We start from the raw sequence: 539,888 nt of genomic DNA, 5'->3' as shown, positions 1-539,888 counted from the left end.
AACATTCGGTAAAACTTTTTATTATTATTATTTTAAAAAACAAACAACAAATGACGTAATGATATAAAAATGTTCTTACTATGTAGAAATGTTTGACATTTTTTATACTTTTACGCATCATTTTAAAAGATAACTTTATTCATTCAAAAATAATTCCAAATACAGAATTGTTGTGACCGTGACGTCTACAAAGTGATTTCTCGTCATTTCCGATTCCCAAAAAGTCAGAGAATCTCCAACTTAGCCAAATCATTTTACTTCTTGTTACAATAATTAATCAGAGATAATGACAAAGTCCGATTTCTTTGCATAATATACGTTTATATCGGGAGGCTCATTTCTACGTAGGCCGACCGACTATCTCGCTGTTTTCTGACTCCCCATTACATAATGGCGTGGCCTACTGTTTAATGTTTAGTAGCTGTACTGATAATGACCTGTGGGCCTGATTCAGAGCCAGACGGTATTTGCGGATGCTCGTTCAGAAAAAGGGGCTGGATATTTAAATTGAGCGCTCGCTCTTTGCGGTCTGATAACTCCTCTATGTCTAAGCGACCGTCCGAAACATGCGCTCGCTATTTTGTAAAGACGCCCCTTGGCCGCTCACATCATACGTCATCTCCGCTATTTATTTGATTAATCGAGTACATCGAAAGGCGTCTGAAGTGCTCGCTATTCTTGTGGTAGCATTTTCCTACCGCAATCTTGCGAGCAGTTCAGGCTAAAAGACAACCAAGTGACGTGGTCTATGACGCTGCTTTGTTAATTATGCACTCCCATTAAACGCCCGTTTTGACCGTTTGGCACGCCTGCGTTCGGATCTCCACTCCCCGTTTTCAAGCACCTTCCCCTGTTACCACCCACAAACGCCTCATCCTGTCACTCAAATTAGCAGGCACTCGCTATTTTGCAAGCACACGATTTCCGACCGCACTGACTGGTTGGCGCATGCGCATTACGACCCATACGCATGCGCAGATGTGCGAACATCGCTCGGAGCGAACGTGCGGCCGCTTACGAGCGGCTCTGAATCAGGCCCTATGTTCACGTTTCCGATATTTCAGGGCTGGTAAATGTTCCCCCCTATCTGTATTTACATGACAAACAGGAGCCAGTAACTGTGCTGCCTGGAAGGTTTACATCCCTGTTAAAATTGTCACTGATGAAGTGACTGCAAAACAAAGGGACTCTGTGTGCTAAGGACTATTGTACAAGCCGACAACTCATTAAGTGAGCGGTAGATGCCTGGGGTCCCGCCAGGTCTGCAGTATATCCCAGCATCTCAATGGCCCTAAGTGCTTGCTGTATATTTGATTCTTAATCCTCCCTGGGGACAGCTTAAACTATTTACATTTAGGGGAAAATATGACAAATGACACCACCAGCTTGTTCCGGATGTGTGATTGACAGTCTGCCCCTAGGTGAGGAACAGGGGTCTGCCAGGGGGTGGACAGAGACGTGACCACTGTACACACTCTAATTGCATTGCTATGTTGCTGTCTTTCCTCAGTGCAATGTTTGTCTGCATTTATTAATCCATTCTTCCTTGTCCCTTATTGTAAATTTGGCCCACCGATGATTTCTGAGTTATTATTGCATATGTCTCTGTCATCTTCTGCACCCTCTAACTCAGGGGTGGGGAACCTTATTTCTGCCGAGGGACATTTTGATATATATAACATTATTTGCGGGCCACGCCCGCTCCATGTGATGTCACACAGGGGCGGTGCCACGATCGCCGGTGATTACAGCAATGCCTGAAGCATCATGAGGATGCTCCGGGGAGCTGTAAGGGCAGCGGTGTGACCGTCTGAAGCATCCTAGGACGCTCCAGTCTGCACTGCTGCATAGATTCTGGCTGCGGGGTACCATTCTTGGCACCCATCTAGCCAAGTGAGGCTAGCAGAAAAAAGCTCCAAGGGCCAGACCAAATGATTCCAGGAGCCTTATATGTCCCCTGAGCCTGAGGTTCCCCATCCCTGCTCTAACTGGTCCTGTTCTGACGTTTGGCACATGTGGCACGTACTTGTGCAGTGGGGAGCTTATGTCTAGTGTTATTTGGCCAACACTGTGAATTTATCCATTTGACTATCTGGCGTAGGTTTATGGCTAATGTGAAGGCGGAAGCAGAGGGAGAGGTTTCAGGCCTTGTAGAGAGATAAAGTGGAGACGTTGCCCAAAGCCACCAATCAGCTTATATAATTTATCTGGCACAGTCTATGAAATGACAGTTAGGAGCTGATTGGTTGATTTGGGCAACTTCTCCACTGTATGTCTCTATAAGGCTTGATACATCTCCCCTGCAGTCATTTAATGGGCTGAACCACTATTTAGCTAATAAGTTCATGACGAGCTGGTGGCAATACTGAGGGACGAGGCATAGCGTGTCTCTGTGATGTCACTAGTGTTTATGAAACTGAGAGAGCGCCCTCCCATTAATATCGCTCAACCCACAAAATGGCTGCCTGCTCTGCGCGTAGTGTTCAGAATGGCAATCTCTGGGGTTCATTCAATGGGTAATAAATACATTGGAGGAGAGTGTCCAATCTGTTGGACAAAATAAAGGTTTGGTTGAACAGCATAAACCCCTGGCCCCCTCCCATCTCCGCATTGTGCAGAGCTTTAGGGGTATATGTAGCAAAGTTTGATGTGAGATAAATTGTGAGATATATATCACCAACCAATCAGCTTCTAACTTACATTTTGCATTTTGAAGGCTGTGTTTAAGAAATGACAGTTTGGAGCTGATTGGTTGGTGATATATATTTCACAATGTTATCTCACATCAAGCTTTGATACATATGCCCCCTAATACGAGGTTCATCTTGGTGTGTGGAGCATGCACGGCGCATACTAAGCTGATCAGTCTTGAAGACTTACCTCTCCTTCAGCTTTTAGACCAGAAGGTTGGGGTGAGACTGAGATATCTTGCAGGAGTCAAGACCCCCCGCCCTCCCTCCTCTTCATATTAAGGTGCAGCATACTGCTGTCCTTGGGCTCCACCAGAGCAATCTTGCAATATAGTGGTTGCAAACTCCCAGCCACCAGCGTTTGGTCTACAGACTGGAAATGTAGCATTGCAGCCCGGTCAGCCTGGCATATACTCACACGATCTGCAGCCCACCTAGAGATGGCACCCTGTTGCTGTTGTGGACATTGCTTCCCCAGGTGGGAAAGATGATTGTTTATGGTAACCGTTGGGATGGAATTGATGTCAAATACTGCTGGCCGATTCCCGGCAGCGGCAGCCCGACATCAGCAGAGATCCCGGCAGCGGAAGCCCGACAGCGCTGGAAATCCCGATCGTGGATAGGTGAGTATCTACTAACCTAACCTAACCCCCCTAACCCTAACCCTCTTTAGGGGTGCCTAACCCTAACCTCCCCCCAAGTGCCTAACCCTAATCCCCCCATTCCCCACTGCCTAAACCTAAGTCCCCCAGGGGGGGGTGCCTAACCCTAAGTCCCCCCCCCCCCCCCGGGAGCCCTAAACCTAGCCCTCCCTCCGCGCGGCTGTCCGATCGGGATGCCGGGCGCCGGTCTCCCGGCGTCGGGGAAATGCCGGGCGTCTACATCTAGATGCCCGGCATTTCACCCTTGCCGGGATATGACAGTCGGGAAGCCGGCTGCCGGTATTTAGGCAGTCCGCTTCCCGATTGCATACAGTTGCAATATTTTGATGCTTTTTTTTTTGTTCTTTATAAGAAAACTGCACCGAAAAACATGTATGAATTTTTGTATTTTTTTTTAATACACTGCGCCCAAACAAAAAACAACTGTGTATGCTAGAGTAGAGTAAGAAGCTACACCCCAATATAAAAATAGCATTCAGGATGAGTTTTGGGTATTGACAACACAAACGCTATATATAGCACTAATTGCTGCATGTCCAGCAGAGGAAGTTGTACATCTTCTCCCAGCAGCTGAGGCCCATGCTGACAGATGGTTCAAATCTAGACAGGGCACTTCAGGGTCTAATTATCACCTATGTGACAATAAAAAGACTGTATCACTGAAAGGCCCTTGTAATGTAATCACTACTGATGATTAATAGCGCCCAGACGTCTAGCAAGAAAGAAAAAGTCCAACTATTGTATTGTATTTAATGCCACTGACAGCCATTTCTCTAACTTACTATTTTACCCTGAATGTAATGATGACTCTATATGTTTGTGTGACTGTTACTTCCACAGCCCGCCAATGTGCGCATAAAGCCCAGTTATTCCCTAGCAGCAGCCCGTGACAATCCAGATGGGTCTAAGAGAGATCTTTAAATAAACGCCAAGAGGTAAATGTGTGATTGACAACTTCTAAATATTCGTTAATGTAAAACTGAACAAGCTACACAGACCACGGTATTGCAACTGGGTTGATGCATTATATTGAAATAAATGCTATCTGACTGCATTATGAAGGGCCCACTAGTAAATCTGGGATGTACTGTAGTTAATAGATCGGCAGACGCAATGCCGCCGGTCTAAGTCCCGACAGGACCTGTCCCACAAGGGACTTAAGATAGACGTCGAAATGCCTTCGCCTATCTTAATCCCGATGCCGGAACACTGACCCCCGCCATCCCGATCGTCCCATGACGGGTAAGTAAAACACTTTGCCTGGGGATGGGGGGGTTAGGTTTAGGGACCCCCGGGGGGACTTAGGGTTAGGCACACCCCCAGGGAAGGTTAGGGTTAGGCTAGGGGAAGAGGGGGTTACGCTAGGGGAGGAGGGGTTTAGGGTTAGGCACTAGGGGGGGAAGTTAGGGTTAGACAACCACTCGGGAGGGTTAAGTTTAGGGTGCGTGAAGGGGGGGTTAGGTTTAGGCACCCCTGGGGGGAGGTTAGGGTTAGGCACTAGAAGAGGAGGTTAAGGTTAGGCACCCCTGAAGGAGGGTTAGGGTTAAGGGGGGGAGAGGGGAGGGGAGGGTTAGGGTACTTACCAACGCCCATCAGGATCTCGAGCTGTCGGACTCTCCCTGACAGGATTTGAACCTGCAGCTATTGAGTCACCGTTATTTCAATCCCATTCTGTAAATCTAGCTACAGGGCACCACTTTCCTGTCGCACTCAAAGATCTATATACATCAAGTAGGAGCACACAGTAGGGACGGAAAGACTAGGAGATTGGGGTCCAAGAGAAGGAAATGACAATAAATATAGCAACATTTGAAGGGTATGCATGATACTGTACAGGGTGTTTCACTCGCTAATGGCCCCAACGTTTTTCTTATAACTATTAAAGTAATGGACGCTATTTAGTGAAATGTGACACAGATATACCTTGGCCTATGAGAAACATGGGGAAGTTATAGCAAGTGGTGAAAGTGTCCGCCATTAGCATCCAGGCCAGCTGTTCATGCATGCGCGAATTGAAGGCCAGCTGTTCACCACCCTAGTCAGCAGCACTGTCCAATATTCAAATGGGGAGCCATGAGGCAGTTGGTGTGGTTCCCCTATTTAAATGTCGGACTGCGCTGCAGCCTCACCTCTGGAACGTCAATTACTTTAAAAGTTCTAAGAGAAACTTTGGGGCCAATAGCGGGTGAAAAGCCCTGTATTTATAACCAGTTATATAAAACATATATATATATAAGCCACACATACTCCACAGTGCTTTACAGGGATTCTTCATCCCCCACTACATCAGGGCTCCCAGTGCTTCCTACTTGTCAGGTCCTCTTATGACAATATGAGGATTATCATCTTCATCCTTGGGATGGGGTGATGTTTGGCCTGTCATCTCCAGCCATCCACTGCTAACGATAATTGTTGGGATCAATGCTGGAGTCAGTTACCAGTTAATTCACTTCTTGAGCTCGTGTTCTGCACAAACAGGGCCTGGTCAAGAGTTGCATGTAAACCGGAGGTGATTGCATCATTACCATCAGCGCACATTTGCGCCAGAGATGGCTGAAGTTATGCGGAATCCGTCAACATGCCCATGACAGACCCACAAAATACCTATCCTGTGTGCAAATTCCCCACTGCCGCCCAGTGACACCCACTCATCGGCAAATGGAGATCCAACTGAGGTGCGTATGACTCTGGATCACCCGTAACTGCACTAAAAGGCCACCACGCATGCACAGTCCATTAAATCCTTAGGGCTCCATTACAGGTGAAACTATGTGTCGCTCTCAATTAAGATCTGAATGTTACCTCTACAATGCACAAGTATCAGTCTTTTCCTGCCACTTCAGCCCCCAAATGGGCATATTTACCACCACTCGTATATATAATGTGGGTGTGGCTTGAAAATTTCACCCCATCTCACTATGTGATATTTACGATTTGTTCATTTTAAACACAGTAGTTGTTATTGATACTGTATGTCCACATGTAATGGAGTATTATGACTCTGGGGGAAAAACAAACCCCAAATCTACAGTAGGAAACCCCCTATAGCACCCTGTACCGTGGTACCCCACTTCCCTCAACATCAGCAGCATACTGGGGGGGGGAATCTGGGCTCCAGTACCTCCAGTACTAGTCATAGGGCTTGACTGCAGAAGCTAACACCATCTTCAGGTGGAGTTACCTTGCTCTTAAATGATAGGAGATAGTCCAGAGCGCCAAGAGGCATCCATTAGATCCTTCTGCCTCCTCCAGAACCTCACATTGCACAGTATTTCTGCACATATTAGCAGCAAAAGTGTAGTTGCTAGTCTTTGCAGGGTCAGCTGCCTGTCGCAACAGGAGTCTTGGCACAACGGCAAAAGATTGCCCCGGAAAAACATGTCCCAAAAATTCCACAAATGTTTCACTTTTTTGGGTTAAATGGCCCATTGTCTTAACATCTGCTTCATAGCTGAGCAGTGACGTGCAGTGAGGTCAATGGCTGGGGAGGCACAAATGTATTAAAACACAGTTTTCATATCAAAACTCTGGAGCATGTCAGGGAGTATGATAGGGGAGGGAGTAGGACAGGGGAGGCTCTGCCTCCCCTGCCTACACTGACCGTACATCCCTGTAGCTGAGTGTAAGTTATTGTTCTATGTTATCAGTCATTTTCTGCAGTACGGGGGTTACACTTGAGTATCTGCCGCGTCCTATCCTGGGATTACCGATAAGTAATCTGCTGTGTGTAGCACACAATACCTTCCAACATTATGATTGCAAGGACCAGGAGAGGGGCGTGGCAAGTTGGCAACGTAAAAGATCGGCATGTTGGCACCATGGAGTTGGCGTGTACCCACCAATCACACTTTAACTGCCAACTAGATTGCCGGTGAATGGGACATACCTTCCAACTGCCATTCCCGATCGTGATGGTGAGATGGTGAGCTTCAAATCGAGACTCTCCTACTGAAATCGGGACGGCTAGGAGGAATGGTCTGAAAAATTTTCTTCCCCACTAAACTCAAACTTACTTAAAATAATTTAATTTCAGACAAGTTCCTGAAACTGTATCACACATCAATTTATATTGTAGGTTTAATGGTTCTTTACTTCTATATATTGGGCCTCATTCAGACCCACTCGCGAGCGGCTGTCTGCTCGCAAGTGGGTCGATGGTGTGCACTGCACATGCGCACGACGGAGGGAGCTCTGTCGTGCGCATGCGCGAGACGCGTCGAGCGAAGGACTTTCCTTCGCTCGTTGTGTCTGATCAAAGGGGGCGTGCTGTCGATGTTGATTGACAGCACGCCCCCTTTGGTGGGCGTGCCAGGGGCGTGCCTGCCAGATGGAGGCGTTCCCAAGGGAACGCCTACCGTCAGAAGCCGGCCCCACTGACATCACTAGTGATGTCAGTGGGAGTGATTTTGGCTCTGATAGAGCCAAAATCACTCCGGGCCTTGCGGTTGAGAAACTCAACCGCAGGCCTCGGCTCGCAGTGGCGATGGTCGCGATGGTCAAGACCATCGCGACCATCATCCTGCACGCTCGTATAGGCTGTGGGTGGTGACCCACAGCTATACGAGCGTCCAGGAGAACGCTCCATAATTATGGAGGTGGGCCCTGATTCAGAGCGAGCGCTCTGGTCAGAGCGTCCGGCTCTGAATCAGGGCCACTGTACATTGTGCTATTGTTACCGGAACTGGTATTCATGAGTCATGATGCAATGTTACTGTGTTTTTGAGCCCTATCAGATCTAGTTCACTATATAAATATTAGTATTATTGGGTGGTATATAGAATACCCAGTAATCATACTCAACAATCAAATTAAAGATAGCGGCTTATTTACCTCAGAGTATTTGTCTAAGATCTCCAGTTGTAACAATGTCTCTGAGAACTGGGTCACTCATGTCTGTTATCTAGATGAGACGCTGAGACCTCATCCAACCTCCTGTGATATGTCTGTATCTGTGTCATGCACGTTGTAACAATGTATACATTTGCTGAACTTGGGAAAATGTAAGAGCTGATTTTATTATCCGTGAGGTACCAGTCGTAGCGACACACATTGAGTTTCTGCGTGATGTGTTGGAAACTATCTTTGCTAATTTTTGCTGGCACCTCATAGGGGTTTCGTTACCATAAATGTTAGTAATATAATGCAGAAATATAACACTCCTGCCTTGCAGCTAATTCAATCAACCTCTTAAATTTGGCCCATTAGCTATAGACAGTGACAATACCATACCTCCAAACAGGGCCGTAGCTAGGGTAGTGCAGCCGGTGCCCTGGCACAGGGCACCACAGGTCAGGGGGCGCTGTTTGGGACTGTCAAATTTTTGTTTATTATCATTCTTGCTTGTAGCTTCCTCTTATTTCATCCCCAGCATCTCCTGGCCTCTCCTATCTCTTCCCATGGCCCTTTTTTGGGTGCATTATGTCCCTTTGAAAAATTAGGGTTGCGCCAATGCTCTTTCTTACACAGGACACCAAAAAGTCTAGTTACGACTCTGAATCCAAACTTTGCAGGAGAGGGCCCATCACATAATGATTGGGACAAGATCCCTTCCCCAAAGGCGTTCCTAGTGCTTTTGAAGAGCTAGACTTATCCTTACTACCCTTGATTCACGGCAAAACGCGTCATCAGTGCTCTGCCTAATTCAATAGCCAAGGATGGAATCCGTGGGGGTGTTTTTCTTTTCCTGATAGTCTGGGAGAACTGTCTCAAATTCCCAGAGACTAGGCAAGGATGAGTTATGAGTAGGCTGCTGGCTGTGAATTCACTATGATCTTAGATGCATCACTGAGTCATGTATAGAAGTGAGGGGTCCACTTTAATGTTGACTTGCACGTAACTACAGCCCTGAAACAAAATGTTCCGTGAAGCAGTTAGGATAATAAAGCCACTCCACAAAGAGCCAAGACATTAAAAACGAAAACAAAAAAAAAAAATCCCTTTACGGGTCTTGTTTCAACAAATCACTTGACACACAGGAAGAACGCGATCAGGTTCAGGTAGAACTGAGGGGAGATTAATACAGCTGATGTGAGAAAACCAGTGAAGCGTAAATATATTGGCCTTGGAGATGGAGGCTATTGTTAGGCCTATCTATAATTTCCGCTTGTTGAACCTGCTAGCATTTACTTAGTGATCTGCAAATGTTCACTTGGAGCTCAAGGCAGCAGTTAAAGTAAAACAAACAATCCTATAGATGTGTCCTCATACAACTAGTTTCAATACGCCATATGGCGCAAGGCGCCCGACGTCACGGAGCCGCTCCGAGAGGAGTATTGTGATGACTTTTTCTTTAAATTCTGTATCTTATTTGCATCACAGACGCAGTGAAACACCACTCAGCGTGCACTAGAGACACTGGGCTGTGACTTTAACAGCAAAAGGAATTAGCTTTACACACGAACAAATGAGAGATCTGCGCGGACCCCCATGTTTTGGTTTGGGATCTGGAATCATCTTCGTGTTTTGGTTTTGGATAAAATCAATAAAAACAGCTAAAATGACCGAATGCAAAACCCCAGTTCGTTTCTTAAATCTGAGTTCCGAACCGGCAACAGATCCATACCACGGTTCGAACCAGGGCCTCATTCAGACCCGCTCGCAAGCGGGTCGATTGTGGGGCACTGTGCACGCAGGGGCGCCGAGAGGGGGGGAGTGGGTACAGATTACCGGGGCCCAGGGCTTCCTGAGGGGCCCGGCGGGGGCCCGGGTCCGACGCCGCTCCCCCTCCCTCACAGCAGCCCAGCACACGGCGTGTGCTGAGCTGCAGTGGAGACTGCTCGTGGTTGCTGAGCAGCAGCCACAGCAGTCTCCTATGCCTGTGGGGGGGAGCATTCACACTAATCACCCCCCCTGGCTTTGAGCAGGGCTGAGGGGGCCCAGAGCGCCCCCCTCCACAGCGCGCAGCGCCACAAATCTTTTCTTTTTTTGGGGAAGGGGGCGTGGCTACGCCTACTGCAATTAGGCCACGCCCCCTATTACCCGGGCCTGCCGCGGCTCTCAGCGGGCCTGTGCGCACACGCCGCGCTTGCCACATGCAAGCCCCGTAGCGAGGGAGAAATTAACTTTCTCCGGGGCTCGCTACAAACGGGGCAGCTGTCGAAGTTGATCGACAGTTCGCCCCATTTTGTAGGCAGGGAGGGGGGGTGGCTGTACAAACGGAGGCGTTCCTGAAGGAACGCCTGCCATTTGTGGCGGCCCTACTGACATCACTCGTGATGTCAGCAGTGAGCTTCCTGCTCTATTTGAGCAGGAAGCTCACTGGGGCTTGAGGCAGATGAGACCCTACCACAAGGGTCTCGTCGCAAGCCCGATGGTCGCGGTAATCGCGACCATCACCTGGCAGCTCGCAAAAGCAAGGATGGTCACCCACAGCTTAGCGAGTGGCCTGGAGGCCGGTTTAAATAAAAAAAGTGACTGCCCTCGTTTAGAACGACCGCATGCTTTTTGCGAGCGCCTCTGAATGAGATCCCAGGTATCAAAATTGAATCCGAACCTTGACCGGTTTCTACTGGGAACCCTTAAATTCAGGTGTGGTCGGACTTCAGAAATATGGACCCTGCACATCTCTAGTACGAAGTCGCAGATGAACGTAATTTGGTGTGAGAAAACCTGCAGCCGCTGCATTGTAACACTTCATATATAGATTCAGACTAGATTTGAGCGACAAGGACGCTTAGCGTGTCCGAGTGTCCTGTGACTGAAGCCGCAGTGTATGAGGACAGTTTTGTATACCCGCTTGTAAAAGAAAAACTGCAATAAAATTTGCTCAGTTTAATTGTACTTCAAGTGTCTCTGCGAACGTGCAGCCCCAAGGAGATAACAGATGATGAGGATGATGTCGTTTTGGAATGTAAACTGATCTTTGCGTTTTATCCCTCTCAGCACAATTACAGGGCTAACAAGCAGAACAATCACCAAGACGGCGCAGACACTTCTGTCAGATGTCCGAGACATTCCCTCCATTTGCAGCCACGAGAGGTGAAGCTGTCACTTGAAAAAAAAAATACGTATGAAAAAAAAATATATATGTATTTGTGCAAATATAAATGTATAAAAAAAGAGTGAATATAGTTTATCTATAATGTGAACCCCCATACCTACACAGAACGGAGGCAGCCATCTTGTGTGCTGGACCCTGATATTCATAGTGAGGACGCAGCCTATCGCTGCGAGCGCACTAATCCTTGGTGATGTCACAGATTCCTAGAGCATTCACAGGAAGGGTGAAGGGTGTGCGGTGCACATGGGCCCCTGGGTCGAGGGGGGCCCACACTGCACAACCTGCACCCTTTCACGGTACTCACCTCTCCGTCAGTGTCACAGAAATAACCGTGCATGCACAGTCCTGAAATTATCGGCTAAAGGGCACACGGGCCATATTCCCAGTGAAGGGATGGACATCGGAAGCCATCGCTTCTATCCATCGCAACAAAAGAATTAGATGGAAAAAAACTATTCATATGATATGCGCATGTGGCTGGCAGTGGGCGGGACTGGGGGTTGGATCGAGGGCGGGGCCCAGAATAGCTAACGCAGCATTTCAGTTCAGCACCTGTCACTAAGCTGTGCCGGTCACTGTTGCAGTGATCTCAATAACACAAACGGCCTCGCAATACACAGCAGGCAGGAAGGAGCCAAGGGTGGTGCAGCTCTAAGGAATTAAAGAAACAGTCAACCATCGGTATACCATCGAATCATTACCATTTGATGGTGACAAACATCGGAATGCCACCATTGGATGGTTAAAACACTAACATCGAAAGATAAACATTGATGGTTAGCAAACATCAGCCATTGATGTCCATCCCTAGCCCAGAGATCAGCACCTGTGCAGTAGGGCACAGGACAATCGCCGGCAGTTTGGGGTGAAGCCGCATGGAGGTTGCACCCTTGCCCACTCCTCTTTTAATCCAGCCCTGTAACCCCTGGTGCAAAATATAAACCGAAGACAAAGACGATCGGCGACTGCTTCTGACTTGCGGAGTCTGAATGCCTCCCGCTGATACTATTAATATTGTGGCTGCTTTGATTTATTTGCATTATTACATTTGCAATCGGTCCGCAGCACAATCGTGTATGCCGATTTGAGCTTTTAAATGGTTGGACAACTGAGGATTTTATTGATTTGAACTTAATTAGTACTTTCATTTTCTATTTGTATTTGTGGCGCTGTGATCAGGGTTGTGCCGAACATCGTGATCCAGGCACCTTGTATGACCTTTTTTGGGATTGCTGCTGATGGCACCTTAAAGTCCTATTCAGTATCACTTTTCGATATCCCTTATTTTATTGCATTCTCTTACAACATTGTTTGCAGAAGGGCCTGCTGTCGGAGGGGATCGTACATACTTAGAAACATAGAAACATAGAATTTGAGGGCAGATAAGAACCACTTGGCCCATCTAGTCTGCCCCACTTTTAAACATATTGTTACCTCAACCCTTATTGATCCTTACTTCTTCTGAAGGATATTCTTATGTATATCCCATGCATGTTTACATTGCTCTACTGCCTTAGCCTCTACCACCACTGATGGGAGGCTATTCCACTTGTCCGCTACCCTTTCTGTGAAGTAATTTTTCCTCAAATTTCCCCTGAACCTACCAGTCTCCAGTGTCAGACCATGTCCTCTTGTTCTAATACTTCTCTTTCTTTGAAGAATGTCTCGTTCCTATAGCTTGCTAAAACCCTTTATATGTTTTGAATGTTTCTATCATGTCCCCCCTTTCCCTTCTCTGCTCCAAACTATACTAAGATCTTTTAGTCTTTCCTGGTACGTTTTGTGGTGTAGACCTTGCACCATTTTAGTTGCCCTTCTTTGTACAGTCTCTAATGTATTAATATCCTTCTGGAGATATGGCCTCCAGAACTGAACACAGTAATTGAGATGAGGACGTACCAATGACCTATACAGTGGTATTATCACTTCTTTCTTTCTACTACTGATTCCTCTCCCTATGCAACCAAGCATCTGACTTGCCTTCCTCATTGCTTTGTTACATTGCTTACCTGCCTTTAAGTCACCTGAAATAGTGACTCCTAGATCCCTTTCCTCTTCAGTACTTTCCAGTATAGTGTCATTAATACTATATTTAGCCTTTGGATTTTTGAGACCCAAGTGCATGATCTTGCATTTTTTGGCATTAAACTGTAGTTGCCACGTTCTTCACCATTCCTCTAGTCTACCTAGATCATCAATCATTTGTTTTACCCCTCCTGGTGTGTCTACCCTGTTGCATAACTTTGTGTCATCTGCAAAAAGACATAGTTTCTCTTCAATACCATTTGCAACGTCACAAATAAAGATATTAAAAAGCACTGGTCCAAGTACAGATCACTGAGGTACTCCACTGGTACCATTTCCCTCTTGAGACTGCACTCCGTTTACTACAACTCTCTGTTTCCTATCCTGCAGCCATGATCTTATCCATTCAACTATCTTTGTATCCAATCCCATGCTTTCCAATTTATTATTTAACAGTCTGCGATGTGGAACAGTGTCAAAAGCCTTACTAAGGTCTATATAAGCTATATCTATGCCCCACCCTTTATCTATTTCCTTAGTCACCCAGTCAAAAAAGTCAATAAGATTTGTTTGACATGATCTCCCCCCTGTAAATCCATGCTGTTTGGGATCCTGCAAATTGCTGGATTTGGATAATCTATGACTCTTTCTTTTAAGAGTGTTTCCATCAATTTCCCTACTACTGATGTAAGGCTCACTGGTCGGTAGTTGCTTGCCTTTACCTTGCTTCCACTTTTGTGCAGTGGGACAACATTTGCGCTTTTCCAGTAGTCTGGAATTACTCCAGTAGCTAGTGACTGGTTGAATGATTCTGTTAATGGTGTTACCAGCACCCCTTTAAGCTCTTTTAGTATCCTTGGATGTATCCCATCAGGCCCCATTGATCTTCTCCTCTGTAAATGTGCTTGTTCCTACCTCATTTTTCTGATTACACCTGCAACTTAACTGTGGCCCCTTTCCCTCTCTCTCAGTAGTGAATACTGAACAAAAATAATTATTAAGATGATCAGTTATTACATTGTCTCCCTCAACAAGACACTTTCGCAGTGTGTCTGCTCTATAACTATTCACGCGTAAGTACGGAAAAGTGGAGTTGTGCATTTGATGTGCGTCTACACTTCCAGCTGAAGAGGCGTAGCTGGGCTGTGGTGAGGCAAGAAGGGAATATTCGGAGAGAGCACTTGGATGGAACTACGGCCTATATAGAGCTCAGTTGATTACACAGGACTGCGAAATGTAAGGTATTGAAAGCTTTTATTATTAATACTTTTATATTCTTAATTATACTCCTGTGTATAGTATATCAAGAAATAGTATATTAAAAAAAATTACCACATCACATTTACCTATAAGGGGGTTACATACATTTTTAAGAAAAGCAAGAAGTTTAATTTTTTTTTACATACTTATTGTGAAATACAAAGAAGTGTAGATGATATCACTGTGTTTTTGTCTTAACTACAATAAAATAACAATAAAATTCAAACAATAATAGAAACAAAACCATAATTATTGAAAAAATCCTTAATATCTTGGTTTTTTTTTTTCAAACTTCGTTTTGTCGCTTTTAAGTTTTTTCTGTGTCCTCTCTGTGTATCATCCAGCAGTAGTCAGCCATCATGGTGACGTCTCATTGATCCTGGTATCTTCTTTCTATTGTACATCTTTAACGTCTTGGTGGAACCGTTCACCCTGTTTTTTACTGTAGTCTCCGAGGTTATTCGGGAAATGCTCAATATGGGAATTCAAAAAATGTACCTTTAAACTTATATTGCAGCCAAGGTTTCTGTAACTATTAAGCATTTCCCTGACAATTTATTTGTAGTTTGGATCCTTGACATTGCCTAAACATTTTTAAATCACTTGTTTGTTGTTATTATTTTAGTTGCAGTTGGTGTGTGTGTACAATTGGCCTGATTCAGAGCTGAACGCTCTGACCAGAGCGCTCGCTCTGAATCAGAGCCCTCCTACCTTTTCTTGGAGCATCCTCATGGACGCTCGCATAGCTGTGGGTTACCACCCACAGCTATAGCGAGCGTCCATGATGATGGTCGCGATGGTCTTGACCATCGCGACCATCGGGCTTGTGATGGAGACCCTGCGGTAGGGTCTCGGTGCCGCAAGCCCTGGAGTGATTTTGGCTCAGAGCCAAAATCACTCCCACTGAGATCACTAGTGATGTCAGTGGGGCCGGCCTGATTCAGAGCTGGACGCTATTTGCGCTCGCTCGTTCAGTAAAAGGGGCCACTACTTCAAAGTCCATAGGGGCTGGCTGGACTGTGTTGTGCAGTCAGTTCTCCATAGGGGCTGTGTCCACTCCAAAGTCCTGTGCAGTGTCCCAGTCCTAAAGGGGTGCTGTAGTGTTGTCCAGGGTGTGCTCTGTCCATCAGGGGTGCTACCCCCAAGTGCTAAAAAAATAATATATTTTCTGTGTTTGTGAATTGTGTGCGCAGTAGCCGCACGTGCATCAACAAAGTAGTGCCAAGCGTGCGCCTGTGTCATAAGTAAAGGGCCGGCTGGCTTGACCGTTAAAGGGTGCTGTAACCCCCAAAGTACACTCCAGTCCAAACCAAAAAAAAAAATATTTTCTGTGTTTGTGAATTGTGTGCACAGTAGCCGCACGTGCATCAACAAAGTAGTGCCAAGCGTGCGCCTGTGTCATAAGTAAAGGGCCGGCTGGCTTGACCGTTAAAGGGTGCTGTAACCCCCAAAGTACACTCCAGTCCAAACCAAAAAAAAATATATTTTCTGTGTTTGTGAATTGTGTGCGCAGTAGCCGCACGTGCATCAACAAAGTAGTGCCAAGCGTGCGCCTGTGTCATAAGTAAAGGGCCGGCTGGCTTGACCGTTAAAGGGTGCTGTAACCCCCAAAGTACACTCCAGTCCAAACCAAAAAAATATATATTTTCTGTGTTTGTGGATTGTGTGCGCAGTAGCCGCACGTGCATCAACAAAGTAGTGCCAAGCGTGCGCCTGTGTCATAAATAAAGGGCCGGCTGGCTTGACCGTTAAAGGGTGCTGTAACCCCCAAAGTACACTCCAGTCCAAACCAAAAAAATATATATTTTCTGTGTTTGTGAATTGTGTGCGCAGTAGCCGCACGTGCATCAACAAAGTAGTGCCAAGCGTGCGCCTGTGTCATAAGTAAAGGGCCGGCTGGCTTGACCGTTAAAGGGTGCTGTAACCCCCAAAGTACACTCCAGTCCAAACTAAAAAAAAATATATTTTCTGTGTTTGTGAATTGTGTGCGCAGTAGCCGCACGTGCATCAACAAAGTGGTGCCAAGCGTGCGCCTGTGTCATAAGTAAAGGTCCGGCTGGCTTGACCGCTAAAGGGTGCTGTAACCCCCAAAGTACACTCCAGTCCAAACCAAAAAAAAAAAATATTTTCTGTGTTTGTGAATTGTGTGTGCAGTAGCCGCACGTGCATCAAAAAAGTAGTGCCAAGCGTGCGCCTGTGTCATAAGTAAAGGTCCGGCTGGCTTGACCGTTAAAGGGTGCTGTAACCCCCAAAGTACACTCCAGTCCAAACCAAAAAAATATATATTTTCTGTGTTTGTGAATTGTGTGCGCAGTAGCCGCACGTGCATCAACAAAGGAGCAGCGCCAAGCGTGCACCTGTGTCCCATAAGTAAAGAGCCGGCTGGCTCATTTCTTAAAGGCTGGTGTAACCCACAAAGTGCACTACTCTCCAGCAAAAATAAAAAAATATTTTCTGTGTTTAGCCGCACGTATATATCAAATCGATATAACATATATGGAGGACCAAACTTTCTCCGATAAAAATAAAATAGAGAAAGATCAAGAACCACTTCCTCCTAGTGCTGAAGCTGCTGCCACTAGTCATGACATAGACGATAACATGCCATCAACGTCGTCTGCCAAGGCCGATGCTCAATGTCATAATAGAGGGCACATACAATCCCAAATGACAAAGTTCAGGAAAATTACCTTGAAAAAAACATTTAAATCAGCTGAAGAGAATCGTAAACTTGCCAATATGCCATTTACGACACGGAGTGGCAAGGAACGGCTAAGGTCGATCCCTAGCATGTTCATGACTAGTAGGGGTGAGCGGGTTCGGATTTCTGAAATCCGAACCCCCCGAGCCCCCCCGATCCGAGTCCGATCCGAGTCAGGCTCGACTTTTCCCGCCTGACTCGGATCTGAAATCGAGGCAAAACGTCATCATCCCGCCTTCCGAGTCTCGCGGGTTTTGGATCCTATATAAGGTACCCGCGTCGGCGCCATTTTCTCACTCGGCTGTGGACAGTGAAGAGGGAGGGTGGGAGTTAGGGCTGTGTAGTGTAGTGTAGTGCTGCTGTTGTCCACTACTTCAAAGTCCATAGGGGCTGGCTGTGTTGTGCTGTGCTGCTGTTGTTAATAGGGGCTGTGTCCACTACTTCAAAGTCCATAGGGGCTGGCTGGACTGTGTTGTGCAGTCAGTTCTCCATAGGAGCTGTGTCCACTCCAAAGTCCTGTGCAGTGTCCCAGTCCTAAAGGAGTGCTGTAGTGTTGTCCAGGGGGTGCTCTGTCCATCAGGGGTGCTCCCCCCAAGTGCTAAAAAAATAATATATTTTCTGTGTTTGTGAATTGTGTGCGCAGTAGCCGCACGTGCATCAACAAAGTAGTGCCAAGCGTGCGCCTGTGTCATAAGTAAAGGGCCGGCTGGCTTGACCGTTAAGGGTGCTGTAACCCCCGAAAGTACACTCCAGTCCAAACCAAAAAAATAATTATTTTCTGTGTTTGTGAATTGTGTGCGCAGTAGCCGCACGTGCATCAACAAAGTAGTGCCAAGCGTGCGCCTGTGTCATAAGTAAAGGGCCGGCTGGCTTGACCGTTAAGGGTGCTGTAACCCCCGAAAGTACACTCCAGTCCAAACCTAAAAAAAAATTATTTTCTGTGTTTGTGAATTGTGTGCACTGTGGCTGCACGTGCATCAACAAAGGAGCAGCGCCAAGCGTGCGCCTGTGTCCCATAAGTAAAGAGCCAGCTGGCTCATTTCTTAAAGGGTGGTGTAACCCACAAAGTGCACTACTCTCCACCAAAAATAAAAAAATATTTTCTGTGTTTGTGTGCGCCTTAGCCGCATGTATATATCAATATAACATAAATGGAGGACCAAACTTTCTCCGATAAAAATAAAATAGGGAAAGATCAAGAACCTCTTCCTCCTAGTGCTGTTGCTGCTGCTGGGAGTTGTTCATCATCCCAGAGAGGAAGTAGGAACATCACTACTTTTACTAAACAATTGACCCTCCAACAGTCCCTAGCGATGAGGATGAAGTACGACAGCAGTCATCCTGAAGCAAAACGTATAACTGAGGCCTTGACTGCTATGTTGGTGTTAGACGTGCGTCCGGTATCCGACATTAGTGCAGTGGGATTTAGACAATTGATGGAGGTAGTGTGTCCTCGGTTCCAAATCCCGTCTAAATTCCACCTGCATCCTCAAAGCAGCAGCGACAAGCGTGCGTCTGTCTGTTAAAGGGTGGTGACACCCTCAAAGTGTGCTACACAAACAATTAAAATATTGTTCTTTTTTTTTCTGTCTTTGTGAATTGTGTGGGCTGTAGCCGCACCTGCATCCTTAAAGCAGCAGCGACAAGCGTGCGTCTGTCTGTTAAAGGGTGGTGACACCCTCAAAGTGTGCTACACAAACAATTAAAATATTGTTCTTTTTTCTGTCTTTGTGAATTGTGTGGGCTGTAGCCGCACCTGCATCCTTAAAGCAGCAGCGACAAGCGTGCGTCTGTCTGTTAAAGGGTGGTGACACCCTCAAAGTGTGCTACACAAACAATTAAAATATTGTTCTTTTTTCTGTCTTTGTGAATTGTGTGGGCTGTAGCCGCACCTGCATCCTTAAAGCAGCAGCGACAAGCGTGCATCTGTCTGTTAAAGGGTGGTGACACCCTCAAAGTGTGCTACACAAACAATTAAAATATTGTTCTTTGTTTTTTGGTCTTTGTGAAATGTGTGGGCTGTAGCCGCACCTGCATCCTTAAAGCAGCAGCGACAAGCGTGCGTCTGTCTGTTAAAGGGTGGTGACACCCTCAAAGTGTTCTACACAAACAATTAAAATATTGTTCTTTTTTTTTCGGTCTTTGTGAAATGTGTGGGCTGTAGCCGCACCTGCATCCTTAAAGCAGCAGCGACAAGCGTGCGTCTGTCTGTTAAAGGGTGGTGTAACTCTCAAAGTGTTCCAAAAAATAAAAAACAATTTTTTTAATGTGTTTGTGACTTGTGTGCGATGTAGCCACACTTGCATCCTCAAAGCAGCAGCGACAAGCGTGCGTCTGTCTGTTAAAGGGTGGTGACACCCTCAAAGTGTGCTACACAAACAATTAAAATATTGTTCTTTTTTTTTTGGTCTTTGTGAAATGTGTGGGCTGTAGCCGCACCTGCATCCTTAAAGCAGCAGCGACAAGCGTGCGTCTGTCTGTTAAAGGGTGGTGTAACTCTCAAAGTGCTCCAAAAAATAAAAAACTATTTTTTTAATGTGTTTGTGACTTGTGTGCGATGTAGCCGCACCTGCATCCTTAAAGCAGCAGCGACAAGCGTGCGTCTGTCTGTTAAAGGGTGGTGACACCCTCAAAGTGTGCTACACAAACAATAAAAATATTCTTCTTCTTTTTTCTGTCTATGTGAATTGTGTGGGCTGTAGCCGCACCTGCATCCTTAAAGCAGAAGCGACAAGCGTGCGTCTGTCTGTTAAAGGGTGGTGACACCCTCAAAGTGTTCTACACAAACAATTAAAATATTGTTCTTTTTTTTTCGGTCTTTGTGAAATGTGTGGGCTGTAGCCGCACCTGCATCCTTAAAGCAGCAGCGACAAGCGTGCGTCTGTCTGTTAAAGGGTGGTGTAACTCTCAAAGTGTTCCAAAAAATAAAAAACTATTTTTTTTATGTGTTTGTGACTTGTGTGCGATGTAGCCGCACTTGCATCCTCAAAGCAGCAGCGACAAGCATGCGTCTGTCTGTTAAAGGGTGGTGACACCCTCAAAGTGTGCTACAGAAACAATTAAAATATTGTTCTTTTTTTTTCTGTCTATGTGAATTGTGTGGGCTGTAGCCGCACCTGCATCCTTAAAGCAGCAGCGACAAGCGTGCGTCTGTCTGTTAAAGGGTGGTGACACCTCAAAGTGTTCTACACAAACAATTAAAATATTGTTCTTTTTTTTCGGTCTTTGTGAAATGTGTGGGCTGTAGCCGCACCTGCATCCTTAAAGCAGCAGCGACAAGCGTGCGTCTGTCTGTTAAAGGGTGGTGACACCTCAAAGTGTTCTACACAAACAATTAAAATATTCTTCTTCTTTTTTCTGTCTTTGTGAATTGTGTGGGCTGTAGCCGCACTTGCATCCTCAAAGCAGCAGCGACAAGCGTGCGTCTGTCTGTTAAAGGGTGGTGTAACCCTCAAAGTGTGCTCCACAAACAATAAAAATATTCTTTTTTTTTTTCTGTCTTTGTGAATTGTGTGGGCTGTAGCCGCACTTGAATCCTCAAAGCAGCAGCGACAAGCGTGCGTCTGTCTGTTAAAGGATTACATCGGTGACAGCATCCAAGTAGGCATGTCAGACAGTCCGTACCTGTACTGGCAGGAAAAAGAAGCAATTTGGAGGTCCCTGTACAAACTGGCTCTATTTTACCTGAGTTGCCCCCCCTCCAGTGTGTACTCCGAAAGAGTGTTTAGTGCAGCCGGGAACCTTGTCAGCGAAAGGCGTAGGAGGTTGCTTCCACAAAATGTGGAGAAGATGATGTTCATAAAATGAATTATCAACTCTTCCAGGGAGACCAGCCTCCAGAACGTACAGAGGGACCTGTGGTTCCAGCAGGGACGAATTAATACTCTGTGAGGATGAGGATGTACACACTGAAGAGGGTGAGGAATCGGTGGATGAGGAGGATGAGGATGACATCTTGCCTCCGTAGAGCCAGTTTGTGCAGGGACACATTAATTGCCAGCTTGTTTTGTGGGGGCCCAAACGAACCAATCATTTCAGCCACAGTTGTGTGGCAGACCCTGGCACTGAAATGATTGATTTGTTAAAGTGTGCATGTCCTGTTTATACAACATAAGGGTGGGTGGGAGGGCCCAAGGACAATTCCATCTTGCACTTCTTTTTTTTCTTTGCATTATGTACAGTTTGGGGCCTAGTTTTTCTAACTGCCATCCTGTCTGCCACTGCAGTGTCACTCCTAGATGGGTCACGTGTTTGTGCCGCCCACTCGTGTCGCTTAGCATAGTCATCCAGCTACCTCGGTGCAACCTTTTGGACATGAAAACACTATTGTGAGATGTGAGGTGTTCAGAATAGACTGGAAATGAGTGGAAATTAAGGTTATTGAGGTTAATAATAGCATAGGAGCAGAGAAACCAACAAATTCTGTGATTTTAGCTGTTTTTATGCTTTTTTAAAAAAAAAATACAGATCCAAAACACAAAACCCAGAACCCAAAACACGGAAGGGTGGTTTTGGCAAAACCAATCCAGATCCAAAACACGAAGAAAGATCCAGATCCAAAACCAAAACACAAAACACGAAAAGTGGCCGGTGCACACCCCTAATGACTAGTGGTTCAGCTTCACATGACGATGGAAGCCCTCCTCCCACTAAAAAAAATCAAAAGAGTTAAGCTGGCAAAAGCACAGGGAAGAACTGTGCTTTCTAAGAAGATATCACAAATCCCCAAGGAGAGTCCAAGTGTGGTGGTGGTTGCGATGCCTGACCTTCCCAGCACTGGACGGGAAGAGGTGGCTCTTTCCACCATTTGCACGCCCCCTGCAAGTGCTGAAAGGAGCACCCACAGTCCACTTGCTGATATGCAAATTGAAGATGTCACTGTTGAAGTACAACAGGATGAGGATACTGGTGTAGCTGGCGCTGAGGAGGAAGTTGGCGAGGAGGATTCTGATGCTGATGTGGTTTGTTTAAATCAGGCTCCGGGGGAGACAGTTGATGTCCATGGGATGAAAAAGCCCATCACGGTCATGCCTGGGCAGAAGACCAAACATTCCACCTCTTTGGTCTGGCAATATTTCTATCCAAATCCTGACAACAACTGTCTTGCCATATGTACCTTATGTAAAGGTGGAATAAGTAGGGGTAGGGACGTTAACCACCTAGGAACATCCTCCCTTATACGGCACCTGCAGCGCGTTCATAATAAGTTACTGTCAAGTTCAGAAACTTTGGCTAAGACCGTAAGCAGTCCAGGGACAACTAAATCCCGTTGTCCTGTTGTATCCAAGCGCCTGCAAACCACACCGTCAACTCCCTCCTCGTCAATTTCCTCCTTAGTCAGGATCGGAAGTAGTCCTGCAGGCCATGTCACTGGCATGACTGACTCTCCTATCCCGGATTCCTCCGGAGAATCCTGCATTGCTACGCCTCCTGCTGCTGCTGTTGCTGCTGCTGGGAGTCGTTCATCATCCCAGAGAGGAAGTAGGAACACCACTACTTTTACTAAACAATTGACCCTCCAACAGTCCTTAGCGAGGAGGATGAAGTACGACAGCAGTCATCCTGAAGCAAAACGTATAACTGAAGCCTTGACTGCTATGTTGGTGTTAGACGTGCGTCCGGTATCCGCCATTAGTGCAGTGGGACTTAGACAATTGCTGGAGGTAGTGTGTCCCCGGTTCCAAATCCCGTCTAGATTCCACTTCACTAGGCAGGCGATACCGAGACTGTACAGAAACGTCAGAAAAAGTGTCCTCAGTGTCCTGAAAAATGCCGTTGTACCCAATGTCCACTTAACCACGGACATGTGGACAAGTGGAACAGGGCAGACTAAGGACTATATGACTGTGACAGCCCACTGGGTAGATGTATCACCTTACGCAGCAACAGCAGCGTCACCAGTCGCAGCATCTCAGAAACGCCAGCTCGTTCCAAGGCAGGCTACGCTGTGTATCACCGGTTTCACGAAGAGGCACACCGCCGACAACCTCTTAGAGAAACTGAGGGAAATCATCGCCCAGTGGCTTACCCCACTTAGACTCTCCTGGGGATTTGTGATATCTGACAACGCCACCAATATTGTGTGGGCATTACATCTGGGCAAATTCCAGCACGTCCCATGTTTTGCTCACACAATAAACTTGGTGGTGCAGAATTTTCTGAAAAGCGACAGGGGCGTGCAGGAGACGCTTTGGGTGGCCCGAAAAATTTCAGGCCACTTTCGCCATTCAGCGACTGCGTGCCGAAGACTGGAGCGCCAGCAAACACTCTTGAACCTGCCCCGCCATCACCTGAAGCAAGAGGTTGTGACGCGGTGGAACTCAACCCTCTATATGCTTCAGAGGATGGAGGAGCAGCAAAAGGCCATTCAAGCCTATACATCCACCTATGACATAGGCAAAGGAGGGGGTATGCACCTGATTCAAGCGCAGTGGAGAATGATTTCCGTGTTGTGCAAGGTTCTCCTGCCCTTCGAACTTGCCACACGTGAAGTCAGTTCAGACACTGCCAGCTTGAGTCTTGTCATTCCCCTCATCAGGCTTTTGCAGAAGCAGCTGGAGAAAGTGAAGGAGGAGCTAAGACGGAGCGATTCTGCTCGGCATGTGGGACTTGTGGATGAAGCCCTTCATTCGCTTTGCCAGGATTCCAGGGTGGTCAATCTGTTGAAATCAGACCACTACATTTTGGCCACCGTGCTCGATCCTAGGTTTAAAGCCTATGTGGTGTCTCTCTTTCCGGCCGACACAAGCCTGCAGAGGTGCAAAGATCTGCTGGTGAACACACTGTCAGCTGAAGCGGAACGTGACACGTCAACAGCTCCTTCTTCATTTTCTCCCGCAACTGGGGCTGCCAGGAAAAAACTTAGGTATCCTAAGCAACCCGCTGGCGGTGATGCAGGGCAGGCAGGACCAAGTTTGGACATCTGGTCCGGACTGAAAGACCTGGCAACAATTTCTGACATGTCTACTGTCACTGCATATGATACTGTCACCATTGACAGAATGGTGGAGGATTACATCGGTGACAGCATCCAAGTAGGCATGTCAGACAGTCCATACCTGTACTGGCAGGAAAAAGAGGCAATTTGGAGGCCCCTGTACAAACTGGCTCTATTTTACCTGAGTTGCCCCCCCTCCAGTGTGTACTCCGAAAGAGTGTTTAGTGCAGCCGGGAACCTTGTCAGCGAAAGGCGTAGGAGGTTGCTTCCACAGAATGTGGAGAAGATGATGTTCATCAAAATGAATTATCAGCTCTTCCAGGGAGACCAGCCTCCAGAACGTACAGAGGGACCTGTGGTGGTGGATTCAAGTGGGGACGAGTTAATACTTTGTGAGGATGAGGATGTACACACTGAAGAGGGTGAGGAATCGGTGGATGAGGAGGATGAGGATGACATCTTGCCTCCGTAGAGCCAGTTTGTGCAGGGACACATTAATTGCCAGCTTGTTTTGTGGGGGCCCAAACGAACCAATCATTTCAGCCACAGTTGTGTGGCAGACCCTGGCGCTGAAATGATTGGTTTGTTAAAGTGTGCATGTCCTGTTTATACAACATAAGGGTGGGTGGGAGGGCCCAAGGACAATTCCATCTTGCACCTCTTTTTTTTCTTTGCACTATGTACAGTTTGGGGCCTAGTTTTTCAAACTGCCATCCTGTCTGCCACTGCAGTATCACGCCTAGATGGGTCACGTGTTTGTGCCGCCCACTCGTGTCGCTTAGCATAGTCATCCAGCTACCTCGGTGCAACCTTTTGGACACAAAAACACTATTGTGAGGTGTGAGGTGTTCAGAATAGGCTGGAAATTAGTGGAAATTAAGGTTATTGAGGTTAATAATAGCATAGGGGCAGAAAAACCTACAAATTCTGTGATTTTAGCTGTTTTTATGCTTTTTTTCAAAAAAATACAGATCCAAAACACAAAACCCAGAACCCAAAACACGGAAGGGTGGTTTTGGCAAAACCAATCCAGATCCAAAACACGAAGAAAGATCCAGATCCAAAACCAAAACACAAAACACGAAAAGTGGCCAGTGCACACCCCTAAAATGTAGGCAGAATACATTTATTACTTTAAAGAATATGAAAAAATTACTTATTCATAAATACACGTTTTGCAGATAAACGTGATGTGATATGCAAAATCGGGAGTCATTTTCGTGTTCAGAAGGCAAAAATCTATAAGTATCACATCAATTCGTTAAAAAAGCTTTTTCATAGCAGACCAGTGTTATCGAACAGTAACCGTATTGGCGTGCAGAATGGGCAGCGCAACGGGACGGAGACGCCGGAGCCATTTTCATTGTGTATGGGATCACAGTCGCACTCCGTGACACGGCACGAAAACTGTTGCGACATGCCTTCGTTTAAGTTGCCCCCCCCCGCCACGTTGCCGCCCACAAATGGTCCCTTCTGTCAATCACTTTGCAAATTAAATCTCACTGCGAACAACAACGGTAATGGAAATTGACGACTCAGGCGCAAGCGCAGTCCACTGATAATTGCGCAACTGCATAATCATAAGCATTGCGTTCTCCTCTGAATCAGGCCCATGGGGGGGCCGCACAACAAGAGTTGCACAACTCTGCATATTGGTGAATATGCGCATTTATTTTCTCAAGGCCAGAGGCGTCTTAAGAGAGGAGGGGGCCCGTGTGCACTCCCCGTGCGGGGCCCCCTCCTCTCTCCCCTGTGGCCGGCAGCCGATTGATGCGGCTAGCCAGCCACCAGAGCCTTAGTAGACTCCGGGCACTAGAGTTTGCCCAAAGTCTACTGCACATGCGCAGAACACCTGAAAATGGCCACGGTGACCATTTTTCTGGCGTTCTCCGCATGCGCAGTAGACTCCGGGCACACTCTAGTGCCCGGAGTGTACTGCGCATGCGCAGAAAACCAGAAAAATGGCCACGGCGGTCAGTTTCTGCTGTTCTGAGCAGCGCAGACACCCGACGTGGGTCCCCGGACAGGTAAGTCTAAACTAATATGGGTGCAGGGTGTGCAGTGCGGGGCCCCCCTGGACCCGGGGGCCCGTGTGCCCCTCACACACTGCACCCATTATAGATACGCCACTGCTCAGGGCACATGTGTCTGATTTCCATCTAACATAACATCAGGCCCATTAAGCCCAGGGAGTAAGAGTACATTAGGACAGACTTTATTTGGGATGCACTTAGGGTACTTACTTACCAGCCCCAGTCGGCTGTTTGGGCTTCCGGCGCTGGTATTACGTTCACCGGGAACACATCCGGTGGCATTACATACAGATTCCCTTTATTTCATGTTTCGCTTTCATTTTATTTCATATGTTCATCATATTGGCAGAATTGTGCTTATTAAGAAGACGCTCTCCCATATAAAGTGCATCATGTTGGTGCAAAACAGCGTCACATGGAGAGCCCAGGCTGACTGACTGCTGAAAGGGGAACACTGAGATTAACATAGGGGATTTTTTTTTAACTCTCAAAGTTAGTTTTTAAATGACAGAGGGGCCTATTCATCAACACTAAAATAACGTTTTTAAGGACATTTTCCTTAAATAACATTATTTTGGTATTCATGAACAGACTTAGCACAGGAGATATCACAGATATCTCCTTGCTAAGTTCCCCTACATTAATTTCCACACTCCCCATACTAATGTATGTATGTGTACTAATGTATGTGGAAATTGTGGTATTCATCAAATTCCGAATTTATGAATTTTCGGAATTTGATGCAGTTACTATTCGCTACTGTGAGGTGGCGAATAGCTGAATCGACTTACCTGTATCCGCGTGTGCAGGTCCCCCAACGAGTCCCTCCGGCGCTCTGCTCCATCTGTCATGTGTGTTCCCCAGCAGAGCACAAGAAAGTTTAGAATTTTTTTCCTAATCTGTCATGTGGTCTGCTGGGAAACCACATGACAGACCAGCAGGACGGAGCCGGAGGCTGCTGCGCGGACAGGTAAGTCGGGGGGGGGGGAGGTGAACGGAGGGGGGAGGAGGGGGGGTACACAAACTTACCGCATCTGTAGGCAAGTGCTGCGCATGCGCTGGTTTTACAGATGTAACAGCGCATGCGCAGCACTGTTTCCAGATGCGATAAGGTAGTGTAGGCAGGGAAAAGTATCTATTTCCCGAAAAGCTGTCATCGCAAAAATGACAGCTTTTCGGAATAGATACTTATGGAGAGGTGGAATGATGAATTCCACCTATAATTAGCTAGAACTCCATGCGAGTTCTAAACCTAATTATCCCCATCGAATTTTTAGGTTTAATGAATAGGCCCCTTATTCTGCTAGAACCACAAATAACAGATTCACAAGTTGATTTGCTGATCTAGAACTTATTGCTCACTATTGACGGTACTTCTGGGAACCGAACCACCCGAGATTCGATGTAATCGCCACACAATTTGAATACGTCGTGCAGTCATTTTATGTGAGCCAAAGATGGCAGAAATCCAGGGCTGCAGTAGTTCAGGGAAAGTAAGTTTGGTTTTCTTAATCGTTTTGGCATTGTACCCTTTGTTTATACAGATAAAACCCCAAAAGATAGAATACTGGACCGGATGTGAGCAGCAGGAAGGAGAATATTATAGGATTTGTAAATGTAGAAATCTTTCAATTTATTTTATTAGTGGAACTGACCTTCAGCCCCATTGCGTGCGCACATACTGCTGAACTGGCCAAACCGAGTCACGTTTGCTCATATCCCCTCAGTTTCGCTCAACTGCCTGGCCAATATTTTTTTTGAGAAATAGTGGCAATAGCATAATATTCTATCGCTATGTTAATCATTGCTATCGCCGCTCTTTAATAAATAGACCGGTTAGTCTTTCTGCCCCTTTGGTCATATTTTTTACCTATGTACAGTATATATCTTTTTTATTTTTATTTTTTTCTTTCTTTTTTCTTCGGGGGTCTATTTATCAAGCAGTGAAATGTTGGAGAAGTGAGCCAGTGGAGAAGTTGCCCATAGCAACCAATCAGCTCTTACCTATTATATTATACACTGTACTTGATAAATGCTACCTGAAAGTAGGGGTGAGCGGGTTCGGATTTCTGAAATCCGAACCCCCCCGAGCCCCCCCGATCCGAGTCCGATCCGAGTCAGGCTCGACTTTTCCCGCCTGACTCGGATCTGAAATCGAGGCAAAACGTCATCATCCCGCCTTCCGAGTCTCGCGGGTTTTGGATCCTATATAAGGTACCCGCGTCGGCGCCATTTTCTCACTCGGCTGTGGACAGTGAAGAGGGAGGGTGGGAGTTAGGGCTGTGTAGTGTAGTGTAGTGTAGTGTAGTGCTGCTGTTGTCCACTACTTCAAAGTCCATAGGGGCTGGCTGTGTTGTGCTGTGCTGCTGTTGTTAATAGGGGCTGTGTCCACTACTTCAAAGTCCATAGGGGCTGGCTGGACTGTGTTGTGCAGTCAGTTCTCCATAGGGGCTGTGTCCACTCCAAAGTCCTGTGCAGTGTCCCAGTCCTAAAGGAGTGCTGTAGTGTTGTCCAGGGGGTGCTCTGTCCATCAGGGGTGCTCCCCCCAAGTGCTAAAAAAATTATATATTTTCTGTGTTTGTGAATTGTGTGCGCAGTAGCCGCACGTGCATCAACAAAGTAGTGCCAAGCGTGCGCCTGTGTCATAAGTAAAGGGCCGGCTGGCTTGACCGTTAAAGGGTGCTGTAACCCCCGAAAGTACACTCCAGTCCAAACCAAAAAAAAATTATTTTCTGTGTTTGTGAATTGTGTGCGCAGTAGCCGCACGTGCATCAACAAAGTAGTGCCAAGCGTGCGCCTGTGTCATAAGTAAAGGGCCGGCTGGCTTAACCGTTAAGGGTGCTGTAACCCCCGAAAGTACACTCCAGTCCAAACCAAAAAAAAAATTATTTTCTGTGTTTGTGAATTGTGTGCGCAGTAGCCGCACGTGCATCAACAAAGTAGTGCCAAGCGTGCGCCTGTGTCATAAGTAAAGGGCCGGCTGGCTTGACCGTTAAGGGTGCTGTAACCCCCGAAAGTACACTCCAGTCCAAACCAAAAAAAAAATTATTTTCTGTGTTTGTGAATTGTGTGCGCAGTAGCCGCACGTGCATCAACAAAGTAGTGCCAAGCGTGCGCCTGTGTCATAAGTAAAGGGCCGGCTGGCTTGACCGTTAAGGGTGCTGTAACCCCCGAAAGTACACTCCAGTCCAAACCAAAAAAAAAAATATTTTCTGTGTTTGTGAATTGTGTGCGCAGTAGCCGCACGTGCATCAACAAAGTAGTGCCAAGCGTGCGCCTGTGTCATAAGTAAAGGGCCGGCTGGCTTGACCGTTAAAGGGTGCTGTAACCCCCAAAGTACACTCCAGTCCAAACCAAAAAAAAAATTATTTTCTGTGTTTGTGAATTGTGTGCGCAGTAGCCGCACGTGCATCAACAAAGTAGTGCCAAGCGTGCGCCTGTGTCATAAGTAAAGGGCCGGCTGGCTTGACCGTTAAAGGGTGCTGTAACCCCCAAAGTACACTCCAGTCCAAACCAAAAAAAAAATTATTTTCTGTGTTTGTGAATTGTGTGCGCAGTAGCCGCACGTGCATCAACAAAGTAGTGCCAAGCGTGCGCCTGTGTCATAAGTAAAGGGCCGGCTGGCTTGACCGTTAAAGGGTGCTGTAACCCACAAAGTACACTCCAGTCCAAACCAAAAAAAAAATTATTTTCTGTGTTTAGCCGCACGTATATATCAAATCGATATAACATAAATGGAGGACCAAACTTTCTCCGATAAAAATAAAATAGAGAAAGATCAAGAACCACTTCCTCCTAGTGCTGAAGCTGCTGCCACTAGTCATGACATAGACGATAACATGCCATCAACGTCGTCTGCCAAGGCCGATGCCCAATGTCATAGTAGAGGGCACATACAATCCCAAATGGCAAAGTTCAGGAAAATGACCTTGAAAAAGACATTTAAATCAGCTGAAGAGAAACGTAAACTTGCCAATATGCCATTTACGACACGGAGTGGCAAGGAACGGCTAAGGTCGATCCCTAGTATGTTCATGACTAGTGGTTCAGCTTCACATGACGATGGAAGCCCTCCTCCCACTAAAAAAATCAAAAGAGTTAAGCTGGCAAAAGCACAGCGAAGAACTGTGCTTTCTAAGAAGATATCACAAATCCCCAAGGAGAGTCCAAGTGTGGTGGTGGTTGCGATGCCTGACCTTCCCAGCACTGGACGGGAAGAGGTGGCTCTTTCCACCATTTGCACGCCCCCTGCAAGTGCTGAAAGGAGCACCCACAGTCCACTTGCTGATATGCAAATTGAAGATGTCACTGTTGAAGTACAACAGGATGAGGATACTGGTGTAGCTGGCGCTGAGGAGGAAGTTGGCGAGGAGGATTCTGATGGTGATGTGGTTTGTTTAAATCAGGCTCCGGGGGAGACAGTTGTTGTCCGTGGGATGAAAAAGCCCATCACGGTCATGCCTGGGCAGAAGACCAAACATTCCACCTCTTTGGTCTGGCAATATTTCTATCCAAATCCGGACAACAACTGTCTTGCCATATGTACCATATGTAAAGGTGAAATAAGTAGGGGTAGGGACGTCAACCACCTAGGAACATCCTCCCTTATACGGCACCTGCAGCGCGTTCATAAAAAGTTACTGTCAAGTTCAGAAACTTTGGCTAAGACCGTAAGCAGTCCAGGGACACCTAAATCCCGTTGTCCTGTTGTATCCAAGCGCCTGCAAACCACACCGTCAACTCCCTCCTCGTCAATTTCCTCCTTAGTCAGGATCGGAAGTAGTCCTGCAGGCCATGTCACTGGCATGACTGACTCTCCTATCCGGGATTCCTCTGGAGGATCCTGCATTGCTACGCCTACTGCTGCCGCTGCTGCTGTTGCTGCTGCTGGGAGTCGTTCATCATCCTAGAGAGGAAGTAGGAACACCACTACTTTTACTAAACAATTGACCCTCCAACAGTCCTTAGCGAGGAGGATGAAGTACGACAGCAGTCATCCTGAAGCAAAACGTATAACTGAGGCCTTGACTGCTATGTTGGTGTTAGACGTGCGTCCGGTATCCGCCATTAGTGCAGTGGGATTTAGACAATTGATGGAGGTAGTGTGTCCCCGGTTCCAAATCCCGTCTAGATTCCACTTCACTAGGCAGGCGATACCGAGACTGTACAGAAACGTCAGAAAAAGTGTCCTCAGTGTCCTGAAAAATGCCGTTGTACACAATGTCCACTTAACCACGGACATGTGGACAAGTGGAACAGGGCAGACTAAGGACTATATGACTGTGACAGCCCACTGGGTAGATGTATCACCTTACGCAGCAACAGCAGCAGCGTCACCAGTAGCAGCATCTCAGAAACGCCAGCTCGTTACAAGGCAGGCTACGCTGTGTATCACCTGTTTCATTAAGAGGCACACCGCCGACAACCTCTTAGAGAAACTGAGGGAAATCATCGCCCAGTGGCTTACCCCACTTAGACTCTCCTGGGGATTTGTGATATCTGACAACGCCACCAATATTGTGCGGGCATTACATCTGGGCAAATTCCAGCACGTCCCATGTTTTGCTCACACAATAAACTTGGTGGTGCAGAATTTTCTGAAAAGCGACAGGGGCGTGCAGGAGACGCTTTGGGTGGCCCGAAAAATTTCTGGCCACTTTCGCCATTCAGCGACTGCGTGCCGAAGACTGGAGCGCCAGCAAACACTCTTGAACCTGCCCCGCCATCACCTGAAGCAAGAGGTTGTGACGCGGTGGAACTCAACCCTCTATATGCTTCAGAGGATGGAGGAGCAGCAAAAGGCCATACAAGCCTATACATCCACCTATGACATAGGCAAAGGAGGGGGTATGCACCTGACTCAAGCGCAGTGGAGAATGATTTCCGTGTTGTGCAAGGTTCTCCAGCCCTTCGAACTTGCCACACGTGAAGTCAGTTCAGACACAGCCAGCTTGAGTCAGGTCATTCCCCTCATCAGGCTTTTGCAGAAGCAGCTGGAGAAATTGAAGGAGGAGCTAAGACGGAGCGATTCCGCTCGGCAAGTGGGACTTGTGGATGAAGCCCTTCATTCGCTTTGCCAGGATTCCAGGGTGGTCAATCTGTTGAAATCAGACCACTACATTTTGGCCACCGTGCTTGATCCTAGGTTTAAAGCCTATGTGGTGTCTCTCTTTCCGGCCGACACAAGCCTGCAGAGGTGCAAAGACCTGCTGGTGAACACACTGTCAGCTGAAGTGGAACGTGACACGTCAACGGCTCCTTCTTCATTTTCTCCCGCAACTGGGGCTGCCAGGAAAAAACTTAGGTATCCTAAGCAACCCGCTGGCGGTGATGCAGGGCAGGCAGGACCAAGTTTGGACATCTGGTCCGGACTGAAGGACCTGGCAACAATTTCTGACATGTCTACTGTCACTGCATATGATACTGTCACCATTGACAGAATGGTGGAGGATTACATCGGTGACAGCATCCAAGTAGGCATGTCAGACAGTCCATACCTGTACTGGCAGGAAAAAGAGGCAATTTGGAGGCCCCTGTACAAGCTGGCTCTATTTTACCTGAGTTGCCCCCCCTCCAGTGTGTACTCCGAAAGAGTGTTTAGTGCAGCCGGGAACCTTGTCAGCGAAAGGCGTAGGAGGTTGCTTCCACAGAATGTGGAGAAGATGATGTTCATCAAAATGAATTATCAGCTCTTCCAGGGAGACCAGCCTCCAGAAGGTACAGAGGGACCTGTGGTGGTGGATTCAAGTGGGGACGAGTTAATACTTTGTGAGGATGAGGATGTACACACTGAAGAGGGTGAGGAATCGGTGGATGAGGAGGATGAAGATGACATCTTGCCTCCGTAGAGCCAGTTTGTGCAGGGACACATTAATTGCCAGCTTGTTTTGTGGGGGCCCAAACGAACCAATCATTTCAGCCACAGTTGTGTGGCAGACCCTGGCGCTGAAATGATTGATTTGTTAAAGTGTGCATGTCCTGTTTATACAACATAAGGGTGGGTGGGAGGGCCCAAGGACAATTCCATCTTGCACTTCTTTTTTTTCTTTGCATTATGTACAGTTTGGGGCCTAGTTTTTCTAACTGCCATCCTGTCTGCCACTGCAGTGTCACTCCTAGATGGGTCACGTGTTTGTGCCGCCCACTCGTGTCGCTTAGCATAGTCATCCAGCTACCTCGGTGCAACCTTTTGGACATGAAAACACTATTGTGAGGTGTGAGGTGTTCAGAATAGACTGGAAATGAGTGGAAATTAAGGTTATTGAGGTTAATAATAGCATAGGAGCAGAGAAACCAACAAATTCTGTGATTTTAGCTGTTTTTATGCTTTTTAAAAAAAAAATACAGATCCAAAACACAAAACCCAGAACCCAAAACACGGAAGGGTGGTTTTGGCAAAACCAATCCAGATCCAAAACACGAAGAAAGATCCAGATCCAAAACCAAAACACAAAACACGAAAAGTGGCCGGTGCACACCCCTACTTGAAAGCTGATTGGTTGCTATGGGCAACTTCTCCACTGGCTCACTTCTCCACAGTTTTCACTGCTTGAAAAATAGACCCAAGTCATATATTGAAAAAAAAAAACCAGGTATAGATATGAGTAAGATTTTCAAAATCATTCTGCAAAATATTCACCTCAATTGGCTACGAAATTTTGACACATTTCGCCCAGCATTAAGGGGTACATTTACTAAGATGGGAGTTCTATTTAAGAAGTGTTGTTACCCATAGCAACCAATCAGATTCTACTTCTCATTTATCTAACTCCTTCTAGAAGATAATACCTGGAATCTGATTGGTTGCTATGGGCAACATCACTTCTTAATAGAACTCCCATTTTAGTAAATTTACCCATAAGTGTTCACAGTCCTACCTTGACCCAAGGACAGATTGGACTAAATTGGCCGGCACTGCCTCAGCTCTATTAAATTCGAAGTTACAATACAATTACAGGACCTGATGCTGAGATTTTCGCAATACCGCCAAATCGAATTATTGTTAGCCATTGCACTTGCGCGAATACGCAAATCCTGCACTGTGCACCGATTGGATTGTGATTACGCTCGCACAGAGGATTCACTCTCAAAATGAGTGACAAGTAGTTAGTGTTTGGGAGAGGTAACGGGGGAGTGGTTAGAACAACGCCCGCGTGTCTGACCGTTTAAACGCCATTTCATGGGCGTGCATAAATTAGCCCCTGCGCCCTCCTTCGCAGCATGAGAGCTCCCTGCTTGTCAGAAGAGATGCAGTGTTTGAGGTCAGACCTGCCTTACAATATATGTGCAGGCCCGGCGACAGAAGGGGACTAGGAGCACAATTTTAGGGGGCCCCGGGGGGGGGGCACACATGAACCTATCTGTAACTGCTACCTGCGCTGCTGCAGTGATCAGCAGAGCACAGGCAACAGGATTCGTCCGGTGTAGCTGTAGAAAAGAAAGCTTTTTTGGTTTATTGTGGCACAGCGCGCGTCATTAAATGACATCATGCAGCACTGCACCGCAGAGAGAAACCACATCGGGAAGCCAGAACTTCAGAAGACATTAAACTTGGAGGGGCACTGTGGGGGCTAGAGGGACAGAAGGGGTCTGTGAGAGAAGTGGGCTGGAGGGACACTGTGGGGTCTAGAGGAACACTGTGGTGGCTAGAGGGACAGAAGGGGTCTGTGGATGGAGAGAGAAGTGGGCTGGAGGGACACTGTGGGGTCTAGAGGAACACTGTGGTGGCTAGAGGGACAGAAGGGGTCTGTGGATGGAGAGAGAAGTGGGCTGGAGGGACACTGTGGGGTCTAGAGGGACACTGTGGGGACTGGAAGAACACTGATCTCCTACTCGAATAGTGAATACAGACTGAAGTTACCATCTGCCCAGGGAGAAACAATTTCTTCATAGGTTCCCTGTTGCACAGAAACCACATACAGGTAAGGCAAACTCTCAAGGGACATGTCTGTACCTGCCAGGGATTCGGGGTTGTGGGGCCCCTAAAAAAACACATGTGGATCTTGTATAGTCCAGTGCCTTCTCTTATCTGCAAAATGTCTGGTTCCGTTTGATTTGGGCAAACTTCAGCATAGAAAGAGTGCAAATGTGGTTTTTCTGGAGACATTTATAAAGATTACGGGTACACTTTTTAAATAAAATATTATTTTTATTTATGAATGTAGGTCATTTTTGCTTAATCAATTCCTGCAACTCTATTTTTGCAAAAGGTCTTTTTGTACACACGTTGCTATAAAAGAAAAAAAAATACCCCAGCAATCCTTATTACCGACTTTACAGGTGGGAGGAAATGATGTCAAGTTTAAACGTATGAAAATAAAATTCAAATAATAATTTGACATGTTTTTCACTATGACACAAAATTGAAAGTCTGCTAAAAGTTTTTGTTCCTTTCCCCCCGTCTGATTGGCCTACTTCCTCTTCACGATGTACAGCAATGAACGAGACGTAAGTCAAATCAATAGTTAGTATCTCACAGTCATCTTCAGAGATTTCCCCCAAGGTCATTCTGTCCCCTTATAGCTCACGTGTCATAGTTACTAACTTATGCCGGAATAGGGAAAGTGGATTAAGAAATATTTTTATCTATGAATGTAGGTCATCTTTGCCCAATCAATTCCTGCAACTCTATTTTTGGCCAGAAATGCAAAAACAACGCCGTGTGACCTCACAGGGAGCGACTGATTCATGAAACAGTTACAGAAGAAAAAAATAAAGTTCAGGACTAGTTCTCTGTCAGCAGACTTTACTCTGCATTAGACACCGGTTCAGGCTAATGCCCATCATTTTAAGCAAACATTTGCTCACCTATCTTGGAAACGGCAGAAGAACATGTAGAACGCGTTGATGTGAGTTGCGCTGCTGAGTGATGCTATTTAGGGAACAAGTTTAAACAGACCCGAGTCTGCAAAGACAGATGTTCTTATGCAACAAGGGCAAGAATTAAGAGATTCATCCCTCTGTTATTCCAGATCCATCTATTCTTCTCAGCAACCATTCACCTCAGTCATTGTGAAGCCGCAGAGGATGAAGTACTTAAGTGTATTTTAAAGGGAAGTCTATAATCTATTTGGGGGGGGTGGGGGAGGATTATTAAAAAATAAACATTGACATAAGGGAAATGATTATTAAGTTCATTATGTTTGCTGCTAATATTATTTATTGGCAGTTATTTATATAGCGCACACATATTCCGCAGCGAATATTTGACCATTCACACCAGTCCTTGCTTCAGTGGAGCTTACACTCTATGGCCCTCATTCAGAGCCGTACGCTCTGAGCAGAGCGCACGCTCTGAATGAGGGCCATCCACCATAATTATGGAGTGTTCTCCTGGACACTCGTATAGCTGTGGGTCACCACCCACAGCCTATACAAGCGTGCAGTTTGATGGCCGCGATGGTCTTGACCATCGCGACCATCACCACTGCGAGCCGGAGCCTGCGGTTGAGTTTTTCAACCGCAAGGCCCGGAGTGATTTTGGCTCTATCAGAGCCAAAATCACTCCCACTGACATCACTAGTGATGTCAGTGGGCCGGCTTCTGACGGTAGGCGTTCCGTTGGGAACGCCCCCGTCTGGGAGGCACGCCCCCGGCACGCCCACCAAAGGGGGCGTGCTGTCAATCAACATCGACAGCACGCCCCCTTTGATCAGACACAACGAGCGAAGGAAAGTCCTTCGCTCGTCGCGTCTGGCGCATGCGCACGACGGAGCTCCCGCCATCGTGCACATGCGCAGAGCACAACATCGACCCACTTGCGAGCGGACAGCCGCTTGCGAGTGGGTCTGAATCAGGCCCAATATTCCCTATCATATGAACACACACATACATACTGCACCTAACATTGTCAGTATGTTTTTGGATTGTGGGAGGAAACCTACGCATACATAGAGAGAATATACAAACTCCACACAGTTGGGGCTGTGGTGGGAATTGAACCCAAGACCTAAGCGCTGTAAGGCAGTAATGCTAACCATTACACCACCCATGCTGGCCATTATCTTTATTATTATTATCATTATTATTATTAATAATAATAAATTATTATTATTGGTGTCTGTGTTTATCATTATTTGCAATGCAACAAATGTGCAGATCCAAGTGAACTTATTCTGTTGCAGAATTTACTCATCTAGAAGCTTTTAATTGGGGGCCGAATGTGCCAGCTGTACCAGCCGGGGCATCTTCGTTTAGAGCCTCCTCAATTTTGCTCTTCCAGTGTGAGATAATCTATAGAGGACGGGGGTCCAGAGATTAGACAATGGAGTACAGCCGGCATACGGGGAGTTTAGGCTGTACATAATGAAGAATGAGTGAAGTTGCCAACATGGAAACAAGGTTACAAGGAGAAGGTGGCGATACCCCTGGAAAACAAGGACCCTGCGCTTTTCTACTACAAGTGCCAGGCCAGGTATTATTTTATTTTAATGTCAGGGTACGTCGTGCCTCCCTCCAACAAAGTGCATAAAAAAGGACCCAAAAAGAACGCAACAGTACATACGGTGTGGTCTTCAGGCCTTCCTCCAAGAAGCATGTTCTCCATGTATACTTCCCGTGGGGCTACACGGTTCTCACAGGAGTAAGGGTCTTTATCATGTGATTCACCCACTGTTTCAAAAACATCTTCAGCTCCCTCAACGGGCAGGAAGGTGGGGACCAACCTTAGGGGGAGTCGATGTACTAGATGTGAAAAACATAAATGTCAACCAAGCCAGCGAGTGAATAAAACAGCGAAACAAGTGCAAAGTGACAAAAACAAGCGAGCGTGCTACATTCTCCTGCCCAGCCAGAAGGGAAGTCATATTCTAAACAATGGGGCTGATTCAGCACATATGTGCAATATAGAACGCAGATTCCTGATTATCAGGGGACCTGTTCTGCACGCGATCGCACACAGGGCCTGATTCAGAACCGGACGCTATTTGCGCCCGCTCGCTCTCAAAAAGGGTCCGACTATGCAAAACATGCGCTCGCTCTTTGCGGTGTAATGATGCCTCTATGTCTTAGAGGGCGAGGGCTTATTGCGCTCGCAAGTGTTTAAAGGCCTCTTTGCCGCTCGCAACAAACGTCATCTCCGGGAAATGTAGGATCAGTCAGGAGCCATCGGAGCTGCTCGCAGCACTTAAGGTAGACCTAGCCTCCCGCAAGCAGTGCGAGCAGTTCAGGGAAAAATCATCCAAGTCACATGTTCAATGACGCTACTTTGCAAATTATGCACACCCATTAAACTCCGTTCTGACGGTCAGACACGCCTGCGTTCGCAGCACCACTCCCCCGTTCACAAGCACCTTCCCCTGTTACCACCCACAAACGGCGCTATCTGTCACTCAAACTAGCACTCACTCATTGTTTTACGAATGTACGAATTCACATCGCACAGACTGGTTGACGCATGCGTATTTAGAACCATACGCATGCGCAGACGGAAAAACATCGCTCAGAGCGAGCGAGCGGTCGCTTGCCTCTGGGTCTGAATCAGGCCCACAGACCCTGCTATACCTCTGCCTGATTCACAGGCATAGGCATTTACGGGGCAGTGTGGGGGCAGGGGCGGCTGGCGTTCCCGGAAACGGGTGTGTCGCCCCCGTTTTTCCAGCACTGGCAAAGCCTTAAAAGTTCAGTAGATTCTACATTACTAGAGCTCACATGTCCATGATACAGCCACTGCAGATCACTTATACAAAATACATATTATTAATATAATAAACATATATTTACCCATTTATTTTCATCTTGGACCAATTTGCATTTTACCCTTATTGTCCCATTAAGGCTTCAACGCCTCTCTTACCAGTGTCACATTGTTACTTTCTATGGTGTTTGTATTGTATAAGTAACAGATAACAGAAGGGCTGAGACATCAAACTGGTATCTGGTAATCATTTCAAAGAACAGCAATCATAATAGAAATAAAAGAACATATCGCCCATTGGAATAATACAATTTATAGAAGTAGGTAAACGTGTGTCATTACTGTTTTCAGTTTTGCTGGTTCACAGATGATGTTTACATCCCTATGTAGTATTCTTGCTGATACTTGTCTGCAGAGCTCGGCGCAGAATTATACCCAAACTATTACTCGGCACGTTGTGTCTGATGTCACTGAGCATTGTCCTATTCATTATGTGCTTAGACAGCCTTGCAGTGACTTAGCATCCCCATTGTTATAGGTAGGTTTCGTTACCATACAACCGTTTTGTTTTCTTTACATTTCGGGGCCAATATATATATATAAATGCTGCACGACAACTAGAGATGTGAGGGTCCGGGTCTCAGAGAACCGACAACATCCAAATGTAGGGGCTCCAAGTCGAACCGAGTCCGAGTTTGGAATCACTTTGGGGTACCGAGTCGAACCAAGATGGATCTTCCCGCGGTTCGGAATTCTGAATTAAAAACTGAACTCGGGTTATGGATTGCATACTCACAATTCAAAAGTAAATGACGAAATTTTAGCTGTTTTATTTTATTTTTTTATTTCTTTTAAAATACAGATCCAAAACTAAAACACGTTAGGGTGGTCTTTCAAAACCAAAACATGAAGCTGAATCTGGATCCAAAACCAAAACACAGGGGTTGGCACACATCTCTAACAACAACCAAATTCTACAATGAGATTCTAAAGAGTATATTTACTAAAGCAGGGCCGTAGCTAGGGTAATGCGGCCGGTGCCATGGCACAGGGCACCACAGGTCAGGAGGCGCTGTTTGGGCCTGTAAAATTTCAGTTTATTATCATTCTCACTTGTAGCTTCCTCTTATTTCATCCCCAGCATCTCCTGGCCTCTCCTATCTCTTCCCTGGCCCTTCCCCACGAGGCCATTCCCCTTTTTTGGGTGCATTATGTCCCTTTGAAAAATGAGGGGGGCGCCAATGCTCTTTCTGGCACAGGGCACCAAAAAGTCTAGTTACGGTTCTGTACTAAAGTGCAGGTTTATAGAAGTGGAGATGTTGCCCATAGCAACCAATCAGATTCTAGCTATTATCTTCTAGAAGGTGCTAGTTACATGATAAGAAGAATCTGTTTGCTTACTATGGGCAACATCTCCACTTCTATAAACCTGCACTTTAGTAAATATACCCCAAAGAGTGACGAGCGCATTTCTCAAGCCCTTTGGGAAAGGGCAGACTCACATATAGGGCCTGGTGGGTCGGGCATTTTTGGGGCGTTAATTGTTCTATTCTTGGATGGCGCATGCACAGGCAGATACTGATGCGATTTGCATTTACGTCTCCTTGTGTTTAGACAGTCGGAATGGATGATGGTGGGAACGTGCATGCGTTGGACAAGTAAAGTAAGGGCATATTCTGACAAATGCTTCTCATGTAGACCAGTGGTCGAAGTGGGGCGGTATACGGCGGTATGACATATTGTCAGGGCCGTTTCTAGAGGCGGGCAAGCCGTGTGGTGGCCAATCTGTGGGGGTGCAGGGAGCAAAACTGGGGTGTAACCTTGTAAGGTAGTCTTTTCATTTTAGGCCACGCCCCTTATGCAGCCACGCCCCCTTTTTCGGAAGCACAAAGCTACTGTCTTTTTGGTTAATAAGCGGGGTGGGGGGGGCGCATTTTGACTATTCGCCCTGGGAGCCAGATTGTCTAGTAACGGCCCTGGCCAATAACCCCAAGCAGCCAATCAGAAATGAGCTTTCTGTTAGTTTGCTACAAGTTATACAAATGAAAGCCAGCGTCTAATTGGATACTAATATGTAATTATGCTTTCACTAAACCCTGCAGTAATAGCTGAGCCTAAAGGGTATTGCCTATGTAAATGGTTATACTGCTTTAAGGGAGAAAAGTCTGATGTCACTGGCTGTCAATTGATAGTCTGCATCCTTACTGTGTAAATATTGGCTTTGCTTGTGTGTGAGGTAAAGGTGCTCTGTAACCCCTGCAGATCTAGAGGGTTTTCGATCCTTCATGGTCAGTCCAATAGTTGTTTTGCGATCAGCTGACTTCACAGAGCAGGGGCAGGGGCAGATGCAGAATTTCTAGAGGGGGTCTTCAAATGTTCGATTTTAGAGCCATTGTGGCCAGCCCAAGAAGATTAATTAACTAGCATTTAAGAAGCTATAATCTGCCTCACGGAAAGTGCAGTGCATGTAATACTTCAGACATCTATATGTCCAGCGATCAGATTAAGCTGTGATGCGGCATTGGGGCCAATAGACATTGCATAACAGCTTCAGTAATATCGTATTATATACTAATTCTATTGTGGTCTTTGGGCCTGATTCAGAGCCGTTCGCTATTTGCGGTCGTTCGTTCAACAACAAGGGGTGGCTATTCAAATGATCCGTTCGCAAATTGCAGTCTGTTCACACCTCTAAGTCTGAACGAACGAGCAAAACATACGCTCGTTTATTTGTTAAAAACGCCCCCTGGCCGCTCGCACCATACGTCATGTCCGCTATTTATTAGATTAATCGAGTACATCGACCAGCGTATGAACTGCTCGCTATTCTTGTGGTTGGTTTTTGCTACCACAATTTTGCGAGCAGTTCTGGCTTAAAAAAAACCCAGTGACGTGGTCAATGACGCTGCTGTATTAATTATGCACACCCATAAAACGCCCGTTTTGACCTTTAAGCACGCCTGCGTTCGGATCTCCACTCCCCATTTTCAAGCACCTTCCCCTGTTACCACCCACATACGCCTCATTCTGTCACTCAAAATAGCAGGCATTCGCTATATTGCGAGCACATGAATTTCGGCCGCACTGACTGGTTCGCGCATGTGTATAACGATCCGTACGCATGCGCAGATGTGCGAACATCGCTCGGAAAGAGCGTACTGCCGCTAGCGAGTGGCTCTGAATGAGGGCCTTTATTTGAGATGCTGGCCAGGCCCAAGAAAGGAAGGGATTATCTGGGCAACTGGAACCCCCCCCTGCACAAATACATTTTCATACAATTTTTGTTTCAGGAGGGCTCTCTTTGGATATTTATTAGAACATATATTGTTTCATTTTATGGACCTTTTATGGGGGAACAAATGGAAATAAACGCACTTTTACATGGTTCTTTCCCATCTAGGTCGTCCACTGGACCCTAGGCTCCTGCCAAGGGTACAGTGAGTACTGTTGGTCCTGGATTACACTAACCTTTATATGTATGGTGTTTTCATAGAAGGAGTCTGGGAGGAATGGGCACCAATCATAGGTAAACTTCAGCTCTTAGAACATCTCCTGTAATCTCACTGACTGGATGGTGTAGAGTTACTTCCAAACAATGATATGTAGACAAAAGGTGTTGTCCCCATTTTTGTTTAATAGCGGTTGTAATCTTCCCCAATTTGTGAAGCGCTGTAAAGTATGATCACCCGATAGCTGAAGCATCTTGAGATAGCGTTACATTGTAGCCTAGAAGCTAAATAGCGCAATTTTGTTTTCTGAGACAGATCTGCTGATCTCTCTCCGGTTGCATACGCTGCACCCGTTGGCCATACTGTATTTGTGCTGTAGGCAAACCGGATCTGAACCCGGCAGTAAAGTGATAGCTTACACCAGGGGTAGGCAACCTGTGGCTTTACATATCCCAACATGCCTTGCTACAGTTTTAACATGCCCTAACAGCAAAACTGCGGTAGGGCATTCTGGGATGTGTACAGACGTGTCCGCATATTAGCGTCTTTTCCCCATATGGCGTGAGACACTTGTTCCGACTTAAATGCTCCGCCACAGGTAGCGAGGCCTACTTATTCATAGATATTGCATCTTAGTCTTATCATAGCTATGCACAACATATGTACAAAGTTGCATATTATGCATAAGGGAACGTGTTTGGAGGAACAGCCGCATCCGCTCATATCGGGATCTTTTTTACACAGATTTGTGACTTATTCACACACAGATGTACAAGTACCACTAGACCCAGTATTCAGTGTTTACTAGCAATAAAGTTTAATCGCTTCTTATTTTTTAGCTGCGTGATTAAGAAGCAAATTTTGAGGGAAAAAAAGTCACTTGGCGCGGCTAAGTCTCAAGGGCCGAGCTGCACCAAGCGGGGCTAATAGATGGGTGTAGGAGGGCACATCTGTAGTGTGCCCCATATTGCCTGCCCCTGGCTTATACTAAAGCTTTACTATATATGTTTTGCACACATGGGCTCTCATTGGAACCACTGTCCCAGCAAGAGACATTCGTTAATCAGCCCCAAAATGAATTCTTGATTAATACGATATAAGGCGATAAGGAATATTAATTTTCAGGGTTGTAACCGGAGTCTTAATAAATTAACCCCTATATACCAGTGATGGGCAACCTGACACACTTCAGGGGCCACATCGGTCGGCCCTCTAACCTTCAAAAGGCCCGCGCATAACCCTTATACTCAAGGTCAAGTTAATTTAACATATTTAAACAAGGAAAGAGACCCCCTAACTGTAATAACATATCAACAGGCAAACAAGTTTTACAAGTGATGACAAAGAAGTATCACAACAAAGCAGGAAGGAGCTGGGGGGGGTGCAAGTGAAGGCTTGAGGGCCACATGGGCCCTCGTGGGTTCCACCTGTTGCCCATTCCTGTTCTTGATGAACACTGGACCCACTCTGCCGTACACAGTTCAGCTGCCATGTCACCTTGAAAACATGGTTTGCAGTGCCGCTCGACCCCCTGTGCTATTGATGACGTAAGCGGATATTTTCTCCTGCTATTCCTTTCATTTCAGATCTTGCGACATATAAAATAACAACTGGCAGGTGGTAAAAGCAGAAGGAAGTTTAACAGTGGTGCTGGGAGCTGGCGTGTAGGAGGGAGAGGTGCAACAGCTGCCAGAATGGGAAAGATCAGACAAGGGAACGTTGCTGCCTGGAGGTAAACAGGGAAGAGGTTACACAAGTGTGAGGAGCCGCTCCGGTACATTCTGCATTTGCATGTTCCAGCTGAGAAACTGCCAGAAGAATGTAAACTCAGGGAGCGATTCCCACTATGAATGCAGAAATCGGGGGTCAATGGCTGTAAGAAAGCAACGACATTATACTTCGGCTTTTATGGCTCCTGTGCAAGTTAGACAATGAGGGTTATTTGCGAACACTGCATTTAGGTGCAATGCTGCACTCAGCCATAACAACCAATCAGCAATTAGGTTTTTTTTTCCTGGGCTTTTGACGGCAGGATGTGAGCCAATCACATGACAAATTCTCGGGGTAATGTCCAATCTCATGGCACCCACTTCAGACCAGAGTGGTGAATGGTTCTGCTGGGGTTCGAGTTCAGGACCTCTGTTGCCTCAGTACTCGGGACCTAATTCATCACAGATCGCAACTAAGACCGCGCACTGCGATCACGCACACAACTATAAAGCCATCGCAGAGTGAGTGACAAGACGTCAGCGTTTGGCGGTGGTGACGGGGGAGTAGTCGGAGAAACGCAAGGCGTGCCTGTCCGTTTGAACGCCGTTTCATGGGCGTGCATAAATTAGTCACCGCGCCGGCATACGTAGCTCGAGCACTCACTGCGTGCGACGAGCCTTGCAGTTTCTGAGACGGGTCAGAGCTGCTGTAATTCTGTGTGAGGGTCCCATGTTACTCGATGTTGCCGATGTATACGCAGGACTGTGAGGTATTACGGATGTGAGGAACCGGTTGTGAGCGTCTCTATGCTGGCTGTTGGGAGGGTTGTCTGTCCATTCTATGTCTGGCTTAATCAGCCCAGACGCCATGACTTCCCAGCATCCTCCAGGAGAACATAAGACCTGCTAAAAGTTCCACTGAAGGCTTTCCAAGCTGTTTGCGATCTGTCCCTGACTCCTGATTTGTGGCCCAGTTCTAGTGTCATTTCATGTCTTTGTCTCAGCCTGTGGCCTTGTGTCTTTATGTTAATTTGTGTCTCGTGTATCAGGATTTCCCTGTCCCATTGTATTCCCTACGTCTGCCTTTCTATGCTTTACAGTTACCATCCTTTATGTCTCTGTCCTGATACGGAAACCCTCAGCTGGTCCTGCTGCAGTTCCAAGGTCCTTTGTGCTATCCAAGTCCCAGGGAGCTTCCTAGTACCTGAATCCAGTCCCAAGTGGAAAGGCAACTGCAATAGGCACAACAAGTAGTGGTTTGGGTGATAGGTCCATTTCTTGTGCCCTCCTTATGTTGTGCATGCTTCAGTCTTGTCTGTTAGCCTTTATTGACCATGGTATTGAGCCCTACCTGACCTACTACTTAATTATATTTAACCAATAGATATATTAGTGCTCATTTTGGACTCTTGACCGTGCACTGACTGGCTATACTCTTGTTGTGACTCCTTCCATAAATCAAACCTGCTATGCCTTGAATTCCAATTCTATTTTGCTAGTTTCTGCCATAGGACACCATTCCCCGCTGTATGATTACCCAGGTAATGATAGGGAGAGATGTATCAAGCTAGTCCTAGTAGATGTTGGGGCTATATCCATGTACGGCTGCAGGTACTGTCCTCTCTCAGAGATCACCCGCCTACCGCATCCTGTGCCAAAGGACCTTCAATCTGAGACCTGTCATATCAATCATATGATTTGCATGGACCAGTCATAGCTTTCAGCCCTGTAGGAAAATCCAACCCATACACACACTGGGTCAGCCATTTTGGGGGATGGACCAATTTTCATGAAGATGCAGTTCACTAGGAACCAGTGACATCATCAATATATAGAGTATGAAGGCGGGTTCCTAGTGAAGTGATAGGCTGCAGTCACGGTAGAACAAAATGGCTGCCTCCAGGTGACAACAGCTCTTTAATTCAGCATCAGCAAACAGCAATTCCCTTCAGATACAGGGGTTTATGTACTAAGCAGTGATAAGTGACAGAGTGAAAAGTGATAAGTCTGTGATAAGGTGCCAGCCAATCAGCTCCCAACTGTCATCTCACAGGCTGTGTTTGAAATATGACAGTTGGGAGCTGATTGGCTGGCACCTTATCACTTCTTTATCACTTTTCACTCTGTCACTTATCACTGCTTAGTACATAGACCCTTCAGTGCTTTACATTTTACGCTGTAGATGCAGTACTGAAAGTTGCTTTATCAGGTTTTCTTGTGTCCCGATGTAACTCTAAACCGACACCTTTGAAATCTCACAAACAGGCACTGGAAATCCCCAATTTAAATTGTATTTCACAGATGGAATCAATTATGAAGAATCTCAGATATTAGGGAAAACCCCTCTGACAAACTCCCCTCTGCCAAGAATTATTATTTTCTTTCTTTTTTCTTTTTTTTCTTTACTAGAATCAACGTTGATGACCTAAAATGAAATGTGACAATCAAACAGCAAGACCCAGATGTCCTGTGCCGGCTGAAGCTAAGAGACGCCCTGGTCTTTGTGGCAGTGAAGTCGGATCAGTAGACGCCGAGGAGTCCTGGTGTATTCCGTGCACCTGCCCCGTGCCAGGGCCAGCTGAATGATGGATGAGCAGATGCAACCCAAGCCAGCGCTCAAATATTGACTTTCATGGTTGTAATTTAACCACTGTGACTGTAGAATGTGCTTTTTTGAGGGGTTCGTCTTTAAGATAAATCGGGGTATTTACTAACGTTTCTCAGAGGGGCAAATCTGCACTAAAACTATGGCAGCCAATCAGGTGGTTGCTTACACTGCATAAACGGCACCATACAAATGAAAGCTCATTGTTAATTGATTGTTAGCTATATAGAAACAGAGGCCCTCATTCAGAGCCGTACGCTCTGAGCAGAGCGCACGCTCTGAATGAGGGCCGGCCTCCATGAAAATGGAGCGTCCTCCTGGATGCTCGTATAGCTGTGGGTCACCACCCACAGGCTATACGAGCGTGCATTTTGATGGCCGCGATGGTCGTGACCATCGCGACCATCGAAATTGCGAGCCGGAGCCTGCGGTTGAGGTTTTCAACCGCAAGCTCTGGAGTGATTTTGGCTCTATCAGAGCCAAAATCACTCCCACTGACATCACTAGTGATGTCAGTGGGCCGGCTTCTGACGGTAGGCGTTCCCGTGGGAACGCCCCCGTCAGGGAGGCACGCCCCCGGCACGCCCACCAAAGGGGGCGTGCTGTCAATCAACATCGACAGCACGCCCCCTTTGATCAGACACAACGAGCGAAGGACTTTCCTTCGCTCGTCGCGTCTGGCGCATGCGCACGACGGAGCTCCCTCCGTCGTGCGCATGCTCAGTCCATAACATCGACCCACTTGCGAGCGGACAGCCGCTCGCGAGTGGGTCTGAATCAGGCCCAGAATCTGTTGCTTTTCTACTAAAATGTGGTCACTCTTTTTTAAAACCAGACATGTATGAAACTGGAGACATTTACACTGTACTTTGTTAATGTGTGCCTCCTAGATTATATAGTGCCACCAAGACACTCGATTTTATGTGAAGTTTTGCGGCAACATTGCTCATCTCTACATAATCTTTCTCAACTCACTCTTCCAACACAGCTGAGAAGAGTCTGGAGAAACTATGGCCCTCATTCAGAGCCGGACGCTCTGAGCAGAGTGCACGCTCTGAAGGAGGGCCGTCCTCCATACTTATGGAGCGTCCTCCTGGACGCTCGTATAGCTGTGGGTCACCACCCACAGCCTATACGAGCGTGCAGGTTGATGACCGCGATGGTCTTGACCATCGCGACCATCGCCACTGCGAGCCGGAGCCTGCGGTTGAGTTTCTCAACCACAAGGCCCGGAGTGATTTTGGCTCTATTAGAGCCAAAATCACTCCCACTGACATCACTAGTGATGTCAGTGGGCCGGCTTCTGACGGTAGGCGTTCCCTTGGGAACGCCCCCGTCTGGGAGGCACGCCCACCAAAGGGGGTGTGCTGTCAATCAACATCGACAGCACGCCCCCTTTGATCAGACACAACAAGCGATGGAAAGTCCTTCGCTCGTCGCTTCTGGCGCATGCGCACGACGGAGCTCCCTCCGTCGTGCGCATGCGCAGTGCACACCATCGACCCACTTGCGAGCGGACAGCCGCTTGCGAGTGGGTCTGAATCAGGCCCTATGTACGGGTATTTCCCTGTCATAGATAATTGATAAACATTACAGTTTAGTAACCATACCCGGGGGCAGTTGTTAGTAGCTCAAGTGCCCAACTGATATTCCTCTCCTGTGTGCACAGTCATAGAGCTTATACCCAGTGCCCCCGGGAGATCTGATGGGACATGGCACGGGTGGTGGGTGTAAGTGGGCGGGGAAGTTTTTGGGCAAGTGTGTGGGGTGTATGGCCATGTGTGTGTGAGTTTGTGGGTTATGGCCACGCCCACACCCCATTGCAAACACTGGGGCGCTATTTGCACACTGTGGGCCTGATTTCGCTATCCTGCTTATATGCACGCAACGCAGTTGCTAATATCAATGGTGATATGTAAATGTTTGCATTCACATTGCGATCATAGCTTGCCATAAGGACGCCCACTTGCCCTTACTCACATCTGTACACTTGGCCAACATAGAGAAACAATCGATAACATTGAGTAACATTGGACCCATACGCACAGGTAAGGCAGGTCTGACCTCACTCAGGAATTGCTAACTTCAGCGCATGCTATGAGGCCTCCGGCTGCGTCTGGTGTCGCAGTGAATAATTTATGCACGCCCCTGAAACGGCATCCCAACGCACTGACACACCTCTGTTCGGCCAGCCACCCCCCCGTCACCACCCTCAAATGGCACTTCCTGTCAATCACTCTGCCCTGGGTCTGCGTATCCTCTGCGATCGCAGTCCCGATCGCAGTGGCTAGTTCGCACACGCACTGCATAGGCATGCTCAGAACGCAACAATCGGCCGATTGCGTGCGTATAACAGTCCATGGTATGTAGTCAGGAAGCTGGCGGTCAAAATGCCGATCGCCAGCTTCCCGACAGTGAAGTCCCAGCATGGGACTAATGATGGGCGTCTAAATACTGACGCCTATCATCAGCCCCACGCCGAAATCCTGACACCTGGCATACCGATCGTAAGGTGAGGGACGGTTATGTTTAGGGTCTCCTGGGGGGACTTAGGGTTAGGCACCCCCCCGGGAGTGTTAGGGTTAGGCTAGGGGAAGGAGGGGTTAGGGTCAGGCACCCCCGGGGGGGAGGTTAGAGTTAGGCACTCCCCGGGGAGGGTTAGGTTTAGGGTGCGGGGAGAGGGGGTTAGGTTTAGGCACCCCTGGGAGGAAGATTAGGGTTAGGCATGGGGGAGAGGTTAGGATTAAGCACCCCTTAGGGAGAGGGTTAGGGATAGCCTACTTACCTCCCCTGTCGGGATCTTCATACATACCGATTCCTGGACCACAGGTCTCTATGAGAAAGCTGCTGGCATATCATTAGGACTCAAATCATCAAATGTACATGCAGATAATGCATTAAAGTAATGGACTTATACACACATATCTGACATTTAATAGCGCAAATAGTCTTACTTTGTATGAAATGCCATATACAAATATTAATATAAATATACAGCAAACATATATCACATAAATTCAAACATAATATAAGTAAATGCCCTAATATATATTGCAAACTACATTGCAACAATAATAGTACTGTATAAAAGATCTCTGCATCTGCACCCAGTGGTCATAAGAAGTACTACAGTTTTCCTTGTCCAGCAATGTACCCTAGTTTTGGAGGATTCCATGCACCTCTAGGCTGGGTACACACTAGACCAGTGGTTCCCAAACGCAGTCCTCAAGGCTCCCCTACAGTTCAGGTTTTAGTGATAACCATGGTTAAGCACATGTGGTTAAATCAAATTGACTGAGGTACTAATTAAGTCACCTGTGCTCAACCATGGATATCACTAAAACATGAACTGTTGGGGAGCCTTGAGGACCGTGATTGGGAACCTCTGCACTAGACCAATGGTTCTCAAAGTCGATCCTCAGTCAGGACTCCGCACATGTCACATTTTCCAGGTCAGCCAGCAGGAGCACAGTTGTATTCATTATTCACTGACACATTTTAAAAGATCCACAGGTGGAGCTAATTATTTCTACATGCAGGGCCGACAGGGTATGTCATTAATGAGGGCCATGCTGCCGAATGCAGCAAGGCCCACACCGCCGCTGCCCGCATCGTCTAGTGTGTACCCAGCATAACCGCTTTCTCTCCCAAACAAGTCACTAGGTGATCTAATAGGACACATTTAAACATTGCTTGTGTGTAAGTTTCTTAAAAAGTATGAAAGCACATTCATTGGCTCATCTAGGCATCCAGGGCCTGCTGGGACCTGTAGTGCAACTTAGAAAACGGCTGAATTAAAAATACACATATTGTCAAACAATTTTACGTGAAATAAGAACCCCCACCACACACCCCTGACAAAGACCTCATTCAGCACTGTGAAGTGATATGTTGCTAGCATTTATATGTTATCATTATAGCGCATCTTAAGTTGTGTGAATAACTTATGAAAAACACAGTTGTAGGCACCGTAAGATATCAGTGGCTCCGCATATTAACGAAATTGCATAATAATTATGGGCACAACTTACTTACACCCACGTTTTTGTGTAAACTGACGCTACACGTTCCCTTGAAAGTTTAAACAAACACGTAATGCCTTCTTGGAGTGGCAGCTTCCATTTGTTAGATGTCTGCACAATGTAGGCACACAGGCGAGGGCCTGGATACAGACAGCTACATTTCTCATATTGCATTATGTATAGATTGGTGCAGCTGTTTGATACTACATTATACATATAACCAGGCAGCGGTGTAAGTTCATCCCCAATACCCAGAGGCAAGTTATAATTTGGTGCCCCCCCTAAAAAAAAGGGAAAATAAATATGGTGCATATCTATCTATCTATCCATCTATCTATTTATCTATCTATCATCTATCTCATATATATCTATCTATCTCATATCTATATAATATCTATCTATCTATCTATCTATCCCATATCTATCTAATATCTATCTCATATCTGTCTATCTATTTATCTATCGTATATATCTAATATCTATCTCATATCTATCTATCTATCTATCTATCTCATAAAGTATCTATTATCTATCTATCTATCTATCTCATATCTATCTATCTATCTATCTATCTAATATCTATCTCATATCTATCTATCTCATATCTGTCTATCTATCTATATATCTATCTATCTATCTAATATCTATCTCATATCTGTCTATCTATCTATCTATCTATCTATCTATCTATCTATCTATCTCATATCTATCTAATATCTATCTCATATCTGTCTATCTATCTATTCTATCTTTCTCATATCTATCTCATATCTATCTATCTATCTATCTATCTATCTATCTATCTATCTATCTACATATTTATCTATCTGTCAATGTCAATCTATCTCATATATATCTGTCTATCTACATATTTATCTATCTGTCTATCTATCTCATATCTATCTATCTACATATCTATCTATCTATCTATCTATCTATCTATCTATCTATCTATCTATCTAACAGGGGTGTATCTAGGGGTCTGTGCGCCCCTGGCAAAATAATGGACTAGCGCCCCCCTCCCTCCAAATTTTCTGAATCATTATATTCTGTCTCCCCAGCCATCCCCCTTCTCTCTCCTCAGCCATTAGCCTTCCACTTTCTGTGTCCCCAGAATTTTCTTTTCTGTGTCCCCAGGCATCCATTCCACAACATACAATAGACATATAATGCGACTCATATGGAGAATCACACTATTTTGTTCTAAAGAAAACTTCTGTGGATAGAAGTTTCCTGCTATTGTTTTTGGATTTTTAACTCGGAGTGCGCTCGCTGCAGTGTATGCGGGTATCGTGGGAGACATGTCAGCTGAGAATATGATTCTGAGATGTAAGTAGATTAATTCCATCTCATTTATCTTGGTGATATATTTTACAAATCCTTCTCTAAATCTAGACGCCTGTCATTTTACCGATGCCGGGAGACTGGCGCCCGGCATCCTGATCGAAGTGATCCCGGGCGCTGCTGCGGACAGCCGCGGGGGGGAGGGTTAGATTTAGGGCTACGGGGGGGGGGGGGATTTAGGGTTAGGCACTTCCCCCGGGAGGTAAGGTTTAGGTTAGGGGAAGGGGGTGGTTAGGGTTAGACACCCCCCCGGGGGACTTAGGTTCAGGCAGCAGGGAAGGGGTGGTTAGGTTTAGGCATTTAGAGGGGGGATTAGGGTTAGGCACTGGGGGAAAGGTTAGGGTTAGGCACCCCTAAGGAGGGTTGGGGGGGGAGGTTAGGTTAGTAATTACTTACCTGGGGACGATCGGGATTTTCACCCATGTCGGGCAGCTGCTGTCGGGATTTGAACCGTATTGTGTATTCATACCGATTCCCTCCTGATACCCCAGATAGAGGGGAAAACCACCTGATGTAGGGGCTTTGAGCCAAAATACTGTAAGACTGCTACTGTGGTGGAACTACAAATCACAAAATGCCCAGTCTACTGCCGACTACTTCACATGCCGCATAGATGCTCCGCCAAAGATCTGCCCCCAGACTCAGTCGCTGGTGCCCCATGCCCTCTTACCCGCAGCTCCGTCTGGTGCATCCTTGTTAACTTCCAGCTCCTGGAAGATCTGCAGCCACAGTTATGCTTGGACCCGCTGCACTTGTCCGCGGCTAGAGCTGCCACCAGGGAGGAGTGGGACAGGGAGTTGTGGGTGAGGGGGGCATAGACGGAAGCGATATCTGATGGTCTGACACAGAGGACCTCATTCAGAGTCGGTCGAAGCGGCCGCACGGTCGTACGGAAAAAGGGGCCGGATATTCAAATGATTCCCTCGCAAGTTGCGTCCCTAAGTTCGGATCGGTAGTTGGCCGACCAAGGGGAGGAAGCGGTCGGATGAAAAAAAAACACGCCCCCTTCTCGTACGCATTGCACGTCATCTCCGGGCATAAAAGGATTAATCGAGACCATCGGGAACCATCGGAACTGGTCGTAGAGCTTAAGGTTGACCATACTCTCTCTTAAGCTCTACGATCATGTCAGTGTAATAACCTCCCATGTCACATGCGCCATGACGCTACTTTGTTAATTATGCACTCCCATAATCCATATGCACTCCCATAAAACACCGTTCGCATAATGAGGCATGCCTGCGTTCGGATCTCCACTCCCTCGTTTTCAAGCACCTTCCCCTGTTACCACCCACAAACGCCTCCTCCTGTCACTCAAAATAGCAGGCATTCGCTATTTAGCGAACAAACGATTTTCGTCTGCACTGACTGGTTCGCGCATGCGTATTATGATCCATCTGTCACTCAAACTACCGACCTGGCTGTGTTCAAGGAGAGTGAAATTTCTGATCGTAGCGGCTAGTTTGTGCACGCGCATTGCGAACTTTACGCATGCGCAGTATAGCGAACATCGGTGGCTTACGACTGTGCGGCCGCTTCGACCGACTCTGAATGAGGTCCAGTGCTCTCCACTAGCATATGGTTATGGAAGCTTCTCAGGTGCCGGGAAGAGGTGCATATATTGGGCGGCCGTAATGGTACACACCGGGTACATATTTACAGCCCTAAGTGCAGTGAATATATTGTGGGCAATGGAGGAGGTGCCCCTCCAGTGCTGGCGCCCGGCGGCAGGCGCCTCCATTGTCTCCCATAGTTCTGCCCTTGCTTCCAGGGATTATGCCCAGCAAGAACTGTTTTTGTGCCAGGTATCGTTAAGTGAATGTTCACGATGCATGGTCCGGGGCAATATGAATAAAAAAGACACATTTTTATGTAAATTTCTTATTGTGAAGAATTAGATAAGAACTGCCACTAAGAATATAGATATTGTATGCTCTATCCCAAGCTCGGATGAAAGATTGGTTTCCTGAGAAGGAAGGTTACAGCATGTACAATCAGAGGCTCATTTGCATAACACCCAGAACTCCAGGCACAGTGACAGCACAGGTAAATAGTTGTGTGCGGAACAGGAAGTCTGATCTCCAAGTGATAAGCAAATGTTGATGTTCTCTCCCAGAGTGGGGTGTGTTCAATACTAAAGTAGTATCCATGCAATCCTGGCCACACACGTTACAATATTGCAGACAATATCGGGTCACTGGCCCAATGCCAGCAAATATAACCATAATGATTGATAACCTGTTCATCACTGATTGGATCATTACCAGGAACGTAAAAGTGGTGAGAAGGTGATAATTAATGTGTGTGCAGTCATCTTCCAACCACTAGCAGGCGCTGATGAGGCCAATGCTGATCTTGTTGCTTGGCTTCAGCAGGGGCAAACAGACGGATCTTGCCCAATTGGCCCACTTACCAATCAATGGGTGGCAGGATTGTTCATTATATCATTTTGTTATGTATAATTCTGTATTGTATATGGGGTTTGCAGTCTTCACCAATTTTTCAAATTCTGAAAACAAGCTTTCAGAGCAAGACCCCCTAGGACAAACACCACATTCAAATGGGACCAGCCACTGTAGCCTATAGGCCTCAGTATTGCTGGAGGGGGATCATCGGATCCAGCAGTACTAACACCACATTCATTGCGGAAAAGGAAATGGTCACGGGCTATCAGTGGTGAAAAGTTACGGCCAGGATAGCCTCCTATTGGATGCGTTCTCGCGGCATGACTTTAATGGTGAATGTTAATGAATCTGTAATCGCTGCCAATAGCCTTGATAATCAATGTTCATTAATGTGGAGAAACAGCAGACATTAATAAATAAGCCCCTTAACCCCTCTATAAGGAATTGGGGACGGAGACATAGGAATCATTTCTTATAAGTCTTTGAGTCCCAAATGTGGATCTATAACGGCTAATGTATAGCACGAATACAGCAAAGACGTAGAGCCACAAGGTATGTCCAACTTACAGTACATGCTGCTGTTTATTACTAGCTCTGTATCACTAAGCCTCGGCGAGTGGTAAAGTGGATGGAGATAAAGGGAATCAGTAGGATTTACCGTCGGCCGCATGGATCATATCCCCACAGCGTAGGCCCAGCAGGGGTGAAAATCCCAAAGATAGAAAAGGTAAGTATCGCTAACTTTTTTTTACCCCTGACCCTCCCTTAGGGGTGCCTAACCCTAACCTCCCCCCCAAGTGCCTAACCCTAAACCCCCTCTAAGTGCCTAAACTTAACGCCCCCTTCCCCGCAGCCTAACCCTAAGTCATACATGCCTACCCTCCCGGTTTTCGCGGGAGGCTCCCGATTTTTCAGGTAACCCCCCGCATCCCCGGAAGGGTAGGCATTTCTCCCGATTTCTGCCCACTTTCTAGTGAAGTGGGCAGAATGGGGGGAACTTCCGCGGCAATCGCGGGTCTCTGTGTAGGGGGCTGGGCTTAATTACGCGATTCTGCACGAATCACGTCATTTAGCCCCGCCCCTTATGCAAATTTATGCCAATCGCGATTTGCCGCGAATGGGGCGGGGCCTAATGATGCAAGATATCAGGCCCGCCCCCATCACGCCCCAATCTGTCTCCTCTCCCCAAGTCTCCCGCAACAGCTAAATACAATGTAGGCAAGTATGCCCTAAGTCTCCCGGGGGGGTGCCTAACCCTAACCTCTTCCCGGGGGTGCCTAACCCTAAGCTCCCCTTCTCCTAACCTAACCCTAAGTCCCCCGCCCCCGGGAGTCCTTAACCTAACCCTCCCTCTCCCCTCGCGGCTGTCTACGCCCGGCTTACCTTGGATTAGTAAACCAGACGTCGGGCTCCCGGCGTAGGTCTCCACACCTGTCATTAGTACCTTGCCGAGATTAAACGGTCGGGAAGTCGGCGGTCGGGATTTCCCGACTGCTTCCCAGATAAAGTACCAAATGATCAGCTCCTAACTGTCAATTTACAGGCTGTTTGAAAAATGGCAGGAGCTGATTGGTTGGTACTTTATCCCGCTCCACTTCATCACTCCCCAAGGCTTAGTACATCTGCCCCCATGTAAAATGCTTATCCATAAGCTGCCTGCCCACTTTTCTGTTAATTGCGCACGTGTATAAAGTTGCCACTTTAAGAGGACTTTTTTGTTTGTTTGCAGCGGTGTTAGAAGTAGCGGGCGCTTGATGTTAAAGTGCACAAAAAGCAGCAGCACTAATAATAATAATTAGTAATAATGCCCTTCTCATTACCCTGCCCCTTATGATAATGAGCACCGGTGTGCATATTCTCAGAGATTTCTCAGCCCACATAAACATGGCCTGCACACAAGCCTGGGTTGTATTTGTTGCTGGGCCTGAGCTGTGGAATTGCACTGAATGTTAGAGCTACTCTGAGAGCAGAGAAGAAAGGCTCCTCCAATAAATGGCTCTATTGCAGACCTGATCCACGCCGCGATGAATGGCTGGGTTGTGCGGGCAGACACTGGCTGTGCTTTCACCAATGCCCCGGCCATTATTTATGGCCTCAGTGAATCACTGGAAATGGTTTCGCAGTCAATTATATCTTCCCAGCTGGCCTCGCAGTTACATAAACAGGGCTGTTCCATGCATTTTCTTCCCTCGCCATTGGAGACTCGGCATCTGCGTTATGCCTGTATTTATCACATTCATGTTCACGATTCGGAGATTTAGGGGACAGCAGTAGGAAATGTGCTTCGTGATCACCTATAGTAACTTATAGCTGTATTAGTCCATTTGTAGTAATGTTCCCACTTCAGTATTCTGTGCTATGTTTTATTTGGGGGTGACTTTATTTCAAAACAAACTTTTGCAGACGTGCGTCCTCCTCCAGGCTGGCGAGTACTGAGTACGGCTTCACTACACATCCCAAACTCTGCGAAGCTGGGAAAAAATTACCTTTCAAGATTAGGTATTGAAAAGACAATACAACCTTAGTAGATAAATATAGGTTATGTGTAAGAATAGGGGATATAGGGGTCTAGTTACTAAGCAGTGTTAGGAGACAGAGTGAAAAGTGATAAGGTGCCAGACAGTCAGCTCCTAACTGTCATTTTTCAAACACAGCCAGTGAGATGACAGTTAGGAGCTGAGTGGCTGGCACCTTATCACTTTTCACTCTGCCTCCTAACACTGCTTAGTAACTAGACTCCATAGTCACAATCCCAGCACATGGGATGCGGAGCTTAGAATACGGGCGCTGGAATCCTGACACCTGTCAGACACTCGGCGCTGGCATCCCAAAGGTAAGTAGTGGAGGGACAGGGAGGGTTAGGATTAGGCACTATAGGGATGATTATTCACTATGTGGGGATGTTTAGGGTTAGGGACTAGGCAGGGAGGGTTAGGCTGTAGGGGGAGGGTTAGGCACTATGGGGGGAGGTTTAGGGTTAGTGTTAGGCACTAGGCAGGGAGGGTTAGGCACTAGGCAGGGAGGGTTAGGCACTAGGCAAGGAGGATTAGGGTTAGGCACTAGTCAGGGAGGATTAGGGTTAGGCACCAGGCAGGGAGGGTTAGTGTTAGGCACTAGGCAGGGAGGATTAGGTTAGGCACTAGGCAGGGAGGGTTAGTGTTAGGCACTAGGCAGGGAGGGTTAGGCACTAGGCAGGGAGGGTTAGTGTTAGGCACTAGTCAGGGAGGATTAGGGTTAGGCACTAGGCAGGGGGGTTAGTGTTAGGCACTAGGCAGGGAGGGTTAGGGTTAGGCACTAGGCAGGGAGGGTTGGTGTTAGGCACTAGGCAGGGAGGATTAGGGTTAGGCACTAGGCAGGGAGGGTTAGTGTTAGGCACTAGGCAGGGAGGATTAGGGTTAGGCACTAGGCAGGGAGGGTTAGTGTTAGGCACTAGGCAGGGAAGGTTAGGGTTAGGCACTAGGCAGGGAGGGTTAGTGTTAGGCACTAGGCAGGGAGGGTTAGGGTTAGGCACTATAGGGAGGATTAGGCACTATGGCCCTGATTCAGAGCCGGACGCTCTCACAGAGCGCTCGCTCTGAATCAGGGCCGTCCCTCCTACCTTTTGGAGCGGTCTCCTGAACCAAAGACCTGAATCAGAGCCGGACGCTCTGACAGAGCGCTTGCTCTGAATCAGGGCCGGCCTTCTGGTTTTTTAGAGCGGCCTCCTGGCCGCTCGCATAGCTGAGGGTGGCCACCGACAGCTATAGCGAGCGGTCAGGAAGATGGTCGCGATGGTCATGACCATCGCAACCATCGGGCTTGCGATGAGACCCTGCGGTAGGATCTCGCTGCCGCAAGCCCAGGAGTGCTTTTGGCTCTATCAGAGCCAAAAGCACTCGCACTGACATCACTAGTGATGTCTGTGGGGCCGGACCCAGACGGTTGGCGTTCCCATGGGAACGCCTCCGTCTGGGCAGCCACGCCCCCGGCATGCCCACCAAAGGGGGCGTGCTGTCAATCACCATCGACAGCACGCCCCCTTTGGTGCGAGACCCTTAACAACGGCTTGGCCATCGTTATTCGGGTCTCACGCATGCACACGACGGAGCCGCCTCCGTCGTGCGCATGCGCACTTGGGCACCATCGACCTGCTTGCGAGTGCTCAGCACTCGCTAGCGGGTCTGATTTAGGCCCTATGTGGGGATGTTTAGGGTTAGGCACTAGGCAGGGAGGGTTAGGGTTAGGCTGTAGGGGGAGGGTTAGGCACTATGGGGGGAGGTTTAGGGTTAGGCACTAGGGTGGGAGGTCAGGTTCAGGGTACGGGGGGGCAGTTAGGGGAAGGGTTAGGATACCTACCTGTCCCTCCACTAAGAAAGAAGACTCCTCTGGGCTTCTGCTGTGCCTGGACTGGGACCATCTGAGCTCTAAGGTGAGGCTGTAAAGGGGAACGCACAGTCTTGGGTTCACCAGAGGCAATGGAGGAGGTAGGGGCGCCCCCTTCAGATCTGGCTCTTGGAGGCGACCGACTCCATTGTCTCCGGGGCTTCCGCCAATGCTCAGGATGATGAAATAAATAACTGAAGAGGCGACTGGATGAAGGTGTTATGTAACAATGATCTGATAAATGAAGGTGTTATGACCTAGGGATCACAGTAACAATGTTATTTTAAATGTTGGCAGCATATTTATTGATATATTTTGTGGATAAAAGTGCTACTGTATGTCCAATTCATGTCAAATGTCATATTTATCTTCAACTGTAAATATCAGTCTCTTCTAAACATCACATAAGCTTCACCCACTCGCCTCTTCAGTTTGAGCATTTTGTGGACATTTATACCCTGTACACGCGCTGAAACATAGCACCTATAAAACCCCCCACACATAACCTTGCACTCTGTCCTTGCTTTTAATAATGTTTAAAGCATGTTGCAAAATCCTCCCTATAACATATGGCATAGTGTACTGAGGGGGAGATGTACCAAACCTTCCATAGAGGACAAGTGGAGAAGTTTCCCCAATCAGCTTCTAGTTATCATTTTATAGAATGTACCTGATAAATGACAGCTAGAAGTTGTCCTCTTGAGAAGGTTTGATCCACTGTACTGTATGTTCATACTGCAGACAACCTTTAATCCACTGGTTCCATTAACACACTAGAAAAAGTCTTTACAGGTCCACATTTTCCCATTATTTTTGGTACAGTGCTATCATTATTAAACAGCACTTAGAAGTGTCGGACTGGGGCATGAAGGCCCCACCGGAAGAATACAGTGGTAGGGGCCCATGCCTAAGGGTGTGATCATCTACTATAGGAGGTGTGGCCTGACACCACAGACAATTAGCCATTAGGCAAATCTTGGTGTTGTTTCTGTAGAAGGGAACCAGGCCCCCATGTTGGTCAGTGGTCCTGAGCATCTAATAGAGCAATAATCTATCATTTGACATCTGGAACCTGACACCTAGAAGATGGGGTGGGCCCACAGGCAGTGGGACCCACCGGAGATTTCCCCTGTGTGCCAGTCCAACCCTGTTTGAGAACACCTAATTTCAATGGCTGTGTCTATGACCCATTGAACGCAGAGACCTCTCTCTTGCTGTCCTTTTGGAAAAGTATTAAAATAAATAAAACAAGCCATCTCAACACCCCCAGACATACAAACACAACATACAACAGTGATAAGATTGTGCAGTACAGCGTCCCCTATCATGCACACAAGGTTCCGCGGGTAACTGTGGTTGCAAAACAAGAAACATTGGCCCTGATTCAGAGCCGGACGCTCTGACCAGAGCGCTCGCTCTGAATCAGGGCCCACCTCCATAAATATGGAGCGTCCTCCTGGACGCTCGTATAGCTGTGGGTCACCACCCACAGCATATATGAGCGTGCAGGATGATGGTCGCGATGGTCTTGACCATCGCGACCATCGAAACTGTGAGCAAAAGCCTGCGGTTGAGTTTTTCAACCGCAAGGCCAGGAGTGATTTTGGCTCTATCAGAGCCAAAATCACTCCCACTGACATCACTAGTGATGTCAGTGGGGCCGGCTTCAGACGGTAGGCGTTCCCTTGGGAACGCCTCCGTCTGGCAGGCACGTCCCCGGCACACCCACCAAAGGGGGCGTGCTGTCAGTCAACATCGACAGCACGCCCCCTTTGATGAGACACTCCGAGCGAAGGAAAGTCCTTCGCTCCCCGGGTCTCGCACATGCGCACGACGGAGCTCCCTCCGTCGTGCGCATGCGCAGTGCAGACCATCGACCCACTTGCGAGCGGACAGCCGCTCGCGAGTGGGTCTGAATGAGGGCCATTGACCTTTTGTATCCATCGATGCTAGCTCCCAGTTCCCCAGGGGTTAATTGACGGAATGCTGTTCTTTGAACTAAATCAAAGAAATCAAACAGCAACAATAGAACAGATTACATTCAAGTTACTCACCCCCAGCATCTAATCTGACTTTGGTTTGCTCATGCTTAGTCACCGTGATTATGTGACATATAAATTCATCAGCAAGTTGGCACAGCCAAGGAGATAGGGAACAGATCCTGACAGGCAGCAGCATTCACCTCCAGCCAGCGGGCGATTAGGAAGAGGGAACAGAGAGAGAGATGCCATGGGTTCCCACAATACACAGCCCTCTCTGGACAATTATATCCAAGCCTAGGAATAGAAAACAGTATTTACTAACAAAGTGAGACTGTGCAGGAACCTGGAGCCGCCGTCCAGACAATTGCTTTCACTGTCTACTGTGTACTAAACCTTTTTATGGCCAATTGCAGATTGCAATTACGTTTTTGTGCTTCCTTAGTAAATAACCCCATTTTCTTTCCGCTTGGAGCTGCGGCACAGACCTTTTTAAAAGGATAATTTCATCCACAACTAAAATCTAGTTTTATGTAAAAATAGGTAAATTAAGTTCAACTACAAAACTGCTAATTTTGATCTTTTTAACTTGAGACAAAGGCCTTGAGGGGTCGTGGTGATGTCATGTTGGGGGGAGGGGTCAAGTGAGGGATGGACATCGGAAACTGATGTTTCGCAACCATCGGTGTTCCCGATCCAATGGAAATGGTTGTTTCATTGAATAGCGTGTTTTCGATGGTTGCCCGCACCACCACCGGCTGCCTCTATGCATGAGCGCAGTATAATCATCGATGGTTATACCATCAAATGGTTTGGATTCAATGACTGCTAGCCATCGCATCTCGTGATTTGATGTTGGAAGGCCGGCAACCATTTGATGCCTGGCTTCCAATGTCCATCCCTAGGTTCAAGCTCTTGGTGCAGGTGCATGTACTATCCCAGCAGCCACAGCTGAAGTCCTGATTGTTGGGACAGTCCCCTTAAATCGGGACTGTCCCATCCTAAGCGGTGTGAATACTCACTTACCTGAGCTGCCAGACCATCTGATTTGGCAGGTACATGCCAGATCCTCTCACTTGTTTTACCCAGCTGGATTGCGGAAGATCCTCTCAGTGAGCTTCCCCTGTGGCTGAAGGAAACTAGGGGCGTTTGGACGGTTCCACTGCTCAGGGCCAATGTTCTGGGGATTCAGCTACTGATTATGACTCAGATGCATCTACAGCCGCTGCAGGTTCTTACATCCTTATATTAATGCCAGAATCCGCCCGTGCATGCAGGTGCAGGCAGCGCAAACGTCCGATTTTTCCAGTCTGCGAATGCGTCCGAGTCTAACTGTGCAGGCGTCGCAATGGTTTCCGCCCAAAATACGCAGAGAGAGGCCATTTCAGTGGCCGTTTCTGGGTGTTAACTGGGTGGTGACTAGCCGGACGCTGGTCTTTTGCCGCAGTTGCACTGACACTGGCGGCCATGTCCAAATAAAGATTCTGCGCCTTCATAGGGCTGGTGCAATCTCCGATGGCGTATCTTAATATGCACAGAGGCGGATTAGCGCCACTGTTGGTGGGGGTCGTCTCTGTAATAAGTCCATAAGCCGCACCATTAGCATAAAGGTACAGCCGCGCTGCGGCAAAAGACACGGTCATGGCTGCAGTAGGGCGCACCTCAGAACCAGGCACATTGTTAGGTAGATTTAAACATTGAAGCAGCGATCCTATAAAAAAAAAGGTCTGTGTTATTCACCATAAATCACAGTGGTAAGATTTAAGAAGAATGTTGGTATTTGTCATTATAAATTGTTTTTTGTCTTCAGGCTACTATTACTGATTTATGATTCTGGACAGCTGTGAGAACCACAGTCACACGGGAATGGGCATGTAATACCGGCTGTCAGGATGCCTCCTGTCACAATACTGTCAGTAAGTATCCCGATGGTTGGTATCCCGACAGGGGTCAGGTAAGTATACTTACCCTCCCCCCTTCTCCCCCTAACCCTCCCTGCCTGTAGCCTAACCCTAACCCACCCCACACCCTAACCCACCCCACCCACACCCTAACCAACATAAGTCTCCCCCCTTCATGCCTAACCCTAACCCTTCCCCCAGTGGTGCCTAACCCCAGCCCTCCCCCTAGGGGTGCCTAACCCTAACCTCCCCCTCAAAAAACTAACCCGAACCCTGCTACACTGCCTAAACCTAACCTTACCCCCTCCCCCCCCCCCCCCACGGCTAACAGTAAGGACAACCCGGACTTACCTTATTAAGATAGACATCTGTATTTCGATGCCTATTGTATCTTAAGTCCCTTGTCGGGTCTCCCCCCCTGGGATTTAGACCGGCGGTCTCATAACTACATCCCGTTACATGATGTAGTAAGCAGAGATGCTTTGGAACACCCATCTGAGCTCTGGCCCTGATTCAGAGTCGGACGCTCTGATAGAGCGCTCACTCGGAATCAGTGCCGGGCTATTTTTTTCTTAGAACAGCCTCCTGGCCGCTCGCATAGCTGTGGGTGACCACTCACAGCAATAGCGAGCGGCCAAGAAGATGGTCGCGATGGTCTTGACCATCGCGACTATCAGGCTTGCGACGAGACCCTTGTGGTAGGGTCTCGTTGCCGCAAGCCCTGGAGAGATTTCGACTCTAACAGAGCCAAAATCTCTCCCACTGACATAATTCGTGATGTCAGTGGGGCCGCCCCCAAACGGAGGCGTTCACATGGGAACACCTCCGTCTGGGCAGCCACCCCCCCGGCCCGCCCACCAAAGGGGGCGTGCTGTCACTCAACATCGACAGCTCGCCCCCTTTGGTACAAGACCCGGAGCGACGGAGTGCCCGTCGCTATCCGGGTCTCGCGCATGTGCACGACGGAGCCGGCTCTGTTGTGCGCATGCGCTCTGGGCCACCATCGACCCGGTTGCGAGCGCTCATCGCTTGCGCCCGGGTCTGAATCAGGCCCTCTGTCCGAACTCAATCATCCCCTCTTTTATATTATATTAGCTTCGGCGTGTCATTTCTTGCTAGATATTAGTACCAGGTGTTAGCACAAAGCACTAGCTACAGGCGTGCACAGGTGAGTACTAAGGCATCACTAGGGCTACTGTCACCTGGTGCTGTAAACTCATGGTGTCATCCCCCCTCCCCCTCCCCACCACCTCCAAAATGTAAAACAAAAAAATACAGGGGCAAATACAGGACTTTTATTGCGGGGGTTACAAACACACACACACAAATATATACTTACACACGCATATAGATTTACACACACACGTACACACACATACATATATATATATATATACACACACACACACACATATGTACACACACATATCTTACACACGTACACACACATACATATATATATATATATATATATACACACACACACACATATGTTACATATATATTACAAACAAACTTAGCTTGCAGCAGGGGCGTATTAAGAGAAGTGGGGGCCCTTGTTCACTCCCCATCCGGGGCCCCCTCCTCTCTCACCAGCTGCCACCAGCGAACTGATAGCAGCAGTAGACTCCGGGCACTACTCTGTGCCCGGAGTCTACTGTGCATTTCCTACTGCTCATGCGCAAAACGCCGGGAAAATTGCCGCCGCAGCCATTTTCAGCTTTTTGTGGAGCGCTACATCGTAGGACTTCGGAAAGGTAAGTATGAAAATAATAAAAGGATGGGTGCAGGGTGTGCGGTGCGGGCCCCCCCATGACCCATTATAAATACGCACCTACCTTGTAGGAGATCTAATGGGGACGGGACCTGGCAGGCTGGCACCACCATGTAATTAGGCCCCTCCCCCTCACTGCAAAATGCAGCGATTCACGGGTCAATCGGGGGGGATCGGGGCCAAATGATGCTATTGTAATGGATTTGCTTCATATTGGCTCCGCCTCCTCCATATTGATTCGCGATTCTTGCCAATTTGCCACGAGGGGGCGGGACTTAAGAACATGGTGCTGCCCTGCACTCCTGTCTGTCAGAGTGAGGGGGTTTTGCGGGCATGAGTCTGCGGCTTTTGGTGTCACCCACTTGGAGGGTGACACTCAGGGCCTGATTCACGCTCTGACCAGAGCGCTCGCTCTGAATCAGGGCCCCTCCTACCTAAAAATGGAGCGGTCTCTTGGACGCTCGCATAGCTGTGGGTGACCACCCACAGCTATAGCGAGCATCCATGATGATGGTCGCGATGGTCAAGACCATCTCGACCATCGGGCTTGCGACGGAGACCCTGTGGTAGGGTCTCGCTGCCGCAATCCCTGGAGTGATTTTGGCTCTATCAGAGCCAAAATCACTCCCACTGACATCACTACTGATGTCAGTGGGGCCGGCTTCAGACGGTAGGCGTTCCCATGGGAACGCCTCCGTCTGGCAGCAACGCCCTCGGCTCGCCCACCAAAGGGGGCGTGCTGTCAATCAACATCGATAGCACGCCCCCTTCGGTGCGAGACCCGGAGCGACGGCTACCCCGTCGCTAGCCGGGTCTTGCGCATGCGCACGACGGAGCTCCCTCCGTCGTGCGCATGCGCAGTAGGGCACCATCGACCCGCTTGCGAGCGTCCTGCGCTCGCGAGCGGGTCTGAATCAGGCCCTCAGAGCAGCCCGCACCCCGCTATTGATGCCACGGTTAGGTCTAGAATGAGGTGCTGTACAGGACATCTGCATATTTGCCTACACTCCCGGAAGTCACAGGAGGCTCCCGATTTTTTGGGTAACCCCCCCTCCCCCCGCATCCTCGGAAGTGTAGGCAGATCTCCCGCATCCTTCCCACTTCCTAGTGAACCAGGCAGGATGGGGAGATGTAATGGGGAATTTGCAGGTCCATAGGGAGGGGACCCGTGAATCGGGAAAGGGGCAAGGGGTAATTACGTCAACAGTCAAGTCCTGCCCCCGAACCGACTTGCAGCAAGCTGCTCCCAGAAAGGATTTAATAAATGTTGGTATGTATGGACCTCTGACGTCACAAACACCACGTGACCTGCTGCAAAAGGGGAGGGGCAAGGTTAAGTACAGGGGCCAAAAGTGTTGCCCACCGCACTTCAGGCACAGGGGCTTGCTTTGCTCACCACAGGTTTTTATTCCCCCTCTATGCCCATGTGGATAGTAACACAGGTAGCTGACCGCCTCAGCCGTAGCCATCAGAGGTCCGTTCTTCAACTTCTATCAGGCAACAACCGTGACGCCACTGCTAATGAGCGCATTACTTGTCCTATTGGTGCAGAGATATGCCCCTACTAGGTAGAATGTAGAAGTTTAAAATTCCCATTATGGGGCAAACTCAAATAAATGGAAAGTAGGAAATGTACTGTATCAAGTGAAGAGATGGAAATATGGAGAAAGAGACCAAAACAACCAATCAGCTTCTAGCTAGCATTTATCAAGTTCATTATATAAAATGATAGGCGTAAGCTGTTCGTTTACTATAGGCAACTTCTCCAGTCGTTAGAAGGTTTGATACCTCTCCCCCAATGTCGTATTGGAGCATTGCACGGTGTGTCTCAGAAGGACGTTATCAGTGTTAAATATCAATTATTTGTGCTCTCTCCTCATAGAGGGGCATCAACTGGACCTTGCGCTTAAATAAATCTAACTCATTTTGCAGAGGCAGCAGGAAGCCAGAAAACCAGTTACAGTATAGAGAACACGTGCCCTGAGAGGGAAAACCCACTGCATGGATTCTGCTCCCTGCCGTGTGTCCAAGCATTGACTAAAGCACATACATGTGGTATTCCCGTGCACAGGGACAGAACCAGAATGTGCTATGGGATGTTTCTTTCCTCAGATACATATAATTCTAATGCAAAACGAAACTATATCTATACTAATATAAGAACGTTGTATCTGTTTCTTCCAAGTTGGTGCAGACACCGCTGAACCGATTTTCATGAAAACTGCATCATTGTGTAGTGGAAACTCCTAGAAATAACCTGTACTTTCTGTCATCTCCATCCGTCATTGTGTATCTGAGCAGTAACAAAATCAACATTTATTGCATCATCAATACAGGAGACAGGTGCGGCACCATAAGCGCGGCCTGTAAGGGGTGGGGGGCTTTGTGCCCGCGGTCACTTGAATAGAATAGGCTACATGCCAGTCTGTGCACTAGGCACATAGTGACATTGGTGTGAGTGCTAGATGAAGGGAGGCACTGCTGCCACCCGTCTGTATAACGCTGCCGGTCATATACAGTATATATAACAGGATCTGGCATTTGGAGTGTCTGCCCTGTCCCCAGCTCTGTCCGTTACCACCCCCTCTTTATCCGCTGCTCCGCCCTCCACTCTGAGTGCAGGTCCCCCCTCTCCGTCCAGTCTCACCCACGCGCCATCCCCTGCACTGCCACTGGGTGCAGGGAGTGCCGTGTTGGGCCCATCTTGACCCAGAAAACCACATTCAGCACCCATTATAGATGGAATACTCCGTTAATGATTTTGATGGTATCTATCTATCTATCTATCTATCTATCTATCTATCTGTCTGTCTGTCTGTCTGTCTGTCTGTCTGTCTGTCTGTCTGTCTGTCTGTCTGTCTGTCTATGGGCCTGGTTCAGAGCTAGACGGTATTGTACAGCTGCAGGGAAGCGGCTGTACAATACCATCCAACTAAATGCAAATGCAGCAGGAGATATCTGTAGTGAGTGGACACTTCCTGCATGCATCTGCGAGATTGGAGTGCAGCGTCCGGAGACCCTGCCTCAGATCACCATCGCGACCATCAGATGCGATGGTTGCAGCTTTAGCCAGGCTGGGTAAGCGGAGACTTACTCAGCTTTGCCCAGCGGAAATTGACAGCTGGGTTCAGGACACTGGGCTCAGCACGCCTACAAAATTGAGGTGACGCACACCCGTTCTGGAGTAGTTCTGGACGCTGCCCCTACTCCGCCCAGCAAATGCTGCAGCATGTCAATCATGCTGCGGCTGAGGGTGGTCTGCGAGCAAGCACACACCCGTTCTGCACGTGCACCTGCGCCGACCCAGAAACATCGGAGATGTACTCAAACCATCGGGTTAGTGTGTATCTTTGAATCAGGCCCCTTTACATTTGCACATCTATCACAGTACATTTCCACTCTCTGCCGCTTACAGTCTGCTCTCACTGCCTATATGACTGTAGTTAAAGTGATTGGCTTGAAGTCAGAACACGTTGGTAACATGAGACCAGACTCGTATAAAGGTGGATTTAGCAGGGCTGTATTGTCTATAGTAATTACAGTGTACGCTACGGCTTTCACCCTGCCATTGTTCCCATAAGCGCTTCCCATAGACCACTTACCCTTAGTTCCAGGAATAAGTGCGGAACACACACATTGAGATGGGCTCAGAAGGACGCGCTCTGTAAGGCCAGGACGGGGACTTGTCACATTCCTGCTCGTTATACAAGCACAGTTCTACCACAGTGTGAGAAACTGAACGGCAGAAACACATCACCATTTATACGCACCAGGAACTGAACATAAATGAGTGTCCAGAACGTCATAGAACTAGAGATGGGAAATTAATTCAACCGATTCATAAAATTGTTCCATATGATGATTAGCACATCACATAGGGGTCTATTTACTAATAAGTGTTAGGAGACAGAGTGAAAAGTGATAAGGTACCAGCCAATCAGCTCCCCACTGTCATTTTTCAAACACAGCCTGTGAGATGGCAGTTAGGAGCTGATTGGCTGGCACTTTATCACTTTTCACTCTGTCTCCCAACACTGCTTAGTAAATAGACCCCATAGAGCCTTTTTCAGAGTCAGTATGATACGCTACGCGACTTGAGACTGTCTGCGACTAGTCCTGAGACCAGGACCAGACTGGGTGGGGAGTCACGGAAAGTGGGGCCTGCGTGCGATTGCAATGGGTGTACAGTAGCCGCAAAAGCGAGGTAAGGGCGAGTAATTGTAAAAAACTGGCTAAAATGGGCGTCGGAAAATTGCAAACGCAGCACTATGGAGAGGGGACCGAGTTGAGAGTGCTCCAGCTCTGGTGTAATGTTTATAGTGATGCCTACGTGCGATTGGTCGCAAGCAGTGAAAACGCCCATTTATGCAAAACCTCTAAAACTGCCATGGCAGTAATTCAAAAGTGATAATTCCCTGCAATACACACTCGTTCTACACAAATAAATAATGCTACTTACTCAACTGGGAACGGGGCAACCGGCGTACTGTAAATATTCTAAAGTGTTGTTATTAAAACAAATAAATTGAAATAATAATAATATTTCAGTTAAAGCCTCCATTCCACTTGTGCACTTTATATCTACTCTGTCAGGCCAGGAACTGTAATGCAATTGCTTTGTGTACTGTTATATTTCAGTTCCTGTGATTGCATGCAGAGGCCTCTAGTAGTGGTCAAGGCTCATCTCTGCGGGTATGAGAGAGATAGCCGCAGCTATAGGGGAGAGGGCCATAGCTTGATATGCGCGTATGCAACTGAATGAGGCCCATTATGCACTGACATGGTATAACACATCTGTGGGCAACATTTTACAATTTTATCATATCTTTGCTGCGCTAGTGAGCGGGTCTGAATTGAGCCCATAGAGCGAGTAACTTTGCACCTGGGCAAAGCCATGTTGCTCTGCAGAAGGGACAGATGTACAATGTGCAGAGAGGTATAGGTGTGAGAGGCGTGTCCAATTGCAGTCTAAAAATATAGCTGCCCAGCTGACCCTGTCTCCACAAATAATAAATACATTTGCACCCCTGTGTGAAATTTTTCTGCTTTGCTCCCATCTCTCCTGGACCTCTCCTATTCTCCTGGACCTCTCCTATTCTCCCTCTATATACCCTCTTTAGGTAACTCATCAGTTCTTTTGACATCCAATATCATCCCTTTGCTGATGATACTCAGATCTACCTCTCCTCCCCTGACCTCTCCCCCTCTCTCCTCACCCGTATCTCCACCTGTCTCTCTGCTGTCTCTTCCTGGATGTCCCAGCACTTTCTTACACCTAACATGTCTAAGACTGAGCTGATCATCTTCCCACCCTCCCGAGTCACGCATAACCTCACTTCACACAATTTAAATATCTATTGACGGCATAACCATCTCCTCTATCCCACAAGTGCACTATCTTGGAGTTTTCCTGGATTCCTCCCTCTCCTTCAAACCATACATTCAGCACCTCTCGCAGTCCTGTCATTTCCATCTAAAAAATATTTCCAGGATCGGGTCCAGGATGCTACTAAAACCTTCATCCACTCTCTGGTCATCTCCAGAGTGCACTACTGTAACCTCCTCTTCTCTGGCCTCCCTGACACCCACCTCTCTCCTCTCCAATCTGTCCTCAATGCTGCTGCTCGGCTCATCTTCCTCTCCAAATGTTCTACATCTGCCTCCCTTCTCCTACAAGCTCTCCACTGGCTCCTCTTCCCCTTCAGAACCAAATTCAAGGTTCTACACTCACTTACAAAGCCCTCACCCATTCCTCTCCCATTTACATCTCCGACCTCATCTCCCTTCACACTCCCGCTCGCCCACTTAACTCAACAAATTCACGCCGCCTCTCCGGCCAACTGATTACTTCCTCCCACTCCCATCTCCAAGATTTTGAAGAATTCTTGAAATCACAGATCCAAAAAACATGAAAGCCCCTACTAAATAGAGATGTGCGCTGACCCCTGTGTTTTGGTTTTGGATCTGGATTCATCTTTATGTTTTAGTTTGGCAAAACCACTCTCAAGTGTTTTGGTTTTGGATCTGGGTTTAATAAAAAAAGAAAAAAATGGATAAAAAGTTTTTTTTTTGTCTTTTGTAAAAATACAGCTAAAATCATGTAATTTTTGCAATCCAAAACTGGAATTTCAGATTTAAAATCCAAATTCGGAACCGCAGGAAGATCATAATCGCGACTCGGATCTGTCCAGAGTCACGAAATTCGTGTGTATTCGGATTTTTGGAGAACCGAACCGAACTTCTGAAGATATCGTTTTGGCAACTTGAACATTGAGGGAGAACGCTTCGGATGCCTCCTGCTATAGAATTCACTTCCATCAAGTTGTGGCTGGTTTGGAATTTTTTGTCCAGCAATAACATTAGGTGCACATTCACTACCAAAAAGATCATCGTATTCATCATCACCACTGGCAAGGGCAATGAGGCCCAATGTGCGAAGGACATACCTCATTTTAATGTGTGAGCTGCCATCTGGATGTCAGGTCTGGCATTTTACTCCCACAGGAGACCATAGTCCTTTCCTATATAGGGATCAAGGATGGTGTCCTAAGCCAGCAGTCAGCAACGTGGGGCACTCCAGCTGCAGTGGAACTACATATCCCAGGATGCCTTGCCACAGTTTTGCTGTTAAGGCATGCTAAATCTGTGGCAGGGCATACTGGGATGCATTATAGTTTCAAATCAGCTAGTCCTAAGCTTAGTTCCCGGCTGCAGACCTTGACTGACCTTTAGCGCACACACTTGGTTATTGCCAGGTTATATCTATAAAGCATTTCCAGACCGATGATTATCGGTTGATAATAATGACCGGCCCTTTGGATGATATATAGCTTTGATTGTTTTTCGGACTGGAAGCTTTGTTGGTGTGTGTGTAGATGATGAGAACCCAGAAGCCAGGGCACTGTCAGCTATTGCATTATCGGTTTCACTTCCTGCATGATAAATTATAGTTTCCCTCCCAGCATAATGATTTTTGGGTGGGAGGGGGGCTGTGGGCTTCTCAGATGCAGCACGTTGGACAGGAACGTGTGTGAGGCTTCGGTATATGCTAGTGAATGGTGGCTGCATCCACTCCAGTGGCTGATTACTCAGAGATTTACCCAAATTCACAAGCCCCATTTGTAAGCTGGTCGCCGCACGTCCTTGGGCTGTGTACACATGATAAATATCTGCCTCCCATTATTGGATAACAATTGCTGCATTAGTTGAAGTTCTTTGTAATCACTTACTTTGCTATCATTAAATACCATCATTGCATCTCCTGTTGTACAATGTACTTAGGGCCTGATTCAGAGCCGCTCGTAAGCGGCCGCTCGTTCGTTCCTGACGATGTTCGCACAACTGCGCATGCGTACGGATTTTAATACGCATGCGCGAACCAGTCAGTGCGGCCGAAAATCGTGTGCTCGCTAAATAGCGAATGCCTGCTATTTTGAGTGACAGGAGGAGGCGTTTGTGGGTGGAAACGGGGGAACTTGCTTGAAAACGGGGAGTGGAGATCCGAACGCAGGCGTGCTTAAATGTCAAAACGGGCGTTTTATGGGTGTGCATAATTAACAAAGCAGCGTCATTGACCATGTCACTGGGTTATTTTATAGTCAGAACTGCTCGCATGATTGTGGTAGCAAAAACCAACCACAAGAATAGCGAGCAGTTCATACGCCTTTCGATGTACTCGATTAATCTAATAAATAGCGGACATGACGTAGGATGCGAGCGGCCAGGGGGCGGTTTTTTCAAAATTACGTTTGCATGTTTTGTTCGCTCGTTCAGACATAGAGGCGTGAACAGACTGCAAAGAGCGAAAGGTTCATTTAAATAGCCAGCCCCTTTTTCTGAACGAGTGAGCGCAAATAGCGTCGGGCTCTGAATCAGGCCATTACCGAATAGGGGTTGTCTAAGCACATGTGCCATGTTTTGCCCATACCAGGTTTTGGTTTATAACAGAGATTTCCAAATTAGGTCCTCAAGGTACCCTAAAGGCCCCCATACATCAGAGATTGATTGCAGCAATCGTGCAATTTGCAATCGATTGTGTATACAAATCTTTCCCTTTTTCAATCGATTGCAGAGATGCCACAATCGATTGAAAAAGGGAAAGATTTTTATACACAATCGATTGCAAATTGCACGATTGCTGCAATCAATCTCTGATGTATGGGGGCCTTAACAGTCCAGGTTTTAAGGATAATGATGCTTGACCACAGGTGACTTATTAACTCAGTCAATTTTATTTAATCACCTGTGCTCAACCATGGCTATCTCAAAAACATGAACTGTTGGGAAGCCTTGAGGACCGTATTTGGGAACCTCTGGTTTATAACATGGTTGCGAAGTTTCATCTCCCCATCAGTGGTCCCGGCCGGGACTAGAGTAAATCTTCGTCGCCTCTCTGATGATGACTCTCAACTTCCAGCACTGCGGCCTCGTGGTTCTCATCCTGCGCCTGCTGTGTTTAGTCACTGACACTTATTTGTCATTTTAGATGCACTTTCCACTGTGCTCCTTTTCTTCCCCTCATACAAGTTGTCATTCCCTATATAGCAAGTGACATTCAATACAAGTAAACTGAACATTGCGGCTTGAGACAATGGAAGGGAGCTTTGATTACAGGTGGTGGACAGGCGGTTTACTACGCAGTACGGGATTGTGTCTACGTTGGCTGGATCTGTCTGCACGGACGCAGACGGGAAGATTCTGCATAAATCGCATATGCGAGGAAGCAAATTTTAATTTTTTTGTGTATCCCTGTCCTTTCCTGAGACGGGTGGAACTTGGCCCTATCGGTCTTTCCGATGGGTGTTCGGGGTGGGAACTGCGCGGTGCGGTCGCACGTAACCATCCTGATTTATGGGAATTTCGTTGGCATGTATCTAAAGCTCAGAGCGATTCTGAGCCAAATAGACGGGGAGGGGAAGCCTGTTTCTGACCGATCTCTTGATGTAATGACGACCGTTGCGGTGGCAGGCGTATAACCAATGAACGGTGCGGCTTTCCGTTTGCAGGTACTTTAACCCCCACATTAGCATAAGGCAGTCAATCAGGCTCCCGCGACTGCCGGCAACTGCAGCCACTTTGTGTGAGTCTTAGGGGTAAATTTACTAAAGTGAGAGTTTTAGAAGTGATTTTGACCATAGCAACCAATCAGATTCTACTTAACATTTAACTAGCACCTCCTAGAAGGTAATAGCTATGATCTGATTGGTTGCTATGGGCAACATCTCTTTTGAAACTGACTTCTAAATACTCTCACTTTAGTAAATTTACCCCTTAGAATCAACCGCTAAGTACACAAAATGTTGTGTAACGCACCACACAGTGTGTTGTCAAACAATTCATAGGTCCATATCACAATATATTGGCTGCATAGGTTCACATCTATATAGGCAACAAAGAGTTCCCCTATTTTAGGCGGCAGATCAATTAGTGGCGATGAGCGATCACGTCGTACAGGAGTGCAAATTGCGGTATTTCAACATCACACAATTTCCTGCGCACCTCTTATGGGGTGTAAGGGATAATGTGCGAAGCTGGTGGTCGCGAGGTTCTGGAGAAACGGTCAGAATGCCGACACCTTTCTTGGGCATCGACATTAATTGGATTGCCCCCCCTTAGAATGGCGCTAATGACAAGTAGAGAAATAACATTGTGCCAGGAGATGTATCAAGGAAGAACTCTGAAATCCAATTTAAAACACTTTTAAACAATATCATATAAAAACAAGTATTATTCTCTGGCAGAAAGTAACAATTCCCAATAATGGTGATTATGCTGCTGACACATCACTCGCACAGTGAGAGGACTTTGTATATGTTACAATCTCTTCATAACTATCTAGTGACATAAGGCTATAGAGCAGAGGATTGCAACATTACATGCAACACCAGCTTTATGGGCCCTGCTGTTGTTGTTTATGACATAATTATACATTTTTTATTTTTATTGCAAGGGCCGTGTCTGAATTCTTAGCTGGCACGTCAATAACTTGATAAGATTCCAGTAGCAATGTATTATTGCCGGTCATTTTACTCTTTTAAGCATCCCAAATGTGGTAACCTGGTCATGCTGGGCCTGATCCAGAATGGGACGTAATGCAGATGTTCACGTAGATGAGCGGATTGTGAGTGTCCCTAAAAACTCCTACGACGCCTGAGTTACATAGAGTGCACACGCAAAGGGGCCTTTGCCATCAATACCAGTAAGGTCTTGGAAAAGTGCTGGGCATTCCCGGGCGGAGACTGGGAGGTGGACACGCCTTATGCCCGTGTTTTAGGAGAGTCAGGGGCGCGACGGTTTAATTGGTTGCGTAGACAGACACTCATCCGCTCACACATTAGGCCGTACACGGAAAACTGCACCTTACACAGGGCTGGTGAGAGTTTCGACGGTGCTTCCACCAGTTGGTATTTCAGCTCCTATGGATGACGACAGTGGGGGGCTCAGTCCTTGCACATTTAAACACAAGGAAAGGATTCTCTAGCGGAATTTGCATAGGGTCACAGACGGAGCACGGACGTTTCTGCGTCCACCTCAGGGCCCATAGTGGTCAGGAACTGAACTCAAGGGAGGAAATTTACTAAACGGTGGCAGCATCGCCATTTTACATTTGAGGGTTAAACACCGCTAGAAGCGACGGCTTGCAAAAGTCGGCCATTTGTAAAATTTACCCCATGACCTCAGGGCTGTGAAGCAGTAACACTAACCACCACGCAACCATGCCATCATTCCACATTTAAAGGATGTGTCCACCTTTATGTAACAAGAAATTAAACTTACATACTTTCAAACAAGTGGCACTAAAACAGTGCTGGGGCAATTTGCTTAGGCCCCCGCTGCACTGCAAACAGCCCTACACTCAGCCCCCGCACAGGGAACCCTCCAATCGCCGTCACTCATCCAGATTCTGGACAGTGCACAATGTTATTCATTTATATGAGTGCTTTACAGTGATGCCCATGATAACACGGCTGGATGCCAGTCAATAGGTAGACAGTAAAGGTCGACAGTGTCTAGATAGACACCAACAGGCAAAAGGTCTACAGGTTTAAAAGGTCAACATGTATGAAGATTGACAGGTACAAAAGGTCATTATGGTGAAAATATCGACATTTGAATTGTCGACACAAAATGGTCGACACTTTTTTTTTTTAGGGTCTGATTCAGAGATGGCTGCAATGCAGATGTTTAAACACTTGAGTGATTATCGGTGATCTACGTGACAAGTATGAATTTCCATTACCGATGTCACCCGCAGTGAGGCTTTATTCACAGAGTGATAGGCTGGGACCGTTTTCGGGTCATGTGTCAGACCGCGACCCCGTACGCAGTAAAAATGGCTGCAGGGCAGGGGCGTTTCTAGAGCGGATGGGGCTCTCGTGCAGTCTCCAACACGGGCCCCCTCCACTCTGTCCGGCAGCCGACAGCGCACTGAGCTTTGCACGGCCAGCGCCGGAGTTATAGACTCTGGGCATTAGAGTGCGCCCAGAGTCTATAGAGTATGCGCAGGTCACTGGGAAAATGGCCGCGGTGGTCATTTTCCAGTCGTTTTTACAGCGCCGGACCCCCGCGCCAACGTGAGAATCCGGAGTGGTAAGTAATACTATGGGTGCAGGGTGTGCGGTGCGGTAATACTATGGGTGCACACATTAAAGATACGCCCCTGCTCCAGCGTCTCAGTCCCGTCCCCCAATCTGCGTGACTATAAGGTTATTAAGCTGTACGATAATTGGCTGTACGAAGTGGTTTATGACGCCATCGGTGGGAGTTACAGTACAAAGCATATCCCGGCGGCTGCCACATTTGCGGAATTTCGCACAGCGTCTGCACACAAATTCCCAGCTGCGGCAGCATTAGCGCTTATCTCTGAATCAGGACGTATGTAACCAGCACGGTGATGAGGACAGGCATAAGAGACAGATTTGTGGTGCTGCTCTTGGATGCACACAATAATATCTGACGGGAGTTGTAGTTCACAAAACCGTTTCCTTCCTATGTGCAACTGGCCAGAAAACTGCAACCGGGATTCTCAACAGTATCTGCAAAAGTTTCTTCTAGAGTCCCAATAATGGAACAAAAACAGACATATATCTTACACAAATAATAACTTTATTAAAGACTGAATGCGAAAGATAGAATTGCACAGTGAAGATAAACAGCTGATACTAACGTGACTTTCGTCTTCTGTCGTGATTGTAAAATAAATTGAGGGGCCTATTTATTTTCCCTGATAAATAATGAACCCTATCGCCTCTCTTAGCTCCAATTTAGTGAAGTTATGTAACAATGTTTCTGAAAAGCCGTCCCGCTAAGCCATTTCCCCATAGCGAAGTCTGACACCGATATCTTAATGCTGCTGCAAAAGACTCCACTCCCTGGTCAGGCCTACAGGAAACCAGTAACCGTACGCGGCAGATAGTCTGTGTATGTGCAGGTGTAAAGCTAATTATCATCTATTACCTATGGGAAATAGCTGCTAATGCCATCTGCAAATGGCGTTAGTTACCAAGGCCAAGCGCTGAGATAAGCTTTTTTGGAGTTTGATAAAAATTGGGTAATATCGCCATTCCTATAGAGAGCTATGGGAGATGTGTTATCCTCTGCATGTCAGAGACATCAGCGTTAGTTCTTTAATAAATAGGGCCGATCCTAAGCTAACCCTTTCCCCGGCAGAAACTGCATTTTGTGCCGGTGTTGGGGCTTCATGAATAGGCCCCATAAGCGCAGAGCTTCTCTGCGGCACTAAGCGTTTCCGGTCTAGCAGTAACATTATCACAATGCAGTAAAGTACCAGCAATAAGAGGGGCTGTCTATTAAATGCCAGGGGGGGGGGGGGGGGAAGAAGTGAGAACAGCGCACAGACTACAGCTTTCTAAATCTGAGTTTAATAATAGGCATCAACAGAAATGTCCTGCTCATTAGTACATAGCTTAAAAACAATGTGGGTTTATATTTGTTCACCAGAAGACAGCAGAATAGAATGCGAAGCAATTAGGGGAATGTGTATTAAATATAAATATATGTAAACTTTCTGTTTATTGATCAGAATAACTTTACAACCTGTTACTGTAACCATCCAGTAATGACCTGGACACCACAGTAATTGCTCAGTGCTGATTAGACGTTGCCAGGGACAACAGTAGACAGTGCTCTAAGCAATGTTAATGTAATATGTTCTCCTTGCAGCTGGCATGGTGATTGACAAGTGCCCGTACTATGACCCGGGAGCACACCCAGCACCATCTTCTGTGACTTTTCTCTCCTTTGAGGTCTCCATGGAGATCTACATCATACGTGGATTATTGGTGGACATCAGCTGACAGGTTCCAAACTAGAAAATAAAAAGAAACCCAATTACAGTCGGTGTTTGAACTTCATTTCATACAGACACCAAAATCTTCCTGCAGATTTATCACAGGAGCCTCAGGCCCCTACTGTGTCCACTCTGTATCTCTCAGACTTCCATTCTCCACTACTGTGACATTGCCTTGTCGAACCAAATCCACCAGTGACCAACAAGATCAGTGCACAAGTTTCCTGACATACTCTGTAATGCTGTGAGCAATCTGATTGGATACAAGTTGCTCTATCCATACCAAATTCAAAACCTGGAACTTAGCTGATGAGCAGGAGATGAGAAGTAGGATAATACCAATGTACTCAGACCCTAATCAAACCTTGAAAACAATCAGCTGATAAGTCTTGAAAGTTATCTCTATGAGTTCCAACTACAAACAGTAACAAACAGTATATAGATAGGAAAACTATTTGGATTATCTTTTAATGCAGGTAATATTTATTTCAAGAGAGTGCAACAATTTGCCAATCACTTCAAGCAAAATGAAAAGGTTTTACAGTGTTTGTACAAAAGTAATTTTCTATAGTATGTCAAATATTGTATTTTTATTCTACACAATTGTAGCACCGTAGGAGTGGGCACATTGTGATATATATATATAATAAGGTGTTTTGGCCAACACATCAATTCCTGAATGCCACTGGACATGAAATGGAATCACCGATATCAGTGAAACGCGTAAGGTGCGGCTCGGTAGCTGGGTTGACCTGTTTAATCTAAACGTGGTGGGGAGCAGCCAAAAGTCATCGTAAGTCCTGTAAAAGTCACCTTAATGTGACTGTTACTTTAGCAATCAAATTATGTCCATTCTTGATCTGTGGAAGCCCTTTTTGTTTCTGAGAAAACGCGTTCCCGAATGAGAAAATAATGAAATAAAAAAATCACTGGAACAACTACAAGGATGTTAGACATGTAATACTGAGTGCGAAGGGTTTAGCAGATTGGGGCATTATCTGTGCACGTGGTAAAATCACAGACCCGTCAGCTGCTGGATACTATCCGCAGCGATAAAAATATGAAAATCTTTCTAGTACTGCCGTATTAGAAGCTAAAACCTCTGTGACGCATCATTATTATGAGAGAAGAATGAGAAGTATCTGGCAGGGTTTAATATGACTGCATTTTTACAGTAAATCTTTAGTAACCCTAGCTGCTGAATAACCTCCCGGCCCCCTCTCGGGCCCTGACGCACCATTACAACCATAAAAATGTCTCATAAAAAATGCAGGGGCTGCTATCGGAAGGAAAGAGTGGTTTATTATTAAAACAACTCATTTATGGCTGGAAAGTCCGACTTCGCAGAATTGAACAATGAGACTTCTGCAGTGATATTTTTGAGAACAGTATGGAATACTCACTATGTCCCTCAGAGCTTGTTATTATAAGATATTTTGGGTGATGTACTATGGGAAGTGCACGGTCGAATAGTGCGCCAACCTGTTGCCTTACCCAAATATATGTTTCGCCAGCGTCATGCTTAAGTATGCCCGACCAAAGAGCCCGCTTAAACAGAGGGAACAACTTACGACCAGGCATCGCAGAGCGCGGCATTGAAAATGTCCTGTTGTGGACCGTGGGGTTGGTTTTTAACGAACTGTAAATAAATCAAAGGTTCAAGAAAGCACCTAGTACATGAACACATTTTGCACAGGATGATGGGTGAGCCCTGGCAGTGATGGGTGATTTTTACTGCGGCTCTCGAGGTGCATTGGTGCTATGGACAAAAAGCTGCTAATTGCCCCTAATTTTCACCTGGACAAACCGTGATGACAAATTTTATTTTTTTCCATATAGGATAAATGATGCCGACTCTCAGACGTAGCCCACAAAGGCAGGGCAGCTTTATTTTACCTCCGAGATTTAGACGTTTCCCAACTCTATACTGATCTGCACCACTTTACATTTGAGAACTTTGTCCCAATGTCCAGATCTAGGAAAGCTTCATCCCGATCTGGCCAGAAGGTTGTGAACGATTCCTTGTTCACCCACTGCTCTGCATAAGAGTACAGTGGTAAAAAAGGGTCTGTGCCCACCTTCTATGGCGTGTGCGCCATTAAGGGCTAAGGAACACGGGAGCAGACCTGCGTGTCTGGATGCAATGGTCATACACCTATGATGCACAACCTCTACCAGAGAGCCCTTGTCTTGCTTTACCCACATGAAAACTTGGGAGGTACGGAAACAAAGTTGAGAGGAGGTGCTGTAGAGCACCAGAGGGGTGGGCATTGTGCCCGAGAGAACCAGGGGGGCACTAAAACATTCAGGCATGGCCCTGTGTCCAAAGCACAGGGAGGGTTCAAGAAACTAGTGTTATATAAGCAACTTCAGCTGAAACCACAAAGTCTTCTGCTATGGGTACTGCAGAGTAGCCTGTTTAGCCCTATATACTGTACATTTCTCTCCTGCTATAGCAGCAATAACAACATTCCCTGTTTTTTCCATAGATTCTGTGGCTGTATGAACACAGAGAATGCCAATATTCTGGCTGCACAGCTTTACTGCACTGACCCATACAACTATATACAGAAATCCTTTTTACAACGTCCTGCTATGTTTAACATTTATAACTGTCTTCTCTACTTAGATAACTGCAGTACTGACTTACTTCGGCCATACAAGTTCCCGGTAGGTGAGCACAGTACAGAGATCTGCACAAGCATCTGCCTGTTATTCAATGCACTCCAGTTCAACCGACTGCCCGGGGCCCAGTTAGACAAGCATGAGTGTGCATTTATATCTCACTGAACACTGGAGATGAACACAGGGGACGGAGCTACAGATTACTGGGTCAGGATTTAAAGCCCAGCAATCGTTGTAAGTCGGGAGAACAAACTTGACATAGGACAAGTATATCCAGTGTTTACATTGTTAAAGGGACACATTTAAAAGCCCATTCACAAGGTGTGCGAGTGGGGCGAGTGCAAGCAGTCATGCAGTGATATTTAAGTTATTTCTCAATGGTTCTGCTTTGCCACTGGGGGAATGCTTGACATTCTTCCAGGCTAAAGCCGGAAAGAGCGCTCCCAACATCAGCAGGCAAAATGCCAGAAGGTGTGCACTCTCTAATTCACAGGTATTCTCTGCCCTTATCTGATGCACTCTCACATCTTGTGGTTTTGTGTTGTTATGATAATGGGCACACCAGGATTACAGCAATTCTTGGTATAAGGCCACATACCCACTGGTATTTTTACATGCTTGTCAAATGCACCTGACACGTATTTTTACTAGCATCGGGAAGATCACTGTAGGTATTCCTAAAGTGTTTTACTCGTGCCAATCACAGAAGAAGAAAAAAAAAACAATTAAAAGAACACAAAGTAAAAAACCCACAAGTGAGTTAGCGGTAACATGAGCATCAATGAGTTATAGTGTCAAATACATCTATATGTAATTTATATAAATAGAAAACATGTAAGAAGAGACATAGGGGGTAAATTAACTACAATGAGAGTTTTAGAAGTGGAGATGTTGCCCATAGCAACCAATCAGATTCTAGCTATTATCTTCTAGAAGGTGCTGGTTAAATGTTAAGTAGAATCTGATTGGTCAGTCACTGTTACTCTCTGGCTATCTATACATACAGACTGTTTACCAGGCCCCATGGAAAATGGAGAGGGAGACGGATGTGGAAGTAGGGATGGCCATGGACCATTGATGGTTAACTGCCGGTGGTTTTGCAATCAATGGCGGAGATCCAATGGTTCTCCACCATCGATTGTGCAGAGTCCGGCGATGGCTTTTTACTCCCTTGCGCTGGGATACGGAGCATAGCTCTGCCCCTCGGAAAAACTTCACCCCCCCCCAACTATGATTGGTTTGCTGCCCCTTGAGTAAGAGAGCAGGAATGACCATCGTGAGTGAAACCATCGATGGTCCTCCATTGATTGTTTCAGACCATCAAGGTTAACCCATACTTTCTGGCTGCCACCTCCGGGACGGGACAGCCAGGTCGGCACAGCAGGGGGCGTGGTGGCAGAATAGGTGGGCGTTGCAGGGGTGTGGCGGTGCAAGCGTGTCATTGCAGCCCCACCCCACTATACAATGCTGAGATTTCCGGCTTTGTACAGCTGGTGGCGGGGCTACGATGAGGAGGCTCAGGACAAATTGTGTCATCGGCCCCCTCCGAACCACCCACTTTTGCCAGGGATGCGAACGGAATTGTCGTGAGGGTGCGGTGGTGGGGGGTGGCCAGTTCAGGAGACCTTCCCTCTCTTGCGGGTGGACGGAAGCGCCACCCAATTTGTGGGAGCCTCGCGGCTGTTCCAGAAGAGTGGGCAAGTATGAGTTAACCACCAGTAGTGTATGAGTTAACCACCAGTAGTTAACTTTCATTAGGAGGGAGATGCAAGGGGCGTGGTGACTTGAACTGCAACTTTGTGGTCCCGCCTCCCACTGTGTAGTGCCACGATTTGTGGTATTGTGCATCTGGAGGTGGGGTTACAATGATGAAGGAGAAATGGACGCAGAGGAGGTTTGTCTACCTGAGACTCGTGAGTCTCCTAAACATCCTGGGAGAGTAGGTAAGTATGGATCGGCCACTAGACCACCAAAGCACATAAGCTATAGAAGTCAGCAACCAATGGCATATCTATAATGGGTGCAGGGTGTATGGTGAACACAAGCTCCAGGGACAAGAGGGTCAACGTGCCACACACCCTGCACAAACAATAGACTCCACTGTGCCATGCAGTGCCCCTCATACCTTCTGCTGCCAGTCATCTTTTGGGTGATGTAGTCTTAAAGATGTCACAGGGGATCTAAAGACTATGACACTGTACCAGAGCCTTTGTAATCTTCTGTGCATGTGCCATTTTTCAAACATGTCACCCAACAGATGGCCACCAGCAGCAGACATGTGGGGGGGCCCGCTGCATGGAGTGGGGGCCTTCTGCACATGGGACGCCCTTGGCGTTAATACGTTAGTATACTCTGTATTGCACCCTGCACTGATCTGGAAGTCTGCAGGGACACTATTCTACATAGATCTCCATATTCTTACGCCCATAATACCCACTAAGTAACAACATCACGTTTACTCTGATGAAGCGGACAGTTGTTTCACGAAACGCGTTGGGAGAGAACTACGTCATTCAATCTAATAAAGATTTGCACATCTGGATAAGTACGAAATAATGTATGAGAGTATGAATGACTCTAATTTATCCTAGTGGGAGCATATTGTTACTCTAAATGAGAACTTTGTATAAATAGTGCATTTGCGCCCAAGAGAATCAATTCTTTGTATTACAGTAAATATGTCTCTGTCAGCAGCTATAACGTAGATAAAGGGAAGGATTCCTTTTTTATCTATGTGCAGTTACCAACCGAAACACATAACGTTTCAGGTGGAACATCCCCATGTGGTTGCGGTTGATTAGACCTGATTCAGATCTGCAAGCAAATGCAGATGTTTTTCACGCAGATTAAGCAATTTAATTAAATTGCAATTAGGCTCACGCAGAGGATTCACTCGCAAACTGAGTGACAGTCACGGGGGTGGCTAGGCAAACGCAGGGAACATTTAAACTCCGTTTCATTGCCATGCATAAATTAGCCATCAACACCGATGTTCCCGACGTTTTCGCTGTTGCATGTGGTCAGACGTATATGACAAGCCAGCAGTGAATGTCTCTTTCCACTGGTAACTTTGGAGACATTAGCATATTTTCGCAATTGCGATCCGTATGAGATCAAAACTGCGATGGCATTTGCGTGCATATCTGAATCAAGCCCTTAGTGCTTTCAAATTCTCCCTCGTTGGCTCCTGAGGTATTAGAGAGAGGCTGTACCCTTAAACCACTGAAGGAGTTAATACCGCCGTGAGTAATCTTGTGGTCACAGATGATTTCTGAAAATGATTTATATATATAAAAAAAAAAACACCAAAGTGATAGTTAATAAAACAAAGATGAGTGATGTTACAGGAATGCAAATTCTGTCTCTTATTTATGCATATTCCGTCCATTGTGAGGCGCGTGAGTCAAACACAACATAAACAAAGACTCTTTCAGAATCCACAGATAAAACACTTCTCATTAAGCAAACCTGGGGCTTTGGGTTCTCAGATGTGCTGTATTGTGAATGGACAGGCGTGGTGAGTTATAGGGATCACGGTCCCCCTGTGCATACAGTAGACATGCTATGACTGCACTGTATGCACAGAGACCTAATACAGACACACATGATGCTTTCAATGATACTTGTAGCATTTTGATGCACAAACCTCCCCTCCCGGGTCTGACTGTGACAGTGGTATTTACAGACACATTCCTTCGTTACATTACAGCTTTCCAGCTAAGAGTGCGCTATTGATGTGTCTAATCCCACTGCTGACACTCACGAGGGTAATACCAACACACCTACACATCAGAGGACGCAGACATGAATCCCAGGAGCAGAGAGCAGCATTAGCAAAGCATCTGAAGAGCAAAGGAACCATCAAGCCACTTCTTTCACCCATTCCGAGCTGTAAAACAAGAACAGCATTGTTCCACCCAGTCCTCAGGGTACGAGACATCAGAGAAAGTGACGGCTCGGAAGACACAGTAAATATTCATAGAGGTAAAGCTGCAGCCAAAACCCACTGTATGGAGAGAGACTCAAATAAGAACAGATAAACTCATCCACCGTAACTTTAATCATAAATACCGTCCCCTACACATAGTGGAAGCAGCCATATTGCAGGCTCAACCAATAGCAAGAGTACAATTAATTCACTAGTTGTCCGTGACATTAAAGGGGTCTCCATGCTGGACAATCCTGGTGCGTGTACACACACACACACATACACAAGTCTTTGTACTAAACCTTGGAGAGAGATAAAGTGGATGGATATAAAGTACCAACCAATCAGCTCCTGTCATGTTACAGGCTGTGTTTGAAAAATGTCAGTTAGGAGCTGATTGCTTGGTAATTTATCTCTCTCCAAGGCTTAATACATAGACCCCATAGTATTACCTTAAAGCAGCAATCCCACCTAGGTTTATTGTTATTTAAAGAGCAAGTTAGATACTTATTCTCGTACAGATCATCATTATCTCCATTTCAATATCTCTATGGAGGGTAAAAAATAATGGCTGATAAATGGCCACAGCTATCAGCATATCAGGTGATGAAGCTGTAACAATACACAAGGCGCACGCAATATCTGGCTGCCAGACACAGACAGTCTGCTACAAATCAGTAGGATGTGCAGACACAATGTCGACAATCACACTGTCGGCAGCGCAATGTCGAGCAGAGTATGCTGACACAGCAGTAGTGTTAAAGCAGTGTCAGCACTATAACTTTAAACATGATGGTATAGCATTAAACGTTATAACGCAGACTCTGTTACAATGCTTTAACAAACATTAGTACCGAGGTGGCATACTGCACTCGCCATTACGCTACCGACAATATGACACAGACTCTCAGAATTTAAGCTTGTGAAGACAGAGGGGGGAGGACGGGGTATATACGGCAGTTAAAACAGAGCTCAGAGGGACACATTAAAGCCCCTCTGCTCACTACCTCATGTGTCATGTTACTGTAGCAGTCTTTGCAGTCCATGCAAATCTGCAGAATGATCTATGATTAGCAGCAGCCTGAAGAAATAAATCAAGGAAGGCGGGACAAGTTTTCATGGGATCAGTGCTTAAAGGCTTGATTCAGGGATGTACGCAAACCCGATGGTTTGCGCACATCTCCAATGGTGTGAGATTTCCACACTGCTCATCTACAGATCTTGTTCTGCGGGATTGCAAGCAGTTCCCCAAGCTGTCTCATGACTGACATGCTGCGGCCGTTGGTGGGTGTGGACAGGTGAATACGTTCAGTTTTCTAGAATACTGAAACGCTGGCCCTGTTTTCAAGGTATGCCGAGGCCAGTGTCTGTATCTTTCGATGCAGCTTTACCGGACCCCCGGCAGCATGAAAACACTGGCGTCACCAGAGGGTTTCTCAGATGAGCGATGTTCACGCAGAAGATCTGACGCTGCGTCTTCGGAAGCAGCAGTGGCTCAGAGAAGCTGGCTGGCGGCCTCTATATAGACAAGATGCCTCCTGTGGAATTAGGTGCTGAAGATGCTACATGCTCATGTGTAGGGAAGTTCTGCATCTAATCTGATCATCTACATATTAATACCAGCACAGATTAGTTATGTATGGCTCCTGTGACACAGGCGAGGGAAGACGGCAGTGCCATAGGTACCTCTGTATGAGATAAATCCCATACATCTAATGCGTCTTCATCTGACAACATTGTCTGTTAGGCTGACGAACAGGGAAACAGCTGTGACAAGAAGACACGTTACAGAATTGTTATTCTCCACAGCTTTCGAAAATGACTTTTACCAGAAGGATTTGTCTTTCTCGAGTTGCATGAGCCGGTTATCAGGAGGTTTTGTAATAGTCTAGAGGAGCCAAAGGTATAATCTCCTAGTATCAGTTAGTACCTGCAGCTGTCAGCATTAGGCAGTGATTCAGAGCATGGAAACGGCTTTACTCTGTGTCTCTCACATTCTTCACAACTGGGAGCTCCAGGAACACCCAAAACATACCCACCGGGCATTTGTACAGAACACAAGGACTCAGCAGAGGATCTTTACCCATTCAGCTCTGCGTAGAATACCACAAGCTGGGGTCCGGTGTTCACCCACGTGTGCGGTTGTTATGCTGGGCTCTATAACGCGCTGCCAGTCTGAAACAACGACAGGTGCTATCGCATTCAAATCTTTACTCTTGAGTGCCAACAATTGTACTCATCCAGGTCAGGGACGGGCAAACGATCCAGGCACTGCTGTCTGTAATAATTCTTCCCTTTTTTTTTTTTTTTCTTAATTATCCTCCCTCTCATTTCCCAGATCCTCAAAATGTTTCTAATCCAGCAGCTGTTATTTACTTTTGTGAGAAGTAATTCTGGTTATCTGGTGTTTGATGTCAGCCGTATCCAGGGTTGGACTGGCCCACAGGGGTACAGGGGAATCCCCCGGTGGGCCCCACTTTCTGAGGGCCCACCCCCTCCTCTAGGGATCAGGTCCATGACTCTTCACTTGAACTATGCATTATACATACTGTATGTGCATTATACTGCCCAGCACTATGGTGTATTTTCTACAATGCATTTCTACTATTAATCTGGTACATTATCATGCATGCACTGGCAGTATTTACTAAATATATGTTTCTAAGGGGCCCACTCCATGCACTCTCTAATGGTTAGCCACACCCCCTCTGGAGTCTAGCCACACCCCTAAGAATGGGCCCCTATCACTGCATTCCCCCGGTGGGCCCTTCATGCCCCAGTCTGACACTGGCCGTATCACAGCCATCCTGCTGGGCCTCTACACATGCACCGCTCACTACTAGGGACTGCATGCTATACTGTACATTGCACACATACAGTATGTACTGCACATGCCTATGGAGAGAATGCAATGATAAGCGCCAATGCAGAATCGCGCATATCTGGGACTCGGTGCGCATACACAGGCCAAGAACAGTAAGGGTATGTCTAAGCAAATGCCGTTATGCACGTTAGTTGACGTATGTATTGTATTTGCTGCAGGGCAGGTACAAATATACAGTTATGATGCTGACTTGGCGTAAGCTGTGTGTTGCTGAGGCGGAGGCAGACACATCTTAAGTTTCGCACGACTCCACATATGGGCAGGAGTAGCCGATTTTTGCATTAATTTTTCTTTTGCGTGATTTCCGCCCATTTTGGATTCACTCGGTGCGCCTAAGTAAATAAACTATGCGATACCGGAAACTCTGAAAAAAATTGTGATTGGGAACTGAGTTCCCCTAAATGTCCTCATCTTATGAATAATTTCCCGGTACATGTAATAGGCAAACCATTGTGCAACTTGCCAAGATGCAATAGCAATAGGTGAAATATTCCCAAATCTGATATGTATTCTGTTCCTCCTGCTGTGCCATGCTACCTGACAATAAATATGTGTGAAATATGGCCTAGATCTCTCTTCTCTGAACAGAATAAAACCCCACTCTTTGACCCACAGGTACCAGCCCAAGAGATACAGAATAGCACCCCGGAAATGTATTCACCTAACGGGCAAACTAGGAGCCTTTACAGTGTAACTAAGGAACAATAACAGGTGTCATGCTTTATTGCAATGTTATTATTGGCGTTAGACAGACGGTGGGCTTGGAAACGGGATAAACAAATTGTGCTTATTAACGTTTCTGCTGCTTTCTCAAAATATTACCCCCCCCACCCACTCTCCCTTCTTTGTCACTGCAATAGAATTTGGCAGGCAGCCACGACTACCGCTAATTATTTTGTGACAATGCTGCGACCATAAGAGTAACGCCATACTGGCGCTTTTCCAGCTGTAACCACTCCCACGGTCACAGTGAAGGAGTAACGTCTGTCCCCTGGCACATGGGCATCAGTAAGGGTGTAGGGCAGGGGTTTCCAACCACGGTCCTCAAAGCACACTAACAGTCCAGGTTTTAAGGATAGCCATAGTTGCGCACAGGTGACTTAATTAGTACCTTAGTTATTTTGATTTAGCCATCTGTGCTGAAGCATGGATATCACTAAAACCAGGACTGTTAGTGTGCCTTGAGGACCGAGGTAGGGAATCACTGGTATAAGGCTACATTGAAGGGTTTCTGTGCTTAATCTCTCCTCTATGAACTCAACTTGTCACAAAAGGAGCCCCTTGAATAATCTCTAGCTGGGAAAGTACCGGCATTCAAAGCACCCCCTCCCCTCCCCCAATACCACCCTTAGGGGCTATAGGAAGCTGGTACATTTTAATGTTCTTTTCAATTAGAAAGGGAGCACATAACTGAAGTACAATAATTTTTCTCCAAAACAATAGACCTGTATTCAATTAGAGGTGAAAAGCCACGATCGGTGAAAAGTTTTCGCCGATGCACGGTTTTCGCCACTTTCCAAAGTATCGCCCTATTCAATTCCAGGACATGCTCGCATGTGTGAAAACTCCATAGGCAAAAACAGGCAAAAAAGTTTCTCCACCCACAGGCAGGTGAATAGATGTGCAAAATCCCTATTTTTGAGTAAAAAATGTGGGGACTTGGGGCCTGATTCAATGGTGGCCCAGTATGCATGCGCACGACGGAGCCGGCTCCGTTGTGCGCATGCATGAGAGCCGGATAGCGACGGGCACTCAACATCGACAGCACGCCCCTTCCGTTTGGGGGCGGCCCCACTGACATCACGAGTGATGTCAGTGGGAGAGATTTCGGCTCTGTTAGAGCCAAAATCTCTCTGGGGCTTGCAGCAACGAGACCTTACCACAAGGGTCTCGTCGCAAGCCCGATGGTCGCGATGGTCTTGACCATCGCGACCATCTTCCTGACCGCTCGCTATAGCTGTGGGTGAACTCTCTGGCCACCCCTCTCCCCCCTAATGACTAATTAGGCAAAAAAAAAAAATCTTAATTCACCCCAAAGAAGACATGTAATTTTTGGGGCGAAAATGTAAAAAGTGTTTGAAAATGGGTCTAAAGTACTGGAATAGATACTTTGGGGTGCTGTATGGATGGGAGAGGTGTTTTTAGGATTGCAGGAGGCTGCAGCAGGTTTATTATTAACATTTTTTAATCTGCACTTTATAGACACAAAAATATACTAGCACCCATTTACCCCCAATTTAACTACAGCAATTATTTTTTCATAAAAAACTTTACTTTATATATAATTATTCCACACTTATGCAAACATGCATATAACAGCCCTTTCACTCAATATAAGATCCCTAATTACTTTTATTAGGGCTAATAATAGACTTCTATAACGGGTCAGTTAGGCTTTTTATGGGGTACAGACTGATTCCCCCCCCCCAAAAAAAATGTCCATTTCGCTAGTTTGGCTATTCGCTGCATTCGCACATACTGTACGCGTTTTCGCCTATTGTATAAGTAGGCGAAAACTTCACCTCAAAACATAGATGAATGAGGCGAAAACATCGCGCTTATCACTGATCGAGGCTTTTCACCTCTAATTAAATCGGGCCCTTACTATCCATTAGGGCACATGAAGGTAATATACATTTTATTGGAGTTGCGTTACTATGGGGACCTGTCAGGGCCGGCTTGAGGCACGTTCGACCAGTGCGGTGGAACAGAGGTGCCACCCCATAGAGGATGCACCCCTCCCAGCCATTCCCGATTTGACCGGGACAGTCCCATTTTTCGGGCACTACCCCGCTATTCCACCCATGGTGCCGGCCCTGTAGAAGAGGAATAGATGCCGCGCACATGTGCGCGGCAGAGCTGGGGGCAGGCCAGCTACTGACGTAGTGCTGTGCTCGCCCCCAGCCTGACGTTAACGGGAGGCGTGCTATACGGGCACCCCCTCAAATAACATCATTTAAGGGGCATGTCATATGGCAATTAGGCCACGTCCACATTTTCAGTGGCGCACGGCTTCGCAGGGCGCATGAGTCCATTCCTGCACAGGGCGCGGCCCTGAGACCTGTATATACACAAATAAGAAACTTGTCTATAATCTCTGAGGGTGGTATAGCTCGCTCGCCACGATTCTCCACATAGCTTTCCTTAATAATTTCCTACACTACACAAATATGTTCCCTAATAAACATCAGGTGTGGTATATTTTATAGACATTTACCATGTCAACAGCCATTATGTACACATGGATGAAATATCGACATGATTAGAATGTCAATAAAATGTCCCTGGTGGTATAGTTGTGACTTACCTGGTGTCTTCCAGGCCCGGTGGATCAAGTGGCGCTTCTGGTGGTGAGTATGCCTAACTCTCGCCCTAATGGCTAACCCTAACCTTCCAGCAGCCTCACCCTAACCTAACACCTCTCACAGCCTAACCCTAACCCTCCTTCTAGTGCCTCACCCTAACCTAACAACTCTCACAGCCTAACCCTCCCTCTAGTGCCTCATCTTTACCTAACACCTCTCACAGCCTAACCCTAACCTAACACCTCTCGCAGACTAACCATAACCTTCCAGCAGCCTAACCCTAACCTAACACCTCTCACAGCCTAACCCTCCCTCTAGTGCCTCACCCTAACCTAACACCTCTCGCAGCCTAACCCTAACCCTCCCTCTAGTGCCTCACCCTAACCTAACAACTCTCGCAGCCTAACCCTAACCTAACACCTCTCACAGCCTAACCCTAACCCTCCCTCTAGTTCCTCACCCTAACCTAACAACTCTCACAGCCTAACCCTCCCTCTAGTGCCTCACCCTAACCTAACAACTCTCACAGCCTAACCCTCCCTCTAGTGCCTCACCCTAACCTAACAACTCTCACAGCCTAACCCTAACCCACCCTCTAGTGCCTCATCCTAACCTAACACCTCTCACAGCCTAACCCTAACCCTCCCTCTAGTGCTTCACCCTAACCTAACACCTCTCACAGCCTAACCCTAACACCTCTCGCAGCCGAACCCTAATCCTCCTTCTAGTGCCTCACCCTAACCTAACAACTCTCACAGCCTAACCCTAACCCTCCCTCTAGTGCCTCATCCTTGCCTAACACCTCTCACAGTCTAACCCTAACCTAACACCTCTCGCAGACTAACCCTAACCTTCCAGCAGCCTAACCCTAACCTAGCACCTCTCACAGCCTAACCCTAACTCTAGTGCCTCACCCTAATCTAACACCTCTCGCAGCCTAATCCTAACCCTCCTTCTAGTGCTTCACCCTAACCTAACACCTCTCACAGCCTAACCCTAACCTAACACCTCTCACAGCCTAACCCTAACCTAACACCTCTCACATCCCAACCCTAACCCTCCCTCTAGTGCCTCACCCTAACAACTCACACAGCCTAACCCTCCCTCTAGTGCCTCACCCTAACCTAACACCTCTCGCAGCCTAACCCTAACCCTCCCTCTAGTGCTTCACCCTAACCTAACACCTCTCGCAGCCTAACATTAACCAAACAGCTCTCACAGACTATCCCCAACCTAACACCTCACGCAGCCTATCCCTAACCTTCCAGCAGCCTAAACATAACCCTCCCTCTAGTGCCTCACCCTAACCTAACACCTCTCACAGCCTAACCCTAACCTAACACCTCTCACAGTCTAACCCTCCCTCTAGTGCCTCACCCTAACCTAACAATTCTCACAGCCTAACCCTAAACCTCCCTCTAGTGCCTCACCCTAACCTAACAACTCTCACAGCCTAACCCTAACCCTCCCTCTAGTGCCTCATCCTAACCTAACACCTCTCACAGCCTAACCCTAACCCTCCCTCTAGTGCTTCACCCTAACCTAACACCGCTCACAGCCTAACCCTAACACCTCTCGCAGCCGAACCCTAACCCTCCTTCTAGTGCCTCACCCTAACCTAACAACTCTCACAGCCTAACCCTAACCCTCCCTCTGGTGCCTCATCCTTGCCTAACACCTCTCACAGTCTAACTCTAACCTAACACCTCTCGCAGACTAACCCTAACCTTCCAGCAGCCTAACCCTAACCTAACATCTCTCACAGCCTAACCCTAACTCTAGTGCCTCACCCTAATCTAACACCTCTCGCAGCCTAATCCTAACCCTCCTTCTAGTGCTTCACCCTAACCTAACACCTCTCACAGCCTAACCCTAACCTAACACCTCTCACAGCCTAACCCTAACCTAACACCTCTCACAGCCCAACCCTAACCCTCCCTTTAGTGCCTCACCCTAACCTAACACCTCTCACAGCCTAACCCTAACCCTCCCTCTAGTGCTTCACCCTAACCTAACCCTCTCACAGCCTAACCCTAACCTAACACCTCTCGCAGCCTAACCCCCCCTCTAGTGCTTCACCCTAACCTAACACCTCTCGCAGCCTAACATTAACCAAACAGCTCTCACAGACTATCCCCAACCTAACACCTCACGCAGCCTATCCCTAACCTTCCAGCAGCCTAAACATAACCCTCCCTCTAGTGCCTCACCCTGACCTAACACCTCTCACAGCCTAACCCTAACTCTCCCTCTAGTGCTTCACCCTAACCCAACACCTCTCACAGCCTAACCCTAACTCTCCCTCTAGTGCTTCACCCTAACCCAACACCTCTCACAGCCTAACCCTAACCTAACACCTCTCACAGCCTAACCCTAACCTTCCAGCAGCCTAACCCTCCCTCACCCCTGCCCTAGTGCCCTAACCTCCCCTCCTGCATCCTAACCTCTCCTCCTGCAGCCAAACCATCACCCTCCCCCTAGTGCTTAACCCCACCACCACTTACCTAGATCTTCTCCTTGCTCCTCCTTAAGGCAGAGGTGGCAGGCTTCTTGGCTCCTCACACACTGCTCTTTACCGAACATCAGCTAAAGATGGGTCATGGGAGCTCAGGCTGGGGGTCCCCTTGAAACAGGGATAACCAGGGGTACTCGCTCCCTGTGCCCCCCTTAATCCAGCCCTGGCCTACCCTCTGAAGTCTACCCCCACCATAACATGCTTCCAACTCATGAAATCCGATGCCCAAGGCAAATGCCCCCTAGCCCCCCCCCCCTGTAGTTGCGGCCTTGCTAACCCTAACCCCCTGTTCCAGTAGCTAATCCTAACCCTCCATTCCCATAGCCTAACTCTAACTCTCCCCTTAGTGCCTAACCTTAAACCTCCCCAAGTGCCTAACCCTATCCTCTCGTAGCCTAACTCTAACTCTCCCCAAGTACTAACACTAACCTCCCCTCATGTAACTTAACAATTCATTTCCATAGTCTAACTCTAACCCTTAGTGCCTAACCCTTCATTCCTGTAGCCTAATCCTAAACCTCCCCCCTAATGCCTAACCCTTCATTCCCGTAGCCTCACCCTCTCCCTAGTACCTAACCCTAACCTGTCCTCCCAGAGCCTAACCCGTCATTCCCGTAGCCTAACCCTCTACCCAGTGTCTAACCTGAACCTGCCCTTCCATAGCCTAACCCGTCATTTCTGTAGCCTAACCCTCTCCCTAGTACCTAACCTTAACCCGTCTTTCCCGTAGCCTAACCCTCTACCCAGTGCTTAACCCTAACCTGCCCTCCCATAGTCTAACCCATCATTCCTGTAGCCTCACCCTCTCCCTAGTACCTAACCTCCCCTCCCGTAATCTAACCTGTCATTCCTGTAGCCTAATCCTAACCCTCTCCCTAATGCCAAACCCTAACCCTCCGCTGCAGAAGCCTCATCACAACCTCTGGATCCCTGCTGACTGACATTTCACATGTTGACATTGTGAGCATGTCGACATTCTGCAGATGCCGAAATATTCAATGTCAACATTTTAACATTGTTGACATAACTGTTTGACTGTTGTACGTTGTAAATGTCATCATTATGACTCCAACCCATAAAGATCCTTCCCATAACTTGTAGAACAGTGTGGACCATATGTCCAGGCCCTTTACAGTGCAGGAGATACTAACCTGCAGACGATCCAATTACTTCTCTTCGACTAACAGCTAGGACATGCTGGGATCTGTAGTTCTACAGCATCTGTAGAGCAACAAATGACCTAGCTGTTCATTGGAGGACTAAGGGGTGAAACAACATGTTATTTTGTCAGTGCTCTATACTGCATTCAGATGCTGAATTTAGTATAGAGCACTGGCAAAATCCAGGAGGTGATATGAATGAGAATTGGACTCGTGTCAAACTGGTATTTCTGGCCTTAATTAAATGAGTGCTTAGAGGAAGTGGCCTCGTTAATTTTATAACCATTCAAGCAGGAAGCAATTGCTGGTAACACAGTTAAGAATTTGGGAGAACACTGCTACGGTTACTGCCGTGTAATTCTATACTGGAGCTCTGTGGGAGAGACTCATTAATGTCTGGCGGGTAGAAATGACAAGATAACACCTCCATTCAAATTATTTATTTCCACTTGCAATGTGAGATTGTAAACGTTGCAGAGCCCAGCAATGCTCCACACACAGGGCCTGATTCAGAGCCGCTTGTAAGCGGCCGCTCGTTCGTTCCGAGCGATGTTTGCACAACTGCGCATGCGTACGGATCGTAATACGCATGTGCGAACCAGTCAGTGCGGCCGAAAATCGTTTGTTCGCTAAATAGCGAATGCCTGATAATTTGAGTGACAGGAGGAGGCGTATGTGGGTGGTAACGGGGGAAGGTGCTTGAAAACGGGGAGTGGAGATCCGAACGCAGGCGTGCTTAAAGGTCAAAACGGGCGTTTTATGGGTGTGCATAATTAATACAGCAGCGTCATTGACCACGTCACTGGGTTATTTTATAGTCAGAACTGCTCGCTAGATTGCGGTAGGAAAAACCAACCACGAGAATAGCGAGCAGTTCATACGCTGGTCGATGTACTCGATTAATCTAATAAATAGCGGACATGACGTAGGATGCGAGCGGCAAGGGGGCGCAATTTCCCAAAAAACGACTGCAAGTTTTGTTCGCTCGTTCAGACATAGAGGCGTGAACAGACCGCAAAGAGCGAACGGTTCATTTGAATAGCCACCCCTTTTTTCTGAACAAGCGAGCGCAAATAGCGTCCGGCTCTGAATCAGGCCCACAGAGCAACGGTCTAATGTGCTGCGGATTACACCAGCGCTATCTAAATAAATAGTTGTTAATAAGGGAATTAACTGTGTTGGGGGTCCCAACTAGGGTTGTCATTGTCTTGTAGATATAGATCCATGGGTTGGGTATGGGATTCCGGGGGGTCAGGATGCCACCGATCAGAATACCAACAGCGACATCCGGACAGTCAGAATCCCGACACCATCAGGTAAGTACCGTAACGCTAACCCTTACCCCTCCCTCCCCGGTGCGTGAACCTAACTTCCATCCCCAGTGCCTAAACCTAACCCTCCCCCTTAGTGCCTATCCCTAAACCTCCCCCTAGAGCTTAACCCTAAACCTAACCCTCCCCCTAGCGCCTATCTCTTGTGTCCATATACAGCTATCCTCACATCTATGGACTTTGCGACTTAGCCGCGGCGCCCTGCGACTTTTTCTTAAACTACAGATGTAGAAACGCTCATTGTTGCCATGATGCATACGCATGTGCACACGCATCGCGGCACAGTGCAGCACTCGCCAGGCTGCGATTATTCCACTGAAGTATATGGCATGCTCGTACATACGCACGCCATAGACGCAGGCACACTAGTCGCGCCACCCATTGCGGGATAGATGGGCGTGGCTACATCTGTATACATTTTATGTGCAAACTGAGATGCAAAATTCTGGAAAAAAGACAGTAATCTGGGTAAACAGGCAAATGACAAAGGACCTACAGTATACGCGACTCGCGCCCCACAGCGTTATATGTAATCAGCTACTTTATAACAATTCCTTTGCATCAAAAAACCCTAACCCTAAAGCACCGTACGTCGGGCTGGATTCCGTTGTACGCTATGCCGATGTTGTCACGGTTGAGCGGGTAATCGGCAATCTGCGCATGCATCTAAGTCACACTGCGCATTCGTCAAGGTACATTACCGTAGTCGCTCGCAGTAACTATGTACTCGCAGTTTGACTGACTGTCAGGGAGCATTTGGGAGAGTTAACGGTGGTGGTAATGAACGCAGGCATGTCACGACCATTTCTATGGCGTGTCACATCCTGCATCTGCGATCCCGCACACAAGAAAAATGTCTCCGGCGTCTCAGTACAGGCGCCCATTCTTTGCGACCACAGAGTTACTCAGAAGACTGACAGTAGAATGATCTGCGGCCGATGCGCCATCTTTGTACGCAGATGCATGGATTTGCAAAGCCGCAGGTGAGCGTCTCAATACATCTGCCAGTGTCTGCGACATTTGCATATGTGCGCATATGCCGCGGTGGCATTGGTGCCCAACTCAGGCACAACTCATGCGTCTACAAACACGCAATAGCGATGCATGAAGAACTGTTGAGACCATGTAAGGGGCGTTATATGGCGGTGACTGGGCGGCAACACCGCTGTTACAGAGATACCGTATATGGCCATTTACATCAGTCCCTGCCCTAGTAGAGCTTACACTCTATGGGCCTGATTCAGAGCTGAACGCTCTGACCAGAGTGCTCGCTCTGAATCAGGGCCCTCCTCTCTGAAAATGGAGCGTCCTCTTGGACGCTCGCATAGCTGTGGGTGACCACCCACAGCATATGCGAGCGTCCATGATGATGGTCGCGATGGTCTTGACCATCACGACCATCGGGCTTGCGACGGAGACCCTGCGCAAGCCCTGGAGTGATTTTGGCTCTATCAGAGCCAAAATCACTCCCACTGACATCACTAGTGATGTCAGTGGGGCCGGCTCCAGACGGTAGGCATTCCCATGGGAACGCCTCCGTCTGGCAGGCACGCCCCCGCACGCCCACCAAAGGGGGCGTGCTGTCAATCAACATCGACAGCACGCCCCCTTTGGTGCGAGACCCGGAGCGACAGCTTGGCTGTCGCAGTACGGGTCTCGCGCATGCGCACGACGGAGCTCCCTCCGTCGTGCGCATGCGCAGTGGGGGAACATCGACCCGTTTGCGAGCGTCCTTTGCTCGCGAACGGGTCTGAATGACCCCCTATATTCCCTATCACATGCACATGCACACACTAAGGATCATTTTGTCGGTAGCCAATTACCCTACCAGTATAAGTTTTGGAGTGTGGGGAGAAACTGGAGCACCCTGGGAAAACCCACACAAGCACGTGGGGAATATACAAACTCCACATGGTTAGGGCCGTGGTGGAAGCCGAACCCAAGACCCCAGTGCTGTCAGGCAGTAAAGGAGTGACGCGAGCATGTCGCTGACAGCGGCTACATACAGCGATGCTCAGCCACTCACATGCTCAGGCAGAGAAGCTACGCCTGCCATAGGCCTGTGCAAGTTTCAATGGCGCGACCGAAGTTTGCGTCCTTACGCACCAGACGGTAAAGCAGCGTGTATAGGTACTGAAAGCGGGCGCCTCAGTCCTTGCACGTTCACATGCGCGCTTGTACACCAGGGGAAGGGCTCTGTAGCGACATGAGCACGAAACCACGGACGCGCATACGGCAGACTATGCTTAAGCATATATTTGCGTATGGCGCAAAAAAGGGAACGGTGTGTGAGGTCCCGTCTGTAGCATTCGCTTTATTATTTGTGGGTGTTCTGCATGGGAGAACAAGTCAGTTTTAGGTAATGACTTAACAGAAGTGGGCTACCACAAAAAAAATAAAAGTTTGGGTAACCGGCGGTTTATAATACTTTCGTGGAAGCATTGCTGCCTCGCATCGCCGCGGTGATGATTGTTTTTGTGCGTTTATGTTCATGTTCCTGTGGTAAGAAATTAGCCTGTAAGCACTTTTAGGATGGGACTAATATGGATGAACAATCATTCTGTGTACAACGCAGCCGATTATGTTGGTGCCATATAAACTGTGGGGGGTAACTCAAAATCAAGCCACGCCCACATCCATAAAACACAGAATGGCAGCTAAGTAATGATGTACTTTGGCGGCTGTTCTAATATCCATGAACAATTAGGAACCAGTGATGTCATTTGTTTCATTCTAATACTGTAAATCAAACTTTATTGTAATGAACAGAGGATACAGAATGCCCACAATGTGTTTCTATAGACAGATAGACGTTGGACTATGCTCTGGTTTTCGCTACAAATTTTCCAATTGCAGTAAGTAGGGCAGAATTAATGAAGCTATAAAAATAAAAGAAAACCGTAAATAGCTCTTGTTAAATATATACTTCCCTGCCGCCGTAAGGCTGGAGTCACAGCAGGGACCGGTTTCCAACTCACAACTTGAGTCTTGATTGGCGAAATCTCGGTCGCTCTACCTTATGCGTAAGGACGCTTCCTGTTACCCCTGGTGCCGTTAGCACAACCTGCAGAGCTGGAATGTATCTGTTATCTAAATTAAAATACAAACATCTGTATTGGAGGCTCCCGGGGGGGTATTTGTACTATATGAAGCTAATGGAATCCATATACAGTAACTGTTTTTTATATATGACCTAACCGTATGGGAAGATATATATTTTCTGACGTAAGACCATACCTTCTTGGTTATACAGCCAAACAAGATACATTAAACTGTTGTTGTTATTATAGGTCTTCATTCTCGTAGGTATGGCAAACATCTCCAATTTACATTTTTGCTTAAACAACTTCAATGGGAGGCATGGCGGTACAGTGGTTAGCCATCCTGCATCAAGCTCTGGGGTAATGATTTAAATTCCCGACCACGGCCCTATGAATGTGGAGTGTTGCGTGGGTTTCCTAGGTCTTTCCTTTATAGATGGCGTTGTCCATCGGGAACAAATCCAGAAGTTTCACTCTCCGGAGCTGGATGCGCAACGCGACCTCATAGCATTCTATGGGGACTGCAGTGCCAGCGGGTCAAAGCAGATATCTCCGACCACTTTTATGCACATGGGGTTTGCGGCAAACATCAGAAAACGGTAGTTTTCGGAGGTTTGACCGCATTTTCATGGTTTATATACATCCCGCCCTGCGTGTGGTCATGTACTGATGTAGCTGGGAGCAATCCAGCCATTCAACCCAAAGGGACGCTCTAAAGGGTAAATTTACTAAAGTGAGAGTTTTTAGAAGTGAGTTTTAAAAGTGATGTTGCCCATAGCAACCAATCAGATTCTAGCTATTATCTTCTAGAAGGTGCTAGTTAAATGTTAAGTAGAATCTGATTGGTTGCTAGGGGCAACATCACTTTTAAAACTCACTTCTAAAAACTCTAACTTTAGTAAATTTACTCCTAATTGTCCAATTAGACTGATGATCCTATTGCCCAGCTCACGGGTGGGAGACAGTATTGGCGGAGCACATTTAGTCAACTGCATTGACAACTGTTCAACGGAGACTGTCAAATAGCCACAAACATTTTATGCCTGGAGAGGAAACCATCAATTCTCCACTGTTCTACTAGTTGCTAAATTTATTTACTTGTGTTTGATTATATTGTATTTAAATGTAATTAAAAGAGATGTGTGGTTCGGTTCTCCAGAAATCTGAATCCACCCGAAGTTTTGTGAATCCGGGTAAATCCGAGTGACGGTTCTAATCTCTTGAGGAGATCTGGGTAAATCCAAGTGGCGGTTCTAATCTCTTGAGGAGATCTGGGTAAATCCGGGTCGCGGTTCTGATTTTTTTGTCGTTCGGGTTTTGGATTGCATAAATTACATGATTTTAGCTGTCTTTAAAACTTTTTATCTATTTTAAAAAAAGCCAGATCCAAAACCAAAACACTTGAGGGTGATTTGCAACACCAAATCCAGATCCAAACCTTGAAGGAGATACAGATCCAAAACCAAAACCAAAATATGGGGGTCAGCGTACACTTTTTTTTTTTTTTTAAACTTGCATAGGAGTGAAAGGGACGGCTTTCTAGGAGCAAACTTATTCCAACAATATAACTAAGGATTCTGCTGCAGAACACACTTATGCCAAAAATCTAAATCAAATCCATCGTTTAAAATGGACAAAATCGGTGTAAATGGGAATACTTATATAACATCACGAGCACGGGGCCTTATAAGCTATTTTTAATCACTTCCATGATGTCAATGTACCTAAAACAGAACTTTTCCTGACAGAGCGGCAGTGTCTGAATGGTACAATCAGTTCCTGTAACACTGCAGTATGGACAGACCCACACCATCCCCGAGGGCTGACCTACAGTATAGCAGTCACCACTGCACTACATAAGGACCTGGGAACACACAGGAAACCATCTATTGCTGCTGCACATGACCGCTCATACACACATGACCAGGATACGGCGTCCCCCCACTTATATCACCCCTCTTCATGTGACTTATCGCTATAGATAATGCCATTAGAAAATGGTCTATAGTAGTGCTGTGAGCTTTGTAGTAGTGGATGGATAAATATATAGCAATTATGTATACTCAGGCTGTATGGAGGCCTGAGAACGAACTGTACATGCTGGTCTTGTGTTATACACACTTCCTGCCCCGTTGTCACATTCATGTCATCCAAAAGGCCAAACACTGTAAAAATTAGGGATGTGCAGGCTCGGTTCTACTCGGTTCCGTTCGTTTATTTTTACCGAATCTTATTGGCTATCTTATTGGCTATCTTATTGGCTATCCAAAACTCGTGACAGCTGAAACCCAATAAGATTCGGTAAAAAAAACCGAACGGAACCGAGTAGAACCGAGCCTGCACATCCAGAGTAAAAATGTGATGTTTAATAGAGCTAATCATACAAGGTAACTCTTCTACATTTTCCAGAATGTTTGCAAGCAGCCAGCCATAGAATACTGTATAAACGCACTAGCATCTGGCCACTAGGGAGGATATCTATTAAACCTTCTATGGAGGACAAGTGGAGAAGTTACCCATAGCAACTAATCAGCTACTAGCTGTCATTTATCAAGTCCATTCTATCAAATGGTAGTTACGAGCTGATTGCTTGCTAACTGCTATATCTCCCACTTAAGTCTGGTAGCTACGATACATCCTGCACTTATGTCAGCTGAACTGACTTAGGGGTATATTTACTAAAGTGCGAGTTTTTAAAAGTGGAGATGTTGCCCATTAGCAACCAATCAGATTCTAGCTATTATCTTCTATAAGATTCTAAATAAATGTTAAGCAGAATCTGGTTGGTTGCTATGGGCAACATCTCCACTTCTAAAAATCTGCACTTTAGTAAATATACCCCTCCATCTTGTCAGCTCTTCTCGCCATTTCAGCCTAGTAAAAGTGCTGCGTCGCACAGCAGAGAATTATCTGTGTGTATTAGGGGCCTATTTACCATTAAATATGAAGTATTCCTCAGGTGTACTATGGAGGGATTGCAGCAAATTTCTCCGATATCTGCTACGGGCTCTCTATTTTCATCCGCAAATGCAGCCCCCATAGGTTTCTGCGAGGGCAGTTGTCCTGCCGGATATACCAAGCTCTGGAATGCTTCCAAAGCTTGGCCAAGATAGGATAACGCCATCTCCAGATGGTGCTACCCTATAGTAGCCTATGAGCTACTAATTTGCAAAATTTTCCATTGCCCCCCCCCCCGGTAATGCGTGTGCCGGTCGACAGCCATGCCTGTGCGTTGGCTGCCGTGGACCTGAACCAGGAAGCAGTGTAATAGCGCAACGCTATCAGCTCTTTGACAGGACGGGCTCTTATATTTTGGTAAATTTAAAATATTAATTTTCACATCGCAAATTTGGGGCAAAAAATTTCACATGTGCATTAAAAATGCACATTTTGATAAATATGCCTCTTAGGGGCCTATTCATCAACACTAAAATAACGTTTTTAAGGACATTTTCCTTAAATAACGTTATTTTGGTATTCATGTAGCCACTTAGCACAGGAGATATCACAGAAATCTCCTTGCTAAGTTCCCCTGCGTTAATTTCCACACTCCCCATACATTAGTACATTAGTACATTAGTATGGGGATGTGGAAATTATGGTATTCATCAAATTCCGAAAATTATAAATTTTCGGAATTTGATGCAGTTACTATTCGCCACTGTGAGGTGGAGAATAGCAGGTGAAACTTACCTGTATCCGTGTGTGCAGGTCCCCCGAAGAGTCCCTCCGGCGCTCTGCTCCGTCCTCAGGCTCCGGAGGCTGGTCTGTCATGTGTGCTCCCCAGCAGAGCACAAGAAAGTTTAGAAAAAGAAAAAAAAAGTTTTTTTTTTTTTCTAATCTGTCATGTGGTCTGCAGGGAAACCACATGACAGACCAGCAGGACGGAGCCGGAGGCTGCTGCGCGGACAGGTAAGTCAGGGGGGGGAGGTGAGCGGAGGGGGGTGGGGGGGGGGGGTACACAAACTTAACGCATCTGTAGGCAGTGCTGCGCATGCGCTGGTTTTACAGATGTATCAGCGCATGCGCAGCACTGTTTCCAGATGCGATAAGGTAGTGTAGGCAGGGAAAAGTATCTATTTCCCGAAAAGCTGTCATCGCAAAAATGACAGCTTTTCGGAATAGATACTTATGGAGAGGTGGAATGATGAATTCCTCCTATAATTAGCTAGAACTCCATGAGAGTTCTAAAGCTAATTATCTCCAGAGAATTTTTAGGTTTAATGAATAGGCCCCTTAGGCTGTAGAGAACAGATCTCTGTATTAAGATTTGTCCACTTATGGTTCTTTTGTCTCATGTAAGATCTTCTGCTCCTGTTCTGTTCTAAGTGTATGTTTATCTTGTTTCTTGATTACATCGTGCTGCTGGATATATTGTGGATTATAAATAGAGAATGTATAATATTCTTCTTACTTATGCTGAAGGGGGTGCTGAGTTTATTTACCAGGGTTTTATTTGGGCTGGTTTGAGGAGTTGTGTGATCGAATGGGAGGGGAAACAACATCACCTATTCCCACCCACCGCAGTAAGCAATAAGTGGCACAGAGGTGATGACACATCACACAGCATTCTGCCATTCATGCACTCATGTGGTCGGAGCTCGGTGATGCCATCGGTCTCACCTACCATCCCACCTTGCATCAGGTAAGCTCTCCAACAGGTGACCAGGAGATCTCGCTCTAATGCGGAAGTCTCCTAGACATTCTCAGGGGTCTATGGGCCCGATTCAGACCCGGACGCTAAGCTGTGATCTCTCGCTGCCAAAAGGGGCCGGGTATGCAAATTCCGCGATCGCACTGTCTGGTGTAAGGAAGCCCCTATAAATCTTAGAGAGCGACGGCAGAGTGAACGCACGCCGGTGTAAAGACGCCCACTTTTCTTTCTTAACACAGGTCATCTCCAGGAAGTGTCTGATTAATCAGAACCATCGAGAGCCATCGGAGCTGCACGCAGCGCTTGAGGTAGACCTTACCCCGCCGCAAGCACTACGATCACTGCTGGCGGAAATACAACCAAGTGACGTGTACAATGACGCCTTCATGCTAATTATGCACTCCCATAAAACTCAGTTTGGATGCCCAGACACGCCTGCGTACGCAGCACCACTCCCCCGTTCACAAGCACCTTCCCCTGTTACCACCCACAAACGGTGCTATCTGTCACGCAAAGTAGCGCTCAGACTTTGTGCTACGAGCGCACCATTCCCGATCACAATGACTGGTTCGCACACTGCGATGCATACGCATGCGCAGATGGGCGACAATCGCCCATAGCGTGCGTCCGTGGCTTAGTGTCCGGGTCTGAAGCGGGCCCTATGTACTAAACCTAGGGGAGAGATAAAGTGGACGGAGATAAAGTACCGACCAATCAGCTCCTAGCTGTCACTTTACAGGCTGTGTTTGAAAACTGACAATTAGGAGCTGACTGGTTGGTACTTTATATCTCTCCAGTTTATCTCTCGCTAAGGCTTAGTACATATTAGAGTGATAGGCAACTACAGTATAAGCTTAAAGTTCAGAAGCCAATAATATGATTAGTAATCTAGTTTAAGTGCTGATTCTTTTGTTTATTGCTCACATGAAATTTTAACATGTTTGTTAAAAAATGTCTTAAATCAGTGGTTCCCATACTGGGTCCTCAAGACAAACTAACAGTCCAGGTTTTAAGGATATTTATGCTTGAGCACAGGTGGATTAATTAGAATACCGTCCGCTGGCATCCCAATGATAAGTATTAGGTTTAGGGGGAGGGTAAGGTTTAGGGGTTAGAGTTATACACTAGGGATGGGTTAGGCTGAGGGGGGGGGTAGGGTAAGGCTGCTGGGGGAGGGTTAGGTTTAGGGGTTAGAGTTAGGCACTAGGGGTGGGTTAGGCTGAGGCGGGGGAGGGTTGGGCTGCGGGGGGGAGAGTTTGGGCTAAACTGCAGGGAGGGAGGGTTACGGTTAGGATGCAGGGGGTTAGAAGGGATCGGTATAAATGACCGCCGGACGAGAACCTGGCGGTCGAAATCCCGACGCCGGCAGGCCGAACAGCGGAGATCCCGACAGAGGTGAATAAACGACCTAACCCTGCTTTAGGGGTGCCTAACCCTATCCTCCCCCCCTTAGTGCTTAACCCTAACCTCCCCCTGGGGTGCCTAAACCTAATCCCCCCTCACCGCACCCTAAACCTAACCCTTCTGGAGGGGGTGCCTAACCCTAACCTCCCCCCTTAGTGCCTAACCCTAACCCCCCCTTTCCCTAGCCTAACCCCAACCCTCCCGGGGGGTGCCTGACCCTAAATCTCCCGGGGTGCCCTAAACCTAAACCCCCCCCCCTGCGGCTATGAGACGGAAGCGTGGACAGTAATTACCTTGTTCGGTCCCGCGTCGTTCTGGATTCCGGCGTCGGGATTATGATAGGTGTTGGTATTTCGACACCTATCAATAATTCCTAGCCGGCAGTCTTCCGTCGGGATTGTGACTGGCGACCGACTGCATCCCGGTTAGAATACTTACCTAGTTGAGTCAGAATTCTGACTGTCGGGATGCCGCTGTCGGTATTCTGACCCCCAACATCCAGACTGCTGGGATCCCGTACTCAACTCTAACAAAACATACATGGTGGTTGACAAGCCCTCCCCACCCCAAAATTAAAGATCAATATAAATCGATGATTGGTTCCAGAAATCGTTTGAGAATTTAAAACTGACTTAAACAGTTCTAGCATCTCAAGTAGCTGCATTGTATAAACTGATGCTATCGAAAACGCATGCGAGTGAACAGTGGTGCAGCCACGCGGCCGTGGAATTGCATAGCTGATCTTTTAGCCCTAACAATAAGTATTTTCTAAAAATGCTGCTGAAACAGAGGCTGGTGATTACGCCTTTCATCGCCCTCCTGTACCACTTAAGAGGAGGACAGATCGACTTTGAAGTCTCCTCGTCTCCCAGTGGAAGACTGACTGCCAGGTGAACTCGCCCCTCCTTTCCTGGTCATGCAAAGCAAGTGTAATCTGGACAGCAGACATGAGAATAAGCAGAGAGGAGAGGAGACCGCTGGGCCTCTAGCTATGTAAACCTGGCAGAAAACGGTTTATATGAATATCAGCTGTTCTGGGCGGGAGGCCAAGAGTCGATTAAGGCCAGCTGAAAGAGCAAGGAACTTGTCAGGGTAGCAGCAATGCGTTATTCACAGTGTTGAGTCTATGGGTAGGAAACACACAGAGGCCACGTGGTGCCTGCCACTGACGTCAAGGGCAGCCCGTGCACCTTCTTGGGGATACTGTATATACCAGCTCAGACCTGCTTTTCCAACTTATACAAGTGTTTGCAGCTGTCTCCGTCATTCTTGTAATAATAGCGATGTGGGAGAGGGGGAAAGCTTCTCTTTCTATTCCTATGGTACTTAATAAATATTTAATCCCCTAAAGCATAATTCTTCATTTATTCCCCCATTTTTTAAATACTTTAATAACTACCGGGCCAACGTATAAAATGTAATTTTTGTTTTTAATGTAAAATCTAAACTACAAATAAAACATTCTACAGATACATGACACGACATTTAGCGTCAGTGACGCTAGCGGAACTATGCACAACAACCTTGGCTGCGATTCATTTACATTTATTGTTTCTGCTTGTGTGATATCTTTCTGCGTATCGACAGCTGCACAGGGTTCCAGTCACTAGAGCTACACTAAAAAGGTTGACAATGTCTAGATAGACCCCAAATGTTAGACACTCAACAGGTTGACAGGGACAAAAGGTCGACAGGTGCAAAAGGTCGACACACAAAAGGTTGACATGGATGATTATAGACAGGTACAAAAGGTCGACAGGGTCAAAAGGTTGACACTATAATGGTTGACGCGTTTTTTTTTTAGGGTTATGGACTTACCGGAAGGTTATGGTAAGGATCTAGGAGGGATGGTTAGGGTTAGGCACTTACCGGAAGGTTAGGGTACGGATCTAGGAGGGATGGTTAGGGTTAGGCACTTACCGGAAGGTTAGGGTACGGATCTAGGAGGGATGGTTAGGGTTAGGCACTTACCGGAAGGTTAGGGTTAGGCTCTAGGAGGGATGGTTAGGGGAATGCACTTACCGGAAGGTTAGGGTGAGGCACTTACCGGAAGGTTAGGGTTAGGCACTTACCGGAAGGTTAGGGTTAGGCTCTAGGAGGGATGGTTAAGGTTAGGCACTTACCGGAAGGTTAGGGTTAGGCTCTAGGAGGGATGGTTAGGGTTATGTACTTACCGGAAGGTTATGGTAAGGATCTAGGAGGGATGGTTAGGGTTATGCACTTACCGGAAGGTTAGGGTAAGGATCTAGGAGGGATGGTTAGGGTTATGCACTTACCGGAAGGTTAGGGCAAGGATCTAGGACTGATGGTTAGGATTAGGCACTTAGCAGAAGGTTAGGGTAAGGATCTAGGAGGGATGGTTAGGGTTATGCACTTACCGGAAGGTTACGGTAAGGATCTAGGAGGGATGGTTAGGGTTATGCACTTACCGGAAGGTTAGGGTAAGGATCTAGGAGGGATGGTTAGGATTATGCACTTACCGGAAGGTTAGGGTTAGGCACCAGGAGGGAGGGTTAGGCTCTAGGAAGGATGGTTAGACTTAGGCACTTACCGAAAGGTTAGGGTTAGGCTCTAGGAGGGATGGTTAGGGTGAGGCACTTACCGGAAGGTTAGGGTTAGGCACCAGGAGGGAGGGTTAGGCACCAGGAGGGAGGGTTAGGATTATGCACTTACCGGAAGGTTAGGGTTAGGCTCTGAGGGATGGTTAGGGTTATGCACTTACCGGAAGGTTAGGGTTAGGCTCTAGGAGGGATGGTTAGGGTTAGGCACTTAGCGGAAGGTTAGGGTTAGGCTCTAGGAGGGATGGTTAGGGTCAGGCACTTAGTGGAAGGTTAGAGTTAGGCTCTAGGAGGGATGGTTAGGGTTAGGCACTTAGCGGAGGTTTAGGGTTAGACATCAGGAGGGAGAATTAGGGTTAGGCACCAGGAGGGAGTGTTAGGCACCAGGAGGGTTAGGGTTAGGCACCAGGAGGGAGAGTTAGGCACCAGGAGGGTTATGCACCAGGAGGGAGGGTTAGGGTTAGGCACTTAGCGGAAGGTTAGGGTTAGGAACCAGGAGGGAGGGTTAGGCACCAGGAGGGTTAGGGTTAGGCACCAGGAGGGAGGGTTAAGCACCAGGAGGGAGGGTAAGGCACCAGGAGGAAGGGTTAAGGTTAGGCACCAGGAGGGTTAGGGTTAGGCACCAAGGGGAGGATTAGTATTAGGGTGAAGATTAGGGTTAGGAAAAAAATATGTTGACCATTTTTGTGTCGACATTTTTACCTGTCAACCTTTTGTCCCTGTCTACCTATTGAATGTCTACCATTTGTGGTCTATCTTTTTACTGTAGATATTTTATACCAAACCCCGCTACATATTGAGGACCTCATTCAGAGTCGGTCGTTGCGGCCGCACGGTCGTAAGGGAAAAGGGGCCGGATATGCAAATGAAGCGCTCGCAAGTTGCGTCGTTAGGAAGGGATCGTTAGCTGGACGAGCGAGGGGAGGATGCGGCCGTAAGACTAAATCACGCCCCCTTCTCGTTCGCAATACACGTCATCTCCGGGCATATAAGGATTAATCGAGACCATCGGAGCTGGTCGTAGAGCTTAAGGTTGACCATACCCTCTCTTAAGCACTACGATCAAGTCAGTGTACAAACCACCCATGTCACATGTGCCATGACACTACTTTGTTAATTATGCACTCCCATAAAACGCCGTTCGCATAGTCAGGCACGTCTGCGTTCGGATCTCCACTCCCCCGTTTTCAAGCATCTCCCCTGTTACCACCCACAAACGCCTCATTCTGTCACTCAAACTAACGACCTGGCTGTGTTCAAGGAGAGAGAAATTTCTGATAGTAACAGCTAGTTTGCGCACGCGCACTGCGAATTTTACGCATGCGCAGTTTAGCGAACATCGGCTGCATACGACGTGCGGCCGCAACGACCGACTCTGAATGAGGTCCTGAGTTCTCCAATATGGATCAATGAGCTTATGTAATATTTACATGAGAAAAATGAACCACAAATGGACAAAACCTAATGCAGAGCTTGCTGGCCAGTTATGGTGCAAACCAATCACCAGACATGCAGACAGACAATTTCGCTACTGATGTTGGTGACCAAATTGCACGGATCTGGTCCCATAGCCACCACATTGCTGCAATTGCCTTCAACTCTCGTTTCCGAGGTGGACGATAAGTCCAAACATGCACCAATACAGGCCATCATGATGCCCTCATAGATGCAACGGTTGCTGAATTTGTTCAAATATTACAAACTTTACATGTAAATGACCAGCGTTAGAGTTCAGTATTACATTGCCACCCACCACACACTGCATTAGACTGCCCCCACCATTGAATGTAAACGCTATCTAGTACAATCAAGAATGCCGGAACCTAATAACGCAGACATGCAGGAGAGAAGCTGGACTCAGGTCACTGATTGTGTCACTGCGTCATCACAGAGCTTCCTCTACTGATGAAGGAAGTAGTTCAGCTCTTCCTCTTTCACTGCTCTATCATCCAAATGAAAGCGCTATGTTCTTGGCTCGGAATGGCATGGATTTTTGCCATAACACTGGGAATATATTACACTGACAGGATTCTAAAGAGAGTAGTAGAGAGACGGTTTTGCAGGTGAGGACATTAGTACAGAAGAGAAGACTAGGAAGTCTCTCTGTAACAAATGTGGTATTGGAGAAGACGTCTAGCTTGCAGAGTGGAAGTAAGCAGGCACAGGCTAAGGTCAGTGCAGGGAGAAGTGGAGCGTAGTTAACCGAAGTCAGTAGACAGATAATCGGGCAGAGATGTAGTCAGACAGACTGGCTCAGTAATAGCAGTAGCAACATCAGGGTGAGATCACAGGTACAGACCTAGAACAAGTCACAGGTATAGACCTAAAGATGCGTCCACATCCATCTAGCCTCCTTGCGCGTTAAACAGCCCTTCTAGTCGCGTCATGCCGTGGCGTGACTCGGTATCGCCAAGCGTCTTTTCGTGCAACTTGTTCCCTTCAAATGCATCTTAATCGCACAAGTTCTGCTAATGAAAATGATATGCGCATGCCTATGTTCTGTGTGCGGCTGCGGGTGTATCTGCCTGCGAAACGCTACGTTACAGTGTCACGGTCGCTGAGGCTGTAACGTAGCAAGTCGCAGAATACAAATAACCCAATGGTTCCATCAGACTGGACACAGACTAGGAACAGATGAAGCTTAATATGCGCTATATAGAGAGAGTCTAACCTGTGCTTTGTCTGCAATTCCTAAAATATTGCATCCCCTCTTTATGTAAATATATCTATATACACTTAATGACGTCACTTTAGTAAGTTACACCTCAGCATCATGTTAACTTACCGGGTCACTTTAAATGTGTGTTTTTGCCTCTTGCCAGTATTCCCCCACACAAGGCAATCATAGGGTATATTTTCAGGCAGGCTGCTCCTTCCATTGCCATCTGTGAAGAGAATGATAGTAACAATGAACAATTCAGTCTGCAGGGCAGGGAGACCAGGCCGATACATAGAGAGATGCTGTGTCCTCTCCGCACAACGGGCCATCGAGACAATCCCTGGAATCCTAGACTGACACTTCACAGCACTTCTTCCTTACACAATTATCTAGTACAAGGTATGTATTTATTAAAGTCAATCCACTGTATGCAAAGCAGGCTTAATCCAATATCCAATCAGTCTGGAAGCACGTCGTAAACAAATAAAACTGATTGGATTTGGTTTGATCCTATGAGATGGAAGATCGGATTGGCTGATGCCCAGTGTATTACACAGTTATAGCTGATGAACTCAATCCATTCAAAATTCATTTTGTGTTATCTACTCCTCAACTGTTACCATGGTAATAATATCACACTGGCAGGTCCAGCCAAGCTACAGCCAGATGATGTCAAAGGGGAATGAAAAGTTAGTGCTACACCTATTGTAATAGACGTAGTTTTCTGCCACAGCCATTTCTTATGGAGCAGTGACTGCAGACCGTTCAGCCCACAAGATACATAGGGGTCTATGTACTAAGCCTTGGACAGAGATAAAGTGGAGAGAGATCAAGTACCAACCAATCAACTCCTAACGGTCACAAAAATGATAGTTCGGAGTTGATTGGTTGGTACTTTGGGTCTCATTCAGACCCACTCGCAAGCGGGTCGATGTTGAGGCCATGCGCACACGCAGCGGCCGCACTGCGCGTGCGCAAGCCCCGGAGCGAGATAAAAATTCTCTCGTCCCGGGGCTCACTACAAAAGGGGCGGCTGTCGATGGTGATCGACAGCTCGCACCGTTTTGTAGGCGGGGTGGGGGGTGGCTGGCCAAACGGAGGAGTTCCCGAAGGTCAGTGGTGAGCTCCCGGCTCTATTAGAGCCGAAAGCTCACTGGGGCTTGCGGAAGACGAGACCCTACCACAAGGGTCTCGTTGCAAGCCAAGATGTTCGCGATGGTCTTGACCATCGCGGCCATCATCCTGGCCGCTCGTTAAAGCTGTGGGTGGTCATCCACAGCTTAGCGAACGGCCAGGAGGCCGGCTCTTTACAGAGAAGCGGCCGCCCTCATTCAGAGCGAGCACTCGCATTTTGCGAGCGGCTCTGAATGAGGTCCTTTATCTCTGTCCACTTTTTCTCTCTCCAATGCTTAGTACATAGACCCAAAAGCCAGTAAAGTATTACTGGCTTTGTATCTTGAAACCCCTAATCGGTGGAGTCACAATAGTTAAAAAAGAATATACAGATGTCCTGGGCAAATAATAAATAATTCCACATAATATTAAGAGAAGCATGTGAGATAAAGTTTCATTGTAACTCAAATAGATCAGCATGACTAATCCGGTCACACCTGTGAAGGTTCACCCTCAGTGTAAGTGGGAAATTTGCTCGCAGATCTGATCAGTCCAGTCAGATTGCAATGTTTGTTACCAACACAACACAGATTAGGGATGGCTATCGGTGGGTTAATCATTGATAGTGCCATCGGTGGTTAGCATCAATGGTATGAAACCATAGGCGGGAAATCATGGATAGTTTCACCCATCGATGGCCATCCCTGCTCTGATACAATCTGGGCAGCGGGACAATCAGGGGAGAGGCTTAGTGGTGGAGTGGGCGGGGCTAATCTGTTCCTGATTCACCAGAAGAAAAAAAAATGCTGCCTCTGTGCCATCGATGGCGCAGAACCATCAAATCTCTACCATTGATGGCAATGCCATCGCCCATTGGTTGTCGTTAACCATCGATGATCGAAGGCCATGCACAACACAGATGCCTTCGGGATGATATTAGCTGTATTACCTTTGTCTGCATTCTACCAAAATATGCTGCCCTCCTGAGACAACAAATGACTAGCAGGGAGTTAAATGATTCCATTCAGTTATTAAGAAGAGACAAAGTGAAACGACAAGGGGGACTGTCCCTCTAATTCAGTAACTCTGCTAAGTGGGACACCAGTTTTAAAAGGTCATAAATCTTAATGGATATAATAGGGACATCCCCTGCTGTCACCAGGGCCTGAAACATTGCTTAAGGGTTATTTCCCTCCAGGGAATCCAATGACCGCAGCTCTTGGCATAATCAGATGGGTACTGGAGCAAATATTCCTCCTTCCATTAATGTTATGTAACAGTTTGAATCACTGGGGCCCGGCAGAGACTCAGGAGAGACCCTGCTGGGAATAGTTATCACTCTTGTAGTAAATTGCTGCTGTTTAATACATGGTTATTTGAGGGAACAGTGGGGGTGTTCACAGCGTAAGGATGCTGTCAACGGGGCTGAAGATTTAGTTCATCTTATGCAAATCCTATACATTTTATCTATTACACAAAACACAGATACTGAAAGCAGAAACTCTTGCTGGGTACACACTGGGTGATATATTAGCCGTTCAATCGAATGGCTGATATATCGTGTACTGCCAATCGCCCGATGATTGCTAACTATTGATGGTCAATGGCAATCCCAAGTAATAGCACTGTGATGGGGTAAGCATTGCCTGTCAGTGTGGTGTTAGCACTGTGATGGGGTAAGCATTGCCTGTCAGTGTGGTAGGAGCACTGTGATGGGGTAACTTCTGTCAGTGTGGTAGTAGCACTGTGATGGGGTAAGCATTGTCTGTCAGTGTGGTAGTAGCACTGTGATGGGGTAAGCATTGTCTGTCAGTGTGGTAGTAGCACTGTGATGGGGTAAGCATTGTCTGTCAGTGTGGTAGTAGCACTGTGATGGGGTAAGCATTGTCTGTCAGTGTGGTTAGTAGCACTGTGATAGGGTAAGCATTGTCTGTCAGTGTGGTTGTAGCACTGTGATGGGGTAAGCATTGTCTGTCAGTGTGGTAGTAGCACTGTGATGGGGGTAAGCATTGTCTGTCAGTGTGGTTGTAGCACTGTGATGGGGTAAGCATTGTCTGTCTGTGTGGTTTTAGCACTGTGATGGGGTAAGCATTGTCTGTCAGTGTGGTAGTAGCACTGTGATGGGGTAAGCATTGTCTGTCAGTGTGGTAGTAGCACTGTGTTGGGGTAAGCATTGTCTGTCAGTGTGGTAGTAGCACTGTGATGGAGTAAGCATTGTCTGTCAGTGTGGTAGTAGCACTGTGATGGGGTAAGCATTGTCTGTCAGTGTGGTAGTAGCACTGTGATGGGGCAAGCATTGTCTGTCAGTGTGGTAGTAGCACTGTGATGGGGCAAGCATTGTCTGTCAGTGTGGTAGTAGCACTGTTATGGGGCAAGCATTGTCTGTCAGTGTGGTAGTAGCACTGTGATAGGGTAAGCATTGTCTGTCAGTGTGGTTAGTAGCACTGTGATGGGGTAAGCATTGCCTGTCAGTGTGGTAGTAGCACTGTGATGGGGTAAGCATTGCCTGTCAGTGTGGTAGTAGCACTGTGATGTGGTAAGCATTGTGTCAGTGTGGTTAGTAGCACTGTGATGGGGTAACTTCTGTCAGTGTGGTAGTAACAGTGGCGTAGGGCGATTGAAAACTACATTTGCATGACGTGTGGGTGGCTTTTTTCTAGTTTTGAGTGTGTTTAGAATTTCCTCTCATTCTACACTTTCCCCAATTTTTTATAATTAATTCTTAAGCTGGGTACACACGTAAAGATTTTCTGTCCAACCATCCAACTAGTTGATTGGTTGGAATGAAAATCTGGTAAGGTATGAAAGCAAATGACAATCAGCAATTTGTTCCCAAACGCCGGACAAATGGACAAAAACTGTTGTTTGAACAAATTTGTTTAGATCAAACATTTAACGAACTTGTCTGAACGACCATTTTCATCTGTTTTCTGGTATTTAGGAGCAAATTGCTGATCATCATTTACTCCATACTTGCCAACTCTCCCTGATTGTCATGGAGACTCCCTGAAATAGCAGCAATCTCCCTGTCTCCCTGAATAGTCTAGTAATCTCCCTGATTGCAGCTTACCCCCATTATGAAGCTGTTACACTGTAGTAAAGAAATCCCAGAGATATATACATTCAAAGTGGATCTTTAGTATAATTTCCCTGCATTGGATATAAGGCACAATGATCCCTATGGCTACATGCATTTTCTGAAAAGTATTAGTGTGTTTTCATCAACAAGTAGATCTTACTAACTGCTATGGGGCTCATTTTCATTCCAACCAATCAACTAGTTGGATGGTTGGACAGAAAATCTTTACATGTGTATGTAGCTTTAGGCATATATTTACTAAAATGCGGGTTTATAGAAGTGGAGATGTTGCCCATAGCAACCAATCAGATTCTAGCTATTATCTTCTAGATCTAGAAGGTGCTAGATAAATGATTAGCAGAATCTGATTGCTATGGGCAACATCTGCACTTCTATAAACTTGCACTTAGTAACTATACCCCTTAGTCCCAGGTCTTCTGGAAAAAGTAAACTCAGGTTTGGATTTATGCTCAAATTTTCTGTTTTGGCTCTTAACGTTCTCAATAACGGGGTCATTCAGACCCGCTTGCGAGCTCAAGACGCTCGCAAGCTGGTCGATGTTGCCCCACTGCGCATGACGGAGGGAGCTCCGTCGTGCGCATGCGCGAGACCCGGATAGCGACGGGCTCTCCGTCGCTCCGGGTTTTTGCACCAAAGGGGGCGTGCTGTCGATGTTGATTGACAGCACGCCCCCTTTGGTGGGAGTGCCGGGGACGTGACTGCCAGACGGAGGCGTTCCCATGCGAACACCTACCGTCTAAAGCCAGCCCCACTGACATCACTAGTGATGTCAGTGGGAGTGATTTTGACTCTGATAGAGCCAAAATCACTCCAGGGCTTGCGGCAGCGAGACCCTACCGCAGGGTCTCCAGCGCAAGCCCGATGGTCGCGATGGTCTTGACCATCGCGACCATCATTATGGACGCTCGCTATAACTGTGGGTGGTATCCCACAGCTATGCGGGCGTCCATAAGGCCGCTCCATTTTCAGGGAGGAGGGCCCTGATTCAGGGCGAGCGCTCTGGTCAGAGCGTTCGGCTCTGAATCAGGCCCTAAGTACCACCTCCTCAGTCCTTTCTCCTTCTCAAACCTCATTGCTGATGGAAAAATGTGGACCTATTAGGTTAGACCCCCAATATTACCAAACCATGCTCCAATCTGAACATGTCAATCCATCTCCCACAAGACCACGCCCCTTTTCAGATGACAAAAATCTGTTTTGTGCTGTGAAATCCCAGTCTTAGGAGCCTCTAATACCGTAAGAATAGCACAGAGAAAGTGACTTCTTCCTGGTGTATTCAGTGGGAGATCCTAGTATGTCCCGGATTGCCCTTTGCTCCTAAAATCCTGAGAAACCAAGTAATGGGCTTGAGGACAGGATATTTATAGCGCAGGTCGCCGTGTTCACTTCTCTTACAGTTTTTATTTGTCATAACAATTTTTTTTTTTTTGGCAACTTGGCACCCATTTAGTTACACTCTGGAAATGCACAAAGAATAAATAAAACAGTCCAGAAAAAGAAATACAAAATCTCTCCCCAAGAATGTAAAAGGAAATGAGTAACGCAAATAATGAATTCACATGGGCAGGAACTATGCATCGCATCCCCATACTCAGTGTAGTCTATTTTTTAGCCGTAGCAAATGCTACTGTGCTTCGTTTTTTGTTCCAGGATTTTCTTGGCTGGCTGGATCCTGATGACAAATGCACCATATCCTGCAACTTCTCATTGTATAACATTTCCTAAATCCAGGCTACAAAACCTTGGGCTTTACTACCATAGGTGCAAGGGGTGCAGGTCAGGCTTGCCTACCCTCCCGATTTGGCCAGGAGACTCCCGAAAATCGGGTGCAGCCCCCGGCCACCCAGAAGGGATGTCAAGTCTCCTGGCAGCCGCTGATTCCCCCCGCCCCCCCCCCCGCGATTAATAGTTAAACCCCCGCAGTGGAGAGGGCTGGTGACGCGATTCACATCATTTTGGCCATGCCCCCTGCTCCACAATGCCTGTATTATCAGCATTGTATAGTGGGGGCGGGGCCAAAAGGACACAAATGTGTGGCCACTCCCCCATCATGCCCACAAATGCTCGTCATCCTTCCGGGCACTCCCCTTTGTCCCGGCCACACACCCCCTACCTGCCGCTCTGGCTGCTCCCTCCCCGAAGGAGCAGCCAGAAAATCGGCAAGTATGGTGCAGCTGCTATAGGGCCCAGAGCAGAGGGGGGCCCATCTTCCTTGTCAAAGTTACACGTGTTATATACATTTTTCACCATTGGGTGGTACATAGGGGCCCTTACACACTTTTGCTATGGGGTCTTCAAATCCCTAGTTACGCCCTTGTACAAAACCACTGGGGCTCTCCAAACACCAAACAATGAGCTAAGCAAATGTGTTATGGCTATTACAAAGCAGGTATCTTACATGCACATTGGACAAAATGTATGTGGGCGGTGGGGGATTTGTACTTTTCGCCAGGAGATGTCCTGTGTTATGTCACATGGCCGCGCGGCGGCCTCTATTGTGATGTATAACAAGGATTGCTGTAACAGCATATGAGGACAGTGCATCTCTTCCTGTGGCTGTCTTAGCAGAAGTCATGGGGAGTGTAAACTACTGTAGGATCTATAATCACTTGCCATTGGTACGGGCTGCTGGCCTCACTACGGTGATCTCGCTTGGCTTACCGCCAGGAGCAAAAAAAAAAAAATTTTATTACAGAATAAAAACGTCCTTGATAATTATTTTTAATTGCCTAATAGTTTGTGGCAGTATCCGGTGTGTTATAAATAAAATACGATGTATTGATCGTATGCCCCACAAGAAATACTTGATTCACCTTTGGAGCAGCACAGTAAACATGTTGTTGCTCATTTCATATATCATAACTGCTATTAAACCATGTTGTAAGTCCGTTACATCAATGGTGGCAGCTGGATTGACGGATTTGTCACATTGAGTTTTTGTCCACCATTTTTTTTCTTCTTTTAGTCAACACCCAAGGCCGGCATTTGGGCACGGCAGAGGCGGCAATTGCCTAGGGTGAGCCCCCAACCACTTGATGAAGATTAGAGCTGTTGCTTTGGTAACCTGTATACTGGGACAATATGCTGGGTATGTTTGATGTTGCGCTTTTATACTTTATAATAATACTAATATCCACGTGTAAATGAGTAGTTGTTTTCCGTCAATAGCGCTGACAACGGAACAGAGCCACTTTGTTAGTCTTTGTCTCTCTATGGGGGCGATTCAATAGTTGTTTCGTGCCCGATCTCCCATCTAAAATGACGACAGATACGGGTGCGATAGTCAATTGTTTTGGATGACCATGCCTTTTCATGCATGTTGCGCCCAAATAGACCGGGTTCAGCTTGGTAAAGCGGCTAAGCCTGTCTAAAGGCCTGGTTATCGGGCCCTCAGGAGGGTGCGAGCAGAAATATGTACACTCGTGACATACGCCTACGAACTGAGCAACAATTGATTTGCTACATTGGGGGCTCATTAGTGGCAGCCGTGGATGCAAACAATTGAATTCCCCCCTGTGTGTGAGCTGATTCAGATGTAATTGCTCTGGATTCCTGATGCTCAAATTGCGTAATTTGTCCCTGCCCTTCGTGACATGATTCTGCGTATAGCGACTTCACGCAGAGGGGTGGAGGTTGATGCCGGTGTGGTTTAAGAGGGGAGTGGGCCCAGGTACAGTCTGTGTGGGCCCATCCCTCTCTCTCACCGGCGCTTGCACAGAGTAGACTACTACGCATGAGCAGATCTACGGGAAATTGCGCAGGCTCTATTTTCCCCGCGATTTCTGCACCAGCCGGCAGAGAGGCAAGTGTAGCCTTTGGGAGCAGAGTGTGCGTTGTGGGTCCACAGCTGCACCGCGCACCCTGCCCACGGTTTGATGATGCAATTCACTGAGAACCACGCCTTCATGCCCATTTCGCTAGGAAGCTGGCTGCAGGAGGGTGACCTGCTCTCCCTAGAGTCTGTGCAAAAATTCGGAGAACAGGCAAACGTGGGTAGTACATGCTTCTATGTCTCATTTGTTTGGTCAGCAGTATCATCTTTTTCTAAACCTGATCCCTCAGGGTGTCCTCAACTGAATTTAAATCTCGCCCATCAGCTACTACAGACAGTCATCACGAGAAAGCAACGGCCACCACAGATACAAATGTGGATGACTGACATATTAAATTGATATTTAAACCCTGCACTCCCAGACAAGTACGCTTAAAGCAGGCACCCTGGACAGCTGTAGCGGTTATCACGAAATCCTCTACCAACAGAAATAATGAGTTCCCTGCCAGTAACACCCTAAGGATCTCTAGGGTTACTGGCCATTTGGTGCGAGAAGGAATGCTGACCACTGTCTTCCCATAACCTCTGCTCTAGGAAAATCTGTGAGGTTATATTTGGCCATCGACTGCCTTACCTCACTGAGCCTCCATGGGTCATATCAGTTCTAAGCGCAGGCAGGAGCAGCCCGGGCTGGGAGTTTCATTACACAGCACTTCCACACATAACTAGCCCATCTCATTTAAAAACCTGGCATCAGCCGGTAATCTAAGACCCCTTCTATTTCTAGATAGCACCTTAGCATTGTAAATGATTGATGCCATATACATGAAAATAGAACCCACGTTGACACTGCACCATGATCCTGGGATTTTTGCTACCTTGAAAGTTAAGTTTTGTTCTCAAAATGAAACATTCGCAGGAATTACATGACATTAGCATACTAACCTTTATCATATAACGAACACACAATGTATCACTATTGTCTTTTATATTGCAGTTGTGCATTCAATTTTGTATTGTGAATCTTGTAATTTTCTGATTGGCTGCGGGTTGGTCTAGCTCTGTGAATATTCAGAAGCTCTGATTGGTCCCAGGGTGGTCTAGCTCTGTGAATGTTCAAATGCTCTTACTGGCTGCAGGTTGGTCTAGCTCTGTGAATGTTTTAATACTCTGATTGGCTACAGTTTGGTGTAGGTCTCAGAAGATTCTAATACTCTGATTGGCTACATGGTGGTCTAGCTCTGCTGATGTTCTAATGCTCTGATTGGCTTCGGCATGGTCTCGCTCTGCGGATAGTCGAATGCTCCGGTTGGCTACAGCTTGGTCTGACTTTACTATTTTAGAATGACGGTAGGATGTCGCTAAGTACAGATGATAATTATGAAATTACAAATCACATTTGTATATTTTCCAGGGGCCATTACCAAAAACATATTTGTGCTTGATCTAATTCCACTTGGTTCAAATCTCTTTCAATAAAATACTTTTTGGCAACTAAACCCATAACGCTTTATTAGAATGGAGCCAGCACTTTTGTAAAAGGTGCCTCATGCCTCAGTGATGTGACATATGCTGCGTTTGGTTCAGTCTTTGGTTGCCATTACTATTTGCCTCACAAAGTGCCTTAGAGATGTCGTTAGCTCCTAATGAACAAATAGGATGAATATTGGGTCAGTCAACAAAATGGCTGCCTCCGCAGAGCATGTTCCAATTACATATATTGAAAAGTTGGGAGATATGCATTATCCAATGTCTCCATTCCAATGGCTGCCAATTGTTTTTGTAGAGATTTTGTTTTAAACGTGTGGGTTGTAAAAACGATCATTTATAAATATAGAGCAGCTTCCCCTGTTGGCATCTGCCAGCTAACACTATGGACCAAATGTAATAGGCAACGATTTGCGGGCACCTGCATAAATATGGCAAGACAGTCGCTAGATTTAAAATGGCAATTGTATTAAGGCTATCAAGCCGGTATAGCACTGATACATGCAAAATGCGGGCTATCCCTTAAATTTATTAACATTTATTTATTTAGCATACACATACACCCATCAATATTGTGTAGGTCCTCCTCATTTTGCTAAAACAACCTCTGACCCGTCAAGGCATGGACTCCACAAGACCTCTGAAGGTTCCCTGTGGTATCTGGCACCAGGACATTAGCGGCAGATCCTTTAAGTCAGGGATGGGGAACCTCAGGCCCGGGGGCCGTATAAGACCCCTGGGATCATTTGGTCTGGCCCTCTGAGCTTTTTTTCTGCTAGCCTCCTCTGGCTGGCAGGGTGCCTAGAATGACACCCTGCAGCCAGAATCTATGCAGCAGTGCCATCTGGAGTGTCCTTAGGACGCTTCAGACGGTCACACCGCTGCCTTGCAGCTCCCCGAAGCATCCTCACAATGCTCCGGTCATTGCTGTCATCACCGGCGATTGTGGCCTTGCCCCGGTGTGATGTCACATGGAGGGGTGTGGCCTGCACTGGGCCCGCGAATTATGTTATACATATCAAAATGGCCCTCAGCAGAAAAAAGGTTCCCCACCCCTGCTTTAAGTCCTGTAAGGTGTGAGGTGGGGCCTCCATGGCTCGGACTTGTTTTTCCAGCACATCCCACAGATGCTCGATCGAGTTGAGGTCTGGGGAATTTGGAGGCCAAATCATCACCTTGAACTCTTTGTCATGTTCCTCAAACCATTTCTGAACAATGTTTGCAGTGTGGCAGGGCTCATTATCCAGCTGAGAGAGGCCACTGCCATCAGGGAATACCGTTGCCGTGAAGGGGGGAGTACTAGGTCTGCAACACTGTTTAGGTAGGTGGTACATGTCAAAGTAACATCAAATTGAATGTCAGGGCCCAAGGTTTCCCAGCAGAACATTGCCCAGAATTTCACACCATACTTGCCGACAATCAGCTCCAGCCTTCCGGGAGGGAGCTGATTGTCGGCTAACAGCGGGGGGTGGGGCCGGCCATTGGGGGCGGAGCCGGGGGCGGCCAAGTTGTTTCTCATTGGGGGTGGAGCCTGGGGCGGGGACGCATGATCGCGTCATCGTGGCTCCGCCCCTCTTCACAATGCCATTATTTTCAGTGTTGTGAAGCAGGGGGCAGGGCCACGATGACGTGATTCAGCGCGAATCGCGTCACCGCCCCCCCCTGCTGCGGGGGGTTTCTAGTTGTTTCATGGGGGAGGTAGGGAGGGTCAGAGACTTCCGGGAGGCTTGCCTGCCTTTCCGGGGGGCCGGGAGCGGCACCCGAAAATCGGGAGGCTCCCGGCCAAATCGGGAGGGTAGGCAAGCCTGCATCACACTGCCTCCGCCATCTCTTCCCCAGGTAAATGACGCACATGCAGATCAGGTCACCTTACTTCCATTCCTCCATGGTCCATTTCTGACGCTCACATACCCATTGCAGGTACTTTTGGCAGTGAACAGGGACCAGCATTGTCTGCAGCTAAGCAGCCCCATACACGGCAAGCTGCGATGCTCTGTGTTCTGACATTTATCTATCATAGCCAGCATTAACATTTTCAGAAATTTGTGCTACAGTGGCTCTTCTGTGGGATCACACCAGAGGGGCTAGCCTTCGCTCCCCAAGCGCATCAATGAACCTTGGGCACCCATGACCCTGTCGCTTTTTCACTGGTTGTTCTTCCTTGGACCAGTCTTGGTAGGTACCAACCACTGCATACTGGGAACACCCCACAAGACCTGCCGTTTTAGAGCTGCTGTGACCCAGTCGTCTAGCCATCACTATTTGGCTTTTTCCATAGTCGCTCAGATCCTTATGTTGCCCATTTTTCCTGTTCCAACACATCAACTTCAAGAACTGACTGTTCACTCGCTACCTAATATATTAACAGGTGCCAATGTAATCAATGTTATTCACTTCACCTATCAGTGGTTTTAATGTTATGGCTGATGGGTGTATTCCACAACGTGGAAATTAATTTCTCTCTTCCTCTTATAGCAGAGACTTGATTCCCAGTCTCTCTGCCTCCATTGAAGAAAAGTGAACAACTAAACTGACAATGTGTTTTATGTGAGTGAAGGTTGCCTATGTGTTCTGACCATTCCTCAGTCTCCAGTAACTGATATCAATCACCAGCTTCCACGGCAGGAGAACGAGAGCCGTCATTAATAAGCCCAGCACAACTACTGAGCAAACTGTTCTGGCTTTCAGACGACAGAAACTGGATCATCAATGACAGATGGCCGACCATTATAATGAGGCCTGTAACTTGTTCCTTGGTATAAATAGCCGCCGACCGTGCTGGGTACTATGTAGTGAATTTAAGTCCGGCATATATCTCCGGCAATAGGAGCACTGCAATGCACACAGACACACAACACCATTTTCAAAGATCTTTCTAATTAGGGAAGCAGCCAAGAAATATTTGCGTCAATTTCCTAAAATACCCGCTCGCTGCTAACGGACGTCACTCATCGCGCAATGATATGCTGTAGTAGAAGCAGAGTGCCCGCAGTAGGGATCAGAACTTACGTTTATTGTAATTTCTAACTCTTCCAGATTTGATTTTGTAGTGTCCAATAATTGGCTCTAATAACAGCATTATTATTTAATTATTACTGATCAATCAATGGATGTAATTCTCCATATATGTTCCTACTTTTTAGAAATGGATGACTGTTAATAACACTTCTCAGGTTCTGTATGATGAGTGAAGTTAAACCTAAAAATTCTCTAGAGATAATTAGGTTTAGAACTCGCATGGAGTTCTAGCTAATTATAGGTGGAATTCATCATTCCACCTCTCCATAAGTATCTATTCCGAAAAGCTGTCATTTTTGCGATGACAGCTTTTCGGGAAATAGATACATTTCCCTGCCTACACTACCTTATCTCATCTGGACACAGTGCTGCCCATGCGCTGTTACATCTGTAAAACCAGCGCATGCGCAGCACTGCCTACAGATGCGTTAAATTTGTGTACCCCCCCGCCCGCCCCCCCCCCTCCCCCCCCGACTTACCTGTCCGCGCAGCAGCCTCCGGCTCCGTCCTGCTGGTCTGTCATGTGGTTTCCCAGCAGACCACATGACAGATTACAAAGAAAAAAAAACTTTTTTTTTTTTTTCTAAACTTTCTTGTGCTCTGCTGGGGAGCACACATGTCCGCCCAGCCTCCGGAGCCTGAGGACGGAGCAGAGCGCCGGAGGGACTCGTCGGGGGACCTGCACACATGGATACAGGTAAGTCGATTCTGCTATTCGCCACCTCACAGTGGCGAATAGTAACTGCATCAAATTCCGAAAATTCATAATTTTCGGAATTTGATGAATACCACAATTTCCACATCCCCATACTAATGTACTAATGTACTAATGTATGGGGAGTGTGGAAATTAACGCAGGGGAACTTAGCAAGGAGATATCTGTGATATCTCCTTTGCTAAGCCTGTTCATGAATACCAAAATAACGTTATTTAAGGAAAATGTCCTTAAAAACGTTATTTTAGTGTTGATGAATAGGCCCCTATATGTGGTCATTCTGTATTCATAGACAATTTCCCCCCTCTCTTGTGCTGCGTATTATGCCCCGTTCTCTATACGTATCTATCTGAAAGTTCAACAACTGCACAGTATCACTTCTCTTGCACAGTATGCTGGATAGAATTCTCTATTTCTATTGCATTATTTTGTATAAGGTAAAGCTTACTAAAGATTGTTTGATACATGTCAGGGCTACATTGATACTGTTAGAGTGTACAGTGGATTATATGGGCCTGATTCAGCTTGTATCACAAATGCAGGTACTTACACAGAGCCTGATTTAGCAAGGATCGCAACTGCTAAAGCGTACGCAGACGGTCTATTGTTGTGTATGCGCATTCATCACAGTGCGCGTGTGTGAACCAGCCACTGCGATCGGGACTGTGACTACGCAGACCCATCGCAGAGTGATTGACAGAAAACACCATTTGGGGGTGGTGACGGGGGGAGTGGTCGGAGAAACGCAGGTGTGTCAGTGCATTTGGACGCCATTGCGGGGACGTACATAAATTAGCCATTGCAATACCATACGCAGCCTGAGCTCTTACTGCGTGCAGGAAAGTTAGCAAGTTAGTGGTAGGGTCAGACCCTCCTTAACTGTGCGAGTGGCTCCGATGTACTTCAATGTTACCGATGTTTTGGCTGGATTGCAAGGTACTACAGATGTGCGATAGGGGAAGTGGGCGTCTACATTTTGTCAGTGAGAGCGTTTTGCGATCGCAATTATTAGCATACTTTCGCAGCAGTACTGCGTGCGAGATTGCGACCTTGATCGCAGTAGCGATCCTTGCTGAATCAGGCCCACAGATGGAGCGATTGCTAGCCATTGCGCATGCATAAAATCCGCACTACGCGTGCGCTGCTATCGCTCTGTGATTACGTACGCACAGAGGAACCCATCGCAGAGTGAGGGACAGGCTGCCAGCATTTGGGGGTGGTTCACACTGCACCGCGAGCCGAGTCGAAATGCCGGGTCGCTCAACCCAGGTTATTTCAACTGGCCCCTTTCACACTGCACAGTAACCCGGGTTACTTGATGGCAGTGTGAGAGGTGTATAAATCACTTTCAGCGGTGCACTCTCTGTTATGTGGAACTGAAATGTTCTGCCAATTCCTTCTGTACGGAAACCTCATGGTTTATATATTAGTACAATTTTAATCTCCAAAGTGGAGTGATCAGACCTCAGCTGTAAGGGACCACTAGCCCTAAAGTCATATTGTACTGACCCGGGGCTATGGATGTTTTTATATTTTGCCCAATCAAAGCCTCAGGTAAATATTATTATTATTACCAGTTATTTATATAGCGCACGCATATTCCACAGAGCTTTTACAGGGCTTAGTGGGCCATTCACATCAGTCCCTGCCCCAGTGGAGCTTACAATCTATGTGGGAGGAAACCGGAGTACCCGAAGGAAACCCACGCAAGTACAGGTACAATATACAAACTCCACACAGTTAGGGGCTGTAGTGAGAATCGAACCCACGACTATGGGCCTAATTTTCAGTCGAACGCAAAACTGAGAAGCCCTCCAGCATCTTGAGAAAGTGCATTTCCGTCGTCTTTAAACGCACCACTGGTAGCAGCATCGAACCTTGCACCAGCCCCATAGAAGCAGTTTCTGCGTCTATGGCCTCCTGTGTGATCGTTTCAACGGTTTTGGACGCAACTGCTTACAGAGACACGCCCACGTTGGCTTAGCTACGCCCCCTGTCACTACCCAGGAATTCACACGACCCTGCATCCGATTCTGTGCTGACAAACGAGACGCATGCCCTACACGACTGGGTGACGCTCGCGCAATCTTAGAACTTCGGGCAACTGCGTGCGGCATGGACATTGCGCCAGACTCAGGATCACACCCTAAGGGCGACAGTTGACAATCACAGGGGATGGTGTACAAAGCGATGGCTTCTGAGTGTGGTACACCGCTGAATGGGCTGTGAGGGCAACAGGGGACAAGAGCGACGGGTCTGGCCAAGATTGTGAGCGAGGCACAGACTTGGCAGCGGAAAGTCCTCCACTAAACCAGGACATTGTGAATTGTGATTGATGAAGGTGTAGAGGAAAGTCTGGCTGGTGTAGGTGGAAGATTTAGCACAAGGGGACAATAGCAGGAAGGCCGTGTCCTGGGAATATCTAGGAGGTACATTATGTAAATAGATGGGTTATCGCAGGACAAGAGTGAGGAGAAAACGGAGGAAATCTCTTCAAAAGTGTGAATTTCCTCACAAGGATGGATGCGAGCGTTCAGTCATTACCAGGGCTGCAGGACAAAGGCCCTCATTCAGAGGCGCTCGCAAGAAGCGAGCGCTCGTTCTGAATGAGGGCGGCTGCTTCATTTTTGAAGTGCGGCCTCCTGGTCGTTAGGTAAGCTGTGGGCCATCGGGGGCTTGCGACGAGACCCTAAGATTGGGTCTCGGCAGCCGCAAGCACCATCGCGACCATCGGGGCTTGCGACGAGACCCTAAGGTTGGGTCTCGGCAGCCGCAAGCCACAGGGAGCTTCCTGCTCTGAAAGAGCAGGAAACTCCCCACTGACATCACTGATGATGTCAGTGCGGCCGCCCACAAAACGGCATGCGTTTGCTAAGGAACGCTTCCATTTTGGAAACCACCCCCCCCGGCTCGCCTACAAAACGGGGCGAGTTGTCGATCAACATCGACAGCCGCCTCTTTTGTAGAGAGCTCCGGAGCGAGAGAGTTTCTCTCTCGCTCCGGGGCTTGCGCACACGCAGTGCGGCCGCTGTGCGAGCGCAGGGCTAACTATCGACCCGGTTGCAAGCACATCGGTGCTTGCGACTGGGTGTGCTTGAGACCCAATCTCCGTACTCTACCGATATGACACCGGTGAGCTTTCCTTTAAAATAAGTTATTCAATGATATCTATTAATTTGTCCCTTTGCCATTTTTAACATTGGGTTCTATACAACAACAAGGACACAATATTGTGTCAGCACCAGGTTAAAGGGACATACAGTAACTGTCCTTTATTTGACACATTTTTGATTAGGTGAACGTGGATACCACAACCTCTAAATAAGCTCCAGGTCCCAAAAATAAAGTATTAATTCACATGTATCACTCCAGCTTGCAAACATACAACTAACAACTTGTAACAAACTTGGCAGCCATTTATCTTGGCCAACGCTGGAGATACCAGGTGAGAGGTGCGGTAGGGTGGCACAGTGCATAATTGTGGCCCCGCCCCCAGCTCTACAATTCTGCTATTTGCTGCATTGCGCTTCTAAAGGGAGGAGCTACGATGCAGCGATTCACCATGAATGGCGTCATTGAGCCCCCCTGGACCACCCACTTCTCTGGGTAAGTGGGTGGATCTGGGAGGCTGGTCTACGCTCCCTGGAGTCCCCGAAATACGTGAGGCTCCAGAATTCCAGAACAATAGTCAAGTATGACTTGTAAGCTCTCCCTTTCTGCTTTCTCCATCCCATTATCTAGAATGCATTCACCAAGTCCACATTCACTATGTTGACATCCATAATGTCAACACCAGACTGCTGATTGTTATAATATGGTTAAAATAAACAATTCTCTTGCCGACATCTGGAAGGCCGACATGGACAAAATGTCACCATCTGATATGTCGGCATAGTGAAAATGTTGATGTTGACTTTAGGGGGTGTATTTACTAAAAATCGAGTTTGGTCGAGTAAGCATTCTCTGGAGAGTTTGGGCATTTTTTTACAACTCGGAAATTGTCTAATGTCCAACTCTAGAGAGAATTCTCGTTTGCTACAGGAAAAGTCGGGAGAGTTAGCAAACACTCTAGAGCGGCCTCTGATTGGCTGAGAGTCTCCGTCATTTACCGGGGAAGAGATGTATATGGGAACACATACATCTCTACGTTGTCCGAAATGGTGCGGGCTATTCGATTTGTTATGTTGCCAAGTCCCGGACTCTTCTGGACTAGAGAAGCGACCTTCGCCAGGAGATATTGGAATTTTGTTTTTAGGGAAACCGTAGGAATTCTATTGGACAAGGGGAACGATCACGGGGCAGAAGGTATGTGTAAGTGTGTAAGTGTGTTTAGTATGTAATAAAACTTTACTATGTACAGAGTGTGAGCACTGTCATTATTTTACTATTTTTTTTACAGTGGAGGAATGGGTGCCAAAGGGCAGGCACCTGTAGTCCCACTGTAAAAACAATAGTACACAAATATTAACCCACTATTACCCCTGCGCCCACCGACCAGGGTGCAAGCAAGAGCCCTGGGCTTCAGTCTAAGCCTGCAGTGCTCGGGAGAAGTGGGACCCTGGCTTGGGCTGATTAGCTTGGGGTGTTAATGTTGTGGCCGGGGTGACTCGGTGAAAGGGTCCCCTGGCTGTGGTATGACTCGGTGAAAGGGTCCCCTGGCTGTGGTATTACACCCCGGCTAGTTTGAGTCCGGTGCTGTTTTTAAATATACCGGGACCCCCCATGCCATTTTTCCCCTATATTTTTTTAAAACAGGACTGGTTCACAGTGCCCAGTGCTGGTTCATAAAATACGGGGGAACCCTACACATTTTGTCTCCCATATTTTTAGACCCAGGACTGGCTCAGGAGCTCGGGGCTGGTTATGCTTTGGGGAGGGAACCCCAAGTCATTTATTAACATTATACACACATGCAGCCTGCACGTATCTGATATGTGCAGGCTGCATGTTCGGGAGTGTTTGTCTGCGGTCAGACACAGGAAACTCGCCAGAGAAAACTCAAATTCATTCACCATCGAAAAACTCGATTCAGTCCAAACTCCATTCTTTGTAAACTTGCATTTTTCTAATCTTCCCGAGTCCTGGCGAAGCTCAGAGAGTTTGTTCTCGAGAAAACTCGGGACAAACTCGATTGTTAGTAAATTAAACCCTAGGCGTCTACATGGTGAACATGTCAATATTGAAGAAGTCGACATGTTACAAGTTAGCATTGCGCACGTCGGCAGGATGAGCATCTCGACGTGTACTCCGGACATACAGTACATGTTGACATTACGTAGTCGACATGCCACATGTCAACATTTTCCCTGCAGACACAGCATAGCTATCCCCATTGTTTGCCTGTCTCTTTCAGTAAATAAAGATCATCTCACTTCTTCAAACAAACTTAGAAAGCGGAGCCGTAGGAGAGCAAATGAAGTAAAAATGAGGACGCACACTATGGGTTCTGCCGGGGGATACGCAGAGCAGACCGTAGCGGAATGCTATGTAAGAAACCACGTTATGCAGACATTCACATGTACTGTTACATACAAATATATCCCGGCGTAGCATTTCAACGCCACTGTCCCTTTAAAGGGCACTTGAACCTTAAACTTGTTGTAACAAAGAAGCGTTGATTAGAATGGCGGGAGGCTGATCGCGCAGTGATGTCATGTGTTTGTTTACACCACGAGCGGCTCTTACTTCCCCTGCAGTTTAACTGAACTGGTGATTTACCTGCTGCACCCGCACCTTTGTTCTTGTTGCATAACCAGCGGGATTACAGAACAAGGATCCTGCCTATGTGGGAAAATAAAAGGAAAAGCCAACACTCCTCTGCCAAGGGAAGCTGGTTCTAGCTATAGGGATGCAACGTGTGCCAAGCCACACAGTACACTGAGTCATTCTTAACGTGGGTCCCGTGGTGATCACAGATCATTTCCCATGACTTGTTGAGTGACGTATGGTCAGGTAGAACAATATTTACATATTCATTCAATATGCCTGAGCTGGGAACAAGGGCGCAGGCTGGGGAGGGGAGGGGGAAAAAAGCGCGCTTATTCTACTGTTAGAGAAGAATGGACTGATTGCAAACCGCGGGCAATGTGTAAGGCTACAAATATGCGAGGCACTTCTACTGGCGGGAAGAGAATCGGCACATTGTATGACTGCTGTTACTGTATCACTCTTGCCTTTAACCCCTTTCTTACTCTACTTGAGGCTTAGGCAGCCTGACTCCCCAGCTGATGTGGAACTACAAGCCCCAGCATGCCTGCATGCAGGTAAGCTGTAAAGCAGAGATAAGCAATTAGGAGCCCTCCAGCTACTGTGGAACTACAAGTCCCAGCATTCCCATGTTATATTATTTTTGTTTGTTTAACTTTTTCGAACCACAAAAAAAAAAAAGTTTCGCAAATTCTCGGGTTTAAAAATGCAGCATGTTTCTCAGTGCCACCCACGTGCTTCCTATTAGGGGGTCAAACCGCCTGGCAAATTCAACGTCACAATGGGGTAGATTTATTAAAGCTTCTTCAAATGAAAAGTGCTGGTGAGGCCCTTAGCAACCAATCAGATTCAGTCTGTCATTTCCTAGGATGCAATAGAGACATGATGACAGCTGGAATGTGATTGGTTGATATGGGCAGCCCCACTGTTCATTTTTTCCTCTGCTTGTGGGTAGGGGGGTGCGTGTTTGTCTATGTGGGGAGAGGGGATTATTTCACCAGTGTTATCACAATAGTTTTTTCTCCCAATGAATGGCAGGGTTGGGGAACCTTTTTTTCTGCCGAGGGCCATTTTGATATATATAACATTATTCGGGGAGCCTGGTGCAGGCCACGCCCCCTCCGTGTGATGTCACACAGGGGTGGGTCCACAATCGCCGGTGATTACAGCAATGTCCAGAGCATCCTGAGGATGCTCCGGGAGCTGTCAGGGCAGCGGTGTGACTGTCTGAAGCGTCACTGCTGCCTAGATTTTGGCTGCAGGGTGCTATTCTAGGCACCATGCTAGCCAAATAAGGGGCCTTATACGGCTACCAGGCCTGAGGTTCCCCATCCCTGCACTAAGGTATCAGATGATGAATGTATATGGCCAAACAGGGTATATACCACCACTGTACAACGACTCTAATGGTGGCCTGTCAGACGTGGCCATTCTGTACTCAATGTAGCCTCATATATGTATGTATCTACCTACATACCTATCTATACACATATTATAAAAAGCAAACCTGACAGTTATCCGCTTCCCGGTGGTCGGGGAGTGGCCAACTTTAGGCCATGAAAGTGGATCTGTGATGTCATATGGGGGAGGGACTTTTCTGCACTCCTTGCAACTAAATGTTGGGGCACATAATGTAGTTACAGCCCAGTGTTTGTTTTGCAGACATACTTAGATTTTCCTTGGTAAGCATCTATTAATAATGTGTACTCGATAAGCTGCTACAGGTTGTGGCTAGGCCTAGGAGCTGGCTCAGGTTAGATAGTGCTTGATTAAACGAGGGCCGTACCGAGGCTGGTAGCAATGGTGTCGCTGCCCAACACACAAGGCCAAGGTTGCAGCAGGGTTGCTGCCCCAGCAATACCTTTCTTAAGCTTGTAGGGTGCCTGCAGGGGGACCCCGCTGCTTGGAGCAGAGCCCGGCCTGTTCTTAGGTGCACAGCTTCCTGCTTATGGCCTCCTCTTATATGACGTTATGATTTCAAATGCACTGGGAGTGGCTTGGGCAGGACAGAGTGCAGAAGTGCCCTGGTACGGCACTCACTGCTTGGTCATTCATCTGTGACATCATCAAGGACATGTTTTGCTATTTAACGGGACTTGTTGTCCTAGTTGCTTATGTTATTTATTATTATAATTATTTACATATATTTAATAAATTCTGTGGCCAAAATAATTGCACTTCCAGCAATAAATTATCTGTGTTCTTCTATTCCTTTTACTGCATGTTGCTATATCGCAAGCTGTGACATGTACAGTATTTCAGTGTAAACAGATCTATTCCAACAACTGAAAATTGGGAAGCAATGTCAACCACCTTGTACTATAACTACAGTATATGAAACAAATGCCAGCAATACAGATATCAGCATTCGTATCACCAGGAAATATGTAATATAGCATGTTATAATGCAGACCGAGTTCTATACAACAATTACGCTATTTTCAACTATATTTAAATATGGTAAAGGGGCCACCTTGTGATCCTAATCCCTTCTGTCTGGGAATTCGCAGTTTAAGACGTTGACATGTAAAGGCTATTACATAATCACTTCATTCAACAGTAAAAAGGCATTCAAATGAAAGCTGTAATCTGTACAGTAAATATAAAGGAGGAATAATATGCACGTGTTTAGATCCAACTACAAAAACGCAGCCTTTCATTTTTAGACTAAATAACAATGTTAATAAAGCAGTTTATATTCTGGCCGCACTCGCTGAGGATGAACATTTGGGAACAGCCAGAGATTGCACCAAGGTTGCAGAGCTACAAGGTTATTGAAACGGACGGCTGTCCAGCAGGTCTCGTGGAAACAAGGACGATCTTGCAGGGTGGGCTGCAGGACACGGCCTCAGAAATGGCGACCAGTCTGCAGCTCACTGAAAATATATAGTAACCTTGTCGAATTATTTGTGAAACGTTTCAGAGCTGCAATTCTTGTCTACGTTATCTGTATAGCGCATTTTAAAGTGCACGCCCACATCCAGGTCTTTAGAAATACTCATCCTTATTATGACCTTCTGAAACTCAATGCTCCTTTACAGCCTAGTAACCAAGGAAGTGAAAACCCCCCTTGGAGAAGCATGGGAAAAATGCGAGACTATAAGATCGTATCGCCACGCATTTCTGCAGGCGTAACATTATGTATGCAGGGTTTATAAAGCCATTCCCTGAGTCTAACTGGCATAGTCCTCTTAATCAAATTCTACTCTATGACTTCCCCCTAAGGATGACGCTATAACCGCTCATTAGAATGTTTTTCTGTGCAGTGATTGTAACACATTCCCTTACTTTTGACCACAAAATTAATATTTACACGGACAAATTCTTGTGGGCTTATGCCAGCCAATAGCTGTACTAAAACGTTCCCTATACATTTGTCATAAAGCCTAATTTTCATCTTCTTTTGGGGCTCATCCTCACACAAATGCCTTAAATGTAACATGGTCATATCCATTTGCGTTTGGGGCTCCCCACAATAAGGTGCCTTCTGGCTTCAAGTTAGGAGGTATGCAGAGGATAATTTGGTAAATTAGGTGCTCTATACTTAAAAGTAAACAAGCTATTAGAGTGGCAGCTGGAAAAGTAATTTTACAACCGTGGATTTACGATTGGCCAGCAAGCGCATTAGGTAAGACAGGTCTGAACCAGGCAGTTAAATGATAGCATCCCGGGAAGAGATTTGTTTAATAAATAGCCTAAAAAAAGATATTTCTTATGGCTGCAAAATGCGTTGATGCCATTGACACTTTTCAGGGCTAAATTGCAAAGGATCTTAATAGACCCCTCGGTGAACATAGCTGATGTTAAATATCGACAATGAAGTACGATTCTACATTGAATGTTGTATGGCACAAAAAAAAAATATGTCTTATATTATGAATACATATTGTCTCAATAAAATTTATTGAAAAAAAAAAATATCGACAATGAAAGAATAGTGAAAAGTGATAAGGTACCAGCCAATCAGCTCCCAACTGTCATTTTTCAAACACAGCCTATGAGATGAGATGGCAGTTAGGAGCTGATTGGCTGGCACCTTATCACTTTTGCACTCTGTCTCCGAACACTGCTTAGTAAATAGACCCCTTACTCTTTTATTCTCTTTACAATTAATTTTGCTGGGTAAGTTTACTTAATATATCCTGATACTGGAGACCAAGCAACTTTGTGATTGGATCGTTGACATGTTTATTGTATTATCGCACTGTGCCTCCATAAAGCTATACTTTCCAAAATAAAAAATATCTGTTGTTTCAGGACATGTTTTACATTTACACTAGCTTACCAGTTGGAAAAAAACAATATTTCCACTGCAGATCCTTTGCAGATAGACACAAAAATGTTGCACATGTAATGTGACATCATAAGTCCTTCCTATAATAGATATATAATTAGGTTTCTATTATCTGTATAACTTTAAATGCTTCATCATTAAATTACAGGGAAAGTAAAGAGCAGCCTTTTACAAATGGCACTTTTAACTTTGCTGTAGAAAATAGCCTGCCCACAGTTCCTGCACTGTCCTCTCTTATTTACGGGTCAATATACTGTATCTATATATACCTATGGATCTGACATTACGGATCGTGATGTTACACAAGACTTTTGTACATTACTCTTCATGATGGTATACAGCTTGCTACATACACATCTGATTCCCATCTATGCTGCCCCATGATGACCACGTGTACAGTTATCAGCATGACAATGGTCCCAACATGGATATGGACATTTTAGGAACAGTCCCAGGAGTCTGCAGATGGGCGGAAGTCCTCTATAAGATGAGACGAGAGCTGAATAAGCTTAAGACTATATAAGAGTCCTTAGTTTTTTGTAATTGGTTAGAATTTTGGTCAACTGTTGCTAGGTAGAGTAGTTTGAGGGATTTATTTGGTTGTTTGGTTCTGACCATGTGTGAGCTTGTGGGAGTGGTATATGTGGACTTTATAAGGCTGGTCTACGCCCAGCAACTTCCTTTCTGGACGGTGCTTTTCCCTCCCTCCCTTCCCTATCTATTCTTATGCTCTTCATATGTTGTGTACTTACTAACACTATGTTATATTATCGTGTTGGGCGGGAAGGTGCTACAAACCAGCGGCCACGTAAGGTGTAAGAAAATGTTAGTAAGTACGCACATTTCCTTTGAAGGATGGCCTACCTCTGCGGGAGGACTTTGGGCGTCCGTCTCTGCGGACACTCTCATACTGTACAGTATTATAGGGTGTTTTGAGTCTTCACATCTCAGCCTACAATGGCCACAGGGGGGGGCGTGTCAGGGAATCGGTATGATATCCCGGCTGCCGCATGGCCGGGAGTTCGAATCCCGGCAGCCCGACAAAACAGCAGAGCACGGCAGCGGAAGCTCGACAGCAATGGAGATCCTGATCGTGGTAAGGTAAGTGTCAACTAATCTAACCTAACTCTCCTAACCCTCCGTAGGGGTGCCTAACCCTAACCTCCACCCCTGTGCCTAACCCTAATCCCCCCTCTAAGTGCCTAACCCCCCCCTTCCCAATGCCTAAACCTAAGTCCCCCGGGGGGGTGCCTAACCCTAAGTCCCCCCCCGGGGGTGCCTAACCCTAACCCTCCCTTCCCCTAGCGTAACCCTAACCCTCCCGGGGGGTGCCTAACCCTAAATCCCCCCCGGGTGCCCTAAACCTAACCCTCCCCCCCGCGGCTGTCTGCTTGCGGCGCCCGGCATCCCTTCGATCGGGATGCCGGGCGCCGGGGAATGACAGGCGTCTAGATATAGACGCCGGTCATTTATCCAACGCCGGGATAAAGCAGTCGGGAGGCCGGCTGTCGGGAATCCGGCAGCCGGCTTCCCGATTGTATACCCGTGTCAGTCGCTCCTTAATATTGATTAAGTAATATATGGCTGGAGCTGAGTGTTTGTAGTATCCTTCTTTGCCTCCCAAAAGAAAATTAAAAGCTCAGGGTCATACCTTCAATAAAAGCAAGTTATGACCATTTAATCAAAGCAGTCTGTGTCCGTGTCTCTATATTAGTATAAGTTAGTTGCAAGTTATTATATTGTTTTTAATTGCCATAAAGTTATGGACGCTTTATTAAATTAACTACAACTCAGTGCCCAAAAGTTACTTACTTGGGATCCAGGCTTCAGGGTATCCGGCTGTCTTGCACCAGCCACAGATGCTTCCCTCAAGTCTGCACGTGGTGGACAATATGTTACCTGTCTAATAGGAAGCACCACTGTAATTCCCACTTGGAGTTGAAATGCTCCCCCAAGCCCCCCCTCCCCCCCTCTTCCGACAAAAGAATAGACTGCAGACAGAAGGCAGTTACACTTCTCTTGAACATCACACCTCTCAGACATGGGAGTACCATCCTTGCTCCATTCCACAAAATAAGCTCAACAAATCATGCCTTGATTTTAAAAGTAAGGAACATTGAACACGGGAGGTGCATTGAATCGCCTGCAGCATATTTATAAAATTAACAAAGAGGTCAAAAGGAACAAACCTTCAAAGAATGTACCAGACCAGAGTCAGCACAGCCATCTATTTAAAAGGATGCAATTAAACGACGAGCACATTAGTGAAAATATACCAGACAAGTTTATTTTAAACCTTTTAAGAGGATTAGCTTGGCAATGTTAGTAAACTTTGTAACCTGATGTTTAAGGTCAGAGTAACTGCCCTTATTTGCCCCCCCCCCCCCACCACTGCTCTCTCCGTCCACATGGGATACAGAACGGCAGGTGTCCTATGTCACGTACAGCAGTTCCGGGACACTCATCCCAGTTCTAAGTAGAGGAGGAAGATGGGAGTTCTGGACATGTTAAATATCAGACTGCTCCGATATAGCGGCAGCACTCACCACCTGAAAGGTTTTATAAGTGCATTGCCGCCTAAGTGCACATCACGCAGCTCTTCTTCAACTTTGGTTTATTTTGTCTGCAGTTTTTAACAGTTCCTAAACAGTGGAAGGAAATGATTTATACAATGCTCTCTGTTTGTTTAATATTCAGCCAGAGCTTGTGAAATCCCACACGCCGGAGCGTGGAGCCGGGGATTAAGACACATGAAGACGCTACATCCTGCGCCGCTCTATTGCTTATCTCAGGAGCTTTTGTCTAACCGGGAATGTTCACAACCTGGATACCTACCAACGCTTCCACCTGGAGAACTATCATGTTGTAACCCATAACAACCAGACAGTTGCTCTCATTGGTTCAGCATATGCCAGACTAATCAAAGTTAACAGCATTCATTGGGTGCCTACTCCCCGTACCCATTCCTTTAACAGATTGCAGCTGTGGACCCCCAGTGTTACCAGATAGGAGAGGTGAGCTGTTAGCACAGGCAGCTCCACCATACTCAATAAGAAACCACATTTATTACATACACTGAGCTGGAGTTTGAATATTCCACTCAGTAATCACTGGACGCGCCAACAGCTCTCTACTCTAGTGTCGGTGCCATTGGTTGACAAACATAATCAATAATTTTGTGGGTTGACCCAATTTTCCTGAGAATGTCGTCTATCAGTTCCTTAGTACCGAATGATTTCACCGAAGATTGGTTCAGGGCAACAAAATGGCTGCCTCCACTGTTTGTAGGCCAGGCAAACACTTGAATCTTTATAAAAACAATAAAAAAAAAACAAACTTAAACGATATTGAAGAAAAGCCGTTTGTTTGGGAAGGAAAATCTCAAAGGCATTCCTCACAAAAAGTCTTGGTTTAAAAGGAGTGTTCTGCAATATAGACGTTTGTCAAGATTTTTGGCGGGAAGGTTGTGAGGCCTCCTTCTGCCGTACACAGTGGAGACAGATGCCTTCACTGCGTGCAGAAACAAAATGGTGTTTCATACTATTTGCAGCGTGGTCACACCCGGTGGGGTGCATGGCATTACGCACTATGGCGAAGTCGTGCCCTGTAAGGATTGATGGTCTGCAATTGTTGGGAGTTATGGTAATAGTGTTTGATATAGGTCATTATATAGGTTTACTGTGAGTGAATACATCCCAAATTAGTAATTTTGCCCACAACATGCACGGTATCCAGTCGACTGGTCAACATTAAAATGGTAAACACCAGAAGGTTGACACATTATGAATGTTGACAGTCAACATGGTCATTAGGTAGACCACCAATATTTAAACATGTACTAAGGTCAACATGGTTGAATGGACAACACATTGAAAAAAGTTGACATGTAACATGTTAACACAAAAAAATTAAATATATATATTTTTTTTAGATGTTGATTTCAAGGTTTAATGCCCCAATACACGGGGAGATTTGTATCAGATCCGATGGCACATACGATTTCTCTTGAAAATTGTACCTTTGACATTCTGTACGATTTGTGTTTAGAAAAGGTACGATTCAGGGGCGTTTCTAGAGAGGAGGGGGCCCGTGTGCAGTCTCCGACATGGGCCCCCTCCTCTCCGCCCAGCGGCCTGCAGCGCACTGGGCTGTGCGCGGCCAGCGCCGGAGTTATAGACTCTGGGCACTAGAGTGTGCCCAGAGTCTATAGTGTCTGCACGGGTCACCGGGAAAATGGCCGCCGCGGCCATTTTCCCTGTACTGTGCATGCGCAAACGACGGGAAAATGGCCGCCGTGGCCATTTTCCAGTCTTTTTACAGCTCCGGACCCCCGCGCCGACGTGGGACTCCGGAGAGGTAAGTAATATTATGGGTGCAGGGTGTGCTGTGCGGGGCCCCCCTGGGCCCAGGAGCCCGTGTTCCCCGCACACCCTGCACCCATTATAGATACGTCCCTGGTATGATTGTACAAACAATCAAATGATCTGATGTATTAAGATGTGTCACATCGTACTCGATCGGTCTAAATCTTTCTGCAAAACCAATTGATCTACGATGCCGATACATGACTGCGGGGATGCGCATCGGCATCGTAATCGTTTTTACATGATTGGTCGTTACGATCGTTATTGTGTGAAAAATCACCCCGTGCATGGGGGCCTTTAGATGTAAGGGTGGGCTAAAATAACATAAAACAGAAAATATGTTGGCATTATTGGGTCGACACATCCAAGGAATTGAACGTGTCGACCATTTAACCATGTCAACTTAAATACATGTGTACATGTTGGTGGTCGACCTAATGACCATAGCGACCTTTTGATTATGGACATTCAGAACCTGCCGATGGTGTATGCGGACCAGTCATACTCCACTCAAGTGCTCATGGTCTTCTGCCCTCAGTGGGAAAAACATGCGGTTTGTGAATACCAAGTAGCTGGTAAAAACCAAAATAGAGACTAAAAATGGCATATTACCATTCCCACACTGCAGCCATAGGCATACGCCTACCTGGAGGGTGTAGCTAGCGATAGAAAGCTGTGCCTGTAAGACGGCTTATAATGTGGCTGCCAGCCGCCTGGTGTCAGACTGTTCCCCTCTCCTGCTGGAGGCCCCTCCGCAGCATTCCTGTGCACGCCAACATTTATTGCTGCTTTTCAATTAGGAAATAGGTTACAACTGGTTGACTCAATGCCGGCTTGTGCATAGCAGCTGCTGCTTTGGAGAGGAGGCTATTGTGTATGCCCGCGAGACGAGGCATTTATGAATTAGTTCTTTGCCTCGTCTCTCTCACAATGAGAATGTCACGTAAGACAACTGAAAGCACTTAAGTCGGCTACTCAGATCCAACTTGTCTCACTAAAAATACGCCCTTGTTGCAATTCCCCTTTCGCTCAGCAATACTTCTCCTTTCATCGTTCTCCTCCTCGGCTGTGTTACGGCAATTGTGTGTGTCTTTATGTCTTAGCATGGGCCCACAAACTAGACCACTACTGGGGGGCACTGCATAGGGGGGCCCAAGGCATATTTTTGCAGCTGGGCCCACCACTCTCTAGTACCACCACTGCTCGGCGCTACCAAGTCACATGGCTATCATGCCATACATGCCTACCCTCCCGGTTTTCGCTGGAGGCTCCCGATTTTTCGGGTAGCCCCCAGCACCCCCGGAAGGGTAGGCATTTCTCCCGCATTCTGCCCACTTCCTAGTGAAGTGGGCAGAATGAGAATACCTGCGGCGATCGCGGGTCTCCGTGAAGGGGGCGGGGCTTAAGATGTGATTCTGCGTGAATCACAGCATTTGGCCCCGCCCCCTATGTAAATTTGACCCAATCGCGGCAGTTTTGCCGCGAGGGGGCGGGGCTTAATTATGTGAATCGTTAGGCCCCGCCCCAATCGGCCCCCTGCTGCTACTCTTACCCAGGCTTCTCCCGGGAAGAGATTTATAAAAGGTAGGTAAGTATGTATCATGCGTTATGTGTAACGCGACTTGTAGCGCACGGAGGATAGATGTATGTGGACACATCTGTATGGTGAAGCAGATTGCTTTCCTTGAAACAGCCTCATGTGTCTTTGTGACCACCATACTTTCTGCCCGGCCCTCACTGCTACACACATCCCAGCCTCTCCGTCACGATGCTTTTATTTTATCAAATGTTTCCATAGGTTGTCCTTAGAACCTAGCAACCTCATGGGCACTAGGCTGGCAGAGACAGCTGCGCGAAGCGATGCCACTGAGCACTGCATGTAACTTTCTCTCACCCAGTTTATGAGTTCAAGGAGCTGTCAATCCACTCTCGATTTATGACTCAGCAGCTGTGATGTTGCAATAAGCAAGTAAAGCCTGGGCCAGTGTATGTTCGTGACACATGGTAACATGGGGGTTGTGTAAATATAAACTCCATGAGAACGTTAATGCGGTTAGGGAGAGTTTTAAAGCATATGGGCCCTCATTCAGAGCCGTACGCTCTGAGCAGAGCGCACGCTCTGAATGAGGGCCGCCCTCCTAAAAAATGGAGCGTCCTCCTGGACGCTCGTATAGCTGTGGGTCACCACCCACAGGCTATACGAGCGTGCATTTTGATGGCCGCGATGGTCGTGACCATCGCGACCATCGAAATTGCGAGCCGGAGCCTGCGGTTGAGGTTTTCAACCGCAAGCTCCGGAGTGATTTTGGCTCTATCAGAGCCAAAATCACTCCCACTGACATCACTAGTGATGTCAGTGGGCCGGCTTCTGACGGGAGGCGTTCCCGTGGGAACGCCCCCGTCAGGGAGGCACGCCCCCGGCACGCCCACCAAAGGGGGCGTGCTGTCAATCAACATCGACAGCACGCCCCCTTTGATCAGACACAACGAGCGAAGGACTTTCCTTCGCTCGTCGCGTCTGGCGCATGCGCACGACGGAGCTCCCTCCGTCGTGCGCATGCTCAGTCCAGAACATCGACCCACTTGCGAGCGGACAGCCGCTCGCGAGTGGGTCTGAATCAGGCCCATGGTACAGGCTATTTCAAAATAAGTGTTATAGGACTTGCCCTTTCTATGAATATACTTGTTACATGGCAACTCTTTAGAGGGTCTTCACCTGCAGATTACTTCATTTTATTGGCTTGAATATGCCATCTTGGAACTTATAATAAATCCACTGCTTTAGCTATGTGGCTTCCTTCTGTGTTTTTCAGTAATGTCTCGATCATCGGGCAGAGTTTATTTTCAGGAAAGTTGCGGGCTGGCACACCAAAGGTAGGAATTCCCTTTAAATCAATGGTTTGTTTTTTTTCCCTCTAGGTCAGTGGTTCCCAAACTGTGTGCCGTGGCACCCTGGGGTGCCTCGGAGCACTTGCACGGGTGCCTTAGGTTGGTGGTCCAGCACCAAATCAAATTATTTATTGTCCACCACCATAACTGACCCTAAAGATGACAGGTGGGCACAATTTACTTCATTTTACTAAAAATGTTTCTGAATTTCTCAAAAACAAACGTTTGGCTTAGGGGATGCCGTGGAAAAAATTCTGATACCCTAGGGCGCCGTGATTCAAAAAAGTTTGGGAACCACTGCTGTAGGTATTTTTATCATGATACAGTCAAGTACTAAGGCAAATCAACCAAGAGGCACTGTGCCACCACATATGAGGGCCCATCAGTATAGGTAGCCACCTGCCAGCACAGTTTGGAAAACAATAGTTGTCTCGCATGCCCTGCAATGCCCTTTTCCTGTCTCCTCCACAGTATTAAAACCTACTGTAGGTCGCTTGGCAATGAGATTTGGCAGCATCCAGAAAGCTATTTGTTGTGGTTCTTTTATTTGCAGTAAGTCATCAGTTTATACTGTAAGTATTGATGTGAGCAAAAATGTCCATTAAAATGTCATATTACTGTACATACCACAGAAAAAAAAGGCTTAGCTCATAATGGTTACGTTTTTTTCCAGGCTGAAAGGGATACTGGAAATGGGAGTGGCTTGTGGGAAAAGCGGGTGGTCTGGGCCTACCAGAGTTATGCCCTAATTTGTCCATTTAATTTTGATAATGTTGGGCAGTAGGCGGTACGACTAGTCGGCATACAATTAGGATGACACGGTTAAAATGCCGACACATCCATTTAACGCTTCGACAACAGAATGTTGACAAATGTTTTCTTGCTTACTTTACCCTAACCCTGAAAATCAACAACAAAAACATAAGTTAACACTTAACACGTCAACACAATGTCAACATTCTAAATGTGTCGACATTTTAACAATGTCAACCTAATTGTATGTCGACATATAGGTTGTTGACCTAATGTCCATGTCGGCATTTAATTTTGATAATGTTGGGCAGTAGGCGGTATGACTAGTCAGCATACAATTAGGATGACATGGTTAAAATGCCGACACATCCATTTAACGCTTCGACAACAGAATGTTGACAAATGTTTCTTGCTTACTTTACCCTAACCCTGAAAATCAACAACAAAAACATATGTTAACACTTAACACGTCAACACAATGTCAACATTCTAAATGTGTCGACATTTTAACAATGTCAACCTAATTGTATGTCGACATATAGGTTGTTGACCTAATGTCCATGTCGGCATTATGACTTTCTACACTCAGAACCTGTCGGCATTCTGGATGTCGACTACCTGACCGGATAAAGGACGGTGAACCATTGTTCATCCAAATAAGTCTTAAATACTTGGTGCATGCAATATAAGATGCTACCGAGACGTAGCGTTACAATTTATCTGCCAAAAAACGGATGCAGTAATCCAACCTCGGATAAAAGAGATTATGTTTATTTAATGCCTCGCTGGCACCAACAACAATAATGACTCCCTTAGTGCAGGGTGCTCACTTTCTTTCTCTCTCTAAGTAACACGTCCGCTTCTTTACAGCTTTTCTCGGTGACCGTATACTTCCTGCCGTCTCTGAATATTAATACATTTTATGGAGATTTCCACTTCTACTTTTGCACAAACGCGGATGTGAGAACAGGTCGCAGACACTGTCAGTGTAACAAGTATTGTATCTCAGTGGGCGAGTAGTAGGCCAAGTTCATTCAGACTGTAGATGAAGCATTTATGTCACCGTGGCGATGTGCTGCTCACATTCTATGTCATTGCCATAATCCCGGCTTTAGGTAACCTGCGTCTATGGGCCTGATGCCGAGATTTACGCTAATGCAATCGCAACTGCATTCTCTCACGGATCGCAGTTGCTAAAATATGCTTGATGCCTTCCAAAGCGCAGCCATAGGAACGCCCACTGCTGCCTTCTCATATCCGTCCTACGACGTCCAACAGCGTAAACAATGATAACATTGACGCAGATTGAGCAGCCACGCAACATGTAAGTCAAATCTGACCTGCGGCAAACACTGCGGCTCTCCTGACAGGCAGAGAGCTCTCATTCAGCAAAGGAGATGGCAATGGCTGATCTATGCACGCCCATGAAACAGCGTTTAAACGGTCCTGACACACCTGCGTTTCTCTAGCCACCCCACCGTTACCTCCCCCAAATGCTGGCTACCTGTCACTCGCTTTGCGAGTGAATCCTCTGTAAAAGCGTAATCGCAATGCAATCGCTGCACGTGCGCAGTATGGCTTTTGCGCATGCGCAGTGGCAAACAATCATTCGATCTGCGTAAAATTCGGCATTGCGTTTTCCCGGAGTTCTGGCCCTGTATCCGTCTGGTCGGACATGCTGCTAGGCATATTGCGCCAACAGCTGGAGACCCACAGTTCCTAAACCTAATCTAAAGCTGGGTACACACAGGGCCTGATTCCCGAAACGGAGGCGTGTCGCCACCGTTGTGGGTGAGGGAAGAAGCCAGAATCTCCATCGGCTGACGGAGAATTCCTGGCCTCTTCCTGTTAACTGCGGTGGACAACGCAGATTGGATAAGTAATGCACAGCCTCCTGCTGCATTACCATATCTGCAAGGGTCGCAATTGCAAAGCTGCCTGTGTGCATACATCACATATCTATAGCGTGTGCATACATCATATATCTATATCCTGTGTGCATACATCATATATCTATAGCCTGCGTGCATACATCATATATCTATATCCTGCGTGCATACATCACATATCTATAGCCTGCGTGCATACATCACATATCTATAGCGTGTGCATACATCATATCTCTATATCCTGTGTGCATACATCATATATCTATATCCTGCGTGCATACATCATATATCTATAGCCTGCGTGCATACATCATATATCTATAGCCTGCGTGCATACATCATATATCTATAGCCTGCGTGCATACATCATATATCTATAGCCTGCCTGCATACATCATATATCTATAGCCTGCGTGCATACATCATATATCTATAGCCTGCCTGCATACATCATATATCTATAGCCTGCCTGCATACATCATATATCTATAGCCTGCGTGCATACATCATATATCTATAGCCTGCGTGCATACATCACATATCTATAGCGTGTGCATACATCATATCTCTATATCCTGTGTGCATACATCATATATCTATAGCCTGCCTGCATACATCATATATCTATAACCTGCCTGCATACATCATATATCTATAGCCTGCGTGCATACATCATATATCTATATCCTGCGTGCATACATCATATATCTATAGCCTGCGTGCATACATCAAATATCTATAGCCTGCGTGCATACATCAAATATCTATAGTCTGCGTGCATACATCATATATCTATATCCTGCGTGCATACATCATATATCTATAGTCTGCGTGCATACATCATATATCTATAGCCTGCGTGCATACATCATATATCTATAGCCTGCGTGCAGCTTTGCAATTACAATCCTTACAGAATCAGCCCCATAGTTTGTACAACCAATGAACGATATATCTTTCAGTCTACCTGGCAGTGTCTACATGCCGTGAAAGACGTCTTTTACAGATCTATTGCATAGGCCGTGTTGTATGGCAGATGAGATACATCTGGAAAGATATATCTTTCATAACTGCTCGTGTGTACACTCAAAGGACCGACCAATATGTGGCCACAGGAACCAGCGATAATGACATCACAGCTGATTCTTCTGGCCAGACATATCGGGTGGCCGATTGGTAAGTGTGTACGTACAAGGTCGTTTGTGCATAACCTTGCCAAATCGTTAGATCGATCGGCAGGTGTGTGTACCCCACATAACACACGCTTCCCAAATTCAAAGCGCCACATTTTAAAACAAAGGTGACCACGGGTGTAATCTGCTGCATCCACCGAATGGTGAACGCAGACAGAGGGCGTACAGAATATCACAGAAAACATTGAATTAAATGGTATTTCTTTGTACAAGCTGCATGCAGTATTCAAGGCATGTTCTGCTCTTCTGAGATTACTGTGAATACATTTATAACAAAAGTAAACAAGCTCTTAACCTGTGAAGTATGAGAAACTCAGAAACGTCTACAACAGGACGTATAGATCCAATGTACTTCGCTACATGTAACCTGTGCATTGTGAGCGTTGTCTGCCCCCAGCGGAGAATGATTTGAGATAAATGAAGAGTTTTTAAGTTGCGGTGAAGACGTTTGATGGCTCCAGGAGTGGGGAAGGTCTGTGAATATTATTTTAGCTGACCCTCTGTGACCCGGCTACTGTAATGCAGATAGAACACATACTCTACACTCCCCGTGGTTAATAAGCCACAGAGACCGCATACAGATCACAGAAAGCACAAGCACATTTTTCTATTGTCGCTGGGCTGTTTGGGACGTGGTACTCCGGTTTATCTATTTGACCTGCAGAGAATTTGCTATAGTGTGAGAAAAAATAACGTTTGCAAACTTGTAATCAAAGGTAGCATCAATTCTTAAATAATTGGCCAGAAATTGCAATTTTTAAAAAATTTTTTTAGCAAACACTACTGTTTCTAAGAAATCTTTGGTATTATATATACATTTTATTTATTATTTATTTATTAACAGTTTCTTATATAGCGCAGCATATTCCGTTGCGCTTTACAGTTGGAAACATAAATAGAACAAAACTGGGTAATAATAACAGACAGATATATAGGTAGGAAGGCCCTGCTTGCAAGCTTACAATCTATAGGGAAATAGGCATTGATACACAAGGATAGGTGCTATATACTGCAATTTTGGTCCAGCCAGAATGCAGAGTTTCTTGGTGGGCTGCATGATCCAGTCACACAGGATTGTTGGCCAAATATCAGGAGTATGTGAAAGAAAGACAATGGCCCTCATTCAGAGCCGTTCGTTATTTGCGTTCGTTCGTTCAAAAACAAGGGGTGGCTATGCAAATGATCCGTTCGCACATTGCAGTCTGTTCACTCCTCTGAGTCTGAACGAGCGAGCAAAACATACGCTCGTTTATTTGATAAAATCACCCCCTGGCCGCTCGTACCATACGTCATGTCCGCTATTTATTAGATTAATCGAGTACATCGAACAGGGTATGAACTGCTCGCTATTCTTGTGGTTGGGTTTTTCAACCGCTATTTTGCGAGCAGTTCTGAGTTAAAAAAAACCAAGTGACGTGGTCATTGACGCTGCTGTATTAATTATGCACACCCATAAAACGCCCGTTTTGACCTTTAAGCACGCCTGCGATTGGATCTCCACTCCCCGTTTTCAAGCACCTTCCCCTGTTACCACCCACATACGCCTCATTCTGTCACTCAAAATAGCAGGCACTCGCTATATTGCGTACAAATGATTTTCGGCCGCACTGACTGGTTCGCGCATGCGTACTAAAAACCATACGCAGATGTGCGAACATCGCTCGGAACGAGCGTACTGTCGCTAGCGAGTGGCTCTGAATGAGGGCCAATGTGTGAGGTTATGTGTGGACTGTGAGAGGGGATGTAATAAGACATGGAAGCTATGAAGGTTATGTGGTCGGTTCTGGAATCTGATAAGCTTGTTTGAAAAGGTGAGTTTTTAGGGAACGCTTGAAGGATTGGAGACTAGAGGAAAGTCGTATTGTGCGTGGTAAAGCATTCCATAGAGTGGGTGCAGCCCGAAGAAAGTCCTGTAACCGTGAATGGGAGCAAGTAATGCGTGGGGATGAGAGACGTAGATCTTGTGCTGAGCGGAGAGGTCGGGTTGGGAGATATTTTGAAATGAGTGAAGAGATGTATGTTGCTGTGATTTGGTTAATAGCCTTATGTGTAAGTAAAAGTATTTTATATTGAATATGGTAGAAAACCGGCAGCCAATGGAGGGACTGACAGAGTGGTGCAGCAGACGATGAACGTTTGGTAAGGAAGATAAGCCTCGCAGCTGCATTCATAATGGATTGTAATGGCAATAGCCTGTTTTTGGGAAGGCCAGTAAGGAGACTATTGCAATAGTCAATGCGGGAAATAAAAAAGCTGGTTGCTCTTTTTCTGTTCTATTGGGGGCAATTCAATTGTTTTGGGCGCCTCTAGTCCCAGTCTAGAGTGACCGGGAGCTATTCAATTGTTTTGGGCACCCATTACTTACTGCGGATTTCTGCTCGCACCTCAGGAGAAAGCTGCCCAAAAGTATGGCATTTGGGTACCTTAACTGGCACTTAACAAGAGAGAAGCCGCTTTACGCAGATAATCCTGTGCATTTTTGGCGCAAGCAAGCACGGGGCTGGTTGCCCGAACAATTGAATAACTCCCGTCACTTTAGCCGGGAGCTACGGGTACCTAAAGTGAAATGAATTGCCCCCTATGAGTCTATTTACAAAAGTGTTCCTGGCTGTTTAACAAGCCAGCACCACAAGTGTTAGCGATCACCGGTTATCACTAGCAATAGCCTTCGCCAGCTGCCTCCAGCCATAGCGTCCCCATGCAAACATGGAGATGCCTATTTGAGGAGGATTGCACATGTTTCGCTGGTTGGAGATAGAAGAAGACCCTTATAGGATTAAAACACTTCATTATTTCAATTATATTTAAAAGCAGAATATTTTTTCTAATTCTTACAACTTTTATAAAAAAAATTCCCGTACTCTGGAAGCGCAGGACAGCGGATAAATTACGTTAAGCAAAGATTTTCGTGCAGTTATAGACAACTTTTCTTATCGCCAGAAATTAGTAAAGAGGCCGTTAGGGCTTTCTCCTTCCTGCGCAGTACCAATTTCCATCACTAGTGGCCAGAATTTAGATTTAATTTCCTACTGATGATCTCACCTGTGATTCCTCAACATTTCTGGGGTGCTAACACTAACAGCATTAAGCTACAATAAGTGATGGGAGTAACCAATACAGACAGTTGTTGCCGTGCTCTGACCAATCACAGCGAAGCCACTCGGCGTTGTTTAGAAGCTGACAGTCAGCGCTGCCTGTCAGTTGCGTTTTCAGCACCACAAGTAGTATGTCCTCCTCGCCTTTTTATATTTTTCCAATGGATTGCCAAGTTGGCATGAAGAAAAGGATCCCCCCCCCCAGAATTTAGGTGAAAAATATAAAGGAGCGTGTGTATGACGGTTTCTGTGTTTAATAAAATCATTTTAGTCATGGTGTTTATTTTATTACATTTTTTGACAGGAAAACTACAGGTCCCAGCGGGCCCTGGATGGTAGAGCGTTCTTGTATTTCTACATGGGCCAACATGCTCTGGCAGCCATGGGTATGCTGGCACTTGAAGTTCTCGACTGGCAGCATACAAAATGAATTACAATTGCCAGGGCTTGCTGGGACTTTTAGTGCACCAGCACAGAAACACTGGATGATCAGTTTTAACTCTATGACACCACACCCACTGCTCCAGGGGGTGCTTTTGGCACAGGACTATTTTACGCTGGGGGGGGGAGAGACAAGACATTTTTTTTTTTCTGCAAGCCGCAGATGTTGTGATCAAGAGCACAGATTTCTGTACCTCCCCTTAGACTGAGAAGAGGTATCGGCACGTCCTGCGCACATTTACTAGGACACGTCTGCTCTGTACTTGGGTCACGTATGTGCAACCTTTCCACGAGGTGATGCAACTATCAGAAGCTAACAAATCTACATTCGTGCATATGCTCAGTGTAGGGTTGGCATCGGTGGGTTAATGATTGATGGGCACCATCGATGGTTAAAATTAATAGCATGAAACCATTGATGGGAAAGCATAAATTTTTTTTTTTTGCCCATCGATGGTCATCCCTGCTGCGGCGGGCCAATCAGGGAACAGGTCTTCGTGCGCCACCGTGAGGTGGGGATAAGCCCCGCGCTCCCACCGCCAGTAAAAATAATCAAAACATTGACATCTGACCGCTATCAATGGCAAAACCATCGACCATAGGTGGCTAACCAGCGATGGTCTATAGGCCGTCGCTAGCTCAATGCAAACTTCCAGCCCCCCTCTGTCCTACACCACATCATGCCATTTAGCGTTATTCGTGTACATATAATATTTGTAACCCCTAATAGTCTAAAATGGGCAGCAGAATCCGGTCTCTACAGCAGCATAGTCTGTCCTTGGAAAATATCACAGTGCATGAATAGGCAGCCCGGCGGAGGTCAAGCTGTACATCTGGAGATAGCTCTGTGGAAGTTTGTGATTTAAAAATTACACAATTCATCTCATTTATTAAATCATCTTGCAGGGCGTAAACAGGACGGTCTGCTGACTTTATGACCTCTGCCCATGACTTTACACTACAGCCTGGACGGCAATTTCCTGGACACACAGGGGACCCATCACTGCAGCCCAGGAAGTACGCATCCGTGTAAAAAGGCTCTTAAGGAAATTGAGGTGACACAGAGATAGGAGGGGGGGGGGGGGGTCTACAGCTGACGGCCTAACACTGCTGACATATAGCTGTGTGTGGGCAGAATTCTTAAGGAGTTTTCCATAAAACCTCAAACAACTTATGGTTTTAATTAATTTGAGCCGTGTGTCCTCTTTCTGTTGACTTAATGACTTATGAGGCTCTTTCGCTGACTAATGTGAAATTGTGAATCATTACTGTCTCTATGCTGGCCAGTGGCAATGCAGCTCTGCAACGATGCCAGCCTGACCTACTTAATGTGGGGGCATCTGCTTTGGCATTGCCCGCTTTCTTATTTTTTTTTTAACAAGCTTTTATCGAAACATCAAGTGTCACATACACAAATATTAATATAGTGCAAATATCCAAGGCAAAAAAATAATGACAAACAGTAGTGTAATAATACTAAGGATACGGGATGTAGTCAGCATCCCGGCGTGTGGGATGCCGATGGGCGAAATACCGGCGCCGAAATTCAGGCAGCGTCAGGATCCCGGCACCAGAATACCGACCGATAACATCCCGAAGGTAAGTATCAGACGTTAGGGGGAAGGTTAGGGAGCGGGGTTGGGTGTGGATCATTAGGTCTACATTGTCTAGATAGACAATGGAAGATAGACAGGCAATAGATAGACAGGGACTGAAGGTCGACAGGGTCTGAAGGTCGACACACTAAAGGTCGACTGGTGACAAGGTCGACAGGTACTGAAGGTCGACAGGCAATAGGTCGACAGGTACTGAATGTCGACAGGCAATAGGTCGACGGGGACTGAAGGTCGACAGGGTCAAAAGGTCGACACGCTAAAGGTCGACTGGTGACAAGGTCGACAGGTACTGAAGGTCGACAGGCAATAGGTCGGCAGGTATTGAATGCCGACATGCAATAGGTCGGCGGGGACTGAAGGTCAACAGGGTCAGAAGGTCGACACACTGATGGTCGACTGGTGACAAGGTCGACAAGTATGAAGGTCTCATGCAGTATGTCGACAGGGCATAATGGTCGACGGGTCATAATGTCGACACACTGAAGGTCGACTGGTAACAAGGTCGACAGGCAGTAGGTCGACCCACAGTCAAATGGTCAACACATTATTTTTTTTTCAGGGTTAGTGTCAGGCACTTACTCCGACGGGTCGACTACTAACAAGGTCAACAGCTATGAAGGTTGACAGGCAGTAGGTCGACACTGATATAGTCAAATGGTCGACACATTTTTATTTTATTTAGGGTTAGTGTCAGGGTTAATAACAAGTTCGACATGTATGTGGGTCGACAGGCAGTAGGTCGACACTCATATAGTCAAATGGTCGACACTATTTTTTTTTAGGGTTAGTGTCAGGGTTAGGCACTTACCCAGACGGTTTGGGATAGGCACCAGGAGGGAGGGTTAGGCACCAAGAGGAGGGTTAGGGTAAAGATTAGGTCTAAAAAACAAAACAAACCATGTGTTGACCATTTGAGTGTTGACCTAATGACCATGTCAACCTTCAGTACATGTCGACATTGTTACCAGTCGACCTTTAGTGTGTCGACCTTCTGACCCTGTCGACCTACTGCCGGTCGACCTTCACACCTGTCGACCTTGTTTCCAGTCGACATTTAGTGTGTCGACCTTCAGTCCCTGTCGACCTTTAGTGTGTTGACCTTCTGACACTGTCAACCTTCTGTCCCTGTCTACTTACTGACTGTCGACCTTCATACAACCAACCAGATTCTAGCTACTACCTTCTAGAAGGTGCTAGATAAATGATACGTAGAATCTGATTGGTTGCTATGGGCAACATCTCCACTTCCAAAAACCCGCACTTTAGTAAATATACTCCTATGTATCAAGCCTTCCAAAGAAAACATGTGGACAAGTTGCTCATAGGAACCAATCAGCTTATAGCTACCATTCTATAGAATGTAGTAGATAAATAAGAGCTAGCAGCTAATTGGTTTCTATTGGCAACTTCTCTACTTATCCTGTATAGAATGCTTGATGTATTATCCACTGGCATCCTTCCCTGTGGTGATACCCGGTGCGGACATGATTGTACGCCGCGCGCCTGCAAAAAGGGGGCGTGGCATCTCTGCCTGAATCCCCGTTTTAGTCACTCCGGGGGCCCTGGAGATGCGGACTGCCGCCAGGGACCAGTCTGTGTGTAGTGTCGGCACGTAATGCTACAGTGCAACACCCGGCTCCTGTCACTTAATGAACATTTATCTATAATAATATTATAAGAACGTTGTGTCTGTCTGTTTGTTCCAAGTTGGCGTAAATACTACAGAACCAATTTTCATGAAACTGCATCAGTGTGTAGTGGAAACTCTAACGCTGCATACACACACAACGATTTTGTAAATGAACGATATTAGTAAACGATTTTCATTCATTATTTCAATGGAAAAATTAACGAAAATCGTTTACTAAAATCGTTCATTTACTAAAATGAACGATTTTTTTTTTAACTACAAAGGATTTTTGCATATTCCCTTAATGAAAATCGTTGAGTTGGTCAGTCTGACTGAACTACAAACTACAAACGTGAACGCGCATGAATGATAATCGTTATAACTCAGAAACTGAACGATATTTTCAACGATTGAGCGATATCGTTAACGATAATCGTTCAAATAATCGTTGTGTGTGTATGCAGTGCTCCTTCAAGATTAACCTGCACTTTGTTTCATCTTGATCCGTCAAGTTAAAGCTGAATAATAACAAAAACAACATTTACTGACATCATTAATGCAAGAGATAGGTGTGGCACCATGCGCGTGGCCGGTAAGGGGTGGGGTAGAAAGGTGCCACAGGGCACACAGTGACATTGTTGTGAGTGGTGGGAGAAGGCATTGCTGCCACCAGTCTGTATAGCGCTGCTGGTCACGTGGGCTACTCCAGCGACAGGGCCCCTATACAAAGCAAAACAACTAGAACAAATAAAAACAATGTTGGCGGATGCGATATTATCATGTGGGAAGATGCACACTGCAGCTAGTAATAGAATAAAAGCCACCAAATATACTGCTTATTAACAAGATTATTTTCCTCTTAATGGGCTCTATTTATTAACATTATTTTTACTAAAATAAAGTGAAAAAGAGTGTTTTCACACCCATTTCACATTATTTTAGTATCACCTAGTTATTACAGGGCAATTGGAGTAGAATTCGTAAAATTCTACTCCAACCCCTAAGTGTCACTTATTTTTAGTAATCAGGGCCTGATTCAGAGCCGCTCGTAAGCGGCCGCTCGTTCGCTCCGAGCGATGTTCGCACAACTGCGCATGCGTATGGGTTGTAAATTAGTAATACGCATGCGCGAACCATTCATTGCGGTCGGAAATTGTGTGATCGCAAAGTAGCGAGTGCCTGCTAATTTGAGTGACAGAATGAGGCGTTTGTGGGTGGTAACAGGGGAGGGTGCTTGAAAACGGGGAGTGGAGATCCGAACGCAGGCGTGCCAAAAGGTCAAAACGGGCGTTTTAAGGGTGTGCATAATTAACAAAGCAGCGTCATCGACCACGTCACTTGGTTGTTTCTTAGCCTGAACTGTTCGCATGATTGCGGTAGGAAAATCCAACCACAAGCACTGCGAGCAGTTCAGACGTCTTTCGATGTACTCGATTAATCAAATAAATAGCGGAGATGACGTAGGATGCGAGCGGCCAGGGGGCGTCTTTACAAAATAGCGAGCGCATATTTTCGTTCACTCGCTCAGACATAGAGGCGTCAACAGACCGCAAAGAGCGAGCGCTCGATTTAAATAGCCGGCCCCTTTCTCTGAAGGAGCGAGCGCAAATAGCATCCGGCTCTGAATCAGGCCCTCAGATCGCATTTCCCATAATTGTAATGGGAAATGTGATCCGACCAAAGTTACTAAAAATAAATTGTAAAAAAATATTGGGGGAAGCCCTGTGATAATAACGCCACCTGGAGGTGGCGTTATCCAGGGTCTCCCCCGGTTACCGGACTCCTGCCCTGCTCTAAAAGGCAGAGCAGAGCCGGGAGCTGGTCCCAGTGATCAGCTGTGTGGTCTAAACAGCCCGCGAGCTGATCTCTGCTAAAAAAAGGAAAAAAAAAATTCACTTACCTGACTCCAGGGACCTGTGGTCGGGGCTCCGGTGATGACTCCCCTCCGGTCAGCTGGTCTCCCATGGTGCACTGGGGCCCGGTCATCAGGTGATCGGGTCCCAGTACAGTATGGGATATCAGCTGACCAGAGGCAGGGAAGACATCACCGAAGCACCGATGACTGCAGGTAAGTGATATTAAGGGAGGGGGGGTTGCGGGGGGTCCACGACCGCGGGGGCGGGGCTTAACGACGGGGGCAGGGCTTAGCGCCAGGGGGGGTAGCAGCATCGGCCGGTCAGCGCATGCGCGGGCACTTTGTCATGGTATTTTTTGCGAAAATACCGTGACTAGTGTGCGGAGGGGATTCGCAGGGACAGAGCTTTATCGCAAGCTCTATCCCTGCAGGAGATTTGTAGTAAATCCTTGTGTTATAGCCTGAATTCACAATGCGAATTCAATCGATAATATCACACTACAATCTGCATTACAAAATAAGTACTGAAAAAAGCAGAGGTGTCTTTAATGTGGCAATCTGGGGCAGCTGTCTCAGGTTGCAAGTTTTGGGTCCAGCAAAATGACGGGAATTCACTCAAAAGGTGTTTACCTTCTTGGCAGATCAAAGACTTCTCAAAAATGACAATATTTGACTTTGAAACTGCTCCTATTCAAAAGTGTGTGACACATCGTACAGGGGACGAGAAAGGTGTCAATTCATGTTGCCGCCTGGAAGCTGCAGAATAGCTAAAACAAACCCCACGAAAACCCGCGTGACCACAGAGAGAAGCCTAAAATGGTCTCAAGTTCACCTTGGCCCACATTTGTTGCACAATTAATAAAGTTCAGCTCAAATTACGCTATTTGAAGAATAAACATGAAAGTCGGGGGAACTTAGGATTCCTGGAAGCTAGAAGTGAAACGCGTTTGTACAAACGTGCGAGTGACACAATGGACGAGACAGGTGATAGATGTCTCGTTAACTCTGATGTGAAACTGGAGAGGTGATTACCGAGCTAAACTGACATGAATGATATAACCTGGATGAATAGCCCAGCCGCCTACCAGTCAATATACAGTATTTGTATGAAACAACAATAAAAACTAAAAAAAAAAAAAAAAAAAAAGAGCTGAGTATCGCTTTGATATCTGAGATTAAAGAGAACAGTTAAGTGTGGAGGAGTTTGAGTATAATGATACAGGCTTTCATCAGTGAAACCCAAATTACCAACTAGACTCACAACCCTATCATATCCTCTGTGGCGCGCAAGTTACTTATTACAAAGCTGCCCTTACCGTAATCTAGCTTTCAGGGAAATGAGGGAAACCAGAGCTGCTTTTCAAACGTTTTTTACTTTCTATCATCTCCAGGGAAAGATCAGCTGTCGGAAACACATGCCTGACAATGGACAAAAAAAGGGAGAGAGAGAGAGAGAGACAGAAGTGAACATAGCAACCATCTGCTACAGAACGCTGAGTAATAAGATCTAATGAAACCTCCAGCCTGGCCCACCAGACTGACGATTTTCAACTTGGCCGCAGCCGGAAGGTAGAAGCTGCCAGCAGCCAATTTAAAGGAGTGCTGTATTTTGGAGGCTCTAACCAAGAACACAAGTAAAGATTGGAAAACCACAGCTGATTTCCTCTTGTGCTGCCCCCCTTCTCCTCCCTCAAGGGCACATTCCTTCTCTCATGTCTATGGCACATGTGAATGAGGAAGCAGACAATTCTCTCTCTCTTTCTCCCTCATACACCCCATGTGTTTTCCATTTAAATAAACTGGCTGGAGTTCCTTTGCTCCGTCTTCTCCAGACCTTTTAATCTTCCTCTGCAGCAGGTCTGACCTCACCTAAGTCTTTCGCTTTCCTTTTTTTGAAGGGGGGGGGGTGGAAATCGGAATGGGAGAAACTATGTCGGCCGGATGCGGATTCCTGGGAAAACAACACATGCGCAGAGAGATTACGGTAAATGTGATAACTCTGAATGAATCATTTCCTTTGCTATGTAGTGTCTGTGGGTGAGAACCCTCCCAGTGTGAAGACCAGTGCAAATTCCTGATCCCAGTGTACTTTGGCGTTGGTGTAGGCTATACAATGCAGGACAATGTGGACTATGGGGCATATGTATCAAAGTTTGATGCGAGATAAAATTGTGCGATATATATCACCAACCAATCAGCTTCTAACTTACATTTTGCAGGTTGCTTTTAAGAAATGATAGTTTGGAGCTGATTGGTTGGTGATATATATTTCACAAATTTACCTCACATCAAGCTTTGATACATATGCCCTTATGAGTGGTGAAACTATATGGAGCCGACTTAGAGTCTCGTGCTGCTGCGACTGCCTTAGTCTTTGGCGTAGTCGTGCCGGCGACTTTATGCTGACGCCAGTTGATAAAAAAAAATTAAGAAATAAAAACGTGCTTGGAACATTTTTACCGACTTTCCTGGAAGGTCCGGGTGACCCGCGATTTTTTGAGCAGACCCCCGAAAGAGATCATTGGCATCCCAGCCACTTCCTTGTGAAATAGGCAGGATGAAGAGATAATACTGAGAATCGCGGGTCTGCAGGGAGGACGCAGGACCATTATGATGTGATTGGCATCATTTTAGCCCTGTTATTTTATTAAAAAAAGATTATTATCTCACTAAATAGAATTGTGGCAATTCAATGTGAGTTCAGCCACAACTAAGCTCCAAAATTTGCTTCACACAGTGTAAAATGGCTGCCTCGTGCCTCGCGCAGTGCCTCAGTGATCTCCCGTGTGAATTTTCACAATGGCCGCCACCAGAGTGCGTAGTGTGATGCATACTTGCCTACTTTTGAAATAGCATTTCAGGGAGATTGTGAAAGCAGCACCTATGAGCGCAGCGGTAAAGTGGGCGTGTACTGCTACATCTGAGAGGTGTGTCATAAAATTGATTTACATCCACATGTAAATGAGCCCCAAAGCAGTTAATAAGATCATGTTGTTGATGAAAACACACGGATACTTCTCCGAAAATACATGTAACCATAGGGATCATTGTGCCTTATAACCAATGCAGAGAAATTATACTAATGATCCCATTTGAATGTATATATCTCTGTTTTTTCTTTTATATAACACTGTCATAATGGGGGTAAAGTGAAATGAGGGAGATTGGTAGACTCTTCAGGGAGACAGGGAGATTGCTGCTATTTCAGGGAGTCTCCCTGACAATGAGGGAGAGTTGGCAAGTATGGTGTGATGGATATACAGTACTTTAAAGCTTTCTAAAAGGTAACAACCCTGAATGATGACAGGAAAAGAATGTTACAGAGCTGCTACAAGACTCCTGTAGCTGCTCACACATCAGCAGTGATAGTCACACACCGCTGTAGATTTGGAGTTTAACAATGACTAAGCAGTCAGGAAAAATAAAAAACAAATCAAATACGTTTGTAATTCTTCAAAATACAGTCATGGATCCGAACTTCCACCACAGCGGGACATGCATTCCTCTCAGCCGAGGCACCGAATAAGTGAGATAAACAAATTCCTAACGTACAACAGCAATATCCTAACAGAAGTGGAATTTCCCTTAATAGTCACTACAGAGCACACAGCTACATAGTTCCAGGATCATCTCCAAAACAGCAGGTCTGGGGGGGTTACCAGTATGCAGTATAGTACAGTACCTACCAAAAATGGTCCAAGGAAGGCCAACCAGTGAACCAACGATAGGGTCACGGGAGCCCAAGGCTTGCCTGTTCTGTTCTGTTCCCACAGAAGAGCTACTGTAGCACAAATTGCTGAAAGATACCTGCTGCGATCGCAGATGCATCCCCCTTAGGTTCCTATGGGGACTGATTAACCACTTAATTTCTTTAACCCAGCATTCCCAGAGATGTTCACAAAAATGTCACAGTGCAGCATTTAGGTGTCACCCCCTGGAAGGGTGACACCCGGGTGCGGTCCGCACTCTGCTTGTGATGCCTCTGATAGGCCCCCATTGTAAAATCTCTTCCCACCCCAATGGATATAGCCATGGGATGCGACCATGTCAACTAAAACACAGCGCATCTCATGCGACCGTGCCAGGTAAGTGGTTAATTGTGTAATTGTGTAGTTGTCCAAGCTCCGGAATGCAAAGCATTCTGGGTCTTAGCCATGGTAGCTAACACCATATTCGTGTGGATTAGCCAATTAGTTACACTACGCAGCTGTAGGATCCTTCCCCGGCAATGGACGCTAGCACATGAGTGGTCAGCAGACTTTTCCATTCAAAACTATGGATGATGGTTGCAGTGGCTTTGGAAGTCCTACTCTTGGAAATTATATGGAGTTGGAAGTACCAGGATCAAAGGGGAGGTTGAATGGGGGAGGGGGGTGGGGAGGAGAAAGAGAGGGCAGAGCTGAGGATGACACACAGGAAGCATGCAGGGGAAGAAGAACGGGGGAGGAGAGGGCACCTTGGTGAGGGGCAAAGACAATGACAAACATCTGGACATCCAAAACTAGACGGCCGACAGACAACAAGTGACTTGTAAAGGCAAGTTTGGGTATCAGAGGCCATAGGAGCCAATAAGCTCATAGAGGAAAGAGGTTTAGAGATGGAAAAGGAGGAGCCAAGGATAGAACATTGAGGGACACCCATGAGGAGGGGAAGAGGAGGACAGGTGGTGGTAGAGGAGGAGCAGTAGGACAAGTAGGAGGTGAGCAGGAGATCTGATGCTATATATAAATGAGGGACTAGAATTACTATAACAAAGTCTGGGAAAGAGGTACAGAATCTTTGAGACTATACAGTATGTGATGGGAATCCCATAGTGTTTAATCTTTTATTTGTTCTCCAGGCAGATGGTAATCACGAGAGCTCTAAAGTGTACATCCTAATCATTAGTATGATACACACTGCATATGGCAGGGGAAAGGTAACAGAGAGTTTTGCCTGAGGATACAATTGCGAGTGAATGTGTTATGAGGCTGTGCACTAAGTATGATAGCAGAGGGAAAAGCACTAATTAAATGCTGATAGCCGAAGGAAACATCTGAACGCGTCTGGAAAGTGAAATCAGTTCTGTGCATAGCAAAAACATGCTCAGGAAAAGAAGAACGAATCACCAGTGACTTCCATGCAAAACTATACACCACAAAGATATTAAATGCCAGTTTCGTAGAAAAACAAAAAAACACACACACATGGAGAACACAAACTAAATTGGCCACTAAAGTGTCATTTCTTAGTGAACAATAAATCTATATAGTAATTTGCTATGGTCTGTCCTGCCTCTGACTTACCGTCCCAACGGCTCCTACTGCTACTGTAGGTAGACGGGCAGAGCCTAGCCTAGCAGGAGAGGAGGAGGGACACGGTAAATATGGGGGTTGGACGGAGCGGGGGGATGATGTGGGGTAGGGGAACACAATAGTGGGGAGGACTAATCGGCTAGGAGGGGCGGAGCAGCGAGCAGACACTGAGGTCGTCCGTCTGTACTAGTTATATAATAATTGATGTATGGGCGTATTTTGTGCTGGATGTGATGCGCTCTGGTGCTGCCTCAAGCCGCAGGCAAATAATCTCCAGGACCTGCCTGAGCGCAGCCAGCAAGCCAGACCTTTCACCTGCGCTACTGCACATGCTCGTTACTTCCTGGTGTCCATACCGAGTGGACGGAACCCTGAGTTACTAGCCGTATCAGCATCCTAGGCTGCCGCAAGTATACTATACTACAACCGCTATCTCAGGGGGCATCAACGCTACCACCTGTCATCGGCCACACCCAGATGCCCGCCGCACAACAATGCCCAGCAATACCCCAAAGGTGCTCCAGGCTACTTCTACACTAATACAACTGTACCTGTTATATTTCTGTTTTATTTGCTACTTGGTTACGTTATATCACATGTGGACTTAACGCCACCAGCACCAAACAACTGCGTAATACCAAGTGTATTACAACCCTGGTTTACCAAGCTGCCTGGGACAAACACTTAAGGTGCGTACACACTGGGCGATTAAAGTGGACGACTGATCGATAACGATATCGATATCGTTCAGTTGTCCAATTTATCGTCCATTTTTAACACCAAAACAATGAACGATAACGACGATGCGCGTTCCCCCAGGTCGTTTGTCATTATCGTTCATCGGGTAAACATGCAGGCCAACCTGACGATATTATATAGCAAGAGTTGATGGAGTCCGCACTAAGGACCTCATTCAGAGCCGGACGCTATTTGCGCTCGCTCGTTCAGTAAAAAGGGGTGGCTATTCAAATGAACCGTTCGCTCTTTGCGGTCTGTTCACGCCTCTAGGTCTGAACGAGTGAACAAAACTTGCGGTCGTTTTTTGGAAAACTACGCCCCCTGGCCGCTCGCATCCTACGTCATGTCCGCTATTTATTAGATTAATCGAGTACATCGACCAGCGTATGAACTGCTCGCTATTCTTGTGGTTGGTTTTTCCTACCGCAATCTTGCGAACAGATCTGACTATAAAATAACCCAGTGACGTGGTCAATGACGCTGCTGTATTAATTATGCACACCCATAAAACGCCCGTTTTGACCTTTAAGCACGCCTGCGTTCGGATCTCCACTCCCCGTTTTCAAGCACCTTCCCCTGTTACCACCCACATACGCCTCATTCTGTCACTCAAAATAGCAGGCATTCGCTATTTAGCGAACAAACAAATTTTCGGCCGCACTGACTGGTTCGCGCATGCGTATTACGATCCGTACGCATGCACAGTTGTGCAAACATCGCTCGGAACGAACGAGCGGCCGCTTACGAGCGGCTCTGAATCAGGCCCTAATAACATTGAATATACAAAATAGTAACATAAAGAGATAATTGAAGTAATAATACAGAAACCAACGTCATGGTCTTAGCTATTACAATATTTGTAAGACTCTAGGTTGGTGATGCTACCAGATAATTTTTGTGAATACCACAATAATACAGTTTGCAAAGAAGCAGAAGAAGATAAAAAGTATTTTCCTGGTGCACTCTTGGAAAATTTTCTAAAGATTTTTAGCAAAAAGTAATAAGGACACAATATTAAACTTTTATTAAATACAATTGATTAAAAAGAGGTAATATATTAGAGATTTACCTCTGCGACCACAAACACGTAACAAGAAGGAAATAATATCAATACAGTCGGTACACACCCAAATGATTTAAAATTATATTATTGGATGTGTCACCTCTTAATAGTTCTGTAATTCACGGTAAATGATTATCATTGTGGGTATCTATGACCCTTTCCTATTATTTGATTGAAGAAATGGTTATCCAAGTAAATATAACCGGGAAGGTGCCAGAGTGATACATTTTCGCCTTTGATCAGAATTACAGAACTATTAAGAGGTGACACATCCAATAATATAATTTTAAATCATTTGGATGTGTACCGACTGTATTGATATTGTCAGGTTGCTGCATGTTGGGGAATGGGGGGGTCAAGACCATCGCGACCATCGGGCTTGCGACGAGACCCTTGTGGTAGGGTCTCGTCTGCCGCAAGCCCTGGAGTGCTTTTGGCTCTATCAGAGCCAAAAGCACTCCCACTGACATCACTTGTGATGTCAGTGGGGCCGGCCCCAGACGGTAGGCGTTCCCATGGGAACGCCTCCGTCTGGCCAGCCGCGCCCCCGGCACGCCCACCAAAGGGGGCGTGATGTCACTCAACATCGACAGCATGCCCCCTTTGTAGCGAGACCCATAGCGACGGCTTGCCCATCGCTATCCGGGTCTCGCGCATGCGCACGACGGAGCCGGGTCTGTCGTGCGCATGCGCACTGGCCCAACATCGACCCGCTTGCGAGCACCCGCGAGCGGGTCTGAATCAGGCCCAGAGTCCGGCACTGAACGATATCGATAATGATATCGTTTAGCGGGTGTGCTCAATGTCATGAACGACATTGAGCACACCCTGCCGGGGACACACTACTAGACGATATCGCTCAGGGGGCATATCGTATAGTGTGTACGCGCCCTTAAGCTGCATACACACACAACGATTTTGTAAATGAACGATTATAGCAAACAATTTTCGTTCATTTTGCAGGGGAAAAATGAACGAAAATTGTTTACTAAATTAGTTCATTTACTAAATGTAATGACCGATTTTTTTTTTAACTACAAACGATTTTTGCATATTCCCCTTAGGAAAATCGTTGAGTTGGTCAGTCTGACTGAACTACAAACTACAAACGTGAACGCGCATGAACGATGATCGTTTAAACTTAGAAAGTGAACGATTTTTTCAACGATTGAACGATAATCATTCCAAAAATCGTTGTGTGTGTATATGCACCTTCTTACGCAATTGTCTGCTGCACACTCTGCTATGCGTTACATGGCAATGCTACTCTGCTAATAGGTTATGGGTCCAGCGCCCAGACCCCCAGCATCGTGCTCATTCTATACTCTGCTGATATTCTGACCTGCTGTATATTTGCTTTTCTTTACCCTAATTACACTGTGTACTCTTTGTGGTTGTGACCTTCTCCTTAAGTGTCTCCTTTAGCCTGCAAATGTACTTTATTCCCCTGCTTCATAAACTGCATATCAATAACATCCAAAAACCACCACAAATGGAACATGTTCTATCTCCTGGCCGCCTCGGTCTATATTATTTCCTCCATGCAGTTCTCTTAGCATGTATAACATCTGCTGCTTCCGTGGAGAACCAAAGTGACTTTCTCTTCCTTTTGCTATCACTAAAATACATGGTACAAGGTCCTTCTGCATTTAATTACAGTTAATTACAATTTCTGCACACTATCACTTCCCAGCAGAGCCGGATTAGGAGATGGGGGGGAAAAGGAACGGTTCCATGGGTCCCCCTATCTCGCCCCCCAAAGCAGTAAGATTTTCTATTGTCGCAAAAATGTTTAGTTATTATCGCCGCATATTAGTAAATAGGAGCCTTTGCCTCTATTTGTGAGAACACCGTCTACGGCGGGATTGCTTCCTTGTATCATACTTACCGACTTTGCAGGGCAGCATTCCAGAAGCAGCCGGAGAGGGCCTGCTTCTTTCATTTTCGGGAGGTGGGGCCAGACAATAGCCGGCATTAGGCCCTGCCCCCTTTACAGGAAATTCACATCATTTATCCCCGCCCCCTCCTCGCGGACCCAATTCACAGGTCCACGGGGGGGCGTGGCTAAATGATGAGAACTGCAGCATTTAGCCCCGCCCCCTCCTCGTGGATCAGTGCAGAGGGGCGGCGCTAATTGATGAGAATTGCTACATTTAGCCACGCCCCCTCCATATGGACCCGCAAATGTCTCGGAAAATCTCTCCATCCTGCCCAATTCACTAGGAAGTAGGCGGGATGCGGGAGATTTGCCTACTCTTTTGGGGGTGCGGGGGGTTACCCGAAAAATCGTGAGCCTCCCATGACTCCTGTGAGAGTAGGCATGTATGCCTTGTATCTATTAGTTCACTCACTAACGCCGGTATGTCCCCAAATGTACTAAGCAACGGAATGCATCACACTCCGCGCACATCATTACCACGGTATGTACCAAGAATATGGCAAAGGATAGCTCTCCCGATAAGAGCTGTCCTTGGCGATGCTGCCGGGTTTAACACCCAGAGGCCCTGATTCAGAGCCGGACGCTCTGACAGAGCGCTCGCTCTGAAACAGGGCCGGCCTTCTCTTTTTTTAGAGCGGCCTCCTGGCCGCTCGCATAGCTGTGGGTGACTACCCAGAGCTATAGCGAGTGGCCAAAAAGATGGTCGCGACCATCGGGCTTGCGACAAGACCCTTGTGGTAGGGTCTCGTTGCCGCAAGCCCTGGAGTGCTTTCGGCTCTGTCAGAGCCGAAGGCACTCCCACTGACATCACTTGTGATGTCAGTGGGGCTGGCCCCAGACGGTAGGCGTTCCCATAGGAACGCCTCCGTCTGGGCAGCCACGCATCTGGCACGCCCACTAAAGCGGGCGTGCTGTCACTCGCCATCAACAGAACGCCCCCTTTGGTACGAGACCCATAGCGACGGGTCTCGTGCATGCGCATGACGGAGTTGGGTCCGACGTACGCATGCGCACTGGGCCAACATCGACCCACTTGCGAGCGCTCAGCGCTCGCGAGTGGGTCTGAATTAGGCCCAGAAGTCCCTCTGGCATCCTTCTGGGCCGCGGGGGCTCATGGAAGGATCCCTCCCAGCCTGGAGCGTCCCGATAAGAAGCCCATATGCTTCTATTGGGTAAAGCCACCAGAAGGTGGCGTTACCTATCAGGACAAAGCACCGCAATGCATCGCATTCCGGTGCTTAGTACATTTGCGGAAAGCGGTAAAACACCTGAAAATTGCATTTCGGGGGTTTTGTGGCTTTTTTACGTTCAGTGCATCACGCCCTAATAGCGTGAGAGATTTGCCCAGCAGGCAATTGAGAGTCTCCCCGTGATTTAGCACCTGATTCCAGTCCAGTCAGGCATTGATATCTCCATATATCTACTCAGTGATTTCCTCTATCAGTAATCTAGTCAGTTCTTCATCTTGTTTTGGAGGTCTATATATTATCTCTATTCAATATACTACCCAGTGTACCCACCAAACGGAGCTTGTGGAATTCTTATAGAACCAGAGACATTTGTATGACTGATGTGAGGAGCCATCCTCACACCCAGAGCCGCTGACAAGCATTGACTGCTGCTAAACTTGCCAAAATAACTGACATAACTAACATACAATATAGACACCGAGGGGAAATGACTGCATAAAGAAATATGTACCCTGCTGATAGCTGCAGGTGCTTTGCTATAATTGTCCATTCAGTTCCCACAGTGCAAAGTTTTTCCTAATATATATACAGTACTGTACAGGTGGTCCGATCGGTTCTGATTTATTACAGCACTAATGTTATTAGTTATTGATTATTGATGAAGTGATGTATTTCATAATGCAAACCAGTTTTTTCCTTTCAGCTCTTTCAGATTTTTTTTCTCATTTGTGGTTAGAAGGATACGTGGAACTTGCCACAGCCAGAAAGTAAAAGTTCTTATTTAATTAAAATTCACCCATCATCACCCATCTTGCCTACTCTCCTAGAATGCCCAGAAGAGTGGGCAAATCTCCTGGAGTCTGCCCACCAGTGACCCGTTGCCACCCATGACCCGAGAGAAGTGGACGTTTCGCGCTGATGACATGACTCACCCCGAATTACGTCATCGCGGTCCCGCCTCCTGCTTCACAATGCCGGTAATCGCCCCATAATATAGCAGGGGTCGGGGGTCACAATTACACAAATGCGCCATCACGCCTCCCTGCGCTGCCCACTTGATCATGCCATGCCTGTCCCCGCATTGCCGACCTGGCTGCCTCCACCGGGAAGGAACAGCCAGAATGTCAGCAAGTAGGTGTGAGGGATAATGATTGTAATTAATTGATAGGCTGCATTCTCAGAAATGTTGGCTCAGCCCACAAAATGGCTTCTTCCATTACGTGCAGGTATCGGTTACGCTTTATCAATCTACCTGGAGTGCCGCCATTAGTTGACCCAAATGAAACCATGAAATCTCCAATGATGAAGCCAGAGTGGCTGAGTTATTTACATAGGCCTAGCGAAGAAACCTGTAATTGTACTAACATACCACAGACCGGTTACTATACCGACAGGATCACATTCTCGCATACTCCATGCTATTGAGGGTGAGGTTGGGGGAGAGCTCTTTATCACAGAAGCAGAGGTGATTGAAGGAGGCAGGGGGCAGCCAAGCACCTATGGGCAACATCGTGACGCAAAACAGGAAGGGGGGCGTCATAAGTGGTCAGGCCCCTGTCATCAGGCACTCCTGTTCCCAAATGTTGGGGAGGGTGGGGTATGCATTCAGTATGTGATTGTGACATATTATATGTGGGGTCACAGAACCATCAAGCTTTTATATGCTTTTTATTTAGTACAATACAGAGAATATTAAATGCTTTTTTTTGTATTTTTTGTTAAAAAGCATCTACAATTGGGGCTAAAATGAATTTAAACCTATAAAAATCCCTAAAGCTTTGGGGGCTGGGCAGCGCCCGACCATTCTGGTACATCTACAACCACTGTATACACACACACACGTAGCAAAACAGGTTATGGTATGTTCCCAATACAGATTAAAATACAGTGTACATTAGTGAATGTATTTGTGGCTTTAGTGGTGAAATAACTAAGGTTCATTCACAAGCATCTCACCCACAGTGCAGTGAGCTGTACTCACCCTACAGTCATTAGAGAGATCCATTGATCGTTATGATAAACACATCTTTCAGGGCTGGTTCAAAACTATCCTCAGTTAATCCACTGTTATGCCAGCAACTAACGCTTAAAATGCACATTAAGGGGCCTATGTATTAAAAATTGCGGCAATGTCGTGATTATTAACAGTCCGTATCGCGACTGACTTTTTAATTTTAAATTTTTTTGCCCTTTTGTGTATTAAAAATAAATGGCAAGTACATCGGTAGCGATAACTGCTGTTCCTGCAAGCAAGATCCCGGCCGCCCTGAACACTCTTGCAGGGAATCTGAGACTCTGCGTGCGCACAGTGTAACGGGAGCCAGACGCAGCTGCCGCAGAGGGATACTAGGCGGCCCCATCTAACCCCTAATAATGAGAGGGTCCATACAAAAAAAACATGTGTAATGGGCCCATAACTGATCATGAATAGGTCCCTAAACGTAGGATGAATGACAAGACTTATTTCCCATACGTTAATGATAAAACATATCGTATTCGTAAAAGCACATGGAGAACGCATCAGTACAAGCTCTTGTTGGTTTTCAGGAGTTTTTATCCTTTTCCCAGAGCTTATGTCTGAACGAGAGCGCACATTGAGTCTCATTCAGCAGTGCTGAACGCAGATTCCCGATGATCGAGAAATCTGCACGTGCGCAGGACCCATTCTGAGAATGTGCAGAACGGGTCCTGCGTGATCGTACGCAGAGCGGCAGCAGACTATCAGTGATTAAAAGTCTGCTGCCGTTTGTAGGCAAAGGCCTCGGTTTCCCAAAACGGAAGGGGGTCGTCGCCATTGGGGGGGGGGGGGGGGGGGTTGCTTGGGAGAGGCCAGGACCTCTGTTGGCTGAAGGAGATTTCCTGGCCTCTTTCCCTCATCTGCGACGGCCGGCTTGCGTGACCCCATTAAGCCGGCCGAGGATCACGCAGATGATCCAAAGCTGCGACCAAGGGCGCAGCTTAGATCATTAATGCATGCGGGAAGCGTGACGCCTCCTGCTGCATTACCATATCAGCAAGGACGGAATCGCATAGATGATTGTGCGCGGCTTTGCAATTCCGCCCTTTGCTGAATCAGGCCCAGTGAGTTTAAGCAGGTACAGAGGACACATTTTTGATCCATGATCTTTATACTAATGTATTTGAGCAGCCTATCATTGTTTATGGGCCAAGAGCCAAAAAAAAACAAGTATCACAAACAATCTATAAGAGAATAATTGTGATACATAGTAACAGAAGTTCCCTTTGACCAGCTAGTCACATGCAGGCTGCTCTCTCTCTCTCTCTCTCTCTCTGTGTGTCTGTATAGGGCACTAAAGGTTTAAACAGTGTGCGAGATGAAGCCGTGAGTCAGTGCTGTAATGCGTCTGCAATGTGCCAACACAGTTCTTTCGCGTTCACGCAATCATGTGTAATTCTGCCCTGTCACACAATCTCTCATATTGTTGCTGTAATCCTAAAATCAACTGTGCTCCTCTATAGCTGGCCGGGGAAAAATAGCAGGAAAAAAGGGGTCTGCTTTATTAAAGTAAACAACGCCTCGCTCTCCTCAGGTGGCCTCTGACCTTCTTTTGTGTAACACGGACCACGTACAAACACTTCATGTGGGTCAGTGAGCCTGATAGGACTGACTACGGACATGTAACAGCGCTGTGAGAGCGGAGGGATGAGCTGCACTCTCCCCTTCAGCGGCGTCTGCCTATTCCCGCGTTCTGCGCCCATCGTCTCCTCTGCAGACAATACAGTGTGTACAATCTAGCGTTAGGCTGGTTACCAATTGGTTTCATGGTTTACATCCATCCACAAAACATCTTTATTCAAACTGCACCAAATAAGGCTGTTTAGCACGCTAAGGACTGTTTTGCTGCGCAAATCGTACCGCCAGACACTTTGGGACAAATGTAACAGGGTGAGCGTTTAGGAAATGTGAGAGTTTTCTCACACTTTTTAAACTCGGCCAATGTCATAGAGTCTGAGAACATGGAAACTCGCAGGTTTTTCAGACTCCGAAAACTCTCCCGATTTAAACTCTCATCCAGATGTTTTCCAATTTTGAAGATACAACTCCATCCATGTAGTAGTGTGAGAGATTACTGCCAAACTCTCACATTTTCTAAACTCTCAACCCTATTGCATTTGGCCAGAGGCGCTTTAAGTGAGGAGGGGAATGTATGCAGGCATTGTGCCAAAGTCTACTGCGCATAAGCAGGTCTCCGGGAATATGTCGCCAGCGCCGTGTTCTCGGGACATCTCTACTGCGCATGCGCAAATCACTGGGGAAATGCTCGCGGCCGACGGAGCCCTAAATACCGACGCTGGCATTTCATGTCGTTTCTGTGTTCAACTCAACTAATCTAATCTGGGTAAAGAGGCAAAAGATCGGGCAGCACAGATGGTGTAATGGTTAGCGTTACTGCCTCACAGCACTGAGGTCGTTGGTTCGATACCCACTACGGCCCTGTGTGGAGTTTGTATATTCTCCCTGTGCTTGCGTGGGTTTCCTCCGGGTACTCCGGTTTCCTCCCACACTCCAAATATATACTAGTAGGTTAATTGGCTCCTAACAAAATTACCCCTAGTGTGTATGTGTGTGTGTGTGATGGGGAATATAGAGTGTGGGCTCCACTGGGGCAGGGGTAAAAAAAAAAAAGACGCAAAAGATCGCTATTTGCAGCTGCGATTACGCACACAGGTCTGCTGTGAAAACATGCTAATGACTGAAATCGCAAAGCCGTGGCACAGCCAGCATAGAGACGCACACTCCCGCTATCTCGCATCCCTAATACCTTGCAGTCCTGATATACAGTACCAATTACAGCAGCCCTGACCCTTGCTCAGAAATTGCCACCCTCGTGGCACGTAGTGAGTACACAAGCTACATATGCCGTCGCAGTGGCTAATTTATGCATGCCCATGCAACGGCGTTCAACTGGAAAGGGACGCCTGCGTTTCTCCAACCACTCACCCGTTACGGTTATCACCCCCAAACGCTGACGTCCCGTCCATCGGTCTGCGATGGCTTTGTATCTGTGCAGGCAATCGCAATGCTAACTTATACGCATGCGCAGTACGCACCATCGGCCGATCTGTTGCAGTTGTGATCCGTGATGACTCAGGCCCAGAGTTCCGGTACGAGTGACTCTCTCCATGCCTCACGCCTTGCATGGCTCTGCTTAACCTGCAAACTCTATACCAACTCATTTGCATCAAAAGTAAATCTAGTGCGACTGATAAGGTGGGTACACGCTAGACGATATGTCGTCCGATCCTGCGGATCGGAGCGACACATCGGGTACATTGAGAAACAGGTATAGTGCACTGCGCACCGAGACACAGCTGTTTGTGCGGGGTGCGCTGCTGGGTCTGAAGGATGCCACTCCTAAGGTCGATATAGACAGAAAAGTGATCCTGAAATCCTGCGCTCAAACCCCTATACAGTATGTGTAAGTATGTTCGGAAACAATCAAGTCATCGTGAAATATTCTAAATAAGTTTACTAACGTCATATGCAGTGCAAACAGTAGCAACTCAATGATACATCACATTTAAAATAAATAGATTCAGTGCACATAGAACACTAGATGGCACACATAAGGTGGTTCACTCAAACGTTGTTTCAATAAGTCTCCTCTGGGTGATGTTAATTTGCCAATTGGTAAACCTCCATCTGCAGTGCACGAACTGCAGCGTGTCTGGGGGAATTCGAATATCCCAATGATGGGTAATGCAGGGGTTAATGCACGGCGTCCGGCTGTACACTCTAATATGATGTCTCTATACTGCGTTCCGTTGATGGAGCAGGCGTTACCCGGGGTGAATTCTGGGCAGGATTGAGGAGGGGGGGCAACTGGGGCAGAATCAGGGACTCTGGACTGGGGTTAACAACAACCGATGCCTAGGCAAGAGCTTCGCCTTGTTCCAGATAAAGCGCTTGTCTAGGCATCAGTTGTTGTTATATATTAGAGTGTACAGCGGGACGCCGCGCTATACTCAGGACATTAACCCCTGCATTACCCATCATTGGGACATTCCAATTCCACCGGACACGCTGCAGTTGGCGCACTGCAGATGGAGGTTTACCAATTTTTTAACACTGGCTGTGAAGGTGCCTTAAATAGACATCTTCCTTCTTTGCACCTATTTAAAATGATTTCTTTAAAAGGAGATGTCCAGTTGCTAATTAAACAATTTACAAAACTGTGTTATTCCCACATGATGGTAAAAACTCTAATACCCATTTTCCATCAAAAAACTGACCTGATTTTTCGGATATGTTCCAACCCAGGTCAGACCCCATTTACACTGCACCTTTGATCCAGGTTATTCCAGGGTCAGCCCCCGTACACAGTGAACCCGGGTCTGTCCTGCTAAACTTGTGAGGTCATAAAAAGTGGGAGGTGTCTGCTCCACAGCCGCCAATCAGCTCATTTTAGGCAGGACCCAGGTCGGATAACCCGGGTGGCGCTATGTACACTGCACCATTACCTAGGTCCATCACGGGTCCAACCCTAGTAGCTACCCGGGTTGGATTCCCAGGTCACTTGACCCGGGTTATTTTTCAGGGACCCTTTTCCACTGAACCAATAACCTGGGTTATTGAAGCAGTGGAAAAAGGATATAAGAAAGCAGTGTAGCACAAAGGACACCGGTAACTGCTGTTTGGCCAAATGACTATACACAGGGGGAACTATTTTTGGGAACAGGGAGGTCTAAGAGTGACTGGAATACAAGCTTGGCGGTGACTTGCCGCGCTCCAGCTATGTTTCAGAGTGACGGAATTAGTGAGAAGTAATTATGCCAGATGGAGGAGAGGTCACACACATTATTATTATTATTATTATTACATTGCAGCACTAACCTCAGACTGCTCAGCGTAACTTAGGTTGTTATTTAATCATATTCTTCATTCTACCAAAGAAACAACATTGATCACAGCGATGTTACAATAGAAGAGCGATTACATGGCTTCCAACTGGGATGATTAAAACATTCTTTTAAGGGAACCTGTATAGTCTTGTTTTATTAAGGATTATGCCGTCGCTATATATAAATGTTAATAAATAAGGGGGAAAAATTCAGTGGTAAGTTACTTTACCATCCATTCTCATCATTAGTATAAAAAGATGAACTGATCTCAATACACATTTGTATATACAACTTGCATATATATAAATAAACTAAAATTACAACACACTAAAACTCTTACTACTACACAATGGGGGGGACAGGGACAGATCCAGGGGGGCCCCCTTAAACACACAGTCACACCGCAGTCAGAATGTTAATGTGGACCTTATGTCAACATGTGACATATCAACATGGTCTGATCGTAGACATTGTGTTTGTCAAAATAGGCCTAACGTTTTTCTACTGTTACAGCCCTAACCCTAACTGCAGCCTTACCCTAAACCTGTAATGTCAATATTGTGAATGTCTACATGTTTTCTGACAACATTTTGATCATGTCGACATTCAGACAATGCCGACATTCTCTTACAGACGTATTCTTGGATAGGTGAGACGTGTATGAAGTAGTGATCACCTAGAAGCGGTCCCACTTTCTCTCAACATCATTGTGTGCAAAAATCGAGACAAAATCATTTACCCTAATCTGCTGAAGACAGTAACCAATCTGCCGAAATCACCGATATAATCGCCTCTCGCCAAGCCCTGTGTATTTGCGGACCCTGAAAATCATGAGTCAACCGGCACTGTGGGACCAGTTCCTGGTTGGCAATATATTTGCTTGAGTATAGTCTACACAAGGGACGCATCTGTGGTTACCTAACAGCAGCAGAGGAAGGGTATCGCTGCTCAGTAATCACCCATCCTATAGCACTGCACAGCAATTTTTGAGATTGCTACAAAATTTGAGTGGAGATGTATTATCAAACCTAAAGAGGACTGGGATAGAAGTCGTCCCGCCAGGGCCGGATCAAGGGGGGAGGGGCACAGGAGCAGTCGTCCCGGGCCCCCACACAGGGTCGATGTGACCCTGCCGAGAACAGGTGTCCAGTGGCACCTGTTCCCGGATTGAGGCTCACTGCCTCGATCCGCTGTTACAGTATGCAGCGCAGAGCAGCTCCCGGGTCTTCTCACCGATGCCACGTGACACATTACGTCCGCAACGCCGACGAGAGGACCAGGGAGCAGCTCTCCCGGGAGGTCACACCTGTACGCCGTCACTCAGGTAAGTCAGCGGCGGAGCAATAGGCTTTGGGGTAGGAGGGCGGTAGGCTCAGGGTGGCTAGGGGGAAGGGGGGGCTCTGTGTGGCTTGAAGGGTGCCACCACAATTTAGTTGCCCTGGGCCCCCCACAAGCCTTAATCCGGTCCTGCGTCCAGCTATCATTTTATAGAAGGTACTTGATAAATGATAATTGATTGGTTGCTATGGGAAACTTCTCTACTTATCTTCAAGGTTTGAAACGTCTCCCTCTTGGCTCTATGGCATGTGAAAATGGAAGAGTTAGTCAATGCACTGAGGGGTCTATTTACTAAGCAGTGTTAGGAGACAGAGCGAAAAGTGATAAGGTACCAGCCAATCAGCTCCTGTCATTTTTCAAACACAGCCTGTGAGATGACAGTTGGGAGCTGATTGGCTGGCACCTTATCACTTTTCACTCTGTCTCCTAATACTGCATAGTAAATAGACCCCTTAAGTCATTTACTGTGTCATGGGAAGGTAAGTGGGGATAATTATTTCAGAGTAGCCACTCTAATATTTATCGTAGACATGACAGTGAGAGCAACCTGATTTTTTTAAATATTTTTTATTATTTGCCGAAAATTAAATAGTATACTTTAAAAAAGACAGACCCCCCCCCCACCCTCTTTGTTGGAGTGCCTGACAAGTAACAATGGGCCTAATTCAAGTATATACGCTATTCCAATATTTGCGCAGTTGAGCGATTATCAGTCGACTGTGCACACGCGCCAAGGTACCTTTGCAATGCCGCACGCAGTGAGGATTAGTGATTGATGTCAGGGACCATTTGGGGAAGGTAACGGGAAGTGGCAGCAAATACGCAGGCATGTCCCGGTTGTTTTCGGGGTGTGTCACATCCTGCGCCTGCAATCCCTTATGCAGATAAAATGGTTCCGGGATCTCAGTTCAGCCATCCTACATGACCACAGGGCTACTCAGACAGACGATTATCAAATGATCTGCGGTGGCAGCTACGTATTGCTGGGACCTGCGACGCCGCCAGTGGGCGCCTCGATACGTTTCCAGCCTGCTAAAGAGTTGGCACATTTTCGCACAGCAGCTGCTTACGGGATCGCGGCTGTGAATGGATTAGCGTACATCTCTGAATCAGGCCTAGTGGCGGAAGCTCCAATGCACAGAAGAGAGGCTGCACCTGCTGCAGCGTTAGTAAGTCTCCCTGTCTGCCGGACATATCGGCTTTTCTTCCTGTTGAAGAGTGCTGACAAAAATTAGGTTATTTACCCTCGATTCTCTGTGTTTTGATCTCTGATAAACAGAGAAGTTATTTTCTTAGACAATTGGTGAAAGTTTAGAACATGTAAGGGAAAATATTTCTTCAAGCACTGATTAAAGTTACATAGGAGACACCACATCCTGCTGTAGAGAGTTCTGCATTCTGATGTACATTCAGAGTTCTAAAACACCACAACACAGAGACTAGTATGCAGACTGACACAAGATCGCACGTTCCCATAATGAGCTCCTAATCATTGATTAATGAATCATTGTTATATCCACTAGCAACGACGGAAGCTCTGTCACTCCAGGGCTCACTACAAGACGGGGCGGCTGTCGATGTTGATTGACAGCTCGCCCCGTTTTGTAGGCGGGGAGGGGGGGTGGCTGCACAAACGCAGGTGTTCCCTTAGGAACGTCTGCCGTTTGTGGGCGGCCCTACTGACATCACGAGTGATGTCAGTAGTGGACTTCCTGGCCTATTAGAGCAGGAAGTCCACTCGGGCTTGCGGAAGCCGAGACCCTCCCGCAGGGTCTCGACGCAAGCTTTGCGAGCGGCCTGGAGGCCGAAACGTAAAAAAAAAATGCCCTGATTCAGAGCAAGCGCTCACAAATAGCGAGCGCCTCTGAATCAGGCCCAGAAGACACATTAAGAAGAGAAGACTCATATGCATACACACAGATTGAGCAATTGTTTGCCACTGCGTATGCGTTTAAACTATACATGCCTACCCTCCCGGTTTTCATGGGAGGCTCCTGATTTTAACCCCCCCCCCCCCGCACCCCTGGAAGGGTAGGCATTTCTCCCGCATTCTGCCCAGTTCCTAGTGAAGTGGGCAGAATGTGGAGAATTTCCGCAGCAATCATGGGTTCTCGTGTAGGGGGCGGGGCTTAATGAAGTGATCATTTAGCCACGTCCCCTTTTTAAATTTAAACCAATCGCGGCAATTTGCCGCAACGGGGCGGGGCTTAATTATGTGACCCGTCAGGCCCCGCCCCCGTCACAGCCCATCTGCTTGACCTCCACAGGCTTCTCCCGGGGAGGACAAGCAAAATTTAGGCATCTATGGTTTAAACCGCATTGCACACGTTCAGTGATTGAAGTGCAATTACGCTCGCACAGAGGATTTACTTGCAAAGTGAGTGACAGGTAGTCAGTGTTAGTGGGGTGGTTAGTATAACAGAGGTGCGTCTGACCATTTAAACATCTTTTTCCGGGATCGTGCATGAATTAGCCACTGCGTTCTTGCTGGCAGCAGGAGAGCCCTCTGTATGTCTGGAGACCCCGCTGTGTCTGCAGCATCTTAGAAGGCTGATGGCCGCCTGATCGGAGCTCCATGTTTCCGGTTTTGTGTGTGAGTGGCGGATGTGAGATATTTATCTAGCACCTTCTAGAAGATAATACCTGGAATCTAATTGGTTGCTATGGGCAACATCACTTCTTAATAATAGAACTCCCATCTTATACCCCTTTTACACCGGAGCTAAAACCCGGGTTATTGCAGGGTTAACCCGCGCAGCTCCCTGGTGTAAAAGGGGAGAGGGTTGGATCGCCGGGTCGAGTGACCCGGCAATCCAACCCAGGTAAATAACAGGGTTTAACATGGGAGTGACCCGTGAAACCCTGCAGTGTGAACGGCGCACTCCGGGTCACGATGACCTGGAGTGCGCTGCTAGCCGGCCGATTGGTGCGGCTTCAGTGGCGCTTGAGAGCCCACTTACGCGGGGAAAGCCGGGTCTATGCAGACCCGACTGCGGTGTGAGCGGCGCCGACTCGGGATATTCCCGAGTCGGGGTCGACTAAATTCCAGGTCTGATCCGGATAGGAACTCTGGCCCTGATTCAGAGCCGGACGCTCTGACAGGGCGCTCGCTCTGAATCAGGGCCGTCCCTCTGAATTTAAGAGCGGCCTCCTGGCCGTTCGCATAGCTGTGGGTTACCACCCACAGCTATAGCGAGCGACCAAAATGATGGTCGCGATGGTCAAGACCATCGCGACCACCGGGCTTGCAACGAGACCCTTGCGGTAGGGTCACGTTGCCGCAAGCCCTGGAGTGCTTTTGGCAATCACCATTGACAGCACGCCCCCTTTGGCCGTCGTTATTTGGGTCTCACGCATGCGCACGACGGAGTCGCCTCCGTTGTGCACATACGCACTTGGCCAACATCGACCCGCTTGCGAGCGGGTCTGAAATAGGCCCTCTGTTCCAACTCCGGGTCAGACCTGGAATTTTGGTGGAAAAGGGGTATTAGTAAATTTACCTCTAGGTCTGTTTCGGTGGTGGGGGTACAGCTAATTTAATTACAATGTCAGCTCATGCACCGAAAGGGGCAGGAATTCCTATGTACAATGCTAATCTCTTGCTACATTTGTAATCTGCCAGATAAGGGGTCGTAGGTCGTATGCTGATTAGACACGTAACAGGTCTGTATCTGTGACAATGTAGCGGTCCGATTGGCTCTGAACTATCTTGTTTCACAGTAACCTCACTCCAATCATGTTCTCTGGATGTTGCTGACGCTTATATAGAATCTTAAATACAAGCTTGGACCCGAGCGGGGACGGCGTATCGCAGTTGTACACAGAGCAGATGGGTGGAGTCAGGATGGCGTGCATGTGACAGCAGCTGCAAGTGGTAGGGCAGGTCTGTGGCTTCATGACCTCTTTTGTTGAAGCTGCCTTTTGTTTCCTTTCCTGTTTTTGATTTTTATTTTGTTTTTTTTCTAGCCTTTTTGTACCATGCTGAGCTGCTATCTAAAAATATTTAAATACATGAATACATTTTTCCTGCTTATTTTATCTAGCTTACAGGTATGTGGATCATAGTTACATAGCTATAAACATAGAAAAGGAACATAATGGGTACAAAATATTTATTTATTACCAGTTATTTTGCTATAGCGCACACATAGGGTCTCATTCAGACCCGGTTGCGAGCGCTCGCAACCGGGTCGATGTTAAGGCCCAGCGCATGCGCAGCGGCCGCACTGCGTGTGCGCAAGCCCCGGAGCGAGAGAGAAATTCTCTCGCTCCGGAGCTCACTACAAAAGGGGCGGCTGTCGATGTCGATCGACAGCTCGCCCCGTTTTGTAGGCGGGCCGGGGGGGTGGCTATACAAACGGAGGCGTTCCTAAAGGAACGCCTGCCATTTTGTGGGCGGCCGCACTGACATCACCAGTGATGTCAGTGGGAAGCTTCCTGCTCGATCAGAGCAGGAAGCTCCCTGGGGCTTGCGGTTGCCGAGACCCAACCTTAGGGTCTCATCGCAAGCCCCGATGGTCTTGACCATCGCGACCATCACCCTGGTCGGTTGCTGAAGCTGTGGGTGGTAACCCACAGCTTAGCTAGCGACCAGGAGGCTGCACTTAAAAAATGAAGCGGCCGCCCTCAGTCAGAGAGAGCGATCGCTTCTTGCGACCGCCTCTGAATGAGGGCCATATTCCACAGCGCTTTACAGAGAATATCTTACCATTCACATCAGTCCCTGCCCCAGTGAAGCTTACACTCTATATTCCCTAACATATGCTCACACACACATACACATACACACATATACACTAGCGTTATTTTTTTGCTTGGAGCCAATTAACCTCCCAGTATATTATTGGAGTGTGGGAGGAAACCGAAGAACCCGGAGGAACCCACGCAACCACAGGGAGAATATACAAACTCTGGCTGTCATTCAGACCCGCTCGCGAGCGCAGCTGTCGCTCCGGGTCTCGCACCAAAGGGGGCGTGCTGTCGATGGTGACTGACAGCACGCCCTCTTTGGTGAGCGTGCCGGGGGCGTGGCTGCCAGACGGAGGCGTTCCCATGGGAACGCCTACCGTCTGGGTCTGGCCCCACTGACATCAGCGTCCGGCTCTGAATCAGGGCCTCTGCCCAGTTAGGGCTGTACTGGGAATCAAACCCACGACCTCAGTGCTGTGAGGCAGTAATGTTAACCATTACACCGTCAAATATAAAGCATACTCTCTAGATTCAGTAAAGTTCCCCCTGACAAAAAATAAATAAATTGTGTTAAAAAATAGGTTATATGGCAATTATCTCTATCTTACAGACAGGCAGGAATTTCATTCATATATTACTGACAGAAAGCACATTTCTAATTGGCAATTATGAGCTCAATTCAATGAAAGAACTTCACTCACGCCCGTATTCCATCAGTATTTTCTACATGAACTAGATAGGTTTGGATAATTTAAGTAAATGTTCAATATGTAAAATTGTACAACTGAAAAAAAAATCATTGTTAGAATTTATTGTTACTGTTTGTGTATGCGTGAGATTGTGCTAGTAGTAAAAGTCACTTCTGACACACAATTTGCTTTAATTACAGATTTTGATACCCTTAAGGTGCATACAAACTAGACGATATGCTCCCTGAGCGATATCGTCTAGTGTGTCCCCGGCAGGCTGTGATATCGTTATCGTTCGATATCGTTCAGCGCCGGGCTCTCTCACCCATTCCCTGACATGCAGCAACCTGACGAGGTCGTCAGGTTGGCCTGCATGTCAGCCCGATGAACGAGGATGACGAACGACCCGCGGGAACGCGCGTCGTCGTCATCGGTCATCTTTTTTGTGTTAAAAATGGACGATAAAGTGGACGACTGAACGATAATGATATCGTTATCGTTCAGTCGTCCACTTTAATCGCCCAGTGTGTACGCACCATTATGGTGCATACACACGGTCAGATTTTCCTTCAGATCTGAACGATAACGATTCTAAAAATCGTTCAATTGTTCACAGCTGAAGGAAAATCTGACATGTGAGCCTTGAACGATGAACGATGCGCGTTCCCTATGGTCAGATAACGATATATGACATCTGATGTGTTTGCAGTCAGTTTTGGTCGATTTCAGTCATTTTAATGCAGTCAAAAATCGTTCAATCGTTTGTAAAATCGTTCATCTGTCAAATCTGACCGTGTGTACGCACCATATGAATTTATTATCCTTATATGTAGGCTTACCATAATATCTCTTTAAACCGGGACACTCATGAGTTACACAGGTTCTGTGGCTGGCTGACTTGAAGCCTGCATTGCACCTGGTATATATCAGTCACAGAACCTGTGTAATTCATGAGTGTCCCAGTATAAAGGGATAGTATGGTAAGCCTAAATATATGGCACTAACATATAATGCAACAGACTGTTTATTAATTTAAATCATCCCTGCTCTGGATTTTCAAAAGAATATTTTTAATAATATTTTATATTTTTAATCTATTTTATAAATTTTTCAATTAGTGGAAGTGAAAGACCAGGCTTGGCAGCTAGCCATCTCCTGCTCCCGCATAGTTCCCGAAGATAACTCTTTCCTCGCCAGTACAGATCGCAAAGGCAGTCCAGCATCATAGTTGTCCCTGCAATGTTTTATTCATAAATTCTTTCTGTGTGTGACTTGAAAAAATAAAACCCAAAAACAACATTTAAAAAAAAAATAAATAAATAAATATATACATCTAATTTCTCTACCACACATTAGGGTCAATTCTGTCAGAAATAGAGATGGCCATTGGTGGGTTAACCATCGATGGCCACCATTAATGGTACCACTGGTGGTTAACCTCGATGGTATGAAACCATTGCCAGGGGAACCATCGATGGTGTCACCCACTGATGTTCATCCCTGCTCTATTTCTCACAGGGCAGTGGACAAATCAGAGGTAGAAGCGGGGATTTGTGGGTCACATCGGGGGTGGGGGGGGTGGAGCTAGGCTCCGTGTCAAGTAGAAAAAAAAAAAAAACAACCTCGGGGTGCTCTGTACCATCGATGGCGGATAACCATTGGATCTCTGCCATCGATGGCAAAACCAGTGGTTACCCATCGATGGTCGATGGCCATACCTAGTCAGAAGACAAGTAAACTGCCAATACGTCTTTGGAGTGTGGGAGGAAAGTGGAACGCCTGGGAGAAACCCACCCAAAGACTGTGCGATCCAGGGGCGTATCTATAATGGATGCGTATCTATAATGGGACCCCTGGGTCCAAGGGGACCCGCACCGCATAGCCGCGGCCATTTTCCCGTTGTTTGCGCATGTGCAGTACAGGGAAAATGGCCGCCGTGGCCATTTTCCCGGTGACCTGCGCATACTCTATAGACTCTGGGTGCACTCTAGTGCCCAGAGTCTATAACTCCGGCGATGGGCGCGCACAGCACAGTGTGCTGCCGGCCGCCGGACAGAGAGGCGGGGGCCCATGTCGGAGACTGCACACGGGCCCCCTCCTCTCTAGAAACGCCCCTGGTGAGAACGTACAAACTCAACACAGATACTACCCTGGTTGGAATTGAAACCATAGCCCCAGAAATATGAGACAGCCGTGCTAACCACCAGCAAAAATGTCAACCAGCTGCCAATTTAACAGAGAAAAAAGTAACTTTGGGCAAAATGATTGTACAAAACTGCACAGATGAATCTCCTCGCGTTCAGTCAGTTTTGCTATGATGAGAAGCGTTATAATTCCCGTCTGCAGAGGGACATTGTACTGACAGAAACATTGGTGACATTTACATCAGCAGAAAGGAACAGTAACTGAAACGTAAACCTAGTCTCATTCTAGTAACACTGAGATGAATGTGAAACGTTACAAGTTACTACAGAAATTATAGAAACCTGTTTCCGTTATACGACCAATATTCACTTCCACGAAGAAATACAAAAAAGTCAACGTTTAACCTACTTTATTGCCCACCCTAATATTTTTATTCTACTTTCATGTACAATTTTATGATCAGCCAAATAATGCTGATCATTCTTACTCAGTGCGCAATTAAACTACGCACGCTGCCTACACAGCCTGAAGGTGGCTGGCCCTATAACGCTGAATATACAGCCTATATCCTTACTAAAAGCAAGTGCCTCATCATCATTATTTGGTCATGACGTGTCGCAGTGATGTCACTGGTTCTTCAGCAGTCACCTAATCCACAGAAACGTCCGGCAGATTCCTGAATTAAGTGAACTGAGAGGATTAATAATAATAATACGTAAAATTCTCTTGAATATTGGATCAATCACTGAATGGGCTGCGCTGATCGTTTCAAATCTATTCCAGCGGGAACTTCTGGGGTCTACAATTCGGCGTACCTTTTACCTGTCTGCGGTGCCTACTGGTTGGCAAGGATTGCAGCCATCTACAGCGTCAGATACTCGCAGCTGCTCATCCTCTGGCAAAGTTGCGGTTCCCATTTTGAAGTCTATTTACCATGAGTGGCAAAGTGACTGTAGTAACCATCGCTATATATACGATTGCTGCATATCGCTGCTTTAGGAGCCCTGACAACAACAACAACAATAAAAAACCCATCTCCTCTGTAAGGAATGTTTCCCTATCACTACCAGCCTGGCCGACAAAAGGAGGAAGCGCTGTGAATGCGCTTATAGACAGACCTGGTCGGGTTCCAGTTAAGTCTCTCCGGCTTTTCCTGGACTCCATCGACTACGGTATTCTGCATTGAATAGTTCAGCTCTTCACTGTTTGACAAATGGGCTCTATTTCCTGTTCACATACAGATGTGGCCACATACACCTGTCCTGCTATTGCACCAAATAACTCCATCTGGCACGCCACGGACTTTGCAGATAAGCCGCGCCATGCGTCCCATCGAACACTTTTCTACAAAATATGCTTCTTATCCTCGTCAATAAGGCAACAGAATTACAATGCACGTGCTTCCTGGGGGGATGCAGTCAGGAAGCAGACGGTTGAAAAATGCCGACTGCCGGCTTCCCGACTGTCTAATGCCGACAGGGGTCTAATGACAGGAATCCCGATGCCTGTCATTTTACCTACACCAGGAGCCTGATGCCTGGCATACCGATCGAAAGTAAGTCGGGCGGCGGGTGCGGACAGCCGTGGGGGGGAGGGTTAGGTTAGGGGCTCCCGGGGGGACTTAGGGACAGGCACCCCCCCGGGAGGGTTAGGCTAAGGGAACGGGGGGTTTGGGTTGGGCACCCCTGGTGGGAGGTTAGGGTTAGGCACCCCCTCCCCGGGAAACTTAGTTTTAGGCTGCGGGGAAAGGGGGGGTTAGGTTTAGGCACTTACAGGGGGGTTAGGCACTTGGGGGGGGGAAGTTAGGGTTAGGGGGGGAGGAAAGTTAGTGAATACTTTAAAATACTTACCTGTCGGGATCTTCACTGTCGGGTCTTCATGAAGCTGGCGGTATTTCATACCGATCCCTTCCTGGGCACTGGCTCTAGCATTGCATGCAGCCGCTGTGTGTGATGCAAAAAAACCCAGAGGACTGATACGGGTGAGCTGCGCCACGCTCCACGCTACGCATTGTTGTGTATAATCTGCGACTTTATGCTAATTTATTTGCAACAAAAATATTGATCCTAAGTGCCTAGGACACTATGGGGTGGATTCTGAGAGGGGAGCAAAGCCATAAAGTGCCTGCATTTTTGCACGTGTGTAGAACCATGCTGCATTGCAGGTGGGGCAGATGTAAAATCTGTGGGCTACATGCAAATGCAGCCAGTATTTACTCTGTATGCAAAAATAAAGAGATGTTTAGCCACTGCGAATTCTTGAAAGCCGCACTGCGCAAAAATTGGTTTGTGACTGTGCTTGCACAAAGGATTGATTTGCAAAGTGAGTGACAGTCGGCGTGAGGGAGGTAATGGGGGGGTGGTTAGGGAAACGCAGGCGTGTCTGACGTTTACACGCCATTTCGTGGGCGTGCATAAATTAGCCATTGTGATCTCCTTCGCAGAACGAGAGCTCTCAGTGTGTCGAGAGAGAGACGCAGCGTTTGAGATGGGTCAGACTTGCTGCATATGCTGCATGGCTGCGCGATCGGCCTCAATGTTCCCGTCCGACGTCGTTTACGCTGATGCACGACGTCGGACGGATATGAGAAGGCAGCAGTTGGCGTCTCAATGCTCGGCCAAGCTATGGAAGGCATTAGCGTATTTACCGATTGTGAACTGTGAGAGTTTCGCAGTAGTGATTGCGTCAGCGTAAATCTCAAAAAAAGTATGAAAGTCCGGGAATCACTACCCGTGGAGTAGCATCGAGGTTGCGCCATATGCGCAAAGAAGAATGGGTGTAAGAGGACAAGGCATTAAGTGGTCCAAAATGAGTTACCACGCCGTAATTTATCCAGGGTTAACCTCATGATAAATGATGTGAAGTGACGACAAAGCATTTCTCTGGCGAAAACAGACGTTATCTCTGTAACTTCTGCTTATCACAGGCCCGGCTCCTGATACGTTCTGTCAGTGCGGCCGCACAGTCACACAGTATACAGAATAGGAACACGTGCTGAACATTGCACCTGGCACACACAAGTAGAGAAGTGGTACTGTGGAGCTGTCCATACATACATACATACATACATACATACATACATACATAGAAGTTGTGCTGTGCCATTATCTGTACATAGAGGACAAGAATAGGTAACTGAGAGAAGTGATACTGGGCATTTCTCAGTATTTATAAAGGTGGGTACACACTGATAGATATATCGCCCGTTCGACCTAGTATGTACCCAGCTTAAGGCTAATTCCAGTGATGGATCTGAAAACACTGTGAACCTGGAAGCTACACACAATGGGGAGGAGGGGGGGCGCTGAATCGCGTCATCTTGGTTCCGCCCCATGCACCGTTAATATTGGCATTGTGAAGAGGGGGCGGAGCCACGATGACGCGATTGCGCCCCATGCTCCATCCCCAATTCTGCATCATCACAGCGCCATGCCCCCATTCTGCCGCGACACACCATGGAAGCCGGACAGCTCCATCCCGGCAGAAGGGAGCTGATTGTCGGCTGGTATGACTTACACTATAATCTATATAAAGCACCACAGGAAAAAGGGTCTTATACAGGTGTCTTCTCCTACACCTAGGGGGTAAATTTACTAAAGTGAGAGTTTTTAGAAGTGAGTTTTAGAAGAGATGTTGCCCATAGCAACCAATCAGATTCTACTTAACATTTAACTAGCACCTTCTAGAAGATAATAGCTAGAAACTGATTGGTTGCTATGGGCAACATCACTTTTAAAACTCACTTCTAACAACTCTCACTTTAGTCAATTTACCCCCTAGCATCTTAACGCCATACTGCGAGAGGCACCCGGCGTAACGGAGAGGCTCCTAGAGGTGCAGCGTACCATGGTTTTATTTCAATTTTTGCGTTTTATTGGCATCGCAGACAAATACCACTTACACATGTACAAAGTCGCAGATCGGTGTGAGAAAAAGCCCCGTGATCAGAGCAGTCTAGCAATGCAGTTTTGTAGCTTCCATTGGTTTTATTTGTGCGAATAAGATGCACATTACGAGCGAGAAAGACACTTGGCGCGGCTCATTCGCCTGGGACCTGGCGCACCGAGAGCGGCTGTTTGGTGCAACTTGAGCAACAGCGGCTGAGGACACTTCTGTATCTGGCCCAACTAAAGGTCTCTTGCAGTCTGTGTTTAATAACTTGTAATATGTTTAGCTACCAACATATTCCCAAAAACTGTGCATATACTGTATATGTTTATACGCTGCACTGATGTGCACGCTCTGCATGTGACATGCTGAGGGCTACTTGTACATCTTTAAACTATATAACTGTTTATTGTATATTTACTGGGGTCCATACACACTGACTAAGGCCCTCATTCAGAGCCGGATTCTCTGAGCAGAGCGCTCGCTCTGAATGAGGGCCGTCCTCCATAAAAATGGAGCGTCCTCCTGGACGCTCGTATAGCTGTGGGTCACCACCCACAGCACATACGAGCGTGCAGGATGATGGTCGCGATGGTCTTGACCATCGCGACCATCGCCAGTGCGACCAGAAGCCTGTGGTCGGGTTTTTCGACCACAAGCCCTGGAGTGATTTTGGCTCTATCAGAGCCAAAATCACTCCCACTGACATCACTAGTGATGTCAGTGGGGCCGGCTTCTGACGGTAGGCGTTCCCTTGGGAACGCCTCCGTCTGGCAGGCACGCCACCGGCACGCCCACCAAAGGGGGAGTGCTGTCAGTCAACATCGACAGCATGCCCCCTTTGATCAGACACAACGAGTGAAGGAAAGTCCTTCGCTCGTCGCGTCTGGCGCATGCGCACGACGGAGCTCCCTCCGTCGTGCGCATGCGCAGTGCACACCATCGACCCACTTGCGAGCGGACAGCCGCTTGCGAGTGGGTCTGAATGAGGCCCTAAATCCGAACAGTCGTGACTCAGTTTGTGGAGATGTTTGCGTTCATCTTATATCAGTGGAACACAGGCCCTGAATCAGAGCCGGACGCTCTGACAGAGCGCTCGCTCTGAATCAGGGCCGTCCCTCCTACTTTTTGGAGCCGCCTCCTGGCCGCTCGCATAGCTGTGAGTGACCACCCACAGCTATAGCGAGCGGCCAAAATGATGGTCGCGATGGTCAAGACCATCGGGCTTGCGACGAGACCCTTGCGGTAAAGGGCATTACGTGTTATAAGGGGCATAATGTGTAAGGGACATTACTGTGTGGCATAATGTGTTGTAAGGGGCATTACTGTGTGGCATAATGTGATACAGCATTAAGATGTGGCATAATTTGTTATAAGGGCATTACGGTGTGGCATAATGTGTTATAAGGGGCATTACTTAGTTTGTCATAATGTGTAAGAGACATTCCTGTATCATGAAACCACACACCTTACACGTCTTCTTTGGGTGTGTTTGTTTTATGGGCGGGGGGGCGCCTGATACTGTTTTGGCAGGGAAGAGCAAAATTTATAGTTGCGCCACTAGGGTTGGGGACGTGATCCTGATGGTCAGAATACCAACAGTGGCATCCAGGCAGTCAGGATCCCGATCGAAATCTTTAAATTATATAACCCTCCCCCTAACCCTAATGCCCCCTCCCGCAGCCTAACCCTCCGATCCTGAAGCCTAACCCTAACTCTCCCCCCAGAGCCATAACTAGACTTTTTGGTGCCCTGTACCAGAGAGACCATTGGCGCCCCCCCTCCCAATTTTTAACTATGGACATAAGATAGTGAAGCTGAAAAAGGGCCATGGCCTCATGGGGAAGGGCCAGGGAAGAGATAGGGGAGGCCAGGAGATGCTGGGGATAAAATAAGAGGAAGATACAAGTGAGAATGATAATAAACAGGAAAATTGACAGCCCCAAACAGCTCCCCCTGCCCTGCGATGCCCTGTGCCATGGCACTGGCCGCACTACCCTAGTTACGGCCCCGCTTATCAATCTCCTGACCAGAGTGATAACATAAATCTTAAGATGGGTACACACCTAGCCGATATATCTGCAGATCGAGTGATCTGCAGATATATCTGTAAATGATGGTCATTCATATACACTGAACGACCATCATCTTCCAGGTAGTCGCACTACCCCAGTTACGGCTCTGCCTCCCCCTAACCCTAATCCTCCCATCCCGCAGTCTAAACCTAACCCTCCCCCTAGTGCCTAACCTTAACCCTCCCCCTAATTCTCCCGTCCAGCAGCCTAACCCTTACCCTCTGCCTAGTGCCTAACCCTAACCCTTCCCCTACCCTGATAATCACCTCCGCAATCTGTCTGTATTCTGACAGTGGGGGGCATCCACTAGACGATTTTATTCCTTTCCAACCTCTTAACGATTTTCCCTTGAAGTTTCCCTTGAAATATGATCTTCCACTCTGAACAATTTGCAAAAGATTTGCAAACGATTTGCAAAAGATCTAACAATAAACTATGTTGTTTTAATCTGTGATTGAGAGCTTTCAGCTATAGTGGGTAGATAGTGGTTCATCGTTTGATCGTTCAGCGTGAACGATGTGTAAACGATGTGTAAACGATTTGTAAGCAATCAAGTGAAATTGACCTGCATGTTCAGTCGATGGAGCAGACGATCAAACGACCAGCGGGAGCGCACATCGTACATCGTCAGAAACAATTACTGCACGATTTGCAAATGATGTTCAACCGATGTTCGAACGATTATCGAACGATTTTATCATTATCGTTCAACTTTATCGTCTAGTGGATACCCCTAATGGGGGCATCCACTAGACGATTTTATCCCTGTCCAACCTCTTAACGATTTTCCCTTGAAGTTTCCCTTGAAATATGATCTTCCACTCTGAACAATTTGCAAAAGATTTGCAAAAGAATTGCAAACGATTTGCAAAAGATCTAACAATAAACTATGTTGTGATTGAGAGCTTTCAGCTATAGTGGGCAGACAGTGGTTCATCGTTTGATCGTTCAGCGTGAACGATGTGTAAACGATGTGTAAACGATGTGTAAACGATTTGTAGGCAATCAAGTGAAATTGACCTGCATGTTCAGTCGATGGAGGAGACGATCAAACGACCAGCGGGAGCGTGCATCGTACATCGTTAGAAACAATTACTGCACGATTTGCAAACGATGTTCAAACGATGTTTGAACGATTATCGAACGATTTTATCATTATCGTTCAACTTTATTGTCTAGTGGATACCCCCCTTAAGGATGCTGGCTACATCCAAGTGCAAACTGAGCCATGCCTGGTCATTCTGCTGCAAGGACACATCTGTATACAAGCAGTGAAATAAATTAAATTATCAGATAATCTATAAGGCCTGAGCAGGTTCGCCCTCTGTCTACTCATCAGCCCAGCTTCATCACTTGAAGAGTTAATTATGTAGGACAAATCTTCTATTCCGCAGGACGAATATTAACAGATCTTTCATAGAAATATCTCTTTAATAACGTATAACTAAATATAGAACGTTACCACAATATGCATAGTTTACATCCTTATATCTGTGTGCGACAATTACTTGGCTAATACAGTTTTAAATACAATTATTCCTCTATAATATGGACAACTCCCTACATATTACACTTAACTTAACAGTATAACACAATGCCCTCACAAATTGGTGACAATGGGGTCTATTTACTAAGCAGTGTTACGAGACAAGAGTGAAAAGTGATAAGAAAGTGATAAGGTGCCAGCCAATCAGCTCCCAACTGTCATTTTTCAAACACAGCCTGTGAGATGACAGTTGGGAGCGGATTGGCTGGCACCTTATCACTCTTCACTCTGTCTCCTAACACTGCTTAGTAAATAGACCCCAATGTCCCTAAAAGTGATGATACTATCACATAGAACCATTTATACCATTTAAAAGAAACCTAGCATATCCGATTCTTTGATATGGGCTACAAAAAATTGCTCCCATTTGAATCACAATATTAGCGGAAGTTTCCACCTTTGGTTTTGCTTTCATTGGTTTTCTGCTCTGCGTTCTACGACTTTTACTAAGCTCACTGGGTTTCTTTCTAGAGATTGAAAAGCTGGCATGGAAGCAAATCTCATCTCTTATGATTGGCACCAAAATAAAAATAAAAAGTTATTCTCTTTGAGACAGCGTTTTAGTAACATTTGTCTACAATGTCAAAAAGACCCCCCCAAAAAACCAACAAAGAGACAATGCAATGTATGAAACATAGGTCGCAGGAGGGTACAAGCCAACAAAGTAATCCGAAGTGGATGGATAACGGTCGGTTGACAAAAAAAAAAAAAAAAAAGGACCGGCTGACAAAAAAAAAAAGGTTGATTTCAGGGGGTCGACACCAGAAGATCGACACATTCTGAACGTCGACCATCATTCTATAGATATGTAGTAAGGTCACCAGGGGTTACATGTTTGACACAGTCAAAAGGTTGACATTTAGCACATCAACACTAATATGTTGACACATGGTTTTTCCATGATTGTTAGGATTAAAAGTAAAATTTAGGCTAAAATAAAAAAACATGCGTCAACATTTAGTGCCGACAAGTTAAATGTCGACATTTTCACAGTGTTGCCCATTTAACCCCGTCAACATAAATATGTTTATTGAATGGTGGTTGACTTTTACTGTCGACATTCAGAGCCAGTCGACCTTCTAAATGTTGACCTTTTATATCACACCACAAAGTGGACAACCCCTTTATGAAATATAAAACATACTATATTTTTAAAATAATAATCGAAGGTTTATTTAAAAAAAAAAAAAAAAAGCGTGGAAGTCATTTACAAGCGTTAATCGGCTGAGGCACAGTGTAAAGTCACCTTGGCACCTTTTCAGTACTCAGATTAAATGCCCCTAGGCTTTCCCCAAGCCCAAAGGTTTATGGAGCAAGGTGGCAGCAGAAATTTGCCAGTTTGCGGGGAGGAGTTGAGTAAAAGTGTTTCCTGACAGTGTGTAGCAGGCACAGGGGTCTATTTACTAAGCAGTGTTAGGAGACAGAGTGAAAAGTGATAAGAGAGTGATAAGGTGCCAGCCAATCAGCGCCCAACTGTCATCTCACAGGCTGTGTTTGAAAAATGACAGTTGGGAGCTGATTGGCTGGCACCTTATCACTTTTCACTCTGTCTCCTAACACTGCTTAGTAACTAGACCCCACAGTGCTCTGCCTACTTCTGCATAGCAGTGCAACAAGGAGAGTTTGCTTTGCAGAGCCAGATTAATGATGCAAGCTATCAGTTTGTAGAGTACACATTTTTAGCTGTACTTTTCACACACATATAAATATGCCTCAGTGCTGATGTCCACTCAAGTGATGATTAATGTAAGACATCCCTGAGGATATGCTGAGCTGTACGAAAGGGGCAGCCACTCAGGGAGCACAGCTGAAGGGGCTCATTTGATTACAATTGATAGCTTGGGGGGACATCAAACTTCTTTTTTGTAACAGGCGGCAAAATTTCAAGTTATGGATCTGGGCAAAACCAAGGGTTTTGCGTGCCCGTTCCCATGCGCTCCGCAAATGATGCTGAGCTGATACGAAAGGTTCAGGGGTCTAGTTACTAAGCAGTGTTACGAGACAGAGTGAAAAGTGATAAGGTGCCAGCCAATCAGCTCCCAACTGTCATCTCACAGGCTGTGTTTGAAAAATGACAGGAGCTGATTGGCTGGCACCTTATCACTTTTCACTCTGTCTCCTAACACTGCTTAGTAAATAGACCCCTTAGATTGTAAACATAGAGTGCAAATATAAACGTAATAAACATAATTAAAGAATAATCACTGCCGTACCTTTTGGATGGAGGGCTGTATCCATTTGTCCAGGTCTATTTGTCCAGGTACTGTATATAAGAAGAGTTGCATATATTTTGTAATATCCATCCAATCAGGAGTATGGCAGATAAATACATATTTTTCTTCTAAGCTAAAGTGGTTCATGGCATAGTGTTTTCCAAATTCCAATCCTATTTATCCAACTAGCAATATTGGGATTTCAGCTGCGATGAAAAGATTCCTGCTCCTAATATATACTTAGAACTTATAGCCAAGATTCCGCTGTCTTCCGGCGACATCGCGGCCCACAGATGTTTCGTATTGTAAATCCACAAATGCCACCGGGGGTGCTGCGTTCAAAATAATCCTAGAAGACAAAAATAATGAACAGCTGATTGCAGAATTTCTGTAACAGGAAGGCTGTAGTATATATATATATATATATATATATATATTGTCAGTGCTACGTCTCCCATAGCTATTTACTAAGCTGCTTGGAGAAAGGGAGGCGACGGATAAGCCAAACTGTTTAGCATAAAGCAAAATTAAGACACTTCTGTATATTAAAATATTAAAGAGGATTTTCACCATCATGCATCTTCAATTTACTTGTTTGTACATATCCTCCTACAAGGTGTACTAAAGCTGAAGTTTGCTGTGCTCTCCAGCTATATCTTCACATCACAAGGCAGAGTTGTCTACTTCTTGCCCATGGGTATGACACAAAGCTGCTCTCTGGATACAGTTGTCACCAGGGCAATAAGGGCAGCAGATTTGTGTTGCTTCCAAAGTAAGCAAAAAAAAAAAATCTCAGTATTTCCTGATTATGTAATGGCATGTCTAAAAAGCACAGACTGAGCCCTGAGAGATAAAACAATGCATTCAGTAAGGAATGCGGGACAAAATGTCTGATGTATTGATTATTATGTTGGGGCAAGGCTGAATTTTTTTTAATACTGCTATAAAATCACCATTTTCTCAATAAAAAGTTGCCTTGCACAATACAGGATAATTTACTGCTTTGCTGGGCCGTACTAGGGCGTTATTGCGGGTTATGCAGAGTTATGCATATGCACAATTACCCCTGCGTTCAGACAGATCTATTGCACCAGAGATAGGACTGGTACGAGTGTGCACACTGATAATAAAGAGGGCTATGAAACAAGTGTACTGATAGGGGCGGTCTGGCCGCAGAGATGCATACGTCCCAATTTTGTCGAGACAGTCCCGTTTTTCGAGCATTGTCCTGCCCACGGACCACGTTGTCCCGCAGTGGCGGGGACTGGGAGTCAGGGCAAGCGGTGAATAGATGGCATGCGCATACGCGACATCCAAAGTTCGTGAAGAAAACAAAATAATGTTAAGAGAAAGCTGTATAGACTTGAGAATAAATAAGAGTCCTGGGTTTTTTCGCTGATTGGCTGGCTTGACAGCATTGTTACTAGGCAGATTAGCTAGATGTTTGGGTCATGTGTGGGTTGTCTGGACAATGAGTGTTTTGTGGGTGTGTTTCAGTGGCTGTATTTAGTAGTGGATATACATAGGTTCAGCCTCTTTTCTATTCTGGAGAAAAGTCTTTTTTCTTATTGATCATTTGCTAACTTTTTCTTCCTCATTTAGGGAAGGCGCAGCATGGCCGGGAGAATGCTGCATCTCAGTGGCTTTATTGTGGCGCAAGAGAGCATGTGAGGGCGCTGGCGCTCGATGTACATGGCGAGTTTGTCCTTCTCTGTGCTAGGGGACCCGGGCACTTTTATATAGAAGCGTTCGGTCTAGGCCCAGGAGGGAGGCGAGACCTTCACAGCGGAAGTGTGTCTCTAGGGGGACGTTTCAGTCATCCCCCGAGTATGTCTAAAGGTGCATACACACTAGACGATATGCTCCCTGAGCGATATCGTCTAGTGTGTCCCCGGCAGGCTGTGCTCAATGTCGTTCATGACATTGAGCACAGCCGCTGAACGATATCATTAGCGATATCGTTCAGCGCCGGGCTCTCTCACCCATTCCCTGACATGCAGCAACCTGACGAGGTCGTCAGGTTGGCCTGCATGTCAGCCCGATGAACGAGGATGACGAACGACCCGCGGGAACGCGCGTCGTCGTCATCGTTCATCTTTTTTGTGTTAAAAATGGACGATAAAGTGGACGACTGAACGATAACGATATCGTTATCGTTCAGTCGTCCACTTTAATCGCCCAGTGTGTACGCACCATAATTCTTGGAGGCTGGAACTGAGTTAAGTTATCAAGGTTGTTTTAGGGGTTATCGGGAATAAACCAATGGAGTCTTACAGCTATTGCAGCTCTTCATGCAATTTGTTGAAGGTTTCACACCAAAGAAAACCTATTTACCGCCTTCACTATAGACCTCTATGGGGATGGTGATTCATCATCTCAAGGTGGCGTTACCTTAAACATACAGTAGGGTCCATTGACACTCAAACTACTTTCACAGGGTAAAAGAAAATTTTTACTACCAAGGTGCAATTTCACTAAAGCTGAGTATACACGGTCTGACGGCCGGCATATCGGGCGGTCCCCACACATGGAGCGTTCCGGTGCCCAACCGCCCAATATGCCAGTCCCCCCTGCATAGACCTGCATAGGATTGTTCGTTGATTCTCCAGATTTCTTGTGCATGCAGAAAGATCTGGTGGAGCGACGGACGAGCCCGCAGGAGCGCGCAGCGGACGATATGCCCACACACGGGAACGATATAGCCGCTATATCGATCAATGTGTGGAGGCCTTAAGTTTTGCATAGCAGTCCCGGCATGGTAAATAGCAGCAGATCACCTTTTTATATCACAGTCACGTAGCCACCCATGATAAACAGACCTATAAACTATGGTTTTGGACATCTCGGACAAAGACTCAGGGCCTGCGACCGCATCTTTTTCCACAGACGCACATCGGCCTCATCATCGACCATTCCACCAGCCTTACGGAGGAGCAGAATGTCCTACTAAACATGGCCGCCGAAATCAGTTCCACTGAGAAAGAAGCCGCTGACCGCAACAAAGCACGCGTCTGGCTAGCCACCCCCTCATAACCACACAGGAATGCTTCCTGAAATAGCATCTCCCTGTTTCCAAATTCGCTATGCAACTTTCGGCGGTAACCATTGGGATGCACTTACAGTGCGGCTCGGACACAAGAGCAGACTGAAAAAAAATTGTCGGCTTGCGTTCGATATCGGCACTGCGTCCACCCCTGAATCAGGGGTACTGATTATAGCCCTAGGGGTTAATTTACTGAAGTGCTGATTTTTTTGCAGTGGAGATGTTGCCCATAGCAACCAATCAGATTCTAGCTATTATCTTCTAGAAGGTGCTAGATAAATTATATCTGATTGGTTGCTATGGGCAACATCTCCTCTTCTAAAAAACATGCACTTTAGTAAATATACCCGCTTAAAGTGGAAAGCACCAATCGGGCAGCAGGGGATTATCCAGCTTGTTATAAAAGTGGAGTTGAAGCAGTTTTTCAACCTTGTACCTCGTTAATTAGCACTGATCTCTTGGCAGACGTGAAACACAGCTTGAAAAATCTCCTTGTGCTAATGTCGTGTAGAAAACAAGAGCCGGAAAGATGATAGAGAAGGGCCCACCGACCCAGGTCTTCCCTTACAATTACCCGGCCCTACTTGATCTGCGTGAGCTTAAAATATCTAGAAATGACTGTTCTGTTAGTTAGAGACCAAATATTTGCCTGATCCAATGCATATATTAGATCTGTTATATTAAGCATGGAATATATACACATATACACAGAGCCTCGAGTGCTCCCATCAGTGCAACATCCTCTATCTCTAAAAACAGTTTGGCCTTTGGCTGTGTGGCTTGTTTTTCTAAGGGCGTTCATCCAATGTAAAGCTACAATAAAGGACTGAAGATGTGCGGGAAAATACTATATAAGGGAAGAAATCTGAGGCTGGAAGGACGGAAGAATCTCCCTGACAGATATGGAGAGTATGTCAGGTTCATGAGAAATGGAATTAAAAAAAACAAGATTTTTGGGGCTCATTTAGAGCTGGATGCGTTTGCGTCAGAGGTGGAAGTAATATGAAATACATGGCGCAAAAAAAAAAAAGGCGCATTTACATGTGTGTCTTAAAGTACACGGCACACGTTTTCAGATACGTCTGATATAAAATCGTAAGCAATGGTCAGGCGCAATTGCGGCAAATCAAAAGAGCTCTCCAGCGATTGTGATTCGCTGTGGTTAGGATCGGTGTACAGCATGTACGTGATGTTTTCATTTATTTTCCACAACAGAGCTGGGTGTGTAATAAACTGGTGAAACAGGGGGCGCTGAGAAGTGTTTATTGCAATAAAAAGTTTGGTGTGCGGTTTATGCCGGTTTTATCTTTAAGTTTTTTGTTTTTTAATGTGACATTACAAATACCGGACAGATCACAGCATGCTCTGTCAGTAATGGATATACTGGCACCTGTAGTTTTTCAAGTCCCAGCAGCCCCAAGTAGGTTATGGCTGCCAGGGATTGCTGGGACCGTTAGTGCTACAGGTAATGTGCTGATTTTTCTGTCGTTGATCAATTTATTATGCCAACCCCCACTTTTTTTATAGGATGCAAATTCACTTGGGAACTCAGATACATGCTGAACAGGCGAGGGATCAGTGACATAATGACAGGTGAGGTTTAATACTAACACTTCCTGCTTTATTACTAACAACTCCTTGGGATATCCTATAAATATAGTGCTCCGTTCAGGCTCATTTATGTCTCATTTCAATCATAAAGGTCAGGAAACTTTGGCAGTATGTTTATTATGTTGATAGTATGTAATAATGTGGCTTTTGTCATAACGCCCCTCCCACATCAATGCTATTGGATCATTGCGCTGTGATGGGCGGAGCGTGTAGATGTTCCTTTTGGTTCCTTATTGGAAGTATAGGGATTACTAGCACCCCCTGAGTAAACCCTACCTCCCCTCAAAGCACAGTCTGGTATACAATCAGGAAGCCGGCTGCCTTAATACCGGCAGCCGGCTACCCGACTGTCATATCCCGGCGAGGGTGAAATGCTGGGCATCTAGATGTAGACGCCTGACATTTTCCCAATGCCGGGAGACTGGCGCCCGGCATCCCGATCGAAGGGATGCCGGGCGCCGCGAACAGACAGCCGCAAGGGGGGGGGAGGGTTAGGTTTAGGGCACCCGGGGGGGGACTTAGGGTTAGTAACCCCCCCGGGGGACTTAGGTTTAGGCAGCGGGGAAGGGGGGGTTAGGGTTAGGCACTTAGAGGGGGGATTAGGGTTAGGCACTTGGGGGGAGGTTAGGTACCCCTAAGGAGGGTTAGGGGGTTAGGTTAGAACATACTTACCTATCGATGTATGGGATTTCTAGCGCTGTCGGGCTTCCGCTGCCGGGAACTCTGCTGTGGTCGGCCAGGCGCTGCCGGGAATTGAACCGCTGGCCATGCGGCCGATGGCCTTTCAGTCAGGGTTATAAAGAGCAGTGGCGGATCCATCCACGTGATGGGGGAGTCATGGGCAAATCCTGGGGGCTTGACAAACGCAGTTTGAAACAAAAAAAAGCAACTATGATCAAATATTCTGCTGTAGGCGGTGAGTTTATGGCGGAGTATGGATTCCCAAAGATAAATCCTGGCATATCACTGACCTCCTACAGTATGTATTGTTTTCCCAGAGCAATCTCCATCTCTCCACCCAAAATATGTAACCGGGAATCCTTATTTTCCCATAAATCAGACTCTCAATGCAGCCGGAAGACCTGTATTATTTGCAATTGGCTCCTATAACTATTTTACCTTATTTGGGACCTAAAGGGAAATAAAACATATGCAAAAATGTCCTATCTAGCAGTGAAACACGTTATACTATTTAGGGGTGAAACGCGTTATCGCCAGCCCCTCCTAACAGATATTAGTAGAAGCCACGGTGATGCTCTGCTCCTCACGTGATTTCCCATGTGCATGCTGAACAGAGCCGAGCAGGGGCTTCGGGAGGGTGAACAGCATTGCTGGGCCCCCTAACATCCGGGCCCCTCATCAGCTGCAGGGCCAGAATTTCCACCACTCTACCGATCTTTGAAAGTAATTAAAGGGGTTTGCCAACCTTGGATGCGTTTCATTAATTTGATTGTACATGCCCTCATACATAGCTTTCTTCTGTGCTTTTCAATCAAATATTTATATCAGCAAACAGAAATGTATTAGTGTTATTGCCCTTACATGTCCTACATCGCAAACGGCACTTGTGTCCAGAGAGCAGCTTTGTGTTATATCCCATCTGCCTGATGATATAAAGACAAGTCTAAAAAGCAACATTCTATTTAGTAAAAGTCATAGGTGACCATACATATAAAAACAAGTAAATACATATTATCTTAAGGTAAATGGCAACGAATATTGACCTACGTCATTTCGACAATCTCAGTCTCAGCTAAATGGAAGCTGACATATTGATATTTACCTACAATTTACTGTATTCAGGAACAAAAGACTTGATAATGGGATAACTCTCCTCTAGCTAATCTTCAGCAGATGTGAGATTTAAAACATACGAGAGACCACTACAGAGACACTGCTACACGTTGCTGTTACTAGTTACAAACAGCAACAGTTAAATGATTAACCACTAATATGGCTTTGCCCGTGGGAATTCCTGCTTTGCAGGTATCTGTAGGTATAGGCTTGGGCAACCTATAGCTCTCAGGATAATGTGGAACCAGAATGTCCCAAAGTGCCCTGCCAGTCAGCAATAAAGCAGGTGTTGAACTACACATCCCAGCATGTCCTGTCAGGTTACTTTAAGTCAGGGTTATGCTATAAGGAGTCTAGGGTTATACTACGTTAGGAAAGTTAGGTTTGTGAGTGGACTAATTATGATTAGGCTGGAGGTGGCTGTTAGGGATAGGCTGGAGGAGGCTGGTTTGGGTTAGGCTGGAGGAGGCTGGTTTGGGTTAGGCTAGAGGAGGCTGATTAGGATTAGGCTGGAGGAGGCTGATTAGGATTAGGCTGGAGGAGGCTGGTTTGGGTTAGGCTGGAGGAGGCTGATTAGGATTAGGCTGGGGGAGGCTGGTTTGGGTTAGGCTGGAGGAGGCTGATTAGGATTAGGCTGGAGGAGGCCGATTAGGATTAGGCTGGAGGAGGCTGGTTTGGGTTAGGCTGGAGGAGGCTGATTAGGATTAGGCTGGAGGAGGCTGGTTTGGGTTAGGCTGGAGGAGGCTGATTAGGATTAGGCTGGAGGAGGCTGGTTTGGGTTAGGCTGGAGGAGGCTGATTAGGATTAGGCTGGAGGAGGCTGATTAGGATTAGGCTGGAGGCTGATTAGGATTAGGCTGGAGGAGGCTGGTTTGGGTTAGGCTGGAGGAGGCTGATTAGGATTAGGCTGGAGGAGGCTGGTTTGGGTTAGGCTGGAGGAGGCTGATTAGGATTAGGCTGGAGGAGGCTGGTTTGGATTAGGCTGGAGGAGGCTGATTAGGATTAGGCTGGAGGAGGCTGATTAGGATTAGGCTGGAGGAGGCTGGTTTGGGTTAGGCTGGAGGAGGCTGATTAGGATTAGGCTGGAGGAGGCTGATTAGGATTAGGCTGGAGGAGGCTGGTTTGGGTTAGGCTGGAGGAGGCTGATTAGGATTAGGCTGGAGGAGGCTGGTTTGGGTTAGGCTGGAGGAGGCTGATTAGGATTAGGCTGGAGGAGGCTGGTTTGGGTTAGGCTGGAGGAGGCTGATTAGGATTAGGCTGGAGGAGGCTGGTTTGGGTTAGGCTGGAGGAGGCTGATTAGGATTAGGCTGGAGGAGGCTGATTAGGATTAGGCTGGAGGAGGCTGGTTTGGGTTAGGCTGGAGGAGGCTGATTAGGATTAGGCTGGTTTGGGTTAGGCTGGAGGAGGCTGATTAGGATTAGGCTGGAGGAGGCTGATTAGGATTAGGCTGGAGGAGGCTGATTTGGGTTAGGCTGGAGGAGGCTGATTAAGATTAGGCTGGAGGAGGCTGGTTTGGGTTAGGCTGGAGGAGGCTGGTTAGGATTAGGCTGGAGGAGGCTGATTAGGATTAGGCTGGAGGAGGCTGGTTTGGGTTAGGCTGGAGGAGGCTGATTAGGATTAGGCTGGAGGAGGCTGATTAGGATTAGGCTGGAGGAGGCTGGTTTGGGTTAGGCTGGAGGCTGGTTTGGGTTAGGCTGGAGGAGGCTGATAAAGGTTGGGCTGTACATGGTTGTTGAGGATTAGGCTGCATGTTTTCGTTTGGGATAGATTGCAGGACAGTAGTCGTTTTTAGAATGCAGGAGGCTGGTTAGACTGTATGGTGTATGTTAAGAACAGGATGCAGGTGATACGTTACACAGCAAAAATGCAGGAGGCTGGCTAGGCTGCAGGTGGGAGGTTACTGCTAGAATATAGGAGACTAGATAGGATGGAGCAGGGAGGTTTCATTTAGAGTGCAGGATGCTGATTAGGCTGTAGAAGGGATGTTAGGGTTAAGCTGCAGGTGATAGGTTAGGGTTAGAGTGCATGAGGCTGATTAGGCTGTAGGAGAGAGGTTAGGTTTAGATTGTAGGAGGCTGGTTAGGCTGCAGGAAGGATGTCAGAGTTAAGCTGCAGGTGAGAGGTTAGAGTGCAGGAGGCTGGTTAGGCTATAGGAGGGATGTTAGGGTTTCTCTGCAGGTGAGAGGTTAGTGTGCAGGAGGCTGGTTAGGCTATAGGAGGGATGTTAGGGTTAAGCTGCAGGTGAGAGGTTAGAGTGCAGGAGACTGATAAGGCTATAGGAGGGATGTTAGGGTTACTCTGCAGGTGAGAGGTTAGGGTTAGAGTGCAGGAGGCTGGTTAGGCTATAGGAGGGATGTTAGGGTTAAGCTGCAGGTGATAGGTTAGAGTGCAGGTGAGAGGTTAGGGTTAGAGTGCAGGAGGCTGGTTAGGCTATAGGAGGGATGTTAGGGTTAAGCTGCAGGTGAGAGGTTAGGGTTAGAGTGCAGGAGGCTGGTTTGGTTATAGGAGGGAGTTTAAATTTGGGCAACAGGCATGAGGGATGGGATGCAGCTAAGAGATTAGTGTTTGGATGTTAGAAAGTCTGGTATAGGCTACAAAGAGTAGAGCTTAGGCTGATGCGGGGGAGGTTAGCCTGCGGTTGCGGCAGTAGCCATAGCACATATCCAGGAATAGGGCATACAAGTAATAACACACCACACAGACCAATTGCATAAACCTGACTGCTATCCTTCTACCTTCCCCTCAGTGCTGGGAAAGATATGTATGTTATGTATATTTTGATTTTGTTTGACAGCAGTTGCAGCGAGACTCCTGATGCAGGAAGCATGGTGTAAGCACAAATCCCCGTGTAATGAGCCTGGAAGTGGTGAGTCAGCGAGCGCTGCGTTATCCACCTCATCTAACAATAGGCCAGGAAAAAAAAAACATCACACATGGCGGCCCCCCTCTAACAGATCAGTCAGATGTGGACGGGGCAGTTTTTTCCCCTTCTGAAAAATCAATGCAACTTGTCTGGCTGTGCATTATAGTCCAAGGCTTATTATTTATGTGTCCTATCTGCCGAGTATCTGTGATCTGCAGCACAAGATCTCAACGTTATTTCCTGAACATCTGCCTGGCACACGACATCGAGTCTAAGAATGGGTCAACCTTAGTTTAACTTTCACTGCAGACCTCAAAGCAGACAGGGTGATGCCGGCAGCATGGGAAACAGATTACAATGCCTTGGAGTGCTGCTGCGTACAACTGGGACAATGCTCTGTCTGCTTTACATTGGAAATGACCTACTCTCCACGGAGACAGCGTGTCTTAGTCTTACAGACCAAAGTCAAACCACACAATGCAAAGACGCCGGCACTTAAAGGGACAACAATAGGAGAAGGAGTTTTACTCCTGTATGATAAAGTATCCTGACATTTTCACAAAGTTATATGCAAAATAGCCTATATCATAATGTTCCAAGCCTAAAGTACTGTACACTGTGTAGGCTCAATGCAGGGGCCGTCAGTAGGGTTACTGGCAGGAAGTATAATGTGCACAAGAATAAAAAATTAGAAGGAAAAATCTAATTCAAATGAATACGGTGATTGACTATAACATTGAAACCGCAGACAGGTGAAGTGAATAGTCAGTTGTTGAAGTTGATGTATTGGAAGCAGGAATAATGGGCAGACGTAAGGATCTGAGGGACTATGACAAGGGCCAAATTGTGATGACTAGATGACTGGGACAGAGCATCTCCAAAACGGCAGGTCTTGTGGGGTGTTCCCGGTATGCAGTGATTAGTATATACCAAAAGCGGTCTAAGGAAGGACAAGCGGTGAGTTGGCAAAAGGGTAATGGCCGCCTCAGGCTGATTGATGAGTGAAGGCTAGCCTGTCTGGTCTGATCCCACAGAAGAGCTACTGTTGCATATGTTGTTGAAAAACGTAATGCTGCTATGATAGAAAGATGTCAGAACACACAGAGCATCGCAGCTTGCCGTGTACGGGGCTGCGTAGCTGCAGACAGGACAGAGCGCCCATGCTGACCCATTCACCGCCAAAATGTGTCCACATTGAGCACGTGAGTGTGAGTACTGGAGCATGGAGCAGTAGAAGAAGGTGGCCTGGTCTGATGAATCACGTTTTCCTTTACATCATGTGGACGGCTGGGTGCATGTGCGTCGTTTAACAGGGGAAGAGATGGCACCAGGATGCACTATGGGAAGAAGGTAAGCCGGGGGAGGCAGTGTGATGATCTGGGCAATGTTCTGCTGGGAAACCTTGGGTCCTGCCATTCATGTGATGTTACTTTGATATGTACCACCTACCTAAACATTGCTGCTGACTAAGTACCCCCGCTTCATGGCAACGGTATACCCTGATGGCAGCGGCCTCTCCCAGCAGGATAATGTGCCCAGACACACTGCAAAGGTTATTCAGGAATGGTTTGAGGAACATGACAAAGGGGCGTATTTATCACAATCCACAATTTTAATTTACTATTCTGCTCTTGCCAGGAGATGGACTCCGATAAGACCTCTTTCTGGAGAAGAGCTGGAAGCAGTGGAATAGTGTAAAGCTATAATACTGCTTCCTGGTACGGGTCCTCAGCACACACTGTGCATGCGCGACCGGGGGCCCAAAAATGGGCTGTTTTTGGTGAATATCGTGCAAATATTTACTGATGAATAGGCCCCAAATAGTTAAAGCAGGTGATGGGGCATTTAAATTCCCAAGACCTCAGTCTGATCAAGCATCTGTGGGCTGTGCTGGAGAAACAAGTCCGAGCCATGGAGGCACCACATCGCAATTTACAGGACTTAAAGGATCTGCTGCTAACGTCTTGGTACCAGATACTAAAGAACCAAGTCCATGCCTCAACGCGCCTGAGCTGTTGTGGCGGAACAAGGGGTATCTACACAACATTGGGCAGGTGGTTTAAATATTATGGCATGTCAACACTGACTGTCATTTCGACACTGATGAAATGCTGACATGATTAGAATGTCTTGAATCAAAACCAGAAAACTAAAGCTGGCCACACATCTAAAGATTATCTGTCCAACCAGCCAACTAGTTGATTGGTTGGAATGAAAATCTGGTAAGGAATACAATCAGCAATTTGCTCCCAAACGCTGGAAAATGGACCAAAACTGTTGTTTGAACAAATAGTTTAGCTCAAACATTTAACAAACTTGTCTGAACGACCATTTTCATCTGTTTTCTGGTATTTAGGAGCAAATTGCTGATCATCAGTTACTCCCATTCCTTACCAGATTTTCATTCCAACCAATCAACAAGTTGGCTGGTTGGATGTAAGTTGGTCTAGTGTGTGGCCAGCTTAAGACTATTAGGGTGCACGCTAATAGTCTCACACTGTTGTTTTTTTTCTGGTTTTGAGTCAAGTTGTATTTAGTGAGCGAGGTAGCACTACACCCTATTTAGAAACAAATAATGGAATGTATACTGTGTCTTGAACACAGTATGAATTAAATAATTTTGGGAGAAAGGGGACAATAACAAATATTGAAGCTCAAGGGAATCTGTGCGGGACTTCCCCAAAATTCTTCTGATTAGAATGTGGACAAAACGTCCCTGGTGATGTAGTAGTGACTTACCTGTCGGATCCAGCGTTGGCTTCTAGGACTGGCTGTGACGTCTGATAACTTCCAGCAGGTCCTGCAAAGCTTTCGGCGGTAGGTATGACAAACACTAATCCTCCCCTTACACAGTCTAACCCTAACCTTCCCTCCCATAGCCAAACCCTACACTCCAGCAGGCTTACCCTAACCTTCACTCCCGTAGCCTAACCCTACCCTCTCACAGTCTAACCCTAATCTCCCCTCTTGTAGCCTAATCCTACACTCCCACAGCCTAACCCTAATCTCCCCTCCTGTATCTTAACCCTAACCTCACCCTAATCCTAACCCTCCTGCAGCCTATCCTTAACCTCCCCTCCTGTAGTTTAACCCTACCCTACCGTAGCCTAACCCCTTTCAAATGCTGACACTGTGTAAAAGTCAACATTCTGCAGATGCCGACATGTTTAATGATGACATTTCAAGGTCAACATCCTCGCTACATTCTGTCTGTCTCATATGGCCGCTCCAAAGAATTTATTCAACGCCTTTTGCCCTGCACAGGCTGCTGTCCTTGAGGGAACATACTAAGAGAAGTGCTATGTACAAGTTCTGTCACTTTACAACTTCCTCTGCACATCCAGTAGAATATAACTCGCTATACGGCCTCAGGGAAAAAGAGACCTGCATTTTATACACCCAGGGTACACGATCTCTTAAAACCAGAGGCCCAGTGTGACTTTAACTGAACAAAGTAGGGCAGCAAGGTAACCCCCCCCCCCCCCACAAACACATAGGGTTCTATTTACTAAGTAGTGTTAGGAGACAGAGTGAAAAGTGATAAGGTGCCAGCCAATCAGCTCCCAACTGTCATTTTTCAAACACAGCCTGTGAGATGACAGTTGGGAGCTGATTGGCTGCCACCTTATCACTTTTCACTCTGTCTCCTAACACTGCTTAGTAAATAGACCCCATAGCCTTTTTCGCCAATTTATGAGAAGTAGCAAAAACTTTTATTCTTAAAGCGGTAGGCTATTAACTAAAAAAAGTCCTACCTGAATAACTCCTCTCTCATTTCTCCAGCCCGCTCGCTGTGTCTGCCGGCATGCTTTGTATCTAAACTCCATCACTCAGCACCTGTAGTGTGGTAGTGTGATGTGCGCATGTTACGGTCACCTGACTGTACTAAGGGGAAACCGTTAGACTATGGGCCTGATTCAGAGCCGGACGCTATTTGCGCTCGCTCGTTCAGAAAAAGGGGCTGGCTATTTAAATTGACCGTTCGCTCAAAACATGCACTCGCTATTTTGAAAAAACGCCCCCTGGCCGCTCGCATCATATGTCATCTCCGCTATTTATTAGATTAATCGAGTACATCAAACGGCGTATGAACTGCTCGCTATTCTTGTGGTTGCATTTTCCTACCGCAATCATGCGAGCAGTTCTGGCTAAAAGACACTCAACTGACGTGGTCGATGACGCTGCTTTGTTAATTATGCACACCCTTAAAACGCCCGTTTTGACCTTTTGGCACGCCTGTGTTCTGATCTCCACTCCCCGTTTTCAAGCACCTTCCCCTGTTACCACCCACAAATGCCTCATCCTGTCACTCAAATTAGCAGGCATTCGCTATTTTGCGAGCACACGATTTTCGACTGCACTGACTGGTTCGCGCATGCGTACTAAAACCCGTACGCATGCGCAGTTGTGCGAACATCGCTCAGAGCGAACGAGCAGCCGCTTACGAGCGGCTCTGAATTAGGCCCTATGTCAGCTTCTTACAACTTGTTTCTATTTACTTAGTTTTCCTTCTCCCTCTGGCGGGCTGCATGTAATGAGGCCATGAGCCACATGTGGTCCGTGTGTCCTGGATTGTGCACAGTAGTTATACACCTTAAGCATACAAAGGAAACTGGAAATAGTGGTTATTGCCGCCTTCTGATATCCGTGTATCATGGCTGAGTAAAATCTTTCCCTAATGGTAGAGTATGCCGCAATCCTCCTGTAATATCTGTGATAATTGAATTAATTTACTTTACATGGCCTAGCGTGTTCATAGTTTGGGTTCAAAAGGGGCCTTTGCCGCAACAGCACATGAATTAATGTAGCAATTTACCATTACAGCGCAACCGATAAGAGGCTGTATAGGCGATGACCGATCCATCACCGCTTGCTTTTTTTAACAATGAATTTTTAAGCAGGTCCTGCCCAATCCTGAATTCTGATTCGTGAATGACCAGCACCATATGTATATAATATGTATATAATTACCATGCATATATGCGTAGACTAGCCTACAACTTATGACCATATTTCAGGACATATGGTCGGTCGGACTGGTACCTACAAGCCTCCGGCAGCCACTCACGTCTATCCATACTCCCAGCAGCCAATGACAACCCCCCACCAACCTTCACCAATCAGTGCCACGCGGACAAACCGGCGACTAGTTGAAATTTAAAATCGACATCAATTCCTGTCCACACACAACTCATTGCTGTCAGTGGGCTCACATATTGGAGAGCAGAACTGTGTGGACGGAAACGTACAGCCGTATCGGTCGTTTGGCTGTGTATTCAGAACGTCACTCCCAGGCTAGCTTGCGGATCTGCCGCTGGGCACCAGCAAAGAGAGCAGAGCATCGAGGAACCCCAACAAATAGAAGAGGAGATAGGGAGCTGGAGTTACAAGTCCACATATAGAAGGGGCAATTAGAGAGGTAGGAGGCAAAACAGGAGAGGACAGAACTGCAAAGTCCAAGGGAGTAAAGGGTGGGTTGAAGAAGCGGCTGTTCGACTGTGTCAAGTAGGGAGACATTAATCTTTAACTTGGCTAGATTGGTCACTCTAGTGAGGGCAGTTTTAGGGGAGTAAAGGAGGCAGAAGCCAGGCTGCAGAGCATTTCGAATACAGGGGGTCATTCAGACCCGGTCGTTAGCGCCGATGCGCTCGGACCGGGTCGATGGCCCCCCACAGAGCATGCGCACGACGGCGCCACATGCGTGAGACCCGCTACGACCGACAGCGCCGGTCATAGCGGGTCTCGATCCAAAGGGGGCGAGCTGTCGATGTTGATTGACAGCTCGCCCCATTTGGAAGCCCAAACGGAGGCGTTCTCATGGGAACGCCTACCGTTTGGGGGCGGCCCCACCGACATCACTAGTGATGTCAGTGGAGAGCTTCCGGCTCAGACAGAGCCAGAAGCTCTCCGGGGCTTACGACAAGGGAGACCCTACCCTAGGGTCTCGTCGTAAGCCCCGATGGTCGCGATGGTCTCTGACCATCGCGACCATCACCGGAGCGGTCGTTAGAGCTGTGGGTGTTAACCCACAGCCTAACGACCGCAACAGAGGCGGAGCGGTCAGGATGCAAGTGGCCGCCTAGTTTCTGAGCGACCACTTGCATCCTCCGACCGCCTCTGAATGAGGCCCTCAGTGTGTGAAGAAAAAGTCAGACATTGTAATGAAGTAGCGTAATGGGGCGGAAGTTGGAGAGGTGGGGTGAAGCGAATGCTTATTAAGAAGAGGCTAGGGGCAGGGCCGTAACTAGGGTAGTGTGACCAGTGCCATGGCACAGGGCACCGCAGGGCAGGGGGCGCTGTTCAAGGCCTGTCAAATTTCCTGTTTATTATCCTCACTTGTAGTTTCCTCTTCTTTTATCCCCAGCATCTCCTGGCCTCCCCTATCTCTTCCCTATGAGGCCATGGCCCTTTTTCAGGTGCACTATCTTATGTCGATATTTAAAGTTTGGGAGGAGGTGCCATTGCTCTCTCTGGCACAGGGAACCAAAAAGTCTAGTTAGGGCTCTGGCTAGGGGAGAGCATGTCAACTTGCAAAGAAAGATGCTGCAGGACAGGGAGAGGAGGAAGAGGTGGGGCGTGGGCGGTAGGGAGGAAGGAGAGGAGGACATGTGAGGGAACAGAGTCAAGGGTACAGATTGAGGGAGAGAAGGAGGAGAGTGAGGACCTCTAACTAGGTTACAGTTTGTTATTATGATAAATCCATAATTAAGAGGGCTGCACTGTTCAGCGAGGTATACGGTCAGGATACCGACAGCGGGGATTCTGTCGTTCACAATGCCGACACTGGAATCCCGTCACTTATCAGAATACCGGCGCGGGCATCCTGACCGCCGGGATCCCGAAGGCAAGTACCGGGCTTAGGAGGATAGTTAGGGTTCGGTACTAGGGGGAGGTTAGGTTTAGGCACCGGGGATGGTTAAGGGTAGGGTTAGGTTAGTATACTTACTTACAGCCGTCGGGATGTTAACCTGGTCGGGATGCCGGCGTCTGGATTCTGACCACCAGGATCCCGTACCCAACCCGTTCGGTGATACTGTACATCTTATGTAGACTCGTTAGCTATTTATATAATGACAAAGCTTTGATAATCCTGGGAAGTAGCTATGATACATTGTACCGCTCACTGCTAAATAAGATAGAAGACATCTTGAAAGCGTGTCTTGAAAAATTAACCTTTAGCTGTAATAACAAAGGATTGGTCAATAGTATGGTAATTATAATTGATTAATGATTTGGATTTAGAACAGAAAGCAGAACAGTAATTAATCGTTCAGTCAAAGGAGAGTGGGAGGGGTGAAATGTTCTCAGTGTCTACAGTGTGGCGGCACCAGGTTATATTACATAGTCTGAAACACGCCATCAGGGAACAGATATACAGTGCATCCGGAAAGTATTCACAACGCTTCACTCTTTCGACTTTTTGTTATGTTACAGTCTAATTTCAAAATGGAATAAATTCATTTTTGTTCTCAAAATTCTACACACAATACCCCATAATGACAACATGTAAAAAGTTTTTTTTTTTAGATTTTTGCAAATTGAATTTAAAAAAACACTAAGAAATCACATGTACATAAGTATACTACTACTTTCTCTTTCTTCAATACAGTCTATCTGACTTGATTCAAGGATCAGTGGGTCCCTTATCCTGGTTGCCTCTCTTGACCCGCTCATATGGCCGCCCTGCAGGGTTATCACCATGTCTTTGGCGCTGCGCAGCCCGCTGTCCCTGAGGGAACATACCTAGAACAGTGCTATGTACAGGTCCTGTCACTGTACAGCTTCCTCTGCAGACTACAGTAAGACACAGCCCTCGTATAGAGCCTCGGGGACTGGTGAGCGACATGACAAAGTATTTGTGCATTGTATACACCTTAAGCATACCAAGGAAAGTGGAAATGTCGGTTATTACTGCCTTCAGGTGTCATGCAAGAGTAAGAACTTTCTCTAATGACAGAGTAGGCTGCAATTCTTCTGTAGTATGTCACAGAGGGACTCAGACATTCGTGAGTAGGTTCTTTATGCCTCCAAATTCCAGTTTGTTATTACTACGCAGGACCCCTAATTTCCCCTATAAGTTAATGCTGAGCGCTGTACTATGTAATGCTACTGTACAATATGTGGACTATTAGCTTCAATTTCACGACAACCTTTAAAGAGCCTGAAAAGCCCTTATGAGACCGCGCACTTCTCGGACCGGAAGAAGGGGGTCTTGAAAAATGAGCCTTCTAGTTGAAATGATAAAAGAGCGGCCAGTACTAAGGTAACTACAATAAATATCTCATTTAGTTGTCGAACAGAAAGCAGAGGTTTGTGGCAAGTTGCCCCTGTTGCATGCAAGAAAGCCAGGAGGGGCAAAATATTTATAGGGTGGTATACAATTGTTTACGCGGTCCGGATCTCCCGTCTAAAGTGACAGGAGATCGCTGGCCGCTAATCAATTGTTGCAGTTTTTCGCGCTGATCGCGCCCAAAGTGGTCGTGTTTAGCCGCGTAAAGCAGCTAACCCCGACCAAAGTGCTGGGCGCGTCCACGAAAAGTGATGTTTGGGCGCCCAAACAGGTCACTTTTCACACATTTCAGCTCGCACCCTGCTGGGGCTGCGAGCTGAAATGGTGCGCTGGCAGCTGATTGGTGCCATCGACGCACATCGGGCAGTCAAACAGCATTTATATAACGAGTCTGACCAGCCGCAAACACTGCAAGTCTCCTCGCACGCAGAGAGCTCTAATGCTGCGTATACAATCGGACAGGTGCGCCTGCGGTTTTATGGCCAACCCCCACCGTTATCACCCCCAAATACTGACATCCTGTCACTCACTTTGCGATGGATTCCACTGTGCGTCCGTAATCGCAATGCGTTCGCTGTGCGTGTGCAGTGCAGCTTACACGAATGCGCGATGGCAAACAATTGCTCAATCTGCGTAAATATGAGCAATGCGTCAGCTGCTGAATCAGGCCCTCAAATCATACTTGCCTACCCTCCCGATTGGGCCGGGAGCCTCCCAAAAATCGGGTGCCGTTCCCGGCCCCCCGGAAAGGCAGGCAATCCTCCCGGCAGCCGCTGCCCCCTCCCCCCCCCTGCGATTGTATGAGAATCCCCCGTAGTGAAGGGGGGGGGGGGGCGGTTACGCATCATTTTATCCAATGCCGGAAATTTCTGCATATTGTGTAGCGGGGGCAAAATGACGAGATCGCGTGGCCACGCCCCGCTCCACCCACAAACGCTGGCCACGCCCCCGATTTTGACGATTTACCGATTCCAGGGGCAGCCAGAATGTCGGCATCTATGCCTCAAATGGAACTTGCAGTGTAAAAATACTTGCAGTGTCCGGCATATGTGGGCTGCAGGCAAAAGCAGCCGGTATTTACTATGCATGTAAAAAAAAAAATCCATGTATTTGCACCCCTAGCAGTGCAACATGGTTTGTCCCTGTGCAAAGTTACTACAAGAGACTTGCCTATGTTTCCATGCAACCAGGAGAGCCAACAGAAATTTGTGAGTCCCCCGTACGTTCTGGGATAGTAGGCGAGTCCCCCGCATGTTTTGGGATAGTAGGCGAGTCCCCCGCCTGTTCTGGTATAGTAGGCGAGTATGCCCCTGTGAGGCTGTGATCAACTACAGTTTGTTCTAATCTCACCCACATTTTATACTGGGAACGCCGAGCCGAGGAGGAGAAGCAGTCTGATTATACAAAGAGGCTCTGACCCTGGTTAAGTGCACACTCAAAATATCTCCCAGTCATGAGTCACACTACTCAGCAAGACGGGATTTATAAATGCTTGTGCTCAAAATAAAAATACTCTACTGTTTTCAATATAATGTCCCTTTAACAGTTTGCGGTAACTGTCAGACGTTCTGGTGTAGCAGGGTGTGTACACTTCACAGGCTGAAGTCAGAGGAGCCTGCAGTGCGGTCAGGACCAAGTTTTCTGGGCTAGTATGAATGGAATGTAATCACCTTAGTAGTGGAAGAGCCATTACTTACTGGAGAGACAGCGGCAGGATTGTGTAATGCAGAAAGGGAAAGCTCAATGACTATATAAATAACATGTACTGTACAAACTGTAGTTCTGAGAATCCCATGTACCGGCTTGTAATTACTCACTGTACAAAGGTAACACAGGCGATACACTGACAGAACAGCCGGCTCATTCGCGGGCTCCCGCCACACCGTGGCTCTAGTACGGAGGAGATACAAAGAGATTAATGGATTATGTCACACGTAAGGGCCGTTTTTCTATATCTCAAATTCAGCATGTCGCCCTGTAGTTACTAATATAGTATATTAAATTCACAATGGACCAATCACTGGACTTTTCCTGAACGGAATCAAGAGGTTGGAGCATCGATGGGAGAAGTGTATTGAAATAAATGGAGACTGTGGGACTGATTCACTACGGAACGCTATTCTGCTTATACGCACGCAATGCAGTTGCTAATATCAGCGGTGATATGTAAATGACTGCATTTGCATTGCGATCTCAGCTTAACATAAGGACGCCCACTTCCCCTTACTCACATCCGTATACTTGGGCAACATAGAGAAACAATCGGTAACATCGAGTAACATCGGACCCATACGCACACGTAAGGCCGGTCAGACTTCACTCAGGAATTGCTGACTTCAACGCACGCTATGAGGCCTCAGGCTGTGTATGGTATCACAGTGGATACTTTATGCATGCCCAGGAATGTTTCTAGAGAGGAGGGGGCCTGTGTGCAGTCTCCGACACGGGCCTCCTCCTCTCCACCCGGTGGCTGGCAGCGCACTGAGCTGTGCGCGGCCAGCGCCAGCGTTAGACTCTGGGCACTAGAGCGTGCCCAGAGGCTATAATGTATGCACAGGTCACCGGGAAAATGCCCGCGGCGGCCATTTTCCCTGTACAGCGCATGCGCTAACGACGGTAAAATGGCAGCCGCGGCCATTTTCCAGTCGTTTTACAGCTCCGGACCCCTGCGCCGACGTGGTACTCCGGAGAGGTAAGTAATATTATAGGTGCAGGGTGTGCAGTGCGGGCCCCCCCCCCGGACCCAGGGGCCCGTGTTCCCCGCACCCATTATAGATACGCCCCGGTGCACCTGCACGCCCATGAAAAGCACTGGCACATCTGCGTTCACCCAACCCCCCCCCCCACCCACAAACAGCACTTGCTGTCAATCACTGGAGGGGCTAAAAGTGTATATGAGCAGACATTATGGGGCGTGGCCACTATATGCGCCATGTTGAGTGCATTGTGCGTCACTTACCCATTCTGCCACGCGCAGCATCCACTCACCTCCCAACCTTTGTCCCCCAGCGGGACACGGCAGCCCGTGGGTGGGACAGTGCCCGAAAAGCAGGACTGTCCCACCAAATTCAGGACAGCTGGGAGGTTTGCTAAACGTCGATACACAAGCCATGTCGACCAGCCATTTACGTTCATTAGATCGATAAACCCCAGTGAATGTATCTGGGATTCTGATGGCAGATTGGTGAAACAAGATGAAAACAGTTTAACGAAATAATATTAATGTAAATTAATAACAAATTACTCAGATTTGGCCCCTGAACACACCCTTGTTTTGGAAACGAGATCATCGCACAGCGGCAGTCTAATCCGTAAACGGAACGGCATGACCTTACTGAGGCCATCCTCGACGCGCAACGTCTCAGGTGGAGAGAAATTCATTAATCATATCCATTGCTGGCGTAACAGAAGTTATCTCAGCCTCTCAAATATCAGGAAAAAACACAAGCAAAGCAAAACAGACGTTCAGGGGACTAAACCATTCTCATCCTTTGGAAAGGTTATTACACCTAACAAACAAACGCCAACTTAATCTCCGCTGAAATCCTTGCCGCTCTCTAGCCCTATAATTAGCATTAAAGAAGAGTGAACAATTCTGGATAGCTGATTTAAGATGAGAAAGCCATAAAGCAGACAACTCGTTAGTTCATGAGCTTATCAGAAGTAGCAAAATAAAACAAAGATTACCAAAAAATAAAATAAAAAGAAACAAAAACAAACGAAAAAACATAAGAAAAGGGCTTTTATTGTATGTAATTATTTAAAGCCGTGAGTAAGAAACTAACAGACGCTTACCCAGGATAATTGTAATTGGGCATCAGTGGTTGGAATGTTCAGTGTCAGCATTTGCGCTAAACCTTATATTCTTTACACGTTTAGCTCATATAAGCCTTAGAGAAAAGTCTATGCTCCTGAATAGGAGGGGCTCATCTGCACATTGTCCCAGGGGAGTAGCGTAAAGATCAATGGTCTCTACCCTACTCTGAGCTTTCAAAACACGGATGAAAACAAATCCACTTGTAGGGGCCTATCCTGCATCGGAATGAGCCACGCTCTAAAACCTCAGCAAGTATACCATCGAGTCAAAGGGCTGCCCTGTAAATAGCATTACCAAGAGGGTCTGTGCTCCTGAATAGAGAGAGGCTTATTAGCTCATTGTCACAAACAATCAGGTCATTGCACTGGTGGAAATGCTACGCTTGCATCCTTGGGATAGGGACAATTAGTGCAGGGGAGGAACGCAAGCAAGATCAGTGTGTTGTTATTATTACTGCGTATGAGATGCTATATTCTGGTGCTGGCACAGTCTGAGGTCCAGTGCGCACGCATACATCTGACACCTGCCCTGATTTAGACGAGACTGTGGCGATTTGGAGGCTCTGGTCCTGATCCATAGGTGGACTGGGCGCCCAATGTTTTAATTCCGTGCATGCGCCTAATGGTTACTGCACTGTACATGCAAATCCGATAGGCGTTTCTGGTTGGTGACTGCTTGGGGTGGCAGGGACTACAGGGTTGCTTGAATGTCGGAACGATAGTGCGTCTTTGTGCCCACACCGACGGACTCGTGCCGCAACCTGCTGGGAGCGTCTCAATAGGGCGCCCATTGGCCAAACCATTAGTATAAAGACTCAGTAGTGGCTGCGACTTTATCGCAGCTGCTACAGCGTCAACGTCCACCTCTGAGTCAGGCCCTCTCTCCCGAATGAACTGGAAGGTTGGGAGGTATGGGCGCTCCCCTCTGCTCTGTCCCGATTGCGCTAGAAAGTTGGGAGGTATGGCCATTAGCCTCTGCTATGTCCCGATTGGGCTGGAAAGTTGGGAGGTTTGGCCGTTCCCCTCTGCTCTGTCCCGATTGCGCTAGAAAGTTGGGAGGTATGGCCATTACCCTCTGCTCTGTCCCGATGGGGCTGGAAGGTTGGGAGGTATGGCCATTACCCTCTGCTCTGTCCCGATTGGGCTGGAAGGTTGGGAGGTATGGCCATTCCCCTCGGCTCTGTCCCGATCGGGCTGGAAGGTATGTCATTCCTCTGCAACATTTCTGCCATTTTAGGAAGGGGGCATCCCTCCCAACTATCTGGTCAGTGGGAGAAATGTACCAAACTTTCTAAAACGGAGGAGTGGAGGTATTGCCCATAGGAACCAATGAGGTACCAGCTATCATTAATATAGAACATCGTAGAAAAAAGGGCCAGTGATGTCACAGCAACTCTAATAACTGCATTCTCAGGTGGGTCACCCAAATGTGGGTGAGGAGCTTAAACTGCCTGTATGTTCATAGGTACCAACTTTTAAAAAAGTTTGGAGTCACCTTCAACCCCCTGAACACCACCACCTTCCCCAACGACTAAAATTTTCTTACACAGAGCAAAAATATCGGAGGTGCTCAATCACACAGAGCCATATCTCCATCCACCTGGGAGGTGTGGGGTGGCTTCACGACATGGAAGCCTGGCCAAGCGTCACGCAGCAGGAGAGACAACCTTTCCCTCCCCGCGGGACACACGACCCATGAGTGGGATGGCGGCACACTGCTAGAAAATTGGGACTTGACCAACAAATTTGGGAAGGTTAGGAGGTCTGCATAGCTGTCTAATATGGAGAGCTCATATTTAAAAACGTCAATGTTGGGGATTAGTGGTCCTTTACGTCTGATCAGCAAATAACCTATGAAAGACTAAATATAAAATAAAATTGGGGTACATCTCCTGGTAATAACCAGTATATAACAAAGCTGCCGATCTTGTAGGCTGTCACTGTATTTCTTTTTCTCCTACTCCAGGAATTATATTAATGAACGGTTTGGTTTCAGTGGTTGGAATAGTGCATAAGACATTGTTTAACCAAGCGAATAATTACAAAGGCGAACACAAGACTCCCCTTCAGGGTATACTATTCAATGACACAATCTGATTATCTTTCTACCCCATGACCTACATTGTGAATGGTGACTCACACAAGTGTGTGAACGCTGTAAATCCAACATGTACAGTATATAGATTATACTCAGCATTGTTCAATATACTGATATACTATATTTCCCTGCAATGAGAGATGGTCATATGCTGTGACTGGCATAATAAATTACAAGAGAAATCCATGAATGAATCATGGTTATACTTATTTTCATGGCAGATAGAAGAGATTCTTACGGCAGTGGTAGAAAATGTTCTATTACCAGGATCCATCATTACAAGTTCCCTGGAGAAGGTCGGTGATTCTCAACTCCCTGGCGATATCGACAAGCGGCGGTAAGTACAGATATAGGGGCCCATTTATTAAGGATCGCATTTTGCAATGCGATCAGGGCACGCAGTACCGCCCATGATCGCATTGCCAAATGCGATCATACCGGTCGAATGTATGACCCGGCACATGCAGGGAGACGGGCTCCGAAAAGAGCCCGTCCCTGCGATGTGACCGGAGCGCATTCCGGGCTGCTGCGCATGCGCAGTCCCGAGGACTGCACATGAGCGGCGCCCATTGCCGGCGGAGGGATCTGGAAGATAGCGTTAGCTGCTGGGGTCAATATCGGGAATGCTTCGCATTCCCGATATTAATACATTTGGCAGCATCGCATCCCCCATAGAAACCTATGGGGAGGCGGCTGCCAGCGGCAATGGAGGGATCGCAGCAGGTATCGGAGATGCCTGCTGCGGTCCCTCCTTCATACATTCGGGGGATACTTAGTATTTGAGGTAAACCCCCGAAAACAGGTGTTTTCTGGGAATTTACCTCAAATGCACTTTGATAAATGGGCCCCTTATTGCTTTGACGACCAACCCAGTGTGAAGATGTACTAAGCTCTGGAAAGTGAAAAATTGGAGGTGATAAACTACCAACCAATCAGCTTCTGTTATTTTTCAAACACAGCCTGTAAGATAACAGTTAGGAGCTGAATGGCTGGTAGTTTATCACTTTCCAATTTTTCACTTACAAGAGCTTAGTACACCTTCCCCCAGGTCCCTTCTACACGTGTGACCCAGCATTACCAAGTGCACTGGACTTGAGGACCAAGGGGTAGATGTATTAAGCAGCAGGCTCCGGACATTATTTATGAGGACCTGCTTAACCTCCGGATCACGGTGAAGCGGGTCCTGATAACGGGCACATACCCCTTTCACACTGCCAGCAAATAACCCAGATTATTGCACGTGACCACGCAGCAACCCAGGTTACTGTGCAGTGTGAAAGGGCCCAGTTGAAATAACCCGGGTCGAGTGACCCGGCATATCAACTCGGGTAACGAGCAGGGTTGAACACGAGTGCAGTGTGAATGGGTAACCCGGGTGCCAAGCGCCGGCTTAGCAGTGATCAACCCGGCATGATTGCCGGGTCGGGCTGCCAGTCGTAAAGGGGTCTCAGCCGGGTCGCGCCCGGGATGGACAAGTGTACAAATCCCGGATGCTTTTGCGATGTGAAAGAGGTAGTATTAATCTATCTGGCTTCAAAGTGTGAGAGAGTTAAATCACCTGACCGGCGATCTGCACCCTCCCGTTTTCGGCTCTCCTGTTCGATGCTTTAGTTAGAACCGCGCGTTTTTTCTCCCAGTGGCCCCCGCGCTGGTGTGTTTGCGTCTGCGTGTTTATCCCGGTCACTGACAGACTCTCACCAAGTAAATCTCTATTGGCCGGAAAAAAACAAAACAAAAAAAACGTAACAGAAGAGGGCGACTGCAGAAGTGCCAGTCTGACAAGGCAGAAATCGGAACGGACACTGCAAATCACCGTTCATACATTGGCATAGCGCCCCCGTCATTTTAAGCACATCTCCACCTTTGTACATGGGAGAGAAGCTGTATCAGCACACATAATGTAATACATCTCCTCCCCATGTCTCTGGTGCTCGCACTGCTGCTTTGAGGCGGCACATACCATTGGTACATACACAATAAAGAAGCATAGCCACGCTCACTCCTGTGGATGCAATTCCCGCAACACCCAACATTAGACGAAGTCTCGGCAGCCCTGACTCTCGAAGGCCGGGGTTAAAGTAAAAATTTCACATTTTGTACTGCTGTTCATGCAACTTGATTTCTGGAATATATGTTATTATGGACAGATGCTGCAAGATCCCTAGTGTAAGAACAATGTATATTCATAAACTTACTGCGAGAAATACTGTACAGTATGTGCTCTCTAGTTTTATTAAATTGTTAGTAAAGTTTTGTAAAAAAAAGTTTTGTAAACGGGGTAGAAGACTGGGAACTGTAACCTGAGAGTTGATGAGATGAACGTTGCTGCAGCGTAAGGCTGGGTACACACCTGAACCATATCGGCCCAATTTGGCACATATGGCCAAATCGGAACGACAAATTGGTCATATCGTGCAGTGTGTATGCCTGATTTGCGCGCTCCAGCAGTCGCATGAGATATCGTGTGATTGGCCTTGCTGCACAGCGATTCACTCGATATCGCATGTGAGGCTGTACAAATTAATGAAGGACGGAACAGTGAATGTTCCGTTGTTCATTAAATCTTTTAAAGTGGATACCGGCAATCATGCGATGTCCAGGGAGAAGGCAAATTGCAATGGTCGTTTAGGTGTGTACCCGGTATACAATCGGGAAACCGGCTGCCTTAATACGAACAGCCGGCTTCCCGACTGTCATATCCGGCGAGTGTGAAATGCCGGGCGTCTAGATGTAGACGCCTGACATTTCCCAGACGCCGGGCACCGCGAGGGGTCCACCGCGGGGGGGGGGGGGGGTGTTAGGTTTAGGGCGCCCGGGGGGGACTTAGGGTTAGGCACCCCCCGGGAGGGTTAGGCTAGGGGGTGGGGGGTTAGGCACCCCTGGGGGGACTTAGGGTTAGGCACCCCCCCGGGGGACTTAGATTTAGGCAGCGGGGAAGGGGGGGGTTAGGAACTTAGAGGGGGATTAGAGTTAGGCACTTGGGGGGGAGGTTAGGGTTAGGCACCCCTAAGGAGGGTTAGGGGGTTAAGTTAGTTTATACTAGGGATGTGCAGGCTCGGATAGGTTCGAGTTTGCACGTGGAGTTCGGATTTTTCCCTCCAAAAAAACGGAACTCAGAAAGAGGCAAAACGTCATCTTGCATGGACGAACATCATCATTCCTGGACAAAAGTCCAGGAATGATGATGTTCGTCCGTGCAAGATGACGTTTTGCCTCTTTCTGAGTTCCGTTTTTTTGGAGGGAAAAATCCGAACTCCACGTGCAAACTCGAACCTATCCGAGCCTGCACATCCCTAGTTTATACTTACCTTAGCGACGATAGGGATTTCCAGCGCTGTCGGGCTTCCGCTGCCGGGAACTCTGCTTTTGACGGCCAGGCGCTGCCGGGAATCGAACCATGCGGCCGGCGTTATTTCATACCGATTCCGTGTACCCACCCTAAGAGACGCCACTAGTAACATTTTCTAAGTAATAAACTCAACTAAAACATTTATCTGGACAACGCTGTGAATTGTCTTCTGCTATCACTATCGGATGTTACAAGCAACATAGTGTACACTTTTACTAGTGGACTAAATAATACTATACAATGTCACACCTCCCAACCGTCCCAATTGCAGCTGGACAGTCCCTATTTGAGTGCTGCATTGTTGCTATCTGCTAGGGAGTTGCAGCAATGAATGCGTACCCACTAACCGTCCCGCTTTGGGTGCGACAGTCCCGCTTTGTAATGGATTGTCCCACTCGTGAGCAGCAGTGTCCTGCAGGGGAAGGGGGGTGATAGTTGGGGGAAGCATAGCACACTGTGCTGGGAGAATCCTCTGGGAGTTTTGGGCATGCCAAACAGTGATGGAAATGGGGAAGTGTTGCAAGACCACACCACCTTCCCACCAGGCTATGCCCCTCCCAAATTTAAACTCCCATATGTTGGGAGGTATGGCGAATGGATCCCGCACACACCTGTCACTGGTGTGTGCGGCATAAAAAGGGTAGGAGACAGGGATTAGGGGCAGTTAATTGCTAGGCAAGCCCCCCGAGTTGTGGACACACCCCTCCATGATGCGGTCACACACCTCCTTGTTGTGGCCATGCCCCAGTCCCGCTTAGTTTACCCTCTAATATTGGGAGGTATGCAATGTAGGTGATTGCACTGAATAGCAATTTTTTGTTGGAGCACCGAGTGCTGGATTATAAAATGAGTAATACTGGTACTACGGTAAATCAAAAGGTGAAAAAGGGAGTAAAAAATTGTGATAAATTAAGAAAATAAATAAATATATAAACATCTAGGGGTAAATGTGAGAGTTTTTAGAAGTGAGTTTTAAAAGTGATGTTGCCCATAGCAACCATTTAACTAGCACCTTCTAGAAGATAATAGCTAGAATCTAATTGGTTGCTATAGGCAACGTCACTTTTAAAACTCACTTCTAAAAATTCTCACTATAGTAAATTTACCCCCTAGAGCAGGGGTTCCCAACCACGGTCCTCAAGGCACACTAACAGTCCAGGTTTTAAGGCTAGCCATAGCTGGGCACAGGTGACTTAATTAGTACCAGGACTGTTAGTGTGTCTTGAGGACCGTGGTTGGGAATCACTGCCCTAGACTACAGTCAACTGCACAGGTTATTCATTTTAAAAAAGAAAAAAACATTGCACATTTAAAATGTGCTACTGCCATCACTGAGGCACGTTTAGTTTGTGGTATATGGATACTAGTGGATTATTCGGCTGAGCTATGAAGTATATTGGCTCAGCACCAATAATGTGTGTGTGTGGGGGGGGACGGAGTTGATGGGTGCACATAAAAGTTTGCCAGATAAAAGTGGTCAAAACAAGGCACTTGCCAAAGTGCCACGACTGGAGGTTATGTGCCTACTACCAGCAATGTAAATATACCGAGTGTCACATGCTGTACTGTACACAGAACGGTAGAAAGGTATTTGTTGACTGGAAATAAAAGGCCCTGTCTGCATTACACACACAGAGCCGGCCGCTCGTGTATAAACTGCGCAGCCCTGATCTCGGTCACACGGCCCGTTTGGCCCTGAGCTGAAAAACACACAAAATATTTATCTGAGAAAAATCCTTGGCGATCACCGAGGCCTCGCAACAGATGATCTATTCAAGCTAATGCGCTGATGGCTAATTACTCAGCGAGCAGGCCTCAGGATTTCCTTTGGTCTTGTCCTGCGTTTGGAAGGAGACACTCACTTAGCACCCCTTCAGTTGTCCAGTCTTCTGCTTTCTAGGAAATTTGCTGAATTGCCTCAAAATAAAATCTAAATAAAGCGCCTGTGTAAGTATACGTCATTTTCTTTTCTGAAGTAAAAAAAAAAAAATGCATGCCAAAAAAATTGGTCGGTGAAAGCAGAAGCGCCAAGAGGGGGAAGCAGGAGCATGTACGAATTACCCGGGCCCCTGCCAGAGGAGGGGCTCGGGTCAGCCGCTGCCGCTGTATGGCAACGCAGCCGCAGCTGTATATCGGGACTCCCTGGACCTAACGCTGTTGGGCAGAGGAGAAGTGTTACAGGAGCCGTCTCTGTGCTAAGCTCAATTTTTTTACATTTTGATGAGGATGCGGCCCGTTTAGGCCACCCCCACCCCCAGTAAACGGGCCCGTTTGAGCTCTCAACGGCCCTGAGTTAAAGATAACCATATGGCAATGTCTGAAAATATGTTCCCTGTAAATTTGGGGCTTGTGCACGCCTCTCTAAAGTGGGCCCTGGTTTGTGAAACAGTGGCACGCTGCCCTTTGGGCCTGATTCAGAGCCGGACGCTATTTGCGGACGGTCGTTCAGGAAAAGGGGGTGGTTATTCAAATAAACCGTTCGCTCTTTGCGGTCTGTTGACGCCTCCATGTCTGAACGAGCGAACAAAACTTGCGGTCGTTTTTTGGATAACTACGCCCCCTGGCCGCTCGCATCCTACGTCATGTTCGCTATTTATTAGATTAATCGAGTACATCGACCAGCGTATGAACTGCTCGCTATTCTTGTGGTTGGTTTTTCCTACCACAATCTTGCGAGCAGTTCTGACTATAAAATAACCCAGTGACGTGGTCAATGACGCTGCTGTATTAATTATGCACACCCATAAAACACCCGTTTTGACCTTTAAGCACGCCTGCGTTCGGATCTCCACTCCCCGTTTTCAAGCACCTTCCTCTGTTACCACCCACATATGCCTCCTCCTGTCACTCAAAATAGCAGGCATTCGCTGTTTAGCGAACAAACGATTTTCGGCCGCACTGACTGGTTCGCGCATGCGTATTAAAATCCGTACGCATGCGCAGTTGGGCAAACATCGCTCGGAATGAACGAGCGGCCGCATACGAGCGGCTCTGAATCAGGCCCTTTGTTTCCTCATTATAATAATTTTTCCCCTTTTGTACGCCTACCAAACAACGAAAAACAAAATCAGTGATCATTTCATTGGCTTGATGAATTCAGCGAGTTCTTTCTTCACGTAGATTATGGGATGTGAATAGTCCATTGCGGTTTGCAGCGAAGAGGAGAGGGGAGATTGGTCAGGGGAGAGCAGAACATGTAAATCTGGGCCTATCCATCTGTTTTGTGCTGCTGGAGATGATTAAACACAGGGCCTAATACAGAGATGCTCGTAAACCCGATGTTTGTTGTGCAGTCTCCGTCACTGGCCCCCTCCTCTCTGTCCGGCTGCACACTGAGCTGTGCACGGCCAGCGCCACACTTATAGACTCTGGGCACTAGAGTGTGCCCAGAGTCGCATTCCACCGAGAAATCTCATTCGCGCCTAAATTTCAGAGCAACTTTGATCACCTCTAATTTACACAGATGAGCCCCGTCTATCCTATACCTCTTGTAAATAAGCCACTGAACTGGTGTGAGCAGATGCGCCCTATTTCATGAGCTACGGTATTTCAGGCATTATGTAAGGCGCAGTAACAGAGCCATCTGTGGCCTATTTGCTTGTGGTAATGGTTTGCATCTGGCAGCTATACAGACACATCCTCAGATGGAAGAGTCAATAATAAATCATTCGGCTTTAAAAATAGCATCCGTCTAACTTCAATGGCGACCTATAATTAAAGTACACCCATCGCCCACGCACAGTGCAGGCGGTCATTTCGTAGGCTAAACCCATATTCACAAGGAAGCAGCCTATCCAGTCGCTACGTACCGGGTGACATCACACATACACACCAAATATTGGTTTAGCCCACAAAATGGCTGCCTCCAATGTGTGAAGGCAACGTGTAGCGCACCACAATCATTGTGGCCTTATGGGAAGCCTCCCCACCAGAGAGGTGAACCTAGGTGTGCGGAGAAGAAGAAAAATCCGATGAGGAGCGCTGTGCGAATGCTGACTCCCTCCTACTGTAATACCAGCCATTTTATATACCAAATATTTGATATATTCTGCTCAGCTTAACAAAACATGTGGTTTAAATGGATCCTGAGAGTGAGGGGACATTGTCACTGACGTCATTACATGTGGCGTTATCTTTTACCTATGCTCATTGTAGATCAGCTATGATGACTGACAATTGACCCCTGATGGCACTGAACTACTGTATCTTAAACTGGGTACGCACTAGGACAGCGTCCTACCTGGCGATTGGTAAGCGCATTCACACTTACCAATCGTCGGCCCGATGTGTCATGACAGACATCACAACTGGTCGACTCTTACATGTGCCTGCCCAATTGAGCTGTCAGGCACCGGCGGCCTCTCCACAAGTGTACGGCCGTCGGCTGACTGCCCGCACACACAGAACGGTGTGCCGATATATCTGCAGATAAACCGAACCAAAGCTGTGCAGCACAGCCGACGCCATATGTCTGTGAACGACGTGGTTCACAGACATAATGCTGGTATACACCCACGATATATGTCGGTTGTTCAACTGAACGCCCAATATGTCAGTGTGTACCCAGCATTACCCAGTGCTGTTATGTACATTGCGAGCATTAATGGATACAGAGACAAGCACAGTGCCCCTTCATGTGGTAGAATAGGAGACCCTTAGGCATGTTCTCAGACACCTGAATCACTGGTTCCTGTCACATGAATGACAGGAACCAGTGAATCAAGGTGCAATCCAGACCACAGAGCTCACTGTGTATCAATCTTCGAAAGAGAAGTTTCCCATAGCAACCAATCAGCTCCTAGCTATCATTTATGTAATATGTTCTATAAAACATCAATTTAAATGTCAGCCCTTTAAGTAATTCTTTAAGTCAGAGGGGGTCATTCAAACCCGCTCGTGAGCAGCAGTACACTCGCAAGCGGGTCGATGTTCCCCACTGCGCATGCGCACGACGGAGGGAGCTCCATCGTGCGCATGCGCGAGACCCGGGGAGCGACGGGCTTTCCATCGCTCCGGGTCTCGCACCAAAGGGGGCGTGCTGTCGATGTTGATTGACAGCACGCCCCTTTTGGTGGGCGTGCCAGGGGGCGTTCCTGCCAGACGGAGGCATTCCCATGGGAACGCCTACCGTCTCAAGCTGGCCCCATTGACAGAGGGGGCCAAAATCACTCCAGGGCTTGCGGTAGCGAGACCCTACCGCAGGGTCTCCGTCGCAAGCCCGATGGTCGCGATGGTCAAGACCATCGCGACCATCATCATGAACGCTCGCTATAGCTGTGGGTGGTAACCCACAGCTATGCGAGCGTCCATGAGGACGCTCCAAAAAAAGGTAGGAGGGCCCTGATTCAGAGCATGAGCTCTGGTCAGAGCGTTCAGCTCTGAATCAGGACCAGAGTTTCTCCATAGATGGAGGCGCTTCCCTTGTAGCTCACTTTCCCTTCTTGTATCTATTGATGGAGGCGTCAGAGCGCTGCCCCATAAGGACAACACCTTCTTGCAGATGCCGTATTGCTGAGAGGAGGGACCGGCTGGCTTCAGGCAAGCTGCATTGCGGGCATATGACTGGCTGGAAACAGCAACTTCGGACGACTTCTGCTTGATAACCTGTAACCTGTCCAGCCCACAATGCCGTACGGCCTTCTGAAGTGTGAGATTTCCAGCTTTGTCCTCCAGCCTGCTCCTCTTCTATGGCAGCACTTTGATGCTGCCGTTGGCCACTTAGCATAGAGGAGGGGTGTGAAAGGCTTGGCCCACCATGGCGCTGTAATGTTACATTGCCATACTGTACAGCTGATGAGGTGTGAAATAGCTCCTTGAAATCTGTCCTAAAGATTATGGGCCTGGAGCCGAGGCGGACACAGTATCGGTGTTTGCACAGTTGCCCGATTCTTCCTATTTGCACGCGCGTGCATCACGGTGGTTAGCTCCGGGGGGGGGGGGGGGGGGGGGCAGAACGATATTGGATGCAGAGAAAAAATTTAATTGGGCGTTTCTGGATAGTAGCAGAGGGCTGGCTAGACAGACGTGGGCATCTTGCGCCATGCGACTTTGTCTTTTTCCGCAGTTGCTCTGGCACCGGCGGCCATGTTCCGACTGAAAATTCGGAGCAACCATAGAGCTGCTCTAAAGTTTGATGGTGCGACCGATGTGCATCTCTATACGAATCCCATCGGCTATTGCATTAGTATAAAGATGCCGTCGTGCTGCTTAAGAAGACGCAGTCGCAAGCCCTCAACATGGGGAGAATGGGAATAGCCCCTGCCTCCAGCACTCAGGGTGGTGATGACTGGCTGGTGCCGTGGCCTGAACACATTGCTGGGTTCACTGTTGATATCATCATGGTATCTTCTCCAGCTCTATGATGCATAGAACATGTGAAGCACAACTCACTTGTAGCAGGAGATATCCCTTGGGAAAGGAGAGATAATGGGGGTCATTCAGACCCGGTCGTTAGCGCCGATGCCCTCGGACCGGCTCGATGGCCCCCCCACAGAGCATGCGCACGACGGGGGTATGTATGATGGGCGCAGGGAGGCTCACACTGCACTCGTACAGTATACTTACCTCTCCGCCGCTGCAGAAATCAACGGTAACATGGCGTGGGACTGATTCTGAGTCGCACGTAGCCACTGGAACGTCTGCGGACAAAATATCTGTGCGCAAATATGCAAATGTTGCAGCCGCCGAGGAACATGTTGCGTACAAAGATGCAGCATCGATCGCACATCCTCGATTATCGATTTTCTGAGTATCCGTATGGCGGCGTAGAATGGCCCCGTGTACTGAGACGCCAAAGCTTTTTTTTTTTACTGCGTACGAGATCGCAAATGCAGGATTTGCCCCCCCCCCCCCCAAAAAAAAACAGTCGCGACACACCTGCGTTCCTTGACGCCACTCCCCATTACCTCTCCCAAACGCTCCCAGGCTGTCAGTCAGACTGCGAGTAAATAGTCGCTGCAAGTGGCTACAGTAACGTACCTTGACGCCTGCGCAAATGCGACTCAGATTTCTATTTAACAAGACACCGGTAGGTGCTTCAATTATATTGATACAACAATAGATAAATGGACTTGCTGTAACTTTATTTTACAGAACTGGAAACTCTCAGCTCTGGAATCCCACTAAAATGATCTGTTTTATTTGTGACAAATGAGTAATTACTGCAACAAAATTATTCTCCAGCAAACACAGGAAAAACACAGCACTCATAAAAGTAAACTGTTGGGTAAAAAACATAAGTACTACTTATTTTGCAAGCAATACTTGAGTCACATTGTGTTACTATTGGACCCCTTGGGCTATGCAAAAAGCAGAGCAGTGTACGTTTTTTTTACTCATTACGCTGCAGCAGTTAGTACATACACAGATGACGGGGCAAGCATCGGTATGCAAATGCTTTACCACTGCAGGAAATGTTAATTAATGAGAACAATGATAATTGATTTATTTAGCATTTTCACCCCACTGGGACTAAAACATTTCTAACTGCACTGCTAAAATAAGAAACAGGAATTTACATGTAAAGAAGCTAAACATAACGGACAGACAGAATGTTCTCTATAAATGGAGGACACTTAGATCTTCCAAATAATATTTAAACAGCGGGGAGCCAAAGAGAAGATATGTAAAGTAGGATTTATACAGCATATATTCTGATTGGATCACACTGCGGAGTGAAAATGCTCATGTGTAATGGCTGCCAAAGTTTGGCGCTAGGAGCACAACTGGAGAGGTGCAGGCCCCAGAGCGATTTATAGACCGTTCCCACATTCTTTTTTTGTCTTTTAATCTTCTACTTTTTTTTTTTTTTTAACCAGTGAGTCAGACGAAGTACTTTTCTCAGCATCACCCAATTTACCAAGCCGTAGAGAAATCACTGTTTTGTCGTGCTGTGGCCCTGATTCAGAGACGGACGCTCTGAAAGAGTGCTCGCTCTGAATCTGGGCGTTTTTCTTTTTCTGCGGCCTCCTGGCCGCTCGCATGGTCACCTATTGCGAGCGGCCAGGATGATGGTCGTGATGGTCAAGACCATCGGGCTTGCGACGAGACCCTTGTGGTCAACATCGACAGCCGCCCCTTTTGTAGTGAGCCCCGGAGCAAGAGAATTTCTCTCTCGCTCCGGGGCTTACTCACGCGCAGTGCGGACGCTGCGCGTGCGCAGAACACACCATCAACCCGCTCGTGAGCGCTCAAGCGCTCGCGAGCGGGTCTGAATCAGGCCCTGTGCCTCTTCCTTATGGGAACAGTCACTTAACTCAAGTTAACAAGTGGCAAAAAGATCTCAGGATGGCCAGCAACACGATAGGGACCAGCAAAGTCACAGAGGCTTTTCTGAATCGGATAAAAGGACTGTGCGCTTTAACTCTTCACCGACAGTGCAGGGCTTCCAGTAACCAGGAGAAACCCCTGGATGAGGAGCAGGGTTTTGATGGAGGCCGAAGGGGAATCCTGGTGTGATAAATTGCTGCGTACAAACATTATGTATTGCTACAATATGGGTATTAGATAGGGCCTGATTCAGAGCCGCTCGCTATTTGCGGTCGTTCGTTTTCTAAAAAGGGGTGGCTATTCAAATGATCCGTTCGCACTTTGCGGTCTGTTCACGTCTGAACGAGCGAGCAAAACTTGCGGTTGTAATTTTGAAAAATACGCCCCCTGGCCGCTCGCATCCTACGTCATGTCCGCTATTTAATAGATTAATCGAGTACATCGTACAGCGTATGAACTGCTCGCTATTCTTGAGGTTGGTTTTTTCAACTGCTATTTTGCGAGCAGTTCTGAGTTAAAAACAAACCAAGTGACGTGGTCAATGACGCTGCTGTATTAATTATGCACACCCTTAAAACGCCTGTTTTGACCTTTAGGCACGCCTGCGTTCGGATCACCACTCCCCGTTTTCAAACACCTTCCCCTGTTACCACCCACATACGCCTCCTTCTGTCACTCAAAGTAGCAGGCACTCGCTATATAGCGAACAAATGATTTTCGGCCGCACTGACTGGTTCGCGCATGCGTATTAAAATCCGTACGCATGCACAGATGTGCGAACATCGGTCAGAACGAACGAGCGGCCGCTTACGAGCGGCTCTGAATGAGGGCCATAGTCCCCAGAATGATAAATGTCTATAAGTCTAGACACTGTCATTAACATCATGGTGTTCAGCGCATAGAATGTAAGCTTGCCAGCAGGGTCCTCATACCTTCATGTCTGTCTGTTATTATTATTACGGTTTGTTCCCAATTGATAAAGCGCAACGGAATATGCTGCACTATATAAGTAACTGATAATAAAATAAATAATTGCAGAACGTCCAGATCTGTGTCAGCATTGACAAAACACATTAGCTGGGTTTACCAACCACAGGTCTCACGGGGACTTATCATGGCAGCGGGCTCATGATCACACACAGACAACGGTCATAGGGCCTGATTGAGGTTGGATCGCAACTACGATCGCGGCAGCGATTACGCACGCCGCCTCACTGCGATTATATGCTAATCCACTGCGATCGCTATGCTGTCGCAGCACAGCACGAGGACGCCCACTTTTTCTTACACACATCCATAATACTTTGCAAGACTGCAAAAACATCGGTACCATCGAGTACCAGCGCAGCCTCACGCACACTTGCGCAAGGTCAAACCTTACTCAGAAATTGCTAATCTTCCGGTACACTGTGAGAGCTCAGGCTGCCTATGGCATCGCAGTGGATAATTTATGCACACCCCTGCAACGGCGTTCAAACGCACTCGCACGCCTGCGTTTGAGCGACCGCCACCCCCGTACGGTACTTCCTGTCAATCACTCTGCGATGGATCTGCGTAGTCCATGCAATCGCGGTCCCGATCGTAACGACCGGTTCAGGCTCGCCCATCTGCGTATGCTGTTGCAGTTGCGATACAACCTGAATCAGGCCCATAGTCACCTACCGCGGACATTGTTGGCTGTGGAAGATTAAACTCTTTCAACAGTCCCCAATCTTTGACCCTCTCCGTTAACTCAACTCAATAGAAAAGTCCACATTGTAAACTTCGATGAAACTTTAGAACTATCAAACCAGTATCCGCTGCTCTTACAACTTTGAGTTCTACATAATGCAGAAGTTCTCTTTTCTTGGAGAACAAACTTAATGAACCATAGTTTTTGAGATACAGATGCAGGTTCTCTCTTTTGATTTGCAAAGCAGTATGGGAGTTCAATAATGGTGAGCTGACCACCCTAACAATACAGGTCCCCACACCAACCCCCACAGGTGTGTTTTACATTTACATTTAGCTTGATTACTTCTTCCACTGAACTGCATTCGCCTTTGGAGTAACAAAGGTGAGGATGTTAAAATAGAGGTAAGAAATTCAGCAAGGAAACCTCTGCAACAGCAATTAAAGCGTTGGTCGTTGCATCTCATACGGCAGAGGTACTGACTATGGGCAAGGTAGCAGAGGTACTGACTATGGGCAAGGTAGCAGTAGGCTGGGCTATGCGTTTGGTTGTAGGACAGTTTGTCCGGCTGGCAGTCGACATATTATCACTTAAGTGTGATTGTTGCACATCCTGGTAATAGATTGTTAAAGATTCAGGAAGAGGAAGAGGTTTGTTGGGACAGAAGCACGGCTATTGCAGGCCAAAGAATGCCATGCTTTCATCACAAGGATGTGACACCCCATTACGGCGGTGCCCGAGCTGGAAGGCTTTCTCAAATACTTTTTGTTAGTTTGTCACACTGATGTCATATGGGGTTTTGATCCTGGTCCTCTGTGATGCTTTTCCACTGGTAATAAAATATTGACTACAGAAGCAGTGACGGGCCAGCAAACAAGAGGAACACAATTAGCTATGGGGAGTCAATAGATAATGAAACCTTTATTTAGTGTTTGAGTGTGATCAGGGTCAAAGACCCCTAATCCTTGGGCACTAAAGCAGTCGTTTTATCCCCTTCTCCGGGCTACTGGATTCAGTATGTTTGAAATTCCAGAAGTAAGTGGGAGAAGCATTGTACTGCCCAAATAGTAAATAGAGCTCTGAGTCTTTTATATCACCATTGGAATGGGCAACGATTGTAAATCCAATGTGCGGCTTGGGTCAAGTGACCTGTAGCTCAGCTTTTCTTCTACGGAAAATAAAATTCCAGTTGGTTAATTATTGATGTGGTCCTTTATTAGAACAAGGAATTACTTAATTTATGGACGGCACTGCGGAGCCTGTGTGGCGCCCCAAAAAATAAACAATAATAATAATAATAATAAATATCTAATAAGTTGTTGTTTACGCTGGGAGGGAGCAACGTGATTGCGAGAGCACAGGGTCCGACTTAGGCGTCTGAGGGTTGTCTATTCCAAATTAGGGGCTTCTATTGTAGGGATCCAAATTATTCAGGGACTTCTTCAATATGGCAGTGGTTTTGAAACTTGGAGGGGGGGGGGTTAAATATAGCCTAAGATGGGGGAAGGGGGTATAAGTATAAAAGCATTTACCAAGCAATCCAATCTTTAGGGACCTCAGCATTATATTTCAGGGTTATATTTATTTTATTATTCATTCACATTGACGAAATGCCCCTTACAGTATGTATTGCTAGATCAACCTCAATTTTATTTTTACTCTTTACAATGTGGAGTATTTATCGAAGCTAAGTATTTGCCATTATTCACCTATTAGTTTGATGACATCTCTGGAGATCTGCAGAATATTCCCCTGTTCCAGGTACCACTTGATGAGCGCATGCAAAGTATTACATATTAGGAATAACTGGGTCTATTCCAAAGTATCCTAATTTCTCGGTTTCTGTAGATAACTCTGTACAGGAATTTCTGTTCTACCTATCCCTAGTTACTTTGTAATTCCTCCTTGTATGTCTTGGGGATAAATATATTGATGATTATCTTACCTGTTGGATGACGGCGCAAATCACTCAATCCTAATGCTCATCACTTGTGACCAGTAATTTAAATCCCCCACAGACAACCAAATTGCATGCACCATGGATTGCAAAATGCACAGTGATGGCAAAACACACCTGGATATAAGGAGGGCCCCACGGAGGCTGCGTACGTACCTACTGGTGTTTGTGATGTGTTTTTTTTATTATTATTATTTCATGTTAAAATGTACATAAAGCCAGCACTGTGTTTATGCAATATAATATACATTTTATGTGTGTTTACATGTGCATTCAACCTGAATTTTTGTAAACACGCGTCTGTAACAAAACCGGAAATGTTCTTGTTCAAACCAGACGTTTGTGGGAACGCTCCTGTGCAGCCTGGTGCAATTCATTTTATTTTCTCTTCCGTTGATGTGTTGATTCGTAGCCATAAGAATTGACCTACTGCGCTTCGCATTCCTATTACCCATAGGACAGAATTGACAAATAATAATACATATAATGATAATTAAAAAAAAGAAAGAACGCAACGCAAAAAACACGCCAAAGAAATAGCGCAACATCCACTGACCCCTATGCTGCACCACCCCTGCTGCGCAAAATAATATACTCGGTTCAGAGGTTGGTCGCCATTTTGTAGCACTACTATTCCGGTTACTTCTGGATAGCTGACCAGTCATATCTTGGCTGCTAGTCCTCTGAAACACTTTGCTATATAAAGTATTTAGAGTATTTGGTTTATGAACATGCTACTTCTGTCGGGTCCTATTCCCTGCAGCTCAGGAATGAAAGCAGCCAGGCCCGGGGGCGAGTGGTTGGAGACCTGAGGTTTGATAAGGGCCGGTTAAACCAGTAGGCACATTGCTCTGCGGGCGGATGATTTGTTGACACTAATTGCTGACACTGTTCATTGTAGTTTGTGTTCAATTTCCAACATTCCTGCTGAATGACATAAAATACTTCCTTTCATTAGGGATCCGACAACCTTCAGGCTACAGAGCTTCCAGTGGCTGAGCCTGAGGTTCAGTGACGGGCAGGGCCGATGCATTGCAGTCTGCGAGGTAAGCAATGCAGGGGGGCCACGGGCTGGAGAGACGCCCTCCCTGCGGCTTCCTTTCCTCAGTGCCTGTGACAGACAGGCTGAGGCAACCAGTGCAGCTGTGCCATGGGCAGGCCAGGCAAGGCAAAACTAAGGGGTGGGCCGAGTGGCCGTGGACATACATTACATTTAAATTCAGGCGGATCAGCAATCTGGCAAATGGGTGGTCCGGACTCCGGACCAGTGATTATCCGGTGTTGAATTTACCAACATAAGATCTACGAACATTTATAAAATGACTGTAGTATACACAAAATTACTTACAGAAACATCTAGAAACATAGTATATACCAACATACTGTCTATAAACATCTAGAAACATAGTATATACCAACATACTGTCTATAAACATCTAGAAACATAGTACATACCAACATACTGTCTATAAACATCTAGAAACATAGTACATACCAACATACTGTCTATAAACATCTAGAAACATAGTATATACCAACATACTGTCCATAAACATCTAGAAACATAGTATATACCAACGTACTGTCTATAAACATCTAGAAACATAGTATATACCAATGTACTGTCTATAAACATCTAGAAACATAGTATATACCAACATACTGTCCATAAACATCTAGAAACATAGTATATACCAACATACTGTCCATAAACATCTAGAAACATAGTATATACCAACATACTGTCCATAAACATCTAGAAACATAGTATATACCAACATACTGTCTATAAACATCTAGAAACATAGTATATACCAACATACTGTCTATAAACATCTAGAAACATAGTATATACCAATATACTGTCTATAAACATCTAGAAACATAGTATATACCAACATACTGTCCATAAACATCTAGAAACATAGTATATACTAACATACTGTCTATAAACATCTAGAAACATAGTATATACCAACATACTGTCTATAAACATCTAGAAACATAGTATATACCAACGTACTGTCTATAAACATCTAGAAACATAGTATATACCAACATACTGTCTATAAACATCTAGAAACATAGTATATACCAACGTACTGTCTATAAACATCTAGAAACATAGTATATACCAACGTACTGTCTATAAACATCTAGAAACATAGTATATACCAACGTACTGTCTATAAACATCTAGAAACATAGTATATACTAACATACTGTCTATAAACATCTAGAAACATAGTATATACCAACATACTGTCTATAAACATCTAGAAACATAGTATATACCAACATACTGTCTATAAATATCTAGAATCATAGTATATACCAACATACTGTATATAAACATCTAGAAACATAGTATATACCAACATACTGTCTATAAACATCTAGAAACATAGTATATACCAACATACTGTCTATAAACATCTAGAAACATAGTACATACCAACATACTGTCTATAAACATCTAGAAACATAGTACATACCAACATACTGTCTATAAACATCTAGAAACATAGTATATACCAACATAGTCTATAACCATCTAGAAACATAGTATATACCAACATACTGTCTATAAACATCTAGAAACATAGTATATACCAACGTACTGTCTATAAACATCTAGAAACATAGTATATACCAACGTACTGTCTATAAACATCTAGAAACATAGTATATACCAACATACTGTCCATAAACATCTAGAAACATAGTATATACCAACATAGTCTATAACCATCTAGAAACATAGTATATACCAACATACTGTCTATAAACATCTAGAAACATAGTATATACCAACGTACTGTCTATAAACATCTAGAAACATAGTATATACCAACGTACTGTCTATAAACATCTAGAAACATAGTATATACCAACATACTGTCCATAAACATCTAGAAACATAGTATATACCAACATACTGTCTATAAACATCTAGAAATATAGTATATACCAACATACTGTCCATAAACATCTAGAAACATAGTATATACTAACATACTGTCTATAAACATCTAGAAACATAGTATATACCAACATACTGTCTATAAACATCTAGAAACATAGTATATACTAACATACTGGCCATAAACATCTAGAAACATAGTATATACCAACATACTGTCTATAACCATCTAGAAACATAGTATATACCAATATACTGTCTATAACCATCTAGAAACATAGTATATACCAACATACTGTCTATAAACATCTAGAAACATAGTATATACCAACATACTGTCTATAAACATCTAGAAACATAGTATATACCAACATACTGTCCATAAACATCTAGAAACATAGTACATACTAACATACTGTCTATAAACATCTAGAAACATAGTATATACCAACATACTGTCTATAAACATCTAGAAACATAGTATATACCAACATACTGTCTATAATCATCTAGAAACATAGTATATACCAACATACTGTCTATAAACATCTAGAAACATAGTATATACTAACATACTGTCTATAAACATCTAGAAACATAGTATATACCAACATACTGTCCATAAACATCTAGAAACATAGTATATACCAACATACTGTCTATAAACATCTAGAAACATAGTATATACCAACATACTGTCTATAAACATCTAGAAACATAGTATATACCAACATACTGTCTATAAACATCTAGAAACATAGTATATACCAACATACTGTCCATAAACATCTAGAAACATAGTATATACCAACATACTGTCCATAAACATCTAGAAACATAGTATATACCAACATACTGTCCATAAACATCTAGAAACATAGTATATACCAACATACCATCTATAAACATCTAGCTAACATAGTACATACCAACATACTGTCTATAAACATCTAGAAACATAGTATATACCAACATACTGTCTATAAACATCTAGAAACATAGTATATACCAACATACTGTCTATAAATATCTAGCTAACATTAGCATATTTTCGCTGCTGCGTTCCGTACAAAATTGCAGCTGCGATCTCATTAGTGTCCGTCTCTGAATCAGTCCCATGGTACATACTAACATACTATCTAGAAACATCTAGAAATATAGTATATTCCAAAATAACATCTAGAAACATTATGTATACTAACATACTAGCTAGAAACACAGTATATACCATCACATATAGAAACTTCTAGAAAGATAGTATATTCCAAAATAACATCTACAAACATTATGTTTACTAACACTATGAAGAAAATTCTAGATAGACAGTGTATACCAATATCACATATAGAAAGATAGTATATTCCAAAATAACATACAGAAACATTATATATACCAACACACTGTACCAACTATAACGATCGAGATAGTATATACTAACATAACATATAGAAACATTATATATACACGAACATACTGTACCAACTATAAACCTCTAGAAATATAGTAAATACCAACATATAGAACAATCTAGAAATATAGAATATACCAACATAACATATAGAACAATCTAGATAGTATATACCAACATAACATATAGAAAGATTACATAAACCAACAAACTGTACCAACTATAAACCTCTAGAAATATAGTATATACCAGCATTACCTATTGAATGGTCTAGAAACATAACATATAGAAACTTAGACTATACCAACTTAACAAAAAGAAACATCTAGAAACATAGTATATACCAACATAACATAGAAATATAGAAACATAATATATGCCAACATAACATCCAGAAATATAGTATAAACAACATATCATATAAAAAGATATAGAAACATAATATATAGCATTATAACATGTAGAAAAATAGCAACATTTGCAAGATGGGTAGAAACATAATATACAGATGTGTGCACATACAGCTATCCTCCAGTAGTTCCAAGCGACTTTTCGCGTGACTTTTTACCTTCAAATGTGTCTTATTCGCACAGCGATGTGAACAGAACACACAGGCAGCTTCTGCTGATTACAATGATATGCGGCATATTCTGTGTGTGACTGCGGGTTACGGGTATATCTGAATGCAAAATGATACATTAGTGTCAGCGGCTGTAACACTGTAATGTAACGTTTAGCATGCAGATACCCCCACAGTTACACACATAACATAGGCATGCCGCATATCATTGTAATCAGCAGAAGCTGCTTGTGCTATCTATTCACATTGCTATGCACTACCGAGTCATGCCACTGCACGGTGCGACTAGAAGGGCTGATTAACACCCAATGAGGTTAGATGTAGGTGGACCCATCTGTATACCAATATATCATCTAGAAACATAGTATATACCACCATAACATATGGAAAAATAGCAACATTTGCCCACGACAGGTAGAGTAAGCGTATGACTTGCTGAGTGTGGACTAGACATGTGGGAGAACCAAGTTTTGGGGACCCGTAGAGCAACATAATGAAAATGAGGTTAAAGGGGGCAAAGTTTTTAATGGTGAGCCTTGAAAGCTGGGCTAAAGTAACCGTCACTCACTAGCTGGAACTATTTTCTGTGTGATCTGCTCGATTTGTCTCCAAAGTTGGGAGAATCTCGGCAAAAAGAAATGGGGTTTTACTTATACATTACTTGTCTAAAGGAAATATTTTTTTCTCTTTTACTTTTTTTTGCAGAATATAACTCAAAATTAGATAAAATATCATCATTAAGTGAGATGCAGAGATATTATCTATCATGTACTTCCTTCTCCATTTTAAACTATCCAAAGTATAACAATTTCTTGCAAAGACCCCACACAAGACTCCGTCCAATTTTGAAAATGAATAAAATGAATAATTTACAAAAACATGTAGATAACAATTGCAAAGCATCTAACATCTAGAAACCTGTATTAGAGCCAAAGACTGTTTGGTGGGTGAGAGAAAGTGGGTATAACCCCCAAAAATGTCAGCCTACTGTATGTAGATGACTGGAACACTTTAAGGTACTTTCAGCCTTATGCATGTTTGCACAAAAATGCTATTGTAACTGCGATTGCATTTACGTGCAATTGCGAAAATATGCTAATGAGCCCCCCTGCTGTCCAGTGCATAGAGACGTCCACTGAACGTATCTCCGCCGCTTACGCACATAACCGGAAACATGGAACACGGGGCCTGATTCAGACCCGCTCGCAAGCGAATAGCGCTCGCAAGCGGGTCGATGGTGGCCCAGTGCACGTGCAAAAAGCACTTGCTCCGTGGCTCACTACAAAAGGGGGGCTGTCGAAGTTTGATCGACAGCTCGCCCCGTTTCGTAGGCGTGGCCGGCTTCACAAACGGAGGCGTTCCCAAGCAAACACCTGCCATTTGTGGGCGGCCCCACTGACATCACCAGTGATGTCAGTGACAGAGCTTCCGGCTCTATTAGAGCCAGAAGCTCTCTGGGGCTTGCAGCCATGAGACCCTACCACAAGGGTCTCGTCGCAAGCCCGATGGTCGCGATGGTCTTGAGCATCGCGACCATCATCCTGCCCGCTCGCAATAGCTGTGGGTGGTCAGGAGGCCGCAATAGCTGCAAGCGGTCAGGAGGCCGCAACTAAAAAAAAACAGCGCCCGCCCTGATTCAGAGCGAGCGCTCGCTGCCACCAGCCCGCCCTGATTCAGAGCGAGCGCTGCTGCCACCAGCCTTCTGAGTAAGTCTAACCTGTTGAAGGCATAGCGTGTCTCCAGACACGCAGAGGGCTCTCCTGCTGCCAGCAAGAACGCAGTGGCTTATTAATGCACGCCAAGAAAACTGTGTTTAAACGGTCCTAACACACCTACGTTTCTCTAGCAATCTCCCGATACCTCCCCCAAAAGCTGGCTACCTGTCACTAATTTTGTGAATGAATCATCTGTGCGAACGTAATCGCAATACAATCGCTTCACGTGCGCAGTGCCGCTTATAGGCATGCGCATTGGCAGGACCGGTGCTAGTTGTCTCGGCAACCAGCTCCGTCCTGTGCTCCACCTCTACCCCTTTCCTCACTGCGCCCTCCCCCTGAGCATATAATAATACCGGCAGCAAGTGAGTGGAGGGCGGGGATCTTCTACAGTCGGATCCTGGTCCCTCTGTGCGGCCGCACGCACGGAGCGTGTCTGGAGCTGGCCCTGCGCAATGGCTAATAAACGCCCAATCTGCGTAAACATCAGCATTTGTGTACAAACATGAATCAGAGCCTTTGTTCTACCCACTTAGCCGAATTACTGACAACATGTACAATTTCCTCAAACACCTCGAATATAGAGACTCAGGGCCTGATACAGCAAGGATCGCTATTGCAATCGCGTACGCAGGCGGGCGATTATCGCGTACTGTGCATGCATCGCAGTGCTCGTGCGCGAATGCTTCACTGCGATCACGGAGGCCGCGCAGAGCAATGGCAGAGTGATTGACAGGCAGAGAGCATTTGGGGGTGGTCGATGAAAGGCAGTCATGCTAGTGCGCTTAAATGCCGTTACGAGGGCGTGCATAAATTAGCCCCTGCGATGGCATACGCAGCTTGAGTGCTCACTGCGTACAGGAAATTTAGCAATTTATAAGTAAGGTCAGACTGCCGTAATTGTGCAAGAGGCTCCGATGTACTTTGATGTTACCGATGTTTTGGATGGATTGCAAAGTATTACGGAAGCGAGAGAGGGATAAAGATTTGGGGATTTTATCTGTGCGCAATAAATTAAAGGTTTGCCACCCAGAAACTCATCATTAAGATCAGTTATACACCAAATAAGTGTAACATGGAAAGGACAATACAGCAGAATTGATGAGCACCTCCAAGCGCTCCCTTTAAAAAAGATGTGTAAAGATAGTGCAAATGGCTAAAAGCACTAGTAAATTTATTGAGTATATGACAAATATACATTTCATAGTCACTAATGTAGCAGCATACTTAAGTACATACAGTACAGGTGAAGTGCTAACGATAGGTGCAAAAGTGACAAAAAACACAAAGATTAAAAACATACAATTCATCGATGAACAATATAAATAAAATATTTAAAAAGTTCAACCCCTGATCTCACCCTATAGGGCGGGTGGTGTGAGCAAATGCAGGATAGAAAGTGCTGAGTGCAGGTAGGCAATTTTCACTACACACCACCAAACTTTGCCTCGTGTTGTTGGGATGAGATCAACTCCTGGGGGAAGGTCCATTCATAGCAGCATGGTAGTAGGAACAACGCGTTTCGGATGCTCCATGGCGTCCTTTTTATAGTGCAATATACCAGGCTTCAATGCTAGCTAAAGTGTCATTTAAGATCACACTTACCTACCTTTCAGAATCTCTTCCCGGGAGAAGCCCGGGTAAGAGAAGCAGCAGGGGGCCGATGGGGGAGGGGCCTAGTGAATTGCATCATTAAGCCCCGCCCCTCACGTGGAAACTGCCGCTATTGGGTAAAATTTACATAGGGGGCGGGGCCAAATGCTGTGATTCATGCAGAATCACATCTTAAGCCCCGCCCCCTTCACGGAGACCCGCGATCGCCGCGGGTATTCTCCTCATTCTGCCCACTTCACTAGGAAGTGGGCAGAATGCGGGAGAAATGCCTACCCTTCCAGGGGTGCGGGGGGTTACCCGAAAAATCGGGAGCCTCCCGCGAAAACCGGGAGGGTAGGCATGTTTGTTTAAGATGCGAGAGAGGGAAAGTGGGCGTCTGCATGTTGTCCGTGCGAGTGCTTTGCGATTGTTAGCATACTCTCGCCGCAGACCTGCGTGCGCAATCGCATCAGTAATCCTTGCTGAACCAGGCCCTGATTGCGTAGATGGAGTGACACTGAATGACACTGAAATACTTACTAGAGACCTCAGTAAGATCCTGGTAAACTTTTACAAACTACTTTGTCTCCCTGATCTTTCACCAAATGGTTTTATATAAAAGTATCGTAGTCCCGACTGCCCGGGAAAACTGTGCCTAACATATTCTGTAACAGATTTAAGCGAGAAAAAAAAAAACAAAGTTGTACGAGCTATTAAAAAACAATAACAAATGTTACTATATTAATATTATGGGATAATGTAACCCCTACTGTAAATTATAAGGCTATTACAAGCCACCAAAAAGTTCTGTGACCTTATGATTTGCAATATCCAAAATTAATAACAGTAGGGGGTTAGTTATTTCTTACAAAGCACAATTGCTCTAGTGAACGTAAAAGCGACGATGACCGAACTCACCAGCCACAGAAAGCATATTTACAATACTTAGTTGGCTCATATACAGTAATAGCATCACTTTTGTTCTCTATAAGTAGTCTGATGGTCAATTCACCACTAGGGGCACTGTTGCATTGGAGTCTACAGTTGATGCTGTACTTAGTTCTGCGTAATGATATTTAGGTGGTTGTACAACAAAACAGCTGTTTAACCAGGGTGAGAATAAGATTTGCATAAAACTATGGGCATATTATTATTACATTTTATTTATAAGGTGCCACAAGTGGTTCGCAGCACCGCACTTATGTCAGTAGGAGGACAGTACAGGATACACATAAAATTACATTACAATACAGTAACCAAAACAAACAGAGCACGAGTAACAATTAGCACCACAATTCTCAGTACACAATACAATACAGCTGGAAAGGTGAAGGTTGTCATTGAAGTACTACAGTAGAGGGCTGTGAGAACAGTAGGGAGGAGGATTCTGCTCATAGGAGCTTACAATCTAGGTCTGCAAAGGACATCCGCAATGCATTTAGGACCTCATTCAGAGTCGGTCGTAAGCGGCCGCTCGGTCGTACCCAGCGATGTTCGCAAAACAGCGCATGCGTAAATTTCGCAATGCGCGTGCACAAACTAGCTGTTGCGATCGGAAATTTCTCTCTCCTTAAACTTGGCCAGGTCGTTAGTTTGAGTGACAGGATAAGGCGTCTGTGGGTGGTAACAGGGGAAGGTGCTTGTGAACGGGGGAGTGGAGATCCGAACGCAGGCGTGCCTGGCTATGCAAACGGCGTTTTATGGGAGTGCATAATTAACTAAGTAGTGTCATAGCACACGTGACATGGGAGGTTTTTACACTGACTTGATCGTAGTGCTTAAGAGAGGGTATGGCCTACCTTAAGCTCTACGACCAGCTCCGATGGTTCCCGATGGTCTTGATTAATCCTTATATGCCCGGAGATGACGTGTATTGCGAACGAGAAGGGGGCGTGTTTTTAGTCTTACGGCCGCATCCTCCCCTCGCTCGTCTGGCTAACGATCCCATCTTAACGACGCAACTTGCGAGCGCTTCATTTGCATATCCGGCCCCTTTTCCCTTACGACCGAGCGGCCGCAACGACCGACTCTGAATGAGGTCCTTAAGCCCTGCAAATATATTGATGCTTTGTCAGATGGATTCTTAGTGGCAAGGCCAGGTAGTCACTAGAACAAATCGTGTTTTCTTAACACATCTGCTCCATGTATTTAGACAACCTTTCAAATTGTAGGTCTTAAAATGATTATGTCCAGCGCTGCAGAGGATTCGCACCTGAAGTGTTATTGTAGGAGGAGACAGTTGTTCTGCAATGTGGCTAATACACAGTATTGCTGACAGCTGCTGAGTATTTAAAGAGTTGTCTGTTAATGTCTTCAAGGCCTTGTATTGTTGACTCAGGCAGCGAAGAGGATTTAGGTCTTATCTTGGTCATGGCATAACCAGCATTGGCTGTTGTCTTAGAGGAGGGGGGGAATCTGCCTTTTTAATCCTCGATCAGCTTTTCACACATTCTCACCTAATAATGGGCAACGGGCATTTAACTGCAAATTAGTCTAAGATTAGAAATCTTCCCCTCCTTTGTGACCGCCTTCAAAAAGGAAAACCAGTGATGTGCAAGTAGCCCAGACTAATCCCTGGACTCCTTGCATATAAAAGTGTTTGCATAGCTATGTTAATAGCACACAAAACACTGCTTGTTGTGAAAGGTTACTGCTTAGGATGTGATGCTTTGCCAGTCTCTGACGTATTATACAAACATATTACATGCTAGCTTATCTCATGGATTTTTTGTTGTTGTTTTGGTTCATATACTACAGATGGGGGCCCAAAGATGCTGGGGTTGACCACTGTTATCTTCCACATTAAACTGAGGCCCGTATTCAATTGGGAGCGAAAAGTCCAAGTCCGAACCTTTCGCCGTCATCTGAGATTTTGCCGGCGAAAAAGTATTGCGCGCCTCCCCACATATCCCCATATTCAATTGCAAAATTGCAAATGTGCGAAAACGGGACCCGACGAATTGGAAATCCGCGAAAAGTTCTGGCAGTTTTGGGGAAATCAGCCTGACACCCCCCTAAAGATGCTCTGACATGGGGAATCACTATGGGTGCCCCCGAATAGCCCTGCTAAAGGTATTTGGGGTTTTTAAATGGGTGCTATTTTGCGTCATTGTGCAAGTGATGAAGAATAAATTTTTGCAATTTTTTGGGGGGAAAATAAGTATTCCCGTCAAATTTGGGGTACATGAAAATGGGTGCAAACATAGGGCCTGATTCAGACCCACTCGCGAGCGGCTGTCCGCTCGCAAGTGGGTCGATGTTATGCACTGAGCATGCGCACGACGGAGGGAGCGACGAGCGAAGGAAAGTCCTTCGCTCGTTGTGTCCGATCAAAGGGGGCGTGCTGTCAATGTTGATTGACAGCACGCCCCCTTTAGTGGGCGTGCCGGGGGCGTGCCTCCCTGACGGGGGCGTTCCCACGGGAACGCCTCCCGTCAGAAGCCGGCCCACTGACATCACTAGTGATGTCAGTGGGAGTGATTTTGGCTCTGATAGAGCCAAAATCACTCCGGAGCTTGCGGTTGAAAACCTCAACCGCAGGCTCCGGCTCGCAATTTCGATGGTCGCGATGGTCTCGACCATCGCGGCCATCACAAAGCACGCTCGTATAGCCTGTGGGTGGTGACCCACAGCTATACGAGCGTCCAGGAGGACGCTCCATGAAAATGGAGCCCGGCCCTCATTCAGAGCGTGCGCTCTGCTCAGAGCATACGGCTCTGAATGAGGGCCATAGTTCAAAGTCACTAAAATAAAGCTTTAAAGTGCACAAAAAAAACGCACCTTCAGCAAGCAGCTGCAATAAAAAAAAAACATCCCCCATACTTCCAGACCCCCCAGAGGCTATTTCACTAGTTTTTTAATTTGTACCCCAACTTTTTTTTTTTCCGCCCTTTTTGTCAAAGTGATTTTTTTGGGGTGTCCAAGCAAGTTTGCACCCCAAAACCGCAATTCTGCACTTTTTTCTGCCGGGTATCCATTGCCGAAACTTTTCCGCTGGTTACAATGTGCAAACTTTTCGCACCGGCGAAAAGTCAGGGAAATTGAATATGGGGATGAATGAAATCAGCGAAAATTACGTCATCGGCGAAAGTTTCCCCGACAACGGCTTTTCGCTCCAAATTGAATACGGCCCTAAGTGTATTAACTACCAGTAATATTGAACCCATCATAAGCCAGGTCCGCCCTGCCTCTGCTATACGCACCTTGTGCTGGGGTTGTAGGGTCCTCCAGGTCTGTACATCTTCGTCGCTATGGTGGGAGCCGTTGGGGGGGAGGTTACTGTCAAATTATATTTTGGATATATTTCAGGGTAAAGCGGGGACAAGGTTGCAGGGCACTCATATCGTGCTCAAGGTTTTTCTTAGCGTACCATGCACGTTAGATCTGACGTAGTTAAATACCTAACAATACGCTGCAGAGATGAATCACAGATATAATGTATAAAGTTACAACTTCAGTGTAGAACAAATTGAGGTCCCTTCCCTACGGTCTTTAAAAATCATGCTCTCACCACGGCGACTTCGGCGACATTTTTGAGCACTATGCTTGCTCGAGTGCTCTCCATTGGAGGACGCGGAGATATCACTAAAATGTAACAGATATGAAAAATGTCCCAAAGCAAAAGTTTTGGTTTAAAGTCCTGAGCTAAACTTTAACAGCTGAAGACAGCACTTCTGCAAATCCATTACAGCCAATAAAACAGTAGTCCTAAAGTTTGCGCAGAAGATTACTGTGAGTCAAGGAGACAACAGCAGCGACAGCTGCAACACTCTCGGAGCCAAGAATCCATTGGAACAGTTTACCATTATGCAGCACTCAGCTATAATTAACAGTGTGACAGAAACACAAACAAGCCTAAGAAATTAAGGAGGGAGGGGGTGTATGACCGTGCCTCGTGCCTCAGTGATGTCATTTATTCCAAGTGAATAGAGGCTGAATGTTGAGTCAGCTGACAAAACGGCTTCATCCACTGTGTGTCACCCACACATAGTGGGAGGCACTATGTAAAGGTACGGGATTAAACATTTGCGCAGTGCACTACTTCAGATATTTCCGACTCTCCGCACAGGTAGGCGCACTTCTAGTTTGCGCTGTATTTCGACTACATGGGAGCACTGATGAAAAACCAAAAGCACATAGAGGAGCTGATGGAAGGCAGGAGGGTTTGGCAAAAGAATCCTGCATAAGTGGGTGGGAGAAGGAGAGAGCAAAGCGGGGCAGTACGGAGGCATGGTGCCGCTATCCCATCATCATTTTCCTGCTCTCGCTATACAAAGCCGCAATTCCTGGCTTGGTAATAATCGCACCATCAAGCCGCCCGTACCGGGTTTGGCATAAAAGATCTACAGTATAAAGATAGACAATGTCTAGATAGACCCCAAATAGAAGACGGTCAACAGGGACAAAAGGTCGAAACACAAAAAGTTGAGATGGATGAAGATAGGCAGGTACAAAATGTCAACATGTCGACATTGAAATGGTCGACACACAAAAAAAATGGTCGACGCCTTTTTTCTTTAGGGTTTGCAGTGGCGGTTCCAGTAGATTGTAGCTATCTTTTGGAAGGCGCTAGATAAATGATAAGTAGAATTTGATTGGTTGCTATAGGCAACACCTCCACTTCTAAAAACCTCCCCAGGAGAGCAACGCAACATTTGTATGTAGGGTACGAACTAACTACCTGACAAACAGCCTAGGTTCAGCCCAGATCAGACTCGTCATTCCATCTCATTGCCAAACAGTGTTGTTTCAGAACGTTTGTTTTTTGTTTAAAAAAGTACATAGTACATTAGTCATATTTGCAGACTGGACCAAAAAATACACAAATAACTTTTTGAAAAACAAGGGAACCCTAGAGCCCATGTGCACTATTGATCAGCTGTCAGCATCTCCAAGCTCTCGTGCTCTGCAGATTAAAACCCACAGACAGGACAGTTTGTTTTGTGATGTAGTAATATTTGAGTAAATGAGCCCTGCTGTGACACAGCACACATACACTGGCCTGTGATAACCTGCACAATGCGGCCATTCATTTATACACGGCTCGCTTTCACTCCCCTGACATCATCGCTATGTCGCAGAAGATTCCACTTAAGGAAAAGATCTGTATGAATTTCAAACATGTGTAACACACACTGGCCTAGAAATGTGGCAAAATTCCTAGAGCTATTTCAAGTTTGACACACTTCTGGTCACTGACAGGCACAGTGGGAATAGCAAGGGGACGTTTTCATGGAAAGAGATAACTGATATTCCTTCAGCGGGCATGTAGCATGTGTACTGGTATAAGCTTCCCAGAGATCCAATCCCACATGTATGGTAATGGTCTTTTTCTAGCTTAGCTTCCGCTAGCCGCATCCATGGCAGAACTATTACATGTTACAACTCCCTTTCTGTGTGTTACATGATTCAGCGCATGTTCTGCATGTTTCATATGATTCTGCCCGTCCTGCCTGTTACAGCTTAATTTCTGTGTGTTACATGATTCAGCGCCTGTTCTGCATGTTACATATGATTCTACCCCTGTCCTGCCTGTTACAGCTCCCTATCTGAGTGTTACATGATTCAGGCCTAATCTGCATGCTACATATGATTCTGCCCCTGTCCTACCTGTTACAGCTCTTTCTGTGTTACATGATTCAGCGCCTGTTCTGCATGTTACATATGATTCTGCCCCTGTCCTGCCTGTTACAGCTCTTTCTGTGTTACATGAGTCAGTGCCTGTTCTGCATGTTACATGATTCTGCCCCTGTCCTGCCTGTTACAGCTCTTTCTGTGTTACATGATTCAGTGCCTGTTCTGCATGTTACATATGATTCTACCCCTGTCGTGCCTGTTACAGCTCCCTTTCTGTGTTACATGATTCAGCACCTGTCCTGCCTGTTACAGCTCCCTTTCTGAGTGTTACATGATTCAGCGCCTGTCCTGCCTGTTACAGCTCCCTTTCTGTGTTACATGATTCAGCACCTGTCCTGCCTGTTACAGCTCCCTTTCTGAGTGTTACATGATTCAGCGCCTGTTCTGCATGTTACATATGAATCTGTCCATCCTGCATGTTACAGCTCCCTTTCTGAGTGTTACATGATTCAGCACCTGTTCTGCATGTTACATATGATTCTGCCCGTCCTGCCTGTTACAGCTCCCGTTGCGCATGTTGCATATGTTTCGCTTCCTGTACTATTGGGGTAATTCAGCTGTGGACGGATAGCTTTAATATGGTAATGCAGCAAGGCGGCCACTGCAGATGAGTAAAAGAGGCCAGGAAATCTACGTCAGCCAACGGAGATCCTGGCCTCTCCGCTCCTTTCCAATGGTGACGACAGGCCTCATTTTTGGAAAACGGAGGCTGTCTCCACCCCCTCCCCATCCAGAATCGCCAGCAAACTGTCGATCACTGACAGTCTGTGTGCAACATCACAAACCCATACTGAACATGTGCACTATGGGTCCGGCGCATGCTGCGATCAGCGGTAATCACCCCCTATATGTTGTATATGGATTTAGTGGAGATAGGATATGGTGGGAGCCTGGCCCATGTACAGAGAATGGGAGGTAGGACTGATAGCTGTGCACGTAGGTCAAAGTCAAGAATAACTGCTCTGTCCTCCTATGTCCAGTGATCAGTCAGCACAAGTATCTCTGGGATGCAGCATGTAATTCCCTCCTCTCACATGTGTATAGAGCTGTGTTTGGGCTTCCAGAGAGTTAAGGGTTTATGTAAACTTGGAAGTGCACTGGGGAATCTATATCAAGGTGCGAGTTCCGTGAACCGATGCAATCTCAGCGATTAAACCTGTAGATTGAAAGCAGCAGTGACTTAAAGCTGGCCATACACCAGACCAACTAGTTAGTTGGAATGAAAATCTGGTAATGCATGGGAGCAAATGACAATCAGCAATTTACTCCCAGACACCGGAAAACACGAAAAAGGTCGTTCAGGCAAGTTAGTTAAATCCATTAGACTTAAAAAAAATTTCGTCCGTTCTCCGATGTTTGGGAGCAAATGGCTGATTGTCATTTGCATCCATGCATTACAGGATCTTCATTCCAACCAACCAACGAGTTAAATGGTTGGATGAAAGTCGGTCTGGTGCATGGCCAGCTTTCAAGACAGCAAAGTTGTTTTTACCTATCAAACTTATTGCCACTTTATATCTAGTCTTAATCACCGAGATCATGCCGGTTCACAGAGCTTGCACTTTATTACATACACTTACTTTCTCTTTGTATATATGTCTATATGCTTGTTGTATGGAGTTGAGAAGGAGCACCCCATAAGGGCAATCAAATGAATACTATGGTAAACACTTCAACGCTAATCAGTACAAAACCCTGGTAGTCCTGTTTGGTGCGGGATTCTCTAGTTGTATGGCTAGAGAGTATGCAATACCCATTGCCCCCACTGATGAGCAGCCGTCAGTCCAGCGACTGAATCAGGGCGGACCGTTTTTTTTTTAACCCCGGCCTCCAGGCCGCTCGCTAAGCTGTGGGTGACCACCCACAGATTGCGCGGGTGGCCTGGCGATGGTCGCGTATATCGCGACCATTGGTCTTGCGGCGAGACCCTTGTGCTAGGGTCTTGTCCATCACAAGCCCCAGTTAACTTCTTGCTCTAATCAGGAAGTTCACTACTGACATCACGTGTGATGTCAGTAGGGCCGCCCACAAACGGCAGGCATTCCTAAGGGAACGCCTCCGTTTGTGCAGCCACCCCCCCGACCCGCCTACAAAACCGGGTGAGCTGTTGATCAACATCGACAATCGCCCCGTTTTGTTGCGAGCCCCGGAGCGAGTGATTTCCCGCTCGCTCCAGAGTTCGCAAGTGTGTACTGCCCGGCCATCGCCCCGCTTGCGAGCGCTATGCGCTCGCGAGCGGGTCTGAATCAGGCCCACAGTCCGTTCATGGTGTCTGACTTAACAAAGCAGCTTGATGACAGAACTAAGGGCCTGATTCAGCAAGGTACACAGTTGCTAATACACACGCAATAGGTCGATTAATTTGCATTGCGCATGCATCGCTATGTGCGAACAAGCAATCGCGATGGGAACTGCATTTGCAGAGGGTACGCAGACCCAGAGTAGAGTGATTGACAGGAAGTGCAGTTGTGGGTGGTGACAGTGGGTGGTCCGGCAAACACAGGCGTGCCAGTGCATTTCAACGCCGTTGCATGGGCTTGCATAAATTAGCCACTGCGATACCAGACGCCTCCTGAGATCTCATAGCGTGCGTTGAGGTAAGAAATTCCTGAGTGAGGTCTGACCTGCCTTACCTGTGCGTATGGGTCCGATGTTACCGATTGTTTCGCTATGTTGCCCTAGTACGGATATAAGTGAGGGGAAGTGGGCGTCCTTATGTTAGGGTGAGATCGCAATGCGATTGCAAACATTTGCATTTCAGAGCTGATATTAGCAACTGCGTAGCATGTGTATTAGCAGAACAGCGATCCTTGCTGAATCAGGCGCTAAGCCCCTACACACTAGACGACTTGCAAACAATGCGATGTAGTCAATGATTTCCCTTGAGCTCCCGGACAAACCATCTAGTGCATACACACTGTGCAAAGTAACAAATGACCAAACAATATATCTTGTATCGTTTGGTGGTTGGATCGTCAACTATATAATGTAACCATATCACCTGGTCGTTCGGTAGAGTGTACATACTGCACGATCTGCGGGGAATCATTAACGAGATTGACAGATCTTCCAGCATGTACAAAAGATGTGAAGATGCGATGAACGAGGCCGCGGGAGCGAGCATAGGGCCTGATGCAGAGCCGCTCGCAAAAAGTGAGCGCTCGCTCTGAAGCAGGACGGACGCTTTTTAAAAAAAAAACGGCCTCCTGGCCGCTCGCTAAGCTGTGGATGTCCACCCACAGCTTTTGCGAGCGGCCAGGTGATGGTCGCGACCATCGGACTTGCGACAAGACCCTTGTGGTAGGGTCTCGTCTAATAGAACCGGAAGCTCACTACTGACATCACTAGTGATGTCAGTAGGGCCGCCCACAAACGGCAGGCGTTTCTTCAGGAACGCCTCCATTTGTCCAGCCACCCCACCTACAAAACGGGGTGAGCTGTCGATCAACATCGACAGCCAGCCCGTTTGTAGCGAGCCCTGGAGCGAGTGCATTTCTCACTCGCTACGGGGCTTGCGCACACGCATTGCGCACGCTGCACATGCTCAATGCACAACCATCGACCCGCATGCGAGCGGGTCTGAATCAGGCCCATAGTGCGCACACGCTTGACGATTTGTCGTTCCAATGCGTTGGAATCGGCCAAATCGTTAAAAATATCATCATGGGCAGATGTTCCCAAACGCGGTCCTCAAGGCTCCCCAACAGTTCACATTTTAGAGCTATCCATGGCTGAGCACAGGGGGTTAAATCAAATTGGCTGAGGTAAGGGGTCTATTTACTAAGCAGTGTTAGGAGACAGAGTGCCTGATTCAGAGCCGCACGCTATTTGCGCTCGCTCAGTCAGAAAAAGGGGCCAGCTATTTAAAATGAGCGCTCGCTCTTTGCGGTCTGTTGACGCCTCTATGTCTGAGCGAGTGAACGAAACATGCGCTCGCTATTTTGTAAAGACGCCCCCTGGCCGATCGCATCCTACGTCATCTCCGCTATTTATTTGATTAATCGAGTACATCGAAAGGCATCTGAACTGCTCGCAGTGCTTGTGGTAGGTTTATCCTACCGCAATCATGCGAACAGTTCAGGCTAAGAAACAACCAAGTGACGTGGTCGATGACGCTGCTTTGTTAATTATGCACACCCTTAAAACGCCCGTTTTGACCGTTTGGCACGCCTGCTTTCGGATCTCCACTCCCCGTTTTCAAGCACCTTCCCCTGTTACCACCCACAAACGCCTCATCCTGTCACTCAAATTAGCAGGCACTCGCTATTTGGCGAGCGCTCGATTTCCGATCGCACTGACTGGTTGGCGCATGCGCATTACGACCCATACGCATGCGCAGATGTGCGAACATCGCTCGGAGCGAACGAGCGGCTCTGAATCAGGCCCAGAGTGAAAAGTGATAAGGTGCCAGCCAACCAGCTCCTAACTGTAATTTTTCAAACACAGCCTGTGAGATGACAGTTGGGAGCTGATTGGCTGGCACCTCATCACTTTTCACTCTGTCTCCTAACCAGGGCCGGATTAACGGGGGGGCGACAGGGGCGATCGTCCCTGGGCCCCCACACGTTAAGGGACCCCACACCCATCGGGGTTAAAGTTCCGCCTCCTCCGGCCAACCTAACCCCGGCGCCGCAGGGAGGCTCCTTTTACCAGGCTCCCTCCCCGCAGCGGCAGCCGGAGTCTTGAGCTCACATGAGCTCCAGCTTCCGGCTCACACAGAGCACTATGGCAGAGACGTCATGACGTCTCTGCCATAGTGTGGAGGAGCAGCCGAGCGGACTGCAGCGGACGTGGGGCTAAGGTTAAGGTAAGTATGAGCTTTATTTTTTTTTTAGTGCAAGCGGCCTACTGGGGGCATTACTGGCGGGGGGACATTACTCGGGGGGGAGCATTATACCTGGGGCATTACTCGGGGAGGGGGGAGGCATTACTACTGGGGCATTACTGGCGGGGGGCATTATTCAGGGGGGAGCATTACTACTGGGGCATTATTCGGGGAGGGGGGAGGCATTACTACTGGGGGCATTATTCAGGGGGGAGCATTACTACTGGGGTATTACTCGGGGAGGGGGGAGGAATTACTACTGGGGGCATTATTCAGGGGGGAGCATTACTACTGGGGCATTACTCGGGGAGGGGGGAGGCATTACTACTGGGGGCATTATTGGGGGGGTAATTACTACTGGGAATATTACTCGGGGGGGAAGCATTACTGCTGGGGGCATTAATCAGGGGGCATCTCTATTGGGGGCTCTACTAGAGAGGGAGCATTAGTATTGGGGCACTAATAGAGGGGCATTACTACTGGGGGCATTTCTACAGAGGGCTCTACTAAAGGAGGAATGACTACTGGGAGCATTACTATTGGGGGCACAACTACATGGGTATTTCTACGGGGGGATTTATACAGGGGGCATTACTACTAGGGCATTACTATTGGGCACAAGCCCAATTACTACTGGGGGGCATTACTATTTGGGGCACAACTACAGGGGTATTACTACTGGGGGCATTTATACAGAGGGCATTACTACAGGGGGCACTACTAATGGGAGTATTGCATAGGGTGCACTGCATAAAGGGCACTACTACTGGGTGCACTGCATACGGGGAACTACCACTGTGGGCACTGACACTACTGGGGGCTCTGCATAAGGACCCCATTGCGCATACCACCAGTTTGTCACATTTAATAGGGGCCCCCACATGTTTGTTGCCCAGGGGCCCCCACTGACCTTAATCCGGCCCTGCTCAGAACCCTGCTTAGTAAGTATACCCCTAAGTCACCTGTGCTCAGCTATGGATTTCTCTAAAACCTGAACTGTTGGGGAGCCTTGAGGACCGCGTTTGGGAACCTCTGGTCTAGTATGTATAGGCCTTTAGTCGTTGCATTATCCCCCAATGCATACATGTAGCATGTTGGCGCTGCTGACCCTATGAACGGTACACAATGACAAGAAAATACATCTGGGTGTTGAGCTCTGCAGGCGCTGGGAACACACCCCTTGCGCATTGCATATGGGAAATTGGATAAAGATGAACTGGTATCTATGCCCAGGAATATGAAATGGATTTCACTGCTGTTCAAAGCACAGACCTCCACTCATCTCTGTCTTATGCTACGGTACCTGTAGTTTACTCGAGACGTCTATTATTCCAGTATGAAGCCAGAAAGCAATAATCCGCACAAGCCCTAATATTGTTAGTACTGTTTGTACTATAAATAATAAATGTATTACCTTTGTAAGCCGCTCTGTGACAATAGCGCTCAGCTGTGTTTCAGTTGTAAAATGTTCAATATCTGATTCAACCTAAGCTCCCTTGATATAAATAACACAGCATACTGGCGTAGATGTACTAAGTACCTAAAAATCAGCTCCTATCATTTTTCCAACACAGCCTGTAACATGACAGTTAGGAGCAAACTTTTATTGTTATGGGGGTAGGAACGATTAAAGTACCAACCAATCAGCTCCTAACTGCAATAGTTCTGTATGGAAAGCTGGCTGTGCACATACAATTGTTGGTCAAGCCAAATCCCATTGGGCCGAATTTGGTTCGGTCAGCCAACCATTTTAATCGGTTTGCGGTTGGGATTATCCACAGCAATTTTGGATCAGACCGGTTAGCGTAATGAGGACAAATCTGTCAGCTTTCCCCTTTATAAAGCTGGGTACACACTAGACGGATCGGAAAGACAGATCGTTCAAATCGTCCAGTGTGTACGCACTATGCGCGCTCCCGCGGAATAATCCGTCGCATCTTCACATCTGCCGTACATTCTGCTCCATTTGAAGATATCTGCGACGATTTCCAGCAAATAGTGCACTGTGTACGCACTACAGGACGACCAGGTGATATGTTAACGCTATATAGTTAACGACCAAACGACGCACGATATATATCGTTCGAACAGTGTGTATGCACTATATCGTTTGTCCAGGAGTTCAAGGGAAATCGGGACGACCATTGCGTCGTTTGCCCATCGTCTCATGTGTAACCTGCTTTAGGGTTTCCGTGGCTAATTCTCCTGTAGATGGTACAACAATAGTTACAGGTTTTCTATACATAAACGATAATATACATACAACAAACGGCATAAATGTCTGCATTTGTCCGTGGTTTTATTCTGGGAATAAATGTCCTCTTGTGTCTTCCCAGCTAGTTACGCTTCACTGACACTGAAAACAACCCAACGATGGAAAACGCACACACGCTACTTGCTATGGTGAGCGCGAGGAATTTGAAAAAGGTTTTGTGATCTCGCCCTCAGGAGCTTTCCATGTCCGCCATGTAATGAAACGAAATTCCGCAAAAGACACAGCAAACGTTGGACAAAATAAAAAAGAGAAGTCTGCAAAAGAAAACAAAAGCCTTTTAGCCCACCTGTCGTGCCTATATTTACAGCTACACAGTGACACCCTGATAAATGACCCGCATGTTTTTCTTCTACTTTCAGTGACCTGAAGAGCTCTGCGCCAAGGTCTTACCAATGAGGTGTAAAGAGCAATTAGAGAATGCTCCTTCCTGATGCCTGCTATATTATATCTCAACACCACCTCCATGCATGGATACTCTCATGAAAGTGAAATGTCCAGCCTCAATAGCCCCTGTCTGTTTACATTAACTAACACGGCCAAGTAGAGGAAATTCACTCCCCGTCTCGGCTAAGCATCATTAAACTCAACAAGAGGAAATAACCTGCTCTGATGCCAGACTCAGGGGGGCTCAATCTTTCATTCTGCGTGGGAGTCGGTATTATCTTTTATTATGAAGTGCTCACTTTATTCTACTGCGCTGTGAGCAAAGGCAACAGCAGTTGGTGACAAGCAAATTATAGAAGCAGCCCTAGCCTGTTGCCCAGGGTCAGGATCGTTAACTGTTTTGCGGGGCCAGGGAGGGCGTATAGAACTTGCGGCGGAAGCAAGGTAAAGTGCTGGCTGTAATTTGACTACATTGATGATAATTGGTAAAAAACATGAGTATAGATTGTAAACGCATCAAACAAAAGGAAAAAATATATATATATTTAAGTGGGCGGCACGGATTGCGTAGTGCAGGGGTCTTCAACCTTGGCCCTCCAGCTGCTGTGGAACTACACATCCCAGCATGCACTGCCACCTTTTTGATATAACAGCATGCTAAAACTATGGCAGTGCATGCTGGGATGTGTAGTTCCACAGTAGCTGGAGGGCCAAGGATGAAGACCCTGGCGTAGTGGTTAGCATCACCGCCTCACATCACTGAGGTCGTGAGTTCAATTCCCTGTCATGCCCCCCCATCCCCCCCTCCAGCTTCCCCCTACACTCCAATAACATACAGGTAGGCTAATTGGCTTCTGAAAACAAAAAAATAACCTTAGTGTATGTTTGTACATGTGATAAGCCTCACTGGGAGAAGGACAAATGTGAATGACTGAAATATTCTCTATAAAGCACAAAAATAACTGTGTTCTGTAAACACTGACGTAAAATAGTTATGATTATTGTGATTTGGTGCACACCCATTGCACGGTTGTGTGGTCTGTTTAAGTACTGTGTGTGACTTCCTGCAGGTGACTGAAACCTCATCACTAAGCTTTGGCTGCTATACACAATTAGGATCCTAATCCAGACACAGTGGCGGGCAGGGTCGTATCGGGCCCACTAGGGAATGCAGTGGTAGGGGGAACAAGCTTAAGGGGTGTGACCAGCCACTACGGAGAGACTTGGATAACTATTAAAGAGGACATGAACAGGACCCCTTTATAAAAGGCTAATCTTGGTGTACTTTCCATAGAAACAAACCAAGAACCCAGGTTCATCCAGGATTTCCCCTGTACACCTGTGGGTCCAACCCTACACACACACACACACTTATTTAATGTGAATTTTCCTCCTAAAATACTGCTCATATAATCATCAATTATGTACTGTATTACTCAAGCCGGTAGGAGTACTGTGTGAAAATATTGGTTGTTAACTAGTTGAGATAGTGGATAGTTTTTCGGCAACAACAGAAAAAAACCCACTCACACAAAAAGCAGCTGTTATAGGACAAAAGTAGCAACTGGTATGTGATTCCACCGCCCTATACTGAGCATTAGGTGCTTATGGAAGTGGGAGCTTTGTGCTCCTAAATGGTCTTCTATATATGGCAACCGTCAGCAAAGGGGTGAGACACAGATACAGGGGTGTAGCTTGGGGTCCGAGCGCCCCTGGCAAACTAAGGGACTGGCGCCCCCCTCCAATGACTGCTTCTACTTGAAAAAATTAAATAACACACACTGGGGGTAGTTTAATTCACACACCTGTAGAAATAGGGAGAATATTTTTTTTTCTTCTCTCTTTTATATATATGTATCTTTTACAGAACTTACTCTATTGCAAACTACTATTTACTAATGCCAAAATGCACAGGAAAAGCTTGAAAACATAGCATCAAAAACAAACATGCATTATGGGTAAAATAATTTACATATATTCAAATTGGACTGTACACGGCATTATGCTTTTTTAACTTGCCATATAATTCACTGGTAAGACCGCCCACATGGGTCCATTGCTATCTCACACACAATAACAAAAACAGCCCATAAGGATTATATGTTAATCCTGACACTGGAGTATCCACAATCTATAAAGATCATGGTCAATTCCCCATACTGAGAAAAAGATAAATATATTAGTACTTACACTGGGGGTAGTTCAACTTACACCCTGTAGAAATAGGGAGACTATATATATATATATATATATATACTTTTTTTTTCATATATATACACATATATTTTTATATTTTTTCAGTTATAACACTTACTACATGCAAGCACTGTTTATTAATTTCTATATGTCAACAACACAGGAAAAGAGGGCATCAATAACAAACAAGGTGCATTGTGGGCAAGATAATTTGCATGTTGAGCATTGTGGTTGATGTGGTGCTTACACTCTTTTCCTGCAAGGTTGACATAAGGGAATTAGTGAGTGGTGATTGGTATGTAGTGGGTATTGTGGGAGAAGAGATATATTAGAAAAAAAAAATAAAAAAAAATTAGTCTCTCTAATTTTAAATGTTTCTGATATAAAGGGACATGTAAGAAGCCTGATACACATTAGCAATCAATGGAGGACACTGATAAGAGCAGAGGAGACCAAAGGAGACCAGGGATCATTTACTAATGACAGCTGTCTGCAGCAGAGCAAACAGGAGACCAGTGATCATTTGTGAATTATGTTGGGTGGCAACGGCGCTCCTGGTGAGGGCCATCCAGGCCAATAGGAAGATACGCCCCTGCACAGAATACAACACACCAGACATATTTACTGAAATGCAAGCAATTTCTTCATCTATATATTTCATTAACACATAGAAAAATTAGACCTGCCTGAGCCATAACTAGGAGTGTGCAACCTATGCACCTGTATGTGGCTTGCAGGGTGCCTGGAACAGTACCCTGCAGCCAGTAACGTTACTGCAGAGTCCCCAGAGCGTTCAATGGACGTTCCAGGCAGGCACCCTGCAGCCTGTAGTATGACATCATGACATCACATGTTTAGGGGACGGGCTGGCACAGGGCGCACTGCCGCCCTGTTCTGGTACCAGTGCCCTGTCTGGATGTCTCAGCCTGAGACTATTACAGACATGTCCTCATACACATATCCTTTTAGTGCCATATGACATGAGACGCCTGGCACGACTCAGACCATCCGCCAAGGGTAGCGTTTCTCATACTTAGGGGGTGATTCAATTGGGAGCGAGGTTTAGTGAGCTAAAAAATCTTGTGCCCAATTTTGGATTACCGCAGGACTGCTGGGTGGTGCAAGGATTGCTGATAGATGTATTCCTCCCAGCGCTGGATAGTGGGGAATACACTAACATGGGGGGTGTCACACACACCGGGGGTCACTCATAAGGCCCCCATACATCTGTGACAGATTGCCGCGATGTTGTGAACATGTTGGATTTCACAGATATGCTGATCACGATCAAAAAATGATCATGATTGTCACATCGGTGAAATTTAACATGTAGAATTTCTCTGATCCTGCGACGGATCGCGGAATATCGATGGCCGCCGGTCGGCATTTCTGACCGGTGGAGCGGCATTTCCGATCCAATCACAGGATTGCGCAATCCGCCTTCAGATGTATGGGGGCCTATACACACTTACATATGAGTAATTGAGGTCTAATTAAGCTAATTGGAAACTTCCGATTGCTTAATTAGTCCTCGGGGGGAGGGGGGGTGCTGCCAGGGTCCCAGAGCAAGCCCCGCTGATTTTTCCTAAAATTAACGATGTTAGTGAAAATCAGACTTGCTCTGGAGGTGCGAGAAAAAAGACGCAGCGATTTCTATAGTCCCATTTTCAGCCTCCTAATTGAATAGCAAAACCTTACGTCTGCACCACAAGTTTTTTAAATATCCCGCCCACAATTGGATTCCCCCCTTACAGGACTTTTTCATGAATTTTGCATATTATTTGCATCGTAGCTGCATAAAAATTCGCTTACATCCCTTTCACACAGAATGTGTTTAAAATCCCGGCTGTTACCCGGCATTAAAGTGCTGGGTGGGTTTGCCGGTTCTAGCCTGGCCCCCCTTTCACACAGAAAAGCAAATTACCGGGTAAAGCACGTTTACCCGGTAATTTGTTGATCAACGCGGGTATCTTTTCTGTGTGAAAGGTTCAACCAGGGTCGAAATTGACGGGTCACCGACCCTGGTAGGGTCGAAGTCATGGGAATTACGTCCCGGGTTGACCCTTTCACGCAGAAAAAGGACCTGTGTTGATCAGCAAATTACCGGATAAAAGTGCTTTACCTGGTAATTGGTTTTCTGTGTGAAAGGATTATTATATTGTCCTAGATAGAGAAGATTAGTGATTTTGGTATAAAGTCGCAGGTTAAGCATAACGATACGCAGCGCAAGGAATGGCACACACCGCTCATATTGTGCTTCCGTCTTTTGCCTTTTTACCCAGATTAGGGACTGAGGGCCTGATGCTGAGCGCTCGCAAGCGGGTCAATGGTGCCGATGGAGGCGCCTCCGTCGTGCGCATGCGCGAGACCCGAATAACGACGGCCAAGCCGTCGTTAAGGGTCTCGCACCAAAGGGGGCGTGCTGTCGATGGTGATTGACAACACGCCCCTTTGGTGGGTGTGCCGGGGGCGTGGCTGACCAGACGGAGGCGTTCCCATGGGAACGCATTCCGTCTGGGTCCGGCCCCACTGACATCACTAGTGATGTCAGTGGGAGTGCTTTTGGCTCTGATAGAGCCAAAAGCACTCCTGGGCTTGCGGCAGCGAGACCCTACCGCAGGGTCTCGTCGCAAGCCCGATGGTCACGATGGTCTTGACCATCGCGACCATCATTTTGGCCGCTCGCTATAGCTGTGGGTGGTCACCCACAGCTATGCGAGCAGCCAGGAGGCCGCTCCAAAAAGGAGCAAGGACGGCCCTGAATCAGAGCAAGCGCTCTGTCAGAGCGTCCGGCTCTGAATCAGGGCCTGAGTCATTCACAGAAGCGACATGAAATGCCTTGCATTGGGTATTCGGTCAGGTAGTCGACATTCAGAAGGTCTACAGTCAGACAATAGGTCGACAACAAATATGTCTACATACAAGTATGTCGACAAAATGTAAACAAAAATGTAGACAAGTTCAGAATGTCAACACCAGAATTTCGACATATGGGTTTATCGTTGATTTTTAAGGTTAGGTTTAGACTAAAATAAGAAAGTAAAAATAAAAAAAATGTCGACATTTGGGTGCCAACATATAAAATGTTGACATTCTGAATGTGTTGGCATTTTAACCACATCTACCCAACTGTATGTCAGCATACTGGTTGTCGACCTATTGTCCATGTCGACATTGACTGTCGACATGGACACCAAGATTAGCCTTCCATTGTAGTTTTGTGGCATTATCACATTACCACGGCTAAGTCGCAAGGTATGTGGCGCACCACTTGGGGCTAATTGCGGCGATTTGAGGATAAGTGTATGCAGACACATCGGTACAAATACAACCAAAATGTAACTTATGTAACAATCCTATATAAAATAAAATACTTTTGGATTAGGTTTCGTGGCCCCAGATACACTGTCTAGGGAATGGTGCTGTGACTACGCAGGACAGAGAGCCTTACTGGAAGTTGCAGTAGTGGGTGCCAGTTCCTCTCACTCGTACTAACAGAAATGACAGTAGCAGGAATATCTCTATCAGCGATATTACCGGGGAAGATAGCAGAACACAGCGGCCCAGCCATGAGTCAGAAATGGATCTAACAAGCCATTTATCTCAATTCTCGCTCAGCGTGATTACTAAGCCAGGCCCCGCTAACAGGCAGGTTTGCAGGAATAAGCACAGTGCATCATGTCTAATTTAGAGGGTCAGTAGTTCCAGGAGTAATACACACCGCTGCTTGGAACTGAAATATGGATTTCTCCCTCTCCCCTGTGCTCACTGACTGCACTGTCCAAGCTATGAATTAATAAACGGCGGTGCTTAGAGACACTATCTTAGCAAAATAGCTTCACGTATAATAAACATAATGTGTCCTGATCAATACTGCAAGAACTAAATGCTTTTTTTTATCCTTAATTGATTTTGAATGGCTGTTTGTGTGTGGATGTAGGACCAATGTCCCAATAAGAGCCTTGCACAGCCGTCAAGCCTCACTTGGTGGCATCTCTGGCTATATAGACCCAGCGGATCTGCTACACACCCTCTGGCTCTCCCGTGATAGGTGCGGAAGCTTGCAAAATAAAAGGAGACCATGGGGACACATTGGAAAGCACACAATTCTCCCAAATCACGTCATCGAGCCCCCAACAACCTCACTTTTTTTTTTTAACTTTTTTAAACTAATTTTTTACAGTTTACTCAGCCGTCTGCGTACTCAGCTGTTTGCATAGTCCAGCCAAGCCAACTTCCTATACCTCATCTCCCATACTCACCATGAAAGCCAGGTATGGTCAGGTGGCAAGTGCAGGTTGCATGCTGATGCAGATTTGTGTCACCTTGATCCTTTTGCTCCCTACTGTGCAATGCTGCATTATGCCATGGGGGGGGGGGTGGAGGCCATAATTGCAGAATTGACAGTAATTCTCGTCATCTAGACTCCGCCCAAACACTTGTAGGTGGGATTTGGGAAGGTTCCCTGTTCACCAAGGAGAACTGACTGAATTTGGGAGAGTAGGCAAGTATGTATCAGCTTTATATTATGGCTACCTAGTGCAACACACAGAGTGAACATTGGACCTCATTCGGAGCCGCTTGCAAAAAGCGAGTGCTCGCTCTGAATGAGGGCGGCCACTATTTTTTTTTTTAGCCGGCCTCCTGGCCGCTCGCTAAGCTGTGGATGATCACACACAGCTTTTGCGAGCGTCCAGGTGATGGTCGCGATCATCGGGCTTGCGACGAGACCCTTGTGGTAGGGTCTCGTCTTCCGCAAGCCCCAGTGAGCTTCCTGCTCTAATAGAGCAGGAAGCTCACCACTGGCATCACGAGTGATGTCAGTAGGGCCGCCTACAAACAGCAGTTGTTCTTTCAGGAACGCCTCCGTTTGTCCAGCCACCCCCTCTCCCCGCCTACAAAACGGAGCGAGCTGTCGATCAACATCGACAGCCGCCCCGTTTGTAGCGAGCCCCGGAGCGAGTGAATTTCTCACTCGCTACGGGGCTTGCGGCGCGTGCGCAGTGCCCCACCATCGACCCGCTTACGAGCGGGTCTGAATGAGGGCCATGGTGTTACAAGTGTAATTGTGAAAATCCCAGGTGACTTCACACTGAGACGACCAGCAGACAGACATGATGCAAATGTCACAAACAGCAGCCATCCCCCCTTGGGGCTCATATACAGTTGAACGCTATGACGATTTTCACTCAGTTGAGCGATGGCGGTTGGTCTGTGCATGCGTCGCAGCTGCAATGCGCACGGCGATCGAGCTTGTTGTGAGGATTAACTCGCAATTGACTTACAAGAAGAGAACGTTTTTGCGGGTGGTTACGGGGAGTTCCAGCCATAACAGGGGGGCGTGTCGGTGCCATTTCCTGGGCGCCTACTAACCAGTGTCTGCGATTGCGTTCACAGAGACCAAAGTTCCAGCGCCCCAGTTACCGCAGCCATTCTGAGTGACCATAGAGGAGTCGATGTTTTCAGGATCTGCAACCAATGCTGCATTTGTGTACGCAGTTGCCGGCAGCTGCGAGGGCTCCGGTGGGCGTCTCGATACGAATTCTGCCAGCTGACGCATATTTTAGCAATTGTTAATCGGCAAAATTTGCAAATGCGTTTGAAATATATGCCATCAAAATGATTTTGTCATTATTTCGCAGAAATATCTAATTTAATAGAAAGATATCACTTGCAATGCTATAGTTTTACTAAATATTTTACCTCACTATGCCATATTACCTCACATATTCTTATAATTTATGTATCATGTGTTCCCAGCACCTCTTAGATTGTAAGCTCATTAGGGCAGGGCCATCTTCACCTTCTGAGGCCCCAGGACTCAGAAGGTGAGAGGGGTGGAGCATAAACCAGGGCAAGGGTGGAGGAGAGCACTCTCCCCTACCCCCCACTCCCTGCCTGGCATCCCACCTACTGCCCAGCGAGCTCTGGGCAGGATAGGGGGAGGCTGGCCATCTGCAATAAATGCAGTCTTTCAAGTACACAGTGGACCAGGGCCGAGATAGCGGGGCGGCCCTTCTCAGTGAGCCCCTCCGCTGCCCACGGTGGCTCCAGCTAGCCGGCGCCATCACACTCTGCAAGGCAAGCCAGCCCCGGGTGCCGGGCGGTGTAAGAAAAATGCCGGGTGGGGCGCCCACGAAAAAGGCCCTGGGGCGAACACTGTCTTGGCATCCAACGATTTTACACGCATATAACAGAAATGTAAAATATGAGACTTCCAGTCTTCAGTCACAAATCACTGCTGTGTGATTGAGTTTATTTATTTATTTTTTTTACTGCTAGACAAATTTTTTTTTACTGATGACTGGACCCCGATGTGCACATTTGTCACTTTCTACGCTATTGCGATAATTTCTCTCCAAACACTTCTCCATTACCTCCCACTGCTACACAAAACCCCCCTCTCACATCTGATGCTCCTACACTCGTAGGGGTGGAATTAAATTGATTGCGCCTGCGGCCGCTATCGATGAGGTGCCCAACGCAACAATTCAATTGTTGCTCAGATCAGGCGCCAATGCCGCGGGCACACCGATTTCTATTCGCACCCAACCTGAGGTGACCAAGAGGAATCTGAGAAATATCCTGGTTTTGGGCACCCAAACAGCTGTTTTAGCCCCTTAACCAGGACTTTAGATGGATTTAGCTGCTTTATGCATTTCTGCAAATGTGAAAACTTCTCTGTAGAGTCCTGCTTCCCAACGCTTTTGGACCTCTCTCTTAGGGCTATATTTACTAAAGTGCGAGTTTTTTAGAAGTGGAGATGTTGCCCATAGCAACCAATCACATTCTAGATATCTTCTAGATGGTGCAATTGTGACAATTTTTGAGGAAGTCCCGCACTGATTCTCTTTAACTTCAGAGTTTATGGTTATCCCCTTTCTCCCAGAATTCTTTCATTCATACTGTGTTTTAGACACAGTGAACATCCCATTATTTGTTTCTGACTTCTAAGTAGGGAGTAGTGCTACCTCGCTCACTAAATACTACTTGAATCGAATGACAGAGAAAAACACAGAGAGGTCTATTTACTAAGCAGTGTTAGGAGAAGTGAAGAATGAAAAGTGATAATGTAGCCAGCCAATCAGCTCCCAACTGTCATTTTTCAAACACAGCCTGTGAGATGACAGTTGGGAGCTGATTGGCTGGCACCTTATCACTTTTCACTCTGTCTCTTATCACTGCTTAGTAAATAGACCCCAGAGTAAGACTTTCATTCTTTAATGTAATTCAGCTGACATCATAGATGGGGCCGGACGGACAATCGCCCCCAACACCACCCATAAGTCACTGCCATGCCCCCATGAGAGGCCCGGGTACATTGTACCAGCCACTAACCGCCTCTTTGCCCCCCTCCCTGAATTTCTGTGTAACATTTATAATCTTCATGTTTGAATTAGATGCAACATTTGTTTGAAGCATAGCCCAATCCTATATTTAGGGGCATATTCAATCCGAAACGATGTTGGTCCGCGTTGTGCTTCTGCGCACATCGACGATACTTACGGTAGCCCAACATCACTTATCTTACTGCGCACCCATGCCATTGTTAAGCCACGCAGACAGCACTGGTCTGAACTGAACTGCACTTGTTATAGTGGGACATGACATGCACATAATACAGATACTACAGATTAATAAAAAAAAAAAGTTTAAGTAATGTGATAAACTATAAAACGCTACAGAAAACTATTTCATGATCTCATTTTATATGTGACCTGTGATTTCAGGACAACGCAAAAACAAACAAACCCAAAAAAAACACCGTCCGTCAGATTTATCTATCTCTCTGGGTGATCAGATTTGACCCAAAACGACACGGGTCACGGCGTATTTGCAGGGTCACTGCCCTATTGGTCTTCCCGGGAATGTTCAGCCGTATCAGTTTTTAGAATCCTGACCTCATGATTCGGCAGAAACACCTGCCAAAAAAAATCCTATCGTGAGACTCTGCACTTTCAAGGAATCAGACACCCGGCCGCCTTTATTTACACGCAGCTGTCTGTTTTTCCAACAGAATAAAATAAAAAAACAGCTCTGTAAACACATCTCGTCACCGCTGACCCCTCAGGATATCAGCAGAGAATCGTCGATAAAAAGATCGCGGCAGCGTATTACTGCAGAATGCAGAAATTATTATACATAACTATGGGCGTGTAAACTCGCATAGAACTGTAGTGCTATAAACCTCCAAGCTTGCAAGAACTCCTATAAAAGGACACACATTCTAGGAGGTTGCAATCGAGGACCATCCAGAAAACAAGCACTGTTGGTGTAAGCCTTCCATAGAAGTCTCAGAATCAGTTTGTCATTTTAAACAGCCGCAGAAGGGGGACATGATGCCATTTGTTACGGAGTTACTGTTTGAGCAGTGTTAAAAATTGTTCAGTGGTGCAGTAACCTATAATGTCACCTGTGCAATAATACCGAAATGTTATCCAAAAGGAAAGACCCGTGCGATGCAGGACAGCTGCGGTAAGTGGAATCTGCTTCGCCAGCCGGTCTGAGATTGACCTGCATGCACTATGGGCCTGATCCAGACCCGGTCGCTAGACACGTACGCTCGCTCCCAGCGTATGCAAATTCGGAACACACCAAGCAAGGCAGGCGATCGTACGGCAAGGCATAAGCACATCCACTATGTCTTGGCGTGCGATCACTTTGTGTATGCAGACGCCCACCACCCACTTGCGCACGTTATCTCCTGGAAGTGTATACAACCATCGGTACATCGGGTACCATCGGAAGCATTAGCAGCGCTTGTGGTTGCCTTTACCCTCCAGCAAGCAGTTCGGTGTAAAAACCAGCCAGGTGATGTGTACTATGACGCTGACTGATAATTATGCACGCCTCTGAAACGGTGTTGAAACACTCAGGCACGCCTGCGTTCGCAAGTCCACTCCCCCGTTACTGCTGCCCTGCCCCTGTTACCACCCACAAACGACCTCTCCTGTCACTCACTGGGCTGTCTTTGCTGGGCGAGCGAGGGCTTCCCGATCGCTCAGACTAGTTTGCACAAGCGCACTGCGATGCATACGCATGCGTACATTAGCAAACATCGCCAGCAACGAGCGTACATATGCTAGCGACAAGGTCTAAATCAGGCCCTATGTTCACATGTAAGAAGTCTGGAAGGGGAGTTGTATAAGAGATAGACAGTAATTAGGTAGACACCAGATGTTAGACAAACAATAGTTCGACAGGAACAAAAGGTCAACAGGGTCAAAAGGTCGACATAAAAATGGTCAACACATTTTTTTTTCTAGCCCTAATCTTCACCCTAACCCTCTCTCCTGGTGCCTAACCCCAACCGTCCCTTCTAGTGCCTAACCCTCCGGAAAGTGGCTAAACCTAACCCCAAACCTAACCCTAAAAAAATAAATAAAAATGTATTGACTAATTTTTTTGTGTCGACCTTTCGTACCTGTTGACATTTTACATGTCGACCTTTTGTGTGTTGACGTTTTGTTCCTGTCGAACGTTTGTCTGCCTAACATCTGCTGTCTACCTAGACACTGTCTATCTAATTACTGTCTATCTACAGTCTGGAACCTGTCTGGAAGCCCTGTTGTATATGTATAATAAATACATATTTTAATAATAATAATAATAATAATAATAGTAATATGTAAAAAAAAAAAAGTTTAACTATTAAAAATAATTCCACTAATATCTCTAAGGGATTTATTGTCACATAATGAACACGAGGGTTGTGAGGGGGGGGGGGGATAATGCTTCCCGCAGGGTGCTGATAGGCATGTTTTTTTTCTATTATTAAATAAGATTTTACATAGATTTTATTTACCTGCTTAATAAAACATTTTTTGACAATTTCGAAGATATTGTTATAAAAACCATCTGTCAGTAAAGCAGTGACAATGGGCTTTATAATTAGGAGTTGATGCTTGCAGAGTTGGTTAAAAACACGGTGTGAATGGGAGATATGAGCGGACACAGAAATGAGTAACCCTAGGTGGTCACCGTACACTTTACATGCGGCAGACACGCAGTCAATAGTGAATGGCTCATGATGTGGAATAATCATCTCTAGGTCATCTGGCATTTAACAAACAGCAGACGTGAAGCCTGTGTGTCCACATGGCATCACTAGTAAAGGGGCGTCTATATAAAAAGCTTTGAAAAGTCCTTATCAGTGATGAAAGGCTATTTTCACACTTTCTCACTACTCGATACAGCTGAGAAATCCTCTGTGGTATCTCCTTTCGCTTCCCTATCACATGGGCACAATTCAGCATTTAACATTAAGCTCAAAGCAAAATCCTTACGCTATTGGCGCACACAGCTGAAACTAGCCAAGTTGGGGGAGTAAAGCAGGGAGGTTTTAGGTCCTGATTCAGAACCGGACGCTAAGCCGCGGACGCACGCTATGGCCGATAGTCACCTGTCTACGTATGCGTCAATATGCGCACACGAGTCACTCACTGCACTCGGAAATAGTGCGCCCGTAGTACACAGACTGGACGCTACTTTGAGTGACAGACAGCGCCGTTTGTGGGTGGTAACGGGGGAAGGTGCTTGTGAACGGGGGAGTGGTGCTGCGAATGCAGGCGTGTCTGTGCGTCAAAACGGCGTTTTATGGGTGTGTATAATTAGCATGGAAGCGTCACTGTACACGTCAACTGGTTGTATTTCAGCCTGCAGTGGTCGCAGTGCTTGCGACGGGGTAGGGTCTACCTCAAGCGCTGCGTGCAGCTCCGATGGCTCTCGATGGTTCTGATTAATCTGAGACTTCCTGGAGATGACGTGTGCCAAGAAAAAAAGTGGGCGTCATTATACTGGCGTGTGTTCGCTCTGCCGTCGCTCTCTAAGACATAGAGGGCGTCCTTACACCAGACAGTGCGATTGCGGAATTTGCATACCCCGACCCTTTTGGCTGCGAGAGAGCGCAGCTTAGCGTCCGGGTCTGAATCGCCCCCTTTGTTACTTCCTGATTTCTCCCCGCCATTGAGTGTTGCTCTTCCCCTATGTGTGGTCATTCCAATACTCAATCAAGAAATACATAATTGTGCATATGGGACCTGATTCATCATGGATCGCTATTGCTATCGCAGCTGCGATTACGCACCCAGGTCTTCTGCGAAAATATTCTAAAGACTGCAATCGCAAAGCCAGTACAGAGACGCCCACTACCACCTTCGCACATCCGTAATACCTTGCAATCCGGCATATACATCGGGAACATCGAGCAACATCGGCCCCTCACGCACGATTACAGCAGGTCTGACCTTACTCAGAAATTGCTAACCTCGTCACACGCAGCGAGTACACAAGCTGCGTATGCCATCACACTGGCTAATTTATACACGCCCACGAACCGGCGTTCAAACAGACAGGCACATGTGTTTCTCCGGCCACCCCCACGTCCCCACCCCCAAATGCTGACGTCCCGTCCCTCCATTAACAATGGCTTTGTATCTGCGTGAGTGATCGCAGTGCGATCGCAATGCTAACTCGCGCATTGTGGTGCATACGCATGTGCAATGCGCAACAATCGGCCGTCTGGATTGTATAAAGGGGATTCCTAAGGTCCCTCTTCAACCACTCATCTCGCTAAAGAGGTGAGTGACATGAATCCTGGCACTTTATCCCATGGACACTAAGCAGTGTGATCTGGCAGAAGGCACCTACAGTCGGGTACACACTGTGATGATGTCATTACCATTTGGCCAAATCGTAACGACTAATCAGGCAGTGTAGATGCACGATATGCGCGCTCCCACGGTCGCATGCGATGCAGTCAGGTTTGTTGTGCTGCACATCAAACCTGATGATATCGAATGTGGCCCCATTCATGTTAATGACGGACTGAACGAGCGATCATTCCGTCGTACATAACATCGCTCTGTTGTGCACCTGCGGTACGATATATCGTCCCAACATATATTGTGCCCGTGCACATCGACCAGTGTGTACCCAGCTTAAGAATATCTGTGTGTTAACAGTTTCGCAGAGAGCTGCAACATTCTACAATTCATTAAAAATAAATAAATGAGCCTGAGTTCTACTGTAGTGAGCAGGGAAGGTAGAGAGATATGAGCGCAGACGGCTGCCTTAAAAGCCACGTGATACATTTCAGATAAAATCTCCAGCTCACAAGTAGATATATTAGATGAAGTTAATAATCATTTTTTTCCATCAGAAGGCAACAGAAGCATGAATATAAGTCATTTTAAAACACAATTATTAACAACAGGGGCGGTATGAATTAAACTATGCATAGAGTTCTTGTTTAAGCGTGGGGTGATGTGGTCAGGACCACATATAATACAATTAAATACAGATATTACATGCATTCATTTTCTGTTCTTCCCAAGCATAAACACTACATGCGTTTCCTGTTAAGAGGCAACATGCAGCCGCCGCAATTGTGTGCATCAAAATGAAACGTTCCGTTTAAAATTTAAAATACAACAATGTAACATGTATTTCAGGAAATGAAGTATAACATATGTCTGTATGTGGTTCATTTATTAATCAACCTTAAAGCAAAATCCCCCCCATGTTGTTTTAAAAGGGACAGTATCACAATAACCGTAACCATTGGTTACAGCTGTTTCTCCATGGTTGTAGTCGCCATCAGTAGTCCCCTAGGTAACAGTACACCTTTGAAAGATTTCCCCATTAATCTTAGGCAGAGAAGAGCATTTCAGCAGTCGGAAAAGACAAATATGATCCCTGAATTTATAATCTTGCAGCATGCATGAAACAAAAAAGTGTCAGAGCAAGTAGGGTAAGTGCACAGAATATCATGTTCCAGTTGTAATGCACCCCAAATACAACAATGAGATGTCTCCCTCCCTTAAGGAATGTAAACTCTTTCGAGCAGGGCCCTCTACCCTCTTCACTGTAATTTAATTTATCTCTTACTCCCCACTAGGGCAACTAACACTTGGCTGCTTACACGGGCGTTAAGGTCGCTAATATAGCAATGTTTATCCATGTCCTGTATTGTATTGAATTGTATTGTAAGTCAATGGTTACTTTTTTATCTATGTACTATGTAAGGTGCTGCGGAATACTTGTGGCGCCATATAAATAAATGATAATAATAATAATGAGATGAGTAGTAGATATTTCCAAGCTATATCCCCCTTCCTTAGATAAAATGGAAATAAAACTCTCTAAAAGGAGGGAAACGTACTTCTGGCTTATGTGGTATAGCTGTGTCTCACTCTCTAACCTTTTCCCTTACAGCTATATGGGTCGCCCTAATAATGCACGGATTGGCTCTAGGTAAGTCTAGCCCTGATAATATTATACTGCACGGATTGGCTCTAGGTCAGTCTAGCCCTGATAACATTATAATGCACGGATTGGCTCTAGGTAAGTCTAGCCCTGATAACATTATACTGCACGGATTGGCTGTAGGTCAGTCTAGCCCTGATAATGCACGGATTGGCTCTAGGTAAGTCTAGCACTGATATTAATTCGCACGGATTGGCTCTAGGTCAGTCTAGCCCTGATAATATTATAATGCACGGATTGGCTCTAGGTCAGTCTAGCCCTGATAATATTATAATGCACGGATTGGCTCTAGGTAAGTCTAGCCCTGATAATATTATAACACACGGATTGGCTCTAGGTCAGTCTAGCCCTGATAATATTATAATGCACGGATTGGCTCTAGGTCAGTCTAGCCCTGATAACATTATAATGCACGGATTGGCTCTAGGTCAGTCTAGCCCTGATAACATTATACTGCACGGATTGGCTCTAGGTCAGTCTAGCCCTGATAATATTATAACGCACGGATTGGCTCTAGGTCAGTCTAGCCCTGATAATATTATAACGCACGGATTGGCTCTAGGTCAGTCTAGCCCTGATAATATTATAATGCACGGATTGCCTCTAGGTCAGTCTAGCCCTGATAATAGTATAATGCACGGATTGCCTCTCGGTCAGTCTAGCCCTGATAATATTATAATGCACGGATTGGCTCTAGGTCAGTCTAGCCCTGATAACATTATACTGCACGGATTGGCTCTAGGTCAGTCTAGCCCTGATAACATTATAATGCACGGATTGGCTCTAGGTCAGTCTAGCCCTGATAACATTATAATGCACGGATTGGCTCTAGGTCAGTCTAGCCCTGATAATATTATAACGCACGGATTGGCTCTAGGTCAGTCTAGCCCTGATAATATTATAATGCACGGATTCCTCTAGGTCAGTCTAGCCCTGATAATAGTATAATGCACGGATTGCCTCTCGGTCAGTCTAGCCCTGATAATATTATAATGCACGGATTGGCTCTCGGTCAGTCTAGCCCTGATAACATTATACTGCACGGATTGGCTCTAGGTCAGTCTAGCCCTGATAACATTATAATGCACGGATTGGCTCTAGGTCAGTCTAGCCCTGATAACATTATAATGCACGGATTGGCTCTAGGTCAGTCTAGCCCTGATAATATTATAATGCACGGATTGGCTCTAGGTCAGTCTAGCCCTGATAATATTATACTGCACGGATTGGCTCTAGGTCAGTCTAGCCCTGATATTATAATGCACGGATTGGCTCTAGGTCAGTCTAGCCCTGATAACATTATAATGCACGGATTGGCTCTAGGTCAGTCTAGCCCTGATAACATTATAATGCACGGATTGGCTCTAGGTCAGTCTAGCCCTGATAATATTATAACGCACGGATTGGCTCTAGGTCAGTCTAGCCCTGATAATATTATAATGCACGGATTCCTCTAGGTCAGTCTAGCCCTGATAATAGTATAATGCACGGATTGCCTCTCGGTCAGTCTAGCCCTGATAATATTATAATGCACGGATTGGCTCTCGGTCAGTCTAGCCCTGATAACATTATACTGCACGGATTGGCTCTAGGTCAGTCTAGCCCTGATAATATTATAATGCACGGATTGGCTCTAGGTCAGTCTAGCCCTGATAACATTATAATGCACGGATTGGCTCTAGGTCAGTCTAGCCCTGATAATATTATAATGCACGGATTGGCTCTAGGTCAGTCTAGCCCTGATAATATTATACTGCACGGATTGGCTCTAGGTCAGTCTAGCCCTGATATTATAATGCACGGATTGGCTCTAGGTCAGTCTAGCCCTGATAATATTATAATGCACGGATTGGCTCTAGGTCAGTCTAGCCCTGATAACATTATACTGCACGGATTGGCTCTAGGTCAGTCTAGCCCTGATAATATTATACTGCACGGATTGGCTCTAGGTCAGTCTAGCCCTGATAACATTATACTGCACGGATTGGCTCTAGGTTGGTCTAGCTCTGATATTATAATGCACTGATTGGCTCTGATTGGTTCAGCCCTGAGATTATTAAGATGCACTGATTGGCTCTAGGTCAGTCTAGTACGGACAATATAATAATGCACTGATTGGCTCTAGGTTGGTCTAGCCCTGATAATATAATACAGCACTGATTGGCTTCAGGTCAGTCCAGCCTTGAGAATATCATAATGCACTGATTGGCTCTAGGTCAGTCTAGCTCTGATAATATAATGCACTGATTGGCTTCAGGTCAGTCCAGCCTTGAGAATATTATAATACACTGATTCGCTCTAGGTCAGTCCAGTCCTGAGATTATTATAATGTCTTGCTGGGGTCTAGGTCAGTCTATAGCTGCATACACACGTAAAGATTTTCTGTCTAACCATCCAACTAGTTGATTGGTTGGAATGAAAATCTGGTAAGGCATGAAAGCAAATGACATCAGCAATTTGCTCCCAAACGCCAGAAAATGGACAAAAACTGTTATTTGAACAAATTGTTTAGATCAAACATTTAACAAACTTGTCTGATCGACCATTTTCATCCGTTTTCTGGCATTTAGGAGCAAATTGCTGATCATCAGTTACTCCCATACCTTACCAGATTTTCATTCCAACCAATCAACTAGTTGGATGGTTGGACAGAAAATCTTTACGTGTGTATGCTGCTTAACTCTGAGAACATTACAATGCCCTTATTAACTAGAGGTTGGTTTAATCCTGTGAATGTTCTGTTTTAATAATTTACTGGTTGGTCTAGCACTGTGAATGTTCTAATTATTTGCTCGTCTATTTTATATAGGTCTGCAAATTTACTTTGGTTCTAGCCATATCAATGAGAAAAAAAATACATATCACACTCCGGGTAAACATACCTAAGAATTCCACCTCTAATATGAAACATAACACAAGTATTAAGTGTAAAAAGCTAAACATTACATGACATACAAGGAAACAATCCTATCAGTAAATCACACAAATTCTAAAGCAGACACTGCTATATTATGCTGCAATCAGACCTTGTACCCTGCCGCTAATTACGTAATAAGTATTGCCCATGTGTGCAGTGTGTTGATGGAATTCAATTCATTCAAATAGCACCTTCAGGCCATGGGTGCAAATCCCTGAGTGAACACTGCACACTAATGGTGGGTACACATTAAACAGATATATCTGCAGGTGATGGTTGTTCGTACACACTGAACAACCATCATCTGTCTTCAGTGTGTTGGAGGGGGCTGGTCCTGCTGGCATGTTGCGCCCCCCTCCCCGCGGCCACCGCTGCAAGTGTACAAGCGGTCGGCTGACTGCCCGTACACACAGCACGATGCCTAATATGTCTGCAGACATATTGGGCATCGCACAGCACAGCCAACGCGATATGTCTCTGAACGACAACGTCCACAGACATATCGTGGGTGCACACTGGCCGACGGGTACCTGATCTATTGGCCGATCAATAATTCGGCCAATATATCTGTCAGTGTGTACCCAGCTTAAGTGGTAAATTTACTAAGGTGAGAGTTTTTAGAAGAGGAGATGTTGACCATAGCAACCAATCAGATTCTAGCTATCATCTTCTAGAAGGTGCTAGTTAAACGTTAAGTGGAATCTGATTGGTTGCTATGGGCAACATCTCCACTTGTAAAAACTCTCACTTTAGTAAATATACCCCTAATACTTGTGACAGAATCAGATGTGTATCAGTCACAGGGAAATCACATGGAGACAGTATGACAGGCCGAACAAAAACACCACGGGGGGGGGGGAAACAGTCATCGGTTTCAAATTCTTGACGTTCACTTCATTTTTATACACTGGATTAATACCAATGATAACATTTGAATTCCGCAAGTGGAACAAGCCCACTGTGTGCTGGCTGCAGGGACAATGAGTCATTGCATTTAGGATTTACAAAGTCAGTAATAGGACAATGTCCCATGGACTACTGTTGCAATATCAGGGTAATGCTGGGTTTCCATATCGTTCGCAAAGCCGACAATCGATATATCGTTCAGTGCACCGCCTCATGTGTACAGTAGCGGTTCTAGGCCCGGGCATGCCGGGCCGTCGCCCGGAGCGCCATGGTGTCCAGTGGGCGCTGGAAACGCCCATCCTCCCTCACGGCGCTAAAGTGTTTATGAAGCTTCAGGGGGAGAGAGCGGAGGAGGGAAGGGGCGGCCACACAGGACGGCGCTGGGCGCAGGAAAGCCTAGCGCCGGCCCTGCATGTGTACACACAATATATCTGTGAATGGCGTTGTTCACAGATATATCGTGTTGGCCACGCAGCATGGCAGATGTGATATATCTTGCAGATATATTGTACACAGGAAAGTCTCTGGGCGCTGGTCTAACTGGTGACAATAAATCTCTAACCAAATTGCAGCTTTCTAAAGGGTATTGCTCCCTCAATAAGAATATATATATTATAAAAAAAACTTTCATAGACAGAAAGCGCTGTTCAGTTATACCTCTTTTCCACCAAAGATTCGGGTCCGACCTGGGTTTTGGACATGGTTCCAGCCCAGGTCAGATCCCATTTACACTGCACCTTCGATCTGGGTTACTCCCAGGTCAGCCCTGTTCACACTGAACTCAGGTCTGCCCTGCTAAACCTGCGAGGTCATAAAAAGTGGGAGGTGACTGCTCCACAACCACCAATCAGCTCATTTTAGGCACGACCCAGGTGGGATAACCTAGGTCACACCATTTACACTGCACCATTACCCGAGTCCATCCTGGGTCCAACCCTGGTAGCTACCTGGGTTGAATTGCTGGGTCACTTGACCGGGTTATTTTTAAGGGACCTTTTTACACTGAGCTGCGACTCGGGGAGACCCAGAAAAAACCCAGGTTTTTGCTCTTGTGTAAAAGGGGTACAGGTTGAGTCTCCCATATCCAAAATGCTTGGGACCAGGGGTATTTTGGATATCGGAATATTCCGTATTTTGGAATATTTGCATACCATATTAAAATGCCTTAGGTATAGGGCCCAAATCTAAACACAGAATGCATTTATGATTTATATACACCTTATACACACAGCCTGAAGGTAATTTTATACAATATTTTCAACAATTTTGTGGCTCAAACAAAGTTTGTGTACATACATGAAATTTATTTATGTGTCATATACACCTTATGCACTCAGCCTATAGGTCAATTTATACTTTATTTTTAATAATTGTGTGCCTTAAAAAAAGTTTGTGTGCATTGAACCATCAAAAATCAAAGTTTTCACTATCTCAGTCATGCTAAAAATATTCCGTATTTTGGAATATTCCGTATTTCGGAATATTTGGATATGGGATACTCAACCTGTATTAGTTGGAATTGAAATATTCAATTTTTACAAATAATAATTCCATAAAAAAATATAAAAAAGCAATTATCAATCATGTACAACAACAGAAATTGTTAGATTCAATTCCAGATAAAAGTCTTCAAGAATCCAACATACACATAATACCTCACAATAACTGATCAATACATTTGTTAAAAAGAGTTTTCTTTTCTTTTCTTACAATTAATCACTTTCTGACAGTTTCACTATACACACATGTTGGTTGTTAATTCCTTATCACAACTTCTTAAGGGCCCCATACATCAGAGATGGATTGCAGCAATCGTGCAATTTGCAATCGATTGTGTATAAAAATCTGCAATGTACAGTATGGGCTTCGCAGATCGCAGATTGCAACCAAAAAGTGATTGGAATTGTTTAATCAGATTGTCCAACATGTTGGATGTCACAGATGGATTGGGGCTGTAGATTGCTAGTGTATGGACATGATCAGCAGATTTGCAGACCATTTCTAGCAAAATGATGGGCCTTTCAAGATTGCCAGATCTGTGTTTGCTGCAATCGATCTGCAAATCACTGAAAAAGATCTGTAGTGTATGGGAGCAGATTGCTCGATTGGGAAATCCTTAGATCGTGCAATAAATCTTCAAATTGTTCAATTGTGGTTTTCAGATTGTTGATGTATGGGGGCCTTTAATCATGGATTCATTGGTAGTTTGCAGCCAGCAGCAAATTAATTGGTTATAAAAAACACTTGTGGTTAAAAGTTTGATCTTGAAAACATGCTGTAAAAACAGTAATACGGCCTTATGCAAAGCTGGTACACACTGACAGATACATTGGCCGATCAATTGATCGGCCAATATATCTGCTGCACGTCGGCCAGTGTGTACCCGCGATATGTCGGTGAACGTCGCCGTTCACCGACATATCGCTTTGGCTGTGCTGTTCAGCCAATGGACAGATACGTCTGCAGACATCTGTCCATCGGGAGGTGTGTACGGGGGGTTGGCAGACTCTGGACGCCCTCCTCCTCGTGGCTTCCGCGAGGAGGGGGGTAGGACACACCCCCGACCCGCCCACCGGCTGCCGAGTCCCGCCCACTGGCCGCCGGGACCCCAGGGCACAAGCAGATGATGGCCGTTCAGTGTGTATGAACGACCATCATCTGCAGATATATCTGTCAGGTGTGTACCCAACGTTAGTCCCAAAAAAAAGGTGGTTTAATCACATCTGCCACCCCCTTTGTGTTCTTTTATAAACAATTAATTTGCTGCTGGCTGCAAACTAATAATGAATACATGCCTAAGAAGATAGTGATAAGGAATAAACAACCAACATGTGTGTATAGAGAAACTGTCAGAAAGTGATGAATTGTATGGACGACCGGCCGACCCGTTACGCTGGCCACAAGAACCGCCGATAATGACATCACAACTGGTCGGGTCAGTTGTGATGTCTGGCCAATTGTGATGTTGTGATCGAGCAATCGATTGGTTAAGTGTATGCCTAACAAAACCGGTCGCTTCGTTGGCGGGACGGTCAGGTGTGTACCCCAACGGCAGTCTCCTGGGGGAGGATGCAGCATCTTGAACGCAGCAGCCAGTTAGTAGCACACCAGTTCAGGGACTTGGTAGACGTATACGCAGATAGTTTTATTTGAGAGCACAAAATAAATAAAACATCAAAATAAATCCTTGTCTGTCCGGCTCTAACTAATTATACAATTCCCTCAATTCAAGGTAGAAGGACAGTGTCCAACTCACCAAAAAAAAACATTTACCACAGCACTTACAATCACAAGTAATGGTCTCTCTCTCTCTCTCTCTGCTGCCTTCAACCTGTGCTACAGGCAGTGAGAGACAGACTAGAAAAACTGACCCTCTTTTTACCAGCCTCACACAGGTGGTCTGGCAATCAAAGTTGCTACAGCGGTAACACTCATCTCAACAACCATGAATTTCTAGTTTCATGTCTCCTGTCTTTTATTTCCATAAAAAAAAACAAAAAAAACCCCTTTATTTACAACTTAATACAACACGCACAGAAAATTATCTAAACATTATTATGTAAAGAGTCCCATCTTGAGTTCCTCCAGATCTAGATCTTGGTAGTGGCTTTGTCAAAGCATCAGCTAATCACCATGTCCATCTCACAATCTGCAGATGCAAACACATTCCTCTAAATCACGCTCTGAGGTCATTCAACAGCTGGCACTGCCACATCACATCTTGGCTAACACAAGCTGACGAAAGATATTCTGCCTTTGTAGATGACAAAGCAACTGGCACTTGCTCTATACCAGACCCGGAGATTGGGAGATCCCCTAATTGGAACTGGGAACCAGTAATAACTAGAGCCACTAGCCCTTGCCATGTAGGCAAGTTTACGGCTATACCTTACGGACTTGAGTGACTGCATTCCAGCCTCTTGGTGAGGCTTACACGGCTTCAGTCAACTACAATTTTGGAGGTACAAATGCTACCATCTACAACAATTCTCTCACTGAGGGGTGTATTTATTCAAGTGAGAGTTTTTAGAAGTGGAGATGTTGCCCATAGCAACCAATGAGATTCTAGCTATTGTCTTCTAGAAGGTGCTAGTTAAATGTTAAGCAGAATCTAATTGGTTGCTATGGGCAAGTAAATTGTGCTTACTTATCCTCAGGGTCAGTAATGTGGTGGTGGACAGAATTGCTCTTCAGTTTGTCCACATACTTTATGACTGGCAGCCACTGGTTTTGCTTATTACCAAAAACAATTTGATCGTGTACTGGACCACCGACCCGTGGCACCCCTGCAGGGCGCCCTGCGGCACCCAGTTTGGAAACCACTGGAATAGAGTGTGGCCTAAGGGGGTCATTCAGACCCGTTCGCGAGCAAAGGACGCTCGCAAACGGGTCGATGTTGCCCCACTGCGCATGCGCACGACGGAGGGAGCTCCGTCGTGCGCATGCGCGAGACCCGGACTGCGACAGCCAAGATGTCGCTCTGGGTCTCGCACCAAAGGGGGCGTGCTGTCGATGTTGATTGACAGCACGCCCCCTTTGGTGGGCGTGCCTGCCAGACGGAGGCGTTCCCATGGGAACGCCTACCGTCTCAAGCCGGCCCCACTGACATCACTAGTGATGTCAGTGGGAGTGATTTTGGCTCTGATAGAGCCAAAACCACTCCAGGGCTTGCGGCAGCGAGACCATACCGCAGGGTCTCCGTCGCAAGCCCGATGGTCGCGATGGTCAAGACCATCGCGACCATCATCATGGACGCTCGCTATAGCTGTGGGTGGTAACCCACAGCTATGCGAGCGTCCATGAGGACGCTCCAACAAAAGGTAGGAGGGCCCTGATTCAGAGCGAGCGCTCTGGTCACAGCGTTCAGCTCTGACTCAGGCCCTAAGTGTAATAAAGAGCACTGGCCAATTGTGTTCAGGTTTTTTTCTTTCCTTTTAGGAATATTGGGAACGTTTAAGAGTCCTGATACAGTTTAACAGTTAGGTGAGTCTTAAGCTGGGTAATCACTGACAGATACATTGGCCGACCAATTGATTGGCCAATGAATGTGCTGTCCGTCGGGCAGTGTGTACACGCGATATGTCGGTGAACGTCGGCATCCACCGACATATCGCACTGGCTGTGCTGCACAGCCGATGGACAGATATGTCTGCAGACATATCTGTCCATTGGCAGGTGTGTAAGGGCGGTCTGCACAGACCACCCGTACACACAGAGCGGCAGCCGCGAGGAGTGGGGTGGGATATGCCCACCGGGACACGCCCCCTGGTCACCGGGACCCGCAGATGATGGCCGTTCAGTGTATATGACGACCATGATCTGCAGATATATCTGTCAGGTGTGGGCCCACCATTACTTTGGAATCTGGCCCTCACTCAGAGCCGCTCGCAAAAAGCGAGCACTCGCTCTGAATGAGAGGGGCCGCTTTTTTTTTATTAAAGCCGGCCTCCTGGCCGCTCGCTAAGCTGTGGGTGACCACCCACAGCTTTAGCCACCAGCCAGGTGATGGTTGTGATGGTCTTGACCATCGCGACCATCGGGGCTTGCGACGAGACCCTTGTGGTAGGGTCTCGTCTGCCGCAAGCCCCAGTGAGCCTTCGGCTCTAATAGAGCCGGAAGCTCACTACTGACATCACTCGTGATGTCAGTAGGGCCGCCCCCAAACGGCAGGCGTTCCTGTCGATCAGCGAGCCCCGGAGCGAGAGAATTTCTCTCTCGCTCTGGGGCTTGCGCACATGCAGTGTGCACGCGGTGTGTTCGCAATGCCGCACCATTGACCCGCTTGTGAACGGGTCTGAATGAGGGCCTCTATGTTTGGTACAAGCTTTGGGAGCGGATATATATACGCATCTCATTAACAGATTTTTAAAGGCAAAACTGCACCCAGTCAGGCTACCGAATCATCTGACAGACAATTAATCAGGACAGAGCAGTGACCTGGCTTTATAAATCCTTTCCGGTCACAGCTACAGTATGAATCAGAGGCATAAGCAGCAACATTAGTGAAATCTAATTAAAGCATCGTTACTCATAGATGTACGAGTTATTTTGCTGGCACCATTAATCATTACATTATTATCCTCTGGTAACTTATCGCAGCCACAGGAGCAGGCAGGACTCAATCATTTTCTGTAGAACAAGGGGGGACAGCCTCTGTTTGCAACCTGATTTCTGTCCATGTCTCATTCGATTACTACTGTACTTCTGGAAATAGGTATGAAAGCAAGAAAAGTAAGATATCAATTCCAGTCACACCTACAGGGGCCTGATTCAGAGATGGACGCTAATCCTGTCTTTGGACAGCACGACTGTGCGAAAATATGCAAATATTGCAGCCCCCTGTATTTGTATTGAGACGCTGCCAGACGGGATCGCAAATCCAAGCAGCTGCGTACAACGACACAGTATCGGTCGTAGAGGCTTTAATAATCGACCTACTGGGAAAGGCCGCATGTACTGAGACGCCAGAGCCATTTTTTGTGTACAGGGTCGTAAACGCAAACTTTGAAACGCGCCGAAAGCGGTTGGGACAGGCCTGCGATTTAGCCGACACTCACCCGTTACCGACCACAAACGGTCCCTGACTGTCAATCAGACAGCCGATAAAAAGTCAACGACGGTAATGTACCTTGACGCATGGGCTGTGCGACTTGGATGCAGGCGCAGTTTACCGATCATCGGTCAACTGCTTTGTATACATCTGTCAGGCCGATAATACGATAAATGGGTAAAGAAAAAAAGTAAAAAATTAAGGCCCTCATTCAGAGCCGGACGTAATTAGCGTTCGCTCGTCCTGAAAATAGGGGTGGCTATTCAAATGAACCGTTCGCTGTTTGCGGTCTGTTCACGCCTCTAGGTCTGAACGAGCTAACAAAACTTGCGGTCGTTTTTTTGGAAACTACGCCCCCTGGCCGCTCGCATCCTAAGTCATGTCCGGTATTTATTAGATTAATCGAGTACATCGACCAGCGTATGAACTGCTCGCTATTCTTGTGGTCGGTTTTTGCTACCACAATTTTGCGAGCAGTTCTGGCTATAAAATAACCCAGTGACGTGGTTAATGACGCTGCTGTTTTAAATATGCACACCAATAAAACGCCCGTTTTGAACTTTAAGCACGCCTGCGATCGGATCTCCACTCCCCGTTTTCAAGCACCTTCCCCTGTTACCACCCACATACGCCTCATCCTGTCACTCAAAATAGCAGGCATTCGCTATTTTGCGAGCACATGAATTTCGACCGCACTGACTGGTTCGCGCATGCGTATAACGATCCGTACGCATGCGCAGTTGGCCAAACATCGCTCGGAGCGAACGAGCTGCCGCTTACGAGTGGCTCTGAATCAGGCCCTAAGACAGTTAATCAATTTAACACTTCCTTTAAGTGGCCTCAATGGCTCAGGATACTGCAAGATTTGTAATAATATATTTTACTGGCCACAAGCCCAATATATACAGTAATATGGACATCGTGTTTTACAGTTCACCTTCTTTTGGTCTGGAGGAAAATTGAAACCTGAACAGGGACTCATGTGTCCTGATTTTCCCAGGATTGTCCCATTTTTCTCCAATAAATATAACTCACAATACTTATTTTCCCATCATTTAAACTACCGATAAACCCCAAATCACAGAGAAAGGTATTGTACCTGGTTCTTAATCATTTACCCTATTCAGGTCCTAAAAGTAAAGGTGCGTACACACTGCATGATATGAATGATAACGATATCGTTTCACGATAAATCGTTAATTTTTATGCAGCGAACGACCAACGATGCGCGTTCCCGCATGACAATAACGATATCTATGGTCGTCCGTACATGCAGACCAACTTGGATGATTTCATCAGGATTTGCCTGTTCAGAGATGTGGCAGGATAACTTCACTGACAGATATCTATCATAGTGTGTACACCCAATATCGTTTGTCCTGCACTGCAGAAAGTTTAAGGGAAATCGTTCAGCGATATCGTTGGCTGTGCAGACAGTACCGTGTGTATGCAGCTTAAGTTTGGGGATGGATTTTAGGGCCTAAACAAACTGTAGATCACAAAGGTTTCCCAAGTTTCATTTAGAAATTAGGGTCACACGCTGAAATATTAGAACAGGCATGTCAAACATGCGGCCGGAATAGACATTTTTTCTGCGGCCCCAGAGTGTGGGCTCACATATATATAATATGCGGCCCACACCCCTGCCACGATCGGAGCTCAGTGTTTACTTACCAGGCTGGCAACACTGGGTTTCTGAAGCGATCAGAAGCCTCTGATCACTTCAGAGGCCAGCGTTCCCAGTGATGCAGTGCAAGGGTGATGTCATGACGTCGCACGCGACGAGCGGAGCCTGCGCCTGCCACTCTGGATCTAATTAGATCTAATTAGATCCAGTCAGCGGCAGCGTCTGCCCGGGACGGCAGAGCTGATGACGGCGTGGACTGGAGCGGTGCCCAGCGGCCGTGAAGAAAGGTAAGTACTGCACAGACAGGTGAATGGGGTCTGTTCTATAGTGGGAGGGGGTACAGCATAAGGGGCACTACTAATGGCATTACTGGGGGCACAACATAAGGGGCAATACTGGGGGCACAACATAAGGGGCATTACTGGGGGCTCTGCATATGGGGCATTACTGGGGGCTCTGTATAAGGGGCATTACTGGGGGCACAACATAAGGGGTATTACTGGTGGCTCTGCATAAGGGGCATTACTGGGGGCTCTGCATAAGGGGCATTACTGGGGGCACAACATAAGGGGCATTACTGGGGGCTCTGTATAAGGGGCATTACTGGGGGCACTACTAAGGGCATTACTGGGGGCTCTGTATAAAAGGGCACTACTGGGGGCACTACTAAGGGCATTACTGGGGGCTCTGTATAAAAGGGCACTACTGGGGGCACAACATAAGGGGCATTACTGGGGGCACTACTAAGGGCATTACTGGGGGCTCTGCATAAAGGGGCATTACTGGGGGCTCTGCATAAGGGGCATTACTGGGGGCACTACTAAGGGCATTAGTGGGGGCTCTGCATAAAGGGGCATTACTGGGGGCTCTGCATAAAGGGGCATAACTGGGGGCTCTGCATAAAGGGGCATTACTGGGGGCACTACTAAGGCCATTAGTGGGAGCTCTGCATAAAGGGGCATTACTGGGGGCTCTGTATAAAGGGGCATTACTGGGGGCTCTGTATAAAGGGGCATTACTGGGGGCTATGCATAAGGGGCATTACTGGGGGCACTACTAAGGGCATTACTGGGGGCTCTGTATAAGAGGGCATAACTGGAGGCTCTGCATAAGGGGCATTACTGGGGGCACAACATAAGGGGCACTACTAAGGGCATTACTGGGGGCTCTGCATAAAGGGGCATTACTGGGGGCTCTGCATAAAGGGGCATTACTGGGGGCTCTGCATAAGGGGCATTACTGGGGGCTCTGCATATAGGGGCATTACTGGGGGCTCTGCATAAAGGGGCATTACTGGGGGCTCTGCATAAAGGGGCATTACTGGAGGCACTACTAAGGGCATTACTGGGGGCTCTGCATAAAGGGGCATTACTGGGGCACTGCATAATGGGCACTACTAGGGCACTGCATAAGGGGCATTGCATAATGGGCACAAATTCAGGGGGCATTGCAAAAGGGGCTCTAATACAGGGTGAAATTGCATAAGGGGCACTACTACAGGGGGCACTGCATTGGTTTTTATTAATAATAAACCTTTCAAAATTGTATATAAGACTCTTTTTTTTGTTGCGGCCCACACACTCGTAGACCTTGAATATTCAGCCCAGTTGGTATTTTGAGTTTGACATGTCTGTATCAGAACAAGGCTGCTCAATTTTGTTAGAAATGCATCCTACAGTAGGTGGGAATCTCTATCATCATTCACGTCCCATTAATATATCAAGCCACAATGAATTGTCCAGTGTTGTACTGAACTTCCACAGAAACGATTAAAAAAAAAAAAAAAAAAAGGATTCTGGGGTCATTAACAAACAAGCCCCTGAGTTTGAATCCAACTGAAGATTGTTACCTCAGACACCGCAAACCAATCAGAGCATTTCTGGCTTCTGAACTGAGCCTGAGTGTTGGAAGAATGAGAAGCACCACACACCATCTGCTTTTTCTTGAAGATAGCTGAATAACTAACATGCTGTCATAGTCTAGGTTAGTGCCTACACAGAAGAGGGCATCGGACCTTTGCCAATCCGACATACATGGCCATCTATACCTTTATGGATGGCCCCTCTCCTTTAATACTATAGTCCAGGGATACAACTAAAAGTCACTATTTGTATTTCATGTGTTTTTTTTTTCTTTGCACAGAAACTGCATCTTAAAAAAAGAACCCACCTAGCTATTATTTCAGGTCCTCATGTACAGCACGTGGCAGAGACATTGTTACATGAAGGAAATAGTTAAGAAGCACCTCTGTAACCTTTGCTAAAAACGCACACGAGCAAAGGGTCGCTCTTACTGTATGTTAGGCTTTTCATGCCAGTTTCTGCCAGGAATAAGGATGGGCGAGGACAAGAGAGCCGAAGTGCTATTGTTTAAACATCTCCATGTTCCCTTTGGAATTATTTAACTTGTTTTTACAGCCAGGCTCTATTTTAAGCTTCCGTTTGTTGTTAACAAACATGATTAAATACCTCTCCCAATTCGCTGAGAGCCGGCCGTAAAGACTGTTGCCGGATCTCGGCATGATTCAGATCACATTAAATGCAGTACAATGGGATATGTTTTAGAAGTACTTACTATAAGCTTCTTGAATGTTGTACTTTATAACTTCCTTATCGTTGGCAAAAGTGCAAACATAGATTTAAAATAAAATAGCATCACATACGTAGAAGCACATGAGTTGGGCCTGAGACATCATGATAGAGTTGATTCCAAAAATGTATAGTACAGTCCATGGAAATCCGTAGGAAGAAAAAGGGCCTCAAGGTAATGTTTCATAACGGGTGTAATTGCCAGAGCCGTAACTAGACATTCTGGTGCCCTGTGCGAAAGTTAATTGGTGCCCCCCCCCTCCAATATGTGTATATATATATATATATATATATATATATATATATATATACTGTATGTGTGTGTGTGAGTATATATACAGTATATATATATATATATATACACACACACACATATATATGCATACATATATACATATATAATGTATGTATATACTGTATATATACACAACACACATATATACATACGTATATATACACACACATATATATAAATAAATGTACATATATACAGGTTGAGTCTCCCATATCCAAATATTCCGAAATATGGAATAATTTTGCCATGACTGAGATAATGAAACCTTTGATTTTTGATGGTTCAATGTACACAAACTTTGTCTAAGGCACAAATTATTAAAACTATTGTGTAAAATTACCTTCAGGCTGTGTGTATAAGGTGTATATGAAACATAAATGAATTTCATTTCTGTACACAAACTTTGCTTGAGCCACAAAATTATTGAAAATATTGTATAAAATGACCTGTAGGCTGTGTATAAGGTGTATATAACACATAAATGCACTCTGTGTGTATATTGGGGTCCTATCCCCAAGATATTTCATTATGATATGCAATTATTCCAAAATACGGAATATTCCGTTATCCAAAATGCCTCTGGTCCCAAGCATTTTGGATATTGGAGACTCAATCTGTATACTGTATATACATTTACTGATTTATTTATTTATTTCTCCTGAATCATTTCAGCAGCACAGGAGTTGTAATGGTAATGGATAGGGGCTGGGGCAGGCTGCTGGGCTGGCCACTACTCTTGATACTGCCGCCCCAGGCTCTGTCTGGACCAGTCAGACCTTACCTGGCAGGTCTACGGTCTTGTCATCCAGTCCTGTGTCCAGAGCCGGTACATATAGCTCCGCACCGCGCCACTCCTTGCCAGCCAGCCCCACCACACAGCAGCCAGCAGCTCCTCACTGAACTCTGGGAGCCTTGGGTGGGGAGACTTCATGACGTCTCTCCTGTCCCAATAGGTTGGCGGGAGTTGGGACAGCAGAAGGAGGCAGGGAGGCTGTCTGCCTCCTCTGTGCTGGGCTGTGCAGCAGCGGCCACCCGTCGCTAGATTAAAGAACAGAAATACCATTATACATAAGATGGTGGGCGGTCGATGTTCCGCCCTCAGCAATATTGTGCTCTGTGCGGAGGCACCGACCGCACCACCCTAGCTACAGCCCTGGTAATTGCAATTATGTCAGCCAGTGTGCTGCCTAGGGCAAGAGCATCTGGCGGGCCCTGGTGTTAGAGAGAGGAAGTGACCAGGCACCGGAGGCTTTGCTATGCACTGCTCGGAAAATACGAGGCCCTGTCAAGAGTGTGTGCACTGCCTCTTTGCGTTCACCAAGGGAAGGAGTCACACTGCCTCCCTTATTGGCTCGGGCCCACTACTGGTTCCACCAGCTCAGGCCAAGGTAATCTGTACCTACTACATGCTCTTGACAAACTAGATCACATTCCTGCCACCTGACTCTATACAGGTGGTCCGAGAGAGGACATGGGCTTCTGTGACCATGCAATCATCAGTGTGCATCGAAGCATGGTCAGAGGGCCCTAACTTAGTTGGACTATGCATGGTAAAAACAGAGGCCCTGATTCAGAGCCGGATGCTCCGACAGAGCGCTCGCTCTTAATCAGGGCCGGTCTTTTTTTTTTTTTTATGGAGTGGCCTTGTGGTCGCTCGCATTGCTGTGGGTTGCCACCCACATCTAATGCGAGCGGCCAGGAAGATGGTCGCGATGGGCTTGCGACGAGACCCTTGTGGTAGGGTCTCGTGGCCGCAAGCCCCAGAGAGCTTTCGGAGAGCCGAAAGCTCTCCCACTGACATCACTTGTGATGTCAGTGGGGCCGCCACCAAACGGTAGACGTTCTCATGGGAACGCCTCCGTCTGGGCAGCCACCCCCCCGGCCCGCCCACCAAAGGGGGCGTGCTGTCACTCAACATCTACAGCACGCTCCCGTTGGTGCGAGACCCGGAGCGACGGATTGCATGCGCTCTGGGCCACCATCGACCCGGTTGCGAGTGCTCAGCGCTTACGACCGGGTCTGAATCAGGCCCAGAGTACCATGTAAATAAAGGTGCAATGAGGAGTCTGTTATGCAGACCCGGATGATTTCAAAGTGGTGCTGTTACTTTATACTTGTGCCAAATGCATCGCTATACTCCCTCTCACATGGTTTTCTTCCTCTGTGCTTGCATAGGGATTAAAGATCCCTATGCTAGTGTCCATACCTGCTCATACACTTGCTAAATACTGTAAATAAAAGCAGTCGCGGTCACACGGCCTTAGCGAGAAAACTGCGGATGGAGGAGCAAGTGACACTCTGCGGCCTGACCCCCTCCAACCTAAGTAAGGCCATATGCGTACAGAATGTGCCGATTTTCTCTGCTCTCGTTGGTCAGACGGAGACCAGAGAGCAACTTTCTTTTAATAAATTGGCACTAAAAACTTTTTTTTACTAAAATATTATAGGTTCTCTTTGTCCTATTTTCAGTAAAAAAAATGTTGCACAGTACTTTACAGTTTGTTCTCCACTAAGTTACAGACCTAAAAGGTTGACATCACAAATCCCAGCAATCCACAGTCTGCTATAAACTTAATTGACCTCAGGGATGGAGTCTGAATTTCATCTGGAGACTGGCGTGCCAAACATTCTGAACAGAGCTGCCAGTTTTCAGACGTTTGGAAGATGTTCAACATCTGACAGGGAAGTAGCCGCTGAGCTTTCCTGGAAAAAGCCAGCGCTCCAAATGGGCTCACAACACGCTGCTTTAAACTGGGAGGAGAACTTTGCTCTGAAATGATGACAAGACTGCGAAAGGCTTTAATTGTCTCTCTCCCACGAGCCAAGGAGTCTCTCTCTCTCTTTCCTGTAGCAGTTTGGTCCTATTTGGAAAAGTCTCTTTTTTTTCTTCTTATTCTCGAGAAGAAAAATGATGAGGGTATGTTTCCATTAACAACACTATTTCCTGCCTGATGACTACGCCAATACGGAGTAAGCTCTCGTACAGTCGTGGCCTGGGACACATTAAAGGGCAACTCTTTTTCATTGGAGAGAAACATGCCCCGTCTGGAAACGCAGGGCATCTCGCTATACTGCCTATTTTGGTGCACACTGTCCATTTACGTTGCAGCAGATAAGTGAAATGCGCATAGGGATGTAGTTATTATTACCCCGGCTGTCGGAATGCCGATTCCATATCGGGTCTGGCAGCTGAAATGTGATATCTATTAAGTTCTGAATTGTCTGAGAGTCGCTAGAACTCTACCAGCGCGTTTCGGGGGGATAACTTCTTCAGGGTTAGATAGAATACATGTAAAATATGCATTTGCCATTTATGAAAGAGTTGGTGAGCAGTAAAATCGGTCAGAGTCGTCAGAGTAAAAAGTTTTGGCGCACCAACTTCACAGACCTGATTATAAGAAATAATATACCCTCTAAAGAAAAGAAAGATATATTAGAGGGTCCCTGCAACCTTGTCACATAACACAAAGTTGATATATAATAGTCTTATATTTTACAATAGAGGGTACATTATTCTCAACTAAATAATCATAAAACATAAGCAACATCATCTTCATACACACTTGTTTTATAAAGAATACCATTGATTTTAAATCAATCAAAATGGAAAACGACACCTTTACATGAACCGTATTATGCTGACTAGCGAAAATCATTTTGAAAAGCAAAAGACGGCAGGTGTTATTCAAAGGGAAAAAAGACTAGTCCTAAAAATCTAGTGTCAAATATCATAGAAGCAAACGACAGGTGAGTTCAAGCCCTACTTTGAATCATGACCTCTTTGAGTAATTGTCAATAGCAATGATATTGCAACTGAGCAGAGGATAGAGGATAACAATTGACCTTTTAACCATAAAAAGGGAACAGCACTTGCAAGCCATGCTGACTCGGCAGGCTGCTGATAAATTGTGTGTGTTGTAAGAGGTACACAAGAATTTAGCTTTGAAGAATGAATTATTGATCAATCAATCAATCAATCATCTGAGACTTTTTTTGAGCAGTCAAACTGAAGTCAGAGACTGATCACATTTGGTCCGGTAAAGATAACCTAACCCTATAATAAAACACTGTCACACTTTGCAACGTCAAAATTTAAATGAGAATTTAGGCATGTCTTAAGGGATGAGAGCTAGCCCAATGCAATGAAGCGCCCCTGACCGGCATCAATGGTGAACTCCCAGTTTGGTCCAGCACAGTGGGGCTCATGCGTTGTGAGCACTACGTCAGTTGGTGTATCGTACCTTGTGTGTAATCACACTGTGCAGGCCAGGTACAACCATATCATACACTTGTACCTATGCAGACTTGTGCGATTCTAACTGCACCTGGGAGAGTGGAATGGGGGGTGGGGTGAGCAATTGCAAACACATGCAGACAGGGGGGAAAAATGCACATACGCCTGGGAAACCCCTATTATCTACGAGTGGTCAGGGGCAGGTGCAATTAGCAGAGGATGATGGTCGCTGGCACTACCGAAACGCTTGTGCTTAGCTGTCTGCAAACGCTTTCTTAACACAGGGCATGATTCACTGCGGATCGCAACTGCAATTGCAATAGCGATTATGCACGCAGTCTGACTGCGATAGTAGGCTAATCCACTGCGATCGTTATGCCGTCGCAGCACAACAAAAGGACGCCCACTTTACCTTACACACATCCGTAATCCTTAGCAAGACTGCGAAACCATCGGTAACATCGAGTACCATCGCAGCCTCACACACACTTGCACAAGGTCTGACCTTACTCAGGAATGGCTAACTTCATCGCACGCAGTGAGTACACAAGCTGCATATGGTATCACAGTGCCTAATTTATGCAAGACCCTGCAACGGCGTTCAAATCCACTGCCACGCCTGCGTTTTGGCAACCACCCCCAAACGGTTCTTCCCGTCAATCACTCTGCGGTAGGTCTGCGTAGTCACTGCGTTCACAGTCCCAATCGCAGTGGCTAGTTCACGCACATGGACTCTGATGCATATGCATACGCAGATCGCAACAGTCAGCTCCTCGTGACTATATAGCGTCTTTTCGTGCAACTTTTTAACCTTCAAATGCGTCTTATGCATCTGTCTTCTGCTGATTAAAATGATATGCCTATTTTCTGTGTTATACTGCGGTTGTATCTGCATGCGAAACGCTACGTTACAGCCGCTGACACTGTAACGTAGCATTTCGCATGCAGATACACCCACAGTTGCAAACAAAATATAGGCATGCCGCATATCATTTTAATCAGCAGAAGCTGCTTGTGCTACATATTTGCATCGCTGTGCGAATAACACGCCTTTCAAGTTAAAATGTTGCATGAAAAGCCACGGCATGGCGCGACTAGGTGGGCTGTTTAACGAGCAAGGAGGCTAAGTGTATGAGAACACATCTGTATCTACAGCTCTATGTATAGGGAATTATTTAGCTATCATTTATGTGAGGTCCCGTACAAACAGGCTCACAGTCCACTTTCCTGATGCCACAATAGCGACACGGCTGTTTCAGAACTCTACGGCTTTGTGTCCTATCAACTCTACATAGTATGAATGATAGTATGAATCATTTATTGTGTGGGTTTATTCCATTTGCTCCGGGGTTACTGCCTGCTTATATATAAACTGATAGATGAACTGGCTTCCGACTAATAAGGCCAGGCATGTTGGGGGCATACGGTAGGTTTATTGACAGGCAAATACAATTTCCGACACAATGTAATAGCTTGCGATTTGCGGGCACCAAAGCAATTTTGGAGATACAGCCTCTACATTTAAAATGACAATTCATGTTTAGGCAAATCCAGGTTGGTATTACTGTAGAAAGGTTGGTTCTATCATCGAAATCACACCAGTGCCTGCAAATCTCAGGCTCATACATTTAAGTGGCGGAATTAAAATTATAATCTCCACTAGGGATCGATATGGGCGCGTCTGCACAGGCGAATTTCTAGGCTGCTGGCGAAGCCGCTTTGTTTCCACACAGGTAAGGCACCAATCAGTCAACTACGTGACCTCTGAAAGCACCAGACTGCTTTAGGGTTTATTTAGGGCAAAGTTAGCGAAGGGTGTGATTATTAATATAATCAAATAGCCTATTGTATGTTTTTATTCTTAAATAATTGAGAGTTTTAGAGCTTCTTCCGGAACATTTTGTGTTGGTCATATCTTAACAATTCTCGAACTAATATATTTTGCTTCCATTATGTAAGATGATAAAATGAAAAATGCCAGAGGTGGTGACTTCTTATCATAGCTACTGCGAAGACATAACTCTGCGTGTAATTAATTTCCATGTAGGAGAAATGACTCTTAGATAAAACATCTACACTGAGCCGAGCAGAAAAGAACAGTTTTCATAGGTGAATTACAAGGCAGCAGCTCCTTGCAGCAGAGGCTTTATAATAATTGGCCCGACGACGACACTAAAATGATGACACACTTGTGGTGGTCTGCTTGGTTAGCTTGATGTAAAACAGTGGGTGAAGTCTTTTTCTGAAGTACGCACAGACTGATAGCTGAGACAGGTGGTTGCTATCTTTTGAGAAAAAAACATATAAAAACGGAGGGTGTTCGGTGTGTTATATATTGTCAACATTCTAACCCTAACTCTCTTCTCCTGTATCTTATCCCTAATCTCCCCTCCTGCAGCCTAACCCTAACCCTCCCCTAGTGCCTAACCCTAACCTTCCCACAGCCTAATCCCAACCCTTCCCTCCCACAGCCTAACGTAACTCTTCCCTTTCGCAGCCTTACCCTAAAATCTTCCCTCCAAAAGCCTAATCCTAACCCTTCCCTCCCACAGCCTAACGTAACTCTTCCCTTTCGCAGCCTTACCCTAAAACCTTCCCTCCAAAAGCCTAATCCTAACCCTTCCCTCCCACAGCCTAACCATAACCCTTCCCTCCCACAGCCTAACCCTTCCCTCCCACAGCTCAACGTTAACCCTTCCCTCCCACAGCCTAACCCTAACCCTTCCCTCCAAAAGCCTAATCCTAACCTTCCCACAGCCTAATCCCAACCCTTCCCTCCCACAGCCTAACGTAACCCTTCCCTTCCACAGCTCAATGTTAACCCTTCCCTCCCACAGCCTAACCCTAACCCTTCCCTCCCACAGCCTAACCATAACCCTTCCCTCCCACAGCCTAACCATAACCCTTCCCTCCCACAGCCTAACCCTTCCCTCCCACAGCCTAACCCTTCCCTCCCACAGCTCAACGTTAACCCTTCCCTCCCACAGCCTAACCCTAACCCTTCCCTCCAAAAGCCTAATCCTAACCCTTCCCTCCCACAGCCTAACCATAACCCTTCCCTCCCACAGCCTAAGCCTAACCCTTCCCTCCCACAGCTCAATGTTAACCCTTCCCTCCCACAGCCTAACCCTAACCCTTCCCTCCCACAGCCTAACCATAACCCTTCCCTCCCACAGCCTAACGCTAACCCTTCCCTCCCACAGCCTAACCCTTCCATCCCACAGCCTAACGCTAACCCTTCCCTCCCACAGCCTAACCCTTCCCTCCCACATACTAACCATAACCCTTCCCTCACACAGCCTAACCCTAACCTTCCCCTCCCGCAGCCTTACCCTAACTCTTTCCTCCCACAGCCTAACCCTATCCCTCCCCTCCCATAGCCTATCCCTATCCTCCCCTCCATAGCCCAACATTAACCCTCCCCTCCCATAGCCAATCCCTAACCCACCTGCAGCCTAACCCTCCCCTCCCACAGTCTAACCCTTACCCTCCTGCAGCCTAACCCTTCCCTCCCACTGTCTAACCCTTACCCTTCCCTCTCGCAGCCTATCCCTATTCTCCCCTCCATAGCCTACCCCTCCTTTATCCTCCCGTCCCACAGCCTAACCCTAACCTCCCAAAGCCTGACCCTAACCATCCCCTCCCGCAGCCTATCCCTATCCTCCCCTCCCATAGCCTAATCCTAACCCTCCCCTCCCATAGCCTACCCCTAATCTCCCTTCCTGCAGCCTAACGCTAACCCTCCCGTAGCCTAACCCTACCCCTCCCTTCCTGCAGCCTAATCCTAACCTAGTGTTCATTCCAGGTCTGAAGCGGGACAGGGCGCCAAACCACAGAAAGGGCTCTCTCACGCGTGTGTCCGAAAAAGTCTTGTGGTCACAAAAAAAGGGGTGTGACTTTAAGACCCCCCCCCCTCTTACCTCACTGTGAATAGATGCCATGCGCATGGCATCTATTCAATAGCACCACAATTTTTCCCACCCTTTGGACACTGTGGCCCGCTGGTGAGGGCGGCAACCGGCAGGTTGCTTTAGCGGGGCGACAACAGGGCACTGCCATAAGGGTAGGGCGCAGTCTGCCCTTTTGAAAACGGGCAGGGTGCGGCATCCCGCTAAAAACAGCCTAGCGGGAAGGCTACTAACCCTTTTCTCCCGTTGCCTAACCCTAACCCTCCCCTCCCACAGCTAACCCCTAACCCTCCCGTCTCAAACCCTACCCGTATCCTCCCATCCAGTAGCTTAGCCCTAACCCTCCCCTCCCGCAGCCTAACCCTAACCGTCCCCTCCCGTAGCATAACCCTATCCTCCCTTCCCGCAGCCTAACCCTCCGCTGCCCGTCTGTACAGAATGTCGACCCTTTACATGTCTTCATTGTGAACACGTCAGCATTCTGCAGATGCCGACTTGTTCAATTTTAACATTACAACAATGTCAACATCATAGCTGTCGACATAATCAATGTAAACATCGACATTGGCAGTACATCCGGTATCGCTTCGTATCACAAAGCCGTTTAATGCACCACTTCTCGGCTAGGTCATCCTGTACAAAGATTATGTCACCGTACAATTCGGACTGACATGTCAAAGTGACACGTACACCTGTCGCAGGGGAGGCCTGGGGTGATCTGTCCGTGAGCTGAGAACTGGAAAGACTGAAGGGGATTAGCTGGGAAGAGGAGTTTGCACAGTAATGCTATCAGCCCACTGGATATAGAACCCAGGAATTTCACCGACTGGTGTTAAGTGATAAGTCACCCATGATACAAGATGGGATGTGTTGAATAGCAGGACGGTGGAGACGTATCTACAACATGCCACAGGTTACTTCGTCTGAATACAATTTTGCAATACTTTAGAATTGTAACCTGTGCACTGCCCCACAGAGGAATTTACATTTCATCTTCCACTTCGTCCCCAAAATAGAATAAACGACACTGTTGGTAGGGATCCTACTCAGGCGTCTATGAGCCATGAGAAATATTCTGTGTTGCTTTAACAATTGTCAAAAGACTTAGCTGTGTCTTATAATGGATTTATAACATCCCAGCGCAAGTTGAGAGGAAGCGAACAGGTCATGGAATAAGACAAATGAAGACCTAAAGCCTGAGAACAGATTGGTATTGAGTGTGTCTGCCGGCACCAGTATGCAATGTAGGTTCTAACACATACAGTATAGGGATTGTGGCGTGGAGTTCAAAGATTTCAAGAAAGGACAATAGAAGATGGTATAGATGCACAGTGGTTAGCATTACTGCCTCTTAGATTTAACCCCAGGTTTATACGAGTTTTCCCCCCCCGGTGCTCGTTTCCTCCTAAGGTCCAAACACATACTAGGCTAACTCCCTGGGTGTGTGTTTTTTGTGGCAGTGATAGGAAAATTGGATAGTAAGCTCCACAATATTTGGTGTGCCTGAATAAACTGCTTTGGGGGACATTTAACTTCTGGCAATGTATAGACTGAGTCGGGCATCAGCACGTTGCCCAGCTGTGCACATATAGGCCAGTTACAGTAACGCCAGCATTGCAAGTTTCCGTGGGCACCTCTCTGCGGTGGGAGACAAACCTGCAGTTAAAATGGACTTGATTTGCAATGAATGAACTCTAAGAAATGAGGCCCTGATTCAGAGCCGGACGCTCTGACCAGAGCGCTCGCTCTGAATCAGGGCCCACCTCCATTAATATGGAGTGTCCTCCTGGACGCTCGTATAGCTGTGGGTCACCACCCACAGCATATACGAGCGTGCAGGATGATGGTCGCGATGGTCTTGACCATCGCGACCATCGCCACTGCGAGCAACAGCCTGCGGTTGAGGTTTTCAACCGCAAGGCCAGGAGTGATTTTGGCTCTATCAGAGCCAAAATCTCTCCCACTGACATCACTAGTGATGTCAGTGGGGCCGGCTTCAGACGGTAGGCGTTCCCTCGGGAACGCCTCCGTCTGGCAGGCACGCCCCCGGCACGCCCACCAAAGGGGGCGTGCTGTCAGTCAACATCGACAGCACGCCCCCGTTGATGAGACACTCCGAGCGAAGGAAAATCCTTCGCTCGGCGCGTCTCACGCATGCGCACGACGGAGCTCCCTCCGTCGTGCGCATGCGCAGTGCAGACCACCGACCCACTTGCGAGCGGACAGCCGCTCGCGAGTGGGTCTGAATGAGGGCCCGAATCCGGTACTTGCAATAAATCCCCCATAAGGTGAGTTGAGAATATCATCGTAAACTGGATACACACTGGCCGATATATTGACCAATCAATTGAGCGGCCAATATATCTGGTGCCCGTTGGCCAGTGTGTACCAGCGATATGTCTGTGAAGGCCGTCGTTCACAGACATATCGCATTGGCTGTGCTGCACAGCCGATGGACAGACATATCTGCAGACATATCTCCCCACAAAACTTAAATGCTGGCCTTCTGCCAATAAATCCAATGCAGAAAATCAGGTAAGGACATTGGACCTCATTCAGAGTGTGTCGCAAGCGTCGATGCGCTCGTAACCGACTCGATGGTTAGTCCTGCGCACGCTCGCTACCAAAGGGGCGGCTGTCGATGTTGATCGACAGCTGCCCCAGTTTGGAAGGCAGGCCGGGGGAGTGGTTTCCAGAACGGAGGCGTTCCTTTACGAACGCCTACCGTTTTGTGGGAGGCCGCACTGACATCATCAGTGATGTCAGTGGGGAGCTTCCTGTTCCATCAGAGCAGAAAGCTCCCTGGGGCTTACGAGTGCCCAGACCCAACCTTAGGGTCTGGTCGTAAGCCCCCATCAACCTGGTCGGGTGGTGACCCACAGCTTAACGATCGTCAAGGAGGCGGTCGTTCAGGATGCAAGCGGCCGCCCTGATTCAGTGCGACTGCTTGCCACTAACGACCGCCTCTGAATGAGGTCCATTGTGTGCCTGATTCAGAGGGACGCACTCTGCATGCGTCCCGATGGTTACTGCCTGGAGATTTTTATGGAGATTTATGGAGATCCATTTGATTTCGTAATTTCGATGGGCGTTCGTGTCGGTGTCAGTATCGCGTCTAAAGACCACATGCAGGTGCAATGTCCAATGGTGCAGCAGATTGAACTTTGTACTCACATTGGGCCTGATTCATTACAGATCGCAACTGAGATTCCGCACACAGACAGCCGATTGTGGCGTACTGCGCATACATCACAGTGCGCAAAGGCTCCACTGCCATCGCAGTGTCCACGCAGACCCATCGCAGAGTGATTGTCAGGAAGTGAGCGCTTGCGGGTGGTGGGCGAAACGCAGGAGTGCCAGTGCATTTGAACGCCCAGTACAGGGGCGTGCATAAATTAGCCACTGTGATGCCATACGCAGCTTGAGCTTTCACTGCATGCCATGAGGTTAGCAAATTCTGAGTAAGGTCAGAGCTTGTGCAAGTGTGCGTGAGGCTGCGATGGTACTCCATGTTACCGATGTTTTGCAGACTTGCAATGTATTACGGATGTGAGTAAGGGGAAGTGGGCGTCCTTATGCTAGGCTGCGACGCCATTGCAATTGCAATCATTAGCTTATTTTCGCAGTGGGTTTGCGTGCGTAATCGCGGCTGCGATCGCAATAGCGATCCGTAATGAATAAGGCCCATTGGCGGATTTGCTCAGCGGCTGGTGGGCATTTCAATAGGACGCCCATCAGCCGCGGCATCACCGTACAGGCTCAGTAACTAGTCACAGCCGCTACACTGCTGTATTCACCTCTGGGTCAGGCTGTGTGTGTCCTGCTAGCTGTTCTCTTGCCTCTGATCCACAAGTATTGTTATTGGAGATTGGGGGTGGGGTTGCCTCTGATGAGCCTGTAGTTAGAATGATAAAAATGGTGGTAACATCTGTAGTCCTTCCTGACCTTACATGCATGCACTGTATTGTACACATTGGCCTTTGCAAAAAGGAAACAAGTTTTTCCCTTTAAAAAAAATAAAAAATGTCCTAAACACATTTTAATTACACTTCCACTGTCTGGAGGGAGGTGGTGGGAGATAATACTAGATGTAATAATTGCTTTATTGGAGCACACCGTATAATCTCTCCCTTCAGCTGATTATAGACAGTTACTTAAAACAGAGTATTACTTTCCCTTTAACTAGTAGGACAGGTGTTGCCGCGGGCAGTACTACACAGGAAAAGTGCTAGGTAAGGCTGTGTAATGCAGGCATCAGAGACACACGGCTGTTTATAGACAGCCCCAAGCCACAGTACTGGAATTGCAAGTGCATTCCTCCTTTCAGAGCAGAGCTATGTAATATAAACTACATTCTGATGGGAAAGCTGCTGACTGTTCATGCATAGAATGTCAAAGTTGTGAAGCATCACTCAAACGTCTAATGCCGGACCCAGTCATTCTGAGCACCTGAGGATACACCCAACTTCTCTTCAGTAAATCATTTTTTTACAGTGCTGAAGGAAGGTGCTTTATGATCTAGCAAGCTCGGGCCTTTGTACACAACCTAACACAAAGGGGACTATTTACTAAGCCCTTCTGCTCCATGAGTAATGCGGAAACAGCAGTTCCCACATTTCTTGACCAGTGTCATAGGCAGGAGACATTGCAGATATTTCCTGCATTTGAAACAAGATCGCAGCCTACCGCCATGCCGCCAATGTACGGGGAAGTCGCAGTAGTGCAATTTAACCACTTAGCTGGCACTGACGCATGGTACAGGCATGCAGCCAGAGGGGTTTGCCCAGACACGGTCGCAATCCATGCGACTGTGCCGTCCTGCTGTGTCTCCAGGGGTTTTAAGAGGAAATCCGTTCTGCATCGTTAAACAGCAGATTACCTCCTGATTGTCCATCCGGCCCACCCCCCCGGCAGAGGAGTAACGCTCTCAGAACGCAGACATCGCTGATGATTTTGAGCCCCAGAATGTTGTGCAAACTTTAGAAATGGTTCTCAATTAAAATTATCTGTCCTCAAGTTCCGCTATATTGTAAGTTCCAGAATGGATACTTTTCCTGTTAAGTTGTTGCAAAACTCTAGATATATTAAGCTTTGAGGAAGCTCAGTACATAGCGGTACAATCACTTTTTTTGTTAGCAAAGATTTCTTTAAAAAGCATAACCGTAAAGGGTTATGTTGTCAGGGGCCATGATGTAATGGCTTATATCTCAGTTTGACAATTGAAAGGGGAGGTTCCGACAGAGCTGTGGGTTTTTAACTTGAAAGCGCTGCCCAATCAGCATTAAACACATCGCTGTTCGGATTTCTGACAGTGCTATTTTTCAGGGGGAACGCACAGGAATGCCATCCCAGAGGTTCTCTTTATAAATGACGTAAGCCAGCATGGCATTCCCGGACCTTATTCAGGACAGTCCAGGAATAAGAAAGTCTCTCCAAAACCCAGAGGTGACCTAATCCCGGATCGGGACACTATGGGCCTGATTCAGAGCCGCTCGTAAGCGGCCGCTCGTTTGCTCTGAGCGATGTTCGCACAACTGCGCATGTGTATGGGTCGTAACGCGCATGCGCCAACCAGTCAGTGTGATTGGAAATCGAGCGCTCAACAAATAGCGAGTGCCTGCTAATTTGAGTGACAGGATGAGGCGTTTGTGAGTGGTAACAGGGGAAGGTGCTTGCGAACGGGGAGTGGAGATCCGAACGCAGGCTTGCCAAAAGGTCAAAACGGGCGTTTTAAGGGTGTGCATAATTAACAAAGCAGCGTCATCGACCACGTCACTTGGTTGTCTCTTAGCCTGAACTGTTCGCATGATTGCGGTAGGATAAACCTACCACAAGCACTGCGAGCAGTTCAGACGCCTTTCGATGTACTCGATTAATCAAATAAATAACGGAGATGATGTGTGATGCGAGCGGCCAGGGGACGTCTTTACAAAATAGCGAGCGCATGTTTCGTTCACTCGCTCAGACATAGAGGCGTCAACAGACCGCAAAGAGCGAGCGCTCAATTTAAATAGCCGGCCCCTTTTTCTGACCGAGCGAGCGCAAATAGCGTTCGGCTCTGAATCAGGCCCTATGTCCGCTGCTGTGGCTGTGGAGCCACTTCAAACATACAGGTTCCTGCATCACCCGCTGCCTGGCACTAGACTGGAAGACATCTGCTGCGGCTGAGCCGCTCGCACGAGGAGACCAGCTGTGCAGCGCTGCAAGGAGAGGACTCTGGGGAAAGAGAAGAGGATTCTGAAGATGATTTGATTTCGGGGAAAAAAAAAAAGAATAATTTTTTTACTGACTTCCAAAAAAAAATGAAATAGTTTAAGAGGAACTGATTATCCTGCTTAGACAGGTGTTATAGTTTTAGTATTGAAGCAGCCACATAAGTATAATTTAACGTGAGCGGAAACCCCCCCCCAAAAAATGTTTTTGCCCCATCTGCAGATGCCCACTGCCTGACATAAGAGCTAAGGTAATGCTGGATAGCCAGCTGAAGCTTGAGAAGTTGCTGGTTTTTGTACACTGGCTCCTGACTGCTAAATACCCCCCAGAACAATGTGGAGAATGTATGAAAGCTGATGAGAAATGTAAAGCTCGGGTTCCAATCCGCTTAGAGCCGGACTTTTTGCCACCCGACATGCTTGATTTTCACACGTAGCAGCCTATGGAATTTCACAGGCTCTAAAAGCAACCCGCTAAATAGAGATGAGGTCCTGGTATAGACTTCACTCCAGTGTGGCTCTAAGGGGGTGGGAGCAAGGCACATAAATGATTTAGTGGTCCATGTAGCCAAGCATACAGTGGTACACTGGGTCTGAGCTTCCAGTCCTGCCGATAAGCAGGCACAAGCATCCGCTCCTTGACAGCTAAGTGATCGGACATGCAGTAAGACACGGTTGGGGTAGTGGTGAGCATTACTGTATCACAGGACTAAAGGTCTTAGGTTTAGTTCCCACCAGGGGTGTGGAGTAGGTATGTTACGTATCCCTGTGTTTGCAAGGGTTTCCTCTGGGTGTTCTGGTTTCTTCCCCCACTCCAAAACATACTGGTTGGTTGGACTTCTGGCAAGAAAATAATCCTAGTGTACATATGGTAGGGGATTTAGGGGTCTATGTACTAAGCCTTCGAGAGAGATAAAGTGGATGAAAATAAAGTACCAACCAATCAGCTCCTAACTGTCACTTTACAGCCTATGTTTAAAAAATGACAGTTAGGAGCTGATTGATTGGTACTTTATCCCCGTCCACTTTCTCTCTCTCCAAGGCTTAATACATAGAACCCATAGATTGTAAGCTCCATTGGTGCAGGGACTGATGTGAATGATTAAATGTTCTCTGTAAAAAGCTAATAGATGTGCGCTGTACAATTAACTTCATAAACAAGACTACAGTTACCGTTGATGAACAGCGGAGAATCGTCCCGTTGACTTCTCTTGTCATCGCTTGCGGCAAAGATTTTCCATCACTGCAATGAGACAGAAAAATCTTCTATTTGTAGACATCACAATAAGCAGACCCCTTAGAGTGTCACATTGCGCAAGGCACTACGTAACAAGCCAGCGCACAACCTTTTAACAAGATCTCGTTCTATAGAATCTAAAATGTAAGAATTAGGAACCAGGAGGTTTCTGCCTGGCCAAATATATAGCTCGATAAGAGATCACTTCCTATAAGAAAACATTAGTACATTTTCCCCAGAGAATCAGTGCAAGTGTTAGACAAGAGACTAATTTACAGGCATGCAATGCATACACCGCCGCAGGGAGAGGCTGGGAAGTTACATAGCACAGGGTGTATATATGTCATCACACACAAATAGGCAGCTTTCAGCAGGATTCATGTGGATTTTATGTTTTCAATGTTTTTCTTATCGGAGCGCTATATAGACGAGCTGAATGGCGAGTCCTTAATTAAACCCTGAAAGTCACCCAGAAAGATGAGTGACAAACTGCTGACCCAGTTAGTAGGTAGGAGCTGTCAGTCCAATCGAACACAGCAAACTGAAATATAGCAAAATGTACATTACGTTACCAGATGCAATCTACCCACAACAGGAAGGCGGGCAGAGACAAGAGGAGATACAGGTTACTGACGCATTATTCCTCTGTGCTCTGCCTATAAAGTGCATTTACATGAATCTGGGTTATCAGGGGAAGTTACAGTGACAGATATGATCATTAGTGGAAATAAAGTCCCCAAACAAGTTTTTTTCCAAAATACCTCCCACCCGACCTGTCCTCTCAGCAGCATTTTCATATCCTGTCCAAGTCCCGTCCACTGTCATAGGTCTCAAAGATGAGAGAGATAGATAGATAGATAGATAGATAGATAGATAGATATGAGATAGATAGATATGAGATAGATAGATATTAGATAGATATGAGATAGATAGATATGAGATAGATAGATAGATATGAGATATATAGATATTAGATAGATATGAGATAGATAGATATTAGATAGATAGATATGAGATAGATAGATAGATAGATATGAGATAGATAGATAGATAGATAGATAGATATGAGATAGATAGATATGAGATAGATAGATATGAGATAGATAGATACATATGAGATAGAAAGATAGATAGATAGATAGAAAGATAGATAGATATGGGATATATAGATATTAGATAGATATGAGATAGATAGATATGAGATAGATAGATATGAGATAGATAGATATGAGATAGATAGATATGAGATAGAGAGATATGAGATAGATATTAGATAGATATGAGATAGATATGAGATAGATAGCTATATATGAGATAGATAGATATGAGATATTAGATAGATATGAGATAGATAGATATGAGATAGATAGATGAGATAGATAGATATGAGATAGATAGATATGAGATAGAGAGATATGATAGATATGAGATAGATAGATATGCGATAGATATGCGATAGATAGATAGATAGATAGATAGATAGATAGATAGATAGATATGAGATAGATAGATATTAGATAGATATGAGATAGATAGATATGAGATAGATAGATATGAGATAGATAGGAGCAAGAGAGAGAGACAGGAGGAAATGCTTGTGCTTTCGACTCCAAATTCATACGCAATGGTTAAGGCTCTGGCGGCGTACAGACATCCTCCTTATTGACCATAGGGATGCTCAGATGCTGAGACATCTGTGTGCACAAGCGGCGGATTTGAGACACCACTAGTGGGCGTCTCCATACAAACCTCAGCGTCTGTGACTTCTGCAAAGTTTTGCACGAACACTGAGCACAGGAAAAGAGAGAGAATGAATGAATGATACCAGTTTTACACCTAAGCCCCGAGTCTGACCCGATATTAAGAACATGGTTCTAAACCGGGTCAGACCTGGGACAGCTCCCCTTCAGACCCGGTCGGCGACATTCACACACAGGTGCAGTATAACTGGTCTGCCGGTGCACCGGAAAAAACGGAAATCAGCATCCTGGACGGACGACCTGGGTTACCCGAGTTACACGGGTCGTTCCCGTTATAAACCATGCAAATTACCTGGGTCTCTCGCTCTTAATTTTTTTTGTTGTTGTTGTTGTCCGGCACTCTGGTCAAAACAAGCCGGTTGCCCAGTGCCCCTCCTATACATAGAAAACGCAGGACAGACATGGATGGCACTCTGGGTCCGTGTATGCACAGAAAAAAAAATCTCCTGGTCTCAGGGAGTAGGTCACCAGTCAGGGTGTAAAAGGGTCTGCACCCTGAAACGTTAATCTAGTCCCTGTTTTTTTTCTGTGCATACACGGACCCAGAGTGCCATCCATGTCTGTTCTGCGTATATCTATGCTAATGCTGCAGGAGCAAGCTTGAGTAAACAGACGCATCCCGCCTTCTGTGATCCGCTGCTGGGCCTGAAGACGCAGCCATCAAATCACTGAAATCACATTGCGACCATCGGTCATCTGAGTAACATTCAGGATACTCAAGATGGACGGTGGTTTCACGCAGCTGAAGTCAGGTACAAAGACCCAGCTACTGGTTTCAGCATGCCCAGAAAACGGGGCCGACACACACCTCCGTTTTCTGGGGTGCCACCTGACGCCACCTCCGAATGCTTGCAGCCTGTCAATCAGGCTATGGCGTTCACGCACTGCAAGCGAGCTGCACGCGCGCAGTACAGATCCTGTATAAGCGCAGATCTTCCCACACTAGAGTTGTACGCAAACCATTGCGTTTGCGTACAACACTAAATCAGGCCCTATGGCACTATCACCAGTGGGGTGGAACATTGCCAGCTGCTGCCCAATATTACATATATTCCGAAATAAACCACTTAGGGCCTGATTTAGTATGGATCGCAAATGCAACTGCGTACGCAGATCGAGCAATTGTTAGCCATTGCGCATGCGTATAAGCAACAGAGGAATCCATCGCAGAGTGAGTGACGGGCTGTGAGCGTTTGGGGGTGGCGACGGGAAAGTGGACGGAAATATGCAGGCGCGTCCGTCCGTTTGAACTCAGTTGCTTGGGCGTGCATACATTATCCACTGCGATTGCATACGCAGCTTGAGAGCCCATTGCCTGTGACGGAACTTGCAGTATTTGCGGCTGGTCAAAGCTGTTGTAAATACTGCGTGAGTGGTGGATGGTGATGTAGTTAAGAGACGGTCTTAATCCCGACAGCATAATCCCAGCAAGGGATTTAACATAGGCGTGTAAATACCGACGCCTATGGTTGTCCCGACGCCGGAACGATCATCCTCTCTGCCGGGTAAGTATACACTTAGCCCGGGGATGGGGGGTTAGGTTTAGGGACCCCGGGTGGGGGACTTAGGGTTAGGAACCCTCCCGGGTTAGGCCAGGGGAAGGGTTGGTTAGTGTTAGGCACTAGGGGGAGGGAGGTTAGATTTAGGCACCCCCGGGAGGGTTAGGTTGAGGGTGCGGGGAGGGGGGTTAGGTTTAGGGGACCCCTGGGGGTGACTTAGGGTTAGCCCCCCCCCCCCCCCCCCGGGAAGGTTAGGGTTAGGCTAGGGGAAGGAAGGGTTAGATTTAGGCACCCCCGGGAGGGTTAGGTTGAGAGTGCGGGGAGGGGGGGTTAGGTTTAGGCACCCATGGGGGGGAGGTGGGGGTGAGGCACCCCTAAGGTAGGGTTAGCGGGGGGAGAGGGGAGGGTTAGCATACTTACCACCAGGCATCAGGGTCTTCACCTGTTGGCCTCTCACTGTCGGCATTTGAGCCGCTGGTATTTCAATCTCATTCCGGTCAATGTGTGTCGATGTTTACGCAGAAGAGCGAGGACGGATATGTGAAAGCAGAAGTCGGCGTCTCTATGCCGGCTGATCTTTGGCAAGCACTAGCATATTTTGGCAGCTGCGTTGAATGCGATTTCGCAGCTGTGATCGCAAATTGCGCTCCGTACTGAAATCAGGCTCTTATAGCGTAAATTCCCTTTAAACGCGACGTGTGAATTTCTGTTTTTTGGTTTTATAATGTTTCTCTTAAAAAGCAACGCAGGTTAAACATAAAATCTCAACACTATTGCTTTACTTTAATATGTTTGGATAGAACATACTTGGAGAGGCTGCTGCGCAAACCGAATATTTTCCACCACTAAACCAGCCCATAAAACACACACACTGAGTGTGGGGGAAATGCCAAGAATATCAGGCAGGGAATGCGAGATTCCTGTTGCACCCACACAATACTGTGCTGTGATAAGCGAAAACTGTTTTACCCTGTAACACCACTGGCTGGATGTGGGCACCACGCTCACAAGCAATTCAGGGCTTAACTGGGATAAGAAATGTCAGAACTGCCAACTTGAAAACTATTTTAACTGTTTGATCCTCTGTGTGAGCAAGACAAGGATATATACTCGCAGGGCTGTGCATATCCAGTGATATTAGTGTTACTGATTTCTAAGGGCGTCACAGGACTCCGCAGCACCAGACAGTGGGGGAGAAACAGGCCCTGATTCAGAGGCGCCCGCAAAAAGCGAACGCGCGCTCTGAATCAGGGCGGGCACTGGTTTTTTGAGTTGCGGCCTCTTGGCCGCTCGCATAGCTGTGGGTTACCAGCCACAGCTTATGCGTGTGCGGCCAGGTGATGGTCAAGACCATGGCGACCATCAGGCTTGCGACGAGACCCTTGCAGTAGCGTCTCGTTGCCGCAAGCCCCAGTGGACTTCCTGCCATACATGCCTACCCTCCCGGTTGTCGCGGGAGGCTCCCGATTTTTCGGGTAACCCCCCGCACCCCCGGAAGGGTAGGCATTTCTCCCGCATTCTGCCCACTTCCTAGTGAAGTGGGCAGAATGAGAATACCCGCGGCGATCGCGGGTCTCTGTGAAGGGGGCAGGGCTTAAGCCATGATGCTGCATGAATCACAGCATTTGGCTCCTCCCCCTATGTAAATTGTACCCAATCACGGCAATTTTACCGTGAGGGGGCGGGGCTTAATGACGCAAATCGTCAAGCCCCGCCCCCGTCGGCCCCATGCTGCTTCTCTTACCCGGGCTTCTCCCGGGAAGAGAGTATTAAAGGTAGGCAACTATGCTTCCTGCTCTAATAGAGCAGGAAGTCCACCTACTGACATCACGAGTGATGTCAGTAGGGCCACCCACAAACGGCAGACGTTCCTGCAGGAACGCCTCCGTTTGCCCAGCCACCCCCCCGTCCCTGCCTTCCAAACGGGGCAAGCTTTCGATGCTCGCTCCGGGCTCGTGCACGCCGCACGTGCGCACTGGCACACCATCGACCTGCTTGCGAGCGGGTCTGAATCAGGCCCTTAATACACGGACATGCAAGTAAGCGCACATGTAGAACAGAGGGCAGGGAGGGCCCTGCTCATGAGAGCTTACAATCTAATTAGAAGACAAAAGAAGCAAGGAGGCTGGGTCTACTTTGAGGGAGTGAATGGCATCGGTGGGAGTAGGGTAAAGGTGCGTACACACGCAGTGATTTTTTTGGGACGACTGAACAATAGCGATATCTGTATCGTTCAGTCGTCCAAAAAAATCATTCGGTTTCTGCACCAAAACGATGTGCGCTTCCATTTGTAGTTGGTAGTCATTGTTCATCGCCCGAACCTCCCGTCCAACCTGACGATAATGTCAGGTTGTACATGTTCGGGGATGAGGGAGGGAGCCCGGCACTGAACTAAATCGTTCTTGATTTCGTTCAGTGTTTCTGCTCAGTGTCATTAACGACACTGCGCACGCCCCTGCCGGGGACACACGGGACGATGTCGTTCGTGGAGCGAATCGTCCCGTGTGTATCCACTTTAAGCTCTAATAAAGAGATGGTTCAGTGGTTCTCAACCTCTATCCTTAAGTTTTCCCAAGGGGTCATGTTTTTAGGATTTCTGTCTGTGGAGGAAGGTGGGATATTTACTGGCCCAGGAAACTAGATTAACTCACCTGTGCATGATTGCCGAAATCCAGAAAACATGAACTGTTGGTGGTGCCGGAGGACTGGAGTTGAGAACCCCCTGTCGTAGAGCATCATTTTGAGGGGCTCACTAATCAATAATTGCATTTGCAATGCGATCTGGGGGCGATATTAGCGCCCATGATCGCATTGCAGGATGCAATGACAGCGCCGCCATGTATCACATTGCTCATGCGGGGACAGAGGCTCTGAAAGGAGTCCATCCCTGCTACGTGCTCGGAGTGAAGGGTCTCTTCACTCCTGTGCCGGACTCCTGCGCAGTCTACAGACCATGCCGGCGCGGTGGCCACTGCAGGGGAGGGTTCCACAACGCCATCTTCAGATGGCACTAGCTGAGGGGCCCAAGCTTGGTAAATCTGACAGCATCGCATCCCATGTAGAAACCTCTATCTGCTGTTATTCCCCTCCCCCCATAGTACATCTGGGGGGTACTAAATATTTGCAGTGATTTCCTGCAAGCTGGTGTTTATTGAGAATATGTTGCAAATATTTAATGATAAACCGGTCCCTAAATATGAGAAGGAGGTGGGAGAAGGTGGGAGAGATCACTGGGCGTCGGAGGGAATTCCATAAGTGGGTAATGGCATGGGAGAGGTCCTGCAGGTGAGAGTGATAGAGGTCAGAGGGCGGGTATATTGAGATGAATGAAGGCTGCTGATTATGCAGGTGGATTATGGAGGATATGGAGAGCCAGTGTAGGGGGTTGCAGGGTGGCAGATGTGAATGGCGAGACAATGCACAGTACAGTGACTAGATACATACTTGGCAAGCATGACTAAACAAGATAAGATTATGATGAATAACACTGCACAACAAAATGTTTCCGATGTGAAAATAGTTACTTCTAATTGATGTCAGCATGCAAAGAATGAATATGACATTTAAAACTCTCAGTTAGCTCTGAGTTCCGAGATATAGCCCATTTATGACGATGTCGGGGTATTCCTAGTGATGTGGGCAGAATGGAGAGAATCTTACCAGCAATCTGTGTTCCGCGCAGAGGGGGCGGGGCCTAATGACCAAATTAAATGGATCAGTTATTTGTCCCCTCCCCTATTCAAATATATGCGATTCACGGGATTACTCACACAAGATAACTGTGGTGCACTGAGTGACAGCATAGTGAGCGATTCCACCAAGACATTTCAGCAATGGAACAAAGATATCAGGGCAGGTGACAGTGACAAAAGATGCCCCAGAGGAGGAGTACAAGCGACAAGCAAAGAGATAGCACCCCCATGAATAGGCCACTATATTACATAGTACTTTCCTATGCTGTATGTTTGTTTCCTATGCTGTATGTTTGTTTCGTATGCTGTATGTTTGTTTCCTATGCTGTATGTTTGTTACGTATGCTGTATGTTTGTTTCCTATGCTGTATGTTTGTTTCGTTTTGTGTTCTTATTTGTGATTGATTGAATTAAAACAACTGTTATTTATTTTCTATCAAGAAAATCAGATTATTTTAAAATAGCTTTTCCCTATGACTATATTACTAATGTATATACAGTATAGTGCAAGTAGTGTAGCTCAAAAAATAGAGCTAGTAAAAACATTCTGAAATCCTTTTAGTTTTTCTTGACCTCAAATTAGTAATGTACGACTATTTTTAGAAAGGAAACAAATTAAAAGCATTAATTTGTTGTACAGTGTAATTAGATATGTTACATATGTGTAGTGTGCACAGAATGGAAGGGAAAAGCAGAACACTGTGGACGTCATAATGACAATAACATATAGAGATGGTTCCCAAACTGGGTGCCTCGGGTTGGTGGTCCAGTACCAAATAAAATGATTTTTAGTCAGTGTGATAGGAGAAACCATTGCTAATGTCTGCCAAACGAAAAACATGTGGACAAAAAGAAGCAGAGCCCTGTCATCCAGCACATAACTGAGCCTAAGGGGGACACAGAGGCACAATTTACTACATTACATTTGGTAGAAACTTTTGGCCGTGGAAAAAATGTTGATACTCTAGTGTGCCGCGATTCAAAAAAGTTTGGGAACCACTGACGTATAGATAGATGTCCACCACAGTACACAGGACCACAACACCATGCCTGCAATATACAATACAGAGGATAGAGCACCATGCCTGCAATATACAATACACAGACCTACAGCACCATGCCTGCAATATACAATACACAGACGTACAGCACCATGCCTGCAATGTACAATACAGAGGATACAGCACCATGCCTGCAATGTACAATACACAGACCTACAGGACCATGCCTGCAATATACAATACAGAGGATACAGCACCATGCCTGCAATATACAATACAGAGGATACAGCACCATGCCTGCAATGTACAATACACAGACCTACAGCACCATGCCTGCAATATACAATAGAGAGGATACAGCACCATGCCTGCAATATACAATACAGAGGATACAGCACCATGCCTGCAATGTACAATACACAGACCTACAGCAACGTGCCTGCAATATACAATACACAGACCTACAGCACCATGCCTGCAATATACAATACACAGGACCACAGCACCATGCCTGCAATATACAAAACAGAGGATACAGCACCATGCCGGCAATATATAATACAGAGGATACAGCACCATGCCTGCAATGTACAATACACAGACCTACAGCACCATGCCTGCAATATACAATACACAGACCTACAGCACCATGCCTGCAATGTACAATACACAGACCTACAGCACCATGCCTGCAATGTACAATACAGAGGACACAGCACCATGCCTGCAATATACAATACACAGACCAACAGCACCATGCCTGCAATGTACAATACACAGACCTACAGCACCATGCCTGCAATATACAGTACACAGGACCACAGCACCATGCCTGCAATGTACAATACAGAGGACACAGCACCTTGCCTGCAATATACAGCACACAGCACCATTCCTGCAATATACAATACAGAAGACACAGCACCATGCCTGCAATATACATTACACAGGTCCATATTTAAAAGATGTATGCACTTTGGAAACTGCTTCTTGATTACAACCTGCCACTCCCCCAGGACACTCCACTCCTCCCCCGTTACCTGCAGCTAGGGAAGGGTACAACGTTACATAGATGAGGGTATTTGCGGACAATCCCTTTAAATGGAGCTCCAACACCTATATTTATTTTTTACAATACACGCCCCAAGCTGCAAAGAGTTAGATATGCACTATGTATTACATGTGTGTGGCTATACATGGGTGCAATAGGTTTTGTATGCTGATACTACATATGGCACTGATAGATGTAAATTCTCTACATTAACAAATGGTCACAGGTGGCAGAAAGAGCCGTGCTTAGGACAGCATGGACAGAAACAGACGAGGCACAGGGATTGGCTGAGACGGCGGTGAATAAAAAAATGAACCCAGAGAGATTGTAAAAACTGAGCTAGTCCTTAAAAGAATTTTGGGGCAGAGGGAACAATCCCTTCGGAATGTAGTCAGGAAGCCGACGATCTAAATGCCGACCACGGCTTCCCGACTGTTTAATTTCAGCAAAGTACTAATGACAGGCGTCGAAATCCTAGACCTATGCCGGGAGACCGACGCCTGGCATACCGAACAAAGGTAAGCCGTGGGGGGGAGGGTTAGGTGTCAGGGCTCCCGGGGGGACTTAGGGTTAGGCACCCCCCCCGGGAGGGTTAGGCTAGGGGAAGGCGGGGTTAGGGTTAAGCACCCCCGGGGGGAGGGTTAGGCACCCCCCCAGGAGACTTAGGTTTAGGCTGCGGGGAAGGAGGGGTTAGGTTTAGGTACCTAGAGGAGGGTTAGAGTTAGGCACTTGGGGGGGGGAGTTAGGGTTAGGCACCCCTAAGGGAGAGTTAGGGGGTAGAATAGGGTTAGTATACTTACCTTATTAAACGATCGGGATCTTCACCTCTGCAGGGCTTCCGCTGTCGGGATTTGAACCGCCGGCCGCTTGGCCTGCTACACCCTTCCCTTCAGGTGAGTCTTTGGGAGAAGGTCTCATAGTGGCCTATTTATCATAAAATATTTGAGGCATATTAGGTGGATTCGGTATGATACACCGCCTAACCTTCCCCCGGGGGTGCCAAAGTCCCCCCCGGAAACCCTAAACCTAACCCTTAACCCCCCTTCTATCGGGATGCCGGGCGCCGGTCTCCCGGCGTAGGTCAGTTAACCCTCGCCAGGATTCTGTAGTCTAGATGCCGGTGGTCGGCATCATAAACGTATACCATATTAAGTATCCCCCAGATGTACTATGGAGGGATCGCAGCAGATATCTCCGCTAATTTCGACAGCAGCCGCAGCCCCTATGGGGTATGCGATATTGTCAGATTTACCAAGCTCCAGAATGCGAAGGAGTTTGGTCCTAGCAGCTTACGCCATTTTAAGATCGAACCGCAGGTACTTTTAGAGTCCCTGTCCCTGCGGGTGCTCTTTGATATATGCTGACGCTATGATCACATATTGCAATGCGATCATGGCCGCCAGATTGCATTGACAGTGCGATTATTGATAAATAGGCCCCATAGAGAGGTGAGGTGGTACACAGATGTGGTGCTGCAAAGGAGACACAAGCAAGAACATTTACTAGAGGATTTGCATGTAAAGACAGGGTCGCAATGTGAGGAGCAGAAGACTGAATGGCACTACTCTGAGTAAGGGCCAACACTCACTGATTGTCAGGGAGACCCCCCGAAATAGCAGCAATCTCCCTGTCTCCCTGAAGAATCTAGCAATCTCCCTGATTGCACCTGACCCCCATTATGAAGCTGTTATATATATAAAAAAACAGATATATACATTCAAATGAGATCATTAGTATAATTTCCTTGCATTGGATCTAGCCACAATGATCCCTATGGCTACAGGCATTTTCTGTAATGTATCAGTGTGTTTTCATCAACACATACAGTAGATCTTACTGACTGCTTTGGGGCTCATTTCCATTTGGATGTAAGTCAGTTGTATGACACGCCTCTCTGATGTAGCAGTACACGTCCTCGCTGCCGCCACGCTCATAGGTGCTGCTATCACAATCTCCCTGACATGCATTTTCAAAAGTAGGCAAGTATGAGTAAGGGGTAATTGTTTCTGTAGACCTTAGGGGGCTGATACTGGCAAATAATAAAAACATTCTTATTATTTGTATTATTATTGGGAAGCAGACATGGAGAGATGTAACCGGTGATTGACTAATGGAATAGGACAGGCATTGAGTATATCAATAGGGGTTTTCAACTCCTATTCTCAAGTAACCCCAACAGGTCATGTTTTCTGGATTTCTTTAATCAAGCACAGGTGATTTTATAGATCTTGCTGGGTCAGCATAGGCGTCCCCTGTTTCCACAGAAAGAAACCTTGAAAACATGAACCGTTGGGGGTACCCGAGGACTGGAGTTGAAAACCCCTGGCTTAGAGGAATCCTGTACATGAGAGGGACACATTCCACCAATGCTATATAGGGGGGAAACAGCACTTAGAAGAAGGACTCTATGCTGGGGGGGTTGGGACAGAATCTAATCTAAGGCAGCAGGCTTGCGTAGTGGCTGGCATTGTTTCAGGAGTGACAGGAAAGTGGGTGGAAGAAAAGCATGTTCTCTCATCCAGTAGCAGGTGGAATGATACTGTGTAGTTATAACTAATGGGTAATTGATCCCAACTTTACAGATGTGATAACTGTAACTGTTATGAGATACTAGTAAAGGGAACCCGGTAGGCCAGGTCCTATGAGGCCAGGTAGATGAGGCCCCCACCTCATCCCGCGCTCTCCCACTCCCATACATATACATCCTAGGATTGGTCTATTCCGCCTCCCTAACAGTGTTTACACACACACACACAAAAGCATAATAAATGCCCAAGAAATCACCAATCAGCTGTTGCGGGGCATTCACAATCAGCCAATCACCATCATCAGAGCATTTGTATAGGACAGTGACCACCAGCAACAATATAGCTGTCTCAGGCATATATGTGTCTGCACCTGTATACAGCTGCACACACCCCTTACAGAACCAGACCTACACTAGAACACTAATTCCCCATCCCTCCTCTCCCGCTGCAGGCTGGCATATGTGCCAGAACCATGCAAGCTAGCATAAGCCATACAGGTCAGCACAGCGGGTGGGGTGGGGGGGGGGGGTGGCGAGGCATTTGGGGGCGTGGTCTGGGACATTACACGGCATGAGGGGCGTAACGGTCGCATCATGCCCCCCCCGCTGCAGGGGGGGTGCCTTTCGGGGTGCCGGGGGTTGGCCAGCTGGAGACTTGCCCACTTTTCTATGTGGCCAGAAGCGCCACCTGTTTTGGGAGAGTAGGCGAGTATGGGTATAGGTGCATATGTGTGTGTCCGCTCTCTGGCCATCCGCAGAATGATATCACGCCATCAGCCCCAGGGAAAGCATTTAGAACAACAAGGGTCCATAATTCGTCATCCCAACAGAAAGAGTTCATCTCAAAGCAGGAGACCCCGAGTGACTAATTACAAAGATAGGAAGACAAATGGCCATGATGGCCTAGATAATAAAAATATACATAGTAAACAGAATACAGGCACTGATAATAAAATCGTACCCCATGTATATCAGCCACTCATTAGTTACAGCAAACAATATTTTCTTTTGATGTTTACGACAATTATTGAGGTTATTTGTCTAATAATACGGCTGTTATTCATCCAATTATTCATACAAATCTCTGCAGACTGTTCTTCATTCTCCTAAATATGAGCCATGAACGGGGTTTAATCAGCGTAGAGGCAATTCCAGGTATACAGGGAATATGAGAAGGTTCACAGGCACTATAATACAGTATATAGCGTTACACAAAGTCATTCTCTGACTCCATTCGGTCACTAATCCCATATTTTACAAGTGAATTGATGAAGGCGGAACAGCTGATGCTATCAGTGTGAGTCACTAGTGCAAACCAGTAAATAGCAGGGAGGGGGTAAGATAGGATCTCTGGAAGGGCCAATACTGGAACCATGTCAGGGCCAGTCAAGGGCTCATTAGCTCTATTTTATGATTATTTAGCTCTTTAAACTAATCGGACACCTCCAAGTTATTTGTTTAAGGTAGCTCTTATTCTGGGTAATTGGTGGCTGGGAGTGGCCTGCTTATCTGGTGCTTTCATGCCCTTATATTCCCATTTGATAAGGACAGGTCAGACTAGAGCAACAGTAACTTAATAGGATATTACCTGTATTTCCAAAATACACTAAAGGTGCATACACACACACACGATTTTTTGAATGATTATCGTTAACGATATTGTTTATCGTTCAATCAAAGAAAAAAATTGTTCACTTTCTGAGTTAAAACGATGAACGATTATCATTCATGCGCGTTCACGTTTGTAGTTCAGTCAGACTGACCAACTGAACGATTTTCATTAAGGGAAATTTGCAAAAATCGTTTATAGTTCAAAAAAATCGTTCATTACACTTTAAAAAATCTGACAGATAATCTGACAGAAAATCGTTCAGAAAATCGTAACAAAATAGTTGTGTGTTTATGCAGCTTAATGGTGCATACAAACGGTCAGATTTTTCTTCAGATCTGAACGATAACGATTTTAAAAATCGTTCAAAACTGAAGGAAAATCTGACATATCTGAACGATGAGCGTTCCCGATGGTCAGATAACGATATCTGACATCTGATGTGTTTGCAGTCAGTTTTGGGCGATTTCAGTCATTTTAATGCAGTCAAAAATCGTTCATAGTTCAAATCGTTCATCAGATCGTTCAACTCACACATCTGACCGTGAGTATGCACCTTAAGGATTTTCTTTCCCATCTAAATACTGTATTTAGGGTGGGACCAACAGTCAGTCTTGCTGGCACCATGTTATATTGGCAGGCAATGTTTGATTGGGTTGGGTACGGAAGGCCGGTGCTCAGGAGATAGAGGAAGTCGCTGATTCCTGTTGAGGCGGAGATATGCGTAGAGACGGAGCGTTCCTGACATAGGATCCTGGTCTGGGCACTTTTGGCTATACCGCCACTGGCAGCACACAAACGGGGATCGCAAGTCCGATGCGGCGGCGGTGAGAGACATATGTATGGTAACTGCTTATCCCCTACCCGTTAGCCTCACCTTAAATAGGACAGCGTGCTAATTATTGAGCCCACACAGAGCAAGCAGAGTGCTCTGAAAGCTGCCCGTACTGAGATTCAATATAAGTCGCAGACATGCTGCATGGACTATACAGCATTGGTATACCTGACATGTATGAGACTGTACATACAAGCAAGTGCTGACTGACTTACTTCTGCATAGCAGCGTTCTTATCTAGTGGTACACACCGCTCTATACACTGCGATTTAAAGCAGATATTTCACTATATGTTATACATCCAATGGATAACTGCTCCGCTAACATATTCTAAAAGCTAAAAGGAAGTTACACAGATTTTTTTATTGGACATAACATTTTCTTGACTGTTGTAGTGTAATAACTGCACTGCTAATACCTTTGGATACAATTTCTTCGCTGGTGGATACAAATCATGTTCCTCTGGATATAATCACTGAACATGTTTTGAATCATTGATACTATTTATGTCTTTTTTTTTTTTTCATTTTTATGTGTCTGGATCCAGTACTTATTATTGGGAGTGTGTTTTAGTATAAATGTGTATGCACTTTATTGATAAATATGTTTTTTTCTTTGTGGTATTTTAGAATTATACCTTTTTATGATTAAATACCAATAATATGACAGCGCCCTAAATTGCTTTTTTCTTGTCTATATGGCAAAGCATGCTGGGGCTTGAAGCCACAGGTCATAAAGGTTTGACCTAGCGTCACATCAACGCCAATCTACTACCAATGGTACTATACCTTTATTCATTCACGTGCCACACTTCCTTTCTAACCTACTACCACTAGGACAATACCCTTATTCATTCATGTGTCACACTTCCTTTATAACCTACTACCACTAGGAAAACACCCTTATTCATTCACATGTCACATTCCCTTCTATCCTCCTACCACTAGGACTATACACTTATTCCATTCACGTGTCACACTTCCCTTCTATCCTACTACCACTAGTACAATACCCTTATTCATTCATGTGTCTCACTTCCCTTCTATCCTACTGCCACTAGGACTATACCCTTATTCATTCACATGTCACACTTCCCTTCTAACCTCCTACCACTAGGACAATACCATTATTCCATTCACGTATCACACTTCACATCCAACCACCTGCCACTAGGACTATACCCTAATTCCAATCATGTGTCACACTTCCCTTCCATCCTACTTCCACTTGGACCATAACTTTATTCCATTCACGTGTCACACTTCCCTTCTATCCTACTACCACTAGGACAATACCCTTATTCATTCACGTGTCACACTTCCCTTCTATCCTACTACCACTAGGACCATACCCTTATTCATTCACGTGTCACACTGCTCTTCTATCCAACTACCACTAGGACTATAACCTTATTCATTCACGTGTTACACTTCCCTTCTATCCTACTACCACTAGGACTATACCCTTATTCTTTCACATGTCACACTTCCCTTCTATCCTACTACCACTAGGACTATACCCTTATTCCATTCACATGTCACACTTCCCTTCTAACCTCCTACCACTAGGACTATACCCTTATTAATTCATGTGTCACACTTCCCTTCTATCCTACTACCACTAGGACTATACCCTTCTTCATTCACGTGTCACACTTCCCTTCTATCCTACTACCACTAGGACTATACCCTTATTCATTCACATGTCACACTTCCCTTCTATCCTACTACCACTAGGACCATACCCTTAATCCATTCACGTATCACACTTCCCTTCTATCCTACTACCACTAGGACCATACCCTTATTCATTCACGTGTCACACTTCCCTTCTATCCTACTACCACTAGGACTATACCCTTCTTTATTGACGTGTCACACTTCCCTTCTCTCCTACTACCACTAGGACTATACCCTAATTCATTCACATGTCACACTTCCCTTCTATTCTACTACCACTAGGACTATACCCTTATTCATTCACATGTCACACTTCCCTTCTATCCTACTACCACTAGGACTATACCCTTATTCATTCACGTCACACTTCCCTTCTATCCTACTACCACTAGGACCATACCCTTATTCATTCACGTATCACACTTCCCTTCTGTCCTCCTACCACTAGGACTATACCCTTATTCATTCACATGACACACTTCCCATCTAACCTCCTACCAGTAGGACAACACCCTTATTCATTCACGTATCACACTTCCCTTCTATCCTACTGCCACTAGGACTATATCCTTATTCATTCACGTATCACACTTCCCTTCTAACCTCCTACCACTAGGACAATACCTTTATCCCATTCACGTGTCACACTTCCCTTTTATCTTACTACCCCTAGGATTATACCGTGTATTGATTCACATTTCCATTTTCACCTACTCCTACTAGGACTACTGTATGCCCTTTCACCTTCTAATATACTGCTTTGTTTAGTCTGAATTGTATCGTAAAATAATCATGTGAGTGATTGGGACATCAGCCTGCCTCAGTCACAGTTATTAATGTTATGTATTTTCTTCTAGGCTGGGGATAAAGTGTGCCTATAATTGCGCTATTCAACATTGGAACTGGAACGTGCATTTCATTATATAATGTGAACAGAGGAGACTTCATTTCTGGAGCCACAGGAGCAGACGGACAATTCCAAGTCCACCTGCGAGGAGGAAAAGACTGTGTCACAAATCAGAGCACGCCGCTGTAAATGAGCCTATGCTGACTAATGGAAGATCCGGCTATTTCCACTGCTAACTTAGGCCCTGATTCAGAGCCGGTCGCTATTTGCGGTCGTTCGTTCCAAAAAAAGGGGTGGCTATTCAAATGAACCGGTCTGTTCACGCCTCTATGTCTGAACGAGCGAACAAAACATGCGGTCGTAATTTTGAAAAAAACGCCCCCTGGCCGCTCGCACCATACGTCATGTCCGCTATTTATTAGTACATCGATCAGTGTATGAACTGCTCGCTATTCTTGTGGGTGGTTTTTCCTACCACTATATTGCGAGCAGTTCTGACTATAAAACAACCAGGTGACGTGGTCAGTGACGCTGCTGTTTTAGTTATGCACACCCATAAAACGCCCGTTTTGACCTTTAAGCACGCCTGCGTTCTTAATTCCACTCCCCGTTTTCAAGCTCCTTCCCCTGTTACCACCCACATATGCCTCATCCTGTCACTCTAAGTAGCAGGCATTCGCTATATAGCGAACAAACGTTTTTCGGCCGCACTGACTGGTTTGCGCATGCGTATTACAAACCGTACGCATGCGCAGATGTGTGAATATCGCTCGGAACGAGCGTACTGCCGCTTACGAGCGGCTCTGAATCAGGCCCTTAGTACACCTACAAATGTGTCCACCGTCATCTTACTTCTGTGCTCTACAAGTTGTATTAAATGTAACGCGCGAGCACCGTATGACTCAGTAGCGCCGAGCGTCTATTTGTACGACTTTATACCTTCAAATGCGTCTTATTCATACAGCGATGCGAAAAGGGCACACTGATTAAAATGATATGCGGCATGCCTATATTCTGTGTGTATCTGCATGCGTAATGCTACGTTACAGCGTCAGCGGCTGTGACACCAACGTAGCATTACCTATGCAGATACACCCACAGTTACACACATAACATAGGCATGCCGCATATCATTTTAATCAGCAGAAGCTGCTTGTGCTATCTATTCACATTGCTGTGCAAATAAGACACATTTGAAGGTAAAAGTTGCACAAAAAGATGCTCGGCGCTACCGACTAGAAGGGCTGTTTAACGCGCAAGGAAATAAGATGTATGTGGAGACATCTACCGTATATACTCGAGTATAAGCCGAGTTTTTCAGCACAAAAAATGTGCTGGAAAAGTACCCCCTCGGCTTATACTCGAGTCAAGTGTGACCGGACGGAGCTCGGTCAGCGCTACACACTGCCAAACACACAGCCGCCGGAGCCGGTAGCTGCGTGTTTGGTGTAATCAGCAGCCGCTGAGAGTCTGTCAGACTCTCAGCGGCTGCTGCTGCTCCCACTGCGGGAGCCATCTTCCGGCTCCCGCAGTGGGTGATGGGAGACACGTCGTCATGACGACATCTCTCTCATGCAAAGCGGCCGGAGGAGCGGACAGCGGCGGGACCAGGAGCGGGAGTTACAGGTAAGTGATTTTTTTTTTTTTATTCTTGTCACGTCTCTCTCTACTGGGGGGTGGGGACTACAGGGGGCACTACCAGGGGGCGATTACTGCAGGGGGAACTAAAAGGGGTATTACCACTGGGGGATTACTACAGGGGGGGATTACTACAGGGGGCACTAAAAGGGGGGATTACCACTGGGGGAACTACCAGGGGGAGATTACTACAGGGGGCACTACCAGGGGGGGATTACCACTGGGGGAACTACCAGGGGAGGATTACTACAGGGGGCACTACCAGGGGAGGATTACTACAGGGGGCACTACCAGTGGGGGATTACTACTGGAGGCACTGAAAGGGGGGATTACTACTGGGCACAACCAGGGGGAATTACTACTGGGGGCACTACCAGCTCCTGCCATTTCCCACACTAGGCTTATACTCGAGTCAATAAGTTTTCCCAGTTTTTTGGGGTAAAAGTAGGTACCTCGGCTTATATTCGGGTCGGTTTATACTCGAGTATATACGGTATATAAGGAAATACCTGCATATCATCATAATAGAGACTTTGCAATGTAGTTTTATATATTTGCCTTTTGCAAATGGCTATAACTGTCATGGATAGAGATATCGGTCCTTATAAACAACGCAGAACGAACAGTCATTCAAAATATCAAACAGGATGATAAATCTATACATTATGAATACATGCTGGTTATTCCCTGCTTGACACTATGGACCAGGCTTATGAGACGCACTTGATGAGCAACGCAAAGTGCTTTTGTTTGCACCCGTTTGCCTAAGAGGTGCACAAATCAGGGTTATAGATGTAATGTTCACAGTGAAAAATCCCTTTAAATCCAGGAGGCCGTGGCTGTTGAAACTTCGGCTGCAGTTACCATGGTAACGGTGGGAAATAAACTATTGTGATCCATCACACATACAGACTGCCAGTCTCCACTTACAACTTTAACAATATATAAAGTATATAGGACAGCAACATTTACCGGCATTGAAGTCTTGTCAAGGGCTGAAATCCAGCCAGAAATCTGCTCGACCAAGAAAATATCCAATACACACCTCACAGAGGAGGTAGGGCGCAGTGGGAAGGGAATTTGTCAATTACTCATCTGCTCCTGAAGCCAAATGATGAAGTGTGGGAGCCCTGTTTCCAAGGTGCTCGGCGGCGGAGAATTACTGCCCTAAGCCCCTTCAGTTCCAATGCTCTTGGAAACGTGGGTGAATGGGCTGAGGAATAGGATGCCCGTACAGTAGGTAAAATTAATACTTTGGCCTTATACCTGGAAAATAAACAATCCTATATTTCACCATTTACTGTCTGAACAGTTATTTTCATCCAAAAGAGGAATCGAGCAATTTTCCACACTGTTGCCGTGTGGAAGATTGGCCCCATTGTGTGGCTCCCGCTGTACCCACACTCTACAATATGGCAGCAGATACACGTGTCCTCACTCGTTTTTGCTGCAGTTACGCCAAACAGCCCCTTTTCAGCACGCCTGGTCCCGTGAGACTGTGCCAGCGCTGGGCGTCTATTTTTCGGCTTTTTTGGGGGGCGAAAAAGCATCTAAGTCGCGATGCGACTAGGACGAACCAGGAGACTGTGCTGATACATTTCATATGCGACACTGAGTGCGACAATGTAGCGACCGCAGATTTTTTCCACGGCAAGTTCCGTTTGCAGACTCAGTTGCACACAGATATACAAATGTCACAAATCAAATTAATCAGCAGTCTCTTACTGCGTCCTAGTCACATCGCATTGCGACCGACGCATTTTCGGCAAAAAAAAAGACACCCAACGCTCGCAGAGTTGCACGGGACCTGGCGGTTCACTCACACCAGGCAAATCGCGCTGCATGGCAAATGGAGTCTAGATGAGCAGGGACACATCTGTGTGAGCACGTGGCCCCTTACAGGCCAGATAAAGGTAGAATTGATATTAATAGGATCTTTTTCTGGGGTTGGATACGAGATGCCGGCGGTCAAAATCCTGACGCCGGCAATCCAACAGGGTTAAGATACCGACGCCTGTCGGTCGGTATCCTAATCACCCCCCTCTCCCTACCCCTCCCTCCCTGGTGCCTGAACCTAACCTCCCCCCTAGTGCCTAAACCTAACCTCCCCCTAGTACCTAACCCTAACCCTCCCCCTAACCCGCTACTTACCATTGGGGTGCTCGGTATGCCAGCGTGGGGATTCTGACAGGTGTCAGGATACCGGCACCGGCATCCCGCACGCCCGGATGCTGACCGCATCCCCTTTTTTAGTCATGGTGAGAACTGCATTTCAAAAGCAAACACAGGGCCTGATTCAGACCCGCTCGCAAGCAGGACGATGGTTGTGCATTGTGCACGAGCGGCGTGCGCAAGCCCCGTAGCGAGTGAGAAAGTCACTCGCTCCGGGGCTTGCTACAAACGGGGCGGCTGTCGATGTTGATCGACAGCTCGCCCCGTTTTGTAGGTGGGGTGGATGGACAAATGGAGGCGCTCCTGAAGGAACGCCTGCCGTTTGTGGGTGTCCCTACTGACATCACCAGTGATGTCAGTAGGGTGTTTCCTGCTCTATTAGAGCCGGAAGTTCACTGGTGCTTGCGGTAGACGAGACCCTACCACAAGGGTCTCGTCACAAACCTGATGGTCGCTCGCAAAAGTGGTCACCCACAGCTTAGCGAGCGGCCAGGAGGCCGTTTTTTTTAAAAAAAGCGGCCGCCATGATTCAGAGCAAGCGCTCGCTTTTTGCAAGCGGCTCTGAATCAGGCCCACAGTCTGCAATGAAGAGGACGTCAAATGGACATTGTGTCCAAGAGAGGAACGACTGGATCTTGCCCAATCTGGCAACACGGACATGGCAAAACTGAACTCAAACGCTGCTACCTGATGTATATACACGTTTTACCATTTGCCATTGTCCATTATCTCCTATAAGTCGCGTTACCTGAATCCTGCACAATCACCGCCGGCCATGCTACTGCCGCAGATACTTTTTGCCCCTACAAGGGCAGAAGAGGTGGACCCAACAGACCAGTGTGGACGCACGCAAGAGTATGTACTGACAGCGGATTAGACCTGTGCCACCTTTCCGTGTACGCACCCCATTAACAACCCTTTATATCTTACACAGAGGTTACGCTCCTTCAGCAGGAAACCCTAATGAGTGAGCCAGACTGGACTGCTTCCTTAAGGGTTTTTTTTTATACACTGACAACTGAGACCTGAAAGGCTGCTCTGAGACTCAGATGTTCAGTGCAACTCTGCACAAATTTATAATTCCAAAAGTTTAATTTTTAACATGATCATTTTCTGCCTTCAGCTTAGCTTCAGAGGTTCCCAAACGCCACCATTACAGTCCAGGTTTTAAGGATATCCATGCTTGAGTCCAGATGGTTAAATCAAATTGACTGAGGTAGTAATTAAGTAACCTTTGCTCAAGCATGGATATCCTTAAAGCCTGGACTGTACTGGCAGAGTGCCTGATTCACTACCGATCGCACCTGCAAATGCAATAGCGATTATGCACGCAGCTCCACTGCGATAGTATGCTAATCCATTGCGATGACTATGCTGCCGCAGCACTACATAAGGACGCCCAGTGTACCTTACACACATCCGTAATGTTTAGCAAGATTGCAAACCCATCAGTACAGTGGAGTACCATCGCAGCCACACGCACACTTGCACAAGGTCTGACCTTACTCAGGAATTGCTAACTTCACAAGCTATGAGGCCTCAAGCTGCGAATGGCATCACAGTGGCTAATTGCTGCACGCCAATGCAACGGCGTTCAAACGCACTGACACGCCTGCGATTCTTCGACCACCATAGCCCCCCCCCCCCCCCCCTCGTTGCCACCCGCAAATGGTGCTTCATGTCAATCACTCTGCACTGGACCAGCATAATCACTGCGATCGCAGTCCCGATTGCAGTGCCTGGTTCGAGCACTGCGATGCATAATCAGCCGATTGCGTTTGGAATCGCAGTTGCAATCGGCAGTGAATCTGGCCCAGGGTTTGGTAAGCACTGACATAGATAGAACACTGACTAAAGTGAATTACAGATCCCATATTCTGAAAAATCACCATAAAACTCAATAAGAAATCACAGCAAATGTAACCCTTGCTGAAAGAAATTACCATATCATTTGACAGTCAGCAACACAGGGTCTAATTTGTACGTAAACCCGATGTTGACGCACATCTCCGATGTTTTTAGCCTAAGCCGCACTGCACATGGGCAGATCTAGGGCTGCAATGTCGCTCACAGTGCCCCTACGTTGCCGATTGGTTGCTGTACAGATGTGTCCTCTTGTATCTTTGCTGCTGATGGGGCAAATCGCTCCATGTATGGGCCGAGTTGCGCGACGGAGTACGCCCGCTGCGTTCACACCCGAGATCCATAGGATTGCATGGTGCGAACTCGGCATAGCATACCGCGGCACGTGCGAGCGCTGCAAGTCGCATGGCACGTTTGCCACCAAAGATGGAAGAGGACACATCTGTAGCTCAGTACACATTTTCCACCTAAATAAACTAGCCCTAAAATATCATATTATAAGTGTGTCATCTTCCCCCAAACAATGTGTCACATAATACAATATACCTCCATGTCCTCTGTGCAAAAATACATTTATTATTATGTATTATTATTTTGCACCTTGCAGCCAGTAACTATGACAATACATTTATATATTCATTTTATCAGCTGTATCTTATCACATAGCACTGTGTTCTGCCATTATAATCATCTTATATTATATATAAAATACATTGGTCTTTTTGTTTGTCTGTCTGTCTAGTTATGCATTCGGACACCCCTGCACCAATTGGGATAAAACCAACGCGAGGTGGTCCAGTTGGATCCTGGCCAGGGTTTAGGGGGGGTTGGGGTCCTGGTCGCACCTCCCATTGGTGTACGCTGGGCAGAACTGTGACCCGCGGAGCCCGTACTGGGCATTCCACTGGATGGATTTGGATGACAACTTCACAGATGGGTGGCAATTGGTCTGGGATACCTAATGGAGTGGTTGGGCTCCCGGACGGACCTCACAGCGGAGTGCGCTGGAGCAGTTGCACGGACCCCGGCGGTCATGTTCAGACAGAGAAATTGCACCTCCATTAGACTGGTGGAATCTCTGTTAGTGCATCCGATGGTGCGTCTTAATGCTCACAGCAGCAGATTAGCACCGCAGCAGGTGGGCATCTCAGTAGGAAGCCCATCAGCTGCGGCATTAGCATAAAGATGCAGTTGTGTGCACCTCGGAATCAGACCTGATTAGTGCTTGTCAGCCATTTTGTTAGGGGTTACCATGGTAACCTCCTTAGTTACACTAGGCTCTGCGGGAAAGTCGCAGCTGTAATAACGCGGACACCTGAATCAGACCTGAATAGTGCTTGTCAGCCATTTTGTTAAAGGTTACCATGGTAACCTCCTTAGTTACACTAGGCTCTGCAGGAAAGGAAAGTTGCAACTGTAACAGCACGTACCTCTGAATCAGATCCGAATAGTGCTGGTCAGCCATTTTGTTAGGTGTCACCATGGTAACCTCCTTAGTTACACTAGGCTCTGCGGGAAAGTCGCAGCTGTAATAACGCGGACACCTGAATCAGACCTGAATAGTGCTTGTCAGCCATTTTGTTAGGGGTTACCATGGTAACCTCCTTAGTTACACCAGGTTCTGCGGGAAAGGAAAGTCGCAGCTGCAATAGCGTAGACCTCTGAATCAGACCCGAATAGTGCTTGTCAGCCATTTTGTTAGGGGTTACCATGGTAACCTCCTTAGTTACACCAGGCTCTGCGGGAAAGGAAAGTCGCAGCTGCAATAGCGCAGACCTTTGAATAAGACCCGAATAGTGCTTGTCAGCCATTTTTGGTTACACTAGACTCTGCTGGAATGCAAAGTCACAGCTGCAGTAGCGTGTACCTCTGAATCAGACCGAAGAGTGCTTGTCAGCCATTTTGTTAGAGGTTACCATGGTAACCTCCATAGTTACACGAGGCTCTGCGGGAAAGGAAAGTTGCAGCTGCAATAGCGCGTACCTCTGAATCAAACCCAAATAGTGCTTGTCAGCCATTTTGTTAGGGGTTACCGTGGTAACCTCCTTAGTTACACCAGGCTCTGCGGGAAAGGAAAGTCGCAGCTGCAATAGCGCAGACCTCTGAATCAGACCTGAATAGTGGTTGTCAGCCATTTTGTTAGGGGTTACCATGGTAACCTCCTTAGTTACACCAGGCTCCGCGGGAAAGGAAAGTCGCAGCTGCAATAGCGCAGACCTTTGAATAAGACCCGAATAGTGCTTGTCAGCCATTTTTGGTTACACTAGACTCTGCTGGAATGCAAAGTCACAGCTGCAGTAGCGTGTACCTCTGAATCAGACCGAAGAGTGCTTGTCAGCCATTTTGTTAGAGGTTACCATGGTAACCTCCATAGTTACACGAGGCTCTGCGGGAAAGGAAAGTTGCAGCTGCAATAGCGCGTACCTCTGAATCAAACCCAAATAGTGCTTGTCAGCCATTTTGTTAGGGGTTACCGTGGTAACCTCCTTAGTTACACCAGGCTCTGCGGGAAAGGAAAGTCGCAGCTGCAATAGCGCAGACCTCTGAATCAGACCTGAATAGTGGTTGTCAGCCATTTTGTTAGGGGTTACCATGGTAACCTCCTTAGTTACACCAGGCTCCGCGGGAAAGGAAAGTCGCAGCTGCAATAGCGCAGACCTTTGAATAAGACCCGAATAGTGCTTGTCAGCCATTTTTGGTTACACTAGACTCTGCTGGAATGCAAAGTCACAGCTGCAGTAGCGTGTACCTCTGAATCAGACCGAAGAGTGCTTGTCAGCCATTTTGTTAGAGGTTACCATGGTAACCTCCATAGTTACACTAGGCTCTGCGGGAAAGGAAAGTTGCAGTTGCAATAGCGCGTACCTCTGAATCAAACCCAAATAGTGCTTGTCAGCCATTTTGTTAGGGGTTACCATGGTAACCTCCGCTCTGCGGGAAAGAAAAGCACCTGCTTTCGTTATCTCGTTACCGGCTATTCCTTTACCATAACAGATAGACATGCAGTAATTTAAAAACTAATATAAAAGGTGCTATGATACTAGTCTAGAACACACAAAAATCAGCTATGACACTTTATAACAGAGGTGGGGAACCTTTCTTCTGCCGAGGGCCAATTTGATATATAGAACATTATTTGCAGGTCTGGTGTAGGCCACGCCCCCTCCGTGTGACGTTACATAGGGGCGGGCCACAATAGCGGATGATTACAGCAATGGTGCTGTAAGGGCAGCGGTGTGAACATCTGAAGCGTCCTAAGAACACTCCAGGCAGCACTGCTGCATAGATTCTGGTCGCAGGCTGCCATTCTAGGCACCCTGCTAGCCAGATGAGGCTAGTAGAAAAAAGCCAGGGCCAGACCAAATGATTCCGCGGACATTATACGGAATCATTATAATAAGGCTCTCCCACGTTTTCCATGCAGTTGGGCCTCACACAGGGGGAGATGTATCAAACCTTCGTGGGAGATAATGTGGAGTAGTTGCCCATAGCAACCAGTCATTTTAAAGACTGTGCTAGATAAATGACAGCTAGATGCTGATTGGTTGCTGTGGTCAACATCTCTACTCTCTCGACGGTTTGATACATCTCTCCTACAGTATGTTATTAATCTTACAGAAGGGCCTGGAAAGCCCACAGCCAGCTGTTGTGATGAGCCCCATAGACAATAGCTGAACAGATAATCTTGCTTTAGAAAGACTGCAAAACGCACACGATAATCTGCATTGGAACCAATATATATTTGCTTTTATCTATTAAAAATATGAAAAATTGAGGAAATGTCGAAAGGAAACAATATAGAGGCATATATAGGATGTATGAACTGTAAGTCCATTATAAGGCAGATCTTGTGATAACTTGAAACCATCGGACCTCCCGAAATATGTTTGTTATTGTATAAGACGTTCACTAAAGAGACAGAACGCTGGGTTAATGGTTGCAGCCAGGCACATGCCGAAGCCACGAGGCAACAAATAATCGGACAAACGGCCCAACTCCACCAATAAAGTCTCTACTTTTCCCTGTATCACATGAAATTAACAGACACACGATAACAAGCCAAGAAAACATATGCAAGACCTGGATTCCTAAGACACCAGATGAAGCTCTCTCTGCTTCCCAGACCTGCCATGTGCTGTCCAAGACTAGAATTGGATGCAACAAGGCCTAGCTTTCCTGTGTGAACGTCTGGATCGGATCTGTTTCCAGCTACCGAGAAATGTGCTCGATACATCGAAAATAAACGTCTCCATGCAGAGTGGAGATGTAAGATGAATGTGTCTTTGCATTGGGAGAGAAAATTCTACCCGATACAAATGCAAGTGCCTGATGATGTCTCTGCATATATATATTATATATATAATATACATATTCGATGTTACGTATTAAGACAAAGACAGGCGCATGTTTTCAAGAACGTGATTCTAAGATATCACTATATAAAAAGGATAACCAAATATGACATAGTATATCAGAAGACAGCGGACCACCGTGTACATAGGAAGGACCTACCAAAATAACTGTATATAAAACTAAATACAATACAATACAATAATAAAAAAACGGGTGACTCGAGAAACCGGCAAGGGGCTTAATAGCGATAGAAGTATGCAGTATAAAGCGTACTGTGATGTAGGATTAACCACACAAGGTACTGTAGTTTGCAAAGCACAGAATCTCTGCAACATGTGCTCCTAATGCAATGCTGCAGCCTTAATGGCATGTAAATATCGTACACGGCAAAAACACAACACATAGAAATATCATGTGCTATTCCTATCGAAACTTTTACTTTCATTATCAATAAACATAGACCCAACAATATCATAACATATACGTTATATATAGATTAACAGCACCTCCACACATACACCAGTCAGGATGGATCGAGCTGTTGACAGAACAGTAATATGCTCAGCAAGAGGTTTATCCAAGTTAGGGTCCTTTATTCAAAAATAAATAGATCAAACTCGCAACTAGGCCACAGCCAGGGGGATGGGCAGCCCGGGGGCCTTGTCATTTTTGTTCTAGGCAATAATTAAAATAAAGCTTTTGTTAAACGTCGAGTTGAAATGACACAGATTCACGACTTGACAAGTTTTTGTGCAAAAACCTTTTCTTTAGGGCGATTTGCAGACGGGGCGGGGGGGGGGGGGGGGCGGCCATCTCCACCTGCAAAACCAGTGATTTTTGGAATTAAAGCAATGACCCTATTAAAATAAATGATCAATACTTACCCGTCGGGGATCTCTGCAACCCTACGGCATATCACGTAATCCTCTGGAAAATAAACTTGAGGACGCTGGCATAATAAATCCCCAGTAAGGAGGTTTTCAGCTTCCATGTGCTCATAGTAGCACGCGCTCAGCTGAAATGAACATTCTGCTGTCGGACAGCCCTGACGTCACATGGACACAGACAGGCAAACACACACACCCCCTGCTCACAGTCCCACACTCACAGTGGCTGCAGGCTGTTGTTATGCTGCAGCAGCAGAGGCACAGGCGTTGTTGCAGAGCCCAGCACAGCACGGTGGATTCCCCCCTTAACTTTTAAGCTGGGACCGTGATATAAGCGGGAGAGGGGGACACAGTGTTTGTGCAGAGCCCCGGTGTGCAGGCAGCAGCCTGATCCCTCAGTGCTTCTGATACAGAGGCTGGTGGGGGAGTGGAGAAGGGGTGTGGGGAAGTGAGAGAACCTTATAGCACTGTAGCTAGCTATGTACTGAAGAGGGGGGGGGGGGGGGGAGGCAGCAACATGAATTCCTGCCTGGGAAGGCTGGAGCTCTATATTCTCCGAAGGCCAGGTACATGTACATAATGGATACTGCGTAACATTAACTGTATCGGTAAACAACTAAACATTTACAAAATGATTCTTTTTAAAACATTTAAACACCTTTACGGTACAAATGTGCTGAGATTACGGTGCGGTTATTCAGGAGAGAACACAAATTAGGGAGCACGTGGCAATCACTGACCATCACACGTGGGGGTACAGGTTAACAAAACAAGGTGGAGAAATTCTTCTCTATAGTGAGGTACTATGGCCGCGATCTAAAGAGTAACGATTAGTCACGTAGGAAAGTGAAGTCACGAGTCGCGCATTTGCCCTGTCTGTTCCGAACAACTTAACTCTTAAGAGGGGCGAGTTGGCAAGCCTGTCGCTGCGACTGCTGCTGCACAGTGCGTCAGCATCATAACGCTCCTGTTCATCTTCCTTTGGGTCAGGTGCGTGGCCGTTGATGCCGCAGTTCTAGGACTCTTTAGAGCACGATGATCTTAGGGAATTCTGCCGTAACACTGCGGTGTCCAAAAGTCTGTAAAAAAATAAAATAAAAACCAATACACATTATTTATTTATGTTTTGTATATGCATGCAAGTCACACAGATCGTCTGGCGCAGGCCTGGCCAACCTGTGGCTCTCCAGCTGTTGTGAAACTACAAGTCCCAGCATGCCTTGCCACAGTTTTGCTATTAGGGAATGCTAAAACGCTGGCAAGGCATGCTGGGACTTGTAGTTTCACAACAGCTGGAGAGCCACAGGTTGGCCAGGCCTGGTCTAGTGTACCCTCTAGTGTACCCTCAATGTCAATAATGATGTGCGCCCTCATAGTCAGCGAGGGCCAGGCTACTTGCGCCGTCGCTCCCGGCATCGGCAAGTGTGCATGCGCTTGACATTGCCGGCACCCTCCGCCGGGACACATCGCTAACTGCACATTCTGCTCCAACTGGAAATGACAAGGAGCTGATTGGTTGGAGCACCATTTAAGATGAGTAACGCGTGCTAACAAGAATATCGTTCGTTGATAAATCTGGGCCTTAGTTTTTAACACGTAAAGATATCGCAGGTCTCTAAGGCTTCGTACCCACTAACGTTTTATAAATGCGCATTACATGTTATCAATGTTTGTAAATGTTACATCTGTGGTTACCGTTCCTTTTGCCGTATTTGCTTGCAGTGCGTCCTGTTGGCGTTTTTCGGAATGTTACTTTTTCCATTTTTCTGCACCAACTGCGTGTAACTGCGTTACACAGACTACAGCTTCTAAACTGCTAGTAGAAATGCAAAAAAAAAAAAGCCTATTAGACGTGTATTGAGCATCTGTGTTATTCATATTTACCAGTATTAAAGATGCATTGAGAAGGCCAGTAGGTTTATAGCCTGCGGGTGCACAACTGGACTTCTCCTAGATGCACAGGGCCTAACGGGGAGTTGTGCGCAAATCGCCACTATCACTGCTGCATTACTTGCTCAGTCAGGACAATATGCGCATATTCTCCCATCTGCTGAGTTGTATGCATCTCTGAGTGCAGACCGCCCATCCACGTACACTTATTTTGATGACCATGATCATCACGCCGCACAGGCACCATCCTATACTTGGTGCAAGGTCTGAAAATAGGTGTATTCACGCTTCCATTAACAGGCCCTCTCTGAGCACAACCTTACAGTCCAGTCGCTTCTGTACGGTGATTCTTACAGATGTATCATAGCTTGGAGAGAGATCATGTAGAGAAGGGCCCCATGGCAGCCAATCAGCTTCTAACTGTCATTGTATAAAGTGTCAGATAAATTAAGCTGATTGGTTGCAATGGGCAAGGCTTGATACATCTCCCCCTCAATGTTTTCCTTTACAGTGTACATCAGGGGTGCGACCCTCTTTAATATTCCGAGGGCCGCATGGGGAGATAGCATTCGTTGAAGGAAGCCGTAGTAAAAGTCACATTCTGGCCAACACAAACATAGACCTACACTCCAATACACATACATATCCAGTATACACGTACACCCAGCTCATACACACACACAGCCAATGCATTCATACAACGAACAGAACCACTACATTCATGTGTCATATACACATATACTCGGCACTTACTGTGGCCTGATTAGCGGCGTGTCTGGTCGTGGGGCTCAAAGGAATGGAGGAGGCCACTGACGTTAAACTTCTGTACCTCACACAGATTGGAGGCTACATAATGTAAAATGGAAGGGAATTAGAAAGCTATCTGTACCTGGCGAGAACCAAAAATACAACGGAGGAATGGAAGAGAGAGGACGGGAGGGATTGTGTGTAAGAGGAGAAGCTTTTGGGAACCAATATGTTAAAACTGTACCAGATTCTATTCTAATACCTAAATATATACCCACCTTTATCCAGATCCGCAGTTTGGCGCTGTCTGTAGGGGTGGATGTGTCCGACTCCTGCGCAGTGACCATGAGGGACTGCTGGAAGGAGCAGAGCCACGGTTTTGCGAAAATGCGACAGGCAGCAGTTTGCTGCCAAGGCTGCCTGTCACAGACGTGACCGCCCCATCTAGTGGCTTCCAGCGTGGGCCTGTTCATTAGAGCAGATCTCTTAGGGTAGGCTTCAAGCGATGCAATGAAATCACGGGCCGCATGCAGCCCTCAACCAGCGTGTTGTGTACACTATGGGGATGATTCGGAGTCCCATGAGTCCCACGTGAAAGGACAGTATTTTTGGCGGAAGCCTGATTTACTACCAATGCTAATGAGAGAGATCGCCAGAATCAGGCTTCTCTTCCCCGTACGCACAAATTGTGCGGAGCTTTAGACACACGCCTACGACACTAACATGGCACTCTCACAAGTCAGGGGCGGTTCCAATGTTGCAATATTTTGTCGACATTCATCGTGTTAACAATGATTGACATGATTAGAATGTCTACAAAGCGTCCATGGAGGTCTAATGGTAACTTCTATGTCCGGAGGTAACCTCTAACCCCTCCTACTACTGCCTAACCTCCCCTTCCGTAGCCTAACCCTCCCCCTAGTGCCTAACCCTAACCTCCCCTTCCGTAGTCTACATCTCCCCCTAGTGCCTAACCCAAACCTCCCCTTCCGTAGCCTAACCCTCCCCCTAGTGCCGAACCCTCCCCCTAGTGCCTAACCCTAACCTCCCCTCCCGTAGCCTAACCCTCTCCCTAGTGCCTAACCCTAATCTCCCCTTCTGTAGCCTAACCCTCCCCCTAGTGCCTAACCCTAACCTCCCCTCCCATAGCCTAACCCTCCCCCTAGTGCCTAACCCTCCCTTCCCATAGCCTAACCCTCCCCCTAGTGCCTAACCCTAACCTCCCCTCCCGTAGCCTAACCCTCTCCCTAGTGCCTAACCCTAATCTCCCCTCCTGAAGCCTAACCCTCCCCCTAGTACCTAACCCTAACCTCCCCTCCCATAGCCTAACCCTCCCCCTAGTGCCTAACCCTCCCTTCCCATAGCCTAACCCTCCCCCTAGTGCCTAACCCTAATCTCCCCTCCCGTAGCCTAACCCTCCCCCTAGTGCCTAACCCTAATCTCCCCTCCCGTAGCCTAACCCTCCCCCTAATGCCTAACCCTAACCTCCCCTTCCATAGCCTAACCCTCCCCCTAGTGCCTAACCCTAACCTCCCCTCCCGTAGCCTAACCCTCCCCCTAGTGCCTAACCCTAACCTCCCCTCCCATAGCCTAACCCTCCCCATAGTGCCTAACCCTCCCTTCCCATAGCCTAACCCTCCCCCTAGTGCCTAACCCTAACCTCCCCTTACATAGATGAACCCTAACCCTCCCCCTAATGCCTAACCCCAACCTCCCCTACAGTAGCCTAAACCCTCGCCTTAATGCCTAACCCAAAAGTTCCCAAACGCAGCCCTCAAGGCTCCCCAACAGTCCAGGTTTAAGAGATATCCATGGTTGAGCACAGGTGGTTAAATAAAATTGACAGAGGTACTAATTAAGCCACCTGTGGTCAAGCATGGATATCCTTAAAACTTGGACTTGGAGTCAGAATGTACTAAACGTGCGGTGTACATCCCGCCAGACACTGCACCGATACTAATGGCAGCCGGGTGTGGGGGTCTCCACGGGTCTCCTCCCATTCCTACTGGTTACATGTGCAGGATGTCCCGAGCTCCTACTCCCCCTCCCTGCACCGGGAAGAAGAGAAGGAGGCTGAGGTGAGGGGGGACCGGCAGTGAGAAGTGCTGGGCGTCTGCAGGGCGACGGGGAGCGGTAAGAACCCATAGGCTTCTATAGGGTAACGCCACAAAAATCTGACGTTACCATCCGCACCGAGGCTTAGTACATATCATAATGCGGTAAAAACCCAAAGAACAGGGTGTTTATCGCATTTTTCCTTTAGTAGATCCCGGGCCAGGTGTGTTGAGGACACAAATTGGAAACCTCTGGACTAACTCTAACCTCCCCTCCCATAGCCTAACCCTAACTATCCCCCCTAACCCTAACTTCCCCTCCCGTAGTCTAACCCAAACTTTCCCTCCCGTAGCCTAACCCTCCCCCTATTGCCTCACCGTAACCTCCCCTCCCATAGCCTAACCCTAACCTGACCTCCCATTGCCTAACCCTCTCTTTAGTGCCTAACTCTAACTTTCCCTTCTATAGCCTAACCCTCCCCTTAATGCCTAATCCTAAACTCCCCTCCCATAGCCTAACCCTAGTGCCTAACCCGAACCTCCCCTCCCATAGCCTAACCCTCCTCCTAGTGCCTAAAGGTGCATACACACACAACGTTTTTTTTAACGATTATCGTTAACGATATCGTTTATCGTTCAATCGTTGAAGCGATGAACGATTACCATTCATGCGCTTTCACCTTTGTAGTTTGTAGTTCAGTCAGACTGACCAACTCAACGATTTTCATTAAGGGAATATGCAAATAATCGTTTGTAGTTTTTCCCTTGAAAAAATGAATGAAAATCATTTACTAAAATCGTTCATTTACAAAATCATTGTGTGTGTATGCAGCTTAACCTCCCCTCCTGTAGCCTAACCCTAACCTGCCCTCCCATAGTCTAACCCTCCCCCTAGTGCCTAACCCTAACCTCCCCTCCCATAGCCTAACCCTAATGCCTAAACCGAACCTCTAACATAGCCTCACCCTCCAACTAGTGCCTAACCCTAACCTCTCCTCCTATAGCCTAACCCTAGTGCCTAACCCGAACCTCCCCTCCCATAGCCTAACCCTCCCACTAATGGCTAACCCGAACCTCCCCTCCTCCTAGTGCCTAAAAAGGAACCTCCCCTCCCATAGCCTAACTCTCCTCCTAGTGCCTAACGCTAGTGCCTAAACCAAGTCTCCCCTCCCATAGCCTAACCCTCTTCCTAGTGCCTAACCCTGACTTCTCCTCCTATAGCCTAACCCTAGTGCCTAACCCGAACCTCCCCTCCCATAGCCTAACCCTCCCACTAATGGCTAACCCGAACCTCCCTCCTCCTAGTGCCTAAAAAGGAACCTCCCCTCCCATAGCCTAACTCTCCTCCTAGTGCCTAACCCTAACCTCACCTCCCATAGCCTAACCCTAGTGCCAAAACCAAGTCTGCCCTCCCATAGCCTAACCCTCTTCCTAGTGCAAAACCTGAACCTCCCCTCCCATAGCCTAACCCTCTTCCTAGTGCCTAACCCTGACTTCTCCCATAGACTAACCGCAGCGTCTAAACCTCCCCTCCCCTCGCCTAACCCTCCTAGTGCCAAACCCTAACCTCCCCTCCCATAGCCTAACCCTCCCCCTAGTGCCTAACCCTAACCTCCCCTCCCATAGCCTAACCCTCCCCCTAGTGCCTAACCCTAACCCTCCCCTCCCATAGCCTAACCCTCTGCTGCCGGTCCGTGCAGAATGTTGACATTTCACAGGTCAACACTGTGAACATGTTGCCATCCTGCAGATGTCGACATGTCCCATGTCGATTTTTCAACAATGCCAACATCGTAACTGCCAAGTTTGTGGTGTCAACATTATGGCAACAAAGTGCAGCATGGGGTGGGTTCAAGTTCAAATACTAATGATGGTGGCTGTAGCTGCAGGTGTAAGAACAGTGGGTGGGACGCCCTTCCACGTGCAGACGCACAGATTGTTACCATACACAAGAGGATGGAAATAAGCAGGCTACCGCAGCGGCACGGAAAAGTAGCTGAGGATCGTCATTACCCCGTCTCGTTCAGTTTAACAAAAAATCTGTGCAGGAGATGAAAAAAAATATTTTCATGAATCAAAATGAAAATGAACTGTACCAGGAGGATAACAGTGACAATGGGCCCCCTAAACCCCCCCCCCCACCACCCCTTAGATAATCTGCCAGGAAAATACAGGTCACTTCGTCCTGCTCTGTGAACCTGACCCAACCTTTCATCTATATTTATTTATATATTTAATGGCATCAAACTCTGTATTTTCTATATTTAGACAACCTTGGCTGTTGCGCGCGCGCTGAGGACACCTAGATAAGGGCCTGAGCTGTAAATATTGTTTTGCTTTGCGCAGAAGTGTCCTTATTCACCTAGTGTTTATGTGGGGCCCGAGACGCGTGCGTGATTTAGACGCCGCGCCACAGATAGCTAGTTTTAGACTTTAGCATCTTTTTCCCATCGCAGCAGCTCGCAAACAGGCTTGTAGTGCCCCGAGGGATTAGAATTCGTAGCAGTGTAAATTCGCACAGCGTTGCGCTGCGGGGGGAATGAAGCGGCTCAGTCATACCGGTCCTCTTTTCTACAATTAGCGTCCTTGTTGTGCTGCTATAACACGCAAATCCACTAGCGGTGTACAGGGTAGGGGTCCTGTGTGCTGTTATCGCATTAGCATTGCCAAACAGATGCACATTCAGTAAAAAATATTTTTCGTGGCGCACCAAACGGGGCTATTGGGCACGATTGAAGGTTAGGTTAGTGGCACATCTGTATAACACTTGAATTGTGGTCTTTGCATTTCACAGTAAGATAAATGATTTCTCATGAAATTATATGAGCATTCCCGCTCTTTGTGCCTGATTCAGCACGTATCGGAATTGCGATCGCAGCTCCATAATCTCACGCAAAGCTGCTGCGAAAATATGCTAATGTCTGCCACCGCTCAACAAGCATAGAGACGCCCACTGCTGCTTTCCCACTTCCGTAATACCTCGCAGTCCTGCGTATACATCGGAGCACATCGGCCTGTCACGCGCAGTTACAGCAGGTCTGACCTGTCTCAGAAATTGCAAGTCTCGTTGCACGCAGTGAGCACTCAGGCTGTGTAGCCAATCACAGTGGCTATTTTATGCACGCCCATGCAACGGCATTCACACACACAGACGCGCCTGCGTTTCTCCAACCACTCCCCCGTCACCACCCCCAAACGCTCACGGCCTGTCACTCACTCTGAGATGGAGTACTATGTGCGTGCGTGATCGCAGTGCGACCGCAGCGTATGTGCACTGCGGTGCATACACAGTACGCAACATTGGCCGAACTGCGTATGCGGTTGCAATTGCGATCCGTGCTGAATCAGGCCCTTTGTCGTCACCCCCCCTTTTTTTTTAAAGTACATTTACTCATGGGTACTGTATAAAAGAGAGGAGGATAAAGATGTCTATTGCGCAGATATATGGCACAAGCATTCACATTCGCATCACTCATTTGCATAAACCCATGTGAGCGATTTGATTGGCTGTGTTCTTAGGAATAATGGGTCTCATTCAGACGCGGTTGCAAGCGCCGATGGTCTCCACAGAGCATGCGCACGATGGAGCCGGCTCCGTCGTGCGCATGCACGAGACCCGGATAGCGACGGGCGCTCCGTCGCTAGGGGTCTCATAGCAGATGGAGCGAGCTGTCGATGTTGAGTGACAGCTCGTCCCGTTTGCTGGGCGTGCCGGGAGCGTGCCCGGCCAAACGGAGGCGTTCCAGTCAGAACGCTTGTAGTTTGGGGGCGGCCCCACTGACATCATTGATGATGTCAGTGGGGAACTTCCTGCTCAAACAGAGTAGGAAGCTCCCTGGGGCTTACGAGAGCCCAGACCCAACCTTAGGGTCTGGTCGTAAGCCCCGGTGGTCGCGATGGTGATGACCATCGCGACCATCACCCTGATCGCAAGCTAAGCTGTGGGCGGTAACCCACAGCTTAGCTTGCGACCTGGAGGCAGCACTTCAAAACAAGAAGTGCCCGCCCTCAGAGTGAGCGATCGCTTCTTGCTCTGAATGAGGGCCAATGTCTGATCCCTATTGTGTGCAGGGGGCTGACCACCATTACCAGGGGCTTTGCTGTATTTAATGATATAGCGATAAAAGCGATGTTGACCGTATGTAATTACAGTGTTGCCATGAATTGGCAGGAATGTAGGTGGCTTTTTCGGGATGATTTTGGATAAACAATTATCCTGTATTCCATTCCTTAGTTAATGCTTTTATTCATTCATGTGACAACTCAAAGTTTTAGATCAGTTATATTACCCCTGCAGGACAGGGTGACTCCTTAGCCAACAATGGCATTCAGACAATGTGTCCAATTCCGAAGTCCACTGAGTGACATATTCAGATATTCTGTAATCAATAACGGCAGCCCGTGGAATCTGAGCGACGTGAAGCAGTGTAGGGTTACAGGCTTCAGGTAAGTCCGGCATAATGTGATTCTTTTAGGTGTCCGCATTGATACAGACCAGTCAATTGTAACGCAATCATAGTGACACTCCAGCTCTAACCCCTTACTGACTATTGAGATGCCCACTAGTGCCGTCTCTAATCCGCTGCCTGTGTACAAAGACGCGCCATCGATAGCGCACCCGATCTTCTGAGCACCCTATGGTCGCTCAGTACGTCCGTCGAAAAGTAAGCCATCAGAGCCTTTGCCACTGATATGTTTGCGTTTGCCTCGTCAACCTCTGTAACCTCCAACAAACGCTCCCGAATGTCAATCACATCGTCTCCAAGTCCTCACTGCAACCGCCGATGATAATCTAAATTGGAGCATGAGCTAAAGGAGCGCTGGCGTCTGAAAAGGGGCATGGCCGTGAGAAGGCGCGCCCCCTTTTTATCACTCTTCGGGGCATGATCGGTACTTACGGACATGACAGACGGCCCCTCCTGGCTCAGTGAATATGTAAGCATGTTCCCGGCCTCCATTCACCGGCGGTGACCGCTGCACTGCTATTTTCCCCACCTGCGGGACACTGAGGCCCACGGGTGGGGACAGCACCCACAGACCATTTTAGAGGGGAGCTGCCAAGAGGGGCAGGGAACATTCTGCCCTTTAGAAACGGTCAGGGCGCATCGCTAAGGTATAGACTCCTCTGAAGGTTCCCTGTGGTATCTGGACCAGGACATTAGCAGCAGATCCTTTAAGTCCTGTAAGTTGCGAGGTGGGGCCTCCATGGCTCGGACTTGTTTTTCCAGCACAGCCCACAGATGCCCGATAAGGCTGAGATCTGGGGAATTTGGAGGCCAAACCATCAATTTGAACTCTTTGTCATGTTCCTCACACCATTCCTGAACAATGATTGCGGTATGGCAGAGGGTATTATCCTGCTGAAAGAGGCCACTGCCATCAGGGAATACCGCTGCCATGGAAGGGGGGGTACTTGACCTGCAACAATGTTTAGGTAGGTGGTACGTGTCACAGTAACATCCACATGAATGCCAGGACCCAAGGTTTCCCAGCAGCATCACACTACCTCCGCCTGCTTGCCTTCTGCCCATGGTGCAACGCAGTCCCATGACACCCTCAGTGGCGTCATGAGGAGGGTGCACCCAGGTGTCACCCACCAAAATGACGGATCCTCTGCAGTGACAGGAGCCGGGTGTAGCAGTGTGACATAGAAGAGCAGCTGACAGTGCTGATGGCCCAGTCCCCGGAGTGAAGTCATCGGGATCCCGGTTGTCCTACTTTGGATCACTTATGATTGGTACTAACTGTTGCCTACCAGGAACACCCCACAAGACCCTGCCGTTTTGGAGATGCTCTGTCCCAGTCGTCTAGCAATCAGTATATGGCCCTTGTCATAGTCCCTCAGATCCTTAAGCTGGCCACACACTAGACCAGTGGTTCTCAAACTCGGTCCTCAGGACCCCACACAGGTCACGTTTTGCAGGTTTTGCACCCAGCAGCTGCACAGGTGTAGTCATTACTCACTCACACATTTTAAAAGATTCGCAGGTGAAGCTAATTATTTCACTTGTGATTCTGTGAGGAGACCTGGAAAATATGTACTGTTTGGGGTCCTGAGGACCGAGTTTGAGAACCTGTGCACTAGACCAACTTTAATCCAACCATCCAACTAGTTGATTGGTTGGAATGAAAATCTGGTACGGTATGGGAGTAACTGATGATCAGAAATTTGCTCCTAAATGCCAGAAAACAGATGAAAATGGTCGGTCAGACAAGTTTGTTAAATGTTTGATCTAAACAATTTGTTCAAACAACAGTATTTGTCCATTTTCCGGCGTTTGGGGGCAAATTGCTGATTGTCATTTGCTTTCATACCTTACCAGATTTTTATTCCAACCAATCAACAAGTTGGATGGTTGGATGTAAGTTGGTCTAGTGTGTGGCCAGCTTTACGCCTGCCCATTACTCCTGCTTCCAACACATCAACTTCAACAACTGACTGCTCACTCGCTGCCTAATATATCCCATCCCCAGACAGGTGCCATTGTGAGATAATCAGTGTTATTCACTTCACCTGTCATTGGTTTTAATGTGATGGCTGATGGGTATATATACACAGGTCAAACAGAGCTGACTTTGTTTGCCTTGCCGAGTTTACGTCAAGTTTTTTTTTTCTTTTGTAAAGTTTAAGAACATATCATGAATATTCAACCTCTGAAACTATTTTGAGTATCTCTACTGAAGACCTCTCTCCAATTCTCCTCCCCTCTCTGGGATCAATCTCTCTGCAGTCTTTAATTTCAATCGCTCTCTCCCCTCACTTGAGATTTCCCGGCATTACCATGTCAACAGGACCTGACAACATAATAGAATGCAGCTAAAAACCTGTATCAACGCAAGTAAACATTTCGTTACTATCACACAGGTCTCTGAATTGGATTTATAATATAATAATAATAATAATAATAATAATAATAATAAAAAAATAAAAAAAAAATTATAATTTTAATTTTCCACCATTTTTTAATAGGAGCATATTGTAAATACCGATACGCCTTATACACCTGGGGGTATATTTGCTAAAGTGCGTTTTTTTAGAAGTGGAGATGTTGCCCATTGATTATCTTCTAGAAGGTGCTAGATAAATGTTAAGTAGAATCTGATTCGTTTCTATGAGCAACATCTCCACTTCTAAAAACCCACTTTAGTAAATATATCCCTTAGCCTCAATATGCCATGAGGTGCGACATGCCAGGCGTGAGTGAACCGCCAGGTCCTCGTGTGACTCGGCTTACGCTGAGTGCTTTTTTCGTGTCTTTTTTTGCATTTTAGTAGTAATCGGTTGCAACGAACTGCTTCACGAGACTACACTGATTAACTTGATAGGTGACACTTGTTTATCTGTGTGCATCGGAGTCTGTGTACGAAGCACAACGAAACTCGGCGTGAAAAAATGCTGTGGCAGGTGCGTGGTGGCCCTTTGTATACAGAATCAGACTCAGTCTTGCGAAGCGGCTTGTTGTATCCGATTGCGACTAAGAAACATTTTCAGGTAATAAAGACACACGGTGAAAGCCGAGTCGTCCGGGACCTGCTATGCCGAGAAGGGCTGTTTGGCGCGACTGCAGAAATAGCGTATGAGGACCCATCTGTAAGATGCCGTTCACATGCTTTTGGATAGAGTTATGGTGCATACACATGGAACAGTATATTGTTACGATATGAACGATAACGACATCGTTCAACGATATATCGCTCTGTGTGTATGCAATAAACGACCAGCGATGTGCGCTCCCGCTGGACGATAACGATATCGTCCATCGGGCATGCATGCAGGCCAATCTGGACGATATTGTGAATATTCCGTACGGGTTTGAACAGGCAAACCCCTATGGGTCGTTCATCGTTGGTGATATCTTTGGTGTGTGGATGAACAATATCGTTCATCCAGCAGACCAGGAATTTCAAGGGAGATCGTTCAGCGATATCGTTCGCTGAACAGATCGTCCCGTGTGTACCCAGCATAAGATAAAGTCCTTATCTGTCACACATAGGAACTTAAAAAAAAACAAATTGAACAGACCTACAAGCATACTAAACACAATACTGGTCATAAGCCTTTTTACTTGCACTATAAAAAGCACACTGCAAGCGCCAGTATATATTCCTAGCCTACAGCAGCCATGCTATTGGTGCACAATGTCACCGTATCTAAAGATAGTTACAAAACTAAAAACAATATACTGCAGGTTTCACGGAGTCCGTACCAGCCTATTAATCAAGTGTCAGATTAATATTTAAGTTTTCAGCCGAATCCAAAAACTTTCACACAAAATTCTGCCAAATACTGAAAACAAATATGTACCAGCATGGTTGGTGTAGTGGTTACCGTTACTGCCCCACAGCACTGAGGTTGTGAGTTTAATTCCCGACCAAGGGGGGAAAATTTACTAAGCGGCGGGTTTGAAAACCCTGCAGTTTACTGGCATCTCGTACCCTACAGATGGGGGCAATGCAATTGTTTTCACCTGCGGCTGTGATTAATGGGCGCCTGACGGAGCAATTCAACTGTTGCTCCGTTCGGGCGCGAATAGCCGCGGGCGGACACAATTCTGCCCCCAACCTCCTGAGGCGGCAAGTAGAAATGTGCAAAAAAGTCCTGGTTTGGGGCGCCCAAATTACTGTTTGGGCGCGCTAACGAAGGCTGTAGACGGGATTAGCCGTTTAGGAGGCTAAACCGGAGCAGCACGCTGGTGACTACGGACGGGTAAGTATGAAATGATATGGACCCAGGGGCCCGTTTGCAAAGCACACCTTGCACCCATTATAGATACACCCCTGCTTATAGGGACTGAGGCCCTGATTCAGAGCGCTCGCTCTGAATCAGGGCCGTCCCTCCTCCTTTTTGGAGAGGCCTCCTGGCCGCTCGCATAGCTGTGGGTGACCACCCACAGCTATAGCAAGCGGCCAAAATGATGGTCGCGATGGTCTTGGGCTTGCGACGAGACCCTTGCGGTAGGGTCTTGTTGCCGCAAGCCCCAGAGAGCTTTCGGCTCTATCAGAGCCAAAAGCACTCCCACTGACATCACTAGTGATGTCAGTGGGGTCGGCCCCAGACGGTAGACGTTCACATGGGAACGCCTCTGTCTGGGTAGCCACGCCCCCGGCACGCCCACCAAAGGGGGCGTGCTGTCAATCACCATCGACAGCACGCCCCCTTTGGTGCTAGACCCATAACGACAGCTTGGCTGTCGTTATTCGGGTCTCGCGCATGCGCACGACGGAGCCGCCTCCGTCGTGCGCATGCGCACTTGGGCAACATCGACACGCTTGCGAGCGCTCGCGAGCAGGTCTGAATCAGGCCCTGATTCTGAGTCACACCCTCCTTCGACCGCTTTAGCTTCTTTTGCTGCATTACCCCACGTGCGCGGTTTTAGATTTTGCATACACGCAGTAGTAACCGTCGCCATTGCATGTGACTCAGAATCAGGCAGATAACATTGATAATTAATTTCTTAATACATTAGGGCAAAAATTATACTTTCATTTTATTAAGAGACAAATATTATTTGTTTATAATAAAGGGCAATGTTAATGTTTAATTAATGTTTAATTTTTTTTCTTTTTATGATGGAGCAACAGTTATTATTTTATGGCTATATAAATGCTATTCACATCATAAAATAATAAATAATTCCCGTCATTAAAAACATTTTTAAACACCAATTAGCAATGAATTAATATTGCCACTTCTATATAATTAATAAATTATATTTCACCCATTTTCCCACTAACATAAAATAGTATTTCCATCACTAGAGGATTATCAATACTACAATGCTACCTCCTTTTTCAATACATACTAGCATTCCCCTTTCCTGTCAGCTCTGGTGCTTCTAGCACGCTCTGGTCTGTATTTCAGCAGTTTGTTGTGTGAGCTGAGGGCCTGTTTCAGACCCGGACGCTATTTGCGTCCGCTTGCTGGCTAAAAGGGGTCAGCTATTTAAATCATGTGCTCGCACTGCGTCGCGTAAAGCCGCCCACTAAGTAATAGCGAGCGGTCGCACTATGCGCTCGCACCTGTATAAAGACGCCCCTTTGCCACTCGCAACACACATCATCTCCGGCAGTTGTAGGATTAATCGGGAACATCGAGAGCCATCGGAGCTGCTCGCAGCGCTTGTGGTAGCCTTTTCCCACCACAACATTGCGAGCAGTTTAGGCTAAAATACAACCCAGTCACGTGTGTAATGACGCTACTTTGCTAATTATGCACACCCATTAAACGCCGTTCTGACGGTCGGGCACGCCTGCGTTCGCACATCCACACCCCCGTTTACAAGCACCTTCCCCTGTTACCACCCACAAACTGTGCTATCTGTTACTCAAAATAACGGCCCGACTGCGGGCTACGGACGAGCACTTTCCCATCACAATGACTGGTTCGCGCACGTGCATTGCGACTCATATGCATGCGCAGATTGCGAAAAATCGCTCAATTCGAGCGAGCGCAGCTTAGCGTCTGGGTCTGAATCAGGCCCTGAGTGTGTTAAGCCGCATACACACTAGACGATTCTTATGAACGATATGGACGATAACGATATCGTTCAACGATATATCGTTCAGTGAGTATGCAGTGAACGACCAACGATGCGCACTCCCGCGGGTCATTAACGGTGTCTTTTGTCCTCCGTACATGCAGGCCAATATGACGATATCGCCAAGAATTGCCTGTTCAGAGATGTGGCAGGATGACTTCACTGAAAGATTTCTTTAAAGATATCTGTCAGTGTGTGCACCCAATATCGTCTGTCCTGCACTACAGAAAGGTCAAGAGAAATCTTTCACCAATATCGTTCATACAGCCGATCGTCTAGTGTGTATGATCCTTATAAGCACCAGAGCAGAGAGCAACACCCCACGTAGGAAAAAGGAACTGCACAGGTTGTGACAGGTGCAGGGTGCTAGAATGAACACTGTGGGGCATGTTCAATTAGAAGCGAAAAGTCCCATACTTTTCTCAAGCCAGACTTTTCGCCGACATCGCTGGTTTTGCATGCGAAAAAGTATCGCGCGCGCCTGCTTATCCCCGTATTCAATTCCAAAGGACGCGAAAATGCGTCACTTTGAAACTCAAGCTGGTGAAAAGTGCTGTCAGATATGGGGAAATCAGCCTGACACCCCCCAAAAGATGCACTGACATGGGGGATCTCTATGGATATTCCCGAATAGCCCTGCTAGAGGTATTTGGGGTTCTTAAATGCTCTCATTTGGTTTTATTTTGCGTCTTTGCACAAGTGGTGAAGAATAGCATTTAGCAGGTTTTTTTCACAAAAATAACTAGTCCCAGCAAATTTGGGATACATGAAAATGGGGGCAAGCATGGTTAAAAATCGCTAAAGTGAGGTCTTAAAAAGCGTTAAAAACGCACCTTCAGCACCTGCAATCAAAAATACACCTCCCCCCATACTTGCAGACCCCCCAAAGTATAGTTCACTAGTTTTTAAATTTGTACTCCAACTTTGCACTTTTTCTCCCCCATTTTCAAAGTCATTTTTTGGGGTGTTCTTTAATTCTTTTTTGGATTTTTTTGATGCAGTTTACCTTTGGGGACCTGTCCTAAGAGTGCAGGGTGGTTTCCCCAAAACCGCAATTCTGCACTTTTTTCCGCCAGCTATTCCTAGGCGAAACTTTTCCACCAGGTACATTGCAATGTGTTTTCGCACCGGCGAAAAAACGCAACAATTGAAAACGGGGATAAGTTTCCGCTAGCGAAATGCCGTCACCGGCGAAACTCTTTCGCAAAAGAACAGCTTTTCCCCACTAATTGAATACGGCCCAATGTGTGTCCGTGTGATAGGGATTATAGATTTTAAGCTACACTGGGGCAGGAACTGATGTGAATAACTGAAATATTTTTGATAAAGCACGGCCTAATATAGGCCTAAATTACTGTTATCAATAAAATAAATAATTTTCAAACATCCTGCACACTTGTATTAGCATACTGTAGATGTGGGTTAGATGTAGGCTGATTTTCATTCGACCCAGGTATCACGTGGCTTTATATTAGAGTTGTTGCGGTTCAGTTCGGTTGAGTACTATATCCCGATGGTGGCCACCCTGACGGTCACAATACATGTATCCTGCCCAATTTTAAAGTGACAAAATGTGCCCTTCCCTTATAGCGGCGCCCCGCTTAAAGCAGCCCGTGCTTCCTCACGCGCAGTTTGCGATCACCGCTGAAAGAATAGATGCCGTGTGCACAGCATCTATTCCCAGTGAGGGGAGAGCTTGGGGGAAGCCCGTCACCTCCATAAGTGCTGGGCATGCTCCCAAGAGTGATAAATAGGTGACGTGTCACAAGGACACGTGCCCTCCCTGGTCGGCCACAACCCCTTTTCGGGAGCGCGCGCCCCCAAGGCACGCACAGGGAAACCCTACGCACACCTCAGCGCCCTGCACTGCCCCCCGGTCTGCCGGGAAACACTAAAAATTCTTACCCTAACCCATCCCTCCCACAGACTAACCCTAACCGTCCCCTCTCACAGCCTAACTCTAACCGTTCTCTACCGCAGCCTAACCCTAACCCTCCCTCTAGTACCTACCCCTAACCCTAATACTCACTGGCCATCGGGATTCCAGAGCCGGTATTGTGATGACCGTTAGGATTCCGGAGTCGGCACTGTGATAGTCACCGTCGGGATCCTGACTGTTTGGATTCATCTTACATAGACACAAGAGCCGGATAGCCAGTAAGATGATATTTTTCAAATCCGAATGTAACCGGACAGAACCGAACTGCTCAACTCTACTTTATATACAATAACAACCCCTTCTGAAGGTGCTCCCAGCCTGACCTGAGTTACAATACAAGAGGAGGACCAAAGCACTACTAGCCATGAATGGCGTTCTGAGCTATGGATGGGAGCTATGAATGCATTAATTATAATGGAATTAATTCAGCATCTGATTACACAGGCCAGAGATCCCGTCCAACCAAGTGTCGTACTTATCACATGCTTCCTACCTGGGAAGATATGAGTTCTCATTCCAGACTTGGCTGCTGCAAGGAAAGCTCTTGGCACCTTTTCCAGGTAACGCTGAAATAAAGTGATAAAAAGGGATTACTGGAAGAACCGGAGGGAATCAAAGCATCAGATGGCCAGGGTGCCACCACCGAAGACAGCAAGGGCACATCCCCTTACGATAAAGCTGTAACGGTGCATATTATTAGAAAAAGAAAGTTGTTAAGCAACAGTTACATTTTATTATACTGATCTTAAATATATGTCTTTGGTTCTAGGAAATGCTGGGAAGTGATTAATGAAGAGACGCAGGTGCGGATTATATTGTGCGTTGACTGTTCTAGCAGAGCCCAACAGATATTTTTTTTTTTTGGCTGCACTCCGTTGGGTACAAGACCTCATAAATATTGTCAAAATACAAGATAAAGACTTAGGAAAGATAAACGGTAATTTGGCGTGGACTTAGGACCGGGCATCGGGAACATCTGTTTCTTGTCCTCTTGCATAATATAAAAAAAAAATGTAAGTAATCTGAGAAATAATAAGAAGTAAATGAAAAGTCTGCCAGGAAGGTGGTGTTGAGAAATAGAGAAGTTGGGATAAGGAACTTTACATCATGTAAACATAGGACATGTGTGCTGTTCCAGCAGTCCGGTACTTCTGCAAGGAAACCGGGTGTTTCCTGATCCCCTCCGTCTCCTAAAGTGTGTCATCATCCCATAGTGCTGTAAACCACAGCCTGACAGCCTGTCAGCCTCCTCCTGTCGCCCCAATGGCGGCATCTGCAAGACTGGACCAAAAAAATAAAATCTGGTTTCAAAAGTAAATTAACATCAAACGTCTATAATTTATGCTTCAAAAAGGAATTCAGGCAAATTAGGGCCTGATTCAGAGCCGGTCGCTATTTGGGGTCGTTCGTTCAAAAAATAGGGGTGGCTATTCAAATGAACCGTTCGCTCTTTGCGGTCTGTTCACGCCTCTAGGTCTGAACGATCGAACAAAACTTGCGGTCGTTTTTTTGGGAAACTACGCCCCCTGGCCGCTCGCATCCTACGTCATGTCCGCTATTTATTAGATTAATCGAGTACATCGACCAGGGTATGAGCTGCTCGCTATTCTTGTGGTTGGTTTTTGCTACCACAATTTTGCGAGCAGTTCTGGCTATAAAATAACCAAGTGACGTGGTCAATGACGCTGCTGTTTTAATTATGCACACCCATAAAACGCCCGTTTTGACCTTTAAGCACGCCTGCGTTCTGATCTCCCCTCCCCGTTTTCAAGCACCTTCCCCCGTTACCACCCACATACGCCTCATTCTGTCACTCAACTTATCAGGCATTCGCTATTGTGCGAGCACATGAATTTCGACCGCACTGACTGGTTCGCGCATGCGTATAACGATCCGTACGCATGCGCAGTTGGGCAAACATCGCTCGGAGTGAACGAGCGGCTCTGAATCAGGCCCTTAGTTTCAGTCATCTTATATTAAAGTAACACCCTCCTTTGCTACCACAGGGTCCCGAGCGCAGGAACCCCGGAGTTTCCGGCTTTTCTCTCCCCTGATTCATCCCATTTATGGACCGCTCTCCGGGGATTGACAACTGGAGAACTGTGGGTCCTATTTATCATTGGTGGCAGTGGGGCCCCATAAACTTTAATTTCATCTTGCCGCATATCGCGTCAAATCGATAAGAGACCATCCTGACCAAGAGTGAAAAGCAAAGTGATATCTTAAGTTATCACTTTACTGCTGGGTCTGAACTTGGGAGGCGCATGTGCAGGTAATAGGCTGTCAAAGAGGGATTTAAAATAAAACAGACTTTGGGGCTTAAGCAATAGGGGGGATGCGGTTAAACAGCCGACGGAGGGGGATTCCGGTGGTCAGAATGCCAGCGCCGGAAACCAGACACCTGTCAGAATCCCGGCGCCAGCATCCCGACGGCTGGAATCACGAAGGTGAGTAGTGTGGTTGGGGGGAGGGTCAGGCACTAGGGGGAGGGTTAGGGACTAAGGGGGGTGGGTTAGGATTAGGGTGCGGGGAGGTTAGGTTTAGGCCCTAGGGCGGGAAGTTAGGCACCGGGGAGGGAGGGTTAGGGGTAGGAAGAGGGGATAGGATAACGACCAACAAAGTGTCGGTATTCTAACCCTTTCAGGATGCCGGCGTCGAGATTCTGACCATCGGGATCCTGAACGCCGGTATTCCGTAATAGGTTGCGAGCTGCAGTCGCTACCCGCATTTTTTAAGCGGCACTCTTTTAAAGGCAAACCCAAGCTGATTTTGCCTTTAAAATTCTTGTCTCACCCTATTTCATAAGCTCCTTTAACTAACAGCTGGATAAATGTCAGAATACAGCAGTCCGCATTGAGAACCATGAGGACTACGGTACTTAGCTGAAAGTAGAAGACGTCTCTGATCTCACCTGTGCCAAGCCTTTGGTGAATAGCCCTGGTGAACAAAAATGCCGTTCCGCATTATTTAATAAGTAGGCCCCAAAGTTTAAGTGCATAGAGCGTGCGACAGTGTAAAGAGAACACTGACGGTTTACTCTTATTCTTTCAATAAATGCCACTACCTGGTACCACTGCAGTTGTCATCCCTGTCGTCTTTTTATTGTGCCGCAAAACAACAGGAGCTGTGTTACCACTAATTATTTGTCTTTTGGAGTTGGCTCTATTATTGCTCAGAGCAAAGCTCCCAGGTGAGACTGGCTGCTGAGCGAGGTTCTTTTGGATGCAATCTTACAGGCTAGATGGAAAATAAAAAAGCTGGCTGTAAGGCAGCGGTTTTCAACCGGTGTGCCGCGGCACACTAGTGTGCCGTGGCCGGTTGTGAAGTGTGCCGCGGGGTTGTCAGAGCCACTGGGCACATTTTACTGTACTTCAGCATCCCGGGCCGCTGAGCTCCTCTGGGAGACTCAGGCGCGACCGGGTAGTGACCTGCAAAGATGCGGCGGCGTGACATCACAGGTCACACACGCCGCGTTGTCCACTGCCCTCCAGCCCGCTCTGCCAGCCAACGCCCTGCGCCAATCAGCCAGCCCGCGCTCTGTCCAGGCAGGCTCTGCAGCCTGCCTGGAAGCCCGTCCGCACGCGATCCTGCTGCAGTGTGAGTGACAAGGGGGGAAGAAATGTGGGTTTTGTGGGGACCAGACATTTTTTTCTTCTTCGTGGGTACCAGCCATAGTTTATTTTTTCGTGGGAACCAGTCATGTCATTTTTTTTAGTGAGAACCAGCCATATATTTGCCTATTTAGTGGGGAACAATGTGTTTTGTTTTTTGTTTCTGTGGGGCCAGCCATAGGTTTCTTTTTCTGTGGGGAGCAATTTTGTGGGGCGCAATGTGGTATGGTTGTTTTTTTTGTGGGGAGCAATGTGGGGTTTTTTTTCGGTTAGGCCAGCCAATGGGATTGTTTTATTCTTGTGGGGGCCAATGTAGTGTGTTTTTTATACTTGTGGGGGCCAATGTAGTGTGTTTTGTTCCTGTGGGAACTAATGTAGTGTGTTTTTTCATAGTCCGCGCACACCGCATCGCCGGATAGTGTGCCTTGGCAATTTTAAAATCTTGTGTAGTGTGCAGCGAGTTAAAAATGGTTGAAAATCACTGCTGTAAGGTCTTTCTCTGAAATATAACAGAGGAAAACAGGTAAACAGCAGAACGCCACCGTTTGCCATGAATACCCCTAAAAGTGTAAAATTATTATTTTCTTTCTATTTGCGCTTCGACCGAAGAGTTTGAATGAATTCCATCAAAACTCTGGAATGTACTGAACCACATTTGACGTTCGCTACTCTCCAATCCCCCAAAAAATGCAGAATTAAATAGTAATGGTCCTTTTCATAATCCGTAATACATGAAGCATTATATTTCACCTAAAACTACTCCAATCTATAAAACGCTGAGCTGACATAAGTAAAATGACATTAAGTACAAATAAACGCCTAACCTATTCGGACATCCAAAGAAAAATCCGGGATTCATTGACAATAATTGACTGGAATTCTGAAATAAAGGAGTCTATGTACTAAGCCTTAGAGAGAGATATAGTGGATGAAGATAACGCACCAACTAATCAGCTCCTGTCACTTACAGGCTGTGGTTGACAAATAACAGTTAGGAGCTGATTGGTTGGTACTTTATCTCTGTCCACTTTATCTCTCCCCAAGGTTTCGTACATAGACCCCAAAGTTTTGGGATCTCACACTCTACGAAAAGTAATCGGCTAAACGATATTATTAGGTCAGGCAGGAATCCTCAATAAAAAGATCAAATAAGCATTTCCGTGCGAAAATAAACCAGATGTGCGTTTGCTGCGCGATTTGCGGGTAATAAATGGCCGTCAAGAGTATTACTTGACCCTGTGACTGATGAGTGCTTAGTTCCTAGGTGGGTATCTTCTAGTGCTCCAGCTCCTGGCTGGCAGGGAAGGCCATGTTGGTATTTGTAGTGCCACAGGAGAATCACAGGTTGTTTAGAAGGCTGACACAAATATTACCCATTATTATACGATTTATATAAATAATCCTATTAATACCTGGACAGTCTGTTATGACTAAATCATCATGGCACAAAAATAACATACCTTGCAAACCATGTGTGAAATTATTACATGCATGCTGCAGCATATAAGGAACCACACACATTACAATATGTCTTGTAACATTACAAGTATTTTAAACTAATATTGCATATTAATACCATGAATCTTCTGCAGGTTATATATACCTAGTTTTAGCAGCAGCAAAAGTCCTTCTCCATAGATAACCAACTATGAGGAAAGAAATTACTTTTTTTACCAACTCTTCTCTTTCTTTTCATTAGCAGGAACTGATAGTGTGAAAAAGGCTGAACGGCTACTGACAGCTTCCAGCATCCTCCAAATGACATTTACTGTGGGCTACAACAAAATGGCTGCCGCCCAGTGATCCGTGTGCTGTGCAGTGAGTGTTTCAGGGTTTTTCACTACAGCAGCATCATTTACTGGGAAAACGATTTTCAGCACAATAGGTTTCATTATTTGCTGTGTAAATGTATACTAATTATTTGTATTACAGGATAGTGAATAATTGCTATATTCCTGGTTAGCACAACTATGCAACAGTCTCTTTGTGTATGTATGTTTTGTTTTTTTTAAACACACACAAAAAAAAAATAGCCTGTGCATAGTTGTATATATATTATTATTATTATTATTATTATCATCAGTTATTTATATAGCGCACACCTATTCCGCAGCACTTTACACCTACCCTCCAACATGACCCGTTCCACCAGGTACAAAATGCTCTGCTGGACTTCCAACCTAATTAATGATTGCAGCCACCTATGTTGAACTAGTTAATTGATGAGACAGGTGTTTCAACACAGGTGACTGCAATCATAAATTAGGTGGGAAATCCAGGAGCTGAGCATTTCGTACTGGGTGGAAGGGGTCATGTTGGAGGGTCTGATATACATTACTAGAAAAAACTCACATACATACATGTGAGTGTACATATATACTGTACATTTACTGTACACGTATACCATACTGTAATACATTCACACGTACATATACAGACATGTATATTGTATGCACAAAGCCTGGCATTGTGTCTGAAATATGTACACACTGTCCAATTATCTGGCCGATCAGCATGTGAATGCAGGAGCGCTACAGCGTTTGAAGCCAATAAACGGCTTCAAACGCTCCTGCAACGGCCAGATCCAAAGGACATTATAGCGTGTGTTGCACCCGCTATATCATGCCTGACCTCAACATGCCATCCCTTTGTACAGGGGATGTAGTTAGTATGCCAGTGGATGAGATGCTGGCCGTCGATATCCTGACGCCATACTATATCCCGATGCCGGAATCTCGACAGCCGCCACCCCAAACGAAGGTGCACTGAGGTGTCTTCTTAGCTATTAGCCGCGGGGGGAGGGTTGGGTTTAGGCATACCTCCCAACTGTCCCGCATTTAGCGGGTCAGTCCAGTTTTTCGCATGGGTACAGCATCTATTCACAGTACGGGTGAAACCCGGTGACAGCCCAGCGGAGATGCTGGGCACGCCCCATTACTGATGTAAACGGGGTTGTGTCATCAGACCACGCCCCCTTTACGATCAAGCCACGCCCTCGACTCCTTGCCTGCAAATGTTGGGAGGTATGGTTTAGGCACCACGGGGGGTTAGGGCTAGGCTTTGGGGGGGGGGGGTTAGGGTTAGTCACTAAGGGGGAACGGTTAGGTTTAGGCACTAAGGAGGGAGGTTTAGGTCTAGGCACGAGGTGGGGAGGGTTAGGGTGCAAGGAGGGAGGTTAGGGGGAGAAGTGGGGAGGATTAGTATACTTACCCAAACCCTGTTGGGATACTGAGCATCGGGATGCCGCTGTCGGCATTTTGAAAGTAGGCATCCCGACTGCCGGTATTTCATACCCAACCCAAAAGAAAGTGCTGACTGAGCAAGAAATTTACTCAGTGTGTACGGGTGCGTACTGATCTGATAATTGCTCCGTCGGATCGGATTATTTAAACTACAGATGTGCGGGTTCGGTTTTACTCGGATCTTTTCGCCACATTAGCGCAAGTTCAGATTCGTTTGGATTTATCTTATTGGCTCTCCGGCTCTCACGTGTTTTGAATAGCCAATAAGATAAATCCGAACTAATCTGAACTTGCGCTAATGTGTCAAAAAGAACCAAGTAAAACCGAACCCGCACATCTCTAATTTAAACAGCTGTAAACAGGGTCTTTTTATTCTCCTGCCAGGATTTAGCTCCCACTTGCCGTCCTTCTATTGTAGCAGACAACCATGGTCCCAACCTCACTCATCTGTATTAAATAAACGTATCCTGTCAGTAATTAAAAATTATCATATTTTATTATTTTTTTTATAAATATATTTATTATTATCATAATAGCTTATTTTATATAATTTTTACTAATGTTCACATTATTTTACATTAACACATAGGGATAAATACATAGAAAAGGGGACGTGCCAGTGGAAATCATATAACAGAGTGAAATAGGTCAGGGCATATCTAAATTGGGCATGTTACTAGGTAATATGATTTGTGATTTAATTTTTTTTTTTATTATTATTATTATTTATTTTTTTAAACAAAAAATTTAAAAATAGGTTTTCTCCTGGACCCCCGTTCTACCAAACTATTTTATTCTGCAGGCTGTGGTGTGTCATGGGCAGACCTCTTCACAGAGGGCCTGATTCAGACCTGGTCGCAAGCGCTGAGCGCTCGCAACCGGGTCGATGGTGGCCCACAGCGCATGCACATGACGGAGCCGGCTCCGTCGTGCGCATGCGTGAGACCCGGCTAGCGACGGTCAATCCGTCGCTCCGGGTCTCGCACCAAAGGAGGCGAGCTGTCGATGTTGAGTGACAGCTCACCCCCTTTGGTGGGCGGGCCGGGGGGGGTGGCTGCCCAAACGGAGGCGTTCCCATGCCTGCCATTTGGGGGCGGCCCCACTGACATCATGAGTGATGTCAGTGGAGAGATTCCGGCTCTGTTAGAGCCGAAATCTCTCTGGGGCTTGCGGCCACGAGACCCTACCACAAGGGTCACCCACAGCTATGCGAGCGGCCAGAAGGCCGCACACAAAAAAAAAAAAACACGCCCTGATTCAGAGCGAGCGCTCTTTCAGAGCGTCCGGCTCTGAATCAGGGCCAGAGAGCGAAGAGGTACTATTAAGGAAGCTGGATTTGGAGTCAACATGGGTTGTCTGTTTGAAGCACTCTTTCTCAGGCTGGCTTCTCTTTGGGGAGAGATGCACTAAGCCTTTGAGAGAGATAAAGTAGAGAGTGATGATAAAGTATCAACCAATTAGCTCCTAACTGTCAGTTTACATCCTGTGTTTAAAAAATGACAGTTAGGAGCTGATCGGTTGGTACTTTATCAATCTCCACTTTATCATTATCCAAGGCTTAGTGCATCTCCGAGGCTAGAGGATGCCGACCCAGGAGTGACCAAAGCCCAGAAGGTGATTTCAGTACTATCCCTCCGAGTGTATGGATTTCTGAGGGAATCCTGCTTTATATTTTTACTTAATACCCAGCGCATAGACCTGGCCACGGGTGTGCTCTGAATGCAGTACAGTGAAAGCATTGGATCATAGTTGTTTTATGCTGTTAGGCAAATATGTTCTCCTATGCACCTGTCTTCGCCAGCCAGAGGAAGGCTATAACATAAAGTGCAAAAATATGTCATTACAAACTTCCAGTGTGGTAACGTAGAAAGCACCCCTACATTTCTGCCATCGTGGTCCTGTGGCCTAAGTGGGCTTCCACAAATCCAGCCCTGTTTATATTTATAATCCTAACAGGAAATGCCAATTGGATCCACCTGTGGGTATATATGGATATATGGTTATTCAATCATGTTATAAATTCTGTTTTCGGGGCTCAGGTTCATAAACATAATGCTTTTATAAAGGTGTCGTATTGTAAAGCTTATCAAGGCCAGAGGCTGTTCATAAAAATTATTTTACTGACTCACAGTTGCCGGGAGATGTAATGTTGTCTTGTTACATACAATGGAGTGTTGGGCAACTATACAAAGGGAGCTCATATATTGGATGCATATAAGTCACATTTCTACACATCCCCAGCATTACCGATGGGCTTCTTCATGTTATATGTGGTAATGTTAACACTGGATATTTTATTTTATTATAAAAGATGGTCAAAAATGTGATGGATTTTGTTATTGACTGTCAGCAAAAGTATTACTACCAATCACGGCCTTTTCCCCTTTAATGATAATTAATACGTCTCTTGGTGCTGAAAATATGTCAGTGGTTAAAAAAAGCTTCTATTCAATAAAGTCCCCTTATGGTAATTTTGAAACTGAGGCCTCGAGAGCGAGACATTTGCCAGCGGGAGTTTGCAGGTGCAGAATATTTCTGACGATGAAAAGGGACGGTTGCCGATCTGCTTCACTGAATGATGACTGGCAATATGAAAGGGGTTTTCCGTCTTCCTGCAAATTGAATGTATCAGATTATACAATTGGCCTGGATGTCACTATAGCTGGACCATTTTTAAACATTGCTACAGTTATGTGTCACTTTGTATTACATATTTGTGTGTAGGTGTCCATAGGGATGTGATTTCTCATTTATATAAATATATTTTGTTTTGCAAAAAAATGTTTCGCTATAGATTTCAATGTTTGCGCCTCAGCGGTTGGCACAAGAAACATGGGTGCTTAAAGGGGGTTTGGACAAACCTTCCAGGTGTAGGAGACCCAGCACAACCTTCACATCTTCCCCTTTAGCATTAATTATGACCGGTTTCCAGCCACTGGCCTCACTCTGGGTACGGCGCACAGTTGCTTAGAGGAGGGAGAGAGGGGAGGCCGAGCTTCTGGGGATGTAGTTTAAATCCCGACGTGCGGGTTGCCGGCAGTCACAATGCCGGCCCCGGAATCCCAACACCTGTCAGCATCCTGGTGTCGGCATCCCGACCACCAACATCCCAACGGTAAGTCGTCGGGTTAGGGGTTAGGCACTAGGGGTGGAGGGTTAAGTTTAGGCTGTGTGGGGGAGGATAGGTGCAGACACTAGGGGGGAGGGTTAGTTTTAGGGTGCAGGGAGGGAGGGGTAGGGGTTAGGTTAGGATACCTACAGACAGGTGTTGGTATCCTAACCCGGTCGGAATGCCGGCTTCGGGATTCTGACCGCCGGCATCCTGTACCCAACCTGCTCCCCTGAGATTCTTCTTCCTCTGTCTTCCAAGCCCCAAGTCTATTCTCTAGAGAGGAGGGGGCCCGTGTGCAGTTTCCGTCACGAGCCCCCTCCTCTCCGTCCGGCGGCCGGCTGCATACTGAGCGTTGCGTGCTCAGCGCCGCACTTATAGACTCTGGGCACTAGAGTGCGCCCCAGAGTCTATAGCGCATGCGCAGGTCACCGGGAAAATAGCCACGGCGGCCAACTTCCCTGTACTGCGCCTGCGCAAACGATGGGAAAATGACCGCGGCGGCCATATTTCAGCCGTTTTTACAGGCGCAGACACCGGAGTCGACGTGGGATTCCCGGAGAGGTACGTTTTATGGGTGCAGGGTGTGTGGTGCGGGCCCCCCCTGGACCCAGAGGCCCGTGTGCGCTGCACACCCTGCGCCCATTATAAATACGCCCCTGACAGGAAGCATTCGTGTTACTAGCGGCGCCCTATGCTTGCTGGCGCTCTAAGTGTTATTGTAGTCATCACTCAGCACAATGGTGGGACCGACCCTGAACAAGACTAAACTTTAATGAGCGATTATATTGTGTTACACTGATAAAAACACAGCAATAAAACATTTATCTGTCCATTTTCACACTGATTCCACACTGTACAGCTCCATCTTCCCTCAATCAGTGACTTTTTGCACTAAGATATCCTGCTTCCCACATCCTCATTAGTATCCCTACCAAAGTCGGTTTTCTTGACAGAGGTCCTTTCGAGGACTGGAGCGTCCATTGTATTTTATATATAGGGGCCTATTCATTAAACCTAAAAATTCTCTGGAGATAATTAGCTTTAGAACTCTCATGGAGTTCTAGCTAATTATAGGTGGAATTCATCATTCCACCTCTCCATAAGTATCTATTCCGAAAAGCTGTCATTTTTGTGATGACAGCTTTTCGGGAAATAGATACTTTTCCTGCCTACACTACCTTATCGCATCTGGAAACAGTGCTGCGCATGCGCTGTTACATCTGTAAAACCAGCGCATGCGCAGCACTGCCTACAGATGCGTTAAGTTTGTGTACCCCCCCGACACCCCCCTCCCCCCTCCGCTCTCCTCCCCCCCCCCGACTTACCTGTCCGCGCAGCAGCCTCCGGCTCCGTCCTGCTGGTCTGTCATGTGGTTTCACAGCAGACCACATGACAGATTAGAAAAAAAAAAATATATTTTTTTTTGTCTAAACTTTCTTGTGCTCTGCTGGGGAGCACACATGACAGACCAGCCTCCGGAGCCTGAGGACGGAGCAGAGCGCCGGAGGGACTCGTCGGGGGACCTGCACACGCGGATACAGGTAAGTTTCACCTGCTATTCGCCACCTCACAGTGGCGAATAGTAACTGCATCAAATTCCGAAAATTGATAATTTTCGGAATTTGATGAATACCACAATTTCCACATCCCCACACTAATGTACTAATGTACTAATGTATGGGGAGTGTGGAAATTAACGCAGGGGAACTTAGCAAGGAGATATCTGTGATATCTCCTGTGCTAAGTGGCTACATGAATACCAAAATAACGTTATTTAAGGAAAATGTCCTTAAAAACGTTATTTTAGTGTTGATGAGTAGGCCCCACAGCCTCTTCTGCCTCCTATGAAGAAGAACTGCAGACCCTAGAGGGTATATGTATTAAAGTGAGAGTTTTTAGAAGTGGAGATGTTGCCCTTAGCAGCCAATCAGATTCTAGCTATTATCTTCTAGAGGGTGTCAGATATATGATAAGTAGAATATGATTGGTTGCTATGGGCAACATCTCCACTTCTAAAAACCTGCACTTTAGTTAATATACCCCTACGTGGTGTTTATCTGACAACAGGCGAAGGTCCCAGGCCCCTTCAGTTCTGGTACCAACGTAAAATTTTTCAATTTGTCTGACTTGTTTGTGCAATAAAGAACTAGAGATAAATAATTGGCGTCTCCGTCATAACAGGTCTCCTTAAGGTAAGCAAACCAATTTGTGACCAATTATAATATAATTATACAGCCATCCCCTGCTCTGACCCTGACAACCTGAAACAACTCCTAGGGCATAGGAAATGGAGTATAACGTCTCTTCCCATCGCAGAATATATCATTATGCTGCAACTGATTGTTATACAATTGAAATCTCAGTGTAATGTCACAACATGTTAGATATAATTATAGGATGGCGGAACGCAGCTTGTGACTAATGTTTATGAGAGATGGGTGGAAAGCAGATTCTGCGTGTAATCATTCTGGTCCTCTAGTGCCAATCTGCAGGGCTGAATTAACCATACAGGCAAAAAAGGCGCGACGCCTCGGGAAGACCGGTTCATTCAAGTGAATAAAGATACAAATTTGATTTATTATTATTATTTATAGTTTAGAGGAAGCGTACTGGTGTTGATAAACAGTGTTCACACAATTAAATGAACAGTTCTGAAACTTGTTGGATATGTGCAGTACTTTGTATTGCCTGGGAAAACAACTTTACTCTTTAAATGTAGGAATGCTGAAAGCGTGACGCAAGTAAGATCGCTGTGATGAGCGCAGAAAGCACATTCATAACGGAATATGCAATTGTGCAAATGTTAGAAGTTGTCTTTTCATGTGAGATCAGCTACTATCTTAATTTTCCTCACAATTAAAGAACTCATAAAGGCCAATGACGAGTTGAACGTACGCCCATTTGCGCAGCGAATCTAGCGTGGATTCGCACTGCGCATGCTGAGAAAAAGAACGCACCACAAACCAGGTGCATATGCTCCCCACGCATAGGCGGACATAAGTGCGCAGCCTATGTGGGCCGGCCTCCAGTCTGCTTTGCACAAATGTGCCTATGTCCCCGATGCACAAGAATACATTGCAGCTCCGTAAAATGGGGATGTGTCAGCAAACCCTGCTCGGCCAAGCATCATTTATGTCTTAAATTAATTGTTAGTGTCAGGGGACATCAGGACCTTCGTACCTGCGTCACTTACGTGCAGTTGAATGGGATTTATAACATGTACTTGTGCACATATAATTCTACTTTCGTGCAACATGAAGTGCATCTGGATTGTGTGACAGATTCTGCATCACCTGAGCACCCTTTAACAAATTGTCCTTTTTTAGTTTGGAAAGGAAAAAGGTTTGACGCCCACCAGCAAAGTAGGGACGCCCCAAGACCCATGTCTACTCATCCTGAAATTCATTTAAATATCCTGTCCCTACAATCTTGAAATCTTGTTTCTGCATGTGGGTGCGATTCATGGTGCACTATATTGTGGGCAGTACAGATGGTGTAATGGTTAGCATTACTGCCTCACAACACTGAGGTCGTTGGTTCGATTCCCACTATGGCCCTAACTGTGTGGAGTTTGTATATTCTCCATATGCTTGCGTGGGTTTCCTGCGGGTATTCCGGTTTCCTCCCATACTCCAAAAATATGCTGGTAGGTTAATTGTCTCCCAACAAAAAAAAAAAAAGACCCCTAATGTATGTGTGTGAACATGTGGGAATATAGGGTCTCATTCAGAGGCGGTCGGAGGATGCAAGCGGTCGCTCAGAAACTGGGCGGCCACTTGCATCCTGACTGCCCGCCTCTGTTGCGGTCGTTAGGCTGTGGGTTAACACCCACAGCTCTAACGACCGCTCCGGTGATGGTCGCGATGGTCAGATGGTCAGAAATCGGGGCTTACGACGAGACTCCCTTACGAATAGTCTCCCGCCTTCCAAACAGGGCGAGCTGTCAATCAACATCGACAGCTCGCCCTCTTTGGATCGAGACCCGCTACGGGTCCCGCTCTGTGCGGGGCCACCGACCCGGTCCGAGCGCATTGGCGCTAACGACCGGGTCTGAATGACCCCCATAGTTTGTAAGCTCCACTGGGGCAGGGACTGATGTGAATGGACAGATATTCTCTGTAAAAGTGCTGCGGAATATGTGTGTGCTATATAAATAACTGGTAATAAATAAATTATATATATGGTGTATTTAAGGTAAAATAGGCATCATGGCAAAATGGCATATGTGCTAAGGCTAAGAGTACAAACGCTGTTTCTTTCATTAGCGTGACTTGACGCACGTATTTATGACAGGTGCGAGATTGCTCCTGTGTAGGTGTGACTTACTTTGTGGGTACCTGCTGTGGCGTAGGGAAATATCCTTTGCACTCTGGGGGAATAGAGGGTATAGCCTATCGACCGCGTTTTTAGCAAAACATTTTCAATGATACTGGTCGCAAAGTGCATTCGCCCAAACGTTCTTGAGGCACTTCATGGCCATCACTAATAATTGAATTTGCCCCATTGCGTTAGGGTTATGTACTAACTTACTGGGCATTTAAATCGCAAAGCACCAAAGCAGAATGTGGCTCCCAGCAATGTACGTAGTTAGCGGAAAAAAGTTGCATTCAAAAATGTTCTGAGTTGCGCAATTTGTTTGTGCTTTGTATGGTTTAAAGAAATACATAAGTATTAATTATTTAGTACAGGTTGAGTCTCCCATATCCAATTATTCCGAAATACGGAATATTCCGAGATACGGAATATTTTTAACTCGACTGAGAAAATGAAACCTTTGATTTTTGAAGGTTCAAAGTACACAAACTTTGTTTAAGGCACAAAATTATTAAAAATAAAGTATAAAATCACCTATAGGCTGTGTGTATAAGGTGTATATGAAATATAAATAAATTTCATGTATGTACACAAACTTTGTTTGAGCCACAAAATTGTTGAAAATATTGTATAAAATTACCTGCAGGCTGTGTGTATAAGGTGTATATGAATCATAATTGCATTCTGTGTTTAGATTTGGGCCTTATTCCTAAGACATTTCAATATGGTATGCAAATATTCCAAAATACGGAATATTCAAAATACCCCTGGTCCCAAGCATTTTGGATATGGGAGAGTCAACCTCTATAGCATGGCAAGTTACACACTGGAAATGCCATATTTCCTGCACATTATTATTATAATCACATAACTCATACAGCTCAATGTTTTCACATAAAATAACATGATTGCATCACATTCATACAAGTGATTTTTCACTTACAAATTATTATTTTTAAAGCTTTTAAGGTACTCAGTGGAGACACAAGGGTGCAATCAGTTGCCGTCAATGGAAACTGAAGTGTTCTTGGCAGCCTGTTTTTTATTTTATATATATATATATATATATTTGCTGATGCAAATCACACTGGCGGGGACACTTGATGAAGCAATCTCTGCACTATGTTTCATCCTTGAGATGGTCCCTTAAATGGTAAGACAAAACTTGCAAAGCATCTGCACTTCTCCACAACGGAACATGTAAGATATAAACAAAACCCTACTGTTATTATATCCCCTTTATTCATAGAACATCTGAGCAAAACAGCTCCAGCCATCCCACGGAATACATACGAAACAGAAGTTCGGCGGTTCAAATCCCGACAGCGGCAGGCCGACACGGCCCCAGGTAAGTATCAACTAACCTAACCCCTCTAACCCTAACCCTCTTTAGGGGTGCCTAACCTTCCCCCCCAGTGCCTAACCCTAATCCCCCCTCTAAGTGCCTAAACCTAACCCCCCCTTCCCCGCTGCCTAAACCTAAGTCCCCCCCGGGGGTGCCTAACCCTCCCTTCCCCTAGCCTAACTCTAACCTCCCGGGTGAGTGCCTAACCCTAAGTCCCCCCCGGGAGCCCTAAACCTAACCCCCCCCCCCGCAGCTGTCCGCAGCTGAGCCCGGCATCACTTTTTGCGTTCGGGATGCTGGGCACTGGTCTCCCGGCGTAGGTAAAATGACAGGCGTCTAGAATTAGACGCCTGTCATTTAAACCTCGCCGGGATAAAGCAGTCGGGAAGCCGGCTGTTGGGCTAACGTCCGCCGGCTGTGAGCAGAAAGGGGTTAACATACCTTCATTATGTCAGGTTTACTTTAGAATACATGCAAACGTCATCAATTAATCACAATATACTGTATGATTTCTAAGAAGCATATGTTTAACTCTAACCAAAAATAATGAAGATGTTTAAAAGTTTAGTCTGCAGAAAGCTTATCTAGAACACCTAGCCATCCAATCAGCATCGATAGATAAGTTAACGGAGACTGTGGACCTTTAAACGCCTCTTGGCTTATATGTCTTACCTGTGGGGATAAGTAATTGTCAAACCACAGGGGTCCCTTGTATCAGGTAAACCCATCGGTTCTGCTAGTTGGTTAGACATTGCTGTATATTGGATGGAACATGTTTGGTCTAGGGGTGTGCATCGGCCACTTTTTGTGTTTTGGTTGTGGATCTGGATCTTTCTTCGTGTTTTGGATCTGGATTGGTTTTGCCAAAACCACCCTTCGGTGTTTTGGGTTCTGAGTTTGTGTTTTGGATCTGTATTTTTTTAAAAAAAAGCATAAAAACAGCTAAAATCACAGAATGTGTTGATTTTTCTGCTCCTATGCTATTATTAACCTCAATAACCTTAATTTCCACTCATTTCCAGTCTATTCTGAACACCTCACACCCACAATAGTGTTTTTATGTCCAAAAGGTTGCACCGAGGTAGATGGATGACTATGCAAAGCGACACGAGTGGGTGGCACAAACACGTGGCCCATCTAGGCGTGACACTGCAGTGGCAGACAGGATGGCAGTTTGAAAAACTAGGCCGCAAACAGTACATAATGAAAAGAAAAAAAGAGGTGCAAGATGGAATTGTCCTTGGGCCCTCCCACCCACCCTTATGTTGTATAAACAGGACATGCACACTTTAACAAACCAATCATTTCAGCGCCAGGGTCTGCCACACGACTGTGGCTGAAATGATTGGTTCGTTTGGGCCCCCACAAAACAAGCTGGCAATTAATCTGTCCCTGCACAAACTGGCTCTACGGAGGCAAGATGTCGTCCTCATCCTCCTCATCCACCGATACCTCACCTTCTTCAGTGTTGTGTACATCCTCATCCTCACAGGCTCTATTTATTAACATTATTTTTACTAAAATAAAGTGAAAAAGGGTGTTTTCACACCCTTTTCACATTATTTTAATTTCACCTGTAGTTATTACAGGGCAATTGGAGTAGAATTAGTAAAATTCTACTCCAACCCCTAGTATCACTTATTTTTAGTAAAGCAGATCGCATTTCCCATAATTGTAATGGGAAATGTGATCCGACCAGAGTTACTAAAAATAAATTGTAAAAAAATACCGGGGGAAGCCCTGTGATAATAACGCCACCTGGAGGTGGCGTTATCCAGGGTCTCCCCCGGTTACCGGGCTCCCACTCTGCTCTAATGGGGAGAACAGAGGCAGGAGACGGTACCAGTAATCAGCTATGTGGTCTAAACAGACCGCAAGCTGATTGCTGTAAAAAAAAGAAAAAAAAAATTGAAACATTTTTTTTTTACTTACCTGAATCCAGGGACCGGTGATCGGGCCTCCGGTGATGGCTCCTCTCCGGTCAGCTGGTCTCCCATAGTGCACTGCGGCCCGGTCATCAGGTGATCGGGTCCCAGTGTAGTATGTGAGATCACCTGATCGGGAAGCCCGGAGAAGATCACCGGAGGCCAGGAGGATGCAGGTAAGTGCAATAAAGGGAGGGGGGGTCGCGGGGGTCCGCGATCGTGGGGGGCAGGGCTTAGCATCGGTGGGGGGTAGCAGCGACGGTGGGTCGGCGCATGTGCGGGCTCTTAGTCTCGGTATTTTTTCCGAAAATACCGCGACTAGAGTGCGGATGGGATCCGCAGGGACAGAGCTTTATCACAAGTAAATCCCTGTGATATTGCCTGAATTCGCAATGCGAATTCACTCGGTAATATCACACTACAATCTGCATTCAATATGCGGATTGTAGTAAATAGAGCCCAGAGTATTAATTCGTCCCCGCTGGAATCCACCACCACAGGTCCCTCTGTACGTTCTGGAGGCTGGTCTCCCTGGAAGAGTTGATAATTCATTTATATGAACATCATCTTCTCCACATTTTGTGGAAGCAACCTCCTACGCCTTTCGCTGACAAGGTTCCCGGCTGCACTAAACACTCTTTCGGAGTACACACTGGAGGGGGGGCAACTCAGGTAAAATAGAGCCAGTTTGTACAGGGGCCTCCAAATTGCCTCTTTTTCCTGCCAGTACATGTATGGACTGTCTGACATGCCTACTTGGATGCTGTCACCGATGTAATCCTTTAACAGACAGACGCACGCTTGTCGCTGCTGTTTTGAGGATGCAGGTGCGGCTACAGCCCACACAATTCACAAAGACAGAAAACATTTTTTTTTATTATTGTTTGTGGAGCGCACTTTGAGGGTTACATCACCCTTTAACAGACAGACCCATGCTTTGAGGATGCAGGTGGAATCTAGACGGGATTTGGAACCAGGGACACACTACCTCCATCAATTGTCTAAATCCCACTGCACTAATGGCGGATACCGGACGCATGTCTAACACCAACATAGCAGTCAAGGCCTCAGTTATACGTTTTGCTTTCGGATGACTGCTATCATACTTCATCCTCCTCGCTAGGGACTGTTGGAGGGTCAATTGTTTAGTAAAAGTAGTGGTGTTCCTACTTCCTCTCTGGGATGATGAACAACTCCCAGTAGCAGCAACAGCACTAGGAGGAAGTGGTTCTTGATCTTTCCCTATTTTATTTTTATCGGAGAAAGTTTGGTCCTCCATTTATGTTATATTGATATATACGTGCGGCTAAGGCGCACACAAACACAGAAAATAATTTTTTATTTTTGTTGGAGACTAGTGCACTTTGTGGGTTACACCACCCTTTAAGAAATGAGCCAGCCGGCCCTTTACTTATGGGACACAGGCGCACGCTTGGCGCTGCTCCTTTGTTGATGCACGTGTAGCCACAGTGCACACAATTTACAAACACAGAAAATATTTTTTTATGTTGTTTGGAGTGCCCTTTGGGGGTTACAGCACCCTTTAGCGGACAAGCCAGCCGGCCCTTTACTTATAGGACACAGGCGCACGCTTGGCGCTGCTCCTTTGTTGATGCACGTGCAGCCACAGTGCACACAATTCACAAACACAGAAAATATTTTTTTATTTTGTTTGGAATGCACTTTGGGGGTTACAGCACCCTTTAACGGTCAAGCCAGCCGGCTCTTTACCTATGACACAGGCGCACGCTTGGCGCTACTTTGTTGATGCACATGCGGCTACTGCGCACACAATTCACAAACACAAAAAAATATATTTTTTAATTTTTTTGGAGTGCACTTTGGGGGTTACAGCACCCTTTAACGGTCAAGCCAGCCGGCTATTTACTTATGACACAGGCGCACGCTTGGCACTACTTTGTTGATGCACGTGCGGCTACTGCGCACACAATTCACAAACACAGAAAATATTTTTTTTTTGCACTTGGGGGGAGCACCCCTGATGGACAGAGCACTCCCTGGATAACACTACAGCACCCCTTTAGGATTGGGACACTGCACAGGACTTTGGAGTGAGCACAGCCCCTATGGACAACTGACTGCACAACACAGTCCAGCCAGCCTCTATGGACTTTGGAGGAGTGGACACAGCCCCTATAGACAACAGCAGCACAGCACAACACAGCCAGCCCCTATGGACTTTGGAGGAGTGGACACAGCCCCTATGGACAACAGCAGCACAGCGCAGCACAGCACAACATTACACTGTACTACACTACACTACACAGCCCAGCCAGCCCTAACTCCCACCCTCCCTCTTCACTGTCCACAGCCGAGTGAGAAAATGGCTCCGACGCGGGTACCTTATATAGAATCCAAAACCCGCGAGACCCGGAAGGCGGGATGATGACGTTTTGCCTCGATTTCAGATCCGAGTCAGGTGGGAAAAGTCGAGCCTGACTTGGATCGGCCTCGGATCGGGGGGGCTCGGGGGGTTCGGACTTCAGAAATCCGAACCCGCTCACCCCTAGTTTGGTCTAGTCAGTATCGTATCTAGGGGTCCGGAAGCCCCTGGCAAAGTGAAGGACTTAACTGACTATAACTTCTACTCAGCTGCTTTGTAACTTCATGATGTCATAATCCCAGGTTTAGGAACTTGGAACAAAAGACAAGACTGGGAAATTTACGGAGAGACTTCCCCAGTGTTGAACAGCCATGGGCACCTCAGGGGTTAAAATTTGTGGCTGGCTGAGCCCTGCTGGTACCCCCTTCGACCAGCACGGCTGGCGAGTGCCACCCTGGCCAACTATTGTTATGGCTCTGAATGCAATAAGCCAATAATGACACATAATATTCCTGTATTCCTTTAACATGCTCGAGAAATTGTTGATTCATCATTTTGGTGATATTTAGAATTGATGAGTATTTCTTCCTACCAAACACCAGTGTTAAAAATGAACAATGAGAGGGGAAAATACTATGGCATGTCTGGAGGAGTCCTTCAAATCTTAGCACTAGGGCCCTGATTCAGAGCCGGACGCTCTGACCAGAGCGCTCGCTCTGAATCAGGGCCCACCTCCATTAATATGGAGCGTCCTCCTGGACGCTCGTATAGCTGTGGGTCACCACCCACAGCATATACGAGCGTGCAGGATGATGGTCGCGATGGTCTTGACCATCGCGACCATCACCACTGCGAGCAACAGCCTGCGGTTGAGGTTTTCAACCGCAAGGCCAGGAGTGATTTTGGCTCTATCAGAGCCAAAATCACTCCCACTGACATCACTAGTGATGTCAGTGGGGCCGGCTTCAGACGGTAGGCGTTCCCTTGGGAACGCCTCCATCTGACAGGCACGCCCCCGGCACGCCCACCAAAGGGGGCGTGCTGTCAGTCAACATCGACAGCATGCCCCCTTTGATGAGACACTACGAGCGAAGGAAAGTCCTTCGCTCGTCGCGTCTCGCGCATGCGCACGACGGAGCTCCCTCTGTCGTGCGCATGCGCAGTGCAGACCATCGACCCACTTGAGAGCGGACAGCCGCTCGCGAGTGGGTCTGAATGAGGGCCTAGGTTTGTTCTAAGGGCCTGATTCAGATCTGCACGATAAGCTGCGGTTTATCAAGGAACGCAATTGCGAAATTATGCAAATGACCCACTCACCATCCAGGGCTAAGAGACGCCCACTGAAAGCATCTCACATCCGCCGCTCGTGCACAAAAGCAGAAACATCAAACATCTCCCTTCTGAGTAAGTCTAAAGTGCTGCAGTCATAGCGCGTTTCCAGACACGCAGGGGGCTCTTCTGAAAGCAGCGGCTAATTTATGCATGCCCTGAAATCAGTCCGACAAACTTACGTTTTTTTTTAACCACCCTCCGTTATATCCCCCAAATGCTGACTACCTAAGGAAAATTTTGTAACACTTCTGTGTGCAGGGCCGGATTAAGGTTTATCGGGGCCCCGGACAAACTGACTTGTGGGGGCCGCTTCCAATAAAATTGTCAAAGTTATATGCTGTCAAAGTGTAATGTGTAAATACTCCCAGCACCCTAATGTGTTGAACACTAGTGTTCACTCTAGGTCTGGCGGCAGGCAGGGCGCCGGAACTAGAGCTAGGGCACATCAACGCACGCCAAAGGCGCGCGTACCCGTAAAGGGGACGTGACCAATGAAAAGACGCATCCCTTTTCGTCCGTTTTGAGGGCGTGCCCGGCACTTACGGACATGCTGGGCAGCCCCCAAATGCCGTGGTCACTGTGAATGGATGCGGGCGTCCATTCACCGGCGGTGACCGCTGCTCTGCCGTTTTCTCCAACACTACGGCTCGCGGGTGAAGGACAGAATCCGCAGGCTATTTCAGCAGGGCACCGTGCTGGAGGGCAGGGTACTTTCTGCCCTTCACAAATAGGGTAGAAAGCGGCACCCCGCTGAAACAGCCTAGCGGGAATGCTAAACACACTGTAGTGCCTCAAGTCTGGGCCAAGCAGAGGGGTGTGCGATTGCCCAGGGCCCTGGGTACTGCACAGTTGCTGCTCCACTGCCGCTACATCTATCTAGCAGGGTGCTTGGAATGGCACCCTGGGGCCAGTAGCACTGCTTCAAAAGGGATGCTCTGTCCGGGATGTAGTCAGGAAGCCGACGGTCTAAATGCCGACCACCGGCTTCCCAACTGTCAAATCCCAGCAAGGTACTAAAGACAGGCGTTGAAATCTCGACGCCTGTAATTAGACCTACGCCGGAAGACCAACGCCCGGCATACCGAACGAAGGTAATCCGGGCGCGGACAGCCGCGGGAGGGCGGGAGGGTTGGGTTTTAGGGCTCCCGACTCCCGGGGGGACTTGGGGTTAGGCACCCCCCCCGGAGGTTAGGGGAGGGGGGGTTAGGGTTAGGCACCCCCCTCCCCTTCCCAGGGAAACTTAGGGTTAGGCTGCGGGGAAAGGGGGGTTAGGTTTAGGCATTTAGAGGGGGGTTAGGGTTAGGCACTTGGGGGGGAGATTAGGGTTACACACCCCTAAGGGTGGGTTAGGGTAGGGAGTATGGTTAGCAGTACTTACCTTATTTAGCATTCGGGATCTTCACCTCTGCCGGGCTTCCACTGTCAGGATTTGAACCATGCGGCCGGCGGTAATACCTACTACACCCCTCTGTCCATGCACCTTGCAGTGTGTGGAGCCACCCGGAGTGTCCAGGCAGTTCTCCACTTTCTACCGCCTCCTGTGACATCACATGCTTGTGGTTGGGACTGACACAGAGCGACTGTAATGATGGCCATCAATTGGTTAAACATTGATGGTCACCATTAGTGGTTAACCTCGATAGTACGAAACCATCAACGGGCAACCATCAATGGTTTTGCCCGATGATGGTTATCCCTGCTCTATTACTCACCAAACAATGGACCAATCATAGTTGGGGCGGGGGCTTCGTGAATTACATTGTGCGGCAGAGCTATGCCCCGTGTCCCTGCACAAGGGAGAAAATAAAAACAAAAACCATTGTTAGACTCTGTGCCATTGATGGCTGAGAACCCCTGGATCTCCGCCATTGATGCCAAAACCATCAAACACCGGTGGTTAACCATCAATGGTTGTCAACCATCGGTTGTCGATAACCATCCTTAGGTGAGCCCTGCTCCATCACTGCCTACAGTTTACAGATCCCAAAGTTCATATTATGCCTTAGTGACCCTATGCTGGTGATGTAGATATGAATATGGGGCACCCATCTGTGGAGGACCCCCTGGGAGCAACCGTCCCAGCCTGCCTGCTGTTAATTCGGCACTGTTTGTTTGTTTTTATTTTGCCATCCAATGCTTTGCTAGCAGTAGGTACTAGTCACTGTCCATAAACCAACCATAGTTTAAGGATGTCAGATTTGTACTGACCATGAATTACCGCATTTCGTTGTGCCAATAAAATATGAGACCACCGAACCACCCACAATCCTTTGTACGGAGAAAATAAAGAAGTAACCTATCAGAAAACTGTAACCTCACAGGCAGACTGTGCATGGAAAGCGCCAGGGACGTGTGCCGCCAGCTCTACTGGTTATACTTGTTAGTATGCTGCTATGTAGCAGAGCAATCGTTGGATCCAGTACATATTTATCCAAGCAGCGACTGCTCCTCGTGATAATGCTTCAAGCTAATTATCCCCACACTGTAATTAACTGTTGCTTATATGAAGAACCTGCCTGTACAGACTACCGTGTATTTAATTGCAGAAATCCAGCTTGTACTCCATGAGGTCTTGTGCAACTCCCCGGCTGGTGAGTGAAAGTAGGGTGACGTTAGGGAGCTGCCAGACGTAGAGCGTTTTCAGAAGCTAATAAAGAAGATTACTTAGAAACAGACTTCTTATTTGGTGTTTCCTGCTGTTATGATGATACATGCAAATCAAAACTGGCAGCTAAAGAATATAAATAGCACTTAACTAAGAAATTAAAGGGAAAATACTATTTAAAAAATAGGTTCATGCTCAAAGAGCTTAAAGTGGGTTTTCCGCCTTCAGATAACTTTTATTAATTGACTTGCACGTGCCCTCCCGCACCTTAAAATGAAATGTCAGCCACCTTCTTCACTGAAGCTGCCCTGAGAGGCCAAATTATTTTGGAACCTTGGGCTCGATTCAGACCCGCTCGCTAGATGTGTTCGCACGCAGCGGAAGTATGCAAATCCGCGATCACTCAGCAAGGCATTAGCACGTCCACTATGTCTAGGCGTGCGATCGCGCTGTGTATGCAGACGTCCACCAGCCTGTCTTAAGACGCCCACTCATGCACGTCATCTCCAGGATGGGTATGCAACCATCGGTAACATCGAGTACCATCGGAAGCGAACGCAGCACTTGTGGTTGACCATACCCTACCGCAAGCACTGCGAGCGCTTCAGTGTAAAATTCAGCGAAGTGACGTGTACTATGAAGCTGCGCCTTAATGATGCACGTCTCTGAAACGGCGTTGAGACGCTCAGGCACGCGTGTGTTCGAACTACCACACCCCCGTTTTCATCGACCAACCCATCACCACCCATAAACGGCTTCTCCTGTCACTCATTCAAGCGAGGTGTCTAGGCACAGCGAGTGAGCATTTCGCAATCGCATGGACTGGTTAGCGCACGGGCACTGCGATGCGTATGCAAGCGCAAAATGCAAACATCGGCTGGCTGCGTGCGAATGCATCCTAGTGAGCGGGTCTGAATCGGGCCCCTTGTATGGTGCTAGCACTGCTATAGCTTTTGAAAAAAGCAACTCCCAGACAAAGGAGTACCATTCTTTTATCCAGCAAGATGCTCTCTCCAGAGTGCAGGTTATCTTTTAAAAATAAGCTATTTTTTACATTATTAGGGATTGAGAGAATGATACCCTGTGAAGCCGACGGTGACCGCTGCTTGTCCTGACCAGGGCTCTGAATATTGATCTGTCTGTGTAAACAACTCTGTGATCCCCTGTCTGTATGTGATTCTCCTGCCCTGTCTATTCAAGCGGTGAAGAATCTAAATGCCGGTGAAAACAAGAGACCCTAAATGGTATTTATCAAAGCTGGGAGAGAGCTAAAATTGTGAGAGATAAAGTAATATCCAATCAGTTTCCAATTTACATTTTGCAGACTGTGTTTAAAAAACGATAGTTAGGAGCTGATTGGTTGGTAATTTATTTTTTACAACTTTATTTCTCTCCCAGCTTTAATAAATACCCCCCAATGTTACTGCTTTTTGCTATTTAACAAAGGGTGAACGCCAGAGAAATCAGACATTTCCCTGACATTACTCTAGTTAACACACTTTGGGGTCTATTTACTGAGCAGTGTTAGGAGACAGAGTGAAAAGTGATAAGGTGCCAGCCAATCAGCTCCTAACTGTCATCTCACAGGCTGTGTTTGAAAAATGACAGTTGGGAGCTGATTGGCTGGTACCTTATCACTTTTCAATCTGTCGCCTAACACTGCTTAGTAAATAGACCCCTGTAACACCATCCCCATGGACCTCTATGCGGCAAAGTTTGCTTTGTCGGTGCTAGCTAATGTTATCTCAGGAAGACGGTATTTATAGACAGCAGTGAGTCCATGAAAGATCCCCACCAGGTCAAAAAACCTAAAAGTTTTTACGCTGGGACTCTCAGAGCAACCTCGGCATAATGAATATCAGCGTTACAACATTCTGGACATATAGGGGGAGATTTATTAGATCTTGAATATAAAGGAGAGAGATAATGTACTAACCATTCCCCAAGGTTCTGTTTCTTGGATCTCTCCTTTTCTCCCTCTATATGTCCTCTCCAGGTGAACTCATCAACTCTTTTGGCCTCCAATATCATCTCTATGCCAATGATACTCAGATCTACCTCTCCCCCTCTCTCCTCACTTGTATCTCCAACTGTCTCTCTGCTGTCTCTTCCTGGATGTCCCAGAGATTTCTTACACTCAACATGTCACTGAGCTGATTTTCTTCCCACCCTCCTGCATAACCTCACTTCCCACTATTTCTTTATCTATTAACAGCACAACTATCTCTACTAGCCCCCAAGTGCACTGTCTTTGAGTCATCCTGGACTTACCCCTCTCCTTCAAACCACACATTCAGTATCTCTCACAGTCCTGCCGATACCATCTCAAAAATATTTCCAGGATCTGACCCTTTCTCACCCTGGAGGCAACTAAGACCCTCATCCACTCACTGGTCATCTCCAGATTCGTCTACTGTAACCTCCTCCTATCTGGCCTCCTCAACTCCCTTCTCTCTCCTCCAGTCTGTCCTCAATGCTGCTGCTCGGCTCATCTTCCTCTCCAAATGTTCTACATCCGCCTCCCCTCTAAAACAAGCCCTACATTGGCTCCCCTACCCCTTCAGAACCTAATTCAAGGTTCTTACACTCACTTACAAAGCCCTCACCCATTCCTCTCCCATTTACATCTAGGATCTCATCTCGCTTCACACTCCCATCTGCCCACTTCACTCAACAAATGCCGCCTGTCCTGCCAACTGATTACTTCCTCCCACTCCTGCCTCCAAGTTGTTGCCTGTGCTGCTCCCTACTTCTCAGACTCTCCACCTCTCTACAAATCTTCAAACGAGTTCTCAAGACCCACTACTTCATCAAGGCCTTCAGCTTTCATCCTAACTCACCTCATGCTCTTTCCTTCCTATCTATCCCATTGGTGTCACGTCTGTCTGCCCCTCCCCTTTAGAATGTAAGCTCTCACGAGCAGGGTCTCTTCCCTCATGTGCTTCTCCTTACACTTTCTTCTACTCCAAACTCCCCACAAGGGCACCTAGCACTTGGTTGCTGACGCCCTGCTACTTATTTGAGTGTTATGATCCCTATAGCAGCAATGTGTATGTACCATGTCTTTGTCCTGCCTTGTTTTATACTGTAAGTCACTGTTTTCTTGTCTGCTCATTTGTTTATGTACTTTCTGAGGCGCTGCGGAACCCTTGTGGCACCATATAATAAAGGATAATAATTATAATAATAATTTTACAGGCTGTGCTAGATAAGTGACAGTTAAGCTGGGTACACACTATACGATATATCATTCCGACACAGATCGGAACAATATATTGTACACATCATATAGTTCACGATGGTTATTCATCGAATCGTCTCATCTGCTGTCCTGCACCGCAGATAGGACGATGCAATGAATGACGCTGTGCTGTTCCGTGCAGCATGTAATGACACATTGCGTACTCGTACCCCGGATCATGCTGTGTGTACGGTGCACACAATGTTTCGTTACATCGCATCGCACCAATGGCTGGGTCACACATCATATAGTGTGTACTCAGCTTAAAAAGTTGATTGGTTGCTAATGATCAACTTCTCCACTCTATCTCCCTCCCAAGAGTTGATCAGTTTCTCCCACAGAATGTTACAGTAATTACCGCAGGTCTATAACAAATAGACAACGAACTCCAATATTATCCGTACAGTCAATCTCGGCGTGTAGCTCCTCAGGCTAGACTCAGAAGACCTGGTGACCCCTGTATGGCTATAACCTTTACCTTAAGGCGACTACTTAGATGCCACAGGCAGGAAACCACTATCTCCTTATTCCTAGGTATTTCCCATCTCATAGTAAATATATAGGCCCATACCTTGTTCCGACAAATCCCTCTTTAGCAATAGTTTATTATAAGCGCTCTTAGGGGCAGGGGGTCACAGTGCCTAGGGCATCAGTCAGGTGTCTTTAATCGGACAGAATGCATTATGTGTTCCTATTATAACACTGTAGGGTGAATATAATGATAGCATATACATTAATTGTTAGTATAGGAAGTAAACAAAATGAGTAACAAATGGAAGACAAAAGTAATATTAATAGTAGAATAGTAAATTTCTCCAACATCATTAAAGGATATGTCCACCTTTATTCAAATGTTTTAAATAAATGTACCAGCATCTGAAACTCAGGGGGGAAGATAGGTAAAGTACCAACCAATCAGCTCCTAACTGAAATTTTTCAAAAACAGCCTTATCTCTTTCCACGCTATCTCTCTCCAAGGCTTAGTACATAGACCCCTTTATCTCCAAAGTTTGATACATCTCCCCCTGGCGAGGTTGAAATGAACATTGTGAATAGATAGAATGCAGAATTGTATCAATTTAACATTATTGCACATGCGCAGTACGGGTCCGGCGCAGATTCCCGACCATCGGCAATGTGTGTTCAGCAGCACTGCTGTATAAGACCCATAGACAGGAGAAACATCATAGCAAAACTATACAATTAAAAAATCTGCCTTTTGTTTAATTAACTAAACCTGTTTTTGTAAAAAAAAAAATCTCTTTCTCTCTCTCTAATAAATATCAGGGGTGCTTCTAGGGTGGGGCACGTGCCCTGGGTGCCGCACCAATCCAGCAGATGAGGGCGCGCCACAGGCGTCCAGCAGAAGGGGTGGCAGCGCGCACTGGTGGGTTCTCGGCGTGAGGAGGTGACTTTAGCGGACGCTGCTCTGTGTCTGGCCGGGAGCAAGAGGTCTCTGCGCTCACTCACCGGGAGCTGGGCCATGCCAGGAGGATCCGGCTGGAGGCGGTGGAGTCAGCGTGGAAGAAGCGAAGTTGACAGTAAGCGGCAGGGGCAGGTCTGCGGGACACTTGGTTGGGTGAGACGCTGGAGGTGCCGGTGCAGGGCCGTAGCTAAGGTAGTGCGGCCGGTGCCATCGCACAGGGCACCACAGGTCAGGGGGCGCTGTTTGGGCCTGTCAAATTTCTGTTTATTATCATTCTTGCTTGTAGCTTCCTCTTATTTTATCCCCAACATCTCCTGCCCTCCCCTATCTCTTCCCTGGCCCTTCCCCATGAAGCAATGGCCCTTTTTTAGGTGCATTATGTCCCTTTGAAAATTGAGGGGGGCGCCAATGCTCTTTCTGGCACAGAGCACTAAAAAGTCTAGTTACTGCTCTGGCCAGGTGGGTGGCTCAGGAAAGGCCGGGGACGAGGCCCTGAACGTTAGGCCCCGTGATGTAGTTTCCCTGTTCATGCTGTGTCCATGGCTGTCCTGGGTGAACAGTAAAAGGTCCATTACTTCTCTTGGAGTCAGTAGTGGCATCATTATTAGGGGTATTCAATATGGAGCGAAAACTTCGTTTTTGCGATGTTTTCGCACCAATGACGTCATTTTCGCTGGTTTTGGTTTTACACCGTATTCAATTTCAAAGACTTTTTGCAGGTTCGAAAAGTCTTTGAAAAAAAGCGGGGATAACTTTTCACCACTGAATAGGTGGCGAAAAAAAGTGCAGAATTGGGGTTTAGGGGTGCAGGCTTAAAAAAAATAGCCTGCACCCCTGGGAATGACATTTTAAAAATAACTGTGTCAAAAAAAGTTTTAAAAAAATAGGGACACCCCAAAAAATTTATGAAAAAATTGGGGTGAAAAATAAAAATTGGGAAAAAAGTGTTTAACTATAGGGAAATAGGTTCAGGGCTATTCTGCAAGTATGCGGCAGGTGTATTCTAGAATAGGCTATTAGCGGCAGGTGCATAGTTGCAGAATTTTTTAAAACTTACTTTAGGGACATAAACATATGCTAGTACCCATTATCATGTACCCCAAATTTGATGGGACCACTTAAAAAAACGAAAAAAAAACTAAGTGCTCTTCTGCATCACTTCTTCAATGTCGGGAAAAAACACCTGCTGCGGCTATTTAAATCCCTGACTTTCATTTGCAGGCTAAAACGGGGGTACCCATAGTGATCCCCCATGTTTTTACAACTTTAGGGGGGGGTCCTACAATTTATTCCAGGAAAATTTTGTTTTTTTACGCAGATCCCACTTCGCAGCTTCCCGTTTTCGTAGGGTTTATATTGAATACGGGGATAAAGCGGGCGCGCGCCCGATACTTTATCCCGGGAAAATCTTCGATGTGGAGCGAAAAGTCCAGCACGGACTTTTCGCTCCCAAATTGAATACCCCTCTATGTAGGGTATGTGCTGGTGTGGCTCTGTGCCCAGCATAGCAGGTCTATAGTGTTGTTGGGTGATTCTGATTTTCCATGTTTCTTCCATCTGCCCTGCATTGTGTATGTGCTCCAGGTTCTCTCTTTTATTCATGTTATTACTGCCATACCGTCTCATTGCTGTCACAAGGACACGCCCCTCCCTGGCTGGCCACGCCTCCATTTCGGGAAGCCCTACACGTACCCCAGCACCGTGCCATGCCCCCGGTCTGCCATGAACACTCATTTCTATATAGTTTTTCTATAATTTTTTTTTTTTTGGAGGGGGGAGGTGCGCTGTTTTTCAATTTGCCCTGGGCACCAAAAACCATAGTTACTCCTCTGATAAATATATATATATATTATATATGTATATATATATATATATATATATATATAAATAATATCTCGTGTGTACTTATTCCACGGTTTAAATGGACTTTCCTATTGAGTACATGGAGTCGGCAGGATTGAGGGTATGATCGCAGGGGATTCCTGCCTTTAGCAAAACTGAGCCTACAGGAAAGATTTTTGGGTAGATCAATGTCCCAGATTGCAGGTCATGATTCACTGGCCTTTTGTTGTACTCTGCCAGCCGTACTAGTGCACAAACCCTGGTCTTTTCTGAATGTCACAGTGGCCCATTGATCCCAGATAATTGAGAATATCAACACATTTGTCATCTCCAGGCACTTTTTTATCTGTATGTCACTGTCTTCTTAATAGAGGCCAACAAAAGAAGCTTGCATTAATGATTCATTAGCAATGCATAACCGCGGGCTGCCTAATTACACTATCTATGTAGAGCCTCTTGCTGGAATAAAGGACGTGGATCCTGACTTGCCCCTATGTTGAGTTTTTCCTATACTGCATCTTTCTTGCCGACTTCTATTTTATAACAAGTGTGGCTCTGTGTACTCACTGTCGTATACTGAGCTGTGTGTCTCCCTCTATGTGTTTTGTGTCTGAGTCTACTATGATTTACGAATAAGGATCAGTTCTTTCAGGTGCAATCACTTATTGCAGAGCACATACAAACTCCTAGTTTGCTGTCAACTGTATCTGCAAACGCTATACTGTGTGTAAAGCTGAGTACACACTGGAGCAACCGGCAATCGTTCCGATTTTCCATACGATTTCCCTTGAGCCCAGAACAAGCGATATTGGTTCTGATTCCGAGTTGCACGCTTTTGCTCCTGCGGCTGCGATTTTCATACCAGTGGATGTGCGAAAATATGCTAATGCGCCAAGGGCCGGGACTCGTACTGAGACGCCCCCGTGAGCCACCGCAGCTGTTCGCAACTGCGTACACATAAACAGTATCGGACGCAGATGGACTCCTTAAGCTATGTGAACTACTTGCGGGATAAAGGATGTGCGCGCCCCCAAAACGGTTGAGACACGCCTGCGATTTTAGTTGACACTCCACGTTGCCTCCCCTAAACGCTCCCTGCCTGTCAATCACACTACGATTAAATACTGGTAGCATGCGACAACGGTAATGATCATTCACGCATGCGCAATAGCAAAAAAATCGCTCCATTTGCCAAAACATCGGCATTGCTTGCAACTCTGAATCAGCCCCATTGAGCCTCCACGCTGTGCAGTCTTGCAAACGACCGAATGATATATCGTTTTGTTTCTTCATATACGATTTATCCTTGCTCCCGTACCCGATAGAACAATCATATTTAAGATCACTGTCTGGGAGTGGCAAGAGGTGACGTCTTCAGAGGCCAAATTGGAACGACATATCGCCTGGTCGTGGTTGGCCATACACACTAAACAATGTGCACTATATCGCTAGCGATATCTTTTGTCCGTGCAGCAGGGCCGAATCAAAGTTCGGCGCTAATGAGCCGTGGGAGCGCGCAATGATGTGTACATACTTGACGCTGTGTCATTATAAAACAGCAAATCATCCCGATATCACTCCAGTGTGTACCCAGCTTAAGGAGAATTTATACCCAAAATGATTGTACACCCACCGAGCAACATATAGAGGTCCCTTCCAACTCCAGGACTTGCCCTGCAAACAGAACATGATTGAATAAGCTGACACAGACGGATCAATTTTGTTGATAAATAAAATCTGATTGTGACCTATGAATGCTAGAAATAATGGTAGTCTGACAAACCTGTTGGTTGCGATGACCATTGTTGGGTCATATTGATCACCGAGGCCATCGCTGTAGAGCAAATGACTGCATTAGGCTGTGTGGGAACACACGTACTCAGGGATATATTAATTGGAACACTTTTACTGTATAGGAGAACTACCTCTGATGTTAAAAATTACCAGGTACGCCTTTTTAGAAAAGTATCTGCCAAAATGTGAAACTGGTTGGCGTGGTAAACAAAATACAATGATTCAGAAACATTTTATAATCTCTTTCATTAATCTTGCAAATTTTGATGTGTTACATTTTTGATTTGCGTAATGATAGTTTTTCCTCCAGAGATGTTATTGTGCCGTAGCAAATGGCCGCGCAGCAGGACCCACCCTACTCTACTGCCCCCTTTTGTCTTTACTGTCAGATAAGGCCACATTTGGCACACAAGCAAAGCTAATGCTGTCTGTACAGATAAGGAGACTGAGGAACACTTACAGATAACTGTGTAAATAAACTCGCTTGAGGCCAGTCACAGAGCGCACCCTGAATTCTGCGCCTCAAAACCCGCTTTGCAAAAGCGCCACATCAGAGTACAACCTCCTACTCCTTTAGAACCATTCCTGTCATCAATACGCTTCTCAGTTTTCTCCATAAAGGCATTTGCTGACTATGGCCCTGATTCAGAGCCGGACGCTCTGACCAGAGCGCTCGCTCTGAATCAGGGCCCTCCTCCATTAATATGGAGCATCCTCCTGGACGCTCGTATAGCTGTGGGTCACCACCCACAGCATATACGAGCGTGCAAAAAGATGGTCGCGATGGTCTTGAGCCAAAATCACTCCCACTGACATCACTAGTGAACGCCTCCATGGGAACGCCTCCGTCTGGCAGGCACGCCCACCAAAGGGGGCGTGCTGTCAATCAACATCGACAGCACGCCCCCTTTGGTGCGAGACCCGGAGCGATGGAAAGTCCTTCGCTCGCCGGGTCTCGCGCATGCGCACGACGGAGCTCCCTCCGTCGTGCGCATGCACAGTGGGGACCATCGACCCACTTGCGAGCGTACTGCTGCTCGCGAGTGGGTCTGAATGACCCCCTATAACTCTGGCCCTGATTCAGAGCCACTCGCTCTGACAGAGCGCTCGCTCTGAATCAGGGCCGGGCTATTTTTTTTCTTGAACGGCCTCCTGGCCGCTCGCATAGCTGTGGGTGACCACCCACCGCTATAGCGAGCGGCCAGGAAGTTGGTCGCGATGGTCAAGACCATCGCGACCATCGGGCTTGCGACGAGACCCTTGTGGTAGGGTCTCGTTGCCGCAAGCCCGAGAGAATTCGGCTCAAACAGAGCCGAAATCTCTCCCACTGACATCACTCGTGATGTCAGTGGGGCCGGCCCCAGACGGAGGCGTTCACTTGGGAACGCCTCCGTTTGGCCAGCTACTCCCCCGGCCCGCCCACCAAAGGGGCGTGCTGTCACTCAACATCGACAGCACGCCCCCTTTGGTACGAGACCCGGAGCGACGGAGTGCCCGTCGCTATCCGAGTCTCGCGCACGACGGAGCCGGCTCCGTCATGAGCATGCGCACTGGGCCACCATCGACCCGGTTACGAGCGCTCGGCGCTTGCGACCGGGTCTGAATCAGGCCCTCTGTTTAAAAAAATATATATATATATTTAAAAAAATTTTAATAAAATAAAAAAGCCATTTGACCAGCATCCATTTTACCAAAAGATGAAAAGAAACTTGGATTGAATAAAAAACAACTAAAAACCCCAGTTGACAACTTTATTCAATAACAAAACTATTTTTCCCCACTTATTTGATCCCACATAAAATACCATGGTTAAAAAAAAACCCACAGTAAACTGACTGCAAGAATCAACCTACATACACAGCACCAATGACTGACCCCCGAACGATTACAACCACTAACAGCCCAATCACAAGCGTTTTCTCAAGCTGGTCATCTGTGATTGGCTGCCCATGACCCCCTTAACGGACTAACCGATCACAAGCATTTTCACACGTTCTCCGCTTGTGATTGGCTGCCCAGTATTGTTATGTTATGCTAGTTTTCTGTAATGTGTGAATGTTCTTATTTTGTCATGAGACCTTTCAGGTTTTTTTTTTATCTGGATTTCAATGGATAAAAACAAGGAGAAAAAAGGGACTTTAACACAAATAAAGTTTATTTTAAGACGATGCGTGCCACAGGCTTGCCAATGTTTCCTGTATTTCATAAGTATCCAGCCTTTTGTGCTTGGATTTCACAATCCATGCATAATCTATGTGATAATCTGTTTATCTTTTCACCTTGATCTGTATTTATGTCATTTATGCCCCAATAAAAAGTGATCGCATAAAACCATTATGCATGTCTGTGTCTTTTCTCCTTCATTTACTCTATAATGGGTGGAGGTACCTTATTAGGAAACATCGCTCTGCCCAAATAACCCCCAGCCTGCGCATACTGCTGCTCCCACGCACTAAAATGCAGCCTTTCTGCTGTAGAAACTTATGGGCTCTAGTGGAAATCTAGGTGCATTTCTACAAAATGTGTAGTGCAGCGTCTTGCTCTGCATAAGTGAGCCTCGGGGGTACATTTACTAAGATGGGAGGTCTATTAAGAAGTGATGTTGCCCATAGCAAACAATCAGATTCCAGATATTATCTTCTAGAAGGTGCTAGATAAATGAGAAGTAGAATTTGATTGGTTGCTATGGGCAACATCACTTTTAAATGGAACTCCCATCTTAATAAATTTACCCCTCACTGTCTAATACTGCGATGTATATACCCAAAATATATCACATAACATAGGCAATATTTGCACATATTACTTTCCTGCAAACAAAACAAATCAAATAAAATGTTGAGGTTAGTGTCTCTTTAAGCATCAGTTATTGCTCTATTTGCCCCGTAATGAATTCGGACATGGAAAATTGGAAATGTCATCACACAGCTTTGCTCTGTATCATGTTGGGACAATCCCTCCATAAATTCTTACTTTTCTGATTTGCTTAATAAAAAAAAAAAATAACATTATGTGAAGTGGACGGACACTGGGTCGATTTGGGGCCGATTTGGTGAATAGAACACATGTAGAACTTCAAATAGAAACCAATGCACCATTGAAATCAGAATTGAACCCAAAATCGACTGTTAGTAAATGATCGATTTTGAATATAAACACTGTGGTCGTGTTTGTGGGGATGTTGGTTCTATTTTGGTCGATTTTAAGAGGACCCAAAATCGACTTTTAGTAAATTTACCCCTGGGAACGTGAATCCCATGTTCCACAACTGGAAGGCTCAAGAGAGGGAGTCCTTAAAAATAACGCAGCGTGGTGATTTGCAAATGTTTTACTCCTATCTTGCTTGAAGTTTGGGCTGTTTTTGGATTTTTCGAGAAGTTTACACTTTTCTGGTCTTCACACTAATTTTTTTTTTTCTGGTTTCTTGAAAAACATAAAATGGGATATCGATTAGAGCTGTAGTGACCTATGAAAGTCTGAGTCTTCTAAAACATTTTTGGAACAATAAACTATCATAATACTAATATCCCCCCCCCCCTTCCTGTTTCCTAATGGCTCTGTCAATGTTTATTGCTATCCTTTTGTAATTCCGCTGTATGCAAGCTATTCCCAGAAGCCTCCCTTCACTTAGCTGTGCTAATGACCACGCTGTAGGCACGTATCTTAGTTCTGCCTTATTAATGAGGTCTAATGCTCTTAACAATTCCCCGGAGATCAAAGCTTTTAAGACGGCATCTTTGTATAGCTGTAAGCGTGTTGGAGGCGGAGTGGACAGTCAATGATATTACATCGGTCACTTTGCATGTTGGACTTAGGTTACTGATATACTCAGAGTTACAGGACATATTATTCATCATACAGCCTTGTATGCCCGGGTGTTAATTCATGGGATGAAAAGTGCGTTCAAAATGTGTCAACAAAGTTTCGCACTGGGGCTTCAAAACATGTACAGCCATAAAACCGCTGTGCCGGTTCTCCTCTTCTACGTAACGGAGTAACGCTGAAGGTGATTGGCAAAAGTTTTTGGCTATTTGTCTGTAACGACTAAGGCCCTGATTCAGAGCCGGACGCTCTGACCAGAGCGCTCGCTCTGAATCAGGGCCCACCCCCATAATTATGGAGTGTCCTCCTGGACGGTCATATAGCTCTGGGTCACCACCCACAGCATATACGAGCGTGCAGGATGATGGTCGCGATGGTCTTGACCATCGCAACCGTCGCCACTGCGAGCCGAAGCCTGCGGTTGAGTTTCTCAACCGCAAGGCCCGGAGTGATTTTGGCTCTATCAGAGCCAAAATCACTCCCACTGACATCACTAGTGATGTCAGTGGGGCCGGCTTCTGACGGTAGGCGTTCCCTTGGGAACGCCTCCGTCTGGGAGGCACGCCCACCAAAGGGGTGTGCTGTCAATCAACATCGACAGCACGCCCCCTTTGATCAGACACAACGAGCGAAGGAAAGTGCACACCATCGACCCACTTGCGAGCGGACAGCCGCTCGCGAGTGGGTCTGAATCAGGCCCTAAATACAGGATTTGGTGGGAGTACCAGAGGAGGGACCCGAACAAAACTACTCTTTTAGTAAAATTGATTTTTAAAGTGAAAAATACCTTTTGTGCTGTGTCTGATACTTTAGATCACTTTTATAGCTGTGTTTCATCAAAATCAGCAGATAACATAATCTAAAACGAGTTTTTGGAAACTCACTTTCCGCCTATTGAATAACATTCAATACGATATCCACTTCTAGCTCTCTAGTAAAGTCGGACTACTGTAGGGTAATGGTTTACATAAGCCCCATAGTCTATATGAGCAGCCATTTTAACTAAGGTAAAATAAGGCTTCACACCTCAGTTAGCCAATGAATTACAAAGGAAGATAGCCATGGGCCAAATGTAATAGCAATTTACAGGCGCGATTCCGGAGAGATAGTCACTAGATTTAAAGTGGCAATTCATTTAAAGGCGAAACCAGGTTGGTTTGACCTTTAAACTAATTGGCGCTTTAAATCTAGTGACTATCTCGCCGACTCCTGCAAATCTCTGGCTATTTCATTTGGCCCTATGAATGTACAGCGTCAGCGAGGGCCTGAGGCTTAAATGGATAACTTTACGGTTTTTTAGACATCTTAGCTGTTAAAGGTGCAAAATCCGTGCCTACTGTAGCTGTAAGCGCTCTCTGGAAGGAACGTCAGGACGGGTAAGCGCTATACACACCTATCTAGAGAATAGATTTAGAAAAAAGTGACTTATGTGATAGGAGCTTTACTTACCAAATAGACCCATGGAGTGAATTTTGCTATTTTAATCGCTAAGATAAAATAATGGTAACATACATTTTGCCTTAACATAATATGCCTCATTATTTATTTTTTTAATCGTGACTATGTGCATGAAAAGGGCGCTTGGTTGTTTGGTCACATCAGGTCGAGGGCATGCCACGTTTTCAGGAACGGTGGGTCCAACTTGCAAAGTGCTGGGCTGTCCCCAATCAGGTCTCCCCTACCGCTAGCATGTGCTAGGGATAGCCATTAACCATTGTTAAGTATCATCGATGGTTAACTACTGATGGCTGATGGTTTTGTCATCGATGGCAGGGATCCAATGGTTCTCCACCACTAATTATTGACTATGGGTTTTTTTCGATTTCCGACAGCATGGAGCTTAGTCCCACCCAACCCCCCAACGCCGACTAAGCTCTTCCTCACTATCTGCTCCATCTGTGACACCCCTGTCTGTCTACCCCTACCCCAGAATGCAAGCTCTCACGAGCAGGGCCCTCTTTCCCATGTGCTTTTCCTTCCCTTACTATTACCTTCAGCACCTAACCCTTGACATCTGTCACTATACTACTTATTTGTGGGTTATGGCCGCTGTAGAAATGTTTATATAACATATACTTGTCCTGCATTGTCTTGTACTGTAAGTCACTGTTTTCTTGTTCTGCTTAATTGTTTATGCACTTTGTAAGGCGCTGTAGAATCCTTGAAGTGCCATAGAAATAAAGGCTAACAATAATAAATGATAATAATAATCCCTGATTCTGATTGACCCACGATCAACCCTGCTCCCCTGCAGCGGTGGCCATCAAGGGGTGCAAACCATCAATGGTTCGCCATAGATGGTTTCGTACCATCAACGGTAATCACCGATGGAACAATCGATGGGCAGCCCACTGATGGCCACCCCTAGCATGTGCGGCATTGAACGGGCACCTGTTAGCAGTACACACCTCCCATCTGTTCTGAAATAGGGACAGAAGTCCTGGTTTGTGGGGCAGCAGGACAATCCTCTCCAATTGTTCAAGCTGAGGAACAAAATGAATGGACTGGGTCAATTGTGCGTATGCGTAGTGGGTTATTTGACACAAACCCATTCTTACTGGTATATCAATAAGATTACAAACACATTTTTACACAAATCATTGAGTCACCCTATACAAGAAGATTGTTGGTATTTACAATTTTTCCTGTCTTCAGGCTGCAATTAATGATGTACGATTATGGACTACCATGGCAACCACAGTCACATGGCACATACTTCAGCAAGCAGAGGGCTTGTAGCGCTTTTCTGAGCTCTCTCCGCTCTGTGAAATAATGCTCCGCCTTCTTCGCTCTCTGACATCACTTCACATGCTGAGAGCTGTGTAGCAGACAGTCCGGGTGTGTATCTGGCAGCCATTGCTGTTTGCCAACCAGAGAGATGAGACAGTCCATCAGATATTACATTCAGCAAGGGAATGTCTGAGCGGAGCAGGACTGTCTGGGGTGGGGGTGGGGATGGAATTCAATTACTAGCGATGTGCCAAACATCACTGTGTAAGAAATCCTTGTATTTCTATGTGATGTGAGAAAAAAAGTGGAAAGATGATTCCTTAACCCAACCATTCCGGAGGCACTGTCTCAACATCTGACCCCACCCACTCTTCTCTTTCCATCAGCATTCTCCTATCCAATCAGAAGCCTAGAGTGCTGAAAGACCTGCTGTAGCACAAGAAGAGGCGGAGTCAGTAAAGAGACAGAGCACTGCCCTGTTTAATGATAAACATATTATTTGGGATGTCAGCTTCCTGGACCCCATAATCGGTAAAACGTGGGAAGGTGCAGATTTTGGGGAAAAGTTTTTATTAGTCTCTACTGAATAAATCCTTAGAACCCCATGATGGCAGGTCTTTTTAAAGTTTGCCAGAATTGGGGGGGTTCCTTTAAGCATAATTCAGTTATAACTTATAAGCACACATAACTTTACTTGTTTGTATGAATAAAAGCAAATAGTGACAGCTGGGCAAGGCTTTAGACCTTGGCAGATCTTCCCATGTATGTGTAGAAGGAGTACGGCCTTCTATATCCTTATGTCCAATGTGAATATTTTCAATCGCAGATTAAAGCTTCCCAGACATGGTGCTTCTCTTTTATGTATATAGCTTAGTCACTAACGTCCTCTGTACATTAACACCTATCTGATGCTATATAGTGACAATGTGCTGAGGCTGTTTGTTTTTTTTCTGCACCATTTGGCAGTTACACAATGCTTAGCATGGCAAAATACAACTGTATCCCCTGCCTTCCGTCTGAAGGCTGTCAGAGAGATTAGATGGGCAGATATACTGGAGGCTAGCTGATCTATGTAGAGATTGCAGCACGGTTCAGAAAAGTGCACTGTAAACTCCTAGTGATTAATATTGGAACTATATTTCCGATGCCTCTCCAGTGTCAGCCAGGGAGCCTCTCCAGTGTCAGCCAGGGAGCCTCTCCAGTGTCAGCCAGGAAGCCTCTCCAGTGTCAGCCAGGGAGCCTCTCCAGTGTCAGCCAGGGAGCTTCTCCAGTGTCAGCCAGGGAGCCTCTCCAGTGTCAGCAAAGGAGTCTCTCCAGTGTCAGCCAGGGAGCTTATCCAGTGTCAGCCAGGGAGCCTCTCCAGGGTCAGTCAGGGAGCCTCTCCAGTGTCAGCCAGGGAGCCTCTCCAGTGTCAGCCAGGGAGCCTCTCCAGTGTCAGCCAGGGGGCCTCTTTAGTGTCAGCCAGGGGGCCTCTCCAGTGTCAGCCAAGGAGCCTATCCTGTGTGAGCCAGGTAGCCCCACCAGTGTCAGCCATGAAACCTCTCCCGTGTCAGCAAGTGAACCTCTCCAGGTTTAGCCAGGGAGCCCCACCAGTGTCAGCCAGGGACCTCTCCTGTGTCAGCCAGGAGCCAGGTAGCCTCTTCCATGTCAGTCATTTAGCGTCTTCCATGTCAGCCAGGGCATCTCTTTTATGTCAGCCATGCACCCTCTCCCATGTCAGTCAGTGATCATATCAGCTAGGAAGCCTCTCCAGTGTCAGCCATGGAGCTTCTCCTGTATCAGCCAGGTAGCCTCTACCATTTCAGCCAGGGCATCTCTGCCAGGTAGCCTCTCCCATATCAGCTAAGTAACCTTTCCCATGTCAGCCAGGGAGCCTTTATAGTGTCAGCCGTGGAGTTTTTCCTCCACCCAACATCAAACTTCATGGTTACTGGCAGCTTTATAGATATGCAAGATCATGCCTGTTAGCTGTAAGCTTCCACGCCAACATACTTGTCTGTTCCTGTAGTCTAATAGGTCACACCCTATAAGCTGTAGCTACTGGGAAACACAATCATGTAACCTACAAGAGCACCCGTCACCCATCTCTCTATTGAGGGCAGATTATGTGTACATGGTAGAACATGCTGTCTATTATACTGAACACAAGCAGTGCATCCGCCATAGAAGTTTGGGCATTGCAGTTTCCAGTGAGCTGGCAGCACATTAATAAGGCTGAGATGTATATGGATAGATGAGGACCTCTCACCTGGAGATTTTGGTGGTGTATTACACTGACTGAGCAGAGGCAGAAATCTTTCATAAGAATATATAATTAATAACGTTTTATCTGACTTGTAAACTGGGTATGTAGCCAACATGTATAAATGCAGTAGGATATAAATATACTGTAATAGAACTTAGCTGACTTCCAGGACTACTGTGTTGCAAAAATGCTTTTCTGAATAAGCTCTAAAGAGTTCTGTCTCCAACCTTGTGAGACTTCCCCTGCGCTCCGACACTATGTCATCACGGCGCTTCTAGCTGGGGGCACAGCATTACCATATATAGCAATAAAACGCGCTAAAAAAATACTTATATACCTATATAATACATTTCAGTTTTGCCAAATTGAAACCAGAGCTTGAAAAATTCTAGGACATAAGTGTAATGATTCTGCTGAGAATGTCGGCACCTCAATGTTGACCATTATGATGTTGATACATTTAACATGTCAGCATCTGCAGAATGTCAATTATCTTCACAATGTCGATATGTGAAATATCAACATGTGAAATGTCATCATTCTGCAGGGACCATAAGGTTAGGGTCAGCCTGCGACATTGGAGGGGTAGGGTTAGGTTACAGGATGGGAGAGTTAGGGTCAGCCTGCGGCATTGGAGGGGTAGGGTTAGGTTACAGGAGGGGAGAGTTAGGGTCAGGCTGCGGCATTGGAGGGGTAGGGTTAGGTTATAGGAGGGGAGAGTTAGGGCCAGGCTGTGGCATTGGAGGGGTAGGGTTAGGTTACAGGAGGGGAGAGTTAGGGTCAGGCTGCGGATTGGAGGGGTAGGGTTAGGTTACAGGAGGGGAGAGTTAGGGTCAGGCTCCGGCATTAGAGGGGTAGGGTTAGGTTACAGGAGGGGAGAGTTAGGGTCAGGCTGCAGCATTGGAGGGGTAGGGTTAGGTTACAGGAGGGGAGAGTTAGGGTCAGGCTTCGGCATTGGAGGGGTAGGGTTAGATAACAGGAGGGGAGAGTTAGGGTCAGGCTGCGGCATTGGAGGGGTAGGGTTAGGTTACAGGAGGGGAGAGTTAGGGTCAGGCTGCGTCATTGGAGGGGTAGGGTTAGGTTACAGGAGGGGAGAGTTAGGGTCAGGCTGCGGCATTGGAGGGGTAGGGTTAGGTTACAGGAGGGGAGAGTTAGGGTCAGGCTCCGGCATTAGAGGGGTAGGGTTAGGTTACAGGAGGGGAGAGTTAGGGTCAGGCTGCAGCATTGGAGGGGTAGGGTTAGGTTACAGGAGGGGAGAGTTAGGGTCAGGCTGCAGCATTGGAGGGGTAGGGTTAGGTTACAGGAGGGGAGAGTTAGGGTCAGGCTGCGGATTGGAGGGGTAGGGTTAGGTTACAGGAAGGGAGAGTTAGGGTCAGGCTGCGGCATTGGAGGGGTAGGGTTAGGTTACAGGAGGGGAGAGTTAGGGTCAGGCTGCGGCATTGGAGGGGTAGGGTTAGGTTACAGGAGGGGAGAGTTAGGGTCAGGCTGCGGCATTGGAGGGGTAGGGTTAGGTTACAGGAGGGGAGAGTTAGGGTCAGGCTGCGGCATTGGAGGGGTAGGGTTAGGTTACAGGAGGGGAGAGTTAGGGTCAGGCTGCGCCATTGGAGGGGGAGGGTTAGGCTACAGGAGGGGATGGTGAGGCTGCGGAAGCAGAGGGTTAGGCTACAGGAAGGAGAGTGAGGGTCAGGCTGCGGCAGCGGAGGATAAGGGTAAAGCTGCAGGAGGGGAGAGGGTCAGGCTGCAGCAGTGGAGGGTTAGGCTACAGGAGGCTGCGGCAGCGGAGGATAAGAGTAAAGCTGCAGGAGGGGAGAGGGTCAGGCTGCAGCAGCGGAGGGTTAGAGTTAGGCACTAGGTGAAGGGTTAGGCATCAGGACATCACCGACGGACCCAGCGTATCAAGTAACTCACCACTAGACCACCAGGAACGTTTTGCCAACATTCTAATCATGTCGACATATCTTCAGGGCCGACATGGTCAGTGTCAACATTATGACCATAACGTCATTCTCGCGTTGACATTATGAATGTGGACAAAATATACCACCCCCCATACTGCCGGCGTCTAACCTTTCCAATAACTCATTTCTTAGCCTATCCCACCAGATTTGCCTTCAGTAAATGAAAGATGCATAAGGTATAGTTCTACTTCTCAAACAGCCCTAGGTTTCCTGATCAAAGGTGAGAGAGAGCCCTGCATTGTGCATCCATCCACACAGGATTGCTCAGTAATGTGATACGCTCTGTGTGTTGTAACAACAAATTTCATTGTGATAACACAGAATTCCTAGGATTTCATTCTCACCATCTGTTCAAAAGAATCTGAGCAGTATGTGTACACTGCATTCAGGCTCATTGTACCAGGGGGCATCCAAAAGCCACACAGGTAGCTTCATTTTATGGCACAGTTTTCACCCTAACAGCTTGGTGCATGGACACTGGGACAGCTCATTTTATTTGGGATATACGAGAAAAACAATGCCGGATATTCAACAAGCTTCAAGATGATGTAATAGACGGGGCTGTATTTTGGCAGCAGTACAAATGTGGATGCACTCACTCCCCTGTTAAAGTTTTTTTTTTTTTTACTTTTTACTATTCCTGGAATGTAATGAGAACGAATACTGTAAGCTCAGAGGCGCGCCTTGCAGTAGGAAAATATGTCCACTTTAGGGCCCTATCGGCTGACGTCCTTCAGATTTATCTCAGCCTTGGATATTGCATAGTTTTCCTACTAAATATAGCAGCCGCAGTAAACTTGGAAGGTAGCAATATTAGGGACTTCTATCACCTGGGAAGGTATCGAGTGGCTGACAGACTAGATTGGCCCTCAGTATTTTTAGACTTTTGATCTCAGGTTACTAATTAACTACTGGAATGAATTGCTTTTGTGTTTTAATAACCTGAGCTAGGACTACATGTGATATTCTAAACGAGAAGTATGGTTTTCCAACCTTTCAGGAACTAGTTAACATTAGGTGTGAAACCGGACAGGTGCTATAAGGCCCAGTAACCTGGCATCAGTTGCTACTCATAAGGCAACATTAAAGGCTAGGGTTTTTTTAAAATGCTTTTTACACCCATCAGTGGAGCCGTAATGGTACTCGCCAGACAACTGTGACCTGACACTGAGTATGTTGTGATATATTTAAATAAATGTTCTTGCTCATTCATATCTCCCATTGATAATTTTATCCCATCCGGGGGTTAGGAAAGTGTTAAAAGGTACAAACCTGACTGCAGCACAAAGGGTTAAACACTTTCCACTTCTAGACAGCAAGTCACCAGCTGTAGAGCTGGCCGTCAGCCAGGAGCAGCTTCAGGCAAAGTGGAGAGAAAGCCGGCACTATAGGTGTCGGTCGGCTTCTACTGAAGACAAATGAGCAACCTAAAGGTGCGTATCCACTAGCAGACTGTGAAACGACTGCACGATTAAGACATTGTAATCGCGCAGTCGTTTCAGTCTGTGCTGTATCTACACTGAACGATCAGTCCTTCAGTGCAGGCACCCTCCCTCATCCCCGAACATGGCCAATCTGTCGTTATCAGCATGTTCGGGCAATGATAGATGTCAAAAACAACCAGCGGGAGCGTGCATTGCTGGCAGTTTTTGACATTAAGCTGCCCGATTAACAAGCGATTGAACGACAACGATATTGTTATCATTCAATCGCTCCGTTTAATCGGGTAGTGGATACCCGCCTTAAAGCAAACAATTCAATTCTATTTGTGGGGGTTAGTGACTTGGCAGATGGCTTAGGTCTTAGGGAAATCCAAATTAAAAACCATGGGTGGAGCATCCAATTAATATCGCACTAGTTGTGTTATTTCAATCTGTTATATGAACACACTCAATTTGGAAAAAAAAGAAAATTGTAAAAAAGTTTTAATGAAAGTGACAAGCAATGGGGGTTTCACATTCATATTTTAGCAGCTGTTATTCGCTCTGTGGTGAGATGTTAATATTTGACTGGGGCAGGTGGTTACAAGTAATGTGTTCACCATGCTTGTTCTCACAATGGACCCCAAGCAGCTGTAGTCATCTGTCACGGTTTTCAGCCTTGACCTGAAGATTAGGATAAGGGATCAATAGTCCTTACGTAATAAAAAGTCTTCAGACACCATTGCTATAGATCACACTTCATGCACTCATGCGTTGTATTTATAGGATCAGGACGGCCAAAATACTGGAGAGGTATATTGTGTAGTATTGCTGCTCCAGTACAATGACACCTACAGGCTAGGGAGGGGTTCTATTAAACAGTATTTGGAGTGACAATGACTATTTTCACTGCAGAAACATCTGCTTATTACAATTTACCTCTACGTTCTATGAGATGACAGGATTTGGGTTCTTGCCAGACAGTCTATACAGGTCACTGGGTTCACGTTATAAAACAGCTCAAGACTGAACAAAGACTACAGTCTGGACAAGATAGATTGCAGTCACACAGGTGAGTTGAGGCTATAGGCAAGGTCAGGGGTGATCAGTGAAACATCTGCAGAACTAAGGCTCCTTACAAAAATAAAAGTTTGGCTTTCTTTAAAGTAAATAATACTAAGCCAGTTTCCCCCAATACATCACCCCATCAGGACATACATATTCATTGCTTTGCCCACTTATACCAATAGACCATATCACTTATAATTATTGCACCCAAACCAGTTACATTTTAAACATCCAAGTACTGTTGATCTAATGTCAAAGTCTTTGACTTGAGATGATTGGATCCAGCCTGTGTAGGACAAATTTTGCATACAAGACTACATCATGCTACATATACTAGTGTTCCAACACCAGAGCTCCCCAAACTCTGTGCTCAAGACCCTTTACAATCCAGGCTTTAAGGAGACATGCTTGAGTACAGATACTAATGCAGTTACTGTAGTACTACAGTAAGCTTTGAGAAAAGGATGGATTTCCTTAAAACCAGGTATGTTAGGGGGCTTTGAGGTCCAAATTTAGGAAAAAGTGGTCTAACGCCAGTGGATATCAACCTCAGTCAAGTTTGCCCATAAGGCCATGCTTTCAGGATTTCTCTAGAAGCAGGTGGGATAATTACTGACCCAGTAAAATAGATTACATCACCTGTGCATGGTAAAAGAAACCCACAAAACATGACCTGTTGGTGGGAATTAAGGTCTGGAGTTGAGAACCACTGGCCTACACCATAACTCCACATTTTATTAAAACTATTTAATGTAACTTTGCATTTTAGACCATAAAAATGCCAACCAAATCATTTAAACTTTTTTTTTTTATTATTCTTTTTCTGAAGCTTATTCTAAACAGCTTGCCACGTAAAGGCTACTATATCAGTCTGGGCTCAGCCCAACATAGTTTAATTTAAGCAAACAAGCCTTGTAAGAAATATTGATGAATTTTTTTGACCACCAGCATGTCATAATATCATTAAGAGAAATCCGTATAGAGGAGAACAAACCCAATTGTTAGCCCCTTCCCCTTACCATCCCCCCCACAAGGATCGCCTAGTTTCCCAGGCCGTATTTAGAGGAAGGGAAGTTGGCATCACATGAAATCATTTATAAATTACATGTTGGTCAGTCTTCTTCATCAGGTCTTCAGAATTTGCAATGTTGGATCCAATACGGAAATACCGAGGACAACTTTCATAAGATAATATTTAAATATTAACAATACCAAAAAAGTTTAATCAAAAAGGCATAACGGTAGGAAACAAGCAGAGGCGTTAAGACTTTGCTTTCGTTCGCCAGTTGTTAGCAGTGAATATTAATACAAGTATTTCTATAAAGATTTTGTTAAGGATATTATACACGTCAGCAATGATGTATATATATATTTTTTAAACTATTCAGAGCCAAACTTCAGGAATCTGTTTATAAGAAAAATAAAGGTTTTAAATACAAAGATATGTAAAAACAAACAAAATTTGCATCCCCAGGCAAATAAACACAAGAAAAGTTCCATTTATCCCGTATACCCATTCATATATTGAGGCAGTATTAAGGTGCTGGCAAAATCTGTTGAAGATCTAGCCAAGGTTGTGTAGTTTCCATCCTTTGCATGCATTTTGTCAATACTCTACAAATTTTTGTAGGATTCAAGACAACCTTGAAATAGACTGTCACAGTCTCTTAAGTCTTTATAGTTTACGTTTGTAGAAACTCAAAAACTCAAGTTCTTTAGCTGTTTAAGCTTCTGTTTTAATTGTTCTTTTTTGAGTTTTAACTGTTCAGTTTCTCGTATGAGTCGCCTCTCATCCTCCTGCATGGAGATGACGTACTCTGTTGCCTTTTTAAGGATGACTACTTTGGGGGCTTTTTCGTTATTGGCTACCTCTGGTATCTGGTCTCTGAGAGCGAAAAAGCTCATTTTCAGTTCGTTCCGCCTCTGGCGCTCCAGAACATTGTGCGTCCGCCTCTTGTCGTTCTCCTCGCTGTCCGACGATCGGGGGCTGGAACACTTGCGGTGGTTACTGAGCTGTTTGAGAACTCTGCTGTTGCTTTCCAGCTTGGCTTTTTTGGAAGAGGGAGAGTCCATTTTGGTCGAGGGAGACGCTGCATAGTTGTGTTGGTGAATGGGGACGTGACACCTTTTCAGGACTAGCGGACTGTGATGAGTTCGGGACTGGTGGGAGTAAGATTCGTTCCTCTTGGATGCTGGGTACCGCTTTTCTACTGTTACAACATCAATCTCCTCCTCTTCCTCCTCCTCCTCGTCATCATCATCATCATCTTCCTCATCCTCATCCTGTTCCTCTTCTGTTAAAAAAAAGAAAATATATATTAGTTATTTGAAAATTAGAGTATATATATATATATATATATATATATATATATATATATATATATATATATATATACACACATACATACACATATACACACACCCCCCCCCCCATCTATATGAGTTATAAACATTGTAGCAGAGCTCAAAACAGATTTAACTCTTTAAAACAAAATCCAGCAAAGCCAGACACAGGTCACTGTGCATAGCATTCTTAGAAAGCATGCTGTATATATTTTGCCTGCACTTCCACCCAAAACCACACCCACCACTGCAGTGCTGCAGATCTCCAAGATAAGGGGACAGCTCCTAACAGCTGTGACAGATCACAAAACAGACCAGGAACTCTAGAATTCATGCAGCAGACGAACCCAACCCCACAATTAACACCCCCCCAGCCATGAATTACATGACTACTGGATACATGTTAAACTTGCACATTATTAGATCTAGTACTGCGGTTCTGTATCATGTTAAAAGGCCAGGTGGCCAGTCTTCTTACCAGATTCTGAGCTGCTGCTGCTAATGGGTGGTGTATCCAGAACGATCTCTTGATCCATGCACGGAGAGTCAACTTTGGAAATTGTATCATTCAACGGGTAAGGAAAGACCATAGACGGGTCTATGCAATCAGTACTTGGGTCCTGCAAGAATCCAGTGCTGGTCCTACTGGTTCCTATGGGGCTGAGGTTACCCTGGCAGGAATGGGGCTTTTGTGGGCTTTGCTGCTGTTGGTTTGGGGCTTGGGAGGACACAGCGTTCTCCTTCCTAGAAGCCTGGTAAGATGCCAGCTTCTCCGACACCACTTTCTCCAGTTTGGCTGCTGCAGAGAAGCCACTCCACATACAATCCTGGATGATGATGGACTTCACAAACGCCTCGTCAACCTGATCACAGATGAAGCTTTGATTCACCATGTCCCCTCCCAGGAACTCAGTGACCAACTCCAGCTTATCAGTAGATGGAAAGAGGCTGGACAGGCTGGACCTACGGCTGGGGGACCGTGGCGGGGTGGGTAAGAGCTCAAACTTCTTCCAGATGTCCTCACTTGGGGCTGGAGGCTGCAGACTGTTGTACTGCTGTTGGTAAAAATTCTCATCCTCCTCAAAGTAGAAAAAGGGCTGCATAGTGTCGTACTCTAGGTCGTAATTCCGGCTCTGGAAGTTGGTGTTCAAAGGCATGTTGTACAGTGTTGCTTGTGACCTGCAAGAACAACATGTGGTTAGACTGGATGGAATCATCAAAGCATTCAACAGCATCTCCCGAAATCATGAATCCTGTAGACCTGACACATCCAGGGAGACGCCACAATAAACTAACAAAGGACGACCTGTCACAATAGCCCTTTCCACACTATATAAAGGTATTTAGGGTGCATCTAACAAGGTAGTGACATATTGCAGACTCAAACTTTCCCCGGGAACAAAGAGCTGAGTGTCAGACAGGCAGCTTCCAGGAAAATGCCGGCTGTGCAAGAAGGAGGGGGGGTAAAGGGAGGAGGGGCTGCAGCCGGGTAATCACATGGAGCTCAGCACCGCAATACTACACCGGCTCTGGAGAGCCACATACACTAGCTACAGTCTGCTATACCGGCAACCAGACAGAACAGTCAATGCGACACAGACATGGGCAGCGCTGGTAGGGCACAGACCGCACAGTCCCTCTGACCATGCCAGAGGCCCCTCCACCTCCTCCCAGCAATAACAGTACCTCACAAGAACCCAGCAACTATGACAGCTCAGCAGGAGAATGCCCCCACAGCACATTTGCAGCCCACACCCACCCTCTGTAGGATAGAACTGCACACATCAGACCAGCAGCTCCCAGCATAGGTCAATGATACTGTAGCTAGGCATCACACAGCCATAACCCACCACCTTACCCAGGCAGTGACAGCTACTTAGGAACTCAGCAATAGCCAAAGACCATAATACAAGAACTCTGACAGATCCCCAGTATAGAGTTCTACAGAATTCACTTATCACTGCAGCATGGCATATTGATCACAAAGGTTACCACTGCCCTCTACCCCCACACAATGACACCCACACAGGAGAAGCCCCACATACACATTGAACCACCCCAGGAGCAAAACCCCATACACTGACAAGCACCCCCATTAGCTGCCCCCTATACACCAACACCCACCCCAATTGCAGCCCCCCATACACAGACACCCACCACAATAGCAGCCCCCCATACACTGACACCCAACCCTGACATGTCACCAGTATAACCTGACCATCAGCATCAGGACCCTGATCACAGGCTACTGCAGCCCACCCAGCCAGGATGCCCCAAGTCTGACAGATCCCAGCGATAGAAGCCCCCCAAGCAGCAGTATAGTGAGCCCACCCCAGCAACAATAGTGAGAGCTCAGCCCACCAGGCAGATCCCCGGACAGGCACCCTATGACCTCCCCCCCCCACATCCACCCCTGCCGGGCACTGACAGCTCCCAGCACCGGCACAGTCCAGGAGACATGAAACAGCAATTGCAGCGGAGTCAGGGAGCGGCTTACCCTGCAATCTCAGGCACAGCAATTCCCGGTAATATCCCTGCGGAGGACAGAGCGGTAATCCCAGCCCAGACGCCGCTGCCGGCACACAGCGCTTTCCCGTCCGACCTGTCTGTCCGGCCGCCGCCTCCCAACGCAAGCGCCAACGCTGCCACAGCCCTCTTATATAGCCGCAGCCGGCCCACTTCGCGCCAAATCGGAGGGGCGGCGCCGTTTGCTGGGAGCTGTGTGTGGGGAGGCGGAGCTAGCTGCAGGGGGCTGTGCGTGGGGGGCGGGGCCATAGTAAACGTAACTCATTCATTGCCGGGCTGTCATCATGTACTGCCGCAGCTTTGCTGAGCCTTGTTGTCCCACTGCAGCTGCCGAGACACTGTATATGTTTATCGGAATACACCTAGAACAGCATAGATTACCAAATGTAACAGTACCAGTACAGTGCAACATAGTATCACTATACACATGCTTATTATATTTGGAGTACACCCCCCCCCCATGCTTAATGTATATATACATACTACAATCTACCAGCAGCATATACCATAATGGGGGGGGGGAGGCACTGTTATCCCTCCTTGGCTGCCGGGTAACATTAGGTAATAGTGAGGTCATGATCCGGATCTCTCTGAGTTACTAAGATGCACAGTGACTGGAAGTGACCGGGCTCTGTGTCCAGACTCCAGTGACTGTCTCAGCAGCAGGATCAGAGGCGGAGACCCCTTGTGGCTGGGCGGTGGGAACTATAGGGGGCACTAAGATTCCCTGCGCTGTCACTCCCCTGGGGAGGGGAGGTATGTTGCTTTCTACCCCCTTCCTTATTCACTTGTGGTGTCGGTGCATGGAGCTGTCATTGTCATTGTCTAACATGTTTATAGTACATTATAATAGATACATGTAACCAGAGATAGATAATTTATTACCAGCTATTTATATAGCGCACACATAATCCGCAGCGCTTTACAGAGAATATTTGGTCATTCACATCAGGGCACCTATATTCCCTATCACATACATACCAGGGTAAATTTTTGTTGGGAGCCAATTATATTTTTGGAGTGTGGGAGGAAACCCAGGCACAGGGAGAATTATACAAACTCCGCACAGTTAGGGCCATGGTGGGAAGTGAACCCATGACCTCATTGCTGTGAGGCAGTAACGCTAACCATTACACCATCTGTGCTGCAGATAGCTAGCTAGCTAGCTAGCTAGCTAGCAAGCAGTGACAAACACAGGATTTCTAGAGGGGGGTTTCCAAATGCCTGTTTTTATAGTGAGTGTGGCCAGTCCATGCAGAGGGTAGAATTAGCACTTAACCAGCTTTACTATGCGTCATGCAAAGTGTATTGTGTGTCATAAGTCCAGCATATAGAGGACCAGCGATCACAGTAACTCATTAAATGCGGCAGTAGGGCCATCCTGCCTGATCTGAATGGTTTTATTTTAGATGTAGGCACCATTCCAGAGCATTACAGCAAGTCTGGGGGAGCAGCAGAGGAACCTAGCGCTGCCCTGGACATATATGTATTGGGCTCTATAGCAGCACATCCTTAACAGTGAATGTTTTCCAGATCTCCTAGTTGGTGCACAGGTTATTATTACTGGCTAATACATGTTAAAAGATCCACAGGTGGTGCTAATTACTTCATTTGTTATACTGAGAAGAACATACAGCACTAGTAACATTCTATTATATTACTATTTCTATTGTGGTCATGGTGTGGGCTGGGGAGGGGAGTTTCCAGGCAGACGGAACCCCCCCCCCTGCGTTTGCCTATGGATAGATATGAGATAGATAGATAGACATGATATGATAGATAAATGCATATGGAACAGACAGACAGATAGAGTTTTCCATAGTGTTACAATCCCCATTGGGGAATATTATATGATTTTATGCAACATACATTTTACATCTGTTGTTGGATATTATAAAACTCAGAACATGCATAGATATAATTATCTAATCACCTTTACACTGTACACGATATTACATGCATGTGTGACATGGGATATTTATTTATTACCAGTTATTTATATAGCACACACATATTCCACAGCACTTTACATATTTGGCCATTCACATCAGTCCCTGCCCCAGTGGAGCTTACACTCTATATTCCCTACCACATGCGCACACATTAGGGTTCATTTTTGTTGGGAGCCAATTAACCTAGCAGTACATTTTTGAAGTGTGGGAGGAAACACACGCAAGCACAGGGAGAATATACAAACTCCACTCAGTTAGGGCCATGGTGGGAATCGAACCTATGACCTCAGTACTGTGAGGCAGTAATGCTAACCATTACACCGTCTGTGCTGCCCCAGGTATAAGGTGCATGTGTGACATGTTTGTCAGGTAACTATAGGGTTATAATCCTTCATTTAGACCCCGTGCTCTAGATTTTTTTTATACTTGATTTGGGAATTATTAACCCTTAGTTAGCACGCTCGTCTTGCCTGTATAATAGGCTCCCATTTGTGTCATGTAATTGCAGAGGGCAGAACACCATAGACCCACCCCTGTCACTGCAGGCTCCATTCATAAAATAGCTGAGCAGGAATGCAGCGCAGTTTGTGTTTAAAAAGGACAATTATTTCTGAATTAGGAAACAAAAAGAGGATCTGAGAGCAGAATGCAGCTTCCTCCATCCACACTGACAGGTCATCCCACAGCCTTGCCAGGATACGTTGGTTATTCTTCATGTGGTTTATGCAGCATAGGTCTAAAACACTGCATTTCAGCTCACATAAAGCCCCTGGGAGCTGCTGGAAATCTTTCATTGTGTGCAAGGGAGAGAAATTCGCATCATTTGCTGTAATGGGTTTTAGTTTTTTTTTTTAATGTGAACCACTCCTATGACAGTTGCATGCAGCAACAGCGCCCTCCTTTGGTGGAAAGAGGGACTAGGAAGCTTCTTCCCTGCAACATTATAATGAATGATTGCAGTCACTTCATGGCTGAGGTAATTTAGGGTAAGGAGGGGCGGCTGTTAAAACTGTTCCATTATCATTCCAGGACAGTTTCCAAATTACACTCCTAAACATGAAATAAGAAGGAGCACGCAGTGCAATGAGAGACTCTTTAGAGAAATGATATCTAGTTTCCATCATTGTACATGCACTATATATAATATATAGGGTTGGGCATAAAATACAGGCAGACGGGATGCCGAGGGCTAAATTTACTAAACTGAGAGTTATTAGAAGTGAGTTTTAGAAGAGATGTTGCCCATAGCAACCAATCAGATTCTACTTAACATTTAACTAGCACCTTCTAGAAGACAATAGCTAGAATCTGATTGGTTGCTATGGGCAACAACTCTCTAAAACTCACTTCTAACAACTCTCAAATTTACCCCCTACTGTCAAAATGCAGATGCTCGGGGTCCCGACAGAGGTCGGGTAAGTATACTAACCCTCCCCCTTCTCCCCTAACCCTCCTGTCTTGCACCCTAACCCTTTCTTACACCCTAACCCACCCCGCACCTTAACCCTATCCCTTTCCGTTAGTGCCTAAACCTAACCATCCCCCCTTGGTTCCTAAACCTAACCATCCTCCCTTAGTGCCTAACCCTAACCCCCCCAGTGGTGCCTAACCTTCCCCCCCATAAAGCCTAACCCTAACTCCGCTGTGGTGCCTAAACCTAATCCCTCCCCCCCCCCGCGCGGCTAATAGCTAAGACGCCCTGGTGTACCTTTGATCGGGATGGCAGCTGTCGAGATTCCGGCATCGGGATTTAGAAAGACTTTGGATTTCGATGCCTATCTTTAGTCCCAGGTTGGGCTTCCAACATCGGGATTTCGATGGCCGGCATCCCGTCCGCCAGTATACTCATTACATCCCTATGTGGATATATATATATATAAAATCACTGTAATTATTTATTATTTAAAAAGAGAATTAAAGCATTCATACTAGGTGTGCCTGTTGTCACCAATTAATAATGCAATTTACAAGTGTTAATTACATTGTACATCTAATAACATATGGTTTTCTTTTAAGAAGTGCACCACCAAATGTCAGTATACATGTCTTCATTTATTAATGATCCTAGTCTCAATCTGGTAGCAGTTGCCAATATACATATATTTGCTTCCTTTTCATAATGTCTTGTGTGATATTAATTAAAATTCACTTGGTCCAATATCCTATGCTTCCGAACTTTAGTTTGCTGCTGCAGGTGGAATTTCTAAAAACATCAGATAATGAATTCAACCCTGGTAAAGCTGGGTACACACTTAACGATGTGTGTACTCAGCGATGCAGCGGACAACTGAACGGGCGACGGGCCGACATATCGGGCGGCTGGTACACATTACACGATCTGGTGCCCGACCGCCGGACATGTCGGCAGCATCCACAACCCGCTGCTTGGGCTCGTCAGTTGCATTACCAGATGTAGGGCCCACCTGACGGTGCGACCGACGACCAAACGGGAGCGCGCAGTGGCTGACATAGAGCATACACATTAGCCGATTTTGACGATATGTTGGACCAATCCTTCAGATCGGCCGTAATAGCGTCTAATGTGCACCCAGCTTTACAGCAGACGTGATTTATGTGGGAAGTCTGGGAGGAGGACATTTGGTGTCGGGTGGTAGGGCTCATGTTGGGGGGGATCCTGTACACCATTGTATCAAGTTATGGCCAATAGAATCTAAAGGCTATAGTAAGGTCCGGCCCATCAGTGAAGGTAGCCCCTTTGAGTGCACCAATAATATATGATTATAGCCAATCACATCACTAGGAACCAGTGACATCACCGGTTCATTGACTTCTTATATAACTAGTTGTACTACACCATTTCATAAGCATTCTTATTGTTTCCTAAATAATTATTATAACTAATTTGAACAATACAATTTTTTCCCCCATTTTGAATTAATCTTTCATGTTGATCAGTGCGGAACTTTATAATCAGATTTTTCATCTCGGTCCCCTTTATTTTTCTGAATTGTTTTTCCTGCGAAAACATTTGAAATCTACATTAGAGTAATGTCCTAAGACCTCTCTTGCAGGTCTCTGTGACGGGGTTAACTCGTCAGCGACTGTGACCCCTGACAGATTACTCTGTGTCACCACCTTAGGCGACCTGTCTGAAGCATAGGAAAGAATCCAAAAATCTCTATCTCATGTGTTGGTTGAAAGCACTTTCATTCAAACCCCCTCCACAATATATGCTGCAGTGCATTTAGTCATCTCTGACCAGCTGGGGGCATAGGATACCCTGGGCCGGGGGCCCCTGTGCAGAATTGAGGCTGTGGCCTCCACTGATATCTCCCTACTGTAATAACAGCAACCACACATCACTCATACCCTCTAACCGTGCTTCCTCCTTGTGCTTCATGTCCCCCCATCCTTGACTGACCCCCCCCTCATTCCATATCCGATTCCACTTTCATTTCCCCTTTCGCAGAGACAGCTGAAGTGCCGGAACAGCTTGTTTCCTATCTGTAACAGACTTTAAAGTTGTGAATTCATATTAGTGTTTTATGTTATGGAATAATCACATGGGAACAAGGTTGGAACACAGTGAAGGTAAGGGGTAGAAGGTGGCAGTGTGGGGGGGGGCAATGCCAGGTCACCCCCCCCCCCCCAGAAGGCCCACACTGCCCCAAGGACGCGTTCCGAGCCAGGATATGTGCAGTGGGCGCTTGCGACGGACTTTTGGCATGTCTGTTGTTTTGAGAGCAGAGTAAGGAGTGCCCCCAGCCAAATGTGGAAATGCACCCCCTGCCCTTGCACATGGATAATGATTTAGAGGGTCCTATAACTGGTAGGGCTTTTTCAGTTGCAGGAAGTGTGTAAGAAAAGAAAAAAAAGCCCTTAGAGTTGATGTATCTAACATCTAAAGAGAACATGTGGAGAAGTTACCAATAGTAACCAATCAGCTTCCAGCTATCATTTTATTGCAAATAATGTTTCATATATCTCCCCCCTTCTCTCACGGAATGTTACAGTGTGCACCATCCACTTAAGGCAAGGCTTGCTGTAACACATTGCCTCCCAGCTATTCCGATTTTTGCGGGACAGCTCCGAATTGTGGAGCTGGAAAGAGGTGGGAGGTTCTGTGTGTAAGTGGGTGGGGTTTTCCTTAACATGAGCCTTGCTAAACAAATGAGGGCGAGGTTTGCATGGATTGGGAGCGTGACTTATTTTGTCCCGATTTTGCATGTGTAAAGCCGCATATCCACTACACGACTAATGAACTATTGAACAATACCGACATCGTTATCGTTCAATCGTCCATTATACTGTGCAGTTATCATTCAATCGTTCATTTATATCGTGTAGTGGATATGTACCTTAAGAGGGGAATCTAATTCGCCACTGGGTTTATCCCATGTCTAATTACCCGTGCCGGCCAATTCAACCAGTGGGGTTTACTCTGCGCGTTAAACCATAGAGGTGCACATTTCCTCGCAGATGATGGTAGATTCTGCGTTTCTGTTTACCAAGCGATAACATTTAAAGGATTTTTTAAACATAGAGATAGGAAAAGGCTACAAACCATGTATTGATTTAAGAAGCTAATACTGCCAGGCAATATCCCTTTAAGGACAAACCTTCCTTCACCGCCTGTTACAGGCATTCTGTAGATTGACATCAACACTGCTACAGGAATCCAGTGTCATCACCACCTCATCCTGGCTACAGTATGTACATTATTACTGGTGGCAGAACTGCACATTTGGACAGAAGCCCTGCACTGGGATATGCTTGCTGTGTAGTATCTCCGCATATCACGTTGGGTCATCCACATCAATGCTGTCTCTTATTATGCTCCCCGCACTAAGGCCCTGATTCAGAGCCGGACGCTCTGACAGAATGCTCGCTCTGAATCAGGGCCGTCCTCCTGGCTGCTCGTATAGCTGTGGGTGACCACCCACAGCTATAGCGAGCGGCCAGGAAGATGGTCATCGGGCTTGAGACGAGACCCTTGTGGTAGGGTCTCGTGGCCGCAAGCCCTGGAGTGCTTTTGGCTCTATCAGAGCCGAAGGCACTCCCACTGACATCACTTGTGATGTCAGTGGGGCCGGCCCCAGACGGTAAGCATTCCCAGCCACGCCCTCGGCACGCCCACCAAAGGGGGCGTGCTGTCACTCACCATTGACAGCACGCCCCCTTTGTAGCGAGACCCATAGCGACGGCTTGCCCGTCGCTGTCCGGGTCTCGCGCATGCGCACAAGCGGGTCTGAATCAGGCCCTCAGTGCACCCATTGATTTTTTTTTTTTATAATCTTTTGCCGAATAGCTAAATAAAAACCTGATGAAAGTGTCCTGATTTCCTATTGGTTTTATTCCACTGCAACTGATATATTTCCTGCACAAGCACATGCATCTCAAATATGACTAATAATAATATTAAGAGTAGACACCAGTGGTGCAAATAAAAGGAAGAGGCAGGAACCCAGTTCATGTTAGAAATTATTTGCAGGGATGGAGTCTGTTTATGACTGACAGTTGCTCTGGAAGTAAGTGGTCCAATAAAAACATTTAAGCTATGACGATAACCATTTCATTATTTTTTGTTGTTGTTACTTTGTTGAATATATCTTATTGTTAAATATCTTCCTTATAGCTTATAGTTTATAGGCTTGGTGCAATGGGCCACATCCAGCAGAACTTTAGGGCCCCATTTAACAACAAGACTTAGGGGGTCATTCAGACCCGCTCGCGAGCAAAGTTCGCTCGCAAGCGGGTCGATGTTGGGAGACTGCGCATGCGCACGGCAGAGGGAGCTCCGTCGTGCGCATGTGCGAGACCCGGCGAGCAACGAGAAATACGTAGCTCGGGGTCTCGCACCAAAGGGGGCGTGCTGTCGATGGTGACTGACAGCACGCCCCCTTTGGTGGGCGTGCCGGGGGCGTGACAGCCAGACGGAGGCGTTCCCATGGGAACGCCTACTGTCTCAAGCCGGCCCCACTGACATCAGTAGTGATGTCAGTGGGAGTGACTTTGGCTCTGATAGAGCCAAAGTCACTCCTGGGCTTGCAGCAGCGAGACCCTACCGCAGGGTCTCGTCGCAAGCCCGATGGTCGCCATGGTCTTTGACCATCGCGACCATCATCATGGACGCTCGCATAAGCTGTGGGTGGTAACCCACAGCTATGCAAGCGTCCATGAGGACGCTCCAAAAACAGGTAGGAGGGCCCTGATTCAGAGCGAGCGCTCTGGTCAGATCGTTCAGCTCTGAATCAGGCCCTTAACCCCTTTAGCACTCGCCGGCACTGGGGACCCAGCACACACTTTCCTGCCTCAGCGAAACCTTCCTGGCATTGCCGGGTCCCCGACGGGTGAAAGATTCATCGTCGCACATGCACATGACACAGCAGCCCGTCACAGGCAGCCAGAAACAGCTGAGGATGCCGCTGAGGAGGGGGACATCGCTGACCCTCGCCGGAGAGAGGTAAATAATGTTAAATACCGATGGCCTATTCATTAGTATCACTGCGATAATAAACGAAATGTGATGCCGGTATTAAGACTTGTTGTTAAATGAGGCCCTTAGGGCCGTTAATAAACTAATAATCTGGAAAGTATTGGTGGGGAAAAGAATCTGGATTATGTAGGTTTATACTGTAGGTCAACCGGCATCCTGAACACATTTTGTGCATGACTTTCAGTCGCTAGTAAGTACATAAAGATGCGCATACAGCCCTCGATGCCTTTGGTAAAGAGCTCAATCCATCCGCATTCGGTATTGCGTACAACTTAGAATCAGGAATGTATGATTACAGCGCTTACTGAGTTGTGACTGTTAAATGAGCTGTTAAGAGTTTTTTAATTTTTGCCGGATGGTTTTAGTTGGATCAGGAACTGCACAAATAATTGGGCTGCAGGGAAATAAAAATGAGAAAATGTCCTTTCTTATATATGTCTCACGCCTGCACCAATTTCACCATGAGATCTATGGCCCCTGCTTTATGTTATATATTGGCGCCACCTAGCTGTTGCTCCTATGTACAAATCCGAGTTCATTGCAGAAACTTCTTTCTCAATCCATTATAGTGTCATTTGTACTCTAACTTGTTGCAGTTCATAGAATTAGATAATAATAATGATAAGACCGGCACTATAGGAGATGTGCGCAGAGCTGGCCCTAGCTAAATTAGTGCCCTAGGCAAAATTTTGGGTGGTGCCCCCCTCCCTGTGGGATCCTGAAAAGGGGTGTGGCCTCACGGAAGGGGCCCTCACCCAGCACCCCCCTATCCCAGCACAGCTCTGTGTCAGCATCCACCCTCACCCACCACCCCTATCCCAGCAGTGAGCACCACAACACCCCGGCCCTCTCCCGGTTCCAAACTTACTTTGCTTGAGCGCAGCCTGCAGAGCCGTCCGACTCAGGGTACAGCAAGTCGCTGGTGGCGGACCTGCTTTTCCCGTCTCAGGCTGACAGGCCACAGCTCATAGTTGCCGACTTTCTGGCTGCTCCTTACAGGAGGGAGCAGCCAGATCGGCAGGGAAGGGGGGGGCGTGGCTGGCAACAGGGGGCGTGGCCGGGCAGATGACTGCCATTTGTGGGCGTGACGGGGATGGGGTCACACGATCGTGTCGTTTTGGCCCCGCCCTGCTAGACAATGCCGATAATGCAGGCATTGTGAAGCAGGGGGTGGGACCAAAATGACACGATTCAGCGTGAATTGCATCACTGCCCCCCCCCCCGCTGCGGGGGTTTAACAGTTAATCGCGGGTGGGGGTGGTCGGGGGGAGGCTTGCCTGTCTTTCCGGTGGGCCGGGAGCTGTACCTGATTGTCGGGAGGCTCCCGGCCGAATTGAGAGGGTAGGCAACCCTGCCGCAACCATGTGTGATGACTGCTGGAGGCGGAGCCCAGAGCCGTGAGGTGTGACTCACTACTCCGAGCTCCGCAAAGGCCCATGATGCAGCAGCCCTCCCGCGACCATTTACTTATAGTCCTGAATGAGCCTATGCCCATGCGCAGAAGCTCATTCTGATTGTGTGACGCCCCAGAGCCAACCCGGCGCTAACCACTAGCTGCTGTCCAGTTGCCCCACCCCCGCAAATTGCTGCCAGCTGTTCCGCCGCTGCCCGCTTACTGTTTGGTGCTGCCAGGCCCACTCGGATCTGTCAGGTGAGCTCCGATCATGGACGCTATGCAGTAGCAGTTGCCAGAGTATCTGCCCAGCCGGCAGCAGGTGCCCTGGCCATGCCTGCACCTAACCTCCACCGGCCCTAGGAGGGCTTGGATGCCCCTAGGCATTTGCTTAGTTTGTCTATACCTATGGCTGGCTCTGGATATGCGCTAACTATCAGGTTAGTGCACATCTCTGAATTCATTAATGTTAAAGGGGAAGACGCTGCCAAAGTCAATCTATGAAAGAATAAAAATATATATATTTTTTTGTTTCCAGAGTCACTTGGGTTAGTGTAATATTGTAGTTTGGCTAATAATTTTTCCCCTCATTCGGTATTTTGGTAGGAAATGGCAGATTTTTGCTTGGTCAATTCTATGAAAAAATAAAATAAAAATCAGCTGTAATTGTAATAATATTGGTCAGTAAAGTTGGACGGACTCTGAGGGGCCAATCAGCTCCCAACTGTCATTTTTCAAACACAGCCTGTGAGATGACAGTTGGGAGCTGATTGGCTGCCACCTTATCACTTTTCACTCTGTCTCCTAACACTGCTTAGTACATAGACCCTTAGTGCTCTTCAAAGATCAACGTGAAGGGGTTTGAGGTGAAATAATGGCAAATCACAAATGGAAACTCTGCTTTTGTATTCAATCTTTTTGCTCCATATCCAAGGCCAAATTACACCTCAGAGAGCATTTATTGATTCTTATTATTATTTATTATCAGTTATTTATATAGCGCACACATATTCCACAGCGCTTTACAGAGAAGATCTGGCCATTCACATCAGTCCCTGCCCCAGTGGAGCTTACAATCTCTATTCCCTACCACATGTACATGTACATACGCACTAGGATTCATTTTTGTTGGGAGCCAATTAACCTACCAGTATATTTTTGGAGTGTGGGAGGAATCCGGAGCACCCAGAGGAAACCCACGCAGGCACAGGGAGAAAATACAAACTCCGCACAGTTAGGGCCGTAGTGGGAAGTGAACCTACGACCTCAGTGCTGTAAGGCAGTAATACTAACCATTTACAAAAAATAAATCAAATGATGTAATACAGGTCACACTATGGTATTTTAAATAAGTTTCCAGTATACCTGTGCCAAATAGAGAATCCCCTTCCTAGGAGGTATAGTTACTAAAGTGAGAGTGTTTAGAAGTGGAGATGTTGCCCATAGCAACCAATCAGATTCTACTTAACATTCATCTAGCACCTTCTAGAAGATAATAGCCAGAATCCTATTGGTTGCTATGGGCAACATCTCCACTTCTAAAAACCCACACTTTAGTAAATATACCCCTAAGTGTTATAAAATGAGCAAACCTCAGGCTCCAATACCGTTATTGAGCCATCATTGTTCCAAAACCTCAGTAAAAGTATAGATGGAATTATTCTTGAAATAGGGTATTATTTAAAACTAGTATTTTGGACTGATCAATCACTGGGGCAGGGGTCTCTCGCTCTCCACTACCCCCTATGCTTAACCCGGCCTCAGATTGCGGCTTATTTTCACTCCAAGTTCCTTTTCCTCCATCCTGATATGATATGACTGCGGCCTCTGCTCCAGCTTCCTCCAATGCCGCGCCCATCTTTCGGCCGATCCCCGACTATCGATCCCACCGCGACTAGCGCCTCTCTCCTTGCTGTCCCCCTCATTCCATCCCCCGCAGGGGCTGCGTTGGGCGGGGGGGAGGGCGGCCCCCACTGTGCATAACTGAGACAAAGTAGCCATTCAGGATTATATTATAGATAAGTTGATTAGAATTCATAAGGTAAAAATACATGAAATATAGCTAATTTAATCATGTAAGAGTCAGCAATACTATGAGAGACTTGCATTGCATATTCTCAGCACACCCTGATTTGTGTTAATAACAAAAGCTGGGCATCCACTATACAATTATCTGTCAGATATCTGACCAATCTGGCTGGTTGGAATGAAAACCTGGTAATGTTTGGGAGCAGATTCTACTTATCTTATCACTTTCTACAAGATAATAGCTAGAATCCTATTGGTTCCTATGGGAAACATCTCCACTTCTAAAAACCTGCACTTTAGTAGATATACCCCTAAGTTCTCTCCTTTTCTTTCTTCTTAGGGGACAAGTTAATGAGGAGCGAGTTTGCAAAAATGAGTTTGTATCATGAAACTTGCATACATCGGGTGAATGCACGTACCTGCGAAATGTGAGATAAAATAAGAAGTGGCAATACGTGGGACTCGCAGCGAGGTACCACAAATTCTGTACAAAAAGTGACCTGGGAGAAGTGCATGAAAATGAGAGCCAAATGGACCCCAAAAAAGTGCAAACTGAGATAGCAGGGCCATATAGACGGCTATTAGATGCCATAAGGAAAGTACTGGAGGTTCTTAAAAAGTGTCAAATGGCTGATTTTTTATTCATTATTGGTGGAAAAATGATTGCAAGCAAGAGGTTTTTGCCAAATTAAAATCTTCTCAGCATTTTGGGATACAGAAAAATGTCTGTATAGTGATTTTTGCAGTGTTTTAATTCAAGTTTGTAAAAGGTTGGAAAACGCTCTTTAGATTTCATCTGTTTTACCCCTCTCACATCAATTCAACACTATTGGCACCTCCATGTACTGTATCTGTCCCACATCATTTACACCTCCACATACCTGTCCTACATCATTTACACCTCCACATACCTATCCCACATCATTTACACCTCACCATACCTGTCCCATATCATTTACACCTCCACACACCTGTCCGACATCATTTACACCTCCACATACCTATCCCACATCATTTACATCTCCACATACCTGCCCCACATCATTTACACCCCCACATACCTGTCCAACATCATTTACACCTCCACATACCTGTCCTACATAATTTACACCTCCACATACCTGTCCCACATCATTTACACCTCCACATACCTGTCCCACATCATTACACCTCCACATACCCGTGCAACATCGTTTACATCTCTACATACCTGTCCTACATCATTACATCTCCACATACCTGTCTCACATCATTTATACCTCCACATACCTGTCCTACATAATTTACACCTCCACGTACCTATCCCACATCATTTACACCTCCACATACCTGCCCCACATCATTTACACCCCCACATACCTGTCCAACATCATTTACACCTCCACATACCTGTCCTACATAATTTACACCTCCACATACCTGTCCCACATCATTTACACCTCCACATACCTGTCCCACATCATTTACACCTCCACATACCTATCCCACATCATTTACACCTCCACATACCTGCCCCACATCATTTACACCCCCACATACCTGTCCAACATCATTTACACCTCCACATACCTGTCCTACATAATTTACACCTCCACATACCTGTCCCACATCATTTACACCTCCACATACCTGTCCCACATCATTACACCTCCACATACCCGTGCAACATCGTTTACATCTCTACATACCTGTCCTACATCATTACATCTCCACATACCTGTCTCACATCATTTACACCTCCACATACCTGTCCCACATCATTTACACCTCCACATAACTGTCCTACATCATTTACACCTCCACGTACCTGTCCTACATCATTTACACCTCCACATAACTGTCCTACATCATTTACACCTCCACATACCTGTCCCACATCATTTACACCTCCACATACCTGTCCCACATCATTTACACCTCCACATACCTGTCCCACATCATTTACACCTCCACATACCTGTCCTACATAATTTACACCTCCACATACCTGTCCTACATCATTTACACCTCTACATACCTGTCCCACATCATTTACACCTCCACATACCTGTCCCACATCATTTACACCTCCACATACCTGTCCCACATCATTTACACCTCCACATACCTGTCCTACATAATTTACACCTCCACATACCTGTCCCACATCATTTACACCTCCACATACCTGTCCCACATCATTTACACCTCTACATACCTGTCCCACATCATTACACCTCCACATACCTGTCCCACATAATTTACATCTCTACATACCTGTCCTACATCATTTACACCTCTACATACCTGTCCTACATCATTTACACCTCTACAAACCTGTCCTGATAATCGTTAAAAAAATCGTTGTGTCTATGCAGCTTCAGATGCAACTGTGCTGTGTCCCACCACCAATCAAATATTTCCTTTAGGTAGCCTATCTTGCCCATACTAATCATAGTCAATATCTGATTGGTCACAATGGCTTAAGCTATGTACACACTATACGATATACCGTGCAATCTTAGGACCTCATTCGGTGTCTCTCGTTAGGGCTTGCTGGGAGTGATAATCGCACATCTGCGCATGCGTATAATTCTCATTGCACGTGCACAAGTCATTCGTTGTGATCTGATTTTGCTAGCTCGCAAGCCACTTTCAGGTCGCTGCTTTGAGTGACAGATAGCGCCGTTTGTGGGTGGTAACAGAGGAAGGTGCTTGTGAACGGGGGTGTGGATGTGTAAACGCAGGCGTGTCTGGCCGTCTGGGTGTGCATAATTAGCAAAGAGGCGTCATTGCACACGTGACTTGGTTGTTTTTTTAGCCTGAACTACTCGCAGTGCTTGGGGTAGGTTAGGTCAACCCTAAGCGCTGCGAGCAGCTCCGATGGCCCTCGATGTTCACGATTAATCAGACTCTTCCCGGAGATGACGTGTGCTGCGCTCACTAAGAAATAGAGGGCGTCCTTACAGCGCAAAGAGCGATCGCTTGATTTGCATACCCGGCCCCTTTTTGCAAGCGACCGATCGCATCTTGTAAAAGACTCTGAATGAGGGCCTTAGTGCTTTCAACCAATCAGCACGAGCATTATATAGCGTGCACAGGGTGGCGCACTATATAGTGTGTACAGGCAAGGCTGGCTCCAGGAGGAGCAGTGTCCTGTGCAAAACGGGACGGAGACGCCCGTTACCTGTGCGCATCTTTGCAGCATGCGACCAAAAATGGGAGTGTGGCCTAATTACCATAGGCCACACCCCCTAAATGCTGATATTTGGGGGCGTGTCCGTATGGCACGCCTCCCGTTTAATGCCAGACATGGGCGAGCCCAGCACTCCGTCAGTAGCTGAACTGCCCTTAGCCCTCTTCCTGCACTGAATGGATGCCGCGTGCATGCGCAAGTCATCCATTCTCTTCTCCCGACCGCCCATGGGACACTTCGGCCCGTGGTGGAACAGCGGGGCAGTACTCGAAAAATGAGGCTGTCCCGCTCAAATCATGGTTGGGAGGGGTGCGCCCTTTATGGGGTGGTTCCCCAGTTTGACCGCACTGGTCGAACATGCCTCGAACCGGGCCGGTATACAGGGGTGCATTATATAGTGTGCACTCCCTCACACCACCCCACAACTCACAACCCCAGGAAGAAGGCGTATGCGCACAAGGGAGGAAAAAGTGAATCCTCTCTTATGTTTATGCTGGATATATATTAGTTATATGCTGATTGGGTGCTTTGGGCAACTTCTCCACTTTATCTCTCTCCCAGGCTTGATACATCTCGCCCCAAAATGAGCGTCAACAACTACTTTTGTCTTTATTGAGGTCCTCAGAAATCTCCTTTGGCCAAGGCATGGCATGTATTCCCAAAACATGTGTAGTAGTGAAGACTCCAGTTCATGTTTTGTAAATAGGACAGGGCCACACCAACTCTCACCGAGATGCCGTCCCATTGATTCATACCCCTGAACCCCCCTAACTGACCTTTTAATACTAGAGGCCCACATACTCTCTCCGACAAAGGTATGTAAGGCTCACTTTGATCAATAAATAAATGAGAAAGTGTATAATTTTTTTGTGTGTTATTTGATGTATTCTGTTCTCTTTATTTTTATGACTTAGAAGAACGTCTGAACACATTTGTTTTAGTTCATATTTATGCAAAAAAAAATAAAAAATTCTCAAGGGTTCAAAAACTTTTCAGCACCACTGTAACCTATATAGGGAGCTGCCCCTCGTGTTTTCACCAAGGGGAATCCTTGTAACATGACATGTTGTGGGCTATGTGAGTTGACCAGTGTGGAGATATCTTGTAGTTGTTCTGTGACATGCAGGGGTGCGCTTAGTTACTATTCTGTCCAAGGTGGGAACTAAAATAACACCATTCATCTCCCTTATACGAGGGTGGATCCAAAAGCCGGTGTCCTGACCACGAATAACAGAGAGATTTAGGTACAGTACAAATGGCATTTAGGGGCCTATTCATCATAACTAAAATTTCTCTGGAGGTAATTAGGTTTAGGACTCGCATGGAGTTCTACCTAATTACCAGAGGAATTCATCATTCCTCCTCCCCATAACTATCTATTCCGAAAAGCTGTCATTTTTGCGATGACAGCTTTTCAGGAAATAGATACATTTCCCTGCCTATACTTACCTTACCGCAGCTGTAAGCAGTGCTGCACATGCGCCGTTGCATCCGTAAAAGTAGCGCATGCGCAGCACTGCCTACAGCTGCGGTAATACTGTGTGCCCCCCCAACCCCCATTCCCCCTCCGCAAACCTGCCCCCCGTCCTGACTTACCTGCCTCGTACAAGCAAACTGTCATAAACATTTGTATGTGAGTTGTGTAATCTTTAATCAGGGCCGGATTAAGGTCTGTGGGGGCCCCTGGGCAACAAACTTGTGGGAGCCCCTATATACCACCGTCCTCTGTAGTAATGCCCCTTATGCAATTCCCCCAGTAGTGGCCCCCCTATGCAGTGCCCTCAGTAGTGCCCCTTATATAGTGCCCCCAGACCCAGTAGTGGTCCCCCCTATGCAGTGCCCCTTATATAATGCCCCAGTAGTGGTCCCCCTATAAAGTGTCCCCAGTAGTGCCCCCAGACCCTATGCAGTGCCCCTTATATAACTCCCCAGTAGTGGTCCCCCTATACAGTGCCCTCAGTAGTGCCCCTTATATAGTGCCCCCAGACCCAGTAGTGGTCCCCCCATGCAGTGCCCCTTATATAGTGCCCCCAGTAGTCCCCCCTTATGCATTGCCCCCAGAAGTAGTCCCCCGATATACACTGCCCCCAGTAGTAGCCCACCCCTATTCAGTGCCACCAGTAGTTGTCCTATGCATTGCCCCCAGTGCCCCCATGAAGCGCCCCCCCCTATGCATTGCCCCTTACACACACAAAAAAGCCAAAACACAACTTACCTGAAACCCCGCTCCTGACGCGACCGCCGCTGTCCGCTCCGGCTCCTCTTCTCCTGCAGTATGGGAGAGACGTCAGCGAGCTGATGTCACTCCCATCATCACCCGGGGGGAGTCGGAAGACGGAGATAATAAGTGAGCTCCAGCCGGCTCCCTCCGTTGAAGCAGCAGCCAATGAGAGTCTGTGTGACTCTCATCAGCTACTGTAACAAACACACAGCTGCCGCCGGTGGCTGTGTGTATGTCACTGTGTAGTGTGGCCACGCTCACTACTCGGTCTACACTACACTAGCGGCAGGGACACCAGCGGCGGGTGAAGCCATGGGCTGCACCGCTGCTAGTGGGGGCCCCTCTGTGTGTGGGGGCCCAGGGACGACCGTCCCTGTTGCCCCCCCCTTAATCCGGCCCTGTCTTTAATACACAAATAATGGACTTTTAGGCATTCTTGGATTTACTGAGAAGCTTTATACAGCTATTTCTTGACTTTTGTATCATCTGCATTTATTTATTTTTTTCATTGCCTCGTGTTGCCTTGTTATAGGCTCATCAATGATAACAAAGGTACATCAGAAATTTCATGGTGGTTCTATAGTTCAAGACAGATCTGTTTCTGGGTTTCTTTCCCCTGATAGTGGATTTTAGCTTATGTATGGTTATGGGATGTCAATCAGGCAGAGGCATTCAAGGGCTTGCGTGCAATTGCGCAGGACCCATTGTGCACACTCGCTGAATGGGTCCGGCGTACGTGCAGATTCCCAGTAATCGGGAATCTGCATTCAGCAGTGCAGTTGCATGCACTGCTGACTCAAGCTCCCTATCCCCAGATCTCTCCAGCTCCAGCCTTCTTGTGTCTCTCTAGCACCGCAGTGTCTCTCCAGCTTCAGCCTCCTTATATTTCTCCAGTACCCCAGTGTCTCCTCAGCTCCAGACTCCTTGTGTATCTCCTGCTTACTGGTATCTCCTCAGTCCTCAGTGTCTCCCCAGCTTCAGCCTCCTTGTATCTCTTGTGCTCACTTGTGTTTCCTCAGCCTCTCGTACCTCTCCATTACCCCAGTGTCTCCCCAGCTCCAGTCTCTTTGTGTATCTCCTCAGCCCTTAGTGTGTCTCTTCTGCTCACTTGTGTCTCCTCAGCCCATCAGTATCTCCCTAGCTCATGCCTCCTTTTGTCTTCTCAGCCCTTCAGTGTCTCCCCAGCTCATGTCTCCTTGTGTCTCTCCTGCTCACTTGTATCTCCTCAGCCCCTCAGTGTCACCAAAGATCATACCTTCTTGAGTCTCCTCAGCCCCTTAGTGTTTCCTCAGCTCATGCCTCCTTATTTACTCCAGCCCCAAAGTGTCTTCCCTGTCCCCTTTTGTCTCTACATTCCTCCGGCTCCAGGCCAGTCACTTACCCTACTCAGCAACTTCCAGATGCTCCCCTTCTCTCCGCAGCTCCTCTCTACTTCTCAGCAGTGTGACACACTTGAGGTCATGACGTCACACGTTCTGCACCAATATACAAAAAAAAAACTTTATTGCATTGGCCACAGTGCCCAGTGCCACATTTGAAAGACTTTAGGCAAGGCTCTCTGGAGACCGAGCAGGGAACGCTGTATGATTGGAGCTCACAGCCAGCCCTGCAACAGTGTAAGTTGGTCCAGTAGCAAGCCGCAGGGGCCCGGCCAGTGGGTTCCCGGTGGCCCATCCTGCCCCAGAGAAACCTATGGGTTGCTTTTGCAGTGGGAAATGGAGAAACCTTGGCAGATAACGGAGATATATGCTATGTTGCCGCCTTGCTACATCCTGGGGATGCTTAGATTTTGTGGTGATCCCCTGAAAACAGCTGGCTTGGACGATTTTCTGCAATATGGGCGTGATGCATCAAGCATCGCAATTTGCATGCGATGTATCCCGCAACTCATTTCATGCATACCGGCGTAAATAAAGCCGGTATGCATGAATAAAATCACAAAAGACAGCTCTTCCGGTAACAGTTGTCCTTTGCGATAGAAGGGGGAGTCGCAAATAGAAACCCATAGGCTTCTATTGGGCAACGCCATCTAGAGATGGCATTGCCCACCACATCCAAGCCCCAGAATGTATCAGCCAAACCTTTGAAAACTTCATTTTCGGAGCAAAAACCACATTAGTGCATCCTGACCTATAACTTGAATATGTATTATTATTATTACTATCATTTATTTATATGGCGCCACAAGTGTTACGCAGCACCTTACAGAGTACATAAACAAATAAGTAACCAGCAACTTACAATACAATACAAAGCAGGACACGGACATGGATAATAAACATAGCTATATTAGCGACCTTTACACCCATATAAGCAGCCAAGTGTTAGTTGCCCTAGTGGGGAGTAAGAGATAAATTAAAATACAGTAGGGAGCAGCACAAGAGGGTAGAGGACCCTGCTCGTAAGAGCTTACATTCTAAAAGAATGCATGAACGTATATATCATAGGACAGTTTCCTATTACATTGTCATCTACCTCGAAGTTCTCACTGACCTCTACTCAACAGAGGAAGTCCGGCACCAGCTCTGTTGATATCATACATAACGCTACAAATTTAGGACTACATAGAAACACAGAATCTGATGGCAAAAAGAAACTACAAATCCACGTAATCTGTCCTTCTTTGTGTTCTGATTTGTTTAATTGGAATGCAAATCCTGTTTACAGTCCCGGCTTATTACATATCACAAATGCTGCATCAGTGACTCACCTGGGCTCTGTTCCGTTTTGCCACAGTTATACAGTTTGTCCTGGAAACTGTCCTCTCACAGCTCTGTGCTATATAGAAAGGAAAATGTGGTTTGTGTAATTACTAAGTGAGGGTGACTTACTGGGAATGATGTGCTGTGTAAATATAAGCCTCACGTAAAAGATTTCACACTGTGCACAACCTAAGCCAATATGTTTGCTCTGTGTATATTTGGACCTTTGTGCTTCGAGAAGTAGATCGTGGGTGTTTACTTGTAATAAGGGCTGTAGAGTGAAAATGTTTTAAATGTTATTTAAAGGGCAAGCTCACTTTCAACAGGTGTTTTCCATTGAAGCTATTAGGCCCAAACATCCAGAAATATTATGGGAACATTAGTAGAGTACATCCAGTGCCGGACTGGGGCATGAAGGATATATTATGGGAACTTTAGTAGAGTACATCCAGTGCCGGACTGGGGCATGAAGGATATATTATGGGAACATTAGTAGAGTACATCCAGTGCCGGACTGGGGCATGAAGGGCCCACCGGGGGAAGGCAATGGTAGGGCCCATGTGTAAAGGGTGTGGCTAGCCTCCAGAGGGGTGTGGACAGCCAACACAGAGGCTTGGCTAACCATTATAGAGAACATAGCCTGCAGACAACATGGACACTATAGTGCATAGTCTGTTCATCTATATTCCTGCTCTACCAGTTAACTGACCCTGTAATAGAATAACTATGTATAATTCAAGTGCACTGTCTGAAACCTGACATTAGAAGAGAAGGTGGAGCCTTCAGGCAGTGGTGCCCACCAGGGATTTCCCCTGTACCCTTGTGGGCCAGTCCGACCCTGAGTACATCTAACCCCTGTGGAATATTGCTGTTTTGTTCAGTTTCTTTCAGTAAGAGACGCCACAGGCCCCCATCCCCTCCTACCCTAAACTCCTTGCAGTGTTACCTTCTTGGCAAGTGTTTGCCCTTTGCAAGGAAAGATTGAAACACTGACTGATATAATGAGGGTGAAGGAATCTAAGTGATAGCCTCACAGGGTAGAGACAGGTACAATCTAGTGCTTTATGCTTGCATTGCATGAAGGTGGATGCACCCCTGGATGCACAGGAGACCCTGCATCCAGGGGGGCTCCCACTGCACACCCTGTAACCATAGATGACACTTGCAGTTGACTCTGGTAATGATGCCCATCGACCATCGATGGTTAACTACCATCGATGGTTAACAACAGATGGTAGATGGTTTTGCCGTTGATGGCAGCGATTCAATGGTTCTCCACCATTGATGGTATTATATTCAGGATCAGAATGCCAAAGGTACTATGCATACAGGCTAAACTGATGCAGATAAGGCTGATTTAGGAATTTGACATTGTATTTATTTCCTGTTCTGCACAGGTGGCCTTGGTAGCGCACGATAGTTTCCTGTCATCTACGCAGCACAAGCAGCCATTTTGTACACTGAACAAATAGTCTTGAAAACGTAGCTTATCAAAGAATACTTATGGTACTTTTTATAAGGGATTTGACATCACCGTTTTGCGTGCCGCCTCAGGCAGCGGAACTGTAAGCCACAGCCCTGCTCATTACCCAGCCACAATCCGATGACGTCCGAAGCCTGGCAAAGATTTTACCTTACCTCTAGTTCTAATACATGACTTTAAATATTCCATGTGTTCAGTCTTGCTGTAATAACTAAAGAACCTAAATGTTCCCTTACTAATCATTAATACATTTTAATATTTCAACTTTCCCCGCAGATTGCCTTCATTTGTCTTCTTTCTGTAAGACTTAAGGAGAGATTTATCAAAGGTTGGAGAGATAAATCACCAACCAATCAGCTCCTAACTGTCACTTTACCGGCTGTGTTTGAACAAAGACAGGTAGGAGCTGATTGGTTGGTACTTTGGTCCTCATTCAGACAGCTCGCAAGCGGGTCGATGGTGGGGCACTGCACACGCGCCGCGCTTGCAGCGCGCATGCGCAAGCCCCGGAGCGAGTGAGAAACTCGCTCCGGGGGCTTGCTACAAATGGGGCGGCTGTCGATGTTGATCGACAGCTCGCCCCGTTTTGTAGGCGGTGGGGGGGGTGGCTGGACAAATGCAGGCGTTCCTGCCGTTTGTGGGCGGCCCTACTGACATCACTCGTGATGGCAGTAGTGAGCTTCCTGCTCTATCAGAGCAGGAAGCTCACTGGGGCTTGCGGTAGATGAGACCCTACCACAAGGGTCTCGTCGCAAGCCCGATGGTCGTGACCATCACCTGGCCGCTCGCAAAAGCTGTGGGTGGGCACCCACAGCTTAGCGAGCAGCCAGGAGGCCGACTTAAAAAAAAAATGCGGCCACCCCCATTCAGAGCGAGCGCTCGCTTTTTGCGAGCGGCTCTGAATGAGGTCCTTTATCTTTCTCCAAACTTTGATACATCGCCCCCTTAATGGCTTGGGCGGGTAACACAGATTTCCTAAAACAGCAAATGTTAAGCAATCTCATGTCTCTTCACCATTTATGACCCCACTTTGGGAATTCAGTTTCAAGGCAAATTTACTTAACTTGTTTGCCAAAGGGATGAGTAATATCCTTTTCATGTTAGGACCCTTTCCTAGCCTCCTTGTGATAAAGACAGAAAGTAAAAGTAATCTGGAGTCGGAATTATCTACATTTCTCTTTGTTGAGCAATGCGGCAGCTTCAGTGAAATATAGGGAACCCGTTTGTTCCTAGTACAGGTGATACCTTTATCCCTAGGGGTCAGCCATGAATAATATTATGGTGTGTTTGGAGAAAACACAAACATTTTAAAGTTGAATTTGACTCATTTTCCACTATTCGCGATATTCAATTTGCCGCGATAAAATGAAAACTTATCACCAGAGAAGTTTTCACCCTAATTGTCAGTTCTGGTGCAGTCTTTTCACGTACTTTCGCAAGGTGCACTCCCGTTTTTCGCCCTATCCAATTACAAAACACCCGAAAAAGCATATGTGCGATAATTGCGCATGGCGAAACTAGCGAAAACTAAAGCACATTTTGGGGAAATCAGTCTGTACCCCATAAAAAGCCTAACTGACATAGGAAATCAAAATAGAGGTGTATTAATAATAGCCCTAATAAAAGTATATTGGGTTCTTAATTTGTATCAAATAGCTGTTATAGGCATATTTGCATAAGTGTGGAAAAATGATAAAAGCTATATTTTTGGGAGAAAATAATTGCTGTAGTTAAATTGGGGGCACATTAAAATGGGTACTAGTATATTTTTGTGTCTGTAAAGTGCAGTTTCAAAACATTTTTAAAATACACCTGCCGCAGGTAACTTCAATCCTAAAAACACCTGCCCCATCCACACAGCACCCCAAAGTACCCGACCCAGTACTTTATACCCATTTTTCAACACTTTTTACATTTTCACCCCACAAATTACGTCAATATTAGGGGGAATTAAGCTAATTTAAATATTCATTTTGCGGAATTAGTCATTAGGGGGGTGTCCAAAGGGTTCTGAACCAAGTCCCCAGATTTTTAGCCAAAAATAGGGATTTTGCACATTTTTTCACCTGCTCCGAGATGGAGAAAACGTTTCGCCGGTTTCTGTCTATTGAGTTTTCGGTTATGCAAAAACTTCGGGAATTGGATAGTGCGATACGCACTTATGTGCGAAAAGTTTGCCAACTGCAAGCGCTTTTCGCCAAACGTGACTTTTCGCACCTAAATGAATACGGCCCTATGACGGATGTGGGATCTGCATCGGGTTAAACCTACAAGTAGATATGACTGCACATTTCTGAGACCGGATTGCAAATGATTTCAGGTTTGTGACACTAAAATGTATGCAAGGGTACATTCCCTTATACTGTATAGTCAGGGGCAAACGCAGGATTTGTAAGGGGGGGTTTCTGTGTGTGTGTATATATATATATATACCACCCACATGCCCGTCACACATGAATAGTTACATTTTTGCAATGTATTGTGTAAGTATAGTTTTATTCCCAATTTGGACTGCCCCCTCCTCCCCTCCCGCACACATCCACTCAGAGCAGATTACAGACACTTACACTGCACATTACACACAGACATTTACATTGCAGATTACACACACTTACACTGCACATTGCACACTGACACACACTGCACATTACACACAGACACTTACACTGCACATTACACACTGACACACACTGCACATTACACACAGACACTTACACTGCACATTATACACATACACACACTGCACATTGCATACTGACACACTGCACATTACACACAGACACTTACACTGCACATTACACACAGACACTTACACTGCACATTACACACAGAAACTCAGCAGATTACACAGACATACACTGCACATTACACACAGACACTTACACTGCACATTACACACAGACAATTACATTGCAGATTACACACACTTACACTGCACACTGACACACACTGCACATTACACACAGACACTTACACTGCACATTATACACATACACACACTGCACATTGCACACTGACACACACTGCACATTACACACAGACACTCAGAGCACATTACACACAGACACTTAAGACACTTATACTGCACATTACACACAGACACCATGCACTGCACATTACACACACTCGGACTACAGACCATCTCCCCCCACACCCATGGTATAAACAGAGCTGGGAGGTACAGTACCTGTGATGATGTTTGTGGCTGTGCTAAATTACATGCAGATGAGGAGGAGTGCAGGGAGTGACTTCACCGGCACATGAGAGCTGTCAGGGAGGAGCTGCAGCCACAGCAGCTCCCCTGTACTGCTCTCAGCCATCCCCATAGCTACATGGAAACTGCCCAGTCGGAGCTCACAGAACGGCCTGATGAGACAGAGACAAAGCTTCTCTGTCTCACTTAAAAAAAAACAAATACTTGTGCGCTGCGGGGATGGATTGGCCTGGCAGGGGGGGTTTCTAGGTACTCAGAACCCCCCCCTGCGTGCGCTACCGATAGTGCCACAGAATGCTGAGCTTCAATGATAACTGTTATAATGTCCAACACAGGGACTGGTTTGCAGAATGGGGTATAAATACATCTGTTGGGCAAATTGAAGGGTTTAGATACACCAAGAGGGTTATTCAATATGAAACGTTAACTTCACTGTCGAAGTTAACGTTTCATATCGGAGTTTTTTTCTGCGTTAAAGTCTGGTGCGCGCTCCCGCTTATCCCCGTATTCAATATAAAGTTAACGAAAACGGGAAACTCCGAAGTTGGATTTGCGTAAAGTTACGAATTTTTCCTTAAAATAATTGTAAGACCCCCCTAAAGTTGTAAAAACTTGGGGGAACACTATGGGTACCCCCGTTTTAGACTTTAATTGAAAGTCGGGGATTTAAATAGCCGCAGCAGGTTTTTTTTTCCCGACATTGAAGAAGTGATGCAGAAGAGCACTTAGGTTATTTTTTTCGGTTTTTTAAGTGGTCCCATCAAATTTGGGGTACATGAAAATGGGTACTAGCATATTTTTAAGTCCCTAAAATAAGTTTTTAAGAATTCTGCATTTGTGCACCTGCCGCTATAAATCTATTCTAGAAAACATCTGCCGCATACTTGCAGAATAGCCCTGAACCTATTTCCCTATTGTTAAACAATTTTTTCCCATTTTTTTTTTCACCCCAATTTTTAAATTAATTTTTTGGGGTGTCCCTAATTTTTTTTAAAACTTTTTTTGACACAGTTCTTTTTTAAATGTCATTCCCAGGGGTGCAGGCTATTTTTTTAAAGCCTGCACCCCTAAACCCCAATTCTGCACTTTTTTTCGACACCTATTCAATGGTGAAAAGTTATCCCCGTTTTTTATCAAAGACTTTTCAAAACTGCGATAAGTCTTTGAAATTGAATATGGTGTAAAAGTAAAACCTGCGATAATTACGTCATACCTCCGATACTAACGCAAAAACGATGTTATCGCACCCATATTGAATACCCCTGCAAGACTGATAACACTGTTAACCATGAGGTAAGTATGGCCATTAACTATCAATGGTTTGTAACCAGTGACAGCTTCCTCATGATGGTAATTTTACTATGGAGGAAGGTTGTCCAATGGCAGAATCACATTTCCCGTCAGTACTGCACATGTGCAGCCGCAGACAGTCCCCGCTGACCCCACAAATCCTCAGGCTGATTGGTTAGTATTTTATCTCTCTCCACTTTATCTCTCTTCAAGGTTTGATACATTTCCCTCTTAGGGGCGATTCAATTCAACGCAAATTGAATAGCACCGGGAGCGAGCTCCTGGAGCGATTCAATTCAGTGCGCTGTTTGGGCAGGCTAAAGATTTTTTCCCCCTGGGGATGCGAGGAGAAATCCGACCATAGTGGTGGGCACGCAGCTGTTTTTCTGCTTAACGCAGCGCTAACAGCCACGTGCCCGGCACTTTGGTCAGAGAATGCCAGTTAATGCGCCTTAACACCCTTGTTAAGGCGTGATAACCGGCATTCTCCGACCACACAGCGCACTGAATTGAATAGCTCTGGGAGCTCGCTCCCGGCGCTATTCAATTTGCGTTGAATTGAATCACCCCCTTAGTGAGTAGAGATATCACTCCTACAGTATAAGATATAGCCTTATATTTGGTACGTAGGGCTGTCACCAATAAGATATATCCTCATATATGTTGAACAGTGATGTCATTCCTATAAGATACACCTAGGGGTAAATTTACTAAAGTGAGAGTTTTTAGAAGTGAGTTTTAGAAGTGATGTTGCCCATAGCAACCAATCAGATTCTACTTAACATTTAACTAGCACCTTCTAGAAGATAATAGCTAGAATCTGATTGGTTGCTATGGGCAACATCACTTCTAAAACTCTCGTCTAAAAACTCTCACTTTAGTAAATTTACCCCCTAGCCTCAAAACACCATGCGGCATGAGACCACCGGCTTGACTGGGCCACTCCGAGAGGTGTAGCATAGCGACATTCTCTTTAAATTCTGCATGTTATTTGCATTGCAGATGCACCGAAACACCACTCACAATTCCTTTTAAGCAAAAAAGTGCCCGGGTCCTGGCCCGCAGAGAGGGGCTTTATGAAGCGACTGAAGCCATAGTGTATGAGGACACATCTGTATATCCTTATATTTGGTGAGTAGTGCTGTCACTGCTATAGAATATACTGTACCTATAAATCTGGTGAGAAGTGATGTCACATGACTAATTTTGAAGGTGTTCTGTGTTGGTTTCCATATGTGTAAAGCTGGGTACACATTATACGGTAATCGTCCTAACTATATTTGACTATGGGGGAAATGAACTAAGGCTTGGAGAGTGATAAGTGGAGATAGAAGGCAAGATGTACTAAGCATCGCATCCGTTCATTACAGCGGTATGTACCAAGAATATAGCAAAGGACAGCTCTTCCGATAAGAGCTGTCCTTTGCCATGGCCCCAGACAGAGTGACTTCCGGGTTTAACACCCGGAAATCACTGTGGCGTCATTCTGCGCATACGTAGAAGGCCATGGGCCGTGGTGGGTGATGGGAGGGATCTGATCGGATCCCTCCCAGCCTGGAGCGTCCCGATAAGAAGACCATAGGCTTCTATTGGGTTGGGACGTAGCACTGGAATGCATCACATTCCGGAGCTTAGCACATGTGCAGACTGTGGTAAAACCACCGAAAACTGCATTTTCGGGGATTTTACCACATTTTCGCCTTTAGTATATCCCGGCCAAAGTATCAACTAATCAGCTCCTAACTGTAATTTTTCAAACACAGCCTGTAAAGTGACAGTTAGGAGCTGATTGGTTGGTACTTTATCTCTACACTATCATTCTCCCTTCCAAGGCTTAGTACATCTCCTCCTATATCTGGGTTGGGTATGGAATTCCGGCGGTTTTGATGCCGCTGGTCAGAATACCGACATCGGCATCCCAACAGTCAGAATCCCGACACCCTTAGGTAAGTAAGGTAAGACTAACCCCTACCTCTCGGTACCTAATCCTAACCTCCCCCCTTAGTGCCTAACCCTCCCTCCTTAGTGCCTAACCCTATCCTCCGGTCTTAGGGGTAAATTTACTAAGATTCGTGTTGATCAGAGATTGCTATCTCGGGTGAAAATATCACTTTTTGCTAATCGGGAATTTACTATAATTAAATTCTGATGATTTTTTCATCTTTTGGGGGTGAAATCGGGTGAGTTAATGCCACAAGTTCAGCTGTTTTTATCACTAGAAATGAATACACCATCGGCTCAAATTGGAAGTACTTTTCATTCATTTCAGCCTAAATTGGGAATTTACCATTATTCGTTTTGCTATATTCGGCCATTTTTACAGCCAAATCGGGGAGTCAATAGAAGTTTCAAATGCACCACCTCCTGAGCTGCGAGTTGCCATCAAACATACACAAATCAGTGTGATTTGTATATGTTTAATAATGAATAGTGTGTTTTTAGGGTTTAATTTTTCGAAAAAAATGACGTGGGGTCCCCCCACAAAAGCCTAACCAGCCCCGGACTGGTCAGCCAGTCCTGGTTCCAAAAATTCCGGGGAACAAAATGTGTAGGGTTCCACCGTAATTTAGGAACCGGCACCAGGCTGCAAGGCCAGTGATGGTTTTAAATATAGGGGGGGAAATGCGTAGGGGTCCCCCCATATTTAAAACCAGCACTGGACCCAAACCGACCGGGGTGTAATGCCACAGCCAGGAGACCCTATTACCAGGGCTCCATGGCCAAAGCATTCTCACCCCAAGCCGGGGATCTCAGGGGAGGTGAGGATCCCCCAAAAAAGGGATCCCCCCTCTCCCAAAACCCCAGGCTTGGTCTAAAGTCTGGGGCTCTTCACCTCACTCCTGGAGCGGTGGGTATGGGGTTAATAGTATTAAACTATTGTAATTTACAATGGATCTACAGGTGCCAGCATGCCTGCCCTTTGGCACTTGTGGAACTACAAGTGCCAAAAGGGGGCCGGTACCCGTACCCCCACTGTAAAATAAATAGTTAAAAAAAGACTCAACACACAAACTGTAGATAGTATAAATTTATTGCACACCCACCTCACTCACACATACTTACCTGCTGCCAGATGTTCACGTCCACTTCCCCCATGTAGAATCCATTTGGATGTACCTGAAAAAAAGATCCTATACTCACCTCCATCCTCGCGCTGGTCTCCGTAGCATCCAGGGGTCTTGGCAAAATAACAAACCGACTGACCCGATTCCATATGGACAAGTATTGCTGTGTGTTGTCACACACAGCAATACTTCGCGAATGACAGCTGACGGGCCGTCTCAGGAATTCCCACGGGCCGCCAGCCAATCAGAGGATGCTACGCATTTTTTCCCCCCTATATTTAAAATCAGCACTGGCCCTGGCAGCCAGGTGTTGGTTCCTACCTACTCGTTTTGTTCCCCGTAGTTTTTGGAACCAGGACTGGCTGACCAGTCCGGGGCTGGTTAGGCTTTTTTGGGGGGGGACCCCACATGATTTTTTTCAAATAAATTATCCCTTAAAATATAAAAAAAAAAACAAGCAGCCCGCACATATTTCACTGATATGTGCGGGCTGCTTGTTCAGGAGAGAAAGTCGGGCAGGGAACTCAGGGCTCAGACCGCAAAGAGCGAACGGTTCATTTGAATAGCCACCCCTATTTTCTGGACGAGCGAGCGCTAATTGCTTCCGGCTCTGAATCAGGCCCTAAGTTCGGTTTAGCAACATTGTTTCCTTAGAACTGACTAAAATTTAAATTAATTGCTACAGTAGACACAGAACATTCAAATAAAGTGTGTCTTATAGCATATGAGAAAATACTGAACATTGCTAAGTGCTGATGATTCTTGTGCTCATATACCTTTGTATGAGAAGGGCAAACTTGTGCATATTATTAATTGCTAAATTGTTCCAAGTTGTTTGCTGTATTTTTATGTTTTATGTGGTTATTTTAATTTTAATTTTAATAGTGTGTGTTTTTGGTATGCTAATTATTGTAGGGTCCAGTTTCCTCCATTTTGACGGCTGCTGTCAGTTACTACTACACTAATTATATCCTATACAAATGTTGTACTTGTATTGATTCTTTGGTTACCGTTAGCAAGTTTTGAGAAGTCCAGCTCCTATTTTTGTGTGTTTTTTTATTCCTCCCTGCTTAGTGCCTAACTGTTACCTCCCGTCTTAGTGCCTAACCATTACCTCCCCCTGCTTGGTGCTCGGCGCTGGTATATCGACCATCGTAATCCTGCCCGCCGGGATGCTGACTACATCCCCTATATAAAGGGATAGGAACAAGAATTGTGTAGTGTGTATGTAGCACCAGGGCCCGACGGTCAGTCTAAAACTCATCAGACTGGCTCCCTGCCATGTTTCGTTGCAGGGCATGCTGGCATGTGTAGTTCCATGCCAGATTAAGTGAGGCATATGGTCAACCCCTGATGTAGTCCTTGCAGGTGGCAGGAGAGATCACAATGTGTCATCTACTGTACATTACCCCAAGTGAGTGAACTCACCTGTGTTCAAGTATTGCTGACATTAGCATCACCAGGCCCCTCTAGCGTCCCCCTGCACACCAGGATTGACAAATTTTGTAAAGTTGGGGCAAGTGGTTCAGCACAGAGGGCCTGATTCAGAGAAGGACACAATGCTAACCTTTACGCAGTTTGAGCGGCCATTGGTAATCTGCGCCTAGGTCTGAGCCGCACTGCGCGTGTGTAAACTTTCATTTTCGTTGTCGCTTGCAGAGAGGATTTATTCGCAAAAAGTGAATGAAGTGGTTGACAGACAGGTACAGTTTCTGGGTGGCAACTGGGAAGTGGCGACTCAAACGCAGACGCGTCACGACCGTCTTTGGGGTGTGTTGTGATCCTGAGCGCGGTGAAAATAACTCATGCACCTCAGTTCCCGCGGCCATCCTGTGTTGACATTGGGTAAGTCTGAAGTCCGACAATCGTCTGATATGCGATTCTTTATTTAGTAAACCAGACAATAGCAATGACATGTACAGAATAAGTACAAATACCAAACTAGCAGTAACAGTTTACACAAAGGATTTTGGGCCTGATTCAGAGCCGGACGCTCTGACCAGAGCGCTCGCTCTGAATCAGGGCCCTCCTCCATTAAAATGGAGTGTCCTCCTGGACGCTCGTATAGCTGTGGGTGACCACCCACAGCATATACGAGCGTCCAAAAAGTTGGTCGCAATGGTCTGCAGTAGGGTTTCCCAGCCACAAGCCGTGGAGTGATTTTGGCTCTATCAGAGCCAAAATCACTCCCACTGACATCACTAGTGATGTCAGTGGGGCCGGCTTCAGACGGTAGGCGTTCCCATGGGAATGCCTCCGTCTGGCAGGCACGCCCCTGGCACGCCCACCAAAAGGGGCGTGCTGTCAGTCACCATCGACAGCACGCTCCCTTTGGTGTGAGACCAGGAGCGACAGCTTGGCTGTCGCAGTCCGGGTCTTGCGCATGCGCACGACGGAGCTCCCTCCGTCGTGTGCATGCGCAGTGGGGAACATCGACCCACTTGCGAGCGTACTGCCGCTTGCGAGTGGGTCTGAATGACCCCCTTTGTCTTTTAGAAACAAGGACAAGGAACATTAATAGAGGGATAGGAGAGGGGAACTAGAGAAAAGGACATCAGAAAGTAAATCATGTAGAATGAATAGTCAACATAAGCCTCCTTGAATCACTTAGAAAACAAACAGAAGAGGCGACTGTAAGTATATCCTGAGATGAAGGAGACATGAGAGACCAAGTCTGACAAAAACTTGTGTGTAGGGGGAATCCAGACTGCAGGACTTTCAAAAAGGAATAACATGTGGAAGGTAAGAGACAAGTTAAGTGGGAAGTGGTACAAGCAATGAGGCATTTTTAGATGTGCTCTTAAATTCGAGCCAATTAAACAATGTAGATGTGAACTCATGAGTACAGTCTATAGCTGTGAGAGTGATAACGTCCATAGACATGTAAAAGTCAAACCTCTCTGACATAGATTTCCAATGGACAGGGATCAAGGCCTTGGCAGCATTGCCCAGATACTTAAGGAGGGATATTTTATATTTAGATACAGAAGTATCAGACAAAGCTAGGAGCCAGAAACCGGCACCTTCTTCCCCAGAATTATCTTGGTCCAGTATGGAGAAATACAAGGACAACTCCACCAAATATGGAGAGGGGAACCTCGACTCCAGTACCAATGAGTATTTTATATTGAGTTTCAACTGTGGAGGTGCTATAAGAGCAAGCGTGAGTAAATTGGTATACCTTATCCAATGAAATAGGATGGAGAACATCCCAGAGATCCCATTCCCATCCCTCAACAAATCTTGTTTTCGTGGGAAATCTATCTTCTAGGATAAGATGACATAGAGAATTTCAAAAGGAGATAGAGGTCTACTGGATACTTCAAGGAAATGCCACGTGTGGAGAAAGGAACAAAGTTAATGGTGTCTCCAGTATTCTGTGGTTTGTAGAAGTCTCTCCTCTAGCAGAGAGAGAAAAGTGTGAACAGACCCATGATGAACCAAAGCCCCTAATTTGTGGATATCTACTCTAATCCAATTAGAGAATTAAGAAGTTTGGAGCCCTGAGGGGAAATCGGGATTGAAAATAAAGGGAGTAAAAGGTCACATTAAAGTAGAAATACTTCTGGTAGTTCCGCCAACAAAGCACGGTAGGCCTAATTGTTGGATGAAGAACCTGTGGACACTTAGGGAGCCATGACATAACATAAATTGGAGTAGCTAACTCTTTTCCTTCAACGTAAACCCATTGCAGACACTATGTTGTTTCTTCTGTAACCCTTTTCTGAAACCACCAATGCAATCACTGGCAGGTAACAGTGCTATATTACCCAAGGCTCCATTACATTCAAGAACCGATGAGCATATATCATACTGAGTGTATGTTTTTGGACTCACACGGTGTACACTATATTTGTTTTCTTCCTCTTTTTTGGTAAAATAACCCACACATCTTGAGACTAACGAGTATAGTTACTAAAGTGTAGGTTTTTAAGAAGTGGAGATGTTGCCCATAGTAACCAATAAGATTCTACTTAACATTTATCTAGCACCTTCTAGAAGATAATTGCTAGAATCTGATTGGTTGCTATAGGTAACATTTCCACCTCTAAACACCCACACTGCACTACATATACCCCTAAAGGTTGAAGAAGTCCTGGAACACCCACCATGTGATCCCACTATCTTCTAGGAACTTATTGGTTGAGTTCCAAAAGTTAGAGCTGCATACTCCTAACTTCCTGTGGACCTTTTTGAAATGGTACAAGGTATTTTCACTTGCCATTGGGACATATATCATGGAAAACTGAGGGAAATGGAGGATTGGAAGCTAAAGGTCAAAATAAAAATGGTCCTGGAGGCCTTAGTGAAAGCTGATAGAAGGGAGCTGGCTATGAACAGTTACATGACAACCCCTATGGCCCACAGTCAAGAAGCTTTCAGTCCTATGCTCCCTGCTCCCCCACCATGAGTTCTAATCCACAGGTACAGCTGCAGCATGTCCGCCACCCCCAAATCCCCCCCCTGTGGTCCCTGATCTTCCACTCAAGTAAGTGGTAGCAGGTTGGAGTTTATTGGTCCATCATCCGGTGAGGACAGTATGTGCCACTTTGACCCCCAGTATCAGAACATGTGATGGTTTGTTTGTTGTTAGTTTAGGTTTTAGATTTATTTTATATTATGTTTCTAAAGTTTATATTTTTATATATTTATAGTTATGTTTAATAGAGTTTCTAGAGTTCGATAATGTTATATTTCTCTAATATTTTATATGCTTATTTGAAAAGTTTAGGAAAAGTTTTATAGTTATAAAAAAAAAATAGTTTTCAGTTTTGCACTCAGGTATGATCAGGGCCAGCGCTTACGGTAAAATGAGCATGCTAATCTTATCCAGTATTGAAGTGCAAGGTAGCCAACAGTGCTCTACAGGTATGGCTCTCCGTAAATAGGTGTCTTGCTTCTCTTTGTAGGGAGTGACTACTTGCAGCAGCTCCTGAAAGGTGGGGTCATGCATTCACAGACTATTCCTGCAGTCATCAGGATTATTTTCTCTAATCTGGTGTAATAGGGGCATAAGGGACAAGGACTCTCTCCTCCGTAGCCAGTCCTGGGTCCAGCAGCTCCTATGGATAAGGGTCCTTCTCTCCCTCATCTTCTGAGCCCACAGGAAGCTCAATGTGGCCACCCCATAGGCATCAACAGCTTGTCCACGATCCATTCTAGCAGGTATACTAAGCAAGCTAGAAACAACAGCAGCAATAGTAGAGTGCAGGAGCTGAGTAAATAACTAGCGTCTACACAATACAAAAGCAATACCGTAATGGTAAATATTGTACTTCCTACTCCTGTATTATCTGTTCACTCCAGCCAATTTTTATAACTAATTAGCATTTTCCAGCCTGAAAGCACAATTATCTGACAGTGAGGGGTCTGAGAAGGAAATTGGAAGCAGCAGCATTAGTAAGTGCTTACTACAATTTTCCCCTCTGTGAATTACAGTAAGAGGCAGATAACTGTGGATCTCATGTGTGAAGTTACTTTGCAGAGTTTGGGACAATAGAAGACATCGAGTGGCAGGGACGGATTCCCCACCATGCAAACTAGGCACTCGCCTAGGGCCCGGCAGTACCCAAGGGGCCCGTGGACGGGCCCCTTTGGCCCAAGAAATCTGGCAGGTCAAAATGCTCCCAGCTCGGTACTCGCACAGCGCGAGTACCGTGTGACATCATGATGTCACACAGTCCTGCCTACTTTTCCAAAGTGTCACTCAGAGTGACTGTGCATAGCAGAGGTGAGGAGGAGGATCACTCACCGGGTCTGCCGCCCAACTCCAGCTAACTCTGGAACACACACTGATTCCCCCCTGCACTGGCCACAATGTGGGAGGAGCCAATACAACGAGCCCCAACCCCATATCCCTGCAAATCGCGGCATTACGTTGTGAGGGGGCAGGGCCTAATGAATCGATGTGTCTTCCCCATTAGCAACCTGTACTGTACCTACAGTAGCTGCTGCATTGAGTGTCAGTATATTATGTATGTGTACTGTTTTAGTGTGTATGTATGTACTGGTACAAAAATGTTGGGGATGGTCTTGGGCACAGGTTATTATACGCGCTAAATCAGCATATTACAGATATAACCGGTGCTATGCATGTTTGTAGTGATATACATTTCACAACAAACGTATATATTAAATATTTTGTTAAACCGATGGACCTTGATGAAGCCGCAGGGTGAAATGCGCGTTGTCCACATGAGGAGAATACACTGAAGGATGTTCGCAGTGCATTGAACTTCATGCAGATAGAATCCCCTACATATGGTTTAGTACAAGCAGGGTTGCCAGCTGGTAAAGTACAATTTCTCTTTTTTCTATTATGATCCTGCACAGATAGTGAGGTTTTTCCTCACCAAGGGAATCGTTCCCCCATATCTGTCAATAGAGGGTTGTGAGTCTATGGACCTTATTCAGAGTCGGTCGCGAGCGCAACCGACTCGATGTTGGTCCACAGGGCATGCGCACGACGGAGACTGCTCCGTCGTGCGCATGCGCGAGCCCCCGCTAACGACAGATCACCGTCGTTAGCGGGCTCGAAGCAGACGGAGCGAGCTGTCGATGTTGATTGACAGCTCGCTCCGTTTGCTGGGCGGGCAGGGGGCGTGCCCGGCCAAACGGAGGTGTTCCTTTTGGAAAGCTTGCCATTTTGTGGGCGTCCCCACTGACATCATCAGTGATGTCAGTGGGGAGCTTCCTGCTCAAACAGAGCAGGAAGCTCCCTGGGGCTTAAACCTTGACGAGACCCTACCCTAGGGTCTCGTCATAAGCCCCAATGGTCGCGATGGTCTTGACCATCGCGACCATCTCCCTTAGCGGTCGTTAGAGCTGTGGGTGTTAACCCACAGCCTAACGACCGACATGGAGGCGGCTGTTCAGGATGCAAGCGGCCACCCTGTTTCTGAGCGACCGCTTGCATCCTACGGCCGCCTCTGAATGAGGCCCTATGTCTCTAAGTAGGGCAGCCTCCTCACTATTTAGACATTCACTGCAATATTGATTGCACATGTTGAGATAGTATTGTAGGATTGTGCATGGAACAGAGACTTTCATATTTCATTGCTTTTTTCCTTTTCTTTTGTCTGACCATTAATAACCAGCATTTTCTTCTGCTATGGGGCATATTTCATGTTAATTATGATATGAACTTAAGATATACTTGCCTTGTACTGACCTTCTGAAAACAGTAACAAGTGAAGACAATCTCTTTTTAAAATTGCAGATAATAACTGAATTGTCTCTTGTAACACTGTTACAAATACATATAGAGGGGATTGTAGATATATTATTTCCTCCTCCATTGTTTATCAACATATCTTAGTCTATTGAAGTCTGGATCATTATATGTATATGTTTTCGTAAATATTTTCACCCATGATAAATGGAGAACCAATATATGACTCCAAATAATGATGTTATTAAGGTGACTTGAGAACTGTGGACCTCATTCAGAGTCGGTCGTAGCGGCCGCACGGTCGTACGGGCTGCGGCCGCAAAATCCGATCGTACGGCTGGTCAATCGTAAACAAAGTGACGCCCATTCGTTAGCACTGCACCTCCTCTAGCTACCGACTGATCTGATCGAACGAACGAGACAGTCGTAGTCAGGCGCTGTCAGTCGCTGTATGCTAATTATGTTGTGATGGTTGCGGCCATATGTGTTGTATTGATGGTCACATGTCATGTTTACCTGGACTATCGAAAAGCTTGTTATTAGCCTGTTGTCAATTATCTAATTAAGAGTGTTTAACTCTTGCTATTCTTTTTATTCAGTTTTTTTTATGTGTCAATAAACTTTATTGTTTTTTTGTGTGTGTTTTCCCCGTTCTCGTTTTTTTTTACAAATTCCAAAACAAAGTAATGTTTATTATCTGTGAATGTACTGTTGCTAATTGTGTTAACTTTAAAAATTCATGTGCATTTTGCGTTAGGATCATTTGCACTCTTATGTTTGCAATTGCACACTGCGTGTTTTATCCAATCAAATCTGACCTTATTTTTCTGGTCACATGATTAAAGGATTATGAAATAGTGTTTTTTTTTAAGGAAACTGAGTACATTTTTTAGCCAATCGTCTTTATTTTACCCCATGTATATTTCATGTTTTCTGTAAAATCGGCCATTGCCATCATGAGAGCCGCGGCCTTTACCCGTCAAGAATCAAGCATCCTTGTAAATATTTTGGACAGGAGGCTTACAAGCGCCCAGCCTCCCATTTGCAACCCCATATAGCGTGCGGCCTATGCGGAGGTGAGGAGAGCCCTTCGCCGTGCGGGATTTAGGCACAATATAGCGCAATTAGAGAGGAGGTGGTCGGATTTGCGCCGCCGGTCGCCAGTCCTTTTGGCTAATTTGCGGGCGCGATTATGCAGACGTAAGTATGCGTTTGTATGAATGTTCTAATTAGTGGACCATTAAAAATGTCTGTTCCTTTTCCAATTCTTTTATTAAATGTAAACAAACCCTCCTGTATGTTGTCCCTATTGTCCTGAATGTGTAAAGTGTACTTGTATTGTGTAGCTGAAAGTGAAAACTAAATTTAGATTTTTTTCATATCTTTACATTTTAGAAACACAGCGGAGACAAAGAAGGGCCCGCAGATTTGGCCGCAATGCAGGTCCCAACCTGCAGCCCTCCCCCTCACCTTCCCCATCTGCTCAACCCAGCCCTCCCTCCCCACCACCATACTCCCCCAGTAACCCTCTCTCTTCCAAAACTCCCCTAGTATTCCTCCCTCCCCTGCCCACTCATCCCAAATCACTACTTCCGTGCCCGAGTACTCTGCCCAAATATCCTCTCCCTTGGATTTTGTCAACTCCATTTCCCCTCCCACCTTTCCACCAACTCCAACTTTCTCCCCATCTGGATCTCCAGCACCATCTCCAGCACCATCTCCATCGGGTGCTTCGTTGCCACGCTCTGATGGTATGTGTTTTTTAATTTTTTTATTTTTTTCATACATTTTTTTGTGCTTATGTTTTGTGCCTGGGCCCTTTTTTTTGGGGGGTGCCCAAAAATGTATGCCTTTTGGGGTTTTCAAAATGCTTTTTATTTGGTGTAAAAATTGATTACATTTGTATTTGTATTTTAGATTTAAATAAAACATGTCACAGAACTTGGGAAGGTGATAGGAACCAGACTAACCTTGTTAATGTTGTGTACACTGTGTTTAAAATGTACTAAGATGTAACTTCATTAAGAAAAGTGATGTTAAACAAACACATTGTAGTTTTGGATTATCAAGAACATTCTAGAAGTGAATATGTGCAGTGTGTTTTAAGGATATGGCCATCATGACTTAAGAATACACCTCCCAGTTGTTTAAAAATCATCCTAGGGTATTTTTGGTTATGCCACATAGTTAGGTTTTCAAAGTGTTTTTACACCATAAAAGTTTCTACATAATAATAATATTGTGTGGAGTAAACTTTAGAACACACCCTAACATCATTCTGTCTACCCACTGTTTGGGACATTGAATAATGTTTAATGTTAAAATGTGGGTAATTTTTTAGATGTTTTTAACCTAAAATACATTTTTCCGCCCACAGATCTAACCAACATACTTGTGGGAATTCGGGAGGAGCTAACTCGGACAAGTGGCCATCTGTTGGATGCCTACTGCTGCCTACAGCGGACTTTGGGGAGTCTGGAGCATTTTTAGTTTTTTTTTTATCTTTGTACATTTATAAGTTTTGAGATTTCAAGTAAAGTTTTTGTTTGAAAAACATTTGTCCTCTTTTTTCATAAAAATTAAATGGTGTAATTCTGCATTTCAAATACTTTGTGAACAAATCTGGGTGCCTTTCCATAGTGTAACTAATCCAAAAATGTTTATGTAAACCTTAAGAACATTTGCAGTAATGTTTTTTTTTTGTTTTGTTTGGGGTTGCCCTACATTAACCACCTCAAAATGGGTTTCAAAATACATTTACACCAAACCTTTTTTTTTGGTAAAACATTTATTAAATAACAAACATGTTGCCAACATGCTTTTAATTGTAAAAAGAATTTCATCACAGAATCACACAAAAAAATGGCCTCAGGGTTTCCAAAAATTAAATATCTTGCTTAGTCAGACATAAACAACAAAAGCAAAACGCAAACATAATTTATCTTTTTTAACAGACAAAATAAAAAACAAACATCAAAATTAACTAAACATGTGGTGGTATATCTGTCAAAATTATGTTAGTTGTCCAAAAACAGTACAGGGTATTGCCAATGGGTTCCATTAGTTTTTCAGTTTTGTAAAGTGTTGTGATTTTGGACCAAAAAAAAAATTAGGTTCACCTTAAAATACATTTGCTCTAATTGTAAACTTAAAAATAAAGTTACAAATATTACCTAAAAAATCTTGACACAACAGAATCACGTCTGGCCCTCCCGACAGCATCACAACACCTTCCTCTGGGGGGCCATCCTCTGCCAAGGCAACCTCTGGCTGCATGGGTACTGGACTCCTTATTGCAATGTTGTGTAAAATCCCACACAGGACCACAATGTGAGAAACCATATCCGGCGAGTACAAGAGTGCACCACCAGAGTGATGGAGACACCGGAACCGGCCCTTTAAAAGGCCGATACAGCGCTCCACCACCTGCCTGGTGGCAGTAAATGCGGCATTATATTGAGTTTGTGGCCCTGGTGTGGGATTCAAATAAGGAGTCAGTAGCCAGGGTGTGCAAGGATATCCACTGTCACCTGATGGAAATGGGACACCAAAAGATCCATAAATTGTCAATGAAGACATGTTTACACTATTACTATAGCTACATACTGGATTTATACTTACCAAGAAGCCACGCATCACCAGCTTGCAGTGTACTTAATTTTGGCCAAATCCCTGAATGCTGGATCACATACGCATCATGGCTGCAGCCTGGAAATTTGGCATTCAGGGAGAGGATCTGGAGGGAGGCATCACATAGCACCATTACATTTAGCAAATGGAAATGTTTACGGTTCCTATAGATTTGTTCCCTGCATGCAGGGGGCTGAAGTGCTATGTGAGTGCCATCCACTACCCCTATGACGTGTGGAAAGCCTGCGATCTCAAAAAACTTCTGCTTTACCACATCAAGGGCTTCCGTATCCACAGGCATACTAATAAAATGAGCTATATGATTGAAGAATGCATCTAGCACACGCCTCAGGATCCGTGAAAATGAGGGCTGGGAGAGGCCACCCACCTGCCCCACAGTGGTTTGGAAGGACCCTGAGGTGCAGAAATGTAACACCGCCAACAACTGTGTAAGTGTTGTGATTGCTGTAGGAATGTGAATCTGACTTTCTAAATCATTCTTTATTATTGAAAGAGTGTCTAGGATAATATTTGGAGGCAGGCGATAAGTGGTTACAACCACATCATCAGGCATTCCAAAAAGGGTGACACATGATCTATATATCTTGGCCCTTGCACGCCTCCTATGCCTACGCCCAGGAGGAGGCTGAGAAAGGTTGGTGGGGGGAAACATGGCCACTATTAGCTGGCCCACATCGCTCTGTAAAGTTACAATAAAAAAAAGTGTTGTTGAGAAAGATTTTTCAATATTTTTCCAAAAATACTTAGCTTAGTAATAATGGTGCATATTCTTACAGGGTCGGGCTGTGCCATCTTCGGGAACCCCTACAGGTGTTGTTTGTGTACTGGTTTTTATTTTATGGAAGGAAAAGAAAATAATATTTTAATAAAATTACACCACTATTACTACATTTATTGTTAAAACAATCCTTATTTGAAATTGGGCAATATTAAAAATTGAAAACATAATTATTGTTTTATCAATAAAAACCACAAATGCATTATTAAATGTAAAAAAGACAGCATAAAACACTTCATTATTAAATACAAAAAACTTTTAGGTTTGTAAAAATAGACACTTACCTGAATCAAGTACAAACTGGACTGTTAAACACCTAAAACAAAACAATAGAACATGACAATAATTGTTTGAATAATGTCCTTTTTTTGGTTTAAAATACCAAAATATAAACAAAAAGCTTGCAGTAGGCTAGCACACTTACTGGAGTCTGCAAAGAACGTTGTTATTTTGTTCCTCTAAAAACACGGCCACCCAAACACACAAAGTAACCGGGTTTGGGAAATGTATGGACAAACAAAAATTCAAAAATAACCCACCACCCAAAAAACCCCCCAAAAAACCCCACCACCCAAAATTAAAAAAACAAAACAAAACAAAAGGAACACCCAAAAAAAAACAAAAAAACCCCACCACCCAAAAAAACAAAAAACAAAACAAAAGGAACACCCAAAAAAACCCAAAAAAACCCACCACCCAAAAAAACAAAAGAAACACCCCAAAAAAACAAAAAAACCCACCACCCCAAAAAAACAACAACAACCACCACTGAAACAACACCACCCAGCACCACTCAAACAACACACGCAAGCACCACTCAAACAACACACACAAGCACCATTCCAAAAACACACACAAGCACCACTCAAACAACACACACAAGCACCACTCAAACAACTCCAAACACTGTAAACACTAGCAATCCCTTCCTGCACCACAAATCACTCCAACTACAACCCACAAGTAAGTGAACATTTGGCTTTGCTTTAAATAAGGCCAAAAAAAACACAATGATTGAATAATGCAGGCAAGGTGAGCATTGTACGTAGGCAAATAGGGATGCACGGGTAACCAATCCAGGGATGCGCTCACATCTAGCCCAACCCACGCAGTGATTACGGAATGCAGGCAAGGTGTGCATTGTACGTAGGCAAATAGGGATGCACGGGTAACCAATCCAGGGATGCGCTCACATCTATAAAATAGTCATCAAAAGCACTATTCTTCATGCTCTGGCAAGCGAGGAGCATGGTGGGCAGAGGACAAATGAGGCATGTAAGTGTTAAACACATTTAAAAAAAACCACAATAACAGTTCATATCTTCCACAAATGTCTTTTTGAAATTAACAAAATTAGAAAATATTGTAAGTTCTGGGAATCCACTACCACCACCAGAGGAGGAGGAGGCGGGGCCAAGCAGGCCAAGGCCCAGAAATCCACCATTTTCAAGGCTAGAGCTTGTGACATTGGTGACCATGACAATGGATAACCTTGTCCATGCCCCAAGAAATATGGGGGCTGGAGCCAAAGACAGGATTTGGGAGGAGATATCCAGGGCTGTTAATGCTGTGGGGATAACCCACAGAACCATGAAAGTCATCAAAAAAAGGTGAAAAAATTATATTGTGAGTGTACTGAAGTCAAAAGCGAAATCTTAATTAAATTAACTAACCCTTAAAAAATTCCAAATCACATTGTCAGATGGACTCATTTCAAATACCAGCTGAAAAGGAAGCTACGGAGTAGGGTGGACCATGCTGCGGGGACAGGTGGTGGTCCCATCCATGAGGAGCTGACCTTGACAAGGTTGTCGATGTTGGCTCAGGGATGTGTGACAGAAGAGGAGATAGTCAGCGTGTCCACTATGGACACTGACATGGCCGACTTCAACACTCCACATGTGCAAGAATGTAAATATTTTTAGGACTCAATAAAGTATAAAGCTAAACCGTGTATGCGTTTTTTTTTTCAACAAAATACAAATGTTTTTTTTCTTTTTTTCCAGACTCAGAGGAGGTAGTGCCTGCTCCTGAGGTCAGGTCTGGGTCCAGCACAGATGGAGACTCTGCAGGGGAGGATCCAAGTACTCCATCTGGGGACCCTGTGGAGTCTACTCCAGGGCAACCATCGGACGGAGAAGTGCCTCTCCTCACCAGGTTGGTCTCCCAAACTCAGGAGAACAGATGTGTTCTTCTGAGGATGGAGACCACTCTGGTGGGGGTGGCGGTGGCCCTGGAGACCATTGCTGGGGCCATAGATCGTTGGGCCAATACCCAGGAGCAGGCAAACCCACCTGCCATGATGGAGCGAGACTCCCTTCCTCCCAGGACCACCACCTCTGGCAGCCCAACAGCCACCCCTAAAAGTATGAAGAGCCCTATGCCTAGGCCTGAGGAAATACCATCTACCTCTGGCCAGGCCAGTCGGCGGGTTACACGCCAGTCGGCTGTCCGTAGCTTACCTCTTCCTCCGAGCCGGCCCAAACGACGTAAGTAGCCCTGGATATCTCCTCCCTCACCTCTTGTCCAGTCCCCATACTTCTTGTCACCAATGTTTCAAGCTCTTTTTTTTATTATTATTTTTTTTTTAGAATTGTGTTTTTTATTTTTAATTTTTATTTATAGGCAAATGTTGCCCTAACAATTGTAAATCAAATTGTGATTAAAGGCTAATCTCCTAAAAATAAAAAATTGAAACAAAAAAAGTCTAAATTTAACTATATCAATGTATACATGGTTTAAAAAGTATTGTATCTGAAAAGGCTGCTACGCAAAATACAATGCTAGATGTTTTAAAAAATGTCCTAAAATAATAAATTAAAAAAGCACAAATAAACAGTTGTGTTACGAATTCCCTAATGCACACGCAAGTGAAATCATTTACAAGGTATTTAGCAGTGTTAATAGTTACAATGAATGCACCAATCTTAAGGCCCCCATACATCAGAGATCGATTGCAGCAATCGTGCAATTTGCAATCGATTGTGTATAAAAATCTTTACCTTTTTCAATCGATTGTGGCATCTCTGCAATCAGCAATCGATTGAAAAAGGGAAAGATTTTTATACACAATCGATTGCAAATTGCACGATTGCTGCAATCAATCTCTGATGTATGGGGGCCTTTAGCTGCTTGGTTTGTGTGGTTCCAATTAGAAACATCACAAGTAACATCGGATTAACGATTGTACTGTTGTGGCTTACGGACGCTTCTTGCCTACCTTAGCCTGGACGATCATCCTATTCGTAGAGTGACGTTGTCATGCATCCGCAATTTATGGTCGTACGAAGCAGATAATTTATGCAATCCCCTAAAACGCCTGGAAACGCTGAAGCACACCTCCGTTTGCAGACCACCACCCCCGTATACACCCACAAACGGACTTTCCTGTCAATCAACTTTCGCAAGCCACTTCCGTTTCGGAAGCCCTACGACCGACAGTATTTTGCATCGATAGAGCTCGTACGAACACGCGCACAGCTAGCCGTGCGCAGGCGCAGAAAGAAAAACATCGGATGCGTACGACCGTGCGGCCGCTACGACCGACTCTGAATGAGGTCCTGAGAGTGGTTTAGAATTTTTATCACCGGAGAACTCGGTATAGAATACTTTGCAAATTGGAGGGATATAGCGATTTAATAAGATATGTAAGATCGCTTTTTTCTCTCCCTGTACTATTCTTTCTGTACTCTCATCAGCTCCATCTCTGGGAACTGACAGCAGATGCAGGGAATTCTGTGCATCATCTGTATTTGGAGAGGGTAACTCTCATTGACCACCTCTGCCGACGGGAATGTGATTAGAAGCAGATTATCACTTCATCGGAATATACAGATGCTTTTCATTACTATACTATCACGTTGATGGGTTTCTCCCATACAATCTGTCTTGTACTTATGGAGTTTGATTTTTGAAGCTTAAACTGTTAATAATATAGACAGCAATAATATTGCGATTGGTTTGTAATATTTTACTTAACCATACTTGATAGTAGCACAGGAGGGGCTTCATGACTATTTAATCCCTCTATAAGATAAGTGATTTGTATTCTTCACCTGCCTCTAATACTTGAAATCACAACATTACTTGATTTTGTCCTAATTCCTGATCTCAGGAGGGGCACACATATCAAGTGATATATCATCTGTCTATTGTAGTATCGTGTATGTCTGTCTGTATTTATATGTTTATTGTGGTTAGTCCTACCAGATCTATGATGAGATCTTAATAAAGTTTAAATTTTAGTATTAGAGTGCCCCCAGAAAGAAGTTTTCTTTTTCCTTTTTTCTTTACTGTGTATGTATGTATGTAAGTATGTGTTAGTGTCTATATATGTTATTGTGTATATGTGTTAGTGTGTGTATACTGTGTATATTTTAGTGTATATGTACAGTGCTCGAAGTGGGAATTTAGAGGTGGGGGTATGGCGAATGAATCTCTCCCCCCCCCTCCCCTTGGGTCCCTGCTTCCATATCACCCCATTGTACGTCTCACCCCCCCTCCCCCCTCTCACACCCTGCCCTTCTCACTAATTCCCTCTCTGTCATCCCCTACAATGCTAACTGCCTGCCTCCCTCTGTCTGCCCCTCTCTCTATTCCCTCTCACTTCCTCCCCTCTCTCTATTCCCTCTCACTACTTACCTCTGTGATGCGCTCAGTGCGCTGCTGGAACGGAGCTGCCAGGACTCAGGAGCACTGGGTCCCACGTTGCTGGTGCAGTTGTGCTTGACGTCAATCCAACATAATAGAGACCACAAGGACAAATAAGGATATATATGAGGTGATCTAGATTACAATGTAATCGATATCTGTAATCGATATCTGATCTTTGTTTTGCGACCCGTATGCGGGTGGGAAAAAGTTGGACCCGTGACCATTGCACTACAAGATATACAGTTACCACATGAGAACGAACCAGGTTTTTTGCTCATTAACTCCAAGGTGCTGACTCCATCTTTGGGAAAAAAGAGTTGGTCTCATTAATAGTTGTTTCAAGTTAGGGCCTTTCTGATAGGCCATCATAGGTGGATCCATGTTTTTAAATGGTAGAAGAGGATCCGATTTCAAAATTGGCCAATATTTCTTAAGGGATTTGATGATCTTATATGAATTTCCATCGTATTTGCTGGTAAAGATCATCCTATTCGGTCTCTTAGGTTTAGAAGAAGAATCTTCTTTTGTAAAGATTTGATGTGCTTTTGTGAGACATCTAGACAGAGTCCCTTGTGTATATCCCCGGTCCTTGAATTTTATAGACATTTCAGCCAATTGTATTTCCCTTTCATCCAAATTTGAATTAATTCTCATAACTCTCAAAAACTGAGAGATCGGCAAATTCTCCTTTAGGGCAGGTGGATGGTGGCTTGTAGGAAGCAACATTAAACTCCTGTCTGTCGGTTTTCTATATAGCGTTGTAGATAGACAACCATCTTTGATACAAATGGAGACATCTAAGAAGTTGATTGAAACAGGATCGACTTGGGATGTAAAACGAATGGGAGTGGTCAGTAGATTCAGAGTAGAGACCATTTCACCAAAAGATTCAATCGTTCCATGCCATAAAAGAAAAATATCGTCGATGTAGTGACAGTAAAATAAAATCTGATTACCGTAATTGGGGTAAATATAATGTTCCTCATAGTGCGTCATATAAAGATTGGCATAAGCGGGCGCCAAACTTGAGCCCATCGCTGTTCCTGTCCGCTGCATATAATATGCATCCTTATATTTGAAATGATTACACTTCAATACCAAAGAAGCCAATTCAACAATACATTCTGAGGGAATGTCCTCCACCGGGCCCTTGATCAAAGCTTCCTTCAGGACATCCAGGCCTTCCCCATGTGGAATGACCGTATACAAAGAATTGACGTCCATGGTAGCCAAAACGGTATCTCCTTTTATGTTGATAATTGTCCTTATTTTCTGCAAAAAATCACCAGTATCTCGGATATAACTGGTACTTTTTAAAACAAGAGGTTGTAATTTACTGTCGACGAAAATAGCTAAAGGTTGTAGGACAGAACCAATTACGGACACAATCGGTCTTCCGGGTGGATTTGTAATTGACTTATGGATCTTTGGAAGTGTGTATAATATAGGACATCTTGGATAATCCACTGTAAGAAAATGCCATTCATCCTCATTGATCCATCTGTGACTTAGAGCTTCTCCAAGGAATATATCAATTTTACATTTTATATTAGTGATAGGATTAATATCTAATTTATGATAAACATCTTGATCTGAAAGCTGCCGACAGATTTCTTTGTCATGATCGACCCAGTCTTGTACCACAATTGCACCTCCTTTGTCCGCAGATCTAATTACAATACTGAGGTTTTCCTTTAATCGCTTTAATGCCGATAATTCTTTTGGTGGTAAATTTTTATATGATTTAGATGGTTTGTCTGTTATAAGCTGGTTTTGTATCAATCGTAAATAAGTCTTAAGACTGGCATTTTTGGACTGGGGATCAAAGTGTGATTTCTTCTTAAACACTGTTTGCTTGGATACAGGTGTTATTTCATCATAATATTCTTTTAGTCTTAAATTCCTGCCAAACCGATATAGATCCACAGAGTGATTGAATGCACCATGTTGGTAAGTAGGTACAAATGAAAGACCTTTTGCTAATAAATTTACCTCATCCCTATCCAGGGGTGTTTTTGATAGATTAAATACCACATTTATATCCGTCGCCTGCGGACACGCCTCCTTGTGTCCGCCCCTCCGCGGATGGCACCTCTGGTTCTTAAATCCCTTCTTTCTATGGCTGTTGGTTCCTGGCCTGAACCTTGTTCTAAAAAATCACTGCTCCTACTGGGTGGATATGTACCATCATTGAAATCCGTATCCGATGTCGAATATGATGAACCTGACTCATATGGAAAGGAAGATACTTGTCTTCTATGCATGTATCTACGTGGTATACCACCTCGTGATCTCGCTTGATCACCCAACAGCCATCTATAGACATGATGATTTTGATAGTCAGAGGCCACAGTGACCAATTTTTTACGTTTGAATGATATAAGATCCTTTTTATAGGTTTCAACTTGATTTTTTAATCTATCCAACCAGTTGTCGTAATCGTAATACTAGCTTGTGCAATCTCACCCTTTACCTTCTGTAGTTCTCCATTAACTTCTTCAATGACTAATATAATTAAATCCAACGAACACTTGTTCAATATTGCACACCACCGTGAACAAAAAAACGGGTTATTCCTCCCTAATGTCGGGATATTCTGGATACGAAATCCACGTGGAATATGTTTATGCCTATGAAATTCAGATAAAAATTGGCCATGTAGTTGGAGATCTATTTCCCTTCTTTGTAATTTTAATAATCGATAGAATAGATCCAAGATGGCCACCACGTCCCTTCAGTAATGACTCAGTCAGTGTACAGGTCGCATGTAGATGACGGCGCCCTGCAGAGTGCGCGATTAGGATGTATTTAGGGGAAGCACGGACAGTTGTATGACACTTCCGGTCTGGTGCAGCGTTAGCTCGTGGCAGCGCTACACGTGCGGGCGGCTTGGATGGCTTTGATCACGCTGGTGCAGGTATAGTAATATTGGGTCATGTAATGGCTGTAGTTTTATGTGCTTTCGATTATTTGATAATATACTGTATTAGCATTATCCATTTTGAATTTTTACATTAGTGCCACTACTATTTGGTTATATGTAATTATTTGTCTTTTATCTATATCGATATACACATGTTTAGGATGTGGTATATGGGCATCCTGATTGTGTTGCATCATTGCTATTTATATTTGTTAACATCTTTGTTTTTTGTCTCATGTATACATATTAGTTGGTTTTTAGGCATATTTTCATTTATATATATGTCTGAGATAGTATATATGGGTATTTCAGTTTTGCATGTATCATTACTCTTCCATAGATACCATCTCCCAGCGATTCGTTTTATCCTTGGTGAGCTGTAATATACTCACCTTCATGTGATTTATGGTATGTTAGTTATTTTTTCTTTATATAATAGAATGGGGCCAGATAGACATTGTTATATGACACTGATTTGAATTCTGGTTTTCTTTTGTAGATGTCTATTTTTGTGATTTATATTGGACAGACACTTGTCTTGAGAAAGGTCTAATTGTAGACCGAAACGTCGACACATATTAAATAGTGTCTGACATGAAGAATTATATATAAAATTTTTTTGAATAATATATTTCAATAAAAACGTTAATTTTAAAGTGAGTGCCTTCATCCGAGAATTTTGAGGATACTACTTCTATACAATGGACTTATGTCTTGAAGTGCACCCTGATTGAACATTATTTTAAGGTGTGAGTGCAGGACCATAGGATACTATAAGTGTTAATGTGTATATATGTGTTTATGTGTATGTGTTTGTATATATGTATGTGTGTGTGTAGACTGTAGACTATTTATGTTTATGTGTTAGAGGGGTATTCAATATGGGAGTGAAAAGTCCGTGCTGGACTTTTCACTCCACATCGGAGATTTTCCTGGGATAAAGTATCGGGTGCGTGCCCGCTTTATCCCCGTATTGAATATAAAACCTACGAAGACGGGAAGCTGCGAAGTGGGATCTGCGTAAAAAAACGAAATTTATTCCTGGAATAAATTGTATAACCCCCCTAAAGTTGTAAAAACACGGGGGATCACTATGGGTACCCCCGTTTTAGCCTGCAAATGAAAGTCGAGGATTTAAATAGCCGCAGCAGGTGTTTTTTCCCGACATTGAAGAAGTGTTGCAGAAGAGCACTTAGGGTTTTTTTCATTTTTTTTAAGTGGTCCCATCAAATTTGGGGTACATAAAAATGGGTACTAGCATATTTTTATGTCCCTAAAGTAAGTTTTTAAAAATTCTGCAACTATGCACCTGCCGCTAATAGCCTATTCTAGAAAACACCTGCCGCATACTTGCAGAATAGCCCTGAACCTATTTCCTTATTTTTAAACACTTTTTTCCCCCAAAAAAATTTTTCACCCCAATTTTTAAATTAATTTTTTGGGGTGTCCCTATTTTTTTTTAAAACTTTTTTTGACAGTTATTTTTAGAATGTCATTCCAAGGGGTGCAGGCTATTTTTTTTTAAGCCTGCACCCCTAAACCCCATTTCTGCACTTTTTTTCGCCACCTATTCAGTGGTGAAAAGTTATCCCCATTTTTTTTCAAAGACTTTTCGAACCTGCGAAAAGTCTTTGAAATTGAATACAGTGTAAAACCAAAACCAGCGAAAATGACGTCATTGGTGCGAAAACATTTGAATACCCCTATTAGTGTGTATGTTATATATTATGTATACATATATATAGTATGTATGTGTGTATATATATATATATATATATGTATAATTTATATATATTTATTTATATTTAGAAACCCACCCAGGAAAATCCTGCATTTGCCCCTGGGCCCCCGGGTCGCCCCAGAACCCAGTCCCAGCATGCACATCAGCCTCTGCACAGTGCCACTGCCAGGCTTGCTACCACCCACCAGCAGCACGCAGAGGCCAGAGGGACAGGCAGAGCTTCAGAGGCCAGCCAGGTAGGGTACTGTGTTAGAGTGGGTACACACCTGAGCGACCGGCAATCGTGCCAATGTTCAGGGCGCTTTTCCTTCACCCTGGGCATCGCATGATTGCTGCTACACACTACACGATTTAATGAACGATGGAGCGACCACTTGTTCCATCATTCATTAAAGTGTATGGTGCCGCATGCGATATTGTGTGATTGGCTGTGCAGGACAGCCAATAACACGATACTGGTTGCGACCGTGGGAGCGCGCAAATTGGGCAAACACACTGTGCGATATGTCAGATTTGTCATTCCGTTTTGACCAAATTGGGCCGATATTGTGCAAGTGCGTAGTCGGCCTTATTCTCAAGTACTATGAAATATAGATTGATTTATGTCGTTTTTATGTTGTGCCATCTGATTTAAAATTGACTAGTTCAGTGGTTCCCAAACTTATTTGAATCACGGCGCCCTAGAGTGTCAGCATTGTTTTCACGGCACCCCTAAGTTTAAGTTTGTTATTGAGAAATTGAAGTAAAATAGTAAAGTGAAGTAAACTGTGGTTACCTGTCATCCTTAGGGTCAGTTATGTAGTGGGTGACAGGTTTTCACCTCTGTTTGTTCACATATTTACATTACATTGACCATAAATAATATGCTTTGGTGATGGACCACCAACCTGCGGCACCCCTGCAAGTGTCCCAAGACACCCCAGGGTGCCACGGTGCACAGTTTGGGAACAACTGGACTAGTTAATAATTATGGGCTGAGCAATTATCGGTAGACTGCGCACACACCGTGGGCCTCATTCAGAAGCGGTCGGAGTTTGCAAGCGGTCGCTCAGAAACTGGGCGGCCACTTGCATCCTGACCGCCCACCTCTGTTGCGGTCGTTAGGCTGTGGGTTAACACCCACAGCTCTAACAACCGCTCCGGTGATGGTCGCGATGGTCAGAGACCATCATGACCATCGGGGCTTACGACGAGACCCTAGGGTAGGGTCTCACTTGTCGTAAGCCCCGGAGAGATTCTGGCTCTGTCTGAGCCGGAAGCTCTCCACTGACATCACTAGTGATGTCAGTGGGGCCTCCCCCAAACGGCAGGTGTTCCCATGGAAACGCCTCCGTTTGGGCTGCCACCCCCCCCCCGGCCCGCCTTCCAAACGGGGCGACCTGTCAATCAACATCGAAAGCTCGCCCCTTTTGGATCGAGAACCGCTACGACCGGCGCTGTCGGTCGTAGCGGATCTCACGGCGCCGTCGTGCGCATGCTCTGTGGGGGGCCATCGACCCGGTCCGAGCGCATCGGCGCTAGCGACCGGGTCTGAATGACCCCCCGTGACCTTACTGCGCACACTCCAAGGTATAGTGCTATGGTTTATTGAGGGAGAGGGGCCCCAAACTGATGTCTTGCCTAGGGCCCCATGAGGTCTAAATCCGGATATGTTGAGTAGGCAGATCATTCCGGTATACATCACAGCAATCACGAATATTTTGGAAGATTTTCTTGAATTTACTTGAATGATTATGTAACTCTGTAACTAGGTGGAGTCTCACGTCCTACATTAAGCTTGTCACATAATTTCCCTTCTACAATGAGCTATTGAAATGAATGTAAAAGACTTAATATTATCTGATCTCGACTATGAAGATCTGCATTGAAAAGCTACAGTTCAGCACAACCTTGTAAAATTGATCTTTATCAGCAAATTGTTTTTAACTCGCTACTCCCATCCATCTTCTGCTGAGATCCACTGGGGCTGGGGTGGATTCCTGTGCCCGGATTGTTGTAACCCAGCGATTACCACTTCCTGATAGTGGAATAGTTGGATTAAAGTTGTCTCTGTTCGGATAGAATCGTGTACAATGATCAAAGTTATGGGTGTGTTCTCAAGAGCGAAGTCTATGGTCAGCAATTCTGGGGAACGTTACAAGACAGGAACTGTCTACAAAGGTTGCAGAACTACACAGGCCGAGAATGTAACGGAAGGCCAGCCAAGGTGAGGACGTCAAAGCAGAGGTCAAATCAGATTCATGAGTACTGGAGCAAGCTGGAGTGCCCTATCTTAGAAGTGCCCGATTTAAAAGTGCCAATTACATTTTAAATCGATTATTGGCGTTATATCAGCGTTAAACAGAAGTGAAACAGAAGGAAAACCACCAAACTACAATCAACCAACAACCCAAACATTACTTGGACAAAGTGGAACAAACTATTGTGAGTTCAGTCTCCATACTACTAGATCCTGTGGACTACATAACCAGGACATTCATCACTGAACTCCCTGTTTGGTGGCTACATAAACCCGGTGCCTCCCTTACTACTATTTCTGCTGGCTCTGTGCTTTACATATAATCCTAATGCATACTTATCTGTGTTAATGTCAGTTTACCTCTATAATATTGTACTTTTACCTTAGCTCTTTTTCTAAGTCTTAAATCACCTAGCTCCTACCACTGCCTAATTTATTATTTAATTTCTGCTCCCACCAAATGTCCACTTTTATTATACTCAATAATAAACTTTTGCTGTACAGACACTTTCTCCCACACTGTACTCTTACATTTCTGGAAATCTGCACTCTCACATTCTTTCTTCATTCCTACTTTCAACTTTTTCTTCCACTATTTAAATCATCCTTAGCATTACCATGTTTCCTTCAACTCCAACCTTCACTCAGTGTCTACCTAATCTTTTGTTCTGCCCCTTGCCTCCACCTTTATCTTTTCCCTCCTTGTCTCCTCCACTTCCGCTTCCCCTTATCTCCTCTCCTCTGGTTACCTTCCCCCCATCTTCTCCCATTACTCCACCTTCATTCTCTTATACTCCACCAGGATCCTACTACCTCACTGCTAATCCCTCCTCCCACCCCCCTCACCATGTCACTTCACCCCACATCCATCCACATATCATTAATGTCCCTCCCTGCCCACCTTCTACTGGCGCCCCTTCTAGCACTGGAGACCGCACCATCGCTACACTCTATTCAGCTCAGTCCCACAAATCAATCTCACCTCCACGCTACAGCAACCCTGATAATCTCATTCAAATCTCTACAACAAACTTTGTCTCTCTATCCTGTGCCCTCTGGAATGCCAGGTCAGTCTGTAATAAACTTGTTCCAACCCATGACCTTTTCATCTCCAACTCCCTGAATATCCTAGCCATTACTGAAACCTGGATTCTACCCTCTGACACCACTTCTCCTTCAGCTCTCTCCTCTGGGGGCCTCACCTTTTCCCACACCCCACGACCTGGGGGTCGCCATGTTGGTGGTGTTGGGGTCCTTCTATCCCCTGGTTACTCATACCAACCCATTTCCTCTGAACCATCCCTTACATTCTCTACATTTGAAGTCCATGCTTTATGCCTCTTCCACCCAGTACACCTCTGAGTAGCTGTCATTTACCATCTCCCTGGCCCTTCCTCCAACTTCCTTGACAACTTTGCTTCCTGGCTCCCTCACTTTCTCTCCTCAGACCTTTCCTCCATTATCCTAGGTGACTTCAATATTCCAATTGATATCCCCATAGAATCCTCTGCCTCCAAACTCCTCACCCTCACATCTTCACTTGGTCTCTCCCAATGGACCTCCTCACCCTCCCATGTGAGTGGCCATTTGCTTGATCTGGTCTTCACTCGCCGATGTGATATTTCTGATCACTCCAATTCCCCTTTCCCACTTTCTGACCATCATCTTCTCTCTTTTAACCTGTCCCTCTCTCTTTCCCCTCCTCTACCTCCAAAAGCCACCATCACTAAGCGTAACATTGACGCTATCGACACAGTTTCCTTTTCTTCCCTGCTTGACTCACTTCTCTCCCCTATCCTCTCTCTCTCCGGCCCTGACCAAGCCACCTCCCTATACAATGCCTCCCTTACTTCTGCTCTGGACTCTGTTGCTCCAGTGATCACTACTCACACTCGCAGATCTACTCCTCAACCCTGGCATTCCAAATGCACCAGATACCTGCAAAAGTGTTCACGAACCGCCGAGCGACAATGGAGAAGATCATGCTCTAAGGCAGATTTTCTCCATTTTAAATTTATGCTCTCATCCTATAGTGCTGCTCTCTACCTCTCTAAACAGTCATATTTCAAGATCCTCATCTCCTCTCAGTCCTCTAATCTCCAACGTCTCTTCACCACTTTTAACTCCCTCCTTCGCCCACCCCCTCCTCGTCTCCCCTCCTTGCTCTCTGGCCTTGACTTTGCTACCTAATTTACATCATACGTCAGGACATCATATCCAACCAATCCCCCAGCTCTCCACCTACTCATTTCCCAGATAACCCCTCCCCATCAACTTTACCAACTCTTAACATCCTTCTCCCCTGTATCTGGAGAGGAAGTCATGGCCCTCATATGGTCCTCCCCCCCTTCCACCTCCTCCCTTGATCCTATCCCCTCCCACCTCCTCCGCTTCCTCTCTCCTTTTGCCTGCTCCCATCTTGCCCACCTCATTAACCTCTCCCTCTCATCAGGCACTGTTCCTTCTGCATTCAAGCATGTCCTTGTCTCCCCCATTCTTAAAAAACCTACCCTTGATCCTAACCTTCTTTCTAACTACCGACCCATCTCTCTCCTCCCTTTTGCCTCCAAACTCCTTGAGCGGATTGTCTACAAACGCCTTACCACTTTTCTTTCCTCCCACTCCTTCCTTGACCCATTTCAGTCTGGCTTCCGTTCTCTCCACTCCACTGAAACTGCCCTCACGAAACTCAGCAATGACCTCTTTGCTGCCAAATCAAAGGGCCACTACTCTCTTCTCATTCTCATTGATCTCTCTGCTGCTTTTGACACAGTGGATCACCCTCTTCTGCTGAATATCCTTCACTCCCTTGGTCTACGTGACACTGCCCTCTCCTGGCTATCATCCTACCTCTCTGACCGATCTTTCTCCATTTCCTCTCATGACTCTTCTTCCCCCTCTCAACAGCCTCTTACAGTAGGTGTTCCCCAAGGTTCTGTTCTTGGACCTCTCCTATTCTCCCTCTATACTTCCTCTCTAGGTGAACTCATCAGCTCTTTTGACCTCCATTATCATCTCTATGCTGATGATACTCAAATCTACCTTTCCTCCCCTGATCTCTCCCCCTCTCTTCTGACTCATATCTCCAACTGTCTCTCTGCTATCTCTTCCTGGATGTCCCAGCGATTTCTTAAACTTAATATGGCTAAGACAGAGCTGAACGTCTTCCCACCCTCCCACATAACCTCACCTCCCACTATTTCTTTATCAATTGATGGAATAACTATCTCATCTAGTCCCAAGGTGCGCTATCTTGGAGCTATCCCTCTCCTTCAAACCACATATCCAGAACCTCTCACAGTCCTGTTGTTTCCATCTCAAAAATATTTCTAAGATCAGACCCTATCTCACCCAGGATGCTACAAAAACCCTCATACACTCACTGGTCATCTCCAGATTGGACTACTGTAACCTCCTCCTATCTGGCCTCCCCAAATCCCATCTCTCTCCTCTCCAGTCCATCCTTAATGCTGCTGCACAGCTTATCTTCCTCCCCAAACACTCTACATCTGCCTCCCCTCTCCTACAAGCCCTCCACTGGCCCCCCTTCTCTTTTAGAACAAAATTTAAGGTTCTCACGCTCCCTTACAATGCCCTCACCCAATCAACCCCCATATACATCTCTGATCTCATCTCCCTTCACTCTCCTTTCCGCTCTCTTTGTTCAACTAATGCATGCCGCCTTTCATGCCAGCTGATTACTTCCTCCCACTCCCGCCTCCAAGATTTTGCCCGCACTGCTTCCCACCTCTGGAACTCTCTCCCTCTTCCCATCAGACTCTCCACCTGTTTGCAATCCTTCAAACGGGCTCTCAAGACCCACTACTTCATCAAAGCCTTCCAGCTATCATTCTAACTCCCTGCTACATGCTCCTTCCTCCCCATCTACCCCATCTGTGTCACCTTTGTTTGTCTTCCCCTCCCTTTTAGAATGTAAGCTCTTACGAGCAGGGCTCTCTACCCTCTTGTGCTTCTCCCTACTTTAGTTTCATCTACTTCTTACTCACCACTAGGGCACCTAACACTTGGTTGCTTATGTTCTGTTGCTTATCTGGGTGTTCTGGTCACTAATGTAGCAATATATATTATCCATGTCCTGGTCCTGTATTGTATTGTACTGTATTGTATTGTTCTGTAAGTCGCTTGTCTACAACTTGTTTATGTACTTTGTAAGGCGCTGCGGAATATTTGTGGCAGCATATAAATAAATGATAATAATAATGGGACATCACTTGGAGGATGCGAGCCGCACCGGGTGACACCATCCGAAGGGGCAACACCAAAATATCAGAACTGTTGAGCAGCACAGCTGCAGTGTGGATGACGCTCATGCCGGCGTCATCCACACTGTGCTAGGAAAGACTGGGGGCTTCCCAGCAGCTCCTGCGGCACCCGTCAAGCGCCCAGTGTGATGGCACAGATCAGAGGCCATGACCATTGGAGGCTCCAGGGGTGGGCTGCAGCGCAGTTCAAAATTCAAATAGGGAACCACACCAACTGCCAGTGAGTCCCAGCCATCTATATTTGGCAGCATTTGGAGTGGCAGTTGGTGTGGTTCCCATATCTGAATTTTGGACTGCGCTGCATGCCCCACCTATGGAGCCGCTACTGGTCGTGACCTCATGGGCACGAGGCCATGCCTCCTTTCATGTGCGTGTGAGGAGTCTGGAGGTGCCGCACCAGGTGTCACTACATGTTGTATCCAGCATTCAACTGGTTACAATGAGGCCTAGATTGGTGAGATATAGGCATGTGAAAGTTGTGGGCAACCAGGAGAATCCACTAGATTAGGACTAATTTGGGATGTTACATACAGCAATGAGAATAAATTTGATAAAATTGTTGGAATAATTTGACCTGAACTGTTATATGATTTTCATCAACTCCAAATAATACATTAAAAATAATTTAATAAAGCAAGTAATGCACAAAAACATATTTTTGCATGGCTATAACAATTGTTAGGGACTGCTGTAAGCTAGCAGAGGGGTATTGGAATCCTTGTGCAGGATATAACAGATTGGGTAAATTCGGAAATCATACGGAAAGGGAGGTAAATTTACTAAATGCCTGTTTGGTGTTTTTGGTTGATTTTACTAATCACAAAACGTCCAAAAAGCTGACTTTAGAACATCGTACCAACAATATATTTTTTCACATAGCGAAGAATAGGAAACGCAGATTTACTAATGGTCGGGTTTAGAACCGACCAAAAACCAACTGACGGAAAATCAGCCCAAACAATAGACCTGTCTGAGGCAGGCGAGCTTGGGAGAAGCACTGCACAGTTCACTATGATCTGTGCAGGCTTCCTTAGGTTAAAAAGTTAAGTGTTAAAATGAAAAAATGAAAAAAATGTATTGTGCTCCCCCCAAATCATTAACTAGCCCTGGACCTCCCAGCTTGCGCTGGCATTGGAAAATAGGGGGAAAAATGCCGTGGGGTTCCCCCTATTCTCCAATAACCAGCACCGAGCTAAGCCAGCCAGGGGAATAATGCCATTGCAGGGGCATACACAGTGTGTGGTCCCCCTGCCATTACATTAACTAGACCCAAACTGGTCAGTCCAGGGCTGGAATTCCTCAAAAAGTGGGGTGGGAAAATAAAATGGGGTCCCCCTTCTGAGCAACTACGTGGGTTAATGGTTAAATAATAGATTATAATATTGTTTGTTACAGGTGGACTACAAGTCCCATGCATCCTGCCCAGGCATGCCGGCACAACAACTACCAGCATGCCCGGACAGCACTATAGAGGAGTGCCACACACTGTGAGCTGGGGTCTTTTTGGCGCAATGGGTGTCACAGACCCCAGTGACACCACTTTACGTCTGGCTCCCAGAAGATGGTGGCTGAGCAGTAAGCTGTAACTGCCTAGCTACACTCTGCTAGACACAAGCGTGCATATACCTTTTGCAAAAGTGTACAGGAGCACCAATACTGATCTTACATTTTATTCTTTATAAATGATCTCCACTGGAATCTCATACCAAATCTAGCAGGTTCCCTACAAAATTATCAGGAACATGCCATGCTGGGGGCATGACTGCATCATAGCAGCCCTTCCCAGTGACGGTGGAAGTTTTAGAATATGTCTGCATGTGTTTGAGTACCTCCCTAAAAGTCCGTGCTGGACTTTGCGCTCTACATCGGAGGTTTGATGGCGATAAAGTATCGGGCGCGTGCCCGCTTTATCCCCGTATTCAATTAGGAATCAGCGAAAACGGGAGCTGGTGGAAAGGTAAGTATCGCAAAAAATCCAGAATTTTGTTCCTAAAGATGTCTAGATATGGGTACCCCCATTTTTGCCTGCTGAAGAAAGTCGGGGTTTGTAATAGCCGTGGCAGATGCATAAATGCGGCTTAAGAAGAAGGGGTGAAGAATAGCACTTAGATTTATTTATTTTTTTTAAACTATTTCCATCAAATTTGGGGTACATGAAAATGGGTGCAAGCATATTTTTAAGTCCCTAAAGTTATTTTTAAAAATTCTTCAAAAATGCACTTGCCGCTACTACCCGCAATGAAGAAAACACCTGCCGAATACATGGGGACCCCTGTGGAATCTATTTCGCTACTTTAGGATTTTGTCCCACATATATTTTTTTTTTACCCCAAAATTCAAGTAAATTTTTTGGGGTGTCCCGATTTTCTATTTCAACTTTTTTTGACACGCATTAATTTTAGGGGTCATTCCCAGGGGTGCAGGCTATTTTTTTTAAGCCTGCACCCCTAAACCCCAATCCTGCACTTTTTTTCGCCATGCAACACATTGTGAAAATTTATCCCATGGGCGAAAAGTCTTTGAAATTGAATACGGGAATATTTAAAATAGGCGCAAATGACGTCATTGGCGATAATTTATTTTCACAGCCAAATTCTTCAAAAGCTGACTGGAGACCACAGCACAGAGCTATCTATATATTTGTTACTGGTAATTGTTTGCCCTCTGCTTTGTGATCATGCATAGAGCATAGCAGTACATAATACATCGCTGACACACTATACCTTCATAGCCAACCCAATGACGAATGATATAATTGTTTCCTACAGTAGATTTCCCATTTTCGCTCCATGAATGAAGAATTGGTCTGGGTAATCGCAGCGACCTAAACAACGTAAGCCTGGCGCATCCAGAAAATCATAGCTGTGTGTAGATTTCCCCAACTTCTTTCCTTGGGACGGTTTGTGACCAAATGATGATTACGGTAATTGCACACATAGTGTATGTAAGAAGTGGTAAAATAGCAACCGAACAGTTTTACTGAGAAGGATCTTACTAGTCGCCCGTATGTGTGAGGTAACTGGCTTGGCACGGAGAGCGCGTCTCTACCAAAAGCAGATGTTTTGCAGCAGACTCAGCAGCGACCACATCACAGAGCGGCTTTCACTTGGATTGACGTCCACTTTGGTTAGCACAGTGTTGGCATCACTTCCCAGCCGCAATGGCAACTAGTTATGTCCTTCGGATTTAACGCTACCTGTTCTTAGGAGCCATCTTTGTATTTATCCCAGATCTGCTACTGAATTTTAACTCAATTCCCCCCCCCCCAGTATCCTTATGTGCCTTCTCGCAGCCAGCTGCCAGGAAAGAGTATTGAAGTTCGATAGACACAGGACACGAGCAGCTAAATATTAGCTGTGGGTGTCTGGTTTGCATCCACTCCTGTGCAGGCTGTTGTGTTTTGTTGTCAGCTATTGAATGAGATTGATGGAAAGGTGCACAGGGACAAGCAGACCGTTCTCTGTCTTTGTATTGGAGTCATCTTTTGTTTTTTTTCTCTTAAAGGGGGATCTGTCATTAAACTCTCTAGATTTTTTTTTTTTTACTATTTTTTTATTGAAGCGTCATATATAATACATTTTCCATATACAGTAAATACAATGCAAAGACAATAATCAAAACAATAGGATAATACAAATATACGTCTCTATATATTAAGCTGACATTATAAGTTTCATTGTAACAGTGTAATATCTTTTTTAAATATATTCAACGAATATATTGTCATTTGTAAAAACATTTTATAACAAATTAAATGAAATGAAAATAATAGAACTCTCTCCTTCAACTCAACTTCAACAGATGCAACTATTTTTAAGTACAGGATATTTGATGACTTTAAAAAAAAAAAAAAATTCTTTGTCCCATTACCTCTCACTCAGGAGACCGTCCTGAAGATGCAAATGTACACTATGTAGACAAAAAAGTGATTGGACACTGACAGCAAATGTACAGTATCAATGAGATTTTATTGAAGTCTGTACTTTGTAGGTCCACCATGTGCAGTGATTACTGCAAACACCCTACTTGGCAAACTGTCCACAAGTTCCTGGACAACAGCAGGCAGAATGTTTTGCCATTCCGCCTTATGTACAGTGACCAACTGTGACACTGAAGAAAGTTGAGTCGGCCTAGAAGTAGAGATGTGCGCTGACCCCCGTGTTTTGGTTTTGAATCTGTATTTTTTGTCAAAAGTTGATGAAATCTGCTAAAATCACATACATTTTTTTTCTACCGTATTATTAACCTCAATGACATTAATTTCCACTTGTTTCAAGCCATTTTGACCACCTCACAGCTCACAATATTGTTTTCATCCGGTTTAGGCCCAAAATTTGCACCAAGCTAGCTGGCTGGCTAAGCTAAGCGGCAGTTCAACTTCCAACATGGCACATCAGGAAACAAATGTTTTTATTATTTAGGAGGCCTGAGGGAGTTGGAGTATGTATGTAGTTGAAGACAGGGACAGGAAGGGTTGATTGGTAGTAAATTGAATTGAATTTTTTGATTCTGAAGCAAATTTATGAGTGAGGAGGGGAGGCATTTATTCACATCAATCCTTGTCACAGAAGAATCCTTGAGTGCTATGCCTGCTGCTGCTGGGAGTGGATTTTCATCCCAGAGAGGGACCAGGGAGACTACTAATAGTGCTTTCAAAAACAATTGACTGTTAAACAATCCTTTGCAAAGATTCCATCTCACTAGAAAAGCATTTCCAAACCTGTACAGGGACATTACAAAAAACTAGTTAGTGGCCCCCAAAATGCCATTATACCCACTGTCCACTTAACCACAGATATGTGGAAAAGATGAACAGAGCAAATGCAAGATTTAAGATTTAAGGTTTAAGTCTTATGTTGTGTCTTTCTTGAGAATCATTGAGTGCTATGCCCGCTGCTGCTGCTGGGAGTGGATTTTCATGCCAGAAGGGAGGAAGATGTTGTGTCTTTCTTCCCAATGGACACAGATCTGAAGAGATGCAAAGAGCTGTTGGTAAACAAATTGTTAGCTCAAGTGGCACATGATGCAGTGGGGGCTTTTCCTTCATTTTCTCCAGCAAGTGCATCTGCCGAGAAAAAACTAAACTTTCCCCCAAAAACCCACTGGTGATGCAGATGAGTCAACACAACCAAGTTTTTTTGTGTTGTTCTCAAGCATGACAATGGGCTTTTCCTTATCACGGGCTACAACTGTTTCATCCAGTGGTGCCTCATTTACACAAACAACATCCTCATCAACAACATCCTCATCATCAACATCCTCATCAACATCCTCATCATCAACATCCTCATTAGCGTCAGCTGCACAAATATCCTGCTCATCCTGGTGCACTTCCACAGAAGCATCCTCGATTTCTATGTCAGCATGTTCACTTGTGTTTACATCATCATAAGAGGCAGAACCACCAGTCATAAATAAAGGCCAAGGTCTTAGCCTTTCCTTGCCACTGTGGCGAAACTGCCATACTGCCAATTTTATGTCTTTCTGCAGCTAACTTTTCCTTTGATGTCTTCTTCTTTACCACTGTAAAAGATTGGTTCTTGAGTTTAGATGCCCTGACTTAAGCCCTGTATGCCCTTGGGCATTGGCTTTAGAAGATGAAGTAGATGGACTAGTATTATCATGACTGGTGGCACTGGCAGCAGCTCCAGCACTAGTATGTGCTTCCTGCTCTCCTCTCAAATCTCAACTGATCATTCTCCATGTCAACAAACACGAATGAAGTGGGGTACAGCACACACATCAATTTGTACCAATTTTAAATATTATACTGTGGTATCAATGACCTACAGTGTCACAAGATGTTTTATCAATAAGAATAACACACTGCGCTGCCACTTACAGTGTCACAAGATTATTTATGAATAAGAATAACACACTGCGCTACCACTTAGTGTCACAAGATTAATTATTTATGAATAAGAATAACACACTGCACTACCACTTACAGTGATGTCATTATGTTTATATATAACACATGTTATTTAGCACTTTGTTGTGGTCTTGTAGTCGGTGTGTAGAGTAATCATTTATTAACAATTGAGTAAAGAAGTGAAAAGTTCAATATTAGACTGCGCTACCACTTACAGTGTCGCAAGATTAATTATTTATGATAAGAATAATATACTGCGCTACCACTTACAGTGTCGCAAGATTAATTATTTATGATAAGAATAATATACTGCGCTACCACTTACAGTGTCACAAGATTAATTACACAGGTCTGTGATGAAAAAGCTTTTTTAACAAATTTATATGATACTTATAGATTTTTGGCTTCTGAACACGAAAATGACTCCCGATTTTGCATATCACATCACATTTTTCTACAAAACGTGTATTTATGAATAACTAATTTTTTTAATATTCTTTAAAGTAATAAATGTATTCTGCCTACATTTATTATAAAACATTGTCTTAAATGAATTCAGTCGGTAGTATAGAACGTTGCAATTCAGTTCTCGTCATAAAACTTCCCCCCGCCCAGTGCCAGATTAAGGTCCACATGGTCCTGGAGCTGAAATTTACAAAGGGCCTAAGGCCCTGATTCAGAGCCGGACGTTCTGACAGAGCGCTCGCTCTGAATCAGGGCTGGCCTTCTTGTTTTTTAGAGCGGCCTCCTGGCCGCTCGCATATCTGTGGATGACCACCCACAGCTATAGCGAGCGGCCAGGAAGATGGCCGTGATGGTCAAGACCATTGCGACCATCGGGCTTGCGACAAGACCCTTGTCGTAGGGTCTCGTTGCCGCAAGCCCAAGTGAGATTTCGGCTCAAACAGAGCCAAAATCTTTCCCACTGACATCACTCTTGATGTCAGTGGGGCCGTCCCCAAATGGAAGCGTTCACATGGGAACGCCTCCATTTGGGCAGCCACTCCCCCAGCCCGCCCACCAATGGGGGCGTGCTGTCACTCAACATTGACAGCACACCCCCTTTGGTACGAGACCCGTTGCAACGGTTTGCCCGTCGCTATCCGGGTCTCGTGCATGCGCATGACGGAGCCGGCTCTGTAGTGCACATGCGCACATGTGCCACCATCGACCCGCTTGCGAGCGCATAGTGCTTGTGAGCGGGTCTGAATCAGGCCCTAAACCCCATACTGTCTAAAGGAACATTGCGCACACACAAAAACTACAACTACAAGGTGAGCTGGCGAAGGTGGAACCAAATACAACGGATGCAACACAGTTTTGACCTGTGCCGTCTCATTTTAACCCCTGCCTATGACCACATACACACACACAGTACACACTACACACACACAGTACATATACAGTATACACCACTCATACAGTACAAGTGACTTAAAATTTTTTATCCAATGTCAAGGATCCAAACTACAAAGAAATTGTCAGGGAAATGCTTAATAGTTACAGAAACCTTGGCTGCAATATGAGTTTAAAGGTACATATTTTTAAATTCCCATATTGACCATTTCCCAAATAATCTCGGAGACTACAGTGAAGAACAGGGTGAACGGTTGCACCAAGACTTTAAAGATGTAGAAAGAAAATACCAGGGTCGTTGGGGCATCAGCATGATGGCTGACTACTGCTGGATGATACACAGAGACGACACAGAAAAAGCTTATAAGCGAAAAGCAACAAAACTAAGTTTGAAGACAAAAAAAACCAAGATATTAAAGATTTTTTCAATAATTATGGTTTTGTTTCTATTATTGTTTGATTTTATTGTTATTTTATTATGTAATTAAGACAAAAACACAGTGATATCATCTATACTTCTTTGTGTTTCACAATAAATATGTCAAAAACAATTAAACTTCTTGTTTTTTCTTAAAAATGTATGTAACCCCCTTACAAAAACACAGTGATATCATCTACACTTCTTTGTGTTTCACAATAAATATGTCAAAAACAATTAAACTTCTTGTTTTTTCTTAAAAATGTATGTAACCCCTTTATAGGTAAATGTGATGTGGTAATTTTTATTAATATACTATTTCTTGATGTACACAGGAGTATGATTATGAATATAAAAGTATTATTAAAAAAGCTTTCAATACATAAAATTCCTCAGACCTGTGTTATTTATGATTAAGAATAACAAACTGCGGTACGACTTATAGTATCACAATACATGGACGATAAACTGCGGTCTCACCGGCAGTGTCACCAAACAATAATAGCACCCCTGCCAAGTGCAGACAGACCACCTGCAGAGTCACAAATACGTGGACGATAAACTGCGGCAGTGTCACAGTATAATAATAGCGCAGCTAAGTTGCTAATGCACACACACACAAAACTTTTTTTTTACACTGGGGAAGAGCACCCCTAATTGACAGAGCACCCCCCCCAGACAACACAGCACCCCTTTATGGATTGTAGGCCTAGGCTGATGGACAGGACAACAACACAGCAGCAGCCACAGGTGATTGACAGGACAAGTGACACAGCAGCTGCAGCACCCACTGAAGGAAGCCCCCCTTTATATACTGCAGCCTAAGCCCCTTTATGTACAACAAAGCAGCAGCCTTCAGGCCAAGACCCCGACTGGATAGACACACACTGAGTGACTGACAGTGACTGACTACGTCTGCTAGCTTCTCTCTCTACAGCTGGAGTGAAAATGGCGCAGAATGCAGGGACCTTAATATAATCCAAAAACCGCGAGAATCCAGCGGGAGGATGACGCGTTTTGCCTCGATTTGAGATCCGAGTCACGTGGAAAAACCCGAGCCTAGCTCGGTTCTCGCCTCCGATCTGGAAGTTCAGGTGGGTCTGGTTCTCAGAGAACCGGACCCACTCATCTCTACCTAGAACGCACCCGTCGCTCCACTTCGTGCCAGAGGTTCTCAATGGGGTTAAGATCTGGCCAGTCCATCCTGGTTTCTGAATTTTCTGTATACCAGTCCAGTGTCGCCCTGGAAACAGGTGGCATTGTCGTCCTGATAAAAAACATTTGTTGTTTCCATAGAACTGCACGTGCATGGGCCTGCCTACCAAGTGTTCTTGTCGAAACTGCCACATTAGTGGCCATTTGGAACTCATGTGCAACGGTATGCATTTTGCTTGTGCTGTGGTGTCCAATCACTTTTCTCTACATAGTGTAGCTACAGCAGTGGGGCTGAGGCATTTTCGCCTGCACACGACAAATTCTTACGCTTCTCTGCCTATGTAGTTTTGGTCAGGTTTTGCACTTAAGGCCAGAGACAGAACAGACAAAACAAATGTAAAACTAAATTGTGCTAAAAAAAAAAAAAAAAAAAATTACATTGCATAATTGCATCAGAGTTGCCAACCTTTGGGCGGTCCCCTCTGGGCAGCTAGGTCGGCAGTGCTGGGGTCCCCTACTATACGATGACATGATCACCGCCATTCAGTAAGAGTCACGTCGTCAGCTCACCGTGCCATTAAGACTCACCATCGGGTGGCTCCTGGGAGAGACTTGCCCACCAGAGCCGTAACTAGACTTTTTGGTTCCCTGTGCCAGAGAGAGCATTTGCGCCCCCCCTCTTTTTGAAATAGTGATATAAGATAGTGCACCTGAAAAAGAGCGGCGGTTATAGGAGATAGCACAAAGCCCAGTGGTTGCCATAACAACCTGCAGAAATTACACAAACTAATGTGATAAGTGAAACATACATACAACCCAGAATGAATAACAGTAAACACTATTGCATAATAAAAAATCAGACAGCTAAAGTGCAGGAAGTGACAATACGTGGACATAAAAAATATTAAAATATGTAAATATGTAAAGTAAAATAGGAACATGACACTGTGAACAAATGTCGATACATGGCATAATACAAACAAATACATAAGTTATTGTCAAGCATAAGTACAAACAAATAAAAGTGTAACATATGTGCAAGTGAAAATGAGAAAATAGCGAAAAAAATTAGCAAAAAAATATTACACTAAAAAAATGTAAAAATTAAAACAGTCTCATTAAGAGAATATAATAATGTCTGTGAATGATGTGACAAAAATAGTGAAAAAATATGTGCACACAACTAAAAAATAAAAAAAATAAAAAAAATCAATCAAAAAAATATCAACCAAAAAAATCCAAGTGCCCTAACCACCACTGGACCAAACAAAGTAAGCAGAAAAACTGCTGTTGATATAAACCATGAACAGATAAGGACCATAAAACCTCGCTGATCATGCTTGATGTGATGTATGATAACAGGTGTCAAGAGTACTCATGCTGACAATAACATAAGAAAAGTTGACCAATATTTGATAAATTAATACATCTTAAGGAATATAAATAGACACTGTTTTGAGCCTCAATCAACTAAGGGCCAAGCAAATGAGCCAAAAGGTCCCAAATATAGGTAACCATAAAAAAAGACCACTAACATTACTCAACACCCACATAAGCCAAATAATGGCATATTGATAACCCCTTAAAGGAAACAGTTTAGGCCCAAAGATTCGTTAAGCCCTTGCGGTGATAGAGTATCCAACCTGTGTCTCCATGACGATTTAAGTTGCAAGTTTTTTGGATCGATTACCGCCCCTTAGTGAGGCTGGTACATGGGCAATAGCTTTGTTACGAACTGTAGCGATACTATGTTTCATTGAGGCAAAATGCCTCGCTACAGGCTGTTCGCTATGGCCGGAAATTAAGGCTGCTCTGATGGCTGCACGGTGCTGCGCCATCTGTTCCTTGAATTGGCGCTCTGTCTTGCCCACATAGTATAGGCCACATGGGCAAGACAGAGTGTACACCACAAACCGGGGATTGCAAGATAAAAACCAATTAATACTGAATTTTCTGCCTGAGTATGGATGTAATATATAAGGGCCCACCTGCATGTAACTGCAGGTGGTGCAACCAAGGCATTTATAACAGCCCTTTTTTTTACTGAGAAAATTCGTAACCGGTGTCTTGAATGTTGAAATATCAGATTTCATGACAATATCTCGAATGTTGGCACTACGTGTGTAACTAGGCATCAAAGAAGTGTCATGAAGTAAAGATATATCAGGATCTGAGGCGATCATCGGCCACAACCGTTTAACCCTAGGTGCAATCACTTTACTCTTTACATTAAACTCATTAATCCAGGGTATCTTGTATGAGAGACCTTTCTTGATTTTTGGTTGCAACAATTCTCTCCTATTATGTGAGAGTGCCTTTTTCTTTGCTCTCAATAATACCTTCAGTGGGTAGCCCCGATCCAAAAACTTATTGGTCATAATATCTAACTGTTTATGGGTCTCTGACTCATCGCTAGTGATCTTAGATATTGGGAGTATGGTAACCCATGTACAGTATTGCGGGGATGGAAACTATCATACCGCAAAAGATTATTCCTGTCAGTGGGTTTTACATATAGTGAGGTGATTATCTGTGCATTTTCAATTTTTATGGTGATGTCAAGGAAATGAATCTCCTTAGAACTGTGATGGACTATACACAAAGAAGAAATACAGGTGCACAACTCCAAATTAACTGCAAAATGTATTTATTTATATATAATCAGTTAATTTGGAGTTGTGCACCTGTATTTCTTCTTTGTGTATATATCAATGGTCTCCACAGGTAGCACCTCCAATTATATATATATATATATATTATATATATATATATATATGTCCAGAATGTGCAGTCTGAGATCCATTTTCTTTTTAACTGTGATGGACTGTCAATTTAACCGGACTAGACGACATGTTGTGGCTCTCAATAATGTGTAATAACAACACATTGACATCACCATGCCAAAAAAAATCAATAAATCATCGATGTATCGATAATACAGAAAAATGCACTCATAAATACTTGTGTCAGAAAAAAACAAGCTATTTTCAACCTCACCCATGAAGGCATTAGCAAAGGACGGGGCCGCAGCAGAACCCATGGCACATCCCGCCCTTTGCCTGTAGAATACTCCATCAAAAAGGAAGTGGTAAATTTAAGTAAGGTTAGAAAAAATGTTAAGTCAGGACCTTCATACTTAGGGTTATTGACCAATAGCCTTTCGACAGCCCTAATACCTGCCTCATGCGGGATGCAGGTATATAGGCTGGTTACGTCACAGGTGACTAACACTATATCAGGAGGGAGTGACTCAATCAAAGCAAAGTGTCTTAATAATGCTGTAGAATCTTTCAAATATGAATGCATATTTTGGATACAAGGCTGCAAATATGTATAGACATAGATAGCAATGGACTCACACAGAGACCCCCTGGCAGATATAATGGGTCTGCCAGGAGGCCTCTGTGGATCCTTTTGGACCTTAGGGATAACGTAGAAAAGCGGTACAACAGGGAACTCTGTTATCAATTTCTTACACAAAGAATCAGAAATAATACCCTCCACTGTAGCCTGAGATAATAAAGTATCAATATGGTCGTTGTATTCCACAGTGGGATCACTGGTCAAAACACAATATGTGTCAGCATCCCCCAGTAATCTAAGACATTGTTCTCTATAATAAGTGATATCCATCACTACAATCGAGCCCCCCTTATCCGCTCCCCTTATAACGATATCTTGACGTTTTCCCAAAGCCTTTAGCACCATTTGTTCCTCTCTAGACAAATTGGGCTGGACAAAAGGAGAAGAGTGGATCATCTCTGACGGTAAGGACTCCATCATTCTGTGGAATGTTTTGATGGAGGCATTAACCGAACTCGGTTCAAACGTGGATTTAGCACCAATATTAGAAAGAGAAGCTGGACCTGATGTTGCAGACTTGACAGAAGGATTTTTACAAAAAAATTCTTTTAATTTTAAAGTTCTTTGAAATTTGTAATTATCAATTTTCCATTTAAAGTTGTCCAGACCTTTGGTGGGGATAAAAGAAAGACCCTTACTGAGGACACTAATTTCAGCTGAAGATAAAGCTGCTGAAGACAGATTAAAAATCAGATCTTCCTTCCTCTCGGAGGTCTTCCTACACTTACATCGATGATTTATTGATTTTTTGGCATGGTGATGTCAATGTGTTGTTACACATTATTGAGAGCCAGAACATGTCGTCTAGTCCGGTTAAACTGGCAGTCCATCACAGTTCTAAGGAGATTCATTTCCTTGACATCACCATAAAAATTGAAAATGCACAGATAATCACCTCACTATATGTAAAACCCACTGACAGGAATAATCTTTTGCGGTATAATAGTTTCCATCCCCGCAATACTGTACATGGGTTACCATACTCCCAATATCTAAGAGTGTGCAGGATCACTAGCGATATAGTGATACAGGTTGAGTCTCCCATATCCAAATATTCCGAAATACGGAATTTTTTCAGCATGACTGAGATAATGAAACCTTTGATTTTTGATGGTTTAATGTACATAAACTTTGTCTAAGGCACAAATTATTAAAAAGATTGTATAAAATAACCTTCAGGCTGTGTGTATAAGGTGTATATGAAAAATAAATGAATTTCATGTATGTACACAAACTTTTTTTGATGCACAAAATTATAAAAAATATTGTCTAAAATGACCTGCAGGCTGTGTGTATAACGTGTATATAACACATAAATGCATTATGTGTGTATATTTGGGTCCCATTTCCAAGACATTTCATTATAATATGCAATTATTCCAAAATACGGAATATTCCGATATCCAAAATACCCCTGGTCCCAAGCATTTTGGATATGGGAGACTCAACCTGTATAAGTTTTTGGATCGGGGCTATCCACTGAAGGTATTATTGAGAGCAAAGAAAAAGGCACTCTAACATAATAGGAGAGAATTGTTGCAACCAAAAATCAAGAAAGGTCTCTCATACAAGATACCCTGGATTAATGAGTTTAATGTAAAGAGTAAAGTGATTGCACCTAGGGTTAAACGGTTGTGGCCGATGATCGCCTCAGATCCTGATATATCTTTACTTCATGACACTTCTTTGATGCCTAGTTACACACGTAGTGCCATCATTCGAGATGTTGTCATGAAATCTGATATTTCAACATTCAAGACACCGGGTACGAATTTTCTCAATAAAAAAAAAGGGCTGTTATAAATGCCTTGGTTGCACCACCTGCAGTTACATGCAGGTAGGCCCTTATATAGTACATCCATACTCAGGCAGAAAATTCAGTATTAATTGGTCTTTATCTTGCAATTCCCGGTTTGTGGTGTACACTCTGTCTTGCCCATGTGACCTATACTACTTGGGCAAGACAGAGCGCCAATTCAAGGAACGGATGGCGCAGCACCATGCAGCCATCAGAGCAGCCTTAATTTCTGGCCATAGCGAACAGCCTGTAGCGAGGCAATTTGCCTCAATGAAACATAATATCGCTACAGTTCGTTACAAAGCTATTGACCATGTACCAGCCTCACTAAGGGGCGGTAATCGATCCAAAAAACTTTTTCAACTTGAATCGTCATGGATACACAGGTTGGATACTCTATCACCTGTTTCCTTGAAGGGGTTATCAATATGCCATTATTTGGCTTATGTGGGTGTTGAGTAATGTTAGTGGTCTTTTTTTATGGTTACCTATATTTGGGACCTTTTGGCTCGTTTGCTTGGCCCTTAGTTGATTGAGGCTCAAAACAGTGTCTATTTATATTCCTTAAGATGTATTAATTTATCAAATATTGGTCAACTTTTCTTATGTTATTGTCAGCATGAGTACTCTTGACGCCTGTTATCATACATCAGGTCAAGCATGATCAGTGAGGTTTTATGGTCCTTATCTGTTCATGGTTTATATCAACAGCAGTTTTTCTGCTTACTTTGTTTGGTCCAGTGGTGGTTAGGGCACTTGGATTTTTTTGATTGATATTTTTTTGATTGATTTTTTGGATTTTTTAGTTGTGTGCACATATTTTTTCACTATTTTTGTCACATCATTCACAGACATTATTATGTTCTCTTAATGAGACTGTTTTATTTTTTACATTTTTTTAGTGTAATATTTTTTTGCTAATTTTTTTCGCTATTTTCTCATTTTCACTTGCACATATTTTACACTTTTATTTGTTTGTACTTATGCTTGACAATAACTTATGTATTTGTTTGTATTATGCCATGTATCGACATTTGTTCACATTGTCATGTTCCTATTTTACTTTACATATTTACATATTTTAATATTTTTTATGTCCACGTATTGTCACTTCCTGCACTTTAGCTGTCTGATTTTGTATTATGCAATAGTGTTTACTGTTATTCATGCTGGGTTGTATGTATGTTTCACTTATCACATTAGTTTGTGTAATTTCTGCAGGTTGTTATGGCAACCACTGGGCTTTGTGCTATTTCCTATAACCGCCGCCTCTGGGGTGATCACAGGGGCGCTTGACACACACTGGATTTCCGGTGCGTGATACGCACGGAATTTCCGGCGGATACTGCAGTCCTTGTTCCGGTCTTGTCCCTGGCGGCGTGAGCGGGAGGAGCACTGCACGTCCAGACTGGTAAGCTATTTAATGTCGTTGTTTGTATGCATTTTCTTCACTCTGTATTGTGCATCCTGAGGAAGGGACGTAAGGTCCCGAAACGTTGATGGATTAAACTTCTATTTTTGGCATATTTCGTTTAAAAGTCTCTGAGTGATGCCTCTGTGTGCTATATGGATCTGGGGCATCGTTCCCTGTAAGGAGGGCACCGGAGCAGGTATATTTGCATCATTTGTTGGGAGTGCAGGATCAGCTGTGCTTTACTATATATATATATATATACAGTATATATATATATATATATATATATATATATACACACACACACACATATATATATATATTTATATATATATCTATATCTATATCTATATCATACTTACCTACCTTTTAGAATCTCTTCCCGGGAGAAGCCCGGGTAAGAGAAGCAGCAGGGGGCCGATGGGGGCGGGGCCTAATGAAGCACGTCATTAAGCCACGCCCCCTCACGGCAAAACGGCCGCGATTGTGTAAAATTTACATAGGGGGCGGGGCCAAATGCTGTGATTCATGCAGAATCACATCTTAAGCCCCGCCCCCTTCACGGAGACCCGCGATCGCCGCGGGTATTCTCCTCATTCTGCCCACTTCACTAGGAAGTGGGCAGAATGCGGGAGAAATGCCTACCCTTCCGGGGGTGCGGGGGGTTACCCGAAAAATCGAGAGCCTCCCGCGAAAACCGGGAGGGTAGGCATGTATGATCTATATATATATATATATATATATATATATATATATTAGGGATGTGCAGGCTCGGTTCTGTATGTATATGTGCCCCCCCTTCCGGAATTCTCTATGGGAGAATTGTAGTATTGTAGATGCAGCCTTAATATGCACAAACACACATATATATATATATTATTAGGGCACAGTTGTGAATAAAAAAAATGTAATTCTCCCATAGAGAATTCCTGAGGAGGGGCATGGTGTTTAAGGGGCTACACCTCAAAAACTATTGGACATACCGAGCAGAAATTTGTCCAGGTAGAACTGTCGCTCGGTGCTGCATGTCAAATTTCAGGGCAAAAAAAATTAAAATGAGGATTTGGGAGTAATCTAAAGCTCCAACTGTCAGTTTTTTGTGACACTTTCAATTAGGAAAACTTTTCTGCTGCTGTCTATGGGGGATTTGTTTTGATAGGTATCTTACGTTCCAGGGTTATGTACAGTTTTTAAACTATTACCTCACAAATGCCCCATTATATGGTTAGGGAGCAGCCTCAGTAGGTGACTCCAGCAGAGGGGTGTACTGTGGACCCCTTTATTGGGGGGGCCCCCAGCTCCCCAGGGATCCCCGGCCTGGGTAAAAGGGTTTCTCTGGCTGTGGCATTACCCCACCCCCCCGCTATAAAAAGCTCGATGCTAGTTCTGGTAAATACAGGGGAACCCTATGGATTTTCCCCCTATATTTCCTGAACCAGGACCACCTCAGAGATCAGTGCTGGTTGCGCTAAATACAGGGGACCCCTACGTCATTTATCCCCTGTATTTTGGCAACCAGGACTGGTTCTGAATAGCCAGATTCTGGTTGTACTTAATACAGGGAACCCCTGTGTCATTTGTCCCCTGTATTTAGCACAACCAGTACGGGGGCTGGTTGAGCTTTGGGGTGGGGGGTACGCCATTTAAAAAAAAACTTTTATTCATTTTTTTACACAGATGCACGGACGAATCTCACTGATCCTTTGATGCATCTGTGTCTCTTATCACAGGTGCTTGCCGAACGGTTTGCATCTGTGTTTTGATGCATGCAGGGATACTAGGTGATATGTGAGATGGTGAGTGTGCATGTATGTGTTAATAAACCTGTACTTTCACGGTGTGTGTGCAATCTCTTTTTTTAATATTTCTTTTGCAGTGGAACTACAGGTACCAGCGGGCCCGTAATGCCCTGCATGCTGGTACGTGTGGTTCTCCAAGTACCAGCATGTGGGGGAGGCTTGCTGGGATCTGTACTTCTCCTGCAAAAGACAATATTATTTCATTTTTCTTTGCACTATACTATACACTATCAACCCGGTACCCACCGCTCCAGGGGTGCTGGGGATAGCCCCCGGCTATCAGCCTAGGCCTGTGGTGCCCTGGAGAGGGGTACCCCTTTATTAAGGGTGTCCCCACCTCCCCAGGGATCATTGACCTAGGCCGACTAGCTGTCAGGGGTAATCCTTTGACCGTGGGACCCGATGAAATGGTTTCTCTGGCTGTGGCATTACCCTCGCTAGAAAATGTTCGGTGCTGGTTCTGGTAAATACAGGGGAACCCTACGCATTTTTCCCCCTGTATTTCCAGAACTGGCTCAGCTGAGCCCAGTGCTGGTTGTGCTAAATACAGGGGACCCCTACATTGTTTGTCCCCTGTATTTTGACAACCAGTACTGGCCCTGAAAAGCCCGGTGCTGGTTGTGTTAAATACAGAGGACCCCTATGTCATTTGTCCCTTGTATTTTCACAACCAGGACCGGCTGTTAAAATCCAGGGGTTGGTTGTGCTTTAGGGAGGGGCACTCCATTTAAAAAAAAAAAAAATTCACTTGTTTTAATTTTTTTTAACACAGATGCATGGACAGATCTCACTGAAACATCCATGCATCTGTGTCTTATTGATTTTATTTTCTCAGACACATGCCCAGCGCCAGTGAGCCCCTCTGTCACCCGCTGATGCCCCTGTGCACTGCTCTGATACTGCCACTGCTCTGCACCCCTGCAGCCTGCGCCTGCACCCGTCTCTCACTCTGCACCCCCAAAACACCTCCTGTGTGCTGTCCCCTACTCCACCAAGAGGAAGTGGGCATCCTTATGTCAGGATGCGAACTCAGGGCCTGATTTAGAGCCGGGCGCTATTTGCGCTCGCTCGTCCATAAAAAGGGGCTGGCTATTTAAATTAACCGTTCGCTCTTTGCGGTCTGTTCACGCCTCTATGTCTGAACGAGCGAACGAAACATGCGAACGTAATTTTGAAAAAAACGCCCCCTGGCCGCTCGCATCATACGTCATGTCCGCTATTTATTAGATTAATCAAGTACATCGACCAGCGTATGAACTGCTCGCTATTCTTGTGGTTGGTTTTTCCTACCACAATCATGCGAGCAGTACTAACTATAAAACAACCAAGTGACGTGGGCAATGACGCTGCTTTGTTAATTATGCACACCCTTAAAACGCCCGTTTTGACCTTTTGGCACGCCTGCGTTCGGATCACCACTCCCGTTTTCAAGCACCTGCCCCTGTTACCACCCACAAACGCCTCATTCTGTCACTCAAAATAGCAGGCATTCGCGATTTAGCGAGCACACGATTTTCGGCCGCACTGACTGGTTCGCGCATGCGTATTAAAATCCGTACGCATGTGCAGTTGTGCGAACATCGGTCGGAACGAACGAGCGGCCGCTTACGAGCGGCTCTGAATCAGGCCCACAATGTGAATGGAAACATTGAAATAGCACCGCTGATCTTAGGAACTTCGGAGCGTGCGTATAAGCAGAATAGCGATCCGTAGTGAATCAGGCCCACAGTGTGTACATACTGGACGATTTTAGTGATTTGTCGTTTTTGATCCGTTGGAAAATGACAAATCTTCTAGTGTGTACCCAGCTTTAGTCACTATATATAAGGTAGAAGACCATCACAACTTCAGTTACTGTTTTACTTTGTTGCAAAACTCTACTTGCAGCTGCTCTATACAAAGCCATGATCCTTAAAATGCAGCTATGTTATTATAATACAAGTGTACATACATGATGTTACAGGAAATCTTTGATGATAAATGTTGGGTGTGCTCGTAGTTTGCAAGCATGTGACTTGTTGCTCATTTATTACATACTGTATATTCTTGGCATTGACAGATTTAGTATTATAATAATAACAATATACAATGCAGGTGAACGTGTATGTTCTTCTTTTTCTCCCAGTAATTTATGCTCATTTTAATCCCATTATATGTCAAGTTTTGCTTGCTCATAAACTTGGTTTATGACATTGAAAACAATTTGCCATGCAAAATGCTGAGTAAAGCGAAAACCGTTCTCACCTGCTGCCCCAATTTAGTCGTAAACATGGGTTCCACTCGCTAATCCAAATTGCCCAATCTTGTCCAGTTCCCTCACTTCAATCATTTAAGGGACATAAAAAAGAGGAAGGGGAGTATGACCTCTCACTGAAAAATAGGGTCATTTGGAAGAAGCATTAGTGTTTTATGGATATTACGCCTTTGTATTTTTATAGAGGGCCTCCAAGAGTGAAACCATCCCCAGGCCAGTTGTCACTGGGTATTCGCAGCACGATTTCCGATAAAAAAGCAGCATCTGTCAGGGCGTCGCACTCAGGACACCTCACCGCAGCCAAAAGGCAGCATGAATAATACAGGAGTGCGTCCCCAATTTTACTTACAAAGCGGACCCAGGGCCTGATTCAGAGCCGGACGCTATGACAGAGCGCTCGCTCTGAATCAGGGCCCTCCTACCTAAACTTGGAGCGGCCTCTATCAGAGCCAAAATCACTCCCACTGACATCACTAGTGATGTCAGTGGGGCCGGCTTGAAACGATAGGCGTTCCCATGGGCAGGCACACCCCCGGCACGCCCACCAAAGGGGGCGTGCTGTCAATCAACATCGACAGCACGCCCCCTTTGGTGCGAGACCCGGAGCGATGGTGAGCCCGTCGCTCGCCGGGTCTCGCGCATGCGCACGACGGAGCTCCCTCCGTTGTGCGCATGCGCAGTGGGGAACATCGACCCGCTTGCGAGCGTCCTGACCTCTCGCAAGTGTGTCTGAGTGACCCCCTCTGGCCGATGGGGGCACGATATATTGGCTGATGAATTGATTGGCCAATATATTGGCTAGTGTGTACCCTCCATAAGACACAGAGGCATATTCATCTTAGGAAGACATGTTATTTGCGGCTGATATCTGTAGGCGGTGTAGGGATACAGCTCAAAAGCAACAGCACCATGTATAGGTTTCCCATGTGGGAACTGGGGTCTATAAATACCTGGGATCCCTGCATCTAGGAGGAGGACACCATCTTGCCAGGGACCCGGGACTTATGTCAGGCCGGTGTGCATCTAAATACATACCGCGATCGCACGGCAAGATATAGTGGGCGTACTAATGTCTTGCTAGCGATCGCAGGATTTGCATGGCTGCGTGTGAATGCATCCTAGCAAACGGGTCTGAATCAGGCCCTTATGGTCCGTACACACGTATCGATCTGCCAGCGAACGATTTGAAAGATAACGGTAAGGATAACGATATTAATATCGTTATCGTTCAAATTGTTCTTTGAAATTGCTACGTGTGTACGCACCATTAGTACCAGTAGGAGGGAGCATCTATAGACCAGTAAAGTAAAGTTATAATCTGAGGGTGACCAGCCCCTTTAGAACCTGGTACGATCTGCTGGAACAGGGGATAATTAGGATTTACAGGTGTAACAAAGCAGCAGGGAGAGGAACTGATACATCATGTAACATAAAGAGTATTGTCATATACATTCCCTCCTTTGGACGTTAAATTACGGTTAACCCTGTGGCCTGTGGGAGCTATAAGAGAGAGTGACAACACATCATATAAATCTATTTAACATCTGCTATTGAGTTGAAGGTAAATGAAGATAGTATATAATATAGTGTCTGTTTGGTAAAAATAAATAGCATGCTTATATTTATATGGATATCCATAAACTGTTGTGGATTTAGGTAATGACTTATTTCCTGTGTATACAAAGGTAAAACTGGCACACGGCCTGATTTGTGGGGAAGAGATTCCGAAACGCTGTGCGATTTTATTGATGGGTAATATTCAAAAAGAAACAAACAGAGAGTTATTTACGAACCAACAGCACCAGCCAGAAGTGGCGTAAATGGCGTTTGTTACACAGCTCGCACCCGTTAAGTCTGTCTTTGTTTAAAATGAGCAGAAAGATTTAGGGGTCTATCTGATAAATTGTAATATCAGGGTAATATCATCCCCATGGCAGGAGAGCACCATCTCTGGCGATGGGCATCATATGGCAATGGAGGAGCAAACAGGGAGAATCCCTAAATCCTGGGAAGTGATAAAGTGCAGAGAGATAAATGACCAACCAATCAGCTCCCAACTGTTATTTTTCAAACAGCCTGTACTGTAACATGACAGTTGGGAGCTGATTAGTTGGTCGTTTATCACTCTCCACTTTATCACTTCCCAGAGCTTCATACATCTGGCCCAATGTCAGGGTTGGACTGGCCCACAGGGGTACAGGGGAAATCCCCGGTGGGCCCCACTGCCTGAGGGCCCACCCCCCTACTCTAGGTGTCAGGTTCCAGACGTCAAATCATACATTGGCCGGGATGTACTAAAAGGGAAAATGCTGTAAAATGCTGTAAAAACACCGAAAGCGGGGCCTCTACCGCATTTCCATATGTACTATTTACTGTACTTTTATCATCGGTGCATAGGGTAACGCCAGGAAAACCTGGCGTTACCCTATAGAAGCCTATGAGCTTCTTACCGCACCTTGCTCCCGCTGGTTCGCCGCTGCCTCGCCACGCCGCTGTCGCCCAGCGCTAGCCCTACTCACCTGCTGTCCAGGGTCGCCAGCCTGCGCTCCTCCTAGATCCTCCATCTCCTCCTAAGCTTTTTACGGGTGCAGAGGGGAGGAGGAGAAGGAGACCGGGGCTTCCTGCACAGGTGACCAGCAGAAAGCTCCCGGGGCTCGGAGGGGGCGGGGTCCCACGGAGACCCGTCACCCGGCGTCGGGTACTTCGCAAAGGGCAGCTCTTATCGCAAGAGCTGTCCTTTGCGATACTAATCGCATATGATAGTACATTAGTAAGGTTACGGTGACTGGCCGAATGGTCACTGCAACCTTAGTACATCCCGCCCATTGTTACTTAATTATATGTTCAGTTACCTGGTGAAGTAATATCACTGATCAACATGGGAGCTTGGCTCCTTTCTATATAAACTACAACCAGATTTGCCTATTGGTTAGCCAAGCATCTCTGGGGTCTGGCCACACCCCTTAAGCATGGGCCCCTACCATTGCATTCACCCGGTGGGCCCCTGTCCGACACTGTGCCCCACTGAAAGTTGGGTGCATCCTAGTTCATCTGCAAATCTCAATATTATAATAAAGCTGCTCAGTGTTTGTGTACAAAAGTAGGCAGTATTAATATATCAAGGGCGGGATGCAGCAAAGGGAGAAATCCGGTCAAACCCCGAAAATGCGGGTTTGACCGCATTACTCATATGCACCAAGTCTCGGGCTTCTATCGGGAGAGTGCAGTGAGAAGGATCCAATCGGATCCCTCCCAGCTCACCCGCAGCGCATGCGTCCTTCTGTGCATGCAGAGAAGGACGCCAGAGGGGCTTCTGTGTCATGGACCAGGAAGTCCCTCATTCGCAGAAAGAGAGAGCGCGGTCCTTTGCACATTCTTTCATGCATACCGGCGTAATGAACGCCGGCATGCCTAAGAACAGCGGCGGGACGCATCGGATTCCGAATGCGATGTGTCATGCATCCCACCCCTTATTCTTCCATTTACTAAATGAAACTGGGGCTGATTCAGACCCCTGCGCTAAACCGATGGTTGACGCACATCTACAATTGTGCCTCCTTTGGTGCATGACCCATACTGCGCATGTGCAGTACAGGTCTGCGATCCCGCGCGCGCAGCATGCAACAGGCTGTCAGTAATTGACAGTCTGTTGCCGTTTGTGGGCGGGGAGGGAGCGGCGACACCCTCTGGTTAACAAAGCGGGGAAGTGTCGCTGCCGTTTGGGGAGAGGGGGGGAGAAAGGGAATAGGCAAGAGTTTCCGTAGGCGGACAGAGATTTCCTGGCCTCTTTAGTGTATCTGCGGCGGTCGGCTACAGTGACCCCATGGTCACTCAACCGCCCGAGGATCACGCAGATGTTCGGATGCAGCGTCCATGGAAGCAGTACTACATGCAGGAGGTGCAACGACTCCTGCTGCATTACCTTAATCGTGCTTTCGCCGCTGCTACCATGGTAATAGCAATACCGTCGGAACCTGGATCACCCCCATTGATCACAGTAAAGTATAGGAACCTTTTCCTACCAGTCAGGTATACCAGCCAAGTGCACACAGCAAAGTCTAGATAATAGGAAAGAAAACTAATCTGAGGACCTGATTCAGACCTGCTCGCTAGGATGCGTTGGCTCGTAGCTGGCCGATTGTCGCTTTCTGCGCATGCGTATGCATCACAGTGCACATGTGCGCACCTGTGCGAGAGATCGGGAAGCGTTCGCTCGTTGCGCATAGACTGCCCAGCAGAGTGAGTGACAGGATAAGCCATTTGTGGGTGGTGACAGGGGCTGGCCATTAATAATGGCGGAGTGGAGGTGCGAACGCAGGCGAGCCTCAGCATCTCTACGCCGTTTCAGTGGTGTGCATAATTAAGAATCAGCGTCATTGTACACGTCACCTGGCTAGAATTTACACTGAAGTGATTGCAGTGCTTGCGGCATGGTATAGTCAACCTCAGTCACTGCGTTCGCTTCCGATGGTACCCGATGTACCGATGGCTGCATACACTTCCTGCAGATGACGTTTGCAAGTGGGCGTCTTAAGACAGGATGATGGGCGTCTACATATACAAAGCGATCGCACGCCAAGTCATAGTGGGCCTTGCCATGCATTCGCCTGCCTTGCCGTCACTTAGCCGAATTTGCATACGCTGGGAGCGAGCGGTTCTGCATCACATCCTGAGTTCTGTGCCACAAATCACTTTTCTGCATACCCCTGATTACACTCCCTCTGCCTAAGCTACACTTTTACTTTCGGTTACCCCTGTTCATACTTACACATGTATTTTGTTTACACCAGGGGCGTTTCTGGAGAGGAGGGAGCCCGTGTGCAGTCTCCAACATGGGCCCCCTCTGCCCGGAGGCCGGCAGTACACTGGGCTGTGCGCGGCCAGCGCCGGAGTTATAGACTCTGGGCACTAGAGTATGCCCAGAGTCTATAGTGTATGCACAGGTCATCGGGAAAATGGCCGTGGCGGCCATTTTCCCTGTACTGCGCATGCGCAAACAACAGGAAAAGGGCCACTGCAGCCATTTTCCAGTCGTTTTACTGTTCCGGGCGCCGAAGTGGGACTCCGGAGAGGTAAGTATTATTATGGGTGCAGGGTGTGTGGTGCGGGGCCCCCCTGGACCCAGGGGCCCATGTTCCCTGGACACCCTGCACCCATTATAGATACGGCCCTGGTTTACAAAGTTTATATATAATGCTGAATAATTAATGTAACACTATCTCAACAGATTGGCAATGCTCAGCGGTCAGAAATGTTATTGGGAATGAGAAGATGACACAATGTAGGGACGGTGCAAGGTTTCAGGGTGCCCTAGGCAAAGGTTCACAATGCCGCCCCTGTTTTCCCCCAAACCCTCCGCTCAGCTCAGAGACACATACACAGCGCCCTAACAATATTCACATGACCCGAATTAAAGGGATGATTCCCCTTGCAGTGCCCCCAGTAGCAAGGACCCCTGTAGTGCCCCCAGTTGTAATGCCCTTGTAGTGCCCCAATAGTAATGCTCCTTGCAGTGCCCCCAGTAGTAATGCTCCCTGCAGTGCCCCCAGTAGTAATTGCCCTCGTAGTGCCCCAATAGTAATGCTCCCTGCAGTGCCCCAGTAGTAATGCCCTTGTAGTGCCCCCAGTAGTAATGCTCCCTGCAGTGCCCCCAGTAGTAATGCCGTTGTAGTGCCCCAGTAGTAATGCCCCTTGAAGTCCACCCAGTAGTAAGGGCCCCTGTAGTGCCCCCAGTTGTAGTGCTCCCAATAGTGCCCCCATATGATGCCCCTGTAGTGCCCCCTGTAGTAAACCCCCCCGTGCAAACACATACACACACCTAAAAAAAAATACTTACCTTAAACCCCGCTCCAGTGCCTGCTGTCCGCCGTCACCGGCGTCCGCTCCTCGGAACTATGGGAGTGACGTCATGACGTCACTCCCATAGTGCACTGCAAAACCCGGAAGCCGGAGCTCAGGAGTGAGCTCCGTCCTCCGGCTGCCGCTGGCACCGGGGAGGAAGAGAAGGAGCTGGGCGCCCGCTGGTAACACAATCTCAGTGGGCGCCCAGCAAATGGCGGGTGCAGGGGGTGCAATCGCTGGGCCGCCGGGCCCGTTAAGCCGCCGGGCCCCATAGCAAACGCACCCCCTGCAGCCTTCGTAGTTAGGCGGACTCAGAAGCGCCCTCTGCTGGCCGGCGCCCCTAGGTAGCTCCCTAAGCTTGCCTTGTGGTAGCGTCGGCCCTGATTCTCAGCATGTAATGAGTAATATGTCTTATATATCAGACCATTTTATATTGTATTGTATGCTCTAACAGTATAGCTAAAACCAGATTTTGATGTTACCTACTTCCCATCTCTTGATGAAAGGTTGCCTTAAAACCTGGTGCACCCATCCTTCGTCGAAATACAAAACTTTGTTGGTGGAGAAGACGGAACAAGGCAAAAATGTTCCTGCCCATTCCCTAAAGCATCAATCATCTGCCATGTGCGGTCGCGATATGCGATGGTGCACGTCGCTGACACTAACGGTACAGTAACATCGCAGATGTTCCTGCACATCTCTGAGGGTTCCAGAGAAACAATCGGAACATGGTGACTTCACAGCCATTACCACTGACGCCCCCTTGGTGGTATCTATTCTTAGGGTCTGATGTATCAAGCAGTGACAAGCGTGGAGAAGTGTAACAGTGGAAAAGTTGCCCATAGCAACCAATCAGCTTTGAGGTAGCATTCATCAAGTACATTCTATAAAATGATAGGTAGAAGCTGATTGGTTGCTATGGGCAACTTCTCCCCTGGTCCACTTCTCCACGCTTTTCACTGCTTGATACATCAACCACATCATCTTTAAAAATGTTTTGATTCATGTCTCTACTCTTTTAATTGAATCTCTTGAAACAAGAGTTGCTTCAAGTGGCACCTTGGGCCTGATTCAGAGGTGGCGACGGTGCCGCTGTCGGACACTGTGGAGCGTATTTTGCTGCTGCGCATGCTTCTCATTTGCGTCCATGCAGAGTCTCAGTTCTGACTCGCGTTCTGTTCTCTGTTCCTGTAGTGAAAGCTCCACTGCTGGCAGTGCTGGGTGCCAAGGCCGTATTGTTCATAAGGCTGACTAGGCTGAAGCCTAGGGGCCGCGTAGGCCTAGGGGCTCCGCAGGGAGAAATTGAAAGGCACACTTGTAGTCAACTGTGGTTTGATTTGAGACAATTGGGGCGGGGAGAAGACAGCGGACCAGTAGCGCACTAGCATCAAGGCTATTACACCTCCATGAGAGGACACGCGATCTCTGCCATAACAGCTGCTGTCACTGCCTTTACCTGGAGGATGTTCTCTCTCCTCCAGACCTCAGCACACACAGGGACGGGAGAAAGATACCGGGGGAGGGGGCAAAATGCCTTAAAAGCCGGTTTGGTGACAAGGGTTTGGAATGACAGGCACACAGCGTTGGTAAGGTACAGTAAGTAAATAGCTGTATCTCTCTATACCCATGAACATTTTTAAACAGCCTTCTTTCTATTGTTCGTACTGCCCTATTGCTTGAAACTTCTTATGTGAGGCTAGCTTGTTCTACCCTTATTTTTCATTTGTATGCTGAACCAATTATATTTATTATTGGTGCAGAGGTACTGATCTGAGATGCAGGGGGGCTATATTCAGTTATGGAGTGGTGGGTAGAAGGCCATGATGTGAGGTGCAGGGAACGATATTCTGTTATGTGGTACAGGGAGTTGTGTTCTGTTGTACGCCAGAGCCACCAACAGGGGAGGTGCAGTGGGCACAGATGTACTTTGCCCGGGCTGATGAGGGGGTCCACCTACGCTTATGATGCAGGTTGCAAAATTCTTCTCATTCACACTATTAAAACAGGGATGACCATCGGTGGATGAAGACTTTGATGGTTAACAGTTGATGGTTTCATACCATCGATGTCATCCACCAATGGTACCATCGATGGCGACCATCAATAGGTGACCTGCCGATGGCCATCCCTAATCAGATTTCAGCATGTGCAAGCAAAATATTTTTCTGGGCATTTGCAGAACCGATTTGCATGTTTTACGTTACACAAAACTGTCACGTGACCAAACCAGCATCAGCTCCTTATTGTTGTGTTACTGCTTAACTGGTGCATGGGGGGAAACAGAACACAGCGAGAGATTAGGTGGACTGAATGATGGTAAAGCAGGCTCTGGTGTTTTAGCATAAGTGCTTTCTAAGCAAGAAAATACCTAACAATATAAATTAGCTCAGCTCATTTACTGTCTACACAGAAATCCCAAGGTGGCAGATTTGCATTTTGTATGATGAAGTTCAGTCACCTTTCTCCAATCCCCACGAGCTGCCGAAATTTGCTGTTTGGTGCTGAGTATAAGAATGAACAATGAATAAAACAATTACTTCACAATACTCCTATGGTGAGAATAGTGGATCAATATATATAATATTTTATTCTATTGAACATTGATTTTCCTTATTTTAGGGCTTAAAACAACCAATCCGAACCATAATTAATATTACAAAATGACTGGACAACATATTGTCCAGTCAGGGCCAACAAGGGGGGCCCGGGTGTCAGCGGTGATTTGGTGTCAGCCCGGCAGCTGATTACAGCTGGCGGACCGACAGGCAGACATGGAGATACAGCACCGCTGGTCGCAAGGCAATCAGAGCTGGCGGACTGGCAGCCAATCAGCAGTGGCGGCTCCTGATTGGCTGCTGGTCCGTGAGAACGGATTGGCTCACGACCGGTGCCATATTCAAATTGCTCCGGTGCTGTCTGTCCATGTCTACCGGTGTGCCAGCTGTAATTACTTGGTGGCCCGGCACCAAATCCACACCTGCTGGCTGCTGATGGCACATGGGGAGATGAGAGGCTGCTGGAGGGAGACTGGGAGATAAGTTGCTGGGGCGGACAGAGGGCCTGATTCAGAGCCGCTCGTAAGCGGCCGCTCGTTCGCTCCAAGCGATGTTCGCACAACTGCGCATGCGTGTGGGTCGTAATGCGCATGCGCCAACCAGTCATTGCGGTCGGAAATCGAGCGCTCGCAAAATAGCGAGTGCCTGCTAATTTGAGTGACAGGATGAGGCATTTGTGGGTGGTAACAGGGGAAGGTGCTTGAAAACGGGGAGTGGTGATCCGAACGCAGGCGTGCCAAACGGTCAAAACGGGCGTTTTAAGGGTGTGCATAATTAACAAAGCAGCGTCATCGGCCACGTCACTTGGTTGTTTCTTAGCCTGAACTGTTCGCATGATTGTGGTAGGAAAATCCAACCACAAGCACTGCGAGCAGTTCAGACGCCTTTCGATGTACTCGATTAATCAAATAAATAGCGGAGATGACGTATGATGCGAGCGGCCAGGGGGTGTCTTTACAAAAGAGCGAGCGCATGTTTCGTTCGCTCGCTCAGACATAGAGGCGTCAACAGACTGCAAAGAGCGAGCGCTCAATTTAAATAGCCGGCCCCTTTTTCTGAACGAGCGAGCGCAAATAGCGTCCGGTTCTGAATCAGGCCTAGAATGTGTAAGGGGCATTACTGTGTGGCATAATGTGTAAGGGACACTTCTTTTGTGTGGAATAATGTATTATATAGGGCACTACTACTATGTGGCATAATCTGTAAAGGGCATTACTGTGTGGTATAATGTGTAAGGGATATTACTGCGTGGTGTAAGGGACATTACTGTGTGGCATAATGTATAAGGGGCACCACTACTATGTGGCATAGTATGTATAAGGGGTACTACTGTGTGGCATAACCTGAATGGGCTCTGTGTGGGGGCCAATTAATGTGTTTTCTTTTACCTCTGGGGGGGCCCTTTTTAAGATCTATGCTATGTGGTCCCCATAGTTCTAGTTATACCCTTGCAAGCAAACACAGAGGGTTGACTAATATGGGATATAGTTATATGACCGGCGGCCGCCGGCAATCCCGATGCTGGAACGCCGGCTAATGAGTTATTACAGGTGACAAAATACCGACCGACGCCTTTCATAATCCCGATGCTGGAATACAGAACGCCGTGTGTACGATCATTCTCTTAGGCGCGCGGGGGGGTTAGGTTTAGGGCAACCCGGGGGACTTAGGGTTAGGCATCCCCCAGGGAGGGCTAGGGTTAGGCTAGGGGATGGGGGTTATGGTTAGGCACCCCCGGGGGGAGGTTAGGGTTAAGCCACCCCCGTGAGAGTTAGGTGTAGGGAGCAGGTTAGGTTTAGGCACTAATGGGGGGAGGTTAGGGTTAGGCACTAGGGGGGAGATTAGGGTTAGGCACCCCTAAAGGCGGGTTAGGGTTAGGGGGGGAGAGGGGAGGGTTAGAGTACGTACCTCAGCCTGTCTGGATTTCACCCTGTCGGTCTCTACTTGTTGAGATTTGAACCAGCGGCTAAACAGCTGCTGGTAATACAATCCCATTCCGACTAATCTATATGGTCACTTTAAAAAGGACTAACTCTGGATTTATTATGAACTTGCATGAGTCATAAAGTTTGACACTGTGCGGGTAAAAGGATGGTTTTGTAGCTTTCACACAGGTTTTTGGCAGACTGCCAATTCCACTGGCGCCAGCCCCGTAACCTGTGTAATTTAAGAGTGCCCCCATTTTTAGGAATTACAGATACGCTTTCTCGCTTATTATATAGATATGCAATATTGTGACTGTCTATTTTAAATTATATGCATATAATTAGTTAATAATTATTTTTTTTTTTATTGTTTGGGAACAATGGTGTAAACTAACTTCCTACCTTTATTATTATTATTATTATTATTATCCTTTATTTAAATGACGCCACAAAGGTTCCACAGCGCCTTACAAAGTACATAAATGAGCACACAAGAAAACAGTTAATAGTAAAAGAAAACAATGCAGGACAAGGACATGGTTTATATACATAGCTGCATAACACAAGCAGCAGGGCGTCAGCAACCAAGTGTTAGGTGCCAATTGGGGAGGTAGTAGTACATGATAGTAAAAGTAGGGGAAGGAGAAGCACGTGAGGGATGAGGGCCCGCTCATGAGAGCTGACATTCAAAAGTGGAGCGGCAGACAGACAGGGGTGACACAGATGGGGCAGATAGTGAGGAAGGAGCATGGAGCAGTGAGGTAGGATATATGCTGTGTTTTAAGATGACCTGATGTTATGTCAAACTTCTTTGTTCATTTACATGTACCTCTATACCAAACAATAGATTTTATTTATGTGTTATTTACATGAGAAATGTGCTAAGTAAAATTGTCGCACTTTAATTTTTGTCTGTTACATTATAGCATCTAAATACATCCAACAAAGATGCAGATATTATGGGACTGTCCCGCTAGCCTAATAGTGAATACTTGTGTCCCAGCTGCTGGGTCCTAATACCATTCTCCTGTGAGTGGGTGCTTCTCACATGCTAGACCCACCCACAAAGAGGTGCAGCCATGCCCAACATGCTGTGCCCTGCCCCCTCCAAGAGGGGTACTTCCATCCTTCCTTCCTTCCTTCCTTCCTTCCTTCCTTCATCATTACACTTCCCTCCCTTCCTTCCTTCCTTCCTTCCTTCCTTCCCTCCCTCCTCCCACATTACACTTCCTTCCTTCCCTTCCTTCCTTGCTTCCTTCCTTCCTTCCTCCCTCCCTCCTCCCACATTACACTTCCTTCTTACACTTCCTTCCTTCTTTCCTTCCTTCCTCCCTCCTCCCACATTACACTTCCTTCCCTTCCTTCCTTCCTTCCTTCCTTCCTTCCTTCCTTCCTTCCTTCCTTCCTCCCTCCCTCCCTCCTTCCTTCCTTCCTTCCTTCCTTCCTTCCTCCATTCCTTCCTTCCTACCCTCCTCCCTCCTCCCACATTACACTTCCTTCCTTCCTCATTACACTTTCCTCCCTCCTTCCTTCCTACCTACCTTCCTTCCTTGCCTCCCTTCTTCCTTGCTTCCTTCCTTCCTCCCTCCTCCCACATTACACTTCCTTCCTTCCCTCCTTCCTTCCTTCCTTGCTTCCTTCCTTCCTTCCTTCCTTCCTCCCTCCTCCCACATTACATTTCCTTCCTTCCTTCCTCCCTCCTCCCACATTACACTTCCTTCCTTCCCTCCTTCCTTCCTTCCTTGCTTCCTTCCTTCCTCCCTCCTCCCACATTACACTTCCATCCTTCCTCCCACCTCCCACATTACACTTCCTTCCTTCCTTCTTTCCTCCCTCCTCCCACAGTACACCTCCTTCCTTCCTTCCTCCCTCCTCCCACATTAAACTTGCTTCCTTCCCTTCCTTCCTTCCGTCCTTCCTTCCTTCCTTCCTTCCACCCTCCCTCCTCCCACATTATTCTTCCTTCCTTCCCTCTTTCCTTCCTTCCTTCCTCCCTCCTCCCACATTACACTTCCTTCCTTCCTTCCTTCCCTCTTTCCTTCCTTCCTTTCTCCCTCCTCCCACATTACACTTCCTTCCTTCTTTCCATCCTTCCTTCCTTCCTTCCCTCCATCCCTCCCTCCTACCTTCCTTCCTTCCTTCCTCCCTCCCTCCTCCCACATTACACTTCCTTCTTTCCTTCCCTCCCTCCTCCCTTCCTCCGTCCCTCCCTCCTCCCACATTACACTTCCTTCCCTCCCTCCTTCCTTCCTTCCTCATTACACCTCCTTCCTTCCTTCCTCCCTCCCTCATTACACTTCCCTCCTTCCTTCCTTCCTTCCTCCCTCCTCCCACATTACACTTCCTTCCTTCCTTCCCTCGCTCCTTCCTTCCCTCCTCCCACATTACACTTCCTTCCTTCCTTCCTCATTACACTTCCCTCCTTCCTTCCTTCCTTCCTTCCTCCCTCCTCCCACATTACACTTCCATCCTTCCTCATTACACTTCCCTCCTTCCTTCCATCCTTCCATCCTTCCTTCCTTCCTCATTACACTTCCCTCCTTCCTTCCTTCCTTCCTTCCTTCCTCCCTCCCTCCTCCCACATTACACTTCCTTCCATCCTTCCTTCCTTCCTCATTACACTTCCCTCCCTCCTTCCTTCCTTCCTTCCTACCTCCCTCCTCCCACATTACACTTCCTTCCTTCCTTCCTTCCTTCCCTCGCTCCTTCCTTCCTTCCTCCCTCCCTCCTCCCACATTACACTTCCTTCCTTCCTTCCTCATTACACTTCCCTCCTTCCTTCCTTCCTTCCTTCCTTCCTTCCTCCCTCCTCCCACATTACACTTCCATCCTTCCTCATTACACTTCCCTCCTTCCTTCCATCCTTCCATCCTTCCTTCCTTCCTCATTACACTTCCCTCCTTCCTTCCTTCCTTCCTTCCTTCCTTCCTTCCTTCCTTCCTTCCTCCCTCCCTCCTCCCACATTACACTTCCTTCCTTCCTCCCTCCTCCCACATTACACTTCCTTCCTTCCCTCCTTCCTTCCTTCCTTGCTTCCTTTCTTCCTTCCTCTCTCCTCCCACATTACACTTCCTTCCTTCCTTCCTCCCTCCTCTCACATTACACTTCCTTCCTTCCTTCCTTCCTTCCTTCCTTCCTTCCTTCGTTCCTCCCTCCTCCCACATTACACTTCCTTCCTTCCTTCCTTCCTTCCTTCCTCCCTCCTCCCACATTACACTTCCATCCTTCCTCATTACACTTCCCTCCTTCCTTCCATCCTTCCATCCTTCCTTCCTTCCTCATTACACTTCCCTCCTTCCTTCCTTCCTTCCTTCCTTCCTTCCTTCCTTCCTCCCTCCCTCCTCCCACATTACACTTCCTTCCATCCTTCCTTCCTTCCTCATTACACTTCCCTCCCTCCTTCCTTCCTTCCTTCCTACCTCCCTCCTCCCACATTACACTTCCTTCCTTCCTTCCTTCCCTCGCTCCTTCCTTCCTTCCTCCCTCCCTCCTCCCACATTACACTTCCTTCCATCCTTCCTTCCTTCCTTCCTCATTCCACTTCCCTCCTTCCTTCCTTCCTTCCTCCATCCTCCCACATTACACTTCCTTCCTTCCTTCCTTCCTCATTACACTTCCCCCCCTCCCTCCTTCCTTCCATTCTTCCTTCCTACCTTCCTTCCCTCCCTCCTTCCTTCCATCCTTCCATCCTTCCTTCCTTCCTTCCTCATTAAACTTCCCTCCTTCCTTCCTTCCTTCCTCCCTCCCTCCTCCCACATTACACTTCCTTCCGTCCTTCCTCATTACACTTTCCTCCCTCCTTCCTTCCTTCCTACCTTCCTTCCTTGCCTCCCTCCTTCCTTGCTTCCTTCCTTCCTCCCTCCTCCCACATTACACTTCCTTCCTTCCTTCCTTCCCTCCTTCCTTCCTTCCTTGCTTCCTTCCTTCCTCCCTCCTCCCACATTGCACTTCCTTCCTTCCTCCCTCCTCCCACATTACACTTCCTTCCTTCCTTCCTCATTACACTTCCCTCCTTCCTTCCTTCCTTCCTTCCTTCCTTCCTCCCTCCTCCCACATTACACTTCCATCCTTCCTCATTACACTTCCCTCCTTCCTTCCATCCTTCCATCCTTCCTTCCTTCCTCATTACACTTCCCTCCTTCCTTCCTTCCTTCCTTCCTTCCTTCCTCCCTCCCTCCTCCCACATTACACTTCCTTCCATCCTTCCTTCCTTCCTCATTACACTTCCCTCCCTCCTTCCTTCCTTCCTTCCTTCCTTCCTACCTCCCTCCTCCCACATTACACTTCCTTCCTTCCTTCCTTCCCTCGCTCCTTCCTTCCTTCCTCCCTCCCTCCTCCCACATTACACTTCCTTCCATCCTTCCTTCCTTCCTTCCTTCCTCATTCCACTTCCCTCCTTCCTTCCTTCCTTCCTCCCTCCTCCCACATTACACTTCCTTCCTTCCTTCCTTCCTCATTACACTTCCCTCCCTCCCTCCTTCCTTCCATTCTTCCTTCCTACCTTCCTTCCCTCCCTCCTTCCTTCCATCCTTCCATCCTTCCTTCCTTCCTTCCTCATTAAACTTCCCTCCTTCCTTCCTTCCTTCCTTCCTCCCTCCCTCCTCCCACATTACACTTCCTTCCTTCCTTCCTCATTACACTTTCCTCCCTCCTTCCTTCCTTCCTACCTTCCTTCCTTGCCTCCCTCCTTCCTTGCTTCCTTCCTTCCTCCCTCCTCCCACATTACACTTCCTTCCTTCCTTCCTTCCCTCCTTCCTTCCTTCCTTGCTTCCTTCCTTCCTCCCTCCTCCCACATTGCACTTCCTTCCTTCCTCCCTCCTCCCACATTACACTTCCTTCCTTCCCTCCTTCCTTCCTTCCTTGCTTCCTTTCTTCCTTCCTCTCTCCTCCCACATTACACTTCCTTCCTTCCTTCCTCCCTCCCTCCTCTCACATTACACTTCCTTCCTTCCTTCCTTCCTTCCTTCGTTCCTCCCTCCTCCCACATTACACTTCCTTCCTTCCTTCCTTCCTTCCTTCCTTCCTTAATTCCTCCCTCCTCCCACATTACATTTCCTTCCATCCCTTCCTTCCTTGCTTCCTTCCTTCCTCCCTCCCTCCTTCCACATTACACTTCCTTCCTTCCCTCTTTCCTTCCTTCCTTCCTCCCTCCTCCCACATTACACTTCCTTCCATACTTCCCTCCTTCCTTCCTTAATTCCTCCCTCCTCCCACATTACACTTCCTTCCTTCCCTCCCTCCCTCCTTCCTTCCTTTCTTCCTCATTACACTTCTCTCCCTCCTTCCTTCCTCATTACACTTCCCTCCTTCCTTCCTTCCTCATTACACTTCCTTCCTTCCATCCTTCCTTCCTTCCTTCCTTCATTCCTTCCTTCCTTCCTTCCTCCCTCCGTCCTCCCACATTACACTTCTTTCCTTCCTTCCTTCCTTCCTTCCTTCCATCCTTCCTTCCTCAGTACACCTCGCTCCTTCCTTCCTTCCCTCCCTCCCTCCTTCCTTCCCTCCTTCCTTCCTTCCTTGCTTCCTTCCTTCCTCCCTCCTCCCACATTGCACTTCCTTCCTTCCTCCCTCCTCCCACATTACACTTCCTTCCTTCCTTCCCTCCTTCCATCCTTCCTTGCTTCCTTCCTTCCTTCCTTCCTACCTCCTCCCACATTACACTTCCTTCCTTCCTCCCTCCTCCCACATTACACTTCCTTCCTTCCTTCCTCCCTCCTCCCACATTACACTTCCTTCCTTCCTTCCTTCCTTCCTTCCTTAATTCCTCCCTCCTCCCACATTACACTTCCTTCCTTCCCTTCCTTCCTTCCTTCCTTCCTCCCTCCACCCACATTACACTTCCTTCCTTCCTTCCCTCCCTCCTTCCTTCCTTCCTCCTCCCACATTACACTTCCTTCCTTCCCTCCCTCCCTCCCTCCCTCCCTCCCTCCTTCCTTCCTTCCTTCCTTCCTCATTACACTTCCCTCCCTCCCTCCTTCCTTCCTCATTACACTTCCCTCCTTCCTTCCTTCCTTCCTCATTACACTTCCTTCCTTCCTTCCTTCCTCCCTCCGTCCTCCCACATTACACTTCCTTCCTTCCTTCCTTCCTCAGTACACCTCCCTCCTTCCATCCATCCTTCCTTCCTTCCTTCCTTCCCTCCCTCCTTCCTTCCCTCCTTCCTTCCTTCCTTGCTTCCTTCCTTCCTCCCTCCTCCCACATTACACTTCCTTCCTTCCTTCCTTCCTTCCTTCCTTCCCTCCTTCCTTCCTTCCTTGCTTTCTTCCTTCCTCCCTCCTCCCACATTACACTTCCTTCCTTCCTTCCTCCCTCCTCCCACATTACACTTCCTTCCTTCCTTCATTCCTTCCTTCCTTCCTTCCTCCCTCCTCCCACATTACACTTCCTTCCTTCCTTAATTCCTCCCTCCTCCTACATTACACTTCCTTCCCTTCCTTCCTTGCTTCCTTCCTTCCTCCCTCCCTCCTCCCACATTACACTTCCTTCCTTCCCTCTTTCCTTCCATCCTTCCTTCCTCCCTCCTCCCACATTACACTTCCTTCCTTCCTTCCTTCCCTCCCTCCTTCCTTCCTCATTACACTTCCCTCCTTCCTTCCTTCCTTCCTTCCTCATTACACTTCCTTCCTTCCTCCCTCCGTCCTCCCACATTACACTTCCTTCCTTCCTTCCTTCCTTCCTTCCTCAGTACACCTCCTTCCTTCCTTCCTTCATTCCCTCCATCCCTCCTTCCTTCCTTCCTTGCTTCCTTCCTTCCTCCCTCCTCCCACATTGCACTTCCTTCCTTCCTCCCTCCTCCCACATTACACTTCCTTCCTTCCTTCCCTCCTTCCTTCCTTCCTTCCTTGCTTCCTTACTTCCTTCCTTCCTCCCTCCTCCCACATTACACTTCCTTCCTTCCTCCCTCCTCCCACATTACACTTCCTTCCTTCCTTCCTTCCTTCCTCCCTCCTCCCACATTACACTTCCTTCCTTCCTTCCTTGCTTCCTTTCTTCTTTCCCTCCCTCCCTCCCTCCTTCCTTCCCTCCTTCCTTCCTTCCTTGCTTCCTTCCTTCCTCCCTCCTCCCACATTGCACTTCCTTCCTTCCTCCCTCCTCCCACATTACACTTCCTTCCTTCCTTCCCTCCTTCCTTCCTTCCTTGCTTCCTTCCTTCCTTCCTTCCTTCCTCCCTCCTCCCACATTACACTTCCTTCCTTCCTTCCTCCCTCCTCCCACATTACACTTCCTTCCTTCCTTCCTCCCTCCTCCCACATTATTCTTCCTTCCTTCCTTCCTCATTACACTTCCCTCCCTCCCTCCTTCCTTCCATTCTTCCTTCCTACCTTCCTTCCCTCCCTCCTTCCTTCCATCCTTCCATCCTTCCTTCCTTCCTTCCTCATTAAACTTCCCTCCTTCCTTCCTCCCTCCTCCCACATTACACTTCCTTCCTTCCTTCCTCATTACACTTTCCTCCCTCCTTCCTTCCTTCCTACCTTCCTTCCTTGCCTCCCTCCTTCCTTGCTTCCTTCCTTCCTCCCTCCTCCCACATTACACTTCCTTCCTTCCTTCCTTCCCTCCTTCCTTCCTTCCTTGCTTCCTTTCTTCCTCCCTCCTCCCACATTGCACTTCCTTCCTTCCTCCCTCCTCCCACATTACACTTCCTTCCTTCCCTCCTTCCTTCCTTCCTTGCTTCCTTTCTTCCTTCCTCTCTCCTCCCACATTACACTTCCTTCCTTCCTTCCTCCCTCCTCTCACATTACACTTCCTTCCTTCCTTCCTTCCTTCCTTCGTTCCTCCCTCCTCCCACATTACACTTCCTTCCTTCCTTCCTTCCTTCCTTCCTTCCTTCCTTAATTCCTCCCTCCTCCCACATTACACTTCCTTCCAACCCTTCCTTCCTTGCTTCCTTCCTTCCTCCCTCCCTCCTTCCACATTACACTTCCTTCCTTCCCTCTTTCCTTCCTTCCTTCCTCCCTCCTCCCACATTACACTTCCTTCCATACTTCCCTCCTTCCTTCCTTAATTCCTCCCTCCTCCCACATTACACTTCCTTCCTTCCCTCCCTCCTTCCTTCCTTTCTTCCTCATTACACTTCTCTCCCTCCTTCCTTCCTCATTACACTTCCCTCCTTCCTTCCTTCCTTCCTCATTACACTTCCTTCCTTCCATCCTTCCTTCCTTCCTTCATTCCTTCCTTCCTTCCTTCCTCCCTCCGTCCTCCCACATTACACTTCTTTCCTTCCTTCCTTCCTTCCTTCCTTCCATCCTTCCTTCCTCAGTACACCTCGCTCCTTCCTTCCTTCCCTCCCTCCCTCCTTCCTTCCCTCCTTCCTTCCTTCCTTGCTTCCTTCCTTCCTCCCTCCTCCCACATTGCACTTCCTTCCTTCCTCCCTCCTCCCACATTACACTTCCTTCCTTCTTTCCTTCCCTCCTTCCATCCTTCCTTGCTTCCTTCCTTCCTTCCTTCCTACCTCCTCCCACATTACACTTCCTTCCTTCCTCCCTCCTCCCACATTACACTTCCTTCCTTCCTTCCTCCCTCCTCCCACATTACACTTCCTTCCTTCCTTCCTTCCTTAATTCCTCCCTCCTCCCACATTACACTTCCTTCCTTCCCTTCCTTCCTTCCTTCCTTCCTTCCTTCCTTCCTTCCTTCCTTCCTCCCTCCACCCACATTACACTTCCTTCCTTCCTTCCCTCCCTCCTTCCTTCCTTCCTCCTCCCACATTACACTTCCTTCCTTCCCTCCCTCCCTCCTTCCTTCCTTCCTTCCTCATTACACTTCCCTCCCTCCCTCCTTCCTTCCTCATTACACTTCCCTCCTTCCTTCCTTCCTTCCTCATTACACTTCCTTCCTTCCTTCCTTCCTCCCTCCGTCCTCCCACATTACACTTCCTTCCTTCCTTCCTCAGTACACCTCCCTCCTTCCATCCTTCCTTCCTTCCTTCCTTCCTTCCCTCCCTCCTTCCTTCCCTCCTTCCTTCCTTCCTTGCTTCCTTCCTTCCTCCCTCCTCCCACATTACACTTCCTTCCTTCCTTCCTTCCTTCCTTCCTTCCTTCCTTCCCTCCTTCCTTCCTTCCTTGCTTTCTTCCTTCCTCCCTCCTCCCACATTACACTTCCTTCCTTCCTCCCTCCTCCCACATTACACTTCCTTCCTTCCTTCCTTCATTCCTTCCTTCCTTCCTTCCTTCCTCCCTCCTCCCACATTACACTTCCTTCCTTCCTTCCATAATTCCTCCCTCCTCCCACATTACACTTCCTTCCCTTCCTTCCTTGCTTCCTTCCTTCCTCCCTCCCTCCTCCCACATTACACTTCCTTCCTTCCCTCTTTCCTTCCATCCTTCCTTCCTCCCTCCTCCCACATTACACTTCCTTCCTTCCTTCCTTCCCTCCCTCCCTCCTTCCTTCCTCATTACACTTCCCTCCTTCCTTCCTTCCTTCCTCATTACACTTCCTTCCTTCCTCCCTCCGTCCTCCCACATTACACTTCCTTCCCTCCTTCCTTCCTTCCTTCCTCAGTACACCTCCTTCCTTCCTTCCTTCATTCCCTCCATCCCTCCTTCCTTCCTTCCTTGCTTCCTTCCTTCCTCCCTCCTCCCACATTGCACTTCCTTCCTTCCTCCCTCCTCCCACATTACACTTCCTTCCTTCCTTCCCTCCTTCCTTCCTTCCTTCCTTGCTTCCTTCCTTCCTTCCTTCCTCCCTCCTCCCACATTACACTTCCTTCCTTCCTCCCTCCTCCCACATTACACTTCCTTCCTTCCTTCCTTCCTCCCTCCTCCCACATTACACTTCCTTCCTTCCTTGCTTCCTTTCTTCTTTCCCTCCCTCCCTCCCTCCTTCCTTCCCTCCTTCCTTCCTTCCTTGCTTCCTTCCTTCCTCCCTCCTCCCACATTGCACTTCCTTCCTTCCTCCCTCCTCCCACATTACACTTCCTTCCTTCCTTCCCTCCTTCCTTCCTTCCTTGCTTCCTTCCTTCCTTCCTTCCTTCCTTCCTCCCTCCTCCCACATTACACTTCCTTCCTTCCTTCCTTCCTCCCTCCTCCCACATTACACTTCCTTCCTTCCTTCCTCCCTCCTCCCACATTATTCTTCCTTCCTTCCTTCCTTCCTCCCTCCACCCACATTACATTTCCTTCCTTCCTTAATTCCTCCCTCCTCCCACATTACACTTCCTTCCTTCCCTTCCTTCCTTCCTTCCTTCCTCCCTCCTCCCCCATTACACTTCCTTCCTTCCTTCCTTCCCTCCCTCCTTCCTTCCTTCCATCCTTCCTCCTCCCACATTACACTTCCTTCCTTCCCTCCCTCCTTCCTTCCTTCCTCATTACACTTCCATCCCTCCCTCCCTCCCTCCTTCCTTCCTCATTACACTTCCTTCCTTCCTTCCTTCCTTCCTTCCTCATTACACTTCCTTCCTTCCTTCCTTCCTTCCTCCCTCCATCCTCCCACATTACACTTCCTTCCATCCTTCCTTCCTTCCTCAGTACACCTCCCTCCTTCCTTCCTTCCTTCCTTCCCTCCCTCCTTCCTTCCCTCCTTCCTTCCTTCCTTGCTTCCTTCCTTCCTCCCTCCTCCCACATTGCACTTCCTTCCTCCCTCCTCCCACATTACACTTCCTTCCTTCCCTCCTTCCTTCCTTCCTTGCTTCCTTCCTTCCTTCCTTCCTCCCTCCTCCCACATTACACTTCCTTCCTTCCTTCCTCCCTCCTCCCACATTAAACTTCCTTCCTTCCTTCCTTCCTCCCTCCTCCCACATTACACTTCCTTCCTTCCTTAATTCCTCCCTCCTTCCACATTACACTTCCTTCCTTCCCTTCCTTCCTTCCTTGCTTCCTTCCTTCCTCCCTCCTCCCACATTACACTTCCTTCCTTCCCTCTTTCCTTCCATCCTTCCTTCCTCCCTCCTCCCACATTACACTTCCTTCCTTCCCTCCCTCCTTCCTTCCTCATTACACTTCCCTCCTTCCTTCCTTCCTTCCTTCCTTCCTCATTACACTTCCTTTCTTCCTTCCTTCCTTCCTCCCTCCTCCCACATTACACTTCCTTCCTTCCTTCCTTTCTTCCTTCCTCAGTACACCTCCCTCCTTCCTTCCTTCCTTCCCTCCCTCCCTCCTTCCTTCCTTGCTTCCTTCCTTCCTCCCACCTCCCACATTGCACTTCCTTCCTTCCTCCCTCCTCCCACTTTACACTTCCTTCCTTCCTTCCCTCCTTCCTTCCTTCCTTGCTTCCTTCCTTCCTTCCTTCCTCCCTCCTCCCACATTACACTTCCTTCCTTCCTTCCTCCCTCCTCCCACATTACACTTCCTTCCTTCCTTCCTTCCTTCCTCCCTCCTCCCACATTACACTTCCTTCCTTCCTTAATTCCTCCCTCCTCCCACATTACACTTCCTTCCTTCCCTTCCTTCCTTCCTTCCTTCCTCCCTCCTCCCACATTACACTTCCTTCCTTCCCTCCCTCCTTCCTTCCTTCCTCCTCCCACATTACACTTCCTTCCCTCCCTCCCTCCTTCCTTCCTCCCTTCCTTCCTCATTACACTTCCCTCCCTCCCTCCTTCCTTCCTCATTACACTTCCCTCCTTCCTTCCTTCCTTCCTTCCTTCCTTCCTTCCTTCCTTCCTTCCTTCCTTCCTCATTACACTTCCTTCCTTCCTTCCTTCCTTCCTCCCTCCGTCCTCCCACATTACACTTCCTTCCTTCCTTCCTTCCTCAGTACACCTCCCTCCTTCCTTCCTTCCTTCCTTCCCTCCCTCCCTCCTTCCCTCCTTCCTTCCTTCCTTGCTTCCTTCCTTCCTCCCTCCTCCCACATTGCACTTCCTTCCTTCCTCCCTCCTCCCACATTATACTTCCTTCCTTCCTTCCCTCCTTCCTTCCTTCCTTACTTCCTTCCTTCCTTCCTCCCTCCTCCCACATTACACTTCCTTCCTTCCTTCCTCCCTCCTCCCACATTACACTTCCTTCCTTCCTTTTTTCCTTCCTTCCTTCCTTCCTCCCTCCTCCCATATTACACTTCCTTCCTTCCTTCCTTCCTTAATTCCTCCCTCCTCCCACATTACACTTCCTTCCTTCCCTTCCTTCCTTGCTTCCTTCCTTCCTCCCTCCCTCCTCCCACATTACACTTCCTTCCTTCCCTCTTTCCTTCCTTCCTTCCTTCCTTCCTTCCTCCCTCCTCCCACATTACACTTCCTTCCCTCCTTCCCTCCCTCCTTCCTTCCTTCCTTCCTCCTCCCACATTACACTTCCTTCCTTCCCTCCCTCCCTCCTTCCTTCCTTCCTTCCTTCCTTCCTCATTACACTTCCCTCCCTCTCTCCCTCCTTCCTTCTTCATTACACTTCCCTCCTTCATTCCTTCCTTCCTCATTACACTTCCTTCCTTCCTTCCTTCCTTCCTTCCTCCCTCCGTCCTCCCAAATTACACTTCCTTCCTTCCTTCCTTCCTTCCTCAGTACACCTCCCTCCTTCCTTCCTTCCTTCCCTCCCTCCCTCCTTCCTTCCTTCCTTCCTTCCTTCCTTCCTTCCTTCCTTCTATCCTTCCTTCCTTCCTATCTTCCTTCCTTCCTCATTACACTTCCCTCCCTCCTTCCTTCCTTCCTCATTACACTTCCCTCCTTCCCTCCTTCCTTCCTTCCTTCCTTCCTTCCTTCCTTCCTTCCTTTTCCCAACATTGTACACTCCCCTCCTTCCTTCCACCTTATTGCATAGACCTCCCATACCAGTTTGATCCTCATTATATACAGTATAAATATATATCTTACATAATATCAGGGCATTCCCTCAATATCTCGGCAAAAGGGATGGATGCTGGCGCTTAGAATACCAGCCCCAGAATCCCGACACCTGTCAGAATCCCGGTGCTGGCATCCTGAAGGTAAGTAGTGGGATTAAGGGGAGGGTTAGGGGTAAGGGTTAGGCACTAGGGGGAGGTTAGGTTTAGGCACTATTATATTCACAAGCATCAGCTTGTACACATTAATGGACAATATTTAGGTGGTGCACTTGACATCAGTTGCAAACCCAGGCGTGTAAAGGTGGTGTAGAATTTGTTGATCTCTTTGTACCAAACTATTTATATATATTTCCTTATGCAGCTTTAGTGACCCAGTAGTAACATGAGTAGAAATTTATGGGATCTTCTTTTGTGAACGAAAATGGGGGATTGCCGCAAAACTCTTAATATATTTTGCTGTGGTCCCCCTGCAGATACATTCAGGGGTTACATAATATTTGCGGGTACATTCCGACACCGGAAGACCGGCAGTGAAGATCCCGACAGGTAAGTATTTTAACTGTTACTAACCATACCCTCCCTAACCCTCCATTAGGGGTGCCTTACCCTAACCTCCCCACTAAGTGCCTAAACCTAACCCCCCTCCCCCGCGTCTGTCTGCGCCCGCCGCCCGGCTTACCTTCGTTCGGTATGCTGGGGGTTGGGCTCCTGGCGTAGGGAAAATGACAGGCGTCAGGATTTCAACTCCTGTCATTAGACCCCTGCCGGGATAAGACAGTCGGGAAGCCGTCGGTCGGCATTTCGACCGTCGGCTTCCTGACTGCATCCTCCCCGAAATCAGGTGTTTTCGGGGGATATCCTGCAAATATGATTTGATAAATAGGTCCTTAAATGCAAATGTACAAATCTCCAAACATAATGAAGCCAGAGATCTCTCCGTTGTTGGGATAATAGCACTATGTAAGAATATTATGTCATATCTGATCTCTTTGGGACAACATCTGACCTTCCGTCTGAGAACAGTCAGCCGATTCATCAAGCTGGGAACCATATTAGGGAAATCAATATTTTTCAATTGATTTTTTTCAATTATGTTTATTATTTTTGGAATAATCTTTTAATCTGCACCAAAGTCATTGTTTATTTACCTCTACAGAGAATTTTTTTAAATGATGTGCTAGTTTTTATTTTGTTGATGCTTGTTTTTTTCTCTTTTAGGTTTTTCCATAGCGCTGACACCAATTGCATGTATTGGTGCCATGAATGTAGAAAGAGGATGTTTGACATAAAGCAATGTCTGCTACCTGGACTAACATGATTGACAGCTAATGATGATAAAGCAAAGATAATTTAATTGTGGTTTTCAGACTCACTATAATTAAAGGCCGGGTTGTTTTCTTATGCTGATGTCTGTCACAATACCGGGAGTGAATCTAGCTTATATCCAGTGCAAGATGTCTGACAGTGCCTCTGAGGACTTGGGGTGGAAGAGTGGGGGGGGGGGGTGGAGCAAAACCGGGCGGGATTTACAGCCTTGTCCTTTTGGTACTGGTACTGCTACCTGGATAAGTATTTAAAATATCTGAATAATGCTTTTATTTACATAGAGCTATGTAATGAACCATATTAAACCTGGCTGATCATACTGTGGAATGTATTATGACATGGAGTGGAGTGGTCACCCTTCATATATTCGACCGACTTCCTAGTGAGATGGTCAGGATGGGGGTGGGCAATGAATCAGGAAATAAGAGAGGGGAAGTCACTGCATATTGGTCCAGTTGGATTGCAATGGGGACAAATGCTTACTGATGCTGTAGGCAGGGCGACCTAGGTCCAGGGAGGGCGCCTACGGTTGGCACCTGTCCGGGATTACTAGAAGAGCTTAAGAAGAGACACAGAAGATGCCACACAAAAGAAGCGTGCCGATGGGAAGAAGATCAAAGGCGCCAGCAGACAGAAGACCGGAGGAGGCAGTAGAAGGCACACAGAAGACGCCTGGTCAAGCCAAAAGGCTCCAGGATGCCTAAGCTCTGGCGGCAAGGGGGTTCTTGTAACAGAGCTTACATTGGCCTCTTTGTTGTTCAGGTGAAGACTGGTAAAAGTCAAGTAGCCGGCTGAGTCATGGCAGCATTGAGAGGCAACAGAGGATCCGGCGCTTGGCAAGCTGAGGAGTAGGGATAATCCCTGCAGGGAAGGGCCGGTGTAGAGTGTTACCCCTCTGTGCCCGACAAGGTCAGCAGAGTGGGTAAGGTGAAGGTCCCAGTCTGACACCCTTTACTCATTACCATTCTAGGCCACCAGGGTGTTGGGTGTTAGGCCCATGGCAGACGGCCTGCGGTCATGGCTGCGGTCATTCCTAAATATGTCTCTTGCACCTCTCTGCAACAAGTTGCCATACTGTGAGTTATGTGCTAACTGAACAGATAGAGTGAGATTGACAGACTTGCAAACCTGCCTTTCATTCATGCACTGGTTTAGGGTCCGAGATGGTTTAAAAATTACTGCAGTAGGATATTCCTGATCTTCTTCAGACCTCATTAGCACCTCTAAAGACATCAGCAGTCTGGACTGGGGAGGAATAGTTTACTATTTAGCAGATAATCAGTGAATATTGAAGTTTAAACTGTATATAATTTCAGAGTTGAAAATGTCACTGTTGTGGATTAGAGGTCCTTTAACCATAGGCAGTAACGAAAATGCTGGACTGGCACAACTTCAGCAAGCAAGCCACTACTTTCACCTACCTGATAAACATCTCTGGGTCTGCAAAACATTGCTTAAAACTTTAATCCCACTATAAACCAACATTGAAAACCAAATACTTTAATCCATCACCTCATGTGATCCAGAAGATGGTCTGAACTGGCATTAGTCATGTTTCATGGCTGATATATTTCGTAGTTATAATGAAGTACTAGATGTCATGATGAAAGTCACCGCCAGACTCATCCAAGGGAATGTTACACCCCTCATCGTATTTATACTGAAGCCTCCGACCCAACCTTCATCTTTAGCTCCACGATCAATAGCTTAAGTTACTTTTATCTGTTACCATGCCCCACTGATTTCACAATGGGGCTTTCCTCAAGTAACCGGACCCGACTACAGTGGTTCCTGCGTGGACATCATTGATAGGGGTGTATAGAACACTACATCCCATGTACACTGATTAATGGAAAGGATTGATCGTATGAGTTTTAGAAATTGAATTATATGAGCAACTAATGGGAGTGTACTGATTCCAATTTAATCAGCATGTCTGTTGAAATTCATTTACTACAAACCACATCATGCTCCTGAATGTTTGAGGCAATTATTTTACTGAACTTAGACCAATTTATGTCCTATTTTCCCTGTAATTAAATCATTCATTTATTGATAGATTTGGATTCCTACATATCCTTGCACTTATCATTTCAACACAGCACAGCTTATGGCCACGTTCACACAAGAGGTATTGTTGCAGCAACTTATAAACCACGCATTCCTCTGCTGTCCATGCAGACAATGTACTGTAGGCACTGCGGCACAGAGATCTATAAACTGTTGATAGCGGAATACGCTACTGCGCAGACTCCATGCTTAATGTACCTCCAGGGAGCTTCATTCCCTGATCCAAGATGGCAGTCGAGATCAAACCTCCAGAGAGCTTCATTCCCTGATCCAAGATGGCAGTCGAGATCAGTACTGCGCAGTACCTGACGCTGGCTGCAAACGGAAAGTGAGAGGAGAACTTGCAGAGTGGGGGTGCAGGGCCGGATTAAGGGGGGGTTCCCCCAGGGCCCCCACACACAAAGGAACCCCCACACAGGGTTGTTGTGACCCTGCCGAAAACAAGTGTGTCACGCCTGAGGGTTGGTTTGGGCTGGAACAGGAGTGGGAGGCTGAAGAGGAGACTTGGGAGGTGTGAATAAACCTGGGTGACTTGAGCCAGGACTTCCCCATGTATTGCTGTGAGGAGGTAGACGAGCTGCAGAGGATGATGGGCCCAGAAGGTGAGAACAAGAATGGACTGTCTATATTATACAGCAGGGTGGAATGAGAACTGGAGATGATACTGAATAAATGAATGAGCAGAATTGGATTGGGACCGATGATGCTGGATTGAGAGCTGGATTGTTTTGAGACCGATGTTGATGATTTGAAGAACTTCATGAATTTGAATCCGATGTTGAAGAATTGGTGAACTTGATCATTTTGAGTCCGATGTTGACGAATTGAAGAACTTAATTGATATGAGTCCGATATTAATGAATTGATGAACTTGATCGGTTGGGACCGATGTTGATGAATTGAAGAGCTTAATTGATAAGAGTCCGATGTTAAAATGATTGGATATGCTCCGTGGGGCTTCGTGGAGGCGGGGGTTTAGGCTCCATGTGGCTTGGAAGGGGCTCCCACAACTTTGTTGCCTCAGGGCCTCCACAAGCCTTAGGCCCTCATTCAGAGCCGCACGTTAACAACAGTACGCTCGTTGCGTTCCGATGTTGACTAACCGCGCATGCGTCGGTGTTACACTGCGCATGTGCGTACGGCAGATTGCGAGCTTTTTTTCTCTCGTTCCTAAAATAGCGTACAGGAAGTGACATGTCAAATGTGATTGACAGAACAGGGCGTTTTTGGGTGTTGACGGGGGTGGAGATGAAAAAACGCAGGCGTGGCGAGGCGTTTTTGGGGCGTACATACATTAGCAGATGCGAACGTCAAATGTGTTCGGACCGTCTCATACGTCACTGAAACATCCGCTTTCCCTTCAAAATGCTCGCACAGCTTAGGGTCAGGATTACTCGACCACATTGGCGATGGCCTTCTCCTCCGTCCCGGGACTCCACGATGGTGCAGCGATTAATCGCGGCTGGTCAGTAAAGTAATTAGTGTTGGATTGAAATCCGGCTTGGTATGTGTTTGGAAAGCAGTTTATTGGGATAGCACAAAAGCGTACGCAGGTGGAAATCAGAGCTGCTAATGTCATTATTACACAATCAATTAGCGTACATTTTTGGGGTTTTATTTTGGCCACAATTTGGTGGTTATGGCCTATTGTAACAATAATGTCATCATCTTTTAATTAGCTCCCCTTTTTTTTGGTTTACTGTGGAATTTGCATCGCTATGTGATTTTTTAAACGTTCCTTAAAGAGGCCTTTTTTTTTTTAAAAGAGGGTCAGTTTTTGCGTTTAAGGCCAGGATTAAATGTAACCCATTTGTACAATAATGTCACAATACAATGTCAGTGTTTTGTTTTTAATTTATTGTTTACACACAAACAAATTGCCCTAATATTGTATTGCCTTTTTTTGTGGCCAAGATATTTGATCCAAAAAAAAATATAACATAACTACTAACATAAGCGTAAATACAAAATTTAAAAACATTTCACAAGAAAGGAGAGGGAAGTTTTGACCAGAAAGGAATATGAGCCAAGCACAGAAGGAGTGTGGGAAAAGTCGCCATTGCTGTCACCGTTTTCTCGCCCGTTTGGCTGGGTGAGGGTGGGCGCCAGACCGGGTCCGGGATGCCATCGGGCTGGCCTGTCCAGAGGCAGATGTTGTGGCCTCTGGACTAGGCACAGGGCTAGGCACATTTGGAGGATTGGCTGATGTTGTGCCAGAGGTGGAGGATCCGGATGTTCCGGCAGGAAGGGAGGTCGGCTCCACCATGTGCTGGCGAACGAGCTGCTCCAGGGCATCGGCGATGCGGATGTTGGCCCTGGTATTTTCCGCCAGGGCCTGACCAATGGTCACGTTGGCCGCAGCATTTTGCTCCAGGGCCTCAGCCACCCGTATCAGACTGGCGTCCATCCTCTGCAGAATCTCCGTATGGCAATCCGATTTAAAATTGAGTTCTGTGAGGAGGCCCACTGCCTGCGAGGGGGCACGCCCTGGACTGGCTTCTGCAGGGTCCTCAGCCGGATGTACTGGTTCCTCCCCTGCAGAGTCAGCAGAAATTCTGCGGCCAAGGCTCCCCTCTGGAGCAGACTCATCCGCCTCTGTCTCTGTTAGGAAATTGGAGAAAAGACTCACATTAGAATCTACATATTGGCACAATAGCATTTCTGAGTTGGTGACATCACAAGACTTACCTTGGCCAACATGAGGAGCCGCAAAGTCTGGCATGTCCGTATCCATGTTGGACACGCCAACACCTCCACAGCCTGCACACACCCCTGTGCCATCTCTTCTAAGTCTGTCAACTCCAATGACACAGGGGTGGGACCCCCACCTGTCCCCCTTGCATGCCTAGCCCTGTCGGCAAGTTTTTGTTTGAGACGATATTTGAAGTCTGCCCATCTGTGGAATGAATTTGGAACCATTATCCTTTTTTTTACAATGGGGTTTGGTTATAGGATGGGAAAGTGTTTACTTACCGCCGTTTGACATCCCGGGCTAGACGGACATAATCACCCACCCTATTGACAGCAACGGCGACCTCCTCCCACATTCTCCACTTCTGGCTTTGGCTCATATTCCTGGCTGCCTGGGGCAGGATGTCAACGCACTTCTGGATCAAAACCTCCATCTCCTTGCTTGTGAAATGTGGCTGCCTTTTTTTTTTTGCAGCTTTGGCGGGTTGACTGGGGCCAGCAGTCTCTTCCATGTCATCCTCCTCACCTATTTGGGTAAATATGCAGATTTAGCCACTTCACAACTTGCACAATATTATGTTTTAAAAGAATCATTGACACAAAATGCATGAAGGCCTTACCGCCGCAATTTTGACCATTGTTTCCCTGGTTTGAAGCCATGTCTCTGCTTCCAGCATGAAATCATCCAGAAATTCTATGTGATTTCGTGACGTATTTATACATGCGTCCTTAGTTTGCGGCCGCATCATTGATTGTGCGTCCCTATGATTCATCCTTAATTTGTGCGGGAAAATAAACACTATTTATGGCTTGGTGTGTGTGGATTCGAGGTGGGGTTGTTGGAGTGTTGTCGGTTAAGTGGTTTGGATTTGGTTGGTTGCGTTTGGAGGATTTTGCAGAGTTGTTTTTTTGTTTGTTTTTGCTACATTTCTTTGGTTTTTCCGTTCGCATTTTTTTCATTTTTTCAACATCCTTTCCTGATTTGGTAAGTTTTGTGCATTCAAATTTGTGGCCAATTGGTGTATTCTTCTGTTTTGTGGTTCGTTAATTTGTTTAACACTCATTTCATCTTTTTTAGTTTTTTTTTGTTTTCGGACCCAAAGAAGTTTTTTGTGGAAATCTTATATATTCGAGTTGGGTAAGTCCATTTTTTGTCTTGCATTTGCGAATTAATTACCGCATTTTTGACTGTTGGTGTAGCGACTTGCATTTGCGAATTAATTACCGCATTTTTGACTGTTGGTGTAGTGACTTGCATTTGCGAATTAATTACCGCATTTTTGACTGTTGGTGTAGTGACTTGCATTTGCGAATTAATTACCGCATTTTTGACTGTTGGTGTAGCGACTTGCATTTGCGAATTAATTACCGCATTTTTGACGGCTTATTCATCATATAATCCAGTTTTGCTTTTCCCTTTTCCATTTTTTGGGTCCATTTGAACCCTATTTGACGTACGGTGTGCAATGTAGTTTTCATCGATGGCCAAATGTGTTTTTCCGCTATTTTCTGTGTTGGCTTGCAACAATTTTTAAACAAAAAAAACACCCTCTAAATTTTTGAAGTCTCATTGTTGGCTTTTTTACAGTTTATACGTATCATGACAATACCCCGGCATGTAAGCAGCTATGGATGGTATCAGAAAGCTAAGTTGTTTTTTCTTACTTTTGGGGTGGGTCAAAAGCCTTACATTGTAAACTTTGAATTTCAGGTAGATCTGGGGCGAATTGTTCTGGCCCTGCTCCCAGAAGACGACCAACCTCAAACTCGTCCCAGGCGTAGGCATCGTAGGCATGCAAGGCCCCAGATATTTCGAACACGTGTCACCCTTTTTGGAATGCCCGATGATGAGGTTTTAAGACGCTACCGTCTACCTCCCAAAATCATCATAGACACTCTCTCATTAATAGAAAGTGATCTTGAGCGGCAAATTGACAGTCCAACAGCAATACCACCACTGACGCAATTTATGGCGGTGTTACATTTCTGTGCCTCAGGATCATTTCAAACAACGGTGGGAATAGTGGCGGGCATCTCCCAATCCTCCTTTTCCAGGATCCTGAGGGCAGTGATGGAGGCACTTTTCAAGCACCTCCATCATTTTATTAAAATGCCTTTGGAAATGGGTGCCCTTAGTGTGGCCAAGGCCAATTTTTACCAAATAGCTGGCTTCCCACACATCATAGGGGTTGTGGATGGTACTCACATACCACTTCAGCCTCCAGCACGGCTGGAGGCAATATTTAGAAACAGGAAACACTATCACTCCCTGAATGTAATGGTGGTATGTGATGCCTCCCTCCAGATCCTGTCCCTGAATGCTAAATTACCCGGAAGTGCTCATGACTCCTTCGTCATCCGGCAATCAGGGATATGGCAGAAATTAACCAACCTACAAGCTGGTGATGCGTGGCTTCTGGGTAAGTGGAGACCTTTAGTACATAACAATGTTAAGCTTGATACACAGTGTTCCTGATGTGGTCTATTTTTGTTCACAGGAGACAGTGGATACCCTTGCATGTCCTGGCTGCTCACTCCTTATTTGGCTCCCACACCAGGGCCACAAAGTGCGTATAATTCCGCACTTACAGCCACCAGGCAAGTGGTGGAGCGCTGTATCGGCCTTTTAAAAGGCCGATTCAGATGCCTCCACCGCTCTGGTGGCGAGCTCATGTATGTGCCGGATATGGTGTCGAAAATTGTGGTCCTGTGTGGGATATTTCACAACATTGCCATAAGGAGTGGTGTCCCAATGCAGCCAGAGGATGCCTTACCTGAGGATGGCCCCCCCGAGGTTGGTCGAAGGTCAGTATGTGGGGGGGCCATACGCGATGATGTGGTGGCCAGATTTTTTAGGTAAGTTTGAACAAAACTCCAGTGTTTATACCTAATGTGTTTGTGTTTTTTGGCGAACATCTAATTTATTTTTAATTTTCTCACCATCTTCTGTTTGTTCACATAATCTTTGGCACTCCAACGCTCACTACTTCCTGCTACCCTTACCAAACCTGGATCTGGTCCTTTTGGGCATATATTCTTGAACCCATATCGCAACGCCATGTTTGTGGAATCATGTTGGCATGGTCCTTCGTCAACCAGTTCTTGATTTTGTGTTTTTATTTAATTATTTCTTGGTATGTGTTGTATTTGAATTTATCACTGTGTATTTTTTTTGGGAGTGACCACTTTGTTTTCTCTGTTATGTTGTCAATAAATGTTTGAAGAGTGAAATGGTCTTCCTTTTTTGGGACGTTAACAGCAAGTGTAACCAGGTTAACACAAGTTACATTTGACTAAGGGGTAAACCAGTACTGACGCCAGTTGAGCAAAACTGAAATATGTTTTCAGCTTCCCAATCCACACCAAAAGGAAGCCTGGCCCAACCTTGGGATTTGTAAGATTGGCCTAAGCAGCTTGCGCACCAAGTAGGAACCTGGAAAATGTAGAAATCTGAAATTGACACTACACCCAAAAAGGGAAATGACATTGTTACTGTTATGTGTTTCTGGTGTCTGTTTGACATACAAAGACAAAACACAATCTAACTTTTAAAAAAGGGAAATCCTTGCAGGAACTTATGTCAGGCTAAACTATCTTGGTTTTGGTTTTTAAAAATGAGCCACAACGTATATTTGTCTTAATAAATTTATTTGGAAAATAGAACAAAAAAAAAAAATCTAATGCCGAAGGAGGCCAGACAGCCGGTCGAGGGCCACCAGAAGGCCGATTACATGGTGGCGCATCTGCCCCACAACATCCGCCACCTCTTGCCGACGCCTCTGTTCCTCTGTGGGTGAGAAAAGTGTGTGGGTTAATACAACAATAGGGACTCCACAGAAAAACATAAAAAAAAAACCAAATCACTCCTAAACCCAAAAACAGAAATAAAAAGGGTGGGCTGGCAAAAATACAAGGCCTAGGTACAAATTCCCACAGGTATGATATGTGTATGCTTAAATCACCAGGAAGAGGTAAAGGCAAACCTTCACAATCAACAAAAGTCAAGCCACAAAAACACGAAGAAAGGCACGACACATGATTACATACAAACAGTTTGTGCTTTAAAAAAAAAAATTAAAAAACATACTGGGAAACAAATCGGGAGCTCCGGCCAAACCTCCATGATCCTCCTCGGAGGATCCGTCATTCCCCAAAGAATGGGGCGGAGTTATGCTGGACTCCGGGGAGGGGGTAATTGGAAGAGGGGTGGGTGGAGGAGAGGGGGAAGTGGGACGGAGGGGAAGGAGGCCCGACATTTCCGGGAGAGGGTCTGGGAAGGATGGGGAGGAGTGGGGAATAGGGGAAAGATTTGGGGTGGAGTGTTGGCTGGGGGTTGGGGAGAGTGGGCGGGAACGCCGACGTTGACGGCGGAGTCTTGGCTGTCCCCCTAAAATATGTCAAATAAATTGCGTTTAGTTTATGGACAAATCCGGGCAAACAAACAAAAAAAACAAAAATAATAAAAAATAAAACCAAAAAAAATAGCAGTAGAATTAAAAATTCAGAAAAAGAGGGGAAACATGCAGACGCAGATATGAGTACAAATAATAAATAGAACAGACAGGAAAACATGCAGACGCAGATATGAGTACAAATAATAAATAGAACAGACAGGAAAACATGCACACGCAGTTTGCCCCACAAACACAAACATTAAAACCACAATACATAACACTTACTTGCCAGGATCTGCATGCGAAAGCATGCCAGCAAGCGGGGCGTTCGCCGTTGCAGGTCGGACCACCTGCGCTCCAGCTGCCCGATGTTGCGGCGTGAGCCGAAGGACCGCAGGCGGGACCGTACCTCCGCATACGCGGAGCGCTTCTGCCGGTTGGTCATGGGTTGAGGCTGGCTGGTGATCCGGCGATCCATGACCTCCGTAAGCACCAGCAGCTCACGCCTGGTGAATGCGGAGGCTCTCATGATGGCAATGGTGTTTTTCTTAAAAATCATTTTTGATAAAGTGTGTAAAAATTTTCTGATTGGCTAATGTATTTTGGAAATTAACAGGAGCAATTTTATTGGTTAGTGTATGAGTCATGTGTTCGACAGGGCCAGAAATCTCTGGAGAGTTAGGATAGGCTTGATGCAGTGACATGCGTAAGCAAATTTAAATAAAGAAATGAACCCAGGGAAATATGCGGGGATCCACAGCAATAGTACAATTGTTTAATTGTGGTTCACATGTTTTTTGAACAATAAAAGCGAATGTTTCATCCGTACGTATTCTGCGGGTAAACACAAACACGGACAAGAGTAAAGTTTCTTGCATTGTGTTGAAAAAAAACAAACAATTAAGCTAATTGATACATTGATTGGCATGATACGATTGATGGAGGTAGGCAGAATAAAGGAGCAGGTAATCGACATCTGACAAGGCCACTTCCTGTTTATACGTGTGCATGCGTTCCTTTCAAGCCATTTCGGGGATGTACGCTCGCTATTTCGTACGCTCGTTAGTTAGAGGAGGGGTCGTCAGAGTTTAGGGAGGAATTTTAGATGCGAACGAAAATACGAGCGAGCCATTGAATTTAAATATTTTTGTACGTACGCCTAACGTACGTGCGCCCGCTTGCGAGTGGGTCTGAATGAGGGCCTTAATCCAGCCCTGTGGGGGTGATATGACTCAGGACAGGGAGAAAAAAAAATGAGGACTCCATGATGGAGAAATGTGCACGCAGGAGTGTGGAGCTAAGCACTCGGCCAGGGAAAGGTACAGAAATGTGCAAGCATGAAATAAGAAACAAGTAAGGGAGACAAGCTGCATGTGAAAGACAGTTTTCAGTGAGACAAGCTGCATTAAAGAGATTGCTGAGACTTGTGGTGCCATAGCCAAACCAAACATCCCAGTGGAAAGGAAAGATCCAGTCATCCCAGACTGACCTGAACAGGAGAGGAAGCCATTGCCTGAAAGCGCCACAGATTTGGTGAGAGAAACCCATGGAGCTCATTCAGAGCCGCTCGCTAGATGCGATCGCTCGCATCCAGCGTATGCAAATTTGGCAAAGTGACGCCATGGGAAGCGCTCGCTCGGAAAGGCATTAGCACGCCCACTTTGGCTGTACGAGCGATCGCTCTGTGTATGCAGACACCCATTACCCTATGTAGTGACGCCCATTAGCGCACGTCATCTCCAGGAAGTGCTTTAAAACATTGGTACATAGAGGACCATCAGAAGCGATCGCAGCGCTTGTGGTTGCCTTACCCTGCCGCAAGCACTGCGAGGACTTCATTGTAAAAAGCAGGCATGTGCCGTGTACCTAGACGCTGCCTGTTAATTATGCACGCCTTTGAAACGGCCTTGGAACACTCAGTCATGACTGCGTTCACACCTCCACTCCCCCGTTATTAGTGTCCTGCCCCTGTTACCACCCACAAACGGCTACTCCTGTCACTAATTTCACTGGGCTGTCTTTGCTTGGTGAGCGAGCAGTTTGCGATCACACAAGGTAGTTCACACACGTGCAGAATGAAGCGTGCGCATGCACGTTCGCATACCATAGGGCCGCTTGCGAGCGGCTCTGAATCAGGTCCCATGTCTGATATGCACTCAGGTGATCATTCAGACCCGCTCGCGAGCGCAGGATGCTCGCAAGCGGTCGATGTTGCCCCACTGCGCATGCGCACGACGGAGGGAGCTCCGTCGTGCGTATGCGCGTGACCCGGCTAGCGACGGGCTCTCCATCGCTCCGGGTCTCGCACCAAAAGGGGCGTGCTGTCGATGTTGATTGACAGCACGCCCCCTTTGGTGGGCGTGCCGGGGGCGTGGCTGCCAGATGGAGGCGTTCCCATGGGAACGCCTACCGTCTGAAGCCGGCCCCACTGACATCACTAGTGATGTCAGTGGGAGTGATTTTGGCTCTGATAGACCCTACTGCAGGGTCTCCGTCGCAAGCCCGATGGTCGCGATGGTCTTGACCATCGCTACCATCATCATGGACGCTCGCATAAGCTGTGGGTGGTAACCCACAACTATGCGAGCGTCCATAAGGCCGCTCCATTTTCATGTATGAGGGCCCTGATTCAGAGCGAGCGCTCTGGTCAGAGCCTCCGGCTCTGAATCAGGCCCTCAGATCCTTGCTTTATGTGATATACATTGTTTCTAATACGGATAAATGTAAATAGTACAGCTCCTATTGTATACATACATCCAAGGAATGGCCCCAACTGTGCACACAGTGACCCCCAAAACAACCCGGATTAAAAGAAGTAAAGCTACTTTATTAATTCTATTACATTGCATTGTATACTGGACTTTGAAAGAGGGACAGCTGACCTATGTAAGGAGAGCCTTCAGTGAACGGAATCATATCGACAGTGTATAGGAAACCATGTGACTATATTATTCCATGCTTAAGGGGGGTATCCACTTAGTGATTTAACCAAGCGATTGCACGATAACGACGTCGTTATCGTGCAATCGCTTGCAAATCGTGCATGCATAGTGCATGCATCTCGCATGTTTTGGTCGGAAGCGACCAGCGATGCACGTGGCCGCTGGTCGCTTCCGACATCCGACATCACCCGTACATGCTGGTCAACCTGGTCATCAGGTTCAGCATGTGCGGGGATGAGAGATGTGCCGGGACTGAACGAGTGAACGGTCAGTGTAGGCACATCACTAGATATACAAACGAGAGCACGATTGCAATGTCGTAATTGTGCTCTCGTTTGTATATCTATAAGTGGATACCCGCCTTTAAGTAACCAGGTATAATCGCGAACTGCTAAGTGAATATTATTGTAAACTGCTATGCAGATATGAATAAGAACTGTTATGTTGGAATTACCATGATAATTATTGGCACATAATATGCATCTGTGAAGGTCTAGTTACTATGCAGGGGCGTCTTTAGAGAGGATGAGGCCTGTGTGCATCCCCCGACCTGGGCCCCCTCTCCTCTCACCCCGGTGGCCGGCAGCCGACTGACGCAGCTGGCTGGCCACCGCAGAATCCATAGACTCTGGGCACTAGAGTGTGCCCAGGGTCTATTGCGCATGCGCAGATTGCCGGGGAAATGGTGCAGCTGCCATTTTCCCAGCGATCTTGCAGCGCATGTCAAAACGCCGGAAAACTGGCCGCTGCGGCCATTTTCCGGCGTTTGAACAGCACTGGGAGACCTGGCGGGACTTCGGAGAGGTAAGTAATACAAAGTATGGGTGCAGGGTGTGCGGTGCGGGCCCCCTCTGGACCCGGGGTACCGTGTGCACCGCACACACTGCACCAATTATAGATACGGCCCTGTTAGTATGCATCTGCTGTATAGTCAGTGAGGGAATAGTGACACCTACAGTATAACGTGATTTAAGAAATGCTGGTAATCTGTTCTTTTAATTGAAGTGACCCATTCTAGTCTTTATTTGCAGTCACTATTCAAAAATCCTCTTACATACATTCTGTCAGCCATTTTGTCTGTCTGGGAAAGGGTAAGTTTTCCCTGCCTCTCTGTGTGAAGAAGGAAAGAAGTAACAGTGCTGCCCGAGGACAGAGTGCCGGAGCAAGAGTAGATTTCTGCTGACACACCACAACCCGGCAACATATACAGTATGATATAATCCAACACTTTAACATCTACTATAAATTTATTTGGGGTACCACACGACTATAAGCCCATATCTATATGATCACACCGCCCTACTACACCATAGACCAAAAACAGCCATCATCACTATCATCAGCAGTTACACCTACCCCCTACTGTACCAGGTGCAGGAGGTGAAACTCAATTTCTCTCAGAATAGGACAGAACTCTGGCTATACGCCTAAAGACTCATACATACTAGACGACAATTGTGAACGATATGAACGATAATGATGCCGTTGAACGATCTATTGTTCATTTCGTTCAGTGTGTTTGCACCGATGGACGATGCGCGCTCCCACGGGTCGTTAACGATATCCCCAGTCGTCTGAACATGCAGCTCAATCTGGGGATGTCGTGAACGATGCCATGCTGTCGAATGAGGGGGAGGTGTACTAAGCTCTGGAAAGTGATAAATCAGGGAGTGATAAACTGCCAGCCACTCAGCTCCTAACTGTCATGTTACAGGCTGTGTTTGAAAAATGTCAGGAGCTGATTGGTTGGTACTTTGTCTTTTTCCAAGATTTGATATATCTCCCCCAGAGATGCATACAGGTCAATAACGACTCCTTTATTATACATAAGCAGCCCACAGCGCCTGTACAGGTTGCTAAAAACCGCTAGATCATGTGGCGACATTCGAGTCGGAACCAGGCTCGCAGTGTGTTGCGCTTGATTCAGCAAGAATCGCAGTTGCAAAGACGCACGCAATCGGTCAATTAAATCGCATTGCACATGCATCGCTGTGTGCGTGCGCGGACTAGTAATTGCAATGGGAAATGCGTTTGCAGAGGCTACGCAGACCCTGAGCACAGTGATTGACAGGAGGTGCCGTTTGTGGGTGGTGACGGGGGGGGTGGTTAGGCGAATGCATGCGTGCCAGTGCGTTGGGACGGTGTTGCAGGATGTGCATAAATTATCCGTTGCAAATCCATATGCAGCCTGAGGCTCATAGCGTGACCTGAAGTTAGCAATTCCTAAGTGAGGTCTGACCTGCCATAACTGTGCGTATGGGTCCGATGTTACCCGATGTTACCAATTATTTCGCTATTTTGCTAAAGTATACAGATGTGTGTAAGTGGAAGTGGGCGTCCTTATGGTAAGCTATGATCGCAATGTGATTGCAAACATTTGCATTTCACCGCTAATATTAGCAACTGAGTTGTGTGCGTTCTAGCAGCATAGCGATCATAGCTGAATCAGGCCCTCTGGGTACAGCTGCACTGATACATGATATCCTTTTGGAACATTTCAGTGTTGTTATTACATAATTCTCTGTGTTCCAGACCTACACCGTTCTAGCTGCTGATCATTGCAGACTCTTGTATACAGTTCTATGCTTTCCAAGATGAGACGTGTAATTGGTTATTGATGGGCAATTTGTATGCAAATGACTCTACATAAAATGCTGAAATGGGACTAACATTCCTCCCTGGCTCAGAGAGGGAGAACCTCGGGAAAGGTCAATCTTTCTTGTTTCTTATGCTCTGAATGACTAAATAAATGGAAATACAGGAATGTGGAAACGTCTCGTAGGCTGGTCTATGGAACAATTGGATTGTATGAGTGTTGGAAATGTTATTATGTGGGAGGCTATAGGGAGAGAGGTCCTGATGCGAAATTGGGGTACTGTACATTCTGCACATGATCACACAAAACGGTGTATGTCGGCACCATTGCTCATAGGCTGGGCTGGTAACTGTGAATTCAGGGGGACAGACTGCAGGGAGTCTCCCCGAACGCACTAGGCTATGACAGACTGGGCTAGTGACACTGAAACAGGGGTTTTACCTTTCATAAGAGTAGTGTAGTACAACGAGTGCCAGCATTCCCAAGCCGTTCAGTTATACCAGGTGTAGCTAGGACCAGTAATGCAGCTGCAAAAACAAATAAATGACTAATTACCCGAGCTTATTAGAGAAGCCTGACGGGGGACCCACTTACCTGCAGCAGTCTCTCTCACTCCAGTCCTGCACCACACGCTTTTTTTTTTATTGGAGGACCCCAGGGTGTTTCCCCCATTTGGCTTGGAGCACTGGTGCTGGAACACTTCTAGGGGGGTGGCTCCTTGTTTTGAGGATGGCATGTCTGCAGTTTGCGTCTGGATTTTATGGACGCAAAAGTATCCAACTCAGGGAATCGGTATGTAATGCCGGCGACTTATACCGACACCAGAACACAGAAGGAAGGAAATCCTGATGGGGGGTGGTAAGTACCCTAGCCCTCCCTTAGTGGTGCCTAACCCTAACCTCCCCACCTAGTGCCTAACCCTAACCTCCCCCCGTTAGTGCCTAACCCCCCTCCCCACACCCTAAACCTAAACCTCAAGGGGGTGCCTAACCCTAACCCTCCCCTAGTGGTGCCTAACTCTAACCCCCCTTTCCCTACCCTAACATTCCTGGGATGGGGCTATACCCTAAGTCCCCCCCAGGTGTCCCTAAACTCAACCCTCCCCCCCGCGGCTAGAAGCTAAGACACCTGGCTTACCTTCGTTCGGTATGCTGGGTATCGGGATTTCGTAGTGGGGCTAATGATAGGCATCAGGATTTTGACGCCTATCTTTAGTCCCATGTGGGCTTGTAGTGTCAGGATTTCGGCGGGTGGGATAGTGCCCGCCGGTATCCCGATTGCAGCCCCAACTCAGTATTAGCCCTAATGCCAGTATGTCCATTGAAATTAATTAACTTCAAAAAGAACCCCATTGAGACGTTGGCAACATCTGACAGGTGCCCGTCCCTGCGGAGCAATCACTTTCAAGTTCGGACCCATCATTCTTTACTTCGGATCCTGTTCCGGAAAAAAATATTTTGTAACTGTATAGCCAATGGCTTAAAGATGGTGCTAGTTATTAATGTCAAGCTCCGAAAATTGTACATTTCATAATTTAGCAGCCTCCATAGACACCTATAGGGGCTGCTTTTCTGATCGGACATGGAGGAAACGTAAGAGGACAGCAGCGGATGTCCCCATATCTACTGCAATCACCCCTTCATACATTCAGGGGATATATCATCTGTAGTGGGAATCCCCTGAAAACAGCTGTCAGAGGATCTCCCTCAGAATATTGTTAATAAATAGATCCCTATTCACACAAGAGGCTGTAATGCCGTAACTTCTGTACCTCACCTCTAGTCTAACTCTAACATCCGTACTTTAGTTTGCTGTCAGATAGATAGATAGATAGATAGATAGAGTTAAATAGATAGAGATAGATAGATAGATAGATATGAGATATATAGAGATAGATAGATAGATAGATAGATAGATAGATAGATAGATAGATAGATAGATAGATAGATAGATAGATAGATAGATATGAGATATATAGACAGATATATAGATAGATAGATAGATAGATAGATATGAGATGTATATATATATATATTATATATATGAGATAGATAGAGATAGATAGATAGATAGATAGAGATAAATAGATAGAGATAGATAGATATGAGATATATAGATAGATGATAGACAGATAGATAGATAGATAGATAGATAGATAGATAGATATGAGATAGATCGATAGATAGATATGAGATAGATAGATAGATAGATAGATAGATAGATAGATAGATATGAGATATATATGAGATAGATAGATATATATGAGATAGATATGAGATAGATCGATAGATAGATATGAGATAGATAGATAGATAGATATGAGATAGATATATATGAGATAGACAGATATATATGAGATAGATAGATAGATAGATAGATAGATAGATAGATAGATATGAGATAGCTAGGTATGAGATATATAGATAATGAAATAGAAAGATAGATTTGAGATAGATAGATAGATAGATAGATAATAGATAGATATGAGCTAGAAAGATAGATAGATAGATAGATATGAGATAGGTATATATGAGATAGACAGATATATATGAGATAGATAGATAGATAGATAGATAGATAGATAGATAGATAGATAGATAGATATGAGATATATAGATAATGAGATAGAAAGATAGATATGAGATAGATAGATAGATAGATGATAGATAGATATGAGATAGATAGATAGAAAGATAGATAGATAGATATGAGCTAGATAGATAGATAGATAGATATGAGCTAGCTAGATAGATAGATAGATAGATAGATAGATAGATAGATAGGCTACAGTGCTGATAGAACTGGGAAGATATCTACTGATACATAATATCCTTTTAGAATATTTTCATGTTATTACATAGAGCTGTTCTCCCCTGTGTTCCAGTACAATGTACAGTAATTAATCTTCTACAGTCGCACATCGCTCAGCTATACAGTTTTTAGCTGCTGGTTATTGCAGTTCTTGTACGACTTTTGCAGATTTCTGCTTTCCAAGATGTAGATTATAATTGGTTATTGATGGGCAATTTGTATGCAAATGACGCTCCATAAAATGCTGAAATGGGACTAACATTCCTCCCTGGCTCAGAGACTGAGAACCTCGGGAAAGGTCAATGTTTCTTATACTATAAATGATTAAGTAAATGGAAATAACAGGAGAGTGATGGTGGAACGGCTCCGTGCGCTTTCCTAGCACAATGAAGGAAGCACCAGTCCACCATGTACAAGGACGACAAGGAATAAAATAACTGAATCATATTTTGCAGTCCTGAGTCCTTAAAGTCTTTGTTGGCAAGGGGCACATCCTCTAGCAGACTGTGAAACGACTGCACGATTACGACATTGTAAACGTGCAGTCGTTTCAAAGTCTTTGCTGTGCCTACACTGAACGATCAGTCAGACAGTGTAGGCACATCAATCATCCCCCAACATGCTCAACCTGACGTTATCGTCAGGTCGACCAGCATGTTCGGGCGATGATTGATGTCGGAAACGACCAGCGGGAGCGCGCATCACTGGTCGTTTCCGACATTAATGTGCCCGATTCATACACAATTCATGAGCGATTGAACGATAACGATATCGCTATCATTCAACCACTCATAGAAATCTGCAAGTGGATGTGCGCCAAATTGTTTTTTGCCTAACGAAGGGAACTAGACATAGATTCATATCCCCTCCCCCCAGCACTAAGGATAAGGGATATCTATATGCTCCAGGTCAAGATGTCGTGCCCGGAGCCATGTTGCCATTTGGTTCTTCACACTGCACCAGGGGCAATTAGCCTCCTAAGTGCTAGGCCGTGGTCTGTTCTACTCTACATTTAGTATGTGTGCATTTTCCTGGCCCAACGTGTCTGTAATTTGCTCTCATAACAGCCCGCCACAGTATAAATAAACCACAACTACAGATGGGGCTATACCCCATTACTAGACTGATGGCCACTTCCGTCATACTTCAATGTAACACGGCATGTTTGCTGGCACACCACTGCAATTAAGGCTCCCTTTTTTTATATTGTTTCTTCTAGGTGTAAATTGCAGGTTTGCAGGTTTGTAAAAAAAAAGCTTAATCACAGGATTTTCACGATCACTTTATAACTTCATTGTCGCTAACATTTTCAAAACTTCGGAAGTGACCGACATAGGGCCAAATTCAGAGATGGACGCAAATGCCATTGCATCTGCGATCTCTCACGGATTCGCAATTGTGAAAATATGCTAATGAGCCACTCACTGTCCAGTGCTTAGAGGCGCCCACTGAAAGCATCTCACATGCGCCGCTCACGTACAAAACTGCAAACATCAAATGCAGATCAGGTGACCTTCAGCCTTCTGAGTGTTACGATCTGCTACCAGGGTTTCTGACAGCTTGCAGTTCTTGTCCTGGCTGTTGCTAGGCAGCAGGGAAGCTGTCAGTATTGTGGAAGCATTCAGCTGCAGCCAGTCTGCAATCTAGCTCTCAATGTGTATGCAGTTCAGCTGCATGGCAATTAGGAGGATGGTTGCATTGGTTCCTCTTCCTGTTATATAGCATTCACTCCCAGCATTCCCTGTCAGTGAAAACTTATACCTTGTTTGCTACATGGTCCGTTCCATGTGTATTATTGTTCTGGTCTTCTGCTTTGCATATGTCCAGCCATGTCTGTTCCCAGTTACTACGTTATTGTGGAACCTTAATTATTGTTTCTAACAACTGCAAGTATTACCAAACTGACACAGTGAATTTCAGCTCTGCTGTTGTATTTCTGCATATTCAAATATCTGCCTTACACAAGTGCTGCTACTACATCTGCAAGTCTTGCTGTGTGGATTATTATTGCCGTCTGCTAAATCACCTGCTTTCTTACTTGACTAACTGTCCTGCTATCAACCCTGTGGATGCTGGTTCTGCTATTACCCTGACCCTTTTAAGTATCTGTTCCTACTCCAGCCAATATACATAGTGATCTCCTGTCTGTTGCATTAGCCCCTACTGTTCGGAGGTATAAGACCTGGTGGCTGCCTAAGTACCAGTGTGTGCATCTAACAGTAAGGGAACAGCGGGTGGCTGTTATAAGCAGAAGACCCTCCATAAAGGGACTCTAGGGGTCTTATGTAATAGTGCAGGAGTTTCATAACACTGAGTAAGTGTAAGCTGCCGCAGACACAGTGCGTCTACAGACATACGGAGGGCTCTGCTGCTGTGAGCAAGAATGCAGTAGCTAATTTATAGACGCCCAGTGTGTAAAAAGTCAGACACACCTGCATTTTTCTAGCCACCCATTGTTACCTCCACCCAAAGCTGACTATCTACCACTCACTTTGCGAGTGAAACGTTTATGTGAGCGTAATCGCAAATCATTCGCTGCACAGTGCGGCTTACAGGCATGCGCAATGGCTAGCAATCACTCAATCTGCGTAAATACCAACATTGCCTCCTCATCTGAATCAGGCTCATAGTCTCAATACCTTGCACTGTAAATTACACAGTAAGCCAATACAAAGGTATCACTTTAAATTAGGGATGTGCAGGCTTTTTCCCTCCAAAAAAAACGGAACTCAGAAAGAGGCAAAACTTCATCTTACATGGACAAACATCATCATTCCTGGACAGTGGGAGAACGATTTTATTTGGAACCACAACCCATTCGGAGCAAACTTGGTGTCCTGGTTAAGGTATATAGATGACGTCTTTTTTATTTGGAAAGGGGGACAAATACTTTTAAAAGAATTTTATAATTATTTAAATGATAATGTTTTAAATATTGAGTTTGTATTTGCGGAAAGCTCAAATTCAGTGAATTTTTTAGATATTACTATAGAGGTTGAAGGTAATCAAATACATACCAGCAACTATTCTAAACCCACCGATTCTAATACTTATCTTAAAGCGGATAGTTGTCATCATGCAAACTGGCTACTCTCTATCCCAGGGAGTCAGCTAAGGAGACTAAAAAGAAATTGCAGTCATCCGAACACCTATAAAACCCAATCCAAAGGAATGAAAGCCAAATTTTTTGCATCAGGCTATAATGATTAAAGCATTGAACAAGCCAATAAAAGGGTTGAACAGATTGAGAGAGAAGACCTTTTGAAATATAATACAAATAAGAAAATTAATTCTTCCTTCGAGTGGGCGTTTATTACCTCATATAGTAGCCAACATAAATTTTTAGAGAAGTCTTTGTACAAACATTGGGGAATTTTAAAAAAGGACCCGGTAATTGGTGCAAAATTACCAAAAACACTGAAGTGTATCTATAGGAAAGCACCAAACCTAAGCACCAATCTAGTAAAAAGTGCACTACCAAGGAAAAATTTAGGAGGTAATAAGTCCAAAGGCTTCTTCCGTTGCGGGATGTGTTTAGGATGTAGAGGAATAAAAGGGGATGGGACTAGCAAAATAACTGAAGTGACTATTAATGGGAACATTTTTACAATAAAACACTTTGGCCCTGATTCAGACCCACTTGCGAGCGGCTGTCCGCTCGCAAGTGGGTCGATGTTCTGCACTGAGCATGCGCACGACGGAGGGAGCTCCGTCGTGCGCATGCGCCAGACGCGACGAGCGAAGGAAAGTCCTTCGCTCGTTGTGTCTGATCAAAGGGGGCGTGCTGTCGATGTTGATTGACAGCACGCCCCCTTTGGTGGGCGTGCCGGGGGCGTGCCTCCCTGACGGGGGCGCTCCCACGGGAACGCCTCCCGTCAGAAGCCGGCCCACTGACATCACTAGTGATGTCAGTGGGAGTGATTTTGGCTCTGATAGACCCAAAATCACTCTGGGCCTTGCGGTTGAAAACCTCAACCGCAGGCTCCGGCTCGCAGTTTCGATGGTCGCGATGGTCACGACCATCGCGGCCATCAAACTGCACACTCGTATAGGCTGTGGGTGGTGACCCACAGCTATACGAGCGTCCAGGAGGACGCTCCATTTTTATGGAGGGCAGCCCTCATTCAGAGCGTGCGCTCTGCTCAGAGCGTACGGCTCTGAATGAGGGCCTTTATTACTTGCAACACAAAAAGTGTTATTTACACTATAGGATGTAGTTGCAGCCTATTCTATATTGGGAGAACCTCAAAGCCCCTAAAAACCTGTAATGGTGAACACCTAAGGAATATACGCAAGGGGCTGGAAACACACGCTTTGTCCAATCATTTTAAGAAATATCATAATAGCAACCCTGCAGAGATTAGGTGTTTTATGGGACTACACCACATTGAAGGCCACTGGCGTAGAAGAGATTTGGCCAAACAATTGGCCAGGGCCGAGATGAAAACAATTTTTAATCTAGGCACCCTTGAACCAGGAGGCATTAATATAGACTTTGAGGTGAAATGGTTCCTATGAAGATTTGCACTTTATGCGTATTTTGCACGGTGTATAGATTTACATTCACGTCGCACTTTATATGTATATTAATATGTTGTGGTTTTTATGATTATTAATTTTTATATTTGTATTTATTGAGGGCTATGTTTTGGAAACTGCTATGTACGGACTATCAACCTATAGACGCGCTAAAGTTATTGGATCAAAAGCGCAATGTCCACAAGAAAGTTCCGTGTTGTGTTTACATTACCATGACAACGTGTGCTATATCGGATGTCTGGACATAACACGTGGAAAGTGACGTCATATCGTTTGGGTAAGGCGCCACGTTACTATAGTGACAAGACTGATGCCGGAAGCAACATGCCGGACTTGAAAGAGAATACTGTAGCGTGGAGATGGATATTGGTCTCGTCACCCGGAAGTACTAGCGGACAAACAGGAAGCACCGTCCCGGCGCAGCAAAGGATCATGGACAATGTAGTTCTTTATGTATAGAGATCAGCTGCTCCGGCGGTGCTTAGATGAGGATCTTAGAGTATTTAAGGGGTGGATGTGTGTAAGTGCAGCATACACAATCAAGACACCTTGATAAAGATCACCAGATAGGGGTCGAAACGCGTTGGTGCTGTGAGGAGGTGATCCAGGACAGACGGAGGTACTGCTACCGGAGAGCTGGGGACATGTGCATGGACCAGTGGAGTTTCCAGGACTTTCATTGATGTGTTACATCTCATGCTCATTGGGGTATCTTACTCCTCCGCCATCTGGTAATTACATACCTTTGTCCGTTTGGACACCTTGCCCAAAGAATGCTGCTATTTTAATGTTGTGTCTCTTGCTATATTATTAAAAATTGTGCTTCACTATATGCACTTTTTTTTCCATTTTTCTCACTCCCATGGGGAGTTTTGTAAGGTCTCCTGTAGGAATAGATCAGCCTCTATGTGTGCACATTGATCCTAAAAAGTGTAGAAATACTGTGACTGGGTGCAGGTTATGTGTTTTTCTGTTTTTTTCTTACCTTAGTACACTGGGATTTGCTGACAATGCAGGAATTACGAGGAGCGCAGAACAGTTCAACCGCCACAACAGAACAAAATAGAGTCTGGGGGAGTCAGTCCCTCTTTGTAGATAATACTTTGCCAGTGTTATTGTTAATAGATAATATGTAAGAGTTTCTTATATTGTTTGCATTATATTTACGAATCATCACGTTTTTTTTTATCCGATAATTAGATTTTCTTATCGCAGCTATTCACGGCAATAAGAAATTTACATTAGTTTGAATGTACTAAGAAATCACGCCATTGCCGGGGAGGGTCCCAGAGTAACCTTCTCCGGGTAATTTTTGAGAATAGGTAGCCCATAGTCAACGATAAGATAACATCATCTGGAGATGGCGTTACCTGTCGTAAATGGAAGGAATACTTAATATTTGCAGATAAGGGGCATATTTATAGTGTGCGGTGCACACCCTGCACCCATATTATACTTACCTGTCCAGAGTCACACGTCGGCGCCGGAGTCTGCGCTGTAAAAACGGCTGGAAAATGGCCACCACACCCATTTTCCCGTCGTTTGCGCATGCGCAGGACGGGAAATGGCCACCACAGCCATTTTCCCCGGTGACCTGTGCATGCGCTATAGACTCTGGGCACACTCTAGTGCCCAGAGTCTATAAGTGAGGCGCTGGCCGCGTACTGCTCAATGCGCTGCGGGACGGAGAGGAGGTGGCCCATGACAGAAACTGCACACCGTCCCCCTCCTCTCTAGCAATGCCCCTGCTGCAGATATCACCCTAAAAGAGATGTTTTCGAGGAATACCCCGCAGATATTACTTGATAAATAGGCCCCATAGTATGTTGCTATATATTGAAGTGTTTTAGGACTCATTCATATTACACCGATACCGATGCAGGAAAACGCATTACAAACAGTTCAATCATTTTCGTTAATATTAATTGTTTGTAAATTTGCAGCTGGTTCCTTTGTATTCTAAAATGATCATGTTGCGTTTAAGCCTGTCCTGTTTAATGCACGCAGGACAGAGTATATGGAAAGTGAAAATAATGATTCATTTTTCACATGGTCTAATTCTTTAATGGGGACATTCCCTACCAACTATACACACCCTTCCCGTCATGTAACCTTTTGGTGGGGGTTCTCCCTTCTGCTACTGACAACAAGGAGAGAAGAGAGCTGTCAGCACTGACAGGCTGGACTGGCCTCTGGGGGTCATTCAGACCCGCTCGCGAGCGCAGGACGCTCGCAAGCGGGTCGATGTTACCCCAATGCGCATACGCACGACGGAGGGAGCTCCGTCGTGCGTATGCGTGAGAACCGGACAGCGACAGCCAAGCTGTCGCTCCGGGTCTCACACCAAAGGGGGCGTGCTGTCGATGGTGACTAACAGCATGCCCCCTTTGGTGGGCGTGCTGGGGTCATGGCTGCCAGACGGAGGCGTTCCCATGGGAATGCCTACTGTCTGGGTCCGGCCCCACTGACATCACTAGTGATGTCAGTGGGAGTGATTTTGGCTCTGATAGTGCCAAAATCACTCCAGGGCTTGCGGTCACCGAGACCCTACCGCAGGCCCGATGGTCGCAATGGTCTTGACCATCGCGACCATCTTTTTGGCTGCTCGCATATGCTGTGGATGGTCACCCACAGCTATGCGAGCGGCCAGGAGGCCGCTCCATTTTTAGGTACGAGGGCACTGATTCAGCGCGAGCGCTCTGGTCAGAGCGTCCAGCTCTGAATCAGGCCCTCTGTATGTAAATAGTGAACTCATTTTCAAAATGGACAGGAGAAGGAGTCATCAATCCAGGAGAATGTTACCTGCAAAACCTCCACTATAGCTGCTGGTACAGCATTACTGACAGCTCTCTACTCTTCAGGCTGTCTGAGGGGTGAGCCCAGGGACTGCATTCTCACCTGGGTGCAGTGGGACCTCGTCATGTGGGTACATAGGGGGAGGCAGTGTTGGACTGGGGCATAAAGGGCCCACCGGGGGAATGCAGTGGTAGGGGCCCATGCTTAAGCGGTATGGTCAGACACCAGAGATGCTTGGCTCACCAATAGGCAAATCTCGTTGTACTTTCTATAGAAGGAGCCAAGCTCTCATGTTGATCAGTGGTACTACTCTACCAGGTAACTGACCATATTGTTGAGTAACAACAATGTATGATTTGAGGTCTGGAACCTGACACCTAGAGTATGGGGGTGGGCCCTCAGGCAGTGGGGCCCACCGGGGATTTCCCCTGTACCCCTGTGGGCCAGTCCAACCCTGGGGGGAGGTGTGCCTTGTAAGCAAGAGTTTCATGGCAGACCCGTTTAATCTTCCTATAGATATGAGAGACTGGTATAATTAAAAATAATAGTGTAGCTTTTTTCAATGGTTTTAACTTTAATGGTGCATACACATGGTCAGACTTTTCTTCAGATCTGAACGATAACGATTTAAAAAATCGTTCAATCGTTCATATCTGAAGGAAAATCTGACATATCTGACATGCCTGAACGATGGACGATGAACGATGCGCGTTCCCGATGGTCAGATAACGATATCTGACATCTGATGTGTTTGCAGTCAGACTTGGACGATTCCATTCATTTTAATGCAGTCAAAAATCGTTCAATCGTTCAAATTGTTCAAATCTTTGGTAAAATCGTTCAAATCGTTCAATCGTTCATCTGACAGATCTGACCGTGTGTATGCATACACACGATCAGATTTTTTCTTCAGATATGGACGATAACGATTTAAAAATCGTTCAGTCGTTCATATCTGATGAAAAATCGTTCATATCTGACATGCCTGAACGATGGACGATCAACGATGCGCGTTCCCGTTTGTCAGATAACGATATCTGACATCTGATGGGTTTGCAGTCAGACTTGGACGATTCCATTCATTTTAATGCAGTCAAAAATCGTTCAATCGTTCAAATCGTCCAAATCGTTCAAAACTTTGGTCAAATCGTCCAAATCGTTCAAATCGTTTAATCGTTCAGTCGTTCATCTGACAAATCTGACAAGTCTGACAAATCTGACCGTGTGTACGCTCCATAAAGGTGCATACACACACAACGATTTTTTGAACGATTATCGATAATGATATAGTTTATCGTTCAATCGTTGAAAAAATCGTTCACTTTCTGAGTTAAAATGATGAACGATTATCATTCATGCGCGTTCACATTTGTAGTTTGCAGTTTGTAGTTCAGTCAGCCTGACCAACTCAATGATTTTCAGTAAGGGAATATGCAAAAATCGTTTGTAGTTCAAAAAAATCGTTCATTACATTTTAGTAAACGATTTTCGTTCATTTTTCCCTTGAAAAAATGAACGAAAATCGTTTAATAAAATCGTTAATTTACTAAATTGTTGTGTGTGTATGCAGCTTATGGAGCATACACACGGTCAGATTTGTCCGATTTGTCAGATGAACGACTGAACGATTGAACGATTTTACCAAAGTTTTTGAACGATTTAAACGATTGAACGATTTTTGACTGCATTAAAATGAATGGAATCGTCCAAGTCAGACTGCAAACACATCAGATGTCAGATATCGTTATCTGACAAACGGGAACGTGCATCGTTCATCGTCCATCGTTCAGGCATGTCAGATATGTCAGATTTTCCTTCAGATATGAACGACTGAACGATTTTTAAATCGTTATCGTTCAGATCTGAAGGAAAAATCTGACCGTGTGTATGCACCATTAAATAAGTACATTCCAAACACTAAACACCTGAAAAAGATACCAAAAAGATGCATATACTGTATATTGTACCAACATAGCATACTATAGATGTAGCTATGTGAACCCGGTTGGCGCAGTTGGCGCATTTTTCTGGGATCTTCCTCGCTTAGCAGCACGGCACACAGCCATATACACTCCGCAAAAACACTCGATTCTTTGGAAGAGGTGAAAAAAAAAACCGATTCACAGGTTGAAAACTTTGATTGTTGAAATTCGGCGCATTTTTCTAAATTCGGATAAATGAATGCAAGGCGGCATTTCTGCAGTTTTTTTTACTTCTCTAATTACAATATCCCTATTTCCTTGAATGATAATTCCTTATCTCACTTTGCTAATTACTAGACTCCAGCACCAAGATAAGATAAATGCAGCCCTTTAAGATTGCAGCACTATCTGTAAAGTTAACCAGAGAGGCGGCTTGTTAGAAGAACCCTATTTAAGAAAACTATTTTGCAGAACTGATTGTGGGAACATGACGGGATTGATTCGTTATTTGATGAGCAGGTGTAGCAACCGTGATCTCTGCTTTATCTGTTTCTCCGGGTGATGCACTGATACTATATTGCTGGTTAAGCATATGCTATTAGCATGCTTGCTGGGCCTGCAGGTGCACTGAGCACAGCTGTTTATGTACCGGAAGCTACTACAGTACCTGGAGTTATTCAATAATAGCATTATTGGGCAAATATACATTATGGCCCTCATTCAGAGCCGTACGCTCTGAGCAGAGCGCACGCTCTGAATGAGGGCCGCCCTCCATAAAAATGGAGCGTCCTCCTGGACGCTCGTATAGCTGTGGGTCACCACCCACAGCCTATACGAGCGTGCAGTTTGATGGCCGCGATGGTCGTGACCATCGCGACCATCGAAACTGCGAGCCGGAGCCTGCGGTTGAGGTTTTCAACCGCAAGCTCCGGCGTGATTTTGGCTCTATCAGAGCCAAAATCACTCCCACTGACATCACTAGTGATGTCAGTGGGCCGGCTTCTGACGGGAGGCGTTCCCGTGGGAACGCCCCCGTCAGGGAGGCACGCCCCCGGCACGCCCACCAAAGGGGGCGTGCTGTCAATCAACATCGACAGCACGCCCCCTTTGATCAGACACAACGTCGCGTCTGGCGCATGCGCACGACGGAGCTCCCTCCGTCGTGCGCATGCTCAGTGCAGAACATCGACCCACTTGCGAGCGGACAGCCGCTCGCGAGTGGGTCTGAATCAGGGCCTATGTTCTAAGTATACTTTATTGTCATTTAGTTTTGTATGATTGATTATGTCCAGTTAGGTGATTTTTTCTTTAGTTTTTTTTTTTAATATGCTATGGGCATTGCTTAATTGCAAATAAATATATCTTCTTATTTATTTCCTAACAGATATGGCACCTAGAGAATTGGCAGGGGTATTGCTGCAGGAACCGCCTTACTTTGGGAGTCAAAATTTGATTAAAAGAATCACGACTTAGCTTGGGGCCTGATTCAGCACGGATCTCATGGCTGCGAAAATATGCTAATGAGTGCAATCGCGCGGCAACCGCAGCACTATACCAAGACGCCCACCACTGTATAAAGCCGTCCACTTCCCATGACATGCATCCGCAAGTCAGCGAAAACGTCGGTAACTTCGAGTAACATCGGAACCATACGCACAGTTGTGGTTGACCTGATCCTTCGTCGCAAACTGCTAAACTTCCTGTCGCCATCTAGACCTCTGCCAGCGTATACAATCACAGGGGTTTAATTATGCACACCCCTGTAATGCCTGTGTTCCACCGACACCACCACCCCTCTCCACCCCTCAAACGGTCACTTCATGTCAATCTCTATGAGATAGGACTGTGTGCTTGCTGCGGTCGCTTCCTGATCGCAGCGGCCTGTTCGCACACTGCAGAGCGCAAACTTTGGCCACCACGCATGAAACAACCTGAATAAGGCCCTTAAGCCACAACTGCAGGAAAAGCAGGGTGTGCGCCAGGTCTCCGGGATTCACGCAGGCTCACACAGATGAATGCTATTATCCTATTATCATTACATGTTTTATTGCACTACATTCCAAGTGCCATAATCAGAGCTAGCAGACAGGACTTGGTACTCTAATGAAATCATCTCTATAGCTCTCTGCAGTTATCATGGACTGATTCAGAGGTGGACAGTAATGCAGACGCGACTGCACCTTACGCAGAGCGACTGCGTCTTTATGCTAATGGCGCAGCTGAGAGGATTCCTGCAGAGAATGCTCACCGGCTGCTTTGCAAATAGGCCGCTGTGCTTAAAAGTCGCACCATCGGATGCACACTAGTCGCACCTTCGCATAGTAGAGCAGCCCAGGATGTCCATCGGAACATGGCTGCAAGTGCATCCAAATCCGTTCTGCACCCCCAGGCAATAACACCTAAGACAAAATTCCCCCTGTATATTTTTTTATTAAGGTTTGTGAAATTTGTAAGAAATATGCACATAAAACATCAGAAAAATAAAAAGATAACCATTATCACTAAAAGCAGACGAAATACCATCCGGCAGATGTGCGCAAATTGACAAACAGCTCAGGCCTCTGTGAATAGCTGTCAGCACTCTGATTGGTGGATATCTCCAGCCATCTACCAATAACCATGCTGGCAGACATTCACTGTCTGGCTGCAGGCTGGGAGGCAAGTAGAGAATGCTGCACTCTGATTGGGAGATAGCTCCAGCCATCCACCAATCAGCATGCTGGCAGACATTCACTGGAGAGGGTAATTTGATGGGGAGGGGTCTCACTCAGTGGTACTCCAGTACAAAGTGACCTGCATACTAGAAGGAGATCTCTTCACGCTGCCCTGCACAGCACAGCACAGAGGAAGGGACCAGCGGTTGAACAGACAATTCTAGCCAATCTTCCAAGGCCCCTAGAATTGTGAGGCCCAGGGCAGCTGCCCAGTGTGCCCATAGGTTAAGATGACCCTGGTCCCAGGTGGAGAAAACACCCTCCCCCTGAGACTGTCCAACTGTGATTAGCAGGGTGCGCGTCCAACGGGAAGCCACTACCATTGCTTGGTAGTCTCTGTAGGTGGCGGATTTTACTGGAGAACTGTAACCCTGCGGCCCCTAGGTAAAATCTGCAACTGGTCACGATTGTCTGCGCTCAAAGACACAGCATAAAATCGGACGCAGGGTCTGTGAATTTTAGTGGCAGTTCCTGGGAGGTAACGGAGGTGGAGAAGCCGATATTGGCGTGTCACTGAAGCGGCCACTCACGCAGGAAGCCATATTCTGCGCTTGCTGTAGGGCTGGTAAAAGTTTCGATGCTGCAAACAATTTTGCACTGATGGTCATGTACAGCGACGGAAACGCTCTGTCTCAACATGGTGAAAGTGGACGTCACAGTTGTGTGAAAATCATCCGTGGCATTCGCATAAGATGCTATAGCGGCTGCGTCTCCTTCCAACTCAGAATCAGGCCGCCATATGTTTACCACTCATCCCTATAATCAAATGTTTCCCATGTGAGTCCTAGGGGGCAAAATTTACTAAAGTGAGAGTTTTTACAAGTGGAGATGTTGCCCATAGCAACCAATCAGATTCTAGCTATTATCTTCTAGAAGGTGCTAGCTAAATGTTAAATAGAATCTGATTGGTTGCTATGGGCAACATCTCCACTTCTAAAATCTCTCACTTTAGTCAATTTACCCCCTAGGATTTGAGACCCATGTAAATTCACGAACAACATTTTAAATGACAATTGAACATGTTTTGAAAACAAAATGGAGACTTCATCTTCTGCTCCTACATGAAGAACATTCTGAAGGGAGGTAAGTGATATGTAACTTCATAGAACACTGTGTAGCTTTTCATCAACATCACAACGGTGTCATGTACTTCCCAGTGTTTAATGTTCCTGCACTGGAAGCTGAGCTCCACAGATAAAGCTATTTTTACATGCTCAGCTGATAAGGTCTCTATCTACATTAATAATACAGGAACAAATATTTTGGATGATAAATTGTAACAATAGTTTGTAATGTGCTGTTCTTATCTACTGAAGTTAAATGAGGGCACAATAAAGCTGAGCTGATGCGCCGTGAGTCTGCGATCACTCATAGCATAGCCTAAATATGAACACTATTCCTAGGACCAACTATAACCATATAATAATATCAGTTATTATTATTATCATTATTTGTGTTATGCAGGTATTTGGTCGATTGGTCAACACTATAAAGGTCGACACCAGAAGGTCGACACATTCTGAATGTCGACAGTCAAAAGGTCGACATGTCCACTAGGTCGACATCATTCTGTAGAAATGTATTTACAGTAGGTCAACATGGTTAAATGGTCGACACCTTCAAAAGGTCGACATTTAACTATATTTTTTTTCTTGAATTTTAGGGTTAGGTATGGGGTTAGGGTTAGGCTAAAAAAAAAGTGTTGACATTTTAGTGTCGACATGTTAATTGTCGACCTTATCATTGTGTCAACCATAGCTGATTGTGCATGCCACACCCATTATGCAAGCGTCCCTATAGCATTTATACAAGTGAGAGCTGCCATTCGGTATCTTCTTGTGTGTGCCTGTTGCAAAGTCTGCTCTAAAAAATGGGGCTGTGATATCCTAAGATCATTCTACAAAAGGGCATAGAGGCCAGTGCCATTTTGAATAAAGTTTATTTAAATTAAAAACAAAAGGGCAGTTTTGAGGAGTGACAGTCAGAGGGGAGAGCTGATGACGCCATGGAGCAGAGGTAAGCAGCTGACAGAGAGTAAGCAGAAGGGGGAGAGCAACATTAGTAAAATAGTCAAATTAAGAACTGTATGGTGTCAAATCGTGATCCTGCTGACACCCTCAGCTAAGCGTGCTGAATCCCACAGATTAACAAGATAATTGGGCCCCAACGTGCAAATAAAGGCCCTCATTCAGAGTCGATCGCTAGATACAAGCGGTCGCTCTGAATGAGGGCGGCCGCTTGTGGTGTGAAGTTTGGCCTCCTGGTCGCTAGCTAAGCTGTGGGTTAAAACCCACAGCTCTAGCGATCGACCAGGTTGATGGTCAGGATGGTCATCGCGACCATCGGGGCTTGCGACGAGACCCTAAGGTTGCTGATCGAGCAGGAAGCTCCCCACTGACATCATTGCTGAAGAAGAAGGTGGGATGGGTACAGATTACCCGGGCCTGTTTGGCAGGTCCAACAGGGGCTAGGGTCAGCTGGAGAGGTGGAGCAATGGTGCCTATCCCAGTGTAGAGTGCAAATTCATAGCAGTGCACAATAGCCAAGCAGGACCTGTCAATGCTCCAATGTTTGACCACAGACCCACTCTAGCACTGGGGTCCGCCTGATGTCTCAGGGTCCCTGCTTAGGGCCCCGAGAGTTGGTAGTGGGTACATCCAATAACTAAGTAAGGGATTTATGACACACACAAAGAGGGAGGGGCACTCTAAAGGGGTAAGTGTGACCATGTTATCTGGTCCTTACCAGAAGATGTTCTTCAGTCTTTTCCAAGTCCTGTTTAGAAGATGTTAATCAGATCCTTATCGGAAGGTGTCAATCAGGTCCTCATCAGAAGATGTTTATCAGGACCTTATTGGAAGATGTTAATCCACGGTCCTTATCAATAATCATTTTCCAAAGTCGCCTAACTAAAATAAGCAGGAATTACTCAGTGAGTAGCAATGTGACACGGAATATCAGCACAATGTGGCGGCCAGTAGCTGGGCATCCTTTATATAGAGCTGTGGCCTGGATGCCGAGCAAGTCACCCAGGGGCCCCATCACAGGGGGGGAGGGCACACACATAGCTACAGTACATCACCAGTATTGGATCGTGTTGGGAGCAGGCTGAAACAAATGACGTGCAACAGGCATACTGTGAATAGGGGATAGATCAGCTTTGTGCCCTACCTACCACATTTATATAGCATCAGTACATGTGTGACCCCCATCGGTAGCTGCACAGATAGGACATTCGCCAAGGATAAAGCTGCTGGCCTCTAATAATAACACACTGTCACTTCCATCTGCTACAATTCTCATTGTTATAAGTAAGCGGCAATAGTACTAATTCACTTCTTTATTATTATTATTATCCTTTATTTATATGGCGCCACAAGGGTTCCGCAGCGCCTTACAAAGTACAGAAACAAATGAGCAGACAAGACAACAGTTATTAACAGTACAGACAATGCAGGACAAGTACATGATTTATAAACAATGCAGCATAACACCTAAATAAGCAGCAGGGTGTCAGTAACCAAGTTTTAGGTTCCATTGTAAATGAAAGTAAAAGTAAGGCAAGAAGAAGCACATGAGGAAAGAGGGCCCTGCTCGTGAGAGCTTACATTCTGAGGGGAGGGTCAGACAAACAGGGGTGACACAGATGGGGAGCATAGAGTAGTGGGCTAGGATGAGCGCTGGAAAGCATTGAGAAAGAAATTGGTCTTGAGGGCCCATTTGAAGATTAAGAGCCAGGAAGCCAAGTGATGGAGGAACTTTGCAGGAGCAGTGGTGGTCAGAGGGGTATAGCCAGGGTTTGGTGATGGCAAGGAGAATCAAGGCATTGCAGATGAAGTGCTCATGAACGGATACCAGTTTATTATAGACAAAACTGGCTTTCCAGAGGGAACAGGAGAGAGGGACAGAGTTAAGAGGCGAGAGGAGAATGAGATTATTAGTGTTGCTGTAGTGTGGAGGTGATATTGATCTAGAGAAGGGGGATAATGAGTGTGGGGTTATGTGGCTGGCTTCTGAATGAGGAAGGGTGACAGCAGGTGGTGGGTTAGGTGGAGGGAAAGGATAGGTAACTTGGAGAAAAGAGAGGGTGCAGGGTTTAGTGGTGGTGCAGCAGGACCATGGTGGAAGAGAAGTGAATAATACTGGAGTTGTGGGAGATGCAGTTGAGAGACTTATATGTGATGAAGAGAGACAGAGGAGGGGAAGGAGGGGGACAACGTAGAGGGGACTATGGATGGAGAAATGAGGTGAAAACTGGTGGTAGAGGAGAAAATAATGTAGCAGCTGAGTGAGGGAGGAGTAGAAGAAAAGAGACATCGTGTAGATGAGGCAGTTGGGGGGGAAAAAGTCAGTAGTAGTAATGAGTGTGAGATGAGGGAGCAGTACAGGTCAAAGGTCAAACTCAGATATAAGGAAGAACAGTGCTGGAAGATGTAAAGGAACAACTACAATAGTCTATTATAACCAAAAAAGGAGTATAGAGGTGTTAAAGTAGTAAGACTTGAGAATTAGTATAACGTATGAATATATATATATAAAAAAAATAAAAGGTATATGTGTGAAACAATGGTAGATACTGCAGTGGTATAAAGATAAATTGACAGTGGAATTGGAATGATTTAAACAATGTAGAGAAGAAAAACAAACATACAAGTATTAAATGTTCAGTAAGCAGGTAGTTCCTCAAACCTCTTAGACTGTAAGCTCAATGGGGCAGGGACAGCTCTAACTTTCATTTCATGTCACTGTATGCCATTTGTTTATGTCATAATTCCTTCCCCCTCATGTCACGCAGTGCAAGCCACCGCCCTTCACTCCTCTGGTCCCGATGCTACCCAGTAAGTACTTCAGCTCCACAGTACAGCTCAGTACAAACTTTGCACCCACAATATATTTATATTCAACTAATGGTCACCCTTCAAACTCTGTGATAATGTATATGTAGTGAGTGTACTATAAGAGCAGGGCCCTAACTAGGGTAGTGCGACCAGTGCCATGGTACAGGGCACCTCAGGGCAGGGGGCGCTGTTTGGACCTGTCAACAGGGCCGGTTCTCCCATTACGCATGCGTAGGGCGCCACATAGTGGAGGGCGCCTCAGCTGCGTACCAATGCGGACAGACTGTGTCTCTGTGACACAGCTGCACCGCGTGTGTAGCGCTGAACGGACGGAGTTCGGTCAGCACTACACAGCACAAACACACAGCCGGCAGATGTGTGTTTGCTTTAGCAGCTGATGAGAGTCAGACAGACTCTCATTGGCTGCTGCTCCCGCTGCCGGATCCGGGCATCTTCTGGCTCCCGCAGTGGGTAATGGGAGGGACATTATGATGTCTGTCCCATAATGCAAAGCAGCCCGGGAGGACGGACGGAGGAGCTGATAGTGGCGGCGGGACCAGGAGCAGGAGCAGGGTTTCAGGTAAGTGTTTTTTTTTTTTTATTATTACGTGTGTCTCTACTGCGGGGGGGGGGGGGGACTACTACTGGGGACACTACAAGGGGGGCTACTACTGGGGGCAATACAAGGGGGGATTACTACTGGGGGAACTACAAGGGGGGATTACTACTGGGGGCACTATATAAGGGGCTTACTACTGGGGGCACAAGGGGCACTGCACAGGGGGGACCACTACCGGGGGCACTGTAAAAGGGACACTGCATAGGTGGGCGCCAAAAAATATACTCGCTTACCAAGAAATTTGGGCTGGGGCCGGCCCTGCCTATCAATTTTCCTGTTTATTATCATTCTCACTTGTAGCTTCCTCTTCTTTTATCCCCAGTATCTCCTGGCCTCCCCTATCTCTTCCCTGGGGGGGGGGGCAATGCACTGATCAGGCACAGGGCAGCAAAAAATCTTGTTACGGCTCTGTGTAAGGGGCATACAGTGGTGCTTGAAAGTTTATGGAACCTTCAGAATTTTCTATATTTCTGCTGAAGTTTGGCCTAAAACTACCTCAGATTTTCACACGTCTTAAAAGAGAACCAAATCAAACAAATGAGACAAAAAAATGAGACATGCTCACTTTTTTTATTGAGGAAAATGATCCATCTGTGAATCTGTGAATGGCAAAAGTATGTGAACGTTTGCTTTCAGTATTTTGGTATGACCCCCTTGTGCAGCAATAACCGCTTCTAATCGTTTCCAGTAATTGTTGATTAGTCCTGAACGTTGGCTTGGAGGAATTTTACTCCATTCCTCCGTACAAAACTGCTTCAACTCTGTTATGTTGATGGGTTTTCTCCATGAACTGCTCACTTCAGGTCCTTCCACAACATTTCGATTGGATTAAGGTCAGGACTTTGATTTGGCCATTCCAATACTTTACATTTATTCTTCTTTAACCATTCTTTGGTTAAATAACTTGTGTGCGTTGGGTCGTTGTCTTGCTACATGACCCACATTCTCTTGAGATGCAGCTCATGGACAGATGTCCTGACGTTTTCCTTCAGAATATTCTGGTATAATTCAGATTTCATTGTCCCATCAATGATGGCAAGTTATCTTGGGCCAGATGCAGCAAAACAAGCCCAAACCATGATACCACCTCTGTCGTGTTTCACAGATGGTATGAGGTTTTTATGCTGGAATGCAGTGTTCTCCTTTCTCCAAACATAATGCTTCTCATTTAAACTAAAAAGTTCTATTTTGGGCTCATATGTCCACAAAACATTGTTCCAATAGTCTTCTGGCAAAATCTTTAGCAAACTGCAGATGGGCAGCAATGTTCTTTTGGAGAGCAGTGGCTTTCTCCTTGCAATCCTGCCATGCGCACCATTGTACTTCAGTGTCCTCCTGAAGGTGGACTCATGAACATTAACATTAGCTAATGTGAGAAAAGGCTTCAGTTGCTTAGAGGTTACCTTGGGTTTCTTTGTGACCTTGCAAACTATTAGACGCCTTGCTCTTGGTGTGATCTTTGTTGGTTGACCACTCCTAGGGAGTGTAATAATTAGGGGTGTGCACCGGCCACTTTTCGTGTTTTGTGTTTTGGTTTTGGATCTGGATCTTTCTTCGTGTTTTGGATCTGGATTGGTTTTGCCAAAACCACCCTTCCGTGTTTTGGGTTCTGGGTTTTGTGTTTTGGATCTGTATTTTTTTTTTAAAAAGCATAAAAACAGCTAAAATCACAGAATTTGTTGGTTTCTCTGCTCCTATGCTATTATTAACCTCAATAACCTTAATTTCCACTCATTTCCAGTCTATTCTGAACACCTCACACCTCACAATAGTGTTTTCATGTCCAAAAGGTTGCACCGAGGTAGCTGGATGACTATGCTAAGCGACACGAGTGGGCGGCACAAACACGTGACCCATCTAGGAGTGACACTGCAGTGGCAGACAGGATGGCAGTTAGAAAAACTAGGCCCCAAACTGTACATAATGCAAAGAAAAAAAAGAAGTGCAAGATGGAATTGTCCTTGGGCCCTCCCACCCACCCTTATGTTGTATAAACAGGACATGCACACTTTAACAAATCAATCATTTCAGCGCCAGGGTCTGCCACACAACTGTGGCTGAAATGATTGGTTCGTTTGGGCCCCCACAAAACAAGCTGGCAATTAATGTGTCCCTGCACAAACTGGCTCTACGGAGGCAAGATGTCATCCTCATCCTCCTCATCCACCGATTCCTCACCCTCTTCAGTGTGTACATCCTCATCCTCACAAAGTATTAACTCGTCCCCACTTGAATCCACCACCACAGGTCCCTCTGTACCTTCTGGAGGCTGGTCTCCCTGGAAGAGCTGATAATTCATTTTGATGAACATCATCTTCTCCACATTCTGTGGAAGCAACCTCCTACGCCTTTCGCTGACAAGGTTCCCGGCTGCACTAAACACTCTTTCGGAGTACACACTGGAGGGGGGGCAACTCAGGTAAAATAGAGCCAGCTTGTACAGGGGCCTCCAAATTGCCTCTTTTTCCTGCCAGTACAGGTATGGACTGTCTGACATGCCTACTTGGATGCTGTCACCGATGTAATCCTCCACCATTCTGTCAATGGTGACAGTATCATATGCAGTGACAGTAGACATGTCAGAAATTGTTGCCAGGTCCTTCAGTCCGGACCAGATGTCCAAACTTGGTCCTGCCTGCCCTGCATCACTGCCAGCGGGTTGCTTAGGATACCTAAGTTTTTTCCTGGCAGCCCCAGTTGCGGGAGAAAATGAAGAAGGAGCCGTTGACGTGTCACGTTCCGCTTCAGCTGACAGTGTGTTCACCAGCAGGTCTTTGCACCTCTGCAGGCTTGTGTCGGCCGGAAAGAGAGACACCACATAGGCTTTAAACCTAGGATCAAGCACGGTGGCCAAAATGTAGTGGTCTGATTTCAACAGATTGACCACCCTGGAATCCTGGCAAAGCGAATGAAGGGCTTCATCCACAAGTCCCACATGCCGAGCGGAATCGCTCCGTCTTAGCTCCTCCTTCACTTTCTCCAGCTGCTTCTGCAAAAGCCTGATGAGGGGAATGACCTGACTCAAGCTGGCTGTGTCTGAACTGACTTCACGTGTGGCAAGTTCGAAGGGCTGGAGAACCTTGCACAACACGGAAATCATTCTCCACTGCGCTTGAGTCAGGTGCATACCCCCTCCTTTGCCTATGTCATAGGTGGATGTATAGGCTTGTATGGCCTTTTGCTGCTCCTCCATCCTCTGAAGCATATAGAGGGTTGAGTTCCACCGCGTCACAACCTCTTGCTTCAGGTGATGGCGGGGCAAGTTCAAGAGTGTTTGCTGGCGCTCCAGTCTTCGGCACGCAGTCGCTGAATGGCGAAAGTGGCCAGAAATTTTTCGGGCCACCCAAAGCGTCTCCTGCACGCCCCTGTCGCTTTTCAGAAAATTCTGCACCACCAAGTTTATTGTGTGAGCAAAACATGGGACGTGCTGGAATTTGCCCAGATGTAATGCCCGCACAATATTGGTGGCGTTGTCAGATATCACAAATCCCCAGGAGAGTCTAAGTGGGGTAAGCCACTGGGCGATGATTTCCCTCAGTTTCTCTAAGAGGTTGTCGGCGGTGTGCCTCTTACTGAAACCGGTGATACACAGCGTAGCCTGCCTTGTAACGAGCTGGCGTTTCTGAGATGCTGCTACTGGTGACGCTGCTGCTGTTGCTGCGTAAGGTGATACATCTACCCAGTGGGCTGTCACAGTCATATAGTCCTTAGTCTGCCCTGTTCCACTTGTCCACATGTCCGTGGTTAAGTGGACATTGTGTACAACGGCATTTTTCAGGACACTGAGGACACTTTTTCTGACGTTTCTGTACAGTCTCGGTATCGCCTGCCTAGTGAAGTGGAATCTAGACGGGATTTGGAACCGGGGACACACTACCTCCATCAATTGTCTAAATCCCACTGCACTAATGGCGGATACCGGACGCACGTCTAACACCAACATAGCAGTCAAGGCCTCAGTTATACGTTTTGCTTCAGGATGACTGCTGTCGTACTTCATCCTCCTCGCTAAGGACTGTTGGAGGGTCAATTGTTTAGTAAAAGTAGTGGTGTTCCTACTTCCTCTCTGGGATGATGAACGACTCCCAGCAGCAGCAACAGCAGCAGCGGCAGCAGTAGGCGTAGCAATGCAGGATCCTCCAGAGGAATCCCGGATAGGAGAGTCAGTCATGCCAGTGACATGGCCTGCAGGACTACTTCCGATCCTGACTAAGGAGGAAATTGACGAGGAGGGAGTTGACGGTGTGGTTTGCAGGCGCTTGGATACAACAGGACAACGGGATTTAGGTGTCCCTGGACTGCTTACGGTCTTAGCCAAAGTTTCTGAACTTGACAGTAACTTTTTATGAACGCGCTGCAGGTGCCGTATAAGGGAGGATGTTCCTAGGTGGTTGACATCCCTACCCCTACTTATTTCACCTTTACATATGGTACATATGGCAAGACAGTTGTTGTCCGGATTTGGATAGAAATATTGCCAGACCAAAGAGGTGGAATGTTTGGTCTTCTGCCCAGGCATGACCGTGATGGGCTTTTTCATCCCACGGACAACAACTGTCTCCCCCGAAGCCTGATTTAAACAAACCACATCACCATCAGAATCCTCCTCGCCAACTTCCTCCTCAGCGCCAGCTACACCAGTATCCTCATCCTGTTGTACTTCAACAGTGACATCTTCAATTTGCATATCAACAAGTGGACTGTGGGTGCTCCTTTCAGCACTTGCAGGGGGCGTGCAAATGGTGGAAAGAGCCACCTCTTCCCGTCCAGTGCTGGGAAGGTCAGGCATCGCAACCACCACCATACTTGGACTCTCCTTGGGGATTTGTGATATCTTCTTAGAAAGCACAGTTCTTCGCTGTGCTTTTGCCAGCTTAACTCTTTTGATTTTTTTAGTGGGAGGAGGGCTTCCATCGTCATGTGAAGCTGAACCACTAGTCATGAACATACTAGGGATCGACCTTAGCCGTTCCTTGCCACTCCGTGTCGTAAATGGCATATTGGCAAGTTTACGTTTCTCTTCAGCTGATTTAAATGTCTTTTTCAAGGTCATTTTCCTGAACTTTGCCATTTGGGATTGTATGTGCCCTCTACTATGACATTGGGCATCGGCCTTGGCAGACGACGTTGATGGCATGTTATCGTCTATGTCATGACTAGTGGCAGCAGCTTCAGCACTAGGAGGAAGTGGTTCTTGATCTTTCTCTATTTTATTTTTATCGGAGAAAGTTTGGTCCTCCATTTATGTTATATCGATTTGATATATACGTGCGGCTAAACACAGAAAATAATTTTTTTTTTGGTTTGGACTGGAGTGTACTTTGGGGGTTACAGCACCCTTTAACGGTCAAGCCAGCCGGCCCTTATGACACAGGCGCACTCTTGGCACTACTTTGTTGATGCACGTGCGGCTACTGCGCACACAATTCACAAACACAGAAAATAATTTTTTTTTTGGTTTGGACTGGAGTGTACTTTCGGGGGTTACAGCACCCTTAACGGTCAAGCCAGCCGGCCCTTTACTTATGACACAGGCGCACGCTTGGCACTACTTTGTTGATGCACGTGCGGCTACTGCGCACACAATTCACAAACACAGAAAATAATTTTTTTTTTGGTTTGGACTGGAGTGTACTTTCGGGGGTTACAGCACCCTTAACGGTCAAGCCAGCCGGCCCTTTACTTATGACACAGGCGCACGCTTGGCACTACTTTGTTGATGCACGTGCGGCTACTGCGCACACAATTCACAAACACAGAAAATAATTTTTTTTTTGGTTTGGACTGGAGTGTACTTTCGGGGGTTACAGCACCCTTAACGGTCAAGCCAGCCGGCCCTTTACTTATGACACAGGCGCACGCTTGGCACTACTTTGTTGATGCACGTGCGGCTACTGCGCACACAATTCACAAACACAGAAAATAATTTTTTTTTTGGTTTGGACTGGAGTGTACTCTCGGGGGTTACAGCACCCTTAACGGTCAAGCCAGCCGGCCCTTTACTTATGACACAGGCGCACGCTTGGCACTACTTTGTTGATGCACGTGCGGCTACTGCGCACACAATTCACAAACACAGAAAATAATTTTTTTTTTGGTTTGGACTGGAGTGTACTTTCGGGGGTTACAGCACCCTTAACGGTCAAGCCAGCCGGCCCTTTACTTATGACACAGGCGCACGCTTGGCACTACTTTGTTGATGCACGTGCGGCTACTGCGCACACAATTCACAAACACAGAAAATAATTTTTTTTTTGGTTTGGACTGGAGTGTACTTTCGGGGGTTACAGCACCCTTAACGGTCAAGCCAGCCGGCCCTTTACTTATGACACAGGCGCACGCTTGGCACTACTTTGTTGATGCACGTGCGGCTACTGCGCACACAATTCACAAACACAGAAAATAATTTTTTTTTTGGTTTGGACTGGAGTGTACTCTCGGGGGTTACAGCACCCTTAACGGTCAAGCCAGCCGGCCCTTTACTTATGACACAGGCGCACGCTTGGCACTACTTTGTTGATGCACGTGCGGCTACTGCGCACACAATTCACAAACACAGAAAATAATTTTTTTTTGGTTTGGACTGGAGTGTACTTTCGGGGGTTACAGCACCCTTTAACGGTCAAGCCAGCCGGCCCTTTACTTATGACACAGGCGCACGCTTGGCACTACTTTGTTGATGCACGTGCGGCTACTGCGCACAGAATTCACAAACACAGAAAATAATTTTTTTTTTGGTTTGGACTGGAGTGTACTTTCGGGGGTTACAGCACCCTTAACGGTCAAGCCAGCCGGCCCTTTACTTATGACACAGGTGCACGCTTGGCACTACTTTGTTGATGCACGTGCGGCTACTGCGCACACAATTCACAAACACAGAAAATAATTTTTTTTTTGGTTTGGACTGGAGTGTACTTTCGGGGGTTACAGCACCCTTAACGGTCAAGCCAGCCGGCCCTTTACTTATGACACAGGCGCACGCTTGGCACTACTTTGTTGATGCACGTGCGGCTACTGCGCACACAATTCACAAACACAGAAAATTATTTTTTTTTGGTTTGGACTGGAGTGTACTTTCGGGGGTTACAGCACCCTTTAACGGTCAAGCCAGCCGGCCCTTTACTTATGACACAGGCGCACGCTTGGCACTACTTTGTTGATGCACGTGCGGCTACTGCGCACACAATTCACAAACACAGAAAATAATTTTTTTTTTGGTTTGGACTGGAGTGTACTTTGGGGGTTACAGCACCCTTTAACGGTCAAGCCAGCCGGCCCTTTACTTATGACACAGGCGCACGCTTGGCACTACTTTGTTGATGCACGTGCGGCTACTGCGCACACAATTCACAAACACAGAAAATAATTTTTTTTTTGGTTTGGACTGGAGTGTACTTTCGGGGGTTACAGCACCCTTAACGGTCAAGCCAGCCGGCCCTTTACTTATGACACAGGTGCACGCTTGGCACTACTTTGTTGATGCACGTGCGGCTACTGCGCACACAATTCACAAACACAGAAAATAATTTTTTTTTTGGTTTGGACTGGAGTGTACTTTCGGGGGTTACAGCACCCTTAACGGTCAAGCCAGCCGGCCCTTTACTTATGACACAGGCGCACGCTTGGCACTACTTTGTTGATGCACGTGCGGCTACTGCGCACACAATTCACAAACACAGAAAATAATTTTTTTTTTGGTTTGGACTGGAGTGTACTTTCGGGGGTTACAGCACCCTTAACGGTCAAGCCAGCCGGCCCTTTACTTATGACACAGGCGCACGCTTGGCACTACTTTGTTGATGCACGTGCGGCTACTGCGCACACAATTCACAAACACAGAAAATAATTTTTTTTTGGTTTGGACTGGAGTGTACTTTCGGGGGTTACAGCACCCTTTAACGGTCAAGCCAGCCGGCCCTTTACTTATGACACAGGCGCACGCTTGGCACTACTTTGTTGATGCACGTGCGGCTACTGCGCACACAATTCACAAACACAGAAAATATATTATTTTTTTAGCACTTGGGGGGAGCACCCCTGATGGACAGAGCACCCCCTGGACAACACTACAGCACCCCTTTAGGACTGGGACACTGCACAGGACTTTGGAGTGGACACAGCCCCTATGGAGAACTGACTGCACAACACAGTCCAGCCAGCCCCTATGGACTTTGAAGTAGTGGACACAGCCCCTATTAACAACAGCAGCACAGCACAACACAGCCAGCCCCTATGGACTTTGAAGTAGTGGACAACAGCAGCACTACACTACACTACACTACACTACACAGCCCTAACTCCCACCCTCCCTCTTCACTGTCCACAGCCGAGTGAGAAAATGGCGCCGACGCGGGTACCTTATATAGGATCCAAAACCCGCGAGACTCGGATCGGCGGGATGATGACGTTTTGCCTCGATTTCAGATCCGAGTCAGGCGGGAAAAGTCGAGCCTGACTCGGATCGGACTCGGATCGGGGGGGCTCGGGGGGGTTCGGATTTCAGAAATCCGAACCCGCTCACCCCTAGTAATAATGGACTGCAATTTCCTCCATTTGTACACAGTCTGTCTGTCTGTTGATTGGTGAAGTCCAAATTCTTTAGAGATGGTTTTTCAACCTTTTCCAGCCTGATGAGCATCAACAATTCTTCTTGTAAAGTCCTCAGAAATCTCCGTGGTTCATGGCATGATACACTTCCACAAACGTGTTGTGAACATCATACTTAAATGTTGTGAACATCATACTTAAAAAGCATATGCTATGTCAGGTCTGTACTACATGGACTGGTAGCTTTGGCAGATGATGATGAGGATGATGGTTGCTGGGGGCCGGGTGAGGTATTGGGACCTCCTGTAAGAGGATATAATATGATCAGAAATGTCTTCTGTGTCGTAACATTTTATGGTGGACAGTGTGCCGTTCACAAGCAAAGTTGGTTTCTGGAAAATAGCTGACACCAAAGAAGTTTAAGACATTTCACTGCATAACCCTAGTGTATCAGTAATAGTCGACACACTCTACATGTGGAGGAAAAACATGTGTGATGGGAACTGTAGGTACAATGTAAGAGAGAGTGAGAGACCCCCATCATCGAGATCAGCAATACCTGGATATAAGACATCATCATTGTTCGGTGTGACATCAGGGGGATCATGTGTATCAGGGGCGTGGTATAACTGTGACCCCTGTATAGTGATCAGTGTCAGTGTGATAACCTGCTGGGTACACTACTACTGTGTGGCATACTGTGTATAAAGGGCAGGGCTGCCATCAGGGGGGGACTGCCAGGATTGGTGTCCCGGGCCCGACCCTGGCTGAACGGGCTGAAAAGGGGTGGGGGGGGCATCCGCTACTACCGCAACTGCAGAGCCTGCAGCCCGAAATTGCCCCCTTGAAAAGAAGAAAGGGGGCTGGCAGCCAGGGCCTGCTCCTACACCAACTTAAGTGACAGACTCCAAATTTGTAAACTATGAGAAGTACTTTTTTATGTTAATGCACCAGTAATAATCCCTTTTCCCGCTGTACACCTTTTTTAAGAGCTAGCTTTATAAGCGCATTATAAGCTCCTGTGCGACAAAAGCTTTCCATGGAGCAGAACGACAGCTCTTCCATATTCCAAAGTAAATCTTTTGCCGGCTGGATGATCGCTGCCCGAACAGTTCTGCAGTATATCTATGCTGTGTTTCTGCAGCTGTGCAATTGTGACAGGTGCAGCAGAACTAACAGACACTTGTTGACACAAGCTTTTGCTGCTGGCCGTAAATGCTGCTCGCAGCTCTGTAACAGATGTGTGGGAAGGAGACTTGGTTTGTGTGCAACCTTTTAAGCTATTTTATAAGGGCAGCATTTGTTATTAAAAAATACAAACAGAGGCCCTGATTCAGAGCCGGACGCTCTGACAGAGCGCTCGCTCTGAATCAGGGCCGGTCTTTTTTTTTTTCTACGGAGCGGCCTCCTGGCCGCTCGCATTGCTGTGGGTTGCCACCCACAGCTAATGTGAGCAGCCAGGATGATGGTCGCGATGGTCAAGACCACGCCTCCGTCAAGACCTTCACGACCATCGGGCTTGCGACGAGACCCTTGTGGTAGGGTCTCGTGGCCGCAAGTCCCAGAGAGATTTCGGCTCAAACAGAGCCGAAAGCTTTCCCACTGACATCACTTGTGATGTCAGTGGGGCCGCCCCCAAATGACAGGCATTCTCATGGGAACGTCTCCGTCTGGGCAGCCACCCCCCCGGCCCGCTCACCAAAGGGGGCGTGCTGTCACTCAACATCGACAGCACGCCCCCTTTGGTGCGAGACCTGGAGCGACGGAGTGCCCGTCGCTATCTGGGTCTCGCGCATGCGCACGACAGAGCCGGCTCCGTCGTGCGCATGTGCTCTGGGCCACCATCGACCCGGTTGCGAGCGCTCAGCGCTTGCGACCGGGTCTGAATCAGGCCCTAAGCTCTCACGTGACACCACCATTATCTTATCTGAATTGTCAGAACACCTCTGCTTGTTGCCATATTTCTGAGTAACTCAGGTCCTGATTCAGCAAGGAACGCAGTTGCTAATATGCAACTGTCGATTAATTTGCACTATGCATGCGCATGCATCGCAGTGCACGTGCGCGAGCCAGATGCTTCGGTCAGAACTGCGTACGCAGTGGCTACTCAGCGAACGACAGAATGATTGACAGGAAGTGCCATTTGTGGGTGGTGATGGGGGGTGGCTGTGCGAACGCAGGCGTGCCAGTGCGTTTCAACGCCATTGCATGAGCGTGCATAAATTATCCACTGCGAGACCAGACGCCTCCTGAGTACTCATAGCGTGCGCAGAAGTAATCAATTCCTAAGTGAGGTCTGGGCTTCCTTAACTGTGCATATGTGTCCGATGTTACTCGATGTTACCGATTGTTTCGCTATGTTGGCCAAGTGTATGGATGTGAGTAAGGGGAAGTGGGCGTCCTTATGTCAGGCTGCGATCGCAATGTGAATGCAAACATTTAAATATCACCGCTGATATTAGCAACTGCGTTGCGTGTGTATAAGCAGAATAGCGTTCCGTAGTGAATCAGGCCCTCTGTCTTACATGTTTAGGCTCTGCTGTATTGGCAGCAATATGCAGTAGGTTTTGTTTTAATTTGATAAACGCCCTAGCAGCTGATGCCAGCCTCTGCTTCAAATGCATAATAACCATTAGACCTAAACATTATATATATACAATCTATTATTATAATATTGGACCCTGGTCTAAACTAGGTCACCATGCACATTTGTGTGATGACCTAATTGCGCTGTGGAATATGCACATCAAACCTAATGTGCTTGGCGCACACGACCCCACCACCCACTTCATACACAGTGCATGTTAGGTGTGACGAGCGAGTGTCACAGAGACGGGAGACAAAAGAACTGGGACCATGGGGTGTGGTAAGTGTAACTGGATTGTAGGGATTGGGGACAGGAGAGGGCAGGGACATGGGTGCTGAGGACATCCAACAGATGCCAGGTCCATTTATTTACTGGAATATAAATATAAATAACGCATGAAAATTGGTCTGCCAACTAATCAGTGGAGCCACTTAACTTTATACAAGCTCACTTTGACAACATCTGTATGGGCCAATTGCCCTAATAACATCGGCAGAGAGTTGAGAAGTCACAGACTCCCGTTCCCAGGGCCATGATGTGGTAAGTGGGAATTAGCATTGCAGGAGAACGCCGGGCTGGAGAGGAGCCGTCCCGGCCTGAAATCGGCCACAGCTGTGATCGCGGACTGGTAGCTAATAGGTAGCAGGGGTTATTTCATATTGATGCTGGGCATGAGACAATCATGGCTTGTAGACCGGCATCCAATTAGAAGCAGCCACGGCAAGCCAATCCTGGCTCCTTGTGTCATAGCTCTGCCCACTCATGACGTGATGCAGCCGATCAAAGCCTTCAGTACAGCCATGGTGGTCAATAGAAGAGGATGTCGCTTGAAGAGCTCCGGCAGCCCATGGAGGAGGACAGAAGATGGCGCCACTGGCCAGGGCAGGCAGTGGCAAAAGAAAGAAGAAGAGGACCAGAGAGTGCTGCAGGTGGTGGGAAGCAAAGAGCTAAATGAAGCTCCCCATTGCAGCCTCTCCCAACTTACTGTTAGGTGGTCTTGGCCACCGGTAACTTAGCACTTCCCCTCCCTAGTCCAGCAGGTGGCAGGCATTCGGACCATGGGTGAAATCAGGTCACAGGCCTGTGGGGCTTGTTAGGTGGGCAGCTTACCCATGCCACTAGTAAAAGTAACTCTGGGCATTAGTACTTCTCTGTGGCATAAGGTGAGCAAGGGGCTATACTGTGTGGCATAATGTGTGTAAGGGGCTCTACTATGTGGCATAATGTGTATAAGAGGCACTAGAGTGTGCCATTGGTAAAAGGGGCTCTACTGTATGGCATAATGTATATAAGGGGCTATACTGTGTGGCATAATATGTGTAAGGGGCTCTACTATGTAGCATAATGTGTATAAGGGGGTCTACTGTGTGGCATAATATGTATAAGGGGCTCTACTGTGTGGTATAATGTGTATAAGGGGTTCTACTGTATGGCATAATCTGTGTAAGGGGCTCTACCATGTGGAATAATGTGTATAAGGGGCACTACCATGTGGCATAATGTGTATAAGGGGTAGTACCATTTAGCATAATGTGTATAAGGGGCAATACCGTGTAGCATAATGTGGATAAGGGACTCTACTGTGTGGCATAATGTGTATAAGGGGCTCTACTGTGTGGCATAATGTGTCTAAGGGGTTCTACTGTGTGGCATAATGTGTGTAAGGGGTTCCACTGTGTGTCATAATGTGTGTAAGAGGTTCTACTGTGTGGCATAATGTGTGTAAGGTCTCTACTGAGTGGCATAATGTGCATAAGGGGTACTACTGTGTGGCATAATGTATATAAAGGGTACAAATGTGTGGCATAATGTGTATATAGGGCTCTACTGTGTGGCATAATGTGTATAAGGAGTACTACTGTGTGGCATAATGTGTATATAAGGCTCTACTGTGTGGCATAATGTGTATAAGGGGTACTACTGTGTGGCATAATGTGTATAATGGGTACTACTGTGTGGCATAATGTGTATAGGGGCTCTACTGTGTGACATAATGTGTAAAATTGGCTCTACTGTGTGGCATAATGTCTATAAGGGGTTCTACTGTGTAGCGTATTGTTTATATGGGCATTACTGTGTGGCATAATGTGTTTAAAGGGTACTACTGTGTGGCATAATGCATATAAGGGGCACTACTGTGTGGCATAATGTGTATAAAGGGTACTATTTTGTGGAGTAATGTGTACAAGGGGTAAATATAACACATGTCAAAAGGACATATATGTAGGTGGGTGCAAATTTACAGTTTGCAGGGGGGGCGCAGAAAACCCTACCACCGGCCCTGCCTATACCAGTAACACCCAAATCCCACCTTGCCAGGTGAAGCTGCTGACCCCAGTAGAGTGAAATCAGCCTGGTCAGTGTACTGAAGGGGAACGCACCTCACCAGTCCAGCGCTGCTGAGGGGGACAATCCCCCCTGTAAACACAGACACACACACTCACTCATACAAACACAAAGCAATGGTCCCGGCACTTCTTGCATAAATAATATAAAACTTTGCAACGTTGCCCTCCGATAATACATCAAATAGATAAACAGCAGGATTGGCGCAGTCATGGTCAGAATGATGTGATACACATTAGCTTTTTTGACATTTTACACATTTTATCAATTTATGCGTGTTTGGGTGTGTGTGGTAGAGATGCTGGTACATTGAGGCTCAGGTCTCAGGTTCAGCTCCTGTTGACTTACCCCTTGCTCCTGTCAAATATTTTGCCATTGGTTAAATATTTTTCTCTTAGGGCCTGATTCAGACCCACTCGCGAGCGGCTGTCCGCTCGCAAGTGGGTCGATGTTCTGCACTGAGCATGCGCACGATGGAGGGAGCTCCGTCGTGCGCATGCGCCAGACACGACGAGCGAAGGACTTTCCTTCGCTCATTGTGTCTGATCAAAGGGGGCGTGCTGTCGATGTTGATTGACAGCACGCCCCCTTTGGTGGGCGTGCCGGGGGCGTGACTCCCTGACGGGGGCATTCCTAAGGGAACGCCTACCGTCAGAAGCCGGCCCACTGACATCACTAGTGATGTCAGTGGGAGTGATTTTGGCTCTGATAGAGCCAAAATCACTCCGGGCCTTGCGGTTGAAAACCTCAACCGCAGGCTCCAGCTTGCAGTTTTGATGGTCGCGATGGTCAAGACCATCGCGGCCATCAAACTGCACGCTCGTATAGGCTGTGGGTGGTGACCCACAGCTATACGAGCGTCCAGGAGGACGCTCCATAGTTATGGAGGATGGCCCTCATTCAGAGCGTGCGCTCTGCTCTGAGCGTATGGCTCTGAATGAGGGCCTTAGT

General features: G+C 46.3%; 1 protein-coding gene and 1 long non-coding RNA gene across 6 annotated transcripts; both read right to left on the bottom strand.

The window, feature by feature from the left end:
* Positions 1-76,577: 76,577 nt before the first annotated feature.
* On the bottom strand, positions 76,578-345,867 carry LOC148474988 (uncharacterized). Of its 5 annotated transcripts, none has more exons than XR_015872789.1 (9): positions 345,821-345,867; positions 340,576-340,648; positions 325,558-325,650; positions 324,610-324,730; positions 322,912-323,993; positions 295,438-295,507; positions 188,467-188,815; positions 109,991-110,090; positions 76,578-77,818 (listed from the first exon to the last, which is right to left on the bottom strand). It is a non-coding gene; the product is annotated as an uncharacterized LOC148474988 (long non-coding RNA). The 5 variants fall into 5 exon arrangements; XR_015872791.1 differs by having other exon boundaries at positions 324,610-324,727; XR_015872790.1 differs by lacking the exon at positions 345,821-345,867 and adding an exon at positions 345,297-345,434.
* A 40,385-nt stretch (positions 345,868-386,252) lies between these two features.
* Positions 386,253-390,449, bottom strand: MYC (MYC proto-oncogene, bHLH transcription factor). The gene is made up of 3 exons (XM_088457895.1): positions 390,300-390,449; positions 388,281-388,981; positions 386,253-387,753 (listed from the first exon to the last, which is right to left on the bottom strand). The coding sequence occupies exons 2-3, from the start codon at positions 388,957-388,959 to the stop codon at positions 387,158-387,160; spliced, it is 1,275 nt and encodes a 424-aa protein (XP_088314021.1). The 5' UTR covers positions 388,960-388,981; positions 390,300-390,449; the 3' UTR covers positions 386,253-387,157.
* Between the last annotated feature and the right edge of the window lie 149,439 nt (positions 390,450-539,888).

This window comes from Taudactylus pleione, unplaced genomic scaffold (genome assembly GCF_031769625.1).
Source record: "Taudactylus pleione unplaced genomic scaffold, aTauple2 ptg000791l, whole genome shotgun sequence".
NCBI lineage: Eukaryota > Metazoa > Chordata > Amphibia > Anura > Myobatrachidae > Taudactylus > Taudactylus pleione.
The sequence above is the reverse complement of the archived record's forward strand: the minus strand, read 5'-3'. Positions and strand labels throughout refer to the sequence as shown.

What these genes read in the sequence shown, in the direction of transcription:
- MYC (XM_088457895.1), bottom strand. Translation starts at nt 388,959, where the DNA reads ATGCCTTTGAACACCAACTTCCAGAGCCGGAATTACGACCTAGAGTAC. An exon ending in CAGCAGCAGCTCAGAATCTG is followed by an intron (nt 387,754 to 388,280) that starts GTAAGAAGACTG and finishes TTTTTTTAACAG; the next exon opens with AAGAGGAACAGGATGAGGAT.